A 576,716-nucleotide genomic window follows, 5' to 3' on the forward strand; every position below is an offset into this window, starting at 1 on the left:
TCTCCTTTTGCCTTTCCAATGCCTTCTTTCTCGTTCCATTAGGGGTGGGGGCTCCTCTTGGCACTGTCCTCAGTTCCCTTCTCTCAAGACACTCTCCCTGACACAGGTCTTCTCTCCCAGTCTTTAAACACCAGCTCTAGGCTGATGTGGCCCAGAGCAACATCACCAACCTCAGTCTCCCTCTAAGCCCCTGGTTTATCCAACCATCTGCCTCCTGAGAGCCCATTCTAGCACCTAAAACTCAACACAGCCCAGATTGTGGTCCTTATCTTTCCCCCAACTTCTCCTCCTGAGTTCCCCATCTCAGGAAAGGACACCACTGTCTATGCAGTGGCCAGAGTCAGAAATCTGAGACTCACCACACCTCCCACATCCTCGCCACCAACAAGGTCTGTTGAGTCTACCTCCTAAAGAGCACTAGGACTCTGCTTCTTTCCATTCTCAATGCCCTCAGGTCCCCATGTCTCCTCCTTTCTCTCCTGAAAAATTGTCAGTAGCTCCTATCTAATCATGCCACCTCCATCCTTGTTCTTCTCAAATCTATCTTTCAAAAACATCACCTGATCATCATTCTAATGCTATCATATTAGACAACATCCCCCCATCCCTCAGCTCCAATCCATTCATTGGATGCAGTTGACACTGCTTACCCTGCCATTCAAGGCCCTACATATTTACCTCTAGTCTACTGTACTGAGTGACAGTACATAAGAAATATTTCTCTTATTTCTCTTACATGTTATTTCTCTTACGTGTTATTTCTCTTACATGTTACCCCTTATGCAATTCCCATGCACCCTACAATCCAGCCACAAAGATGTACTGCTCTCTCTATGCCTTGGCTCAAACTGCTTAAAATTATTTTCCAGCTTTTTGTCTGGAAAACCCAGATGCCACCTTGTCCAGGAAGTCTTCCCAATTTACCAAGAAACATGACTGTCTTGTCTGAGTTCTCATGGCATCTTTCACTTGCCTCTAATGCAGCATTTATATTGACTTCTATTTTAACTCTTGGAATTCTCCTTTCTTGGCTAAATTGTGATCTCCTTCAGAGTAGAAATAATGTCTGAGTCATCTTCATATAACCATTCTGTTGTTGTTCAGTGGCTCAGTTGTGTCTGATTCTTTGCAACCCCATGAACTGCAACATGTCAGGCTTTCCTGTCCTTCACCATCTCCCCAAGTTCACTCAAACTCATGTCCACTGAGTCATTGATGCCATCCAACCATCTCATCCTCTGTTGTCTCCTTCTCCTCCTGCCTTCAGTCTTTCCCAGCATCAAGCTGTTTTCCAATGAGTCAGTTCTTCACATTAGGTGGACAAAGTATTGGAGCTTCAGCTTCAGCATCAGTCCTTCCAATGACTATTCAGGATTGATTTCCTTTAGGATTGACTGGTTGGATCTCCTTGCAGTCCAAGGGGCTCTCAAGAGTCTTCTCCAACACCACAGTTCAAAAGCATCAATTGTTTGGCACTCAGAAAAACCATAGCTTTGACTACATGGACCTTTGTTGGCAAAGTAATGTTCTGTCTAGGTTTGTCACAGCTTTTCTTCCAAGGAGTAAGCATCTTTTAATTTCATGGCTGCAGTCACCATCTGCAGTGATTTTGGAGCCCATGAAATAGTCTATCACTGTTTTCGTTCTGTTCAGTTCAGTTCAGTCACTCAGTTGTGTCTGACTCTTTGCAACCCCATGAATCGCAGCACGCCAGGCCTCCCTGTCCATCACCAACTCCCAGAGTTCACCCAAACTCATGTCCATCGAGTTGGTGATGCCATTCAGCCATCTCATCCTCTGTCGTCCCCTTCTCCTCCTGCTGCCAATCCCTCCCAGCATCAGAGTCTTTTCCAATGAGTCAATTCTTCACATGAGCTGTAGCCCAGGGCTTAATGGGTGATGAAAACCTTTTGATGTTTAACTAATTGATTCTATATCAAGTATCATGGCTGCCTTCCTGAAACTAAGTCAATATTAGATTTCTCTATGCTGATTGGAGGATCCTGAGTACCAGTCTAGTTGACCCCAGATAGAACATAGGCAGAGCAATTCTTTCCAAAATGGGTGTTTTTACTAGCATAAGCAATACTATGAACATCTTTGTGCATAAACCTATTTCTATATTTTAGATTCTTTCCTTGGGACAACTAAGAAAGAATAGCAACCAGACTACCTGATTTTCTCAGGGAAAGGATAAGCCCCAAGAGTGGGATAAGCCTTCTTTGCAGGTCCTCTTGGCTTCCCAAGTGGTGCAGTGGTAACGAATCCACCTGCTAATTCAGGAGATGCAAGAGAAACAGGTTTGATCACTGGCTTGAGAAGATCCCCTGGAGCAGGAAATGGCAAGCCACTCCAGTATTCTTGCCTGGAGAATTCCATGGACAGAGAAGCCTGGCAGACTATGGTCCATGGGGTCACAAAGAGCCAGACTGGACTGAACAAAGAATCACACACACTCACATGCACTTGGGAACCTACCCTGGATCATACCACCAACCAGTGATTACAGGTGTCACATCTTATTAAACAGTCACAGAATATGGTGCCAAGAAGATCTGGGGACATGATGGAATGATTCTACACCATTGTGCGTGAGAAAGCATGGCTCAGGGAAGGAGAGCAGCTCATCCAAGATTGTTCAAGAACGTGACCAACTAAGCCAAGTCTAAGGACCAGGGTTTCCCAAGTGCCACGCCTTGCTCTTGCTCCCGGCATCTCATGACTTCTTTGGAATAACAAGCAATTAACAATCCCCTGAGGGTAAGGCTCTCATGATGTACTCTGCATATAAGTTAAATAAGCAGGGTGACAATATACAGCCTTGACGGACTCCTTTTCCTATTTGGAAACAGTCTGTTGTTCCATGCCCAGTTTTAACTGTTGCTTCCTGACCTGCATACAAATTTCTCAAGAGGCAGGTCAGGTGGTCTGGTATTCCCATCTCTTTCAGAATTTTCCACAGTTTATTGTGATCCACACAGTCAAAGGCTTTGGCATAGTCATTAAAGCAGAAATAGATGTTTTTGTGGAACTCTCTTGCTTTTTCGATGATCCAGCGGATGTTGCCAATTTGATCTCTGGTTCCTCTGCCTTTTCTAAAACCAGGTTGAACATCTGGAAGTTCACGGTTCATGTGTTGCTGAAGCCTGGCTTGGAGAATTTTGAGCATTACTTTACTAGCATGTGAGATGAGTGCAATTGTGCGGTAGTTTGAGCATTCTTTGGCATTGTCTTTCTTTGGGATTGGAATGAAAACTGACCTTTTCCAGTCCTGTGGCCACTGCTGAGTTTTCCAAATTTGCTGGCATATTGAGTGCAGCACTTTCACAGCATCATCTTTCAGGATTTGAAATAGCTCAACTGGAATTCCATCACCTCCACTAGCTTTGTTCGTAGTGATGCTTTCTAAGGCCCACTTGACTTCACATTCCAGGATGTCTGGCTCTAGGTGAGTGATCACACCATCGTGATTATCTGGGTCATGAAGATCTTTTTTGTACAGTTCTTCTGTGTATTCTTGCCATCTCTTCTTAATATCTTCTGCTTCTGTTAGGTCCATACCATTTCTGTCCTTTATTGAGCCCATCTTTGCATGAAATGTTCCCTTGGTATCTCTAATTTTCTTGAAGAGATCTCTAGTCTTTCCCATTCTGTTGTTTTCCTGTATTTCTTTGCATTGATCGCTGAGGAAGGTTTTCTTTCTTTCTTTTTTTTTTTTGCTTCATATAAATTTTATTGATATTCTGATACTTAAAAAGTAATTTTAACTTTATTTTTTTTAATTTAATTTTATTTTTTAACTTTACAATATTGTATTGGTTTTGCCATATGAGGAAGGCTTTCTTATCTCTTCTTGCTATTCTTTGAAACTCTGCATTCAGATGCTTATACTTTTCCTTTTCTCCTATGCTTTTCGCTTCTCTTCTTTTCACAGCTATTTGTAAGGCCTCCTCAGACAGCCATTTGGCTTTTTTGCATTTCTTTTCCATGGGGATGGTCTTGATCCCTGTCTCCTGTACAATGTCACGAACCTTGGTCCATAGTTCATCAGGCATTCTATCTATCAGATCTAGGCCCTTAAATCTATTTCTCACTTCCACTGTATAATCATAAGGAATTTGATTTAGGTCATACCTGAATGGTCTAGTGGTTTTCCCTACTTTCTTCAGTTTAAGTCTGAATTTGGCAATAAGGAGTTCATGGTCTGAGCCACAGTCAGCTCCCGGTCTTGTTTTTGCTGATTGTATAGAGCTTCTCCATCTTTGGCTGCAAAGAATATAATCAATCTGATTTTGGTGTTTACCATCTGGTGATGTCCATGTGTAGAGTCTTCTCTTGTGTTGTTGGAAGAGGATGTTTGCTATGACCAGTGCATTTTCTTGGCAAAACTCTATTAGTCTTTGCCCTGCTTCATTCCATATTCCAAGGCCAAATTTGCCTGTTACTCCAGGTGTTTCTTGACTACCTACTTTTGCATTCCAGTCCCCTATAATGAAAAGGACATCTTTTTTGGGTGTTAGTTCTAAAAGGTCTTGTAGGTCTTCATAGAACCATTCAACTTCAGCTTCTTCAGCATTACTGGTTGGGACATAGACTTGGATAACCATGATATTGAATGGTTTGCCTTGGAAACAAACAGAGATCATTCGGTCATTTTTGAGATTGCATCCAAGTACTACATTTTGGACTCTTTTGTTGACCTGATGGCTACTCCATTTCTTCTGAGGGATTCCTGCCCACAGTAGTAGATATAATGGTCATCTGAGTTAAATTCACCCATTCCTGATTCCTAGAATGTTGATGTTCACTCTTGCCGTCTCTTATTTGACCACTTCCAATTTGCCTTGATTCATGGACCTGACATTCCAGGTTCCTATGCGACATTGCTTTTTACAGCATCGGACCCTGCTTCTATCACCAGTCACATCCACAACTGGGTATTGTTTTTGCTTTGGCTCCATCCCTTCATTCTTTCTGGAGTTATTTCTCCACTGATCTCCAGTAGCATATTGGGCACCTAGTGACCTGGGGAGTTCCTCTTTCAGTATCCTATCATTTTGCCTTTTCATACTGTTCATGGGGTTCTCAAGGCAAGAATACTGAAGTGGTTTGCCATTCCCTTCTCCAGTGGACCACATTCTCTCAGACCATGACCCGCCCGTCTTGGGTGGCCCCACGGGCATGGCTTAGTTTCATTGAGTTAGACAAGGCTGTGGTCCTATTGTGATTAGATTGACTAGTTTTCTGTGAGTATGGTTTCAGTGTGTCTGCCCTCTGATGCCCTCTTGCAACACCTACCGTCTTACTTGGGTTTCTCTTACCTTGGACGTGGGATATCAGAGTACATCATGAGAAACGCTGGGCTGGAAGAAGCACAAGCTGGAATCAAGATTGCCGGGAGAAATATCAATAACCTCAGATATGCAGATAACACCACCCTTATGGCAGAAAGTGAAGAGGAACTCAAAAGCCTCTTGATGAAAGTGAAAGTGGAGAGTGAAAAAGTTGGCTTAAAGCTCAACATTCAGAAAACGAAGATCATGGCATCTGGTCCCATCACTTCATGGGAAATAGATGGGGAAACAGTGGAAACAGTGTCAGACTTTATTTTTGGGAGCTCCAAAATCACTCCAGATGGTGACTGCAGCCATGAAATTAAAAGACGCTTACTCCTTGGAAGGAAAGTTATGACCAACCTAGATAGCATATTCAAAAGCAGAGACATTACTTTGCCAACAAAGGTCCGTCTAGTCAAGGCTATGGTTTTTCCAGTGGTCATGTATGGATGTGAGAGTTGGACTGTGAAGAAGGCTGAGCACTGAAGAATTGATGCTTTTGAACTGTGGTGTTGGAGAAGACTCTTGAGAGTCCCTTGGACTGCAAGGAGATCCAATGAGTCCCTTCTGAAGGAGATCAGCCCTGGGATTTCTTTGGAAGGAATGATGCTAAAGCTGAAATGCCAGTACTTTGGCCACCTCATGAGAAGAGTTGACTCATTGGAAAAGACTCTGATGCTGGGAGGGATTGGGGGCAGGAGGAGAAGGGGACGACAGAGGATGAGATGGCTGGATGGCATCACTGACTCGATAGACATGAGTCTGTGTGAACTCCAGGAGTTGGTGATGGACAGGGAGGCCTGGCGTGCTGCGATTCATGGGGTCGCAAACAGCTGGACACGACTGAGCGACTGAACTGAACTGAACTGAACTGAATGGTCTGTAGTGGACTCTATCTCATTGTTGTTTTAATTTGCAATTCCCTGGTGACTCAGTGGCAAAGAACCTGCCTGCCAATGCAGGAGATGTGGGTTTGATCCCAGGGTTGTGAAGATTCCCCTGGAGAAAGAAACTGCAATCTACTCCAGTATTCTTGCCTGGGAAATCACTTACCAAAGTGATTTCCAAAATGTTCCATTTTTTTTTTTTAAAGCTTTGGTGTTTGACATTTCACATTTATATTTGTAATCCAAACAGAGTTGATTTTGGGTATGGTATGCGGTGGAGGGGTTCAGCATCATGTTTTTCTCTATGGATATCCAACTGACCCAGCACTGTTTACTGAGAATATTATCACTTCCCTGTGGCACTGTGGTGGCATCTTTGTCATCAATCAGGTGTCTGTGGACATGCCTGTCTGCTCGCATGTATCTATTTTATTCTTCACCACAACGCTTTCTGAGGTGAGGGGTCTGCACTCAGGACTCCTGCCTCTCCTGCTCAGCAGATATCTGGCCTGAGACTGGCTGTAAGTTGGGAAACTTCTGTCTTTGGAGCTATTCCTGTAGGCTTTGTAATCTGGCAGATCTGCATTTCAGTCTCTGTTGTTCAGTTGCTCAGTCGTGTTCAGCTCTTTGTGACCCCATGGACTGCAGCCCACCAGGCTTCCCTATCCTTCACCATCTCCCAGAGTTTGCTCAAGCTCATGTCTATTGAGTCAGTGATGCCATCCAACCATCTCCCCATCTGTCATGCGCTTCTCTTGCTTTCTAATCTTTCCCAGCTTCAAGGTCTTTGTTGTGCGGCTTAAAACAAGTTGGTTGATTTCTTTGAATCTATTTACAAATGTGTAAAATGAAGATAAGAATAACACAATGGCTCAATATTGAGAGGCTTAGACAATTAATGTTTATTATTACTGTTGTTGTTATTACTATGTATTATCTTAAGAGTGATGAAGAGAGGACAGGGTGATTCCACTGCATCCTTTAAGTGCCTCAGTCCCACCTGCTGTTCCCTCTGCCATTCCTGTCTCCTTGGGGAAGGACCTAGTTACTGCCCTTGTGAGGACAGGGGAATGGAAGAGGTTGTGAAGGTGTGCTTCCGCGGAGGAGCCAACTGTTTCCTATCCTCAAGGGTTCTTCTTCCCCAGAGCCTTCACTCTTTCTTTCAACCATCTTTAGCCTTACCCTCAGTTCAATTCAGTTCAGTTCAGTCACTCAGTCATGTCCGACTCTTTGCGACCCCATGAATCGCAGCACGCCAGGCCTCCCTGTCCATCACCAACTCCTGGAGTTCACTCAGACTCACATCCATCGAGTCAGTGATGCCATCCAGCCTTCTCATCCTCTGCTGTCCCCTTCTCCTCCTGCCCCCAATCCCTCCCAGCATCAGTCTTTTCCAATGAGTCAACTCTTCGCATGAGATGGCCAAAGTACTGGCATTTCAGCTTTAGCATCATTCCTTCCAAAGAAATCCCAGGGCTGATCTCCTTTAGAATGGACTGTTTGGATCTCCTTGCAGTCCAAGGGACTCTCAAGAGTCTTCTCCAACACCACAGTTCAAAAGCATCAATTCTTTGGTGCTCAGCCTTTTTCACAGTCCAACTCTCACATCCATACATGACCACTGGAAAAACCATAGCCTTGACTAGACGGACCTTAGTTGGCAAAGTAATGTCTCTGCTTTTGAATAATAACTTTGGTTATTATTTGGTCATAACTTTTCTTCCAAGGAGTAAGCATCTTTTAATTTCATGGCTGCAGTCACCATCTGGAGTGATTTTGGAGCCCCCAAAAATAAAGTCTGACACTGTTTCCACTGTTTCCCCATCTATTTCCCATGAAGTGATGGGACCAGATGCCATGATCTTCGTTTTCTGAATGTTGAGCTTTAAGCCAACTTTTTCACTCTCCACTTTCACTTTCATCAAAAGCTTTTCAAAAGCATCAGAAGGCCCCATATCCTATACGGATAATACCAAATGCTGACAAGAATGTGGAGCAACAGGAACTTTCATTCATTGCTGATGGGAGTACAAAATGGTACAGACAGTTTGGAGGACAGTCTGGTAGTTTTTTATAAAACTAAATTGTATTGATAGCATATGATCTAGCAATCAATCACACTTGGTATATACCCCAAAGAGTTGAAAACTTATGTCTGCACAGAAAAACTGCACATGGATGTTTATAAGTAGCTTTATTCATTTACCAAAACTTGAATATAACCAAGATGTTCTTCAATTTATAGATAAACTGTGGGATATCCAGATAAAGGAGTATTATCCAGCACTAAAAAGCAAATGAGCTATCAAGCCATGAAAAGACATGGAGGAAACTTAATGGTATATTTGTAAGTGAGAGAAGCCAATTTCAAGGCTACATACAATACTGCATTCTAGAAAAGGCAAAACTATAGAGATAATAAAAAGCTCAGTGTTTGCAGGGATGAAGGGGAGGGAGAGATGAATAGGCAGAGCATAGTGGATTTTCAGGGCTATGAAACTCTTCTGTATAGTATGATGGCGAATACATGTCATCATACATCTGTCCACAGCCATAGAATCTGCAACACCAAAAGTGAACCCTAATGTAAACTATAGGTTTTAGATGATAATTATGTGTCAATGTAGATTTACCGATTATAACAGATGCACCACTCTGGTGCAGGGTGTTGATAGTGGAGAGGGTGCTCATGTGTAGGGGCAGAGGGTTTTAGGAACTTCCTGTACTTGCCACTCAATTTTGGTGAGAAATTACAACTGCTCTAAAAAAAAAAAAAAGCCTTAAATGTGACCCACAGACTGCAAGGGGCTATTGCAACACAAATACCCAACAAAGCACTCATATACAAACTCTTACAAATCAATGAGGGAAAAAAAGACAAAGTAATTAAAAAAAAAATTCACCAAAACTTGAGTAGATACTTCTCAAAAAAAATTATTTCCAAGTGGCCAGTAAATGTATGAAATGGTGCTCAGCTTGACTAGTTCTTAAGGAAATGCAAATTAAACCTATCACATAATATCACATGCATTCCATTACATGACTAAAAGGAAAATGACAGAAAATCCCAAGATTTGGTAAGGATGCGAAAGCCAGGACTCTGTGAACTGCTGATGGGAATGTAAATTGGTAGAATCATTTTAGAAAATTGGTTTGCAGTATGTATCAAAGATAAACATACGGACAGCCTAAGGTCCAGCAATTGCACTCTTCAGTATATGCCCAGCAGAAATGCTTATATACATTCATCCAAAGATAGACCAGAATGTTCATAACAGAACCATTCATAGCAGACAAAAATTGGAACCCACCAGAAGTGTCTACCAAGAGTACAATGGGTAAGTAAATTGTGAGACACCACAGAATACAACAATGAGAATAAACAAATTACAGCTACACACAGCAACAAGAATAAATCTCGTAAACATAATTTTCAGCGAAAGAAGCCAGAAATAAAAGTATACTGTACGGTGTCATTCATGAATTTCAAATCCAGGCAAAACCCTTTGTAGTGATGGGACATTTCTGTGTCCTGATTGTGATGGTGCTTACATGAATGTGATAAAATTTTATAGAACTATATACCAAACAAAGGTTTACATAAACCTGGTAAAAGCTGAATAGATCTGTAGCTAAGTTTCTATCATTGTATACTGATATCAGTTTCCTGGTTTTGATAATATACTGTAGTTCTGTGATATATTATTGGGGAAGCTGAGTAAAAAATATGCAGGAATTCTCTGTACTACCTTTGCAGCTTAGGAGTCTAAGATTGTTAAAAAAAAATTTTTTTTTAACAGATAAAATCAATGGTGCAAGAAGTCAGGAGAGTAATTTCCCACTGGGGAGTCAGAGTGACTGGGAGGGGTCATAGGATCTTCTGCAAACTGTAATGGTTTGTTTCTTAATATAGGGGGTAACTACATAGACATGTTCATTTTATGAAAATTCATCAATTTGTACACTTATGTGTATTTTTTCTATGTATACTTTACTTCAATAAAAAGGTTTTTAAAAATATATATTTTTAAAAAACAATGATAGGAGCTTGGCCCAGTGTCCAGCACACTGTAGGAGCCTAGGAAGAGTGCTTCTCTGTCTGTGGTTTTCTCCTGCCTAACTCTCCTGTCAGGTTCTAGCTTGTGTTGTCCCTACTGTGGTCATGCCCAGGTGAGCACAGTTCATAAAGAAGGTCCCTTAACCCACACACTCCAAGACTAGGAATTCCAGGCAGATATTAGGGAATAACAAGACCTTCTGGCAGGACAAACACTGCAGTGCAAAGCCTCAGGTGCCTCCACTCAGGACTGAGCACCATGAAGAAGACTTGTTGTAAATACTAGGCACGTAATTTTACTAATCACCAATAACTGGTTTATTGGTTAAAACAAAAATACACCTCCTGAAAAAAGAACCCTGAAAATCTAAAACAAATCTTGACAATATAATAATCAAACGATATTCTATTGCTGTGAAGAATTTTATACAAATTACAGAGGGTATACTCTGGTTTTGCAATGCCTCTGGGTGGGAGAGGGTTCAGCTATTTGAGCTTTTTTAACAAGCTGTGTTACACTCACAAATGATGCTGCTTCCCATAGTTCCTCAAAAGACTTTAATTTTCTCTAATTTGGAGAAAGAATATTCTTCCAAAGTCAAAAGGCATAAAAATTGTTCAGACTGCAGATTACATTTCAGAAAATCAGGTGCTTAGACTGTAATATTTCAGAGTAACCATCTTAGCAAATTCAGGCTTATTTTTTGTCATTTAGCATTTAATGGTTTTTCACAAAGCAGCTTTCTTAATACTTCTGAAGGATCACTTGAGAAGTCCTTTTACACTGTTAGTGTGCCTGCTACAGTGGATTTTTCACCCAGTTTTAGGGGGTTTGGAGTAACACATGCAAACAAAGCTGGACTTTGCCTCTGGAAGTATTTGGTCTCAATAGGCGGCTAGTGTATCAATTACAGGATGAAAAATGATGAACTATAATCCTTTCCTCTAAAGAATCTGCAGATCAGAGAACCATCATATGCTCTGCAGCAGATGACACAAAAATGTTTAAAGTATCCTTTCAACCAAGAGAGTTTCACTATGTGGGAAATATGATTTAAAACAGTTGAGTTTTGCATAGGCTTTAAGACAATGCCATTGGCCACTGTACACTTTAGTAATAACTGGATTACGATTTATGCATCACAGGTCAGATACGCAAGAAAATATACTTCTGTTTATTATTCTCTAAGCATTTTTTTTTCTTAATTCAAAGTTCCCTAACAAATGCAGGTAGGAGAAAAACTGTACTCCAACTCTTCTAGTTAAAAAATTCTGTGGGTAAGTTCTCTCTGTGGTAGTGACTCATCCTTCAAGGTGCTCCACACTCACTCCTCTGTCTCTGCTCCCTGAGTGCTACAGGGACCCCCGGAGGAGAGAGGTCTCTGGTCTGGCTTTTGCTGGGGAAAGGGGAGCTCAACCCACCAGGCTTCTGGACATAAATCTCATCCATTGCTGAGGTGCCTATGAATGGACATCTTGCAGTCTGTGCTCAGCACAGGCAAATAACTCAGTGATTGATTTCTGGGAGACGATTGTTTTCTCCAGCTTCAGATGCTACCTGGACCTCCAGTTTGGGGCTGCTAACTGCAGCGTCTTGTCGTGGGATCCTCATGTCTCCTCACAATGGGGGAGCCCTTGTGTCTCCACACCATGACTGCCAATCCTCAGTTCTCAGCCACCTTCTCTGTTTGCTTGAGACCTGTAGAGGCTTTGGGATCTCTTTCATAGCATGTGAAGACCACTTCAGGCTACCAGTCCAGATACAGCTTACAGTCAGATGGCGAGTGTGGGAGAAAGTGCAACAGTGGCAGGAATGCCTGCATTTCCTGATCTTGGTGGTAGATAAGTATTTCCTCTGCAGCATCTTTCATCTTCCTTCTCTGTATCCCTGGGCTAAGGCAGCACCCTGATCTTACGTTATCTTTTCCTAGCAATTGAAGGGCTCTCGGCTTCCCCCTCCAGTCTGACAGAGCTTCTCTTACATCATCCTCTCCTCCTACCCCACTCCAGCCCTCCAACCGCAAGGTTGATGGTGGGAATGCTATAGGGCACAAGCCCGAACCACTTGGTATTACTGTGTGTGTGTACACATACACATATGTATAATCCCTGACACATGATTCTGCAGATTTCCAGATACTTTCAGCTAACAAGCAACCAAGTCTCAAAGGACCAACAGATACTGACACAGTGGTCTAGCTGTATCAATGTTCATACAAGCTTCCAGATTCTTCTTGCAAAGAGCAGGCAATGACCAGTTCACATAGGACCTTCCAATATACTGACCAGGTATATGTATATTATTTTCGCACATGAAAATGATTGCATAGGATAACCTAACCCTAAGATTTTAGAGTTGGATGAGGGAATGGCAATCCACTCCAGTATTCTTGCCTGGAGAATCTCATGGACAGAGAAGCTTGGAGGGCTACAGTCCATGGGATTGCAGAGTCAGACACAACTGAGCAACTAATGCAATATAAGATTTTGGAGTAATAAATACAGGTGAAACATACTTTGACAAAGTCTAAATTCCAAAAGCTGGATTTGACCAATACAGCAATTTCCTGTACCCTTTAAAAAAAAACCCACTGGTGTTTTTATTTTTATCAGAACAATGCATTGCGCTTTCGTAGCTGCTTAACAAAGTAAGGACTAGGAGGATAGTTATTAAGTGTTATTGGACAATTGACAGAATGTTGTATTAATGGAATGGTGCAAAGATACACCTTAATACACCTTAGATCTTACTTCCTCTGTTGCTTAATTGTTGCACATCATGATACTGTAGTCAAGTGTTTGAAACCAGATTCTTCCTCCTGTATTTGAATCCTATGCAAGTATGCATAGGATTCTTCCTTTGCTAATGCTTTAACGTTCATTTTAAAACGCTTTAGAGTATTTAATAGCCACAGCCAATATTCTTGCCACTCCTGAATCACATCGTTCTCTCAGAGCACTGATCTTAATGCAGTGTCTTAATACTTCCTCCTCCCTATCTTGAGCCTCTGGTCTACACATGAAGACTCTGCCTGCCACTCACAAACAACAGGTCCAGGTAGGACCAGCCACTGAGGTTGTCCACATCCAGGAAAATAAGAACTGCATCCATGAGATCACTGACCACCATCCAGGTCTGCCCGGTGGCTGATCTTTGGACAGTATCCTTAACCACTTAGGAGTGGGTCTTTATTATTCTACAAGTTTCCTTCTCTCTAAATGCACAATATAAATAGCTAATACTTGTTAAGAATGTATTATGTGCCAAATATTTTATATTCATTATCTCCTTTAATCCTCATAACATGTAGATACTATGTACTGTGTGTGTGTTAGTCGCATACACACACACACACACACACACACACACACACATAGTCGTAGATACTATGTACTGTGTATGTGTATGTGTGTGTGTGTGTTAGTCTGACTCTTTGGGACCCCATGGACTGTAGCCCGCCAGGCTCCTCTGTCCATGAAATTCTCTAGACAAGAATACTGGAGTGGGTTACCATTCCGTTCTCCAAGTATGTATTACTATTACCCCTATCTTCTATCTATGGAAAGTGAGGCTCAAAAAACTTAAGTAACCCATCTGAAATCACACAGCCAGCAAATTATATTTGAACCCATCTAACTGTAATGCTCTCAGCTATTAAATTTAAGGCATACAAAAGGCAAATAGTTGGTTTAGCTAAAATCATAAAGCTAAAACGAGTCTAATCTGGAATTCAAATCCAGAGCTCATGTATCTCCAATCCTTACTTCCTCACTCTACAGGACGGGGAGCAGGCATTTTAAAGCAGGTTTATTAGAGTTGCATAAATGCAGAAGATCATAGCAGGAATTACGAGCCTTTAAGTAGAAATCATTTCAAAGGTGTGTGAGAGCAGGATTCTTCCCACTGACTGCACATGGTGGATTCGACCAATGAAAGCTGCATATTGTGAGGAGTGGGTGGTGGATCTGACCAATCAGTAACTTCAAAAAGGGCCCTAGTCAGTGAAACTGACAAATCGAGGAGTCACAGCTAGACCTGCACCTCTGAGCTGGGAACGTTCTCCTTGGAAAGGTAATCTGACTTCCAAAATGGCTAAAGGCCACTCTGAGCTCTGACTGGCGCCAGGGTTCCAGGAAACAGGTCGGAGGCCATTCCCGCGCCAGCAGTAACTGCCAGCGCGCCTTTGCTCATAGATTAGCCATGAGGTCAACCGTTTCAGTGACTCACCTCATGAAAATGAGACGGCAGTGTCAGGCCTTACTGTCTCTCTGTAAGCATTTAAATTGATTTTTACAGCTGGTTAAATTCTCCCCTTTGTTTTTATACAGAGGCTTAGGATGTGGCTGGATATCAGCTCCAAAGACATTACCAGGTAAAACAGTCCCCCACTTCATGCAAGATGGGAGCCTCTGGGACCAGTGAAACTGGCTCACTGAAACTGTGGCCAGGTAGTGATCTACCTGAGACAGCTCCACTGGTGAGAGCTTGGGGAGATCCACCACCAAGGACTGAGGGACCTCCCTAACTAGAGACAGAGACAGCCCCATCCTGAAACATCCTGCTCAGTGATGACTCCACCCATTGCCCCAAATTGAGATCATGTGTCTCTGCCAGGTGATGCCTCCCATTTGAACAGAAATTTCAAGAGCTCCTGGAATTTTATATATGGAGAATCTCCATGAAAGGAGATCCTCCTGTATTCAAGTTTATTTTCTGTTCAAAGTTCTTTCTTCCTTTGCCACCATATCCCCTACCCCATCCCTGCACACAAACCAATTCACACAGCCTTCCGGGCACCGCACCAGGTTAGTTTGGATCACTCTGAAAGCAGAACAAGCAAGGCAAGGATTTGATGGAAGTGGTCTACTCAGAAAGTGACCCCAGGAAGTAGTGTGGAGGAGGAAGAGCGAACCAGGGAAATAGGAAAAGCCAAGATGAGGGTGTGTTTCCTTGAGGTCTGTAGGCATAGAAGGCTCGAGTCCACTGGAACCTCTGAGAAGGTGGCAGATGCCTCACAAAAGGGTCCACCTGACGGATGATAGCTGGAGTCTCTGTCTCCCCCCTGCCCCTCACTGATTGGGAAGTTGTTCCTGGGAAGTTAACTCCCTTACGCTTCCAGGTAGCATTTGCAGGCTGTGAGCAAGTTTGTGTGGTATAGGAGATAACCCTGAATCAGAATCAGAAAGACTCTGGCTGTGCTTGAGGGAGGACATTGAGAATGAGTCTGAGCTCACATAGTTTCACATAGGTCTGTCCTCTTTGGCTGTGACTGAAATCAGAGGCAGGCCAGGCGCTGGCGGAGCAGATAACACTGGCTACACACCCTGACCGCAGCCCTCCTGAACAATGTTACAAACTCTGAGGGAAAGCAACAGGGAAATAAAGTCAAAAGGAACAAGAAATGTGAACCCAAACTGAAGTATGGAGTACTTCACACTTCTACCCAAAAGGCATTGGAGAGAAACATATGACTTTTGAACTCTAAATATTTGGGTTCAAATCTACTTAGTAAATTAGTGACATTAGGTATGCTACCTGACTGCTTTAAGCCTCAGTTTCCCCAAATATATGATAGGTATAAAAATACTTACCTTATAAAAACAGTGATGTGCAAAGCCCTTAGGACGTAGTAAACCCTTTCTCAACATATGGCAGCTCTTGCCAAACAGCCAGCATGTTTTCCACACCCTCAGCCACCTCGAAGCCCCAGATCATCTCTGAGGGAAGGAGGCTATTTCACCTTCTCTAGACAGGAGCTGCCTGACATTCTGGGGCTTTGAAGGCCGAGACCAGATAGCTCTATGGTCTCTGTTGTCCTTACCCTCAGAACCTCAACAAAACCACTTCTTGTCTTAGATATTTGGTTCAAATCATTTAGGAGGAACAAGGGAAGCAGGTGTGAGTGAGATATGTAAAATCTGGGTATTTAAAAAATGAAATTATGTGGGAAAGATCAGTCTTTAGGAAACTAGTTGTCTTTTTTCTCAACTACTAAAGAAAAAGTTCAAACTGTCCTCTATAAAATTTTCTGTTTCATGGTCTAGGTGTCCATACTTTGGGATGTAATAACCTTTGGGTGAACATGATAATCAGCAAACTCAGATTCCAGAGATGAGTGTTCCTATGTGTCAGATCCATCCATCTGTGTTCCTCAATTATGCTGAAAAGTGTTACGTCTATAAAATACATTTTTAAAACGTATTGCTCTTATTTCAATTATTTTCGTATTTTTATTCCCGCTATTCCCTAAATTTCCAAATTCCAATGACCTGAAATTGGACTTCTTTAATCTGAATTAAAAGGATCATGTGCTTTGGTTCAAAACTTCCCTCCCCTGATCTCCTCTGCCTGGTGTCTGGGGTTGGATGGGAGCACCCATATCAGACCCCATCACCCAGACAATGGTCTGCAGAAACACTGCTTCAGGAGGAGCCAGGGAAAGAGCCTGGACTGTAACCAAAGAGATCAGAGCTCTAGGTAAGCTCTTCCATGGACAGGTTGTGTGACCTTGGGCAGGTGACTCACATCTCTGGGCCCCCAGTTCCTGTTCTTTAAGGTAAGGCACTTAGACAAGAGGTTCTCTGAGAATAAGTGGATATGATCCTTGGGGGCCTAGGCAAAGGTCCCTGGATAGCTGGGATTTCCTGAGCTCCGCCATGGCGTCCCTGGTTTGGCTAGGGGCTCCCGCAGGGCAGGATCACATTGCCCCAGATTCCAGGACTGGCTGCAGCACAGACCCAGGATCGGGTGACAGATCCATCCAGCCTGGACTGGCTCAATCTCTCAGCTACAGCCGCAGCCATAGGGGCTGGAAAACCAGAGCTAATGCAAGCCAGCTGGAGGCCAGGACAAGATTGATGAAGGACAGGGAGAGGATTTGGCCAGGGGGTTGGGGGACAAGAGCATAATTAGTCCTGCCTGCTTCCCAGAGGCCCCCAAGCTGGGAAAACCTCATTAATTGGGAACCCCCAGTGGGGAATTCCTGCTCATGACCCAGGGAAGGAAGGGCTTGTTAGGAGTTAATTAGGAGTAGAAGTGCCAATCAGGGAAAGTGTTTAAACTATTAAATGACTAAGCACCTGTTTACTTACAAACAACTGATATGTCAATTATCCAACCACCAAAGAAGGCCCCCTAGATAGTGATTACCAACCTTGGGTGATCCTCAAGGTCATCTAGGAACCTTGTAAACATCCATCTCCAAAACAGTGATCCTGATTGGTCAGCCAAGGTTGAGAACCACTGCCCTAAGCTAGCCACTAGCCCGGGATCTCTTGGCCCAATTTCAGTGGCTACTTGTAAGCAAGCAATAAGTAACACCCCACAACTACTAGAGCTATTGCTCTTTCTCTAATTTAACATTTACTAGGCACCAAAAATAATGCTTTGCTTTTATTTATTTATTTATTTATTTTTAATGCTTTGCTTTTAGAATGACTTCTTTTAATCCTCATAATATCCATTTGTGGTAGGTGTTGTTATCACTTGACTACAGAAGATGAAATAATTGAATTCAAAGAGAGGGAAAATTCACTAAAAATAATGGTAAGTGGCAGAGATTGTATTTGATCCCAGATATTTTAACTCCAGAGCTCAAATCTTTACTTTTTTAATGGTCCCCAAAGCCCCTCCTGTCCTTTGGCTGAATAAGACAAATGTTTAAGATATTGTCCATTATATTGATGGGAAAACCAAGTCACCCAAAGGGGACATTAACTGATTCAAAGATTCTAGGTTTATGGCTTCCATGCCTGGGCCATTTTCCTTTAAACAAGACTATCACCTGGAATTATGGATTAGAAGGAAGAAAAGAGGCCAGTCCCCAGTGCAAAATGTCAACACATGTGCCCAGGTATTCAAAATGCAGACTGACTTAGTTAAGAGCACTGGGCTCTAATCACAGCCACACCACGGACCCCAAGTGTGACCTGGAGCAAGGCACTGAACTTCTGTGGGGTCTTGGTTTCCCCATTTGTCAAATGGGAATGCTGCTAACTGTTTGCCTTCTGCTTTGTAAGAAACAAGTGAGTGGACTGTAAGCGAGGGAAAAGAGGTTTCTCTGTAAGGAATTGTTCCAACTGATGTGGGGCATTCTCGATGTTAGGGAGCTTCTCACACAATCATGTGGCATCTTAGGGCTTGATAAGATGGCCTTTTAGACCCCAGAGCCAATCTTCCCCTCCCTGGGTTGCAGAAAGCTAAAGAAAGCACTTCTTAATTTTCTTTAGAAAACTGGCAAGATGGTTGACCAGATGGCCCCCCTTGGCCTTCCTGTGTGATACCTAGATTTGATTTACTGGTCAGGCAGACCTTCTAGCCCTACCCCTCAGGCCAATGGCAGCTTCTTCCAGAGCCAGCCTCACCTAGGGGCCCCATCCAGATGCCCGCTTAGTTCCCTTCCGGCCCTAGCGGAGGCATGAGCCTCCCCCGCCTCCTGCTCACTCCTCGCTCCTCGGCCGTCAGCCCAGCAGCTGTTGCCTCAGATCAGTGTGGACCATCTAATCCCCTCTCTAGAGCCCTGGCCCCCTCCTCAGGCAGTAAATTAAGGAGGATGTAAGAACAGAGGGCACCAGCGTCAGCAGAGCGGCATCCAAAACATCCTCCCCCACCCTGTGCCTGAGTCATAGGGCCCTGAACCGGCCCCCTCTCTGCCTGGGGTGAGGGAGGAGGTGGCAAGGAGAACCAGGCCTAAGGGAAGAGGGAATCGGGAACCCAGAGGATGGAAAGGGTGTGGGGATTATGCAGAAGAACCAGGCTGGACTCCTAGAGGTGTTCTAGCTCAACTACCTTCCCTGTCACCTGTGTGAGGCCTCAAATCCATACACCAGAGTGATAGGGCATAGAGCTTGCACGTTAGCTTCTTTGTCATGCCCTGACTGCCTAACTCCATCTCTTTCACATGCCACACCCCTAACTGTCATGTCTCCATCCCTTAAATGGACAGAGAATAGTCAACTGACAAGAATAGGGAGCACCTTACTCTAGGACCCACTCCAAATCCCTGTGTTGAGGGGCTGTGGTGGAAGGAGCTGTGCTAACCTCCTGCCCCTATGAGCATGATCTATAGGGCCGACCTTAGAAGTCTATAGTTCTCTGACTTAAAAACACCATCTAAGACTCTACCCATATGATGTATTGACGTTCACACCAAGAGCTTCCTGGTCTGACACTGATCTACCAAAAACTGAAACTGGAGGAAGAGGGAGAAAGATGGCCAGATAAAACTTGGTGTGGCACCTACTGGTCTGACCTAGAAAGAAGAGCTACCCAGCTTTTCAGAGATGCACCTTGGGAGGACGAGCTGGCAAATACTGCAGTGGCTTTCGATATAGAGATCAGAGTTGAGTGATGAACCCCATGAGCTTGAGATTTTAAGTCAGCAAAGTCAATATCATCTTTTAGACTTCATGGAGACATAGTGGGATGAGGACTCAGCCCTCAGAAACCAGATGGAAACATTTCATGTGCACAAAGAAAATGGATCTGTTCAGAGAGAAGAACAAATAATCCTGTGCGGCAAAAGCATCAGTGTTTGTACAGCCCTGCTTTAAATACCACGTATATGCTGACAGCTATCCAATTTCCATCTTCAGCTGAGATTTCTCAACTAAACTCTGAACTTATATTAGCCTGCTTGATATCATCACTTGGATATACAATAAAGCTCTCAACCTTAACTCATCCAAAACTGAACTCCTGATCTGCTCTACGAAGCTTGCTCTACATATAACCTTTTCCATCTGAGCTTGCAGCAACTCCATCCATCATGTTGCTCAGGTAAAACACTACCTTTGAATCTTCTCTGTCTCTTTTCATTTCCACATCCAATCTGTCATGAGATCCTATTGGCTCTACTTTCAAAAACTGTATCAAAAAGCTGACTACTTCTCACTCTCTCCACTGCTCCCACTCTGGACCAAGCTGTGACCATCTCTCACTGCAGAAGCCTTGTGCAAGATCTCTTGTTTCTAACCTCCCCCCCGGCCAACACCCTACCTCCCCACCCGACCTGTTCTAAGCACAACAGCTAGGGGAATCCTTTTGAAAATGCAAGTTAGTTCTTCATAATTTTTCTGCTCAAAACTCTTCAAGGCTCCACATTTCTTTCAAACTAAAATCCAAAGTCCTGGCAATGCCTGCAAAGCTCTACATAGTTTTGTTTCAGCCACACTTGGCCTTCATCTCCTGCTCCTCTTCCTCTTTCTCTGCCCCAGGTATATTGACCACCTTGTTCTTTCTCAAACTTGGTAGACATGCTTCTGCCGTAGAACCACCTTTGTAATTTTTCTCACTGCCTGGAATATTCTGCCACCAGGTATCTGCCTTCCTAACTCCTCCTTCGAAAGACTCCTTCAGGTCTTTTTCACCTTTTCAACAAGCCAAGGTCTGCCCTGATTATCCTTCAACTGCAATCAGTTTCTCTCTTCCAGCAGCCTAATCTCCCATACCACAGTCTACTTTTCTTCTTTTTTTAAATATATAACACAAATACACATAAAGTATATGATTCACTATTTACTACCTTTATGCTTGTTGCCGTCTCTCCCAGCTAAAAGGTAAGTGACACAAGACCTGTATTTTGTCCACTGTTGTATCCCGGGTACCTAGAACAAAACCTAGCCTGTTCATGAATGAATCAAGGTGGTGAAGGGCAGAAGAAAGTCGCCTAAAGCTCACCGGCTACGTTATAGAAATGGAGTTTGGCATATTGAAGCGTGTCCCAGGGCTGACCCAGAGACCTATTTAAGCAGATGAGGTCTTCATCCATCTGGATGTCCTGCTACAAGGGACTTAATGGCTAAAAGTCAAACATGTTGCAGACTCTGAGGTGCCTTCAGCACAGCTATATTTATGACTGATTCAACAGAAAAGGGCAAAAACTAGAAGCAGCTTACTCCCAATATTCCCCTGATTTATTCCATGTATGCTGCCCTGTTATAACAGGATAACTGTCCTAGTTCTTGATTTAGTCCCACCTCTTAACATTAGATGTCTGTCCTCCCACCCAGGGTGGTTCCAGACCTACCTCATGACAATGCCATTTATTGACTCCTTTGCCACTCAACTCAAATGGCTTCTTTTGTTGTCAACTTTTTCCCCATTTCCATTTTTGCCATCTGGGTTTGAGGAAGCACCTTTATTAGATTTCTATTGCTGTAGAACAAGTCACCCAAAACTTAGTGGATTTAAACCATATCTACTCAATATCAACTGTCATTAGGGAAATGCAAGCTAAAGCCAAAAAAGAAGCAATACTTCATCCCTGCTAGGATGGTTTTAATAAAAAAAAAAAGAGAGAGAGAGAGAGAAATAACAGTGGTTCATGGGGATGGAGAAATTGAAATCCTCATACACAACTGGTGGGAGTGTAAAAGTGTGCAGTTACTTTGGGAAGCAGTCTGGCAGTTCCTCAAAAAGTTAAACATAGGGTTATTATGTGACTCAGCAGCTCTGCTCCTAGGTATATGCCTAAGAGAATTGTAAATGTGAATCCACATAAAAACCTGTTCACGAATGTTCAGAGTGCTTTCTTCATAATAACCAAAAGGTAGAAACAACCCAAATATCCATCAGCTGTTGAATGGATAAATATAATGTGCTGTATCTATACAAGGGATTATTACTCATCCATAAAAAGGAGTGAAATACTGATACATACTACAATTTGGATGAATCTTGGAAATATTATGCTAAGCAAAAGGAGCCAGATGCAAAAGGCTGCATATTACATGATCCTATTTATATGAAATGTTCAGAATAGGCAAATGCATATATACAGAAAATGGATTAGTGTTTGCCAGAGGCTGGAGGAAGTGAGGATCAGGGAATGACTACTTAACAGGCTTCATTTGGCGGAGGTGAGTAAAATGTTCTGGAATTATATAGCGATGATGGTTGCACACTTTGTGAATATGCTAAAAAGCATCGAATTATAACTTTAAAATATTCATTAATTAGTTCATAGTTCTGTAGATCAGATGTCTAGAAAGGCTTGGCTGGGCTCTAATCTCAAGGGCTTACAAGTCTGAAATGAAGGTATGGAGGGTGGCATGAGGCATATTCTAAGAATCTACTTCCAAGCATACTTGCTTGTTGGCAGAGTCCAGTTCTTGTGATTATAGAGCTGAGGTCCCTGTTGCCTGCTGTCTCTCAGCACCTGAACACTACCTGCATTCCTTCTCACATGGCCCCCTCTACCCCCAAACTAACAAATCAGAGCTCTGAGTCCTTCTTATGCTTCAGATCTCTCTGACTTCCCTTTCTGCCACCAGGGTGTGAGAGTTCCTTGCTGGCAATGACTTATGTAAGTAGGTTAGGCCCCCTCAGATAATCACCGCTTTTTAAGGTCAATTGTATAACACACAGCATAATACAATCAGGGGAGTGTATTGTATCTCATCACATCCTCAGATTCTAGGGATTAAAGTGTGGCATCTTGGGAGCCATTCCTGGAAATTCTGTCACAACAGCACCTGATTAATACTTGAGGTGGACTTGCTGACAGTTTGATCTCCCAGAGGAGCAAGCATTCTTGAGCACCTGTTCCATTTTGATGCTGGGAGTTCCATGAATGACCCTCTTGTCTCCCTGGTCCCTAGCCCAGCCCCAGCACAGGATACGCACTCCATGAATACTCACCAAGTATTTGCTGAACTGTCCCTACCTTACAGTAGGTCTCTGCTCAGCTGAGAAGACAGAACCATAAACACCGAAAGCTTCAAGTGCTGATCACTGTGAGAGGAGGGTATGCGTGCTAGGGGCACACTGGAGGCCATTTCTTCGAAACTAGTCTTGACTTAGATGAAGAGAAGAGATAGGAACCCTGAAAGAAAGTAACCAAGTCACCTTAGAACTTGTGATAACCACAGAGATTATCTGCATGAGATAATGCCACGCACATGTCCAGTTTTGGAAAGGCAAATTATAGAAAGTGGGAGAGCAGACAAACTCCCAGGAGCAGATATGTTATTCAAAGGTAACATTATTTTTCAGTTTAATTTCAAATGACTCCCAAGAAGAAAATTGGGGGTGGGTCGGGGGGAAGGGTCGTATCCAAGGAGAACAGTCTAGATTATAGGGCCTCTGCCAAGTGTCTTCTGGTGACTGCACTTGTTCTTTCAACAAACATCTACTGAGAACACAGTGATGGGTGGGCTAATTCAGGGACCACCGCACTGAGAAGTGTGATAGGTGATCTCTGCCTCCTGGTTTAATGTAATCCCTCCCCTTTGAATATGAATATCAGTGGAAGTAATGGAAGTTACTTCCAAGATCAGGTTATAAAAAGATGCATCTTCTGGGAGGGGGGTGGGATTTGAGCCCGGGTGTCTTTGTCTGCCTATTTTGTCTGGGGCACCAGAATCTGCTAAGTGGTCTTCACAGCATTATCCAGTCCAGTGTTGATCCCCCGGTGGCCCCCAGGTATCCAGGTCAGGTCACGGCTGTGCTGTCCAGTGTAGTAGCCATGACCCACCTCAAGCACTTGAGCCCTGGAGTTGAGAAGCACTCTCATTAAGACCAACTGGTAGTTTGGAAGTGATTTGGCCCAGATAAGCAGAAAAAGGGAGGCAAATAATCCTTCTATACCTGTGAGTGTTTGGGAGTCTCCTGTGGAGGCGTGGGTTGACAGTGGCCTGCTGTGGGGTCAGGGGCACTGGCAGCAGCAATATCAAAAGACACATCTTTGTTTTGGGTGCATTCTCTATCTCTTTCCTCTCTCGGATCACTTGCTCTGAGAGAAGCCAGCTGCCATGTTGCAACTTGCCCCATGGAGAGTCCCTCGTGGCAAGGAACTGACATCTCCAGCCAACAGCCAGCACAGAACTGAGGCCTGCCAACAGCCACATGAGTGAGCTGGACATGGATCTGCTCCTAGTCTTGCCGCAAGATAACGTTAGCCCCAGCCAACACCTTAGTTACAGCCTGGGAGAAACCCTGAGCTAAGCTGCTGCTGGACTCCTGACCCACAGAAACAGCAGGATAATAAAAGTTTATTGTTTTTAGCTGGTAAATTTGACTGTATTTTGTTGTGCAACAGTAGATAACTAATACAGGAAGCTTTATACTAGAAGTGACAGTACTTTACAATAGTTATGATAAAGAATATAAATGAAGAATATACCCCAAATCAGAGGCAAGACACGCACCTGAGGATAAAACAAAGACAGGGCTCGAGAGGAGGGAGTCAGGAGGGGAGAGGACTCATGTGGAGTGAGAGTTGGGAAAATTCTCAAGGTGGAAAACAGGATTTCTTGAGTTTTGTTTAGAAGCAGAACAAAGAAGACTTCCTGTGGGGGCGAGAGTGGTGGAAAAATAGAACTTCCCAACTTTATCCTGCATCTGTTGCTGCCACTGGGATCATGAGCCTCATTCATTCATTGCTCAAAGGTTGCCAAGAGCAGACTTGGTTTGGTTGGAGCAGACTGAAGAAGGAGATGCTGAAGAAGATTGTTCTAGAACTCAAAACTCTGCCAAGTGCAGTCTTCTCTTTAGGGCGCCAAGAAATCCCAATCTCAGGGCCCAAGAGCATGTGAAGTGAGATTGTTGAAGTGCTACGGGTGGCCCTTAGGAAGATCTGGGGGATGGAAGGGGTCATACGGGATGGAGCAGACGTTGTCCTGATTTTCAGAAAGAAGGAGGAGGATCCATAGATGCATGGACTGGGGGTCCTGACCTGGGGAGAGGGTCTTGCCTAGATTCTGAAGAGAAGATGGTGAGCCCCAGGCCCCAGCCCAGCATCCCCTAAACAACTCAGGTCTAGACTTGTGTGGTTTCTTAGTTTTTAAACAGCAAAGCATGAGCAATCACACCTGACCAGAATCCAGGGAAGGCTGTGGAAATGGCATATCCTGATTTCATCTGCCAGTTGACATCTCCTAATGTGGAAAGTGGAATAAAAGTACTTTTAGGGAGATTTATAACCATTTAAACAGTTATGCCCAGAAATGACCAATTAAAGGAAAATTATCACTGAGAATATCCCAGAAACCTGTCAGCCCCCACTGGATAATAATATTAACAGTTAGCATGTATTGTGGATTTCTATTGTATTAATACTAGGAACCATTCTGAGTACTTTCCATGGATTGTTTCATCTGATTCTCAAAACAATCCTATAAGATGGATACTTATTATCAGTTCTATTGAACAGATGGAGAATCTGAGGTCCAGGGAAATTAAGTCACTTGACAAAGTCACGCAGTTAGGATATCACAGAGTCGGGGCTGGAAACTCAGACTGCCTGCCTTCACCTTTATCACAGGGCCCTGTGGCCACAGAGAAGGCAATGCCCATGTTGTCATACCTGGGAAGAAGCATCTTGGCTCAGCTTGCATGAGAATGAAGCAGGCTTAGACATGGGCATGCATGCCTGCAACCCCTGTATGTGTCTGTCTGTGTTGTGTGAATCTGCATAATATTAACCTGATATTTGTGTGCCTGTGTGCTCTGAACCAGCAGGTTGTTGGGAAAAATCTGAAAGGAACGGGGCAGGGCACAGCAGTCCTGATCATACAGTGCCCAGGGTGCAGCGAAGCAGCAGGAAGTTGGTCAGTGGGTCAGGCAGCCGGTCACCCGAGCAGGAGGGCGACAGGTGGGCAGGGCTGTCGGGGGTGACTGGCCGGCTCCCACCTGCCAGGGCTGTCCATCAGCACCAATGCTGACAGTGCCCGAGGCCAGGACCCCCGCCAGGCCAGTCCCAGATGTGCACCCTTCCAGGGGACATCCCAAGGCGGCAGAGATCCCCTGCCCACAGCCAGTCCCAAGCCTTGGCCAAGCCCTAAGCACCCAGATTCCACCTTGTTCTCTCTTACTCATCCGCCATGCATTCATGCATCCTCAGTCACTTAGTTGTGTCTGACTCTTTTGTGACCCCATGGACTGTAGCCCGCTAGGCTCCTCTGTCAATGGGATTTCCCAGGCAAGAATACTGGAGTGGGTTGTCATTTCCTCTTTCAGGGGATCATTCCCACCCAGGGATTGAACCCGTGACTCCTGTGTCTCCTGGCAGGCAGATTCTTTACCACTGAGCCACCTGGGAAGCCCACTCATCCCCATGCTTCTGCTGCTGCTGCTGCTAAGTCGCTTCAGTCGTGTCCGACTCTGTGCGACCTCACAGATGGCAGCCCACCAGGCTCCCCCGTCCCTGGAATTCTCCAGGCAAGAACACTGGAGTGGGTTGCCATTTCCTTCTCCAATGCATGAAAGTGAAAAGTGAAAGTGAAGTCACTCAGTCCTGTCTGACTCTTAGCGACCCCATGGACTGCAACCTACCAGGCTCTTTCATCCATGGGATTTTCCAGGCAAGAGTACTGGAGTGGGGTGCCATTGCCTTCTCCGGCTCATCCCCATACCAGAGGGTAAAAGTTGCCTTGGGCGACTCACACAGTGAAAGCTAAATAATGGGATGAGATGGGGTGGGGACACATGGCCAGTGGGTGCCCTTCCACATTCATCTGTCTTCAACATTCAGGTGACAGGAAGTACATGACCTTGCTAACGTTATGGGATTGGAAAAGACAAAAGCTTCTCAGAGGTCATCTCAATCACACTTCTGTATTTTTCAGACAAGGAAAACTGAGATTCAAAGAGGCCACAGAATACCTCTGAAGGTCCTGGGATCCATCCCAAGGTCCAGCAAGAGTCAGAAATCTAGAACTGAAGTTCAGTTTCCCTGGGGGGAGATGACTTCTGCCTGGTAACAGGATGAGCAGTTGGAGGCTGGAAATATGTGTGGTGGGGGAAGAGTGGATCCTGGAACTTCACAAATCCAAGTAGGGGAGGGGACCCCAGCTCTGGCCTGCACAAGGGGCAGGGCAGGTAAATAAGAGGGGTGAAGCGTGAGGAGGGTGGAGCCCAAGTCAAATCCGGTGGAGGAGTGGGCACGGAGCTGGCAGTGAGTGGCTCTGGGGCAGAGTAGGGCACCGCAGGTCTTGCAGTGGAGAGACTGGAATGGGGTCGGGGAGGTGCAGGGAGCTCTAACCAGCGGAGGACCCAGATGGAGGCTGTAGTGGGAGGAGCTGGGGGCGGGGCAGTGGGGCGCTAAAGGCTAGATGGGGTGGGAGCCCAAGGTCAGTGGCGGAGGAGGGAGCGCGAGGGTTGCCCGGGACTGGGGAGGTGGGAGTCGGGTGGAGGATGGGGAAGGCCCCGCGGTGGGCTGGGGCTGCGGTGATGGGCGGCGCGTGGCCGGCCGCCCCCAGCTGTGGCGTCGCTCAGGCCCGGCTTAGCGGGCCAGGGCCAGGGATTAGGGGCAGTGGCCGCACCTGGCGGGGCGGCCGCAGGGCTAATGCTGTGTGACCGCGCGGCCCCGCCCGACAACTGGCTCCCTCCCGCCGAGCAGGGCTGTGGGCTCGTTAGCCCGCGCCGGCGTGTGCGCAGGGGTGTGCGGCCGCGGGCTGCGTGCGCACGTGTGCCACCGGGGGCCCTGCGGCTGTCGCTGATGGCCGGAGGCTGCGCGGGTCTGAGAGGGTCTCGGCAGTGAGCTGCCCAGGGGCAGTGGCTTGAAGGTGTGTCGGAACTTTGAGGGGCAAGTGGAGCATTGTGACAGCTGTCACCTTGTGATGGTGTCCCTCGGGTCCGATTCCCGGGGACTCTGACTGGGTGCGTCTCTCCGACATGACAGTTTCTATTATCACCCTATGCTGACTGTGTGCCACTGTCCAGGACCTTAAGGCTACTGTGAGACCCACAGACTCTACAGGGATGTCTCTGTGTCTTTAGTGTCAGGAAGAACGTCCACCTTCCCTGGGCCGGGGTGCCCACGTACCCTGTGCAGGTGTAGCCTTTGCAGCAGTCACCTCCCTCAAGCTGTTTCCCCACAGCAGTGTCTCAGCCATGTATCTGCTGAGTGGGGCTCTCTAAATTCAGACCTGCCCCCTCAAGCCCATCTAGAACCCAGCGCCTTAGCTCAGGGCCCCCAGACTTGCTTTCACATGGCCAAAATAACCAGATCTTGGCAAAGTCAGAATTGAAAATCCTTATCTAATGTCACAGATAAGCCTCTGAGCCCTTGCACCTGCGGTTCCCTAGGCTTCCCTGGTGGCTCAGACAGTAAAGCGTCTGCCTGCAATGCAGGAGAGCCGGGTTCCATCCCTGGGTCGGGAAGATTCCCCTGGAGAAGGAAATGGCAATCCACTCCAGTATTCTTGCGTGGAGAATCCCATGGACAGAGGAGTCTGGTAGGCTACAGTCCACAGGGTTGCAGAGAGTCAGACGCAACAGAGCGACTTCACCGTCTTTCTTTTCTGCCTAGAAGAAGGCCCCTCCCTTTCCTAGAACGCAGGAGCCACCTCCACCAGGAAGCCCTTCCTGTAGCACCAGCCCAGCCCGCTCTTTTCTCTCCTTGAAGAACCTTGGATCACACCTGGCTTAAGCCACTCCAGTGTCATCTGCATCTCCTGGAGACAGTAGCTCCCTGAGAACAGAGGCAGGTCTAGACACATGATAACAGAGAATGCTCTGAGTGGAGACACTCGGCAGGCAGAGACATGGACTCTGCCCCTGTACACCAACTAGACAGAGGCTGCTGGGGACTTCATTTCTAAGAGGCAGGAGAGTCTGGCTCACTCCTCCACATACACTCATGTCCTCCGTCCTTCCAGGGAGGCTCCAAGCTGCTGGAGCAGCCCTAGGCTCCCAGAAGTGAGGAGCTGGGCTGAGCTGTCCTCACCCGCCCTCCGGCCTCACCCTGGCCCTTCCCTGGTCCTGTCTGCAGAAGCCAGGCCCCACAGCAGGTGCCTGGACAGACTTGGGGCTGGAGACCAGGGCTGGGCGCAGCGGGCCAGCCTCTAGCCAAGAACAAGACTCATAGAGAAACAAGTTCCCAAATCCTCTTCTTCCTCCTTCTCCCTGCCCCCTTCTTGCGTGCTAAGTTGCTTTAGTCGTGTCCAACTCTTGGCAACCCCATGAAGCCCGCCAGGCTCCTCTGTCCATGGGATTTTCCAGACAAGAGTACAGGAGTGGGTTGCCAGCATTGCAAGTAGTAGCCTTCAAGTTCCAGCTCTATCTTACCTGCTCTATGACCTTGGGACACTAATCCTCTGTCCCTGTTTCCTCATCTATAAAATGGAAGAGATAACCATCCACTAGTGTTAGGAGTGAAGTGAACTCAGAAGTAATTCCTGTCATACAGTAGGTAGTATATGTGTTAGATATTATTGTTGGTATTGTCTGCCACTAGCCTAGAAGTCACTTTACACTGGTAACCAACACAACATGTTAAATCTTTTCCAGATTCTTTTCTACTATGGGTTATTGCTGCTTAGTTGCTCAGTCATGTCCAACTCTCTGCAGCCACATGGACAGTAGCCCGCCAGGCTCCTCTGTCCATGGGATTCTCTAGGCAGGAATACTGTTGTGGGTTGCCATGTCCTCTTCTAGGGGATCTTCCTGACCCAGGGATCAAACCCGCATCTCTTGCGTCTCCTGCACTGGCAGATGAATTTTTTACCACTGGAGCCACCTGAGAAGCCCATAAGTTATTATATGCTATTGAATATAGTTCCCTGTGCTATACAATAGGACCTTGTTGTTTATTTTATATAAAGTAGTGTGGACACCCCATCTTTGGATCCAGGGTAGGGGCTACAACCAGCACAGTTCCCTGGCCCACATACCCTTTAGGTCCCAAGGCAGAGGGCAGACAGAGCCTCCTCCACTGTGTGGGAAACCCCCCAACACACCCTGGGACCAAGATGCCTCCTTCTCACCCTTTTCTGGGTATTCCCTGAGTAACTGGCAGCTTAGGCTTTGGGAATGGTGTCAAGTGGATCAGAAGTCACCCAGGAGATATCCCAAGCCAAACTTCTTTAGAAACAGAATCCTACCTTCAGATCCATAAAGCAGATGTGGGCGTGCCATTTTGTTGTTACAAGTTAATTTTCCCAGTTCAAATGTATAGTTCTTATTTCTTATAAGATCAGATCAGATCAGATCAGTCGCTCAGTCATGTCCGACTCTTTGTGACCCTATGAATCGCAGCACGCCAGGCCTCCCTGTCCATCACCAACTCCCGGAGTTCACTGAGAACACCGTTTTTCTCTATCAACTACAACAGAGCCTGGCACAGGCTAGGCCCTCAATAAATAATTGTTGACTGAATGGATAGTCAATTGGTGGGGGGAAAATGAGATTATTTTGATAAATATGAATATGCGAGATGGGGGAAGGGGGTCACGAAGATAATTGAAGAATCCTACTGGGCTAAAATGCTCATCCAGCCTTTGTGGTAGCCCCGAGGCACTTCTGAGTGGCCCAGGACTCCACCGAGCATAGTTTGAAAACAACTTGTCCAGCTCTCCTTTTAGTGAATGAGGACAGAGGGTCAGCAGCAAAGCTGGGCTGAACCCAGGCCTCCTGCTCCCTGTCCCAGGGCTCCCTTTCATCCTCTCAAACCCTCACCATGATGCATTCTGGAGCCATGATGCAATGTAGTCCTTCTTGTTCATTTCGCCCTGGGTGCCAGCGGCCCACCATCCTGTTCCAGACATTTCCCACCAGCCTCTGACCCAGGCCGGAGCCAGGAGGGAGCCAGGCCCTTCCCAACTGACTCCAGTCCGGGCTCTGTTCCTAATGTGTGTCATCCGGCGAAGGAAGGCTCATGGCCCAAGACCCTTCTTGGAACCCTAAGTGGCAGGCATTCCCAGTGGGTTCCAGGTTAGGGTGGGTGAGGAGTGGGGAGATGGGTACAGCCACCGAGGGCCTCAGCAAGGGGGGGATCCAGAAGCGCCCCACATCATGGGCCCCACAGCAGTTGGGGGCATTTATGGGCCTTCCTATAAACTTCTGAGAGGGTAACTTTATCCTGCTTCTTTCGGCCAAGTATTCTCCTCCAGCAGCTGGTCACAAAGCTGGTTAATCTCCCAGAGTGCTCAGCCTAAAACCCGTGACTCACAGCACAGCCAGTGTGGGGGAGGGGGCAGCCGCCGCCAAAACGTGGCGCCCAGAGTCAGCTGTTCTGGGGGCCTTCTCAAGTTTCTCCAACTCAGGTCTGATATTCGGGGCCTTGCCTCCCCTCCCAGAGTCCTGCTCCTCACTGACCCCTAGATTCGAGCCATGAGACGTTGGGGCCCTGGGAGGAGGGCCAGCTCCATGCCTTGGCTTTGGCCAAGACCTCAGGCTGTCCCCAGGAATGACCAGCAGGCAGTGGCCTTCAAGTGAAGGGTAGGGTTTCAAGTGTAACTCTGGGAGTGAGCAGAGGAAGCCCTACAGTTGGGGGACCCTTACCTGTACAGACCTGGAAAAATTCCCTTCAACTATGACCCCCTCACTTCAGAGCTGCTGTTGCTTGTCAGTGTGCGACTTGAAGCCCATGGGTAATGGCTGAAGCAGGCTTGCAAAAAGTAACACAAATGTCAAGTAGCCTGACTTGGGCAGAATAAATACAAGAGCTTTAAGGGAGAAAAGTGAAGTAGTTAACAGTATTGGCCTTGGAGTTGTAGAGTCCCAACTCTGCCACTTGTTAGCTGAATGACTTCTCTGAGCCTCAGTTTCTTCATCTGTAAAATGGGCTGAGTAATAGTACTAACTTCAGTGAGTTAATGTGAGAATCAGATAGGACTCAGTTTTGCCTACTTAGTAGGTGGGAGCTATGAATATTATTACTGATATCATCATCATCATCATTATTGCTCAGAAGGCAAAAGGCACATTTTTATTTGTCAGGGACTTGTGTCTGTGTAGTAGTAAGGAAGCTAATGGTTTGAAAGTCTTTCAGTGACTCCTCTCATTTGACAGGAATCTATGTAGACGAACAGGACACTGCAAATGATGAGTGAATGTCTGTCAACAAGTGACATTGTGCTCATCAAGGCTGAAGACCAAACTCGAGAAAGAGCCATGACAGGTACCTGAGGGAAGGGCTCTACCAAGTAAAGCATACATCTTGTGTCACCCTTTGCTGCCGTGTCTCTAGCAATTCTCAGTTCTTCTACTCTATTCCACTAGTCCTGGAAGCAGCCTAAGATTCCTGTGTGAGGAGGAACTAACCACTTTACAAGTTCCTTTCATGGGCCAGGCAGGCCTCTGTTAGATTCATATATCTGACCACATCTGATGTTCATGGGGAGGGCACGCTGTTGTCCCCACAGGTAAACTGATCACATTAGTGGACCTAGTTCCTCACGCCTAACGCTCATTGTCCCCATTGTCATGTGACTCTGCAGCTCTTCACATCAAGAGGCCTATTTCTTCATCCCTTGGTTCCAGTTCAATCAGGTAACTCCCAAGGGGCTCCCAAGGGCCTTGAGCAGAGGTTTGAAAAAATGCTGTGTGCTTTGGCTTGAACTTTTGCACCACTTCTCTCACCATGAAAACATGCCCAGCCAGCCTGCTGGATGATGAGAGACCTGCAGAGAAGAACTGAGTCACCCTAGTCAAGTCCAGCATGGACCAGCCACAACAGGTGAGTGAGCCCAGCTGAGCCCACAACAGCCCTATCCGCATAGCCCACCTGCAGATTCATAAACTAAATGCTTATTGTTTAAAGCCACTGAGTTGTGGAGTGGAACAGACATATAAGTATTATCATAGGAATAGATAATAGACACAAACCTTTTTCAAAAAATAGACTTTACTTTTTAGAGTAGTTTTCAGTTCAGTTCAGTTCAGTCGCTCAGTCATGTCCAACTCTTTGTGACCCCATGAATCGCAGCACGCCAGGCCTCCCTGTCCATCACCAACTCCCAGAGTCCACTCAAACTAATGGCCATAGAGTCGGTGATGCCATCCAGCCATCTCATCCTCTGTCATCCCCTTCTCCTTCTGCCCCCAATCCCTCCCAGCATCAGGGTCTTTTCCAATGAGTCAACTCTTCGCATGAGGTGGCCAAAGTACTGGAGTTTCAGCTTTAGCATCATTCCTTCCAAAGAACACCCGGGACTGATCTCCTTTACAATGGACTGGTTGGATCTCCTTGCAGTCCAAGGGACTCTCAAGAGTCTTCTCCAACACCACAGTTCAAAAGCATCAACTCTTCGGCGCTCAGCTTTCTTCACAGTCCAACTCTCACATCCATACATGACCACTGGAAAAACCATAGCCTTGACTAGACGGACCTTTGTTGGCAAAGTAATGTCTCTGCTTTTGAATATGCTATCTAGGTTAGTCATAACTTTCCTTCCAAGGAGTAAGCGTCTTTTAATTTCATGGCTATAATCACCATCTGCAGTGATTTTGGAGCTCCCCAAAATAAAGTCTGACACTGTTTCCACTGTTTCCCCATCTATTTCCCATAAAGTGATGGGATCAGATGCCATGATCTTTGTTTTCTGAATGTTGAGCTTTAAGCCAACTTTTTCACTCTCCTCTTTCACTTTCATCAAGACGCTTTTTAGTTCCTCTTCACTTTCTGCTCTAAGGGTTGTGTCATCTGCATATCTGAGGTTATTGATATTTCTCCCGGCAATCTTGATTCCAGCTTGTGCTTCTTCCAGCCCAGCGTTTCTCATGATGTACTCTGCATATAAGTTAAATCAGCAGGGTGACAATATACAGCCTTGACGTACTCCTTTTCCTATTTGGAACCAGTCTGTTGTCCCATGTCCAGTTCTAACTGTTGCTTCCTGACCTACATAGAGGTTTCTCAAGAGGCAGGTCAGGTGTTCTGGTATTCCCATCTCTTTCAGAATTTTTCAGTTTATTGTGATCCACACAGTCAAAGGCTTTGGCATAGTCAATAAAGCAGAAATAGATGTTTTTCTGGAACTCTTTTGCTTTTTCCATGATCCAGCAGATGTTGGCAATTTGATCTCTGGTTCCTCTGCCTTTTCTAAAACCAGCTTGAACATCTGGAAGTTCACGGTTCACGTGTTGCTGAAGCCTGGCTTGGAGAATTTTGAGCATGACTTTACTAGCGTGTGAGATGGGTGCAATTGTGCAGTAGTTTGAGCATTCTTTGGCATTGCCTTTCTTTGGGATTGGAATGAAAACTGACCTTTTCCAGATTCACAGAAGAATTGAGTGGAAAGTAGAGAGGGTTCCCGTCTATCCCCCATCCCCCTAACACACACAATTTCCCCAGCTATCAGCATCCTGATACATTTGTCACCTGGTACATTTGTCACCATCAATCAACCTTCATTGACACATCATAACCACCCAAAGGCCATAGTTTATATCAGGGTTCACTCTTGGTGTCTTACATCCCATGCTGTGCTGTGCTTGGTCTCTCAGTCGACTCTTTGCAACCCCCATGGACTGTAGCCCACCAGGCTTCTCTGTCCATGGGAATTCTCCAGGCAAGAATACTGGAGTAGGTTGCCATGCCCTTCTCCAGGAGATCTTCCCAACCCAGGGATTGAACATAGGGCTCTCGCATTTGCAGTGGATTCTTTACCATCTGAGCCATCAGGGAAGCCCCTTACACCCTGTAAGTTTAGACAAATGTATTGTGACATGTACTACCATTATAGTTTCAAAGAGAATAGTCCTACTGCCTTGAAACCCCTGTGCTCTGCCTATTCATGTATCCCTCCCGCCTGACCCTTGGCAATCATTGTTTTTTTTTACCTTTTTTAGGATATCATATAGTTGGAATCATACAGTATGTAATGTTTTATTCCACTTAACAATATGCACTTAAGTTTTCTTCATGTCTTTTCATGGCTAGATAGCTCATTCCTTTCTAGTACTGAATAATAATTCACTGTTGGATGTACCATAGTTTATTTATCCATTGGCCTGCTGAAGGACGTCTTGGTTGCTTTCTAGTTTTGATATGCCATTTTTAGGTGAGTAAACAGAAGCACAAAGTGGTTAAGTAGCACATAGCCATAAGTGGCAGGTCTGGGATTCAAGTTTAGGTTTCATTCCAGAAATCATAAACTGAGGTGGGTAGGATCTCTCTAACATTCAACAGGTGGACCCCACCACTGAGTTGTGGACAGGTGCAACCTTAAACATAGCAGTTTATTGAGTCCTTACTACGTTCCCAGCTCTGTGCTTTGGATCCACTTTTCATACCAGCTTTTATTTAATATCCACAACAGCACTTTGACAAATGTAAATTTACATCTCCACCTTTCATATGTGGAGAGTGAGGCTCAGAGAGATTAAAGAGCTTGCCAAAGTCACATAGTCAGTAGCAGAATCATCGTAGGCAGCTTGACTCCCAGAGCCCACAGTCTTAACCACACTATTGACATTACTTCCCTTCCTGTGGCTCTTATTTTTTATCTTCCTTAAAGGTTACTCCAGAATCTCTGCTTCCATCTCAGGGGCACACCATCTGTTAGCCTGGGGAACAGTCACCAACCTCTTGGCCATCTCTTCAAAATGAAGAAAACTATCCTTGCTTACCTAGCAGGAGTTTGCTGTTGCTGTTCAGTCCCTCAGTCGTGTCCAACTCTTTGCAACCCCATAGACTGCAGCACACCAGCCTTCCCTGTCCTTCACCATCTCCTGGAGCTTGCTCAAACTCGTGTCCATTGAGTCAGTGATGCCATCCAACCATCTCATCCTCTGTTGTCCCCTTCTCCTCCTGCCTTCAGTCTTTCTCAGCATCAGGGTCTTTTCTAATGAGTTGACTCTTCCCATCAGGTGGACAAAGTATTGGAGCTTCAGCTTCAGCATCAGTCCCTCCAATGAATATTCAGGATTGATTTCCTTTAGGATTGATCAGTGTCATCTCCTTGCAGTCCAAGGGACTCTCAAGAGCCTTCTTCAATACCACAGTATTTCAAAAGCATCAATTTTTCGGCACTGGGCTTTCTTTATATCCAACTCTCACATCCGTACATGACTACTAGAAAAACCATAGATTTGACTTTATGGGCCTTTGTTGGCAAAGTGATGTCTCTGCTTTTTAGTATGCTGTCTAGGTTTGTCATAGATTTCTTCCGAGGAGCAGGCATCTTTTAATTTCATGGCTGCAGTCACCATCTGCAGTGATTTTGGAGCCCCCCAAAATAAAGTCTGTCACTGTTTCCATTGTTTCCCCATCTATTTGCCATGAAGTGATGGGACCAGATGCCATGATCTTAGTTTTTTGAATGTTGAGTTTTAAGCCCACTTTTTCACTGTCCTCTTTCACCTTCATCAAGAGATTCTTTAATTCCTCTTCGCTTTCTGCCATAAGGGTGGTGTCATCTGCATATCTGAGGTTATTGATATTTCTTCTGGCAGTCCTGATTCCAGCTTGTGCTTCATCCAGCCCAGCATTTCGCATGGCATACTCTGCATATAAATTAAATAATCAGGGTGACAATATACAGCTTTGACGTACTCCTTTCCCAATTTTGAACTAGTCCATTGTTCCATGTCTGGTTCTAATTGTTGCTTCTTGACCAGCATACAGGTTTCTCGGGAGGCAGATAAAATGGTCTGGTATTCCCATCTCTTTAAGAATTTTCCATGGTTTGTTGTGATCTACACAGTCAAAGGCTTTAGCATAGTCAATGAAGCAGAAGTACATATTTTTCTGGAATTCTTTTGCTTCTATGATCCAACGGATGTTGGCAATTTGATTTCTTGTTTCTCTGCCTTTTCTCAATCCAGCTTGGACATCTGGAATTCCTCTGTTCACATGCTGTTGAAGCCTATCTTGGAGAATTTTGAGCTTTACTTTGCTAGTGTGTGAGATGAGTGCAATTGTGCAGTAGTTTGAACATTCTTTGGCATTGCCTTTCTTTGGGACTGGAATGAAAACTGACTTCTTCCAGTCCTGTGAGTTTTCCAAATTTGCTGATATATTGAGTGCAGCACTTTCACAGCATCATCTTTTAGGATTTTAAATAACTCTGCTCAGTTTTCCCAGAGAAGGCAATGGCACCCCACTCCAGTACTCTTGCTTGGAAAATCCCATGGATGGAGGAGCCTGGTGGGCTGCAGTCCATGGGGTCGCGAAGAGTCAGACATGACTGAGCGACTTCACTTTCAGTTTTCACTTTCATGCATTGGAGAAGGAAATGGCAACCCACTCCAGTGTTCTTGCCTGGAGAATCCCAGGGTCAGGGGAGCCTGATGGGCTGCCGTCTATGGGGTCACACAGAGTCGGACATGACTGAAGCGACCTAGCAGCAGCAGCAGCTGAGTTTTCCAAATTTGCTGATATATTGAGTGCAGCACTTTCACAGCATCCTCTTTTAGGAATTCAAATAACTCAGCTGGAATTCCATCACCTCCACTAGCTCTGTTCATAGTGATGCTTCCTAAGGCCCACTTGACTTCGCATTCCAAGATGTTTGGCTCTAGGTGAGTGATCACATCATTGTGGTTATCTAGGTCATTAAGATCTTTTTAAAAAGATATATAAATATAGTTCTTCTGTGTATTCTTGCCACGTCTTCTTAGTGTCTTCTGCTTCTGTTAGGTCCATACTGTTTCTGTCCTTTATCGAGCCCATCTTTTCTTGAAACATTCCCTTGGTATCTCTAATTTACTTGAAGAGATCTCCAGTCTTTCCCATTCTATTGTTTTCTTCTATTTCTTTGCATTGAACACTTAGAAAGGCTTTCTTTTCTCACCTTGCTGTTCTTTGGAACTCTGCATTCAGATGGGCATATCTTTCCTTTTCTCCTTTGCCTTTCGCTTCTCTTCTTTTCTCAGCTATTTGTAAGGCCTCCTAAGACAACTACTTTGCCTTTCTGCATTTCTTTTTCTTGGAGAAAAAGCAGCAATTTAGTCCAGCAAAGATTTCTTGTCTCCTCTGTTTATGCCTGTGTAGTTTCCTGGATATGTCTCAGCCACCACACTTACCATGTGCATTATAGATTTTATTTCGTCAGGACCCATGTCATTTCCAGACAGGTAGTAGAGATGCATATAATTAGGATATAGGTTAAGCTGCTGTAACAACAAAGACGACTAAAATACAGTTTGTTTCTTTCTTATATAAAATTCCAGGGAGGGGCCAAAGACTTGTAGGGAAGCTTAACAATACTGGGGATCCAGGTTCTTTCTATCTTGTTGCTTTGTGATCTTTAGTAATTAACTTCCATCACATGATCTAAAATGGTTATATTAGTTTCCTATCACTGCTGAAACAAAGTGCCACAAACGTAGTGGTTTAAAATAACTAGAGGGGTGGGATGGCAGAGGACGGTGGGGTGAGAAGGTGGCTCAAGAGGAAGGGGATATATGTATACTTATGGCTGATTCACTTTGTCATACAGTGAAACCAACACAACATTGTAAAGCAATTATCCTCCAATTAAAAAAAACAAAAAACAAAAACACGCACACCTAGAGCCAGACATCTTGGAGTGTGAAGTCAAGGGGGCCTTATAAAGCATTACTATGAACAAAGCTAGTAGAGGTGATAAAATTCCAGCTGAGCTATTTCAAATCCTAAAAGATGATGCTGTTAAAGTGTTGCACTCAGTACGTCAGCAAATTTGAAAAACTCAGCAGTGGCCACAGGATTGGAAAAGGTCAGTTTTCATTTCAATCCTAAAGAAGGGCAATGCCAAAGAATGCTCAAACTACCACACAGTTGTGCTCATTTCACACGCTAGCAAAGTAATGCTCAGAATTTTTCAAGCTAGGCTTCTGCAGAACATGAACTGAGAACTTCCCAGTGTACAAACTGGATTTAGAAAAGGCAGAGGAACCAGAGATCAAATTGCTAACATTCGTTGGATCATAGAATAAGCAAGAGAATTCCAGAAAGACATCTACTTCTGCTTCATTGACTATGCTAAAGCCTTTGATTGTGTAGATCACAACAAACCATGGAAAATTCTTAAAGAGATGGGAATACCAGACCACCTTACCTGTCTCCTGAGAAGCCAGTTTGCAGGTTGGAAAGTAAGTTAGAACTGGACATGGAACAATGGACTGGTTCAAAGTTAGGAAAGGAGTATGTCAAGGCTGTATAGTGTCACCCTGCTTACTTAACTTATATGCAGAGTACGCCATGCGAAATGCCGGGCTGGATGAAGCACAAGCTGGAATCAGGATTGCTGGCAGAAATATCAACAACCTCAGATATGCAGATGACACTACTCTAATGACAGAAAGTGACAAGGAACTAAAAAGGCTCTTGATGAAAGTAAAAGAGAAGAGTGAAAAAGCCGGCTTAAAACTCAACATTTCAAAAAACTAAGATCATGGCATCCAGTCCCATCACTTCATGGCAAATACATGGGAAAAAAGTGGAAACAGTGCAGATTTTATTTTCACGGGCTCCAAAATCACTGCGAATGGTGACTACAACCATGAAATTAAAAGACGCTTGCTCCTTGGAAGAAAAGTTATGACCAACCTAGACAGCATACTTTGCCAACAAAGGTCTGTCTAGTCAAAGCTATGGTTTTTCCAGTGGTCATGTATGAATGTGAGAGTTGGACCATAAAGAAGGCTGAGCACCGAAGGACTGATGCTTTTGATCTGCGATGTTGGAGAAGACTCTTGAGACTCCCTTGGGCTGCAAGGAGATCAAGCCAGTCAATCCTAAAGGAAATCAACCCTGAATATTCATTGGAGGGACTGATGCTGAAGCTGAAGCTCCAATACTTTGTCTGCCTGATGTGAAGAACTGACTCATTGGAAAAGACCCTGATGCTGGGAAAGATTGAGGGTAGGAGGAGAAGGGGGTGCAACAGAGGATGAGGTGGTTGGATAGTGTTACCAACTCAATGAACATGAGTTTACACAAACTTCGGAAGACAGTAAAGAACGAACAACACCACCATTATCTTACAAGTGGCCTTACAGAGCTAAGATTAAGGTGTTGGCAGAGCAGCATTCCTTTCCAAGGCTTTAGAGGGTAATTCTTTCCTTCCCTGTTCCAGCTTCTAGAAGCTATCTGTATTCTTTGGCTCATGGCCACATCACTCTGGTGCTTCTGTAATCAGTTTTATTCTCTGACTTTCCTGCATCTGCCTTTTCCTTTATGTACTCTTGTGATTACTTTGGGCTTACCTAGGTAATGCAGGATTATCTCCCTATCAAGATCTCTAAGTTAATCACACCTGCAAGGTCCTCTATGCCATGTAATCCACAGGTCCTGGAGATTAGAAAACGGATGTCTTTGGTGGCCTGTTAATCTAACACAGATGGCCACTCCAGCTCCTGCCATTCACCCTTACTCCAACCAATGGGAGGAGGAAAGGAGAAGTTATAGCCAAGAAATTGCTTACAGATTCCTTCCATTCATACCCTATTGGTCAGAACTTACTCACATGGCCACAGATAACTGCAAGAGAATCTGGAAAATGTAGTCTTCTGGTCATGTTTCAGTCTAAAAATTATATTAGTAAACAAAATAGCAACAAAACAAACATATGCCATAAAAGTGCAATCAGGAAACTCCAGACTCTAGGAAACTCTGCAGGAGAAACAACCCAGCATTTTTTTGTTTGGCCACGCCGCAAGGGTTGTGGGATCTTACTTCCCAATCAGGGATTGAACTGGGCCATGACAGTGAAAGTGTCCAGTCCTAACCACTGGGCAGCCAGAGAATTCCCTAAACAACCGAGTTTTTGTTTTTCAATTAATAAATTACAAAGGAAGAAAGACATTGAAGTTAGATTTACAGGGGCTTAAAAAGATGAGCCAATCACAATGTGTAAGCCCAATTTGGATCATGAGTCAAACAAACAAATGAACAAATAAAAACATATCTGAGATAATTGGAAACCTGATTATTGTTTGGATATTTGGTGGTAAAAGGAATTATTATCAATTTTTTAAGTAGCTTAATGGTATTGTGCTTATGACAATGAAAGTTCTGATCTTTTAGAAATACATAATCAAATATGCACATGTGAAATGGTATAATGTCTGAAATGTGTTTCAAGACAACAGGAGGGTTAAAAGGGGACAATGCATAAACAGGTCAGCTTTGGATATGAGCTAATGGTTGTCAGAGCTGGTAGCCAGGCTCTTTATGCTGCTATGTCTCTTTCGACCTTTGAAGTTATTCATAATTTCAAAAAAACTGTAAAAAAAAAAAAAGAAGTTTTGGTTAGGGAGGCATAAGAGGCAGAGGAGGGGCTGAATGGACAGGGAGCATATTTGATGGGTCCAGCAAGACCCCAAGCCCAGACGTCTCTTTCTATGTTCTTCCCACCTCCCTGGCCTCTGGGACAAGCCACTGGGCCCCCAAGCCCAAACAGCTAAGGAGGGACAGTGAGACTAGAGACTTCTGAGCCTGGCAGATCAGAGGTCAGATGTCAGGGCAAAGGTGGCCACCTCTTGACCACAGAGAAATCGAATCAGTGCCAGCCCCTGGTGACCTTACAATTGCCCATGCCCAGCATATGGGAGTGTCCCTGCTTAGAGGGCATGAAGTGGGGGCAAATTCATCCTTATCTATTCAGAGAATCCTGGGCATAAAGGGCCCTCAAGAAGCCATCAAATCCTTTCCCCTGTCTCCAAGATCTGGGCTTCCAAGAGCTGGCCAGATGTGTAGAGTCAAGAGACCAGGGTTCCCATCCTAGGGCCTCCATAGCTAAGCCTTCGTGAGCCCTGGACAAGTTGCCTAGAACCCTGGGCCTCAGATTTCCACACATTACAGCAGGGATGAATGTTGTTACTGGTGTTGGGGTGGGGCAGGGCCATGGCCACTGAGCTGGACACTCTGCTGGACCCCAGCCTTTTCCGGGGCTGCCTTCCACAGAGCTGCCTCCTCTGGCCTCTCCCAGCCCCTGCGCCCTGCCCTGCCCGCACCAGCCTCGCTGCATCTGTCATCAGCCTGCTCTGCTCCTCTCCCCGGGCTAGGCTTTGTTTGGGGGCGACTGGCAGGCTGCCCATGTGCACGGTGGAGGCGGCAACACCCACTGCGGCAGACAAGGCTTCACGGCTATAAGGTTCCCCACGTTTCCAGCAGCCTTGTGCCCGCCATGGCCCCTGGCTCCAAAAGATTCAGAGCCCAGAATAACCAGGCCAGGCCTCACACTGCCCCATCCTCACCCCACCCACTGCTTAGTCAGAGTTTCCATCCAAAGGGAGAGGTCGCCAGGCAAAAATAATTCCCAAGCCCCTACTGAGCACTGTGAGATGGGCCTCACTCAAGGATACCACAAGCCTTGGCATATTGATCCCTTACAATCCTGAGAGATGGGCACTGGGAGTAGTCACGTTTTACATCTAAGAAAGGTGAGACTCGGAGAAGGGAAGTGACTTCCCCCAAGGGAAGTGAGGGGCAGGGCCAGCATTTGACTCTGTCCGTTGGACCCTTAAGTCCAGTGGAGGTGCTGGGAGCACAGCCCCAGGCACCAGAGACCCAGTCTCTGTGTCAAGGAAGAGCAGCACCACATTCTCCAAGGCCACGTTCAGACAGGGCCTGAGAGAAGGTGTGCCACACCTTCGAGCAAAGCCGAGGATTGACATTCATGGCCCCCCAGTGCTCCTTGGAGTGGGGACCCTCACGTTAACTGCCTTTCCAGTCTGAGGAACAGACTTCCACAGCTATGCTGAGCATCCCCCTCACTCAGGGTTCCCTTTCACTCACTGCCGCCCCGCTGGGCCAGGGGACAGATCAAAGGACAGGCCTCTGCTCTGCGTGCCAAGAAGGGAGGCCCAATAGGGAGGCAGGGAGGCCAAGCAGGCAGGGACCCCTGGCCAGACCCCTCCCTGAATGGGAGTAGAGACAGGAGTCCAACGTCTCTCTCCTTGTCCAGAGAGTGAGCCCCAAGTAGGGGTGTGGAAGGATTCAGGGCCGGGCAACCCCAGGCACAGCAAACACTCTGGTTTGGGCTCCAGTCCAGCCGCTCTTTTCTGTACAAAGTCACTGTCCTCCTCCTGCAAGCCCTCCTTACACCACTCTCTGCCCGTGACTGAACCCATTGTCCTACCTGGGAAACTAGTGGGCTTCACCTCAGAAGGGGGCCCATTTATCCTTCTGGGAGGGTCTGAGACCACAAGTGTCAAATGACCAGAGGAACCCCAGATAGTGTCAGCCACATGGGAACATCCTCTGGCCTGGCTTGGGCTGGTCTCTAAGCCTAGAATGCCTTTCCCTTCAGTAATCCTCCTGGGCAACTCTGCTCACCCTTCAACACCTCAGGAAGAAGGAGTCCCACATATCCTCCTTGGGGCAGTCTTCACAGCTATCCACAGGAGAGTTCCTCGCCCCTTTGAGGGATGTTTTGAGGACTCATTCATGAGTCTTCCTCCTCCCACGAGATGGAACTCCCAGAGGCCCTGTCTGAATGAGCTTCAGATCTTGCTGCATCGCCCAGTTTGGAGCCTGCAACCAGAGTGGCTGCTTACGGAGGAATGGAGGGAGGGGTAGGCCGGTTGGGGCACCTGGGCCATAAATCTCTTGCCCAAACCAAAAGGAGACAGGAATCGAGGAGGCTTCACGGAGCAGGGCAGGATGTAGGGCGGAGGCAGATGACAGATATCCAGGGCAGCCTGGGTACCAGTCATGAGGCTCTCTGCTGTCTGTCTCTCTGCCAGGAAACCTCTGTCCTGGGCGCCACTGGCCAAGGGTGGGCAGGTTTGGGGGAGAGAATCAGGCCTCCCCCAGGAGCCCGACCTCCCCTCAGAGGCGTGTGGCTGGGGCAGCTGCTGGGGGCAGCAGCTGGTGTCTGTCCCCGGAGCCCAGCGGCTGTGTGTGCCTTAATCCTGGTTCCTTGGAGCCCCCAGGCTGGCAGGTGGGCTGATTAGGCAAAGAGGAGGCAACGGGAGAGGGTGGGGAGCTGAGGCCCCTCCCCAGACCCCACAGCTGCCCAGTGGATCCTGCCACGTGTGCTGGCCCTATGGCGGGGCCCCCCATCACTAGCTCTCCCTTCGGCCCTGAGCTGCTCCTCCTTCAACCCTGACATGGAGGCCTGACCTCTCAGCAGGAAGACTCAGTTTAAAAAGTTCAAAGTAGAAACTGCAAGAAAAAGATGGATGCCACCTCCAATACGCCCACTTAGTATCTTTTTTTCTGGGTGGAGCAGGGGACTTCCAGGCACATAGGTGACTGCTGCTGCTGCTGCTGCTAAGTTGCTTCAGTTGTGTCTGACTCTGTGCAACCCCAGAGACAGCAGCCCACCAGGCTCCCCAGTCCCTGGGATTCTCCAGGCAAAAACACTGGAGTGGGTTGCCATTTCCTTCTCCAAGGCATGAAAGTGAAAAGTGAAAGGGAAATTGCTCAGTCGTGTCTGACTCTTCGAGACTCCATGGACTGCAGCCTACCAGGCTCCTCCGTCTATGGGATTTTCCAGGCAAGAGTACTGGAGTGGGGTGCCATTGCCTTAGACAAAGGCAACTCTGTGACCCTGTGGACTATGGCATGCCAGGCTTCTTCGGAGTCTTCTGGAGTTTGTTCAAGTTCATGTCCATTGAGTCAGTGATGCTATGCAACCTTAAGTCTGTGATGTATCTAAGGTATAGTTGTACCTGGCCTAGAATATAAGCCTGTGGGACACAGGAGTGTTCCGTAAGGTTGCTGTGCACAGTGTGTAAGGTATACATGTTTGTGAGGTATACACATTGAATGTGATGTGTAATGAGTGTGAGATGGACATGGTGTAAGAAGTATGCACAGTGTAGACGATACGTCCTTTATATAGGATACACAGATGTATGAAGTGGGCATGGGGTGGAAGATACAGACAGAATGAGTTGTACATGCTGTGTGAGATGTGCCCAGAGTGTGCCTGAGATGTCCATGGAGTGTGAGGTATGCGCAGTGTGAAGGACGTCCTTGGTGCGTGTCCATAGACGCACGGAGGGACAGCAGTGAGGCCAACGCCCCTTCCAAGGAAACGCTCCTGGCAGCTCTGTCCTGGGCCCACACCCCGGACCATTGGCACAGCCTCCTGTGGGTTGTCATAGGCAGAGGAGACAGACAGACATCTGGGTTTTCACAGATCCTATGTGCACAGAGTGGAGGGTGACTTGGAGAGGACTCTTCCTCAACCTTCTGCAGCATCCACACCATCTTAGCTCAAGGACAATATGCATACTTTGATTATATTATTTCTTGTGCCTGACTTAAATCTGTGATGCTTTAAGTTAAACTTGCATTTTAAAACTATTTTTGAGAGTATATTCAGTGAGGATGGTGAACTCTCCTTTCATGAAGTTCTCACCCCAGGAGCCTAAAGCACTCAGGCTGGAAAGCTAATTAGCACCTTCCAGAATCCTGCCTGCATTAGCACCTCTGGTCATTAAGCTCTTGTCACCTTATTTGTGCAGTTTAGTAAACCAGAGCAAGTTTGTACTTCAGACTTCAGGAACCTGAGTCCACGAAGGCCTCTGTGCTCACCACTGTGACTGAGAAGGGCTTTAATTACATAAAGGATAAGCTTGAAGGGCAAGAGACTGTATGAGTGAGATCCTTAGGTCTTTCCAGAAGCCAAGCATCAGCAGTTCATAATCTGGGCCTCAGCTTTCCCTTCCTGGGAGGTGTACCTAGAGACTGAGATGTGCATGCAGCGAGGTGCGCTTGGCACCTGTGTGAGTTGGGGCAGGCAGGGTGAAAAGCTGTGCAGCCTGTGGGGGACATGCCCTTCCCTTCCCTCAGTGCCAAGCTCTCTCCCAAGCCTTCCACCCACTCTGTCAACATGCAACGCCTGGTAAACGTGTTTCTGTGTGAACAAAGCATCACATCCTCACCTCACCCTGTCATTATAAGTCACCCATCCAAGCCATCCCCAAGCCCCATCTCACGCCACCCTCTCACCTTAGCCTGCCTACACAGCATCAGACATCCAGGCCAAGGGCTCCTAGAGCAGTGGAAGCTACACCCATCTCTTCCCCAATGAATCATCTTCTCCTGGCGGAGGCAGTTATCCTAGAGAAGATACTCAACGGTGATCTGTTCTCCCCACCCAGAACTTTCTTCCCCAGATGGGCATGAGGCTGGCTCCCAAGCCTCTTTTACCTCTTCGCTCAAATGTCACTGTGTCAACCTGACCCCTCTGTTTAATTCTGCCCTGGCGCCCCAAGTCCACTCACCCTGCTCTGCTTTTAATATCTCTGTGCCTCCTAACCTACTCCATGATTTACTTATTAGCATGTTTATTGTTTAGTCTACCTGTTAGATTGTCAGCTCCATAAGGGCAGGGAACATTGACTGTTTTGTTCTCTGCTTATACTTCCTGGCACAGAAGGTGCTGCATAAATATTTGCTGAATGAGTGAACGAATCACAGAGCGGATGGCCGGCACTGGGCATACGCCCCCACAGTGCACACACCACTCCATGAAGCCCCGCCCTGCACACGAGGGGGTGTGGGTTACACCTATAATTTGTGGTCTCCCTGCCCCCTTCCCTGTCCAACTCCCAGTTGGACCCCTTTTCTCCAACTCCCAGTCCAACTACTAGACTCCCAAGCCCTGTTTGTATGTGGGAGGCTGGGGAGTACTGTAAAGTGGGAAATATGGCCACCTGTGGAGGATCTCTGGGCCCCTGACCCTGAATCTAGGACCACATCTATTACTGTCCTCATCAACCCAGACTGGCCTCAGTGCAGGACTAGGGGTCTCGTTGGCAGAGATAGAACAGGGTTATCGAGGTGGATCCAGGGGCAGGAAGGGGAAGCCGGGAGACAAAGAGGGGATCTGAGGCTGGCCGGCCCCCACCTGGCCCGTTCTGTGTTCACCCTCTGGCCCTGTGGCATGTCCCCTCCCCCAGCAGATACATGGCCTGTGCCAACCCCGGGGGAAGAGGCCACAGGTCCAGCCTGGGCAAGGGCAGGGTGCTTGAAGACCGGGGCAGGTGCAGGCTGGATTGGGTTTCCAGAGGCTATATATATATATATAAAGGCTGCCGGGTGCCCTGGAGCTGGCCGCTCCCTGAGGGTGCAACTCTGTGGGGCCCAGCCAGGCATGCATTCCTGCCCAGAGGCTGGCTCTCCATTTATAGTCCCAGGCAGGCAGGCCAAGGGAATTGAGGATGGAGGGCTGGAAAGAGTGGAGAGAGAAGAGAGCCCTCCCTCCCTCCCTGCTGCCAAAGGAGCCCCTCATTGTAAAGGCCAGAAGCAAACTCGGGCAGGGTGAGGTGTGCCCTTGCTCCAGATCACACAGCCCACCACCCCGCTTAGCCTTGAGATGGAAGAAGAGGTGCTGGGGGAAGCCCCCTCCATAGGTCCCCCAGTCCATTGCTGTTGGCCTCTCCCAGGAGAAGTCCTTGACTAGACTCTACAATGTAAGAGCTTGGACTCTTTCTGCTTCCAGACTTGACATCTTTTCCCCTCTCTGCCCCCAAGCCAGCACTACAACTAAAGGGTCCCAGGTCCCTGGACAGACACACTTCTCCCTGATCTTTTGGCAACAGGGATGGGATGGTGGTGTTGGCAAACCTTTGCCAAAAGATGTGGTGGCATGTCCAAGAGAGTGACTCCAGGCAGGTATGGGGGTCAGCCCTGTAAAGGTCACCAAGTTCAGTATATCCCAAGCTCTTCAAGCAGCAGAAGACTTGCTGCAAACAAAATCCCACTTGGAAGTCTAATAGAAAAATGGCATCATACCCCCAAACAGTGTATGCATTTTAAAACCATGCTTTCTAATTTCCAGAGAAGACGAAGCTACAAATCAAGTTAAAAACTGTCAATGGAGTTTAGATTTCTAAGCCAAAAGAGATAAAATATTAAATGTGTTTGGTAAGTTTGAACATACAACATTTACTTATTGTAAAGGCACCTTGATGACAGCCCTGAGGTGGTTCTTATGAATGCAAAACACAAAAAGCAAAGCTGTGATCATTTAAGTTTCAGAATCCAATATATTTCTGTGTTTTCTTTGCTTGCTTGAGAAGAATCCAGATCTGCATGAATAAACGGCTTGAAGAGCTTTACCTGGAAATTTCAGGGCACCCTTCAATTAAAGAGTTTGATTCATTTATCCAAGAAACATTTATTGAGTGCCTACTGTGTGCCTGCCTTCCCAGGTGGTGTAGTGGTAAAGAATCCGCCTGCCAACGCAGGAGACCTGGGTTCAATCCTTGGGTTGGAAAGATCCCCTGGAGGAGGCAATGGCAACCCACCCCAGTATTCTTGCCTGGAAAATTCCGTGGACAAAGGGGCCTGGTGGGCTACAGTCTATGGGGTTGCAAAGAGTCAGACACAACTGAGCACACACACATGTGTACACACACACACACACACACACAATGTGCCAGGCATTCTGTGGAGGCTTGAACCAATGGGAAGAAATATTTATTTCAAACTAAATTACTAATATAACTATTCTCATTCCTCATTATAAATGTAAGTCAAAGGAAAAGACTCAAGTTTATTATAAGCACCAAATCTTCCTATAGGATGCTATGACAATATTGCAGCAGGCCATGCATATTTGATGAACTAAAAGATCATGCTTCAGGCAGATGGACCCGAGTCTTTCCTGGGAAGAGTGACCCAGCATGAACATCTAATCATGTATGCGACTATCCTGTTCAGAAGAAATACAAGCAGCCTCATTAATGACACTTTTCAAGATGTTCAAATATATCCATAGAGAGTCAAGGCTATGAGGCCACCCATTCAGTCATTTGACATTTATCAAGTTCCTGCTATGTGACAGCCACTCTGATGGTTTCAGAGAATACCATGGTGAACAAAGCATCCTTGACTTCTTGGGGCCACATCAATCAATGAATGAACCAACTAAGAAGTTAAGAGTGGCTGTGTTAGGAAGAAAATGAGCAGGGTGATGTGACTCAGCTACCATAGAGAGGATGGTCAGAGACATCCCAAGGAGGCGAGTTTGAGCTGAGACCTGGTGTATAAAAAGCAGCCAGTCTTGGGAAGGGCTTGGCAGAGAAGCAGCAAGTATGTAGCATCAAGGTAGGACCATGCTCAGAGTGTTGGCAGACAGGAAAGAAGGCCAGGCTAGCACTGAATGATCGAAGGGGATGATGGGTCCAGGCGCAACTGCAGAGATGGGCTAAGGCCAGTTCACATGGGGCCTGATAGCCCAGGTGGGGAGATGAGAGTTTATTTAAAATGCAATGGGAAGCTTTACAGAGTTTGAAGCAGGACAGAAATATAATCCCATGTACATGTTTAAAAGATTATTCAAGCTGCTGTGTAGTGAATGGAGCCTACTGAGACAAGAGTGGAAGTGAGAGGAGGAACCAGGAGGCTATGGTGGGCATCCAGGCCAGCAGTGTGGCAGTGTAGTCCAGGATGGTTACGGTGGAGATGCAGAGACTTGAGCGATGTCTTAGAGGTAGAGTGGTCAGGCTACCCATGGGCCTAGACCTCCCCTTTGACACTCCAACCTCATAAACCCCCTCCCTACTCAACCTTTCTAGCTGGATGTTGAAAATGCATTTCAAATTTTGTGCCATCCTGGACTCTGGGTCTGCCACTCACAGTCCTGCTCTTCTCCAATTCCATTCTTCCAGGAGCCATCCAAATTTCTCTTGCCTACATCCAATTGCAAATAAATTGTGAAGATTCCATTCCAGTGATCAGCAACATGACCACCCAGATCTGAGCCACAATCACCACTCACTTGGATTTTTCAGTGGGCTCCTAGTTGGTCTCCCTGCTGTGCCTTTGCTCTCCATAGCCAGCTTGCTCCTGTTTATAAGTCAGACGGTAACATTCTTTGCTGCTCAACCTTTCCGTTGACTTTCTATCTCAGAATACAAATCCTTTGCTCCCTCTCTGACCCCATATCTTACCACTCTCACATTTGCTCATTCTGCTTCAGATACACCAGCCTCCTTCATGTACTTTAAAGCTGATAAACAGTCCTTTCCCAGGACTTTTGCACGTGCTCTTCCTTCTATCTGATTCCAGATAGCCGCTTCTGCCCTCCCTTCATTCTGGTCTCTGCTCAAATGGAATCAAGCTAGAGAGGTCTTCCCTGACCACTCCACATAATGAAATAATTTCCATCACTTTTTTCCCAGTCTTGCTTTATTTTCCTTCATAGAACTTATAACCTCCTGACATCATACATTTCCTTGCTTATTTGTTTATTATCTGCCAACCAACCCTACAGTGTGAGCACCATGAGAGCAGAGCCTTGGTTTTGTTCATTGCTGTATCCTCAACACCTAGACCAGTATTTGGTACATAGTGGACACTCCATGAGGTGTGCTGAATGAATAAATGAAGATGGTGCTATGGAGTGAGAGGAGGTGAGCACTTCCTAAAGGGGGACCTTCGGCACTACTAGAGCCAGAGGTGTAGAAGTGGCAGAGAATTAAAGAAGATAGGGCTCCAGAAGAGAAGGACTGACTTCTCAGAGCACAGAGGGCCAGGTTGGACAGCTTCCAGAAGTTAGTGGGAAAGGAACAAGGATCATTCTTGCTTATATCTTTGGGATCCAGGAGGAGAGACCCAGTAGGGGTGTCTGGTCCAAGAGATCTCTAGCCCAAAAATGCGGAGAGGAAGGTGTGGACTGAAGTTTCAGGAAGAGGCTGAGCCACCCTACAGGAGTGGAGAGCTTGTGAGAGAGCTTGTGAGAGTGCCAGAGTTCCACGAGTGGCTGCCTCCTCCTTCTATTACTAGTCTCTCCCGTGGTCCTGGCTGGGGAGAAATGCCCTGAGGCCTTCACAGGAGCCTAGCCCTAAGACTACCTTGGCCTCCGTCGGAGCTCAGTGCCCCAGCTGACAGCAGAGAAGGCTATAAGAAGCACACCTTCCAGCTGTCCAGCTGGTGTCAACGACAGAAGCAAGCCCTCTTGTTAGTATATCCTTGTACCTCGGACTGAGGGCTTCCACATCTTTGCTCTCTTTAGATTCTCACCACCACCACAATCACTCTGAGAGATCGCTATTAATGTCCTCAGATTTACAAAGTGGGGAAACTGAGGTTCAGAAGGAGATGTGACTTCCACAAAATCACACAGGGAACTGTGGAGTTCCGCTTATTGGTCTGCAAACTCCGCTCTCAAAGACTCCACCCTGAAGTCAGGTTCTCAGGTGGTCTCCGCGTTCTAAGCCTTTGCACAATGAACTTTCCCTTTTTTCCCCAGCAGAAGAGACATTGCAGCTGATACCCACACTGGACATCTCCCTGTGGAAACGCGCAGGTTGAATTGGGCAGAAGTTTGTTTCCTTCCCTCCAGACTGGGACAGGCCCTGAGTTTGGAGAGATTGGCACGAAGCTTTAGCAGCGATCATCAACTTCTGTGTAGATGCGGCTGGGTTTCCAAGCGAGCAGAGAAAATGGGCCCGCGACCCTCTGAGTGATTCCCTTGGCAGAAGCTGGCCAAGTGGCACGACCGCAACGTTCAGTCTCAGGTTCCCCCACTTGGACTGAGTCTCATCTCTCGTTGCTCATTTTCCTGCCTCTGACTCTAGCTTTCTGCTCTCTCAATGTCTCAGCCTCTTGGGTTTACCGCTCACCGTCTCACTAACTCAGCTTTGAGTGTACCTCTGCCTTATTGCCCTGTGTCTCTTTCCACATCTCTCCCTGATTCGGTAGATCTGATTTCTACCCCTATCCTGCTCCTGGGTCCCCACAAATCAGTGGACTGAGGGGACCCCAAAGTCAGCCCAAAGGTAAGCGCGCGTTGCCAGCGTTTCCCGCGGAAACACGAGGAGTCCAGTGCTGGAGAAATTTGGAGAGTGTGCCCGGGAGCCAAGTGCAGTTGCGTTGGGCTGCCAGCCTCTGCCTTCCTCCCCGCCTGGGGAGGGGCCCGAGCGCTCGCGCGCGGGTGTCAAGGGGTAGGGGGCTGGCCAGTCTCGGGCCCCTGCTGCCACCCTGGGGATCCCAAGCTCCTCCCTGCTCTGTTCCTATTGGCCTCGGGCGCCCCCGCCTCTAGCCGCTAGCTCGGGCTCGGGGGCCCTTAGGCTACTACGGGATAAATAGCCCTGGGAGCCTGGTGTGAAAGTAGGGGTGGGGAGGCCCCAGGGCGCTGCCGCGGCTCTCCTCGCCGTCCGTCCCTCAGGCGGGACAGGACCGGGGAGGGTGGGGAACAGCTGGTTATACATTCAGACCCTCAGTGCTTTGCTATCTCACTGCTGGGGCTCCAGAACAGCAGCAAGTTTCTGGCAACCCTTGCCGCTGCCGCTGAGGCTGGGCAAAGCCAGGATCGCGCCGCCCCCCGCCGGGATATGGAGCTGCTGTCGCCGCCGCTCCGCGACGTAGACTTGACGGGCCCCGACGGCTCTCTCTGCAACTTTGCAACAGCGGACGACTTCTATGATGACCCGTGTTTCGACTCCCCGGACCTGCGCTTCTTCGAGGACCTGGATCCGCGCCTCGTGCACGTGGGCGCGCTCCTGAAGCCCGAGGAACACTCGCACTTCCCTGCAGCCGCGCACCCGGCCCCGGGCGCGCGCGAGGACGAGCATGTGCGCGCGCCCAGCGGGCACCACCAGGCGGGCCGCTGTTTACTGTGGGCCTGCAAGGCGTGCAAACGCAAGACGACTAACGCCGACCGCCGCAAGGCTGCTACCATGCGCGAGCGGCGCCGCCTGAGCAAAGTCAACGAGGCCTTCGAGACGCTCAAACGCTGCACGTCTAGCAACCCAAACCAGCGGCTGCCCAAGGTGGAGATCCTGCGCAACGCCATCCGCTATATCGAAGGCCTGCAGGCGCTACTTCGCGACCAGGACGCCGCGCCTCCCGGCGCTGCCGCTGCCTTTTACGCGCCTGGCCCGTTGCCCCCCGGCCGCAGCGGCGAACACTACAGCGGCGACTCGGACGCTTCCAGTCCGCGCTCCAACTGTTCCGACGGCATGGTAAGGCCAGGACCCTGGGCTAGAGAAGTGCGGGCAGCTCTTGGTATATCAGGCATGTGTTTACGAGAGGGCAAGGAGCTGGCCCTCCGGTTGGGAGGGTTGGGCGGGGAACCTTCCAAGGAGTGGACCCCCGGTGGAGTCCACTGCCACCCCCAGGCAGCTGTCACTGGGGCGGCCTAGGGCTTTGGGGATGCACAGGAAGGATACGATCCATCCGACTGGGGGCACTGTTAGAACACTGCTGCGCCGACACGAAGATCTGCTTTTTCTCCTCTTATGCCTGTTGCAGAAATGCAGATTTGTGCTCCTGGGTGACTGTCTGCCCTCTCTTTGGCTCGGCATGCTGCAGACAGCTCCTGCCCACCCTTGCTCCCCAAACCAGACAGATCCGGGCCCGGAACTCTCGTGGCTGAGATTTGGGGAGTTGGGAAGTCGGGGAGGGGGCGGCTGCAGGGAACAGAGCTCCTGCCCTGCGCAGTTCCCAGGCCTGACTCGGTCGTCCTTTCCATTTGCAGATGGACTACAGCGGCCCCCCGAGTGGTGCCCGGCGGCGGAACTGCTACGACCGCACTTACTACAGCGAGGCGCCCAACGGTGCGTATTCGCGCCTCCTTCCCACATGCCCTTTTGAGTTTCCCTGGCTTCTCTTTATCTAGGACCTCCTTGCCCCCATCCTGGAAGATGGTACCGGGAATGAAATACTAAGCATGTAGTTCCCTCCTTTTTCATCCTGAAATTTCGTGGGATCCTCATGAATTCTGGCTGGCCCTCAGTTCCCCGTCTGCCCCAAAGCACTGAACTCGGAGGTGGGAGACTTGTGCACCCCTGCATACTAACCTACCCCTCCCCGCGCAGAACCCCGGCCCGGGAAGAGCGCTGCGGTGTCGAGCCTCGACTGCCTGTCCAGCATCGTGGAGCGCATCTCCACCGAGAGCCCCGCCGCGCCCGCGCTTCTGCTAGCCGACGCGCCGCCGGAGTCGTCTCCTGGCCCGCAGGAGGCCGCCGGGAGCGAGGTGGAGCGCGGCACCCCCGCTCCTTCCCCCGACACTGCCCCTCAGGGCCTCGCGGGCGCGAACCCCAACCCGATTTACCAGGTGCTCTGAGGGGTTGTGCGGCCTCATCGGGGGGCGCCGCTGCCCACGGGCCCGAGGGATGGCGCCCTCAGGGTCCCTCGCGCCCAAAGATTGCGCTTAAGTGCCAACCACTCTCCTCCCAACAGCGCTTTAAAAGCGACCCTCCCGAGGTAGGAGAGGCGAAGGAACTGTTGTGTTTCCGCCTCCCGCACCCCAGGGCAAGGACCTGGTCCTTTTTTTCCCGCCTACTCAGCGCTCTTCCCTGAGACCCGCTGTGGCGGCCGTTTGATGTTACTCCGTGGGCCAGAGCTGACCCTTGAGGAGCCAGGCCCTTCCTCTTCCTCGCCCCCTCCCCCATGGGGGTGTGTGACCCACGCAGGCCTAAGCCCCGCCCCCAAGACCCCCGACCGCTTAAAGGGGCGTGCCCCTCCTTTCCGGAGCCCCCTGGGGACTTCAGCTGTTTCCCGCCGCTCCCTTCCCAAGTGTAACAGGTGTAATGGTAACCACTCCCACCCCCCAACCCCCACCCCCGGTTCAGGACCACTTTTTGTAATACTTTTGTAATCTATTCCTGTAAATAAGAGTTGCTTTGCCAGAGCAGGAGCCCCTCGGGCTGTATTTATCTCTGAGGCATGGTGTGCGGTGCGACAGGGACTTTGTATGTTTATACGGCAGGCAGGCGAGCCGCGGGCGCTCGCTCAGGTGTTCGAAATAAAGACGCTAATTTATACCGCGGTGGCTCCGGCTTTCGCTAGGGTTGGGGACTGGATTTTAACAGCGAGGGAAATCCGCAAACTGGGCCAGCTGTACCGCAGCGACCCCTGTAGGCGGCAGACGGACTGCAAGGAGGAAGCCTGGGGCCTTTGGGAGGGAGGGGTGTGTACGTTTCCATTACGTGAGGAGGTTCTTCTGACCATAACAGCACGTCACAGCACACAGATCAGTAGTTTTCATGTCAGGATGGATATTAGAGCGATCTGAGTCGTTAATAAAAGGTCCATGCGATTCTGATTTAAAGTATCTGCCACCTAGATACCCACAGCCAGGTACTGGTATTTTTCAAACTACTCAGTTGATGCTGAAGTGCATACGGTTGAGAATCACGCCCCTCCAGACACAGAGTGAAGCCAGGTATGGTGTCCCGAAGGATCCGTGGAAAATTATGTCCCCCAGATGCCACTCGAAATCCTCATAGGTATCATAAGGGGCTTAGAGCATTATGAGGAAAAACTAAATGAGTGTGAAGGGTACTTCCAGGCTCTCGGTGATAGGTGTGACCGCAAAGGGCCAGCATGGACGGCCAGGCAGGCACAGACACATCTACTGTAAGTAGCCCAGCACTTAGAGCATCTTGGCACAGTCCGATCTCGTAAGAAGACACGGGTCCAGAGCCTGCAGGGAGAGGGGAGCGTGCACAGCTGCATCGTCACAGGTGGCATCAGTGCTGGTTTCAAGCTATAAACACCCTGAGAGCTGAGAAGGGGCTACTGATTTAGTCAGGGTGCTGCGGAGGGCTTCCTGGAAGAGGCGCCACTTGAACTGTGTCTTGGGAAACGAAAGAAGACAACACATGCACAATGCCACAGACCTCCCCTCACACACACATACACATGGGGGACACACACACATACTCAGGGAACACACACACAGGGGACACACATAGAGGAACCTCTGGGAGGGCACCCCGGATGGATGGCTTGGCAAAAGCCAATTCCAACCCCTAATTCACATACTCTTGTCACCAGGACCTCAATGGCTCCTATAATCCCACTCCTACAAATGTTTTTTTCCCTGAAAACCTTACAGGCCCCTTTTCAAGGGCTCTTCTCACCCAGGAGGGGCAGGTATGGAGAGTGCCTGGGGAATGCAGGCAAGACATAATGGCAGAAGGAAGAGCCAGGGTTCTGCTCTCTGCTCTAGGAGAGCCTCAGCTCTCCCCAGTGTAGGGCCCCTGGGGAGCCACCCAGGGCTCTTTGCTGCTACTAATGATTCTCCACTTTTCATCTGGCTGCCACCCCAGATGTGCCTTGGGGTTCTTTACACTCCCTTGGGATCCCTTAGGGCTCATTCATGAATTCATTCATTCAGAAGATGCCAGGTCCCAGGCTGGGTGAAGACAGAGACTTGTGGACACAGTTCTGACATTGGGATGCACCCAGACATTTTGGGAGGCTGGATCTTTTAGCAACTGGTTACATGGCAATGAATTAAGTGCTCGAATGGGGACGTACATGGAGAGGAGTGCAGTAGGAACAGAAGGTATAGACAGCAAGCAGACCCTAATAAGAATCTTAAAGGAGTTGACAAGAAAAGAGCTGCCAAAGAAGGATGCTCCAAGCTGAGGATATAGCAAAGGCCAAAGACCCAGAGGTGACAGAAAGTAAACTATGCCTTCACACAAGGGGCCAGAGGTGAGATGGGGAAAAGGCAGAGGTGAGGCCACAATGGACCTCAATTAGGCTTTATCCTGAAGGCCATAGGGAGCCATAGAGGAATCTAACCAGGGGAAGAATACAAAGAAATCTGTATTTTAGAAAGACCAGTCTGAGCTGGCAGAACGATAAGAGGGAACTAGACACGAGACTTGAGACTTGTCAGGAAGCCACCAGGGTTTCTCAGAGGAGATATGGTATGGCCTGAACTGGGGTAGTGATTGGGGATGGGAGAGAAAGAGGAATAGAGACAGTGGTGCCAGATAAAGTGTAGGGGTTGACAGGACAACGGAGAACCTTGAGGGCAGAGTTCCTACCTTCACACAGCTTAAAGAGGGAAACAGCCACTAGACAGAGACTCAAGTGATGTTAGAAATGGTGGGTAATACCACAAGGAGAAATAAAGGGAGGGTGCAGTGGGAGATGATGATGGAGTACGAAAGAGTAATCAGGCAAAGGGAGGAGGAGACAGAGCTTCTGCACTAAGGAACCAGTAGCCTAGAGGGTTATGGGCTCCTGTATATAAGAAGAAGGCTCCAGTAGCTTATAGGGTTACTATAGCCTATAGAGAGCTAGTGTGCAATTTGAAAAGGGGGTCTCTTCTTTCCTAAGGACGCTGTCCTGCACCAGGGCCCATGGCTAGGGACGAAGAGCAGGCTGGCCTTCAGCCCTCTCTCACCTCCGTGGCCAGGTCTTCACAGAGCCTTGTGTCTGGAGGCCCCAAGGAAGGCGGGAGAAGGAGGAGCCAAGGGTGACCCTGGGCTCTGGTTTGCTTCAGGGTGGAATGTGGTGCTATTATAGAGATAGAGACCTCTGGAGAAGAAGAAGCAGGGATGGGGGCAGATTTAGTCAAGGACACTTTGGTTACAAGTGACAGAAACCCAATTCAAACAAGGTTAAACCCTACAGGGAATGTGTTGGAAGGACGAAGGGCCGTTCACATAAGGGAGCAGGGCTGCAACACCACAGCACCTGTGGGCCTGAGAGCTGGGACTGGAGCCCCTCTTGCTCTTCGACACACCTCCTTCTTGCCTTCTCTCTCTCCTGGTCCATATTGGTTTTCTACAGCAACTCAGGGGTTTACCTCACCATTTAACTCCAGTCTGAAAATTCCCAGAAAAAAACTTCAACTAGATCAGCTTAAATCATGAGGCAAGATTTGAACCCAGGCAAAGAGGTTCCAGAGACTGCATGCTGAGTGGCCCAGCCCCAGAGCCTCTGCAGAGGAAGTAAGGAGAGAGGAAGAGAGCATGTCAGGATGCAGGGGAGTAGCTAGAGAGCAGCCACCAGAGTGGCTCAGATGGTAAAGAATCCACCTGCCAATGCAGAAGACCTGAGTTTGACCCCCAGACCGGGAAGATCCACTGCAGGAGCCCATGGAAATCCACTCCAGTATTCTTGCTTGGAAAATCCCATACACAGAGGAGCCTGGTAGGCTACATTTCATGGGGTTGTAAAGTCAGACACGACTGAGTGACTAACACTTTCAGCTAGAGATCAAATCACCCCGTGAATGATGGGGTTTGAGGTCCCCTCCTGACCTGTTTTTCATCTCAGTTCCCTGGGCAGGGCCAGAGGTGGGGGACATCTAGCTGAATCCCATTTGCAGTGTAGATGAAACATCCCTGTTCTTGGGGCCATTTTCACCTGGGCTGGATCTGAGGAGATACTGGGCCATGCTCTCCATAGAGACATGTGAGTATCTCTACACACGTGTGCTCACACAACAGCACACAAGAACTCAGAACATACCGTCAAAGCTGGTGTACCTGGAGGCTAAGGACGTTTAAGCTTTAGGTCCTGTCCCTGGCATGAAAAGCCCTAGAAATAGGTTCACATGGTTTAGTTTTTTCTTTTTTCTCACATATTTCAAAGTAAAATATTTTAGGAAACTGGTTATGACCATTGTTTCTATTCTGACTTCCTCCCTCATGTCAGGTGGCATCTATGGGCATGTTGAGGTCCTCTCGAGAGGTGTACATCTTATTTGGGTGTAGTGGAATATATTTTAAATAAATGAAATATAAAACAGAAGCAATAACAATGAACAATGAAATAAATTACAATGATTCTGACATTGAGAAAACAACGGTACCCCCAACATCTATTTAGATCATACCAAATGGAGCTGTTACCCTTATAAGTTCAAGGCATTTTTCTTAATTTTGAACAGGCTGCATTCTTCATATTTAAACCTTTCTTATCAAAGTCCATCTGAGAACTCTTTTAGAATGAATAAGCCCTTTTACATGCAAAAATACTGTATATTTTGTTAGTGCAATTTAATTCCTTAAAATTTGAAATATATCTATAATCTATTGAATAATGATTAAATACAAATTTTTGTTTTCAGGTTCTTTGTTAGTATGCTTAAAGGTATAATTTTATTCTATCTTCATTACAGGAATGATGATAAATTGAAATTCCATTGTTAAAAATTATTTTTAAAAAGGATGCTACTCCTGTAGCATTAAATTCCATTATCTTTATTTAGCATAAAGAGAAAATGATTATTTTCCTGTGGAGCTAGAGTGATACAGGCAGTGCTGTAAACATTATTCTCTAAAGAGTTATGTAGAGCCATGACTCGCCATATATATATATAGTTTTAAATATTTTTGATGTAGTATCCTAGGACAAATTATAAATGGAATTGTCTCTGACTAGCATTTATTTAATTTGTAATTATGTAAAATAACACCAGTATAAAAAATGTACTGGCAGGTTTCCTGGCGGCTCAGTGGTAAAGAACTCACCTGCCAATGCAGAAGATGCAGGTTCCATCTCTGAGTCAGGAGGATCCCCTGGAGAAGGAAATGGCAACCCACTCCAGTGCTCTTGCCCAGGAAATCCCAAGGACAGAGGAACCTGGCAGGTGATAGTCCACAGGGTTGCAAAAAGAGTTGAACACAACTTAGAAAATAAACAACAACAACAAAAAACAATTTATTAAAAGAGAGAACTTTTGAACAGAATTATTGATAAGTCTCTTGCATTGTTTGGTAATCTATTCAACAAAGAAGAGTGAATTACCTGAGCATATTGGAAAACGATTTAAGTTTTTGCTGGTCTAACACAAAATAGTTACATTAACAAAGATAGAATAAAATTCATAATATGCCACTATAACAAGACCTTAGCATCAACAAATTTTTAAATGAACATTACCAATTTAAAAGCATTTAAGTAATCACCACACAGGAAAACTGAAAATACCTTGAACTCCTATAGTCCACAGATGAGAGAAATTTGATGGCACTTCTGCCAAATTTGACAATTTTAAAAGTGTACATTTTAGTTACACTTTCCAATAGATGTTTCCAATAGAGTGGTAAACCTGAAAGAAACTTTCCTAAATTATCAATGATATCAAAATAAGTTTTGATCAACTGTGTTGAGGGAGAGACTGAATTAGCTCTCAATTCTCTGTATAGAAAATGATATTATAGAACCACATGAAGAGGCATTTAAAGAATATACAGCCTGATATGGGTGGAAAGGGGTGGGCAAGACTGAAAAAGGCAAAAAAAAAAAGAAAAAAGATCCAGAAGAGAAAGGCAAAGGAGATGAGAAGGAAGATAAAGACCAAAATGGTGATGGTGATAATGATGGAAAAAAATAAATTGGTTCTAACTCAAGTTTTTTCTCTCCTATAAAACACTTAAATCCTTGGCACACAGCTCACTAGTATTAAGAGGGACAGTGTGAGGCTGTGTAGGTTTTGTTTTTATAACATACAGCGTCACTTTTGTATAGTTAACTCTTTTCCCCCAGATAACATTTAACTGTGGATATTAATTCACAAAGAACTTTCCTGGTAGAAGTGAGGTGCAAGTCCCAGCTGATATCAATGGCCACATGTTTTCCAGGATGTGGGCCTGGCTGTGCCTCTGACCAGCTCTGAAACCTTGGGAATGTGGCTTCACCTTTTTGGACTTGGGCTGTCTCTCCGTGTAATGAATTAGTGAATTTAAAAGGTATGTTCCAGTTCTGAAACTAACTTAAAGCATTTTGGAGAAAGAAAAAGATAACTAAACAGGTCCTCTACAGATAAGGGAGCTGGCACCATGACAGATTCTTCTTAGCATAAGCAAATTATTTATAGCCTCCTGGTTTACTAATCCTTCTTTTACTTTTCACAATAAAAAAAAAAGGGGGGGATACAATTTACATATCACAAAATTCAAACTGGTAAAGTGCTGAATTCGATGGTTTGTACTATAGCCACAGCTTTGTGCAACCATCATCATTATCAAATTCCAAAACATTACTCCCCAAAGAAACCCATACCCCTTAGCTGTCACTGTCTCTCCTCGCCCCAGCCTGTCCCTATGAATCTGCCTATTCTGGACATTTGATGTGAATGGACCCACACACTAGGTGGCCTTTTGTGCATGGCTTCCTTCACTTAGCATGTTTTCAAGGTTCATCCATAGTGTAGCAGCTTAAAAGTACTTCATTCCTTTTTATATCTGAATAATATTCTACTGTGTGAATACACCCTATTTTGTTTATCCATTCCTCAAGTGATAGATATTTGGCTTGTCTCCATTTTTTTAGCTCTTATGAATAATGCTGTTATAAACAGTTATGTACAACTTATTGTGTAAACATATGATTTTAATTCTCTTGGGTATATACTTAAAAGTGAAATTGTTGGATATATCATAATTCTATGTTTAAGTTTTTGAGAAACTATCAAAGTCTTCCCCACATCAGCTGCACCATTTCACATTCCCATCAGCAAGGTATGAGTGTTCCAATTTCTCTGCTTCCTCAACAAGCGCTGTTATGGTCTTTTTATTCCAGTTGTCCTAGTGGGTGTGAACTGTATTTCATTGTAGTTTGATTTGCATTTCCTTAATGACTAACCATGTTAGCATTTTTTATGTTCTTCTTGGCTATTTGTATATCTTCTTTGGAGAAATGTCTATTCAAATCTTATGTCCATTTTAAAATGAGGTCATTTGTTTTTTTATTATTGAGTTATGAGGGTTTTTATATATTCTAGATACTAGACCCTTATCAGATATATAGTCTGAAAATATTTTCTCTCACTTTATGGATTGTCTTTTCACTTTGTTGATATTGTTCTCTGAAGCACTAAAGTCTTTTTGGTTTTGGAGTCCAATTTATCTATATTTTCCTTTTGCTGCTTGTATTTGAGGCATCATATCTAAGAAACCATGACCTAATCCAGGGAAGCATTTTATAGTTTTAGCTCTCACATTTTAGGTATTCGTTTAGTTTTAGTTGATTTTTCTAGATAATCTGAAGAGGGGATCCAACTTCACTCTTTTGCATGTGGGTAGCCAATTGTTCCAGTGCTTTTCATTGAAAAGACTCTTCTTTCTTCCATTGAATTGTCTTGGCACCATTGGCAAAAATTAAGTGACTATAAAATGTATGGGCTTATTTCTGGACTCTCAATTCTATTCCATTGATCTGTGTATCTACCCTTATGCCAATACCACACAGTCTGATTACTGTAGCTTCATAGTAAGTTTTGAAATGAGGAAGTGTGAATCCTCCAACTTTGTTCTTCTTCAAGATTATTTTGGCTACTCTGGGTCCCATCCATTTCATGAACGTGTCTGAATAACCCAGTCCTGGTAGTATTTTCAGTAGCCACAAACCTTGCCCAATACACTATGGGAGGCTATAAAGTGGCATGTAAATTTAAAGCAGATTCATGTTGATGCACAGAAAGAAATAGTTATAAGGGAGGATGATGATTTTTTTTTTTTCATTTTCAGCCATATTTGATGAAGCTTTAATACAACAAATGTGGTTTTGTTAACTGAACATCATTTGGTAATTGCAAAAAAAGTTGCAACTGTTTTCATTGGCATTATGAATGCTTCCAAGTAAATACAGCATATTTAAAAAGTATTATGTAGGTGTGTTAGAAAGTTAATAACAATATTAAGCAATTGTTTTTCTGGATTTTTTAAAACATTTTTAGTATTTGTTGGTTTTCTAAATTTTACATTTGGTCTTGATTTCTTCTCTAAGTCTCAATAAATATTCACTTTTGTACACAACTTTCTATTCTTTTTTTTTTTAATGTGACCCCACCCCCACTCCCCACCCTGACCTCCAACCCCCACCAAATGTCTAAACTTCAGGCCTCCCTGGTAAGTCAGCTTGTAAAGAATCCACCTGCAATGCAGGAGACCCTGGTTCAATTTCTGGGTTGGGAAGATCCGCTGGAGAAGGGGAAGGCCACCCACTCCAGTATTCTGGCCTGGAGAATTCCACTGATGGAGGAGCCTGGTGGGCTACAGTCCATGGGGTTGCAAAGAGTCGGACACAACTGAGCTACTTTCACATTCACTTTCACTTTCACGCCTCACAGCCTGCACACTGCAGGCTGACTCAGACATGAGGGCCCAGAGAACACACAAGGTTCCTATAGGGAGTCGCAGCCATGCATCTCCAGCTACTTCTGGGAGAACTCGGTGGCTGCTGACTGGTCCTGTGGGGACACTCCTGCTGTAGTGCCCGCATCTACCCATTTTTCCCACACATGTGCACACCTGACCATCCTATGCATCCTTCACCACAGCCATCATCATTTCCCACTCCTCACCTTCCTCCTACATTCAAGAACAAGAGGCCAGGTATTGAGGCCCTTCTTCCTCAAAGTCAAGCCCAGGGAGGGCTGACGCTCTGCCCCTGAGGCCATACTGCCACTGAGCGACGGGCTTGGCTGTGAATGGCAGGAGCCCAGGAGAGAGACACGGGATAAGGCTGGTCACAGAGGGTTTGGAGGAGATGGGCAATCCGAGGGAAGGGGGATGAGGGAAGGAGAGGAAGTTAATGAGAGAGGCTAGCTCACTGAATCCTCACAAAATCCTCCCTTTACACAGCTGAGGAAACAGAAGTGTGGAGAGAGAATGTGGCTGTTTTACGCAGCTAGTAAGTAGCAAAATGAGCTTTGGAACCAAATCCCTCTCCATCAGTGGTCCCTGCAACCAGAGGAAGTTTCACCCTCCTCCAAGGAATTTTGACAGTATCCACAGACCTTTCTGATTTGTTCTGAATGGGGAAGGGGTTCTACTGACATCTGGGCTTCCCTAGTGGCTTGGTGGTAAAGAATCCGCCTGCAATGCAGGAGGCCTGGGTTCAATCCCTGGGTTGGGAAGATCCCCTGGAGAAGGGAAAGGCTACCCACTCCAGTATTCTGGCCTGGAGAATTCGATGGACTGTATAGTCCATGGGGTCGCAAAGAGTAGGACACGACTGAGGGACTTTCACTTTCTACTGACATCTAGTGGGCAGAGGCCAGGAATGCTACTAAACCTCCTAGGAGAGCCCCACGACAGAGGATAATCTGGTCCAAAATGTCAATAGTGCAGAGACTGACAAGCCCTGCTCTCGCACTTCCCTGGAAGATTCTTTACCTTGGCCCTTTTAGAGACTTTCGCTGGACTAAGAGATCTGAGATCCACTCGCCCAGGGATCACAAGAAAAAAACAACTGTACACCCCACCCCATTCCCAGCTTAGGCACCAGGCTCAGTGCTCACGCTACAGATCTGACAGCTACCATCACCAGTTTCCAACTACGGCACCTCTAGTTTCACCCTCCCCTGTCCATTGGAGGGAGGAGTTCTGATCTGCAGAAGAGAGAGGCCTGTGTGGTACACTGCTTATTATCTCCCCAAAGCCTGCTCTGCGCCCTGGTTAGGTTAGTTCTCAGATTTGGCCACAAGATGGCACCCCAACCCACCAGGAATATGAAGGCTCCTGGCCTGGGAGAGAGCATATGGGATGGGCCAACCTGTATCAGGGCCTGCGAGGGGTGGACTTGGGCCAGTTCCAGAGCCTAGCAGGACCAGATCTAAGGCCTGCAAGTGCCAGGTGTGAGAACACAGGCCAAACTTGGCTTCAGGACTCTCTTCACCTCTTTCTAGCCCATATCCTACCTTAGCTCATTCTTCATCACTCCCATCAACCCCCTCCTCCAGCCTCAACAAGAGAAATGACAGAGCTGAGGTGTTAGGATATAGGGCTTATTATCATTCATCAATAAAGAAACTGACACAGAGAAGTTGAGTGATTTGCCCAAGGTCATAGCTAGTCAATGGTGGAGCTAGGATTTGAACACAAGTAATTTGGCTCCAAAGTTTATGCTCTTGACCACTGAATAACATCACCCCACTGTTAATTCACTGTACCCTGAGCCCTGCCTGTATACTCTTTAGTATCAGCCACTGATACCAAAAAGACACTCTGCATAGTACCATTGCTTTCCTCTGCAAGGAAGGGAGCAAATGTCTATGAGTAAGAGGAACAGCTCAAAAGTGGTGAGGTTCTCATCTGGGCTGAGGGTCTGTGGTTAGCCTTGTGGGTAAAAGGCTAAGGCTCTGTTCAGTGGTTCCTCCTCCCAACCCCCATTTCTCTGGGGTTATTTCCCTTCCCCATCCCACCCCCCCCCACCCCCACGCCCGCCATGATGCCCTCTTGATTTCTCTGGGCTTTATGCAAATGCCAGCCTTCTCACAGTGTGAAGAGGAAGTGAGAGAAAGAATTTTTATGTCCCTGCTTAGGATAGAGAAGGGGGGCATCCTCTGGGGCCTCAGAATGTCATCAAGGATGAAGGTGGGACAGCATGGGGCATCTCCTGGGCAGCTACCCTCTCCCACCTGGGAGGCTCCTCTCTCTGAGCCCACTCTGCTTACCTTGTATTTTAGGTGTGATGGATACACTTTCACACTCCCCCTCCTTCTAGCCCTGTCCTGCCTCTTTCTCTAGCCCTACATGGCCAGGGCTGACCAGGGCTTCTTCCAGCTTCCCTCTTCTAAGCACCCTTTGCCTCTCTCTGCCTCTCCCTCTGCTTCTTCTCACCCCCTGGGGCATGCTTCAGTTCCCCATTATGGTTCACCATGGGGTAGAAGCCTGAGTGGGGTCTGCACTGACTCCCCAAGAAAACCTGGGTGGGTTTCCCCTTGACTCAGCCCTGGTTTAGGGCTCCAGACTCCTATGGTCTCTCACATGAGGATTCTAGGATCCCAGCCCCTCTCCTGGCCTTTCTCAAATCATCCAGCCCTTAATGAGGAGCTACTGTGGCTCTGTGCAGTGTAGGGAGAAGCAAGCAAGAAGGAGCCCTGGTGGAGTTGAGAGTTCTTTTTCTGAGGAAATGAAGTAAGCTACAGTGAAGGTTAAAGAGCCATACTCTGATTCATGTGGTCCTGCAAGAGAGGGAAGTGGTGGAGCCCTGTGCCCCTCTGGTTGGCAGAATCACAAGAAGCTTCCACAGGGAGAAGAGGAACTGGATATCTGTCTGGAAGGAAGGGAAGGTTTGGAAAGGCTTCGGTCTTGTGTCTCCCCATCTTAATTTCTCCCAGCTCTGTGTGTGTGTGAGAGAGAGAGACCATCTCTCTGTGTCCATCTTTTTCTGTTCTTTCCGGGGACTCTGTTTCTACATTTTATCACCTCCTTGGATTGAGGCTGAACTTCCTGAAAGAACTATGTCCTGGGAATCTGAATTTGGGCCAACCTGGGCTACACCAGGCCAGGCCTCCCATTGGGTAGGGGGTGGGATTCACACTGACCAGGGTGAGAGGAGGACACTGAAACGCACTCTTACCTTTGTGTTACTCTGAAGGCGTCGTATTGAAGGCGAAACATCTCCCCTTTAGAAGAAGAATACAGATCAATCTCTGGAGGGAGGAAGTGCCATCCTGGCCCCGGACTCCAGCTCTCTCTGTGCCTCTGCCCATCTCTGCCCTTGTTTCTGCCATAACTCCGCCTCTCTCTGTCTCTTAGTTGTCCTTCCATGACCCTTCATCTCTTGCTCTGCCCCTTGCCCCTCTCCAAACCTCTCCACTCCTCCAGACCTTTGCCCCAGCACACACAGCTTTCACTGGCACTGGGCTGGGATTCCCCTGGCAAGTGAGGACAGAGATGCCTGCAGCACAGCTCCGTCTCCAGGCCCACAAGCAGGTCTGTGGGTCAGTGTTGAGGGACAGCTGTCTGCACAGTGAGCGGGTGCCCACAGGTAAATAAGAGCCTCGTGTCTTCTTAATTAAATCGCCCTTTGCCCAGGCAGCCTTGTGTTCAATTGGGCTGGGCTAGATCAATAAGTTTCTTTTCCCAGCACAGCCACCCCCGGAGCTGGGCCTGACCTCCCCAGCCCTGTCCTGGCCCACCTGCCCACTTCCCTGACTGCCTGGGGCCCCTACAAGGGCTTGTGCCTCTCTACCTGGGACCAAGCCTGGAACAAGTAAGGAGTGAAGGGGTGATGGCTTCATTGAGAAAACTGAGGGACTGCCAGCAAATATGGGCTGAGAAGGCTTGGGGGCCTAAACTACAGCTCCCACCCCATCATCAACGGTGAAGCCCAGAATCACCGCGGGGTTGGCGGTGGGGGGGGGGGGGTTGGCGGTGGGGGGGGGGGCTGCTCCTATATAGCCCCCAGATATCGCATCAACGGCCCCTCCAGTGTAGCTGAAACCCTAGGAGAAAGGCGGCCTGTTAATGTTCAGGACCATTAGAAGGAGTTGCTTCTTCTCACCTCTAAGGACAGAATCCTCACTAAGGATCCTGGACTAGTGTGGGAGGATCAGTGAGCTGGGATCAGTATGCACAGCATGAGGCACTCACCGGGAGACTAGGGTCAGCCTGCAGTTAAGAAGGGCCCAGGGTCAGAAAAGGGTCGAAAGGGGTTAACAGGGGTCCAGGATTATTAGGTTGTTCGTAGATGGCTTAGAGGACAACACAACCCAGTGGAGGTGTGTGTAGTGTATAGGGGAGCGCGGAGAGTGCTATTTTGGAATCTATGCAATAGGGTACCTATGAAAGCGACATGGGGACTCCAGGTTCCCTGGAAAGGTCGATATTAAAGAACTGCTTGGAGCGATCCGGATCGAGGTGCCTCTGATAGCGGTCAAGGGTGTCTCATTTCACTAGGGGATCAGACAGTCCCTAGTAGGGAAAGGTAGGGGTGGGTACCAAACCGCCTTCTCACCTCAATCTGACCCAGGGGCGCGGATCGAGACGTCTCCCAGAGCCCCCACCCACTGAGTGGCGCTCCCCAGGGCGGAGCGTTGGCGGGTTCCTCTCCCCGACCCCTCCCCGGGAGCCGCAGGATGGGTGCCGGGCTGGCGCCCCCAGCGCTGGGGTTGAAGGAGGCCGGGCTCCGCGCGGGGCTGGGAGAGGGGCGCGGAATCAGGGCTTTTTAGGACCCAGCGCGGCGCCTCCCTCCGGGGGCGAGTGCGGCTGCGCGCGCCGTGTGCCCGTGTCCGGAGAGCGGCGGGCTGGACGCGGACCGCGCGAGCCAGCAAGCGAGCCAGCTAAGCCCAGCAGCAGCCCCGGCAGCAGCAGCATCGCGGGCGGCGGCGGCGGCCGCTCCGCGCCTCGCCTCCCCGGCCTCACCAGCCTTGCCTCGCCGCGCCCAGACCCGCCACCCTCGCCTCCCCGGCCCGATCGCCGCAGCCCCCTCGCCTCGGTCGACAGCGCCAACCGCCTGTCCGAAGCAGGGCGCAGAGCGCAGGGCGCAGAGGCACCGGAGTCAGTGCCCACCGGCCCCGCAGACGGAGCCCAGTCGGGAGAACCCTAGCCCGGCCCCGCGCAGCTCCTCAACAGTCCGGGAGCTGTCCCTTCAGCACCGCCGCCGGAGCCGGAGCCCGAGTCGGAGCGCAATCCAGCGGAGAGCCCCAGATCCAGCCGGAGCGCACGGAGCGCAGCGCTCCGCGGCAGCAGCACAAAACAGCACCCCTGGTGCCCCTGCCCGGGGGCCCGCCATCTCTTCCGAGAGGCGGGGAGAAGGAGAGAGGAGGGCGGGCGAGCGGACAGGCGCGCCTGCCACCGGGGGGAGCAGGCAGCCAGGCAAGGAGAGGGAGGGGGCCGGAGTCCGCCCTGCGCCCCGAGCTGCAGCCGGGCCACGCAGGGAGGAAGGCAGCGGGCATCCATCTCCCCTGCGCCGAGAGCGCGCTGCGACGACCACCTCACAGCAGAGCGCGAGTTTCCCGGCTCCCTCTCCTCCTTTCCCCTCCCCCTTCCAGGAGCTGATCCATGTCCGGCCCTGGAAGCAGCTGACCTTCCCCCCGATAGCTTTGTGTCGATTTCTCTATCTTTCCGCTGAGATGGGGACGGGAGCCCGGCCCCCCCACCCTCTTTTTCCTCCTCCCCGGGCTCGCCGCTGAGCGCCACCTCCTCCCCCAACCCCCCGCAACCCTTTCCCTCTCTCCCTCCCTCCCTTCTTTCCTCCTCTGCCTCCTCCGCAGCCGGACTAGCTCCCTCCCACATCTGGCGCCCGGAGACCCTGGGGATCCCGCGCACACTCCCTTGAACCAGCACCCGACAGGAAGCGCCCTGAAGGGCTTGGGTTGCTCTCGGAGTAGCCGGAGCCCGGTCCTCTGTCCCCCCGACGGCTGGGGGGAGGGGGGAGGAGGCCGCGCGCCCCCCTCCCCGGCGCCAACTCCCCCTGGCGGCCGCTCCCATGGGTGTCGCTGGGCCGCGCCATGCCTAAGGAGGCGCCGCGATGGGCCAAGGGGACGAAAGCGAGCGCATCGTGATCAACGTGGGCGGCACGCGCCACCAGACGTACCGCTCGACGCTGCGCACGCTGCCCGGCACGCGGCTCGCCTGGCTGGCGGAGCCCGACGCCCACAGCCACTTCGACTATGACCCGCGCGCAGACGAGTTCTTTTTCGACCGCCACCCCGGCGTCTTCGCGCACATCCTGAACTACTACCGCACGGGCAAGCTGCACTGCCCGGCCGACGTGTGCGGGCCACTCTACGAGGAGGAGCTGGCCTTCTGGGGCATCGACGAGACCGACGTGGAGCCCTGCTGCTGGATGACTTACCGCCAGCACCGCGACGCCGAGGAGGCGCTGGACAGCTTCGGCGGCGCGCCCCTGGACAACAGCGCGGACGACGCGGACGCCGACGGCCCCGGCGACTCAGGCGACGGCGAGGACGAGTTGGAGATGACCAAGCGCCTGGCGCTCAGCGACTCCCCAGACGGACGGCCTGGCGGCTTCTGGCGCCGCTGGCAGCCGCGCATCTGGGCCCTCTTCGAGGACCCCTACTCATCCCGCTACGCGAGGGTAAGTGACAACTTAGCCATGAGAAGAGTGGGGCGGGGAAGGCAGTGTTCTCTGCCTCCCGCGGGCAGGGTTGGATCCGAGAACTGGTGCCCCGGAGTCAAAGCAGAAAGGAGGATGTTTGTGCGCGTGTGACAGAGACAGTGACTCTCCTCAAGGGTGGCTAGCTTTGTACATATGTAAAGGTCTGTGTATTTCTGAATTTCGTATGTATAAGTGAGTATGAATGGGTGTGTTTGTGTGCATGAGTTGATAGTGTGCGCATATTTATGTAAGTGTGGTGGTGTATATTTGGGTGGGTAATGTATGTGGTGAGAATGAGCAAGCATGTGTGTATGTTTGAGTGTGCAGGCGTGCCTGTGCATGCACATCACCATCTCTGCAGGTGTACAGGGTGAAGCTCTGAACTGTCCTTTAGATTTTGGTGTGGGGAGGGAAGTAGGAGTCCTTCCTCTCTCCCAGGTAAGGGGCATGTGGGACCAGCCAGGGCCCACAGAAGAGGGCTTGAGACCTGATCTGCTGTGTGAGATAGACCACCCCACCCCGCGGAGCAGCCTCAGAGCATCCCAGGGAGATGATCAAGGGGCAGTCTTTATGGCTAATTAACTGATAGATGGTGGAGCTGGGGGAGGGTGTGATCCCTCTGAGACCTGCTCCTAGAAACAGAGCCTGCCCTTCTTTCTTGTCAAAAGGAGAGATGGCTGGAGGGGTCCTCTGGGCTTCTGCCTGTGCTTCCTCTAGGACCTGTCCGGACAGGGAGGGCATCTACAGGGCTGTGAGAGGGAGGTATGTCTTCATCAACCACTCCCCTTTAGTGACAGCAGCTTGTTGCCAGGGAGAAAGGGTACCCTGCTGCCCACCCAGGCCCATCAAATGGCTCCTCCGATCAGTTCCCTCAAATGTAAAGAGAGAGAGGGGGCCTGGTGAATTCTAAGGGTCTTTGCTGCTTCACTGAGCCCAAAAGGGAGACAGGGGTAGCAGCCACCTACCCTGGAAGAAACCCCTCTTGCCTTTGCTAGGCTCTGCCCTCAGAGATCTGAACAGAGGGGAAGGGTCAGAGTTGGGAATTTAAAGCAGAGTCCCTCCCCAGTGTGTGAGCCACCCCCTAATCCCCTCCCAGGCAAGACATTACCTTCAATGCCCTATCTCCTTTACTGCTCCACACCCCTTCCCTCCTGCCCTCGAACTGGGGATGGAGGTTCTGGCAGGGGAGGGAGCAGGAGTGCCTCCCCGGCTGACTTCAGTGGGGAGAAGGGACCAGGGGGCACGGAAGCTTCCACGGCAGGAAAAGGCTGTGTTTAGGCACAGGCCTGATGGACGTGTTACTGAGATCAAACACTCAGTGTTTTAGCATCTGAGGGAGAGGGCAACAGGTCTTATATATTAAATCCTAGATCAGATATGTGTGTGTGTTTGGGGCGGGGAGGGGGTGTGTGGACGTGCAGTAATAGGGAGATAGTTAAACCCTCCGTTTTGAAAAGCCTGCCCAAGGTCACCCAGGGAGTTAGAGGCCATGGTGTCCTGGGACCCAAGTCCCCTAGGACCCCGTCCTCCACTCAGCTGGCCACCAGCTCCCTGCCATCTCCAGAGGAGACTGGGATCCTCAGAGGTCTCCCTCCTCCCCTCTCCTGACAGAGGCCACCATAGCCAGGGGATTATGTAACTGGAAGCTGTAGCTGAGCTGTGAGGAGGGGCAGGAGAAAGGGGACTGGGAGGTTGAACTGGGGCATGTGGGGGCAGGGGGCAAGGGGAGTAGAGGCCTAGGTTAGAGCAGCTGCCCATTAGCCTGCATTTGACCTTGGGAAGCATCTTGCTACCACCATCACCACCCCCTTGGCCCCAGAAGCAAAGAGTAGGCCCAACTTCCATATGGTCCTCTCCACCTCCTGGCGCTCTACCAAGAGGCTGAGTCCCCCCACCCGACTCCTGGGGTCAGCTTCAGGCTCTGACCCTAGCCCCTGAGTTTCAGGATAGGCAGGGGTCATGTGGGACATATTTAGCCCCTTGCCCTGTCCATCTCCTCCCACTGGCCATTCCCCCATGCAGATACAAGAGTTGGCTAAAGGCGGTTGGCTAAAGAATCTTACAGAAAAGTCCTGATTCTCTCCAGCGTCCACTGAAGAGCAGACTGAGGGAAAAGTTGAGCAGTGGTTGGGGGTGGGGTGGGGTGCTTAGAAGGTGCCCCCCTCAGCCTATCTGTGCGACATTCTTTCCCCAGTGGCCACATAGAGTTGTTCCAGCTCCCTCGGGTGACAGCTGAGGACACTGGGGCCTGCCCAAGGGCACACAGGAAGTGAGGGCAGAGCCTGGATTAGAACCCAGGCTTCCCGCTGCACACCCGGCCGGCCTAGCTGCATTGCGCTGCCTCTCTGCGGCTCATCTGCGCAGAGCCCAGCCGGCTGCCCGCCCGCTCTCCCTCCTCCATCTCGGCTCCTCCGCCGCCCTCACCTTTGTTTACCCCTCCCCCTCGCGGGCCCCAGGCCGCCTCAGATTGCTGTGTCGGGATTCAAATGTTTATTCAGGATTCCAGACCACAATCCTGTGTGTGACATTGTAGATGTGTGTGAAAGACAAGCTGTATGTGTGAGAATCTGTGTAAGAGAGATTCTGTGTGGATGTGAGAGGTTCTTCATGTGTGTGTGTGTGTGTATGTGTGTGTAAGGCCACATGAGAATAAAAGCATGTGTGAGTGAGACTCTGGGGGCGGGTGTGTGTGTTGAGACTGACTACGTGAGAGAGATTCTGTGTGTTTCTGTATCAGAGTAATCCCATGTGAGTGTGAAAAAGACAGATTCTGTGGGTTCTGAGAGATGGACTTTGTGTGTGAGAATGAGACTGTGTGGGAAAGAGTGCGTATATAAGAGAGAGGGGGGACTGTATATGTCCGAAAGATGCTCTGTGCATGTGTGAGAGAGAAGGATTCTTGGGGAGGGTGTGAGAGACTTGAGGTGAGTGTATTTCTGTGTGTGGTGGGTGGGACACTGGGAAGCTCTGCATGTAAGGTTGCGTGCACAAGACCATCTGTGTGAGAGGCTGTGTGGGGTGGGAACTCTATGTGTGTGACAGAGACCCTGTGTGTATGTGAGGCGCGTGTGAGGCAGGAACTGTGTGCGGGAACCTGGTGTCAGTGTGGCTGTGTGGACTTGTATGTGAGAGGGGCTTTGGGTTACCTGTGTGTGTGTGCCTTGAGGGAGGTGAAACTCAGACCCGCTTCCTGCCTGCTGCCTTCATCTCCTGGGACTTCTGGCCACCTTAGTGAGTGGTTTTGCCCCCTATTTTCCATCCTTAGTGGAAACACTGCTCTAGCCCAGGCCAGTTGGTTGTTGGTGCACAGTGAGGCCACCCCACTGCAGGCCTTAGTGGTGGCCCTGGGAGATACGGGCTAACTAGGCGGTGGGAGGTTCCATCTGAGCTCTTTGGAGGTGACAGTGCTGGCCAGAGCTGCTGGTTTGCTGGCCCCTCTCTCCTACTGGTTCCTGGGTTCCCAGGCTGAGGGAGTGAGGGGTAGGGAGGTGAGCTGGGGCAGGATGAGCCCAACTTGTCCTTTGGCACGAGGGGTCACGCCCCAGATACACACAAGCAAAAGATGACGACGACACTTTGTGGTAAGTGCCGTGAAGGGGCTTCCTGGGACTGTGAGAGTAAGAACTATCCCGGAGGAGGTAACTCAGGGACGGACTTTGAGGAGCAAGTAGGAATTACCCAGGCAGATGGCAGGGAACAGCAGTGCTAGCATGCAAAACTGTGGAGGTGTGGGAGCAGGCAGGGTCACGTGGGAGCAGCCTGGGGCAGCTCAGCCTTGAAAACTGCCCTCCTCTCTCCCCTGGGGGCCAGCACAGGTCGGAGGCTCTTGGCTTTTATCTTTGATGTTCATGTTGTCATCAGGAACATTGCTCGGTGTCAGGTCACACATCACCAGTGGTGTGCCCTGTGCTGCAGACCAGAGTGTCCTGTGCGTGTGTGTGTCTGTGTGGACATCTCTCCCCCAAAGTCACTTGACTTTGCAGTGACAAAGAAGTGCCAGTGACCCCAAGCTTGGGAAGCCCCACCCCCACCCACCCCACTGCCCAGCTCTCCTCTGATGCCAGGTCTCCATCTCTCTTTTTGTCCCCACCTGTTTGGAACCTGATGTAGTCCTCCTCTCCCCCAACTCTCTGGGACAGATCCTCACCTGGCAGCTGGGATGAATTGCCCAGCCAGAAACTTTGGCCCTCCCTTGGGTCCCAGCTGACACTGGGATCTTGGCTTGGCATGTGGAGGGACTGGGGACAGGGGTGCTAATAGGGACTTCCTGGGCAGCTCGCCCCCACTTCAGAGCACACTGCCCCAGGTCTGGGCCCCACTTTGAGTCATGGAAACACGTGAAGGAGACCCATGAGCAGGGCAGAAGGGCTTGGTGCCTTCCCCTCTGGCCACCCTAAGCACTCCTCACCATACTGTGTCCCCCATCCGGTGTTCCTCACCTTCTCACAATGCTTTGACAGGTGTCCGCGTGTCTTTGAATGGTAGACAGCCTCCCCTGCGCCAGCTCCCCAACCAGTAATGAAAGTCACCAAGAGAGTGTCTTCTGGTCAGCTTCTCAGCCTCTTCACCTCTAAAATGGGCATAATGATAGAACCTGTCCCAGAGGGTTGATGGAAAGATGAACTGAGTTATCTACATGTTGGTGGAAAGCCCCAAGTCACAGGGCCTGGCATGTAGTCAGTGCTCAATAAATGTTGGCTTCTGTTATTAAACTCCTGTTGGTTGGATTAGCATTTCACTCCATGACTTTCTCTAGACTCCACCCTTTGCCCTCTGTCCTAGGCCCACTATCCTGGTTTCCAGCCATCTTTGTGTCCCCCCGGCCCAGCTTCCTGCAGCTTCCTGACTCCTGTCCTGCCTCCAGCCCCTGGCCCTTCCATGTCACCCTCCACTTGTAAGCCACAGAGATCTCTTCAACTCACAAATCTGTCAGCTTACAGCCTTGCCTTCTTGAAACCCTTCGGTGCTTCCCCAGCCCGTTCTGTGGTCCCCTGGGCCTGGCCTGTCTCTCTAGGCTCCTCTGGCCTGGCTCTCTCCATTACATCAGATGAGCTTCAGTCATCCCGGCCGCAATTCATTTTCTTGCACGTGACAGGTCCCCCTGCCTCACGGCCTTTGCATATGCTGTTCCCTCTGGAGCACTCTTTCCTCCTGAGTTGCCCCTCTTTCTCCCTGAAACCCCTCCTCAAACCTCAGTTCCCTGGAAATGCCTTTCTGGACCCCACAGGCTGGGTCTAGGACCAGAGTCCTTCCCTTTAAAGTAGCAATCTAGTGTGTAATAAAATGCTCATTAGCAGTCTTGCTTGATTCCAATCTGTCTCCTACTCCAGAATCCAAGCTTCTTATATACTCAGTTTAATAGGAGCCATTATTGAAACAGATGAGGAAGGCAAGGCCCAGAGAGGTGTGCTTTGTCCAAGGTCCCAGTGAACAAGTTAGGGGGCTGGTTTAGGAACTCAGGTCTTCAACTCCTGGTTCCGTACCTGGGAGCCCCGTCCACCTTACAACACTTCAGTGAGTGCCGGGGTCTGGCCCTCCAGGGGCAGGAATCTGTGCTCCCTAACTCTGGGCAGTCTAGAATGTGCCAGAGCTTTAGAGGAGACTGGCCTGAACCTCCAAGAGAGAGAAGTATGTTGTTTCAGAGGCGGTGAAGGGAGCTGGTGGGGGCTCGTTCCAGGGCCCACCACCTGGACCAAGGATCTCGGGGCCTCCCAAGACAGCTGAATATAGTGCTATGACTATTCTGAGCAGTCCCATGACCAGTGTATTCACTCTGGACCGAAAGGTCAGGGCCTCAAGCTGCGGCCTCCCATGGGCCCTGGGCCAGCCTGGCCACACCATGGGTGCAGGCTCCAGGGAAAGGGGAACCTAGGAGGCTCCGGAGACGGTTAGATGCCCAACCCTAGTGCCGGAGAACAACTTGAGGGGAGGGACTGCCTTTCATATGCACAGGACTGTTGGGTGCTGCCAGGCCACCTCTAGCTACTGCCCTCATCCGGCAGAGGAAAATCAGGCTCAGAGCAGGGAAGACACTTGCCTAAGACCACACAGCCCATCAACGAGGCTCAAACTCTACCCCAAGCCTCTTGGCCTAAGGGCTGGCCATTTGTATTTATTTGCTCTCTCAGTTTTAAGAGAATATTAAATTCCACCTGGGCAGCAGTTAGGTGCCCTCCTTCCTCCCTTCCCCACTCGCCTCCCAGGGCCCAGTACAGCTGGTAGAGACCTCTCTTAGCCAGTCAACCCAGACTTGGCCCAGATCCTGTATTCATCCCCTAGGCCAAATTTTCCAGAAGCCCCTTCCTTGAGTCAACGTACTAATGGCTACTGTTTACTACCCAGGTGGTGTTAGTGGTAAAGAACTCTCCTGCCAATGCAGGAAATTTAAGAGACTCAAGTTCAATCCCTGGGTCAGGAAGATCTCCTGAAGCAGGAAAGGGCAACCCACTCCTGTATTCTTGCCTGGAGAATGCCACACACAGAGGAGCCTGGCAGGCTACAGTCCATAGCGTCACACAGAGTCAGACACAACTGAAGCGACTTAGCACACATGCACTTTATTTACTAAAGCACTTACTATGTATCAGACAGCCTTAAGGATTTGATTTACGTATTCTCATTCAATTGTCATACGAATGCCCATGGAGCTGTACCATTATTATCACACCAATGTCCCAGATGAGGCTGTTGCAGCTCAGAGAGGTTAAGTAGCCTTTCCAAGGTCATTGTAGACCCTGAGTAGTGGACCAGCATTTAGCTGTGGGACCACCTGACCCCGGAGCTCCGTCCATAACCACTATTCAGTACCGCTTCTTGTTGTTATTCCAGGGTACTGGGGGCTGTGGCTGGCCGTGGCCCGGGCTTGGGTTTCCTTCTGTTTTCCTTCCTCCTTCAGCAAACTCTCTTTCCCAGAAACCTGTTTGGGAATCCTGCTCTGCAGTTCTGGCCCCTGAACCATGGCAGGTGAAGGCCCAGCCTGGTGGGGTAAGATGATGCACTGGCAGCCCCCGGAAAGAGACTTTTCAGAAGGTGCCTCTCCTGCCCCTGCCAGCCATGCAGGCCCCGGGAAATGACTGGGGGGCTTGGGAGGATCAGAAGCTATCCTGCGAGAGATGACACCTGGTGAGCATGCTGGCTCCTCCTCAGCTCCGCATTCAAGGCCTTCTGCTCTGGAAGCCGGCCACGGGTCCTGCTGCTCCCTTCTGCCAGGCTCCTCCCTTCTGCTAGGCTCCTCCCTTTTGCCAGGCTCCTCCCTTCCGCCTGGCTCCTCCCTGACCTCATCATGTGAACCTCAGTCCAGCCTCCAGGTTTTTGCTCATCTATTCCCTCTCCCAGTAGCCTTTCTAGTTTTTGCTGAACCGAAAATCCATTCCCCCAGGTCCCTAATGCTTAGCCTGACTGCTCCTGCCCTCACTGACTCCTTTGGGAGTACAGGGTCTGGGTTGGGCAAGAAGTCACAGGCTTGCCTGATTTGAGCTGACAGTCAGTGGGTCACTCCTGGGGGCCTGGGGCTTAGCACCAGCCCAGGGACGAGGAGAGAAGAGGCCGCAGACAGGACCCCCATTGTGGGCATGAGGCAGCTACCCCAGAACAAGATCTGTAGCCAGGCCACTAAGCCAACCAGGCTCCCATAGGCAGGTCCCATTGTCCCTTCAGGCTATAGTTCCCCTTTGGAAGATAGTTCAGTCGCTCAGTCGTGTCCGACTCTTTGCGACCCCATGAATCGCAGCACACCAGGACTCCCTGTCCATCACCAACTCCCAGAGTTTACTCAAACTCATGTCCATCAAGTGGGTGATGCCATCCAGCCATCTCATCCTCTGTCGTCCCCTTCTCCTCCTGCCCCATATCCCTCCCAGCATCAGGGTCTTTTCCAGTGAGTCAACTCTTTGCATGAGGTGGCCAAAGTACTGGAGTTTCAGCTTTAGCATCAGTCCTTCCAATGAACACCCAGGACTGATCTCCTTTAGAATGGACTGGTAGAGGACCTTCTAAATCAGCAGTCCCCAACCTTTTTGACCACAGGGACCAGTTTCGTGGAAGGCAGGTTTTCCATGAACCAGGGTGGAGGATGGCTTCAGGATGATTCAAGCACAATACATTTATTATACACTTTATTTCTATTATTATTATATCAGCTCCACTTCAGGTCACAGGGCATTAGATCTCAGAGACTGTGGACCCCTGTTCTAAATGACCACCAAGTCCCTTCGCCACTCTGACACTCCAGGAGGCTAGAGTTCCAAGCTTCAGCTTCCCGGAGGCACCGTGGGAGCCAGGGTGTACGTGCATGCTGAGTTATTTCGGTTGTCTCTGACTCTTTGTGACCCTGTGGACCGTAGCTCGCCGGGCTCCTCCATCCATGGGATTCTCCAGGCATGAATCCTGGAGTGGGTTGCCATGCCCTCCTCCAGGGGATCTTCCCAACCCAGGGATTGAAACTGCATCTCTTGTGTATCTTGCACTGACAGGCAGGTTCTTTACCACTGGTGCCACCTGAGAAGCCCCGGGAGCCGGGTTAGTCCTTTCCTACTTCTCCTTCCACATTCTGTGCCCAGCTCCTCTCTAGGGCACATGTGAGCTCTCCTGGTATCAAGCGGGCAGGAGCCCAGGGGAGGGGGTCTGAGAAGCTTTCCCCTACATTCATTCAGGCTCCCGTAGTAATCCCTTCCTACCTGGCGTCGCCACAGGTGCTAGGCCCCTGGGAGTCACCGGGTGTGTAGACTCCCCCAGTCCTCTCATGGCACAAATCGGGGGGTACCACCTCTCTATGGTGTGCTTGCTCTGGCCCAGTGGGTGGCACCTCCAGCTCTCTTCTCCAGGCCCTTCTCTTAGCTGTCTGCCCTTCGCGAGTTGCAGAAAGGTGTACTGAGAGACGAGATGCTATGCCAGACTCTAGGGGCTGGAGCAGGGCAGGCTGGGGCTATCTTCGATGGTGCCGAGGCACTGCAGAGAAGGGAGGCAGTGGGCTGCTGCTGTGCTGGATGGGCCAGGGGTGTTTGCAATCATTGTAATGGGGCTAGAGGGGTGTTTCTGGGGACCCCCATCCATGGGTAACTTACAGTTTACTTAGGATCCTTCAAAAACGTCAGGCTTGAACATCCCTGGCAATCCACTGGTTACGATTCCACACTCCCAACACAGAGCACAGGTTCAGTCCTTGGTCAGGGAAGATCCCACATGCTGAGCAGCCAAAAGCAGAAGACAGGTCAAACTCCTGGGCTCTGTCCCTGGAGAACTTGACTCCTGGGTCTGGAAGGAGATGGTCAGGATGCCTATGCTCCAGAGTCTGTTCTCCGGCGATGCTGATACTCAGAGAAGGAGGATTTGCCATGGGGTCTGGGACACAGGGGTTCTTGCTCCTCAGTGTGGTCCTCTGACCAAGAGAATCAACATCACCTGGGCACTTGGCAGAAAGAAAGCATTTCAGGTCCCAGCCCTGCCCCCAGCCCTACTGATTCAGAATCTGCATTTTAACAAGATCCTCAGATGAATCATACGCACACCAGATTCTGAGAAGTGCTGAGGCAGGAAACCGTTCCCAGTGGAGGGGAAGTATCAGGACACAAAGAGGCCTGGACGGGTATGTGCTGGTTGGCAGAGCTTCGTGGGTGATTCTGATCTTTCCTTGTGCCCAAGACGCTGACATCGGGGTGGTGTGCCTGGAGGCTGAGGCCCCAGCTGGATAAATGACAGCCGCTTCCATCTAGGTGCTGAGACCAAAAACCTTGGCACCCATCCGTTATTCCTCGCTTTTTCTCACACATCAGCAAATCCTGTTGTCTCTGTACTGAAAATACAGCCAGAACCTGACCTTGTCATATTGCCTCCACTGCTACCTCCCTGGCTGAAGCCACCATCGTCTCTCCCCCGGATTCCTGTGAACTGTCCGCTTGCTTCTGCCCTTTGCAGCACCTTCTGCGCACAGCAGCCAGGGCCCTCCTGGTCAAACGCTTGCCAGGTTGAGCCACCCCTGTACTCTGCTCAGTCAGGGAGCAGCCCGGGCCCCTGCAAGGGTTATAAGGCTCCTCAGGAGCTGCCCGCACCCAGCCTCCCCCTCCGCTCTCTTTCCTCCCCGCTCATTCTGGCTCCTTGGTTTTCCACCAGCACAGCGCTTGTGCTTCTGCCTCAGGACCTGTCCTCTCGCCCTACCTTCTACCTGGAGTGCTTTCCCCTCGCTGTTTACTCCCTCATCCTCACCTCCTTTAGGCCTGTACTCAGAGGTCATCCCCTCGGGTTGCACCCTTGCGTTCCCTTCCCCCATTTTATGCTTTCCCGTTTTCTTCTTGGCATTTAACAGCATCCAACTGTATTTTATTATTGACCTTGTTTATTGTCTGCTTCCCCCACTAGAATATGTTGTTTTTCAGTTGCCCAGCCGTGTCTGACTCTTTGCAACCCCATGAATTGCAGCACACCAGGCTTCCCTGTCCTTCACTATCTCCCGGAGTTTTCTCAAATTCATGTCTATCACGTCGGTGATGCCATCCAACCATCTCATCCTCTGTCGTCCCCTTCTCCTCCTGCCTTCAATCTTTCCCAGCATCGAGGTCTTTTCCAATGAAATAGTAAAGAATGTTCTACTGGAATATAAACTCTATATTCTTATATAAAAATAAAAGCTTCACTAGAATTTAAGCTCCAGGAAGACAGGGATTTTTGTCTTTTACCCATTGTTCTGTGCTTGGTATCTGGAATAGGGCCTGGCACATAGCGGGTTCTAAATACATAGTCATTGGGAGAATAAATAAGGAGACCAGAGTTCAAGACCTAGGCCAGACATCGGCACCACGCCTCAGAGCCTATTACTGGCTGACCCCGTCTTTCTTTGCCTCACCTGGGAACACAAGCCCTCCATCCCAACTCACTGCCCACAACCAGAGCTCAGAGACTGAAAAAGTATTTTTGAAAACCAGGATGTGCAAGCTCTTGGGATGGTGACATTGTGCATTGCAAGGACTCTGAGTTCCCACGTCCACCTGGTCCCGCCGAATGCCCACATCTGACTTCCTTTGGGACTCTGTTTCTCCTAAAGACTAGCCAGGTTCTTTTTCTCCCTCTCCCTCCCCACGTCCTTCCCCGTTCACCTCCTTCCCTCGCTTTACCCCTCCCATCGTCCCCTTTCCTCTGTCAGCTGTGTTTGCGTGAAGTTCTAGGCATTAGTTACTGGCTTTCAATACAGACTCATCCCCTGGAAGTCCTCGGATGCCTTTTGTCCCAAATTCCCCTGCTTAAAGCCACAGTCCTGTGTTCAGTAGAAAGTGCATGGGCTTCGGGGCGGCCCCCACTTCCTAGTGACCGATCTTAGCGATATGCCCTGGAGCCCCGTTCTCTCCTTAAGAGTGTGGCCTCTTGAGCCAGGAGCCCTGCTTTCGAATCCCAGCCCCACTTCCTCTTTTCAGCTGTGTGACCTTGGACAAGTTCCCTAACCTGTCTGTGCCTCAAGAGAGGGTTATTAATAGCACCTGACTCATAGGGAAGTCGGGAGGATTGAATGTGTTAAGCACTTAGCCCAGAACCCGAAACATAATAAGTGCTTAATTATCGTGGGTTCCATTATTGTCTTTTTAATGGTGCTTGGCTCTAGAAGAACCAGATCCTGGCCTGTTCACTACCCGCTTCCTTTTTCAGCAACTGACCCTCCCTTCAATACCTCTCTGAGGGTCACCTCACCTACTTGGCCCCAGGGGCCCCTTCTTCCAGAATCACCTCTCTCCCAGGAACCAGATCTCAGTGGTGTCATCCATGGAGGCAGGCCTGGATTCGTCTTGGTCCTGCCGTAAACCTGCCGTGTGTCATGGGCAGGTCATAGCCCTCTTCAGAGGGCTCGGTCACCCCCTCTGTTGTCACGGGCAGCTCACCCCTGCTCTGCCTCCCTCCCCAGGTGTAGGGGGGTGAGAGAGCTGGATGATGGAACTCCCGCCCGTGGGCAGAGAGGGAGGGAGGCCACTGACATCAGGCTGTGGTCGGGAGCCAAGCCCAGGGACCTAAGATGCTGACAAGTGTGCCAGCGTGGTGGGGGTGGTGGGCCAGGGCCAGGCATCACAGCACAGGGTGTTGAGACATCTTTACAGGGGATGCACAGGCACAGAGAGCAGTGGCAGCAGGGCCCAGGCCGACCCCAGGAGCTGTTGGGGCCTCAGGGCTAAGGACTGGGGCTCCTGTTGGTGCCAGTGGGCAGTACCTGTCCTCAGGCTGGACTGCCCCACCAGGCTGAGTGGGGACAGGCTAATTTTAGCTGGAGTAGCCCCAGAAACTGAGCTCAGGGGGCCAGAGCCAGCCTTGCTGGGCCCAGGGTCTAATACTCTATCAGCCGGGCCCACGGCAGCCAGAGGAAGCTCACTCAAGCCTCAGGGCCTCAGATGCATGCCCTTTCTACCCTGGCTTAACTTGGCCCTTCCCCTGCCAGCCTGGCACCCCTAATCCTGCTTTACTTTGCCCCTGACCCTCCGCCCATGGTGCACCCCATCTCACCTTCTACCTCCCCCATCCACAGTGCAGGAAGGGACTGCTGTCCCTGTGCCCCGACTGTCCACATGAGGACAGTCTGTGTGGTTCCCCTGCCAGGGGGCTGCTCTTAGCACCTGGTCATTCATTCCACAAATATTTATTGAGCACCTACTTACTAGGCTGCAGACACCGTTCTAGAAGCTGGGAGTAGAGCAAAGAATAAAGCAGTCACAAATCCCTGCTCTCAAGAAGCTTACATTCTCGAGCAGGGAGAATAAAAAGAAAGAAATACATGTACTATTTCGTGTGTCAGATGGTAAGAAGTACTAGGGGGATATACAATGGAGGGAAGACCCGGGGAAGGCTGGAGGTGATGACTTAGCTCCTGTGGCAGGGAAGGCCTCCCTGGGCAGGTGATGTTTCAGCAAAGACTTGCAGGAGGAGAGGGAGGAAGACATGTGGCATCTGCAGAGCACAGTGAATAGGACAGGCAAAATCCCCAAGCAGCTGTGTGCCTGGGGTTCAAGGCGCAGAGAGAGACCAGGGTCCAGGGCTGAACCGGGGGACAGTGGAAGGAGAGCAGAGCTGCGCACAGCCCCCTGGGGTCCCTGACAGTGGGATCTTACCCACAGTGCATGTCCTCCCAGCACTTGGCTGTGCTCACATCTGCACTGCCATCTCCTCCCCTCGCCTGGCCAAAGGCGCTGCCCAGTCGGACCTTCAGGAAGCTGGGCCTCAGGGAAGGGCTCTTGCTTCACCATCCTGGGGGACCTCTGTCCTCTCCTCAAAGGCAGCTGCGCCCAGGAGGAGACATGGGGGCCACATGGGGCTGCCACCAGGGTAGGGGTGGAGGGTGAGCTGCTCTCTGAGGGGTTTTTGGGCTGGATGTTGGTGAGGGAGTCAGAGGTGAGGGGCCCGTTCAGGCAAAGGTCCCGTCTGCAGTTTCCTGTGGCAGAACCCTCACTCCGAGTGTGCTGAGAGAGATGGTCAGCATGGTGGTGATGGGCCAGACTGGAGCCAGGCTGCTGGGGTCCAAATGTAGCTCTGTTGGCTGTGAGCCGTATGACCTTGTCAGCCTTGGCTGCCTCAGCTGTAAAGGGTGTTCTGCAGACGCTGGCCTCACCTGCTGTGGGGGGTTCTGAGAACATGAACCTGATGTCTGTGAAGAGGGGTGCTGTAACGGGGGGCTTCAGTGGTTCCCCAGGGCCCTTCTCTGCCTGTGCAGGTGGTAGAATGGGAGAGTGGGACTCCCCTGGACCTTGTCAGCAGGACAGGACTGAACATACTTTGGAGCACAGCCTCCTGCCGGGGCCACCATCTTAGCACTTAGAGATGAATGTTTTATGCTCAACCTCAGGGGCTCTCTGAGCAGCTGGGAAGAACATGGCCACCCACTGGGTCACCTGGAGACAGCCTGAGCCCTGGGCTGAGGGCTGCCCTCTTGGAAGCCCACAGGGCTGTCATCTGCTAAGGGTCAGCCCCAGACAGCGTGCTTCTCCTCGTGGTGCCGTGGGGGCTGGTCACATGCGCCTGAGCGGCCCGCACCCTGGAACACGGCCCTTGTCCTTCTGAGCCTTAGTTGCCTCACCTATACACGATGGTGTCACCTGCTTCTCAGGGATGCCGGGAGAATCCACTCAGACCAGAGGCAGAAAAGTAGTTTCTCAGGGAGAAAATATAGTTCAGAACAGGGCTGTGGTTGGGTGTGGGGTCGGGGGGCGGCAGTGAGGGGAGACCAGATCCTAAAGGCAGAGGGAATGTGAGGAGCAGACAGAGTAGAGACGACAGGACAAGACTTGGACCTGACTGGGCCTGGCTTTTGGTGCCCCCCGCCTCAGCGTGGGCTTGGGCATGTGGCTTGAGCCCATTTCCTCCTGTGTGAGATGGGGAAGAGTCCCAGAGGGGTGGAGCCCTCGGCACGGAGCCCGGCACACAGGAGGTGCTCACCAGGGGTTGGAGCTGGCTGTCTAGGGCACATTGAACCTAGTCCTGGGTTCAGATTCCCCGGGGATGCTGGTAGAAGGAGGCCTGGCTGAGCCACAGCCAGGGAGGCAGCCGTAGAAGCCTCGTCCGGTAGCCCCATAACCTCAGGGTCATGAACCACTGTCACCAATGATATATTTAGTGATACAAAGGTCAGAAATGCCAGATGCTGGCTTCCCTTCTGGGCGTCAGGAATCATGTCTCCCGAGGCCTGGCTGTCACCAAGAAGATATTTTTTCCTTGACTGGCAGTCTGGGGATCTGAGTAAAGGCCTCAGTGTAATAAGTCACCGTGGTTTATACTGACTTGCTGAGGCTTTCCACGTCCAAGGCTCTTCCCAGACCTTGTTGTGCTACCCCAGGAAATGTCACCCATCCTGTCTTTCCAGACTGCCCACCCTCAGCCTCCTGGCACACCAACCATTCCTCCAGGATCCCCTGTTCCCCTGCCTCCTGCCTTTGCTTATTCTGTTCCCTCCACCAAGAATGGCCTTCCTTCCACCTTTGCATATCTGAGACAGATCTAGCCTTCAAAGTCAGCTTGGAGAAGGCATCCTGCCTGGAGTCTTTCCTGATCCCCCTCCTTAAGAGCCTGCTCTCCCAGGGAACTTTTCCCGCCCTCAACGCAGCTGCCCTATTGGAGTGGCAGGTCTCCCCAACTCAGCTGCAGCTTCTAGAGGACAAGGACCAGTTTAAGAAATGATAGCACCTGTTATATAATATAGAGTCAGTAAGTCTTAGCTAAAACAATGTGACTCGCAACAGCCCTATGAAGTAGAAGGTTTAGATCGTATCCCTGTTTTACTGATAAAGGAAAACATGGCCAGGTCCCCTTGGGGAAATTAAGAAGGTAAACTAGAGCAGTGGTAGTGTTCCTTCTTATACTATTACGTTTTGGTTCCATGGTCAAGAGTGAGGTAGTTGAGTGGACACATGGGTGATGGACAAATAGATGAAAGAATGGATAAAAAGATGGGTATGTGGATGGATGTGGATAAGTGGATGGGAGGAAGGGTGTACAGAGGGAGAACCAGCTGGGTGGGTAGCTTGGTGGATGGGTGAATACATGGATGGATGTGAAGGTAGATGGATAAATTTCTAGTCCCTTGACTTCAAGGCAGCAGAGGAAGTCCTATCTCTCATGAAATGAAAACATTCTAGAGGATGGGATTTGGATGCTGAGGACTTCAGGGTAGAAGGCAGGGTGGAGCCACCCAGCCCATCTGTGGGTTTGCTGATACAAGGAATGGATGGTTTGTGGAGTGAAGGAGCTGGAAGCTAGAGGCAGGGACTGGCCTGGGGAACTGGCTCAATCTCAAAGGTGAAAGGCTCCGATGGAGCAGACCCAGGACGGGCTAGAAAGAAGTTGCAGGAAGAGCCATGTGAAAGGGAGGTCCTCAGGACCTGGGGGTTTTCCAGGCTCTGTGCAGCCACTGGAGGGCAGGCCATGAGAGGAGGATTGGCCTTCAATCCCTGAGGATTGACCCCAGATTGCACTGAGCATACCTGTGGTTTCAATCTGTTCTGGGGTGGGGAGGCCACTCTTTCTCCTTAGGTCCCCAGCCTTGGCAAGCAGGCTTCCTTAATACCCCTGATGTGCTGGCTGAGGAGGTGCTCTCCTGAGACCCTGGATGAGCCTGGCTCAGGTATGCTGAGGTCCATCCACACCCAACTGCTTTTCTCCATCAATCCCCAAGCTCTAGACACAAGCTCCAAGGCTTTTAATTGCCTAGCAAGGGCCAGTCAAGGGACCATGGACATGGGGGGTCAAGAGTTGAGGGCTTGACAGCTTAGATGCAACTAGTCTGGAGCTGAGGCGCTCCCTTTGCATAAGGCATAGTGCTGAGCCTACCAGGCCCCCTCCCCAAGCCCTGCTTCAACGTTCCCCAGCACCAGGCTGCACCCGCTGCACACACATGCATACACACACACACTGGTCCCGGCGATCTCCCTGGGAAACCAGGTCCCAGTGAGAGTGCCTGGTGTGCTGCTAACTGCTTATTACAGTCACGGCTACAGCTAAGTATAGCTCTAGCACACACAAGACCAAGACAACAGGGAGAGTCTTTCCATAAAACAGCTCCACATGCAAACACATAAACATCCGCAGATGCATGCTCCCCACGCTCATGGGCTTGGACACTCATGAACCCATACTTGCCCCAATACAAAGTTTTATTCATTCACCCAGGCAGTCATTCAGTCAGTGTTTATCCAGGGGTAAGGCGTGTGGTTAAGAGCATGTGTTCTGGAGTCATGGAAAGCTGGGTTTCAAATCCTAACTCCATCACCTTCCAGGTGTCTGATCACGGGCAACTTCTTCAACCTCGCTGAGCCTCAGTTTCCTTCTTTGTGAAATTGGGATGGTAACTGCAGTGTGGACCTCTGAGATGGTGCAGGGGTCAATGAGATGGGGCAATGGGAGTGCTGGTGATGAATCCGGCTCAGGAGGTAGCACACAGCGGATGTTTTTACCCACTGTTGAATTCCTACTATTTGCCTTCCCCAGTGCCGGAAGCTTTATTTAAAGCTGGGATTTCTGGAGGTTTCTGTGCAAAGTAAAATAGGCACTCAGTGAATGTATGAAGCTTGAATGAATGACCATGTGAGTGAAAGCTGCATCCATGGCTCGCTGGATGGAAGACTCCATGCTCACTTGTCTCTCGTCCAGGCTGTGTCTCTGGCAGGACTGGGATGTTCTTACAGGTAACGTGGGGATCCTACAAAAAGAACTGGAGCGGGTCTGAGCCCCCTCTCATTTCGCAGATGGGGAAATGGCAGCACAATGGTACCAGGCAGAGGGCATCGTCCAGGCCAAACATTCGGCCCTGAGTCTAGAGCTACCGCCGTGAGCCAGCCTAGCACAGCAGCCCAGCACAACGATGGTATCTGGTTCAGCCGCAGCCTCTGAGTCTCTGAGCCTGCTCAGGCCACAGGCCCGGCCCTGGCTTGGGCAAACACAGGAGTCATACAGCCGCAGCAGAGCCTTGGCTGGGGCTGCCAGGCAGGCTGGGGCCTCTGGGCTGGCCCTAGACAGCGCTCCATCCACTGGAGCAGGGGCTGGCATTTCATCCAGCTTGGGTAGGAAACAAGATTCAGGATTTGAGAGCAGTGTCACCGTTCCCTACCTTTGAATAGGCCAGCAGCTGAACTGCCTGGCCTTTCTCCTCCCATTGCACCTCCTCAAAAAGAAAGTGACATTTCCTGGTGCTTTTTTAAGCCCAGGCTGGCTGGGCCAGGCCCGGGTGTGGGGTGGGGAGGGGGCGGGCGGCACTGGGAGTCACACAGCCCGAGTCTCTCCTCACCTTGAGTGATCTCGAGGTGCTGGGAATAGATGTGGTCTCATCTCCTCGCCGTGTGTCCCAGGTTCCAGCATCTTCACCCCAGGGCCTGCACTTGGGTTTTGAATTTCATGTTCCCATGACAGTTCTGCCCCCTAGGCAGGACTCAGGCTGTTGAATTCCATAGCAAGCGCCTTCAGCTGGCAGCCTGCTGGGAGGGGAGACTCTGTCTGGCCTCTGAAAAGGAACTTTGGTGCCCTTGTGCCCATTCTCCTCATTCATGTTCTCAGCCGGTAACGGTCTTTGTGCCCCTGGATGAGAGATGAGTGTGATTGGGCCTGCCACCTGTGTAGACAGGAGTCTGCTGTCAACGAGTATACCCATTGCCAGTGTAGACCTGGAACTGCTCTTGGTCACAGTGCCCCTTGCCAGTGTAACACACCACCTCTGTGGGAATGAAGCTGATGACAACACAGCGAAATCATTAGTGACTGCATCCAAGGCCAGGTTCGTCACGGATTCATGGAGAGAGATTATACTTTTACCAGCGTGGATATCAATCTGCTGTGAGTGTGGCCAGTGCTGGTGTAAACACAAGTTCGAAGCCAACGACTGTGCGTGTTGCAGGGTAGAGGCAGATGCTGTGTTAGTGAGTCTGTGACTGCGTGCACTCTCCGTGCAGGCAAGGGAAAGTGGGCATCAGAGGAGGCGGTCACCTCCTGAGGAGGCTAAGGGGGTTGTTGTGCCCACCATGTAGACAGATGGGTTGAGACAAGCAGATGCATAGGATGGGAAGCTGTGCTCTTGCTTAGCTGTGCCCCGGGTTCCCAAGGAAGGGGCCCCTCTTCCCCTACTAGTGTGGAGCATGTGACTTGAGTCTAACGGCAGGGCCAGTCCTGATGCTCTGATCTGGCCGCCGCATGGGCCTTACATGCTAAGGAGGAGAGAGGCAAACAATAGACATGAAAATGAGCGAGTTGGATGGTGTGAAGTGCCAGCGTTGTCCAGTTGGATGCTTAGAATGGGTGAGTGTTACTGTACATACCTCGTACCTCAGTAAAGCTGGGGGAAAGTTAGTGTTTGACAAAGGGGGACGTGCTCCATGGGGCGAGCAGAAGAAGGAGAATCAGATCTGCGCAGGGTGCTGGCTGACGTTTTAGAGTGGTCAGTGGGCTGCCTGCAATGACAGGAGAATGAGCCACAAGGACGCTGGGGAAGGGCACCTTAGGGCCCTAAGGCAGGCGTGTGTCTGGCATGTTTAAGGATTGTGTTTGAGGAGGCGGTGTGGCTGGAACAAGCCAGGGAGGACAGCGATAGGAGATGAGCTTGGAGGCAAATGGAGGACCCAATCCCGTGGGGACCTCGGGGTGTTGTGAGGCTCTTCCTCCAAGAGAAACGGGGAGCTGAAGCAGGGTTTTCAGCAGAGAAATGACACAATCAGATTTACATTTTAAAAGGATCATGTGGCTGCTGTGTTGAAAACACTCCTAGAGCTCCAGGAATATTGGAAGCCGAGGGACCAGTTAAGAGGCTCTTACTGTAAATCTACGGATGGGGTGGTAATTGTGGTGGTGGGAAGTGGTCAGATTCTGGATTTATTTAGATCTGAGCCAACAGGATTTCCTTACAATTAAATGTGAGGTGTGACAGAAAGAGAGGTGTCAAGGATGACTCCAGGGTTTTTTGGCAAGAATGTCCTGGGAGAATAGAGTTGCCATCTCTTGCAACGCAGAAGGCTGCCGGCAGTGGGGGTGGTATATAAGAGCTCATTTGACGTGCTGAGCTGCAGAGACAACTAGTAGACCTCCACCACAGAGCCGCGAGGGAGCTGGATGCTGGAGTCCTGATGCAGATAAGCGTTTGGGAGTGTGCAGTTAGTGGTATTTGAATAGGTGATGGTATTTAAGCTTTCAAACTGGATGGGTCACTAAGGGAATGAGTGTCAACGGAGAAGAGGACCAAGGACTGCACTCTGGAGCACCCCACAAGTTAGAAGCTGGGGACAAGATTGCCAAGGATGTCAAGAAGGAGCAGCCAGTGAGGTGGGAGGAAAATCAAGAGACTGTGGGGACCTGGAAAGTGTGACAGAAAAGAGAGAGTGGTGAGCTGTCTTAGAGGTTGCTGATGGTCAAGGAAGGCAAGGATGGGGAATTGTTCCTGTTCTTTCTGTTTAGAATGCTCGTCCTCACACCTTGCATTTCCCTAGTGATTTTTACCTACCTTTCCAACCCCTGTACACTTGTCACTTCCTCCTGGGGCCCCTCCAACCCCCAGGCTTGTTGTTAAAAGCCCATCGACTGCTGTGTGCGTTCCCCCAAAGTCCTCATCTCCTCATACAAATATGTATTTGCCTGCCTGGTTATTTGATAAATGTCAGTCTTCCCCAGCAAGACCTATGGCTTGTTTTTGCGCACCTTGTACCCAGTGCCTGGCACAGGCCTGGGATAAAGCTTAAATATTTTTTGGAGGAAACACAGCTGTGGTCCCACCTGGATTGTGTCCACTGCCCTCCCTGACCTGTCCCTCTTGGGGTCATCGTTTTGTGTCTCTCAACACACACACATGCACACACATGTACACACATATGCATACCTTATGGGGAGTCAGGACCCTTGACTCAGTGCAAAAACATAAGTGGGCCCTGGGGGAAAATTTCACTGTGGATTCCTAGTGGACACTTCATAGAACTTGGAGCCTCAGTTTTCTCATCTGTCAAATGGCGGCAATAAAGGCTGTCCTGCTGATGGCCCAGCTAGTGTGTGTGTGTGTGTGTGTGTGTGTGAGAGAGAGAGAGAGAGAGCGTGCACACACACACATGCACACGCATGCACGGTGTTTATATGGGATTCAAAATGTGAAGATATTGTAAACTTTAGCCAGCTGTTCCTATGACATTATAATGTGTAGACAAATGTCTTCGTCCAAGGGTTGCCTGGATGGATATGAAAGAGATGTATAAATGGAAGCCCTGGAGTATGGTGGTTTTAGCATCAGAGAGACTTGGTTTCAAATTCTGCCTATTGCTTCCCAGCTGTGTGGGGTTTTATTTATTAATTTTTTTGCACACATCTTAACCACTCTGAACCTCAATTTTCTCATCTGCTAAGTGGAGTTAATGACACCTCCCCTTGGGAGGTTTTTAAAGATAAATGAGATCATGTTTGCAAGAGTAGTCATTATTCCTTTACAGCAGAGGTCAGTGAGGCTCAACAGAGCTCAGTACTCTCACCACTGAGGTGGCTGTGAGCACTGAAAAAGCGTGCCATCCATGTGGCCACCTGCAAGCGGGTGCCTAACACAACCAGGCTCTGAAACAGGCCGAGAGCTGGCCCAAGACAGGAAGCATGGATGGAACCAGAGGAAGCCTGGCACACGGGAAGGACAGCTCAGGGTGGGCCCTGTGGCCTATCTGCAGGTGTGGGCAGGGCTGTCAGAGGGAGGAAGTGTCCTGGTGACCCCAGAGGGCAAAACTGGGATCCCTGGCAGAAAAAGGCAGGGAGGCTAGCTTAAATAAGAAATGCCTGTCTGGATAGCTGTCCAAAGACAGAATGTAGTCTCAGGAGTGCCTGTCACTGGTGGTCACCAGCAGAGACATCTGCTCTGGGTTATTGACCCAGCCCCAGAGGGAGTGCCTTCCAGCTCACTTCCTCATCTGGGAGTCTCATCAGGTGTTTCTTATTCCGGTCTGTGGCACAAGAAGGTTTGAGGCCCATGAGACACACGTACAACAGAATCCTTAGAAATAAGGAAGGAAAGAAAAGAAAATATGAGTTGTATAATGAAAACAAGAAATAGCAACTCTCCATACTTCCCTGATGGCTCAGATGGTAAAGCATCTGCCTATGATGTGGGAGACCTGGGTTCAATCCCTGGGCCAGGAAGATCTCCTAGAGAAGGAAATGGCAACCCACTCCAGTATCCTTGCCTGGAAAAATCCCATGGACAGAGGAGCCTGGTAGCCTACAGTCCATGGGGTCGCAAAGCGTCGGAAAAGACTGAGTGACTTTACTTTCATTTTAATACCCAGGTAAATGATGGGTTCAGCATTGAGCATCAAATTTAACTGAGCTCCCTGGCAGTCAGAGCAAAAGAGGAAATATGAAGGGTTCCATAAGTCATCATTTGCTAATAGGAAAGTAGACAAGCTCATCCGGAAACAGATATAGTTCTATATCCTAAACTAGAAGAGGAATTTCCTGTGTGGAAGGCTGGTATTCCTCCAGGTTTAAGATACTAATGGGAGGGCTTCCACCTTGCAGTGCAGGGGATGCAGCTTTGATCCCTGGTCCAGGAAGATCCCCACATGCCAAGGGGACTAAGCCCAAACGCCACAACTACTGAGCTCTGGAGTCCGAGAGCCGCAACTACCGAGCCTGTGTGCTGCGGCTCCTGAAGCCCACTCTGCCTAGAGCCCGTGCTCCACAGCAAGAGGGGCCACCTCAACGAGAAGCCCATGTACCGCAACTAGAGAAAGCCCACGTGCAGCAACAAAGACCCCACGCAGCCAAAAATAAAAAAACAAAAAAATTTAAAAGATGCTAATGGAAGATGTTTACTGCCCATTTTCCAGCAGGAACCCTCAGGTCACAGGAGCAGGTGGGAAGGGCACCTTCTCTGGGGCCCTGACACCTGGTATTCTTGGCCTGAGACATGGCAGGGGAGCTCTGCGACCACACAGCCCCGCTCCTCTGAGGCTCTGGGGCTTGTGGCTGACTGAGGTCGAAACCAAGCTGGAGCAGCCTCATTCATCTCATAGGGCACAGCCAGGCCAGCCTGCACTGTGGACGTTTCCCATGGCTGTCTAAGGAGCCTTTGGAGGGTCTGAAATGCAGGGCTTTGAAGCAAAACCAATCCTGCCACTGAGAACCTCTGAGATCTGGAGCAAGAGTCTTCTCTTCCCTAAACCCCAGACTCATCGTCTAAAAAGCAGTAGTAACAGCAGAACTTACCTCCCTGGGCTGGCGTGAGGTTTACATGAGACACGATGCTAGGAGAGCCCCAGGAAGCCTTCTCGACAGCAGGAAGCTCCGTCATCATTTTGTCACCCAAGTTAGGGCCGGGAAGCCCGGAGCTCACTGTGTGACCTTGGGTGTCCTTTCCCGTCAAGCCTCATTTCCTCACAGCCCTCAGGCTGGGGCTCACATGGAAGACCCCATGGAAGTAGGCCTGTTAATCACCCTCACTATGAGCAGCGTGAGCCCGCAGTGCTGGGTCTGGGACATGGCCCTATCTTGGGCTGCGACCCCTGGAAACAGGCTCTGAGGGGCCAGGCGTTGGCTCTCCACAAGACTCATTTTCTTCTGGTTTGTTGTTTGCAGGCAAGTAGTTGCAACAGGAGCAAAAAAAATTAGAGGGAAAAAACCTAAAGTTAGACACATTTCTCCCTTTAGCTGTTGCTGCTGTTCCTTGTAATCACTCCCCCACCCCCAACAATTTGGGTGGAAAAAACCCAAAATGCTGTGTTTGGATTTTTGTGGAGGGAAGCCTTGGCCCAGCTCCTGGAATACCAGTGTGCAAGGGAACTGGCAGTCTTGGGGTTTCTCCCTGCCCTGGAATTCCACCCTGGATCTGGGAAAGCCCTAGACACTCGGCCTTTCCCCCAGGTGCCTCCTTGTGCCTTGCTTCTGGGCATGTTATTGTTCTTATGATTGTCCCCATTTGAAGAAGGATGGGATTGAGCCTCTGCAAAGTGACTTGCCTGCCCTCACACAGCCAGTGGCAGAGCTGGGATTTGAACTCGGGTCTCGGAAGTCAAGCCTGGGACTCTCTCCCTTCTGCCACGCCGCCTGCTTCTCAGCCCCCAGTGTGGTCTCAGGCTGAAGAGGCCCCTTGTGCATCAGAGCTGCTGGGCACTTAGGACTCACTGGCCTCGTGGATCCCAAAAGCCAAGACGGGGCTGGCAGCATCAGAGCCACGGAGGACATAGACTAAAGATAAATGTCTGGCCCCGCCCACTGCTGTGTGTGCAGCCCAGGACTCTGCATTTGAGTCTCTGCTCAGTCCTGCTTCCCCAGCACAGCGGCCTCTACCCACCCCTGCCTCCTTTGTGCCATACCAAACGCCCCAGAGAGGGCCTTTTACTCCCTGCCTTCCCTTCCATGCTTCTGGGGGCTCTGGGTTAGCCCTCCCACCTAGTTCTCCTTGTTGCTAAATCCAGAAGCTTCTACCTGACCCTGTCCCACCGGTCTCTCAGGAAACATGGCTCCCTTGTCCTCAGGGGCCAGGGCTGGCCTCCGATGGGCAGGCTCAGGCAGAAGTGTGGACTCGGCCTCACTTGTGTCGTATGGCTGAGTGTGGTGGGCATGGGGCGACTCTCTGAAGGACCAGGGTGCTGTTTTGTGATGGCAGTGGGGGTGGGGGGTGGGTCCGCTTGAGTCTCCCAGGTGCCTCCAGCTTAGCAATTCCCTGACCATAAGATTCTCAGCTTCTACATCTGACGTGCTCTGATGCTGCAGGTGCTGTTGTGATGGGAGAGGGCCAGAGCTGGAAGAGGTCCACCTCTGGTTCATGCGGACTGAAGCAGCGCACTCAGACACCTCCTTCTTTCTTTCTGTGTGCTGTTTCATCTTAATCACAGCCACCCAGAGGCAGGGGATATTATCTACCCCTTCCCTGTCCAGGAATGAAGGCTCAGAAAGGGATGCTGTCCAAGATCACCAGCCGGGCCAGGCCCCAAACTCAGGCTGGTCTCACCTCGAGGTCCAGCCGTTTCTGCTCCAGCGGCTGCCTCCTTTGACAAAACAGATGTGTGCTGCTTTTGACCTGGGAGTTAGAAGGCAGGTGGGACCCTGAGAGCAGAGGCCTGAGAGGGGGCGTTAAATAAGCAAAGGCTCAGAGGCTGCGATGACGGAAGTCCAGAACTGACGCTTCAGGAGAACCCGGCTCCTACCCCTGCTCCACCCTGAGAGCTCCGTGACCTCGGGCAGGTCCCTTCCCTCGCACTGCCTCCATCTCCAGGTTCCTGCCGTACGAGCTGCTTTAGGGCCAAAAACCTGTGAGGGTCCCCTCTGTCTTGTTCTTCTGGTTTCTAGTGTTTTCCCAAGTCAGGGTACCATATTCAACATGCCATGAGCTAAATAACAGCATGTTGGGAAGAAATACTCTTTTAAGGGTGTCTGTATTTTGTGACATAGTTTCATTTCCAAAATGTGCATCTTGGAGTGAAAACAACACAGAACCTCTGCTGCCCCAGAAGTCACCCGCCTTGCTGTTGAGACAGCCCTTTCAGCCCTGGGCCTGGGGTCTGGAGGATGAATTCCGTGAAGTGGGTTGCTGTCCCACTGGGAAAGTCTGGGTTCCCCAAAGGCTGCACAAGACCTTTTCTGGCCTTGGTTCTCCCAGCGGCCCAGCCTGGTGCCCAAGACTGAGTGGCGCAGTGAAGGGGGCTGAGGGGATTCCCATCTGGGCACAGCCCTCCCCCGTGGTCTTCTCTGGGCTGGTGCAGTGGCCTCTGGCTACCTCCACCCTGTCTACTCGCTTTTTCTCAGTCAGAGACCGTCCCAGGGAGGAGACATCACCGCCCTTGACTAGTGTGAGGGACTGTCTCCGGCATGGACAAGGATCATGGTCTCAACTCAGAACACGTGTCCAGAGTGCCCAGCAGACCCTGATTCTCCTAGGAGATGTGCACACACATACACGCACATACACACACATACCACCCCATACATGTCCCTACACACACACACACATCACACCCATGCATGTCCTTATACACACACAAATGCTTTTCTACCACCTATATGAACCACACACAGTGACCATTTACACGAGCCTCTGACACGCGCCTAGAGTCAGGTCACATAAGCAGGTGACACACCTTTACCACGCACACACCCACTCCACATTTACACACCACCTCTCCCCCTCCCCTGCACGCCTCCCCCAGCACACAGACCTTCCACGCAGCATGTTCTCTGCACACACTTTTACACACTCCCGTCCACGCCCTCCAGGTAATACAATGGGAAGCATCTCCTGCCTGCTGCTCCCTGAACTGGGTGCCAAGAGGGCAGGATTGGTGAGAAGGACCAGGGCTGGAATGCGGATGCTGGACAGAGCACTCAGGATACAGCCAGGCCTCTGACTGGGCAGCCATAGTGGAGGCATTTATTAATGGACCAAAAAGGAGATGGACCCCAAAGAGCCTCCTGTCCCCCTCAGAGCCCTCAGTTAGGCCAGCACAGTGTGGGCATGTCCAGCCCAAGGAAGTCCAGACAAGCCTAATTCAGTTTCCAAACTCAACTCGACTGACAATTTATTTAGGCCAATTGGCCATCCCGCCTGCTCTGCATCACTGACTCCGCATGGATTAACTCAAACGCTGTACACCCCTGCTGGGCAGATTTAATTAGGCAGAAAAACTGACCTGACGCCTCTAGGGGCTTGGGGCCTGGACACCAGCCAGGGCTCCCCTGATTAGTCCCACTGGTCGCAGCCTTGCCCAGTGTCAGAATCCTCAGAAGTGACCAAGTCCAGCCCTACTGTACCAAGATGAAACTGAGGCTCAGAGAGGGGGGGTGATCTGCCACGGTCACACAGCGAGGGAATGGCCAGATCAGCATGTTGGCCCACGCACCACATCACAACCATGGCCTTGCTTCTGGAATGCCAAACTGCAAGAACACAGATTCCCCACGGTGAACCCCTGAACAGTTCTGAAAGACAAGCACAATTTTCTAAAGATGACTGTGATATAAATAATTTATAATGAAAGTCACAGCACATCTTGGTCATTTTAATAGATAGTAAATTGCCTTTCTGATTTATAGTTTTAGGGGTGGGGTTACGATAAAAATAACTTGGTGATTTATAAAACATCTTCTTAAGTCAACAGATCGTTAGTAGGTTTGTCTGACTTTACAGCCAACAGTCTCACCACCCTGGTTACCATAGCAACAGGATGCCTCTCTCTGTTGCCATGGCTACCTCTTTCTAGAACACAATTGGTGGGTCTCTCACAGTTTGTGATTCTGAAAAAAAGAAAGAAGAAAAGCCAGAACTACCAGTTTGGGTTTATGCTGCTTTATCAGGCAATATTGCCTGCACTGTCTTGAAATTTCACAGAGTGGCCTCTGAGGTGTGGCTAGACTGGGTGATGGCTGGCCCTGGGCTGCCAGACAAAGCTCCCTTTTTGGCCGCCTGTTAGACTAGAAGCTCAGGAGGATCGGCCCTCCAGCTGGTTTGGGTCCTGGGTGTGGGGGCATATAGCTACTGCTGCTGGAGTGGGCTGGGGAGAAAGGACAGGGTCTGGCAAATGGCAGGACATCAGGAACTGGTGGGTGACAGGCAGATCTAGGGATGGGAAATCCAGGAGTCTGGGCAGGGAGGCAGGCTGAGGGCATCAGAGAAGGCTGGGGAAGCTGAGGCGGGCTGGGACTGCCATCCTGTGGGAGAGTCAGACATTGAGTCAGTCACACCCAGCGGGGGTGAGGCGGGCAGAGGAGGGGCCAGCTGTGCAGCTACGCCTGGCATTCAGGGTGTTTGTAGGAGGTATGCTGTGTGGTGACCATCCGTGTGCTCTGAGTGTATACGCGCAGGGAGGGTGGGGGCTGTGTGGGTGTGTGCCTCATGGTACGGCGCCTGGGTGTTCGTGCCTGATGGGCAGTGATGTGTTCCAGTACCATCCGTCTGCCCTGTGTTTTCTGTGTGTGTGGTCAGGACCCTGGGCTGTAGTTTGTGTGGTCACTCGTCACAGGTGTGTGCTTAGGTAATGGGTCAGGTGCCTACTCTGGGCAGCAGTGTGTGTCTGGGGGTGACCGTCCTCAGGTGCCCAGCCCTTGACGGCAGCTCCTATATTCCAGCCAGCTTTGAGGCTAAAAACACAGCTCTGTGCACTAGGGAGCTGGCCTTAACTGTGTCTGGATGACTCGATCTTGGAGCTTGACACCCATAGCTTGGACTCCATGTGCCAGCCCAGGGTGCTGCGGAGACCGCTCCTAAGGCTCACTGCCTGGGCCTGCCGGGCAGAGGTTCCCTCCCTGCCAGGGGTTAGCTGATTCTGGGAACTCCCCATCCTTGGGCATCCACCCTGTCCCTCTGGCTGAGCTCCCTGAACAAGTTGTGGTCATCTCTCAGCCTGCCCTCTCTGGGTCTGCCAGGACACAGTCAGCCAGATAGAGATGCAGGCTGGGCCATCTGAGGCTGCTGTTGGCATTGATTCCCCGAGCAAGATGGGGCAGCCTCCCCCCACCAGGCACTCGCAAGTGCTGGGCACTGAGGCCCAGGACCATTTCAGGCATTCTGGGCTCCAGCCTGTGCATTCAGGTATCCTGGTTCTCTCTCTCTCACTGGGGACAGACATAACCTGACCTCAGGGAGTCCAAGCTATGGATGTCAAGCTCCAAGATTGAGCCATCCAGATACAATCAAGGCCAGCTCCCTAGAGCACAGAGCTGTGTTTTTAGCCCCCAAAGCTTTGGCATCTCTGGTGGTGGACAGAGCTTAGACAATGGAGCCAGATCAACTTGGGTCCAAGCCTCAGCTTCATCACTAGCCTTAAACCTTGGTTTAGTCCCTGAACCTGTTTCCTTTTTGGCACAATAAGGTACAACCACCTGTCTCACCAGGTCTGTGGGAAGGTTAAAGGTGCACAGCAGGCCTTTTAGCGTATTTTTTTTTTTTAATGCATGTACTGGGTCTTTGTTACTGTGCACAGGCTTTCTCTAGTTGTGGCGAGTCAGGGCTGCTCTTCATCGGGTGCTCGGGCTTCTCGTTATGGCGGCTTTTCTTGTTGCAGAGCACAGGCTGTGGGGCATGCGGGCCTCGGTAGTTGCAGCTCGTGGGCTCTAGGCCACAGGCTCAATAGCTGTGGTGAACAGTCTTAGTTGTCCACGGCATGTGGGGCCTTCCCAAACCAGGGATCAAACCCGTGTCCCTGCATCGGCAGGCAGATTCTTAATGGCTAGACCACCAGGGAGCTCTAGGCCTTTAGCTTTGGCAGCTTCTCCTCTCTCCTTTCTGGCTCAGCTTCCCTGAGGATGGGTGGGAGGGCACTAGAAACTCGCTTGACCATGGGCTCTTGCTTTGGCTTTGATGCGCTGGGGCTGACTTGCTAGTCGCTAGGCTTAGGAGATTGTGGCAGTCTGAGCAAGCTGGGGCGCTTTCCTCCACAGTGATCCAAAGGGCCCACTTGGACCCAGATGTTGCTGGGGCCCTGCCTCTGACAAGGGACTAGGTGCCTGCAGCAGAGTCTAGGAAGCCTGACTTACACCTCCCCGGCTCCTCTGGGGAAGAAGTCCTAGTATCTGACTCTAAGGCTGATCGCTGCTGCCCACCCCGGCACCCCCACTCCTTGGTCTCTGGGGCCCAAAGAGGAAAGAATCTGAAAGGGATGGCCATTGATCCCTGAGAACCCAGGATTTGTCTATCCTAATTTTAGAAGACCTTACCACTTCCTGGGCCTCAATTTTCCTGTCAGGACCTGTTGTTCAAGAAGAGCCAATGGGTGTAGAGCTCTGAGGGCCTTTGAGGGCACCTGGGAGGAAGTGAGAAGACCCCGGGGACATCAGTGCCCTCTCTGGGCTGTACCTGTGAGGCTCCCCAAGCACTAATGAGCACAAGTTGGAGACAGCCTCGCTGCCTCCCTGGGGGATATTTAGAGGCTGGTAGGGTGGGGGGGACTTCATTTGCTGCCTCCTAAGGGCCTCAGGGCCAAGAAGAAGTCTCCCTGGGAGAGGTGTCCCAGGAGAAGGGCTACTTAGTGGGGCACTGATGGGTGGATGGGTTTTTCCACATGGAGATTAGCAGGAACACCCTGGAGGAAAGGGCAGCAGGTGCAGAGACACAGAGATGGAAGGTCAGAAATGGCAGAGGGTAAGCGACTGATCTGATCTGATCTGATCTGATCTGCATGTGGCAAGAATGTTGGGTGCTTGCAGGGAGAGGTCCCTGGGAAGTCAGTGCGGTCAGGGCACAGGGAGCCTCACAGGCTAGGCTGAGAAGTCAGGGCTTTTCTCTGTGGCCAGATGGCCAAGCAGAGAGCTGGGATTCCAGTTGTTGCCCCTTCTGATAACTGGGTGGATGCTGTACTCATGGCTGAGATTGAAGCCTACAATATGCTGGCTTTTATGACAGTGACCCCATTGAGAGAGAGTCTCATGTGCATGGAGGGGACAGAGGAGGACAGCTGTGGGATGATTTAAGAAGGGGATGCCACGGCTGATGGAGCAGAGGAGAGGCAGCACCTGCTGCCTTCCACCACTGGCCGGGATCAGGAGCCCGGAGATGCAGCAGGCCCAGCCTCTCGGCATCCTTTAGATACTCACAGTGTCCATGTTCCTCTCCTCTCTCAAAAAGACCAGGGCAGGAACGTGACCTGGCCCTGGGAGTCTGGGCTGTGAATTCCAAGCTCTAAGACAGGGCCCTTCAGAGGGAATCTGAGGCCAAATACTCAGCATTTGGGGATATGTTCTTGGCTCCAAGAGCTTTGATAACTGCTAAAGGAAAAAGTGCTGGAGCTGGATGAACCTGGATTGGAGTTGGTGGCCTCTTCCAGTTGCTTCCAGTTTGCTTTCCTGGCCTGCCCCTGTGGTGTCCCAGGTCAGCACTATCTGGACCCTTAACGTGCTATTTCTGGAATCAGAAAACCTGGCTTAAGTCCCTGCACTGCCCTCATCTTGTCCAAACCCCATGTACTTCACAGGGCTGATGGGGGCTCACCTTTTCAGTCCACTGCTTTTTACTTGTCTCTGTGTGTGTCCTTTATCTTCAGCTGTGTGGGGGGCTCCCTGGGGGCAGGGCTGAGGTCTTATTGCACTCCATGCTGGGCATAGCCTGGCGCTTGGTGAGGAATGGAAGGAAAAAAGTATGGATGGGTGGATGGATGGACAGGTAGATAGATGGGTAGGTGGAAGGAAGGAAGGGAGGGAGAAAGGAAAAAGAGAGAAGGAAGAGACGAATGAATAAATGCATTTCTGATGGAAAAGAGGGAGAGAAGGGAGGAGGAACAAAGGAAGGAATAGAAGAAGGGAGAAAAGAAGGATGAATGAATATGTGGCTAAAAAGAAGGGAGAGAGGGTAGGAGGGAGGAAGGATGAGTGGGTGAAAGGGAGAAAGAAAGGAAGAAACAAAGGGAAGAAGGAAGGCTGGATGGAAGGAAGAAGGCAGAGGGGTCACACTCGATAGTAATCTAGGATCAAGTTTTTGAAAATTGCATGACTCTCTAAAGCCAGCAGGAGCCAGCATGCCATGATGAGTGGCTTGGGTAGATCATTTCCTGTTTCTTTGCCCCAGACTTCCCATTTATAGCATGCAGTGCCTTGGACCAGATAATCTCTAAAGGTTGCTCTTACTCTGATATTCTAAAATGCTGACTTTGCCCCTTTCCTTCTCCTCTCCCTTTCTCTCAACCTGGAATGTGTCTTTGCAGGTCCACACGGTTCTTCATATCTAGATCTGTGCTAGGTTGAGTGTCAGGTCTCATGGCTATGGTCAACCCAGACAGGGTCACCACCAAGTGGGGAGGTACATCAATACAAACCAAAGAAATTACTAGAAGCAGCACGGCTGCCTCTTGTGGCAGATAAAGAGTGGCACCTTGGCACTCCTTGAAGTTTTCTGTGAAGGCAGCTCTGGAGAATGAACTTGCCACCCATTCTAGTTTGTAGCCCAGAACTGCCTCCAGGGAGATGGCCTTGCACGGTTCATGGTCTGTCTTGATAGGCTGGGAGAAGGGGAGTCCAGAGGGGAGGGAAGCAGCAGGAACATGAAAGCTGGGTTCCTGGAGGAGAACCCCCTGGCCAGGGTTCCTCTACCAAGGGCAGTGTTAAAGTTCCATGATCCCAGACTGGAGGCTGTAAGAAGAGCCCTTGTCTGGAATTCAGTCTGAGTAGGAAGGTTTGAAACTCTGACAGCTGCTTGATTTTCTTTCCTAGGGTACCCGTGTTTGCTTGTGGTTAGAGAAGCCCAGTGGGTCATCAGATGGGGGTGAGGGTGACCAAATCAGACCACAAAGTCTCCTGAACCTCTCTCAGGGGGTGGGGCCAGAGCAGGCCATTCTGGACAGACTGGGTTATCCTGGCTATTTCTTTCTCACCCGGGTAGGGGATCTGAAAGGACCAGGCACCCACATATGTTTGGAAAACCCTAGTTCCCCAGCAGCTTATTCCTTCCTCCCACCCACCCCCTTCCCCTGGGGCCAGCCGGCCGGAACAGGAGCAAAGCCATCTCTATGGTTTATGGTGCGTTTGAGGACCCCTGGTCCAAGTCTCCTCCTTATGCCTGAATCTACAACCCAGTATCTCTGACAAATGACCATTTAGTCTTTATTTTCGTATCTCCAGGATGGGTGGAGATACACCCATCTGATACACCCAAGTGTATCACCCATTGGAGATACACTTCCAATACATGATGTGAGTTCCTGGGACAATAGAGAGAAGTGGGTAAAGGAGTTGTGTAAGGCCTTGGGGAAGATACGTCTTTTGCAATTCAACATAGGATAGAATATGAAGAGACTGCCTGCATGAGGTACAGAGCCCTGAAAAAGAGAGTGAACAGCCTAGCGGAGGGACGGAAGAAAGATGGGAGATGTGGCCTTTGAGGGGCCTGGCTCCACCATAGCTTCCCTATCCTCCTTTCTTTGCCAACCTCAGCCTCAGCCACCTAGGTCACTTTCATCAGTGGTGGGGTGGGGTGCTAAATGCTTTAATAAATCACATCTAGAGTGCAACATCTCAACAAAGTAGAAGTTTACTTCCCACCTGTGTATTTAGTAGGTGTCTTTCTTTCCAGGGACCCAGCTACTTTCTTATGGTGGCCCTGCTGGCTTCCTTGGGCTTCAACATTCAGAGAAAGAGAGAGGGCATGAAAGGTTGAGCAGGAAGGTTTTGTGAGCCAGGCCGGGCCTTCATGCACACCTTTTTGTGCACTGTCGGATGGCCTGAGACCAGTCATATGACCCCACCCAGCCTGGAGGGCAGGCTGGGAAATTATGGTCTAGCCACTCATCCAGGAAGAAAGGAAAGGCATTTGTGAAGACAGAGAAATCTCCGCCACAGCCTCTTAACCCTGCAGGTCTCTTACCCCCATACTCCACGCTCTGAAGAGGGAACGGTGGCCTGCCTGCCTGGCCCATGTCAGAAGGGGTGTCCTGCAGGCATCTTGCCCAGCCTGGCCCCAGACTGGACCTGGCCCAGAGGCACCCAGTCTCTCTGCTTTGGGGGAAGAACCTCCCCTCTGACACTGTGTGTTTCTCCTCCACAGTATGTGGCCTTTGCCTCCCTGTTCTTCATCCTCGTCTCCATCACTACCTTCTGCCTGGAGACCCACGAGCGCTTCAATCCCATCGTGAACAAGACGGAGATCGAGAACGTGCGCAACGGCACGCAAGTGCGCTACTACCGGGAGGCGGAGACGGAGGCCTTCCTCACCTACATCGAGGGCGTCTGCGTGGTCTGGTTCACCTTCGAGTTCCTCATGCGTGTGGTCTTCTGCCCCAACAAGGTGGAGTTCATCAAGAACTCGCTCAACATCATCGACTTTGTGGCCATCCTCCCGTTCTACCTGGAGGTGGGCCTGAGCGGCCTGTCCTCTAAGGCCGCCAAGGATGTGCTGGGCTTCCTGCGCGTCGTCCGCTTCGTGCGTATCCTGCGCATCTTCAAGCTGACCCGCCACTTCGTGGGCCTACGGGTCTTGGGCCACACTCTGCGAGCCAGCACCAATGAGTTCTTACTGCTCATCATCTTCCTGGCTCTGGGCGTCCTGATCTTCGCTACCATGATCTACTATGCCGAGAGGATAGGGGCTCAGCCCAATGACCCCAGCGCCAGTGAGCACACCCACTTTAAGAACATCCCCATCGGCTTCTGGTGGGCTGTGGTCACCATGACGACGCTGGGGTACGGAGACATGTACCCGCAGACATGGTCCGGCATGTTGGTGGGAGCGCTGTGTGCGCTGGCGGGCGTGCTGACCATCGCCATGCCCGTGCCCGTCATCGTGAACAATTTTGGGATGTATTACTCCTTAGCCATGGCTAAGCAGAAACTACCAAAGAAAAAAAAGAAGCATATTCCGCGGCCACCGCAGCTGGGATCTCCCAATTATTGTAAATCTGTCGTAAACTCTCCACATCACAGTACTCAGAGTGACACATGCCCGCTGGCCCAGGAAGAAATTTTAGAAATTAACAGAGCAGGTAGGAAACCTCTTAGAGGCATGTCGATCTGACCTTTCACCTCTGCCCCCTGTAGCGATGATTCCAGATTCAGTCAGACTGCTTCCTTAGTTCCGTGGGTGACTCTGGACCCCACGCTCAGTCTAGAGGTGTGGCGTCTGGGGGCCCAGGGAGATGCTGGGCAGCCAAATTCATGAGGCGAGAGCCTGCTAGAACCTCACTGGTGGCCCCCGGTAAGGAGGTTGACACACCGGTCTCGTGGGGTTCTGAAGAGATGCCACGGCCCATGAGGTTGCTGAGGACTCTCTTAGCAGGAGCCCAGGGGCTCCGCTGCTCAATGGGCAGGAGTTGGGCATGAGTCGCTGACTCAGGCCACTGACCCGGAGTCACGGCGGGGCGGGGTGGGTGTGATTGGGAAATGCCAGACAGCTGCCCATTTGGTCTTTACACGGCTCCCTTCGGGCAGTGCACGTGGCACGGATGGTGCCTGGGCTCTGGCAGGAGGTCCCTGCAGAGACAGCAGCAAGGATTCTCACCCCCCCAGCAGAGCCTGTCTCCATAGCTGAGTAGCATTCCTGCTCCGATGCCGGCTGCCTAGCTCCAGGCGCGTCCTCGGAGACGCCTCTTGCCCTCCGTAACAAGCTTACTCACCCCACAGCATGCGGAACCAGCTCATCTTCTACCACCACTCTAGAGTTTAGCGTTTATCTTTAGGAACCTGTTGGAGTGACTCTAGCTTTCACGTTGTCTGTTTGGGTTGATGGTCCAGTGGGAGTTTCCGGTGGCCTTCTTTCTGATGGAAGCGGCTGGTGAGCGAAGGACTAGAGGGGGCCACCACCCGGGCAGCTTAGATGAAAGCGCTTCAGACCAGCAACAACCTCCCACTGAGAGTGTTCCCTGTTTCCGGCGGTAGGGACTGCAGCAGCAATACACGACATCCCAACCAGTGTACGCCCACTTTCCCGTGAATTCAGTGGGGGTCAGGGAGGGGGGAGGGGGGCCATGAAACAATACTAGTCACCGTGGGATATATTCTCATATTCCATGGCTAGTGGTTCGTTATGGGACTATCTCAGTTTTATGAGAACCTGCACATAGCACATAAAGTTGATCATGGGGCTCTGGTCCGAAGATAAAAAGCCCATAGTCTACCTCTACCCATGGAATACCATCGACTTATTCTGTGGACACAGGGATTTGAAGGGAATGAATGACCCAGAAAAGCATGACAACACTGAACTCAGAAGAGGTGCCGGGGCGAGGGAGGCTGAGTGAGTGACAGGTAGTGTTTAGTCTGCAGAAGACACCCTGTGCCCAGGGCAGGAGGTGGGGCTGCAGGCTCCCTCAGCCCCAGAGGAGCAAGTTGTCCCCTGGTTTGAATGGCCTCCCCAGTGGCTGACTGATTCTTTCTTCCCTGATGCCCCTCTCTCTGGCCCACCACCCCATCCTACTCCGCATCCGGCTTCATCACATAGCTATACTGACCAGAGTGGTACCCTGAAAGTCCACCTCTCTGTCTGAGGTCTTTCTAGCCCCTTTACCCGGTCCCATACCCCTCCCCACTCCCTGGGATCCCTGTAGACACCTGAGAGGAGTGTGGCTAGTGTTCTGGGCTGGGCCAGGAGCAGGGCAGGGGTCTCAGAGGCTGGAATGGGAGGGCCTGGGGTGGGGCTGGACTCCTCGGCCAATGCGTGGCTTCTGCTTAGCCAGCCAGGCATGGGCCGTGGAAAGCCCCTGCCCCGCCTCTCTGCTTTGGATCATCTCGCCCTTCTGTTCGACCTCAGGAGCACCGTCACGGCGAGGAAAATTCCTGGGGCTCTGGGAAAGGGTCTGGGTGGGCCTCGCCCCTAGCTTCACGCCAGGCCTCAGCAGGAAGAGTTGAGCCTGAGTGGCATCACCATAGCACTCCTTGGCCCCCTGTCCCATCCTCCCCAGTGATTCACTCCCACCAGGCACAAATCCTTCAGTCCCAGACAATGCTAGTATTCTCCATGTGCTGAGGGCATGTGTGCATGCACACATATACACACACATGCACACACGTGTACACATGCATGCATGTGCACACACAGAGTGCAGATGTGTGTTCTGATATGTACACCAGCTAGCCCCAAGACACAGGCCCTTTTCCCGGAAAGCCTGTGCACTTCTCCTAGAGCCCCTGCACCCCACCACCACGACAGCCCTGGCCCTGGGACCCTCTTTGCCCTGGCCCCAGGTCTCAGGGATCCAGATTGTCCTGGCTTAAGCCAGATACTTAGAGCCCTTCTCTCTGGGGCCCAGCTGCCTCACTCCCTTCCGTCCCCCACACACTGCCTCCTCCCCTTTCCCAAGTTCTTATTGCTCCTAGGGGTGCTGTCTTGACATCCCAAACCTGCTCTGAGCCTGGTCCTTCACCAGAACCCTCCTCCCTCTGAAAGCTGGTGTGTGAGACCCAAATTATCACCCAAGTGATAAGCATAAGTGTGTGATCCTTAGGGGATGTCTCCCTATCTCTGCCTCCCCAAGTCTCTTCCCGTTGGCCTCCTCTTCTGCTTGCAGCTATGCTCCTTGGTGGGCATGGGGTTGGGGTGTGTGGTGAGTGAGTGTGGGGGAGGCCAGAAGCGAGGAAGGCAAATGTGATGGGAGGCTGGACCCCACAGGAACTGAGAGCTGAGATGCAGTCCCCAAGACCTTGACAACCGCCCTCCACCCCAAGGGCAGTCAGTTGGCCCAGTGAGACTCCAGTTCTACCTTTAGAACCTGGGTTGGGGCAAAGTGCAACATGCTGGGCTCTGAGGGCACCCCCTGCCCAGGGCCAGACTCCAGGACTCAGGCAAGCCGTCCCAGTCATGTCAGCAGCACCCTCCCCTCCCCTCCCCTCCCCGTCTTGGTCTCTCCTGCAGCCTCAGGTCAAGTGTCTGGTCTCCTCGGTATCACGGCTGACGTGGCTCCAGTGTCTGGGGGATTCGTCCCGGCAGGGGTTGTAGGGTCTCATGGGAGGATGCCAGGATGGCACCCCCATGGTCAGGGGCTGGGGTTGATAGTTCAGGAGAAGCTGCTTCTCTTGCAGAAAGGGGGTCCCTCCCTGACCTGCAGCCGGGGGCCCAGACCACCTGCTCTGGGCAGTTCAGAGTGCTCCCTCTGTCCTGCCATGTGCCTTCACGTGTGTCTCGTCCATCTCTGCTCCTGTGATGTGGGTTGCTCCTCTGTGGTGCTGCGTCTGGGGCTGTGGGGTCCCACCATAGGTGAGCAGGGGGCTAGTACAGGGGATGGGTGGTGGCCAGACCTCCCCCTTCCTGTCCATCAGCACCTAGGGCAGCAGTGAGGTCCTGAAAAGCACCCCCGTCTGGGTCTGCCCCGAGCTGGGACAGAGCTGCCCCTGCAGCCTCCAGGGTCTGCCCTGAGCAGCTGAGTCCAAAGCGGCCCCCGCCCCGGCCCTCCACGTCTCCCCTGCCAGCTGCAGTGGGTGCGGCAAGTGGTGTACCCCCTGGGGCAGGGGAGGTAGTGGGATTGGGACAGGGGTGACCAGGCAAGGTGTGGGCAGGGCCCCTCTGCAGGGGCTAACCAAGTTTCTGCTCAGATGCAGGGCCACGGTGGGCAGCGGGGGGCCCTGAGTGGGGTCAGCGAGGCCCCCTGGTGGCTCAGGGGGAAGGAGCGGAGAAATAAGGGGCTCTGAGGGCCAGGACTGGGTGTTCTTTTCTGTGTTGTTCACATGCTCTCTCTTTCTCTCTCTCCACTAATCATGTTTCTCTCTCTCTCTCCTCGTTCTGTTGCATGACTTGTGCCGGTTCTTGTGATTGTACTCAGCTCGTATCTCTCACAGACCGTCCCCAGTTAACCTGGGGTTTTTTCCCTGAGCCCCAGGCTGGGCAGCCGCCACCTGGGGGGCTAAACCCAAGGAAATTCCCAGCCACCCCACCTGCCCCACCCTAGCCCTGCGTGCGCCCCCGGCGCCCGCTGCTGGTGTGAACAGTAAGTACCTAGGTGGTGCCCAGAGACCAGGGCACACAAGCCAGCCTGCTGGCTCAGGGCCGGACATCGGGTTCTCCTTGCTCCAAAGTTTAAAAAAAAATGACCCTCTCGCGGACGCTCATCTCTCTCAGCCCATTTCAAAGCCTGGAAACCATCTTTGTGAGACGCTGCCCATGCTGCCATTTCATCATCGCAGGCCCTCGGGTCTAGTCGGGGCCAAGGGGCCCTGGCCAGGGAGGGCAGGGCTCCCAGCCTTCTGGGGAGCAGGTGGGAACTGAGGGACCTGGTGACCATCTCATCTAAAGGACAAGGTCGGGGTATGAGGGGGCAGTCTTGGGTGACCTGGCACCTCTGGCTTTTTTCATGAGTTCCCCAGGTTTGGTGAGCTGGCCACTTTTTGGCTAGTCTCTTTTCCAGCCCTCCTCTGGAACTGGGGAGGGACAGTATGGTTCCCAGTTTCTGAGAGCACCCCACATCACAGATAAGCCCACAGCCCAGGGAGGCTGGCTCCTTCAAAGAGCAGGACCCAAACACTCCCACCCAGGCTCGGCCTTTTCTCAGAGGACATGTTTGAGAGAAGAAGCAGGCTCTGAGAAGGGCAGGGGGTCTGGTTCACACCCACCCGGGCAGCCCACTCAGCTGCCCCCTGGCCCGACCCCTGCAGGGAAACCAGCCTCAACTTCAGGTCCTCTAAAGGCTGTGGGAGCTGGCTGCCCCAGGGGCACGGCACTGGGGGGCAGAGTCACACAGAGGGTCTCAGGCTCGGCTACCCAACCCTGGGTGAGCCCTGCAGGCTGTAGATACCTCCGCTGGCAGGCAATGGCCAGTGGAGAGATCACAAGTTCTGACTCTCCCCCCAGATGGAGATGCTGCCTGGTAGGACTCACTGTTTTCCCCTAGAAGAAAATGTGTACAGGGTACTGTGGGCTCCAACTTCCATCCCCCTATCCACTGCCTCCTCCCTTGAACTCCGTTCCCCTCTCCCAGAGACCCTTGGGAGGTCCAGCCAGACTGGGAGGAAGGGCCGGGCTGGTCTGTGTGCACACCTGTGTGCCCTCAGACACACCCCCAGTGTTAGGCAGTGCCCAGTTCCCCAGAGAGGCCCCAACCCCAGTCACGTGGTATCAGAGTTACCCTGGTAACTAACCTTTCTGGTTCAGAGTGAATTGGGGAGTGAAGCCCCTGGGATCTGTCAAGAAACACACTGTACATGAAATGCTTTGCCATCTTGTACGACAGATTTTTTTTTTAAGTTCCAAAATTATGATGGGATTTTTTTTTTTTTTTTGGATTTGCTTTACGAATAAACCTGATTGGTCCATTTCTCTTTTGACTGACTGCCTCTTTGTAGTGACATAATGTGTACACGGGTGGTGGTCCCACCCGCGGGCACGCCGAGTGTGTGCACACGGAGAAGGATCACTTCTGCGTGTAGTTACATGATGTGAACAGGGTCACGGAAGAGGGTCAAATTGGGTGGAGACTCTCTCCAGCTTTTTGCCCCTCTTTAGCCTTTCAGAGGGCCTCCCGCTGTGGTCACACCCACGTTGGGTCTGTCTTCCCTTGAGGCTCTCACCCTGGAGGAAGTCTTTGAGGAAACCTCAGGCTTCCCTCGTAACTCAGTTGGTGAAGAATCCGCCTGCAATGCAGGAGATACAGGTTTGATTCTTGGGTTGAGAAGATCCCCTGGAGAAGGAAATGGCAACCCACTCCAGTATTCTTGCCTGGAAAATCCCATGGACAGAGAAGCCTGGTGGGCTACACAGTCCATGAGGTCGCAAGAGTCGGACACGACTTAGCTACTAAACCACCACTACCACCACCAGGGCCCACCCTGGGGACTGAGTCGGTGCCACCCTAACCAGGAAGAGTCTGCTTGGAGGGCAGAAAGCAGGGGAGGGGTCCCCAAGAGTGATGGGTGGGCTCAGAGGCCAATAGAGCCCTCTCTGCCAGCTCCAGAGGCGTCCACGATGCTGCTCTTGGATTTGGGGGAGCGCCCTGCTCTGGCTAGAGCTGCGCCCTCACCAAATGTGCCCCCAAACTTCTTCCCAGGTTCCTTCTCAGGCTACCGCAGAGGCCAAGACTCGTCTTTCCCACCCGAGTCCATCAGCCGCTGTTGTCTTTACACATCCATTTGCTCTGCTTTGCGGGGGACGCTGCCGAAAGGAGACGGAGGAATGGGAGTCCCTCCCAAACCCTGGCTGCTGTCACTGCCTCATGCCTGCATTCTTGTTGCGCCTGTGCAAGCTGGCTCTGCTTGAGGCAGAGCGAGGTGGAAGACCCTGGCTTGGTCTGGGTGGTGAACGGAGTGGACTGAGTGACCAGCTTAAGTCTGTACAGAGAGGGAGCAGATTGAGTGGTCAACTGGATGGGGGACCAGGAGACTGCGTGACCAGGCCTAGTCTGTATGGGTGATGGAGCATAGAGAGTGACTGGATTAGGTCCATATGGGGGTGGGATAGAGTGATCAGATAGGGTGTGATGGGGGAACAGCATAAAGCAAATGACCAGAGAGGATCCACAGGGGGCCTGGAGTGGAGTTGACCCTTGGGGTTTGGGTGGGGCCCAGGGATGCCTGAGCAGACAGTTGGATATGGAGGGGGCAGCCGGGCTCTGGTCAGCAGCAGAGGGATCAGAAAATGCTGCCGCTCTGGACAGGAGTGTTTCTGCGTGTCTGTCTGTCTTCTCCCTGAGCTCTGTGTCTGGCCCTCTACCCATGACCGCATCCACACCATCCTGTCTCATCGGCCCCACCTTGGACGTTGGGCCCGGCCCCCCAGCACCGCGCTTGCTGGGCCCATCACCAAACTCATCTTTTTGCAAACTTTGAGCAAACCCAGGAACCCTCCTCCCCAGCACTGTGGGCAGCCCAAAGGCTGCCCGAACGAGCTGGGGACCCCCAGCCTCGTGCCTCTCCCGCTCACTTTTCTGTCCTCAGTCACGCACTACCCTTTGCTGATGTCCCACTCTGGCCTGTCCCCCCCCGCACTAAACAGTTTTCAGTGTCTCAATAGCTTCTGCTTATATGTTTGAAGATTCCAAACTGAATGGGGAGGTGGCGAAGGCCGCGCTGGCGAACGAAGACTGCCCCCACATAGACCAGGCCCTCACTCCCGATGAGGGCCTGCCTTTTACGCGCTCGGGCACCCGCGAGAGATACGGACCCTGCTTCCTCTTATCAACTGGGGAGTACGCGTGCCCACCTGGTGGAGGAGTGAGAAAGGGTATGTAGAGGAGGCCGGGGTGCTCTGCATCAGCGGGCCTGCCTCGCGCTCCTGCACAGGGGTGGGCGGGGCGGCGGGCGAGGGGTGCTGAGGGGCAGGCAGGCACAATGAGGGGGGAAAGGAGCAGGAGGAGCCCCAGGGTCGGCCCCCAGAGGTCTGAGTCCCACCCTTCCCAGTTGGGATGGTAGGCTGGCAGAGAGAACCTGAGGTCCAGGCAGCTGTGGGTTGCAATTGAGCTCAGGGGTAAGAAGAGGCTTGGGGACAGGCTGGCCGACTACATTCCCCCAAGGCAGAGGGGTACCCAGAGATGTGGGAAGATCCTCAACTTCCCCCAGGCTACTCTGGCAGATGGCAGGTCAGACCCCAAAGGCAAAGTGATCTCCCCTGTCCCTTGGCTGGGGAGAGCAACAGGGTAGGCCTGGGCTGGCCAGGACCCTGTGGGCCTAGCCACCCAAGATCCATGTTCTGGAAGAGGCATCCTTTAAAGAGAATCCATATAGACCAGTTGGGGTGGGGGGGCGGTCATGACGAGAGAGATAGCTTAAAGGCTTGGCAGTGAGGTCAGCGTCCTTGCAGAGGTAAGGTATGTGCCAGTCAGAACACTGCGAGTGGCAGATAGGAAACTAGCCAAGAGGAGGTGGTTATGTATGACTCTGTGCAGCCCCTTCCAACCCCAGCACCCAGTAGCCGCGGCCCCAGGTGTGGTCAGTGCCCCCTTGTGGTTGGTGAAGGCAGAGCCCTGTGGTGGTCAAGGTTGGATCAGACCCTTGTCTTGTAAACCGACCTCCTGGGGACAAGGCTTCCACTAGAGCTTGAGCATGGACTGGGGAGAAGTTTGGGGCGGGGGCCCAGCGCACCCTAGATCCAGGCTCCGGACACCGGGCAGGGCCTGGAAGGCGGAGGAAGCCATCCTCGGCACAGCAGGCTGGCTGGGCAGCTCATGCATGTTGGGGAGCGGCTCACAGGCTCACACAGTATGGTTGCATGCTGACTGGGGTGAGCAGGTTGGGCTAGATAGTTGGCTTTTTAGAGCAACAGTTGGTGTAGCTGGTAGCCATTCACAACTGCTCCAGTATTTGAAATGGTTCAATAATATGTGAGGAGAAAATAGAGAATTCAAAATAAAGGGCAAACCCAGAAAAGGAGAGGCAGCCCACACGGAGACGGGGGAAGTCCTTCTGGTGCTTGGCGTGCTCTCCTGATCCAGGCTGGCCTCTGCTTCCTTGCCCTGCCTGGAGGTCCCGTGGACCCCAGCGCGGCATACCACACCCCGCATGGTGCTGCATGGAAGGGGGGCTGCCGGCCTGGGGGCTGCCTGCCCCATCCTCGGCACCTTCCATGGATAGGCCTAAAGCTCCCCTTCACAACTGGCTTTCTCCCAAGTGGAGGCTCTAGAAAACCAGGATCAGGGGCAAGCCCAGGGGATGGGAGAGGAAGGCATGTAGACCTTTCCCCATGGCTGTGCTCTGCTGGTAAGGTCTTATGGGGCTGCCTGTCTCCCTCATCTTGAATGTTGGATCAATCTGTGTGGCCTGAAAGAGCAGACAGAAGAGTTTCTTGACTGGGCTTCCGGAAGCCCAGGGTGTGTGGGACAGAAGCAGCCTGTAGGGAGCAAGGAGTCCGATGGCAACCACTGTTTGCAGGTGGTACCCACTCCGCAGTTCCCCAGAGGCACTGAGGGTGGGGAGCCCCCACCCACATCCACATGGTCCTGCTCTCATGGAGTCATGACAGCCGCTGAGGACTTGCTTTTCTCAGGATAATGCCAGGCCATGAGCTGTGTGCGGGGTAGAGAAGAGTTAGGGGCTCAACCCGTTCCCCCAGGAGGGAGAGAAAGAGGCGTGCTGGGCTGGCTCACTGCATGGGAGAACCAAGCCAGCTGGAGAAGATCCTGCCTGCCTCTGCATGCGGCTGTTCGGTCTTTCCTCCTCCTTCCTTAAAAACTAAGTACCAAGCGGGATGGGAAAGCCAAGAAGAGAAGCTCAAGTGTTAATTGTATTCTTTACATACAGATCTTTGCAAAGAAAGCCCTGTCATTGCTAAGTATATGCCGACAGAGGCTGTGAGAGTGACTTGACCAGGCGACTTGGCCCAGGACACTGGTGGCTATTAAGCATCTGGGTGGACCTGCAGCCCCTCCTCGCCCTCGGACAGAGTAAATTCACGCCATGCAGGTTTGCCGGACGAGTCCGAGTGGCCCAGGCCTTGTACTAGGACGGACGTAGCTTTTCTACGGCCAAATGGTAACTGACCGTAGAGGATTTCTTTTCCTTCTTTTCCTTTTTTTTTTTTTTTTTTTTTGAGAAAAAGCTTTTAATTTATTCGGGGAGGGGGTGGGATGGAGGGGTTCCTTAGCATGACTTGCATGAAGTTCAACAGAAAACCCAGCAATCCAAACCCACGAACCCCACCTCCCCTGCAACTGTATGATTACCCTAAACCATGACAACAATGAAGAAAAACAAGCAAGAGTCCTCTATTTTCTTTCAAAGCTCTTTCCTTTTATACATGTTGTTGGAGCCAAACTGTAAAGGCGTTCAGTAGAAACCTGTACGTTTTTTTGGGGTGGGGAGGGGAATGAGCGGGTTGGGGGAAGGAGTGGGGATGAGTAATGGATTGCTTCCCTTTTGTACACGGAGATTCTAGAGTAAAGGTTCCCAAAAGGGCAGTCGGTCAGTCATTGGTCATATTGACCTCACCTTCATAGTTCATCTCTCACGTGGAAACGGAAAACTTTGCTCCAAATAGAATTGTGGAAACGCACTGCCGCCTTCTTCCCTCTGTTTGGCATGCTTGCGACCCAGCGGACGTCTCCCCAAGATCCCTGACAGCGGCTAGTCTAGGTTGATTCGATCATCTTAGCAGTGTGTAGATTCAGTGTGACCAACTTTCATAACAAATTGTTCATAGTAGATAATCAACACCGTATGGATTTTTCAAGTGTTCTTTCAGAGCACCAAAAAAGATCAGGACTGTGGGAGGGCCAGTCCTCCTCCACCTTGATCAAGGCACAACCCGGCATTGTATGCAATTTAGTACTTCAGAGTTTAACAAAAACAAAAAAAAACCTGCATGCCCAATGTTATGCAAAGCGATTCTAGCATGAAATAAATTTTGTATCATGGTTTCTGTATAGTCTAAAGCAGATTTGTTTTCCTGAAGCAATCGGAGGTTTGCAGAGACGCACTTCTGCATCTCGAATAAATATAGTATTTTCCCAACAGAAACAGAGGACAGTAGCTTGGCTTTGGTCTGATTCTAAAATTAGTGGTGGGGTGGGGGGTGGGGAAGGATGATATTTTTGAAAAACACATGCTTGAGTTGAAAAAAAAAAAATGCAACATCTCAAGCTCTCACTGCAGCTGGCAACATTCCTGGAAAGAGAGCAATGCTGCTTTAGTTCAGCACCCTCCCCTCCCTGGGCCCTGGCTCTCGATAATAAAAAGCTGACTTTGGACATAAAGCATGAATTTGGGTTTTTATTCCTCCAGCAGTGTCGCAATTTGGTTCTGGGCCCCTGGTCAGGCCTTCTGCGGCTCGGCTAGGGTGGGGTAAGCCTGAGCCCTGGCTCTTCTGGTCTCAGGGACCCATCCAAGGTGCAGGCTGTCCTATCACTGGGAGAAAGCCAGGACCGCTCTGCCCACCTCACCCTGCCCCTCCCCAGATCCTGTTGGTTGGGGGAGGGGGGAGAGCTCAGGAGGAATCAACAAAAAAGGCCTTGACCTAAGACGGGCCCATCCTCTGGGGGTTCACCAACATGGAAACGTCTCTATGGATCCTGCTGTATTCATGACCCTTGAATCTGGTTATGTGGAGGTCCTAACCCCTGCCCCCCCCACTGCCCTTCATGCAGACCGTGGTCACCTCCCTCCTAGGGCCATTCTTGAATTTGATGGAGCCAGAGGCAGGGGTCTGATGGGTCTGGGTGCTCCACCTAGCTGTACCCTTGCTGGGCACTGTCCGGCAGCCACCCCATTGCATACCCCTCACTCAGCCTGGTGGCATCTTGGAAGGGGTGCAGGCCTCTCCTAGGATCTTGATTTGCTTGAGTTGCTCACTTGGTCTTGATTTGCTTGAGTATTTCATTTGGTTTTGGTCGGGGGGTGGAGTGGGGATTGGCGTTCCAATTCTTTTCCTATCCATTAGAGAATCTCAGGTGGTAAAGTCGCTAATGGACATGGCAGGCCACCTCTGAACACTTTACAGATGAGGAACTGAGGCCCAGAGGGGAGTGCTCTGACCAGGGCCACACACAAGTGGAGGTCAGTTCCTCCCGGATTTCCATTCCCTCCATCCCTGCCAGTATGGCCAAGTCAACGATCATATGGGTGGGTAGAAGTCTGAAGGTGGGTGTCGAATTCTCACCCAACAGTTTCTCATCCCCTCTGAGCACTTACCTCAACTTCTGAGCTCCCTGTGCAGTCCAGGAACCAATGAATAGGGGGTGATGCGTGCAGCAGTGAGTCGCAAGACCTCTGCCCAGGGGTCATGCGGCCACAGAGCTGCCTGATCCACACCACCTGAGTAACGGCCATTCATAAGCATCAGGACAGAGAAGCCAAGCAGTGTCAGCGACTGCAGGGAGACCAGAGTTCCCTCGACCTGGGGTCCATCCTGGGAGAAGTGCCTCTGGTGGACTCAGGTGGGACTTGACACGAGGCCATTGGAATAGGGGTTTTCAGGGACATGGGAGCTGATGGGGAACAGGGATTAACATACACTGAGCATCTGTCATGTGCAGGACACCTGAGACAAGCTGTCTGATGATGACCCACAATAATTCAACATGCCCATTATAGAGGCAAGAGAAGAGGCACAGAGAGATAAAGTCACTGGTTCAAAGCCACACAGCTGATGAATGATGAAGCTAAGTTTTTAACCCAGGTGGTCTGACTCCAGAGCTTAGGTGAAGCCATCTCAAGTCCTCATTGAGGGCTTCCTGGGGCTGGAGGTGGAATTGATTGGAACACCGGAGTTATTGGTCCTGAATACCAGGGTCCTCAGGCCATGGGTGTGACAGAGGGGCCATTTACCTGCTGCCCTGAGCTTTCCATGCACATAAAAATATTTGACTACCTTGATTTCCTGCTTAAACACCTGTTGTCCTGAGAATGAAGCCAGAGTTCCTTAAATTGGCTGGCAAGACCCTCCGGATCTCCTCTCCCAACTCTCACCTCTCTGTGCTCTGGTTGCTGGGGAATTCGGACACTGCCCCTTAGGACCTGGAACCCCCATTCCACTTTCTGACTCACTACCCTCCAATTTCAATTTATCACTAAGTCACTTCACTCAGAAGTGGTGGATGCAAGTGGAGGGCTTTACTCTGAGCCCCTGGCCTGGGTTCACCATTCTCAAGCACAGCCTCATCAAATTTTGACCTGATAACCCACTGGGACTGAAGGTGGTGGGGTGTCAAGGGGAGCTGGAGTGCCTGCGAGGGGAGCCTGTGTGGCAGGTTAGGTTGTAAACATCCCCCGAAAACCTGGTGTGTGGCTGCCCTTCAACAGTCACTCCAGGAGCCTCAGACCTAAGACCTATGAGCACACAGGGGATCTCACTCCCCTCTCTTTCTTCCTTCCTTCATTCCCATAGGGCAGCATGGTGGGGGGAGGGGGAAGGCCAATCAGCTTAGTCTAGCAGAAAAAAAATCATTCTTAGAGATAAGTGGGCATTTTCTCAAGCTGGCTCCTATGGCTCATTAGCTAATCACCGTCAAATGATTGGCTATCCACAGCATAGTTAACAAACATTTGTTAGAGATAAAAGCAGAGGGTGGGTGGGGGTGAGGGGATCTTAGAGCTCACGCGTTCAGCCTCTCCACCCTATGGTAACCCTAAGTGTGTACCGACCAGTTCGTTCATTATTACCCATTGGGCACGTCCTCTGTCCCAGGACCTGTCCTTGGTGAAGGGTTCCGGAATCAACCAAGACCTGGTCCCTTGCTCATGAAGAGCTCGAGATCTAGTAGGAATGAAGGGCTTGGGCATCTACAAGTCTGTGAATAACCAATAGGGTTCAGAGGATGCAGAAAAAAAGTCTGGGAGACACTGCCAACAGCCCCTCACCCCACTGAAAGCCCTGGGGCTTTCCGGTGCTGCTCTGATCTGGCCAGTGAGCTGACGTGGAGAAGCCTGCCCACTGCTGTCACTAGAGGGGACTGAAGGGTCCGAGGTGTCGTCTACTGCCGAGAGCCATTCATTCCGGCGTGAGTGGATTAGCTGGGCTCCACAGGCTTCTAAGAAGAGTCTGGCTCAGGTTCTGAGGCTTAAGGCCAATCCACCACCTTACCCTGACTCAAGCTGGGAAGGAGCCCCAGGATCTTGTGCCCACAAGGAAGCCTTGGCAGGAGCATGAGGGCTCAGCAGCAGAGGCTTCGGGGGTTCAGATTTCTTCCAGCAGGTGCCAGAAGAGGTAGGGGGCTGTGCTGCAAGACAGACTGCATGTGGGCTCCTCAGGCATGGAAACCCTGTCTAGAAGGTACGGGCCTGAGGACTCACCCGTGTGGGGCTGCCCTCTGATGCAGACCATTCAGCATGTAGGATAGCAGGTGGTGGCCAGTAATGGCGGACTTGCTCCAGTTTGGGTCATCTCTGGGCCATCTGATCGCTCCATCTCAGAAGGCTTGGTCACCTTGGCAAGACCAGCTCAGAGTGTCCAGACAAGTCCTTCCTTCCACTCTGGAAGTGCTTAGAGGTTGTACTGGCCTCTACTGGTCCTGGGATGTGGGAGGACCAAAGGCTTTGCTGGCCAGTGCAGTGATGTGGACTCCACGCACTGGTGTTCAAGGTCAGCCACTGGCCATGGATGGTCTCTAGGTGCAGGCCTGAGGAGCTCAGGATGGCCCTCATCCCCACTCTCCTGAGTCGAACTCCCTGATGATCTCAGGGCCACTCCTTGTCTGTACCCCTTGTCTGGCTCAAAGTACTGGATGGGTCACCTCCCAATTAGGACCCTGGGCCAGGAGTGAGCTGTGTGACCTTAAGATGGTCCCTTCCCCTTCTTGGGCCTCTCTTTTCCCACATGAACAACAAAAATGCTGCATAAGATCAGTGGTTTTAAAACTTTCTCAAGGACGCCTTGTCAAGTAAATCTTATGGGAAGCCAGGTTAAAATGATGCTGCTGTGAATAAGGTTGGCGGGGGGCGGGGGCAGACCTCTGTGTAGTTGGCTTTCCTTTACCCACAGCCCACCCGGTGGCCACTGTCAGGAGGTTGCTCTCAGTCTCAGGAGACTGCTAGGGTCTGGAATACAAGTTTAGAGGCCACTAGGCTAGAAGGTGGTTACAGATCCTCCAGTCATGATGTTCTGGGCTTTTGTAATATTCTCAAGCCTTTGGAGCCTAGCATTCACAGATTCAAATGCTCTCCTGAGTCAGAAGGAGGCGCTGTGCAATGCGCCACAGCCCTGGCTGGCTGGGTGGTGATACTGCCCACCAGGGAAAGCCACTTTCTGAGGCCTCTGGCCAAAGGCCTGCTGGCAGTCACAGCAGAGGAAAAGGTGCCATGGCCCCCAGAGCCATAGCTGCCACCAGGGAAGCCTGAGGCCTGTGGCCTGGCCTGGTCCCTGTTTCACCTGAAGGACCCCTTCCTGCAGAAGCCAAGGGCCTGGGGGGCAGAGCTCAGGGGCTAGGGTTCTTGATGCTGCTTTCCCTTAAGTTCCCCCCCACCCCGCCTCCCACCGGGTGCTGGTCCCTCACCCAGAAATACAGCTTGGCAACTACAGTCACACAGACTGGCTGCAGAGTCCTGCCTGGTTCAGAGGAAGACTGACCTTGGGAGTTTCATTGGTTCTAAAGATTCCCTTGTCTGTCCCAGGGGTCTCTTTGGCCTGGTCTTTCCAGAAGTCTTGTCTCTTCCTCCACTTACTCATCTACACTTCCTCCACTCCCACTCTAGAGCCCTCTCCCTTGGTCCCAGTCACCAAGGGAAGAACTCCATCCTGTCCAAGTATTCAGTCACCGGATCAGAGTACATGGAACCAGGGTACCTTGAACCAGCAGACTGCATGCTCTGGATGCTGAGAATGAAACCCCAGAGCTGTACTTTCTGTCCCCACCAGTCAGGGACAGGCTGGAGACTTCCTGCTGCTTCCTATGTCCTTGGGTAAAGACTTCACATGCACTGGGTAGAAATGATGTCTGTTTCTAGAGCCCAGACACCAGGCAGGCAGCCACCCATCATTCTGGTCTTGTCGGTCCACCCACAGCGCCTCCTGAATCCCTCTCAGGATTGCTGCAACCTGACAAAGCAATTCTCCAGGGACACGTTAGGTGGGTAAGGTCACTTTATTCAAGGGTCTCTGCCACAAGCCCCCCATTTCTGAACCTGTCAGATTGGGCTTGGGGAGAAGTTTCTGCATGCCTTTCCTTCTGGTTTCTTTCTTGCTCCATAGCTTCTTGAGATCTGGCTTCCTTGGTGGCATCTGGGGAAGGACTGGTGACACTGGGGTGCTGGCCCAGGGCAGGGAGGGCTGGCAGCTGGCAAAGGGCCAGGGAGTGGCCAGCCCCGCAGCCCACATGGAGTCCCAAGAAGAAACGTAGGCCTGGCACGGGCTTCGGGGCCCAGACGTCAGCTTCGGTGCCGTCCCCGCACATGCCATGCTCGTTCCAGCCCCAGGAGTGACACACACCACCTGAGACAGGGAGAGAGAGAGAAACAGACTGTTGTAGCTGTGGTTCTGGGGAACAGGCCCAAAACATTCCCCCTGGGGGTGCGGTATCCCCGAGGACCCCACGTTACACCTGAGGAAACCAAAGCTCAGCCACACCTCAGGGCCTGCCTGCCCTCCTGGCTTCCTCCCCTGCTCCCCAAGGCTGCTTTACTTCACTCCCACCCACCCGCCACCTTCCTGTCTCAAACCTGGCTCTCCTCCGCGGCCCCTCCCTTTCCCTCCCCCTACAGGCACCTCTCTCTCTCTCTCTCTCTCTCTCTCTCACTCACACACACACACACACAAACTCCTAGACCTGCCAATTCTGCCTCTGAAAGTCTCTCCAATCCTTCCCCACCACTCCGTCTCCTGATCCCAACCCCATTTTCTCTCATCTGGGTCACACCAACAGCCAACTAACCAGGCTGCTCACCATCCACTCTGATCTTCAAGGAGCATCAGGATAATCTCTGACAACGGCAGATCTAACCAGGTCACTCCCCTGCTTCAACCCTTCACTGACTTCCCACTGCCCTTAAAGCCCTTCTGGCCAGTGAGGCAGAGTGGTCTGGCTCTGGACCAGCCTGCGGGGCTCCCCTTTCACACTCTCCCCCACCCCATTGCATGCCAGAACCCCTGCTTCCTTCAGCTTCTAAAACATGCCCTGTGGGGCTGACCTTTCTCTCCAAGTTCCGGCTTTGCTGGGCTTTACATCCCCCTCATCCTTCAGATTCTGTTTAGATCATGCTCAGAGGCCGGATTCCCCAGCACCCAGTCACCCTGGATTCCTGTCATCGCCCTTGTACTTTTCCCTGTGGGGGTGGATAGATGGTCTGGGTGCTGATGGGTTTATTCTCCACTCCTCTCAAGACTGTCTGCCCTACAGTAAGGGAGGAACATGAATGTTCTGTTCACTGCCCTATCTCAGTTGTGGCTCAACAAGGTTCACTGAATTGATCAACAATTAAAGAACTCAGACTCCTACAGCCAATCTCTGAGCCAGCATTTGAGCGCATGTCTCTCCGACAGCCCACGAGGCTCCCACCCCATCACAGCACCTCTTCCTAGGTTTTGGACCCTTTCCTGGAATCTAACTAAACTCGCTCACATTTTTCTGTGGTTGTTAAAAAAAAATTTTTTTTTTCTGGATATAAAAGTAATATATCTTTGTGGTAAAAGCGAGGGGGGTGTGTAGAGAAAAATATGGATAGGTGTAAAGAAAAGCAGACTCCTAGAATCTTGTCCACTACAATGAATATTTTAACTATTTTATTTTACTTTTTTTGGCTCTACAATACAGCATGTGGGATCTTAACTCCCCAACCAGGAATTGACCCATGCCTCCTGCATCTTAACCACTGGACCGCCAGTGAATATTCCCACTACGAATATTTTCAATCTCTCTTTCAAATCTTCAATTTGTGAAACCTGTAAATATTTGTGTACATATCATCTTGCTTTCCTGCCTTAATAACATAAACATTTCTCCATAGAATTACAGATTATTCAAAAAGTAAATTAAAAATAAATTGTTTGAAATTTTGAAAACACTCTATGCAGAAAAGTACAAATAATTTAACAGAAAGACATGTTCCCCAATCAGATTTAGAACATAAGTTAACATTTTACCATATTTGTTTCAACCTTTAAAAAAATAAATCAATTATAAAGATACCATTTAAGACCCACCTCTCATCCTTGGCCCTCCTTCCAGGAAGTAACCACTATTTGAAGTTGGTGTACATTGCCTGCATGCTTGTTTTATATTTTTCTACATATATGTGTCCTTAAATACTATGTAATATTTTTAGTTTGTTTTAAAGATTTACACAAGTAGTGTCACTCAAATATATCTTTTGTTGTAACTTGCTCTTTATACCATTGTTTTTGAAATCTATCTGAGCTGATAGTTACAGATTTAGTTCATTTATTTCAACTGTGCATAGTATTTTATTATGCATAAATCATATTTTACTCACCCATTTCCCTTCTGATGGACAGTTCTTTAATGACTGATGATTATTGCTGCTATTTTATTACACAAGATATAATTTACAACAATCCTATTACTATTGTTGCTACTATAAATAGCATTGCAGTGAACATCCTGGAACACGTGTCCTTATACAAATTGGTGTTTGTGCACACTGATCCCTAGAAGTGTGAGTGTGGTGGAATCACACGTTTGCATTTACCAGGCATGGCCAAGGGCTTCCCAGGCGGCTCAGTGGTAAAGTATCCACCTGCCAATGCAGGAGCCACTGGAGACATGGGCTTGATCCTTGGGTCGGGAAGATCCCCTGGAGGAGGAAATGGCAACCCACTTCAGTATTCTTGTCAGGATAATCCCATAGACAGAGGAGCCTGGTGGCCTACACTTCCGTGGGGGTGGCAAAGAGTCAGACACGACTGAACACACACGCAGGTACTGCCAAACCGCTCTTCACCACGGCTGCAGCCTCATCGTTTATAGTCCCATCGGCAGTGGGTATGAACTTGTTTCCTTCTATCTTTGCCGTTACATTCTTTCGATTCTTATTAAATACATGTAATTATTTTGCAATTTTGACTACTAGTGAGATGAAGCATCTCTGTATACTACCCCTAAATTGCTTCTCCTACGTATTGTGTGTTTACATTCTTTCATTCTTTGCCTGTTTTTGGTTGCTTGCCTTTTCTTTCTTCCTAATTTGTAAGTGTTCTTTGTGTATTCTTTTGTTTACATAATCCTTTGTTATAAGCATCATGTCTTCCCCCAGAAGTCTGTGGTGTCTCTTCACTTTGTTTATGGTGTCTTTTGTTATAAAGATTATTTAAAATGACTGCCTAGTTATGCCCATTATGGAGATTAAACAGTTTCCTTAACCTGCATTTTATTATGAGGTTTGTTTCTAATTTTTCATTATTTTGTATAACATTTCTATGAACATCTTTTGTACATGAATCTTTGCCTACATTTCTAATTATTTTCTCAAATTAAGATTCTTAGAATGGGAATTTCTGGTCAAATGGCGTGGACATTTTTGAGATTCCTGAGTATTGCTTTGAGTACTGCCAGAATACTTTTCACAAAGGCCACTCAAATATAACTACAGCAATCTGTGCGAATCTCTATAGCACTCCAGTATTGTCAGTGGGTATTCATTATTATAATATTTAAAAATCCTTTCTAATTTGAAGGCAAAGATTATTATTTTTTTATTTTCATTATTTTTATTGTACTTTTCTCATTCCCACTGAAACTGAAAGAGAATTCTTATTTTTCTCAGATATCTGTATTTCCTCTTTAGTGTATTGTCTGCTTTACAGGTTTTCCCTGTTTTGCACAGAAAAGTTTAAGTGTTGAGACCCAAAAGCCAGATGGCCTAGGTTCAAATCCTAACTCCTCCATGTATTACCTGTGATCCTGGGTGAGTTACTTAGCTTCTCTGAGCCTCAGTCTCCTCATCTGTTAAATGGGGATAATAATAGTATCTTTTTCATAAAGTTTATACATACTTATTCATTTACACTGTTTCCACTGTTTCCCCATCTATTTGCCATGAAGTGATGAGACCAGATGCCATGATCTTATTTTTCTGAATATTGAGCTTTAAGCCAACCTTTTTGCTCTCTTCTTTCACTTTCATCAAGAGACTTTTTAGTTCCTCTTCACTTTCTGCCAGGGCTTCCCTGGTGGCTCAGATGGTAAAGCATCTGCCTGCAATGCAGGAGACCCGGGTTCGATTCCTGGGTCAGGAAGATCCCCTAGAGAAGGAAATGGCAATCCACTCCAGCACTCTTGCCTGGAAAATCCCATGGACGAAGGAGCCTGATAGGCTACAGTCCATGGGGTCGCAAAGAGTCGGACACGACTGAGCGACTTCACTTCACTTTCTGCCATAAGGGTGGTGTCATATGCATATCTGAGGTTATTGATATTTCTCCCGGCAATCTTGATTCCAGCTTCTGCTTCTTCCAGCCCAGTGTTTCTCATGATGTACTTAAGTTAAATAAGCAGGGTGACAATATACAGCCTTGACGTACTCCTTTTCCTATTTGGAACCAGTCTGTTGTTCCATGTCCAGTTCTAACTGTTGCTTCCTGACCTGCATACAGGTTTCTCAAGAGACAGGTCAGATGGTCTGTTATTCCCATCTCTTTCAGAATTTTCCACAGTTTATAGTGATCCACATAGTCAAAGGCTTCGGCAATAGTCAATAAAGCAGAAATAGATGTTTTTCTGGAACTCTTGTCAGACTTTTTTTTGGGGGGCTCCAAAATCACTGCAACTGGTGATTGCACTCATGAAATTAAAAGACACTTACTCCTTGGAAGAAAGTTATGACCACCCTAGATAGCATATTAAAAAGCAGAGACATTACTTTGCCAACAAAGGTCCGTCTAGTCAAGGCTATGGTTTTTCCTGTGGTCATGTATGGATGTGAGAGTTGGACTGTGAAGAAAGCTGAGTGCCGAAGAATTGATGCTTCTGAACTGTGGTGTTGGAGAAGACTCTTGAGAGTCCCTTGGACTGCAAGGAGATCCAACCAGTCCATTCTGAAGGAGATCAGCCCTGGGATTTCTTTGGAAGGAATGATGCTAAAGCTGAAACTCCAGTACTTTGGCCAACTCATGCGAAGAGTTGACTCATTGGAAAAGACCCTGATGCTAGGAGGGATTGGGGGCAGGAGGAGAAGGGGACGACAGAGGATGAGATAGCTGGATGGCATCACTGACTCAATGGACGTGAGTCTGAGTGAACTCCGGGAGTTGGTGATGGACAGGGAGGCCTCGTGTGCTGTGGTTCATGGGGTTGCAAAGAGTCGGACACGACTGAGCAACTGAACTGAACTGATTCATTTACAAGCATTAAACAAATAAGTATATATATAAAATACATAGTACTGCAGTCCTAGCTTATGTGCAGGGGACACTTTTCAAGACCCTCAGTGAATGCCTGACACCGTGGATGGTACCAAATCCTGTACTGGTTCTTCCTATAATAATGGGCATGTAGCATGTACTGCATGGATGGGCTGGACAAAGGGTTGATTTACATCCTGGGCAGGATGGAGCAGGACAGAGCAAGTTTTCATTACACTACTCGGAATGGCATGCAATTCAAAACTTGTGAGTTGTTTACTGCTGGAATTTTCCATTTAATATTGACTGACCATGGTTGACAGTGGGCAACTGAAACCACAGAAAGCAAAATTGTGGCTGAGGGGGCACTACTGCACTAAATAAATGCTTGCCATTATTGTTCTCAAGAGCCTTACTAAGATTATTTTAAGAGTATTAATTCTGTGCATATGTGGCAGAAATATTTTTCCTCAGTTTTATTTAAAATTTTGCTTTGGGTGTTTTGATGTAAAACATAAATTTTGTGGTTCTACATAGTACCATTTCTTGCTCTTTTATCTAATCATTTCTCCCATTGCTGTAAGAATTGGAAGCCCATCCCCGTCCAGATGAGTAAATACTTTTGATTTTTTTTTTTCAATCATCTGAGTTTGTAATTATCTTTACATTTCACTCATTAGCCACTGAAAAATCTGTTTTGTGGACCACTCTTTCACAGAGGGAGCCTGGCTGGCCTGGGATTGCCCTTCTCCTTCCTTTTCCCTGGGAGGGAGGCAGGCATTAGCCAAAAGCTTGGGCTTGGGGAAACACAGATGTCTGCCTGTTTGGCCCGTGAGTGAGGAAATGCACACAGAGAGGATGAGCCCCAGGCCACAAGTCCTGCAGTTCAGCAGGCGCTTCAGCCAGGCCGATCTCAGGCACAAGGTGGACAGTGGGACAGGCTTGGGACCTGCGGGCTTCATTCGGCACCTGCTGCAGGCTTCATGCCCAGCCCTGGTGAGCGGCACCAGCTGACGGTCAGCAGGAATGGGGGTGGGAGGAAGGCAGCGCTGACCTAGCAGCAGGACATGGCACAATGGGCAGCTGGCAGGCCCCTCTCCTCCTGCCAAAGGAAACGCTCTGAGGAAGCCACGTGCGGGGCTGGGGTAGCCCACTGGGTTGAAAAGCCTGGCACAGGCTCAGATATAGCTTCTTCCGGCCCTCCCAAAGAGGCTGGCATGAGGGTAGGTGCTTTATATTCTTTATCTCACTTTATTCCAGCAATCCTGTAGGGCAGTCATGCTTCATAGATTATTCTCATTTTAGAGATTATGAAACTGAGGCTCTAGAACCCAGGAGGTGTGGCTCCAGAATCTATGCTAAACTCTGCACATTCTATATCAGGGCTTGCCGAATTTATTCCGTAAAGGCAGACAGGAAATATTTCAGGTTCGATGGTCTCATACGGTCTCTGTTGCATATTCTTATTCTTTATTACAAGACTTTAAAAATCATTCTTAGTTTGCGAGGCCATACAAAACAGACCATGAATTAGATCTGGCCCATGGCTTGTAACCCACCAGCCCCTGGTACATATATAACACATACTATGGATGACTGTGGACTATGCTACGCTTGCCCTGGTTCTCACATCACCACACAGCTGTGTGACAATGCCAAGTCTGTCCCCACCTCCCTCACGGGGCTCCTAGGAGGAGGCCCACATGTGCTGATATACAGTAACGCCCTGGTACCCTGCCTGACACATGGTGACAGCTCACACCCACGTGAGAAGGAGGAAAAGGCAAGGAAGGCCATGCAGGTGGGAAACCCTCCCTGCAGATGGGGAGGCTGAGGGTGGAATGACAAGTCAGGGGTTCCCCAACACTGCAAAGAAACCTCCTGTAGAAAAAGACCAGGCTGCTGAACTTGGAGAGTGAAAGATGGGCTGCCCTGTAATAGAAGGGCTCACCCAAGACATGTTTAGGTTCTGAGCTCCTCCAGCATTTTAGATGTTTCACACACACATCCGCCTCCCACCCTCACTGACGGCCACCTATTCAGGGGCACAGTGAAGACGGGAGGGCCCTCTGGACTCAGCAAGGTGCTACTGTTCTCATATAGAGGTAGGAGCCCATGACAAGTCTCCTCCTAAGCTAAATGGCATACGGGACACCCAGTTTTCAAAACAAGTGCATTCACGATGATTCCTGGAGTTACACAGGGATCTCTGCAGTGTGTCTGGCACTCGCCAAGCTCTCGAGGACACTGAGATCCCACCTGATTGATCCAGAGTTGCTCCACTAGACCTGGGACACCTGTCTGAGCCTTTGGGTATCAATCACTTCAGTCATGTCCAACTCTTTGCGACCCTATGGACCAACCATAGCCTGCCAGGCTCCTCTGTCCATGGGATTCTCCAGGCAAGAATACTGGAGTGGGTTGCCATGCCCTCCTCCTAGGGATCTTCCCAACCCAGGGATCGAACCCTGCAACTCCTGCATTCCAGGTGGATTCTTTACCACTGAGTCACCGGGGAAGCTCCGAGCCTTGGGTAGAGAGCTCATAGATACAGAAGGATTCCTCAACCTCTAGAGTTCAGTGCCCTGCCTGTGGAGCTCAGTGAAGCTGATTCAGGCTGTAACAAGTGACAAAGCTTAGGGCCCACCACACTTGCATTAGCCTAAGAGCCCTGCAGGCAACAGAATCTTGGGGTGGGACGGTCCCTGGCACAGGTTGGACACAGCACCTCAATCTGTTCAGGTCTGTGGCACCTGCCTGAGCTCCTTGGCAACCTGGGTCCTCACAGGGCCTTATGGTGCTGGGACTGCAGCCCAGCACTAGGAAGGGGGCAGCTTTTCTGTGGGAGCATACTTGCCTACAAGAGGCAAGCACCTGAGCATGTGTGGCAGAAACCCTTGGTTGTCCCTGAACCACAGAATGGAGGCTACATTTCCCAACTTCTTGTACAGTGGAGCGTGGCCAATGAGTTGTTCATTGTTCAGTTGCTAAGCCGTGTCCGACTCTTTGCGACCCCATGGCTTCCCTGTCCTTCACTGTCTCCTGGAGTTTGCTCAACTCATGTCCATTGAGTCAGTGATGCCATCCAACCATCTCACCCTCTGTTGTCCCCTTCTCCTCCTGCCCTCAATCTTTCCCAGCATCAGGGTCTCTTCTAAGGAGTCAGTTCTTCACATCAGGTGACCAAAGTATTGGAGCTCTGGCTTCAGGATCAGTATTGGAGCTTCAGCTTCCAATGAATATTCAGGGTTGATTTCCTTTAGGATTGATTGGCTTGATCTCCTTACCATCCAAGGGACTCTCAAGAGTCTTCTCCAGTGCCACAGTTCAAAAGCATCAATTTGTTGGTGCTCAGCCTTCTTGATGGTCCAACTCTCACATTCGTACATGACTACTGGAAAAACCATAGCATTGTTGATATAGACCTTTGTCGGCAAAGTGATGCCTCTGCTTTCTAAAATGCTGTCTAGGTTGGTCATAGCTTTCCTCTCAAGGAGCAAGTATTTTTTAATTTTATTTGCAGTCACTGTTTAATTCGCAGTTACTGTTCAAAGTGATTTGGGAGCCCAAGAGAATAAAATTTGCCACTGTTTCCACTTCTTCCCATCTATTTGCCATGAAGTGATAGGACTGGATGCCATGATCTTAGTTTTTTGAAGCAAGCTGAAATGTTCTGTATTAAAGAACTCTTCTTCAAAGACAGGTGGCATGTGCCCCTTGCCCCTTTCTTCTTTGTCCCTTCCTCCATCCTGTCACTGGAAATGTGGATGTGATGGCTGGAGCTCTAGCTGCCTCCTCTGACCATGAAGATGCAGGCTACAACCTAGGGATGGTGTTTCTCAGTTTCATATAAATGTTACCTTAATTCTCACAGCAACCCTCTGAAGTGTTCTTGCCTCCATTTTATAGATGAGGTAACTAAGCTCAGAGAGGTAAAAGAACTTGCCCATGGTCACGTGGCCATTCTAGCCAGGACTAGAATCCAGGACTCCTGAGTCTCAGGGTCCTTCAGTATTTCCAAAATGGTAATAAAGTCACTGAATACTTAGTGTACGCCAGGCCCATGATAACCACTTTATATGTATTAATTCACTGAATCCCCACAGCAAACCTAGCACACCTGGTGAGAAGTGGACCTAAATTCCAACCCAGCCAAAAGGACTCCAGAATCTCTTTTGTCAATATGTCATCCTCTCTAGCAAAAGCCCTGCTCCTCAGGTAATGAAGAAAGGTTCAAAGTCATGGCCCAACTGGACAGGGACAAGGTCAGTGATGGGAGGCAAGAGCTGTAGCAGGTGAGAGGAGGAGCACGCTATAGAAGAGCAGGATCCTCCCCGAGCCCTCACGAGCACTGGGGATGAGGCTGCGGCAGCTGCAGAAGACCCTGCTTCCTTCTGCCACTGCCCACCCCAGCACATCTTGGGGATGGGGAAAGAGGAGGTAGAGACGGTGCAAAAAGTCAGGCCGCCAATGGTTCACCTTGTCTGCTGCCTCTCAGAGGCCACACATGGACCTTGGGCCTCAGGCAGAGCTGCTCTTCTGCAACACCAGGCAGAGACAGAGACAGATAAAGAGAGACAGGAGGGGCGAGGTCTGAGCACCTCACGGAGAGGAAGGCTCTGGATTCAGGAAGGCGGTAGATGTCAGTGTGCATGGAGCTGGCCTCAGGGCCGGGCAAGTTTCAGAGAAATGTCTGAGTGTCCAGTCGCCCAAGTTTATAGGTATCTCACCATTTGGGCCGTAACTGGTGGTCCCTAGGTCCTGCTGTGAGCAAGGAATTCAGGCTTCCTGATGTGTTTGGGGTCTAGGTGGCAACCTCAGGACAGAAAGATGAGATTCAGGGCCAGAGTCTATCTTGCCTGGACAATTACAACAGCTGGTTTCTGGGTGGGGGAAGTTAGGCTGAAACACAGTGTGGACTAGGTCCTCTTGCGGACAATTTCCTGTCTCCCCACCATCTACAAGGGACCTCTTAACTGACTCTGACGGCAGCCTGTCCCTCCTGGCTGCATCAGCGCTCTTTCCTCTGTTCCAGCCCCACAGGCTTGCCACTGCTCCCTGAGTTCACCCAGATCTTTCACACAGTCATGATTCTGCTCAGATGAGTCCATTTATTTCATTGTGTGGACACCTGTACTGGACACAAGACCCCGAAGAGGAAAATTCAGTTTCTGCCCTGGAGCTCCCAGGCCATTAGGGTAGACAACCATGTGCGTGCGTGCTCAGCAGCTTCCGTCGCGTCTGACTCTGTGTGACTCCATGGACTATAGCCTTTGAGGCTCCCCTGTCCATGGAATTCTCCAGGCAAGAATACTGCAGAGGGTTGCCATTTCCTTCTCCAGGGAATCTTTCTGGCTCAGGGACTGAACCTGAGTCTCCTACGTCTCCTGCATTGACAGGCAGGTTCTTTACCACTAGTGTCGCCACGCTGCTGCTGCTGCTGCTGCTAAGTCACGTCAGTCGTGTCCGACTCTGTGCGACCCCATGGATAGCCTCCCAGCAGGCTCCTCTGGCCACAGGATTCTCTAGGCGAGATGCCATTTCCTTCTCTGGTGCCGCCATGGGGAAAGACAATTATGGGGACCAGTGGCATGTACAAGGGGGCTGGCACGACAGTGTCTACTGTGGTATTGTTTGTAATTGTGAAAGACTTTAAGGGAAACCCCAAAATACCCATCACAAAGGAATATGCAAAGAAACTATGATGTGACCCTACCATTTGAACCACATATGGGTCAAGTATATTGAATAATATTACGAATTATTTTAATAATTGAATAATATTATGAATAATATCAAGTAATATTGAATAATATTATGAATTATTTATAATTGAATAATATTATGAATAATATCAAGTAATATTGAATAATATTATGAATTATTTATAATTGAATAATATTATGAATAATATCAAATAATATTGAATAATATTATGAATAATATTGAATAATATTATGTCTTGAATAATACACAGCTATTTAAAATAATGAGGTAGCACTCTGTGGCCTGACATGGGACAATACCTTGGACATTTTTAAGAGAAGATAGGATACAGAACAATATAGAGGAATTATGACTTAATTTATGCAAAGCCACTATATATTTTTGTATGTATAGATTCTGAAGAATGCAGAATGAAGAATGCATCCCAAACTGAGAACACACAGTCTCTGAGGAAGAGAGGGAGACACGGGGAAGGATGACTGATATTTTCTCCTTTGTGTGTTCATATATTTTAAAAACCAATAATATAGGATGATGATAAAAAAAGCAACAGTATTTCTAAGGGACAGAAGTAGCAGAGGGGAGAATTATATGCTCTGTTGTGGACACGAGGCAGGTGTCACTGAAAGTTTCAGGAATTATTTTTGAGCTGGGTTTTGAAGGATGAATAAGAGTTCACCCATCTTAAGTAGAAGGTACTCACTAAGATTTGCCTACTTGGAGTGACCTTCACTGATTTTGCTGGCATCTTTTTGGCTGCAGGAGTACATTTTGACCCAGTGTAGGGCTGGGTCCTCCTGCGCTGTTGGAAGGCTGTTAATCTCACTTCCGCTGAGTTCTTAAGGTGCCCAGAGCTCTCTAAGCACACACACCACACTCTTTCTGGATCTAGAGGTGTTTCTATTTGTAACTGCCTCACTGATCTGTGAGCTGGGATGAGAGCCAGGCCTGGGGAGCGGGTCACACTTGTCAATCAGCCTCAGGTATGTGGTATGGGCAACTCAGGATGGAGCTACTGAGTGAAAGTGGATACATCTGGGCCGTTCCCCTGCCACAGTCTTTCTGAACCCCCTGCTCTGTCTGGAGAGCAGCAGAGCTGGAGCACACACCTAACACTGAGATCTAGTGCCATCAACACCAGTCCTGTGCCTGGATCCTTATCTTTATCTCTCTATCTGTGGCCAGAGCCACCTCCTGGCCACTGGCCTCAAGAACAGAGAGCCATGGCCACAGTGCCCAGAGAGGGGCTGCTCCTCCACCAGAACAGCCTAGAGAGTGGCTGCGAGGACAACGGTCCCACTGGGCCAGTCTGAGGGAAGAGGCACTCTCAGTGCAGGACATGTCTAATAATGAGTCCATTTGTCCCTCTCTGGGGCCACTGATGCCCTCAAGGCAGGATCTGAGGCAGCAGGAGGAAGCAAGCTCCCAAAATCAGGAGCGGGGAGGGCCTGCTGGCCCACAGTGTTACTCTGGAGATGCTTTTGTGACTGCAGCCTAATTTGCTAAGTAGAAGCTGACTGGCCTGGGGTCCTTTCCAGACAAGGATCCATGATAGCACTGAGAACGGGGTGAGAGGAAGAGGTAGGGTTTGGGACTGAAGGCGAGCAGGCCAGAGAGGAGGTTGTGGCTGTCCACCAGGTAGGAACAATGAAGGATTTAGGAAGGTAATGTTTAAAGGACATCGAGGATCTCACCAGCCAATCACTCTGTATGGGTGCTCCTGCAAGGGTCCTAACTGCTCTCTCTGCTGCCCCTATTGTATTCTCTACACAAAAACTGAGAGAGGCTGTTCAAACCTGGCAGGAAGTCAGCACGGCACTGCAGATCCTCCATTGCCTCTTCATTGACTCAGATAAATAACAGCTGGTGTCCAGCTTCTTCCTGGACCTCAGCTTCTATCAAGTTCCACCTTGCTGACATCACCACAGCTACAATGACTGACTCTCTTCCTGTTCCTCAAACAGCGCTGGCCTCTGGGCCTTTGCTGTCCTCACTGTCTGGAATGCTCTTGCCCTGATGTCCACAGGTTCACTCCCTCATGTTGTCAAGTATTTGTTCAAATGCCACCTTATCTGGGCTTCCCAGGTGGTGCTAGTGATAAAGAACCTGCCGACCAACGCAGGAGATATAAGAGATGTGGGTTTGATCCCAGGGTCGGGAAGATTCCCTGGAGTGGGGCATGGCAACTCCAGTTGCCTTCCCTGACAACTCTGTATGAAATAGCCATCTACACCCCTCCCCATCTCTTGTCTCCTCACTTGCTTTATTTTTCTTTGTATTTTTAACTTGTTATTTACAATCTCTCTCCTGACCAGAACACAAGCCCTCTGAGAGCAGGACTCTTTGTTTGCTGCTATTTCCACACCTGAAACAATACTCACAGGACACTAGCACTCATACCTGTTGTTTGAATGAATGGACACTCGAATGGATGAATGGCTGGCAAGAGCAAGGAGCTGTTGGATCTTTCCCAGAGGCTAAAAGAGCCCACAGACGTGGGGAGGAGATGCCACACGCAGGTCGATTTCCGCTTACCATCAGGAAGAACACTGTAAGGACTGCCCTGGAGAGGGGCAGGTCGCCTGTGCCAGAGGTTCTGAGCCTCCAGCTGGTGATGGCATTCCTATGGTGGGCAGAGTCTGAGATGACACAGCGCAGAAGTCCTTCTAAGTCTGGAGAACTTGCGTGGTGGTGTGGGTGGATTTGGATGTGAATGAGAGAAAGAGAGAGAGAGGAGGAAGGTGGAAGTAGAAGAGCCAAGGAGGGGGACACATGCCCTGGGCCTGAGGCTGGCTTCCTCGGACCTGACAGAGGAATGGCCTTGGTTCAGATGATAAATAAAAATGGGTTGAATGGATGGGGTTTGCCCTCAGAGGTTTCAATCTGAGGCTGCAAGGCTGGGGCTGTTCTAGCACCTCTGTTAGAATCTGATCGCTTAAAATGTTGTTCAGTTCTCCCTGTTGATCTCTCTCCCTTTACATAAGAGGAAGCAGGCCGAGAGTGGGGCAGTGTCACGCCAAAGGTCCCCACCTGCATGCCTTCTACTGCTATGTCCCCCTCTGCATCTCTGCAGGCATCACATTTGATGGTGAAAACAGCCCAGTGAGGAAGGGGTGAGAAGAGAGGGAAAGCCAAGTCTGAGAAGGTTCAGAAACAGCCAGGCTGAGAGAGACGGAGGCCAGCTGTATGAATCCTACCTCCCAACACACATCCAGGGGTAAGGAGGTGCTGCGGCTCGTGGCAGCCTGGGTCACCTGCGGAAAGAGCGTGCTGCGGCACGCTGGCCCCACTGGGTGACTATTCTTAGATCTAGGGAGCTAGGAGCGATGGATTTAGAACTTACGAGGTGGAAACGTGTTGGCCTGTTTTATAAACAACCAAACTCCTCCCCATAGACTGCCTTTCTGAATTCTGTGTTCTCCGTCAGAACTGCGAGCTTTCTGGGCTTCTTGGCTGCACTTGGAGAAGGAACAGAAAAGACAGCTCGCCTTCTCAAGGGTCTGCCAGGACCCCAAGTGCAGCCAAGGGCTGTGCGCAACCCACTCACTGAATAGAGCCGCCCTAGGAAGGAGGTATTTTGATCACACTCTATGGAAGAAGAAACAGAGGCTGGGAGAGATCCCAGATCAGCATGCCCTGGGAGGGCAAGGCTGTGAGTGAGGAGGCCCAGGGTGGAGTCTGGTGCTGCCAGCAGGGGTCTGCCCTGGAGATGGAGTGGTAAGGCCACAGCATGGTGCCTGTGGGGTTTAATCCCTTTCAGTGTTTGCATATCCTGTCCTCCAGACTTCTCCACTGCAGGTAATAGGGAAAGACTGAATGCGGGAGGAGAAGGGGACGACAGAGGATGAGATGGTTGAATGGCATCACCGACTCAATGGACATGAGTTTGAGTCAACTCTGGGAGTTGGTGATGGACAGGGAGGCCTGGTATGCTGTAGTCCATGGGGTTGCAAAGAGTCGGACACAACTGAGCAACTGAACTGAACTGAATTCAGATAACCTAGCAGCCTGTCCCACAGCCCCTCCTCTTGGTAGGTCCCAAGTTGTCATCACCCCTCCTAGAAGTTTGGTCCCCAGAGCTGGCGGAGGGCTCTATCTAGACGCACACTTGGTTCCCAGGGGCTGCCTGCATCAGTGCAGCCTGAGGCCACAATAGCTGTGTTGGAGTCCAAGTCAGCTGACTCTCCCCACAGCCCACTTCCACCCCAATACTGTTTCCGCAGAAGCTTCTATACAAACACTGGCCTCGGTGCTGGTGTTCGGACCTGACTGGGAATTTCAAGATGTCTCCATCAAAAGCACTTTCCTAAGTGAACACAGCCACTTCTGAGGGGCACCAGCAGAGGGGCACAGTGCAGCACTGAGGCCTGGAGCCTGGTCACAGCAGAGCCTCCTGACACTGTGCTCCCCACGCCTGTTTGGGAACCCCAGGGTTCAGAAGAGGAGCCAGGGCACTAGTGCATTAGCGAGGGTGGGAGGAAGAAGGTCTGTTCTTGAATCCAGCAGCAGGTCCAGAAGGAACCACACGCAGGTTCGGAGGTTCGGGCACTAGAGTCCATTGAGAAGCCACTGGATGACACAAACCTGACCAGGAGTTCTCCTTATGCTTTCCAGTCACTTCATAAATACTTACTGAGTGTCCACTCTGGGTGGGGAGCTGTGCCCGGGTCAGCCTGATCCGTTTGGTCCACAACGACCAGGCTCCCACACGGGTGGGGTGCTCCTCCCACGGTGACAGTGCCGGGAGCTGGGTGCCTTGGAGAGGGTACACCCAGAAAGGCAGCGGTCAGTTCTTCAAAGGGACCACAGTCCCTTGGGAATAGGGTTTGTCTCTTATTGATCTCTTTTTATTCCAGATGGTAAAATTTTCTTGAATTTCATGACATTAAAAAAAAATTATAGTACAATATAGGAAGCAACTAAGGGATTAATACTTTCAATTTACATTAGTACACTTTTTTCCTTTTTTAAAAAATGTTATTTAAAAAAAAAAATGTTATTTTTTAGAGCAGTTTTAGGTTTACAGAAAAACTGGAAGAAAGTATACGGTTCCCTGCCCCGACACTCACAGCCTGCCCACTGTCAACATTCCCTACTTGAGCAATACATTTGTCACAGTCAACAAACCTACACTGACGCATCATTATGACCCAAAGCCCACCGTGCACATTTAGGGGTCACTCTTGCTGCTGTACATTCTATGTGTGCTAAAGTTGCTCCAGTCATGTCCAACTCTTTGTGAGCCTATGGACTGTAGCCCACCAGGCTCTTTTATCTATGGGATTCTCCAGGCAGGGATACTGGAGTGGGTTGCCATTTATATTCTATGGATTTGAACAAATGTATAGACGGCTATCCACCATTATTATTTAATTGTCCTAAAATTCTGAGCTCCACTTATTTCCCTCTGGTTTTATCTACCAGAGATGAATGAATGAGTGAGTGGATGAAGAGTTATAGAGTGTCCATAAGGTTCAAGCTCAGTTCTAGCGGGAGGGGCATAGCAGAGAACAAGGCCCAAGGTTCCGGTACTCAAAGGGCTTACGTTCCAACAGGGGACCAACAGGCAAGCAGACAGGCAACTCTTCAGCACGTGGCAGGTGACATGAGTTATGTGGAAACCAAAATAGAGTGATAGAATTAGAAGGACAGGTTGTAAGAAGTCTTTCCAATAAGGTGGCCTCTGAGCTATGACCTGAAAGATGAGGAGCCAGCCATACAGTCACCTGGAGGAAGGGGTTTCCAGGAAAGGCCCAAAGCCAGAGGGAGTTTTGCTGGTTCCAGGAACAGGCAGGAGGCCGGTGGGGTCCGGGGAGGAGAGCCAGGGGAGAGGCAGGCCTCTGAGTGATGGGGAGGCAGGGCCATGTGGAGGCGGGGGAGAGGGCCGGAGTGTGCAGCAGGTGGGCTGAGAAGCCACTGGAGGGTTTAAGAAGGGGGTGATCAGCTCTGACTCACATCTGAAAGGGCCGCTTGGTGACGGGCAAACAAGGAGGGGGACAGGTCAGGAGGCTGCTGCAGTGCTGGGGATCAAGCTGGGCAGGACCGGGTGGTGCTCGGAGAGGGCTGGCAGCAGTGGGGACGGAGGAGCAGACGGATTCACAATCTATTTCAGAAGCAGGGTGTGTAGGACCTGCTGATGGAACTTCATAGGGAAAGAGTGAAAGAAGGGATCAAGAGGGACTTCCTGAACAACGGGCAAAGAGCGTGCTTATTAAGGTGAGGCAGCCTGCGGGGAGTGGTCAGCCTGAGGACCATGTCCGGAGTTCTGTTTTAGACATTTTAAGATAGAAGGACTTTTAAGAAATGAGTGAGTGACCTGAGTGAGAAGTGGGAAACCATGGGAATAACAAAAGGCAGGGGCTATGAGATGTGGGAATAACTAAAGTCAGGAGCTACCAGGTAAGTTTATGACGCGATGGGGCCCAGATGGTGCCTTTATCACTCTGAATTCTAGCTTTCTGAATGATGCGCACGACTGGGATGTATGCATGCTGCTGCTAAGTCACTTCAGTCGTGTCCAACTCTGTGCGACCCCATAGACGGCAGCCCACCAGGCTCCCCCATCCCTGGGATTCTCTAGGCAAGAACACTGGAATGGGTTGCCATTTCTTTCTCCAATGCATGAAAGTGAAAAGTGAAAGTGAAGTCGCTCAGTCATGCCCGACTGTTAGCGACCCAATGGACTGCAGCCCACCAGGCTCCTCCATCCATGGGATTTTCCAGGCAAGAGTACTGGAGTGGGGTGCCATTGCCTTTTCCGGTATGCATGCTACATGGGCTAATATATAGATTTTTTCCGTGGACATCCCTACTTGATAAAAAACACATTACATTGGAAACAAAACTACCACTTCGGATAATTATAACCCACCAGCCCAAGTTCTCCCACTGGTCCCATGGGAAGCGGCATTCTTCGCTCAAGTCTGTGAGCAGCCAGGCTGCTGGGCTGGGATGCACAGGCCTGGGGTTCTCCCGGGGCCAGGAGTCAGCAGAAGCAGCATTCCCAGAGGATGCAGGGCTGGCACGGGAATGCTGCAGCCCTGCTGCCAAACTCTCCTTGGGATGCCTTCTAACTCCCAGGAAGTGTGGGGCCACCCAGAAGTGAGGGCCTCGGGGCAGGCAGCTCCGTGGCCCTGAGAAGAAACAAAACTGCATCCAAGGAAGACCGGCGAGTCCGAGGCTGTGTTCACGTCCCCAGAAGGGGCTACTCAGCCTCCTGTGGTCTCAGTCCCAGATGACAGACTCCCCTCTCAGATAACAGGAGTGGAGGCTCTAAGGCTGAAGCCAGGTACAGGGTGCTAGTCCTCCTGGCTCAGAAGAAAACCAGGAGTCTGGCTCTTGGCCTCTGAGGTTGCACACCGTCTGGTCCCCAGGTCCCTCCCTCATGCCCACTGCTGCTACTCTGGTCCTCACTCACTCCTCTCCAGCCACACTGGCCTCCTTGCTATTCCTCCAACTGCACAGGCATGCTTCCTGCATTAGCGTTCACACTGGCGGTTCCTTGTGTCTGGAACATTCCTTCTTAGATATCCACAAGGTTCTTCCTCTCCCTCCTTTCACTTGGCTCTTAGTTCAAACGTCACCTTCTCGGAGGGCATTCTCTGACCACTCAACCACCCTTCCACCCCTCACAATTGCACGCACGTCGTGTGTGCGTGTGTGCTAAGTCGCTTCAGTTATGTCCAACTCTTTGCGACCCTATGGACCAACCATAGCCTGCCAGGCTCCTCTGTCCATGGGATTCTTCAGGCAAGAATACTGGAGTGAGTTGCCATTTCCTCCTCCAGGGGATCTTTCTGACCCAGGAATTGAACCCACATCTCTTACACCTTCTGCACTGGCAGGCCTACAGCATTATGAGGAGGGAAAACTAAATGAGCCCCCTAGTATGTCCCCGCCACCCCCCCACCCCCACCATATACCTGTCTTCCCACTGGAATGGACAACTTCAAGAGAGCAAAAATTTCATTTTGTTCAACTGCAGCATCCCCAGCACTTAGAACAGTGACAGGTACATAAAAGGTGCTCAGTGAACATCTAGGAATTCATTCTAGGAATGAATGGGTGTCACCTGCCCCAGGAGGAACTCATTTCCTTGAGGAGAAGCCAACTCTGAGAGCTGGGCAGGCCATCCACAGGGGCCATCAGTCCAAAGGATCTGCAGTGGGTATGTGTAGAGGGGCAGTCGGGGAAGCCCATGTCGAAGGCACCTGCAGTTTGAAGGGCACTGGGGCCCCCACTGTAGGGGCAGGGAAACACTACAGCTAAAGACTGGGCAGACTCCATCTCCAGCTCTAGGAGCACTATGGCCTGGCACAGTCCAACTCAGCTCTTTGCAGGAGCACCAGGACTCACCCAGCTGCCTGCAGGCCGACCCTCCCCTTCCTGAGACAAGGAGAGGCCAGCTGCAGAGTAAACATCCAAGTCCTCCCTCACTGACCAGAGACTCTGAAAGCAATTGTTGCTCACTGGCTATGGAGCCTGCCAGACTTGGACTTGGTCTTGCCTCTGTCACCTACTGTGTGTGTCTGAGCTTCAGTTTCTTTGTCTGTAAATAAGGACAATCATCTTTCTTTTACTTTTTTTTTTGAATGAACAGGTAACATGCCCAGCAGAGAGTCCATCACACGATATGTGCCTAGATGGCGCTCGCTCCCATCCACATGTCTCCATCCACTGATGGGACAGCCCCATGCCTCTTGCCCAGAATCCATTCCTACCCCTCCCTGGTCTGCTCTATCTTGCTGCCAGCTGTGGGTAAGCTTGGGAGAATCCCCCAGGACGGGGGCACACGACAGAAGCACGCCATCCATTCTTCCTCCTTCCTCCTTTCTGCCAGACTCCTTGCGTGGAACAAGTAGATTAGATCTCACACAAGTTCTCGCCGAGGGTTCAGATGAGTGTTTGAGGTGTCCTGACGAGCACAAACCGTGAAGCATTGCCACAGAAACCATTCTGTTACTCTCTGCTGTGTCATTTGTTTTCTGGCTGAGCTGCAGTGGTGGTGCGGGGGGAAGGGCAGCGGATGCCGCACCGGGGGTTACAGTCCCCACAGGGGCCTCTGCTCCCACAGGGCTGTACGGCCCAAGGGAACACCCCGCTTCTCCTTGGATCTGACTTTCCTCAATTCCAAGAAGCAGGCCACTGTTTCTCAAAGCATGGCCTGATGACCATCTGCACTTGTAAACAGTCAGAGTCCTGGCACCCACCTCAGACCAACTGTCAGAGTCTCCCGTGGAGGCTGTGATACACACCAGAGTTTGAGAGCCACTGGTGGAGAAGTCAGATTAGTTAAGATGTTTTCAGCCTTCCAGTGGGTAAAAGATAACACTGAAGCTACTCTGGTTGGAGCAGGGGTGAGTGGCTCAGAGCCAACACAGCCTCCCGGTACCCTCAACTGGCTCCAAGGAATCCTAGGTTTTCCCAGAGCACAGTTTGAAAATCACTGGACCAGATGATTTCCAGTGCCTTCCCTAGACGGGGAGTCAAATATTCATTTACCAATATTTATTAGATGTCTTTTGCTTTCTTTATCCCAAGTCTTAGTTTGAAGTCATAGCTCTGCTACTTACTAGATGTGTGATCTTGAGCAAATTACTTTCTCTCCCCGGGGCTCAAATTTCTCATTTGCATTGGGAAAATAATACTTGTTTTCCCTACCTCACAGGACTCTTATAATGATCAAATAATCAAATGAGAACACCTATGAAAGAGTGGTTTGTTACTTGGAAGAGACTCTATAGATGCCAACAACTAGTGTTAGTAGCCTACCTGAAATCTGCAGAACTAAATTAAGTCCTTCCAGGCCCCTATGGACTGTTACTTTCCTACTCTTTGCAGCTAAACTTGCAGAAAATGTTACAGGGTATAGGGGACTATTGATCTAAAAGCTTCCATTAAAAAAAAAAACCAGCAACAAATATGGCTCAGTTTGTTACCTTCTAAATAGAACATTTCTATATTACCCAAATTTTCTTCAATGATCATATAAACAATTTGAAAAACTAACATTGTTGAAAATATTGTCTGAAATACACAGTTCTTTCCAAAAAACTCTTTTTAAAAATCTGATTCTTTAAAATGATTTCAAATGAGGCACCTCAGAGCAAGGGCAAATGCCAGTCCGGGCAGGGCTGCAGCATGGCCCTATAGGAGGAGCACGGGGTGGCTCTGCCACCAACTCAGCTCACGATCTTGGGTGAGTCACCACCTCTCAAAGGGCCTCTGTTTCCCCACCTATTAACCGAAGGCAGCAGCTTTACGGATCTCCAAGGGCCCTGCCAGCTCTGATGGTTAGCGTTTTAGGACAATGGTGTGGAGCTTCCAGCATCCCCAGGCAGTCCTCCACAGCACGGCAGCACCTGCAGTTTTGCTGAGCTCGACATGGCTCAGGGAGACTGCCCCTGCTGAAAACAATGTCTCTCTCCCCAGTCACTAAATCGGAATCTCAGACTTTCCAAAGCACCCTCAGCCCTCCTGCAAACCCAAAGAAGGAAGATGAGGGAGTGAGCGTGTAGAGGAGAGAGGGGGCTCACCTAAGAGCTGCACCTTTGGAGGTGATGGGGTCCCAGGAAGAACTACAGACCCAGAGAGGCTTCATCTGGTGGGAAGACCACCAGAGCTGGCGTCAGAGGATAGGACTGCGCCCGTCCTCCAGCGCTCCCTGGTGTGTGCTTTGGGACCAGCCACTCCCTGCTACCAAGCTTCAGGATCTCCACCACAACCTGGGCTACTACAGAGGACAAACCCAGTGCTATGATGAGGCTCGCGTGAGAGTGAATGGAAACTTCTTGTATATTGTAAAGCTATACATTAGTTACCAGCAACACCATATATTGTGCCCAAAGATTGAGAGGGAACGACTCTACTGGTCCTTTAAGAAACCCACAGCCCTGGGGAGTATAAGTCCTGGGCCTCAGGACAGGTGGGTATGGGACCCGAATGGCAAATTATTTCACTTTGTGAGCTGAGCTACACAGGAAAGACTCTTGGCCTGGCCTGGTTCCAGTCCGATGGAGACCAGGCAGTACTGAAACTGAAAACAGTCAATAGGAGCACAGAGCCCATCAATGTGGACAGTTCTCTATTCCCAGCATTCATGTGTTCACCCAGTTAACATCCCTCTTATATCAACTTCAGAGACAGTATTACTTGGGTGCCTTGGGTGCGCAAGGAAGGAAGAGGAGGGAATGAGCAAAGATGAATAAGATAGTCCCCATTTTTAAGGAATTTCCAGTCTCTTAATTAATAACATTTCCTGAGCTCTTACTATATACCAGGAACCCCGCTGTACAACTTCCATGATCTCATTTCACACCCATAATACCCCAACAGGGTGGGAATGTTCGGGATTCCTATTTTACCTCTAAAGAAGCTGAGGCTTAGGCTCGCTGGAAAACTAAGTGATGCAGCCAGGACTCGAACCAAAGTTAGTCCATCTCCAGATCCTCAGTTCTAACCACTATGGTCCATGGCCTCTGTGTTGCTGGGGACCTTAAACAACCTACCTTCCTCTGTGGGTCTCAATTCCCTCTATGAACGTAGAGGATCAGTGATTCCAGTGGGCACACACCATACTGCAAATGACTACAAACCAGGACAGAATGCAAGATATATCCACCTGACATGAGGTGTGGAGATTAGTTCTCCAACCTCAGGAGAGGAAGGGGTACGACATAATCTGGGTGAAATGAGGCCAAAGGCTGGGCTTTTGTCAAATAGGGCTCAAACCAGCAGGTTTCAGAGAGGCACCTCCACCAACCTCAATTTTCCCATCACACTGAACTGCCTACCGCATCCCCTACTCCAGCCACCTGCCCAGGGAGGCCTCTGTCACATAGTCCCCCTACGTTCCCCTAGCTCCCCTTACTTTTCTCCTCCAGGATTTATCTTCTGATCCTGCAGCTTTCCCCAGGAGACTATAACAGACATTCAAATTCTATTGCATCAAGAAGACATCACATCAATGGAACAGCCTTTTCCTTTAAGACCCTGGTCCTCGGTGCAAGGCTCCCTGTCTTCCCAATTTGCTCGATCTCTAACGGAGAAAGAGCAGTGGCCCTTCTCCATCTGAATCGTTCACAGCAGCAGATGCCGGTAAGGTTGCCTGGAGAGTCTGGAAATGCCATGTTGCCATGGTAACAGTAGACCAAGCTTTGGGATGCTTTATCCCCAGTGAGCTGCCCTGGCAGTGCTACTCCAGGCTGCTGGTGGAATCTTCCTTGAGGGACGACAATAACAACAAAATCCCATTAATGGACCAAAAACTGCTTTGCTGGTGCCGAGTTTCAGCTCCTGCAAACACACTTGTGGGCTACTTCCCCAGTCCCTCAACTGTAAAAAGAGGCCAGGCCCTGGCTGTCTGCACTGTGGCTTGCTCAAAGGGTAATATGGTTTTCAACTGGCTCAGCCAACAAAGCAGGCCCTTCCCCATTCCAGCCTCCAAATTACCACTTCTCTTGTTTGATGCTACCAGCCAAAGTTCTGCCGGTGTGGACCCTGGCAATTAGCACAGCATCCACATTTGTTGGGGAATTAAGAGGCACTGATTAGCCTAATTCCATGCCATTTACAGGCAGCCAGTGTCAGCCTGAGATTGGCTTTTCCAAATGGCAGCCCAGAGGGAGGCATGATCATGGCTTGGGTTTGAAATGGAAGCAAGGGCCTGGTAGGCCAGTCGGTGACCCAGGAAGAAGGCAGGATTCACCTTTGAGCCCAAGAATGTATCAGCCATTGCCAACCCTAGACCTACCCACTGAAAAGGAACTGAAGCCCAGAAGCTATTTCCAAACTGAGGTCATGCCTATTTCCAAGCCAATCTTGTCTGGAAAGGGAATCCATTTCCCTTGAATAGCATCCCTGCTGACTCCTGCTGGGAACGCCCAGCCATAGGACCAGTGAGCCCTAAACTAGGGGCTCCTGGAGCTAGAGGCCTAACTCTAGCCATCTGGGCAGGACCCTGACACCCTGCCTAGACTCTCCTGCCATCCCACCGCCTGAGCCTTTTATCTGAACCTTTTATGTATCCCCAGGTTGCTCTCTGACTGGAGCCTCTTAGAATTTGAATGCCTGGTGGTGATTACCTTAAGATGCCCCTGTCGGACCCATTACACTCCTACTGGAGGACCTCTCAATGGGCCCTCCAGCATACTGACATTCCCAGGCTCACACAGGCCCCTACACCTAGACTGAGCCCGATCCCCACCTAGCAGGAGCTAACTCCACAGCTAATATGAGTCCCCTGGGTCTCTACCCTCTTCTGCCAGTTTGCTCATACACTGAATAAAGGGGTCATAACCACATGGAACTAGCTAACTGAACACACGCCCACAGACCCTGGGGAACTTCCAAAATCTTCAAGACAATATACAAGCATCAAGGCCTTGGCCACTGAACTTCCAATACAAACTCTAGCTGCTTGAAAACAGGGACTTAACCAGGTCTTTCTAGTCATTCATAAAACACTTATTAGTTTTATTTGGTAGATGCCACCAGGAATATAGAATGAACTGTTTGTGGCATCTGCCATCAAATCTAGGGGATCAGCAGAGACTTCCAAGCAGAAAAAGAACGTTAGAGGAGAGGAGAGGAAGGGCATTCCAAGGAGGAAGCACAGGGCAAACAAAGGCCCAGCTGAGAAGGCAGATGGAGCCTGTAGATCTAATGGTGGTAGTTAAGCTTGGAAGAAGTGTAAAAAGAAGTGGAAGGAAGTAAATTTGGGGTAATAGGTAGGGGGGAAATACAATCCTCAAAATGCTTGACTAAAGATATGGACCTCAGGAACTTCCCTGGTGGTCCAGTGGTTAAGACTCCCTGCTCCAAATGCAGGGGGCATGGATTCACTCCCTGGTAGGAAGATCCCACATGCTGCATAGTCAAAAGAAGAAAGAAGATGTGGACTTTATTCAGGAGCTTTCAGGCAAGAGAGTAGCAGAATCAGAACCTGCTGACTGGATGAGAAGGTAAAGACCTGGAGAGGGTTGGCCTCTACTGGCTCTGATCCCGTGTCTTCCTGGTGGAGGTCCTTCTGCCACAGTGTACATCAGACTGGGGCCCCTAGGTAGGGAGGAAACCCTGGTTTCCACCGGTCTCATTTTCTTCTCTGTCTGGTGGCTCAGATGGCAAAGAATCCACCTGCAATGCAGGAGAGACAGATTCAATTCCTGGGTCGGAAAGATCCTCTGGAGAAGGGAACAGCAACCCACTCCAGTATTTTTGCCTGGAGAATTCCATGGACAGAGGAGTCTGGCGGGCTACCATCCATGGGGTTACAAAAAGTCAGACATGACTGAGTAACTAACACTTTCCTGCAGGTACCACCAGTGCCCCAAGCTCTTGGGGACAAGTGTCCTCGGGTGGAAGGCAAGAGCCATCTCTTCAGAGACTGCTCTGGTGAGTAGGCCTCCCACCTCGCTCCACCCTCAGCCTGCGCTCTCTGGTCTCTGCCTGTGTTCCTGCACCCTCCTTCCCTCTCTCTCTCCTAGGCCAGGCCAAATGCTAGCCTAGCCTTCAAGGCTCAGCTCAAGTCTCCTTCCTCAAGAAAGTCTACAACAACCATTCCTTCACCGAGCACTTAGAATGGAAGTTTCAAAGCAGGAAGGGAATGAAGTGATCATAGGCCCAGACGTCTCAACTACACAGAAGAGGAAACCTGGGTCTGGAGAAGGGAAGAACTTGCCCAAGACAGAAGAAGAGCTATTAACAGATTCTCTGGGCAGCTTCCTGTGACCTTCACACTTCTGCTTTGTGTCTCCCATACCCGTCACAGATTGTGAGACTGTCTGTGGAGACGATGACTTCCACATCTTTGCAACCTTCTCAGTGCTGAGCACAGAGTCCTCGATTGCAGGGAGCTTGGGAAATAGAATTCTCAGTAGCTGAAGGCTCTCAAAGGCAACAGGTCTGTGGGAAAGCAAGACACGGGTGAAGAAGGAAAAAACCCTCCTTCCAGCAACTCTCCACTGCTTCTGGGATACAAGCCAAGCTCAGCCACTGGATTGGGGGAGGGAACAGAGATGATGCATTCAAGGGGACTTTTATATCCGAAAGAGATTTCTGCATCCAGTGCCAGGGTTCTAGCCCAGAGCTTCCCGGGAAAGCAGCTTCCAGAGGCTGGCAGAAGGGTTCATGCTGAGGTCAGCTTCCAGCCTGGGGCACTGGGGATGTTGGTAGCAACAGCTGAGGTAAGACTTCTCTTTTAAAGCTGAGTCTTCAGATTTTTAGAGAAAAAGAACCCTTCAAGATGACCCACTCCAATTCCTGAATTTTTAGAACAGGGTAACTGAGGTCTTGGTAAGGAAAGGGATTTGATCAGGTCATACAACTCATCAAGGGTCACAGCGAGGACACGGTCCAGGGCTCTGAAGCCCAACCCAGGGCTCTCTGCAAAGCACCTTTTTTCAGTGGGGCCCCACATGGATGTAGAAGGAGGGCACCTGATGGAATTAATGGCCACCGGTAAGTTCTACATGTTTTTTTAAATGTCAAAACTCAGTTACTGAATCACTGACAGGTGATGCGGATGTAAAGAAAAGTACTGGGTTTGACTAAGCCTCCAACTGAAGAAGCCTCCTGCTTGAGATTACAGAGCTAGGAAATGTGGAAACAAAGTCAAAGACACCCTGGTCCTGAAGTCCTTCCTTTTTCCACTGGCTCACACTGCCACAGATACTGTCTCTGTGCTCAGAAGTGAGGGAGAGAGACAGGATAGACGGACATCTGAGAGGTCCGACAAAGCGTTCCGTTAGACACACGCTTCCAGGTGAGCCCCGTGCTGGGCGCGGGGGACACAGAGAAGAAACGATACCCAGGAGTGCAGAGACTAGGAGGTGACTTCCAGGAAGATTCTAAATGAGCAGCCATCGTGATTGAAAGAGAAACAAACCCTGTCCTTTAAATTCTGAAGCAAGAATAAGGCTGACGCACAGGGATGGTGTGACGGCATGCTGGCGGGTCCTGCCTGGGGATGCATGTCCCCTGGCCACGGTCGTCACCCTCCTCGCAGAGCCCAGCACGGGGTGAGACCCGCACGGGGACACCACAGGAAGGCACGCGGGGCAGAGCTGCTGGGCTGGCGCATGGGTGAGGGAGGTTCCTCCCCGGCAGGGAGTCGAGACGCAGCTCCAGGCCTCGCAGAGGAAGGGTCTGCCCCCCCACCCCGAGGTGGGGAGTGCTCTCTCCATCTGTAGAAGGAGCAGGAGGCAGCTGGCAGGTCCAGAAATGCTGACACAGAGAGGGACAGAGCTTTCAGCCGCAACCAACTTCTCCATGGCAACGAGCTGACAGAAAACTGCATAGGAGACTGGGAAGGCCATTTTATTTTAAAATAAAGACACTCTCAGTCTAAAATCACACATGCAGAGCAATAGCTCCCGCCTCCCAGCCCCTTAGGAAGGGTGGGCATAACCCCTAGGAAAGGTAGCTCCTTCCGACCTGCCATCCCCTGCCCAGGGCCCCAGGTGTCTCTGTTCCTGCTGTGAACCTTCCCAGAGCTGTCAGGCAGAATCGCTCTCGCTCTGCAGTCCACGCTTCAGGGCACCGCACCAACTCAGACAAGCGAGGGTAGGGGGCTCTGTCAGGGTCAGGACTGGCCAGGACCTGCAGCAAGCAGGCTGTGGCAGCCGGCATCCTGGCGCACCAGGGCAGCGGTAGCTGCAGCAGGGTAGGAGGTTGTCAGGGAGGACGAGCAGGGCAGAGACCCCTCTCCTCCTCTGTCTCCCGATGGTCACATCCTGCTTCAGCCTTCGGGGCTCAGCTGTGTTTGCCTTCATCTCCCCGGGATGGCTTAATCATACAGACCTTCCACTGTAAATCCAAAGCCTTCTGTTTACATTTCAAATATAAAACTTTTCGTTATATATGTCTGCTTACAGAAGCAGACAGACAATCCGCTTTGCATTACACTTCTACTCACTTATTCTGACCCCCAGTAGAGAACCTGGTCTGTGATAAAGCCTCAATAAATGTTTTCTGAATGGAATCTACAGCATGAAAAAACATTTTCATTTGAGTTGCTAAACCGGCCCTCTGTCAGTGTAAGGGTGTTCACTCGTTTCCCTCCAAAGCCTTGGTGTTCTGGGGGCATGAAGGCAGTGTCATCCCCTCTTCTACGCTGCTGTCTTCCCTGCTGGGTCCCCCCACTAGCTTTCTGCCAACTCCAATGTGTTCCTTCCCTTATAGTTTCATAGACATCACCGTATTCAAAAGGGGACCCAAGAACGAGCTGGACTACGGATCCTGGGTTTAGTGCTAGCTGTATCACCTTCCATCTGTGTGAACGAAGGCAAGTCATTTAATCTCACTGGACCTTCTCTGCAAAATGGGAACAATTCATCTCCTTACCTATATCCTACCTACCTCCTGAGTCTGGTATAAGGATGATGAATCGTGAAGATGCTCTGGAAGCCATAAAGTGGTCTCTGGGCAAAGGTAAGGAGGAGTGTGGCTTCCAGCCTCTTTTGAGGGAGGCATCTGAGGCCTGAATTGGGCAAGTGACTTGCTCATGACCACACAAGGAGACTGTGATGGAGCAGAGTCCAGCTCTTCTAATTCTTGGTCCAGAGCTCTTTTCCAACCTCATGCTGCCTTAGAGGTTCCATACAGGCCTTCTTCAACTTTGGCAAAACCAACTCCACATTCCATTAAAACAAGAAGCATTCTAGATCACCTGGGGAGGATAAGTTTCTGACCAGGAACAGCTCGCTATACTTCCAGGCTGAATGACACTTGAAACATTGTAAGCAGGAAGTTAGCTCTTGAGCCCCCATCAAGGCTTTCCTTCCAATTTCTCAGTCCTGCTAACTTACCCATGCCAGAAAGGTCATTCTGGCAGTAACACAGTTTCGCTGCTACAGAGCACAGGTCTTCTGATTTGACCCTAGAAATGGCAACACTGCACATATCAGAGAAGCAGATCAGAACAACCTGGACCGGATATAGAGGAAACCAGATATGGCTTGGAGCATAGACTTCAATGGAAAACCACCAAGGCTACTCTAGGCTTGACTCGGGAAGTAGGGACACTGATTCCCTGGAGCGTGAGGTCAGCAGAAACAGATCTGAGGGTCATAAGAGGAACACACAGGCCCTCAATCGGACAGCTTCCAGGCCCTCATGTCAAAGATGTCACTGAATGAAGCTTCTTCAGACCTCTGTAATGATTTTGAAAAGGAGAAAGGGTGGAAGAGAGGGAAGGATATGTCCTTGTGTAGAACCCTAACCCATTCATGGTGTGATGGTTAATTTACCTTGGCTAGCCCATAGCGACCAGTTGTTTGGTTAAACCCTAGTCTAGATGTTGCAGTAAAGGTATTTTTAAAAACATTAGTTTGGCTGCACTGGGTCTCAGTTGCAGCACGTGGGATCTTCATTACATCATGTAGGATCTTTTGTTGCAGTGCACAGACTCTCTAACTGTGGTGGAGGCTCAGTAGTTGTGGCGCATGGGTTTAGTTGCTCTGTGGCATGTGGGATCTTAGTTCCCTCACCAGGGATCAAAACTGGGTTCCCTACATTGCAAGGTATCGGATTCTTAACCACTGGACCACCAGGGAACTCCTTGGTAAAGGTATTTTTTAAGATGTGATTAACATTTATGATCGATTACAGTGGGCCTTGTCCAATCAGTTGAAGGCCTTAAAAACAAAGACAGAAATTCTCTGAAGAAGAAAGAATTCTGCCCCAAGGCTGCAACATAGGAAATCCTGCCTGTGTTTCCAGCCTTTGGACTCAAGACTGAAACATCAACTCTTACCTGAATCTCCTACCTGCTGGCTTGCCCCAAGGATTTCAGACTTGCCAACCTCTACCACAATGGGAGACAATTGTTTAAAATAAACCTAGATAAATAGGTATAGTATATCTTATTGGTTCTGTTCCTTTAGAGAACCCTAACACAGGTAGGGCTGAGGGTTTTCATCTAATTTACCTTACCGAATCCTCCAAATGAACGGAGAGGTAGGTTTTGCTATTCTGATGTTTGTTCACAGATGAGGAAACCGAGCCATTTGGTAAAGAAGACTTCAGAGCCCTTACTTTATCAGTTTTACCAAAGGGCCATGAAGAAGCAGAATTTCTCTAAAGAATACCGGGACAAGAATGCCTGGCCAAATAGTGCTGCTGATTCCTCTGAGTTCTCCTTGGAGTGGGGTAGCCTTTCCCTTTTCCAGGGGATCTTCCCAACCAAGGGATTGAACCCAGGTCTCCTGCATTGCAGGCGGATTCTTTACCACTGAGCCACCAGGGAAGCCCTTCTTGGTGGAGGGGCAATTAATGCCAATAGAAATTAGGGGTATGAATAGGCCTGAGTCCTGCTCACTCAAGCAGGAAGACTTGATTTGCAGAACGCTGTCTATAGGATCTCTATCCTTTCTGGGACCTGTATCTGCACCCAAGACTTGGGTCTGTATGAACACTGTGGGGTCGCATCACTTCTCCACCTGAGCCCTCACCATTAGCATTTGAGGGAGTGGGCTGTGCTTGTCTCAGTCAGCTCCTGCCGGGAAGCAGGAAGGCCATGCTCAAGCGATGAGCCCTCACTGGGTGCTTCCTCTATCTGGGCCGCAGCCTTCCTCCACCTCTCAGCTGTCCTTTCTCCCATCCCCAGAGGTTTCTCACCACCACAGTGTCCCCTGGGGGAGCGGAAGCATTCTTCTCCTGAACAACTTTTACCGGAGGATCGAAGAGCCCTCTTGCTTCCATTCCCGTTAAAGCAGCTGAGACGGGGTGGGATTTGCAGGAGGAAGTTTATTAAATGCTAGGGGGGGGCCTGAAAAGGAAACCATTACAGCAATTCAAACACATCCATTGGCAGGCAGGGCTGCCAAGATGGGCCTCTGACTCTTTAATAGCTCTCTCCTCTCTCCAAAGGACCGGGACATACATCTGCAGCAGCCTCCGCTCAGCTTCCAGTCATTTGAACCGGCAGCAGTTTCTCTTGATTGCTATTTGGCTTACTGCCTCAAAGGCATGGCCTCCCGGGTAGAACCTCCCAACATGTTTTCAGGCCCACATCAAAAATGTTTGGGACGTCCCTGGTGGTCCAGCGGTTAAGAATCTGCGCTTCCATTGCAGGAGGCACAGCTCCATCCCTTGTCAGGGAACTAAAATCCTGCATGCCACATGGTGTGGCCAAAAAAGAAAGAAATTATACTGTTTGGGTAAATGTGGAGGTGGATGTGCAGTCCGAGGACTGGTTTCTGCTAGCCCAGGCCTGGCCACCACCCTTAAGTGCTGAGGCCATCGCTGTCTTGACACCCTGGCTGGGAAATCTGTCGTGTGGAGTCTTGTCCCACTCGGGCCCAAGTCAAGAGATCCGGAACCAACTTGGCCTCCTGCCTGGGCCAACCCCTTCATTCCTGGGACTGGTGAGAGGGTCATGCTTGCTCCACAGGTAATGGGCTGGGACGTGGTGATAGGTAAAAGACATCATCTTTCAGATGAAATCTTATCTCCCCCTCAACAGATGAGTAACCTTGCACAGTATAGACCAGAGAGTCCTCAGAGGACCAGGAAAAGCGCTACTCCCCCCAGGAAGCCTGCCTGCAGACACACTCTCTTCTGTGTCGACTGAGACACCAAGAATCCATCCTCTCCTCTGCTGCTGTGTCAACACAAACAAAGAGTTGTCTGCATGTTCACACAGCTGCTAGAGCTTGGGATCACCAACAACCAGCACTCCCATGAGACGGACACAGGAGCTAGTGATAATAACAACAATAATAACTAAAATGTACTGACAGTATACAAGGTATTGTGCTTCCCTGGTGGCTCAGACAGTAAAGGATCCAACTGCAATACAGGAGACCCAGGTTCAATCCCTGGGTTGGGAAGATCCCTTGGAGAAGAGCATGGCAACCCATTCCAGTATTCTTGCCTGGAGAATCCCATGGACAGAGGAGCCTGGCAGGCTACAGTCCATGGGGTCACAAAGAGTCAGACATGACTGAGTGACTAACACTTGAACTTTTTTGCTTTTACCTCATACAAGGTACCAAGCACTACTCTGAGCACTTCACACGCTTTAATATTTACTCATTTATCTTCATCATAACCCTTAAAGTTAGGTACCATCATCACACTCATTTTATAGTCAAGAAAACCAAGGCACAGAGAGATTAAATCATTTGCCCATATTACACATCCAATAACTGGCAGAGCGGGGATTCAAACCGAGGCATTCTAGCTCCGTATCATTTAATCCCAAACAACAACTTTGCCAAGTTGGTTTTATTAATTCTGCTTTAGAGGTTAAGGAAACTGAGGCATGAGCATTGTCAGCTAAGACCACATAGCTAAAAAGAAGCCAATCAAGTACTCAACCCAAGGGCTGCATCCTTTCTCAAGCTCTTCCTTGTAAGGATTGTGTTACAATCACTTCAGGCTAAATTCAGGGAGGCCAGCTGACCTCATCTGTCCTCTGGGATGAAAACCAGCAATGGATGCCCACCGTTCTTCCAGCAGGTCATTTTGAATGGGTCTCCACAGTACTTTTTATAGATGATTATGTACACAGCCCATTTCACCTTAGAGAAAGAGAAGACCGAGATGAGCCAGCCTCCCGGGACAGTGGGCACACTTTTCTATTACGCCGCATGGACTCTGTGTGGTTGCAGGTTTCTGCTCAGGTGCTCTTCTAGAAGTAGTCTAGTCATATATGAACATTCTTGTTCCTAGTACTGAGTGAGATACAGGAAGCAGTGTCTCCCAGCGGAAGGGCATAGGCTTAGAGAGTCTGAGAGCTACTGTTCCCTTCTGGTGGGGATTTAGGTAAGTTTCTTAATCTCTAAGAGTTCCAATTTCCTTCTCTGAAGCAAAAAAAAAGGAAACAAAATTCTTCTTTTGGGGTGGTTAAGAAAAAAAAAGTATGAAATTTTATAGCAGAGAAAGAAAACATGTTTACTAAGCACCTATAATGTGCTAGGCTCTCTGTGTATGCATCTCATTTATGTTTCATAAAAATCACACAAGAGAGATATCTCCACTTCATAGACAAAACCGGAACTCAGGGAGGTGAAGGCTGTTCAAAGCCACATCACTAGTAAGTGCCATAGCCGAGCAGTGAACCCAGATTGTCTGGAATGCACCTGGAAACTTTACCACCTCACCAAACTCCTCCTGAAAAAGGCACAATAGGCTCTCCAACTCCACTGCGGTGGGGGGCCTCAGGCGTTTGCCTGCCAACTTGGCCCTCTTCTGCAGGGCCAAAGCTGCACAAACCTCCCCAGAATTTGTTTCTGTGAGGTTTCAATAAAATACGTGAACGGGAATTTCACGCTTGGACTTAAGTGATCGAACAGAAGGTCAAAGACCCTCCTGTGTCTTCTCTCAGGTTTCCGGTGGGACTCCTCTCTAGCTCTCAGATCTCAGGGGAAGAAGGAGAGGCTGTGATGGTAAGGTCCGACAGCTTGATTCTGGGGACATGGAGGCGTTCCCTTGCAGAGCCTTGAGCCACCAGGATCTGGGATGCAGCAGGTGCTCTCATCTGCAAGATGGGTACAGAGCCTGGCCTGGGCAGCTCCAGGCCCAGTGGGTGATTCAGCACCAGCTGGCCCTGGCCCTCTGCCATGGCAGGACATCCTTCAGAAATTCATGGGTCTGAGAAGTCAAAGCTGGGTCTTCATAGTGACTCTGATGGAGGTCTGTGACAGGGGCCGGGCTCTGCGGCGTCCCAGTAAAACTGCTGTGGTTCTGCCTTGTATCCTTGGCTCACTGTCACCCAGCCCTAGGGGCTCTGCCTAAAAAGAGCCAGGTAATGCCTCATCCTCTCCGCCTTCATTCTTCCTGTCCTAGTTTAGGCCTGCATCCTCGTTTACCTGGCACAATAATATTAACTAACAATACTCCTTAATTTCTTCCTGTGTGCAGATACTCGAAATACATTTTTAAAATTCTTATTCTTTTTTAAAAACTGTCATAAAACATACATGACATGAAGTTTACTCACTTAACCATTTTTAAGTGTTCTATTCAGGGATATTAAGTATATTCACACTATTGGGTAACCATCACCACCATCCATCTTCAGAGTGCTTCCTACCTTTTCATAATGAAACCCTGTACCCATTAAACAATAACTTCCCATTCCTTTTCCTTCTAAGTCCCTGCCCACCACCATTGTGCCTTCTGTCTCCCATGAGTCTGACGACCCTCAGAACCTCATAAAGGTGGAATCGTTCAGCACTTGTCCTTCTATAGCCGGCTGCTTTCACTCAGCATAATGTTTTCAAGGTTCGCCCAGGCTGCAGTGTGTATCAGAATCCCCTTCCTTTTTTAAGGCTGAGTTAATATTCCATGAAATACATTTTCTTATTTAATCCTCCTAATAGTTCCTATGAGGTAGATACATTATTATGTCCATTTTACAGAAAAGAAACTGAAGAACAGAGAGTCTAATTAAATGGGTCATTCATCCGGTAGGAAGCAGAGCTGGGGTTTGGGCCCAGGCTGTGTCACTCCTGAAACCTTATGCTTTCCCACTCTGCTATGAGTCCCACACCTGCTCCCCCACTCACAGGACTCCCAAGTTACATCCTTCAAGCCATGATCTTTCTAAAGGTCAATTTCATACTGTCGCTCCTCTACTTCACACCTTTGCTTGCTTCCCTCTGCTTACAGTCATCTTAAACTCTGGCATGGCATTCAGGCCTGGCCCTGACCCGACTCCTATCTGCTTTTTCTGGCCTTTCCCCTCTCCTAGCACCCACTAAAACCCAAGTCTTCACCAGCTGGACTCTGTGCCTTTCACCTTACTACTCTCCATAACTGTAATGCCCACACACCAAATGAGGCGAACTCCTATTCATCTTTGAAGGCCTAGCCTGAATGTCACCTCTGCCTTCCCAGACTTCTCCAGGAAGTATGTCTAGCTTTTCCTGTCTCCTTCTCTAGAACCTGAATGTAGCTCTGTAAAACCACTGATTGCACACAATCTGATTTGTCAATTTACAAATCTGTCTCCCGCACTATACCTGTGGTTGCCAACATATTTGAGCATGAAGACTCCTTTTCAACATCAGAGAATTTCAGGGTTTTTCCATACACACCGATCAAAGCTACATTTAATGACAAAGTCACCATGAATTCAGTAAAGCTTTTAAATTAGAGTCACCACAATACCATCTATATATAGTTGGAAACAATGCTTCCTGCAGGTGTACAGAGGAATCTGGGGGCCTTGTGGTAGACTCTGGACTCTAAGGCACCAGAGCCTACAGTTTGGGAACCACTGCTCTGGCCTGGAGAGGTGGTTTTCTGATGAAAAGGAAGTAACATCCATCAACCCTATTATATTCTAAGGCTGTGACAGTTACTTTTCATCTTTATCTCCATTAAATCTCAAAAATGTCCACATTTTCCAAGTAAGAAAACAGAGCTTGGAAAGGTATAATACCTTGTGGGAGGTCATACAGCGAGAGGGGCAGAGCAGAATCTGGTTCTGGATCTTTCTCTACTCTCGTCACTCTGCCTCGGGGCAAGGACCACAGGTGTTCATCTCTGAGTGTTCTGCGCCTCACTTCTGGCTTTGCTTGGAAATGTCAGGACACAAATGACTCAAACCAACAGCCCTTCCCTACGCATTCTCAGGCCCTCCAGCTTGTAGCAGGGAGTCTTTGGTCAGAGACCACCCCCAGCTGCGGGCAAGCAGAGAAGTCCTTCTGACATCAAGGAACCAGAGAAGGCGCTGGGCAAAGCTCTAAGCACAGCATGGCTGCATCTCGTTTAGCTGCTGTTTCCCTTATTTAGTAGGTATTCCTGCCCCAACTCTGGGCTCTGAGCCCCCTCTTCACAACCAGCCCTCTGCTCCCACTCCCTTCCTTCCCACAGACTTCCTGTCTGGTTGCAGAGCAGTTGCTCTCAGCTAACAGTTCATTCAGGCTAGTTCATATTTGATCCCAATGCCTGGTAAAGTTAGGTGTGGTCTGCCTAACAGTCACTTGTGTTTGAAACCAAAGGAGAGATTTCTCAGAAATTCTGGTTGGTCAGGAGGCCAGGGGAGGACAGGAAGGGGCTTCAGTGTCAGATACCTCCAGGTGTCCATCCCAGGCTCTGCTACTTCCTTTCTGAGTGACCCTGGGTTAATCACGTAATTTCTCTGAGCCGTAGTGTCCTCCCATGGAAAATGAGAATAAAATCAACCTCCTAGGGTGAATATGCATAGGTCTTACACTCTCATGTCGCATGGTAGGATGAACAGTGGCCCTCCAAAAGACACCTCCACATCTTAACCCCCAGAACCTCTGAATGGGGCCTTATTTGGAAAAAAGAGTCTTTACAGATAAGATTTTAAGTGAAGGATTTTGCGATGAAATGATTGTTCTAAATCATGGGCGTGGATCCTAAGTGCCACCACAAGTGTCCTTGAAGAGAAAGGCAAAGGGAAGTTCGACACACAGAGAGAAGAGGAGGAGGCAAGGTGACCACGAAACAGAGACTAGAGTGAGGTCAGGGAATGCCAAGAAACACCAGAAGCTGGGGGAGCCAGGAATAGGTTCTTCCCTAGAGCCTCTGCAGATGTACCTAAATTAAGGACCCCAAAGTGAGATCATCCTGGATTATCCAAGTGGACCCTAAACCAAAGACACATATCCTTGAAGGGACAGATGAGGAGAAAGACACAGAGAGAAGGCTGTGTGGAGAAGAAGGCAGAGACTGGCGTTTGCATTCACAAGACAAGGGATGCCTAGAGCCAGCAGAAGACAGAGGAGGTAACGGAGGATTTGCTCCTAAAGTCTCCAAAAGGAGTCTGACCCTGTCAAAGCCTTGTTTTCAGACTTCTGGCCTCCAGACCTGTGGTGAATATATTTCTGCTGTTGTGAGCCACTCAGACTATGGTACTTAATTACTGCAGACCTGGGAAATGAACACACATTGCCTATCTCCCTAATACCACATACCATCCCTCATCTCCTGCATTATGTCAGAGCCATACAAGCCATGTGCACAAGAGCCATACACACCATGCAAACCACGTGCACAAGAGCCATGCAAACCATGTGCACCACAGCCATAGAAACCATACAAAACATGTGTACAAGAGCCATAGAAACCATACAAACCACGCACACAAGAAAGCATGATTCAGGGAATGAAACTTCGTTTGATTTGGTCACTGCTGTACCCCTAACGATTAGCATGGTGTTGGGTCCATGGTAGATGCCTGAGGCATTTTTTAAAATAAATGAATGAATTATAGTTCTCAGAGAGCAGGAGCTGTCTACGGTTTACTTCTATATCCCCAGCATGTCGAGGACACATGCCCCATATATGCGGAACTTCCTCGTCTCCCCTATATTCCAGCACTAAAGGGGCAACGATGAAAAAAGGGGCAAATCTTCTCGGCCTGGAGCCCAGAGATAAGCTTCCAGGCTCCAAAGAGTAGACCTGTTTCCAAACTACCTCTAAACAGAAGGCTTGGAGAGAACCCAGGACTGCAGAATCCTGGGGATGATGTTTAATTAAACCGAGACTCAAGTCACCAGCGTCTGGCCCGGGCTGGGCCTCTGGGACCTGAGCCGGCAACATTTCATCATTAGGAGGAAAGGAGATGACAAATTCTTTCCTGAAAGAACCCAGCAGGCAGTCAGAATTACTGGATGTGGTAAATAAAACCATTATTTCCAAATACATATCCTAGGCAGCACTAAATGCATTCTCCCTATCACAGGCAATACTAAATTTAGAACTGGCAGTTTGAGTCATATGCTGATTCCTGAAGAGAAAAACTAAATTCAAGGAGGGGAGAAATGAAGTGAAATATGAAAATAAAAATGCAATCTTAGTCCCTCAGAGCAACCTGTCAAGAGAAGTTCCTGCAGGGAATTCTGGCTATAAAGGAACTCCAGTGGGGTGGGGCTGGGCCCTGCTGGGTGCCACAGTGGCAATGGCCTCTGAAGAAATTTCTGGAAGGCCCTTGTGTGGAACTGCAGAGGCAGGAGGGAATGCTGCATGCAAAGCCACACTGAGGGGACACTGTCTCAAGGCTGTGTCACACCGTCTCACTGAAGCCGTTTCTCAGTCCTGCAGTGAAGTTTCTATCACCCCGTCACACAGCTGAGGTACTGAGCCTAAAGGGGCAAAGTGACTTGCCCAAGTCATTCAGTGAGTAAGCAGGAGAGCAGGGATTTATTTCAATAAACTGCTAATTTTAGAAGAGTGCTATTTTACAGAAAAGTTGAAGAGACACAGTAGTTTCCAAATACCGCTCCCCGAGTTGCCCCTACTGTTAACATCTTAGGTCACTATGGTGTATCTGTCATGCCTAAGGGACCAGCACCGGTACATTACTACCAACTAAATGCTGTACCTGGTTTAGATTTTTACTTTTTTTCTCTAATGTCCTTTTCTGCTCCAGGGTATGGATACCACATTATATTTGGTTGTCATGTTTCCTTAAGATCTTCTGGTCTGTTAGAGTGCCTCTCACTTTCTTTGTTTTTTGATGATCTTGACAGTTTCAAAAAGTACTAGTCAGCTATTTTGTAGGATGACTTCAAATAGGGTTTTTCTGATGTTTTACTCATGGTTAGACTCAGATTATGGGTTTGGGAGAGAAAGACCACAGAGAAGTACCCTTCTCATCAGGTCATATCAAAGGTTCAAAACGATTTATTATTAATGATGTTATTATAACTTCGATCACCTGGCCAAGGTAATATTTACCAGGTTTCTTCGCCGTAGAGTTGCCCTCCCTTCCACCACTCCCCCTTCCATGGTCTACTCTTCGGAAGCATATTAACAAGCAGAGCCCATACTCGAGGAATGGGAAGTTAAGTTCCAGCTCCTAAAGTAGGGAGCCTCTACATAAATTATTTGGAATTCTTCTGTGTGGGAGAGCAGGGATTTAAAGACTGGTAGTAGCTCACAGGCTCTGAGAAGTGGAACTGTTCTTGTGAGTGAGAGGCTCACTTCCAGGTTCCTCGTTTCCAAAATGCTCATGTTTCTTAGGCATAGACTACTGGTGATCTATTCAACTCTCATTCTCTCCAAATTTTATTCAGAGCAGTCAAGTGCCCAGCTAAAAGACTAATTTCCCAGCCTTCTTTATGGTTAGGTTTGGCTATGTAACTAGGTTCTGGACAAAAAGATGCAAGTGGACACGGCAGGGTACCACTTCAGGAAAAGTGTCTTTGTGCTGTGTGCTCGGTTGCTAAGTTGTGCCTGACTCTTTGCAACCCCACAGACTATAGCCCGCCAGGCTCCTCTGTCCATGGGATTTCCCAAGCAAGAATACTAGAGTAGGTTGCCATTTCCTTCTCCAGGGGATCTTCCCGACCCAGGGATCAAAGTGCATCTCCTGCACTGGCAGGTGGATTCTTTACCACTGAGCCACTGGGGAAGCCCAAAGGGTCTTTGTAGGTCCTGTTTTTTGCCTTTTTCCCTTCTGTGTGCTTCCTGCCTGAATGTGGATGTGGCAGCTAGAACTCTAGCGGCCATCTTGGGCCATGAGGAAACCATGAAAACCTTGCTAAGGATAGTAAAACCATGAAAACCTATGCTAAGGATAGTAAAATAGAAAGATGGAGATTACTGGAAACGTTTTTTGCTATCCACAGGGCTACTACACCAGCCCTGAGCTGAGTATCACTAGACCTCTCATACATGAGTGTATTAGACTCCGTGGCTGCCATACAAAATACCACAGACTGGGTGGCTTAAAGGACAGAAGATTTTCTCACAGGTGTGGAGGACAGAAGTCCAAGATCAAAAGTTCCCTGGTAGCCAAGTGGTTAGGATTCTGGGCTTTCACTCCCATGGCCCAGTTTCATTCCCTGGTCAGGGAACTGAGATCCCACAAGCTAGATGGCAGAGTCAAAAAAAAAAAAATACCAGGGTTGGTTTCTGGTGAGGCCTGTCTTCCTGGCTTGCAGATGGCCTTTCCTCTGGCTTACAAGAAGGGAGAGTGATCTCTAGTGTCTCTTCCTCTTCTATAAGGACACCAGCCCTGTCAGATTAAGACTCAAGCTTTATGATTCAATCTAGCTTTATGACTCAATCTCTGTTATCTCCTTCGAGGCCCTCACTCTAAATACAGTCAGACTGGGGGCAAGGGCTTTGACCTACAAATCTTGGGCAGACACAATTTAGCGCATAATAGTCACAAAAAACTGACTTATCCTTTTTTTAGTCATTATTATTTATGGTGTCTGTTGTGAGCATATACACACAAATCCTTAATGAAAGACCATCAAAGTCTAAGGAACGCTTTCTAAAGCTTCCAGTTTGGTAACCCTATGAGCTGAGAGTCCAAAGGAAAGTACCAAAGATGCCACCCTTCAAGTCACTTTGAACACTGGTTCATTAACATATTTGATTCATTCAACTGACAGACATGTATTCAGCACCTACCACATGCCAGATCCTGGGCTATGGACTGAGGACACTACCATAACCAAATACGGTCCTTGACTTCAACACATTTATAGTCTTTACTGATTGACTTACCTAAACTCCTCTCTTTCCAAAGGGAATTTCCATAACCCAGTGAGTAAAACAGAAATGGAGATGCAAAACCAGGAAAAGGAGGGGGATCAAACATGTTTGCCCTGGGAATTGATGTACATGCCATGTGTGACTCAAGCATTCAAGCTGGCTTTGAGCTTCCTAGGAGTCATGACAAAGTACAGAGTGATTTGGTCCTGCTTTCTGAAAGGAGAATGAATCTTGGTCACTCACGGAAACCAGGTGTAAGTGTTTTCTTTTCTGAACAAATTCCAGCCAAGTGACTTGAATGTCCTGCAAAGTACTATTTCCTGACCCAAACCCCAATGATTGCTCTAAATTCCATGAACAATGCATTAGCTCTCAGGTGCTCATAGAATAAAGCCAGAGAGCTCCATGGTTTACATGCATGGCTTCAGTTTCCTATTCTGGAGCAGGGGGCTTACTGAAGACCATGAGTGATCCCTCTCAGATGGTGCAGAGAATGGGGGCTAGTAAATTCGCAAAGCTCTGAGGCTTGGACATTAGGTGAATGATTTAAGAAGAAGAAACAGCAAAAAGACAGGGCCTCAGAAAAAGGGCAGGGTAGATGGAAAGATGTAATACTGAGAATGAAGTCAATATGATTCACTCACCCATAGAGTTCCCTTCCTGGCATATATCACATCAGGTGGCATCTTACTGAGTATGGGTTTGAAGGGCAGCTCTGTTACTCTGTTACTAGCTCTGTAATTTCAGGTGTGTTAACAGCCCAGAGCCCTGGTTTCCTCATGTTAAATGAAGCTGATATCTACCTACTGTGGGGATTAAATAACAGAACATACATAACAACTTTGTCACAGTACAATCACAGCAACAACAGTGTACATATAAAGACACTATCCATGCCAGGCACTGTATTACACAGTTAACACGAATTAGCTCATTTAATCTTCACCATGAGATACATGTTATTGAAGAATTCAAAAGCTGTTGGTTTCTCCCCAAAGCTATGCCAAGCCACATCCTTGGATATCTTTGGAAGGAATGTACCAGTCCTTGGAAGGCTCTTTGCGGATCCATTCCATGCAAAGCAGCTTTGCTTTACATCCATTTTGTAACTATTAGTAATCCCCAAAGTTTGCTGCAATTGACATAGAGCTTTAACTCTTGGGCTTGCTGGTGGGAGTTTGTAGAACACAAAGAAAACCCTAGCAGGAAGCTCTTTCCAAGCCCCATTTACGGTAGGAAGAAAGACACCGAAGAACTTGGAGTGTGCTATTCCAAGACAGTGACCAGGCTGGGAGGCTGGCGGGAATGGGGAGTTACTGTTTAATGGGTACAGAGTCTCAAAGTGGGTGGATGGAAACATTCTGGAGATGGATGTGGGTGATGGCTGCACAACAAGGTGAATCTACTTAATGCCACTGACTTGTACACATAAAATGGTGAATTGTATTATGTATACTTTACCACAATAAAAACAGTAATAGTAATAACACTACTACTAAAATAACCAGAGTGGTAAGGGGTCTAAAAAGCATATATGATGGAAAGCACGTATTCTACAGGCAAAAGTTTTTGAAAACCCCTGGTTTTCAGGATAATGATAATATTAGTCACTACTTATCAAGCACATCATATACCCAGGCACTTTATCTGTACCATCCTTTATTCTCCATTATGGCTCTACCAGGCATTTCTTGTTTAGAGGGATCAGGTGATGAGCCCAGGATCACACATTTTGTGGAAAGTGGTAATGATGAGATTTGAACTGAACCAGTTCAATACACCACATCCTCCTATACCACACTGCCTCATTCAAATATGGAATCGCTACCTGGATCTTAAAAGGCTGAGATTTCTTTTAGTCTTCAGAGTTTATTATTCTGAATTGGGGTGGGGAGGGTGGTAGGAAGGTCAGACGTCCATCTTCTTGAAGGCTCCCTGGATTGCCAGGGCATGTGGGTAAACCTGATCCTATTGACCAGTACCCTACACTCCAGGGATAACCATTCTGATGACAGGAACCTGGAAGACCTTTGAGATTAGAACTGGAGACAATATAAGTTGATGCTGCCATGGCTGCAGCAGCACCATGGATCACAGTGAGCTCCCATGGCTGGGGAGGAGGCCGTCAGCCAACAGAGAATACAAAGCAAGTTCCAAATACAGCGAGAGCTACTGAAAGCGTTACTCCCCCACAGTGTAGTCACCACAGCCCAGAAGAGAAATTTTGAAGAGTAAGAGGATGGAAGAGGGTGAAGCAGGGGAAGGATCAGAGACAGATGAGAGGGTTCTGAAGCCTCTGTTCAAATCCCAGCCTACTGTTCTGCTGGTAAAAGCAGACTTATAATCACTCTGAAGCTGGAGACAATCTCATGACTGCCTGGGGTGTCTTCCGAAGTCTCTTGGCACCCCTTCTATTTCTCAGTGACCTCCCTCCTGTCACTGAGTCATGGCTGCTATAGACAAATGGACTTAGGAAATAGTCCTCAGGTCTAAGTCAGTGCCACAAGCCCCCAGATAACAAAGGTATTACGGCAGAGTCAAGGGACGAGTGCCAGGGAAATGGGTTTTCTGTAATGCTGGCTGTTGATGTGAGAACCCTGGACACTGACTGCCTCTTCCCCACTGGGCAAAATGCAGACTTGCTAAGTCTGAGGTTCTTTCAGAAAGCAGGAGAGCCTTTTGTAGGAGACATGTTTGTAAACATTCTCCTAAAGGAAAACAGAGAAATTGTTTTAAGTTCTTCAAGAATAATGAGCCAAGCCTTGAGTAAAAAAAAAAAAAACACCTGTAACGTAGCAAGAAGTGGCTGTTACCCGGATGTGGCAGGACCTATTCTGCATGGCCAGAGTCACCAGCAGATGCATGCTTTGTTACAGAACCAGGAGCCATTATCAAAGACAAGGTCCAGAGACCCTGTATCTACTCCTGTCCTCATACCCAACACATACCTGTATCCTTGAGTCATTAAGTCAGGAACTCAAAATAATCTTACAAATGGTGTGTGCGTGCATGTGTATGTGTGTGCACATATGTGTATGCCTGTGTGTTCCCACCAATCCACAGGCTCTTGCTGCATTTCCTTCATTCTCCTTCAAGAATTACCTTCTTGCTACAGCACAGGGAACTCTGCTCAATGTTAAGTGGCAGCCTGGATGGGAGGGGAGTTTGGGGGAGAATGGGTATGTGTATATATATGGCTGAGTTCCTTTGCTGTCCACCTGAAACTATCACAACACTGTTAATTGGCTATATTCCAGTATAAAATAAAAAGTTTTCTTAAAAATGAATTACTTTGTTTCACTGATGCTATCGTGAGCACTTGTAAGCTGGGAGGCATGAGCTACACGGGCTGCCCTATACTGGCAGTGAGAGTCACCTTCTGAGAAGGACCCCTGGCATCCTGAGCAGAGCGTGGCTGACCACCCTGCCACATGGATCTAGCTGGAGCCGGCTGGGCTCCACTCCACACAGGGCTTGGCTGTCGCCTGCTCACTTTGAGTGGAGGATCCAGCACTTATTTTAGGCCCTTATAAATAATACATTCTGTCATCTTGATTCTTCAAGGCCTTCTTTTAAGCTATTTTTTCCCTCTTTGGGAAAACCACTTTTACTCTACGAGACAGTTGTTCATAAATCAAGAGGAGCTCCAAGCCGAAGATTGAATTCCTGAATTTCTGACTTTGGAGGCAGGGAGCAGCCAACAAATCTGATTAGTTGAGGAAGAAGCTGACCTCATACAGGAAGAGGATCTTACTTCAAGGATGAAGAAATGTTCACAATCTCTCTGATCCCTTGACCTCTGACCTAGGAAGTCCCAGTATCATACCTTTAAATACCATCTTCAACCCTTTCTTTCCCCAGTCCCTATGGGTCGTTTACGCTCAGTAAAAGGCTAAGGATTCTCACCATCTGTAAAAAGGAGACAAGGCTACATGCCTGGCATAAACTCAAAGCTCACTTGATGAGCTCTTTGACTCTCCTTGTCTCCTGAAGCTCTCAAGAAGACACATTTATACCTTGAAAAAACATTATTTTTCTCCCTCTTAATTTATCATGAACTACTGAAGAAGCGTTGTTAATACAGTACAAAGAAGCAAAGCTGTACAGTGGACCAAGTGTTGAACTTGGAATTCAAGTAATCAGGGCATGAATCCTGTCTCCGCTGCTTGTTACATGATTTTGAGAAAGTTCCTTAATCTGTCTGGACATGAGTGTCCTAATCAATAACTGGGGATAAATCACTAACTTTGTAGTCCTTTTCAAACTTTAATGTGCATATGAATTGCCAGGGAATTTTGTTAAAATACATATTTTGATTCAGCAGATCTCAGGTAGGGACTCAAGTTCTACATTTTATTTCTTTTTATTTTTATTGGAGTATAGTTGATTTACAATGTTATATTAGTTTCAAGTGTACAGCAAAGTGAATCAGTTAAACATATACACATATCCACTCTTTTTAGATTCTTTTCCCATATAGGCCATTTCAGAATATTGAATAGAGTTCCCTGTGCTATATAGTAGGTCCTTACTAATTATTTATTTTATATTTTATAGTAGTTTGTATATGCAAATCCCAATCTCCTAATTTATCCCTCTTCCCCTCACCCCCTAGTAACCATAAGCTAGTTTGAGATTCTGCATTTCAACTCAGAGCTAGCCAAGGTTGAGGTTGAGGACTTGGTGATCACCTTTAGAGTAGGAAGGATATACCTGGTCATGACACTTTGTGCATTCTGAAGGGCTAGTTTAATTTAGGATCTGAGTCATTATCCATTGTTTTTCTACCTTAAAACACTAAGAAAGCAATTCTACAAGTCAACTTTGACTATGTATTAACCCTTAATTCTTTACAGATAAGCAAAGTAGTAATCATTTAACTAGTAAAACAACAAGGACTGGGGAAAACCACTTGTCACCAATACTCTTCCCCCCAAGGGAAAAAAAAAAAACACTAACCAATCAGGCATAACACCTCTCCCATCAGCTGGCTGATATAAAAGGCAAACAAACACATCTCCAGTTGAGCTTAGTTTGGGGGTAACAATGTACATTGCACCCCTTCCCCCAAAAAAGCATTGTCTTAAACCCCAGTGTTTATGACTAAATCTAAAAATTGACTTAGAGTGAAAGCAGATTTTGGTGGAAGAAGGAAAAAACTCAATTCCTGAAACTGGTTTGATGGGGGAGGAAACTGATGAGAGAACTGGATGGGATGGAAGGAGGCAGCCAGTGAGTGACAAGGACTATATAAGGGGCTTTCCTTCTTGGAACAATGATACTTGTGTTCAAGATAGAGCCCTAGGGTCGTCTCCTTGGTGACACCTTTCCTGACACCTGATACCTGCTCTTGTTGCCAAAGTAGTAATACCCAGCCTCTACCCACCCTGGAGCCAGTGCTTATCACACCGTATTGAACATTCCTTTCCATATTGATCTTCAACCCCTCGAGGTCAGGGACCATGTCTTATTATCTCTATATTGTTAGCCTGGCACGGTGCCCTGACACATATTAGGCACTCAGTGAATGATGCTGACTGAATGCAGGAGGTAGAGGATATTGAAGAGAAAGCTTAACGATTTTGCTTCGGGTTTATCTTTCCTGGAGTTATTCATTCATATTGTCTCTTACTTGGTAAGCAGACATGCTCCAGATGTGAGCACTCAGATCTTTTACCAGTATCCAGTGTATCTCAGTCTGAGAAATATTTTAAACTTTCTTGATCCCAAGATTGTAAACTGAGCAATACACATAATAATTTTATATACATGTATGTGGAGAAGGCAATGGCACCCCCCTCCAGTACTCTTGCCTGGCAAATCCCATGGACGGAGGAGCCTGGTGGGCTGCAGTCCATGGGGTCCCTGGAAGTCGGACACGACTGAGGGTCTTCACTTTCACTTTTCACTTTCATGCATTGGAGAAGGAAGTGGCAACCCACTCCAGTGTTCTTGCCTGGAGAATCCCAGGGACAGGGGAGCCTGGTGGGCTGCCGTCTATGGGGTCACACAGAGTGGGACACGACTGAAGCGACTTAGCAGCAGCAGCAGCAGCATACTGTGTTGTGCTTAGTCACTCAGTCATGTCCAACTCTTTGCAACCCCATGGACTGTAGCCCACCAGGCTCTTCTGTCCATGGGAATTCTCCAGGCAACAATACTGGAGTGGGTTGCCATGCCCTCCTCCAGAGGATCCTCCCAATCCAGGGATTGAACCCAGGTCTCCCACACTGCAGATGGATTCTTTACCATCTGAGCCACCAGGAAGCCCATTAGTTCTATAAATATAAGTACTTAACTTTTAACACTTTTTTTCCAAGTGCATTTCTTTTTTCACAGTAAATTGAGTACATAGTTTCTCAATTTTCAAACAAGGAAATTGAGGCCCAGAAAAAGTATTAAGTGATCTAAGGCAGAGTCTCAAACTTCAGGTACATAAAAATCATCTGGGGGCACTTATCCAAAATACAGATTCCTGGCCCCCACTCTGCAGTTCTGATTCAGAAGGGGTAAGGGAGAACCCAGGAATATTCGTTTTCATGCTTCCAGGTTCTGAGGCAGGTGGTCTCGGCCCAGACCATCCTAGGGCCAGGAGTCAGGAGCTCGGTATTTGCTGGGGGTTGTCTCAGGGCTTTGGTTTCAAACTTAGAGTCATGTGATGGGAGGTAAGTCACACGCACAGACCTTCACAGGGTCTGGCAGGAAACCTAAAATCGGGGACACTCAGACGATGATGGTAGCTCCAGTATCCCATGTGTAAAGCCACGGAGTCAGAGTGCTGGCTGGTAAATGGAAGCATTGCTGAGGACTTACAACCTGGAAGGTCAGGCTCTGGAAAAGGATCAGGTCCTCTAGGCAAGAAGGACCAAAAAAAAAAAAAACAAACAAAAACGAAATTACAAAAAAGGGTTTAATATAGCAAACACTGAGGGTGTTTGATGCATTTATGTTCAATTTGTTTCCCATCCTGCCTCTGGGAAGGGAAAACTTGAAGGTAGTTTATGAAATTGTTACCAAAATGGAACAACTTGGTAAAGAAGAGAAGCCAGAGCAAGTACCAGTAGACTCCTCCCTTCCATCTTCCACATCCAGGCCCCGTCAGCTGGACCTCTGTGTTTCTCCCTGATCAGCTCCTTCCTTGTCAGTCCACTGTCAAGGCCCTAAAAGCCTCAGGTGTTGCCTTTCATCCAAACTTTATACAAAAGTCTCCCAAAGCTCTGCCTCTCTGACTCTCGCCTCTCCTTTCCCAATTGACCTCCACTAGAAAGACTCACGCAGAGAAGGCAATGGCACCCCACTCCAGTACTCTTGCCTGGAAAATCCCATGGATGGAGAAGCCTGGTGGGCTACAGTCCATGGGGTCGCTAAGAGTCGGACATGACTGAGCGACTTCACTTTCACTTTTCACTTTCATGCATTGGAGAAGGAAATGGCAACCCACTCCAGTGTTCTTGCCTGGAGAATCCCAGGGACGGGGAAGCCTGGTGGGCTGCCGTCTATGGGGTCGCACAGAGTCGGACATGACTGAAGCGACTTAGCAGCAGCAGCAGCAGAAAGACTCACAAATCTCTCCCTAGTGCAGATCTCATCCTGGTGGGCAAAAGACCACTCTATTTGAAGCTGGAACATCTGGATCTGGTGCTGGCCCTGGCTCCAGAACTAGTTGTCTGACTTAGGGTTAGTAACTTACCCTTTTTGGGATTCAGTCTTTATGTGTGAGATGGAGGGCTGGACTGGGTCATCTCCAAAGTCCTTTCCAACCCTTGGATTTTATGCACACTGCTGCTTAAAAACTATCAGTGACATCTTATTGCTTATAGAATTAAATATATAATTGCTTTACCCTGGAACACCTAAGGAGGCCCGCTATAGTCTGGCCCTGAGAGAGAGAGAGAGTGAAGTCGCTCAGTCGTGTCTGACTCTTTGTGACCCCATGAACTGTAGGAGCCTACTATGCTCCTCTGTCCATGGGATTTTCCAGGCAAGAGTACTGGAGTGGGTTGCCACTGCCTTCTCTAGAGGCACTGCCTTCTTCTTCCCGAGCCAGGGATTGAACCCGGGTCTCCCGCATTGTAGGCAGACACTTTACCGTCTGAGCCACCAGGGAAGCCCAGTCTGGCCCTACTAAGGACTAAATGCTTGTGTTCCTCTAAAATTCTTCATGTCAAAACTCTAATCCCTGATGTGATGGTGTTTGGAGATAGGGAGGTGATTAGATGATGAGGGTGGAGTCCTCATGATGGGATTAGTGCCCTGATAAAAAGAGAGTTTTCTCTCTTTCTCTCTACCACATAAGGACACAACAAGAAAGCCATTTGTGAATTAAAATGAGAGTTTTCACCAAGAACCCAACCATGCTGTCAGCCTGATCTTGAACTTCCACCCTCCAAAACTATGAGAAATAAATGTGTGCTGTTTAAGTCACTCAGTCTAGGGAACCCTGTTATACAGTATTCTAAACTGACTCAGATGGGCCTCAACTTTTTTTTTTCCAAAGCATTGTTCTCCTTTATGTTCCTTTTATTATATATAATCAGACTGAGGTATTCCCTGTTCCCTAAACATGCTTGGAATTTTTTTTTTTTGCTTCCTCAACGCTTTGGTCATCATTTTATCTTAGAAAACCTACTACATCTATTTCAATGTGTATGGTCCTTACATTTTTTGAGGCCCAAATCCCATGGATCTCTTTTAGGTTTCCCCCCCACCTTTTTTTTTTTTTTTCTTTTTTGCCTGATTTTTATTTATTTATTTTATTAAAATTTTATTTTTTTTTAAACTTTACAATATTGTATTAGTTTTGCCAAATATCGAAATGAATCCACCACAGGTATACCTGTGTTCGATAGCCTTAAAATAAGCTCCTTCTCCTCTGACTGCGAGCACTTCATTTGGCCCCTCTCACAGCTGGGATTACAGTCTTCCCTCGGCCTGGCTCATGCAGCCTTCTGTCAGCCCCTTGAGGGCAGGGCCTCTATGATCTGCTACCCACTTGGCACAGGGCCCTGCACAGAGAAGGGTTTGACAAGTAATTGTTGGATAAATGTCAGAAAGCATGTGCCCCCATTTTAGTTAGATCTTGAATTTCAGTGGGAGCTGAGGCAGAAAGGGTAACATGGGCAAAAGGAAAAATAGGAATTCCTATTGCAGTAAACATCTTTTTCTTTGAATTGGCCCCAAGGATAAGAGCCATGAAAGGGGCCCCTGAGCTTGGTGGTGTGGTATACCCTTTGCTCATAAAGACCAATGGCTGAATGCATGGGGTGGTTTTCCCTGCCAACCAGAGCTCAGGCCAAGGGGCTTGACTCAGTGGCTGCAGGCTAACCAGGAGCTCTGGGCAGCTCCATCCCATGAGAGTATATCCTCATGGCCACAATGGCTCAGTGAATTCTAAGCCCTACACGGTGTGTTAAGAGGCTGACTTCCTGCCTGTATGATGTACTTGAAGGGGTTTCCTCCTCCGACCTCCCCTAGTCCTGTCCCGGTTAATTCTCAGTCTACCTGGGGCCACAGTCAAGTGTATGTTTTATCTTGCTGAGTAGACTGTCAGTTTCTGCCTAGAAGGCTCTCGTACATCTTGTGTCTTGTTCATCTCCCTCTCTCCCACATGCCTAGCACAAAGCCCTTCTCATGGCAGATGTCAATAAATGTTTTCTGGATGGATGCTCAAATTTAGATCAAATTGACTCAAATCCCAATTAAAATCCCCAGTCAGGAAGACAAGATTTAATTCATTTTCCTTCCTACAAAAAAGGACAATCTTGCTGTTTAATATAACCTAATACATTTTCTTCACAACTCAGAGACAGACGCAGGTTCTGTTTTTAGAAGGCATATCTGAGATGTTGTAAAGTACTGCTTGATTTTGGTATTTTATTCTGATTAAATTTGAGGCATATCAGAAATATGAGTGATGACTTGGCTTGCTCTGAACCATTCTATTCATCATCCTAGAATCTGAGGACAGCAGAATGTCTTGAAGGGCCACGGAAACCAACCAGGTCATTGTATAACTAAGAGAAACAAAATTCAAGAGCTGGGATTAGAACCTAGGTTGGATGTTTGGTTGGCTGGTTGTTTTCTTTTCCTAGTTAATTTACTCAACAAACATCACTGAGCACCACCGTGTGCCAGGTCCCACACTGGGTGTCAGGGATATGGAACTGGCAGAGACAATCCCAGCCACCACTCAACTCTCAGATGAATGGTTACTTCCTGGTTTCTCAGCCCGGGATATTCTGCCTTCTTCAAAGGAGCTACATGCCGTTTTCAAAAGAACTTCCTGGCGAAAAAGATCAATGTCAACTGGACAAGGAAGCCTTACATATACTAAAACACTGTACTTCCCTATAGATCAAAAGCATCCATTTAGGGACTAGTGAAGCAGAATTCCTTGGAAATCTGGTACTTTCTGCCTCAGCACTGCCTCCTTGGTGCTCATACAACCATGGCCACACTCAGAAATATGTTCCTACGGGCTAGATGGTTATTTCTCCCATCAGTCCAACAGCCATTCTCCTATGAACAGCAGGGACGCTGGGTTCTCTCTGACTGTCCTTCAGGTCTTACACAATGAAGGCAATTTGTACTTGTGGCCGATGAAGTAACTGTAAAAGATAGTTTTTGGTCCTAGAACACTTCTCTCTTTAAACTCATCCACAGATTCATCTTCTTTCGAGAACGGCAAATAGGCCTTATCCCCTGCCAATTCTGGCTGACTGGAAGTGACTGCCTGGAGTGCTGTGTTAAGAACGTTTCTGAGGCTGCATCCAGACGCAGTAGGAAATGAGGATTTGATTGATTGGCAGTCTGTGGGGCAGCTATTTGCTTTGCATCCGGTTTTAAGACCTCCAATGGTTCCTGGATGCATAAAGGATTAAGTCCAATATACTCACTATGGCACACAAGGCACTTTGCAGTGCAGACAACAACCTTACCTAGCAGTCCATAAACCTCCCATACACCCTAAACCCCAGCCACACTCAGCTGTTTTCTGTTTCTTGAATGTAGCCCTCTCTTTCAGGAGTCTGGCCTTTGCACATACAGTTCCCTTTTCTGGAATGTACTCCTAGCTCCTTTTGATGCCTGATTTCTCTGTGAGGCCTTCCTTTATTTCCTCTATGAAAAGTCCTGTCCTTCATATTTCCACATCCCCTTGTTTATCCCTTTGTCATTATCCTTACCCACTGAGATTTATCTATTTACATTTCTACCTCCCCCGAGAGAAGGGAGCTGCTAAAGAGCAGAGCCTATCTCACTCACCAGGGACAGAACACCAGCCACAGATAAGGTACTTGCTATAGGACTGCTGAATGAACCAATTCTTTGAAAATCTCCCCGTGTCACTCCTCCGAGCTGTCTTTCAGAGATGCAAGGACTAGCCTCTCTCTATCTGCGGTCTCTCAGACTTGCAGAGGCACATTCTGGCAGTCAGGTCTGTAGCCCTTCCAGTCTACCCACTGCCAGGCATGTGTCATCCCCCACAACTCCCAGTTTAAAACTGAAGCTAGGTATCATCTGGATTTATACTAATGGGGTACTGAATAGATGGAGCAGAATGGATTATTTCATCTAATTCTTTTACTGAGCCCTGCTGTCCTAACCTCAACATAATCACAAATTCAGGTCATTTGTCTCCACTGTCATAACCCAGGCCAGGCCACGGTCAGCTCTACTGGGCTATTCTAATAGCAGCTATCTGGTATTGCTTCATTGTTCACGTTTTATAATCCATTCTCCATGTGGCCGCCTCAGTTTTCCTTCAGATTACATCACTCCTCTGCTGAAAAGCCCTTCGGTGGCTCCGTGCTGATCCTAGACACGCAATGTCTCCATGGCCTCTGAAACCCAATACCCTCCAGCTCCTGCTCTCTGAGCTTCAGCCTTCTCCCTCTGCTGCCCTGTGCCCCTAGTTGTCCAGATCTGCATTTCACTCCTCGAATGGCCAAGCCCCTTCCACCTCCAGGCCTTTGTTCTCGATACTCCCTCAGCCTGGGATGCTCCAGCTTTTCCTTGAAGATCACAGCTCAAAATGGCACCTTCTCAAGGAGTCCTTCCCTGACCACTCTGTCCATCCAAAATGCACAACACACCTCCCAGATACTCTCTGTCCCACAGTCCAGTTAATTTATTTCATGACACATAAAATCTAAAATTCTCTTACCAGTTGACTTTATGTTTTTTTTTCTAATTAATCCATTTATTTTAATTGGAGGCTAATTACTTTACAATATTGTAGTTGTTTTTGCCACACACTGAACATGAACCAGCCATGGGTGTACATGTGTTCCCCCATCCTGAACCCCCCTTCCCGCTCCCTCCCCATCCCATCCCTCAGGGTCATCCCAGTGCACCAGCCCTGAGCACCCTGTCTCATGCATCGAACCTGGACTTTATGTTTTTATTCTCCACCTCTCACCCTAGAACGTGAGTTCCATGAAAGCTTCTTGAAGGACAGACCTGCCTGCCTCCTTTACGGCCACACCTAGGGCTTGGCTGAGAGCAGGTGCTAAATGAATAAACATTTACTGAGAGCCCAATAAATACATTTCTCAGGATCTCCAAAGATGGGGCTCCTATATTTTCCCCATGACCTATTGTGTATGCCTCTTAAACTTTAAATAATAAGCTGTAGAACATGATGCTGGAAGTCAGGAGACCTGGTTTCAGGTCACTTCCATATGTGGGCCCTCGTGAAACACAACATAACAACATGAGGGACTCGGGCAAGATGCCAAAATAAGAAAAACAACCTCTATTTGCCTTAGAGCAAGTTGGGAAAGGGGAGAGCCCCGGCTGGAGAGGCCAGGACAGGCTTTAGCGTTCCAGAACAGAGCCGTGGAGCAAATGTCAGGGGTGTGTAGCATCATGCCAGGAGAGGATGGTGTTTCCTGAACTGGCAGAGGACTAAAGAGGCGGTACCTGCCAGAGAGCTCAGATCAGAGACTTGAAGTGGCCCTCTGAGGGGTGTGGGGATAGTGAGAAAGAAAGTTATGAAAGGGCTCCAGCATGACCTCAGCTTCCAAACGGGTTAAAGGGGATGCAACGGAAAGACTTGGATTAGGAGTCAGAGGAGGAGCTAGAGAAAGGAAGGAAGCATTAACTGAGCGCCTCAGCCATCATAGCCCTGTGCTCTGAGTCCCTGGTGGCTCAGTTGGTAAAGAATCTGCCTGCAATGCAGGAGACCTGGCTTCAATCCCTGGGTCAGGAAGATCCTCTGGAGAAGGGAATGGCAACCCACTCCAGTATTTTTGCCTGAAGAATCCCATGAACAGAGGAGCCTGGCAACTAGTGTCCATGGGGTCACAAAGAGTCGGACACGACTGAGCGACTAACACACACACATGTAGTTTATGCACATTCATTCAGTCCCTGTAATCACCCTTCCAGGGAGGTATTCATATCCTTATTTTATACAGAAACTGAGGCTCAGAAAAGATACTCTAGGTCTCTGGATTTCAGGATGCTTATCTGTAAAACAGATAGTAACAAAACCCATCTCTCATGTCTAGTGTGAGAATGCAGTGAGATATGGTTTAGAGAACCTACTACCATACCAGATGCTTTGGAAACTTTACTGTTATCACCAATATCAAGAACCATTTTTAATACTAATGACTAGTATGGATGAGGTCACACAGCTCAGGAATGTCACAGGTGAGAGGTGCAGATGCTGGACAGTGTTTTCACTCTGTCAGGCTGCCGCTTACAAGCCCATGGTTTGAAAAACAGCTCTGCCAATCATTAGTTGATTGACATCAGACAAATCAGTGCACCCTGTAAGATCTATGTTCTCTTAATCTGTATAAAGAGGCCAAGAACTCTTCCCAGGTGGCACTAGTGGTAAAGAACCCACCTGCCAACACAGGAGACATAAGAGATGGGGGTTTGATCCCTGGGTTGGGAAGATCCCCTGGAGCAGGGCATGGCAACCCACTCCAGTATTCTTGCCTGAAGAATCCCATAGACAAAGGAGCCTGGTGTGCTACAGTTCATGGGGTCACAACGAGTCAGACATGACTGAAGCGACTTAGCACACAGTCGTTAGCTGCATGCATCAGACAAATCAGTGCACCTTGTAAGATCCATGTTCTCGTAATCTGAATAAAGGAGCCAAGAACTCGACCCTACAGAGTCTGCAGGGATGCTAGGGGAGAAAATAACCAGTTAATACAAATCTGCATTGTGTGTGTGCAGATGGAAACTGTGATGATTGGGATGGGCACCCTGAACCAGGACAAGTATCTTTGGGCTGGCATGATTCACATGTGTTAGATGCTGACAGATGAAGCCAGAGTCATACAGAGGGCACCAAGGATCTTGCAGGCAGCAAATGGCCTTGAGCTGACAGTGACTGTGCTGGCTCTATCCAAAGGCTAGTCCATCTTTTGCTAATGCTCCCCTGGAAAATAAAAACAGTGTGATCCTCCTAAGACGCCATCAGAAACACACACTGGGATTTTATCCAACATGTTAGAAAATAACTCCTCATAAAAACGGCTTTAGGAGAGAGCTGGCATGAGAAGGGGACATAGCCAGAATTCTTACAGGGGTCAGATTGCAGCAACACGCCACCCTCAGAACCTGAAAGGATTTCTCTGTAATGAGGACCGAGCTTTCCGGGGAAACTTAAGCCAGGTGGGCTAACTGCTTGTTGAACCCATGTCTCCTCAGGCAGAAACAGGACAGTGTGTCCCAGCCACCGCAGGCTGCCAGTGAGCTGACACATGCCCTGCATTTGTGTTCTGGGGAGCAACGAATGTCTGTCTGAGCAGAGCGTGCAGACTCAGGCCACGCGCACACACCACAGTCGACGGCCGATGCAAAGCAGCTGAGCGGGAGCTCCTCAAAGCTTCCCCCTGTTTATATCCTGGGGTGCTGGCTGCTAGGCTTAACTCAATTGACCCTCATACACACAGAACTCTGCAAAGTATTATGGACCTGGTTTTACAGACTAGGAGGAGGTTCAGACAGTGGCTTGCCCAAGTCACACAGTTAGGAGACGTAGAGCTGGGATTGAGCTGTGGTCCTCCGGATCGGAAAAGGTCAGTTTTTATTCCAATCCCAAAGAAAGGCAATGCCAAAGAATGTTCAAACTACCCTGTAATTGCACTCATTTCACATGCTAGTAAGGTAATGCTCAAAATCCTTCAAGCTAGCCTTTAACAGTGCACTGAGAACTTCCAGATGTACAATTTGGATTTAGAAAAGGTAGAGGAACCAGAGATCAAACTGCCAACATTACTTGATTATAGAAAAAACAAGGATATTCCAAAACAACATATACTTCTGCTTCACTGACTATGCTAAAGCCTTTGTGTGGATAACAACAAACTGGAAAATTCTGAAAGAGATGGGAATACCAGACCACCTTACTTGCCTCCTGGGAAACCTGTATGCAGGTCAAGAAGCAACAGTTAGAATGGGACATGGAACAACAGACTTGTTCAAAATTGGGAAAGGAATACATCAAGGCTGTATATTGTCACTCTGCTTATTTAACATATGCAGAGTATATTGTGCGAAATGCTGGGCTGGATGAATCACAAGCTGAAATCAAGATTGCTTGGAGAAACATCTATGACCTCAGATATGCAGATGATACCATTCTAATGACAGAAAGTAAAGAAGAAGAACTACAGAGGCTTTTGATGAAGGTGAAAGAGGAGTGTGAAAAAAAAAAAAAAACCTGGCTTAAAACTCAACATTCAAAAAACAAAGATCATGGCATCCGGTCCCATCACTTTATGGCAAATAGATGGGGAAAAAGTGGAAACAGTGACAGACTTTATTTTCTTGGGCTCCCAAATCACTGCAAACAGTGACTGAAGCCATGAAATTAAAAGATGCTTGCTCCTTGAAAGGAAAGCTATGACCAATCTAGACACCATATTAAAAAGCAGAGACATCAATTTGCTGACAAAGGTCCATATAGTTACAGCTATGGTTTTTCCAGTAGTCATGTATAGATGTGAGAGTTGGACCATAAAGAAGGCTGAGCACCGAAGAATTGATGCTTTCGAATTGTTGCACTGGAGAAGACTTTTGAATGTCCCTTGGACTGCAAGGAGGTCCAACCAGTCAATCCTAAAGGAATTCAACCCTGAATATTCATTGGAAGGATTGATGCTAAAGCTGAAGCGCCAAACCTTTGGCCACCTGATGCGAAGAGCCAACTCATTGGAAAAGACTCTGATGCTGGGAGAGATTGAGGACAGGAGGAGAAGGGGGCGAGAGAGGATGAGATGGTTGGATGGCATCACCAACTCAGTGAACATGAGTTTGAGCAAACTCTGGGAGATAGTGAAGGACAGGGAAGCCTGGCGTGCTACAGTTCATGGGGTCGCAAAGAGTCAGACGTGACTTAGCAACTGAACAACTTCTGACTTCAAGGACACTTCCACTCAGCAGACTTGCCCAAGGCAGACATACTTTTAAAGATGAAGGACAAAGCCAAGACTCAGAGAATCTTAGAGATGCAATTCTCAGTCTACCATCCCAGCCTGGGAAGGAGTGGCTCAGCGCCCCCTGACACATGGTCATTCTCTGCAGCAAGATCTCCCCAAACATGGGCTCACCATCCACTCCACTTGTGTCAACTTCCCCTGAGTGCCTAAACGGCATAGTTTTTCCCTTTCCTCACTCTGAATGTGAGCTCAGTCGCATCCAACTCTCTGAGGTCCCATGGACTGTAGCCCGCCGGGCTCCTCTGTCCATGGTATTTCCCAGGCAAGAACACTGGAGTGGGTTGTCATTCCCTTCTCTAGGGGATCTTCTGGATCGAACCTGTGTTTCTGTGTCTCCTGCACTGGCAGGCGGATTCCTTACCACTAGCACTACCTGGGCTCCCTCACTGTACTGCATGTTAAATACACTAGAGGATTTCTGCAAGGACACTACGCTCCTTTTCAGGATGGTAATCACTGTCCTGAATTCACGTGGCTCGTGAGTTTAGATTTTCACAAGGCAAATGTTCTTAGAGCACATGGGTATTCACAGATCCTATCACATGGTGCCAGGGCTGGATGAGTCACTCCTCTGCTCTCCCCCCACTGCCCGCCAGCCCCACTTCCTCAGCCATTTCAGATGAGGACACAGAGCCGGTGCTGCCACTTCTCTCACCCTCACCTGGACACAAAGAGATGCTCTTGGACAACAAACCAGAACACACGGCCCAGGCTGAGGCATGGGAGGTGGAGCTCAGTCTGTCCAGCTGTGCCCCTTTTAAAGTGAAGAACTGGCATTGATGCAGATCCTGTCTAGGAAGCCTCTGCAAGAGAGGAAAGGCCCAGAGACAGACTGGGAGGGGGGTCTCAGCTGCAGATAGAGCCCCTCTGACAAACCAACTCTCTGAAGTCAAGGACGTGTCCCCTTGATAAAAGTCAGCAGGCAGCATCCTGGAGATTCAGTGTTCAGAGAAAAGACAGTATCCTGCGTGGTTTGTTTCTGATCACAAGAACAGAAATGCCAGGAAGTTTCTGGAGATGACATTTCCCAAAGAACCAGGGGTCCTTTCTGACTTGGCATCATGCCTGCCATATTAAAGATATATATTTAATAGGAAATACTTTAATTAATAAACGAATAAGGAAATAAACACATCTCAACCACAGATTTGGAGGAAAAACACCTATGATAACATGCATCAATGCCTAAATTCTTTCCCCTCGGGATGCTGACTCTCTCCCTAGATTGTTCATACCCCTCCCTTAGGCTGAATTCTCTCATGACACCCCTTTTAAGGTTATTCAATTAAGGAACCAGAACTATGAAGGGTGAGAAGCAAATTCACGAGTCCTCAGACCAACTGGACTAAACAAGCCTGGGCCCTAAAGAGGCTGGATCTCGGCCAGAGCACCCAAAGGCGTTCCAAGGTCAGCGTGTCCTACCACGGGCAGCCTAGCCCTCGGCATGGATCCTCCACACCTGGATATCTAAAAGGCATCTCAAATGTAGTGCGTTCAAAATCAGATCAAGATCTTTCTACCCAAATCTCATTTTTTTTTTTTTTCTGCCTGTTTTTGTTTGTTTGTTTCAGATTAGAATGGCAGGGCCATAATCCATTGTCTATACAGAAACCTGGGAGCTGTCCTACACACTTTCTCTTTCCTCATCGGTCCATCAGGAAGTCCTGCCAACTTTACTTCCTAAATATCTCAAAGCCCTTCTCCTCTGATGTCACCACTCAGCCCAGTCCAGCATTCTTTCTTTCTGGGACTAATGCAAAGCATCCTGGTTTCCCCACAGGCACTCTTGTAACCTGCCACCCATTCTCAAGACCACTGCCAAAATATCTCTTATAAATCCCAATTGTTCATATTGCTCCCCATGTGTGCAACACACACATACATCAGCTTCTGCTTCAAATCCTTCAATGGCCTCCAAGCTCTTAGAGAAAAAAAAAAAAAGACAGATCAGCGAGGCCCTGAGCTGTCTCTCCAGCCTCACACTCTTCCCCATTCTCTATACTCAGGGCCCACTGATTTCCTCAGTTCTCTGAAAGCACTAAGCTTCCTGTCACCTTAGGGGCCATATTGGTCCATATGCTTAGGAAGCCTTCCCTCACTTTACTCACTCCCTCACCTAATAAACAAATGATCCTTCAACTCTCAGCTCAGATGTTACTTTCCCAGTGAAACTATCCCTGATCACCTGAAGTAGGTCAGGACCCCTGTCATATGTTCTTATGGCAACCTGTCCCTTTATCTCATAGCATTTATCCTAGTTTGCAATTTTATAATTATTTTAATAACTATCCTAGTATAAGTATTTTAATAGTGTTTGATTCCCCCATGAGACTGCAAGCTCCTTGAAGGCAGAAATCATACCTGTTTTATCACCATTGTATCTCCAGGTTTTAGCACAAGGCCCGACACAGAGTAGGTAGCCGATAAAAGCACACTGAGTGAATAAAATACAGCTCTTCTCTGATTTGATTCCAACCAATCATACCAGGTTCCTTCCAACACCATTTCTGAGGTTCTCCTGAGTTTATCTTAGGAACTTCTGGGGGTTTTGCCGTCTCTCCTCATCCCTCTAGTATCTACTATGATGGCCAACCTTCTATAGATCAAGAGATCACACCACTGTCACCATCATTGTAATGGGCCATCACCATACACTGATGGGCTCCAAAATCACTGCAGATGGTGACTGCAGCCATGAAATTAAAAGACGCTTGCTCCTTGGAAGGAAAGCTATGACAAACCTAGACAGCATATTCAAAAGCAGAGATACCACTTTGCTGACAAAAGTCCACATAGTCAAAAATATGGTTTTTCCAGTAGTCATGTACAGATGTAAGAGTTAGACCATAAAGAAGGCTGAGCGCCAAAGAACTGATGCTTTCAAACTGTGGTACTAGAGAAGACTCTTGAGAGTCCCTTGGACTTCAAGGAGATCAAACCAGTCAATCCTAAAGGAATTCAACCCTGAATGTTCATTGGAAGGATTGATGCTGAAGCTGAAGCGCCAATCCTTTGGCCACCTGATGCGAAGAGACCCTTTTTCAGGGTCACTGGAAAAGACCCTGATGCTGGGAAAGACTGAGGGCAGGAGGAGAAGGGGGCGACAGAGGATGAGATTGTTGGATGGCATCACCGACTTGATGGACATGAGTTTGAGCAAGTTCCATGAGATGGTGAAGGACAGGGAAGTCTGCAGGCGTGCTACAGTCCATGGGGTTAGCAGAGTCAGACACAATTGAATGACTGAACAACGACAATGCTGCTGGAGGATTTCCTTACCATGTGTTAGGCACTATGTCAAGTATCAGGAAGGTGATATTCACACAGTCCTCATATTAATAGTATTGACACTATAAGATTCAATACTGAGTGACTGAACAACAACTATAATGTATACATTACTAACCCTATTTGCTGATGAAAAAACTGAGACTCAGAGAGGGTTGGCTAAAACATGGTGGGGCCAGAATTTGAAACTTGGTCTAACTCTGAAGTCTACACTCTTAATGACAACCTGCTCCCCTATAAAATGGAGCTAATAACACCTACTCACAGTGATGTCAGGAAGACTCAGCACAGGAGGCACTTGGTAAAGGATGGCTGTTGCTGCTATTGTGATGTTGGAAGTATTGCGGGGAGGAATAACCACTGACCATTTTTCTCAGAGAATAATCCGGCTTTCCTTCCAGGGCTGAAACAGCTAGACCTAGTTTGAAAAAGATTTTAATGGGAAGCAGCATGCTGTGACAGTTCCACACAGAGTCTGCAGAGAGGGGAGCTGATGTGCTAACAAAACCAACCCAAAGATCTTTGACCCTGGAAACTCTCCTCTCTAAATAAACTTGGGCTTCCCACTGCAAGCCCCAGACATTGGGCCTGCATGAGGGGCCCAAACCTATAACAGTTCCTTGAATTTCTTTTGCTACCTCTTTTCCTACCTCCCTGTAGCAGAGTAATAGAGAGAATACACTGCATTTGCAGTCAGGAGATTCTAAGTCTGAATACTGGTGTGCTCAGGACAGAGCAAGTAGGGGGCAACCAAGCTGCCTGGGCTTCATTCAGAGTCTCAGAGTCCTGGGAAGCAAGGGGATGACGAAGGGCCTTATTTCATCCTCAGTGGCTGGCTTGGGAATGATCCATTCTTCTGAGTCTCCTTCCCTCCTTTTCCTATCACTTACCATGTAAAGGAAGAAAGCAACTAAAGTATTTGAGTTCCTACTGAATGTCAAGCACTTTCACATGTATATTCTCATGTATTAATAGTAAGTTAATCCTTACAATGATCTGTAGCAACAGGTGCCATTATCCTTATTGTATGATCAAGGAATCTGCAGTTTAGAGAGATTAAATGACTTGGAATAAATTACTATACAGTAAGTGGTGGAACTAAGATTCACACCCATTTTTGTGAGTTTCTGAAATCTCTGTCCTTATCAAATCAGAAGATGTATAACGATTGAGTCCTATAGGAAAAATTATGGAAACTACTTGGATGTGCACAAATGGTAGCGAAGCCATGAAAACTCGTTCATTTCCTTCTTCTGCTCACTAAGCACATCCCGTGTGCCAGGAACTGTGCTGAACTCCAGGGATACAGAGGTGGGCAAGATGTGGCCCCTGCTCCTGAGAGGTTTACGATCTAGTGAGGGGAGCTCCCTAGGGGGGAAAAAAAAAAGATAGGAGAAAATCAGGAAAACTGAGCAAGAAAGAGAAAGCAGAGGATTCTAAAACAGAACCAGTGAGGTTCTTGGAAGATAACTATTTCAAACCTGGCTGCACGACCTGGCATCACCTGGAGGATTGCTAGAAGTAAAAATTTCCAAGCACTCAATTCCCAGTTCTATACATGGGCAATTGGGCCCAGTAATCGGAATATGTAACAATTATCCTAAGTGAGTCAATAGCACCAGTTCACAGGCCAGATGTGTAAAACTACACTAATCCACCCCCTTCATTCTGCAGGTTTGAGAGCTGAGGGACAGCAAGGGAAAGTGACCAGCCCAAGGACACACAAGAGTCAATGCTTCTGACTCACGTTTCCAGCTCACAGTCAGATGACTTGAAAATCATTTTTCAAAACTTCAGAATGATTTATTTTTGAGTGTGACAGATGCATTTTTTAAGTGCACATATGACATATTTTATGGACATGGAGTAAGTACTGCTTTAAGGATGATTTACGTGCCTACTGGAAAACTATATTCTACAAAAGTACAGTATGGAAAATAACAGATCAATTTAGGAGACTAAAGTTGTACAAAGATACACACAAAATGGATGTACGTTTTCATAATCAACAATATTCTCACCCTCCGACTGCCTCTGACCTACGTCTGACCTACCTCCTACCTCTGACCACCTCCATCCTAGGGGAGCATGGTAGGACAGAAAACTTTATTAATTGATCAAGTACTTCAATATACTGGTTCCCAGACTGTGAGGGAGAGAAGAGAAAAGCCACAAACAGGTACTTTAGGAGCTGCCTAAGGCACCCCACTCCAGTACACTTGCCTGGAAAATCCCGTGGATGGAGGAGCCTGGTGGGCTGCAATCCATGGGGTCGCTAAGAGTCGGACACGACTGAGCGACTTCACTTTCACTTTTCACTTTCGTGCCTTGGAGAAGGAAATGGCAACCCACTCCAGTGTTCTTGCCTGGAGAATCCCAGGGACAGGGGGAGCCTGGTGGGCTGCCGTCTATGGGGTCGCAGAGTCGGACACGACTGAAGCGACTCAGCAGCAGCAGCAAAGCCTTGTCTACTCACAGCATCTTCCTCCACCCACAGTGATGTCCCTGGTCACTGAAAAAGTGTTGAGCTTCCTGGTGCTGACCTCTCTGCACTGAACTCAATGCCCCTGCCCTACTAGATCATCAGAAAGATCTTCTCTTCGTCCCAGCTTGAGGTTCTTTCCACGGGGCTAAATGGAGGACTCAGGCAAAGGGCAGAGATACAGAGGGGCTCTGCAGCATGAGCTAAGGCTGGCCCCTCTGTGGGGCTCCAGTGAGCTGCTCACCAGCCACCTCCATCAGCTCCCCTCTCCGTTCAGGTTCACTGTCGTTTGCCTGAATCTGCCTGTTTGAGAACTCGCAGCAAACTCTACCTGCTCTTCTTCCTCTCCTTCTTGGCCATCTTCCTGCTGGTCTTGGTGAAAGGAATTCCAATCCTATTCACCTTCTAAGGCTCGCCTACCAGATTAGCCACCTCTGAGGCAAAGCTGATCTTTCCTCTTCCACTTGCAGGCTGAAGGCTCCAAGGCTGGTAAGAGAGCCCAGAAGCAGGGGTCAGAGAAGTAGGAAGGAGAGACCCAGGAGGGCTCAGCATTCAAGGAGCCCGATGTAGAAAGGGTTCTGAGGAGGGGCTCATCAGCAGTGCTGAGAGAGGAGGCGGCCTCGGAGAGGCTGGAGGTGAGGTTTGGCTTCACCTGGCACTGGCCTCCCCAGCCTGCTCTGCCACTGGGCCAAGTCCCACTCTTCTTTTTTCTCTCTCACATTTTTCTCATCTGTAAGTGAAGAAATTGAATGAGCTTGTGCCCATGGTTCTCATTTCTGATTTCTGATCCAACTTCTGATTCTGAAATTCTAGATTTTCATTTTTTTTTCCCCTTTGGCATTGGATACGAATGAGTAAGATTGACACTAGGATTCAATAATAAATGTTTATAATCCAGGATCACAGATTCTGAAATCTTAGAGCTAGAAGAGATTGAGCAATCCATTTCTCTCTTTCCTACTGACTTGATGACAAGTAAAACAAAGCCCAGAGAGGGACTGCAAGTTCGGTGAGGACAGGAACTGTCGGTCTTATTCTCTGTGACATGCCTGGCGCATTTTCAAAAATACATGTTGAATAAATGAATGAACAAATGACCCCCCCACACCCCCACTCTGAGATGATGCAGCCTGGGACAGAGGAAACATCCTCACGGCTTGCTTGGAGGGAGGGAGCAGGATAAGGTGGGAGCCTCCGACTGCTTCTGGCCCTGAAGGTACCGTGCTCTCCAGCTGGAGAGCCAGAACAGAGCCAGGAACAGATTCTCAAGGCTGGCAGTGCCAGCGGCGGCTGGCCACAAAGTGGGCTTGTGCTCGAGTCCTCCGTGCTGTGCATAATGAATCACGATGTGTCAATTACTGCATTCTGTTAACAAGCTCGAGTCTGCCTGTGCATCGCCAATGAGCACCCTGCAATTTGCCACAGATCTGCAGTTAATATGTGGCAGAGCAAGTGGGACAGAGCATTTTGAGACACCCCAGGTCCAGGGAAATCAGGTGGCTGGTTTGTTTTTGGCAGCTGCTGGCTTTGATGATTGGGCAGCAGGATGGAGAAATGCGCTTTCTCCTCTCTAGGGAAGAGGTCGGTGTACCCTTTCCTGTCCTGGAAGGAGTAGGTTGTCTGACTCAGGTAAATCCAGCTAGAGAAAGCCATCTCTGTGCTGTTTTCTCTGAAGTGCCAAATAAAATGGGGCAGAAGTAGAGTGGTAATTAAAAAACATCCCTCAACCATGGTTTGATGGACTGGTCGATTGGTCATCAGCTTTGAAGTCTGACGTGGGATTCAAAATCTGGGTCCACTACACATGAGCTCTGTGATCTTCGCTAATCCTCAATTTCTCTGTGACTCAGTTTCCACATCTGTAAAATGGGGATAATAATACCTACTTTGCAGTGGTATTTGCAAGGATTAAATGATAATACATATCAAACCCAGAACAGTAGCTGCTATGTAGTGGGAACACAGTATAAGAGCCCCGCATCATGTTCCCTGAAGGGATTCTAACCTCCTGAGGAATCCTGGGGCCAGGACCCTAGGCAAAGCCAGACAAGAACCTCTGTCTTAGATGTGTGTATGTGTTTTCCCTGGAGTGGCTCCACAGTGACGACTGCGGTCATGTGAGGATGCCGGGTCGGCCTTCCTCACCTCCACACCGGCTGTGTGAGAGAGGAACAAGCCTCCCGGTGAGAGGGGAGGCTGCTTGTTTCTCAGGCAGCACCGCTGCAGCCCCTGACCTACTTTCTTACTAAAAATAGCCCCTCTTAGGTCACTGCCACAAATTGAATTCCGCTGCTTCACTGCGCCCGATAGGCAGGTGGGTGGGTGTCAGAGCACATTTGGTGAGCAGGAGCCCCCGCTTCTGTGGCGCATGGCTGCCCAAGTCTGCTAATCCCACACGTCTGCGCAGAGGACAGGGGCTCCAGGGCCCACCACACTGCACCCGGCCTCTCCACACACAGCAGGCTACACCTGGCCCTGCCAGGACGCCTTCGGGGAGGCAGAGCAGGGGCCGGAAGGGAGGTTCTGGTTCCTGGGCTTTGATGTCTGAATGAACTGAATTCAAATAGGAGCTCCACTGCCTTCTTGTTATTTAACCTTGGGCCAGACACTGCTTCCCAGGTAGCTCAGCTGATAAAGAATCCGCCTGCAATGCAGGAGACCCCAGTTCAATTCCTGGGTCAGGAAGTTCCCCTGGAGAAGGGATGTGCTACCCACTCCCGTATTTTTGGGCTTCCCTGGGGGCTCAGAAGATAAAGAATCCATCTGCAATGCAGGAGATCTGGGTTCAATCCCTGGCTTGGGAAGATGCCCTGGAGGAGGGCATGGCAACCCACTGGGCTTCTCTGGTGGCTCAAATGGTAAAGAATCTGCCTGCAATGCAGGAGACCCAGGTTCCATCCCTGAAGAAGGGACTAGCAACCCACTCCAGTATTCTTGTCTGGAGAATGCCATAGACAGAGTGACTAACACTTTCAGACACTTAACTCCCCTTTCCCTCAGTTTCCACATCTATAAAAATGGAGATAATGAAACTGATCTTAAAGCATTGTTGTACAGATAAAAAAAAAAAAAAAAAGCAGTCATTGGCCCAGAACTGGTGCTCATAACACAGTTATCACAGTTATTCCTGTTGTCTGGCCTGCTGCTCCACAATGCCTTCATGCTGACACCACTCGTGGCAGGCGCAGCAAGGAACAGGAGGCCCTCCAAGAAGGAGGAAGAATCTAGGCTGAAAACACCTGAGAGGTACTTAGGTCAAGGGGTCCCACCCATGGCTAAGCATCACAATAACCAAGTGGCCTCTTAACAATACTGATTCCAGGCCTTTGCCCTGAAGACTGGGTTCCGAAAGCTTGTCGAGGGGTGTGGGGATTTGCATTTTAATAACTTTTCCGAATTAGGCCAGTCACCTCCTTAAAAAGAAATGGATGAATGGATTATCGGGGGTTTTTTCCCCTTCCATTATAAGCATAACGCAAGGTCATTACAAAATATGCAGAAGACATGGAAAAACAAAAAGTAAAAGTAAGAAGTTAAAAATAATCAATACCTATTGCATGTCCATTAAACGCCAGGCCCTCTTCTAAGTACAGAGGCAGTTTTGACTCTCAAGAGACGTCCAGGCTATGCGTGGAGGCAACGACGGAAACACACACAGAAGACTAACACGATAGACAGGGGTGAGAGGCCCCTTATGCAGTGTACCAGAACAGAGATGAGGGAACAATTGATTCTTCCTAGGAAGTCAGGGAAAGCTAAAGCTGGACTGGAACGAGAACAGGTGTTCATCTGCTGGACAAGGGAGGAAGGGGCATCTCAGGAGGGATGTCAGGACATGCAAACACAAAGGAGAAAGGCCTTTGTTAGGAAAACGCCCTAGGGTCACCAAAGTGAGGTCTCCCTATATGGTGAATAGTGATGGCACAGGGATGCTGGTGTGAATGCCTGGGGCCAGACCATGAGGAATCCCGGAGGACATCAAGAACGTTGCCTACGTCGGGGAGTATGATTTTCCTAGTACTTCATATATGCCTTTTGGTTTTCCTGTTTATGTGTCCAAGGTTTTATTCTTAGTAAACACAGCAAATTAGTCAAGTAGATGGGCCATAAATTTATCTAATCCCAATTGCTGGATGTTTAGGCAACTTCTAATTTTACTAGATTATGAAACACTGGGATCAACATCTTTAATCATAATGACTTTTTCCACATTTAAGATCTGTCCTTAGGAGACAGTTTCAGGACATGAATCAATGAAAGTGAACAGACATCTTCGAGGCTCTTGATAAATAGTTTCAAAGGATTTTCCAAAAGTGGCCCATTTTCTATAAATGAGGAGGTAAAGCCCAGGGAGGTTACATGTCTCTTCCAAGTCACACTGTTGAAAAGAGATGGAACCTAGAGCAATTCTGGAATCTCCTAAACCCAGGCCCAGGGTTCTTTCTTTATATACATTGTCTTCCTACAGATCAAGGAGGACAGTCAGATTTATTCAGCCAGAGTCTCTGATCACTTCCAGCTAAGGAAGTGGCTTTAGACTAGCAATGTATATAGGTAGAAGATGAGAGTAACATGTGTGTGTTTACATGTTATGCTCCCCGTATATGTATGCTCCCCATATAGTATAGTTTCTGCTCCATTCAAGTCAAGTATATCTTACACTGTCTTACCTTCTTACCTTTGACCCTACATGAAATGTGTCCTGTTCTCCTAGTCAAATTCTATGCATATTTTAAAAGACCTACATGATCCAAAAAGAATTTCCAGACTATGAGCATTTACTATCAATAACATCCATATATTCATGGAGTCGCAAAGAGTCGGACACAACTGAGCGACTGAACTGAACTGATGATACTATATTGCTTTGCAGCACCTCTTGTATTGATGGTGACCTCTGTCACGTCAGACCTCTTGTATTAAAATTATTTAAGTTTACCTATGAATAAAAATCTCAAAGGCCTCTGTTATTAGAAAGAGATAAAACAAAAAAACCCACCCTCCTAAAGCTAATGAGAATATATTTACTTCAAAAAGGCACTTTTCGAGTTTGATGGGCTCAAAGACAGGTCAGTCCGTTCCCTCTGACCTTCCACATCACACCAACGGATATCTTGGTAGAAGAGAAACAGTGCTGTGACTAGGAGACAGAATGTTTCCATGTGCTAAGGTTGGAGATGGAAATGGCAACCCACTCCAGTATTCCTGCCTGGAGAATCCCATGGGGAGAGGAGCCTGGCAGGCTATAGTTCATAGGGTTGCAAAAGAGTCGGACACGACTTAGCGACTAAACAACAGCAAAATGTGCTAAGGACCTACTCTGACCCGGCACAATACCAGCTACTTAATATGCATTATACACTTGGAATAACCTTAAAATAATTCCAGCAAGGGCACTATTATTCTCCCTGTTTTTACAGATGAGAAATGTTGGGACCAGAGAGACTGAGTAACTTGCTCAAGGTCAATACCATTAGTGAGTGTCAAAACTGAGATTTAAACCCAGGTATGTCTGACTCAAAAATCTGTTTGTTGGTTTGTTTGGTGTTTTTTTTTTTTCCTGCTTTACTGCATGGTCTTGGCAAATGTCACTTCAGTTCTAGCTCTGCTAATCTCAAGCTAGACGGTCCCTGATGAAGCCTTCCCACTGAGCCCTAGTTTGCTCACGTGTGAGATGGGGATAATTATGTCCCCATCCTACCCCTCTCTCCCACCCAACACACCCAGGGCTGCTGCCATGATTAAATAATACAATGAGTGTAGCAGACCTACACAGATGCACAGATTGCTATTAGAGTCCTGAACATCATGACTGGCCATTGTGATGATGCCTGGAGACCCTGCCAAGATTCTCTGTCATTTAAGGAGGATGTAATTACGCTCACTAGACAGCCTCTTCTATCAATAGCATCAGAAAGTGGATGGCTGCAATGCATTTCAAAATCATCTTCAACAATGACTGAAGCCAAGGGGTTAAGCTCATAGAAAATTCATTAACCAGAACACTGCACCCCAGAGCACTCTGGGGAATCGTGGTCTCCCAGGACACTTTCCTACTCTGTCCTTTTAGATGTACATATTTGTATACAAACGTGTGTGTGCACCCACACACATCTATCACCAGCGGTCCATGTCTAGGAAGAGGGATTCAGGAGAAGGAAGGTTGGGCTGGGACTCCACTACCACGGGGCCAGTTATAAATGAGTTTGGGGTATTTATTCCAGCTTTCCAGAGGCTTCTGGTAAAATATCAGGAGACCTGGTTTAAGGTTCAGACTCTGCTGCTTAGCAGTTGTATAATCTTGGGCCAGATTCTTGACCTCTCAGCCTCATTTCCTTTTACATAAAATAGGGATAATGCCTATCTTAGATAAATGAGTTAACCTCCCTGGGCTGCTGTTTCCTCTGCTATAAAACCGCTGCCACAGTCACTTCGAGTGACATGCTTACTGTGTCCCTGGCCTGTGCTGCAGCTCTGCAGGTATTCCTTCACTTGTCTTCCCAGCTCTGTGGGATGGGGACTACTATCTCCAGTTGACAGAAATCGTGACCTGCACTCAGAGGAGTTCACTAATTTGTCTTAGGTCACAGTGTTAAGCTGCAGAGCTAGGACTCAAACCCTGGTCTCTTTGATTTGAAACCCTGTGCTCTCAGCCACCAAAACATATTCCTGCCCACCAGAGAGGTGCTACAAGGAAAACGTGAAACAACATTCGCTGTTACTATTACTCTTAAGTCACGGGTGGCCCGTGGTCTGCACTCCTCTTCTATGTCACATGAGACCTAGGAGGCTCTCTAGAGCTCGGAGCTTGGAGGGGGCCCTGTGGGGCATTGTGCATTGTGAGAACAAGCCCTGCTGGAAAAACATGTACTGCTGTGCTCCCCAAATTCATGAGATCAGCCACACTGTGGACACAGGCAGGGGTGATGGATGAAATTCCTCCACAGTTTTAAGTTGAAGGCTGGTTTGGTGGTGAGAGAACCTAGAGTAAAAACTAGAAGACTGAAGACTAAAGTAAAACACTCATGTCCAAGGATCAGCACTGATTTCCTTGAAGCTGACAGTAGATTCCAGCGAGGAGAAAGATGGATTGTGAAGACAGGGGAAGCTGGGCAGCGGCCTCCTCACCCTGATCCTCCGCTGCTTACACTGAAGGAGGAAGGGACACATGAGGAAGACACATTCTCAAACCTTAGGCAGGCTGTAACTAAAAATAGAACTGTGATTCAAATGTCTAGTACTGAGTCCTCTGCCTTTGCACTCTGGAAACCAGATCGTTTCACCCCTCATCAAATCAACCTCCCCAAGGTGCTGGTTCCCACAGCTCAGAGACTCAGGGCAGGAAGAATCACTGAGAGTCTAATGACCAAGTGGTATAGTTGCAGGGCCCCTTACTTCCACGATCTCATCTGAACTGTACAACAACCCTGTGAAGCAGGTATTTTCACTCCCATTTTACAGATGAGGAAATTGAGGCCCAGCTGGGCAACAGGAGTTACTCAAGGTCACTTAGCTAGTAGGTGACAGTGCTGGCTCCAGAGCCCATGCTCTTTCAAATACCTATGCCTGGTACATTTCAAAGTAAGAAGCTGAGCTTCATTTTAGGCTTAGTGAGTGAGGAAAGCAACACTGCCATCCAACTTGCCTTAGGAAAGGACTCAGCAATGCAGCCATTTGAATGATTCACTCCTATGACTGACAAGAAGACTCCTCTTGGTTATAGCTTCAGCAACTGCTAAATCTGCTACACCTCCCTGCCCCCTCCAGCTGGCTCCGGGAGTTGAGATTATTTAAATAAGAATTTTAGTGGCCTCCTGCCTCAAGGCATGATTATCAGAGAGCTTTAAGTGATAAAACTGTCATAAATCATAATAAAGGATAAGCAGAGTCAGGATTGGGGAAGGTAACAGGCAAGAGGACCTTCTGAAAAGCAGGGCAGTAGGTACAGATGCAAAGGAATACCTGTCAGAGTTTGCAAAAACACTTCCCTAGCAAGTCCTGCATCGGACCCTCAGATGTAAGCATCTCCATTTTACAGATGATGAACCCTAATGAAAAGTTAAGGTCTAATGTTCAAAGTCAGACAGAGGGTGGGATAGCAACCTAAGTGTCCTAATCCCCACCTAGTGCTTCCTCCAACCCATCTAGCTCCTTAAAGTTGTGAAGACAGAAATCTGCAAGAACTGAAGGAGGAAGAACCCTGTAGTCTTGTCCCCCTGAATGACAGGACCAGGGAGGGGAGAGTGGCTGTGTCAGTATCGGGCAGAGGCAGCACAGAATCTGAAACTCTGGCCTTGAGAGTCAGAACTTTTTTTTCAAATCCCACCTTTGTATGAACTTGGGCAAGTCACTTCATCTCTCCTGTAAAATGTGCTTCATGATAGTACCCATCTTATATGATTGCTGTGACAATTAAATACGAGAAAATAAACCATACATGCCATCTACACCAAGGCAAATCTTGGTGTAAGCTGTCACCATTTTCACCATCATCATTCTGAAGGCGCCCGGCACACTTCATGGCACATAGGAGGTGCTTGGTGAGTGTTCATTCCTTCTTCTTTCCCTTGTTCCCATACCTCCCAGTGCACAACCCTCCATCCATTATCTGCAGACCTGTCAGAGGAGGTCTAGGGTTGGAAATTGAGAGAGCCAAGGGGGCTTGCTTCTTCCCAGGCAGCCTGCCTGGGCTAGCCTTGCTTTGGGGGGGCACTGGGCTGTCACATGGTCATTAATCATGCTTTTTCTATATGCTTTCAGGTCACACCCCAGAAATTAGTGACTCCATCCTGGATTTTCCTCAGAAGACAGCTTCCGCAGGTATGGCTCCTACTGAGGATCTAACTCTTGCAATGGCATCCAGGTAGGCCCCTGCAACAGTTGGCCAAGAAAGCAGTTTCTGCCCTGGGCTAAATCACTGCAGCAGCAGGGATAATCACAGAATGGTCACACTGATGTAACATTATCAAAGGCACCATGACAGCACACCCTATAGCCACTTAGCAGAAACATTATCCATTGTACATGAAGGAAAAACTACTTATGATAATCTGCTTCACCAAGCTCTCTTTACAGAAACTCTCTGACCTCTCTAAAGAGCTAAACGTCTTCATGCCAATCTCCTACCAGGTATGTCTATTTGGGTGTTTCACAGGCATCTCACAGTTGTGTATGATATGCGTGCACATTCAGTTGTGTCTGACTCTTTGCAACCCCATGGACTATGGCCCACCGGGCTCCTCTGTACATGGAATTATCCCAGCAAGAATACTGGAGTCAGTTGCCATTTCCTCCTTCAGGGAATCTTTCTGACCCAGGGATCAAACCTGCATCTCTGGCATTGGCAGGCAGATTCTTGATCATGAGCCACCTGAGAAGCCCATCTCACACTTGTTTATATTAAAAAAAAAATAAAGCCATCACCTTGCTTTGCTAAGTCGCTTCAGTCGTGTCCGACTCTGTGTGACCCCATAGACGGAAGCCCATCAGGCTCCCCTGCCCCTAGGATTCTCCAGGCAAGAACACTGGAGTGGGTTGCCATTTTCTTCTCCAAAGCATGAAAGTGAAAAGTGAAAAGGAAGTCGCTCAGTCGTGTCCGACTCTTAGCAACCCCATGGACTACAGCCTACCAGGCTCCTCCATCCATGGGATTTTCCAGGCAAGAGTACTAGCCTACTCTTTTCTATGTATATCCCTCACTGGTCAGTGACACACATCCACCCAGTCTAGCCAGTAGAAACCTCAGTACCATCCCTGATCCTGCCCATTCTTTTCCTTCTTTTTGTAACCCTGTTCATAACAGGTCACTTAGTCCCATCAAGCTGAGCCTGGCCTTTCAAATTGCTTCTGACTTTCTACCTCAGCTACCACTACTTAAATGCCTTCCCCTGATGTAATGGGCTAGTTTCTCTGTTCATCTGTTTCCAGGTCCTCTCACCTTCAGCTCAGCCTTCCTCCAGTGCCTAGAATGATTTTCTTAAAATACAAGTTGGACCCTGTGATGGTTGGTTCTATGTGTCAATCTGTACCCAGTTAATTAAATACTAATCTAAGTATTTGATGTGAAGGTATTTTGTAGTTGTGATTAACCTCTATAATTAGCTGATTTTATGTAACAGAGATTATTCTAGATAATCTGGGTGGGTCTGAGTCAGTCAGTTGAAAATCCTAAGAAGAACACTGGGGTTTCCCTGAGGCAGAAGTTCTGCCTGTTGCTGGAGCAACAGCTTGCCCTTCCTGAAGATTTTCCCTCTGGGTTTCAGACTTGCCTCTCCATCCTCCACCATTGTGTAAGCAGATTCTGTGCATTAAATCTCTTAACGTATGTCTCTTACTGGGTCTGTTTCTCTGGTTGATCCAGCAGAGGGTTCCTGTCTCTGAAACAAAATCCTTACTTGGATAGAACCTCCTAGACTAGTGAAAATTGCCAGCTGGATCAGTCCTGGTTTGGGCAGGATGTGGAGCTGTGGAAATCTTCACGTGCTGTTGGTGTCATGTACCAGGTCCTTTACATATATCGTCCTGTTTAATCGGCATTATAACATTTTAAGTATTCTCATTCTCTTTATCCACAAAGGAAAATGGAGGCTCAGGGAGGCTGTAATGTACTCAAAGGAACAGAGCTAGAAAACGGCAGGGCTGATCTGAAGCCTAGTCAGGTGACTTTCGTGGACTTAGTGTCCCCCCTAAGTCACATCAAATTAATTTGAGACGTATAAAACAATATTTATTCAAACTATGATATTCTATCTTGATTTTTATTCAAAATGATTACTTTTTCTTTCTAATCAGACTTATGCTTTTACAACACCAGGAAGGCTTTATGAGCAAGAAGGGGGAGCCAGATTGTTATCTTTATTTTTTTTAATATTTATTTATTATTTTAGCTGTGTTGGGTCTTAGCTGTGGCTCACACAACCTTCACTGCAGCATAAAAACACTTAGTTGTGGCTTATGGGATCTAGTTCCCCAACCAGGAATCAAACCTGTACCTCCCGTATTGGGAGCACAGAGTCTTAGCCACTGGACCACCAGGGAAGTCCCTATCTTTATTTTTATAGTTGTGCAATTATAGCTCTTGAAGGGCAAGCGAATTACTTAAAGTCACAAAGGAACAGAAGATTAATAAAAGCGTCTAAATAGCCTATAAAGGTCCAGATTAAAGAGAAATCTTCCCCAGGGGATGGGAAGTCTTAGATTTGGATGGTATTGGTTTCTGAGAACACATGGTTTGAAGCAAAGGGTTCTGGACTAAGTGGTGGAAGATCCGCTTTCTCAGTCAGCCTGGGTCTCCTCGCTGACAGCTCACAACTGGACCCTATCACTGCCCCCTCCAAGACTTGGGTATCTCATTCATAGATGAGAAGTGGGAATAAATGGCCTCTGGGGTCCTTTGGCTCCCACCCACTTTACTTCTACAGAGTGAACATTTCCAAGTGTACCTGCACTGTGGGGGCTCTCCCTGGAGTGGATCGAGGTTAACGTGCAGCGTGGGCATACAGAGGTGATGCTGCGACCTCAGACACAAAACTACACCCTTGCCCCTACCCACAGACTGGACCCCTTTCACTTTCTGTCTTCGGGATGCTCCACTGACAATGGAAAGTGTAAAGGCAGTACAACCCATGAGCTCATCCTCACCCCTCTGCCAACATTTCTGCTGCTCTGACTGTCTGCCCCCTGCTCTGTTTCACTAGTGCTGACCAGGAATCATCGAAGCAGTCAATACCCAATGTCTACCATTAGCCCTCCTCTTACATTTATGCCCAATTATGTGTTACTTTGTTGACTTCAGCTCACATATCTGCCCTTGCTAGATTCTGATCTTATCATCCTTTGTATATATAAACCCTCCCAGTTTTCTGATATAACAGAAAGTAGAGCACTCTGCTATGCTTTCAATGGGGACAGGCTGAGGCTGGAGCCTTCTGGCAGTCACAAGAGATTCCCTTTGCAGCTCTTATCAATTTATTGCTGAATAATTTGGGAGAATATCACTCACTAATTATGAATCCACCACTTTGGATACCCAGACCCTTATACTGTAGAGCACCCAGGACAATGCTCTTCTCCTTGAGTGAATGATTTAACCTCTTTATGCCTTAGTTTCTCTATCTTGAAACAGGTATAATAACAGTACCCACTTAATGGTTGATGCAAAGAATAAATTCATATTGTATCACTTCAGTTAGTTCAGCCGCTCAGTCGTGTCTGACTCTTTGCGACCCCATGAATTGCAGCACACCAGGCCTCCTTGTCCATCACCAACTCCCGGAGTTCACCCAAACCTATGTCCATCGAGTTGGTGATGCTGTATAAAACTGCATATATGAAAAAGAATATAAAAAATAATGTATGTATATGTATAACTAAATCACTCTGCTGTAAGGCAGAAACGAACATAACATTGTAAATCAACTATACTTCAATAAAGTAAAAAAAATTTTTAAAGGAAAAAAAACTGCATATGGTCCATAAATATTTGAGAGTTGATAATCTCCTGTTTTGGCTTCCTAGGCCCTTATTTCCCCTTCCCTTCCCCTTAAAAAAAAAAAAAGAAATCAAAGGAAACAGGTCCGATTTCTATTCCTGGGCTGCATTTGCTGAAAACCTGCGATGTGCTGCCGCAGAGGGTGAGGGCGGATGTGGGACCTTGGGTGTGGATGCACACAGAGACTACCCAGCAGTGAGCCGGGGCAAGGACTCCTGACGCCAGGGCTTGCCAGGTCAGCGTGACACGGGCGGGGGCCTCGGAACTCACCTCAAAAGTTGCCGATGCTCTGTCTCCAAAGACGTGGTGGTGCCATGCAGTCAGGACTTGGGGGCTGGCATCCTGGGCTCAGCGTCTGAATTACTGTGTGACTTTGGGCAAATGATTTCTTCACTTAGGCCTTCATTTCCTCTTCAGTAGGGATTTCTGAAGTCTCCTCCACCTTCAGACTGTGATTCTAGGACCCTATATCTCTTCTTACATTAGAGCAGCTAGAATTCTCCTCGCCTTACTCAGAGAAGCAGTCTCCTCCCAGAGTAGAAACCTGTAAGCCTTTTGAAAAAAAGGCTTACATTTGAAAAAATTAAATTTCAAAAAGTGTCTATCCAAGAGTCCCTATCATTTTACTTGTGGGTTTTTTTCCTTCTTGATATATAAAATGCCATTTGCCGAACACTTTTGCAAGTCAGTTCCCAACTGATGATAGTAAATTCCCTTCATATGCAGAATTTATCTAAGAGGTGCTGCCTGAATAAAGTGAGCAGACTCACAAAAACTCACAAAAGACAAAGGCCGCGAAAGAGGCTACTGGTGTAAGCATGTGTGCTGCACTAGGGCCACACTGGGCAGCTTCCTGACCAAGTCAGCCTCTTGGCGGCCACAGGAAAAGGCAGGGACTGGCCTTGGCTGGACCTGGAGTTGTGTTTAGGATGGGGCTGAGTCTGGGCCAAGGAGTCTTATGGGGACTCTGGTGCCACGATGCTGGGTGTAACAATCAGATATCCAGTGTGCTGAACCCAAAGGGCTGCAGCAACTTCCTCGCCTCAAGCTGAAAACCACAAACTTACTGAATTCATATCTTACAAAGCCACAAAATCAAACCCACTGCCATTTCTCCAAGACTCCTTTGTTGAACAGCTATTTGCTCCTGGAAACAGATCAGATCAAGTCCCAACTCTGCTTTAAGACCTTTCCTGCTCCCTGTTGCCATACAAGATGAAGTCCCAGCTCCTCAACCTTCGGACATCCCCGCAGCCTTGTCTCCCACTGCTTTGTTCCCCTCCTGATCCCTTCTTTGCCCCCAGTTTGCATGCCTTCTGCAAGCCATTGTTCAAGTTGATCCCACTCCTTGGAAAGCCTTTCTCTTCCTCCTGCTTATCCTTAAAGACCCACCTCAAACATCATGTCTTCTTAGAAGTATTCTCTAACCCCATGCTAGGGTAAAGGTGTGAATTTATGAATTTTATGAACAAGACCCAAAGTGTCAGAGGTGGAAGAGACCTTGAAGATTACCTTACGGATTTCTTTTATTTTATTCATAAAGAAAAACACACCCAGAAAAGGAAAGTACCTGCCCAAGATGAAAGCAACCAATCTTGCATTCAGGTCCCTTGGCCCAGGACTCTTTGTAGTACTTGGTGCAGCTTCTTAATGAATGACTAAATCTATGAATGAGCAAATGGGCAAACAGAATGCTGAAGAGAGCACATCAGAAGGAAGAGTCACAGCTGTTCTATATTTAAGGGCTTAGGTGCACCCAGGCAGAATGGGGAATTCCACAGAGATGAGAGGTAACAGAGACAGTGGCTGTGGGGTAGGTGCTGTTTAGGGGCCCTGGTGCATGCTGAGGCCTGTGGCTGCTAAGGGGCAGCATTGTGAGACTGGGCGTTCACAGGGAGATATCAGGGTGTCACCCAGACTCAGGAAGCTTGCTCCCATCTAAGGAAGGACTGAGCAGGCTTCTGGACCTGACTGCTTGGCCATTGTTAAAGCTGCCCCACGCTGCACATGGTCTCCTAGATGCAGTGCTCTGAGGACAGACTGGGATACAGGCTGGTCTCTGCACCTCTAGACAAGTACTATCAGTTTCTGCTGCCTTTTCCTGTCTTCAGAAGTCATGTGCATGCTATAGGCTTGGTAGATGCTGCTTGATGTGTTAACTAAGCCAAAGCCTGACCGCTGCAGGGAGCATGTGGTGAGGGGGGAACATGCAGACCTCAGAGTCAGTGGATGTCAGCCTGAATTCAGGGCTTCACCTCTTTGAGTCTCTATTTTCCCATCTGGAAAATGGGGCTAATTCTTACATGTCTTCTTTCTACCTAGCATGGTGATGGCCTAATAAAATGATGGAAGCAAAATGCTCAGAGTGGCACCTGCATATAGTAGGTACCCGTTACTGTCAGTTCTCTTTTGCTCTGTAAGAAAGCATTATTAAAAGAAAAAAAGTCTGCTGCTGCAACCATCAACTTCTGAGTGTCTTCCTAAATAATGCTTAATGGAACCACACTGTCTATATAGTAAAGTTAATGCCCCCAGAGACATGGCCTCAGCTGACCCTCTGCCGTCTTGCTGGTGGATCACTTGTCTCTCAACCATAATTCACACTTTAAAGCCTTCCTTCCCTCTGCTCATGTTGATCCCTCAGAACGCCCTTTACCCTTCCTCCACTCAGAAAGCCCCTCTGCCATGAGGATTTCCAAAATTAATCATTCCTCCCTCTTCACTCTTTCTTTTAAGTGTTATCACTCTCTGCTTTGCACTCACTCATGTGTTCATTCAGTATTTATTAAGTACATATCATGTGCCAGGTCTAACGTAGCTCCCTTTCCCATTAAATATGAGCTCCATAAGCTAAGACCATTTGCTGTATTCCACCTCAGCACCCAGAATGCTATAGGGCACATTATTAGTCACTAGCAAGCTGATGGGAAGGGATAAGGGAAATACTGTATGTAATATTCATTCAGCATTTAACAAACATACAAACATCTACTGCATGCAAAGCGAGTATAGACAGTGCAGATCTATTAAGATGTACAACACAGTTCATGCACATGAGGACAGACTTGAGCAATGAAGCAGACTTCAGAAATATTTCCCAGAGGGGATTCTAAGGTCCAGAGAGGGAGGGTGCTTGCCCAGACAGAGCTTGGTGGCAGACAGAGCTGGGACCAAAGCTCAGCCCTTCTATTGCAGAAGGCTGTCTCTATCTCATGCTAACTCTGTTGTTTTTTTTTACTTTGAATTCACCTTAGTAAGACTTACTTTTGCAAGGCCACAGGCCTCTTGAGTATTTGCAAACAACTGCAGTGGGACACAATTACAGGTTTTGCTACTGTAAGCAACTCTATAAGGATCAGAATATCAAGCCAAAACATGGTGGCCAATCTTGTGCCCAAAAAGGCTGCATAGACATCAGTCATTTAGCAATTCTGTGAGCCTCCTTGGCAGCCTGCCACCTTCACCTGTGGTCTCATGCGGGATGACTCCTGTGGAGTGACACAAACACTGCTTCTTTAGGAGTAATAGTGGGGGAAAAATAATTCCATTTTTATGGAGAGCTAAGGAGGCATTTTTTGTGATGTGAGGCTATGCGTTGAAAACAAATGACTCAACAGAAATGTGACTCAAATGATAACCAATGGTCTGCAAAAATATCTCTGATTAATTGTGAAACATTTCTCTTGAATGCAGATCTGGCCACATTCTGGTCTGGCAGTGAAGAAAATAAGGTGCCTCAAGTGGTGTGATAAAGGCAACAGCCTATCACCTCCAAGGCTAAGAAAAGGGGACCTGGGGCAGAGTACTCAGGACCTAACAAACAAAGTAGAAGAGGCTGCTCTGCCTTTAGCAGGCCCCCTCCACTTAGCAAACAGCCTGGGAGATCATGATCACTTAGAAGGTTCCTTGAGAGCCAGCCACAAGCCCTGTCTAAGCAATAGGAGCTGGACCCAAGTACTGGCCCCAACTGTGCCACTGATTAGTTGGGCAGTCTTGGGTTAAGTCACTGCTTCTCATTATGCCTGAGGGCTATACTGGTAGTGACAGGACCCAGGAAGGCAGCCAAAAAAAGTGAATTCAATAAACAGTGTTGAGACAATTGAGTAGCCATCTGGAAAAATAATGAAGTTGAATCTGCACCTGACGTATATCAGGATAAATTCCAAATAGATCAAAGATTCACATGTAGACTATAAAACCATAAAGTACCAGAATAAAATAAGAGGAAAGTCCTTTATACCCTGGGGTGGGGAGGGATTCTCAAAATCCAGAAGCCATACTCTAAAGGCATCCAGATCTCTAGGAAAAGACTGGTAAATTTCATTTACAGTGAAAGAAAAGTTGCATGATAAAAATAGGACAAAATAAAAACATCAAAAGCAAAAACAAAAGGCAAAAATCTAGGAAAATACATGAGCAATTCAAATCACAGACAAAGGCCTAATCTTCCTAATATATAAAGAGCTCCTAGAAACTGATTAGCAGAAGACCAACAACTCAATTGCTGAAAAAGACAAAGGAGAACTTCCCTGGTGCTCCAGTGGTTAAGACTCAGCACTCCCCCTGCAGGGGGCATGTGTTTCCTCCTACTGTGTGGAACATGCACCTACTGCATGCAAAGCAAGCATAGACAGTGCAGGTCTATGAAGACGTACAACACGGTTCAAGTACAACACTACTTTGCATGCAGTAGGTGTTCGATCCCTGGTCAGGGAATTAAGATCCTGCCTGTCATGCAGCATAGCCAAAAAGAAAAAAAAAAGGAGAGAACATGGAGGGATATTTTCATTCTGAGGACCTTGAAATAGGCAAAGTGTCTTAAGTAGGACCCAAATACCTCAAATTATTAAAGAAAAGACTGATTAACTAGACTTCATTAAAATTAAGAATATCCAAAGGTCCGTCTAATCAAGGCTATGGTTTTTCCTGTGGTCGTGTATGGATGTGAGAGTTGGACTGTGAAGAAAGCTGAGCACCGAAGAATTGATGCTTTTGAACTATGGTGTTGGAGAAGACTCTTGAGAATCCCTTGGACTGCAAGGAGATCCAACCAGTCCATTCTAAAGGAGATCAGTCCTGGGTGTTCTTTGGAAGGAACGATGCTAAAGCTGAAACTCCAGTACTTTGGCCACCTCATGCGAAGAGTTGACTCATTGGAAAAGACTCTGATCCTGGGAGGGATTAGGGGCAGGAGGAAAAGGGGACGACAGAGGATGAGATGGCTGGATGGCATCACCGAGTCGATGGACTCACTCCGGGAGATGGTGATGGACAGGGAGGCCTGGCGTGCTGCGATTCATGGGGTCGAAAAGAGTCAGACACAACTGAGCAACTGAACTGAACTGAACTGAACTGACTGATATTTATCAAAAGATAAATATCATCACTGTTTACACTAAAAGAACAAAAGAGAAAGTCACTGCCCAGGAGATGTTCACAATATATATATCCTACAAAGAGAAGGCAATGGCACCCCACTCCAGTACTCTTGCCTGGAAAATCCCATGGACAGAGGAGCCTGGTAGGCTGCAGTCCGTGGGGTCGCGAAGAGTCGGACACAACTGAGCGACTTGACTTTCACTTTTCACTTTCATGCATTGGAGAAGGAAATGGCAACCCACTCCAGTGGTCTTGCCTGGAGAATCCCAGGGACGGGGGAGCCTGGTTGGCTGCCGTCTATGGGGTCGCAGAGAGTCGGACATGACTGAAGCGACTTAGCAGCACAAAGAAACTGAATTCATAAGATAAAGGATCTCTACAAATTGTTAAGAAAAGCAGAGATAAAACCCACTTTAAAACAATGAGCAGAGTCTTCATGCTAGACCAAAAGAAGCTATGCACGTGGCCTATAAGCATATACAAAAGTGCTCCACATCATGGGTTACCAGAGAAATGCAAATTAAATCACAGTGAGACTCCACACTACACACCCAGCAGAATGGCCTAAATCAATAAGACTGAAAATACCTGGCAAAGATATGGCACAATTAGAACTCTCATACATTGCTGGTAGGAGTATAAATTGGTACAACTACTTTGTAAAACTGTTGAGCAGAATCTATTAATGCTATATATATGACCTGGTAACACAGAAATCCTACTCTTAGTTACATTCTCAAGAGAAATAAATGTGTATGTTCACCAAAAAGCATGTAGAAGAATGTTCATAGCGGCTTTATTCATAATTTTCAAACTGGAAACAGTTCAAATACTCTTCAGCAGTTACATGGATTAATAACTTGTAGTATTGATATTACTCATCAATAAAAAAGAACGATTGCTACACAGAGAGTGGATGGTTTTAATGGACACAGTGTGTTGAACTAAAGAAGCCACACAAGAGTTCATGCTGCATGATGCCATTTATATGAAGTTTAAGAACAGGGAAGACCTGATCTCCGGAAACAGAAGTCAGAACAGTGGTTCCCTCTGCGGGGTGGGTTACTGACAGAACAAGCAGGAGGCAGCCTTCTGGGGTGCTGGAGATGGTTTGTATCTTGTGCTGGGTGGTGGTTTCTTAAGTAGATACATATGTGAACACTCATCAATCTGAACCATTAAGATTTGTGCACTTTACTATTTACATACGGTACTTCAGTTGAAAAAGTAAGATAAGCCAAAACCACCCTGAGTAGTTTTTCACCTATTAAATTGGCAAAAATCCCAAAGTTTCCTAACACATGATTAGGGAGGCTGCAGAAGCAGGCACTCTCCTACACTGCTGTTGGGAGTGGAAAATGGTACAATTCCTATGGAAGCCAGTTTCTGCAGTATCTTGCAAAATAATAAATACTCTTTAACATAATAATTTTACTTCTAGGAATTTATCCTACTGCTATACTCACCTAAACATGAAATAACACATATATACGAGGTAATTCACTATGTCACAACTTGTAATAAGCAAAGGGCAGGAAATCACCTAAATCTCCAGCAACAGGGCACTGGTTAAATAAATCATGGTACATAGGTACATAGGTACTAAGATCATGGCATCCGATCCCATCACTTCATGGCAAATAGATGGGGAAACAGTGGAAGTCAGTGGCTGACTTTATTTTTCTGGGCTCCAAAATCACTGCAGATGGCGACTGCAGCCATGAAATTAAAAGACGTTTACTCCTTGGAAGGAAAGTTATGACCAACCTAGACAGCATATTAAAAAGCAGAGACATTATTTTGTCAACAAAGGTCCGTCCAGTCAAGGCTATGGTTTTTCCAGTTGGTTATGTATGGATGTGAGAGTTGGACTATAAATAAAGCTGAGCACCAAAGAATTGATGCTTTTGACCTGTGATGTTGGAGAAGACTCTTGAGAGTCCCTTGGACTGCAAGGAGATCCAACCAGTCCATTCTAAAGGAGATCAGTCCTGGGTGTTCATTGGAAGGACTGATGTTGAAGTTGAAACTCCAATACTTTGGCCGCCTGATGCGAAGAACTGACTCATTTGAAAAGACCCTGATGCTGGCAAAGATTGAGGGCAGGAGGAGAAGGGGACGACAGAGGATGAGATGGTTGGATGGCATCACTGACACAATGGACATGGGTTTGGGTGGACTCCAGGAGTTGGTGGTGGACAGGGAGGCCTGGTGTGCTATGGTTCATGGGGTCGCAGTCAGACATGAGTGAGTGACTGAACTGAACTGAACATAGGTATACTGGAATATTATGGAGTGGTAATAATGAACTAGAAAGGCTTTTTAAAAATTAATTTAATTTGGCTGTTTTGCATCTTCATTGTGGTGCACAAACTCTCTAGTTGTGGCACATGGGCTCAGCAGTTGTGGCACAAGGGCTTAGCTGTCCCATATCCTGTGGGATCTTAGTTCCCTGACCAGGGATTGTGCCCACATCTCCTGCATTGCAAGGCAAATTCTTAACCACTGGACCACCAGGGAAGTCCCTAGAAAGGCTTTTATACTGATATGAAAAGATCTCCCAGATAAATCACTGAAAGAAAAAAATCAGACACTAAAAAGCATGTAAAGTATACTACAGTTTATGTAAAAGAGAAGATAAAAATAAATCTTAGCATTCACTTATGTATGCAAAAAAGCAACTAGAAGGATATGAAGAAACTAATAATAGAATTAGTTGCACATGTAGTAGAAGGGTTTGGGGGCACTGGATAGATGGGAGATAAAGCAGGAGGGAAGTTTTTCATTTTAAATCTTTTTGTGCTTTTTAAGTTTTAAATAATGTACATGTATTAATTATTCACAAATTAAATAAGTAAAAGAAAATTTTAAAGAGAAGGTACACCAGAAGAAGAATCTTAAAAGGGTTGGGACTGTCAGAAGGTAAAGAGGGAAGTGTGATAACAACACAATGTCATCAATGTCACAATTTTACCTAGTTATTATGCAGAGAACTGCTTAATCTGAGCCAGACTGCTATAATCTAAATATACAGAACTTGCCAACATGAAGGGGAACCAAATATTGAAATGAAGAGATGAAATAATCTTATCTGGTGGCCTTAAAAACAGGCTAGACTGTCAGGGTCTGCAGGAAGGCAGCAGCAGGCAGGAGACCACAGACTGTGGAGTTAGAGGCCTGGGTTAAAGACTCGACACACAGATTCCTCCTGACCGGATGACCTGGCGGTGCAAACAGCTCAACCTAAGCTTCAGATTCTCTCATCTAGAAAGCAGGGTTAACAACCGTGCATCAATTGGGTATGAGGATTAATGGGACAAAATAAGTAAAGCATTTCCGCTCCGTCCATCCCATTGTGCACAGGACCATACAAGTCTGTCCTCGCCTCAAAGATCTCTACAAGGCCCTGGGGTTTGGAGGTACTGCCTCTCAGATCTACAGCCAGTGTCAAAATAAGTTAGCTCTCTCGATTCAATTCCTATGTGACCCCACTTGACGGGTCTCAGGCCACGCCGGTCAGCTGTTCTGCCACACATATTAGAAAAGCACAAAAGTTCAACAGTTAGAAAAAATCAGTGAAAGGAAAATAATAAAAAATAAAAGATCCTTGCACAGATTATAGTTCCAGTTTGGTAAAAGAGCTGCTTCTGCTTGGAGGAGGAGGCACTATACTTTGCTGCCAAATATCTAACACTTTAACAATGCCTGTCTGGCATGCGTGAGTGCTCCAGGAAAGGGCCCCCAATAAAATCCCTTCTAAGGGCCTGCATGGAGTGGGAGAGAGGAAATGCAGTCAGCTCTTTTTTCTCTGCAGGAAGGGGAGGCTGAACAACCGCACATCAGGAGAAAAGGCAAACAAATTGCCCATTCAAGCCAAAATAAGCCGCTCCCAAGGGGAAGGGAAACAGCTGGAGCCAATTCAGCCAGACACAGAGGTGAGGGCCCTGAAGACAGAGCTGGGCCTGGGACACCTGCCCCTGGCAACCAGGGATCCTCTGAGCAAGTGGCGGCCACACGCCCTCATCTCACTCCTGCTGACCTCATCTATGCCCATGAAGGGGAGCTGGCCAGCTTCGTCAGAATGTGGAGGGGAATCCTGGGTGAAAAGGAAGGAAGCAAGCAAGCAGCTGAACTCGTGAACCTGTCAAGTTCACCAGCTGAGCACCTATGCTGTGACAGGCACTGGGCAGGTGCCTGACACACCTGTGCCATTTGGAAAAATAACTTTTAGAGTTGGGGATTGTGATACTGCTTTTACAGATGAGGAATCAGGCTCAGTGGGGAACAACTGTACAAGGCACACAGCTAGAGAGGGGCCAGGCCGGCCACGGCCAGTGGCTTCTGCTTTTCCTTCCTTTCAGTGAGTTTGTCTACGCTCAGCTCCAGAGGCTCTTCCTTTGTCTAATACAGGAGCCTGCCCTGCCTCACCATCCTCTCTAGCCATGGGGGCAACCTTGTGGCAAACACAGCCCAGGTCAAGAGAAGCTTCATTGGACAACTAAGGAAAGAACCAAACTAAATTGCAAAAGGAGAAACAAAGAAACCCGGAAGCAAATGAAGTAGCAAAGTTGAATCATTGATGCTTTGACTTTATGGGCTTCCCCAGTGGCTCAGACGGTAAAGAATCTGCCTGAAATGCTGGAGACTTTGGTTTGATCCCTGGGTCAGGAAGATCCCCTGGAGAAGGGAATGGCTACCCATTCCAGTGTTCTTGACTGGAGAATTTCATGGACAGAGGAGCCTGACAGGCTACAGTTCTGTAGGGTCACAAAGAACAGAACAAGACTAAGCAACTAACACATTCACTTTAAGAAGCTAACGTGGCTGCTGTAGGGCTTCTCTAGGGCTGAACACACAGGGCCCAGTCCCTGTCTGGGACGGTGAACAGCAAAACCCTGACACGGAGCAAAGCTGGGCTGGCACTCTTTCCAGGGCTGTTGGGGTTTTGAGATCCCCAGATCAGTGTACCCAGGCTGCAGCTTACAAATCCATTCTGCCGCTCTGCCGAGATCCTTGACCCTGACACGCTAGGTGAGGGAGACACTTCTCTCTCCACTTTCTGGAATTCCTACCATGAGCTTCAGTCTTGTTAATATTACTTCCTTAAATTATATTCTCAACATATAATAAAAGCAGCACCAACACCAGCTAACATTCACTGAGCCTTTATTTTTGTCAGGCACTGTCAGCCCTTTATACAACAACACTATGAGGTCAATAATATGATCTTCCAGGTGAGGCAGTCAAGACACAGAGAGTATCCTGAGGAAACCAGAATTGAAAAAGACACACATGTACCCCAGTGTTTACTGCAGCACTGTTTACAATAGCCAGGACATGGAAGCAACCTAGATGTCTGCTGCTGCTGCTGCTAAGTCGCTTCAGTCATGTCCGACTCTGTGCGACCCCATAGACGGCAGCCCACCCGGCAGATAAATGGATAAGGAAGCTGTGGTACATATACACAATGGAATATTACTCAGCTATAAAAATGAATGCATTTGAGTCAGTTCTAAAAATGTGGGTGAACGTAGAGCCCACTATACAGAGTGAAGTAAGTCAGAAAGAAGAAGATAAATACCATATATTAACACACATATATGGGATCTAGAAAGATGGTACCAACAATCCTACGTGCAGGACAGCAAAGGAGACAAAGACATAAAGAACAGATTTTTAGACTCAGAGGGAGAAGGGGAGGGTGGGATGGTTTGAGAGAATAGCACTGAAACATACACATTATAATATGTAAAAGAGACAACCAGGATGAGTTTGACATGTGGCACAGGGCACCCAAAGTCAGTGCACTGTGACAACCTGGAGGGATGGGGCGGGGAGGGAGGTGGGAGGGGCGTCCAGGCTGGAGGGGATACACCGCACCTGTGGCCGATTCACAACGATGTATGGCAAAAACCAGCACAATATTGTGAAGTAATTATCTTTCAATTAAAATAATTTTTTTTTAAAGACACAGAGAGGCTAAGTCATTCATATACAAGGCTACACGGCTCATAAGCAGAGGAGCCAGGATTTGCATCCAGGAGATAGGACCCCAGCGTCTGTGCTCTTAGTCACTCCCCACCCTCCTTGGCCCTGAGGAGGTGAGTGAGTCAAAGAAGCATTCGTGGAAAAGTCAGGCACAGAGTGCTGTCATCTACTGCTACTTATCCCTGAGCACCTTGTTTCACCTCTGAGTCTCAGTTTTCTTCTCCATAAAGTGGGTACAACAAATAGGCTTTGTGGAGTCCTGTGCATTTTAAGACAGAGAAGGCAATGGCACCCCACTCCAGTACTCTTGCCTGGAAAATCCCATGGATGGAGAGGCGTGGTAGGCTGCAGTTCATGGGGTCGCTACAAGTTGGACATGACTGAGTGACTTCACTCTCACTTTTCATTTTGGAGAAGGAAATGGCAACCCACTCCAGTGTTCTTGCCTGGAGAATCCCAGGGACAGAGGAGCCTGGTGGGCTGCCATCTATGGGGTCGCACAGAGTCAGACAGGACTGAAGCGACGTAGAAGCAGCAGCAGCAGCAGCAGAGCCCGAGTTACATTGTTTCAATCATCTCACTTCCCCCTCCCTTCCAGTTCGATGTGTTTCTTCTCCCCTGGAGCAAAGTGTGGCTTCTCTACATTCTACTCCAGTCTATTTGGGCACTGTTTTGTGCCCATCACGTGTGTGACCCAGCACCAGGCATGGAGGGCCTGGATCTCGGGTGTGAGACTGAAGGCAGGGAAGTCCACTTGAAGGCAGCAGGGGCAGGAGGTGGAGGCGGGAGCCGGCCGTGAGAGCCAGACATCCAGCTGGTAGGAACTCTGCTCCTCCAGCTTGTCTCCCTCTTGCTGGCCTCCTGCCAGGGCTCACAGGAGGCTTCTTGTCGCTTCCTGCTGCACAGCTTGCATCCTGCCGGGCACCCACTGAGGGCACCATGCCCCCAGGGGTGCTCAGCCTCTGATCCCAGCTCACACACAGGCAGGTATACGTGTCCAGAGTCCTGGGACTGGGCCCACCTTTCCTGACTCTGGAACCATTCATTCAGCAGACTGAGCCAAGCCCCAGGCTTTGGGAACAAAATGGAAAATAAGAGGTTTGCCCTCGAGGAGTTCACCAGTATGCCATGCCCTGCTCTCCCACTGGCTCTGCTGTTTTCCTCACTTGGGTAGGAACGCTGGACACACCTTTCCAGAATGTCATCATTTCGCTCTCCCAACCAAGAATTACTTCACTAGAACAGTTACACGAACAAGTGACTTTCCCCTCTTCCTACCCTGACCAAGAGAACCGAAAAAGAAATGGAATAGTTACTTTATTTCTTACACATCTCCTATATAGTACCAGGTACTTCAGATATATTATCTTCTCTAATCCTCACAACAACAATCCTGCCAGGTGGAATTATCCCCATTACACAGATGAGGAAAAAATGGAAGCTCACACAGAGATGGAGCCAGTTTAAACCAAGGCTGTCTGCCTGCAGAGTCTGTGCTCTGTCTACAGCCCTAGGCTGCCTGTCGGCTCTGCCTGCCACCCTGCTGACTCCAGCACCCCCACCGTCAGCTGTATTTTGTTCTTTCTTGTATTTAGATTCCCTGCAATCTTATTGTTTGTGCTGGTCCCAGAAGAAGCCAACCTCTCTTCCAGTCCAGTGACAGCAGCAGTAGCAACATCCTAGGCACTGCCTCTGATTCTTTGATTAGCTTGTCTTAATTACACCCAGGCTGGAGCAATTCCAGTATAAAGTATCTGGTGTTGCAAAGCACACAGGTCTGCTGTTACATTTTCTCACTCCCTCTCTGACTCCAGCCCCTTTCCTCCCCCCACCCACTCTGCTGGCTGGCAGCCTGCCTCCTCTGCTGTCCTTGGTTCTGCCTTCTTGCACATCACATTCGGGCCTGCAAAGCAGTGCTTCAAACTGCCACCCCAGGCAGCTGAGCCAGCCAGTCTAGCTTAATCCAGAAAACAGTGCTTGAGTTTCTGCTGAGTGCCAGGCACTGCTCTGGGTGCTGCAAATAACCAGGAAACAAAAGGAAAAGCCAGGGGCCTTGACCTTCAGAAGCTGAGATTCAGAGGCTGGGAGAGGGATGTTCACAGAACAGACATCACCTACTCAAAGCAGACAGCAACGGGGTTGTAATAGAGCCCTAAGATATTGGGCTGTGATGACCTAAAAGGGTGAGATGGAGGGAGGGAGGGAGGGAGGTTCAAGAGAGAATTGATACTGCTGTATAGCAGAAACTAACAGCACTGTAAAGTAATTATACTCCAATTAAAAAATACCCTTAAAAATAAAATACTGGGGCTGGAGGGAACTTGGTTTTCTGTTTTAACTGCTCCATTTCACAGATGGGGGACCTAAAGATGGGGGCAATTATTTGATCTAATGATATTAGATAATATCAACTAACACTTCTAAAACCCCTACTAGGAGCTAAGTGCTCTTATAAGTGCTATACACATATCAACTCTTTTAACCCTCACAACAGCCCCAACAACCCCAAGATACCATTGCCCTTCTCATTTTAAAAATGAGAAAGATGAGGCATGGAGAGCTAAGTACCTTGTCTGGGGTCACACAGCGAATAAGTAGAAGCCTGCATTGAACTCAGATAGCCAGACTCTACACTGTCTCTCTTTTTTTTTTTTTTTTTAATTTTATTTTATTTTTAAACTTTACATAATTGTATTAGTTTTGCCAATATCAAAATGAATCCATCACAGGTATACATGTGTTCCCCATCCTGAACCCTCCTCCCTCCTCCCTCCCTATACCATCCCTCTGGGTCGTCCCAGTGCACTAGCCCCAAGCATCCAGTATTGTGCATTGAACCTGGACTGGCATCTCGTTTCATACATGATATTTTACATGTTTCAATGCCATTCTCCCAAATCTTCCCACCCTCTCCCTCTCCCACAGAGTCCATAAGACTGTTCCATACATCAGTGTCTCTTTTGCTGTCTCGTACACAGGGTTATTGTTATCATCTTTCTAAATTCCATATATATGCGTTAGTATACTGTACTGGTGTTTTTCCTTCTGGCTTACTTCACTCTGTATAATAGGCTCCAGTTTCATCCACCTCATTAGAACTGATTCAAATGAATTCTTTTTAATGGCTGAGTAATACTCCATTGTGTATATGTACCACAGCTTTCTTATCCATTCATCTGCTGATGGACATCTAGGTTGCTTCCATGTCCTGGCTATTATAAACCTACAGACTGAGTCTACCTGCGGAAGTATCGAGAAAGCTTTTTGAAGGAATTACTCACAGGCCTGATTATAAAAACCAGTGAACCTTGGTTATAAACAGCCAATAAGAAGAAACATCAATTAATCACAGGCTTGGGAGTTCCTGAGTGCCAAGAAACACAAGGCAGGAAAGCAGTGGGCCAAGCCATCACCCCCCAACCCCACCCCGTCTCCAAAAAAAGAGCCGAGCAAGAGGAAAGAATTTGGTGCAAAGGACTGACTCAAGAGCCAGGAGCAGCCCAATTCTCTTCCTCTCCAATGTTCAGCTCTCTGCACACGATGCCCTCAACCTATAAGATCTTTAATTCTCCCCAAAATGCCTCTTCCTGAAGCAGGGAGGCTAGCTCAGGTACCTTTTTAGATGCTCAATAATATGTAGAGAAATTTTAGAAAAAGGGCCCCTAGCAAAGCCTTGGTCAACTAAATACTTCCATTTCCCAGCATCTCCCCCAGCATACACACACACGCACGTTGGCCTTTGCTTAATCAGGAGTCCTCCAGTTCTGCCCATGAGTTTCAGAATAAACGCAGTTATCAGGACACAAATTACTTACCAATCACCGCCAGATTATGCTCTGAGCCACAGGAGATCTGTAAAAAGAAATAAAATAAGTTATATTATAGATATAAATAGAAAACTTATTTAAGCCATTATATTTTATGATCAGAGTTATTTTTAAGGATATTAACATCCAGTTTTGGAGCAATTTTAGGAAGTAGAAAGGGGCACAATGAACAAAAGACTATAATTACAATACACTCACAACTCCATAAAAAGTGAAAAAATAAAAAAATATTGAATGGAAATACACCACAATGTTAATGTATTTGCTTGTAGGCAGAGACCATAAGTGATTTTTTAAAAAATCCTTTATTCTTTATACTTTTTTTTGTATTTTTCAACTTTCTATAATGAGCATGTGTTACTGTAAAAAAAAAAAAATGAAAATATAAGGCAATATAAATGACAGTTTTGGAAAACTGAGCTGAAAAGTCCATCACTCTGGCCTGGAATGATAAAATGAGCAAAGAACTCAGTGGAAACAGACTTGCCCAAGGGAAAACGCTTGACTTCTGCCCATCTGCTCACTCTCCCTTCTACCTTCCAGCCACACAAACCACCTGCAGTTCTCTGAACACATGTCCTCTCACACCTCCGGGCCTTTACACATGCTGCTCCTCTGCTCTGCATGGCCTCCCCTGAACTGCCTACCTCCAAAAATTCTTTTCATCCTTTAAAATTTCAAAGCATCCAGACACTCCCTTGCTACTGCTTCTAGCTGACGGAAGCACTCCTTCCATTAGGCAATTTATATGCATCCCCACTGCAGCAATCATCTTGTCGTCTTTTACATTTTCCCCCATTTCCTCACTAGACTGTGTGTGTCTTGAAGACAGCGCTATGTCTCATTCCCTTCTGCACTACTACACAGATGGACTGTACAAGGTCTGGGGCTCAGAGAAAATGAATGAAAGAACAAAGTACCTAAAGAACAAACACCTAAGAGACAATCATCTGGGGTTCTGAATTCAGTGCTGTACCCAGTGAGAGCTATTTCTTGCCTCTCAGTCTCTGCATGTCCCAAATGCTACCAGAAGGAAGTGACTGGGAAAATAAGAGCGTAAATTGTCCCCCAGGTATTAATTAAAAGGAACTCTAGGTTCTGGAGAAGATCCTGTGACCTTTACTGTGATGCTTACTTTAGCTCCTGGCAAGAAAAAGGGCTTCAGGTACTTATGGAATGTCAACTGGAAGAGCCCTGGAGATCACCTAGTCTGATCTTTCACATGATGTGGAGAAAACGGGCTTAGGAAGAGGAAATATAACTTGCATCAGGTGCCAGTGGAAGTGCGTGTCTGTCTAAATTAAGACTAGAGCCTCTCTGATTCCCTCATTCTCACACTCTCCTGGTGCTGTAACTTCTTACACTTTCCCAGTGAAAAACCACTTGGCAGTGATATTCAAGGGTAACTAGCACAGGCCCCTGACAGTCAAGGTAACAGGCTCAAAAGACATTTGAGTACGGCAGGCCTGGTGGCTCAGCTGGTAAAGAATCTGCCTGCAGTGCAGGAGACCTGGGTGCGATCCCTGGGTTGGGAAGATCCCCTGAAGAAGGGAGAGGCTACTCACTCCAGTATTCTAGCCTGGAGAAGTCCATGGACCAAGACCATGGAGTCGCAAAGAGTTAGTCATAACTGAGCAACTTTCACTTCACTTCAAGTGAGAAGGGGCAGCCAGGCTTCTCAGGCTTTTTCCTTTGTAAAACTTATGGGTCCAGGATCTTAGTTTCCTCAGGGAAGAGGGCTACCCATGTTTAGGTGGATTCCCTAACACTGTCTGGCAAAGAAGTACCTGGGTATTAAATATTTCCAGGCTGACTAGTCTCTGAGCTCCTGTGAGGCAGGCTCTGTCTCTGATTTATCTGAGGCGGTCCCCCTAGGCCTCACCCAGGCCATACACACAGCACAAGTTCATCATATGCTTCCTGGTTATACTGAGGCTGGTTCCCTTGGTTTTGCCACAGGAAGCTACTTAGATGGAAGAATTAGAAACAAACTTAGGTGTCTAACAATAGGAGAATTCTATGTAAGTTACAGTAGAGCCATCTGATGACTTGGAAATTATTATGCAGCCTTGGAAAATGATGCTTACAATAAAGGAAAATACGTGTGATATCCTGTGAACTGAAAAAACTACATAAAAATTATATATGTAATATGATCTCAACTCTATAATAAAACATGAATAAAAGACTGGAAGGAGTTATTCCAAAAATTTAATAGTGATAGCCTCTGGGCTAAGGATAAGGGTAAGGATAAGGTAAGGGTAAGGATAAGAATAAGGATAAGGGGGTCATTATGAATATGAGTATCACTATGCCAAAGCCTTTGACTGTGTGGATCACAATCAACTGTGGAAAATTCTGAAAGAGATGGGAATACCAGACCATCTGACCTTCTTGAGAAATCTGTATGCAGCTCAGGAAGCAACAGTTAGAACTGGACATGGAACAACAGACTGGTTCCAAACAGGAAAAGGAGTACGTCAAGGCAGTATATTGTCATCCTGCTTATTTAACGTATATGCAGAGTACATCATGAGAAACCCTGGGCTGGATGAAGCCACAAGCTGGAATCAAGACTGCCGGGAGAAGTATCAATAACCTCAGATATGCAGATGACACCACCCTTATGACAGAAAGTGAAGAAGAACTAAAGAGCCTCTTGATGAAAGTGAAAGAGGAGAGTGAAAAAGTTGGCTTAAAGCTCAACATTCAGAAAACTAAAATCGTGGAATCCAGTCCCATCACTTCACGGGAAATAGCTGGGGAAACAGCGGAAACAGTGGCTGACTTTATTTGGCGGGGGGGCTCCAAAATCACTGCAGATGGTGACTGCAGCCATGAAATTAAAAGATGCTTGACCCTTGGAAGGAAACCTATGACCAACCTAGATAGCATATTAAAAAGCAGAGACGTTACTTTGCCAACAAAGGTCCATCTAGTCAAGGCTATGGTTTTTCCCGTGGTCATGTATGGATGTGAGAGTTGGACTATAAAGAAAGCTGAGCACTGAGGAACTGATGCTTTTGAACTGTGGTGTTGGAGAAGACTCTTGAGAGTCCCTTGGACTGCAAAGAGATCCAACCAGTCCATCCTAAAGGAGATCAGTCCTGAGTGTTCATTGGAAGGACTGATGTTGAAGCTGAAACTCCAGGACTTTGGCCACCTGATGCAAAGAGCTGACTTATTTGAAAAGACCCTGATGCTGGGAAAGATTGAAGGTGGGAGAAGGGGACGACAGAGGATGAGATGGTTGGATGGCATCACCGACTCAATGGACATGAGTTTGGGTAAACTCCAGGAGTTGGTGATGGACAGGGAGGCCTGGCCTGGCATGCTGTGGTCCATGGGGTCACAGAGAGTCGGACACAACTGAGCGGCTGAACTGAACTGAACTGATGAGTATGGTTTTCCCTTTGCCTTTTTCTATGTTCTTTAAATTTTATACACAATTTTAATAATCAGAAAAATTATCTAGTACAAATAAGGAAAATAAATATAACGCAGTTCCCACCACAGAGGAGTAAAAAAAATTTTTAAAAAGGCTCTTGGCTATAAAATAAATGTGCTATAAAATCTGACATGTTCTGAAGTAGTAGAGATAAAAAATTTGAAGGAAATAATTAAATTATAAAGGTAGTTGTATTATGGTAAGATTATAAGATTTTTTTCCTTCAAATTCTCTATTTTTCAAACATTCTTTAAATGTTCAAAATTAAAGCCACCATACACTGAGGACTCATATGTGCCAGGTATCATGCCAAGACACTTTATAAACACTATCTCACCTTACTCATAACAGTAATATTTTAGGTAGGTTTGACTTTGCTCATTTCAGAGAGAAGAGAGCTGAGGTTCATATATATTCATAACTTCCTAGTTTGCTAAGTGGCAGCCATAGAACTAAAAGCCAGGTTTGTCTATCTCCAGAGCTCATGTTCTATACGGCCAGTTTACACTACCTTTATTTTTTTTTTAATGAAGTTATTTCATTTTATAAATGCAGGCAGAAAGGGCCTGCCTCTGATTGCCAGGGCTCACCCTGGGGCTGCGGGAGCAGACCTGACCAGCCTTGAAGACTAGGGGCTTCCAGAAACAAGTCACTGACAAACGCCAGCATCAGGCAGCAGATGCTGCTGTGAATTAATGAGCGAGACAGTGATGAATGGATTTTGTCAAGGCAATGTAGTGCTTGAAGCTCAAAGTTCCCTGCTGTTTCTTGCTGTCTGTGCATTGGCACAGAGGTCAGGAGACTGAACACCACAGGCCACAAAATCCCAGTGCTACACTCCTTCAACAAGATTGTGTCAATGACCATTTGTTTCACATTGCCTCTGTCAGCATCTACCCACTGCCCAGCTTTCTAGAAGACTCTGTTAACAATGGCAGTATGCCCAGGAGAAAGAGAGTCAGGGTCAGAACCAGGTGAATGCTAAGTCCTCCGCTTTCTGGCTGTCAGACCTCCGGCAAGGTATTTAGCCCCTGGAGCCTCAGCGTTCTCAGGAGTATAAGGTAGAAAAGAGTATCCTCCCATCTGCCTGACAGAATTGCTAGAGGACAAATGACACAGTCCATCCCCCAACAGCCATGAGTCTCATCTTCCTTACATATAACCCTGCACATGTCACGCCCCTATAGAAAACCCTCCACAGGACTTCAGCACTGGAAGGGCAAAGTCTAAAGCAAGTGGTATGGCTTACAAGGTCCTCACAAGTAGGCCCCTGTTTACCTCTCTGGCCTCCCTTTTCCCCCTTGCTACTCATGAACTCTCAACCCCAAGTAACATATCCCTTTTCCCATTCACACTAGCTACATTTTCTGTAAGAATATCACATGATTTCAGACTTTAATACATGCTATTCTCCTTGACTCGACTTCCCTTTCTCCTACTCTCCATCTAGCAAAATCGTTTATGATTGCTTACATTGTGCCTGTATGCTCAGTCCTGTCCGACTCTTTGCAACCCCACGGACTGTAGTCCACCAGGCTCCTTTGTCCATGGGACTGCCCAGACAAGAATACTGGAGTGGGTTGCCATTTCCTTCTCCAGGGGATCTTCCCAATCCAGGGATTGAACCTGTGTCTCTTACGTCTTCTGCATCGGCAGGCGGGTTCCTTACCATTAGTGCCACACTACCTCCTGGTAAAGCCTTCTCTGACTTCTCAAAGTAGAGCCAGCTGCTCCACCCTGGCTACTCCCACAGCACCATGCACCATGGCCCTTACCACATGATGTTTACTTATGAACCGTTTATGTGTTAAGCACCTCTGTCTCTCACAGATCCAGCAGGGTGCCTGCCCAGTAATGCGTCTGCCATATAGCCCAAGCTAAAGGCATGAAGGGGCCCAGACAAAGATAATGGGCCCAGAGATGTGAGATGATCCCAAAACAGTGTGAGTAGTGGTGCGGAGATGCCAGTCCAAATGCAGAAAGGCACTGCGATGCAGCATGAAGGCAGGAAGGGAAAGGTATTAGTAGACAGGGAGATGGGGAGGGTGTCAAGAGCACAGAACTGTTCCAGGGTGGGTTTCAGCTTGCTGGTTGGGGCCTTCAGGATTCAGGGGGCACACCCCCCCAACAGTGAGGAGTGGGGGACAGAGGAGTTTATGGAAAGTTGTCCTGTCACTCGGTCCAAACACTAGAGGGATCTGCTCTGCTCAGGCAACTCAGCCTGAGGAGGCAGAGCTGCAGAAAACAACTTCCAAAGCCTCAACTGCCACGGGGACAAGATCTCCTAGGAGCCCTCCTGCGGAGCTGGACTCCATCAGTTCTCATGAAGGAGGCCACAACTCCCCCTGGGCGGGATCCCACTAAATACAGTTGGACAGGGATGACCTGGGGCAAGAACTGACTGGTAGTGGACATCCACTACCAGTAGCTGCTGAAACATTAATGGGTTAAGTAAAGGAATAACTAAAAGCATAAATAAAAATTAGATGACTGAAAATATTGGCCAGATGTTGAATATGAGTGCTTTAGTTTCCACCGTCACACTTGTACCATTTCTATAAACTGCTGACTGGCCCTTATTGAGTCTTAATGGCCAAGAACCTGGCTAACTGCTTTGCCTATATTATTTCATTTAAACTGAAACCAAATCTAAATTTTTTTTGTTACAACCACTTTACAAATGAGACAGTTGGGGTTCAGAGAGGTGAGGTAACTGATCAGAGTCTTACCGCTGATGGAGGTGCTGGATTCTGTGCTCGTATCTTCTTCAACCTTTCTGTCCTGTTAACTGTCCAAACCCTTCCCGGTGCCACATAGCATGTTCTCACATCTGGCAACCCTGTGTCAATTATCAAGGGATCTTATGCTGGGAGAGCCCCAGATTTACAAGGCTCAACCATCTGCCTGTGGTTACGAGTGTCTACCTCTGGTAGATCTAGATTTACCTCGATCAAGGGCTGTTCCAGGGCTTTTTCTCAGGGGACGCGGCTGTAAAATGGCAACAAAGATTTGTGGAAGCTATCACCTCGCGGGGAAGGCCACCAGGTTGACCCACTCCGCACACTTTAATCAGGGAAAAAAGAGTAGGGCGGGGTGCGACCAGGACGCAGGAAAAGAAGCACTGAGATTCCCATGAGGGAAACCAGGCCGAGGCCAGACCAACCCCGAGGCTGGTCCCCGTCACCATCCAGGGGCCATCCTCAGCGCGGGGACCTCCCAACGGAGAGGTGGCAGCTCAGGGACCACCCTGGTGCGCAGCAGCGTGACGGGCCTACTGATTGGTTCTGCCTCACGCCAATGGGCCTGGGCGCCGGCCGATGCCATGGCAACAAGGCGCACGTGTGGACGCACGTGACGGCGGGCGGGCGGGGCGTCCACTCCGTAGGGTATTCTGCGGAAGGAGAGCTTCGGCGGTACAGCCCCGGCTCCCACCCTCACCGCACGTCCTTGGCCAGCGCCGCCCGGTCCTGAGAAAGAACAGACTGGCATGCAGCTCCAGAACGGCAGCCTCGCCCCGGCTGGGATTAACGAACGGGTTAACAGGGAAGGGAATGGGCGCCTCAGCGCAGCCTTTGCTAAATTCTGCCCTAACCCAGCTGCCACCTGCATAGCACTCAAGGGAGACAAACCAGAATTTCCAGACCTGTTAGAAAAGCAGGCTGGGAGGCTGGGCATATTTTACGACAAACTGCAGTCCTGTCAGTCAAAGGCGTTTTACCAGTAGGCTCAGAAAAAGCTTCAAAGGAGGTCCTTGGTGACAGCAGAGCGGCGCGGTTGCTTGTTTCTGGAAGCACCTACTCTTAAAAAGACACCTCTGACTCCCTTTGTCGGGGCGTCAACTTTTGACTGAAGCCTAGATGTCAAAGAAGCCAAAAAAAAAATGAGACCTCTGGTCCCAGAGGTTTCAGCTTGTCGTCCACCTCAAAATCCAGGGAAGGAAGAACGCATTCACCCTGAAAAGCCTATTTTTCTTTCGTTTTTAAAATAGATTTACTATTGTTTTTCTTTTGAACTTTTTGTTTTGTATCAGGATACAGCCGACCAACAACGTTGTGATAGTTTCAGGTGAACAGCTGCGGGACTCAGCCGTACATATGTATCCATTCTCTCTCCTTTTGCACAACCTATGGAGAAGGAAATGGCAACCCGCTCCAGTGTTCTTGCCTGGAGAATCCCAGGGACGGGGGAGCCTGGTGGGCTGCCGTCTACGGGGTCGCACAGAGTCGGACATGACTGAAGCGACTTAGCAGCAGCATACCTAAGTATAGGCCACCTAATGCAAAGAACTGACTCATTGGACAAGACCCTGGTGCTGGGAAATATTGAAGGCAGGAGGAGAAGGGGACTACAAAGGATGAGATGATTAGATGGCATCACCGTCTTGATGGACATGAGTTTGAGCAAGCTCTGGGAGTTGGTGATGGACAGGGAAGCCTGGGGTGCTGCAGTCCATGGGGTCGCAAAGAGTTGGACACAACTGAACGACTGAACTGACTGATACCTAAGAAAATGAACCTTAAACTAGGTCCTACTTCATTCTCAAATGGAGAGGTTGCAGTGGGGAGGAAGAGAGCTAAAATTTGTTAAGTGCCTGGATGCCAAACGTGTGATATTATGGAATTTCACTTTACTCGCAAAGCTGCATCCTCCCAGCTACTCTTAGAAGTGGGGATCAATCTTCTAACAGGTCGGCAAACACACTCTGAAAAGTTAAATATGTCACACTGGGCTATTTACCCAGGTGAGCCTTGATCCAAAGCCCGTGAGCTTTACCCGCTACATATCCTGCCCCTCTTCTGGTACCAGACTGCCCCAGGCATTAAGGCTCAAACTCTCAAGTGACTAACAGCTCTCTGACTCCTTTATCTCTCTCCTACTCTGTCTCAAGAGCCTGTTAATTCTGCCTTCTCCATGTCTTGATTTTTTTAGCTGCTACCATCTTAGTTCAGTCCTTTCCACTCCAACTTGGAAGCTTTTGAGAGCTGCCTCTCAAGCTTTCTTCTTGCCATCCTGTCGTGATCTGGTTTAAAAAGAAATTTTTTTAAGTTGTCATGGTCTCAAAGTCTCCAACTTCCTACCACACTTTATCTCTCACTCCTTCCCTACATAAACCCACTAACCCAGCAACACAAGTCTCTTCTCTGTCCCTGGAAAATCTCTGTGTTTTCCCTCTTTTGCACCATTATTTGCACCATTCTCCCTTCTCCATACCATTCTGAACCTACCAACTTTACAAGGCCCAGTTCAAAACTCACTGCCTGGAGGAAGTCTCCCAGATCATCTCAGCCCTTAAAAGATCTGTCTTCTCTCAAATCCTACCACTTGTCTTGGCTAAAGTTGGCTTTTGTCAAACCTCCTTTCTACTGTTAATAATTTGGGTGTGGGGGTAGGGCATATCTCCCCAGGCAGTGTAGGGTAGTAGGAAGAGCTTGGAACCAGAAGATCTGGATTTTGAGTCCTTGCCCTGCCACCTCCTTGTCATAGGACCTTGGGCAAATCTCTTCACCTCTCTGGATTTCAGTTCCCTCAACTTTAGGATGGGATGGTAACAAACAAGTGAATCTCATACATCCTAAAACCCTTTCACACCCATCCCAACTTCTACAGAATAGAATTCACTTTGAGTTTGACCCTGTTCTGCAGACATCTCTCCAAAATATATAAAATATAATTTGGAGAACATGTAAAAGGAAACTATAAGTACTCGGAACTGGCATATGTTCACTATGAACAGTTCATTTCCTTTTTTCAATAATTATTTACTGCCAGATAAGGAGAGGACTTGAGAAATGTCTAGTTAATTAGAATATAATATACACAATTAAACTAGCCAGCCAGCCCCTCAGAATACTTGCTTTTTCCATAGTGCACTCAAAGAAAATTGCTTTCTCCTAAATTGCTATGTTGATACTATGTGCACTCGTGGCATAATTGGTGTGAATGGGCTATCGAGGGATACCTGCACAAAGAAGGTTAATGCATAGATTGGCCACAGTCTGTGAAGTGGCTTAATGTGAAAATCCTGCCTGAAAAATGTTGTATGGTATAAGTCATCTTGTTGGTAGCTGGCACAGTAGCTGGAAAAAATAGACACAAGAAAGGTTCATATAAAGAGGAGCTACAGTCAGAAGAGTCAGAAGCAACAGGAGCAAACTAAAGAAGAGTAGCTAAGTCACTGGAATGTGAGATTTCTAGATCCTACTGCTGACAGTGCAAGAAAGTCGAGCTTTTTCAGCTACCTTGTGTTTTAAGTGACTTTCCAGTTGTTCTTTTATAAGGCATTTGCTTCACCTGTTCCCAGTACTTATGCCCATCCTAAAGTAACCTGAGAGTATCTCTGATCCTTACAGACTAAAAGTGCCAAACTTAACAAAGCATCTGAATTTCAGTAAAGGCAACACCAGGAAGTTACTTGTGCCCATGAGAACAGGATACAGCCACGTGAGCTGAGCAGCTGACCTCAGAGACAGGTAATTAACAGATTTAGGCCAGCATGCTTCTCCAAAAAACTGAACCCTTTCCCTAATAGCCAAGACGGGCTGAAATTTATAAAGACTGCCAATACCAAATGCTGATGAGGATGTGGAACACTGGAAATCTCTTACATGACTGGCAGGAATATAAACTCAACTGCACTGAAAAATTGGCAGTATCTGCTAAAGGTAAATACACACAGACACACACACCAGGAGACTCAAGTACCCGAAATAAATGATTACTTACTTCCATCAAAAAACATGTATAAGAATGTTCACAGCTGCTTTATTCATAATAAAAACATAAAATTACCCAAATATTCATCATCAATAGAATAAATAAAGTATAGTATAATCAGAATACTTTGTAACTTTGGGGGGATAAAAACCCTACTGCTATTCAAAACATGGATAAATCTTCAAGAATAATGGTGAACAAAAGACTCCAGTCACAGAAGAGTAAATATTGTAAGACACTATCTACATGAAGCTCAAAAACAGGCAAATTTATTTCAAATAAATAATATAATTGTTCTGAAGAGGGGAAAAAGAACCAGTCCTAGTAACTTTTAAGCCCAGTACTTTGACTAAATAAATTGTGTTTAAAAACAAAAAGAACTGTTAAAAATACCCTACTCAGTGGATTGATTTTGTCCCATAGCAGTATGCATGTATTAGTTCTGAAAGTATTTTGTATATATTTTAGGACTGTGCAGATGAAATATATGAATGTTCTTGGGAGCTAGAGTGTTCACTGTAGATAAAGAAAACACAAATATGTAATGAGAGAGGGCCAAGAGGAACTCTGTGGATATAAGGTTAGAATTAGACATATCAGTATGAACTCACAGTTTTCTATATGTACACACACAGAGGTTGAGTTAAACCAATATGAAATTGTCTAGAAGCAAGGACACCCCAGCAGCAATGAGGTCACTTGATGTACCGATTTTGGTTTTTTAATACTGTTTAAGAACAATCAGAGCTCCCTGAAGGAATGGCTGATTCCAGGGTTGAGACTGGGAAAGAACAATTTGAGCCAGGAACATCTATTTGTGCCAAGAAGAAAGGAAGTGATCAAAGAATGACAGGGATATGTCAAAAGGATATAGAAGCTTGAAGGATCTCCCACTGGCTAAGTCAGGGAAAATTGGGGCATCAAAATGAGTAATGATAATATATTACAGCTCATTAAATACAAGAAAAAATCCTAAGTATATACTATACTTATGAATAATAAATAAATAAGGGAGCAAGGAAAGCTCTCCCTTATAGTAAAATGTAGAAAATTATAAATGCAAAAGTAATAATTATTTTTTTATCAAGAAAATAATTTTGCAATATAATGGTGAATTCAGGCAAGAAACATTAATAGATGTTAAAACTATTGGGCCAAGTATGAAGAGGAACAGGATATTTACATAGCCTCACTTCACAGACTCACATAGTATCTCTTCACAGATTACTTCTTAATTACAAAGAAACGAGAAATGGTAGCTTTATAGTAAAGGAGGCAGACGTCACCTCACCCAAGTGATCTAAGTTAGCATCACTGACAATGGCATAAATCAATATCAGTTGCCTCTTCCTGTGATACATTAAAGAAATATCACTTATTTAATATTCCTGCTGAAAGTGCCTAATGAAATCAAATCATGAGGAAAAATCAGATAGAACCAAATTGAGGGCCATTATACCAAACAACTGTCCTGTGCTCTTAAAAAAAAATCAATGTCATAAAAGATAAGAAAAGCTATTCCAGATTAAAGCAAGCAAAAAGACATGACAGCTAAATGCAATATACGATCCTGGATTGGATCCTACATCAAAGTGAAAAATTGTCATAAAAGATGTCATTGAGACAACTGGAGAAAGATGAAGATGCTCTGTAGATGAGACAACAGTGTTCTATCAATGTTAAATTTTTAGAAAGAGACACACACACATAAATGCACACAAATGTGGTAAAATGTTAAAACATGCTGTGTCTGGGTGAAGGATTTGGAGAGTTCTTTATTCTTGTAACTTTTCTATAAATTTGATATTATTTCAAATTAAAAAGTTAAAAATGTAAATAAGCAAAACTAATCTATAGTGGAAGTGTAGAGCAGTGGTAATCTTGGGGTAGGTGTATCTGAGAAAGGTCAAGAGGGATGCTTTGCTGAGGTGCCTAATTTGGGTGATTACATAGGTATTTACAAATGTAAAGTTTCATTGAGTTGAACATTTAAGGTCTGCATATTTTACTGTGTTTAAGTTATACTTCAATCAAAACAAACAAACAAGAAAAAGAGAAAAGGAAAGTAAAAGTAGGCTTCCCAGGTGGCTCGATGGTAATGAATCCACCTGCCAATGCAGGAGACACGGGTTCAATTCCTGGGTTGAGAAGATCCTCTGGAGTAGGAAATGGCAACTCACTCCAGTATTCTTGCCTGGGAAATCCCATGGACAGAGAAGCCTGGTTGGGCTATAGTCCATGGGGTTGCAAAGTGTCAGACATGACTGAGCAACTGAGCACACACATACCCAAAGCAAAGAAGCATAGCCTTCCTTCCTGAATCATTCAGTCCAAAAGCTGAAGGAAGGAAGGTGGCTAAGCAGGGGAGTGGATGATGGCAGCCCATGTGAGGCAAGTGGCTCAGCAGGGTTGGCAGCAGCCCGGGGAGCTCAGAGCCTGGCTCGACAGCAGTGGCCTGGTGGACCGCAGGACCCCAGGCAAGGAAGATCGCAGCAGGACTGGGGGCAGTGCACTGGTTTCGTACAGGGGAACTGATCAAAGAAGTAAAAGCAGTGAAAACAGATGAGAAAGTTGAGGCTCATGGAGATAAAGAACCTGGTCCTAAATCTGATACTTGTTAAATTACCTGACCTTGGGCCTAGGGATTTCACCTTTAATCCTTCATTTCTTCAGTGTCTATCCTAATACTTGCATCACAGGATCCATAAGATCAAGTATACCAAAGCATCCAACCCCACTCCTGATACTGGGTTGGCCAAGAAGTTTGTGCAGGTTTCCTATAAGATGTTATGGAAAAACCTGCATGAATTTTTTTTTTGCCAACTCAATACTTAGACATAGTTCAATAAATGTTAACCTCCATCTCCTGTGATATCCCAAATCTTTTTACATTATAAAGCCTTTGGAAAATATGTCTTTATATTAATTTTCATTGTTGTGATTTTAAACATTAGGCTTTTCTTCATAAAGGTTCCCCTGCAATAAGACTATTTCATATTTCAGCAGGTTCTACAGATGCTCTGTGTACGCCATTGGTGTCCACACACAGGAAGTCTCAAGTATATGCCCATCTTATACGCAATGCAGTGAGCACAGTTACATGGGCAGGGATGCATACGCGGATCAGCCTTGAGGTCAAGAGACTGAACATAATCTCAGAATATTAAAATTGATGGGCTACATGGGATAAACTGCCACTCAAACCAATGTTTCCACAACAAGAAAACCACAGGCCCCACCACACTCAGGGAGTCAGAGAAGTGGTCTTAGTTCTGGCCTTAACTCTTGCCTGGAATTCTGCAGCAGCTTCTGTAGTGTCCCTCTCCTCCTCAGCCTCTCCCTACTCTGCCAAGATGCTCTTCTGAAAGTCCACATGGATCAGCTGTCTCCGTGTCACCCAAACCCACACTCCTTGTCTGGCATTGAAAATCCTCCATGGTCTAGACCTAGAGTGGTTCTCTGGCCTCTCTTCCAGTTGAATTATCCACAAATACTTGCATGCCAGCCTCATCAGACCCCAGACACTGTATTGCCCTACTCCTCATCACACCCAGCTCATGCTGTCCCCTTGGTTCGGGGTAACCCTCACCATTCATTCCTGGGAAGGAGGGAGACAGCAGAAGAGGAGAAGGGAAAGGACTGCTAACATCTATGACTGCTAAATCCCATGTAGACATTTCATTGGAATTAACTCATTATATCTTCATTTGATACATTACCTGAGGAATGCAATGGTTAAATACCTTGACTAAAAGCACATAGCTAGTAAGTAGCCAGGCCAGTTCAGAAGTAATTACTCCCTCCTCTGGGCTCTGCTATAGAAATAGCACTCATTCCACTTATTATTAAGTGGTTCCCATGTCTCTCTTCCCAGACTTTTTAAGTTGTAACTTCTTTAAGCATAAGGGTTGTGTCTCATTAATCTATTTCCTCAGTGCCTTGCACAGTGCCCTGAACATAGTAGGTCCTAATCAGATGTTTTCCAAATTGAAGTCACTTATCTGTGTACCTCCCCCAGCTTTTGGCTCAGAATCTGATATACAGGGTAGATACTAGGAAATGCTAGATGAATGACACTGGATTTATCTGAATTTCCTCAGCTCTTACCACGGTCTCATAAATGCTTTGAACTCTGTAAGTAATAGTTGAATTCAGAGACTAGATGATCCTTCAGATGTTCAGATTTTAAGTCACTGGATAAACAGAATGGCCTCTCAGGACAATGACAGCTAGATCCCACGAGGTCTGAGGAAAAGCCCCTGGATGGGAACAATTTTAGAAAGTGAATTCCAAGTGTGTGGATGGAGACAGCACAACCCTACCCTCTCTCAGTTCTGTTCTCTGCAACAGAACAAAAACAAGCCTACAGGCTGACTCTGAGCCGTGTGTGTGCAAGACCTGAGAATCTTTTTTTGTCTTTGCTGCAACTATACAGCAGAGCTTGGCTGGGCCATTGCCAGGCATGGGGCAGGACCGCCTGAATATGGCTCTTGACCAAGAGGCCCCTCTGGTGCCCTGAGCTCCTCACACTAAGGATCAATTTGCTTTTCTGATTAGAACAAAACAAAGTCTAGAGGTTCAGATCCCAAAACTTTATTCTTTCTGGGATTACAAAGCCAAGAATGCAGATAAGATGTGACAGAGATGTCAAAACTTATCATAACAAGCGGGCGCGGTATAACACTGAATGCAGCGCCGAGAGTGACGCCGCGTCAGCAGCAGCTGACGGTGCCACATGACCCGGCCCGACATGTGTCCTTATGAGGTGGCAGCCCCACTGGTCAACAGACTAATGAGAGCTGCCATCCTGACCCCAGGGGCGGCCTTCGAGAATCCCACTGCCTTCAGGCCAGTTCCCAGCTGAGTGATCATCAGAGGTGCTCTCGATCTACTGATGTGACTCTGCAACTTTTCTGGTTCCAAAGTTGTGGACTACCAGGTATTATTCTAGGCTCCCTACCTAAAGTAATTTTAAAATAAAATTTATCAATTTTTTTCAGATTATAAAAGTAACACACAGTTATTACAAAAAAATATAGTAAGGAAAATAAAGAACACCTATAATCCCACCACTCATTATTAACACATAGCAGATTTCCTTTCAGGCTTTCTTTTCCCTAACAATATTTGTCTGTGTGTGAATAAAATAGACATAATTTCAGAAACACAGTTAGGGTCATGCTATATATTCTGTTTTATATTATGATGTTTGCAATAAACAATGTTATATTTCCCATGTTATTACTTTCATTAAAAATGTTATTTTTACAGCTTTATAGCATCAAACGAATGTATCCTAATTTCATTATTTCCCTATTCTTAGTTACCTAGATTGTTTTCAATATTTCACCATTATAAGTTGTGTTATGACAAATATTCTTGAACAAAAATCTTTGCCTAGATCTGATTATTTCCTTGGGATAAATTTTATAAAAAGAATTATTGGATAAAGAACTTAGAATGTTTTTTAAGACACTTGTGTAATACAGGCAGCATGTTTTATTAATGTCATTGCCAAAACAGATCACATCCAGAAAAAAAAAAAAAGAACAAAATGGGAAAAGAGTAACAATGCAGAAAGAATAATAGCGGCTAACATATATTAGTTATATGTAATGTGACGAGAAAGTGATTAAGAGCTTTGCATACACTAGTTCATTTAATCTCTGAATTAATCTTATAAAGTATGCATAGATAAAGAAACCAAAGTTCAGAGAAGTTAACTTGTCCAATATCTCAGTTAGTAAGTGGTATAGCTGAATTTAAATCCAATTATGTGTGATTCCTGGCTTCCCTGGTAGCTCAGCTGGTAAAGAATCTGCCTACAATGCAGGAGACCCAGGTTTGATTCCTGGGTCAGGAAGTTCCCCTGGAGGAGGGCATGGCAACCCACTCCAGTAATCTTGCCTGGAGAATCCCATGGGCAGAGGAGCCTGGCAGGCTACAGTCTATGGGGTCGCAAAGAGTCAGACACGACTGAGCGACTAAGCACAGCACAGCATGTGTGACTCTCGTGTACACTGACTGCTATGCTACATGTCCTGTGAAAAATAAAGGGAAGATTGTGAGTGTTTTCAATCTAGAGAAGAGAAAACTTGAATGGTGCAAGGGCCATGGGGCAGGGAGAAAGGGAATCAGACTGCAGAATGAGATGGCAGAATGAGAATCAATGGATAGAAATGGTTAAAATGTCAAAGTACAGCTTAATATCCAAAAGGCCGTTCTAAAAATGAAAGTCTATCAGAAATGGAAGGGCTGTCTCCAGCTGGCCTAATCGAATCACACCCTTTAGAAGCAGAGCCCGTTTTCTGTGGCTGACAACAGGAGGAGAAGTCAGAAAGACTCAAAGCACCAGAAGGACCTGCAGCACCATTGCTGGCTTTAAAGATGGAGAGACAAGGACTGGAGGGTGCCATCTGACTGCAGAGCAAGCCCAGACCAACAACCAGCAAGGAGACGGGATCTCAGCCCTGCTGCCACAGGGAACTGAAACCCGCCAACAAGCTGAATGAGCTTAGAAGCAGGCTCTTCCCTAGAGTCTCCAGATAAGAATCTGGAGACAGACTTCTCTTGTCAAGTTCCTCTTACAATATGCCCCATGTATCAAGGAGGGCTGAGTATTCACAATTTAACACTATTTTTAAACGTATTTTAAATGAGTAGCAGGCAGCAGTGGTGACTGAGGAACTCAAGACTCTGGTCCTGCCTTCAAACAAAACAGAGGTCAAATATTGTTGAATGAATTACTTGTTCTAGCAACTGTCATTTGAAGTTGTAACCATAAAATGCCCCCAACCCTGCCCCCCGCCCCCCGTCCTGCACCTCACAAGCAAGAAGGCTGCATGGCAGCGGGGAGGAGCGTGTGCTCTTCCATCACAGACCGTCAGGAAGCTACTGCAAGAGACGAAGTGAAAGAGCTCTCACTTCTGGTTCTAGCACCTGGTAGTCCTGTGAACTTGGCCAAGTTACTAAGACTTTCTAAGCCTCGATTTCCTCATCTGCATAGCTGGAATTACAGCAATAATCTCACAGGACTATCACCAGGATTGAATTCAGTTACCTGTATTTAGTACCTCAGACAAAGTAGATACTTACATTAGTTCCCTTTCCACTTTGGTCACTGGAAATCTGATGGTCCAGAGAAACAAAAGGGGAAATGGAAAGTTGTTGAAAGGTTGGGAAGTAATGTTTTTTCCCCAGACCCCTTTTATCTTTCACTAAATATTTAGAAGAGAAAAACAACTCTTCCTAGTTTTTTGAATTTGATTCTCTCCAAATACGTCAGTCATGATAATTTTATGAGCAAACCAAACATCTTTATATTCATCAATAATGACTTTAGACCTCTAAATGGCACTTTAACAACACTGTATATACACAAAAATAAATTCGAAATGTATTACAGACCTAAATGTAAGACCAGAAACTATAAAACTTTTAGAGGAAAACATAGGCAGAACACTCTCTGAAATAAATCACAAGATCCTCTATGACCCACCTCCCAGAGTAATGGAAATAAAAACAAAAATAAACAAAGGGGACCTAATTAAACTTAAAAGCTTTTGCACAATGAAGAAAGCTATAAGCAAGGTGAAAAGGCAGGCTTCAGAACGGGAGAAAATAATAGCAAACGAAACAACTGACAAAGAATTAATCTCCAAAGTATACAAGCAGCTCATGCAGCTCAATACCAGAAAAACAAACAATCCAATCAAAAAATGGGCCAAAGAACTAAACAGACATTTCTTCAAAGAAGACATACAGATGGCTAATAAACACATGAAAAGATGCTCAACATCACTCATTACTAGAGAAATGCAAATCAAAACCACAATGAGGTATCATCTCACACTGGTCAGAATGGCTGCCATCAAAAAGTTCACAAACAATAAATGCTGGAGAGGGTGTGGAGAAAAGGGAACCTCTTACACTGTTGGTGGGAATGCAAACTGGTACAGCCACTATGGAGAACAGTGCAGAGATTCCTCAAAAAAACGGAAATAAAACTGCCATATGACCCAGCAATCCCACTGCTGGGCATAAAAACCAAGGAAGCCAGAAGTGAAAGAGACACATGTACCCCAGTGTTCATCGCAGCACCATTTACAATAGCCAGGACATGGAAGCAACCTAGATGTCCATCGGCGACGATGGATAAGGAGGTTGAGGTACATATACACAATGGAGTATTACTCAGCTATAAAAAACAATGGATTTGAGTCAGTTCTAATGAGATGGATGAAACTGGAGCCTATTATACAGAGTGAAATAAATTAGAAAGAGAAACACCAGTACAGTATATTAACACATACCTATGGGGAAACAGTGGGAATAGTGTCAGACTTTATTTTGGGGGGCTCCAAAATCACTGCAGATGGTGACTACAGCCATGAAATTAAAAGACACTTACTCCTTGGAAGAAAAGTTATGACCAGCCTAGATAGCATATTGAAAAGCAGAGACATTACTTTGCCAACAAAGGTCCGTCTAGTCAAGGCTATGGTTTTTCCAGTGGTCATGTATGCTTTGGCCACCTCATGCGAACAGTTGACTCATTGGAAAAGACTCTGATGCGGGGAGGGATTGGGGGCAGGAGAAGAAGGGGACGACAGAGGATGAGACGGCTGGATGGCATCACCGACTCGATGGACATGAGTCTGAGTGAACTCCGGGAGTTGGTGATGGACAGGGAGGCCTGGCGTGCTGCGATTCATGGGGTCGCAAAGGGTCGGACACGACTGAGCGACTGAACTGAACTGAACTGATAGAATTTAGAAAGATGGTAACGACGATCCTATATGCAAGACAGCAAAAGAGACACAGATGTAAAGAACAGACTTTTGGACTCTGTGGGAGAAGGCGAGGGTGGGATGATTTGAGAGAATAGCATTGTAACATCTATATCACCATACGTAAAATAGATGACCAGTGCAAGTTCGATGCATGAAGCAGGGTACTCAAAGCTAGTGCTCTGGGACAACCCAGAGGGATAGGGTGAGGAGGAACGTGGAAGGGGAGTTCAGGTTGGGGGTATACATGTGCACCCATGGGTGATTTGTGTCAATATTATAAAGAAATTATCCTCCAATTAAGATAAATAAATTAATTTAAAAAGCATTGTATATATTTCCATATTAATCAAATGTTGATCTTATCCTTAAAAATGGCTTTTTTTCTATTTATAGTTTCAAATTTTCTATCACTAATAACACAGTCCAGCTTTATTGAGCGCTATGTGCCAAGTACAATGCTAAGAGTCTTTTTTTTTTTAATACACACAAAACATCCATCTCAGCATCGATGTCACCTGAAATATACTTTTTACTTTAACCATTCTTTCTAACAGTCTATCTACTTAAAGCAACTAAAAATCATTCCAACTCTTTCATTTGATTTTTTGGGCTCCAAAATCACTGCAGATGGCGATTGCAACCATGAAATTAAAAGATGCTTACTCCTTGGAAGGAAAGTTATGACCACCCTAGATAGCATATTCAAAAGCAAAGACATTACTTTATCAACAAAGGTCTGTCTAGTCAAGGCTATGGCTTCTCCAGTGGTCATGTATGGATGTGAGAGTTGGACTGTGAAGAAAGCTGAGTGCCGAAGAATTGATGCTTTTGAACTGTGGTGTTGGAGAAGACTCTTGAGAGTCCCTTGGACTGCAAGGAGATCCAACCAGTCCATTCTAAAGGAGATCAGTGCTGGGTGTTCATTGGAAGGACTGATGTTGAAGCTGAAACTCCAATATTTTGGCCACCTCATGCGAAGAGTTGACTCACTGGAAAAGACCCTAATGCTGGGAGGGATTGCGGGCAGGAGGAGAAGGGGATGACAGAGGATGAGATGGCTGGATGGCATCACCGACTCGACGGACATGAGTTTGAGTGAACTCCGGGAGATGGTGATGGACAAGGAGGCCTGGCGTGCTGTGATTCATGGGGTCGCAAAGAGTCAGACACGACTGAGCGACTGAACTGAACTGAATGTCCTCAACTGTGCTTATTATCAAACTAAAAGTTGCCATTTATTCCCGAATAACCTTTTCAGTGTATGGACGATCAGTGGCTCACTGATTTTACCTGGAGGGACTGGGAGAAAATGACAACACATTTCTGACCATTCTAAGTGCTTCTATAAACTTTCATACAAACATGAACTTCAGTTGTGATAATGTCAGTTATAATCACCAGACATTCATCTCACATATATCAGGTATATATTTGCGTCTGAGGGCATGTGCTGGGGAGACTGGACTCAGGTAATATCCAGTGGCATGGACAGTACATCAGAGGTTCAAAGACAAACAAAGGTCACCAGAGGGCGACGTTCAGCTGGACTGTAAAAGACAACCAAACGTTTGCTTAACAGAGGAAGGACAGAAGGAAGGGAGATAGCAGTGGTGAAGAGCACTGAACACAGGCGTGATTTAGGCTACTCAGCAGCACCTGAAATTCCACCTGCACAAACAAAACAAATCACCTACCACCAAAGGAGCCCTGCCCACCCCAAATCTGTTTCCCCTTCTGACTCTCCTCTGGCTGTTAGGCATTGCCATCATCATCTCTGCAGTCACCTTGGAATCGTCTCTGAGTTCTCCTCTCAAGCCCCAAGCCCAGCCAGTCACCAAGTTCTGTAATTCTGTCTCCCAGGCTCTGCTCTCATATTGCCCCTTTTCTCCATCCCATTGCACTGTGATATTTCAGGCCTCAGAACAGTTGCACTGGACAGTTGCAATAGCTGCTAATTATTTCCTGTTTCCTCTTCTAACTTATTGGGTGCCCAAGGTAAGCTTTCTAAATCTCAGCTCTGACTAGCAACTCACCTGCTCAAAATGTGCTAATGGCTCCCCTGCACCTAGAGACCAGGCCATAAATCTTTTTTTTTTTTTTTTGGCTGTGTAGCTTGTGGGATCTTAGTTCTCCAACCAGAGATTCAACCCTGGTCATGGCAGTGAAAGCGCCGAGTCTTAACCACTAGACCAGCGGGGAGTTCCCCAGACCGTGAATCTTTTAACCAGACACTGAAGCTGTGAATAGGCTACAGCTTATCTTTGTAGCCTCACTTCCCACTACGTGGTCCCCTATAAGAACTCTGTGTTTCAACCAAAGTGGACCATTCATTGATGATCTCTGTTGACACCACAGGCATTTCCGACTCTGGGCCTCTGTCTATGCTAGTCCCTCTTTTCTTGGCCGAGTTTCCCACATCTTTCTGTCAAATACTGCCCATCCTTCCTGCCCAGGAGAAATCTACCTCCTCCATGAAGCCTTCCCTAATCCTCCTGCTAGGAGAAATTCACCGTTCTCAGAACCTCTGCAGCACCTCTTCTGTAGTCCTTGGACAACAGAAATTTTATTCCACACCAGCCTAGAGACTTTTTAGTTCTTACCCACCTCTAGCACCCAGTCTATGGCATAGCAGAAGAGAACATGCTTTTCCCCTCATGGCCTCAGTTTCCACATCTGTAATATGAACATAATCCAACCCAACTCATGGGAATATTGAGAGAATTATATCAGGTAATACATGCAAATTCCCAGCACACAGTAGGTAAATCATCAAGTCTAAAACCCATTCCTCTCTTTCACACAGCAGGATTTGTTGAACCAATAAAACCCTACATGCTTCATAGTTTGCAAAAAGATGTTATTATATTTTTTTTCAGTGAAGGAGGGAAAGAGAGATGGAGGAAATACATGAACACAGAGTCACTAAATAGGTAGGAGATATGAGTAGCCCTGTCTGACGGGTATGAACAACCCACACTAGAGATGCAGGTTAGACTATGAAAGAGCTGGGATGCTTAACCTGATAGCTTCAGGGAGTTTTAGATTCCGAAGTGGGGCAGTGTTTAGAGTCTACCAGTCTACATGATGCGATGAAGGACAAAGGACCAGGAGATCACGAAGAGGCTGCTGTAGTGATGCAGGAAAGAAGGGCACAGATATCTGGCCATGAGGGGATTCTGGCCACGAGGGAGCAGACAGGAATGGGGGGGGGGGGAATGGCAGGATTGGTGAGTGCTGACAGATCAAGTGACTGGAGGACACCTACCAAGCCCAGTCACAGAGGGCTCCGGGCTCCAGTAATTAGGAGAAAAGAACAACCAGGGAACCGAGAGATAGCTGGGAGGTGGGACGAGCACAGGGCACATGCAGGAAGAATACAAATTTGCTCTTTTGGTTTGAGGTGCAACACAGGCGGAAGTGAGCAAGTAGTGCTTAGTGGTCCTGAGGGACTGAGAAACCACTGTAGAAACAAAACCCTCCTTTGGTGCATGAGGGCCGACACAGATTCCCTGAAGAAGAATCAGGTAGGGCAAACGGCCCCACAGGCCAACCCCCTGAGCTCTCTGGGGAACAAGGGACAGGGGATGCAGCGCATGTCTGCCTGTCCACCAGCCATCACCTGTCTGGGAGGAGGTCACGGCTAGGCTGCTTTCCTTCCTTACATTGACAAGACACAGGACTGCAAAAAGGGGCTCCCATATTGTTTCACATGCAGAGAGAAATTCAGAGATTTAATGCCTTCTCTAAATAGAGAGCTGGATTACCCAGAGAGGATAAAGTACATTTAGAGCCTAAAGTCCAGTCTGGCATTAGAGTTTAAAATTTATGAGCTGGGTGACCATGGCTTAGTCACTTAAATTCTTTGGCTCTCAGGTGTTTTATTTGTTAAAATGCAATAGCAGTATCTCATGTGCCAGAAAGGACCAGAAGATTTCAGGAGGTCTCTCAGTTCAGAGATCTATGATCCAGTACTTAATCTAAACCCTGAAGGTCAGACTCCAATCTCTCCGAACCCCTGGGCTGTGACTCACTGCAGAAGCCAAATGGTACAGAGATGCTGAGAAACCTGGCAAAAACACAGTTCAGAGTGGGGGTAGAAGTTCCAGCCGTCAGGCCCCAGTCACAAGAAGGTACAGCAAGAATATTAAAGCTGGCCCAGGGACAAAAGATAATTAATCTTCAAGGCAATAAAAATATTTAGTTCATTCATCTGAGAGAAATGACAAGAGAGAAGATAGATATTTGCTTTTCTCCCCACTCTGTTCTGACAAGGTTGCTCTGGATGGATCATAGAATGTTTAACAAACATTTAATACAAGAGCCTGAGATGCAAACAAGTAAATGATGAGGGGCCTTGGAAGCAAGCAGCGGAAGCTGACGTTGTAAAAACTGCAACCAGGGCAGAGGTTTCCAGAGAAGACGTTTGAGAAGAGAAGCTTATTTGCAATTGTTCATGTGACAAGAGCCGACTCCTTGGAAAAGACCCTGATGCTGGGAAAGATTGAGGGCAGGAGGAGAAGGGGGCGACAGAAGATGAGATGGTTGGATGGCATCACCGACTCAATGGACATGAGTTTGAGCAAGCTCCAGGAGATCGTGAAGGACAGGGAAGCCTGGCGTGCTGCAGTACATGGGGTCACAGAGTCAGACATGACTGAGCAACTGAATGACAACAACGTGTGACAAGAGAAATGAGAAGATAGGGGTAGACTTGAGGGACACTGCAGAGGTGAAATCCCAGGATTTTATAATTTTTTAAACGTCTTTATTGAATTTGCTACAATGTTGCTTCTGTTTTGGTCTTTTGGCCATGAGGTATATGGGATCTTAGCTCCTAGTCCAGGGATGGAACCCATACCTTGTGTTGAAAGTCAAAGTCTCAACCACTAGACCACCAGGAAGGTCCCAGTATTTGATCACTGAATGAATAGATATGAAAGAGAGGACGGGGCACACTGAAGCTGCCTGACCTTTCTAACTGGCCCCAGAATTAGGGAGTCACCAAAGTAGGCAAAAGGTCAGCCATGGAGAGAGAAAAAAGGGGAACCTCTATGCCCTCTACGCTGATGATCTTTAAGAAGACAACAGCCATCAGCAGTGAACAATCCCTCCTCCACCTCATCTTTACAGGCTTTGAAGGCATGAGCAGAAGGCACCAGAGCAGCCAGCCCATATCTGTTCCATGCACAGAACAGAGCAGTGGGCATCTGGGGCCGGAGGGTGGGTACATCCGGGGAAGTTTCAGAGGGAAGAGGAGAAAATATGAGAAGCCCACTGCATTAGAGGAGGGTGGGTACATCCGGGGAAGAGGAGAAAATATGAGAAGCCCACTGCATTAGACCTTATCCTGGTTGTGCGTCTCGTACCCTGTGTTCCTTAGAGAGGGCGAATGAGGGCTCCAAGAAACAGAAAAGCATCGTCAAGGCTGGAAGTGGAAGCATGGGTCACAGCCAGAACCAGTGGAGCAGAGGGGGTTCTCCAGGAGAAGAGCCTGGGTCCTCCAAGCTGCCCTTGGCAACAGCCAGCATGAACAGCTGAGAACTAAGGACCACTTTTAAGTGTCCCTGACTAATGAGGCCAAGGCCAGGGGTGGATAAGCTCAGGAAAGACTATAGAGGACCCTGGCCAAGCCACACTGAGCCTGTATGGGCATTCTACTGTGACTCCTACCTTTCACTTCCTTTATGTAACTGTGTTAAGGAAGATAAGTGGCTCTTGACAAACTTCAAATTACAATCTCTCTCCAGCTTTTCTGTCTCTTCCAACCACTTCTACGAATGTTCAGATGATGTTCACTCTAGTGACAAGTCCTAGTATGACCCTAAAATGAGAATATATGGAAATTTCTATGAATGTGTCAGCCTCTGGGTGGAAACCTGCCAAGTATCAAGAAGCATTTCTTCTTTCCTTCCCTCCCTTCCTTCTTTCCCTTTCTTTCAGCAAATACCAATTAGATGCTAGGCCTACTAATTTGCAAGTGAATATAGCCTTCTAAAGCCAGGAAAATTATTTAGAGGCATTTAAAACCACCTGCTCTGACCTAAAATAAAATAAAAGAACCTCTGATTTGAAAAGGACAGGATCTGTTCTGGCCATCCAACTACCAGGACCATCAAAGGCTGATCTTCAGAACTGGAATGTCTGATGACTATTCTAATGGGGCTTATTCTTCTGTTCATTCCACTTATCTCACGCCAGAGGCTACCTGACATGTGAGTTATCAATATCAACTGTATTCCAAAACAAGCTGGCCTTGAGGTTGGCTTTGAAAGATCCTGTGCAGATTGTTCATTTGCTCAGCAAACTTTGGTGCATCTATCCAAAATTGGTATACATTTCTGCATTTCAACTGTAACATCAATACTTGATCCAAAGACAGAACTCCTCATATTGAATTGAGACTATCCAAAAGATTCAGGGAAAAGTACTAGGGAGGTTGTTTTATTCTCACTCTCTGATTTTGCCTTAAAAGGGAAAAAGAGATGCTGTATAGAATTAAAATGGTCAGGCAAAAGTTGTATTTAAAGCAAATTTCAGTAAATTTAAGCATATTTTATTAAAAACCACTTTCAGCCAAAATGAGCCAAATTCTCTCACAGAATAACATAAAAATTCAATGACCTGGATTCCTGCCATGCTCAACTTTTCTGACTGTGAGAATTTGAGCCCTTGCTCTGAGACAAGACCCATTTCTACCAAGCATTCCTGGGGAGGCACCAGCCCTTCTGAAAAAGCAGTCCTGGCCTGATCTGGCTTGGCTTGAGGAAGGAATGGAATGTAACTAACCATCAAGGATCCAAGTGATCTAGGAGTCCAGAGCCAGCAGGACCCAGGTCTGTTCCCTAACTGGTAATTTATAAGTAGAGACCACTGAGCATCTCTGAGTTCACATGATGGGATCAAAAAACAATGATAGGAGTGAAACCCAGAAGGAGGAGCAGATGTTCTCAGGACTCTGTCAGAAATGAGGCCAAGTGCATGACTGTGCAGAGTATGGTTACAACAACACTGAGCTGCCTATCTTCCAGCCCCTTCCTCTCGTGCCTTCATTTGTCCATCTACAAAATAAGGAGGCTAGAAGAACAGATTCTTGAGGATCTGTCAGCTCCTACACACTGAGATAGATTCTAGCCCCAGAACAGTGGGGAGGTCTCCAGTCACCATAAGGCAGTCCAGAGGCAGCATTGGCAGACCACCAGCATCCTGCCCTCGGTGCCTGCCATGTTGACCCAATTCACTGCTCAAAGCCTAGCTTGAATGCCACTGCCTTCAAGAAGTTGCCCCTGAACCTTCTGGCATAATCACCCCCATCTCCTTTTAGGAGACCCTGATCTATCTTGGTGCTCAGCACTGAGACTTTCAGAGATGAATTCAATCATCTTTGGGGGGTGCAGGGTGAGAGAGGAAGGAAGGGAAATCAGGAGAAAGGCAAATGGAAATGGGACTGTTAGGGGAAGCACACTTATTGAAAACGCCCACCCTGGCCAGGCACCATAGTAACCATTTGCATGAGTTGTTTTACAACAGAAGGTCCTGGTGAGGAACAGGGAACTAATAAGCCTCCACCAACCAGAAGAGTTCGGGAAAGGTCAAAAGGAGACACCACCTGTCCGACCACCTCCCAGAATCCTTCTCTCTGGCATCCATCTTGGCTGAACAAGGCGTGCACCACAGGAAGGACTCTGAGTCAGAATGATTGGCCAAAGACAACCTGGAAACTAATCCCATCAGGATAAAACCCGAGACTGCAAGCCACGTGGCAGAGCAGTTCTCCTGGGTTCCCTTACCCTCCTGCTCTCCACCCGGGTGCCCTTTCCCAATAAAATCTCTTGCTTTGTTAGCACATGTGTCTCCTCGGACAATTCATTTCCGAGTGTTAGACAAGAGCCCCGTTTCGGGCCCTGGAAGGGGTCCCCCTTCCTGCAACAGGACCAAGCCTTTCCTCAACACTGTGCAGGACTCTCAAACCCCTTGACAAATCCAGCTCTGGAAAACCAAAAGACATGCTCCACGGTTTGGAACACCAGTGGCTAATGAAGGTTCCATGTGAACCAATCATTGGCTTTTTTTTTTTTAATTAAGAAAAAGCCATTCCTGAGCTGCCAGATATAAGAGCTTTGCAGTTGTAGAGAAACAGAAGGCAAAATGGCCACAGGAAGGATCACCTGCAAAGGAAAGTGGGTGGGGGGTGCTGCAGCGCAGAGCTTGGGGGGCGGGGTGCTCGCCGGCGCAGGCTCTGGGAGACAGTGCCATGCTGTGGCCACCTGCCGCCTGTGCGCCGCCTTCCGCAGCCGCTGCAGGTACAGGAGGCCTGTTTCCTGACCCAGTTTTCTCCCCAGTCTCTATTTAGCTGTTCGCTAGTGATGCTTCTGGCATGCCAATCAGACACTGCAGCCTTCAGGGCCGTTTGCTACAACAAATTCACGGTTCCTAGTAAATTCAGTGGAAAAGTACTGTGTCAAGCAGCCTGATTAAACTGACGTCATTTCCACCACTATACACTTTTGTCAAATAAGAAAAAAAAGAAGAAGAAGTAGAACACTCAAGGAAAAAAGAGAAAAGAAGGAAATCATGTCTTTTGGATCTTATGAAATCGACTGTGGTTGTGATGCATTTGAAGAATGAGTCTGTCCGTTGTCTTTAGAGCCAAGCTGTCCAAGTCTTGGGCCCTGGGTGAGACCTTGGGCTGTGCTGGAAAGAACACTAGAGTCCAAGTCTGGAGACCCCTCTACCCCTCGCTCACCCTGCAATCTTGGACAGGCTATTTCCAGTCCCTTTGGAAGTGGGGGGTGTGGGAAACCATCTAATAATATACACTTATTGCTAAAGCAGCCTGTAAGTCCAATTCTCCAGACTGTCAAACTGTCAAAAAAAAAAAAAAAAAAAAGTTTTTTTTATGGAAAAAAAGAATCATGTACTTTTATAGAGCAACCGAAACAAAAACTGAAGTAGAGGGCCTTGGTTCTGGTCCTAGCTTTGCTACTAGCTAATCGTGACCTTGGGCAAACCACACCATCCCCTAGAGATCTCCTGCTACTTCTTCTGCTAAGTCGCTTCAGTCGTGTCCGACTCTGTGCAACCCCATAGAGGGCAGCCCACCAGGCTCCCCCGTCCCTGGGATTCTCCAGGCAAGAACACTGGGGTGGGTTGCCATTTCCTTCTCCAGTGCATGAAAGTGAAAAGTGAAAGTGAATTCACTCAGTCGTGTCCGACTCCTAGCAACCCCATGGACTGCAGCCTACCAGGCTCCTCCGTGCATGGGATTTTCCAGGCAAGAGTACTGGAGTGGGTTGCCATTGCCTTCTCCGAGAGATCTGAGTCTTCTGCAAAACAAGGAAGATGAGCTGGATGATCTCTAAGGCCCCTTCTGGTGCTGATGCTCTATTCTATTCCGTAAAAGATCAAACCCATCAGCACAGCCATGGAGAGGACAGTTCCAAGTGTCACCAACCTGGAGCATCTCAATCTGCCCACACCACGCTTCCTCTTCTCTTGATGGGGAGTAGTTACATGCTCTTTTCTGTGTTTAAATATTTTTCTGTTCCAAAAGTGCAAAACACTCGTCCTCTCCTCCTTTAGTGGCAACTTAGCAAATAAAGTCACCTTGTATCTCCCTCCCCACCAGGTAGCCTCTTAGAAGAGGCTGGCACTATCCAGACAGAGAGGGAATGATGGCTACCAGAGGAAACCTGAGTGATACCTCTTGGTTGATCTGCAGTGTCACTGTTTCCAAGTACAAACAGAAAAAAAATGCCCTGGACACTGACCAGACAGATAATAAAGGTAGGGTTAGCCAGAAGAAGAAGGACCTTGCAGGGAGAATGGGCTAAGGGAAGACAGCCAACTGGAAAACAAACATCAGATTTCTCTTCTGACTGCAAACAGGGATCGCATAAAGGAGAAGGCAAGGTAGCACACGTAAGGGAGAGACAAAAGAGCACGTGTCCTCTCAGTCGCATGGACAGCTAACCAGTTAGTAGCTCCAGAAATTCCACCTTCCGCATATTCTGAATCCATTCACTCAGTCTGTCCGTTATTGCTGCCCTAACCTTAGTTCAAGTTCTCATCGGCTCAGGCCTCAGTTACTGCCACAGACTTCTGACTCACCTCTTCTGTCTCTCTCCGATCCATTCTTCCCCCTAAAATGCTATGCTTAACAAGTTGCTCTTCTACTTAAGATCTTTCTATGACCCTTCATCACCTTTAGAATGAAATAAAAGTCCTGTACAATCTGGTTCCAGACTACTTCTCTTGCCTAATCCTCACCATCCCTACAATCTCTACTCCAATCAGGTCAAAGTGCTTGCAATTCCCTAAACTTGATGCTCTGGGCCTTTATATAAGCAGATCTTTCTAACTGGCACTCTGCTCTCCCCACAATTCCCCCAAACCACCACCACCACCACTCTCTCTAAGCCAACTTCAACCCATCCCTTAGGACTCAGTTCAGATATCAGGCTCTCCTCCAAGAAAACTTCTCTGACCACCCCCTGCTGCTGCTGCTGCTGCTAAGTCACTTCAGTCATGTCCGACTCTGTGCAACCCACAGACGGCAGCCCATCAGGCTCCACCGTCCCTGGGATTCTTCAGGCAAGAACACTGGAATGGGTTGCCATTGCCTTCTCCAACACATGAAAGAGTGAAAGTGAAGTTGCTCAGTCATGTCCGTCTCTTAGCGACCCCATGGACTGCAGCCTACCAGGCTCCTGTGTCCATGGGATTTTCCAGGCAAGAGTACTAGAGTGGGATGCCATTGCCTTCTCCGACCACCTCCTGCCCTCTGTCAAATCTGGATCACATGTCCCTCCTCCTATGCTCCCACAAAAACATTTGTTTATGCCTTAACAATCATTAGCAAATTGAACCATAAAGGCTCCTGATTCTTTATGGTTTCCTCAACCATGTTTTAACAACTCAGAGCCCCCAGTCCTTAAACACAGTGGTTGACATCGGCATACAGGAAATGCTTGATGAGTAAGTGAATGAATGAATAAATATATGCAGGAAACGGAGCCTTCCTGATAGGAGGGGGAGCCTTAGTCTGTCACAGAGGCAAGACTGACAGGAAGAACCTTGAGAAATATTAAACAGATTAGGAGAAAAAGGACAAGGGTTTATGGTTCAGATCAAGGGTAAACTTGACCGTGGGAAAAATAAAGGCAGAGACCAGCAGGAGCTCTAGCTAAGAGAGATGAATGGGGTTCCATGGTCAGCATGGGAAGTCACAGAAAAATCTCAGGGTCTGAGAGAAACAAGCTCCTTCCTGCTGAATTCTATGGAACACTTCCAAGACTAAAAAGATAGGGAAGCTGCAGAAAAGGTAATAAATAGTTTAGCTTGGAATCACAGAAAAAGCTGGAGCTTACGCCAGAACAAGTCTAAGAGATCAAAGAGTACTGGTAGGAGAAGCCAGGAGAACAATGGAGAGAGAACAGAGTTTGGAGTGAGATGGCTCTGGGACCTTGGGCAAGCCAAGCCTTTTGTTTTTCTCTAGGGAGCTTAGATTCTTCATTGGTAAAATGGGAATATAATACCCATTTCCTAGAATTCTTTAAAGGAACATATGAGATATGTTACACTTGGTAAGTGAAAGGAACAATGTAATTGGCCATCTATTATTATGAATGTTGACCAGAGCCATGCTTCTCCTGTCCCAAGGCATCTGGTGCTTCTAAGTTGTTCCATATTCATTGTGAAGGGAAGGAACCCATTGATAAATGAACGTGCTCCGAGATATGAGGGGCCCAATATGTTATCATTTCCAGCGGGAGATGCTGCTGCAAAGAATGGTGCTAACAAGGATGAACCTGCAAGCTAGATCAGAGCCCAGCAGGCACAGAGTCATGTGTCATTTTGTGTGAGTAACTATCACAGTATGGACGTCTTATTGATGATATGACTAAGCATCATTATACTATGAGACTCATAGAGGACAAGCCAGAACTACCTCTGAAAGGAATGGAGAGACAGACGTGCAGGTCCCAAAACCTTAACTTTTCCTATTGCCGTGTGCATAAATGCCGTTAAAGCAGCCCCAACCATTGGCCTCTTGGCTCTTGCATGGAAATGCCCCAGCCTTTATGCATTGTATCTACATGACTTTAGAATAAGCTACCGAAGCCCATCCCAACCCCAGTTTTCTCATCAATAAAATGGATGAACAACTCCTGTCCTAATTAAGTCACAGGGCTGTTGTGAGATTCCAATGAGATAAAAAGGGTGTGAAAGCTCCTTGCAAGCTGTAAAGTCAGTGCCTATCTGAGGGACTGACATTCTGAAACTGACTGTGAATAAGGTCAACCCTGGCAAAACAGATCCAGGGAGGAAAAAAATAATCTGTATTAGCAACTCTGGCTTTGCCTGTCCTTTTGAGTAGCATATGACCCTGGGGATGCACCAGCTACAGGCAGCATCTGGCCAAGGGCAGGCAGTCCTCTCTGCACAAGCCTGTATCATCAAACTAGACCCAATCACGACCTCCCCCCATCAACCCTGCTTTCCTCCAGCCCCACACACATATGGTGTCCTAGCCTATGCAGATGTCCTGTGCACTCAGAAACTTCAGCTCTTTGTAGATGAACATATTCAGATAATGAGTGGCTCCTGGAAATATACCCCCTGGCCCATGGCTCCCGGCCCTTGCTCAAAGCTGTCTCTGGAGGCAGGCTGTCCTCAGTACACCCAGACAAAGCTTAAGAAATTAGCAGCTCCAGATACTGGTCATCATACCCGATGGTATCCATGGTGCTGGAATTAACCAGAGATGAAGTAAACGCACACACTGCCACATTAAAATAACAGAAACCTCTGTCTCAAAGGTTCTGAGTTTCATGTGTAAAAATTCTTCCCTAGATAAAATGGCCTATCGTTTCAGGAAGGAGGCCTTAACAGCACTATCAATTCATCAGTTACGCCTAGGACAAAACTGGCCTAGGGATGCAATGGCACTTGGCTCCCCTGGCATGATCAAAAGGTACTGACCATTGCAATGCCAGTGATTCCACCAAGATCCCTCAAAGAAGACCACAGTTGGAGGGTGGGCAGGCTTTGCAGCCTAGCTGTACCTCAACCCTTGTCTCTAATACCAGTGATGCAACCCTACGCTGAGCCCAAATTACATGGACCATGTTACTACCTCTTAACTGGCCTCCCTGTCAGCTTCCAACCCATTCATCCTCTAAGAGCAGTCAGGGAAAAGTCTGATGATATCACTTCTGTTTAAAAACCATTCATAGTTCTCTCTGACTGCAAAACTGAATGAAGTTGAAATCTCTAAGCCTAGAATTCAAAGACCTTCTCTAGCTGGCCACAGCCAACAATTATAAATGTTGCTTTAATTATTCCTTTTCATGCTCTTTAGGCTCCAGCCCCAAATGAACTCCTTCTGATACCTGAAATCAGCCTGTAATTCTTGTATTTGCACTTTGTCTATGCTGTGTACTCCATCTGGAATGCTTCCTTCTTATCCAAATCCTACCAGATTTTCAAGCCATCTCAAACCCTACCTCTTCTATGAAGCTTTCCCTGATTTTGCTAGTTTACATTATTTTAGCTACCCATTATCTTTACTTGGGAAACTCCTATAAAATACTGATGTCCAACCATCACTCAGAGACGCTGACTTCATATGCAGTGGGACCTGGCAACTGATTTTTTACGTTCACAAGGTGTTTCTAATGTGCAGGATTTAAAGATCATTGTCCTAGTTAGAAGTAACCTTTCTCTTCACTGAGCTGAAGGGAAGTTTTATATAAATAGACATAATTTCTAGCTTCTTGTGTATTTTTACTTTTAAAAGATTTTACTGAGTGTTTATTTTATCCATGCACTAACCTAGGTGCTAGAGTATAGCAGTGATCAAAACAAAACCCCTGCTCTCATGGGGCTTACATTCTGATAGACAGATACAAAACAAATAATACAAGGTCAGGTGATAAATGCTATTAAAAGTAGGGTAAGGAGACAGAGAAAAAGGAGAGGGCCTCTTTTAGAGACAGTGGTTACAGTATGTACACAACTTATCCACCCCTAAGACAGCATGTTATGTGACAATGAAACCTGTGTCTAATTTACTGTTGTATCATTCATAGCTTTTTGCATAGTGCTTGGCACATAATAGATGCTCAATAAATAAATGATTGTATATGAATGAATGAAAGAATGAATGAGTGAATGGATTTGTGTGGCTTATCTACAGCTACATCACCCATAGTATACAGGGCAGTACTTGAAATATTGGAGACTAGATGCTCAATAGATAGTGGTTGGGTGGGTGAATTTGACTGCATTTTGGGACAAGTTATTATGATGGCACATGTTCCTGGGAATAGGTCATCAAAAGAGCACAGAATATCAAGCTGATCCTGAGATCACTGAGCTCAATCTCCTCATTTTAAAGATAAAGGTGATATCCAGAGAGGTGATTATCTAACTAACCTAAGAACACAGAAGAAATCAGAGGGAGAGCTGACCTGAGTCCCTACCTCTTTTGACTCTGGGTCCAGTGCTCATTCCATCAAACTGAAATACTGCTCCTATTAGCATCAGAAAGTTACTCTGAGAGCTGTTACATCAAATGGCTCAAAAAGTAATTCAGATTAGCATCAACAGAACTAAAGAAAGTCTCAATTTTCTTTGGTTTCACAACAATCTTTCCTGATGGCTAAAACATGGTACATTTAACAGCCAACTTCATCCTTGCTACACCTCACTGCCCCATTCCACCACCCCCATCAAGACAGGCAGACAGGACCTCCTCCCTCCCCAGAGTAGGCGAGCAGTTAGTTATTTCCAACTGTAAATATAACTCGAAACATTTCCCATTTTCTATCCTTAGCCATAGTTTCAATGAAATACAGAATACACAACCCCAGGCCAAGTGCAAAATCCTATGCAAAGAAGCCAGTGGCTGGAAAACCAGAGAAGAGCTTAAGGCCCTGGCAAGGTAAGGGAGACCATCAACTGGGGCTGTTGATGAAGTGATGGGGTATGTGTGCTCCAAGCAAGAGGCTGGCTTTGTTGTGGGAAAACAAGCCCTGACCATAGAGAAGCAAGTACAACATTTTCTTTTCATCTTTCTTAAAATCTTGTAGAATCATAGGATCCATCTGGATGTGATGGAGACCAGTTTCCTAGAAAAATATTCCAAACAAAATGCTTTTCCTCAAGACAGCCAAATATTATACAGTCAGCCAGGGCTTCCTTGGCTGGCCTGGGCTTCCTTGCCTGGCCTGGATTTCCTTGGCCTTCTAATAAATAGAATGCTCCATCACCTAGTCTTTCTGCACCTTTACAGTCAAGAGATGGTCAAAATGTGGACTGCCAAGGCATCTAGGGCTCCCAAAGGGTTTTCTGAAACAGCAAAGAAAAACTGGACTTAATGTAACTTTTAATGTCAAATATACTGCGTTCTATTGCTGCGTGTGTGTGCGTGTGCTCAGTCGTGCCTGACTCTTTGTGACCCCATAGACTGTAGCCGGCCAGCCTCCTCTGTCCATGGAATTTTCCAGGAAAGAATACTAGAGTGGGTTTACCATTTCCTACTCCAGGGGCTCTTCCCAACCCAGGGATCAAACCCAAGGTCTCCTGCATCTCCTGCAGAGGCAGGCAGTTTCTTTACCACTGAGCCACCTGGGAAGTTAGGGACGCCCCTCTATTACAGTATTTCTTTGAAACTGGCAGTTTTAATATTGGACATAGATGAAAGAGAAGTAGAGAGAGGATTATCTAGAGGAGAGAGTTCCAGGTCTACCTGACTGTAAGAACCACCAGAGACACTAGGCCTCACCAAGTTAAATCACCAGGGTAGAGACCTAGAAATGTGTATTTTTAGCAACCACACCCATTGACTCTTACAAATCGGTTAACGTGGGAAACACCAAGACAGAAAAATCACAGTATCCACTTCAATAGAATTTTTATCAGAATTAAGTGGGACTATATAAAGCTTTTGGCACAGTGCCTGGCACATAATAAGTGCTCAGCAAGTGTTGCTTGCTGTCGTTATTTAATTATTAATAAGACATTCCAGAGCCTTGTCAGTCAATAACTATCATATGGACTTCTACAACTAAAAGAGCAGAGAGCACAAGTACCCTGGCATTCAAGAATTACCATTACTTCCCTCTTTTTTCTTATTAACTTCATCCCCATTACCTCACAACCACAATGGTTCTCAAAGTGTGGTCCCTGACCAGAAAGTATTGGCATCATCTTGGAGGTTATCAGAAATGAAAATTCTCAGACCCCAGCCCAGATGTACTGAATGAATACATCATTAGCAGAGGGGCCCAGAAATCCAATTTTAACAAGCTTACCAGGTGACCTGGAGGCAGGCCTTAGCTTGAGAGCCGTCACCCTAACCTCTTGCTACTCCAAATACGGTCCCGGGATCAGCGGTGTGGCATATTAGAAACAGAATCTCAGGCCCCATCCCAGACCTACAAAACCAGATTCTGCATTTTAATGAAGCTCCCAGGTGATTCGCACCCACCATAATATCTGAGCAGCACTGTCCTAGACCACAGAAACTTCCAAAATGCACAAAATAAAAGGAAAATAAATGTTCTGTTGTTTTGAATGTTGTTAAATGACATTTATAAGTGCTTATTAGGACTAACTGTCCTTTATTCAGATTACCTTGCTGATCCTCATTAAGCCTAGTGGTAGAAATTTTTATTCCTGCTTTACAGATTAGAAAATCGAGGCTCGGGTCAGTAAAGTACCTTGCTGAAAATCACACAGCTAATAAGTGGTAGAGCTGGTTATCTCTCTGTAACCTTTCTTCACCTCAGAGTGCCTTTGGATAGTGGCTGGCAGTCTGGCTAAGCAGACACTGCCTGCCTGCCAGTACAAACGGGCATCTTCACAAAAAAAAAGAAGCAGTCCCCAACTTATGAATGAACAAGCCACCAAAAGTGTGTGATTCTAAGTCAGATATTTGGAACTCCTAATGGAATTAGTCCTAACAACTATTTACATCATGACTTCTACGAGAAAATGCCTTCTGAGTTATAGCACCAGACGATAGCAGCTCCACGCAGACTCAATACACCCGGACTCCAGAAACTTGTTAGTACCGCATTCCTATCAGCATAAGGGGAAGAATTGCCAAGGCAAGTCCCTCTCCAGATGTTCTGGCTTGGGAAACATCCACTCAGTCTCTCACTCAAAGATTCACTGAGTGCCTCCTCTGGAAAAGGTGCTGTGCCACGTGCTATGGGTGGTAAAAGACGAAAATGACCCATGCCTCAATGACTTCACAGTCCTAGAAGGGAAATAAAGTACACACACCTGCATCCCAACCTAAAATCCAAGGTGGGAAGCTGTGAATGACAAGAGAAATGCTGTGGCAGTTCAGAGAAGGGGGAGATCACTTAGGATACAAGAATCAGGGGAGACTTCACAAGGACCATCTAAAGCCGAGTCCAGGAAAGCAGGCAGATCACAGATTAGGCAAAACCGGAACTTCCAGCAGGTGGAAGAGTGTGAACAAAGACACGGAGGGTGTGAGGGACTTCCCCAGCAGTCCAGTGGTCAAGGCTTCACCTTCCAATGCAGGGTGTGTGGGTTCGAGCCCTGGTTTGGAGCCTGGGTGACTGGAGAATGAAAATGCCATTGGGAAACCTGGAAATCCAATGGAAGAGCAAGGTGCCTTACAGATACCTTTTCACTGAGTCCTCATAACCCCAGGGCAATGATCGCCATGACCTCTGTCCTCAGTTTCCCTTATTCTTGCCCATGCTCACTCTGTCTGCTTGAGCCATGTTGGCTTCCTTGCTGTTTCTCGAACATGTTAAGCCCACCCCCACTTTAGGGCCTTCATATTGGGACATTCTTCACCAGATACCTGCATGGCCATCCCCTCGTGTCCGACTCTTTGTGACCCCATGGACTGTAGCTTACCAGGTTTCTCTGTCCATGGGATTCTCCAGGCAAGAATACTGGAGTGGGTTACCATTTCCTTCTCCAGGGGATCTTCCCAACCCAGGGATCAAACCCAGGTCTCCCACATTGGAGGCAGATGCTTTAACCTCTGAGCCACCAGGGAAGCCCTCACCAACCCCACATCTTTTCTTAAATGCCCCCACTTCAATGAGGCCTACTGAAGACTGCAACCCACACTTGTCCCAGCTTCCCTCTGGAATTCCCAAAATCCTTACCCCACTCTCTTTATCTTTTCTTCTTTTTCTTGTACTCATTATCTTCTAACACATGATACACTTTTCTTAATCACTATGTTTACAATTTAATGTCTGTCTCCCCTCAATAAAATGTAAATTCTACCAGGAATTTCTATTTCCCAAATGCCTTGAACAGTGGCTGGCACATAACAGACACTCAATAAATAATTTTTCAGTGAATAACCTCCTTTTATAGATGAGGAAAATGAGGCTCAGAGAGGTCACACAACTTTCCCTAAATAAAAGTGACAGCCTATATTCAAACACAAATCTAACTCCAGCTTCCACTCTGCCAGGCTGAGTCTTGCTTTAGACAACTTAGAGGGGGCAGTGGTCTACCTAGGAGGCAATAAGAAGGCAGTAAGAAATGTGAAATTAGAACCAACAGCAACCAGGCCTAAAAGACAGCAGACTCGGCCTGGCTGGGGCCTGAACTGCCTATGGCCTGAGAAACAAGCACTTTGACCAGAGAATTACCAAGAGAACCAATGGCTTCATTTTCCAAGTGCAAGTCTGAAGAATCAGGCCAAGTTCTCCAGCAAAGCAGCTCCTAATTTTCCCAGCTGTCTAACTTGTCAAATTATAAACACATCTTCAGGAGAATGTATTTAACAAAGGGACATGTTCTAGTTCCTTTTTTACCACCCATCCAGTGGATCTGCCCTTGGCTTCCTTGCCTTTCCAATCCCCCTGCATAATCCATACATCACAGGCTCAATTTACAGCACAGTACATTAAGGCACTGGAGCCGCTTAAAATAAACAGGGTTGGCAAACTGTAATTATTTCCAGCAAAAGAGTTGGTGCTGCATTTTGACAGTCATCTGATATATTATTGTACTCGATGCTAAAACTTGAAGCTGTGAAACTGCAAAATTAAAAGAAAGCATTTTTTTTTTTTAAGTTTCTAACGTACTCATTATTAAATTATAAGGCAGGTCATTTGTGGTGAGTCAGTCCCAAACCAGAAGGATCACAATGAAACACTGCAGAAAGCTTGACTTCTTTGTGTAACCTCTAGCATCCACCATCCAAGGCCATTGTGAAGATTAAATGAGATGGCAGAGCCAGCCCAGCACCCGGGCCAGAATAGGTCCTCCATAAACGTCAACTTTCCTCCTTAATTGTTATTGTGATTTTTCCAGCAGCAGAATTTACAAACTACTTCCATTTGTTCATTGGTTCATTATCCCATCATCTCCCAAGAGCTCTCAGTCCACCAGGGAAAGACAAGTAAATAGACAACTCCACACATGGGGCTGAGTGCCAGGGAAGAGGAGACACAGAGGGCCGTGACATGCAGAGAAAGACCCTTTACCACAGAGCCCCTGGGAGAGCCAACCTGACCGAGCCAGAAGGAGGAACAGAGGTCGGCAGGGGAAGGTGAGGAAGGCAGAGGGGCCTGGAGGCAAGAACAAGTACATGACTTGGGGAGACTGCAATTAGAACTGTCCTCGAATGACCAGTACAGGGTAAACAGATGGTACTTACACCTGCAGCGGCCCCTCGTTCTGTGCTGAAGTGACAAAAGGCACTGACTCCTCTGAACAGTGGGAAACGGCTGCCATAGATCACCCCTCTTAGTCCAAATTCCCAGTCAAGTGATCTCCGGCCCTAGCCAGGGAGCCTCCCAGGATTGTTCACAAAGGTGAAACAGGAGAGATGGCTCTTGAAAGGAGGACTTGAAGAAACCTCAGTGACCTGGCGGCCACAACCGAGCGTGCTGAATCAGCTGCACTTCAGGAAACACAGCGTCCTTGGGGGACGGGGCATATCACTTACACCCAGAAAACTGCTCCTGTCTGCGAAGGACAAACTGAAACGTTTAACATTGGCCTTCAATTATTAAAGGAGCCCAAATGAGCTCTGGCAGTAAGACAGATCACACATACTCATGGAGAGGGCTCCGGAAGGCCAGCCTAAATCGTCTTGAGGTTATTCATCAAGACGCCAACAGACGGGGTGAGACAGAGGGCTCCCTCAGAGATTGTGGGGTCATACCCAGAGCTTGTGGAGGACCCCAGGAAGAGACCGCCATGCCCAGGGCAGGGAAGAGAAGGTCAAAAGAACCTTCCACCACTCTTGGTAGAAAACATAGGGCTTCTTTCCTAGCCCCTGCTGACAAAGATCTTATTAACAACTTTTTGCTCCTTGGTTGGCACTTTCATAGGGGCTAGTCTGAGGCTTCCTGTGTGGTATGTTAAGCTTCCTCAATCGTCTCCTCTGCGGGTATTTTTCAGTGCCTGGGGAACAGCAGCAAGCTGAGGAAATGCTTAGGACTGACCAGGCTTCAAAGGCTACTCTCTGTTTACCAGCGACATGACTTCAGTCTCAGTTCCCCATCAATAAATAAAGATTCAGGTGGTTGCTATGAACTTAACTAACACACATATTATTACATAATAACCTGGCACAACACACACAGGAGGGGCTCCTTATATTTTGCTCCCCACTCTTTTATTCCCTTTCTTTGTGCCCCTGAAGAATTAGAATATTTTTTTCTGTAGGCACTGGATTTGCCTCTTTTGATGTTGGATCAAAACAGTTATCCTTTAGAGCCTCTGCCTGGTTTGACACTAACATCCACATGGGGGGTTACTCTAACAGGGAGAAATGTGGGTAAGATCCTGGGGCTAGCTCACATCTCTCCTTACTCTGACCTCAGACAGTCCACCGCACCTCCAACCCCAGGGGACTCATCTATGAGGTCCCCGCAGGTGCAACCTTCTCTCCTCACACCTGATTCCTGTGTTGGTTCAGTGCTGCCACAGGCCCAGGGATCACCCTCCAGACCTACGTAGGCCTCAGCCCCTCACCTGGTCTGGGCTACTGTATCCCAAGCCCCTGCAGAACAGCGGTCACATCTCAGAGCTCTCTGACCCGCAAGAATCCAGTGCGTGGCAGAGGCCTAGCCAGAGCCTGTGGGGTGAGAGAGACAGGGTGCCAGAGGGCCCAATCCTGGGACATGTTCTTAGAAGTTCTGTCCTGAGGCCAAGAAAAATTTTCCTAGGATGGAAACGCTCCAGGAAGCCGAGGCAATGACAAATGAGCTAAGCACAGGCAATCTCCAGAGACTCCTGGTACTCCAGAAACCATCCCACTCTCACCCACGCCCTCACCCACTTGGGGCGGTTGGTGTGAATGGGGCAGGACGGAGACAGCACACGTTCCAAACTTGATGGAGGAGGCGCTGCAGAAGGACTGATGAGAAACACAAAGTGGAACAAAAGAGGAGTGAGATGCGGAGTGTGGGTCACAGAGGGAAACAACACAGGGCTGGGTGCCGGGACACAGAGCAGGGTGGGTGTGCACAGCCCCACATTGCCCTCCCCACCCCCTGAGGCACCCTGCACCCCTTCAGCACTGGACTCAGCATCCTGGCCTGATACTGACTTACCTGTCTCACCAACTAGACCACAAGCTCCTTGAGGGAAAAGCTGATGACATATTGCATGTTATATCTACAGTATCTAGCATGCTTGGCATGAGCCCCGGATCTACTAATTACTAGTTCTGGGATCTTTCCAAGTCACTGAAAAACTCTAAGTCACAATTTCCTAGTCTATAGAGTGGAGAAACGGAGAAGGCAATGGCACCCAACTCCAGTACTCTTGCCTGGAAAATCCCATGGATGGAAGAGCCTGGAAGGCTGCAGTCCATGGGGTCGCTGAGGGTCGGACATGACTGAGCGACTTCACCTTCACTTTTCATTTTCATGCACTGGAGAAGGAAATGGCAACCCATTCCAGTGTTCTTGCCTGGAGAATCCCAGGGACAGTGGAGCCTGGTGGGCTTCCGTCTATGGGTTTGCACAGAGTCAGACACAACTGAAGTGACTTAGCAGCAGCAGCAGCAGAGTGGAGAAAATAATAAGCTCTATGCCCATGGAGGAGGAAATGAGTGAATGGAAAGCCCTAACTGTAGCCTAATGTCTGACTCAGAGTCAGAACTCAACAATGGCTAGATAGTAATAGCACAAAGCAGACATTTATATTCATATATTTATTTTATAAAGAGACCCAAGGATTCAACCCAATTTGGTAAAAATGCACACAGAGAGGCACATTTAGCTTTTTTTTTTTTTTTTTTTAAGTTTTGCATTTGAAAAATGCTACCTGATGGGAATTCCCTGGTAGTCCAGTGTATGACTGTACACTTCCACTGTGTGGGGCCTGGGTTTGCTCCCTGGTGGAGGAACTGACATCCTGCAAGCTGTGTGGCCAAAATAAATAAATAAATATATACATAAATATGCTCTCTGTTTAAAAAGTACCAAAAATCAAAAAGATTGATTTTTGATCAATCTTAAATACATACAAGCAATTGATTTTTTGATCAATCAATCAATACATACAAGCAAATGCTTGATGTATTTGTGGTAAGAAAGAGGGATAAACATTCAAACAAATGATTACAAAATTATACAATTAAAAAAAGAGCAAGAATACATCTGAATTACTAAAAGTAGAAAAGAGAAAGAAAACACCTAAGTTTGCCTGGGCATATACTTGAATTAGAAACTAAATAACTAAAATCTTCTCAAAGGACTGGCAGGTGCAAAGGCACAGGGGCAGGGAGAGAATTTGAGCAATCAGGAATTGCTCTAAGTCTGGCTACAAACAGGGTCTGAGCAAAGGAGCAGTGGTAATTCATGGGTTGAAGAGACCAGAAAGAGCCAGCAATTCCCCACAAGCTCTGCCAAGGAGAACAGACTGCTCCTGGGAGACCCTGAGCAAGGAAGGAAGTGCACGGGCATTTCCTGTGTGGAAGGTGAGGAAAGGGGGAAAAACTAGGGATGAACGGGGAGACCACAGGGTAGTAAGAGGGGTTGATGTGGGAAGGGAACAGAGATGGGAGTAAAGGCAGGGGAAAAGGAAGCAAGCCAGCCCAAGGAGCTGGTAGAAAGTAGTCTCAGAAAAAGCACAACTGGCCCTTGGCACTCCCCAAGGCTCCTTCACATAAAGTACAGGCCTAGGAGTTCGATCAATCTCCTTCTCTCCTCATTTGCTACCTTACGATTTGTGCAACAACAGAGAGGCATGAATTGGAGAAGGAAATGGCAATCTACTCCAGTGTTCTTGCCTGGAGAATCCCAGGGATGGGGGAACCTGGTGGGCTGCCGTCTATGAGGTCACATAGAGTTGGACATGACTGAAGCGACTTAGCAGCAACAGCAGCAGAGAGGCATGAATATGGAAAATTCCGGCTGAAGCTTTGATTCAAGTAAGCAGACCCAGAGGTCAGAGTTGCCACTGAGGACTAGACAAAACCACCTACCGCAGGCCTGGGATCAGGGCCAGGACTGTTCTACTCACATGCAAACTTGGGACCCAAGTTTCAGGGACAAAACCTTTCAGGTGTACTTTTTTTTTTTTAAGCTATTTACAGGAACCCAAGGTCCTCCAAGTACTTCAGAGAAATGGCTTGTATCTAGGTTGTTCTTAAAGAAAAAACACTAGCCTCTCTGCCCTACATGTCTGAGTGCCAATGAAAAGATACAATGAGTCACCAAGTCTCTAGGGTCCCAGAAGTCAATCTGTCACTCTGTCTGTCTCTCTCAATTTCTCTCTCTCTCTCTCTCTCTGTGATGGAAATATACTATTGTCCTGTGAAACAAGCTGCATCCTAATGGCCTTCTGGAGAAGGAAGGCCGGTTCAGGGCCATATGTGACCATTCCTGCTACAACAAAATGGTTGCTTCTGCCACTTCCTTCCTTGGTTTCAATCTAATTAGATGGAGCTAATGAGTAGGCAGCAATGGTGCTTGGTTCAGCTGTTCCAGACCCAAGTGTTCCTTCCTTATTAAAAATAAAGACACCCAAGGGCTCAATTTGGGGGAAATGCACACAGAGAGGCACATTTCCTTTGGAAAAAAAAATGTTTTGCATTAAAAAAGTGATATCTTTTTAATAACTACCTAAAATTGAATGTGCAACAGCCAGGTCCCCAGCAGTACCTGTGTGCATTTTCAAACCCGTCTTCAAAGACAGAACATTAGAAAGAGACTCAGCTGAGCTCTAGTATCAGCTTGGCCATTTACCAGCTATGTGATCTTGGGCAAAATATGTAACACCCTGAGCCTCCACTTCCTTGGTATCAAATGGGTATAATGCTCTGCCTATCTCACAGTCTGGGAGAGGAATGCCTTGGAAAGTGTTTTGCACACTATATAAAGCACTTTGTCAATACCTACTCAGTCAACACGTATTTACTATGGGCCTAGCAGGCACCAGGCATTGCTCCCCGTTTGACTGTCACGAGCACTACCAACATGCAGCCCTTCCAGCTTGGTCCCTGGATGTCAATTTCAAACACAGCCTGGCTGAGGGGTCTCAAGTCAAGTACCCATTCATCCAGTCTTCTCCCATTGAAGCATTTAGTCACTTGCCTCATCAGCAGACACCTAATGATATCTCAGCCCTTGGAGATGTTAGTATAAGTGATGACGGGAGCCTCTTGGCACCTCTGATTTCCCAAAGGGCCTGATCCTGAGAAGCTTCCTGCACCTTAATCTCTATAACCACAGAATAAGATGATTCTTACACGAAAGTAGCCAAAGGCAGGAAGGGTGAGCAGGCAAACAGAGGGTAAGCCTGCGTGATTACATTTTTCTGGTATCAGAGTGCCTGGCCCTATGTTCTCACCAAGTGACCTTCCCAGCCCAGTCCTGAGCAATTAGCCCTGTCCTCAGTTAGGAGAGGTTTCAAGTATCTGAGGTTAGCAGCTCAGAAGCAAACTCAGGGTGCTGCCATTCCTGCTTTGACCTTTTCCTTGGCTTTCCTCACTGGGCATTACTCCAGAAACCATGCCATCCTGCTCTGTGCTAGACACCCAGCAAGTATGACCCTAAGTTCTGTCCTCTATCTGAATCCCCACCTATCAAATCGTTCAACCAAGACCAGAGTCCCACTTTGATATTACTCCAAGAGATGACTGTGATGCAGAATCTAGTTGGGAGCCTCCTGCAGCCAGAGCTCTTAGGAATTCATCTTCCACATCCACAAGCGCACAGCTCAGCATCTGGTATGTTACAGGCACACAATAAATATTTACAGAATGAAAAGTGTGCCCACTTGCCTATGTGCTCAGTTGCTTAGTCGTGTCCAACTCTTTGTGACCCCATGGACTGTAGCTCAACAGGCTCCTCTGTCCATGGAATTCTCCAGGCAAGAATACTGGAGTGGGTTGCCGTTCCTTTCTCCAGGGGATCTTCTTGACCCAGGGATTGAGCCTGGGTCTCCTACATCGCAGGCAGATTCTTTACCATCTGGGCCACCAGGGAAACCCCTAACACAGAAAATGTCTCACTAAAACCTAAGAAAGAAGTAATCCAGGCGGATCTAAACTACAACATATTACATTTTGGCTCTATAAAACTTGATAATGCCAACAGGAAACCTTATTTTCATTTCCTTCATTCCTTATTTCTAGTTTTCAGATCAGCAGATGAAAAGCATATACAACATCAAGGGAAAGTGATGAACTGAGATTTAGTCCTGGTCTCTTCCATTAATTTGGTGTGTGACCTCAGGCAAGCCACTCTTCTTATCTGGGCCTCTATATCCTCTGTTGTGCAGTCAGGCTCAGATCTGGTAATCCATTTCTAAGGCCCCTTATATGCCTGACATTCAGCAATTTCCTAGCTACTCAAAAGGGGAGTTCTCAGACCCCAGCATCAGCATCACCTGGGAGCTTGTTAGAGCTGCAGAGCAGACCTACAGAATCAAATGTGCATTTTAACAAGATGCCTAAGTGATCCGCACACACACTGCAGTTTGGGAGACACTGTTCTACAGCTCTCAGAAAGACCCAGGCCGACCTAGAGCATGACATCTTCTGCAAGAAGCTGGAAGAAGAATGAGTCTGTCACAGGACTTTGCTGGATGTGATTAGAAGCAGCTGGCCAGTAGTAAGGGCTGGGGAGGGATGCTGCAAGATCCTTTTAAACTCAGCTGCGATCCATAAAATATCTCTGGAGTACTTAGCGTCTCTAAATTTGAAGCCTTTAGACAAAATGACTTAAAAATACTAATTAAGCACGGAAGTCTAACCATGAACCAAGCATTAGTGAATCCAGAGCTCCTTCTGTACTGGCAGGTGGCCAGCAAGCACCGAACAGAGCTCTAAAATCAGCAAAGAGGTCACCTCTGAAACTACAGCACTCTTCCCAGCCCCACTGTCCCCTGACTGGTCCTCACTTACTGGCAGACTTCAGTCTTTATTGGAATCTCAGGGATAAAACCATAATCAAAGGAACACTGCCTAAGCCTACTAGCAGGACAGAAGTGGGAGAGGGTCATAACCTCTGGGGTGATAGACCCATACGGAGTCAGTCCCATGCAACAGAAAAAGAAGGGGAGAAGCAGAGATTGGAAGCAGTACAGATTAAACAAACCTTGTCCTTGCTTCCAAATCCAGGAAGACCAGCTTTGAATTTGGTGATCATCCAGCTGAGAAAGTCTCATTTGGCCAATGAGGCTTTGAGACAAGCAGAGAAAAAATTCTAAGCCTTGGGTTTTGTGTGTCCCTGGGAGCGAGCCTCCCTGTCCATCCCCATCTCCTGCTCCCCATCTCTCTACTCCACATTTTAGAATTATTCATCTTTCTTTGCATGGCTACATCACTCACTTGTTGTTGTTGTTCAGTCGCTAAGTCGTGTCCGACTCTTTGCGGACTGCAATCCACCAGACTCCTCTGTTCATGGGATTTTCCAGGCAAGAATAATTGAGTGGGTTGTCATTTCCTCCTCCAGGGTATCTTCCAGAACCAGGGATTGAACCTCTGTCTCCTGCACTGCAGGTGGATTCTTTACCACTGAGCCACCAGGAAAACCAATATCAGCCACTATGCAAGGGCTGTATCTCAGCTGCCTGGTGGGGACAGGAGGAGAAAAGAGGGGAGAGGGTGCTCCGACTTGATGACTGTGCAGGTCATCAGCAAGTTAGAAATGGACTCCTTTCTTGAGGCACTCTCGGTGTCACAGTGCACATTTTTCATTCTGAATACACTATGAAAAATAATTTACAGCCCTCAGAGCCCAGCTCCAAAACCTCTCCCTGCACCTGCCAAAGGACCCTCTTCTACAAGATGGTTTTAGGATGACACAATAACTACATACATAACTGATCACCTGATGTCCCTGACTCTGATAGAAATCTCAAGTGGAAATCTGACTACAGAATTCTCCATAAGCCATTAGCTACAGCTATACTCTGCTTCCAAAAATCAACCTCCAAGAACTCCTAAAAGAGCAAGGTAACAGGACTCCTGATTACCTCTTTGGAGAATCCCAGGGACGGAGGAGCCTGGTGGGCTGCCATCTATGGGGTTGCACAGAGTCGGACACGACTGAAGCAACTCAGCAGCAGCATCCTGTTAAATACCCCTACTCTTACTGTGGTGGGGGACATGGACAAGATTACTCTGAGTACTTCTTGAATGGACTCTGGCCAGCTCCGGCCTCACTTAGGGAGGGGTGAGGGGCTTGCCTTTGTGAGTCTTCACTGAGAGCTGACCCCTGCCAGACCCCTAGGATTCACCTTCTCCTAGGATGCCCTCTCTGGCCATCAGTGTTGCATTAGATGCCACCCCAAACCACAATCCTCCAACCCCCCATCTTGTATCTGTCTTACCCAGGCACTGCAAGCTTTGCAAGGACAGGATGTAAAAGTTGTCTGCATCTGTGGTGGTCTACACATAGGAGTCATTCAACACTGCTTTATGAGTGAGTGAATGAATGGACCAAGCAAAGAAAAACAAACAAGAACCAAAGACCATTTCCTCAGTTTTGTCATTGTCTGACCTTCAAACTGATTTAGTTAGGCCTACTCCTCAGCCCAGAAGTTAGAAGAGAAAGAGAATACCCAGGAGCTTAAATTAGGAAAAAACTGGGATACAAAGTGGCTGGGAACTTTTTCTGGACCAAGGTATACTAATGATAGGCTATTCTCACCTATTTCAGGTTCTGCAATGTTGTGCTACTCCCACCAGAACTGTTTGGTTGAAAATTTCTTCTTTAGAAACAGAATATTGTTGATATTTTAGATATTAAATGCAACGTGAAAGTACCCAGCACATATTTGTTGTTTAAAGTAACATTTGTTGAACCTCCGTCTGTAGAATTCTATTTCTCTGTCATGAACTAGGATTTTGCAAATAGTCAGAGTTACAGAAGCACTCTGGGCCACCCACTTTTGTGAATATAAAAGCACTTAAGTAAGGCAAGCTGACTTTGGTGGAATAGCCTCTATTTTTCATCCACTTACATAACTCTGCATTGTCAAAGTGCACCAATAACTGGTGCTGTCATCTCTCATGCCCCCAAGAAAAACCTCCTTTGGGGCTCTTTCTACATTTATTTTCAATTGCTGGATCCCCAGAGGAAAAAATCAAATCACTGACGCTATTTCAAACTTCATGCTCAAGGCAGCCACTAAGAGGATAATGGGGCAGTTCAGCTTTTGCTCTCTTTGAGGCAGGAAGACACCCCATGGCTGTGAAAAGCAGGACCCGTGTGAGGACATTAAAAATATAGCGAGGAAACCCAAAACAACAGAAAGCTAAGAAGAGATGGAGGAAAAGGCTGTTTGAAACTATGACTCATTCCAAGGTAACTTATGTTATTACATAAGAAACAAAATGAACTTCCAGAATTGCCATTCATTTGTTGTTTCATCCATCCATTCATTCATTCAGCCAACATTCACTGGGCACCCATCATGTGCCAGGCACTGTGCTAGGAAGGCAGCAGCAGAAGGCGGATTTCTAGTAAATAGCAGGACATCAGTCCACAACTGCTAACTATGTTCCTGCCTAACTAGCTTTCCTTCCAGTCGCTATGCAAGGTCCTTCCACCCTTCAGCACAGGGCTCAATGTAAACATTTCTCCTCCAAAAGGTCTTGTTTGATTTATACCCCAACCCCATTCATTGCTAGATAAGCATCTCCTTCTAACACTCTTATCTACTCATCATTACTCTGTCTTCCCCAATAGATGGTACTAAGCTCCATGTGGGAAGGGACTGCCTCTCCAGTGGCTAGCATAGGGGCTGAAAAACAACAGAACTCAATAAATACTCACTGAACAAATAAATGGACTGGGATTTATGGGTGAACTACAGGCCCTGACAGGTACAGTATGGAAAGTATGGGATCTGGAGCTCAACAGATTCAAACTTGAACCCCAGCTCCAGCACTCATTAGCTGTGTCACCCTAAGCAAGTCCCATGATCTCTCAGCACTTCAGCTTCCTTATCTGTAAAATGAAATTAAACTTGATGAAAATGTGCATGCATGCTCAGTCACTGAGTCATGTCCAACTCTTTGTGACTCCATGGACTATGGCCTGCCTGGCTTCTCTGTCCATGGGATTTCCCAGGCAAGAATACTGGAGTGGTTGCCATTTCCTCCTCCAGGGGAGTTTCCTGATCCAGGGATTGAACCTGAGTCTCCTGCATTTCCCGCATTGGGAGGCAGATTCTTTATCACTGAGCTAACTGTGAGGCCCCTCATTAAACTGTGGCAAAGATAAAATAATATGATGTGAGTAAAGTGATTGGCACAAAATAGACATCAACAAATAACACTTCCTAACCCTCCACCCGCACCCCAACTCTTCTACAGTGAAAAACAAATTGATAACAGTAAGACAGGGCACCAACCCTCTAAGAACTTATCAACTTATCAAGACAGGAATGAGGCACAGAGTAACAAGATTGGAACTGGGCAGGTCAGGACGGGGGTAGTAACCACCCAGATGACATCTTACTGACTCCCAGGCTGTGAACTTGAGCCTCTTCAATCTACCTGATCAAGGTACAATCCTGGGCCTGGACTGAGCCTGAAGCTGGAGATCAAATAGCTGTGGCTTTGGGAGAAGGTAGCAGAAAATGGCCTTTGAGGCATTGAGAAAAAAGCACACACAACTCTCCTCCATAATCCTGCTGTCTGTAGCTAACTGAAGGGAAACCAAAGGTCTAAAACAGATTACAGTTACCTTGTAAGACTGGCAAGGAGAAAGTAGTGCAGTGCAATGGGAGGAGATCTGGGCCTAGACTCGGGGCAGGACTCAAGTCCAGACTCTGCCGCCTCTCACCTGTGCTTTCAGTTCAGTTCAGTTCAGTCGCTCAGTCGTGTCTGACTCTTTGCGATCCCACGAACTGCAGCACGCCAGGCCTCCCTGTCCATCACCAACTCCCGGAGTTCACACAAACCCATGTCCATCAAGTCGGTGATGCCATCCAGCCATCTCATCCTCTGTCATCCCTTTCTCTTCCTGCCCCCAATCTCTCCCAGCATCAGGGTCTTTTCCAATAAGTCAGCTCTTCGCATCAGGTGGCCAAAGTACTGGAGTTTCAGCTTCAACATCAGTCCTTCCAATGAACACCCAGGACTGATCTCCTTTAGGAGGGACTGGTTGGATCTTCTTGCAGTCCAAGGGACTCTCAAGAGTCTTCTTCAGCACCACAGTTCAAAAGCATCAATTTTTCAGTGCTCAGCTTTCTTTATAGTCCAACTCTCACATCCATACATTACCACTGGAAAAACCATAGCCTTGACTAGACAGACCTTTGTTGGCAAAGTAACGTCTCTGCTTTTGAATATGCTATCTAGGTTGGTCATAACTTTCCTTCCAAGGAGTAAGCGTCTTTTAATTTCATGGCAGCAATCACCATCTGCAATGATTTTGGAGCCCAGAAAAATAAAGTCAGCCACTGTTTCCCCATCTATTTCCCATGAAGTGATGGGACCCGATGCTATGATCTTAGTTTTCTGAATGTTGAGCTTTAAGTCAACTTTTTCAGTCTCCTCTTTCACTTTCATCAAGAGGTTCTTTAGTTCTTCTTCACCTGTGCTTTGGGGCAAGTCTTTTCCTTATCCTAGGCCTTATATCACCATCTGTAAATGGAATGGCCTAGACTAGGATGATGTCCCAGGGCCCTGACAGCATGGAAGAGCTGAGATTCCAGATGCATGTCTATCAGCTGTGACCAGCGGGCAGATGGAAGCTTGCCAATCATGCACATCGCTGACCTAATGTTCTCCTGCACCCTCAGTTACACAGCAGACGAAATGGTCAGAAGGAAAAGCTAACACAGTATTTCCTGAGCCTATTTTGTCTCCTGATTCAGCCTTGCACCTGTCCCTTCCAGGCTGGCAATTTACTAGACAATATCATCACAGGCACTTCCAGAACAGCTACCATTTGTCACTTGCTTGAGTATTTCAGGTCTTTTTCTTTTTTTAAGACTAGAGTATTATAAAGATTCATCAATAAAATTGCTAAATAAAGTTGGCCCAGAAAACAATCTTCTCCTTACTTTGTTTCCATCACAAAAGCAATACCTTTAATGAGTTGTTGACCCATCATTTCTACTGATGGTAGAAATCAGACTACCATCAGAAGAGACATGGGGGCAAATATTTAATGCCTACTTCCAAACAAGTGATGCTACACAGTGTAGCATCAATATATCCCATTCATAACCCAGAGCCTTTCTTTTATGGAAACAATACTATAAGTGATACTCAATATCCCAGGCCTGCTGCCTTGCAACAGTATCCACCCTCACCCCCAAACATATACCCAACTAATAGCTCTTAATGTAGCCATTCTTCTTAGGGATAGAGAAACTGTTAAAACACACATTCTGTCCTTAAAGTCGAGGCTACAGGTTAAGAGGTCTCAGCTATGGGAAAAAAAGTGGCAGACAGGAACCCAGTCCGTATGCTAGAAAATGGTCTCTGTAGGCACACAGGCCAGAGAATGGGTTGCAAAACACTGCCCAATACCCACACCAGAGAGGCCACATAACACTGGGGTAGTGGGTTTTCAAAGTGTAGTCCTAGGGCATCAGCATCAATACCACCTGGGGACTAGTTAGAAATCAAATTCTCCTGCTCCATCCCAGAACTACTCAATTAAAACTGTTGGGTTGGGTTCAGCAGTCTGTTATAACAAGTCCTCCAGAGAATGCATGCTTAAGTGTGAGAATCACTGCCTTAGAGCATCCCAAATGCTGAATATTTGCAGTAAAAAAAAAAATTAAACCTTAGAGAAAAACAAGGAAACCAGGTAAGAAATAGGTTTTTAAAATTATCTTGAGGGTTGGCATTTTTAGAAAAAGCAGGTTTATCAGAAGAGGAAGGAAGAGACAGAGACATCAGAACTGCTGGTTCTGATGCAGAAGGGAATGTCTCCACGTATTCAGGGGCCTCTGAGGTGTAAGGCCTCAGGCCTTTTCCTATGAGGTACTTCATTTCCAAATATAGGCCTTTTCTGGCCCTTAGCTGAGAACTCATCACTTTAGAGGGTGTTCCCACACATTCACTAGCAGGGCTCTCAGTAACTACAAATAAGGTCACTTTTTTTTTTTAGGACCCATAAATAGGACAATGAAAAGTAAAAAAGGAGCAATGAATATTGTGAAGTCACTAAATTGAAAAATGAAGGGAGAATTAAAAGTAAGAGGGAGAAAGAAATATGTGAGTACATATGAGAAGGAAATTAAGGTAGGATTTGATGAGCTCTGAATAACAAACTAAAGAAGAGGAGGGATAGGACCAGTCCAAGGAGAAAAGAGGTAAAAAAAAATGTTGAGATATTTCTTTTTTCTTTAATTGGAGTACAGTTGATTTACAATGTTCTGTTAGTTTCTGGTGTATAACAAAGTGATTCAATTACACAGACATATGTATTTTTTTCAGATTCTTTTCCTTTATAGCTTATTAAAAATACTGAGTAGAACGTCCTGTGCTATACACTAGGTCCATGTGGGTTACCTATTTTATATAGTAGTGTGTTATGTATTAACCCCAAACTCATAATGTATCCATTCCCCTCCCTCTCCTTTGATAACCGTAAGCTTGTTTTCTTACCTTTGTGGATCTATTTCTGTTTATATGTAAGTTCATTTGTATCTTTAAATTCCACATATAAGTAATAGCATATGATATTTGTCTTATTTCACTTAGTATAATAATCTTTAGGTTCATCCATGCTGTTCCAAATGGCATTATTTCATTCTTTTTTATGGATGAGTGATATTCCATTGTATAAGTATACCACATTCTTCATCCATTCATCTGTCAACGGCCACTTAGGTTGCTTCAGTGTCTTCACTATTGTACATAGTGAAGCCATGAACACTGGGGTGCATGTGTCTTTTCAAATTATGGCTTTCTCCAGATATATGCCCAGAAGTGAGATTGTAGGATCATATGGTAAGCCCTATTTTTAGTGTTTTTAAGGAACCTTCATAACTTCTCCTTAGTGGTTGTACCAATTTATATTCCCACCAACATTGTAGGATGGTTCCTTTTTCTCCACACTCTCTCCAGCATTTACTATTTGTAGACTTTTTGATAATGGCCATTCTGACTGGTGTAAGGTGATACCTCATTGTAGTTTTGATTTGCATTTCTCTAATACTTAGCAACGTTAAGCCTCTTTTCATGTCATGTCATCTTTTGGCCATCTATGTCTTCTTTGGAAAAATATTGTTGGTCTCTGCCACGAGGTGACAAAATAAACCCAGCACAGCTTAGTTGCTGTCCAAAGCTTTCATTGTGATTTGTCTTTTCTTGTTTTTATTGCTCTAAGGTAAGAATGGTGATGCAGAGCAACTTGCAGTGGGGTAATTGGGGGAAGGGAGAGAATTTTAAGCAATGGATGGCTGTTATGCATGTTAATTCAATCAGTGACCTTAATTAAGGAGTATCATAATATTTAAAATGTGGGAGCAACAATGTAATAAAAAGTGCCCATGATGATAAAGGCTATATACTGAGTATTATACATTAATATTTTACCACAACTAAATTTTAAGATAGTACATTTTATTTTAAAATATCTATTTTCCTGGATGAAACTCAAATATCTATTTTCCTGGATGAAACTCAATGTCAAGTTGGGTCTAATTTTATGATCCAAATGCAATTTTCCTCCAGCACACCACAAAATGTTAAATACTGAGGAAGACAATAATAATGAAAAGTCAGCTGTATTGTAACAGCAAATTTCCTGTAGAAATGGTCTGAGGTTCTACAGGTCACAAAGGAAAAGACATACATTGTTAATCATAAATCCATCTAAAGACAGTTTATTTCTAATATCTTTCATTTTAAATGGAAGCTTAAACAACTCTCTGGACTTGGAAGGTTGTAAATTTAATGATGTTGTTCCAATTCACTACTGGGTCCCATTGATTTTCTCTCATTTTAATCTATATTGATTGATTAATGTCATTTTGTGATATCCAAATGGCAGATTGAGGAAGAAAAATGATATGCATTGAGTTGGGCCCCTCTTAGAAAGAATGCTAACCTAGGACTCAAAGAGATCAGGGTTCTGGTGTTTGCATCTGGCGTTGCATCTACTGGGCTTTCACCCCAGGGAAAGTCACTTCATCTCTCTGGGCTTCAAGTTCCTTACTATATTATTACACAATAAAATAATCTTTGTAAAATATTCACCAAATTTTTGTGATGAGCAATCAAGAAAACAAAAAGTTGTTACTATGAGATAGTACCTAGATTCCACTAAATTCGAACCAAGCAAGCAAACATACCCTTGCTGAAGAATTAACTACTTTGAAAAACTTTTAAAATTAGGCAAAGACAACTATGCTGCTTTAAGGATCGCAGATATCAGGACAGTCAGGTAGGAAAACTGAAAAATAGCTTTCAGAGTTGTTAGATATCCTGATTTTGGATTGTCAAAATAACTGTCTTTGGAAAAATTGAGTTTGAATAATCTCAAACATGATGTTAGAGTTACCATAGCAACAGATAGGACCATTCAGTTGAGGTAATCCGTAAGAGGCTCTGCTTGTATTATGATGACAGCTACAAGAAAGTTTCTACTAAAGGTGATACCTCTACACTTATACATACAGTTTTAAAATGCTCACAGAATTAACAATAATGCTTTAGAATAAATTGAATAACAAAAAACACTAGGATTTTTTTTTAAATGTTGAGATACTTGAATGAAAGCTATTACCTGGGTATTTTTTATCACTGCTATTATCCAGGAAGGAATACCAACCAAATGAGTCCACAAACAATTTACTCTGAATGTTTCTTAAGCTGCCATATTAATAAAAGGTAATATAATACATGGTAAATATGTACTCAACAAAACAAAAGCTTTCAACCTTTCTTGATTATTAGTGGATACTCAAATTCAAATAAGCCAAACCATCCTTCAAACAATTCAGATCACAGTTAGACAAATATTAGCTTAGCTTGCTTCCCAGCTGGTGCCCAGACAGAGTTCAATCCAGTTACACAAGAAAAGAAACTTCCTGTGTCATTTATCTTTAATTCACTATCTTGTTGAACCCATATATCTGACAGCTTTCCTCCAGGTAAGACCCATGGCTTAGATATTAGCTCTATTATTAACAACAGTGGTCTACTTCAGTATGATGGGACTAGCGGTGGGCCATGACTCGGGGAATCTTAATGTAAAAACTTCATAAAGACCCTTACTTCTCTGGAGATTCCAAAACAAACAGAGCTCTAGGCCTCAGGCTACATGAGATTTGTAGCCATGGAAGAAGAAGGAACTAGAGACCAAGCTGTATTAAGCAACCTCAATCAAATAAGTTTCTAATAAGATCACAGAACCAAAAATAATTTATCCTAATTTTATTTTTGTATAACAATAGATAAAATTATTTGCAGAAAGAAAACTCAATCTACAATTCCATCATCTAAACCACATCTTTCTTTCATTATTCAACATCTCCATCAAATCCATATCTACACACGAACAGAATTTTATGCAGATACATGGCCACTTCCCATTTCTGACTTAATCTAGAGAAAGAATTTTCAAACTGTGTCTGAGAGAGACCTTGTGTTTCTTAGACAAACCCGTGGAGCTCACAGGAAGAACCAGCCTGCCAGCAGGCAGCCAAGTTGAAAGGCCTCATTCTCCTGTTCCTATCCCTAAGCCCAATTCATTCAGAGCAGCTCCATTCTTATCTGTCTTAGATATTAAGATTCTGTATAAAATTTTATTTGAAAATAAAACAAAATATTGTTCTATATCTACTAAGCATTTAAAAACTAAGGCTGCACAGTCATGAAATGTTAGAGCTAGAAAGAATGCTAACTTAGGTTAGAGATCCAGTGCTTTTATTTTACAGGTGCTAAAAGGAGACCTCAAAAAAATAAAGACTTGCCTAAGCTTATACAGGTGATTCAGAACTAGAATTAGATCCCAGGTCTCCATCCCCAACTAATTTGGGAACTATTCATTCGCTCCTACAATAAATAGTTAACAAATGCTACTGTGTACACTGATTTAAACATTGAGAAGTTAAAAGAGACCCCCCCCCCCTCAAAAAAAAACACCAATCCTAACCTCATGGCACTTAGAATTTAGTAGAGGAACACAGATGATAAAAACAACAGATGAATACAGTATACAGTATATTAGAATAAAGTAAGGAAGGGGGATAGAGGCACCAGGATGGGAGATTAGAGGTTGCAACTAATGAATTTCCTCAAAGACTACTGTCATTAGGTCTTTATGGCCCTTATCATACAGTAAGAATATGTATGTATGTGCTGTAATTCTCTCTAATTCAGACTCACTAACTCAGAAAAAGAAATAATCTAATGGTGAGTCTGTCTGAAATTTCCCAGGACTCTAATCTATTGGAAATAAAAACCCAACACTTCTTTTAATGGCATACAAATATATTATATTAAACAATATACTTATTATACAATAAGTACAATAAGCAGAGTGTTAAAAACTCTGGTAAAAATGTTAGACAGGAAGATGGCGACGTAGGACAATCCCAAACTCAACTCCCTTCACTGATACACTGAATCCACAGCTATCATGGAATGATTTTCTCTGAAGAAAACCTAAATACTGGCAGAACAACCCCTTCACCTTGAGCAAATGAGAGGGAAGACACATCATAGCAGGTAGGAAAGGCTGAGACACAATCTTGCTGTGATACCCATGCCCAGCACAGCAACCCATAATTGGCGGATGGTGGGGAGTAAAAACCCAGAGCTTCTTCCAGAGGAGCAAAGAGTTTGTACCCCACATCAAGCATCCCAGATTTTAAGACCAGCACCTGAGAGAGAAGTCCCCAGAACATGGAGCTTTGAAGTCTAACCCACTTGCATGGGGCTGTGGTAAACTGAAGAAGGTCTTTTAAAGGGCCTTGAACTCACCTGTGCCAGAGTCCCATACAGAAGCAGTGATCTGAAAAATGCCCACTTTATATGAATGAGACTTATTCCCTAACTTTAAATGTTAGTCTGAGGGACAGGGGCCTGCTGGGACACTCCAAGGATCTTCTATGCTCTCCTGGTGGTCGTTTAGGTGCTAAGTCGTGTCCGATTCTTGTGACCCCACGGACTGTAGCCTACCAGGCTCCTCTGTCCATGGGATTCTCCAGGCAGGAACACTGGAGTAGGTTGCCATTTCCTTCTCCAGGGGATCTTCCTGAACTAGGAATCGAACCTGGGTCTCCTGCATTGCAGGCAGATTCTTTACTGACTGAGCTACCAGGGAAGCCCTAAAAGGTATACCGGGAGAAAAGTCCAAATCAGCCTCGCTAAAGCCAGTAGGCATCATCTTTTCTTTTTTTCTTTGTATTGGGTTGGCCAAAAATTTCTTTCCAGTTTCTGTAGGATGTTACAGAAAAACCCAAATGAATTTTTTGGTCTTTTGGTCAATCCAATACTTCCTTTCTTTTTTTTTTTTTTTTCTTACTTTTCTTTTCGTTTTTCTCTTTTCCTTTCCTTTTCTGTTTTTTTTTTTTTTTTTTTCTTTTTGCAGTGAGAGTTACTTTCCCTCTGCCTTATTCTAGAGTGCCCGTATCTCAGAGAGGGGAGTCCCCACACACCCTCTAGTGGTCCGGTTTCTGTGTCTGGGGACCTGGTTTTTGTGGCTGCCACCCAGGGGAAGCCCCTTGATCACTTGGCTCTGGAGGCTGGGGGTCTTGAGTTTCTGGGTGCCATGGGCCTAACAATCAAAGAGACAGTTCTTGGCAGACTGCTACTCCTAGGGCACTGTGCAGACCGCAGACTGAAACACACCCCCTGCCTTTCTGAGAAAGAGGCCTTCATGCTTGTCCAGGAACTGTGGTCTGAGGGGCAAGTATCTGGTTTGGCACACTTAGAGGAACTAACAGAGGGGCTCTCTGGGAATGAAGGCTGAAGAATGCATTTTTTTTTTTTCTTTTTATCTTTTTTAACTGAAGTATAGTTGCTGTACAATAGTATATAAGCTACAGGTGGACAATAAAATGATTCACAATTTTTAAAGGTCACACTCCATTTATAGTTACTATAGAATATTGGCTATATTCCCTGTGTTGTACAATATATCCTTGCAGCTTATCTTATACCTAACAGCTTGTACCCCTTAATCCACTGCTCTATATTCCCCTCCCCACCTTCCTTCTCCCCACTGGTAACCACTAGTTTGTTGGAGAATGCAATTTTTACCCTCTCTCTCTCTGCCTTATCCCAGCTCATCTTACAGAAAGGAGCTTACATCCTTCTCTGGTGCCCCAGTTTTTGCAGCTGCTTCCAGGGGACCCCTCTCCCTCACCTAGCTCTGATGACCAGTGGAACTTATGCTCATGGGTCTCACAAAACTATAAACAAGGGAGAAAGGGTTCTGAAACAGCTACCACCCTCAGGGCACTGAAAGAGGCAATAGACCCAGGAGCTCAATCCTTCTAGAAAGAGGCCTATTAGCTGCAGCCTGAGGGGCAGGCTTCTAAGTAAACACACGTCCAAGGTTGACTGCAAACCTTTCCTGAGAGCTCAGAGGATGGGCACTATCTTTGTGCTCCCCCTCCGCCGTACTCCAGAGTGTCAGTGTCTCTCAGAGGGGAGCTCTTAAACTATCTGCCACACCAGTTTTTACATCTGGTGCCCTGGGTTTTGCAGCTGGCACCCAAAGGATACCCTTTAATCACCTGCCTCTGAAGACCAGGTAAGCGTGTGTTCCTGGATCCCATAGGACTGTAACAGTCAGAGAGGCAGTTCTAGGCAGGCCACCACAGCCAGGGCATGCACTGGCAGCAGACTGAAACACACTCCCAACATTTCTGCTTGCTGGTCCCGGAGCGTCAGCCTCAGCAAACATCCGGAGCCTACAGAGGTGCTCCCGGGCAATGCAGGCCACAGGATGCCATCTTTGCACTCTTCTCCTGCCTCACTAAAGCTCACTGGTCATCTCCCAGAAAGGAGTTTGTGCACACATCTGGAGCCCCAGTTTTTGCAATTGCTTCCTAGGAGACACCTCCAAATTAACTGGCTCTAGAGGCCAGTGGGGCTTATGCTTGTGGTCCCACAAAACTGTGTATATTTATATCCTTTAAAAGCTGTTGCCTGAGGGTCTAGCTTTCAATCAGCCTAAATCTAGCTGCTGACCGAGAGCCTCCTGTCTGGGACACAGGCTGGTCCTGGCACATCCTCAACTACTGGCAACTGTTAAAAATAAAATAGGCTGCTTGGAAAAAAATCACAAAGGTTGGATAGGCAACCAAGAATTAGGGTAGACCTGAATGCTAAGGTTCATGTCCTACAGAAGGTAATCCTTCAAGACTGGGAGAAGTAGCTTGTTTCATACAATGCATAAAAAACAAAGTCAAGCAAAATGCAGAAATAGAGGAGTATGTTTCAAGCACATTGTATCTTCACTTCTCTTTTCCTTCTGGGACTCCTATAATGTGAATATTAGTCTGCTTGATGTTGTCCTATAAATCCCTTGAACTATCTTCCTTTTTTCCTTCTTTCTTACTTTCTTCTTTTTTTTTTTTTTTTGCTGCTTTTATTGGGTGAGTTCCTTCGTCCCATCTCTGAGCTCACTGAATCTTTCTTCTGCTTTATCTAGTTTGCTGCTGAACTACTCAAGTGTATTTTTTCATTTCACTTATTGTATTTTTCAGTTCCATAATTTCTGCTTGAGATTTTCTCATATTTTCCGTCTCTTTGTTGAAGTTTTCATTTTGTTCATCATTCTTATCTGAAGTCCAGTGAGCATGTTTATGACCACTACTTTGAACTCTTTATCAGGTAAGTTACTTATTTCAATTTTATTGAGCTTTCTTCCCCCCTGAGGTTTTACCTTGTTCTTTTGTTTGAAACATATTCCTTTGTACAGACTTAACATGAAGGGACAGAAAAAGATATTCCATGTAAATGGAAACCAAAAGAAAGCTGGGGTAGCTATACTTATATCAGACAAAATAGGCTTTAAAACAAAGACTGTAATAAAAGTCAAGGACATTACACATTGATAAAGAGGTCAATTGAACAAGATGATATAACTTGTAAATATTTATGCATCCAACAAAAGAACACCTAAATATATAAAGTAAATATTAACAGAACTAAAGGAAGAAATACATAGCAACACAATAATCATAGGAGACTTTAATATCTCATTTACAATTAAGAGGTAGATCATCCATAAAAAAAACCAATAAGCTTTAAATGACATGATAGACCAGATGAACTAAACAGATACATACAGAATAGTTCATCCAAAACCAAAAGAATATACATTCTTCTCAAGTGTATGTGGAACATTTTTCAAGACAGATTAAATGATAGGCCACAAAATAGGCCTTAACAAATTTAAGAAAACTGAAATCATATCAAATATCTTTTTGGATCACAATGATGTGATACTAGAAATCAAAAACAAGAAGAAAACTGGAAAAGTCATAAATATGTGGAGCCTAAGCAAGATGCTACTGAACGACCAAAGAGTCAATGAAGAAATCAAATGCGAAATAAAAATCTACCTTGAAACAAACAAAATGAAAATATAACACACGAACATTTGTGGAATGCAGCAAAAGGAGATCTAAGAGAAAAGCTCATAGAAACTAATGCCTATCTCATGAAAGAAGAAATATCTAAAATAAACAACCTAACCTTACACCTCAAGAAACTAGAAAAAGAAGAACAAACAAAGCCCAAAGTTAGCAGAAGGAAGGGAATAACAAAGATCAGAGCAGAAATGAATGAAATAGAGACTAAAACGACAAAACAAAAAATGAATGAAACCAAGAACTGGTTCTTTGAAAAGATAAACAAAATTGACAAACCTGTAGCTAAGCTCACCAAGAAAAAGAGAGGGCTCAAATAAATAAGTCAGAAATGAAAGAGGAGACATTACAACTGATATCAACTGATATCACAAAAATACGAAGGATCATAAGAGACTATCACAAATAATTATATATACCAACAGATTAGACAGCCTAGAAAAAATGGATAAATTCCTACATATAACCTTCAAGGACTGAATCATGAAGAAATAGAAAATCTGAGCAGACTAACTGCTAGTAGGGAGATTGAATCAGTAATTAAAAACCCTCTACAAACAAAAGTGCAGGACCAGACACCTTTCCTAGTGAATTCAACCAAATATTCAAAGAAGAATTACTCCCAGTCCTTCTCAAAGTCTTCCAAAAACAGAAGAAGAGGGGACACTTTCCAAACTCATTTTATAAGGTCAGCATTACCCTAACATCAAAATCATACAAGGACACTATAAGAAGAGGAAATTACAGGCCAATATCCTTGATGAACATAGATGCAAAAATATACAACAAAATATTAGCAAACTGGATTCAATAATACATTAAAAGGATCATACACCATGATCAATGGGATTTATTCCAGGGATGCAAGAATCAACACTATAATATACTATGCTAACAAAATAAAGAATAAAAAATAAATGATCATCTCAATAAATACAAAAAAGCATTTGACAAAATTTAACATCCATTTGTGATATTAAAAAACAGAGACATTACTTTGCCAACAAAGGTCCGTCTAGTCAAGGCTATGGTTTTTCCAGTGGTCATGTATGGATGTGAGAGTTGGACTGTGAAGAAAGCTGAGTGCTGAAGAATTGATGCTTTTGAACTGTGGTGTTGGAGAAGACTCTTGAGAGTCCCTTGGACTGCAAGGAGATCCAACCAGTCCATTCTAAAGGAGATCAGTCCTGAGTGTTCAATGGAAGGACTGACGCTAAAGCTGAAACTCCAATACTTTGGCCACCTCATGTGAAGAGTGGACTCATTGGAAAAGACTCTGATGCTGGGAGGGATTAGGGGCAGGAGGAGAAGGGGACGACAGAGGATGAGATGGCTGGATGGCATCACCGACTCAATAGACATGAGTTTGAGTGAACTCCGGGAGTTGGTGATAGACGGGGAGGCCTGGTGTGCTGCAATTCATGGGGTCGCACAGAGTCAGACACGACTGAGCGACTGAACTGAACTGAACTGTGATAAAAACAAAGTGGGTAAAGAGTGGTCATACCTCAACATAATAAAGGCTGTATATGACAAGCCCACAGGTAAATGATACTCAACCTTCCTTTAATGTCAGGAACAAAACAGGTCTACTTTCACTTTATTCAATATACTACTGGAAGCCCTAGCCAGAGCAATAGGCAAAGCAAAGAAATAAAAGGAATCCAAATTAGAAAGGAAGAAGCAAAACTCACTATTTGTTGATGACTTGATATAAGAAAACCCTAAAAAATTCATTAAAAAAAAAACCCTGTTAGAATAAATGAATTCAGTAAAGTTGCAGGATATAAAATCAATAGACAAAAATTCACTGCATTTATGAATGTATCAAAAGAATAAAATATCTAGGAATAATATTAAACAAGGAGGTGAAAGGCATACACTGCAAACTGTAAGACATTGACCAAAGAAAACACAAATAAATGGAAAGATATTCCCTGCTCATGAATTGGAAGAATAAATATTCTTAAAATGTCTATATTACCCAAAGCAATCTGCAGAATCAATACAATCCCTATGAAAATTCCAAAGGCATTTTCACATAAATAGAATAAACAATTCTAAAATTTTTTTGGAACCACAAAAGACCCCAAATAGCCAAAGCAATCTTGAGAAAGAAGAACGAAGCTGGAGGCATATTACAAAACTATCGTAATTAAAAGAACATAGTACTGGCATAAAGACCTAAATCAATGGAACAGAATAGAGAACCCAGAAATAAACCCAAACATAAATGTCAATTAATTTATGACCAAGGAGCCAAGAATACACAACGGGAAAGAACAATCTCTTCAATAAATAGTGTTGTGAAAACCAGACAGTTATATGAAAAAGAATGACACTGAACCACTATCTTATACCATACACAAAAATGACATCAAATAGATTAAAGACTTGAATGTAAGACCTGAAAATCACATAACTCCTAGAGGAAAAAATAGGCAGTAAGCTCCTATATTGATCTTGGTGATGACTTTTTGGATGTGACCGCAAAAGCAAAGGCAACAAAAGCAGAAGTAAACCACTGGGACTATGTCAAACTAAAAAGCTCCGCACAGCAAAGGAAACCATCAACAAAATGAAGAGGTAACCTATCAAATGGGAAAAATATTTATAAATTATATATCTTATAAGAAGTTAATATCCAGGGGATTAGGGGCACGAACTCTCTGTACAGTCAAAAATCTACATGTAACTTGTAGTTGGCCCTCTATATATGTGGTTCCTCCTCATCTGTGGTTCTGCATCCATAGATTCAACCAACTGTGAGTACTGTAGTATTAACTATTGAAAAAATCCATATATAAGTTATTTAAGGGTCAGCTGTATAAAGAACTTACATAATATTAAAAATTCAATTAGGGGGGAACTGGAGAAGAGACTCCATCTGATGGTGACTTCTTCACTTCTCTGCTTACTGATGATAAGAGAATAGAAAGTGTATTTTGGGGATAAATGAGTGAGATAATAAAGTTCAAACAGGAGAGAGTGGAAAGTTGGACTAGCGTGGTCGTGATGGAGATGCAAAGAAATAGAGAACCTTTAAAGATGGAGAAGTCTTGAGGCTACCATAAGAATAAGACTGAAAACCACAGGCAGGAAGCTTAAGTCCAAATCCTGAGAACACCAGAGAACTCCTGACTCCAGGGAACATTAATTAATAGGAGCTCATCAAATGCCTCCATACCTACACTGAAACCAAGCACCACCCAAGGGCCAACAAGTTCCAGAGTAAGACATACCATGAAAATTCTCCAGCAACACAGGAACATAGCCCTGAGCTTCAATATACAGGCTGCCCAAAGTCACTCCAAACCCACTGACATCTCATAACTCATTACTGGACACTTCATTGCACTCCAGAGAGAAGAAATCCAGCCCCACCCACCAGAACACCAACACAAGCTTCCCTAACCAGGAAACCTTGACAAGCCACCTGTACAACCCCACCCACAGTGAGGAAACTCCACAATAAAGAGAACTCCACAAACTGCCAGAATATGGAAAGGCCACCCCAAACACAGCAATATAAACAAGATTAAGAGGCAGAGAAGTACCCAGCAGGTAAAGGAACAGGATAAATGCCCACCAAACCAAACCAAAGAGGAAGAGATGGGGAATTTACCTGATAAAGAATTTCAAATAATGATAGTGAAAATGATCCAAAATCTTGAAAACAAAATGGAGTTACAGATAAATAGCCTGGAGACAAGGATTGAGAAGATGCAAGAAAGGTTTAATAAGGACCTAGAAGAAATAAAAAAAGAATCAATATATAATGAATAATGCAATAAATGAGATCAAAAACACTCTGAAGGGAACCAACAGTAGAATAACGGAGGCAGAAGAAAGGATAAGTGAGGTAGAAGATAGAATGGTAGAAATAAATGAAACAGAGAGGAAAAAAGAAAAACGAATTAAAAGAAATGAGGACAATCTCAGAGACCTCTGGGACAATGTTAAACGCCCCAGCATTCAAATCATAGGAGTCCCAGAAGAAGACAACAAAAAGAAAGACCATGAGAAAATACTTGAGGAGATAACAGTTGAAAACTTCCCTAAAATGGGGAAGGAAATAGCCACCCAAGTCCAAGAAACCCAGAGAGTCCCAAACAGGATAAACCCAAGGCAAAACACCCCAAGACACATATTAATCAAATTAATAAAGATCAAACACAAAGAACAAATATTAAAAGCAGCAAGGGAAAAACAACAAATAACACACAAGGGGATTCCCATCAGGATAACAGCTGATCTTTCCATAGAAACTCTTCAGGCCAGGAGGAATGGCAAGGACATACTTAAAGTGATGAAAGAAAATAACATACAGCCCAGATTATGGTACCCAGCAAGGATCTCATTCAAATATGAAGGAGAAATCAAAAGCTTTACAGACAAGCAAAAGCTGAGAGAATTCAGCACCACCAAACCAGCTCTCCAACAAATGCTAAAGAATCTTCTCTAGACAGGAAACACAGAAAGGATATATAAACTCGAACCCAAAACAATAAAGTAAATGGCAATGAAATCAGACTTATCAATAGTTACCTTAAACATAAATGGGTTGAATGCCCCAACCAAAAGACAAAGACTGGCTGAATAAATATAAAAACAAGACCCCTATATATGTTGTCTACAAGAGACCCAACTTGAAACAAGGAACACATACAGACTTAAAGTGAAGGGGTGGAAAAAGTTATTCCACGCAAATAGAGACCAAAAGAAAGCAGGAGTAGCAATACTCATATCAGATAAAATAGACTTTAAAACAAAGGCTGTGAAAAGAGACAAAGAAGGACACTACATAATGATCAAAGGATCAATCCAAGAAGAAGATATAACAAGTATAAATATATATGCACCCAACATAGGAGCACCACAGTATGTAAGACAAATGCTAACAAGTATGAAAGGGTAAATTAACAATAACACAATAATAGTGGGAGACTTTAATACCCCACTCATATCTATGGATAGATCAACTGAACAGAAAATTAACAAGGAAACACAAACTTTAAACGACACAATAGACCAGTTAGACCTAATTGATATCTATAGGACATTTCACCCCAAAACAATGAATTTCACCTTTTTCTCAAGTGCACATGAAACCTTCTCCAGGATAGATCACAACCTCGGCCATAAATCTAGCCTTGGTAAATTCAAAAAAATTGAAATCATTCCAAGCATCTTTTCTGGCCACAGCACAGTAAGATTAGATCTCAATTACAGGAGAAAAACTATTAAAAATTCCAACATATGGAGGATGAACAACACTCTGTTGAATAACCAACAAATCACAGAAGAAATCAAAAAAGAAATTAAAATATGCATAGAAACAAATGAAAATGAAAACACAACAACCCAAAACCTGTGGGATACTGTAAAAGCAGTGCTAAGGGGAAAGTTCATAGCAATACAGGCACACCTCAAGAAACAAGAAAAAAGTCAAATAAATAACCTAACCCTACACCTAAAGCAACTAGAAAAGGAAGAAATGAAGAACCCCAGGGTTAGTAGAAGGAAAGAAATCGTAAAAATTAGGGCAGAAATAAATGCAAAAGAAACAAAAGAGACAATAGCAAAAATCAACAAAGCCAAAAGTTGGTTCTTTGAAAAGATAAATAAAATTGACAAACCATTAGCCAGACTCATCAAGAAACAAAGGGAAAAAAATCAAATCAATAAAATTAGAAATGAAAATGGAGAGATCACAACAGACAACACAGAAATACAAAGGATCATAAGAGACTACTATCAGCAATTATATGCCAGTAAAATGGACAACGTGGAAGAAATGGACAAATTCTTAGAAAAGTACAATTTTCCGAAACTGAACCAGGAAGAAATAGAAAATCTTAACAGACCCATCACAAGCATGGAAATTGAAACTGTAATCAGAAATCTTCCAGCAAACAAAAGCCCAGGTCCAGACAGCTTCACAGCTGAATTCTACCAAAAATTTAGAGAAGAGCTAACACCTATCCTACTCAAACTCTTCCAGAAAAGTGCAGAGGAAGGTAAACTTCCAAACTCATTCTATGAGGCCACCATCACCCTAATACCAAAACCTGACAAAGATGCCACCAAAAAAGAAAACTACAGGCCAATATCACTGATGAACATAGATGCAAAAATCCTTAACAAAATTCTAGCAATCAGAATCCAACAACACATTAAAAAGATCATACACCATGACCAAGTGGGCTTTATCCCAGGGATGCAAGGATTCTTCAATATGCACAAATCAATCAATGTAATACACCACATTAACAAATTGAAAAATAAAAACCATATGATTATCTCAATAGATGCAGAGAAAGCCTTTGACAAAATTCAACACCCATTTATGATAAAAACTCTCCAGAAAGCAGGAATAGAAGGAACATACCTCAACATAATATAAGCTATATATGACAAACCCACAGCAAACATTATCCTCAATGGTGAAAAATTGAAAGCATTTCCTCTAAAGTCAGGAACAAGACAAGGGTGCCCACTTTCACCATTACTATTCAACATAGTTTCAGAAGTTTTGGCCACAGCAATCAGAGCAGAAAAAGAAATAAAAGGAGTCCAAATTGGAAAAGAAGAAGTAAAACTCTCCCTGTTTGCAGATGACATGATCCTATACATAGAAAACCCTAAAAACTCCACCAGAAAATTACTAGAGCTAATCAATGAATATAGTAAAGTTGCAGGATATAAAATCAACACATAGAAATCCCTTGCATTCCTATACACTAATAATGAGAAAACAGAAAGAGAAATTAAGGAAACAATTCCATTCACCATTGCAATGAAAAGAATAAAATACTTAGGAATATATCTACCTAAAGAAACTAAAGACCTATATATAGAAAACTATAAAACACTGGTGAAAGAAATCAAAGAGGACACTAATAAATGGAGAAATATACCATGCTCATGGATTGGAAGAATCAATATAGTGAAAATGAGTATACTACCCAAAGCAATTTATAGATTCAATGCAATCCCTATCAAGCTACCAATGGTATTCTTCACAGAGCTAGAACAAATAATTTCAAAATTTGTATGGAAATACAAAAAACCCTCAAATAGCCAAAGCGATCTTGAGAAAGAAGAATGGAACTGGAGGAATCAACCTGCCTGACTTCAGGCTCTACTACAAAGCCACAGTCATCAAGACAGTATGGTACTGGCACAAAGACAGAAATATAGATCAATGGAACAAAATAGAAAGCCCAGAGATAAATCCACACACATATGGACACCTTATCTTTGACAAAGGAGGCAAGAATATACAATGGATTAAAGACAATCTCTTTAACAAGTGGTGCTGAGAAAACTGGTCAACCACTTGTAAAAGAACAAAACTAGAACACTTTCTAACACCATACACAAAAATAAACTCAAAATGGATTAAAGATCTAAACATAAGACCAGAAACTATAAAACTGCTAGAGGAGAATATAGGCAAAACACTCTCCGACATAAATCACAGCAGGATCCTCTATGACCCACCTCCCAGAATATTAGAAATAAAAGCAAAAATAAACAAATGGGACCTAGTTAAAATTAAAAGCTTCTGCACAACAAAGGAAACTATAAGCAAGGTGAAAAGACAGGCTTCAGAATGGGAGAAAATAATAGCAAATGAAGCAACTGACAAACAACTATTCTGAAAAATATACAAGTAACTCCTGCAGCTCAATTCCAGAAAAATAAACGACCCAATCAAAAAATGAGCCAAAGAACTAAATAGACATTTCTCCAAAGAAGACATACAGATGGCTAACAAACACATGAAAAGATGCTCAACATCACTCTTCATCAGAGAAATGCAAATCAAAACCACAATGAGGTACCATTTCACACCAGTCAGAATGGCTGCGATCCAAAAGTCTACAAGGAATAAATGCTGGAGAGGGTGTGGAGAAAAGGGAACCCTCTTACATTGTTGGTGGGAATGCAAACTAGTACAGCCACTATGGAGAACAGTGTGGAGATTCCTTAAAAAATGGAAATAGAACTGCCTTATGACCCAGCAATCCCAGTGCTGGGCATACACACCGAGGAAACCAGAACTGAAAGAGACACGTGTACCCCAGTGTTCATCGCAGCACTGTTTATAATAGCCAGGACATGGAAGCAACCTAGATGTCCATCAGCAGATGAATGGATAAGAAAGCTGTGGTATATATACACAATTATTACTCAGCCATTAAAAAGAATACATTTTAATCAGTTCTAATGAGGTGGATGAAACTGGAGCCTATTATACAGAGTAAGTAAGCCAGAAAGAAAAACACCAATACAGTATACTAACACATATATATGGAATTTAGAAAGATGGTAATGATAACCCTGTATGCAAGATAGCAAAAGAGACACAGATGTATAGAACAGTCTTTTGGACTCTGTGGGAGAGGGCAAGGGTGGGATGATATGGGAGAATGGCATTGAAACATGTATATTATCATATGTGAAATGAATCGCCAGTCCAGGTTCGAGGCATGATACAAGATGCTCGGGGCTAGTGCACTGGGATGACTCAGAGGGATGGTATGGGTAGGGAGGTGGGAGGGGGTTCAGAATGGGGAACACGTGTACACCTGTGGTAGAGTCATGTCAATGTATGGCAAAACCAATACAATATTGTAAAGTAATTAGTCTCCAATTAAAATAAATAAATTTATATTAAAACTTTTTAAAAATCAATTAAAAAATGGTCAGAAGATCTGAATAGAATTCTTTCTAAAGAAGACAAATGGCTAATAGGTATATAAAAAGATGTTTAACATCACTAATCATAAGGGAAATGCAAGGAGCAGGAAATGACAACCCACTCCAGTATTTGTGCCTAGGAAATCCCATGGACAGGGGAGCCTGGTAGGCTATGGTCCATGGGGTCACAAAAGAGTCAGACACAACTTAGAGACTAAACAAAAACCACAGTTAATATTAGATATACTATTAGATATGATATTCCTAAAGTTTATTGATATAATATGTAACTATTTCTATTAATACTAAGGTGTCAATTTAAAAATTACAATCAAGTATTTAAACTTCACTGTCTACAAATTATCAAAAGGAAAAAAGGGCTATATAATCCTAAGAATTCATATTAATAATACCCTAAATCTGTCTCGTTCTCCATATTAGCATCTAGTTCTCTCTCTTTTTTCAATTGAAGCACATTTTATTTACAATGTGTGTTAGTTTCAGGTGTACAGCACAGTGATTTCATTTTATATGTATTCCCTGATAGTTCAGTTGGTAAAGAATCCGCCTGCAATGCAGAGGACCCCAGTTGGATTCCTGGGTCAGGAAGATCCACCGGAGAAGGGATAGGCTACCCACTCCAGTATTCTTGGGCTTCCTTTGTGGCTCAGCTGGTAAAGAATCCGTCTGCAATGTGGAAGACCTGGGTTCAATCCCTGGGTTAGGAAGATCCCCTGGAGAAGGAAAAAGCTACCCACTCCAGAATTTTGGCTGGAGAATTCCATGGACTGTATAGTCTCCATGGGGTCACAGAGAGTCAGACACGACTGAGCAACTTTCACTTTCATTTCATATATGTATATATTCTTTTTTCTGATTCTTTTTCATTATAGTTTATTACAAGATATTAAATATAGTTCCCTGTGCTATATAGTAAATCCCTGTTGTTCATCTTATTTAAAAAAAAATAAGGGAAATGCAAATCAGAGCTACAATGAAAACCATGCCTGTTAGAACAACTATTATAAAAAGAAATAACAAGGGTTGACAAGGATGCACAGAAAAGGGAACCTTTGTGCATTGTTGGTGGGGATGCAATTTGGTGCAGCCACTATGGAAAACAGTATGGAGGTGGTTCCTTGAAAAATTAAAAATAGAACTACCATATGATCCAGCTTACCATATGATCCAGCAATTCCATTTCTGGGTATCTACCTGAAGAAAAAGAGAACACTAACTCAAAAAGGTATATGCATTCCTATGCTTACTGCAGCATTATTCATAATCGCCAAAGTGTGGAAACATACTACGTATCCTATGTCAACAGATAAAGAAGATGGGTATATACAAGACAGATAAAGAACAGATGCATAAAGAAGATGTGATATACACACACACACTAGAATATTATTCAGTCCTATAAAATAAAGAAATTTTGCCATTTGTGACAACACGGATACATGGATAAACCTTGAGGGCATTAGGCTAAGTGAAATAAGCCAGATAGAGAAAGACAAATACCACATGATCTCATTTATATGTGGAATCTTAAAATTTTAAAAGTTTTAAATAATAAAAAAATAACAAGCTTATATATACAGAGAACAAATTGATGGTTGCCAGAGAATGGGGGTAAGGGCTTCCCAGGTGGCTCAGAGGTAAAGAATCTGTCTGCCAATGAAGGAAATGCAAGAGACACAAGTTTGATCCCTGGATTGGGAAGATACCCTGGAGAAGGAAATGGCAACCCACTCCAATATTCTTGCCTGAGAAATCCCATGAACTGAAGAGCCTGGCGGACTATAGTCCATAGGGTTGCAAAGGGTCAGACACGACTGAGCAACTGAGCACATACTCACAGAGGAGGTGGGAAGAGGGATGAGCAGAATGGGTGAAGGTATACAAACTTCCACTTATAAAATAAGCAAGTCATGGGGATGTAGTGTCTAACATGGCAAGTACAGTTAATAACACTGCATTGCATATTTGAAAGCAGCTGAGAGAGTATACATTAAAAGTTTTAATCACAAGAAAAAATATTCTGTAAACGTATGGTGACAGATGTTAACTAGACTAATTATAGTGATCACTTTGCAATATATACAAATACCAAACCATTACACTGTAACACCTGAAACTAATATAATGTATGTCAATTATACCTCAATTAAAAGTAATACAATTAAAATGTAAAATGGTACTTTAGAAGCACACATGAGCAAGACTGCACTTGGCTTGCACTTGGTTGCACTTGGCTGCATTTGGCTCTAAAAGTCAAGAATATGACCCCCCCCCCAAAAAAAGAGAGAGAGAGAGAGAGAAAGAAGGAGACCTGGCTGCCAGCTTATTCTGCTATGTGACTTTGGATGGCTAAGTTCTCTGAGACTCAGTTGCCTTATCTGCGTTCCCTTATGAGGAGGTCAGAGTAAATATTCTCTCTGAAGTTCCATGCTATCATTCAAAGCTCAACATCCTTTATTCTGCCAAAAGCATTACATAATATCTCAGTAATCATATCAGCATTATTATCTGAATCCAAAATAACGCTAATAATAACACATTACATTTATAGAGTTCTTCACAGGTTTCAATGTGTTTTCACATGCATTATTCTCATCTGACAAATAACAGAACAGCATTTTTTTTTCATGTTCTAATAGGGAAGGCTGGTCCTCCATCAATCCAAGATAAAATGAGGTTTCCTGCTCTCCAGGGCCTATTCTCTTTTCTGCATGTGGCTCTGACCAAGAAAATAAACAAACCCCTCACACAGAAACTAACAGTGAGGGGTGCCATTCAACAGAGTTGAAGATGGCAAGAGCATTTTAAAGTCCCTTTAAAATCCCTTCCTCATTTGAGGGGAACAGGAAACTTTCCAATGAGATGCTTCAGCTACTCTGGCATCTTTTCTAGTGAGAAGTAATCAGCACAGGGATCAAGGAATGAAATTCTTGATAGCAGTACGGCAGTAATTCTTGCCATACTAAATATGTGTCAAGATTGTTGGTGGGAATGTAAATTGGTGCAGCCACTATGGAGAACAGTTAAAAAAACTAAAAATAGAGCTACCATATGATCCACCAATCCTACTCCTGGGTATATTGTATACCCAGAAAAGATGAAAACTCTAATTCAAAAAGATACATGCACCCCAATGTTAATAACAGCATTGTTTACAGTAACCAAGACATGGAAGCAACCTAAATGTCCATCAACAGATGAATGAATAAAGCAGACTTTGTATATACACAATGGAATATTACTTGGCCATAAAAAGAATGAAATAATGCCATTTGCAACAATATAAATTGATCTAGAGATTATACGAAGTGAAGTAAGTCAGACAAAGACAAATATCATATGATATCACTTATGTGTGGAATCAACAAAAATGATACAAATGAACTTACTTACAAAACAGAAACAGACTCACAGACATAGAAAACAAATTTATGATTACCACAGAAGGGATAAATTAGGAGTCTGGGATTAACAGATACACACTACTATATATAAAATAAATAGCAATTTCCTATTTACAGCACTATATTCAATACCTTGTAATAACCTATAATAGAAATGAACCTGAAAAAGAATATATATTTATATATAACTGAATTCATTCTGCTGTACACCAGAAATGAATAAAACATTGTAAATCTGCTATACGTCAATAAAAAATTAAGTTTTTAAAAATAAAATGTCCTTAAAATATCTGTCAAAGCAAACACTCAACGGTTCCTTTTGTGTCTGTTTTGTATTTTTCAAAAATAACAGTTTTATTGGCAATAAATTTGAGAAATGCAAAATGTGTGTATGTATGTATATCAAGATCCTTAAAAATTCTATATCCTTTCATCCAAGAATCCTATTTCTAGAAATCCTTCTTGAGAAAACAATCAGAGATTTGACCAAATTTTTAAGTACAAAGATGTTGATCACAGCCTAAGTTTTAGTAGCAAAAAATTTGGAAACAACCTACACTTCCATAAATAACCACATAAATTGTGGCATATCCAAATAATAGAATGCTATTTTTAATGTTAAATAATTTTTTTTTAAATATTTAGCAATATAGGGGAAATGTTCCCAATATAGTTGTAGGTGGAAAATCTGGCTGCAAAGCAAACACACAATATGCACATCTTGTGGTGCTTTTTTTTTTTTTTAATACATGTAGGAAAAACTGGAAAAATGCATTAGAATGTTACAAGTTGTCTTCACTAAATAGTGAAATTATAAATGATCTTGGTGTTCTATAATTCTGCAAAGAGCATGCACTATTTTTACAACCAGAAATTAAAAATTATTTTAAAAAAAAATCATTGTCCTACCTACCTCCCAAAGTAGTGATGAAAGCAAATATGAAGGCTGAGCTTTCTAACAGTAAGAATTATCCTAAAATGGAATCCCCAGGGAAAGGGTACAAGCATTGCTATGTGACCACACAGCCCTTGATTAGATCAAACATTTGGAACTTGGAATTCTAGAGCCTTCTGTGAAATCCCTCCACCCTCAGCATGTGTCTTGCATTATTGGCAGGGCAGACTGAGTTGGGTTGGTCCTATCCTTCCTGCTGCTTAGCAGTATGTGCTGTGAGGAGTAAAGCAAGCAGTCAGTGGCCAAGAAAGAGAAACCCTCTAGGGAACCAATCCTAGCAGACAATAGCCACTGTGCCCTTATAGCCCCAAGTGGTAAAGGTCCTTCTGCCCAGCACACTTGTTGCTGGGACCCCTGCTACTGGCCCTCGGATAACAGTCCTCATGATAACCTTCCTGAGGACCTAAACTGGTCCTAAAGGCTTTGTTTTGCAGCTGTGATCCACTCATGGCATGGAGGAAAGGACAAGTGAGAGTGTCAAATATAACCCTGAGATGTTTTTCCTTTGTCCCACTATTTGTTTGAGCCAACAAGTTTCAAAAACCAATATACTTCAATAGTTGAATAGCTTGGTCGACAATATAGAATAAGCAGCTTAACTTAAACTGATGCCCCGGCAGGTACTGAAGCTTGTAATAAATGAAAAAAACTAAGAGAAGGAAGGGGATCTGTCCATGCAGCAAGTTATTAGTTAGAATACCAGGTTATAGGGTCTAAACCTGGTTTGATGTGTGACATTACAGAAACCCTGACTCAACAGGGACTCTAGAACCCCTGATATCAGGAGGTGCCCCCAGACTCTCCAACCTTCTATGGGTCTCTTCGCTCAGTATCACAGGAGACTTCAGTCATTATTTCAAGTTGTCAGTGGCCACAGGACTGGAAAAAGTCTTCATTCCAATCCCAAAGAAAGGCAATGCCAAAGAATGCTCAAACTACCACACAATTGCACTCATCTCACGCGCTAGTAAAGTAATGCTCAAAATTCTCCAAGCCAGGCTTCAGTAATATGTGAACCGTGAACTTCCAGATGTTCAAGCTGGTTTTAGAAAAGGCAGAGGAACCAGAGATCAAATTGCTAATATCTGCTGGATCATGGAAAAAGCAAGAGAGTTCCAGAAAAACATCTACTTCTGCTTTATTGACTATGCCAAAGCCTTTGACTCTGTGGATCACAATCAACTGTGGAAAATTCTGAAGAGATGGGAATACCAGACCATCTGACCTGGCTCTTGAGAAACCTATATGCAGGTCAGGAAGCAACAGTTAGAACTGGACATGGAACAACAGACTGGTTCCAAATAGGAAAAGGAGTACGTCAAGGCTGTATATTGTCACCCTGCTGATTTAACTTATATGCAGAGTACATAATGAGAAACGCTGGGCTGGAAGAAGCACAAGCTGGAATCAAGATTGCCGGGAGAAATCTCAATAACCTCAGATATGCAGATGATACCACCCTTATGGCAGAAAGTGAAGAGGAACTAAAGAGCCTCTTGATGAAAGTGAAAGAGGAGAGTGAAAAAGCTGGCTTAAAGCTCAACATTCAGAAAACGAAGATCATGGCATCTGTTCCCATCACTTTATGGGAAATAGATGGGGAAACAGTGGAAAAAGTGTCAGACTTTATTTTTTGGGCTCCAAAATCACTGCAGATGGTGACTGCAGCCATGAAATTAAAAGACGCTTACTCCTTGGAAGAAAAGTTATGACCAACCTAGATAGCATATTCAAAAGCAGAGACATTACTTTGCCAACAAAGGTCCATCTAGTCAAGGCTATGGTTTTTCCAGTGGTCATGTATGGATGTGAGAGTTGGACTGTGAAGAAAGCTGAGCGCTGAAGAATTGATGCTTTTGAACTGTGGTGTTGGAGAAGACTCTTGAGAGTCCCTTGGACTGCAAGGAGATCCAACCAGTCCATCCTAAAGGAGATCAGCCCTGGGTGTTCTTTGGAAGGACTGATGCTAAAGCTGAAACTCCAGTACTTTGGCCACCTCCTGCGAAGAGCTGACTTATTGGAAAAGACCCTGATGCTGGGAGGGATTGGGGGCAGGAGGAGAAGGGGATGACAGAGGATGAGATGGCTGGATGGCATCACTGACTCGATGGACGTGAGTTTGAGTGAACTCCGGGAGTTGGTGATGGACAGGGAGGCCTGGCGTGCTGTGATTCATGGGGTCGCAAAGAGTCAGACACGACTGAGAGACTGAACTGACTGACTGACTGACAATATGGGGAAATATGAAGTTCATACTTGGGACTCACGAGTAACTGACTGTAAGCAAACAGGAAATGACAGCACATGCTAGGAAGGACGGCATGAGGAAATGAGAGAAGCCCTGCTTCCCCAGGATGGATGATACAGAACCAAATTAAAGCAAGTGAACAAACAGTGTCTTAATGCTAAAGAGATGCATAAACAAAGCTACATATTCATACAGCTCCCAAGAGCAGACAGGCAGGAATACTTGTGGCTCTCAGAGAAGGCTGAGTTGATGGAACAGATGATGGTGAGGGAAAGATGATCCATTTTCACCTTGGTTTCTTGTTCCTCCTTAGCTTGGCTGCCGCCTCGCCCTCATCAGACAGTTCCCTGTGTGGGACAGAGTATAGCAAACGTAATAAACCTCGAATGCGGGAAAGTCACATTCCTGACTCCCTCTTTAAATGATGACTCTAATACCTGGGGAAGGGGTAGGGCTTTGGCGATGGTATTTCCCCTACCATTCCATATTTTCATATTCTCAGAAGAACAAATGATACAGGAGTAGAAGGTGGGGCAGGGCTGGGAGGAAAAGAGGGGCAGGACAAGGAGAAAGAGAAAGGAGGATTAGGGTAGAGGAAAGAAGTGAGAGCAGAAAAGCATATTCATAGTAAACAAGTTGGATGGCAACACAGGAAACAAAGAGTTTTTTCTTTCTAACATGAAAAAAGGACGGTGGACTTCATTACTCTGAATTTTATCCACCCACACACCTGTCTCTGCCTCCCTCCCCTAGCCTGTCAGCTTCCAGGATAATGAAGTATCAGGGTAAATCAGGCAAGAGCATTTTGAGTGTGGACAGAAAAATCCACCTCAACCCCACCTCTTGCACCAGAACACTCTGAACTGCCATGAGTCTTCTCGGCTGGGAGGACTGCTAACAACGGTGAATTAATTTGGGCGTTTCACTGCAGAGGAGCAGAGGTGCCACCTCGCTGCATGAATGCAGTGTGCTGCTGGCTTCCGCTGGATCATCTGGGTATGTCCAGACATTACAGGCAGCAGGATCCTGGGGGCCAGAGCAGCCTGGGTGAGGGAGGGGGAATCCACGAGCCAGCAGGGAACAAAGACACAGGGGGTATCCCCAAAGAGCACACACACAGTAAAGGCCAGCTCCTGGGTCAGATTCATAGCTCAGGGGCACCCTGTCCATCTGGCAGCAGATGGCTGTTCTATTCTAGACTTGGCCATTCCCCTTGAGAAAACCTCTTCCGTAATGGTGTTCTCAGTCCCTTTCTCAATTTGCTCTTAGTGCTCAGACATCATCAGAACACACAACCAAGAGCAACGACGCAAAGATTCTCAGCAATATTTTGAAAGGAGAAGGAACACAGTTACTTGTTTATTTTATTTTTAATTAAAGGTGCTAACTGCAGAGGAAAGAGACCCGGAAAAACCTTTCTAATAACACAGACAGTACACCCTCCAGCGGGCTGCTCCTTCCCTCTTCCAGCCTAGCAAAGAAAAGGAAAGCTGAACAGGGTCTAGTGAATCAACTGAATTCACTCTCACAGGCATCACAGAGAAGCTGGAAAACCACTTTTCAGACCAAAAAGAGGTGTCAGAGGAAACCTGAGCCACCCTGAAACCTCAGTACTCTTCTCAGGGTACTAGTGTCTGAGAATGCTGACAAGATCACCCGGGAGAGCGGAAAAGACAGTGCTCTGGGAGGCTGGGCAGCAGGCCCAGCACTGTCCCTGGCCTGCTGTGCAGCCCTGGGCCAGGCGCTTGTCTTCTCTGAGTTCGAGTGTGCGTGCATGTGTGCTCAGTCATGTCCAGCTCTCTGCAACCCCATGGACTCCTCACCAGACTCCTCTGTCCATGGAATTTTCCAGGCAAGAATACTGGAGAGGGTTGCCATTTCCTAACCCAGGGGATCTTCCTGACCCAGGGATCAAGTCTGTGCCTCTTGCATCTCCTGAATTGGCAGGCAGATTCTTTTTTTTTAATGAATTAATTTTTTAATTTAAATTTATTTTTAATTGGAGGATAATTGCTTTACAATATTGTGCCGGTTTCTGCCATACATCAACATGAATCAGCCGTATGTATATACGTCCCCTCCCTCTTGGGCCTCCCTCCCACCTCTCACCTCATCCCACCCCTCTAGGTTGTCACAGAGCCCCAGGTGGAGCTCCCTGTGTTGCACAGCAACTTCCCACTAGCTGTCTGTTTTAGACATGGTAGTGTACATGTTTCAGTGCAACTCTCTCAGCTCGTCCCATTCTTCATCCCCCACTATGTCCGCAAGTCCACTCTCTCTGTCTGTGTCTCTATTCCTGCCCTGCAAATAGTTTATCAGTACCATTTTCCTAGATTCCATATATATGATAATATACAATAATCGTTTTTCCCTTTCTGATTTACTTCACTCTGTATAACAGGCTCTAGGTTCATCAACCTCATTAGAACTGACTTGCATTCATTCCTTTTTATGCCTGAGTAATATTCCATTGTATATCTGTAAATCAAATTATTTTCATTTTTATTGTTAACATACTGTACCTTTATAGCAAACCTTCAAGTTAGGTAATGTGAATCCTTTAACTTTTCTTGTTTTTCAAGATTGCTTTGGATAATCAAGGTTCTTTATGTTTCCATATAAATGTTGGAATCGGTTTGTCAATTTCTACCCCAAGAAAAGCCTGTTTGACTGGGGCTGCTTTAAATCTATATATCAACTTGGGGAGGACTGACAATACTGATTCTTTCAATCCATAAATGTTATTTATCTTTCCATTTATTTAGGTCTTTAACTTCTCACAGCATTGTTTCACAGTTCTTATGTACAGGTCTTTCAGATTTTTTTGTTGTTGTTAAGTTTATACCTGAATATTTTATTATGCTTTGCAATATAATCATAAAAGAATATTTTTAAGATCTTTCAATTTTTTGTTGCTGCTGTATAAAAAAATCAATTTCTGAATGTTGAGCCTTTAGTCTGTTAAATTCACTTCTTTCTTCTAAAGTCATCTTCTAGATTCCTTAACACTTTCTGTGTCAACAATCATGTCATCTGCAAATAAAAACAGATTTATTCCTTTCTCATTTTTAAGCCTACTTCTGCTTTTTCTTACTTATGGAACTCACTAGAATCTCCTTCCAGCATGAGGTTTAATAAAAATGCTGAGAGAGGGCACACTTGCCTTAGTTTAATCTTAAAAGGAACACTTCCAAATTTTTACCATTAATTATGAAATTTGCTTTTTATAAATGCCCTTTATTAGACTGTAGAAGTTCCCTTCTACTTCTAATTTGCCAAAATTAGAGTTATTATCACAAATGGATGTTAAAATTTTTTCCAACTTTATTGAGGTATAATTGACAAATAAAAATTGAATGTATCTAAGTGCAATGGAATCTGATATACATATACACTGTAAAATGATTACTACAATCAAGCTAATTAGCACACCTATCACTTCACATAGTTACTATGTGTGTGCTAAGAACACTTAAGATCTACAACTCACTTAGCAAATCCTAAGTATATAATACAGTATTATTATCTATGGCTACCACTCTACACAGGCTTCCCATGTGGTGCTGTTGGCAAGAACCCACCTGCCAATGCAGGAGACATAAGAGACACGGGTTCAACCCCTGGGTTGGGAAGATCCTCTGGAGGAGGTTGTGGCAACCCACTCCACTATTCTTGCCTGGAGAATCCCACGGACAGAGGAGGCTGGCAGGCTACAATTCACAGGGTCACAAAGAGTTGGACATGACTGAAAGTGACTTAGCACACACACACACCACACTACACATTAATCTCTAGAATTTATTCATCCCACATAACTGAATCCTTTGACCAACATCCCCCCATTTTCTCCACCTGGCAACTACCATTCTACTCTCCTTCTATGAGTTTGATTGTTTTTGAAACATATATTTCTCTTTTTTCTTGATCAGTCCAGCTAGATATTTGTTGATATTTTCAAAGAATTATTTTGGCTTTGTTATTTTTCTCTATCTTTGTCAGTTTCCTATTTCATTCATTCCTACTCTTATCTTTATTGTTTCCTTCTTTCTACTTACTTTGGGCTTACTTTTCTTTTTTCAGCTTCTAAAGGCGAAACCTTTAGTCACTGAATTAAACACTTTCTAATATGTGCACTTAAAGATATCAATTTCCCCAAAAGCATTGCTTTGGCTGCATCCCACAAATTTTCATTATTATTTGGCCAATAAAATGGACAGTCTAGAAGAAATGGACAAATTCTTAGAAATATACAATTCTCCCAAGACTGAATCAGGAAGGAATAGAAAATATGAGCAGGGCAATTACCAGTATAAAATCAAATTAGAAAAATAAATAAATAACTTACCAACAACACAAAGTCCAGGACCAGACAGCTTCACAGGTGAATTTAAACATTACCAAACACTTAAAGAAGAGTCAAATTATAACCCTATTCCCCAAAACCACAGAAGGAACATTTCTAGACTCATTCTATAAGGCCAGCACCACCCTAATTCCAAAGTCAGACAAAGATACCACACACATACACAAAAATTTACAGGCCAGGTCTTCCCTGGTGGCTCAGACGGTAAACAATCTGTCTGTAATGCAGGAGACCAGTGTTTGATCCCTGGGTTGGGAAGACCCGCTGGAAAAGGGAATGGCAACCCACTCCAGTATTCTTGCCTGGAGAATTCCACGGAGAGAGGAGACCTGGCAGGCTACAGTCCATGGGGCTGCAAAGAGTCAGACACGACTAAACAACTAACACACATACATCACTGATGAACATAGATGCCAAGTCCTCAACAAAAATATTAACAACCTAAATTCAACAAGACATTAAAAGAATCACACACCATGATCAAATGGGGTTTATCCCAGAGTCGCAAGTACGGTTCAATATCGGCATATCAATGTGATAGATCGTATTAACAAGTTGAAGAATAACAATCATATGCTCATCTCTCAATAGATGCAGAAAAAAACTTTTAAGGAACTTCAGCATGAAGTTTTTAAATCTTATTTTGATTTAAATAATCAAAATATTTTGATGTATTATCTAGCAAAGTTGCAATACTATATATTTTGAAATAAATTCTAGCAAAGTTGCAATACTATATAAAGAACACTCTTATACTCCAAATATTAACATTTTACCATCTTTGCTCCCTTTCCTCTCTTTCTCCATTTTTTTTTCCTGAACTATCTCTGAGCCAGTTACCAAACTGATGCCCTATCAATCCAAAACATGTGAGTGTATTTGTCACCAAAACCATCAATACTCTCTGCATAACAACAATTCAACTATCAAAACTAAAAAATTAACACTGATATGTGAGTACCCACACAACTTCGGACTCCATTTAGATTTCTCCCATCATTCCACTGAAGTCCTGTACAACAAAGGCTGCAGTTCACAATGGTACATTTCATGTAGAAGCCATGCCCCTTTCAATTCAGTTCAGTCGCTCAGTCGTGTCCGACTCTTTGCGACCCCATGAATCGCAGCACGCCGGGCCTCCCTGTCTATCACCAACTGCCGGAGTTCACTCAGACTCACGCCCATCGAGTCAGTGATGCCATCCAGCCATCTCATCCTCTGTCGTCCCCTTCTCCTCCTGCCCCCAATCCCGCCCAGCATCAGAGTCTTTTCCAATGAGTCAACTCTTCACATGAGGCCAAAGTACTGGAGTTTCAGCTTTAGCATCAGTCCTTCCAAAGAACACCCAGGACTGATCTCCTTTAGGATGGACTGGTTGGATCTCCTGGCAGTCCATGGGACTCTCAAGAATCTTCTCCAACACCACAGTTCAAAAGCATCAATTCTTCAGCACTCAGCTTTCTTTATAGTCCAACTCTCACATCCATACATGACCACTGGAAAAACTATAGCCTTGACTAGATGGACCTTTGTTGGCAAAGTAATGTCTCTGCTTTTTAATATGCTATCTAGGTTGGTCATGGAGAAGGCAATGGCACCCCACTCCAGTACTCTTGCCTGGAAAATCCTATGGATGGAGAAGCCTGGTAGGCTGCAGTCCACGGGGTCACTAAGAGTCTGACATGACTGAGTGACTTCACTTTCACTTTTCACTTTCATGCATTGGAGAAGGAAATGGCAACCCACTCCAGTATTCTTGCCTGGAGAATCCCAGGGACGGGGGAGCCTGGTGGGCTGCCTTCTATGGGGTCACACAGAGTCGGACACGACTGAAGCGACTTAGCAGCAGCAGCAGCAGCAGCTAGGTTGATCATAACTTTTCTTCCAAGGAGTAAGCGTCTTTTAATTTCATGGCTGCAATCACCTTAGAATCCTTCAATTTGGAACAGTTCCTCAGTCTGTCCTCGACTTTCAGGACCTTGTGAAAAATAGGCCTGTTTTTGGTCACTCTCCACTTCCTTCATGGAGTTATATTTTTACATTTTATCTGAGTTTACAGTTGCTTTCTGTGGGGCCTGATCCGAAAGAACTACTTCACCATTACCAGAAATGGAACCAAGATGGGGGTTCAAACCTCTTCTCACCACAGATAACACATAGAAAACCTGCCTATCTGACTAGCACGAGCATTCTCACCTCTACAAAATAGGAATAGCTCTGATAAGCAGCCTCGGGCTTCCCTGATAGCTCAGTTGGTAAAGAACCTGCCTGCGATGCAGGAGACCTGGGTTTGATCCCTGGGTTGGGAAGACGCCCTAAAGAAGGGAAAGGCTACCCACTCCAGTATTCTGGCCTAGAGAATTCCATGGACTGTATAGTCCATGGGGTCACAGAGTCAGACATGAGTTAGTGACTTTCACTTTCACTTTTTCTTTCACAGCATTTCATATAATTTTTCCAAATATCTATTTTATTATTATAATTAAGATAACACCTATATGGAGTTAAAGATCATATAATACATAAAAATATAAAGTAAAAAGAAAACCTCCCATATCTAACATTAAAAGAATTCTCCCTCATGAGCAGAGTCTCTCTATGCTTGACACACCAGTGATAAAGAAACTCTGGCTGAGAATCAGAAGATCTGAGTTTCCAATCCTGGTGCTACTGCTCCAAAAATGGCTTTAGGTAAGTCACTTATTCATGCAAAAAGTATTTACTTTGCTCTTGGTAGCATATATAACTCTCTGCATCTCAGTTTCCTTATTGTGAAATGCACATAACACTATCCATCTTTTCCATATGCCTCACAGGCAGGAAAATAATGATGTAATATTGTACGTTTGGGTGTGCTGAAAGTTAAAAGCATAATACAAATGTAATAATATATCAAGTATTAGACCTCTGGAAAAATCAACATGGAAATCAGAAGACTTAGTTGGAACACAGGAGACAAAGATAGATGTCGGAAGAATAACGGAAGAATCCATATTCTGCTTGGTTTTATATTATTATACTATCAACTACTGCATTGAACCAATGCAAACCATTTCCATTACCATATAAAGTTCTAAAGGAGAGTACTGATCCATATTATTTTACATAATATATATTCTTAACTGCCTCATATTAATGTTGTTAATTATTGATATTAATGTTGTTTCTATGGAATTAATACATAGCAACTAGCCTATGAAACAACAACAACAAAAAAAGTTTTAAAGCTAAAAAGAAATCCAGATAGGGAAGAGTTCTAACCAAACCAGAATGGTAGTGGCCTTGTGTGTGTGTTAGGCACTCAGTCGTGTCCAACTCTGCGACCCCATAGACTGTAGCTTGCCAGGCTCCTGTCCATGGAGTTCTCCAGGCAAGAATATTGGAGTGGGTTGCCATTTCCTTCTCTGGTAGTGGCCTTAGAGCTTGGGAAAAAACCCTGGAATTGCTTGTCATTACACAGATCTAAAAGCTGAAACCCAGGAAGCAGATTCTCTGACTCCAGGCCCCACAGAAAATTAAAATTCAAGCTTGAAATGCAATCCTGGTTATTTCACAGCCTAGGCTTTGCAGTAGGATATGGATTTTAATCACAACTGTCACTTACTAACCAGTGGCCTTGGACAAGTGACCACTCCCAAGCCTCACTCTCCTTATCTAAAAACTGAGGAATAATAACCCCAGCGATTCTGGGTTGTCATGAGGATTAAAGGGCTTAGCAAAGAACCTGGCACCTCACTGAGACTTAGAGGATGCTACCTGCTGGCATTATAGCTAAGACACTGCTCTTTTCACTACACTGCAAACTCTGATGGGGAAGGTTTCGGCCACCAGATGCATCATCACCACAGAGCTGGTGAGTGTCAGAAAGAATGGGGAAATTAATGCAGCTTGGCAAAATGTGCCCAGGGAGCAGAATGATAAATGCCTGAATAGTAGTAACTACGGAACTGCTCCCACAAGTCGCCATGCAGTAGCGGAATTTTCACCTTGAGGGCTGCAAAGGGAAATGCACCGTTTTCTCGCCTCTGTGATCTTGCCTTTACATCAGCATCTGAGGAATGGAACACTGCAGACCAGGAAAGATCTTTCTCTTTCAATGACCCTCAAGCTGAGACAACCAGAGGAGTCAGTGTTCTGTTTCCATCCCTCTTCCTCTAGAATGAATATATCACAACTCTGTTAGCAATCAGCAACTACCCACCTGCAGACCTGTCCAAGCCTGCTTCTAAGTAGGTGGAGCTCAGACCCCTAAGGATTCTCCAAGCACCTGCTGTGTGACCTAGCCTCTTGCCCCCTGCCCATCAGGGTATGAGATTGCCCCCAAATCCTAAAATACAGTGTCTACTCTGCAGCACCATATGCTTTCCTCTGGAAGACCACCACACATGAGGTGATTAGATGCTAGAGTAAAACCAAATAGTAACAGGTGACTCAGACTTCTGAGGAGAGGTTTCCACTCAATTCCATAACTGGAATTGAAGCAACCACTGCTTTCGAGGCACTGTGTCATGCACGAAAGATACAGCCACAACCAAGACATGGTATTTGTCCTCAGGTAGCTTACATTTGAAACGGTAACTGGAGTTGTCTAAGGTAATCAACTGGGTAAGCTCTAATCTGAATCTTGTAAAGTCATACAACTTGGATTTGGAGGTAAGGGGGCTGGGGTTGAAATACTCCAAAACTCATCCATGTGATATCTTTTTGCCTTTTCATACTGTTGATGGGGTTCTCAAGGCAAGAATACTGAAGTGGTTTGCCATTCCCTTCTCCAGTGGACCACATTTTGTCAGACCTCTCCACCACGACCCATCTGTCTTAGATGGCCCTACACAGCATGGCTCATTGCCACTATGAATGGAAATGGAAGCTCAAGAAAGGACGCTGAGCAATTAAAATAACTCCTCCCAACTCTTCAAAGGTACATTTCACTGTCCCAGCTTTAAAGTGGCAGTTTTGGGGGAAGAACGGGCACTAGTCTGTGCCCAGACACCAAAGAGGGGAGAATGAACTTCACAGGTTCTATCTCCTCTGGCATAATCTGGCCGCTTAGGAGGTGGTGGTGGTGAGCACAATTCTCAGTCACCTCTTTGCCCTGTAGCCTGAACAACCACTATCCAGTCACCTGGATGTCCATTCTTCCATGATACTGCCACAGAGCCACTGTGTAGCTCTGCCGCTTCCCAGCTGTGTCCTCAGATAAGTTACTTCCCCAAGCTTTGATTTCCCCATCTACGAATGGGAATAACATAGTATACGCTTCGTGGGAATACGGTAAGAATTGAAAGGGTTGTTTATACAGTGTATGATGGAAGGCACATAGTCAATGTTCAACAAATAGAAGCCATTATTATTTCTTAAAAATCCTAAAAAAAAAAAAAATCCTAATGTTCCCCATCATATCTTTCTTAATTGCCAATCTCTGCTCAAACCCAAGCCTGCCAACACCATCCCCAGGTTTATCATCTCAGAAGCAACCAGCCACTTCCCATAGATCTTTCAGGAGCCTAAAAGGCTTGATCTTCTCACCTACCAAACTCAGTCTCCCCCAGACTGCAAATTGCATCTCCTATGAGAAGCTCTCCCAAAGACTCAAGATGCCTGGCCAACAGCTCTTCTGTGACACTGCCCCTAGATCTTTCTGCTCTCAGGGTCTCAGCTCTCACCTGTAGGAGATTCAGGCCATCAGTCACATCCCATTTTGAAAGCTGTAGAACTCTGTGTCCTCCCTGTTGTCACATTCTAAGTCCACAGCTCAAATGCACTGACAGGTAATAATGGATAAAGAGGAACCCAAGAATCATGGAAACGATTCATATCAAACTCAAGCTCTATGATAACTGACAACAATTTCCAAAGAGATGTAAGAAATGGAAGTTGCCTGAAAACCCACAGAAGACTGGATATGACAATGAAATCAACCAGCTTAACTAACATTTGTTTGTTGCTTCATGGTTATAAAATACTTTCACATTCATAACATCATTTTGACAACCACTCGAAGAAGCAGGCCTAATAAGCAGTATTATATCTGACAGATGCAAAATCAGAGACTCAGAGCAGTTTGCCCAAAAATCAAATGACAATGTAAAGTCACTTGATTCTCCCAATTCCTTCTCCTACTGGTTGCTCCTTCACACAGACTCTTATCCTCAAATGATGTGCATGCTCTAGGTTAGTAATGAAATAAAAAAAAAAAAGCAAAAAACCTTACCCAAAAGGGCTCCCATGGACATAAAACCAGAGAAGACACTCAACAATGACTAAATTATCTTTCTAGAGTGAGGAACTTTCCTCAAGCAATCCCAGCAGTGCTGGCTACAGCGACACATATATTTTGATCAGCAGCCATGAACAACTGTCCCCAGCCAGCTGGATCTCCTGAAGTGGCACCTGGAAGGTCCTAATGGCAGTGACAAGCAGCCCCCAGCACCTCCGAGTGGCTTCGACTCTGCCTCCTGCTCTCCTTTCTCCTTGCACTTTTGGCCCCTCTGAAGAGCCAGAAGATTCACGGCTGATTGTCACAGCAGCTGCTCTTTTCACAGAGACATCTCTGACTCCTTCCATTTCTGCTACCACAGTCAGTCTCCCCATCTTGGATGACACCAGGCATCCAGTAAAAAAAAGCTCCCATACAAATAGCAAGCTGCAGATGCAGGAGGTGGCGGCCACCACCTGCAGAACTCCCACAGACAGAACCACTGCATCACAGAAGGGAATTACAGAATCACACAAAGACTAACTTCTTCCTTCTAGTCATAATTGGGTGGTCCCACTACCAAATGACCTGGCGTCTTGGGGTTCTTAAGGCTACATGCCAAAAGAAAGGCCTGGTTTTGCTTCCTTGGAAGTGATGAGAATGTTTTCTGTTTACCTACCTCATGGGGATCCTACCAGCCAAGGCTGCAGCAGCTCAGGACACTGGAGGCAAAGAAGAGTCTGGAACTGGATGGGATTAACCTTGGGGAAGAGGGGTAACTACAGGGTTGGTTCCTAAGGCAACCATTCAGTATAACATATCCAAAGGAACTGGCAGAGAGAGGCTTGATTCAGGCCATTGCCAATACCAAAGAAGGCCTCCAGCAGGAAGCTCAAAGCAGTGATAACCCTTGGAATTAAACACTTGACACTCTACTGGGGAACCAGCCATTCCAAACAAGGTCCCAAACAATGACCAGGGGTCCAGGACACAGAATCTATTCCCTGGGGAATGAGACTGGCAAAATCCAGGTGCTGCTCTGGGTAAGCTTCCTGTCCCAGTTCTCTGCTAGAACTGGCAGAGAGATGCAGCTGTCTGGACTGGATCAGTGTGGGAGGGAGAAGGCATTTACAAAAGGCAAAAGGAAGGCCAGAGTTCATCACAGCCAAGAAGCCAGGCCTCCAGCAGCCTACCAAATTTCAGAGCTGGAATCTCAAGAAGTCTCAGGGACAAGGGAGGTGGAGAGAAAGGGGAAAGCAGCTCAACAGAGTCAAGGCAGGTGGGTAATGACACCAGATGAAGAAAAACTTTGAAAGAAAAGACAAGTCTGTCAAGCTGGATGGCAGGAAAACTGAGATGAATACAAGACATCACCCTTGTTACTCACTGGGGGTGGGGGGAGCGGGCAGTAGTTGTCCAAGCAGCCAAGGGCAAAGGAAGGCAGAAGAACCAATCCATGCAAAGACCCAGAAGAATCAAACCACATGATAATTTCTCTGGTTTGGCCACGATGAGTTGCAAAGTGTGAGGGAGAGAGCGATAGAAGGTGAAGTTGGATATTGACAGGGGCGGGATCAATCTCTTAGGACAAGTCAGAGATTCTGGACTTCATCCTGTATGGGAAGCCATTAAAAAGTACATTCATCCCCATGACAATTATTTGCTGATGACCTACTAGGTGTGCTAGGCACCAGTTAAGGTGATGGAGACACAGTGGTGAACAAGGCCAACAACAATTCTGAAACTCACGCTCTAATAACCGCATTCTTGGCACACTGGCTGTGGGGATTAGAGACTCTGTTTCTTGTACCTCTTGAGGGCAGAGGTTGGGTTTCATTCTCCACTATATCCTGAAGGCTCAGCTAAGTTTCTGCCATATAAAGTTTTCCAATTGGGTTTCCAATAAGTGTTTATTGTGGTAATGGATGCTTTCTGTATTTTTTTAAAATGTTTTTAAAAAATAAGATCCTAACATGGTCAGATTTATATTTTAGTTCATTATTTTGGCAGCTGGGTCCAGGCAGCCAGAATAAGCCCAGCTAGAAACAAGGGGTTCTCAACTAAGGGGTGGTCATTGTCATCAACAGATAGCAGGGGTCCAAGCTACAGGAACAGTGGTGGAGATGGAGGTAGTTTTAGTCCCCTGGATGACTGATTCACTTACAGCTCACTCAGCCTTCACAGACTGTATAGTCTCTCATCAAACCACTGCAGCCTTCTTTGAACCCTCATTGGCTCCTGTTTTCACTCTAAACCTCAGCATGATTTACTTTTACCCTGGGACAGCCCAGTTTTCAAGGTCAAAGGCAACAGTAGAGAGCTTGGTCAGCTCCAGGGTGACCCTGGGCACAGCCTGGGGCAGTCGTAATGCTGCAGAGTGTGGTGGTGACACATGAGGTCACTGGGACTTTAAATCAGCCCTGATGAATTTCCTCTGCTGCTGAGAGGAAGCACTGGAAACATCCTTGCTGCAGATGCTGATGGCTACTTCAAAAGACAGGAATTCACACTCCCAGGAACTGCATGGAGATTGGCCATAGATTCCCAAGTACCTGGCCTCCAGTATTTCTACTGGTTATGATTCTAAGGGCTTCCTTCATAGCTCAGTTGGTAAAGAATCCGCCTGCAATGCAGGTGACCCCGGTTTGTTTCTGGGTTGGGAAGATCCGCTGGAGAAGGGATAGGCTACCCACTCCAATATTCTTGGGCTTCTCTTGTAGCTCAGCTGGTAAAGAATCTGCCTGCAATGTGGGAGACCTGGGTTCAATCCCTGGGTTGGGAAGATCACCTGGAGAAGGGAAAGGCTACCCACTCCAGAATTCTGGCCTGGAGAACTCCATGGACTGTATAGTCTCCCTGGGGTCGCAAAGACTTGGACAGGACTGAGCAACTTTCACTTTCACGATTCTAAGAAGTTTTGCCACAAGATCTAGGATGGTTCTTTGTAGCTCCTAAGATCTCAAGTGATTAAGACAGAAGAGCAGCTCTGATTCAAACTTATAATAAAACATGTGTCTGAAGTACAGAGTAGCTCGCATGTTATGAACCCAATAGTAACTCTTTTGTACAGCACTTTACAGTTCATAAGAGCCCTTATACAGTTTATTTGCATCTTTCAATAATCCTGTGGGCAAGGTAAACTAGATATTATTACTCCCATTTTGTAGATGAGAAAACTAACACTTGGAGAGATTTTGACTGGCCCAAAGTCATATGGACTCTAGGTGACAGAGCAGAAATTCCAAACCAGGTCTCACTCCATATTCAAGCCTCTGTCCACCAGAGATCCAACTCCAGAAAGCAGTAGGGTTGACCGTGGTCATGAGTTAACATCTCTGTGCCAGTCCTCACTGAGGCCGGTCCTCTCTTTGCTGCTTTTCCTCATAAGACAAGGACCCAGTCTGGAGTCTGCAGAGTGCTACCAGGATGCACCCACTGCAGAGTAAAGCAAACTATCCCTCCCTGGAAGCCTCCTCACACTAACCTCATCACAGCAGCAGACAATTTGTCTTTTGATCTAAGCAAGAAGATTTACGCCCCCCAACAGGAGTTCTTGCACTGTGTCAGTGCACTTCTCCTGATGATTTACTTTGTACCAAGCCTGGCCCTAATTATATAAAAATAAATAAGACACTGTAGGCCCTCAAAGAGCTCCAGGTTGATTTAGAGATAGACAGATTAGTAAAGACTGTATTACTAATAAATATGGTTATTACAGCATCGGGTTAGCAACTTTGCCTTTTCTTTGTGAAAACTTGGCTCACAGCGCTGTGCCTGGCCCTCAGCAGGATGCAGTAAACACTGACTGGATAAATAAATGAAACTAAGATAAAACATGACAACAAATGGTGCACACACTTCAGTGAAAGCATTGCTCTTCTCCACCTTGAAACTTCCATCTTCCCGCAGCCCCTCTTCTCTTTATTCCTGTGCTGAAAGAAAAAGCATCCTTCTTTCCTGTTGGAACTAAGCCCTTCACAGCGATGTCCCTCTTCACCGTCATTGCATTGGCAGCCCTGTTCCAGCCACATCCCCCACCCGCCGCCCTTGCCTCTGTCCTCACAAGATTTCTCTCTTCCCTGCTCTCTGATCCTTGCGTTCAGGTTTCTGTCCCACCCCAGGTTCCCCGAGCTTATAAAACTAACTCCAACCAAGCTCTCCTTTCAAGTGTCTACGCTTGTCCTCAACCTCTTTTGACCACCGAATCTCCTGATTCTGTTGTTCACGCCTGCAGCCTGGGTTTCTCCTCAGCCTTCCATTTGTACCAAGTCCTTGCATTAGCTTCCACCTAAGCTTGTCTCTGATGTGTCATCCCCACTCCCCATCTCCAAATCCAGTGGTCTCGTCTCCGGTTCCCAGTTCCCTGACCTCCTGCTGAAATCCCCCGGGCTTCTGCGACGCTGCAGTCCCTGGCTCGCTTTCTCCCTGGCTCGCTTTCTCCCTCTCCTGTCAATAATCATCTCTATCTGGCTGCTCTTCCTCTGCTTTCCTCTTAATGCAAGTTCTTGCCAAGACTCCCCTGTTACTTCACATTAACTCCCTTGAGAACTAATTTAATGTCAAAGCTTCCAATTCAGGAAGCCTTTCCAGTCACCACCTCCCACCCCCACCACCCCACTCCACCCCACCCCAACCCTGTAGAACCCAAAAGAACCACAGGGACTGAAAATGCAAGAAAGCAAAAGGTCCCCGAGGGCAGGGGAAGGGATGGGATCAACAGAGTTTCAATGTCAGACTCTCTCACCGCCTCTGACACATTCTGCTTGTCCTGCAATGAACTTTTTACCTAGCCCTGCCACCAGCTCACAAGCTCCTAAGAGAGGACCTGTCTGTCCCACTCTGCTCTGCTGCCCCCATTCGGCTCATGGAGTGCTCAGACAGACAGACAGACATAAGCATCTGCTGGATAAAAGAAGAAAAACGAAAGATGAACACGCGTGAAGGCATAAACTGGTCAACTGTGAAACACTAAAAGACACTAAGGCTCGCCATCAACAGACTTCATAGGAAACTTCTCAGGCTGCTCGGGTGTTTTACAGATCTGCACATTTTCTGGCTTTGTTGGACATTTGATGCCCAAATGCCTGAGAACATGGAAGTGCTTACTCCAGAACTGGCCTGGGATTGAGAAGCACAGACTGTAGTGACAGAAAGGGAGAAGCTGAAGAGGAGCTGAGAGGGCCGCAGCCTCGGAAACCATCTCTTTCTCGATGTGTTCAATCACTAAATGTCCACTAAGCACCTCGGAGGTGCCGGGATCTGTGTCAGACACTGGGAACACGGCTTTGAACGAGATGATAAGGTCCTTGTCCTCCTGGATCTTATATAGTTCAGTGAGAAGAGGTGAATAAATACAAATAAATAAGAAAACAGCAGGCAGTAAATAAGCGCTTCTGCATCAGATCCTTGACCATAATTTCAAACAAGACAGCCCTGACTGGTGCCTCCTTCTCTCTCCTGAGTGTTCACACAAACAAATCCAGTTCCCTGCTTTGAGGTTTGTTTTGTGTTCTTCTCCCCCAGTTAGGTCAGCAGCTACAGCATAGATGTGCTAGCTTTTCTAATCTCCAATGAAACCCTGTTTGGATGAACACTGCCCCCTGCTTCTGGGGAGGCCTCTGAAACCACTCCCCCCAGACAGCTTGGGCAGCCAGACGCCGTGGTCTCAGAGACCTCCCGCCCCTTGAGAAGAGCCGTGATGCTGCGGATTACTTCCCGGACAGCTACTTGGGGATGCTTTTTCAGGTTGTGTTCCATTCTGTCAGAGCCCTCCGGACTCAGCTGATTGCTGGTGGTAGATTTCTGTGTTATTTAGGGCACCAAAGTCCCACAGTCTTGACACAAACTTAAAATTAGAAATGTATTAAATATAGGAAAGGAGGAAGGTCATTCAGGAAAGGCAGCCTTCTGAGGGAGATGCAGGACAAAGATGCCCTGGAAACTTCCAGGTTCATTAATGGGTTTTACACAGCATTCAAGTGGTATTTCTCCTTCAGAAATAACACTGTGGAAAGCGTAGGGGACTGGCTCAAACCTCAGCTAACACAGCTGAGTGAGTGACTCTGCAAACTAAAAATAGCTTCTTTCCCACTCATTCTGACAGATTTCACTTAGACCCTGTGCACAGGTTGATTCTCCAACAAACAGTTTCAGTCCTGTAGCAAAATGAGGGTTGGTGGCATTTGGGCTTGACAATTACCCAATCCCTGCTTCAACTTTTGTTTATTTCCGTGTTTCTTGCTCCAGTGGCTGCATATGTGCACACGTGCACATGTGCACTGAGCTCCCTGGCTGGGATCTGGTGCTCTTCAACCAGACGTGGGCAGAATTTAAACCAGGAACATGACTCAGGACCATGGCTGCAGACTGAGCCCAGAGTAAGGCTCTCAGAAACAGTGGGAAGCAGGCTCTTTGTCTCAGGTCTTCTCCTAATTCCCAGCAAGCCTCTCCAGGTCTCAGTTTCCTTACTTATAAAACAAGGATAAACATTCCTATTCTGGCCTACTTCACAGCATCACACTGGGATCAAGAGAGATAACGCACATGAGAGTTACTTTCTTTTAGACAGGACTCCTACCAGAAGGATGGATGGCAGTGATGGAACAAGTGAAACAGGCAGCCAGACTATAAAATTCAGCTGGACCACTGGACGGGGCAGCCATCCCACCTGTACCAGGAGCTAAAAGCAGATCCAGATTCAAGGCTTTAGTTCATGTTGTCCCCTCTGCCCGGAACATCCTTCTCCCTTTGCTAAACTCCTACCCATCTTTAAGAACCCAGCCCAAACACTTTTCTTGGTTAGTGACTTCAGAGTAAATCATTCCATCTTCACTGCTCCCTTGGCCTTTGGTACATACCTCCCACAGCACTTTTCACTCCACATGGTAAGGAATTTATTTACACGCTTGGAAATTCTTTGATGGCAAAGACTATTTTTTATCTTTGTGCCCACCTCCCCAGCCACCACCACTGTATGATCCAAAGCAAGCATATGGTAGGTGCCAACCAATGTTCCCCAGGTTGCCTACAGAATGGGCAAGAGCCCAAGAAGGGGATAAACCCAAGAGACATGCACAAAGGTGGGACAGCACACACAGATCCAGTGGAGGGTGTGACAGGAGGGGGATGGAGGAAGGTGGAGGCACCAAGGTCTGCTGTTACCAGCAATAAGGTCACAGCCACAGGGACAGGGGTCAGAGCCGAACTGCAAGTCCTGGGAGGGCCAGGTGGGAGCATTCAAGTCCCAGTGACCTAAACTGGAACAGGAGGCCCTGGGGATGAGGAACAAGGGCAGAGAACAGAGCCAACATTTCCAGATCTGCCAAAGTTGGGCCAGCAGCTCGGGCTTGAGTGACCTTGGCTATGACACCTAGGGACTCTGGAGGCACGGATCATTACAAATTTAAGTAATGATCATCTCCTTAAAATAAGAATCAGAGATGGAAGAGACTGTAAGAGGTATAAGAAACTTTAGGAATCACCTGGTCTAACAACCCTAACCTATATATTGGAGAACTAAGGGTACACGAGGAATGGGGTTTGTCCAAGTTCAACCAGTCAGGGCAGAATCGTGGGGCTTCCCTGGTAGCTCAGCTGGTAAAGAATCCACCTGCAATGCAGGAGACCCTGGTTCAATTCCTGGATGAGAAAGATCCTCTGGAGAAGGGATAGCCCAGTATATTGGGCTTCCCTGGTAGCTCAGACGGTAAAGAATTCACCTGCAATGTCGGAGACCTGGGTTCAATCCGTGGGTTAGAAAGATCACCTGGAGAAGGGATCAGCTACTCACTACAGTATCCTGGCCTAGAGAATTCCATGGACAGAAGAGCCTGGCAGACAACAGTCCATGGGGTCACAAACAGTTGGACACGACTGAACGACTCTCCAAAAAAGGCGGGAGGTGGGTACAGGAGGAAACGGGTTTTCCCAAGTTTACCCAGTCAGGGAAGAATCATGGCTAGACCCAGGTCTTCTGAACCCCAAGCTGGACCTTGTCCCCCCAGAGGCTGTTGACCTTCAGTCAAGAAAGTCTCCTGATGGTTCTACTAACATAACAGGTACCCTACTCTAGCTGCTTCAGAATCTTGGGGGAGCCCCACTGAACCCACTAAGTGAGTGCAGATACTTCTGCCCTACTGGGAAGTGTGGGTTTCTACCTTTGGGTGGAGTTTGGAACCAGTGTTCCACAGGAAATGAACAGAGAGTAGCCCCACCAGGAACTTAGAAAGCAAGAGGCTGCTGGCAGGGAGCAGATAAACCAGTTCACACACACCCTACCCTGACATGTGCATGGGAGTGATCCCAACCATTGTGCTCACCCTGGAATTTTCCAAGAGTGGTTAGAGAGGGCCAGTACCTAAGGCAAAGCTGAAAGTGCACGAAACACAGTCTTCAGTATGTAAGAACACTGAGCCACGGCCTGTCTGGTCTGAAATCTCAGTCTTTCTCAGGCTAAAGATAAGACAGGGCTCAGAAGAAAAGAACCGGGACTCTCAAAGAATCAGAGATCCTGATTCCCAGAACTTCCCTGCAGGTGAGCATACACAGGCAACGTTGTTTCATGTCTACAGAAAGTATGAGAACTTCAAGTCCAAGTCCCAGCCCCACAGTTTACCTACTGTGTGATCCAAGGCCAGTGACTAACCCATCAGTCTCCTTATTTTTACCACAGTGATTATAACATCTGTGCCCAAGTTTATTGTAAAAATGAAAGAATAAATGTAAAGCATTTAGCACGCTTTCTGGGCCGTGATAACCACCAAGTTACACAGGATTTATTTGCCTTCCTTTGTTCATGGGAGGGGTCAGTCAGACCGGAGTCCAGCTGTGTCTACCTGTGCTTTCCTCTCCCACTTGGTTGTCTCTCTGGATCCTCCTGGGCAGACATCCTACCTGAGGCCTCAGCCCAGATAGCTCCCTCCTCCCTCTGTTCATCCCTGGACGTAGCAGAAGGTAACAGGTCAGCTACGGGCCACTCCAGTCCTTGAAGGTCAGGAATCATCAGCTTAGTCCAAGGCTGTTCCTGTCTCCCCAGGTATCTGTGCACCTCCCTGGCCAAGCCTCTACCAGGGTATCCCCCAGTTTATTACAGCTCTGGTCTTCCCTAAGGTGAACCCACTCCTAGCAGCTTACAGCTCTGGGCCTCCGGCAATTAGCTGCCTGAGCAGCCAGACCTGGACATCAACAGCAGAGAGAATTCCCAGACCCAATTTACCAACAGGAAATGACCTGGGGTCTGCGCCTGCAGTGAGACCAGTGAGTACACACACCAGTACCAGTTTCCCAGAGTCTGGAGAGGAAATGGAGGGGAGCACAGAAATGAAGCTGCTACAGGGCTCAGAGCTCAAGCTGACTCTTCACACCGCCCTGCCAAGAAGCTCAGTCAAAAATCACATCAAGGTGAGGCTCTCCAGCTATCTGCTTGCACTGCTACAGGGTTGCATAGCATGACCACGGCAGGGCATTCCAAGGCTCCAAAGGGGAAGAAGAGAAAGGACCCACAGGTACTGCATGCTGGGCAGATGCCAAAAACTTTGTGGTGATCTTCATTGATGACCTTCTGGGGTAGGTATTCTTGTCCTCGTCTTGCCAATAAAACTAGAGACTCAGAAAAATCCATGAAGCTGGTGTACCTCTGCTATGCTACCTGACCACTACATCTTAAGCATTCTGAGAAAGAAAAGGAAAGCAAAAGAGTCTGAAGCAACAGGTAACAAGCTCTCAGCACCTCCCTTGTTCAACAGACAGCACTAGCTCAAGCACTGCATTCCCTCCCTCACTGAAGTCAACGTCTCTCAAACACAATCTACAGAAATACAGCAAAAGCCATGAAGATGCCCATGGCCTTTGCCCCTGCAATGTCATCCCCAAGATTTTCCCTTCAAGAAACAATTCAACAGGCTATTTGCTGCAGAATTCACTATAGTGACCAAAAAAAAAAAAAAAAAAGAAATGACCTCAATGTCCAATATTCACAGAATGGTTTGGAAAACCCCAGAACCTTCAAACCATATAATATTAGACAGTCATTTTGAGTAATCTTCAAAGACCAAGAAGAAACAAAGCAAGGCATTTGTGATAAAATAAATGAAGTCTGAGTATAAAACATCATAAATGCCATCACTACAACTTTGTAAAGTGTCTACATGTGTATATACAAAAAAGGAATGTAGTTGTGTTAGGGTGGCAAGACAACAGGTGGTTTTATTACTAGCGTTATCGTATCTAAATTGGTATTGTTCAGTTCCTTTACAATGAAAGAAAAAGACAGACAGACAGACTCAACCCAGCACCAAGGAAAGACCCAGGAGGACCAGGGCTGGGATGTGAGGCAGAAATTGAGAACCGTCCTACATACCCAGAAGGAGGAGGCCAGGCAGGCCCCGGGGGAGGGGAAGCCCTCTAGGTATGGAGAGGGTTGTAATTAGTCTGATGCTAATTACAGAAGTCTCACTAGCTTATTAATTTTTTTGACAGACTCAATGAAGACTGAACTCCTACATGAAGCCAACTTGGGTTCAGAGGCACGTTTCCTGAGTGGCCATCCTCCTTCTTCTCAAAAACCTAGCCTTTTCTTTTTTTTTTTTTTTAAGGACAGCAGTAAAATAAAGTTTAGTAAGAGAAACACATACCCTGGAGAAATTAAGACTCCTGCCTTAAATGGAGGAATTCAAGACATTTCAGGGAACTAAAGGGGCTTGAATAAGCAACTGAACTACTGTGCTTTCTACACTGGGAAATATAAACAGAAGAGCAAACTACTCAGCTTAGTAGTAGAGGCCCCTCTGATAAAGTTCCAACTCATCCTTCTGATATTACCTCATATTCCCCACCACAGACACCCCAGGCTCCAGCCAAACAGAACCACCAATGCTCCGCAAACAGCTTCCTCACTTCCCCACCCCGACCCTGCTCCAGCTGCAGTGCCCACCAGAAAGTCCTCCTTTCTCTCTCATTCCTGCTCAAGTCTCACCCATCCTCCAAGACACAGCTCAAGCCAGGCCCTCCACAAAGCCCAACCCAGCCCTGTACCCTGAATGCATCTCTCACCCTCCAAAGCAGACCCGGAGCCCCTGGAATCTCTAAAGGAGGCACAGACAGTCTGCCCTACAGTACAGGTATCTGGGTAACTGCCTTTTCTATCATATTCAACGTGAACAACTCAAAGTGAAGACCCCTTTAGGCTCCTATGTGGAACTCACTGTATGGCCTGGACTATAAGCACACAGTAGGTCTTCAGTGATCACTCCCCCAAATGACAAGGAAGAGAGACACATCACCTCTGAGGAAAGAGGTCACTTCCTACCTCGGTCGCTCCCGTTAAGCAAGGCAGACACGAAGGTGTGCCCTTCTGTGGCCTGGAGCCAGGGAGGGATGGATCCTGCTTCTCTGACTCCCAGCCTTCACGAGTCTCCACTGTCCTCCCCAGCTGCCCGTAGTCCGCTCGGCCCCAGGTAAACACCTTGCCAGTTACTAAAACAAAAACAAAACTTGAATTAAGGCTATATTCCACAGCTGTGCTCCCACGGGTAACCAAAGAACTACAAGGGAATGTGTGATCACTCATTTCAGTACCAGCTACCACGCAGCAGGGACCTTCCTATCTTCCTGTAAAGAAAGCGCACGCATGAGCATGTTTACAGATGAGGGAAGTGAGGCTCAGAGAGGTGAGATGTCTGACTTGACCAAGATCCAACAAGGGGTGAGTGCCAAAGCTGGGTTCCAAAGAGGCTGCTTCTACAGCCTGGGCTCCTGCCTTTGAGATGCAGACATGGCCACCGAGGATACTCTGACCGCTCTGTATGTAACACTTCTAACCCCCCTCCCCTTCCCCACACTCGCCTTGCACTTTGCAGGGGCATATGATATCTGTTCTTGGGCTCCCCTCCCTCTCATCCCATCCAGAGCCCCCCATCAGCCACTCTGCGGTTCCCCAGGCTCCTGATCTGCCCCAGGCCACAACCTCTCAGTGGCCCCTGGCACGCGTTTTCCCCTCCATGTAACACAGAGGACCTGCCCGAGTCTGTGCTCTTACCCACAGGAGCGATGCTAACAGCTCCAAGGTGAGTGCCTATGTGTGCTAGAGGGAAGGGAGTGAGAGGGAAAAAAAAAAAAAGACAAAATCATTTGGAGCCAGAAAAGCAGTCAGTCCCCCAGATGCACCACCTGGGGGCTGGCCAGTGCTAGAGACGACTGAAGAAAATGAAGTTTGGGAAAAAGGAACTGGCCTTTCTTCTCCCAGATAAGAGAGAATTCACCGAACTTACTCAGTTGTACCAAGTGCCACATTTGTTATTTCAACAGAAATGCAAAATCTGATGAGGCATAGATTATTAACAGATTCTCTGCAATAAATATGCATAACCATGTGCGCTGTATAAATTCTTTATACATGTTTGTTTTAACAAAGAAAAACTTTGCTTAAGAGACAAAACACCAAGTAATGCATATTAAATTCTAGACAAATCTACTACATACTCTGTGTTTTAGTCTCAGAGCTTCATCTGGCCCCGCATTCAACATATGGTTTATGGTGTCAGTGAAAAAACAACCAGAGAACTCACAGGGGAAATGTCAGAGTTGTGAAGGGGTACAGGGCTCTGCAGGAATACAGTTCTCAGGACCAGTCTGCTCACAGACACCAGCGTCGATACCGAGAAGTTCTTCCTGGCTTCCTCAAAGAGGGACCCAAGTCTGTGCAACACATGGGGTAGCAGATACATTACAAGAACAGGGAGCGGGTCCATTCAGATGTGCTGTTGCCACGGATGCCCTCTCCTTACATCATTCACCTGACAAACGGTGACTCAACCTTCCGAGTCCAGCTCATGGGTCCCAGTTCTGCAAAACTTTTCCTGACTTTTAAGCTCTCCTCAGAATGGAAGAAACCTCCTTCCTGCGAGCACCTTTATTACTGTACTCATCAACCACTATGATCCCATGAAACAGGTGAGAAAATTAAGGTTCAGAGAAGTGACCAGCCCTTGGTCACACAGTTAAGCCACATCTCCTTCTACTAGTCCATGACACCACTCTGCATTGATTATTCACACTGGCCCATATTGTCTCTTAACTCTTCCTTAACTTCTGCAGGATTAGCGGTGGGGGGTGGGGGGGGGAGGGGGAAGCTCAAGGGCCCAGGACCCACAAGGCATTCCCACCTGGCAAACTGTCCCTCTGCTTGAGCTGGCTGGGATTTACCACCAGGCTGCCTTAGCAAGAAGAGCCCCAAAAAGCCAGAGGATGAGACTGCTATTTCTTAAAGGACACTTGCATTCCTCTGCTGAGAAGAACTGGCAAGTTGCTAACTGCAAGACTACAGAAAGAACTGTGTTATCACAAACCCCACAGTGAATCCTTTCCTATCAAGTAAGACATCTTAGAACCTTCTCTGCTATTGATTACTGATGTCCAAGACAGGCAAGACTGCCAGAATATGGCGCTACCATGATTACATTTCCAATAGCAATTCAACCATTCCACTTATACAGCACTTTTCACCTTCAAAGCACTTTACAAAGATGAACTAATTAATCTCCATGCTCCCTGGGGATGCCACAGACATTTTATTAGAGACAGTCAGGCTGCCTGGATGGCCAGCCTTCGAGCACCAACCTAAGATTGCTCAGTCAGGTAAGTCCACTCCCTGAAGCTGTCTGTTTCTCCCCAAAATACATTTTGCATCGGAAGGCTCACAGGGGACAGAGGGAGGGATCCCTTTTTTCTTTTCCTTTAAGCTGACCACCTCTCAGGGGTCTAGCATATTCACAGATCATATCTCAATCAATCCTCATAAGAATTCTGGGAATTACAGATTATTAGGCTTATTTTACAGATAAGATTAGATGACTTGAGAGGTTAGATGACTTGATCAAGTCCATGAAACCAGCAGGTGATAAAAAGCAAAATTTAAACCTCTGTCTTCTGATTCTAAGACCAATGGCAGATTCAATGATTGCACAGCTGCTGTCACAAACTGATGAAACCTGGCTGATGAAACAGCCGTTCTCACAATGTTTGAAGAGGGGGAAAACTCAGATTAAATGGATATGTTCTGTGTACCATCCAGCTTTCTTCACTAGAATGGCCTCCTTCCCAGGAGACCATTCAGAACTTGGAACTACAAGCACTGAAATAAAGGCATTAAACAAAAGGATTACGATTTTTAGGTCACCTGAAGTAAAAGAAAACAATGAATCCACATACAAAAGACGTTCATTAATGCACGGTAGATAAATGTCTGCCTGCCTCGAGCTGAAGCACACTGGCAAATCCAAGGACATTCGGATCCCAAATGTATAACAAATGAATCTTTACATTATAGTAAATAATTGTACAGGGCTTCCCCAGTGGCTCAAGCAGTTAAGAATCTACCTGCAATGCAGGAGACGCAAGAGACGCAGGTTCGATCCCTGAGTTGGGGAGATCCTCTGGAGGAGGAAATGACAACCCACTCCAGTATTCTTGCCTGGAAAATCCCACGGACAGGGGTGTCTTGCAGGCTACAGTCCATGGGGTTGCAATGAGTCATACATAACTGAGCACACAGCACATCAGCATAAATAATTATATATTACTTATATAAAATAGATACATTAATATCATCCAACAAGTATAGGTGTGTGTCTCCAGATAAATGGGAGAAACTATATACACCTCAAAATAAAGTCAGCAAGTAAATTATAATTTAAAGGCACATCCACGTGAGATAACATAGGATGACCAAGAAACATACATGGCCAAGGGTCCCAGCACAGTGGAGAAAGCAACAGGACCAGATGAGCGGTATTGACAAGGAAGGTCTAGGGAACTTAGAGGGAGCGTTCCAAGTTGGAATTGTCCCAGCAGGCTTGATGGAACAGGTGGCATTAAGGTGAACTTTGGATAGGAAAAGAAAATGAGAACATTCTAGGAGCAGGGAGAGGGGAGAAGCAATGACAGAAATCCAAAAGCATAAGGTGGGCAGGTGGAGAGTGTGAGGGTCACGAGGCTGGGGGGTGGAGGCAAGTCAGGGTTGCCAGGCTGGGGCCACCACAGGGCAACACCAGGCTCAGGGTCTGGACCTGACATTCAAGACTTGCTTGCTTGCACTTCTATCAGCAAAATACTTTCAACATACCACTGATTATATATCCATATATATATATATATATATATATATATATATACATATATATATTTCTCTTGAGAAATTTGTATGCAGGTCAGGAAGCAACAGTTAGAACTGGACACGGAACAACAGACTGGTTCCAAATAGGAAAAGGAGTACGTCAAGGCTGTATATTGTCACCCTGCTGATTTAACTTATATGCAGAGTACATCATGAGAAACACTGGGCTGGAAGAAGCACAAGCTGGAATCAAGATTGCCAGGAAAAATATCAATAACGTCAGATATACAGATGATACCACCCTTATGGCAGAAAGTGAAGAGGAACTAAAGAGCTTCTTGATGAAAGTGAAGGAGAGAGTGAAAAAGTTGGCTTAAAACTCAACATTCAGAAAACGAAGATCATGGCATCTGGTCCCATCACTTCATGGGAAATAGATGAAGAAACAGTGGAAACAGTGTCAGACTTTATTTTTTGGGCTCCAAAATCACTGCAGATGGTGACTGCAGCCATGAAATGGAAAGATGCTTACTCCTTGGAAGCAAAGTTATGACCAACCTAGATAGCATATTGGAAAGCAGAGACATTACTTTGCCAACAAAGGTCTGTCTAGTCAAGGCTATGGTTTTTCCAGTGGTCATGTATGGATGTGAGAGTTGGACTGTGAAGAAAGCTGAGCACCAAAGAATTGATGCTTTTGAACTGTGGTGTTGAGAAGACTCTTGAGAGTCCCTTGGACCGCAAGGAGATCCAACCAATCCATTCTGAAGGAGATCAGCCCTAGGATTTCTTTGGAAGGAATGATGCTAAAGCTGAAACTCCAGTACTTTGGCCACCTCATGCGAAGAGTTGACTCATTGGAAAAGACTCTGATGCTGGGAGGGATTGGGGGCAGGAGGAGAAGGGGACAACAGAGGATGAGATGGCTGGATGGCATCACTGACTCGATGGACGTGAGTCTGAGTGAACTCCGGGAGTTGGTGATGGACAGGGAGGCATGGTGTGCTGTGATTCATGGGGTCACAAAGAGTCAGACACAACTGAGCGACTGAACTGAACTGACTGATATACATATATATTCATTTATTTATTAAAGTATGCACTTGCATTATACATATTTATAATTAGATACTTTTAAGCAAAGATAAAGATAAAAGTAAAGGTGGCAATGCCAAAGAATGCTCAAACTACCGCACAATTGCACTCATCTCACATGCTAGTAAAGTAACGCTCAAAATTCTCCAAGCCAGGCTTCAGCAATACATGAACCGTGAACTTCCAGATGTTCAAGCTGGTTTTAGAAAAGGCAGAAGAACCAGAGATCAAATTGCCAACATCTGCTGGATCATGGAAAAAGCAAGAGAGTTCCAGAAAAACATCTATTTCTGCTTTATTGACTATGCCAAAGCTTTTGACTGTGTGGATCACAATAAACTGTGGAAAATTCTGAAAGAGATGGGAATATCAGACCACCTGACCTGCCTCCTGAGAAATCTGTATGCAGGTCAGGAAGCAACAGTTAGAACTGAACATGGAACAACAGACTGGTTCCAAATAGGAAAAGGAGTATGTCAAGGCTGTATATTGTCACCCTGCTTATTTAACTTATATGCAGAGTACATCATGAGAAACACTGGGCTGGATGAAGCACAAGCTGGAATCAAGATTGCCGGGAGAAATATCAATAACCTCAGATATGCAGATGACACCAGCCTTAAGGCAGAAAGTGAAGAACTAAAGAGCCTCTTGATGAAAGTGAAAGAGTGAAAAAGCTGGCTTAAAGCTCAACATTCAGAAAACTAAGATCATGGCATCTGGTCCCATCACTTCATGGCAAATAGATGGGGAAACAGTGGAAACAGTGGCTGACTTTATTTTTCTGGGCTCCAAAATCACTGCAGGTGGTGATTGCAGCCATGAAATTAAAAGACATTTACTCCTTGGAAGGAAAGTTATGACCAACTTAGACAGCATATTAAAAAGCAGAGACATTACTTTGTCAACAAAGGTCCATCTAGTCAAGGCTATGGTTTTTCCAGCAGTCATGTATGGACATGAGAGACTATAAAGAAAACTGAGCGCAGAAGAACTGATTCTTTTGAACTGTGGTGTTGGAGAAGACTCTTGAGAGTCCCTTGGACTGCAAGGAGATCCAACCAGTCCATTCTAAAGGAGATCAGTCCTGGGATTTCTTTGGAAGGACTGATGTTGAAGCTGAAACTCCAATACTTTGGCCACCTGATGCGAAGAGCTGACTCATTGGAAAAGACCCTAATGCTTCGAAAAATTGAGGGCAGGAGGAGAAGGGGACAACAGAGGATGAGATGGTTGAATGACATCACTGACTCAATGGACACGGGTTTGGGTGGACTCCGGGCGTTAGTGATGGACAGGGAGGCCTGGCGTGTTGCGGTTCATGGAGTCGCAAAGAGTCAGACACAACTGAGTGACTGAACTGAACTGAACTGAAAGGTGGAGAAGACTCTTGAGAGTCCCTTGGACAGCACAGAGATCAAACCAATCAATCCTTAAGGAAATCATCCCTGAATATTCATTGGAAGGACTGATGCTGAAGCTCAAGTTCCAATACTTTGGCCACCTGATGCCAAGAACCAACTCATTGGAAAAGACCCTGATGCTGAGAAAGGTTGAGGACAGGAGGAGAAGGGAGCAACAGAAGATGAGATGGTTGGATGGCACCATCAACTTAATGGACATGAGTTTGAGCAAACTCTGGGAGATAGTGAAGGACAGGGAAGCCTGGTGGGCTGCAGTCCATGGGGTTGCAAAGAGTCAGACATGACTTAGTGACTGAACAATAAGAAAAACACCTTTATTCAAATCTATCCAGTATAAAAGACTGATGCTGGGAAAGATTCAAGGCAGGAGGAGAAGGGGACAACAGAGGATGAGATGCTTGGATGGCATTACCAACTCGATGCACATGAGTTTGAGCAAGCTCCAGGAGTTGGTGAAAGATAGGGAAGCCTGGTGTGCTACAGTCCAAGGGGTCACAGAGAGTCAGACACGACTGAGCAACTGAACTGAACTGGGTATAAAACACACTCCAAAAGTGTAAAATTAAAAGAATGAAATAAAAACACAAAAGACATCATAATTTCCTGTTCCCACGCCCTGGCAATTCATCTGGCATGCTCACTTTAGGGATGACTGCTACCCGGACTCTCAGTCTCAGACTGCAGACTTTGGGACAGAGGTAGGGTCTGATGAAACGAGTGTTTTGGGGGTGCTACATCTGCAAAGAATTAGGGGGGCAGTAATAATACTCAGCTAACATTTCCTTCCACAGCACCCACTGTGTGCCTAGGATTCTGTTCTAGGAATTCTCTATATACTGTTCTAAACCATCTCTATGCAGTATCCTAACAACACCATGAGACAGGTACACTTACCATCCCCTTCTTACTGACAGGGAGAAGGTTCTACGGGTGAGGAGAGGGGATAAGCAAAGTCACAGTAGGAGTAAGTTAAAAGGAAAGGAAGGAAGGAAAAGAAGCCACTATAGTGACGCAAGCCAGAGATGTATCAGCCACAGCCAAGGCTGAAGTCACGAGGGGCTGGGTAGGTAAGAATTTGCAAGGCTTGACACCCATCTGATGTGAGAGAAAGGGGATGGGAGGAGATAAACAGCACTCTGATTTCAGGACTTCAGGGTTAGTAGGAAGGAAGGTGGTGGTGCCATGAAAAGGAACAAAGAGGCAGAGACGCTAGACTGGGGGTTCCACTGTTGGGACTCAGGCAATGTTACTTCATTACTAAGTGATTTAAATCCTCTGGGGCCTTTTATAAGCCCCTTTTGATAAGCATCTTAACAAACAGTCAAATACAAATAAAGGGGGAGTGAATGAGGAGAAAGAAGACGAGGTGCCAAGCCCTGGATGCTGTGGGGTCACAGCAGACTCAGGAAGGGGGGTGGATGGGAAATGGCCACAGAGCCAGCTTCCTTTACCATTCAGGGGGCTGCCCGAGATGTTGGTAAAGGCAGGGGCTGCAGCCACAGCAACAGGCACAGCGAGAAACAGCTCCAAGAGTATCATCAGTCCTCGGGGGAAGGGGAATCTTCACCCTGTTCAGGAAAAGGGGTCCTGAAGGCGACAAGATAGATTACACTGTAATATAAGGAATATCCACATTTATTTAACAGAATCTGTCCCAGGAGGAAACAATGCCACTGAAGATATCAAAATGGAGTTACAGCAAATAGAGATGGATGTTACAAAAAGAATCCCACAGGGCAGGCAGAGGAAAGTCCACACAACCTCTTCAGTCCCTCCCACCTGGAATATTCCAGGATGCTATGACACCTTCTGGGGTACACACACACACACACACACACACACACACACACACACGAGGAGGAAACCTCTGTGCACTTAGGAGTTATATTTATAATTCACCTGTTTACAAACACCTATTACTCTCAGGGTTATTAATTCTAAGTCCTTAGAGTATAAGCACCTCATTTCTGTAACCCATCCTCCATTCTGCCATGTGGACAGAGACTTTATAAAAAGGCACTTGGTGATAAAAACCAAGAAGTTTTCAACACAGAACTAACTGCCCGAGAGGCACCGAGCAGGAGAGAGGAGAACAGAGAGGGGAGCTCAGAGCACAGGGGCTGGACGCCAGCACACCAGGCTACTGCCCTTGGGTAGACGTGTCATCCTGCTGTTTCTCAAGGCCACTACACTGCTTCCCTCCATCCTCACTGTCTCCTCTACCCCCCACCTCATTCACCTAGTCAACTCCTACTCACTCTGCAGCTCTGCTCAGTCCTCAACCCAGATCAGACTCTTCTGTGCAATGATCTCAGAGCAGCACTTTCCTCATCTGGGGAGCACTTGTCTTGGTTTATAAATGTACACTCATTAGAAGGACTGTTGATTAAAGTCTGTCTCCCCTCCAGAGAGTTGGCTCATGATAGCAGGCGCTGTGTCTGCCCATTCCTGTATCTTAGAAAAATGCCCAGCACAGAGTAGATGCTCAATAAAACATTTGTTGCCTGAATGAACAAATGAACAATCTAACCATCTCCACTCACCTACTTCTTGCTCCCCACTACTAACCTTTTTCACTTGCTGGCTCTATAATCTTGAACAAATGACTCAACATAGGAAAAATGGGAATAAGAACACCTTTTTTGTAGGGCTGTTGCAAGGATACTTTTTCATAAAGTGCATGACACATAACAGCAAATGTTAGCCCTATTACTATTGTCCTCCTCAACTCAACACCACAGCCTTACCCAGGATTCCCATCGCTCCACTCCCAGTTTCTACCGATTTGCCAAATCTTCTCTGCCAGCCGCCAACTACCAATATCTTAGGGCCATTACCTCTACTGACAATAAGAGAAGAGTACTGAAGTTTCACCATTGGATTTTGGGATATTTATTAGATGCAAGCATAGTATCTGGCACATCGCCTCACATAGCACAAATAAATTTAAACTCAAGGGTGAAAAGGAAGAGGGTGGAAGAGAGCAATGGAAAAGAGATGAAGCAAGTGAGCTGGAGAAGATAAGACGCTTTAACCAGAGACTCGGAGACCTGATCCTAAACCAGGCTTCTCTCCAAGACTACATTACCTTGAACATGTCCCTTCCTTTTGGGACCTACTTTCCCATCCATACATTGGAGAAGGCAATGGCAACCCACTCCAGTACTCTTGCCTGAAGAATCCCATGGACGCAAGAGCCTGGTAGGCTGCAGTCCGTGGGGTCGCTAAGAGTCAGACACGACTGAGAGACTTCACTTTCACTTTTCCCATCCATACAGTAAGAGGACTGGGATAGATGACCTCTGAGACATTCTCCTGGTCTAAACTTTAATAATTATGTCTAAAAATTTTCAGGGTCAAAATGAGTGGTGTACAAGGAAACCAGAATTGAGAGACACGTGTACCCCAACATTCATTTCAGCACTGTTTACAATAGCTAGGACATGGAAGCAGCCTAGATGTCCATCAGCAGACAAATGAATAAGGAAGTTGTGGTACATATACACAACGGAATGTTACTCAGCTATAAAAAAGAACACATTTGAGTCAGTTCTAATGAGGTGGATGAAACTGGAGCCCATTATACAGAGTGAAGTCAGAAAGAGAAACACTAATGCAGTATATTAATGCATACATATGGAATTTAGAAAGATGGTAATGAAGACCCTATATGCAAGACAGCAAAAGAGACACAGATGTAAAGAACAGACTTTTGGACTATATGGGAGAAGGCAACAGTGGGATGACTTGAGAGAACAGTATTTAAACATCTATATTACCATACGTAAAATAGATGATCAGTGCAAGTTTGATGCATGAAGCAGGGCACTCAAAGCCGGCGCTCTGGGACAACCCAGAGGGATACAGTGGGGAGGGAGGTGGGAGGGGGGTTCAGGATGGGGGGACACACGTGCACTCATGGGTGATTCATGTCAAAGTATGGCAAAAACCACCACAATACTGTAAAGCAATTAGCCTCCACTAAAATAATTAAATTAATGTAAAAAATGAATGGTGTACAATCTAATTTTATTGGCACCTTTTGAATATCTAGTCTGACCAGTGTCCTCAACTAAAACATCCACTTTAATATCAAAGACCACTAATGTAGTTAACAATCTTTTTTTACTTCAGTACAGTTGATTTATAATGCTGCGCCAATCTCTGCTATATAGCAAGGTGACTCAGTTGTACACATACATACATTCTTTTTTTTTCTGAAGTACAGTTGATTTACAATGTTGTGGTAACCAGTTTTAAAAATCGAAAACCTGGCTGTATATCTTATTTTTTCTTTTTCTTGTAAAATTCCCCAAGTCTCCAAAGTTGTACCATGAAGAATATCACATAACAAAGGTTTGGAATTTTTTTTTAATTCATATAGAAATAAAAATTCCAAACATGAGCTGTCCAGCTAAAAAGAAGAGAAGTAATCTACAAAGAGATTGAATAAAAACATAAGGGCCTGGGGAGAATTATTTATTGGGAGCTGACTCTGTGCAAAACTCTATTTTAGGCATTGCCATGAAGTGATATAGTTTGATCAACACTAAACAATGGGTGTGAACCCCATTTTACAGAAAAAGAAACAGGTCACAGAGGTTAAATGACTTGCTCAGGATCACACGGCTTGTGAGTGACAAGCCTGCAGGAATGATGATAATGACAGTAACCTGTGTCCTAAGTGGTTTCGGTCATGTCCGACTCTCTGCGACCCCATGAACTGTAAGCCTGCCAGGCAAGAGTACTGGAGTGGGTTACCATGCCCTCCTCCAAGGGATCTTCCCAACCCAGGGATCAAACCCACATCTATGTCTCCTGCATGGCAGGTGGATTCTTTACCATTGAGCCACCTGGGAAGCCCCAACGATAATAACTAATATTTGAGAGCACTAACTTCATGCCAAATTCTTGACATGGATTATCCCGTTTGGTCCACAAAACCCCTCTGTGAGAAGGCAGTATTACAATCCTCAAGTTACAGGTAAGTTAAAGCATAGGGAGGGGTGAAGTCTCGGTTCAGAGCTTAGAGCTGCCCCTAGTCAGTGCCCCTGGTCACTGCCCTGCAGGGGACCCACCAGTCCGTGTCTGGCTCACACTGCCTCTCCAAAAGTGAACAGTGCGTGGACTTCCAGAGGTTGCTCAGAGTCACAGGGACACCTGTGTGGGCTAGAGGAACAAAGCTGGCCTGGTCAGTTTACTAAGGGAGCATCATCCTTGGCCCATACAGCAAAGACATGCCAGACACTCCACACAGCTGCTCCATTTTCACCACTGACTTTATTAGCTGTTCAACTGGGGGCACTGGTGAGAGAAGACCAGACAGACTGTACCTGAGGAGCCCCAGACCAGCCGCAGGACTGTCTATACCATGCAGGATGGGGGCTTCCCAGACAAACGCAGGGAGGGCTGATTTCTTCTCCAGTCCTGGTGAGGGCCTCTAGGAAGCCCTGGTCCTAGACTGTGTAATATGTTTAGCTCTCTAGCCCTACAAGCACCTCTGTTCTCTCAGCACCAATGACAGCCCCTCTGTCAAGGGCACATTCCACCTCCTCGCTCCCAGGCCTCAGGGCTGTGCTGTGCCCCAGCCTGTATTGCCGATCAGCCTACTTGTTCCACCCACAAGATCCCTTCCCACCCTTCAGGGCCTGGATCCAATGCCACTGCCTCCCTAAAACATTCCATTATCCCCTAAGTCAAAACAGGCCATCCCTTTCTTAGGAGCCACTGGCATGGTGCTTGTACCCTGTTCCAACTACTATCCTATGCTGCCAAATAGGAGACCATTTGATGACATGTCTTACATCGCCCACTGTCTCGGTCAAGGTTCTCCAGTGAAAAAGAACCAGGAGGTCCTACAGAGCAAGATGAAGTAGAAGGAACTGGCTCACACAGTTATGGAGGCTGGCAACTCCAAAATCTGCAGAGCCAGAGTCCAAGTTCAGAGGCTGTTGGTTGGTGTCAGGCAGGAGAGTTTTACTCAGAGAAGGGTCAGCCTTTTGTTCTATTCAGGTCTTCAACTGATTGGATGAGGCCCACCCACTTTAGGGAGGGCAGTCTGCTTTACTCAGTCTACTTCTATGAATGTTAATCTCCAAAAACACTCTTATAGAAACACCCGGAATAACAGTCACGCAAATACCTGGGCACCTGTGGCCCAGTTAAGGTGACACATAAAAAACGAACAATCACATAAACCAAAGGGTGCAAACAGGACCCTTCCTGGGCTCGCTGTGTTCCTCACAGCACCTGGCACAGGGCCTGCCCAGAGCGGGTGCTCGGTGTTTGCTGAAAGGAAGAAGCGTTGCGGGCACTGCTTGCCACAGGCTTTTGCTTGCCACAAGGATGCCACAAACCATCCCATCCAACTCCCTGCAAGAGAAAACAAAACTGAGGAAAATAAATAACTCTTCCAAGTCACATAGACTACTTGGAAGCAGAGCCAAGCACTCTCAATATTCAACAAATAGTTCCTGAGCACTTTCTACACACCAGGGGCTTCCCAGTGCTAGGGGCCACAGCTGGGAAGGAAATAGACAAAACTCCCTTCCTTGATGAGGTTTACATTCTAGCATTTGGGGTGGGAGGGGGGGAGACAGAACAACGGACAAAAATCACATGAAACATATCCCCTGGCAAAGGATTTTAAGTGCTATAGAGAAATACAAAGTAGGGAAAGGAGACAGGCAAAGCTGGCGTGGGAGGGGGAGCCTAGGACAGGTGCCCAGCTCCACACTCCGTGTGTGGGGCTTTTCCTCTGTAGCACATCCCTTTCTTAAAGGAAGAATCTTGCATTGAAGAGACCTCACCCAGCTCCTGAAGGGGCAGTGAGACCAGCTCTAACTACCTCTCAGGTCTATGATGAAAAAGGAGACAATAAATATGAAAGCACTTTATAAACTAAATAGGGGAACTGGCAATATGACTATAACTCTTTCTCTAAAGCCAGTTTGCAAGAACCATCCTGAGAGGGTGGACCGCGATCCCCAGCCCTGAGGACGCTTCTCTGGACGAGTGCTAGGGCTTCCTGCTCCTCCAGGGGCCCAGTGGCACACCGGACCACCAGTCACACCTAGCAGTCACTTGGCACCCAGAGGAAAAAAAAAAGTCCCAATAGAGGCCGCTGGCTCTGCAGATGTTTTCCATCTTATTCCACATTCCAACTCCAAAGCTTCTCTGCACACTTTCAGAGTCTTATTAATAACATTTTAAAATGTAGATTGCTGCCTAATCTTAGCTGTGTAATTAAAAAAATAATCTTGCTTCTCTCCCTCCCGGCAAGAAAGGGAACTATACCCCAGGGCTTCTGCAGCTAAGAATCACACCCTGCAGAAAAGCTAGCAGGAGCCTGGCTGGGGGTGGGGGGTGGCAGGTGGGAGTTGAGGGGAGTTGAAGCCAAGAAGGGAATCTAATCCTTGATTTTCAAGAAAATGGAAAACGGGACTGAAGGAGGTGAGGGATTTGCCCGAGGACATACAATGTATTTTGGCGGAGCCAGGACCAGAATCCCAGCTTCCTGCTTTCCAAGAGCCTCTGCCCACTGCCTCGTGGGGAGAGAGAGGAAGCAGGCCACCGGGACATTCCTGAACCTAGACAGTGCATTAAAAAGCAAAGACCTCACTTTGTCAACAAAGGTCTGTACAGTGAAAGTTATGGTTTTTCCAATAGTCATGTATGGATGTGAGAGCTGGACCATAAAGAAGACTGAGCACTGAAGAACTAATGCTTTCGAATTGTGGTGCTGGAGAAGACTCTTGAGAGTCCCTTGGACAGCAAGGAGATCAAACCAGTCAATCCTAAAGGAAATCAACCCTGAATATTCATTGGAAGGACTGGTGCTGAAGCTGAAGCTGCAATACTTTGGCCACCTGATGCAAAGAGCTGACTTTGGCCACCTGATGCAAAGAGCTGACTCACTGGAATAGACTCTGATGCTGGGAAAGACTGAGGGTGGGAGGAGAAGGGAACGACAGAGGATGAGATGGCTGGATGGCATCACGGCCTTGATGGACATGAGTTTGAGCAGGCTCTGGGAGTTGGTGATGGACAGGGAAGGCTGGTGTGCTGCAGTCCATGCGGTCACAAAGAGCTGGACACAACTTAGCAACTGAACACTAACAAGGAACCTGTACCTGTGTGATTGTCCATGAGCGGCGCTCACTGCGTCAGGACAGCTACAGGCTTCAACTATTGAAGGTGACTGTGGGCTCAAAATCCTTACATTCAGTTCAGACTCACAGAGCACCAGAGCAGCAAGGGTCCTCAAGGGACTCCAACCCCACCCCCACCATGTGCTTCAGCCGGAGAAGTGCAGTCCAGTGAGCAAAGTGACTGACTGACCCAAGGTCACATAGTGGCTTAGAAGCAAAACAGGACTAGAACTCAGGTCATTCTGACTTCTAGCACATTCTCCTCACAGATTCTTAGAAAAACCTCAGTCAACCTATCAAAGCTTTCATTGTCGCCTGCATCAGTTAACTACCCAAGGCCTCCTGGGCTCCTTGGCAGAAAAGAACAGAGACCAGTGAGGCCCACACAGCCCCTCACTGCCTGCCTCCCTAGCATGGCTTCTTGGAAGGCCCAAGGGCAAGGTAATGGAAAGACACACATCCCCACCCTTATCTCAGAGTTCTCCTCTCCCCACCTAGAACTGCCGTCCTGGCCCTGAACTTCGCCTTCAATTGCTGTCTCTTGCAAATGATCATCAGCAGTTTCCATCTCTGTGAAGTTACAAAAAAAGAAGAAGAAAAAAGGCCAAGCACTGCGCCCAGCTGTTGGTGAGGCCGAGTTTTCCACTGATGACGATGACTCACGGTGCCCAAGCTGGAGGCTGAGCTGGGAATGAGACTTGGGAGATCCGGCAGGGCCAAGGAAAAGCCGCAGTTCTCCAGCATGCCTGGGCCTGCAGAGAGGCGCTGCCTGGGTCCCTTGGGTGAATTCCCGGCGCTCGGCTGTGTGAACACAGCGCCCCCTGCAGGCCAACCTGAGGCCAACGGGACCAGGAGCAGGAACAAACCATTACCTGGGGCCAGGGCATCCTGCAGAACTCACCGTGGCGTCGAAACCAGGATTCCACCTCCGAAACCCCAAGAGATCCCACAATACTATTTGCATCCTTGGTTTTCAAAGAGAAACTGAACTGTTAGTTAATAGGAGGCCCAGATTAAGATCTTCAAGCAGAGAGGCAGATGTTGCCCCTGAACTTTGGGAGGGCAAAAAATTCACCCAGGGGTAGGAGCACGGAGGGAAAGCATCCTGTCCTGGGATGCCAGCCTGTGATCAACCGGTGAGAACACCTTGGGACCTGACTCTGGATGGTGCCTTGAATTTCTTCTAAACCCGGGGACTATCCCAGGTTCTTCAGCGGCATGTGTGTGTGCCCAGTTGCTCAGTTGCATCTGACTCTTTGCAACCCCATGGATTGCAGCCCACCAGGTTTATCCATCCATGGGATTCTCCAGGGTAGAACACTGGGGAGGTGAGTGTAAAAGACCTACTGGGGAGACTTCCCTGGCAGTCCAGTGGTTAAGACTCCACACTTCCAATGCAGGGGACAGGGGTTCAGTCCCTGGTGGGGAAACTAAGATCCCACATGCCACATGGCATTAAAAAATTTTTTTTGTTAAAGACCTATTGGAGCCCTAAAAGAGCTGCACTCACAGATTGGTGGGGGGGGGGGGCCATTCTCCCACCCCCACCTTGGAGGACCCTGCAAGAGGGAGACCTGAGAAGCAGGACAAGGTCAGGAAGAGTCTGTAGAAGTGACACCCACTCACTGTTGGTGCCCGAGAATGTCCCACTTGCCTCAAGCAATGGCAGTAAGGAGCACCACCAGAAGAGGCCATAAGGAGGACCATCATGATCAAGCACTCATCAGGAAAGGGAAAATAATCAGACATGGAGTCCCAGTAATTTCAACAAAAGGGGCTGCAAGTTACACTCCAACTGCTCACCTGGGCGTCCAAGGCCTCATGGTGTGAAGGGCCACCAGGCCAGATCCACAGAGGGACAGCCTGTCTTCCCCGTCCACATCTGATCTCTCCCACTCTGCTCCCTGAGCCCATCTGTCCCTCAGGCCCCAGAAGAAACATCCTTTTTACCAGTACCCCACCCACCAACAAACTGCACCAATGTGACCCTTCTGTAAAAACCCAAGCTGGTTTAAGATGACCTCCGGGGACTGCCACTAGGTCCCATGAGAGATGGTGAAGCTACAGTGCCTTCCCCAAGCGGCTGGCTTTTCCCAGGCCAGGGACTGGGAAAGGCATCTGCTGCACGGGGTTTTTCATTGCAGAGGATCAGCTCCAAGCAAATCAGCAAAGCACTGTTACTATGGACCATCTGCCAGGACCCGGAAACAGCCCTGTTACATAAAGGGGCTGGTGTAATGAAATTTATTAAACTGGATTCTTCCTTCCTCCACAAAGGAGATGAAGCAATTAAAGTCTCTCTCATGAGAGGTGCTGCAGGGCAGTGAAAGGGCCGTGGGCTCAAGACCCCTGGGTTCTAATCCTGGCCCTGTGTCCATGAGCTGTGGGACCATCTCCCCAGGCTTCTGTTTCCTCATATTTCAAGTAAGGATGAGAATGTCTCTTCCAGCATTAAAATTCCATGACTTCTTACTGTTTTCACCAAAATGGCCAAAAAGTAAGCATACATTGATATGAATTTTGCACTGTAGAGTTTTCTGAAGAAGAGCGATGCCTTCATATTTGCAGACTAAATGAGAACAGTGCTGAGCGGAGCCCCTGGCCCAGGGGCTGGCTAGGGGAAGGTGCGCAGAAGAGAGACCAGAGCTTGGAACCTTCTATCACCAGGCAGGAAAGGCCCACGGGAGTCACACGCAGTTCTCTGGGAAGCAGTCCTGTCACGCAGCATCTGCGTGTATTGTACAGAATGCCTTCACATCCAGGATCTTACCTGATCCTCCTCGTAAGGCCCTCCAGTTGACAGGGTGACACTGCCGACCCCATTTCACACTGAGCAAAGTAAGGCCAAGTAACTAGGTGGGGTGAGGCCACGTCTCTTAACCTCTCTTCCTCACACATAATGGAGAGGGAGCCTTGCTCGGCAAACTTTGTGTAAGGATTAAATAGACGATTTTGCAAAGCCCTGGCAAAACGCCTGGCACACAGTGCATCCTTGGTAAACACGAATAACCATACCCTACACCCTTCATCTCCTCAGGGAGGTGTGGGAGAAACCCCAAAGCTGCTCATCCGATGATTCAAGATGGAAGGAAATGTGACACGGTCCCCAGGGCCTGAGACAGCTCCCCAGAGGGCGAGCCAGCAAGCCAGGTGACTCCAGCGCCCGCCTGCTTTGCACTTTCTATTAGTCAGATCACAGGGGAGAGGACCCCCTGAGAATCCGGAGTACCTCAAAATCAGCCACAGAGAAGAGGCCGGAGCAGAAAGCTGCCTGTAAGAGCCACTCCAAGGCAGGGCCTCCCTCCCTTGCTCACGTCTCTCACCCCCTCCCCGAAACCTTCAGCCACTCCTCCCACTGCTCACAGCAAAGCCAGAATAAAGCCACACCTATGTTCTCGAGGGATTCCAGTCCCTGCTGACCCCGTCTGGCCCCATGGTAAGCAAACTGCACCAGCGAGCACTTCCTGCTGCCATGCCTTTGTTTCCAGGATTCCTCCTGCCTGGAACGCCCTCCTCTCCCCTCAGCCTGTTCAACAAGTGTTTGTTGAATGGTAGAGTGAGGATGTGAAGGAAGGAGTGTGCAAATGAATGAATGACATGATATTTCCCCCTCGAGGCAGCCAAATTAGGGATCATGCTTCTCATTTAACAGATGAGGAAATTCAGGCCCAGAGAGGCTAAACGACTAGCCCAAGATCACCCGGCCAATGAGCAGCCAAATTAGGACTTGAACCTGGCTCTTCCGGGCTCTTTTGGCTGCATCAGGCTTCCTCCTGAAGTAGAAAGTCACTCTTAGATTAGGAAAAAGCTGATCCAAGATTCCTCAAAGTGGGCCAATTCCATCCTGGCCCACATCCGAGAGCACTTTAAGGCACTGGCTGTCACTATGATTATTGAGCATTCCCGTGAGACAGGCAAGGTCCCCAGAGGAAGGGCAAGCACAGTGCCATCTGTCAAGAACCTAAAAATGATGGTGCAATTACAGCCCGGTCACTTAATGCTCACTTTTAGAGAGCTCCTGGAACAGATCAATCCCCACCAGGAAAGAGGAGGAGGGTTCTCTGAATGGAAACTCAGCCCTCTTGCCAGGGGCCAAGGAGCCCTTCCCAGAAGCATCCTGTGAGCTCGCGGCAGGGTGGGCCCCCACCCCTGCCTCCCCTGGACAGACTGGGCAGCCACGGGCCCAAGGCAGGGTCTGGCAGACGTGCAGTGGCAGAGCTGGCCCCACAAGCCTGGGGCACTAGGCCTCACCGTCAGCCTCAAGGAGCTGAAGCTCTCTGGCCCTGGGCCTCTCCAAGAAGGTGGGAAGAGGGCAGGGCCTCGGGCCAAGTCATCCAGTTCTGGGTGCAAGCCTCCAAAAACAGCATCTCTCCCACATCCAAAGCTCCAGGCGCCCATGCAGCTAACTCTCACGGAGCCCTTTTCTATGCCAGGGGAGAGCTGAGGAGAATAAACCAGACAGGTTTTTTTCACCTAACCTGCTCAGACCTGGTGAGGGGAGAGTGAGGACAAATGAGTAAACAAACCATACTGTGGTTTCAGGCATTGAAAACTGCTTGGGTGGAAGATAAAGGCAGGCAGAGAGTAGACTGCGTCTGAGACAGGCGAGGGGGCCACCTGCGGCGTGGTGGGCAGGGAAGGCCCCTGTGAGAGGTGACAGTGGCAGAGGGCGACGGGCGTGTGGCAGCTGCTACACAGGCAGGGCTCAGGGAGACGAGCACGCCCGGCAGAGGGAACTGCTGGAGTCCTGCCCTGGACACGAAAGGCACTTGGGCTCTTCTCAGATGGCCTTCCACAGCCAGGTGCCACCCCCGAACCTGCTCCACAAACACCTGCCCTTCACTGCTTCTCAGGCCCCCTCTCCCCAGCAGCCCACCACCAGCTTTCTCTACAGAAGAGAAAAACCTATTTGTTCCTCTCTGCCCTCCAGCCTGGGGAGTCACTTGGTACTTTTCAAGGGCAGTCACTTTGAAGGGAGGCGGCAAAGGCAAAAGAAATGAGTCTGACCTTTGATATCAAACAGAGCACACTTCCAGTGTCTGCTTGGTGAATTAGCTGTGTTACTTTAGACAAGTCACTCAGCCTTTCTGAGCCTCAAGTTCCTCACCTGGACTGCAGAGGAAATGAACCCCACCTCAGAGGGTTCTGGAAAGTATGGATATGTATCCAGCAGAGCATGGGTACTTAGCATGTACCCAGAACATGATACATGCTTGGCAAGATTGGTTCCCTGCCCTACTCTGGCCCCCTGAGAAATTCTTTTAAGAGAATTTTTTTTGTTCAACCAATTGTGCTAACTTACTGCAATGTGCAAGGCCCTGGGACTGCAGATCTGTTGGGTGTGAGGACTCTGAGATGACCCTTGACAAAGATTCCTGGTACAACCTGATAGGAGAACTGTGAACCAGAGGACAACTGTGCAGGCAGGAGGGGAGCAGAAAGACAATGGACGCCGTCCTTACTGAGGGTGGCAGGGTAGAGACCGTAAAGACCAGACGCTCGAAGAGATCAAGACCAAGGCGGACAGTTAACTCCTGCCCCTTCCCTTCCCACCTCCGGGTCCCTGGTCCAGGGCCTAGGTCTTTGTCCCCTGGTTCTTCCTGTGCGGCGGCCAGCTAGAAAACAAACCAATCTCAGTTCTAACAAGTGAGAAGATATCACGTGTTAACGCACAGTGAGACCTTAGGCATTGTTGCTGTTGTTTAGTCGCTAAGTCATGTCTGACTCTTTTGTGAATCCATGGACTATAGCCCACCAGGCTCCTCTGTGCATGAGATTCCCAGGCAAGAATACTGGAGTGGGTTGCCATTTCCTTCTCCAGGGGATCTTCCCAACCCAGGGATCAAACCCAAGTCTCCTGTATTGCCAGTGGATTCTTTACCAATGAGCCACCAGGGAAGCCAGAGATCTTACGTACCCTACTTCTTTCTCTGGGCCTGGGAGTGACCTCTGGGGTGCTTTCAGCTCTGACCTTGCTAATTCTAACTCTGGATGCTAGCTTTATCAGCTCACCCGACGGCTATCTGCCTGCCCACTGCTGCCATCTGGTGGCCTCGTGGGACCAGCTGAACTTGGCTTTGGCCAGGCCCTCTGCAAGGCCCTTATAGAAAGGCACATACTTCAAAGGGTAAATTTTGCTTCTGCTGCAGCTGGACAGACACTGCACTCCTCTAGACCACGGATCAATGGGTATTCACTGCCAAACACAAAAGCCAAAAATAATGCCAAAACTTCAGCTCTCTAGCAGAGATGACACAGCTGCAGCTGAGAGCTTGACTTCCTTGCCCAAAGAAAGGAAGTAACCTGCCCAAGGTCACACAGCTGCCGGCTCCCAGACCCATGCCCATTTCTGCACTGGTATTTTGTTCTATTTCTTTTTTTATGTGGGGGGTGGGGTGTTCTTTTTCGTTTGGGTGGTTTTTTTTTTTTTTTTTGGCCATGCTGCTTAGCATGTGGGATCTTAGTTTCCAAGCCAGGGATCGAGCTCAAGCCCCCCAATCGGAAGCATGGAGTTTTAATCACTGGACCACCAGGGGAGTCCTACCAGAGCACAATTCTACTTTACCACAATGCTTAGGGCTAGTGGGCACCCTGGAAACCAAAAGTAAAGTCAACCAGGGTCAAGGAAATAAAACCTTTGGAAGGTGGCAAATAAAGTGTCAGGATTCCTTGCAAACCTCAAGAAATGGCAAGAGAGGACATGTGAACATGTGAGTACTGCTTGCAGAAGTCCACTGGGAATAACAAACTGGACACGGTCAGGTGCCTCCTGCCCTTGGAGGACATCATTCACAAGGATGTCTGCAGGTCTTCAGGAAACCAGCCCCTGAGCACTACCACAGCCCGGATCCTAGGCTAGGCAGACCACAGGAGGGTGACAGAGACCGAGGAAGACACATGGGTAGCATCATGTGTTTGCATGGGTTTCCCCCACCAGATGCTGCCCCTTGGGGTCTTGTTCTATCTTTTCTTCTGTACCTCCAGGCCTCTTGGCACCTGGCCAGAAGAGCTGGGTGAATGTGTACACAAGCAGATCCCTCGGATTCCTGCACAATTAGAAGAAACGGTCCACCTTCTGCACGTGCAACTGATCACATTCTTAGCTCTGTCTATAGCCTTCTTCTAAACTCTATAATAAAGACCCAGAAAAAAAAAAAAAAAAACCTATCTGAATTAAAGTAGGTCCCTTGCCTTTTCTGGCCTCTATTATCTCACATATGCATAACTGAGTTCTGCTGGATGGTCTTCAAAGTCCTCTTCAATCTAAAATTCTAGAATCTGAAATCAAATTGAGGCAAATCAAGGCCACTCTTCACCTGCAGAGCAGATAGGGCAAGTAGTCAAACAATGCTTCCCTCTATTGGTGTAACACTGTCACTACACCCTCTGGTCTCGGCCCTATTGCTCAACCCGATTCAGTCTCATCCCCAAGTCTGAATGGGAGAGATCTTACAGCTAGCCAGCTAAATCCAGGTACAGAGGAATGAAAGAGAAAGAAAGGACCCAGGCTCAAGGAATCAGCTGGTTAAGCTCTCAGCTGAATCAGCTCTCAGCTGGTTCCATGACAGTGAAGAAATTCTCCACTTTTAGGAATGAGTGTATCTGGAGCTCAAAGGACTGTTTGTGACCTCCAATTCCCTTCTTCAGATGAGGAAACCAAGGCTCAGGGATGTGCAGAAAGGTCACAAAGTTTCCTCAGGCCACAAAGCTGACTCATGACTGAGCCAAAAATAGACCTGTGCTTTCCTGCCTCCTTCTACAGTCTCCTGCCTCTTTTCCATGCGACCTCCCAAACGAGGCCCATGGAAGTGATGTCAAGGGCATATACACACAAGAATACACCAGCAAAGGGGCCAGTTCCCTGCACTGAGGGACAAGAAAGTTTATTCACTGACATTTATGGGGGATATAATCAGGCTGAAAATTACATATTCAGCATAGAAAATACAAAAGAAAATTCACCCATACAAACATTCTTTTTGAAAAAAAAAAAAAAAATAGAAGTTGTAGTACAGTAACCTTGCAATCTACCCTTTTTACTTACCATATCATGAGCATATTCTTCTGTTATTAAATATCCTTCTGCTGCTACTGCTGCTAAGTCGCTTCAGTCGTGTCTGACTCTGTGCGACCCCATAGACGGCAGACCACCAGGCTCCCCCGTCCCTGGGATTCTCCAGGCAAGAATACTGGAGTGGGTTGCCATTTCCTTCTCCAATGCATGAAAGTGAAAAGTGAAAGTGAAGTTGCTCAGTCGTGTCCGACTCTTAGCGACCCCATGGACTGCAGCCTCCCAGGCTCCTCTGTCCATGGGATTTTCCAGGCAAGAATACTGGAGTGGGGTGCCATTGCCTTCTCCAAATATCCTTCTAAAACATTCTATATAGTGGGTATATATTCCAACATATGTTTGTACCATAATTTATTTAACCAAACCCCCTACAATTTCATTTGTTTCCAGGCATTTGTTTTTGTCATTATAAATCAGGCTGCAATGAATGGCATTACACTTAATCTTCCAATGTATCCATGATAATTTCCTTAGGTCAGTTTTATTTTTTTTAATATTATGGAATTTCAGAGCTGGGATGGCCTTTGGATATCCTGTCCATAACTTGCTATTGCTCAGATGGGAAGAAGGGGACCAGATAGTTCTGTGTCTTACCAGAGGACAAAGAGAAAGCAACAGAACCAAGTCCCAAACCCTCTACACATTAAAATGAGACCTTCCCAAAGGATTTCACACCCTTCTGTGACCACACTGACCTCCCTTTCCCCTGAAACCCTAGAACCTTCAGTATCTGGGCCACTCCTCTGGCTCTTTGCCATATTTTATAATTTTTCTACTAAATATTTCAACTATAAAATTCCTGAAGGTAGTTCCAAATTTTATGTTTCCTTGTAGTCTATAGCATAGTCTAATTTCATCTAGGTAAGCATTCCATTTGGAGAGGGGAATGGCAACCCACTCCAATGTTCTTGCCTGGAGAATTCAATGGACAGAGGAGCCTGGTGGGCTACAGTTCATGAGGTTGCAAAGGGTCGGACACGACTGAGTGACTAACATACAAGCATTCCACTAACACCTGCTGAAGGATTAAGGATAACTAGGAATTTTCTTCCTTGCTGCTTGCCAGAGTCATGGGCAAACATTGGGAAAAGATGCTTCTTTGAAGAGTAAAAGAAATTTGGTTCATGGGTTAGAGCATTCTGAGATATGTGCTTCCTGGAGTCAGAGTAGCAGGTTTGGGGACAAAAGACCAGGTTCAAGTTTTAACTATGTCCAACTACATGACCAGGGCAGTACAGTTAACTGAGTAGGGACCTGTCTGGAAAGCACAGATAATAACACCCATCTTCACACCTTCCTATGAGAAAATGGAGGTGAAAGCATTTGACAGTGATAAAAGTGGTTGGCGAGAGCTAGGACCACCGTTATCTTATTATAAGGTAATAATATGCTATAGGAGTTATGGGAAAGGAGTTGCTTCTCTGAGTCCTGGGATGGCCTCCAGACCTGTGCTCCTGGAGCACCAGTTCCCAGTTTCTACTCCACGTGCAAATCCATTAAAGGAACCTCTGGCTACACATTTCAGGTAAGAACTGGTGTTTTCTTGAGGCTGAACTTCATGTACAGAAGGAACTATTATTCCTGGTTTAGGTCGCTGGGTGTGTGTAGTTAAATCACGCACATTTCCTCCTCATCTCTGCAGAGAAAGTGACAAGGTGTAAAGAGCACTAGACCCAGGCCATGAGGCCCCAGTTCCGCTTTCCCTCCTACCCTCACTCCCTGTGCTTCCAACTCTTCAGGCTTCAGTTTTGCCATCTAGAGTCTGGAGAAGGAAATGGCAACCCACTCCAGCGTTCTTGCCTGGAGAATCCCATGGACGGAGAAGCCTGGTAGGCTGCAGTCCATGGGGTCGCAGAGTCCGACACGACTGAAGCGACTTGGCAGCAGGCAAGCTGAGAGAGTCAGAGCAGATGAGAGCTAAGTTCTCATCCATTCCTGACATGCTAAGGATTCTAGGATAAAAAATTGTGGTTTAAACAAGAAGCAAAAACTATCCACTTCAAAGAGTCCTTTGTCAGTTTGACTTTCAACGTTTGGGTTTTCAAAGTTCTAAAGCACAAACATCAAGAATTCCAACACCCCTGCTTTATACAGAGCCCATAAGGTCAGAACCTCCTGAGCTCGGTTGGGGTTTCATGATATCAGGTCCCAAAGAAGACAGAGTAATATACACTATTACCCTATTCTGGAGGGATCCTGGCCCCCAAACAGAAAAATCAGCTTTAAGTATACTTATAAACTCAGTTTAGTGTGAATCAATGACTGCGCTTGGATTTCACTAATGCTTAGACATCAAATGCAATAAAACATTTCTCTATCTGTGACTCTTGAAGAAAGGAGAATGGCTAAGATCTGGTCCCTTCCACACGTGCCATGCAGTTCCCCACTTTGAAGAAATGAAAGAATAAAAAATATCTCAACTAAAAGGATATAACCAAGAACCAGGAAGATAATGAAGGGAGGAGGGGAAAAAATTACTGAAAAGTAGAATTGAATTTCCAGCCTCGATGCTGCCATAAATGCACTTTCTTGCCTCTCTGTTTCAGTTTTCTCATTTCCCAAGTGAGGAAGTTTCTCTTTCCATTTCTGATTCTTGAAAAGATAAGACTTCAGGACCTTTTAAGGTGACATTGAAGAGAGTGAAGAATGTCAAGAACTCTGTGTTGGGGCTCACTTTTTCAGTCCATAGCCTGCGTGAGACCACAAGGCTGTTTTGGGATACTGCATGGCCCAGGGAACACTTCCAGCATCCCCAAGGCAACTGGGCTCTAAACATTCTGACCAACCCTATATTAAGGTTTGGATCTCATGTAAATCATTCTCCATGAAATTCTAATAAATCACCAGCAACCAGCACTTAGCATCTTTAAGCACTGATCTTTCTGCACTCACCAGGAGAGTCCTGAGTCAACCTGTTACCGATCCAGAGACATTCAGATCCAGCCCCACAGAGACCTCTGCCGGAAAGAGAAGATACGGGGCATTTGACCTCCTGATTGCTCCAGTTTCAAAGGACAGAGGAAGCTAAGGTATACTGAACCGACATAAGCCCAGTCCTTTGCTGGATGCTGGAAGCTTTGATACACCATCTTATTTAATCCTCATCCAAGGTCAGCAAAATTTCCCTGCCTTCCTAATGAGGAAATAAGCTCAGAGAAATTAGGCTTATTCATTTGTCCAGCATGGACTGAGTACCTACCCCAGATGTGCCAAGTACTTTGCTAAGCACAGCGGACACAATGCTGAGCAAAACAAATGTGGCTCCTGTCCAGATGGAGTTTAAAATCTAGTGGGATGGAAATGAGTTAAAGAATCCTATAGAAAATAGCACAAAAGAGAGGTTGTAGTGCTTGAGAAGAGATAAAAGGGAAAAGTGATGAGTCAGGGATGTCAAGGCAAGGCCTCCCTGAGGACGTGATGATTAATTTGACATCCAGGGGGTGGGGGAAATGGATGTAACTAAGTCAAAATGAAGAAGGAGAGCAGGGATAAGTGTGACAAATAGAAGGAACATCAGTAGCAAAAGCACTATGATGGGAAATACAGGATGCATTCCAGGTACCCAGGCCAGAGGAGAGGTCAGCTAGAGATCAAGGGTTTGCATGGTCAGAAACAGGGCTGGAAAGGCAGGCAGAGCGCAGACTGTGCAGGGCTTGGTAGCCACTAAGGACTTGTCTTTATCCTAAGAGCAATGGGAAGACACTGGAACTTGACACATGGGCTTGAAAAGATCTTCCAACTGAGAGATGGGGAACAGAGTGGGTGAGAGGGACTGCATGAATGTGGGAAGATGAGGTCACCAGCAGGGGCCGCTGTGGGACCCCACAAGAGGTGACAAGGCCTGAACTATGGGGGTGGGGGGTTGGTGATGGGGAGAGGTGGAGCTGCCACCACACAGTCAGAAGCTGGCAGAGCTGAGAGTCACAGCTCGGCCTGTCTGACTCCAAAGCCAGGCTTCTCTCTACCTCACCATTTGTTCATTCATTCAGCAGTTAGTTACTTTTCCTTTCCCATGTGCCCAGGCCTGCGCCAGGTGCTAGGGATGCAGCTGTGAACAAACACCGCTCTCATGGAATTTACAGCCTAGATGTTAAACAAGTAAGAATGCGAATGAGACTCCCCTGCTGGTCCAATGGTTAAGAATCTGCCTGCCAATGCAGGGGACACGGGTTCAATCCTTGGTCCAGGGAGATCCCATATGCCACAGGGCAACTAAGCCCATGCGCCATGACTACTGAGCCTGCGCTCTAGAGCCTGGGAGCCACAAGAGAAGCTACTACAACGAGACTCCACGCACCGAAACTAGAGAGTAGCCCCCGCTCACCACAACTAGAGAAAACCCACACACAGCAGTGAAGACCCAGCACAGCCAAATGATAATACTTTTTTTAAAAAGAATGCAAATGGAAGTATACAGTTACAAATTGGGGTGAAGGAAGAAGAGTGTGACCAGAGATTTTTAACAGGGAAACCTACCTGTAAGGCCATGACAATCCTATATTGATTATATCAGAGAGCTACATGCCTGCTGCATGTAAGTGAAAACCCTCAGAAAACTGCCTGTCAGAGCTGGAGCTCAAGCAAGGCATCCCTAGCCAGTTCATGAGCCCTGTCTCCAGCGCTGCACAGACTCTGCTGAAATAGAAGCCTTTCTAAAAGCACCTGCTAATTCCTTAATATTATACTCACACACCCTAACCACAGCCACCCCCACTTAGGTATATGCAGCATTTTACAATTAGTTAGGATCATTCATGGGCTGCTCTGGTAGCTCAGCTGGTAAAGAATCCACCTGCAATGCAGGAGACCCTGCTTTGATTCCTGGGTCGGGAAGATCCCCTGAAGAAGGATTAGGCTACCCACTCCAGCATTCTTGGGCTTCCCTGGTGACTCAGACTAAAGAATCTGCCTGCAACGTGGGAGACCTGGGTTCGATCCCTGGTTTGTAAAGATCCCCTGGAGGACAGCATGGCAACCTACTCTAGTATTCTTGCCTGGAGAATTACTTGGACAGAGGAGCCTGGCAGGCTACTGCCCATGGGGTTGCAAAGAGTTGGACACAACTGAGCCGCTAAGCACAGCACACAGAGCAGTACCATTCAACAGATTCACCCATTTGAACCCTACACAGCTGCTTACAGAAGGGAGGTAGGTTTTAACATCCTGACTTGAGAAATGAGGAAACTGAGCCTAGACAGGTGAAGTGACTTCATTAAGGTCACCAACTAAGAAGGCACCCAGAGCTGCCATCCAGTCCTCACAGGAAGCACTTCAGGCCAGGAAATCATGAATCTCAGAGGAGACAGCTGCAGGTCACCGAGCCCGGATAAAGTCACCCAGGAGTCCCATGAAGTTCCCGAGAACAATGATCAGGGACATTAAGCAGCTTGGGAAAGGTTTCTAGAATGCAGCTCCACCAGCCTGAGACACAGGTACCTTGCCAACTTTCCCAGATTAGAACAGGTTCTCCTGGACTCTTTCCAAGTGCTTCTGACTAACGGAGAAAAGTATTTTTCCATCGCAAGCACTGCAGGCAGGCACCAGACTCCTGATGGGGGAGGGCAGAGACTGCATCCCAGAGTCCCATATGCATGAACTAAAAGTTGTCCTGGTACCGTGTGACCTGCCCTCGCTCAGCACCTTCCACTGGGGGTGGCTGTCTTGGGCAGCGTTCCTTGACGGTGGCACCACCAACACCTGGGGCTGGGTGTCTGTGTTGTGGGGCTGCCTCTGCATTGTAGGACATTTAGCAGCATCCCTGGCCTGTACCAAGTAGAGGCCAGTAGCACCCCAATCCCAGACGTGATAACCAGACACATTCTGAAACCTTGCAAACATCCCCCAAAGTACAAAGTGGCCTGTGGCTGGGAGTCACTGGTGTAGGGACTATCACACCAGTAAGTACTCACACCAGTAAGGAGAGAGCACTGTCTACTTCCCCGCTCTCATCCTAACCCAATCCAGCCCACCTTACTGGGCAGATCCATGGTCATAAGCTGTTTTTAATCAATATCACACCCTAATGCCTCACAGAATGAGACAGGAGGCAGCTTTCTGTGCTGCTGTGGCTGCAGGTAGGTCCCAGGAACCATTCTCCTCTGGAGCTTGTGAAAACAACTCAAATCAAATAACTCCTTGTTCCAATAATGAGTTGCTTCTGATCCTGTAAGCAAATCTTGTTCCCGTTAACATGAGCAGCTGGGTCTGATTAAACTGGAGACCCTGGCTGTTTCTTTTCAATGACACTGTGCCAGGGCAAAGGGGTCCACGGCTGCTGGGGAGGAGGATAAAACTGGTGAATCAAACAGCAGGGGACTCTCATCCACCCAAAACTCAGTGCGGCAACCAGGCCACTCCAACAGCCCAGCTTCCAACCACTCTGCACTCGGGAGAAAGGGGAAAGGGACAAAGCGCACAAACAAGAGATCCGAATCAACAAGTTAATTAAACAGCTGAAACTTTACCCAAAGACCATGCTTTCAAGGGGAGGTAGAAACCTGAAGCTGAGCCCCACAGAGAAGCTGGGATGACTCAGGCAGTGTCAGGGACATGGGTTCCAACCTCCCACCCCGAGGGCCGTGCTGTTGGCCCAGACGTGGAGATCAGAGTGAGTTCCAACGGTGCAAAGCCAGAATCAAAGCAGCAACATCTCTATGCCTTTCTTTAGTCAGCTGCCTAACCAGCTAACAGGCTTACTGACAGACTCAACTAAACCCACTACCGCTTGGTAGTAAGTGTATCCTGCTGCACTGCAATCCTTTGGAGACTGACTAAGCATGAAACGCCTACCTGTTAACACCCAGTGACTCACACGACTGCTAGTGTCTGTGCCCCTCTGCACGGTGACTTGGCTCCACTGATGCACTGAAATCGGACGCCAGCCTGTCTCCCCCACTGACAGTGGGCCCCTTGAGGGCAGGACTAGGACCAAGCACAAGGAATGGTACATAATCGGATCCTCACCATCTGTATGGTGGGCGGATGGGTAAAACCTTCTGTCTCTGTACTCTTAAGCCTGTCCACACATGGCAGGGACAGGGCATACATGCGTGCCAAGTGACCAGTCATGAACAACTCTTTTTCAACCCCATAAACTATAGCCCACTGGGCTCCTTTGTCCATGGGGTTCTCCAGGCAAGAATACTGGAGTGAGTAGCCATTGCCTTCTCCAAGGGATCTCCCGACCCAGGGATTGAACTTGTGTGTCTTATGTCTCCTGCATTGGCAGGCGGGTTCTTTACCGCTAGCGCCACCTGGGAAGCCCCGACAGGGCATGGCCCGTCTCCTCCGTTTCTTCAAGCTTAGCCCACTGCTCAAAAGGTTCCCAATAAACAATAACCAAATTCAAAGAGACAAACTGAAGCCTTCTGATCATGGACCTCTTAAGAGGTCAGAAATCCTCGCAGTCTACCCTGCCTCATTTGAGTATGTTTAGTCTCTTTTAACTAGCAGGTTTAATGCAGCCAATGAATACTTTCTTTGGGAGGTGGTGGAGATACAGATGTGAGCAAGACTAATATGGGGCTTCCTCTCACAGAACTCACTATCAGGAGGAGAAGAGAAACAGTTAACAATTATATAAATAAGTAGCTACTATGCTCAGAGAGTCTCTTTAAGATAAATTTCTGTAGATGGTCCCAATCTTTAAGCAGTCTGAACTACTGTGAGGAAAGTCATGATTTGCCTCCAAATGAATGACACCATTAGAGCACCCTCTGAAAAAGTAAATGCAGAAAGTTTAAATACACCTTGGTTATACAGGCCTCTGTTTCAAAGCAATCTTTAAAAAAAATTTAAGAACCAATTAAAAGCATCATGGATGTAAATACTCCTAAGCCTATGTTTGTGTGTTCAAACATGTAGTGTGTGTTAACCAAGGATAACTGAAGCAGACTTGAAAACCTACAGAAGTCAGAAGTCATTGGAATAAGTCATGAGGTATTTGGGGGTCTACAGATCGGCGTGTTGCTAACAAGCAGGCCAAGAGCAGGCAAGGGGACTCCTGAGAACCCCTGAAGTTCAGAAGGCCTTGACACGATAATGGATCTTAAGAATCACAACCTGCCGGCCTGGGAAACTCTGTGTCAGTCAGCAAGAGCTGTAGGAAGGTTGGGAAGAAGGACAGCCATGAAAAAACAAACCCTGAGAACACTGTCAGGAATATGAAGACTAGGAAAGAAGAAATGCCCTAAGAGAGAGATGAGAAACAATTAAGATGAATCAAGAAAAGATAAAGATGCCAAAAGCTGGATGGCCTGGCCTGGTAAAGTGAGGTCTGAGGGAACACGTGAGATATTCGAATCAATGTACACAGTTTGTTAGGGTTAATAAAAATTCAAACCAAAATACCATGCCAGCTATGACTCAAAATAATGCTCTGCCTCAATCTTGAACATTTAACTTAAGTTTCTGATGCCTTGAATTTAGACTCAGGTGGAAATGCAAATAGAGTCACTCCTTTAGCTATGACAAGGCAAAGACCCTCCCAACAACCTGGACAAATTTCTGGGTGGTGCCTGTTGCCTCTCGAAACCTCATGGACCCTTAGAACCACAAGGAGTTAACCTAAACCAGCCTCACATTTTTGGGTACAAATCTATGATCCAGAGAAGTAAAGCCACACATCTGACTGACTGCAGAACTATTAATAGATCTCAGGTCCTCCCCTTCCCAGTCCTTCAAGCTTTTCATCAGTGAAAACCAACCTACCTAATCCCAAGCATTCATAGCTATTTAGACAGCTGTCCCCCAGCTGCTCTTTCCAACCACAAATTCCCTGCCACTCTCTCACCTGTCTGAGCAACCAGGTGTGTCCACCCACTCCAGACAGCAGCGATCTTTTCATTCTGGAAACAACGTGCTTCTATTCTCTGGGGCAGAAGGAGGAAAGCAGCCTGGGAAGCCAGTTGCCCGTGTTTGTTGCTTCCCCAAACATACAGCTCTCCTGCATCTTTAAACAAACAGAAGGGAAACAAAAGAGGTGAAGAAACATTAGCCCAAAATGATGGAAAATAACCCGAATCTGGGGGAAAAAAGTGGTTCAAAGAAGTTGTATTATTCTTACCCTACAATATTGAATAGAGCAAAGCAAGATACCAAATTCAGGTATAGCATAATACATAAGTTTTTTTTTAATTCTATAAATAGGAAAAAAGGCCAAATGTTTTTAACAGTTTGTCAAGAACAGGAAAAGTGCGTTTATTTTTTCATTAATTCATTCAACAAATATTTATTCAACATCCACCTTGTGCAAGACATATGGTTCTCCGTTTTCTACATTTTTTAAATAAATGCTTACCTTTTGTTAGAAAAAATATATATTAGCTTTTCAAAATAACAGATTAAAAGGCAAATTATTTAAAGTTTAAACTTTATAAATATCTGATGATTTCACCACATGCCCTGTTCAGCGGAAAATATAAAGTTATCGTATCACATTCACATAGCACTTAAGCTCATTTGAACCTCACAATAATCCTGAGATATAAGCAGGAATGAGACTGACTGACATTGCGATTTAACAGAAAGAGAGCAAATTCAGAGTCAAGTGACTCTGGCTTCTATTCTTGGATCTGCTAACTAGTTATTGACCTTGGACAAACCACTTCCTCTCCAAACCTTAGTTTCACCAGCTGAAGACTGGAGGGGAAAGCTGATGGTGGAGAAGGACACTGTAACTGATGTAAGGAGAGACTGGCGGGCGACTGTGGCAAACCAGAGGGCACATGGCTGTCGAGAAGGCATTCAAGTTCAACAAATCTTTAACTGGAAGTCAAACAAAAGAGGGCATGGGCTACAGTCTGGCTTATGAATCTACCGTCTGTGACTCCTTGGATGATCTCTCAGTGCTTCCCCAACCCTCACATGTAACACAGCACAGGACAGCACACGGTGCCCACAGGCGGCTAAGGCACCAGTCACTTGACTCTGAAATTGCTCTTTCTATTAAATCACAATGTCAGTCAGTCTTATTCCTGCTTATATCACAGGATTATTGTGAGGTTCAAATGAGACGTTTTGAAGATAAAAAAAAAAAAAGCACAATGTATTGTGAAAACTTAGTGCAAAAACAAAGAGTATGGCTCCTTAAGAATTTTCATATTGATTACATGTTGCAATAATATTTTGGATATACTGGGTAAAGCAAAATAAATTATTAAAATTAATTCGCCTGTTTCTTTTTACTTTTTGCAATGCAGCTCACATTATATTTCTCCTAGACAGCACTCTTCTGGAAGATAAATTAACCAAGGCTCGGAGACATTAAGTGACTTTCAAGATTGCAAGGCTTATTAGGGATCAAGCAGGACCAGAAGCCGGATTTTCCACTTCCACTGCATCCTGTGACCTCCCAATAAAGGTTTATAGCATCGCTTGCCCTGGAGCAGCTTGGTCTATTCTCAAAAACCAATCAGAAGCCAAACAGTATCATTAAAGGATATGAGGCCAAGACTTGGGGTTTAAGTCCCAGATCTGCTACTGGATGACTCTTTGACACTGGGCACATCACGTCACATTCTGGGTCTCTGTTTCATGGTCTAAAATGTGTGCTCAGTCCCTCAGTCGTGTCTGACTCTTTGCAACCCCATGGAGGGTAGCCCACCAGGCTCCTCTGCCTACAGAATTTTCCAGGCAAGAACACTGGGGTGGGTTGCCATTTCCTTCTCCAGGGCATTTTCCCAACCCAGGGATTGAACCTGTGTCTCTTACATCTCCTGCACTGGCAGGGGGGTTCTTTACCACTGGGGCCCCCGGGGAAGCCCAAGTCTAAAATGAGGGACCATAAATCAGTGGAGTCTTTGTGTCACCCAGGTGACCTTGCAGCACTGACATACCGCAGTTCTATACAGCAAATTTGGTTTATTTCATGCCTAGAGAGAAGGCAACCTCCCTGGACCTCACCAGGGTGTGTTAAGTATGAGGATTCCTTACAAGAGGGAAGTGGAGCCCCTCGGCAAAGTCTCCACCCATGAAAGGGACTGCTGAGCTACCAAGGTGCCACTGACAATGAGCCTGTGTCTGTTATAAGCCTTCATTTATCTTAGTAAGTCTAAACCATCTTTTGCAAAGACAAACTGTCTTCCACATGCAGATCATTACGCTGTGCATCAGCAGGCAAAATTAAATTCTGCTGCAATGCCAAACAGTTACATAAGCTACAACTCCAGAGCGGTCTAGAGAGCACCGAACAAAACGCGGTGTGTCACAGCTTGAACTGGACTGGGAAAGAGGGATATTAATCTTGACCCTTTTAAGTCACTTTCAAAATATCCAGAACCAATTTACCTTGTGCATATACTCTAAAAATCACTAAATTGCACACTTTAAAGGAGTGAATTTCATATATGAAGCACATCTCAATAAAAAATTCAACATCTGTGTTTTTAAAACACCATAACAAAAGTACCCGCATATGAAATAATAGTTTTAGTAATATAAAATTTTTGAAGAAATTGATATTAATGAGCAATTAGAAGAACCTCTAGGTTTACATAATACTAGCCATCTCAAGTTAGACTAAAAGTTGAAACCTATTACTCTATTCTTATTCTTGGAAAAGAATGCCTTCTCTCAGAGCTAGTGAGGACTACAAGGGATGAACTAGTCACTTCTCGTCCCCTCTATAAAAGGGGAGGTGAGGGACCACATGCCCAGGAGAGTCCTTAGAGCTGGCATTCATTTCAGCTCACCCTTTTTAGCATATGTACAAATCTGCCTAATATGAACCAGAGGCTAAAAGCAGGTATTTCCTTCATTAGTTGGTTGCTTTTAAATCATTAAATATCAAATTATCTATAATTCAGAATTTATAAAGTGTTTAAACTCTCACATTACAGCTCTTGTGTTCTCCTCAAATCTGATGTTGAAGAATGCAAGCCCCCATTAATTTACAGATACAGTGTATACATCTTTAATTTCCACATAAAACATTGAAAATACAGTGTATGAAAGTCATTTCCCTTTGCTTAAAAAATGAAATGCATTCAACTCTGGGCAAGAGAGCTTACCAACATAAATTTCTCATAGCTATAGTCTCCAGTCTACCTGCAGGAGTCAGGGCAATCTAGGCTTTGAAAAAGATAAACTTTGAGAGAGAGAACTTTCACTTTCAAGAAAATGCTGGGGCTTCCCTGGTGGCTCAGTGGTAAAGAATCCACCTGCCAATCCAGGAGACATGGGTTCAATCCCTGATCTGGGAAGATCCACGTCACAGAGCAACTAAGCCCACAACTACTGAGCCTGTGCTCTAGAGCCTGGGAGTCGCAACTACTGAGCTCACGTGCCACCACTACCAGGGGTGGTAAACGACTAGGGTGAAGCCCACACACCCTGGAGCGTGTGCTCTGCAACAAGAGAAGCCATCACAGTGAGAAGCCCCCAGACCACAACTAGAGAGGCGCTCCCACTTGCTGCCACTAGAGAAAAGCCTGTGCAGCTACAAAGAGCCAACGCAACCCCAAAAAATGCTGCACTGTCAGCAGTTAATACTGTATTGACTGAGTGTGTCAAATAGATGGATGGATGGATACATAGCCAAGGCAGAGAGGTATACATAGTGTGTGAGAGAAAAAAGACTAGATAGAGAGTGAAAGTGAAAGTCACTCAGTCGTGTCCAACTCTTTGCAACTATACAGTCCATGGAATTCTCCAGGCCAGAATACTGGAGTGAGGGCAGATTAAAGAGATGGAATAGAGAGATCAACTAGAGAAATATATAAAAACATAAAATAAATTAGAAAAATATACACACAACTAGATTTAGCAGTATATGGAGACCTTGGTTATATATAAAGATGGAAGATAAAAATAGAAACATGTAGTTAAATAAAATAGAGAAGATAAACAGAGAGAACAGACAGGGCAACAGATAAAAGGAGTAGAAAGATACAGGGCTTCCCTGGTGACTCAGCTGGTAAAGAACCTGCCTGTAATGCAGGAGACCTGGGTTCAATCCCTGGGTGGGGAAGACGCCCTACAAAAGGGAACAGCTATCCATTCCAGTATTCTGGCCTGGAGAATTCCATGGACTAAACAAGATTGCAAAGAGTCTGACACGATTGAGTGACAAAGCAAAGCAAAAATATGCTAGTTTGAGATTAAACAGCTAGAGAAGAGAAAGCTAGAGAACCTAGAAAGCTTTGATAGTTATATGTGTATATGTGTTTAGTCGCTCAGTCATGTCTGACTCTTTGCAACCCCATGGACTGTAGCCCGCCAGGCTTCTCTGTCCATGAGATTCTCCGGCAAAAATACTGGCGTGGGCAGCCATTCCCTTCTCCAGGGGATCTTCCTGACCCAGGGACCAAACTTAGGCCTCCTGCATTGACTATTCACTGACTGAGCCACCAGGGAAGTTTAAAACAGTTACATTAGACATCAAAACAGATTAGATGAATAAGAATATGTTATACATAAATTTACTGTTGGTTATATGATTTGACAATCACAACTACTCCAAAAGATATTTTTATCCCTGTTGTACAGCTGAGAAAACAAACTCAGAGGAAGGGAAGTGAGCCTCTATTTCACATGAGTGTTTTAATGTGTATTATCATATGAAATTCTGAAAACTACCCCCAAAATATTTTATAGACAAGTCAATGGTCTCAGGAAGGTAGAGTGACTTGCTAAGATCACATCAGCAGTGGCATCATTATCCCAACTCCATCGTCTATGCTCTTCCATCTGTATCCCAACAGCAACACTTGAGGCAGAAACGCCCAGCATTCTGAACGGCATGTTACCTACCTGTCAGTGACGCTGAGTGATCAGAGCCAGCAAGAACACATACTGCTTGAGAATTCTCTAGGCCTACCAAAAAAAAAAAAAAATTCTTTTGAAATCACATTTATAACAGAACAAATTGGGTAGAGAAGGGCCACAAGTAGTGACCCACCAGCACCTGGGGAGAAACTCAGCCAAAGCATGAAGGTCTGAGTCAGCAGCACTGGCCAAGAAGATGAGCAGTGTGGTAGACAGACTGGTGATATCCAGGAGGCTGAACAAATAAGTAAATATTTTGAGGATAAAGGAGTCAGATTTCCCACTATTAGAAAAGAGAAGGAAGGAACAGATATGAAAAGGTGGAAGGCTAGAATCGACCATTTGACACTGGATTGTAACTGAATTCAGTGTAAACTCATGGTTTCTACAAAAGATAAACAAACGTAGGTATACGTAGGTATAAACACAAGTGTGTGTCCCTGTATATTTCCTTGCTCTGTCCACGGAGTGGGCCCAGAAGCAGTGACATCTCTTATATTCAGCTGCTATCAAGTGCAGACACTGAGACACAAGTCCAGGCCTTCTAACAAGACACAGACAGAACTAGAATTTGAACTTGCCTCCCATCTCAAATCCAGGCTCTTCCTCCCTAAATACACTGCTTTCAGTGATGAGGTATAATCCCAATCAACTCTGCTCAAAGCTGTGATCACCTGGTCTGGCATGCAGATATACAGTCTTATTCTGTAACTTTCTTCTGACATTTCTGTTTAATTTACTCAGTTCAGTTCAGTCACTCAGTCATGTCCAACTATTTGTGACCCCATGGACTGCAGGCTTCCCTGTCCATCACTAATTCCTGGAGTTTGCTCAAACTCATGTCCGTCACATCAGTGATGCTATCCAACCATCTCATCCTCTGTCATCCCCTTCTCCTCCTGCCTTCAGTCTTTCCCAGCATCAGGGTCTTTTCAAATGAGTCAGTTCTTCACATCAGGTGGCCAAAGTATTAGAGTTTCAGCTATAGCATCAGTCCTTCCAATGAATATTCAGGACTGTTTACCTTTAGGATTGACTGGTTGGATCTTCCTGCAGTCCAAGGGACTCTCAAGAGTCTTCTCCAACACCACAGTTCAAAAGCATCAATTCTTCGGCACTCAACTTTCTTCCTAGTCCAACTCTCACATCCATACGTGACTACTGGAAAAATTGTAGCTTGACTAGATGGACCTTTGTTGACAAAGTAATGTCTCTGCTTTTTAATATGCTATCTAGGTTGGTCACAGCTTTTCTTCCATGGAGCAAGCGCCTTTTAATTTTATGGCTGCAGTCACCATCTGCAGTGATTTTGGAGCCCAACTGTTTCCACTGTTTCCCCATCTATTTGCCATGAAGTGATGGGACCAGATGCCATGATCTTAGTTTTCTGAATGTTGAGTTTTAAGCCCACTTTTTCACTCTCCTCTTTCACTTTCACTGAGAGTCTCTCTAGTTCCTCTTTGCTTTCTGCCATAAGAGTGGTGTCATATGCATATCTGAGGTTATTGATATTTCTTCCAGCAATCTTGATTCCAGCTTGTACTTCATCCAGTCTGGCATTTGACATGATGTACTCTGCATATAAGTTAAATAAGCAGGGTGACAATATACAGCCTGTACGTACCCCTTTCCCAAATTGGAACCAGTCTGTTGTTCCATGTCTGGTTCTAACTGTTGCTTCTTGACCTGCATACAGATTTCTCAGAAGGCAGGTAAGGTGGTCTGGTATTCCCATCTCTTGAATTTTCCACAGTTCATTGTGATCCCCACAGTCAAAGGTTTTGGAGTAGTCAATAAAGCAGAAGTAGATGTTTTTCTGGAACTCTCTTACTTTTTCTATGATCCAATGGATATTGGCAATTTGATCCCTGGTTCCTCTACCTTTTCTAAATCCAGCTTGAACATCTGGAAGTTCATGGTTCATGTACTGTTGAAGCCTGGCTTGGAGAATTTTGAGCATTACTTTGCTAGCGTGTAAGATGAGTGCAATTGTGAAGTAGTTTGAACATTCTTTGGCATTGCCTTTCTTAGGGATTGAAATGAAACTGACCATTTTCAGTCCTATGGCTACTGCTGAGTTTCCTAGATTTGCTGGCATATTGAGTGCAGCACTTTCATAGCATCACCTTTTAGGATTTGAAAGAGCTCAACTGGAATTCCATCACCTCCACTAGCTTTGTTTGTAGTGATGCTTCTTAAGGCCCACTTGACTTCACATTCCAGGATGTCTGGCTCTAGGTGAGTGATCACACCATCATGGTTATCTGGGTCATGAAGATCTTTTTTATATATTTCTTCTGTGTATTCTTGCCACCTCTTCTTAATATCTTCTGCTTCTGTTAGGTCCATACCATTTCTGTCCTTGATTGTACCCATCTTTGTATGACATGTTCCCTTGGTATCTCTAATTTTCCTGAAGAGATCACTAGTCTTTCCCATTCTATTGCTTTCCTCTATTTCTTTGCATTGATCGCTGAGGAAGGCTTTCTTATTGCTCCTTGCTATTCTTTGGAACTCTGCATTCAGATGGGTATAGCTTTCCTTTTCTCCTTTGCCTTTAGCTTCTCTTCTTTTCTCAGATATTTGTAAGGCCTCCTCTGACAACCATTTTGTCTTTTTACATTTCTTTTTCTTGGGAGTGGTCTTGATCACTGCCTCCTATACAATGTCACGAACCTCTGTCCATGGTTCTTCAGGCACTCTTATCAGATCTAATCCCTTGAATCTATTTGTCACTTCCACTATATAACTGTAAGGGATTTGATTTAGGTTATACTTGAATGGTCTAGTGGTTTTCCCTACTTTCTTCAATTTAAGTCTGAATTTTGCAGTAAGGAGTTCATGATCTGAGCCACAGTCAGCTCCGGCTCTTGTTTTTGTGGACTGTATAGAGCTTCTCCAGTGTCTTAAAATACCCCTCATGCCGTCAAGTATCCTATAGAATGAGAAAGGGACAAACAGATGTTCTTGCCACTTTCATCAGAGAGGACGCACTGGTCCCCTAGTGGCCAGGTTGGGAGAGGACGCCCAGGGTCCCAGCTCCAGAACTGATGGAGATGATGTAAAGATGGGGGGAAGGTAAAGTGAAAGACTTTGAGGGCAGGAAGCTGAGATCTCTGCTACTGTCTCATCAGAAAACTCCCCCAAACCACCTCTGAATCTAAGCTGTGCCCTGAGAAGATTCCCAACCAGGTTAAGTCAAATCAAATAAAAACATTACTGATTCCTTTTAGATACAAAATCTGTACAAAAACAGAAAGTAGACACAGTCCCTAGCCTTAAAATGCTCATCATCTTTGGCATTTGGGAAAACATGTAAACAGCTCATAACAATACAACACACTGTGCTGTCCCTGCAGAGAAAGAAAATGCAAACGGAGGCGAGAAGAGGGCAGAGTCTTTCAGTTGCAGCTGAGCTAGGACCTGAAAAATTATCAGGATTTTTCCACGGAGAACAGAAAGGAAAAGGCATTCTGCACAGAGGTAATAGTCTGCCCACAAGCACAGAGGGATGAGAACACAGTGCATGCCCAGGGAGCAGCGAATACCCTGGTGAGGCAGGAAAAATGTTTGGCAAGTATGAGCTTATATTACAAATGCTTTCAATGTGAAGCAGACTGTCTGGCCTGTGTCCAATGGTCCCTTCTCCTTCTCTGAGAGAACTCTCCCCAGCTCAACCCCTGGGCTTCAGGGGGCTAACTTTACGCCCGCAGCAGGGGGAAGCCTTGAGGACTAAATCAGATCCGGGACTTCCCTGGTGGTCCAGTGCCTAAGACTCCACACCCCAATGCAGGGGGCCTGGGTTCAATCCCTGGTCAGGGAACTAGATCCCACGTGCTGCAACTAAAGATTCCACATGCTATAACTAAGACCAGGTACAGCCAAATAAACAAATGAATATTTTTTTAAAAAGAGAGAGAGAAAGTGGCAATCAGAGCATCCCAACAACTTGTAGCACACGCCCACTGTGGCTCACTCCTCAGTCTTCTTTCCCTGCTTCCTACCACCCTCAAAAATCCCTCCTTTGTTCTGAGCTAGAGGAGAGTAGAGGTTTCCTAACAGCTTTCTCCTAGAGCCAACCCTCAGTTAACTGGATCACAAAGTCAGATAGCCAGAGAGGAAGAGAAGGAGGAGGTGGAGACGTGGTACTACATATGGAGAGAGAAAGGCCCACAAAGAGTGTAGAGGGAGAGAGACAGGAGGTCCTAGAGGCTAACTTCCCAACAAAAGGCTGACCAGCAGACCAGTAGGCAGCATCCTTCCTATCTACTCTTCATGTGCTCATGGAGAGACTTCCCTAAGGGAACACTTCCGGCCCCTCTCTCTACGTCCTCAGCCGCTCCTGCTTTCCTTTGGGGAGTGGCTGGGCAGGCAGGCATGGTCTTCATGGCTTCTCTCTCTGGGCTGTGCCTGCCTGCAGAGGGCCCCTCCTCCAGGTGCTCAGTGGCACCAGGAATTTAGCAGGACTGCCTGCAGCTGCGCCTGTGCCTGGTGGGTAAATCCAAGCTGGTATTCAGAACTTGGAGGCTCACTACTGCTACCCATTATTTCCAAACACCTAACTCATGTTTTTCAATCTAACCATTTTGATTTCTACCTACCTGACTTGCATCTGTCTTTCAATGGGTTCTGAACTCTGGCACCAAAGAGGGGTACTTTTACTGGGCCTACAAAAATCCCAAAAAATTAAGAGACCTACCAACAGAGAGTTAAGACAGAGAGACCAAGAAACAGCAAAAAGAAAAATGCCATTTACCCATTTTGTGCATGCCTGTATCTCCGTTTCCAGACAAAGAATGAATACAGGACTCAGAAGAAATAAGGGCCTTACCTGTCACTGTGCTGGGTTCCTTTGCTGTCAGAAACAGTGGGAGAGTCTGCCCAGGACACAGTCGCCGTCCAGATGATGCCAAACCAGTTCCCCACTGGAACACAGTGCCGCTAGCTTCCCAGCGGCGTAGGAGAGAAAAAGAGAAAACATTTACCTGGATGAAGACTAGATGGCGCTTTCAACCTCATGCCATAAGAGATTCCCCATTCATGCTTAGTTAGCATACGTATTATGAAAAAGCTTACTGCCTCAAGCAATTCTATGGCTGGTCCTAGGGACTACCACCAAGCCAATCACAAATCCAATCTTCAGGGCAATCTAAGACCATCAGTGGAAATCCCAACATAGTAAAACTCCTTCCAGAAAGTTCTCCTTTGACTCCCCTGGAGTCAAATTTGACTCCTCCAGAATCAAATTACTGGAATGATATCTTTTTGATGATTAACCCGAAAAGACAACCCAGACTCCAGACCAAGCAGGAAACAACCTTGAACCCTACCACGTCCATGCCTCACATTCACTGGATGAGAAACTGAAGCCTGAAGAGGGCATGTGATTTGTCCAAGGTCATACAGGGAGCAGGGAGCAGAGAAAACACCAGGACTCAACTCTCTCCTGCACCTAACATAGCGCCTTTTCTACTACACCAAGATGAATTCTGAGATTCCTAATTGTCAAATAAATACATATTTATGACTGCAAGATAGCTTCTTAACAGCCACCATTTCCACACGTGGAATGGTCTTTTGTTTCCATATTCACTGGATCTAATTCATATACCAATGTTCTGAAACTCATACCAATGTGTAGATGAAATATCATATATTTGGCCTACAGTCAGATGTGTGTAACTAGGCTCCATCACCCAACAGCAACATTAAGATACTGCTCCTCCAGAAGTCTTATACCCAGTGGTCCTCTAGGCTGAAAACAGACAAGCTTGCTGTGTGAAATGTAACTGGTGATGACTGAGCACAAAGTGAACAAAACACAGTGTTGAAATAAAATGAAACTTACCAACTCTTCAACAAATTGTGAGAGAAAAAACAGAAAGGAAAAGGTACATAAAGAAGCTGGAGATGTCCAATAAAGGACTAATACTTAAAATATGCAGTGAACTCCTAAAACTCAACAACAACAAAAATAAAACCTGATTCAAAAATGAGTAAAGGACTTGAATAGACTTTTCTCCAAAGAAAATACACAAATGGCCATAAGCACATGAAAAGATGATCAACATTACTAACCATTAGCAAAAGGAAATCAAAACTACTCTGAAATTGTCACTTTACACTCATTGGGATGGCATTGGGATTGCTACTACAAAAAGGGTTGGCAAGGATGTGAAGAAATTTGGAAACCTTCTGCACTACTGGTGGTCACGTAAATTGGTACAGCCACTGTGGAAAACAGTATGGCAATTCCCCCCAAAACTAAAAATAGAATTCCTGTATGATCCAGCAATAATACTTCTGGGTAAATATCCAAAAGAATTGAAAGCAAGATCTCAAAGTGATATCTGTACAACCCACGTTCATGGCTGTATTATTCACAATAGCTAAAGTACGGACACAACCCAAGAGTCCATCAATAGATGAGTGGACAAGCAGAATGTGGTATATACATATAGGAGAATACCATTAGGTCTTAAAACAAAAGGAAATCCTGACATTTGCTATAACATGGACAGACTCTGAGGATATTATATTGAGTGAAATAAGCCACAAAAAGACAGAGACTCTATGATTCCACTTACATGAGGTACCTGAATGAGTGGTCAAAATCACGGAGACAGAAAGAATGGTGGGTGCCAGGGACTGGGAGAAGGGGAAATGAGGATCTACTGTTTAATGGATATAGGGTTTCAGTTTTGCAAGATGAAAAAAAGTTCCACAATGGACTGCGGTAATAGTTGCACAATAATGTGAATGTACTTAATCCCACTCAATTGTACACTTAAAAATGATTATGATGATAAAACTATGTTATGTGTATTTTATCACAATAAAAAACTAAAAGGAATAGGGACTTCCCTGGTAGTTCAATGGCTAAGACACCATGCTCCCAATGCAGGGGGCCCGGGTTTGATCCCCGGTCAGGGAACTAGATCCCACATGCTACAACTAAAGATCCTCATTGAAGATCCTGCATGCCACAGCTGAGGCCTGGCACAACCAAAATAAATAAACAAAGATTTTCAAAAAGGAATAAATAAATTTTAAAAGAGAAAGAGAGAGACATGAAATACATATTAACTAAGTGCAATGATAGATCTAATTTGGATCCTGATTCAAACAAAACCATAAAAAGCATTTTTGAAACAATCAGGGAAATTTAAATACTGATTGGATGCTTAATGAAATTACAGAATTACTGATAATTTTTTGCAGATACGATGGTGGTATTTTTTTGGGGGGGGTGGTAATGTTTTCAGAAAAAGTCCTTATTTTTTGAGATGCAGGTAGAAATATTTACTGAAAAAAGTGGGGGAAGAAGAGGACTTAAAATTAAACACGTAACTGTGTTTCTATGTAACTTGACAAAAATGTACTCATGAGACTAGCGGTCACAGAATCTTGGTAGGCAAGGGGCAAGGAAACCGATGACAGGCAATTCTCTGGCTGGCCCTGCTAATTTCTAAGGGAATCGGCTTATAAAAGTATAATCACTACCATACAACTCAGTCATCACACTCCTGGGCATTTATCCCAGAGAAATGAAAATTTATGCTCACATAAAGACTTGTCCACAAATGTTTATAGCTTTATTCTTAATAGCTAAAAACCGGAAATAGCCAAATGTGCTTCAATGGGTGACTGGTTAAACAAACTGTGGTTGTTATAGACTGAATTGTATCCCCCGTAAATTCATATATTGAAGTTCTAAACTCCGGAGAAGGCAATGGCACCCCACTCCAGTACTCTTGCCTGGAAAATCCCATGGACAGAGGGGCCTGGTAGGCTGCAGTCCATGGGGTCGCTAGAGTCGGACACGACTGAGCAACTTCACTTTCACTTTTCACTTTCATGCATTGGAGAAGGAAATGGCAACCCACTCCAGTGTTCTTGCCTGGAGAATCCCAGGGACGGGGGAGCCTGGTGGGCTGCCATCTATGGGGTCGCACAGAGTCGGACACAACTGAAGCGACTTAGCAGCAGCAGCAGCGGCAGTCCTAAACCCCAACGTTACTGTATTTGGAGATAGGGCCTATAGGACGTGATGAAAGTTAAATGGGCCGTAAGAGTGAGGCTTCTGAAAGAAACGGTGTCCTTTTAAAAAGAGAAAGATTCACCAGAGGTCTCTGTGTCTCTCCACACGCGTGTACAGAGGAAAAACCACGTGAGGAGAGAACAAGGAGGTAGCGTCCGCAAGCCAGGGACAGAAATGTCGCTAGAGACCAAGCCTCGTCTTCATCTTGGACTTCAGCCTCCTTAACTGTGAGAAAACAGTAATAAACTCCTGTTGTTTAAGCCACCCACTCTGTGATATTTTGTTATGGCCACCCTAGCAAGCTAATAGAGTTTAACTTCCACAGTATAACTAATACAGCTATACAATGGAATACTGAAGCCCCCCTGTGGCTCAGACAGTAGAGTCTGCCTGCAATGCAGGAGACCCGGGTTCGATCCATGGATTGGGAAGATCCCCTGGAGAAGGAAATGGCAAACCACTCTAGTAATCTTGCCTGGAAAATCCCATGGATGGAGGAGCCTGGCAGGTACAGTATAGTCCATGGGGTCACAAAGAGTCGGACACGACTGAGCAACTTCACTTTCACTTTTTCATGGAATACTACTTAGCAATAACAAGGAACAAATTATTGATACTCCCAGCTTGGATGAATCTCCACGGAATCATAAGCTGAGCAAAAATGCCAACCCCAAATGGCTGTATACTATATGATACCATTTTATAACATTCTTACAATGACATTATTATGGGGGAACAGAAGAGCTAAGAAGGGGGTGAGGGTAGGTAGAAAGTGGGTAAAGCTATAAAAGAGCAATAAGGGGGATCCTTGAGAAGGTACTGTTCTGTATCTTGACTGTGTCAAGACACCCCAGTTGAGCTATTACACTATAGTTTCACAAGATGTTATCACTGGGAGAAACTGGCAAACAGTGCATGTGATCTATCTCACTTCTTACAACTGCATGTGAATCAGTATGCCTATCAAAATAAAAACCTTAATTTTTCAAAAAACTATAATCGACCCTAAGCCCCAGGTGACCACCATGTAGCACCAGACTCTTAATCACCTCTACTCCTCTCCGGGTTCCAAGACTGGACTCACCAGTGCTTGGGCCTCGGCTGCCAGAGCCCGTTCAGGCTGTCCTGCAGCCCAGAGGAGTGGAGCAGAAAGCAGAAAAATGAGCAAGAGAGAGAAAAAAGGGTCATGCCTCCTCCACTTTCCACCTCTGACCTCACACACTCTGTCAGCCCTACACCCATCACCCTCTTACAGCACAGGAGGCAAGCTCACTTGAAGCTTTTAAATTAATCAACATTAAAATCCACTAGAAAAGCAATGCAGCTCATGACAAAGAATATGGGTCTTGGAATCCAGCCTAGACTCTGATCCCAGCTCACCTTTTATTCCTCAACTCCCTGTGTCACAGCTCTCTGGACCTCAGTTTCTTCATATGTAAGACAAACACACAATTATGTATAAAATAAAATAAGCAATAAGGATATATTGTACAAGGAACATGGTCAATATTTTCTAACGACCATAAATGGAATGTAATCTTTAAAAACTGTGAATCACTATGTTGCATACCTAACACTTATATAATATTATAAATCAACTATACCTCAATTTTAAAAACACTTAACTCACATTACTGCATGGCCATGAAGATTAATGAGCTACTAATTAAACCAAGGGAGCTTCCCTGGTGGCTTAGCAGTAAAGAATCCACCTGCCAATGCAGGAGACGCAAGAGATATAGGTTCCATCCCGAGGTCGGGAAGATCCCCTGGAGAAGGAAATGGCTCCGGAAATGGCTCCCACTCCAGAATTCTTGCCTGGGTAAACCCATGGACAGAGGAGCCTGGCAGGGCTTCGGTCCATGGGGTCTCAAAAAAGTCGGATACAACTTAGCGACTGAACACCACCAAACAATTAAACCAAGAGAACCTAGCACCAAGCCTAGAACACAGTGAAAACCTGGACAACCTCATTTCCTTCCTCCCTACCTGCTGAAGGCTTTCCCACATGACTTCTGCTTACATCCCCTCCTTTTAATCAGACTGGAGCACAACAGACACTCTGAATTACTCCTTAAAGTTTATTTCTTCCAAAGCTCCATGTCTCCTTATTACATGCCCATTAAGAAAATAATAGCAAAATGATCACCTGTTGCAGCTAAAGCATGCCTCAGTCCAGCAGCAATACTAACAACCTTCTCTCTCAGGAGCTGTCAAAACAAAGAAAAGGATGGTGATCTCAGAACTATCCATCTACAAAGTGTTATGTAATTTATGCCCAAATACAACGCAGCATGGTCCTCATTATGTGTCTCAATAGTGCGGCACTCCCAATTCCCAACACTTCCATTCACAAATGCCTCTATATGTATCCCTAAAAGGCAAAATATTTTTCAAATACCATATCACAATGCCACTCAGGGCTAGGAGGCATCTGCAAGGTCATCCAGTCTGGGGTTGGCAAAAGTTTTCCATAAAGGGCTAGATAGTGAAAATTTTAGACTCTGTCACATCACTATACTCTGCCATTGTAACATAAAAACATCCATAAATATATGAATAGGTGTGTTTATGTTCCAATAAATCTTTATTTACCAAGGGCTCTAGTTTGCTGATCTCTGATCTAGTCCAATCCGCACTCAATGCTTGAAACCCTTTGACAACACCCCACCAAGGGTCATCTAACCCCTGCCCAAATACCTTCTTCCAGTAACATGGGCTCACCAGGTGCCTGCCCACGTTTGCACGGTTCCATCTGTCTCCCTAGGTGGAACCAAAGCTAACTGGCTATTGCTTCTGACAAGGCTTTCCAAACATTTGAAGTCAGTTGTCACGTCCTCTCTAAGACATCTTGCAGTGGCTTTAAAAATAGGTCCTCCGGGGGTGGGTGTGGGAGGCTCAAGACGGAGGGGATATATGTATACATAGAGCTGATTCATTTTGTTGTACAAAGGAAAACTAACACAACATTGCAAAGCCATTATACTTCAAAAAATAAAATTTAAAAACAGGTCCTCAAATTTTAGACTCCTCCCTTCAAGATAGGCTGCTTAATTTCCCTCACTTTCACTGTAGGCTGGTCTTAGTGACTTGCTTCTAGTGAATGGGATAAGGAAGTGTTGAGTGACTCAGAGACTAGACAATAAAAGGCATTGAAGCCTCTTGCTTGACCAAAGGTGGTGAAGTTTTCTTTCTCTCTCATCACTTTTCAGTTCAGTTCAGTCGCTCAGTCGTGTCCAACTCTTTGCAACCCCATGAACCGCAGCACACCAGGCCTCCCTGTCCATCATCAACATCTGGAGTCCACCCAAACCCATGTCCATTGAGTCGGTGATACCATCCAACCATCTCATCCTCTGTCATCCCCTTCTCCTCCTGCTCTCAGTCTTTCCCAGCATCAGGGTCTTTTCAAATGAGTCAGCTCTTCACATCAGGTGGCCAAAGTATTAGAGTTTCAGCTTCAACATCAGTCCTTCCAATGAATACCCAGGACTGATCTTTAGGATGGACTGGCTGGATCTCCTTGTAGTCCAAGGGACTCTCAAGAGTCTTCTCCAACACCACAGTTCAAAAGCATCAATTCTTCAGCGCTCGGCTTTCTTCACAGTCCAACTCTCACATCCATACATGACCACTGGAAAAACCATAGCCTTGACTAGACGGACCTTTGTTGGCAAAGTAATGTCTCTGCTTTTGAATATGCTATCTAGGTTGGTCATAACTTTCCTTGCAAGGAGTAAGCGTCTTTTAATTTCATGGCTGCAACCACCATCTGCAGTGATTTTGGAGCCCAGAAAAATAAAGTCAGCCACTGTTTCATCACTTTTGGGGGAAGCCATATCACATCTGAACAGTCCTACAAAAAGGGCCATATGGCAAGGAACTAGTCTCCTGCCCATGAGAAAGTGGAAGGAGGAACCACCAGCCCAGTCAAGCCTCTAGCAGACCTCCAGCATGCCTGACATCTTGACTGCAGCCTCATGAGACCAGCTAAGCTGTTCCTAGATTCCTCACCCTCCAAACTGAGAGACAATAAATGCTTGCTGTTGTAAGCTAATAAAATTTCAGGCAATGTTTATTACACAGCTATACATAACAGATACATATCTTTTCTTTAGGCCAAACATCCCCAATTCCATCAGCTATCATCGAGTTTCAAATTCCCTCCCTCTCTTGTTTTCTCTCCTCTACGCTCTGGTTACTCAGTCTCTCTCTTTTAAGGGACTGTATATGCACAATCACAGCCCCTGTGGGGCTTTACCATATTTGCATATTGAGGTCCACAGTGTCTTTCTAAAGGAGGCCTGGCATGCCACGGTCCATGGAATCACAAAGAGTCAGACACGACTTGGTGACTGAACAACAACAGTGTCTTTCTAAACTTTAGAGTCCTCAGAGGCAGGGTCTGAGTCTTATTCACCTCAGTGCCCAGAGCTGAAGAAACAAACCCACACCACGACACAACATCGCTGACGTAGTGTGACCAGCACAAAGGACAGAGCTCTGGCCTCCCTTCTTCTGTAGACTATACTTCTATTAATTCAGCCCACAATCACATTAGCTTCAGGGAAGATCCAATCTTACTGTTCACACAATTTGAAAACACTACCTTTAAATTTTTTTATTTTACTTTTTTTTCTTTTCAAAGGTAAATAAAGGGCTTTACTTATGGATTCAATCTCTTCAAAACAACTTATCTCCAATCCTTCCTCTCCACCTCACTGCTGCTGCTTTAGCTTGGGGCAGGATCATCTCTCATGTGGGTTATTAGCAAGAGCTTTCTTGCTGAGGAATCTTCCTTCACTCCATGCCCCCACACTTCCCTATGTGGCCCCTCTCTAACTCACTGTTCTTACCATTTGTCAGATACTACCGGCCCGCTCCCCACTGTCACTTCTACCACTTTCTTATATTACAATCATACTAAGTTGCTTGCAGCATCTCTAAAACTCCTGTTTTAAGCCTGTTTTATCCTTCTGTTTTGGAGAAGGCGATGGCACCCCACTCCAGTACTCTTGCCTGGAAAATCCCATGGAAGGAGGAGCCTGGTAGGCTGCAGTCCATGGGGTCAAGAAGAGTCGGACACGACTGAGCAACTTCACTTTCACTTTTCACTTTCATGCATTGGAGAAGGCAATGGCAAGCCACTCCAGTGTTATTGCCTGGATAACTCCAGCGACGGGGGAGCCTGGTGGGCTGCTGTCTATGGGGTTGCGCAGAGTTGGACATGACTGAAGCAACTTAGCAGCAGCAGCATCCTTCTGTTTGCAATTGCTTCTTTTGTACCTACTCTGCACATCCTCCTATCCCAAGCCAGGTCAACTTATACTCAACTTTCAAGATTCAGCATAGGTCTGTTCTCACCCTACCTTCCCCTAGAAAGAGTTCAACCCTCCCTTTTAGGGGCTCCACAAGCATCTATCATAGTTCTAACATGGTAATTCATCTAGGTGTTTCTATATCAACATGTACTACTAAACTACAAGGTCCTCAAATGTTAGGATTTGGTCTTACTCACCTTTGTCTCTCCTGCCTAAATACAGCACCTTCACACAATCAGATCAGATCAGTCACTCAGTCGTGTCCAACTCTTTGCGACCCCATGAATCACAGCACGCCAGGCCTCCCTGTCCATCACCAACTCCCAGAGTTCACTCAGACTCACATCCATCGAGTCAGTGATGCCATCCAGCCATCTCATCCTCTGTCGTCCCCTTCTCCTCCTGCCCCCAATCCCTCCCAGCATCAGGGTCTTTTCCAATGAGTCAACTCTTCGCATGAGGTGGCCAAAGTACTGGACTTTCAGCTTTAGCATCATTCCTTCCAAAGAAATCCCAGGGCTGATCTCCTTCAGAATGGACTGGTTGGGTCTCCTTGCAGTCCAAGGGACTCGCAAGAGTCTTCTCCAACACCACACTTCAAAAGCATCAATTCTTCGGCGCTCAGCCTTCTTCACGGTCCAACTCTCACATCCATACATGACCACAGGAAAAACCATAGCCTTGACTAGACGAACCTTTGTTGGCAAAGTAATGTCTCTACTTTTGAATATGCCATCTAGGTTGGTCATAACTTTCCTTCCAAGGAGTAAGCGTCTTTTAATTTCATGGCTGCAGTCACCATCTGCAGTGATTTTGGAGCCCAGAAAAATAAAGTCTGACACTGTTTCCACTGTTTCCCCATCTATTTCCCAGGAAGTGATGGGACCAGATGCCATGATCTTCGTTTTCTGAATGTTGAGCTTTAAGCCCACTTTTTCACTCTCCACTTTCACTTTCATCAAGAGGGTTTTTAGTTCCTCTTCACTTTCTGCCATAAGGGTGGTGTCATCTGTATATCTAAGGTTATTGATATTTCTCCCAGCAATCTTGATTCCAGCTTGTGTTTCTTCCAGTCCAGCATTTCTCATGATGTACTCTGCATATAAGTTAAATAAACAGGGTGACAATATACAGCCTTGACGTACTCCTTTTCCTATTTGGAACCAGTCTGTTGTTCCATGTCCAGTTCTAACTGTTGCTTCCTGACCTGCATACAGATTTCTCAAGAGGCAGATCAGGTGGTCTGGTATTCCCATCTCTTTCAGAATTTTCCACAGTTTACTGTGATCCACACAGTCAAAGGCTTTGGCATAGTCAATAAGCAGAAGTAGATGTTTTTCTGGAACTCTCTTGCTTTTTCCATGATCCAGCGATATTGCTATTAAATAAATGAATGAATTTCTCTTCCACTTCACTTTAGCACATTTCTCCCATTGTTCTATAAGATACACATGTCAAAATGTTTTTACCTTCTTATTTTATCATCCAACATATTTTAACCTTTGTTCCTCTGTCTTCTTTCATCATGTGACTCAAGCTAAATTAATTACAACTTTTACATAGGTTCTTAAAAACTCATCTATTTGCAACTATTACTCGAAGCTGTAACACTCCTTACAACAGGGACTACACGGTCTAGAATTCCATGTATACCATATGCTATACAGACTGAGTGTCTGTGTTCGTTGAAAAGTCATATGTTGAGACCTAATCCCCAACATGATAGTACTGGGAGGTACTTTGGAAGGCCTTTGGAAGGTGATTAGGTCATGAGAGCAGAGCCCTTATGGATGAAAGTAATGCCCTTATAAAAGACAGTGCTTTTCCCCTTCTCACATTTAAGGACACAGCAAAAACACAGCTGTCTATGGACCAGAAAGTGAGCCCTCACCAAATACCAAATCTGCTGGCGCCTTGATTTTGGACTTCTCAGCCTCCAGAGCTGTGAAAAATAAATGTTTGCTGTTTAAGCCACCCACTGTATGATATTTTTGTTAGAATAGCCCAAAGGGATTAAAACACCATGGAAACCATGACCCCAAATAATATTCCCCCAATACCAGCCAATTAGAATTCATGTGATAGGCGCAGACCCAAGCTCTCCATCCAATGAAAACAGATCCCATTCTTAGTCACAGTTTAAGAAAATTAGGCATGAATGGGGCAGCTTAGGTGAAACTCATTTTAGATTCCAATATAATTTCTCTAAAAATTTGCTTCCATATCTTCAGAAAAATGTGTACATTTTAAGTACAATGCAGTGACAAGAGCTCTGAACTAAAACCAGGAGTCCTAATACCTGTGCCATCCAATACGGTAGCCTCCAACTACATGTGGCTGTTGAACACTTAAAAGGTGACTATACTGAACCGAGATATACTCTAAAGAAAATCTACACCACAAAAAAAGTCTTCATATAAGTTAAAGAATATAAAATGTCCATTAATAAAGTTTTACATTGATGATACATAAAATGAAATAATCATAGTTTGGATACATGAGACTAGTTTAAAAGTTATTAAAATTAATTTTGCCATGTCATACCATGACATGGATGAAACTTAAAAAAATCATATGCAATGAAAGAAACCACACACAAAAGGCTACATATTATATGATTCCATTTATATGAATTGCCCATAAGAATTGGTGCTTTCAAACTGTGCTGGCGAAGACTCCTGAGAGTCCCTTGGGCAGCAAGGAGATCAAACCAGTCAATCCTAAAGGAAATCAACCCTGAATATTTGCTGGAAGGACTGAGGCTGAAGCTCCAAGACTTTGGCCACCTGATCTGAAGAGCCAACTCATTGGAAAAGATTTTGATGCTGGAAAACATTGAGGGCAAGAGGAAAAGGGGGGCGACAGAGGATAAGATGGTTGGATGGCATCACTGTCTCAATGGACATGAGTTTGAGCAAACTCAGGGAGATAGTGAAAGAGGGAGAGAAGCCTGGCATGCTGCAGTTCATGGGGTCGCAAAGAGTCAGACGCGACTGAGCGACTGAACAAGAGCGACAACAAGGGCCTGTTAAGAGGTGAAAATGGGAGTTGGCGGCTATTGGGCGTGCAGTTTCTTTTGTGATAATAAAAATGGTCTAAAAGTAGATGACGGTGATGGCTGCACATCTCTGTGAATATACTAAAAACCACTGAAACATACATTATTTATTTATATTTTTATTTTTACTTTTTGGCCACACCACACAGCATGTGAGAGCTTAATTCCTCAACCAGGGATCGAACCTGCCCCCTCCTCCACCCCTCTGCATTGGAAGCATGGAGTATTAACCGCTGGACCACACCAGTGGTATTAACCACTGGACTGGGAAGTCCTGAAACACATTTTTTAAATGGTGCTACTAGAAAATTTTAAGCTACATATGTGGCTCACATTACATTTCCACTGGGCAGAACTGACCTATGCCATCTGCCTCATATAGTGTCCTTAAGGAAGTCACTTCCAATCAGACCTGTTTCTAACACAGTTTCCACTATTATAACTTTTAGAATTTTAAGATGTCATTGATGTCATTATGGGATATATCAGTTTCATTCTTTTACTTCACAAAAAATTATAACATGTATGAGAGCTAGCAGAGGCTCTTCACTCACAGCATCCATCCCTCCAACCTAATTTTCCCAGGAGAACCTAAGTTTTTCAATATACATTCTAACTACCCCCATGAGTTTTCAGGGACGCAGCCAGCCTTTCAGTCTGGTGAGGGGGATAAATGTGATACCTGGAGACCCTTTAACAGGACACAGGCAAGCTCAGTATCAAGTGCCATCCTTACCTCGATGGCCTGGGGGATCACACATCTTCGAGGCCCATGAGGAACTCCCAGCTGGCCAAAGGAGTTGGATCCACATGACAGAACTTGACCATTTTCTGCAAAATACAAATACTTGAATTGCAGATCTAAGAAGTAAGATATCTAAGTCTAATGGGTAAATTCTGCAGGATGATAACAGCAAAAGGAATGAGAGGCACCCGTGCTTCAGCCCATTCAATCCATAGTTCCTGCTCTGTTTCCCTAGGAATAAAAAGACTGGGCACTGGGCTGAGCATTTCACACAGACTGCCCACTCCACACCTGATTAATGACAGATTAACCATGAAGAACGCTTAGCCGTGTGCCTCGTGTTGAGATGCAGGATGCTTATCTCCCACTTTTCACATTTCCGTGGAACAGAATTTCCATTATTTTAATATGTGCTATGCTTAGTCGCTCAGTTGTGTCCAACTCTTTGCAACCCCATGGACTATAGCCCACCAGGCTCCTCTGTCTGTGAGGATTCTCCAGGCTAGAATACTGGAGTGGGTTGCCATGCCCTCCTCCAGAGGATCTTCCCAACCCAGGGATCGAACCCAAGTCTCCCGCATTGCAGGTGGATTCTTTACTACCTGAGCCACCAGAGAAACCCAAGAATACTGGAGTGGATTGCCTATCGCTTCTCCAGGATCTTCCCGACCCAGGAATCGAACCGGGGTCTCCTGCATTGCAGGCGGATTCTTTACCAGCTGAGCTACCAGGGAAGCCCCTACTTTAATACACTTCAAGTCTTTTCCCTGCCCTTCTCCATTTGCACTGCTTTCTGAAGAAGGAGGGATAACCTAGCCACTTGGTGAATCTGAGAGAAGAAACAGGACATGTATGGCTTAGCACCTTCCTCTCAGCACCCTGGGCTGACACACAGTAGGGTCTCCCCTGTTAAAGTTTAGGGGGCAGGCTTGGATTAGAGGAGTGTCAGCAGAACCTCTTGGTGTGACAGTCAGCCCCATCCTCCAACTTAGCTTGTATCAGTAAAAAGCTAATCGTTTGCTCTCCACCTGCCTGAATGTTCTGAGTCTGTCTCACAAGTGGTCCCGAATAGCAAGAAACAGTGGTATCTACTGACTCCCTACAGCTCTGACCCAGGCCCACACTCTAAGTACTTCATAAACGATAGCTATCGTTTGTGTGTGCTCAGTCGCTCAGTCGTGTCTGACTCTTTGTGGCCCCATGGACTGCAGCATGCCAGGCTCCTCTGCCCATGTAATTCTCCAGGCAAGAATACTGGAGTAGGTTGCCATTTCCTCCTCCAGGGGATCTTCCCAACCCAGGGATCGAACTCAGCTCTCTTGCAACTCTGCACTGGCAGGCAGGTTCTTTACCACTAGCAACTGTTTAGATTCTAATAATTACCCTACAGATTTTCCAGCCCAACCTCCTTTACTGTTAAAATTCTCCTTGCAAAATGCACCCCACAACTTGCCTTGACAACTAGAAAGAATATTTGTGTGTGTGTGTGTGTGTGTGTTAATATTTACTTGGCTGTACCGGATCTTAGCTGTGGCACGTGGGATCTTTAGCTGTGTCATGTGAACTCTTACTTGCAACACATGGGATCTAGTTCCCTGACCAGGGATTAAACCCAGACGCCCTGCATTGGGAGCATGGAGTCTTGGCTACTGCACTACTAGGGAAGTCCCTTGTGTGTATTTTTAAATACAAAGTGCGTTTCATTGAATCAGGGCCCTCAGCATCATGCTCTTCTCCCCAAAAGCCTTGGCAGTTACACAGATTTACCTAGAAGTGCACTCACCTGTGACTTAGCAGCAGCAGCACTCACCTGTAAGTATAATAGTAAAGTCCCAGCCACAGGCTACCTGCTGGATGGCACAGCCAAGGAGCGATTTGCAGGGGGTAAAATACAGGACCTCCTCTGTGTGACCCAGCCCCAGCTGCCCATCTTTGTTCAGGCCACACACAAAAAGGCTTCCTTCATCTGCAAAATACAAAGGTTTTGGTGGTAGTATGTGCAGGGGAAATTACAACCGCCAAAGTGAGCAAAAGGATTTCATAAATTATCTGGAGTCATGGACCCACTAACTTTTTTCCCACCCAAGTTAATAAGCCATGCATGTTAAGATGCTCTGGACCTAATGGCACAGGGCCAAGGGGTTACAACCTAATATCTAAATGGAAACTCCAAGTTCCACAGCAGTGGCCAATCAATCACCAAATTGAGCATCTACTGTAACAATAAAAGCCAGTATCTATTTGGAATATAAAATGTGCCAAGTACTCTTCTAAGGGCCTCGTGTGTGAAGCCAACTTATCTTTTATGCATAGTGCCAGGGTGCACAATACTCGTAGAGGCCCACAAAAATGTTTTAATTAAAATTTTTTAAATAAAAAATATATGTAATAAAAATATATAATACTAAATCTAGCCTGGATTATATTAATCTTTATATCTGTGCCACTGTAAGTATAATTTTAAATATTTCTTTATAGAGGGAGGCCAAAGTTTCAAGTACCCATGAAAGTCATAATGCAGTCCTGTTAACTTACGGATTCTCCTTATCCACCACCATTATGCTCATGTAACAGAGAAGCAACTGTGGCACAGAGAAATTAAGTAATTTGCCCAAGGCCACACAGCCAGTAATTAAAAGAACCGGGATTTAAACCCAGGAGGTTTGATTCCAGAGCTCAAGTTCTTAGTCAGGATGGAACATGCCCTCTTTGGCAATATTATAGCACTTGTAATCCTTACTAAGTACTACTCCAGCTACTGTGAGGGAAGATTAAGGAAAATACAAAGTTCTTGCTCTCAGGGAATATTCAACTTAACTGCAAGGACTTCTAATTCATAGGTGAAAGTTAAATATCAATATACAGCATAAAGTATAATATACATTGCAACTTGGCCACTATTTGTCTTGTAACTTGAAGCAGTTTTCCTCTCTGAGCCTCATGTGGGGAGGGGAGAGAGGGGAAGAAAGGGGTCTTGATCTCTGAAATCCTTTTGGCTCTGACAACCTAGGATTCTCTGATTGTAGCCTGATTTCATCACAAAAATGCTGTCCTCTGCAAAATACAAAAGGCTGAAAGACGGTAACATAACACCCTAGGGGGAAATGTCCAAATAAGAAAGTGAGAGGCTGTTCTGGAAGGAAGTTACCTGTGACAACAGCAGAGTGGCCCCCTCCTCCTGTGATCCTCTTGATACAACCAGATTTACAGAAGTCACTCAGTTGCTGGGCAGAAAGCACATCTTCCTTGTGGCCAAGGCCAAGTTGCCCATAGCTATTTGCACCCTAGGGATAAAACAAGCCAATCACGAAAAAGTATGGGAACTTCCATAACCTCAGCTGGTCGATGTGAATCTACCAGTCCCCACCTTTCTCACCCTGACACTCCTCTCTGAGCCTAGGACAGATAAGACGCCATAGGCTCCTTCTTACGAAGATGTTATACAACACCTACACTTGGACAGAGGCCCCAGAACACCTCAGTTTCTATGTGGGAGGAGCCATCAGCATCCACAGCTCATCCTGGGATACTCCTCAGCTTCCCCTTCCAACATCCCAGCCAATATGTGTTGCTTCGGGCAGACAGCGTAGGAGTTCCTTCTGATAAAAATCTAGGATAGCTAAAGTAAGATATAATCAGGAAAAATAGGAACAAAGTGGGTGGGGAAGAATGTAGTAGTACTAGTTCTTAACCCTTCTCCCCACAGCCTCACTGGGGAAACTAGCAATGAGCTTCTGGAATCAAAGTCAGCTGCGGATTTTGTGCCCGCAAGCAGAGCGCATCACTGTTATTTCATACGCACAGTGAAAGAGGCTGGCAACGATCTCTAAGGACCTTTCCAAGTACACTGTTTTGGGACTGTAAGACTCACGCCATGAGATTCCTCTAAGGAAACATATTTCCCCTTGGTGGGCAATATGTGTGTCATCATTATTATATGATAAAGGTCCAGAATCCCTAACCTGAAACCTTTGCAGCCAGATGTATTTCAGTTTTGGAAGTTTACAGACTTCAGAAAAGCAATGTGGTATATAAATCATACACGCGGCTGCAAGGACCGGGAGCAGCACTCCATAAGTAAAACAGTATTATTTCTGCGGTGAATGGTACGAATACTCACAGTGGTCAAAGACTGTAAACAGCCTCATGTCAAGTCAGTATTGGCTTTTCAGAGTTTCCTGTATTCAAAATTGAAGATAAGGGATAATGGGTGGGCCTGCAGGGAAAATCTTATTAAGATTTTGAGAATCCTTATAATTTCTCCAACTACCTACTGCTGGTTGGTTCTTAAGTAGTAAAACTTTTAAAACGTGTTCATTTTGTAAGACACCTGAATGAAAAAAAGTGATTTAAACTCAAAAATGCATGCATGCATACAAACTCCTGTCCCGTGTGCTCTATTCCACAGTCATCCTGGGCTGCAAGGACTCCCTGCTGGACGAGCAAGCCATGCAGGGACACAGGTCCCAGAAGTCCCAGAATTCCCTAGGGCAATATTAGCTACCAACTACTGAGTGCTTGCTTCTCTGTATGTTGGGCATTAATTCTCACAACAGAGGAGAGGGCATTATCGTTCTCAGTTCACAGATGAAGAAACTAAGGCTCAGAGAGGTTAAATAACTTTCCATGGTCACACAGCTGAGTAGACAAGTCAAATGCCCCGCTCCTTTCATTATAGCCTATTTTGCCTCTAAGAATAAAGAAAAAAGGCATATATGGTGAACCAGCCCAGAGCTTACCTAGCAGGAAGCTAACTGTATGACCCTTTCTAAAACAGCACCCCAATCCCTTTACGTCCTTTTTCTGCTTTATTTTTCTTCATGGCGCTCCCTGGCATTACACTGTATGTTTACTTGTTTACTGCCTACCTCTCCCACTAAAAAGTAAACTCCATGAGGGCAGGAACCTTGTTCTTTTCACTGCTGTTTCCCTTGCATCTGAAATGGTGCTGGTCCAAAGAAGGTGGGCACGTATTTTACAGGGAATGAACGTAAGACCCTATGAGTCTCTACCTAGGAAAGACTTGCACAATGTGAGGTGGAGAACAAGTGTACAGGATTTCTCTGTTAGCTGTAAGAGCTCCAAGGCCCCACGACCAGGGCTACAGGTTGCTGAACAGAAAGTAATACACCAACATTATGGGATTCAAATTTGGCACCAAATTTTTGTGATGCAGCAAGAGGCCCTACACCCATGATAGAGCAAAACAAAGGGAAATTTTAATACAACCTATTACAGCTGTATTTGCCTCCCATCCTTATAAACAGTCCATACATCTCACACACACACACACACACACACACACACACATCTCTATAAAGGTAAATTCCCTTGTTATGAACTGATCTGTGTTCACTGAAAGTCATCTGTTGAAACCCTAATCTCAGTGCCTCAGAATGTGATTTGTATTTGGATTCAGGGCCTTTTAAAAGGCAACTAAGGTTCCATGAGATCATAAGGATGTGTCCCAAATCCAGTATGACCGGTATCCTTATAAGAGGAAACACGTGAACACTCCCCACCCACAGAAAAAGCCGCATGAGGACACAGCAAACAGGAGGCCATCTCTAAGCCAAAGAGACAGGACCCAGACGAAACTAAACGTGCTGATATCTTGATCTTGGATTTCTACCCTCCAGACTGTGAGAAAATAAATTTCCATTGTTTAAGCCTCCCCATCTGTGTTATTTTGTTATGGCAGCCTTAGCAAACTAATACATCCCTCCACACAGCTAATGCAGCAGGAAGAATACACCATCAAGACTCCAAGCACAGCAAGGAGGTTAGGTTCAACAGTATTTTTGCTTCAGTACTGACAAGGCCATATGTGAAAGGCCTTGTCAGTACTGTCTACACAGACCCCAGTCCCTGGCCTCGGACAAACAGCCATCCCAGGCACACAGCCAATCCCTAATTCCACACCCAGCTCAAGGGCCATCTCAAAGGCACCTAGAGATTCAGACTACCTCAAGCCACGCCAGGCTCTCCATTCTGCCCATCAGAATGCAATCCCGCATTCAATAAATACTACCCAGTGCTGATAATTAGCTTTAAAAAAAAATTAGTCAATACATACTGGTTTTAACAGCAATAAAGGTCTTATCCTCTCCCACCTCCTTCTCCACCATCCCCAATGCAAGAGCTGCAAGTCTTTAATTCCTGTGCTTTTCCCAAAAGACCTGCACATAGTTCTGCACACAACAGGTACTCATTCATCCATTAGTCAACAAATGTGTACTGAGCACCTTACAATGTGCCAGGCATGAGCCCCGCACAGTACCCACCCTCCTGATGCCTACATTCTAGCGAAGGAGACTGATATTATTAACAACTCATACATTTCAATACAATTATGCCCTGTGAAGAACTACAAGACACTGTGTCTGCTTGTTCCCATGCATCTGGCCGGATGCCTGCCACGCTCTCCTGTGCACAGGCTCTCCTCTTGCCCAACCACGATACATAAAGATGACCCCGTCTCTCACTGCTCTGGTCAAACCAACACCAGCGCAGTCTCCCACACTCCCAGTGCAGGCAGGTTCAATCACAGCCGAATATCTGCAACTATGCAGGGTCTCGCCGCGTGCACGGTTCAACACGGCAGGCCTCACACCAAAAGGATGCTCCAACCAGGCGGGGGTGGAGCTGGGGAAAGGCCTCCATCCTCCTGGCAACGGGAGGGTGAGAAGCACAGGTGGCCCCACAGGGCGGTAGTCTCTGCACAGAGCCCGCCGCGCGGTCTTTCCCAGCGCTATCGAGGCCTGAAGTCTGTCGCGGACTCACACACTGTGTCCGGGTAGCAGGTTCTTCCCTCTGCGCCGCAGCTCCTCCGATCCGAAGCCCCTAAGTCACCCACGAAGACCCTTCCCTCCCGATCCTCTTCTACCCAGACCCCAAACCAGGATCCTCCAACCCGGAGCGCCTCTCGGACCTCGACCACTGGGCCCCAGGGCCGCCCACGCCCAGGCCGGGGGCTTCCCAGGGTCTGTGCGACCCTCAGTTCCAGCTGCCTCGGCCCGGGGGCGGAGTCACGTACCCAAGCGAAGAGCGCGGCAGCTGTAGGGACGGCCTCCGAGGAGTGCGGTTCTGGCTCCATGCGGGCACTCTCAGCCCGCGCTTCCGGGGGGGCCGGCGCGGGGACAGGCCCTCCCGGAGAGAGGGCGGGGCGGGGGCGGGGCCGTCTCGGGCAGGGGGCGGGGCGGGGCGGGGGCGGAGCCCTCCTGGGCACTGGGGTGGGACCCGCCAGGGAGGGAGCGGGGCGGGACCGGCCGGGCAGGGGGTGGGGCGGGGCCCGCCGGGGGAGAGGCTTGCCGAAGCGGGGCAGGCCTGGGAAGGGATTGGTGAAGGGTGTGCGGCGCCCACGCCGGGGAAGGGTCTGCGGCTGGCTGTGGGCCGCCCCCTCTTGCAGCTGCTAACCTGGCGCCGGCGGGAGCGGGTTTGCAGTTCCCCCATCACCCCGCCCCGGCGCGCTACGAGCGTCTCCGCCCCCTGTCTCTGGTCTCGCCCGGCAGCTTGGCGTCTCCTTCCCTCCCCTCGCTCTCTATTTTTAGTAATAATTCTGTAAGCTTGCGCTACGCTAAACCGTTCAGAAAGCTCGCTCAGGTTAGAGCCCCATGACGGCCCGGAGTGGCTGACAGAACGGGGATTGCATCACCATTTTGATGGGGAAGAAATTGAGCCTGGGAAGGGAGGTGGAAAGGGTCCCGTCTTAGGCCAAACTGGCTTCGGGCCTGCTTTGGTGTGCAGTTTGCAAGATCGAAGGGTGCTTCCTAGTGGGCGAACGTAGTGTCTTACAGCGTTGCTCAACGCCCTCAGCTCCTGGCACGGAGCGGGAACTCACCCCCGGATACTGAACTAAGGAGGCTGGTTTTCAACTGATTCCTGCCTGCCAGAGCGGCCTTCTAACCCTCAGCGCTTCCAGCAGCAGAATCCAGCTGCCCGGATTCTGATCATCAGGTAATAACTTGGATAATAACTGAATGATTTTCATCCAGCAAAAATTTTCATATAAAACAGCTTTTATCAGACACACCTTCATACACTATCAGACAATTTTTCTGAAGGAAAATGTAGCAAAGAATACTACGAATATGAAGATAGCAATTCCACTTCTGTTCATTTATCACAAGAAAAAAAATTGGAACTATGCACAAACCCTTGTACTCCAAGTTATTCATTATGGGGTTACATATAATAGTAAAGAACTTAGAATCTAAAGTCCTTAAAGTTCAAAAACAAATTGATTAAATTGTATAGCCATGCACTTGAATACTAGGCTGCCATTAAAAAAAAAAACGTTTTGTAAAATAGTAACAGAAATATTCATGATGTATAATTAAAGCAAATATTATATCAATTTCATGCACACACACGCTGGGTGTTGGATTACAGGTGATTTTTATTTTCTTTTTTGTACTTTTTGTACACAACCCAGACTCCAAGCCACAACTTATCTTGCGGGTACAAATGGGGTCACATTAAAAAGATAGTCCGTATTCAGTGGTTCTTGACCCCTCTGCTGACACAAGCCTCCAGTACTCATCACCCTTTATACCTGAGAGGCCCTTGCTAGCGTCTCCCTGAGCTCTTATAGTATTTCCCATTCTTTCACTCCACCCACTCCTTGGTGTTTCTGCCTAAAGACCACTTAAGGGCAGCACCTCACATTTACCTGTCCAGTCTGTGGCATCTTGAAAACATGGAGGACCATGCTAATAAAAATGAAAACCTTAGAGGCAAAGCAGCTCTTTGTTCTCAAGAGAACTTGATGTGCAAAAACTATACTGTTTGCTGATTGTTTTTAAGTTAAATGATTTAGTGAAAGTCACTCAGTCGTGTCCCGTTCTTTGTGACCACATACAGCCCATGGAATTCTCCAGGCCAGAATACTGGAGTGGATAGCTGTTCCCTTCTCCAGGGGATCTTCCCAACCCAGGGATCGAACCCAGGTCTCCAGCATTGCAGGCAGACTCTCTACCAGCTGAGCCACCAGGGAAGCCTGTTTTATAAGAGTGGCCTTTTATATGATCAGACTATCGTTCCTTTTTTTAAAATTAATTAATTGATTGATATTTTTGGCTGTGGTGGATCTTCATTGCTGCACACAGGCTTCTCTAGTTGTGGTGAGCAAGGGCTACTCTTAATTGCAGTGTGCAAGCTTCTCATCGCAGTGGCTTTTCTTATTGTAGAGTATGGGCTCTAGGCATAGGACTTCAGTAGTTGCAGCACACGGGGCTCAGCTGCCCTGCTGCAGGTGGTATCTTCCCCAACCAAGGATCAAACCCTTGTCTCCTGCATTGGCAGGTAGACTCTTAACCACTGGACCACTAGGGAAGTCCCTGACCATTCCTTTTAAGCATATGTAATAGTATAAAATGAGACCCTCCTCATCTCCATTTGGCTAGGACTCTTGGGCTTCCCTGGTGGCTCAGAGGTTAAAGCATCTGCCTCCAGTGCGGGAGACCTGGGTTCGATCCCTGGGTCGGGAAGATCCCCTGGAGAAGGAAATGGTAACCCACTCCAGTATTCTTGCCTGGAGAATCCCATGGACAGAGGAACCTGGTAGGCTACAGTCCATGGGGTAGCAAAGAGTTGGACACGACTGAGCAACTTCACTTTCACTTTCACTAAAGTAGTAAGTGCCAATTACTCCCACATTATAAAATGAGGTACAAAACCACCAAAGCAGAATTTGTGAAGGTGTCTAGAAACCTTCACATACCCTGGAAGTCTATGAAAGAGGTTGAAGAGGTTGAAAGAGAAGTCTGAGAGGATACGTGCAATATTGTCAGTGTACTATGAATCCTGCCCATTTTGTGTCTAAGGAAAGGCAGGTGTCAGCAGGGCCACTGAGAGCTTGGCATGTATCCCTCCATGTTGGGACCAGGCAGGTTGCTATCTGGGCTTCCCTGGTGGCTCAGCTGGTAAAGAATCCCCCTGCAATGCGGGAGACCTGGGTTCGATCCCTGGGTTGGGAAGATCCCCTGGAGAAGGGAAAGGCTACCCACTCCAGTATTTTGGCCTGGAGAATTCCATGGACTGTACAGTCCATATGGTTGCAAAGAGTCAGACACAACTAAGCGATTTTCACTTCAGGTTGCTGTCCAGTTCATGCTGAGAAATATCCAATGGCTTCTGGCCAGATAACTGCTCTGATAGTGAGCAGAGATATTGTTACTTTGGAGGGGTCTTTCATGTCCAGAGATTTTAAGACAAAGAATGTCTGAATATCTCCTATGTGAGTGTTTCCCATGCGTGAGCAAATTGCCCAGGGTATAGTGTTAGACTCAGCCCATGGGAATTTCTGGAGGGCTGAAGGGACCCCCACAGGAGAGTTGACTACTAGATCCATAAAGGCTGAGCGAGATGAATTCAGCATCCCATTCAGAGACATTAATATACCCGAATTAAGAGATTCCAAGAAATAAGAAGTAGGAAGCTCTTTCAAAACACCCACAGACAATGAGTCAACACTAAATACTTACCAAGTACAGAAAGCATATATACCAAGTCAATAGTATCAAACCAAAAAGAACTTCTTACTCCTTACCTCTCCTCCTCATCACCATCCCCAAACCCTGGTGGAGCCAGAGGCATTCTTGTGAGTAGAGAATGAGCCACAAGAAAATAAAAACACAAAGCACATCTCTTCCTTTCTCAGTTCTAGAGGAGAAGAAAAACTTTAATCTTAAAATTTATAACACTGGAATTTTTAAATACTGAAATGAGAGAAACAGCTTAGAAGCTAAGGACTTAAAGTGAGCAGAAAATTCAATACAGGAACCTGAGATTTCATCCAAAGGGGCATATGAAGGAACAACCTAGAGTCAGTTTTCATAGTGAGAGGATCTGGAAGAATACAGTTGTTACTCAGTTTCATCCCTTGAATATACACGCATCAGTACTTTAACTAACTTATATTATCAAGTTATATCCCTTAATACAATTTCTTGAAAGTGTTGCAGTGAAGCTACTATCAATATTTGAACTATGTACATACCACTGACTAGCTCTTCCCATTAGCAGCTTGGTTGAGTTTCAGTTCTTGAATGAAGCTCAGTTCAGTTCAGTCACTCAGTCATGTCCAACTCTTTGCAACCCCATTGACTGCAGCACGCCAGGCTTCCCTGTCTGTCACCAACTCCCCAAGCTTGCTCAAACTCACGTCCATCGAGTCAGACATGAGTTTGAGCAATGAAGCTAGATACAAATTATTTGATGAATTATTGAATGAAGCTAGATTTGAATTATTTGATGGTAACACTGTCAGGTGCCTTGTCTCCCCATAAGAGGAAAATATGAAGTTTTTTGAGTATACGGAATATATCTGTATACTATACAGGTTAGGAAGTTTTTTCTTTTAGATTATCTTATTTGATCCTGTCAATATTACTGGTATAATAAGTATTGTTGGGATCATTATTTTATAGATGAGAAAGCTGAGGCTCAAAGAAATTAAATGATTTACTCCAGGGTCAGATTTCCACAGAATATATGCAGAAATAGCTAATATATGCAGAATTTAGAATATATGTAGAATATATGCAGATTAGCTAGCTACAGACCAGTTCTCTCACCAAAAACAATTAGGAAAGATGGGAAAATATTTTTAAAATTTGTTTTAAGTCATTGGAGAGCTATGAAAGCAGCCAGAACTTGGAGGGCCAGGATCTAAAAGCTGAGAGATTTCATTTGGCACTACTTTTCTACTTGAAGCATTTGTTAATTAGCAAGCAGTGACTTGGAGGCTAAGAAGCTGGGCTCAAAGAAAAAAAGGAGCTGGGCTGAAAGCAGCAGCTGAGAAGCTGAGAAACTGAACAGTACTTTTAGCAATTTTATGCGATCAGGAGGAGTAAGAGTAAAGGAAAGGAGAGCAGAAGTCCAGGATCCCCAAGGAAAAGCCCTGGTACATACTCAAAGCTCTCCTCTGAGATTCCCAAAGAGCTGCACCCTAAGAGTAGAGGTGACCTGGAAATAGACCAGCCCTCAAAGACTGAAATGTATCATCAAGTTGACTTAGCTCCTACTTGGACTAAGCACTGCCTGCTCAAGCAAAAGTTAATTTCTTCTGGAGGAAGATAAAATCATCCAGAAGCTATGAAGGATTTCTGATAAGGAGGTTAATGATTCTTTGCTGTTGTTCAGTGGCTAAGTCAGGTCTGACTCTTTTGTGACCCCGAGGAGTACAGCATGCCAGGCTCCTCTGTCCATGGGGTTCTCACTGGAGTGAGTTGCCATTTCCTTCTTCGGGGATCTTCCTGGACCAGGGATCAAACCCATGTCCCCTGCATTGGTAGGCTGATTCTTTACCACCGAGCCACCTGGGAAGCCCCAATGATTCTTTACATATGGCTAATAAGTTTATTTTTACAGAGTCCTCTCACAATGTAATTCTCACAATAACCCAGGAAAGTACATCTAGCCCACTTAACAGATGAGAAACACAAGACTGAAACTTTATCAAGAATTCCAAAAACTGGTTACTAGGTTTTCCAGGTGTATTTGATTTCACTTATATCACATATTCATAGGCTTTTTAAAAGGAATAAGGATGTTACAGATTTTTGAAACTAATAAAATTCTAATATACATTTAAATCCATTTTCAACATACATTTGACAAAAAATATGTGCTTATTGAAAACATAAATTTTGTGTCCTTTTATTATCCAAATGACTAACAAACTTTCAAATCATAAATGTGTATCACATTGTAAAATAAAGACAAGACTGAAATAAGACAACAGTGTCTTTATACATTTCCTAGAGAGTAATATACAAACTCTATTATGTGTTGCTCTAGTAATTCCAGGATTTTTTCTTTCAGTTTGGACACACTTTGGTGTGTCATTACCACTGTATAACTCCAAATGACAAAATAGGCAGATTAAGAAATGTAGGCATTCTGACAACCAGATTTTGAAGCGTTCGTTCTTCAAAAAGTCAGGAAAATACCATCTGTGTCTCTGAGTAATAACTCACTGATTAACCATTATGAACCGCACTTTTGGTTCAAGTCTGTTCTGATATTTGAGTAAGTATTAACATATTCCTTGAGGCTTTGAAGAAATATATTTAAAATGCATGAAAACTCTAAGACTCTCAAGATTCCTCATTTACCAAACATCACAAATTCAGAGTTGCAAAAATCTGACATCAATCATAAAATGTTTCCATTATTCTGAAGATGTGAATTATAATTGTTGTGTCTTTAACATTTACTTTAGTGTGCTTTAATCATAGTGATTTGAAATACCATCATTTAAAAATTCAATAACTATGATTCTTTACCATAATCAAGGTTATATGAAAATAACCAGACACAGTATGCATAATTTTTTATTTGCTATCTATCATGGTTTGCTTCATAGATTTCCTTGCAACCAAATACTATAAACTACTTAACCAGTATTTCAAATGGTTTCAGATTAACTGACTTAGATCTAGTACTATCAAAGGTATATTTAACAGTTGATCAGCTATTAAAATTTACAAGTAATGTAAAAATCTGAAGTACTATAAATTAGTCTTCCTAATTCTATTTCCTTGTCTAACATAAAATGAAATAAATTTTAAGAGTTTTTAAATTTTCCTTTGAGGCCTAAAAAGGATTAAAATATCTAGGGATCTGTTGGAAAAAAATGTTAAATGATATACAATTTGACTATTAATGTGAAAAAAATTAAGGACACAGTTTTTAAAGTAGCTGATTATGAACAGAAAATTGGCTGAAAATATGACCCTGGCTTCCCTGGTGGCTCAGACAGTAAAGAATCTTCCTGCAATGCAGGAGATTCAGGTTCCATCCTGGGGTCGGGAAGATCCCCTGGAGAAGGGAATGGCTACCCACTCCAGTATTTTTGCCTGGAGAATCCCATGGACAGAGAAGTCTGGTGGTCTGCAGTCCATGGTATCACAAAGAATCAAACACGACTGAGTGACTAACAGTTTCAGTTTCATTCACCATTAATAGAAATGAGATCACTGGGAGAGGAAACTGATGGAGCACAATATTCAGGTGATTCTGAGTTCCTTTTTGGACCTATAGAGTTTAAAATTCTTGGCAGGGCTGCCATTATGCACAACCCCATTTCATTCTATGTAAATAGTGTGACAAGAAGTTACACAACATTGGCCTAATTTATGGGGCATTAGATGGAAATATCTATTAGGCAGTTGGATTTAAAAGGCAAAAACTCAAGACAGGTGTTAAGAGTTAGAATTGCAAATATGGGACACATACGGAATAAGAATTGAAGTTATGGACACGGATGACATCTCCATGAACAGAAAGCAGAGAGAAAAGAGGGCCAAAAGCAGAAACTTGAGGAAAGTCTTCTTTTCGTGGGTGGGGGGAGAATAGGAGCAAACTGAAAAAATAAAGCCTGTCCTGTGGCCTCCAGAGTTACCCGTTAATACCAGACCTGCTCCTTGTACTACACCGCTGACACCACATAAAAGCCAGTGCTAGCTACCTTCACTGTTTCAGTGTCAGTCTGAAAATGCTCTTCCTGACATTTCTTACACCATTTTCTTCCCCATTTCCGCACCCTATACCCTCACGCCTGGCCTTCCTATTTATGGTCTCTGCTTATACCTTGGAAATAAAGTGCTTGGCACTGCTTTCCAACTTTAACTTGGTACGTCTCTCCTCTGTCTCAGTTTGAACTCTCCCTCTTAACAACACTGTCTCCTGCTAACCTGAGGACATTCTCTGGGGCTGCATGTCTGAGTTCAGGGCCTTGCAAGTGGCACACCCACCAAGTTCCCTTTGGCCTCCTGAGCAAGGCAGATCGTGTAAAACATACAGAGTGCCATAGAAAGAAAAGACCATCCCCAAGGAGGATGGTCACTCGGCAGGGGCTCCCTAGTGCCTACAAAATAAAGTCACAAATTCTTAACGATTATGTCCCAATCAGCCTTTCTAGATTTAGATACTCCTATTTCCCTATAAGACATTACACTTAAAATTAGACTATCTGCTCTTTACTAGGCATGTTTCATATGCAAAGCTCTCTCTGCTTTTGCTCAGGCTAGCAGTGGAGAGAGTTGGTTTCCTATTAAATTGAGGCATGTGAATGTGACCAAGCTTGGCCCAAATTTGATGATAAGTAAGATACTGTAGAAATAAGAGGATCTTAGATAACAATATGGATTAGCTCCATAATAACCATCAAGGTATTTTAAGTGATCATCATTTTACTCAAGAAGAACTGGGGAAAATAAAATCAGGCTAAGAATAGATTTATCCATTGGGTCAAGCAAATTCTCTATAAAAATTGGGATGGTAAGTGAATTGTATCGTATGTGAATTATACTTCACAAAAGCTGTTACCAAAAGAAAAAAATAAGTAGTGGCTAAAATATCTAGATGTGTGCTCGGGGTATCTGGGTACTCATTTTCAAAGAGTAATGGTCCCTTAAAGAATGTGAGTAGAGAATATTGTTTGGCTGCTGTCCCTCCACAATCAGCTCTTTAAGCAAAGCCACAGTTGGCCCACAGGCATCTGAATTGGTGCTCAGATGCTTTGAGGATGAGGACTGGTAACTGTCAGATGCTCAGCTGCCTGCTGACCTTAGCAAGGGCATCACTGACAACATCCAGCTCATGCTGAAGCTCGTTCATGGCGCTGGTTATACTCCTGGTATCTTTCAAGATCTGAATACTCCGTGTATACGGATTATACTTCACTCCAAATGGACGCTTGATTGTCTTGGTAAATTCTCTATATAAGAAAACAAATAAGAGGCAATCAGTTTCTAGGGGGAAAATGATGAAAACAGAATACTGTCCATTAGTCTAACATTGAACATATCTAAACATTCAGAAAACGAAGATCATGGCATCTGGCCCCATCACTTAATGGGAAATAGATGGGGAAACAGTGGAAAAAGTGTCAGACTTTATTTTTTTGGGCTCCAAAATCACTGCAGATGGTGATTGCAGCCATGAAATTAAAAGACACTTACTCCTTGGAAGGAAAGTTATGACCAACCTAGATAGCATGTTCAAAAGCAGAGACATTACTTTGCCAACAAAGGTCCATCTAGTAAAGGCTATGGCTTTTCCAGTGGTCATGTATGGATGTGAAAGTTGGACTGTGAAGAAAGCTGAGCGCTGAAGAATTGATGCTTTTGAAGTGTGGTGTTGGAGAAGACTCTTGAGAGTCCCTTGGACTGCAAGGAGATCCAGCCAGTCCATCCTAAAGGAGATCAGTCCTGGGTGTTCATTGGAAGGACTGATGCTGAAGCTGAAACTCTAATACTTTGGCCACCTCATGAGAAGAGTTGACTCATTGGAAAAGACCCTGATGCTGGGAGGGATTGGGGGCTGGAGGAGAAGGGGATGATAGAGGATGAGATGGCTGGATGGCATCACCGACTCTATGGACATGAATCTGAGTGAACTCCGGGAGTTGGTGATAGACAGGGAGGCCTGGTGTGCTGCAAATCATAGGGTCGCAAAGAGTCGGACCCGACTGAGCGACTGAACTAAACTGAACTGAAACACTTTGTATACTTCATGTCCTTTTTGAAATGCCATTAAACTTTCCCTCTCCCCTAGCTGGAATGAATTGCTCCTGGATAAAATGCAAAATGATGTTTCATCTGTATCTCTTTAAGGCTTCCAATTTGGTATATAGTAATTTGCATACATTTTGTTTTCCCTATTAGATTCTAAACTCTCTGATAGGAAGGAATGGGAAGTAACCAGTTTCTCAGTGTATATGATTCATATTTGCAACCCTGAACATAACTGTAAACAACACATCCTAAATATTTACTGTGGAAGGGAGATATGTTCCAGGCAGAAGGTGCCTCAGCTCAGTTCAGTTCAGTTCAGTTGCTCAGTTGTGTCCGACTCTTTGGGACCCCATGAATCGCAGCACGCCAGGCCTCCCTGTCCATCACCAACTCCTGGAGTTCACCCAGACTCACGTCTATCGAGTCGGTGATGCCATCCAGTCATCTCATCCTCTGTCGTCCCCCCCTCCTCCTGCCCCCAATCCCTCCCAGCATCAGAGTCTTTTCCAATGAGTCAACTCTTCGCATGAGGTGGCCAAAGTACTGGAGTTTCAGCTTTAGCATCATTCCTTCCAAAGAAATCCCAGGGCTGATCTCCTTCAGAATGGACTGGTTGGATCTCCTTGCAGTCCAAGGGACTCTCAAGAGTCTTCTCCAACACCACCGTTCAAAAGCATCAATTCTTCAGTGTTTAGCTTTCTTCACCGTCCAACTCTCACATCCATACATGACCACTGGATAAACCATAGCCTTTACTAGATGGACCTTTGTTGGCAAAGTAATGTCTCTGCTTTTCAATATGCTATCTAGGTTGGTCATAACTTTCCTTCCAAGGAGTAAGCGTAGAGGGCTTCTAATTATTAGCTGTTTACTTCTGTGACTTGTTACATTACTGGACCTACATAAGGCAGAGGAAAATTAAGGTATGAGGAAGATATACTTTACCTCATCTTCTCCTTTGCATCTTCAAAGCTTTCAGATACAAAGTAGACATCCTGAAAAGTTGTGATGAGACACTCCTGTTTGCATGTAATCTTGGGGTCAAAGGGCTTTACTTTGGCATGTCCAGAAAGAGCATGCTAGAGGACAAAGAGTCCATGAATCAAAAAATACTATCCATTTTCATAGATCACCTTCTTCACACAACTGCCAGAATCAGCACACCTCTGAATGTATTACAGAGTGGTCCCAATCTACAATTCCAAACTTATTTCCTACATCTCTATTTAATCCACAATATACTAAAGTAAAACAAATGAATTGCTATTTCCTATAAAATGCCCCACTCTTTATAACACTCTTCTCCATGTAGGATATACCCAAGGATCTTTATTTATTTACTGTTAATATGGCATCTGCTTTCTACCCAACAGTAGTTATTCCTATACATGACTTGTACCCTCCAGCAGGTGGTGGGCTCTTTGAGAGCAGGACTGTACCTTCCATTCACCACCTAACAAACAGAGGTTCATTCCTTTATTGGATACATAATAAATCTCATTGAAGAATTCCCTAGAAAGTACTGAAGTTATTGTTAGCACACCAAAAACAGTGAGGAAACAGCAAGACTTTGTTAAGCCAAAGCTTTAAAATACTTATTTATTTAGAAGATATATCTATATTCTGAATAGGCATCTATATTCAGAAAACTTAGGAAAGAGAGAAAAATACCTCTTAGGTAATGCTTACTGCCACCCCAAGTATTTTCCACAGTAAGCTCTTGTTCAAATCCAGAAACTATTTCAGGTCGCATCAATTACATTAAGTGAATATGGTTACATGCAAATATTTACAACTCTTACTTTGAGTTCACTGATGGAAGAAAGTAAGCCGGCACCAAAGACTCTTAGCTGCCCCTCTTGTTTGCACAGACCAAACTCCACAGTGAAGAAGTAGCACTGCAAAAGGACATCAGCATTACCTTCACATCGTGGATGGCTCAGTTTAAAACAAATTACGACGTTTAGGCACTGACCCAATTTACCCTGGAATAAAATCCAAGACCCCAGATTGGCTCACAAGTATTTCTACAGTCTGGCCTTGACCAAGTCAGACTTCCCAAACTTTTGTTCCTGGAACTCTTACATACTTTCAAGTATAACTAAGGACCCTAAGGACCTTCCGTGTATGTGGGATATAGCTAACTATATTTACCATATTCAAATGTAAACTGAGACAAAATTTAAATATTGACATTAATTTTAAAATATAATAAACCATTTTATGGGCTTCCCAGGTGGCTCTGTGGTAAGGAATCTGCCAGCAATGCAGGAGACCCAGGTTCAATCCCTGGGTCAGGAAGATCCCCTGGAGAAGGGAATGGCTACCCACTCCAGTATTCTTGCCTGGAGAATTTCATGGACAGAGGAGCCTAACCGGCTACAATTCATAAGGTGACAAAGAGTAGGACATGAGTGAGTGACTAACACATTAAGTTCCTTGAAGGTGGGAATTAAACTTTACTCATATTTGTATTTCCAGCATGATGTCTTATAAAATGCTAAAAAATATTTTTAGCATCATTTTTAGAGAACCTATCATTTTTTACTGAAAAAAAGGGTATATAAACTATTAACATTGTTGTATTCTAGTGTTCTTTATTTCTCTGCCTTTTTTTTTAAGCTCATGTCTTCTTTAAGTGAAGTGAAGTGAAGTCTCTCAGTCTTGCCTGCCTCTTTGCAACCCCGTGGACTGTAGCCTACCACGTCTTCTTTGGATAAACCTTAAATGTCTTCCTTTAGTGTTATTTAAACTATTTAAATTAAATTAAATATGAGCAGAGACAAATTTTCTAATGCTCATCTGGAATATGTACTTTTAAACTACACAAAAACCCACATCCCACCCCAGTTAAGAATTAATGATCTGTATAGCGATTTCCAGATTTATACCGTTGCCAGTTTTTGAACAGCCTCTTCTGAAGCTCCAAGAGAAGCCAGGCCAATTTCTTGGGAGAACTGAGCAAAACTAGGTTCAGCCAAAAGAGGAACATGACCTAAGAGTTCATGGCAGGTATCTCTGAAAAAGAGGTACAAGTTGTCACACTATGACGTTTAACATAAATGCATGATCAACCATTCAATCAAATAAAAACCTGATCTTACTTTTATTCAAACTGATCAGGTGGTATTACTTTGGAAATGGACCACAAAGGACATTATTATAGTAAAGAAATTATTTTGGTTCAAAACCTTGAGCATTCACAAACACATATACATAAATTCACGCACATACCCACAGACATCCACATGTCGCCCCACCTCCACCCCCAAATCAGGTCTCTGTTCAAATGTCACCTTTTCAGAGAGTCCTTCTCTGATCACCCTTTTCAAAATAGAAACACACACATGCACACACACACACACACACCTCTGTCCCCTTTCCCTGCTTTATTTTTCTCCATGGAACTTATAACCACCTGATATTCTATTTTATTCATATTTACTTGTTTGTTTATTTTCTGTATCTCCCATTGGAATATAAGCCCTAGGAGGGCAGGAAACTTTGAATTTTTTTCAGTCTTACATCCCCTACGCTTAGAACAGTACTTCGTACCTAACAGGTTGTCAGTTACTACTGGTAATAGTAATGGCTAGCGTGTATAGCGCAGAGAACATGTATTACAGGCCAAGCACCATTCAAAATGCTTTACATGTGCTAATTCACTTGATCTTCATGAAAACAAAACTCGTGAGGTAAGTACCATACTGATGGATGGAGCTGCGATAGAGGTACTTACGGTTCTGGAGTGTAGAGAGGATCTGAACTGTGTCTCACATACTGTGTGCAGTGGAAAACTCGAAAGGCTAAGCCTGATAAGAAATCCCTTGGTGATAAGTAACCAGCCACAGGACGGATGGAAAAACCTGTGCGTTCTGCAAAGCAAAGGAGAAAAATGTTCCCCAGAATAGACTAGTTGCTGCAACATTTTAATTCTGCCAGTGGGACCAAGTTACCACTTGGAGGGAGAACGTGAAGCTAAAACGTGTCACACAAGTCATAATTACAATGGCCAGACGATGAGTTAAGAACTTTTACACATGACATCTCCTTTCATGTTTATGATTGTGCCAACCATAAAACTATGGCTCAAAGACTCAATAATGTGCCCAAGGCCACACAGCAGATGATAAATGTAGGATGAACCCAGGCCCTACACTGCACCTTGCTGTCTCCACGAAGAGGTTAAACTGTTCCTTAGACAATCTTTCTTTAAAAAAAAAAAAAAACAAACTTTAAAAATCTGTTAATTTACACCAGAACCATTTTTTGAAACTATGATATTCTTAGCCAGTACTCCCTCTTGTAGTTTCTTTATTATCTGAACTGACTGGTGCTCTTTCATTCCCCAACAGTTGAGACTGCGTGCCCACTGTGAAAGTTACTTGCTGCAGTGGCTCTGGGGACCTCCATAAGCTCTAATACTGTCCTTCATTTCAAACTCTCAGTTCAGTTCAGTCGCTCAGTCATGTCTGATTATTTGCGACCCTATGGACTGCAGCACACCAGGCTTCCCTCTCCATCACCAACTCCAGGAGTTTGCTCAAACTCATGCTCATCGAATCAGTGATACCATCCAACCATCTCATCCTCTGTCGTCCCCTTCTCTTCCTGCCTTCAATCTTTCCCAGCATCAGGGTCTTTTCCAGTGAGTCAATTCTTCGCATCAGGTGGCCAGAGTATTGGAGTTTCAGCTACAGCATCAGTCCTTCCAATGAATATTCAGGACCAATTTCCTTTAGGATGAACCGGTTGGATCTCCTTGCAGTCCAAGGGACTCTCAAGACTCTTCTCCAACACTGCCATTCAAAAGCATCAATTCTTCAGTGTTCAGCTTTCTTTATGATCCAACTCTCACATCTATACATGACTACTGGAAAAACCATAGCTTTGACTAGATGGACCTTTTTGTCGGCAAAGTAATGTATCTGCTTTTTAATATGCTGTCTAGGTTGGTCATAGCTTTTCTTCCAAGGAGCAAGCATCTTTTAATTTCATGGCTGCAACCACCATCTGCAGTGATTTTGGAACCCAAGAAAATAAAGTCTCTCATTGTTTCCATTGTTTCCCCATCTATTTGCCATGAAGTGATGGGACCGGATGCTATGATCTTAGTTTTTTGAATGTTGTATTTTAAGCCAGCTTTTTCGCTCTCCTCTTTTACTTTTACCAAGAGTCTCCTCAGTTCCTCTTTGCTTTCTGCCATAAGGGTGGTGTCATCTGCGTATCTGAGGTTATTGATATTTCTTCCGGCAATCTTGATTCCACCTTGTGCTTCATCCAGCCTGGCATTTCGCATGATGTACTCTGCATGTAAGTTAAGTAAGCAGGGTGACAATATACAGCCTTGACAATATGCTCCTTTCCCAATTTGGAACCAGTCTATTGTTCCATGTTCAGTTATAACTGTTGCTTCTTGACCTGCATACAGATTTCTCAGAAGGTAGGTCAGGTGGTCTGGTATTCCTATTTCTTGAAGAATTTTCCACAGTTTGTTGGCATCCACACAGTCAAAGGTTTTGGCATAGTCAATAAAGCAGAAGTAGATCTTTTTCTGGAACTCTCTTGCTTTTTCTGATCCAACAGATGTTGGCAATTTGATCTCAGGTTCCTCTACTTTTTCTGAATCCAGTTTGAACATCTGGAAGTTCTCAGTTCACGTACTGTTGAAGCCTTGCTTGGAGAATTTTGAGCATTACTTTGCTAGCATGTGAGATGAGTGCAATTGTGCAGTAGTTTGAACATTTTTTGGCATTGTCTTTCTTTGGGATTGGAATGAAAACTGACCTTTTCCAGTCCTATGACCACTGTTGAGTTTTCCAAATTTGCTGTCATATTGAGTGCAGCACTTTAACAGCATCATTTTTAGGATTTGAAACAGTTCAGCTGGTATTCCATCACCTCCACTAGCTTTGTTCGTAGTGATGCTTCCTAACACCCATTTGACTTCAAATTCCAGGATGTCTGGCTCTAGGTGAGTGATCACACCATCATGGTTATCTGGTTCCTGAAGATCTTTTTTGCATAGTTCTGTGCATTCTTGCCACCTCTTCTTAATGTCTTCTGCTTCTATTAGGTCCATACCATATCTGTCCTTTATTGTGCCCATCTTTGCATGAAATGTTTGCTTGGTATCTCTAATTTTCCTGAAGAGATCTCTAGTCTTTCCCATTCTATTGTTTTCCTCTATTTCTTTGCATTGATCACTGAGCAAGGCTTTCTTATCTCTCTTTGCTATTCTTTGGAACTCTGCATTCAGATGGGTATAGCTTTCCTTTTCTCCTTTGCCTTTAGCTTCTCTTCTTTTCTCAGGTATTTCTAAGACAACCTCAGACAACCATTTTGCCTTTTTGCATTTCTTTTTCTTGGAGATAGTCTTGATCACTGCCTCCTGTACAATGTCACAAACCTCTGTCCGTAGTTCTTCAGGCATTCTGTCTATCAGATCTATTCCCTTGAATCTATTTGTCACTTCCACTGTATAATTGTAAGGGATTCGATTTAGGTTATACTTGAATTGTCTAGTGGTTTTCCCTACTTTCTTCAATTTAAGTCTGAATTTTGCAATGAGTTCATGATCTGAGCCACAGTCAGCTCCCGGTCTTGTTTTTGCTAACTGTATAAAGCTTCTCCATCTTCAGCTGCGAAGAATATAATCAATCTGATTTCAGTATTGACCATCTGGTGATGTCCATGTGTAGAGTTGTCTCTTGTGTTGTCAAAGAGGGTATTTGCTACAACCAGTGCATTCTCTTGGCAAAACTCTGTTAGCCTTTGCCCTACTTCATTTTGTTCTTCAAGGCCAAACTTGCCTATTACTCCAGGTATCTCTTGACTTCCTACTTTTGCATTCCAGTCCCCTATGATGAAAAGGACATCTTGTTTTGATGTTAGTTCTAGCAGCCCTAATGGGTCATCCTAGAACCTTTCAACTTCAGTTCACACATTCTGGTAATTCTAGTTCCACCCCATTCCTTTGTACTTGGATTCTCCCACTCTGATGGGCAAAAGAATTTTCCACAAAGATGGAGATGTTCATTATGTGGACTACCCAGTAGGGTATCCACTAGCCATGTGTGGCTACTGAGCACTGAAATGTGGCTAATGTGGTTGGGGAACTAACATCTTGATTTACATTTATTTTAATTATTTAAACAACCACAGTTGTCTAGTGGCCACCATATTTGCCAGGGTAGGTAGCCCTTTCCAACTCACATTTTGTTGGAGCTGACTCTTAATTTTGGTTTCTGTCTTTGACACTTTCCCTTGAAACATCTTTAGCTATAAGTTCTGCAGCCTGCTCAAGCTCCAGACCCCAAGTGATCAGCTTTCAGTTTCATATCCATAACAAAATATTTCCTCTAAATCTCATGCAAATGTGATTTGATAATAACTTCTGTAGCATATGCTAGTCTATCTTTGTTAAGCCCCACAAGTTCATGTGCTTTGGTTCTCTGCCATTCTTAATCACTACTATTTTTAAATCTAGTTTTCATAGGAACTACTACCATGGGTTCTTCCCTTGAAAAAACTATATTGCCATCTTCTGTTTAGTTCTTAGTTTTGTATACAGTGGTTGAGGAATGAGAATTATGGAGTTGAAAAAATATGTAGATGTTTATAACAGTCTATGTAATAAATTCTATTGTGATTGGAAAATACTGTTTTTGAATTTATTACATAGACTGTTATAAATATCTACATATCTACTCAACTCAGTAAGATAAACTCGCTTTCAGGCTTTCCTGATAGTTCAGTTGGTAAAGAATCCTCCTGCAATGCAGGAGACCCTGGTTCGATTCCTGGGTCAGGAAGATCTGCTGGAGAAGGGATAAACTACTCACTCCAGTATTCTTGGGCTTCCCTTGTGGCTCAGCTGGTAAAGAATCCGTCTGCAGTGCAGGAGATCTGGTTTCAATCCCTGGACTGGGAAGATCCCCTGGAGAAAGGAAAGGCTACCCACTCCAGTATTCTGGCCTGGAAAATTCCATGGACTGTATAGTCCATGGGGTTGCAAAGAGTCGGACACGACTGAGCAACTTTCACTTTCACTAAACTCCCTTTCAGTCAAAAACATAACTTCTATTTTTTCCCCTAAAGTTCTAATCTGCTGAGATCAAAGGGGATGTTTATTTCTCTTACATATTGTAGACTCTGGAGATCATTGGTCATTTTATTTCTTATTTTAGCTAGGAAAAAATAAGGAAACCTGGCCCAAGTAAGCATGATGGACTAAAAGGAGGAAAGTTGTCCTTACTCTTCATTTATGCTTCCCCTAAAACATCTTCTTTGGGAAAACAGTAGGATCTTAGTGTAGAAAGGGGCTTCAGAGATCATTTACTCCAATCTTTCCAAAGGTGCCTGAATCTTCTCTATCACAGATGGGTATGGAACTTTTGCATGAACATTTCCATGGATGTAGAACTGATCATCTCATTAGCCTGCTGCATTTCAAATGGCTATTTTAGCAAGATCTTCTCCATTTCGAACTAAAAGTTTGCTCTTTCTATCCAACTGTCCTTTACTTTAGAGCTGTAGAATAATCCCTCTAATATATAAGATGACCTTCAAATATTTAAATAAAGTTATAAACTCCCCTAAATTCCCAGGTTCCCTAAGGATCCTTCAGATTTTATTTATCTGATATATTTTCCTATCCCCTTACAATTCTGCTCACTTTCCTCCACATTTGCTCCAGGTTATGAATGTTCCTCTTCAAATGTGGTGCCCAATTCTCCAGGACAGAATACAGAAAAATTCTGACTTCCCATATAACCAGATGTTAGTCCTCTATTAAAAATTCTGTTGTGGTTGAAAAAGAGTTCAATACTCCTTTTATAAAAATTATACAGAGTGAAGTAAGCCAGAAAGAAAACACCAGTACAGTATACTAACGCATATATATGGAATTTAGAAAGATGCTAACAATAACCCTGTATACGAGACAGCAAAAGAGACACTGATGTATAGAACAGTCTTATGGACTCTGTTGCAGAGGGAGAGGGTGGGAAGATTTGGGAGAATGGCATTGAAACATGTATAATATCATGTATGAAATGAGTTGCCAGTCCAGGTTCAATGCACGATACTGGATGCTTGGGGCTAGTGCACTGGAATGACCCAGAGGGATGGTATGGGGAGGGAGGAGGGAGGAGGGTTCAGGATGGGGAACACATGTATACCTGTGGTGGATTCATTTTGATATTTGGCAAAACTAATACAATTTGTAAAGTTTAAAAATAAAATAAAATTTAAAAAAAGAAAAACATACTCAACAAAAAAAATAAATAAATAAATAAAAGCTAAAATAGGAAGGAGACCCGTAACAGAGGCGATATATGGATATGGTACAGCTGATTCACTTTTCTGTACAGCAGAAACTAGTAACATCATAAAGCAACTATACTACAATAAAAATTAATTTTAAAAAAGTAAATAAAATAAATAAAAGCTAAAAAAAATTAATTAGCTCATCACCTTTTAAAAAGTTTGAGACATCTTCCAATTGTGGAATATTATCTTCCCGGTATCCACAGTATTTAGAAAGCAAAGGTAAGTTTTTGAGATACTCTCTGCAGGCATGGGTTGGGTAAAGTTTGTTGAGCTCTCGGAACACAGTTCCCCAGGTCCTAATCTCTTCTTCAGTGAATTCAACCCTAGGAATGGGGTCTCCACTAATGAGATAAAGAGAAGAAGTCATTTTGAATTAGCATCCAATAAACAGCATATATTTTATTTTCTATTTACTATATGAGCATAATTTATGCCATTTATTTCATTATTTCAAAGTTTTAAGTTATTTTTATAGTACACTTACTGTTTATAGTTCATAGCCAAATCTGCAAAATACTTTCGTCTTTTACGGTAGACGTTGTCTTTGAAGCCCTAATAATTAAAGAAAAGGTTTTAAATATCCATTCTAAAATATACTTGACAAATAATTTAGAAAACATTTCATTATTATGCGAGTGACTATAAAGAAGGGCTGTATAACTTATTTTCAGCAAGCACTGTTTAGAAGTTTATGATCATTTTAAAGTCAATGTTATATGACAGCTTTATATGATAGTGACTACAAAGATAAAAGATACTATGGATATAAAAATACTACAGTTGCTACAAAAATAAAATAGTTTGAGGAAAAAGAAAAGTATCACCCTAGTTAAAGTACATTGTTTTCCAAGGGCGAGATTTTTTTCTTAATTGTCTGACTACATCTTCAATTATATTTTCCTATACAGTAATTAATAACAAAGTAGTAATTACTAATACTTGATATTATGGCAGCTGAATCTAGCCTCAGAGTTTATTGCAAAATGCTGACATATTAATCATTTGCAGAAGCAAATAATGATAATAAAAACAGACAAAATAGTAACATTAGAATTTATACCTATAAAAGATATTTAATAAAAACAATAGGCAAAATAAGGCATCAAACAGCAAGTCTCAGGAGGAAATAATCAACAATACAAAATAGGAAAGAAGGGGAGGACACTTGAAAGGAAAGAATGAGACTTGTATGTTTAACATAGATTTACAAGTCCCTACTATGCCCCTGGCCTTGTGCTAAGATTCAGAAAAACACAGCACAATCCAGGTCTTCAAGGAGTTTATGTTAACCAATGATTTTGAAGCATATGATAAATGGCTTGTTAGAGACAGGCACAAATACCACTCGAACTCACAAGAGAAACTCGAATCCAAAGTATGTGAAGATGACAGTGTGGGTAAGGAAAGGGTCCCCGGCGCTGACTCCTAAGCTAAGTCTCAAAAGAGGAGCTGAGAGAGCTAGGTGTAGGACAGGAAGCACAGCACCAAGGGCAACGCAGAAATAATAGCATGTTGTGCCTGGGAAACATACACAATCCAACACTGCTGAAGTCTGGAGAGCGTGGAGCGCGGTGAAGACTAGTTACAGGCCTGCTAACAAAGGTCTGTTTGACCGCCTGGATTTTAGTCTTGGGGTAATTGGAAGCCATTGGGTTTTTTTTTTTTTTTAATAACAACTTTATCAAGATGTAAAATCACATACTTTAAAATTGACATTTTAAAGTGTATAATTTAGTGGGTTTTAGGATATTGTGCAACCACCTCCACCATGATTCCAGAACACTTTATCACCCCAAAAAGAAACACCCTACTCATTTGCAGACTATTCTCATTTTCCCTCATCCCCAGCCCTGAAAGTCACTAATCTACTTCCTATTGCTAGGAATGTGCCTGTTCTGGACATTGTATATAAAAGAAACCACACAATATATGGCCTTTTGTGAATGGCTTTTCTTTCACTATGACAGAGATTTCAAAGTTCTTCACCCATGCTGTAGCATGTTGAGTGTTTCACGCTTTTTTATGGCCATTAAAAGGAAAGTGAAGTCGCTCAGTTGTATCCCACTGTTTGCAACCCTGTGGACTGTAGCATACCAGGCTCCTCTGTCCATGGGATTTTTCAGGCAAGGGTACTGGAGTGGGTTGCCATTTCCTTCTCCAGAAGATCTTCCCAACCCAGGGATCAAACCTGGGTCACCCACATTGCAGGCTTTACCATCTGAGCCACCAGGGAAGCCTCATGGCCATTATTATTTCATTTTGGGGACATACCATGCTTAAGTTATCCATTCATCATGATGGATATTTGGGTTGTTTCTACCTTTTTGCTACTATGAATAATGCTTTCATGAATATCCATTTACAAGTTTTCGCATGGACTTATGTTTTCAATTCTCTTAGATCTGTATTTACGCACAAGGTGGGTAATTGTGACACTCAGGCTTTAGATCATTCTTGTGACTATAAGGAGGACAGGATGGAGGTGGCAAGGATGAAGACAGGGAAACCAGTTAAGGGATCAGTTAAGGGATACGGTGAGAATAAACAAGGAACAAATTTAAGAAGTATTTAGGAGGTGAAAGTCAGCAGGCCTTGGTAGTAGGTCAGTAAAACTGATTTACACCCTTTTCCCCTTTCTGTAAACATGCCCCAGATTTTCTTACCTTTGAATCTTCGCTCATTTTGCAATGAATTTTCCTTTCTCTCCATCTCTTTCCTGCCCAAATTCTCTAAGGCAAAGTTAACAGGTTGCCTTTCTCTGATCTCTTCAGCTAGAAGTGTTCCCTCCCTTGTGTACATATCAAAACAGCCTTTGCATGCCACTTAGCACACTTTTCATATTTAAATCTTATATGTGTGTTTATATATACATGATTTACTTTTGCAGCTAGACTGTAGCTCCCCAAGGGCAGTTACAGGAATTTATTAATTCCAATACTTGATAAGATATTATTATAAATTCACTGATCAGCTGGGGGCTGTCTAAAGCAGTACACGGTCACATTTACACAGCTAATGAGTGATAGAAGCTAGATTAAATCCCTGGCCTGTACAACTCTAGTGCAGACTTGCTCTTCTCCTCCCCTCCTAGGATCCTAGATGTCCATAAGAAGTCCTACTGCTCCAGACTTAGTAATGCTCCAACTCACGCCTGTACTGTATCACATTTTAATAGAAACTGCAGACACAGTCTTAACTGTAGCGTAATTCTTGGAAGAGCTCTGAATTTTAAGAATTCCAGACATGGGACAGATATTTTGGAGCCAATGAAATTGGACGCTCTTCAGTCACTTGGTATCAAGTCCACCAACATGAAGGTCTAATAACACTTCCTGAAACTCAGATTAATCGAGATCCTTATTTAGTCTAGAATAAGCACTTTCTCTAAAAAAGAAAAATAATATCCTTAACTTTTTAGTTTGTTTTAAATTATTTTCATGAAAATATTATATTTTTATATTTTATATTTAAAAAACTTACAGGATGGTCAGCATCCAGTTCAGATCCATACATCAGAACTCTGTTGGCACAATGGTCCAGGTCAGAAATCTTCTTTGGAAACCAAGGAACAGTTTCCATACCTGCAAAATACAAAAACCACTAACAGTTGAAGAAGAAGAAAGGCAATAAGAAAGAAGAAATTAAGGAAGTCACAAATGCATTTGGATTAGGCAATAAGAAAGAAGAAATTAAGGAAGTCACAAATGCATTTGGATGAGACTTTTTATTTTAGCTTGTACTTTGAGGCAAAATGTAAACAAGTAAGTTGTTCTAGTTCTAATAAATACATCTTATTCAAAATTTTTGAATTTAAAAATGTTTTGAGCCTTAACTTCCTAAGTCTTGGAGAAATTATGTATTTTAGTCACAGACCAAAAGTTCAAAACAGTTTAAGCTACAACTTTAGCTATCCTTAAAAAGTAGATAAGGATGAATTTTACAGATCAAGGTGCAAATTTATTAAAAACTCGTTTTTAAATTTAAATGTTTAAAACTCTGAATGTCTTTAAATGTAAATGCTTTTAAATTATTAAAAACTCTGAATGTGTGGCTCAGCTGGTAAAGAATCTGCCTCCAATGCGGGAGACCTGGGTTTGATACTTGGGTTGGGAAGATCCCCTGGAGAAGGAAAAGTCTGTCCACTCCAGTATTCTGACCTGGAGAATTCCATGGACTGTATAGTCCATGGGGTTGCAAAGAGTCTGACAGGACTAAGCAACTTTCACTTTCACTGAATGTTTATTTTTGTTGATTGAAAGTATCCTAGAGATAATATGGCACCCCACTCCAGTACTCTTGCCTGGAAAATCCCATGGGCAGAGGAGCCTGGTAGGCTGCAGTCCATGGGGTCGCTAAGGGTCGGACATGACTGAGTGACTTCACTTTCATTTTTCACTTTCATGCATTGGAGAAGGAAATGGCAACCCACTCCAGTGTTCTTGACTGGAGAATCCCAGGGTCGGGGGAGCCTGGTGGGCTGCCGTCTATGGGGTCGCACAGAGTTGGACACGACTGAAGCGACTTAGCAGCAGCAGCAGCAGCAGAGATCATATATGTCTTTGCCACTTTGATCTTCTTGCCATCCCTCATATATGTAAGTCTTCCTAAAGCTCTTCTCCCTGGAATACCTATTCCACTCCCAGTCCTGCTCCACCTCATTTTCAATTTTCCTGAGAATATCCTTCTCCTTCAAGACCCAAATCAAATAAGCCTTCCCTGACCCTGTGCTGCTCCTGCTGCTGCTAAGTTGCTTCAGTCGTGTCCGACTCCGTGCGACCCCATGACGGCAGCCCACCCGGCTCCTCCACCCATGGGATTTTCCAGGTAAGAGTACTGGAGTGGGTTGCCATTGCCTTCTCCTCCCTGACCCTGTAGGTGGCGCTAATTCTCTATCTTCTGGGTTCTCGGGACTATGATTCTAATTCTCCAAAAGCTTTTACCATGTTTTACTGTAATGAAACCGTATATGGCTGTCTTACAGAAAAGAATTGGAATGACTCTAGGGTAAGATTATTTTTTTATATCCCCATTTCTTAGTAGAAATATCTGACACAAGCTACTGTTCCCTAAATATCAACTGAACAATTTAGCCTCTATAAAACTTATCATTTTATAGATGAGGTAACCAAAGTCCAGGGCTTCCCAAGTAAAGAATCTGCCTGCCAATACAGGGGACACAGGTTCGATCCCTGGGTCAGGAAGATCCCCTGGAGAAGAGAATGGCAACCCGCTCCAGTGTTCTTGCCTGGAGAACTCCATGAACAGAGGAGCCTGTCGGGCTATAGTCCGTGGGGTCACAAATAGTTGGACACGACTGAAGCGACTTAGCACACATAGCCATACAAATACATAACAGATGAATATCAGCGTTTATTACACCCCCAATCTTGTGACATAATCTGAAGGGATTATTTAAAATTGAGTACCATATACAAAATGTGACTGGTTTATTTGCTTGTGTTTTGCCCTAAGTAAACTACAAGGATTTTTTCACAATAGAGATTTTAGACTTTATCCTTGCTACTGAGCATCTGAAAACATACAGGGCTTTACTGCTTTTCCATTTGGTTTTGGTGGAAGTGAGAGCAAGGAAGAATGTTGTATTTCACATATAAAATATTTCATATCATAGTCATCAGTAATTGTCAACAGTTTCAGCAAATTTAAATATCCATTTAATATCTGCTAAGAATCTGCCCTGTAAGAGTTATTAAGTGCTCAGAGATTGTGAATTTGAGACTTGTAAAACCAAGAAATGCCTGACAATTTAAAAATTGAGATAACTAAATGGATTTCTAACTATTCTGAATTCTTTACCATACTCAAGGTTTCCTTTTCACTTCTCTCACCTTTGATAAAATGTTGCTTTATAATTTTTCTTTAGCACCTTGAGCAGTTACATTTTGTATCTTCTTTATTATCAGATTGTAAGCAATTTGAAGAGACAGTGTTTGATTTTTACTTTCATGCCTTTAAGATAAACATAAGATCAGACACATATATGATGCACTTAATCATCTGAGTAGCATTTTCACCTTTCAACTTACCGACTTCCTTCACAGTAAAATTATCTGGTAGATTCACAGAGAGTATATTAGAATGAGACTTCAACAGATGAAAAATATCATTCAGTTGTTCTCTACTGATATCACAGTCAACAAAAATCTCAAATTCTGAGCTTCTTCTCTTTGATTTTCGGGACTCAATGTGTAACAGGTTCACATGCTTCTCCTGTGGAAAGAAGAAGATGAAGAGCATCCATGACTGCCTCAAATGGTTATAGTCTCTGAGTGAATTACTTTCATTACCGCTAAAAATCAATCTCATCATTTGTCATAGTAGCCAACGGGCGGAAAGTCCATTTTTAGTGCTGCCAACAGTAAAAAAATTCCTCCTAAATTTTAGGTACTTTTTTTCAGTTTGAAAAATTCATCTCACCCTCCAGAAACTAATAAATGAAATGAACACCCACCAGGGAGTCCCCCAGATTTCCACAACTGATTAGCATTCAAATCAAAAGACCTAGTCTTCTAGATGAAAAGAACTCTTTGAAAATTCTCACAAATAAAGGCTAGCTTTTTTAAAAAGTTATCTTGGTGTCTAGTCCTTCAGAAAGAAAAGTTTCCTTTGAAAAAATCCATTTACTAAAACTAGATGAACAGTTTGAACACAAAATGTTTAATACCTCCAGTCTCCTAGACTACAAACTCAAGTAACCAGCTGAATCAGATTGCTTCTTCTGATGTCTTCCCATGCCATCCTGAGCTGTGGGTGCCATATGTGTAAACCTGCTAGGGGAGGGTATCTTCTGTTACCAATTTGGGTGCTGAGGGAAAACCCTGGTGACATAACCATGAAACATAAGAACCAATCGCCCAACATCTAAAAAATGAGAAAGAATAGATGCCTTCCAATACTAACATGTCGAATCTAAATTAACTGCACGAACACCTGTGTAGCCAGGTAAGGGCAGTGAAGTATATGAAGAAAGACAAGACATACAAGAAGTTGACAATCTAGTTGGCTAACACATGAAAGACTAAGTGTGTGTGTGTGTGTGTGTGTGTGTGTGTGTGTGCACGCATGCACGCGCTCAGTCATGTCCAACTTTTTGTGGCTCCGTGGACTGTAGCCCGCCAGGATCCTCCTCTGTCCATGGAATTTTCCAGGCAAGAATACTGGAGCAGGTTGCCATTTCCTACTCCAGAGGATCTTCCCGACCCAGGGATCAAACCTTCATTTCTTATGTCTCCTGCATTGGCAGGTGGATTCTTTACCACTAGCGCCACCTATGGAGCCTGAAAGACTATGAAAATACAAATAGTTTGGCTTCAGGTGCAGAAGATGTTCAACAAAGGGAAAAAGCATCATGAGCTAGACAAAGTAGAAGCTTCTATGAAGTAGATAGGAACTGAGGCGAGTCTTAATAAACAGAAGCGGAGAAGTGGGATTCCAAACAAGAGGGACTTGTATGAGTAAAAGTAGGGATGAGATAATTATCAGGGAACATGAACTTGATAAATAACAATAGAGGGTGAGTGTCAGGGATGTTGGGAACTGGAATAGGCAGGGTTCATCCTGCAATGTACAATCTATCATGGAACCAATAGAAGACAGTGAGCTACAAATACTGGAGCTGATCAGGAGCAAAGAAGAGTTTCACTGAATCTATTTCTTACAAATTTTATAATAAGAATGCATTCATAAATTTTTTTGAATGATTACTTGAACAAATGTAAAGCTATACATTATGTTTTTGGAGAAAAAGACACAAAATTTCAATACTTCCTAAATCAATCTAAAATTGAATGCTATTAAAATCAAAACATTGATGGAATATGGCAAGGAAATATAATCAAACAATTTAAAAGTCCATCCAGGAGAAAAATTTAGTCAAGAAGATCCAAGAAAATTCCAGTAAAGTTAAAGCAATAAATGAGACATTCCCTATCAGATATTTCAATTACAGAAACAGAGGCACAGAGAGGTTAAGCAGTTTACCCAAAGGTACACAGTTAGTAAGTGTTCAAGCTGGAATTCAAAGTCAGGCTGTCCAAATCCACAGTCTATGCCCTTAAACACTATGTTGTAATATTGAACCAGGTACATAAAGAAATAAAAAGTCAGAATAATGGATAATATGGCTTTTCTCTGAGCAAGATTTACATAATCTTAATAATGAAAACACTAAAGACTGATATAGCCAAAAATTGGGGCATAACTACACTGGGAAGGTGCGGGAAAGGGAAGTCGAGGAGGCCTCTGCAAAAGGGAGTTGTGCCAAGGAAGCTAAATGTTTACTTCCACTGGAGGAAACCAATAGGTAATATCTACAAAGGGAAAAATCAAGAAATAGCAGCCGAATACACATATTGTTTGTAAATATGGAAGTTAATACTATACAATATAGTTAAAAGAGTTGAAAATGGTTGCCCCCTATAGGTTGAAAAAGTGAAAAAAGTGAAAGTCAAACCTGGGTCTCCTGCCCTGCAGACAGATTCTTTACCATCTGAGCCACCAGCGAAGCTCAGTGGATAGGAATCTGCCGGCTAATGCAGAGATCGCGAGTTCAATCCCTGGGTCAGTAAGATCCCCTGGAGAAGGGAAAGGCAACCCACGCCAGTATTCTTGCCTGAGAGAGGAGCCTGGCAGGCTACATGGACTCATGGGGTCACAGAAGAGTCAAACACAACTTAGTGACTAGACAACAACGACAATCGTTTCTCTAACATAACTGTCCAGTGTTTGTGTTCTGCACTGGCTTGTGTGCACTGTGAGGACGGGCACTGGGTCTGCTCGGCTCCAGTCCACATCTCTGTGAGACGGACACTGGGTCTGCTCGGCTCCAGCCCACATCTCTGTATCCAGCAGGGCACTGTGCACTTAGCACTCAGTAAATATTCATGTCCCAACTGGTTGACCCAATTTCCTTAAGACAGATTTATGAAAGTAAAACTACTGGGCCAAAATGTGTGAACACTTTAAGACTCACAATACTTATTGCCAGATTGTTTCCCTACACATCACATCAATTTTCCTTCACACCAAAGGTGTAGTTAAGTGCCAAATGCACTGAAGCTCTGACAGTAGGGAGTAGTATAATTGTAGAATCCTTGCTATTTTGCTGTATAAAAATATAATTTAACATATTAATGTCAAGGATATCATTAAAATCTGAATATTCATTTAGCTAAAATTAAAATTTGCTTCTTCAGAATCTATGAAGTAAATCTTTCTTTCCCCACTTCTTTATTACTTAAATAACAAATTGTTTCTATAAATTGTTTGTATCCATTTACTTTGCCAACAAAGGTCCATCTAGTCAAGGCTATGGTTTTTCCTGTGGTCATGTATGGATGTGAGAGTTTGACGGTGAAGAAGGCTGAGCGCCAAAGAATTGATGCTTTTGAACTGTGGAGTTGGAGAAGACTCTTGAGAGTCCCTTGGACTGCAAGGAGATCCAACCAGTCCATTCTGAAGGAGATCAGCCCTGGGATTTCTTTGGAAGGAATGATGCTGAAGCTGAAACTCCAGTACTTTGGCCACCTCATGTGAAGAGTTGACTCATTGGAAAAGACCCTGATGCTGGGAGGGATTGGGGGCAGGAGGAGAAGGGGACAACAGAGGATGAGATGGCTGGATGGCATCACTGACTCGATGGACGTGAGTCTGAGTGAACTCCAGGAGTTGGTGATGGACAGGGAGGCCTGGCGTGCTGCGATTCATGGGGTCGCAAAGAGTCGGACACGACTGAGCAACTGATCTGATCTGATCTGATCTGATTGCCCACTTAATAGAACTGAGCAATATTTTAGAAATTTAAATACTTAAAACATTTCTGTAGTCCACCAATGATGAATTTACAAATAATCTTATAGACCCATTTCATAAAAGTTTTATGCAAAAATATGGAGAGTATTTACCTGGAAGATTTTCAGTGCTTTTATAAGTCCTCCTACTTCATTTTTTAAGGAAAAAATAAGAGTTGCTCTTCCCCTTTCGAAGGAATGGTCTTTGTTTTCCTTATTGTCTTCAATCATGATCAGTTTGGTGTACTTCTCTAAAAACAAAGTATGAAAATAGAAAGACCTAAAAAAGAAAGTTGTGTGATGTAGGCAATGTTTGATAACACAGATATTTGAAACTCAGACAATATTTGATAATAATAACCAAGTTTTGTTTTCCTCATCTGTAAAACATGAATGTACAGATACACTTTGCAAGGCCATAATGAGACCAAAATAAGCTAAAAGATAGCCTAGCATAGTACTCAGAATATAATAGGCATACAATACATGTTGGCAGTTTCCTTCTCTTTTTTTCTCCTAATCCAGTGCTTTCGGGGTGTGACTCAAGCCCGTGGGCTTCTTGCAGTCATCCTGACTATTGTGGTCTGAACTGAGCACTCTTCCTCCATGAGAGCCTACCTCCTCCCCCCCTACAATTTTAGCACTTTATTATACTGGATCCTTCTTGTTTTTTTAGTTTCAGATGTACAACTTACGTGATTCAATGTTTTCATAGATTATATTCCATCTAAAGTTATCAAAAAATACTGACTATATTTTCTGTGCTGTATAATATATATATCCTTATAGCCTATTTATTTTATAGATAGTAATTTTTACTGTTAATCTCCTATGCTATTTTGCCCCTTCCTCCCCTCCTCTCCCACTGGTAACCGCCAGTTGTTCTCTATATCTGTAAGCCTGTTTCTGTTATTTTCATTAACTTGTTTCATATTTTAGATTCCACATGTAAATGATAATATACAGGACTTGTCTTTCTCTGACTTATTTCAGTAAGCATCATACCCTCAGGGTCCATCCATATTGCTGCAAATGGCAGAATTTCATTCTTTGTATGGCTAATATTCCATTGCGTGTGTATATATATTTATATATTGTTGTTCAGCTGCTAAATCATGTCCAACTCTCACAAGGCTCCTCTGTCCTTCACTATCTCCCAGAGTTTACTCAAATTCATGTCCATTGAATGCATGATGCCATCCAACCATCTCGTCCTCTGCTGCCCCCTTCTTTTGCATTCAATCATATATATATGCCTCTGTATCTTGGCTATTATAAATAGTGCTACTGTGAATATTGGGGTGTGTGTATCTTTTCAAAGTAGTGTTCTCATTTCCTTTGAGTGTAAGCCCAGGAGGGATTTCTGGATCACACAGTAGTTCTGTTTTTAGTTTTTTGCGGCACTTCCATACTGTTTTCCATAGTGGCTGCACCAATTTACATTCCCAGCAACAGTGCAGAAGGGTTACCTTTTCTCCACATCTCACCATTTGTTAACTGTAGTCACACTGGGTCTTGAATGGCTTTCCTCAAAAGTGTCACTCATACATGGCTTCTAAAAAGACAGTAAACTCCTTCAGAACAGGGATAGGGCCTTTTATTTCTTTTGTAAATTCAAGAGCCTGGACAGCTCTGGACACAGGTGGACTAGATGGATAACTGCTAGCCCAGAGAATTTTGGTTCCAGGTAAGTATCTGCTTTCTCTCTGACTGTGGAATCCCCTAGGCCATGAGCCCTGAAGCCATTTTAGTATTGGCCTACAAGTGCCATATGATTATACAAACACATATATATTTGTGTATGTGTGTATGTGTGTGTATGTGTGTTGGGGAAGGTGAGAATAGTGTAGTAGATAGATGTAGGGTACAGTAACTTTGTACTGGTGACTCTCAATTGAGAAATACACAATTGAGAAATAAGATTTAGATTAGTAAATGAAAAGAGCATATTGAAGATTTATGGTTATTGGTTTTCTTTGGGTTATTAATTCTTCCTAATTGCCCAGTTTCACATCATTATTCTAGTGGAACTGGCATTTAACATTGACATAACCAATCTCACTGCCTTTTGCCACTTTGCATGCATTGTTCCAAGCCTGTGGAGCAGGTATCACAGGATAGCATGGGCTTAAAGCCAGAGAGACTATGTTCCAGTCCCCCGCAGTTCAAACTTCACGAACTCGTGGAAGCCTTCCCTGACCTCCGCAAGTCAACCCCTAGTGTTGATTCTCATTGCACCAGACACTTCCTATTCATAACAACAGTCACATGCGCAGCTGTAGCTCACCTGTATATATGGTTGTTCTGTATTTACAACTAGCCTATGAGTTCCGTGGGGGGCAGGGATCATATATGCTTTTATTCACCATTGTTAGTACCTAGCACAGTCTCACGGAGAAGGCAATGGCACTCCACTCCAGTACTCTTGCCTGGAAAATCCCATGGACAAAGGAGCCTGGTGGGCTGCAGTCCATGGGGTCGCTAAGAGTCGAACACGACTGAGCGACTTCACTTTCACTTTTCACTTTCATGCATTGGAGAAGGAAATGGCAACCCACTCCAGTGTTCTTGCCTGGAGAATCCCAGGGATGGGGGAGCCTGATGGGCTGCCGTCTATGGGGTCACACAGAGTCGGACACGACTGAAGCGACTTAGCAGTAGCAGTAGCAGCACAGTCTCTGCACATAACAGGGACCGAATAGATGTCACAGAATGAATAAACAAATGAAAGACTGGTGACAGACATGATCCCCACCCTCAGGAAACTATGAGTCTTAAATAGAAGAACAATGTGAAGGATAAGCACTGTAGCAGAGAACACAGATGGTAGTGATGGCAGTGGCTAGATTAATTTTTCCGCTATGTATTTAGAGGTGCTTCACTGAAGATGTGTTTGAATTCCTCTCCTAAAGAAAAAGAGAGGAAAGAGCCCATGAGGAGGTGAAAGATGACAGGTGACAGGTGAAAGACAACAGGAAGTGACCCAGTATTTCAGAGCACTGAGGGATCATGCAGGCACGGTAAGCGGGTCAGATCCTTCAAAAGGCTCTGTGCAGTTAATGCAGAAGAGTTTGGACTTGATCTTCTATGCCCATCCAGATACCCATCTCAGGTACCCATACAATGACCAGCCTGATGAAAGGCTAAATGAGAAAAGTTAGGACAAGGTAATTTTCCATTAAGCTAAATTCTTGGCTTTGAAATGCTTTCTATAGGCTGATGCAAAATGAGGGGTTTCATGAATTTCTGTCCTTCTGACCAGAGAACTTTGTAAGTTTTCTCTTTTGGCCATAATGCCCTTTTCAAAACCCATACTGTGTAACATTTGGGGGCACCTTATAAGAAGTAACCCTAAGAGCCCTATCTGGCTTGATAGAGGTTATAAAGTACCAAATAAAGCTCAGGAATTTCCAACTGTATGGTCATAAACAATAGTCTGATACTAAATTTGCCAATGGAGTACACTTTTCTGTTTCAGAATCCAGTCTTTGATACCTTTGAAATTTAGTTTTAAAAAATATTTATCAGGCAGATACTAAGTTGAAGGACTTCACATATAAGTTCAGCGAGTATGAAGATAAAGAATTTCCCATGCCATGATGACAAGATTCCATACATTTTTAACAACCCAAGAGATGGGTAAGGAAACTGATACTTGTCAAATGCCTATATATATCATGCACTAATATTGTCCCATATAATTCTCATAAAAATCTTGGTGGAGAGACATAGGAATTATATTCATTTTATAAATGAGAAAACTGAAGCTTAGAGAAACTAACCTGTCCATGGTAACACAGCTAGAAATGTAAGAACACATATTGAAAACTGCCTATGAAAATGTGAATGCTAACGTATGTATCTGCTTTCACAAGAATTACCCTAAAAGTGTGCAGAAACACAAAAAGTAGAGCAAAATTCCTAGGATCTAGTTGAAAGTTGATGTCTCAGATGAACTAGATATCTACCTTGGCATCTTCTCAACTATTTACACTGCAAAACAGTGAAGGAAATATCTAATCACTGGCCTAACATTTGTCAGTGTATGACCTTGGGCACACTACATAACTTTTCTAATACAGCAAAGTAACCAAACAGTTAATCAGAACTCACAGCATTCAAAACTCGCTTACACATTTTAAACACATAATGTGACTTGGTATTCTGGTGTTTTCCCCAGAGAAGAAACTAAGCTACTTCAGTTACCCAAAAATATAAAATTCAAAATTTAACAAATACTTATCAAATCATTGAGATTAAAATCAAAACTGCTTAGATATTTCTAATTGTGTCAATTTATTCTCTGCAACTAAGACAATCTCTGTGTCAAATGCTTTAAAACCAAATGGCCAGTTAAACTTAATGATAATGTGGATTTTTTCTATGATTCAAATGATTATTAGTGGTAAAACAAATAAAATTTCAACCCAAGCACATTTACATGAATGAATTACTATAGTCAGTGTTAGGGCAGTAAAGATGAAAAAGACAAAGAAGACTATTTGCCTCAAAGGAATTCACAGATTTATTATGAGGGGGAGGAGGAGAGACAGACTTTCCAGCAAGGACAAATAGGCAGAAGAGAACAGTATACTGAGATCCGAGCTATGATATCTGAGAAGCACACCAAACCTCACCTACTTACCAACCCTGTGACCAATATCCCATGAGATTCTGAAGGTGTTGGAGATGGTTTGTGGCCCATCCCTAAGTCTCTGAGCAGAAAAGATTTATGGATGGGAAGCAAGACATCCAAAAAGGGATTTTCAGCTTCAAAGGAACTGACCATTTCTTAAGGTAAGCTTAATTATACACAGGAAATTCTGAATTGGTGGCTCTAGAGCTAAAAATTCAGGGATGGTCTCAGATTTGCATTCTTAGAGATGTGAAAACCTTTGGAAACAGTTCTTACGTGTCTAACCATCACTCAAAGACCATGCACTTTTTTTTTTTTTCTCACAGAGTATTGGTGACTTTGTCCTATAGTATACAACTGCCAACAATAAGAGAGATATAAAATGATAAAGCAGATTTCTGTAATAAATCCAACTACAAATCCATGTAGACAAGTTATAATTTCTATGTGCATTAATTTCCTTATATGCAAAATTGGATGGAGGCTAATTAGCCCCAAGTTTGTGGCTATAAGAAGAAGCAGTATAATACATGAAACTCTTAGAACAGATGCTGACCTAAACTAGTTCAGTTCAGTGCAATCGCTCAGTCGTGTCCGACTCTTTGCAACCCCATGAATCGCAGCACGCCAGGCCTCCCTGTCCATCACCAACTCCCGGAGTTCACTCAGACTCACGTCCATTGAGTCAGTGATGCCATCCAGCCATCTCATCCTCTGTCGTCCCCTTCTCCTCCTGCCCCCAATCCCTCCCAGCATCAGGGTCTTTTCCAATGAGTCAACTCTTCGCATGAGGTGGCCAAAGTACTGGAGTTTCAGCCTCAGCATCATTCCTTCCAAAGAAATCCCAGGGCTGATCTCCTTCAGAATGGACTGGTTGGATCTCCTTGCAGTCCAAGGGACTCTCAAGAGTCTTCTCCAACACCACAGTTCAAAAGCATTAATTCTTTGGTGCTCAGCCTTCTTCACAGTCCAACTCTCACATCCATACATGACCACAGGAAAAACCATAGCCTTGACTAGACGGACCTTTGTTGGCAAAGTAATGTCTCTGCTTTTGAATATGCTGTCTAGGTTGGTCATAACTTTCCTTCCAAGGAGTAAGCGTCTTTTAATTTCATGGCTGCAGTCACCATCTGCAGTTGATTTTGGAGCCCAAAATAATAAAGTCTGACACTGTTTCCACTGTTTCCCCATCTATTTCCCAGGAAGTGATGGGACCAGATGCCATGATCTTCGTTTTCTGAATGTTGAACTTTAAGCCAAATTTTTCACTCTCCACTTTCACTTTCATCAAGAGGCTTTTTAGTTCCTCTTCACTTTCTGCCATAAAGGTGGTGTCATCTGCATATCTGAGGTTACTGACGTTTCTCCCGGCAATCTTGATTCCAGCTTGTGCTTCTTCCAGTCCAGCGTTTCTCATGATGTACTCTGCATATAAGTTAAATAAGCATGGTGACAATATACAGCCTTAACGAACTCCTTTTCCTATTTGGAACCAGTCTGTTGTTCCATGTCCAGTTCTAACTGTTGCTTCCTGACCTGCATACAAATTTCTCAGGAGGCAGATCAGGTGGTCTGGTATTCCCATCTCTTTCAGAATTTTCCACAGTTGATTGTGATCCACACAGTCAAAGGCTTTGGCATAGTCAATAAAGCAGAAATAGATGTTTTTCTGGAACTCTCTTGCTTTTTCCATGATCCAGCGGATGTTGGCAATGTGATCTCTGTACTTAGTAAATATTAGCTCTAACAATGGGAAGTGCATCCCACATTTTCCAGTCTTTCAAAAAAAATGTTAAACATAACAAAATTGATATTCTAAACTTCCCTGGCTATAAACTTTTCTTTCCCTGGGAATTAAGCATTTCACAAGATAGTTATAAAGCTACTTCTTATCATAGAAAGCACATGGAAAAATTGGCATAAAATTTAAGTATTCTTTTGTCTTAAGGTGTTTTTCGGTTTTATTTGTTTATTTGCTATGAAACCCCTAAGTGTATTAAGTTCCAAATCTCAAGTGAATAATTTAGCAATTCTTTTGCAAACAAACAGATGAAGACTCCAAAGTACAATTTACTGGGTAAGTCTATATTTACTGAGTCCCCATTTTCCCTCATATTATCACCGTAACATGCTGAAGTAACAGCATTCTGAAAATATAAGTTATTTCCTGGTCTACCATTGTTTTTATAATATAAGCAAACTTTAACAACAAGCAAGGAACAGAAAACAGGAAAGAAAAACGATGTTTTTGCCAGTCAGTGGTAACACCAACAGAATTTCAGATCTCCTGATAGTTCATCCTTCAACAATCCCTCAGAGCTTAGAATGCAACTCTTCATATCAAACTGTATCAAGATTTTCTTTCACATTTCAAAACTGACCCTTAACCTCCTGTGGCAGGAGCCACTGTAAGAAGGTACTAATGGTCATAGCTAATCCATCATTTTGGGCTTCATAATTCTTTCTTTTCTCCCTGGTTCTGAAATGGACCTAGTGTTGCCTAATGCGTGGGGATAGAGGAAGGTGAAGGCTACATTAATTGAATATTTATGACAGGTAAGGCATTTTGTATACTGAGATTTGGAAATATTCCTATCCCTCTTGTTAAGTCAATATAAGAATGAAGTTTCTCAAAAGGGACTTCTGCTAAGAAACTAGAAGAAAAGAGTTCTCCCCACTCCCCAGCTCCCACCCCAAAATCAACTTCAAAGCATAGGGCTCTGACCTTTACTAAAATTCGGCCACATCTGGGCCTGATAGAACTTATGAAGCATTTTTATTGTCTTTATTGTTACTCCCAAACCCCTTTCAGAACCTCAACATTTTCCCCTTGTCACTTTTTTTCTTTCCCCCTTCAGGCTGCCTACCCCCTCTTACTCCTTCAGGGGCAAAGCCCACCATATTAGCCTAGTAAGATAAAAGCTTATGAGGTGTCCAATGAGTCACACTTGTTTGGACATGTGTCTCATGAAGAAGTGTATATTTTACTTTGAAAGCAACACTCTAATAAGCCAGTGCCAACTGGTACTTTCCGCTTTTCTGTGAGAGGCAGTGAGCCATTCTCCTATCACCTTTCCTGACCGGACTAAAGATACACTGGCATATAGGAACCTGCCATGTGAAATAATGGACACATACCAAGAAGGTGGTCTGAAGTCCAACATGCCCTTGGTATAGAAGAGGTCAGGGTGTTTACACTGACTGTTTTCTCCATTTAGTTTAACCAGTCGGAGAAGGCAATGGCACCCCACTCCAGTACTCCTGCCTGGAAAATCCCATGGATGGAGGAGCCTGGTAGGCTGCAGTCCATGGGGTCGCTAAGAGTCGGACACGACTGAGTGACTTCACTTTCACTTTTCACTTTCATGCACTGGAGAAGGAAATGGCAGCCCACTCCAGTGTTCTTGCCTTGAGAATCCCAGGGACGGGGGAGCCTGGTGGGCTGCCGTCTATGGGGTCACACAGAGTTGGACAGGACTGAAGCTACTTAACAGCAGCAGCAGCAGCAGTTTAATCAGTAACAGTGTAACTTAAATTTCTATGATCTAGGAAGCACAGAGCACTATTAAATAAGTATTTTGAAAGCATGGATGCTATTTGAAGACAGAATTAAAAGCTTCTGGAAAGACTGGTGTGAAAGAAGAGAACCCTCCAGAGAACCTTGATGTTCTTTTATGAATGGAGGAAGGGGATGAGGATAAAAGTAAAGATGAAATAAAAAATAAAATATGAAAATGTGAAAAACATTATTTCAGGAAATAAAGGTACCAGCAAACAAAATGGTAATAGAAGATACATCCCTGCCTGAAGATAATCTGACAATAATACATCTATAAATGAACTCCAGTGAACTTCATAGGTCACAGATTATAGCTTTACAGAACCATGTATAGTTACTTTAAGCTGTGCTCACTTCTACTTTTAAACCAAATAAGTGAATTCCATCCTTCTTTGAGAATTAATTGACAGGTGTAAACTTTCACTGGGTTCGAAAGTTCAACTCTAGTCTTTTTGCCCTAAGTCAATTAGAGTAGAGCATCAGTGGGGAGTTAATTTTAAACCTCTGTAAACCAAATGGCCAGAGGCAAGATTACTCTTACCTCGACTATTAACAGGATCTGAACTACTAGGTCCAATGCCTCTTTGTTAGCTGCAACCTCCTACTGGAGCTCTTAGTCCCGTGTTGGGGTGGAGGTGATAAGATGTGATGCTGAGAGGCTTTGCATCAGAGACTCCCTTTTCTTTGGGAGTGTCTAAGGGAAGGTTCCCTTTGTAGGAGTAGAAGGAAAAAAAGAGATGTTGCCGTTTGACATGGAAGAGAAAGAAGAGCGCGTGTTTCTGCTAGCATAGAGGAATCATGAACGCTTGGGTTCAACTCAACCTCAGTTTCCTCATCTGTAAAATTCAAGACATGTCTGCTTCACAGGGTTTGATGGGGAGGTGAAATCAGATGACATGTAAAAAGCCTGTTTCTGGCACTCAGAAGGTCCTCAAAAATAGTATCTTTTCGCCCCAAAGAGAGTAGGTGGAAGGGAGAAGAATCAGTGACCACAGGAGCACAACTTCGACTTCCCAGACCCAGCTCTCCACGAGCATTTACCTCCCGGAGGATGATCCTGCCTCTCCCCGAGCCAGCCCAAAGCCCCCAGATCCTCGACGGTGGTCCCTTATCCCGACGGGAAGGCACCAACCCACTCACCTCGAGGGCAGCTTAGCTGTGAGCTGGGTCCGCGCGCAGCCTCGCGCTGCCCGCCTCTTATAGAGGCGGGCGTCAGAGCCGGCCAATGGGCGCCCGAGACGACCGTGCAGTGGCCAATGAGGAAAGGGTTCGCCTGCCGGGCGGGGGTTGGCGGGGCACCCAAGGAGCTGACCTCCTCTGGGTGCTGACGGTCCCTGCCAGCCTGCGCGGAGACTCGCACGCCTTAGCCTTTTAATTAAACTAATGTGAGGCCATCCTTAACTACAGAAGTCCGACCAATATTAAGCAATCGAGCTGGAAATTCCCTCCAAATCAAGATAACATCCGTTATTGACACATCGTAGGTTTGCACTGCTTTTCCTGATTGGCAACTGAAGCAGGAATCCGCCGCCCCACCCCCACCCCACCTCCCAGAATATGTGCTCTTAGGTTAATAGTCCAGCCCAGCCTTATCGTTTTGGTGACTTCCCTTGTTCCTTAAAACAAGGCAATTGACCTTTTAAGAAGTGCTCAGTACCTTTCCAATTTAAAAAACTTCAAAGCTGCAAACAGGTGAGCACGCTGTATTAGCAGAAAATCGTACGTTAACAACATGGCACTAAGGTCAAATTTTTGGACTAAAGTACTTGTTGATTGAGCACTCAGTCCATAACATCCTGTCCCAAAAGGCTATATATGTGCTTCATTTTTTTTTTAACTCAAGTTTGTTGTATCTTTTACTCACAGTAAAATTCACCCTTTTGAGATGTACATTTCTGAGTTCTGACAGATATAGTTGTGTAACCACCAAAGGAAAAGAATACAGAACATTTTTCTCACCTCAAAAAAGCTCCCGTTTCACTTCTCCCCCCTTACATCCAACCCCTGACAACCACTGATGTAATTTATGTCAGTCTAGTTTTTTCTGGAATGTCATATAAATGGAATTATACTGGCATGTGTTTTTTGGCTCCTGGCACTTAACATGGTGTTTTTGAATATCATCCATTTTGTTGCCTATCAGTAATTTGTTCCTTTTCATTGCTGAATATGGATATATTTTTAAAATGCAGGACATCTACTGCTTTCAAGTGCACTCTTCCTTTTATCTGCCTAATAATTCTATGAGATAAATATTATCCTCATTTTACAGATAAGGAAACTCAGGCTCAGAGAGGTTCTGTGACCCTTTTCTGGCACAGGCTGGTAAATAGAATCACAAATTAAACAAAAGTATTCTGACTTTAAATCTGGTGTTTTTACTACAATTTCATGAAAAACACTAGCCAGGTACAGACGTTTCAGAATCAAGCTGTGGTCAAAGACAGCTTTCCTAAAGTTGGGTCTATGGGAGCGCTTGAAACACCTCTGTTAAAAAAGAGGGATGGGGCCAAGTCATTCAAAGAACTCAGGAGAACAATTTGGGCACTAGCTCTATGTGAAAAATTTTGAGTAATTGATATAAATCTATTTAAGGTCACTTTGAAGGTCTGCAAGAAGCAGGGATAGTCTCTGGACCTCACTGAACGTACTCAGCTCCTACAATCCTGGGAGCTTGCATGCATTTGGGCTTTCCCACTTCTCTGACAGAATTCTAAGGGGATGCTGACTCTCCCCAAAACATCTCAAACATTGTGCTTGGAATTCCACCAAAGAAGAATTTTCACCGGAGCTAATGATACAATTTAAATTAAATTCATACACTCTGACAAGGCACAGAGAAAGAACTATCAGTTGGAGAAAAATTATATATATATATATATATTTGCCTAATTAGAAAAGCTTATAATTAATATGAAACTGATATCATAGAATGAGAAAATTACATTTCCATGGAAGTTATGGAAGAGGTAAATTAATCAAGACTTGAAGAAAAGAAGCTGTCTCAGTAAATGTATTCATTTTCCATGGTTGCTGGAACAATTTGCAACAAACTTAGTGGTTTAAAACAACACACATTTATTATCTTATAGTTCTGAAGGTCAGAAATCCAAAATGGGTTTCACTGATCTAAAATCAAGATGTCAACTGGCTTATGTTCCTTTTGGAGGCTCCAGAAGAAAATCTGTTCTCTTGCCTTTCCTGGCTTCTAGAGGTCCCCTGTGTTCCTCGGCAGTAATAAACCATAGTGGAAAGGAATATGAAAAAGAATATAACCGAATCACTTTACTATACACCAGAAAAAGACACATTGTAAATCAACTCTACTTCAATCAAAATAAATTAAGAAAAAAATTTTAAGAGACTTTCAATTGCCTTTAATGCTACTCTCCAAGTTGAGGACAGAAGTGTCACCCCTGGATTCAGCAACAGGGAAGTCACTGGGATCCTCAACAAAAGCAACATCAGTGATGTATGGCACAGGGAATCCACTTTCTATGTGAAGAGGTAAGATTAGGCTTCAGAAATAATGTCAGCTCCTTCAGGAGGTTTCTTGTAGAGAGGAGCATAAAAAATGTGGTAGAAACTGGAGGAGAATATGAGGTGAAGGAAAGGATTTTTTTTTTTAAGTAGGAGATGATAGAGAAAGAATGATCCAGTAGGGCAGAAGAAATGGATGACTTAAGGAAGTGAGAAGATAACTGTAGGAGCTGAAGTCCACCCCACTGATCTTATTAGTTCTAATAGGTCAGTCAGGTGAGCCTCCTTATTTCCTAGGTATATAATCATATCCACTGAAAAGGCATCTGCAAAACATCTTAGTACTTTTCAAATAAGTGAAAAAAGATCATCCTAAGTGAGTAGAATGGTTTGGAGGCCATATAGAGCTAGGATATCTGGTTCGCTGACAAAGTTGTTTCTTGAATTGGGCGATGGAAACAGGAGTATTTGCCTTTTAATAATCAATGAAATTCAGTTTTCTGCCTTTATGTTTTGACAAGAAAAAGACTGATGAAAAACAAAAGTTATGAAAAATAACAATTTGACCCTTTCTAATATTTAAATCTTATACTTATTTGTTTTTCATCCTATTCTATTAGTCGGGCTGTCAGAGTAATTTTCAATAATAACATCCTGTTTTGTTCCAGACTTTAATGCAAATGTTTCTGTTTCAATAAAGAATCCTATCTGCTACAGGTATTATGTTAATGAAATTTTCTTTTATTTCAGATTATAAAGGAATTTTTCTTAGAAACAGATGTTACAAATTTTATCAAATTGTTGGCATTTACTGATTTGAGTTCTTTTTTTAGTCCATTAATGCAGTGAATTCACCCCACTCCAGTATTCTTGCCTGGAAAATCCCATGGACGGAGGAGCGTGGTAAGCTGCAGTCCATGGGGTCGTCAAGAGTCAGACACAACTGAACGACTTCACTTTCACTTTTCACTTTCATGCATTGGAGAAGGAAATGGCAACCCACTCCAGTGTTCTTGCCTGGAGAATCCCAGGGATGGGGGAGCCTGGTGGGCTGCCGTCTGTGGGATCGCACAGAGTCGGACACGACTGAAGCGACTTAGCAGCAGCAATGCAGTGAATCACATGAGATTTCCTAATGTTAACTTATCCTTGCATTCATAGGATAAACTCACCTTGATCATGATGGTTTTATGTTTTTTTTAATATATATTTTGTGTGTTTGCTCAGTCATGTTCAACTCTCTGTAGCTCCATGGACTGTAGTCTTCTGGGCTCCTCTGTCCATGGAATTTTCCAGGCAAGAATGCTAGAGTGGGTTGCCATTTCCTACTCCAGATCTTCCTGACCCAGGGATCAAACCTGTCTCTTGCATCTCCTACATTGGCATGCCGATTCTTTACCACTAGTGCCACCTGGGAAGCTCAAATGATATATGATTCATATATCTTTTAATACGGTGTTAAATTGTGTTTGTTGGTATTTTGTTTAGAATTTTTGCATCCATATGAATAAATAAGACTGGTCTATAGTTTCTGGCTCAGTCAGTAAAGAATCTGCCTGCAATGCAGGAGACCCGGGTTTGATTCCCGGGTCAGGAAGATCCCCTGGAGAAGAAAATGGCAACCCACTCCAGTTGCCTGGGAAATCCCATGGACAGAAGAGCCTGGCAGGCAGTCAATGGGGTCACAAGAGTCAGACATGACTGAAGCGACTAAACGGTCACCACATAGTTCCTTTGTGTATGACTTTCTTATCCAGTTGTTGTCTCTGTAGAAATAATTCAGAAATTTTCCACCATTTTCTGTTGCCTTGAAGTAGAGATGGGGTAGTTCTTTTATTACCTTTTCAACGTCAATATTAGTCTTTTACAGTTTTCTGCCTCTTCCTGGGTTTAGTACTGAATCTTTTCCCCCCAATTTTTTTTTAATTTCCTTGTGGTTATGTTCTGCTTTTCCTTCTAAATTTTTTTTTCTTTATTGCACCTGAGTCAGAGAATGTATCTGTATGATTTCTACTTAGAAAAATTTATTAGGATGTCTTTTGTGGCTCATCACATTATCTCTTATGGATGTTATATTAAATTTGAAAAGAATGTGAATTTTTCATTTGGGGGTATGTAATAATCAAGGCAGAGGAAGCAATCCTATAGTAATGAATTATCCTTTTATTATCATAACATAGTAAAGGTTTATTTCTCTCTCGCTCTAAGTCCACCACGTATTGGGTGACTCTCTGGGGAAGCTCCCCTCCATGTGGTTCTGTGTGGTTACTCAGGGATTCAAACAACTTCATCCTGTTGCTCTGCCATCTCAAGCCATGGCTGTCACCCAAAGGGAGAGTTTCCCAGTAGTATGCCAGCTTTTAAATGCTTTAAATGGCTGGATAGATCAAATTTTCTTTGGTCTCTTTCTTTTTTAAGTAGTGGTTCCACATTTTTTTCTTATTTCAGTAGTAATTATCTTTGAATGCTTAACATACTTAAATGCTAATGTTCATACATTAACACTTAACAATTGTAACAAACACCCTATCAACTTTTACCAGTGATTATTTGATATTAATTAACAAACTTCCTGATTTATTGGTTCATTGCTTGTAGAGGATACTACTGTTTTTACGCTTTGCATCTATTTTCTCTTCTTCCATTAGCAGAACCCCAGTTTTCCTCTGGAGATCCATACCTCTCCTAGTCTCAGTCCATTTGCTTTGGGTAGATTTTATTCTACCTACCTTCCAACCAGTTCTAGGGTAGTCACATGACTCTAAACTGCTGATCAGAGAATTGTAAGCCTTTAGCCAGATTAATCAGTTCAGCGATGGTAACGTGATCTGATATGGGCCCATGCAAATCAGGCCTATGACTTATTTATAATTCAGAAAAAGATCCTCTTTCTTATCTTTTTAACCTTGGAGGATAAAAGCCTGGAGTTAATGAAAGTTAGCCAGTGGAGAAGGACACCAACATGAAGAAGAGACAACTGAAAGATGAAGAGAAATTAGGACTAATGACTTTGTTTGAATGTCTGGAACCAACCATACCCGAAGCTTGCCTCCCATTTTTTATTAAACCAAGGACTAAATTTACCATAAATTCATATTTTATTTTCTTGAAGTAAATCCTTGACTTTTTTTTTTTCTAGAAAGACCTCAGTTCAGTTCAGTTCAGTTCAGTCCCTCAGTCGTGTCCAACTCTTTGCAACCCCATGAATCACAGCACACCAGGCCTCCCTGTCCATCACCAACTCCCAGAGTTCACTCAAACTCATGTCCATCGAGTCGGTGATGCCATCCAGCCATCTCATCCTCTGTCGTCCCCTTCTCCTCCTGCCCCCAATCCTTCCCAGCATCAGAGTCTTTTTCTTCACATGAGGTGGCCAAAGTACTGGAGTTTCAGCTTTAGCATCATTCCTTCCAAAGAACACCCAGGGCTGATCTCCTTCAGAATGGACTGGTTGGATCTCCCTGCAGTCTGGTATTAATTATATTTCCAGAATACTCACACAAGGAAAAGTGTTCCAATTCTGGAGACTTACTTACTGTCTTTGTCATTTCATGTGTCTCTTCGGGAAAAGAATAAGTAAAGCTCACAGAGCATTTCATACTATGGCAGTCCCATGTTTAGTATGATAGATATAGGAAAAGGAGAATTTTTAGGTAAAGAAATAGGCTGTATAGTCAGACAAATTTTGATTCAAATTCCAACTTACTATCTCTGTGATCATCAAAAATTTTCTTAACCTCTCTGAACTTTTATTCATCCAGAAAACAAAGATGATATAATCTCCCTTGTGAAACTATTGTATTAATAAGACTATGTATATAAATTCCCCAGTTCAGGGATCAGGTCCCAGCATACACTAAGCACTCAATAACTGCAAGTTTCCTTCTTTCTCCCTTTCTTTAAATCTCTTCAATATAAAGTAGAATATCACCAGAGACAGGAACATTTAAATACATGTCTTAATACAAATACTTTATTGAGTTGAAAAATAGCATTCACAATCTGCACAATTATTTTTTAAAAGTTGCAGTCCCAAGATAACATACTTCTAAGATAGCCAAAGTCATGCTGAATTTTCAGTTTTGAGTTTTGATATATTAAATAATATATCACATCTGAGTGTATATTGTATGGAATGTATGGAGGGCTTTCTCTTTTTTTGTGTAGTAAGACCTCAGATGTTAGAAGCCATATGGGGTTCTATCCATTTTCAAATGGAATTCATTTGATGATGCCAAGGGATGAGAGAGATCAGGCCACACATAATCTTTTGAGTCCTCAAGATCTAAATCTACTAAATCTCCCTCCAAAAACAGTAATCTTCACACCATGGTGTCTTCAGGGATCACACATCTCTGGTAACACTCACATGGCTTTATGGGGCAGAGTTGTGTACTAGTCTGTTGAGACACAGCTTTAACGCAAGTTTTATTCCAGATCTGTTTCAATTCTCAATTCCACTTATAAAAATTACAACTGGAAACCCTGGTTATCATTTGAACATTCTTGCTTCAACACGTTACTCCAAGAGATGCTGGCTTGGGGTCATTTCTAACACAGTGAACAAAGCAGTCCAAACAGTATTGGTCATGACAAAACCGTTTACTTGTTGTGCATTACAGCTTGCCTGAAGTCACACAGGGAACGACAGAGGAGGGCCAGAATCCAAGACCTCACTTAACCCAGAGAATTTCTCACCTCGATGTACCACCAAATTAAAAAAAAAAAAAAAAAATTGACTAAGGAATCCAAAGGACTTCTTTTTTTAGTTTCTTCAGATTTCTACACTTCTTTGGCTTTGGGCTCTGAGTCATATGGAAACCTCCTAGTCCATTGCTGAGAGGTAATTACAAATACCATCTGAAAGACCCAAGACAGTCCAAATCCAGGAAGCAAGATTTGCATAAAAGGCAATGCAAATGGTGCTCCCTTAAGTTGTGCAAAGCAGCATGCCTGCTCAAGTTAATAAATCAAAGTGTGAAAAAATGCCACTAACTACAAGGTCGTGCTGGTTATTCAGACTTATAGGACGAAAGAGACTATCTTACAGCTTGAGAAACAACTGGAGACACGGGCCCCCCTGCCTGGGCATACTCGGTTCCCCCCACCCCCGCTGCTGTCCTAACATTTGCTTTGTACTGTTTAAAGAGGCATCATCGCTCCTCTCATTCAACACAACTAGTCATTCCTCCTACAAGTCAAACAGCATTAGCTGGGGCTGCAGAAAGAAAAGCCAGTACCATTTTTCTAATTAATGATCTCTGAAGCTTCTATGAAAGGGTATCACTGAGCCTACATCAGGAAAAACCGAGCAAACTTGATGATTAACGTCCCTTCTCCTTTGCTCCAACTGAGCTCAAGATAGTGTGACCCAGCTTTCCCATTATCAGGAAGATTCTGAAAGACTCTAAAAGTGACCACTTGGAAGAGTCAAGAGAGGAAGGTATACCATTCGAACAGACAAGGAATGCCCCCTTGGAGTTCCACAGGATCAGAAAGGAGACATGGGAAAATCTACCTAGCTGGCAATTATACCCTGGATCTCACCCCAGAAGAGGTTAGTTGGGGGCACATTTTCTTAAGTGCCAGATATTAGAAGACTATAGATGCTATTACAGCAGAATTTAATCCAAAAAGCCCCAGTCTTTCCCTACAGAGACAGAAGCAGCCATGCCCTTAATCTGCCTTTAGTCATCACTGGGGGCTCTGGCTTATGTGTTACATAATATTTTCCTCAGAGTGCAACAAAGACACTGATAATCAGATGCATCAATAACTTGAATGTGACCTGCTAAGTAGGTGTTTAATAACAGAAGGGGCCAAGAGGACTCACACCAAAGCATGACCAGGAAAAGGAAGCCTCAGAGAACCCCGAGCAGCCTGTGCACCCTGTGGATGATATGGGTAAATACAGATCACACAGCCACGTGGCAAGTTCAGAGCCACTTCAAAACACCACTGAGAGCCTCTCATCAGCGGCTGCACAGCGAAGTGCTCTACTGCTTTCTCTATAGGCTGTGGTCGTGCTCACCCTACTGAGGTCATGGAGGTGGCCTCCCAGGTGGGTACCTGGCCAAAGGCAAGGAAGAGGAAGTGCGGCACACAGCCCTGCTCTCTGCCAACTGGTCCCCATGTGCAGCAGACATGGTTATTGTTTGTCTCTGTAATGAAGTCATTGAGTGAATTCTGTAGAGCTTTAAATCAGCTTCATAAGCATCACCAGGCAACTCCTCCAGGAAAAGGAGCCGGGGATGGTGAGGTACAGACCTCCAGGCACACAGTAAAAAGACAAGTGTGTCTCTTGAAAAGGCCCTTGCACTGGAAATGCTATGACGTCATAAACTTTGTGCTGGTCGTGAAATCCAATCAATACAATGGTCCTGGAAGAGGCCCAAGCAAGTGAAGGGTCCTTAAACCAGTGGTCCCCAAACTTCACTGTATGTGAGAACCACTTGGGGGGCTTTAAAAATCCTGATGCCCAGTTTGTACCCCATACAAATCAGAATGTCTAGAGGTGAGAGTTGGGCATCAGTAATCTTTTTTTAAAGATTTAAAGATTCCCCTAGGTCATTTCTAGGTGCATCAGTTTGGGAACCACTGATTTAAGTTCATTAGGAAAAGACAATGGCACCCCACTCCAGTACTCTTGCCTGGAAAATCCCATGGACGGAGGAGCCTGATGGGCTGCAGTCCATGGAGTCGCAAAGAATCGGACACAACTGAGCAACTTCACTTTCACTTTTCACTTTCATGCATTGGAGAAGGAAATGGCAACCCACTCCAGTGTTCTTGCCTGGAGAGTCCTAGGGACAGGGGAGCCTGGTGGGCTGCCGTCTATGGGGTCGCACAGAGTCGGACACGACTGAAGCAACTTAGCAGCAACAGCAGCAGCAGCTTCAGGTAAGCCTCCCTCTGGAAATGGAGCATAGTTTTTATTCACTTATTTAACATTTGTGGAGCAAATGTCACATCCCAAGCACTGTATCCCCAGCACTTAGCATTGTGACTTCATGTAGCTGGCAACTGCTAAATGCTTGTTGAATGAATAAATGAACTCTACTTAAGCAGTCTCTCTTGTTTCACATAGGAGACTGGTTGTGTATTAGATCTGGAATTCTCCAGTTTCTCTTTTCCTTTAGATAGGCCAGCTTTTAAAGGAACACAGGGTTTCACCCCATGATAAAGATCCTTCATGGCTCCGCCATACATATTAGGTGGTCCCTACAGATTCTAGATACAAAAGATGTCAGTCAGCAAGCCTCCTGAAATGTAATGAAATATCTTTTTCATCTATTGTCTTCCTCTGTTTTCTTGGAAATGAATCTACGCAGAGAAACACTGAGTATATCTGACTGCAGAAATTCCAAAAGGAATCTGTAAGGATTCTCACTTATCTGCTAAAACTTTGGCAACTCCTTCTCCTCTCTTTCTTCATGTTGCTGCTAAGTCGCTTCAGTCGTGTCTGACTCTGTGCAACCCCATAGACGGCAGCCCACCAGGCTCCCCGGTCCCTGGGATTCTCCAGGCAAGAACACTGGAGTAGGTTGCCATTTCCTTTGCATGAAAGGGAAAAGTGAAAGTGAAGCTGCTCAGTCCCGACCAACTCCTAGCGACCCCATGGACCGCAGCCTACCAGGCTCCTCCGTCCATGGGATTTTCCAGGCAAGAGTACTGGAGTGGGTTGCCATTGCCTTCTCCGTTACAGGGTCTCAAAATTCAATTCACACTGGTACTCTGATAGGGAAAGAAAAAGTAACAGCTTCATTTTGTTACCATAATAAAGCTGATATTTCTCTGAATCTCTATCTGTTAGTAGCAGGAAAATTTAAAAACCAAAGATCCAATTCCAATGAAATTCACTCTGGTCCAATAATTTAAAGAGGTCCTTTAAGACTGCAATCTTTAATTAGAAAGAAATAAAAAAGGCTGGCGTCACACAGCTGCCTCCTAAGATGCTGTCCAGGCACATAGAGGAGGGGTGTAGCCAAGATGTCACGGTAGATGTGAAGATCGTCCTTTTCTACTTGGACCTCTTGGCTTCCAGGGTGCTTGTTGCTTCACCCTCACTTGAGGTAGTGTCCTAGTTTCTGTAAATTCAGCATTTTATCTTGTTGGGTTTGCGTCAGGCTCCACAGTGCTCCCCGAGTGACTAGCCTCATCTCAGCTCCCACTGGCAACAAACCCGTGAGTCTCCTACATACACATCATTGCTTCAACCTCCTGGATCAAGGCCTCGTCCTCTCCAGCCTCTGCTGTGGCATCACCATGTCCTGCTACAGCAGGGCTGCTGGCATATTCGCAAGCTCTCAGAGCCTCCCTCTGCAGGAGGGATGGAGTCAAGCCCCGGGCTGGAGATGCTTTCCTTATGTGGTCCCATGAGAACGGGGGCAAGTATGTATCTGATGTCCTTAACTGTGATGGCGGATGGGCAACAGTGGAAGGGAGCTTGCTATTAGGCCTGCATTTAACTGCAGGGAACTCTCTACCCATAAAGAGACCTATATATCTCTTAGAGTTATGTAAGCCTCAAGAGAGCCCCAATCTCTGACTAGCATGTAACTTTGAGAAGTAAAAGTAAGTCGTTTCAGAAGAGACATGGACTCTGATTTTTGGAGACAGAATAAACGCCTGTTAACTTTGTTTTCTTCCTGTACTGAATGGTCAACTTCTTAACCCCACTGAGCATTGTGCTAAACACATGGCAAGTTCAACACATGACAACTTTCATAAAATGGCATTCACCAATGAGAAGTGTTTATTCACAACTCAGTTTCTCTCTTCCTGGTTCAGTGAACTGCAACAAAGCACTTACTGATCATATATTGGAAGTTTATCCCTGGCTTGAGTGACAAAGAGACCTGTGTTCTATGAACATCCATGTTCTCCCACAGAAGACTAAATCCTCTGCTACTGAAACACTTCAAGGCTCAACAGCAACGTTAACAGAAATCAATACTAGCATATAGGGTGAGAGAACTGGTCCAAAGTGATGAAAGTAAAAGTGTGAGTCACTCAGTCGTATCCAGTTCTTTGAGACTCCATGGATTGTAGCCCGCCAGGCTCCTCTGTCCATGGATTTCCCAGGTAAGAATACTGGAGTGGGTTACCATTTTCTTCTCCAGGAGATCGTCCCAACCCAGGGACTGAACCCAGGTCTCCTTCATTGCAGGCGGATTCTTTGCCATCTGAGCTACCAGGGACAAAGCAATGGTACAGCCTAAAAGAACTGAGCTCAAATTTCAGAGCAGAAAAGGAGAGATTTTAACCAAAGTATTTCCCAAACTCAGGATGTGGCAAATAAATTCATGGAAGCACCTCTGTGGTAGAAGTAGACACAGATAAAAATCACTAGGCCAACCCAATTCATTTGATGACAATCACATAAGCTACAAAACCTGCTTTCTGCTCCCTTTGCATTTATTTCCAGGAGCAGATGCATATGGCTTCACAGATAACCTTCCATGTGTATCTTGGGTCCAATGCCCAGTGATTCTCTTCTGTTTGGAATTATTTAGGCCTTTGGGCATTAGACTCTCTTCCTGTACCTACCTCTTCCTCACTGTCCAATTGCTTTTTTCTGGTTCTCTATATCCAGAATTGCAAAAAAATAAATACCAGCTCCAGCTGACAACAAACCCTTGAATCTGTCTCATCACTTTTCCAGGTTTCGAGGAGAGGCAAGAGAGGAAGAATTTTTTTTTTTCCTTTTCAATTAATTTCCATTTCTTTCAAGTCTGAGTAAACTCTGAGCACAGAGCAACCAGGATGATATGATTATAGAAACTATTAATCTCTCCATCAAAGGAGAGCCAAGTCATGGTTACGGAGCAGCTGGCACGTTCCTCCAAAGGGCTTCTGCAGCATGATCCTCCTGGTTTCCTTTGGGCTGTAAGTGCTGTGGCGACTTCCTAAAAGATAAAATAATCTTTGAGTTGCCTTGTGAGCTGTTCTGGAAAAATGTGAGTTGTTCTGAAAAACTGTGTGTCTTTTCAGCAACAGTCCTAAATAGCCAACCCACATTAAAACATGTTCAAATAGAAAGATAAAAATCTACTAAGATTTCACATTACTCAAGACTGATCTGAAAATGTGAAATTTGATCTTTAAAGATCATTTGGGTATCACTTTATGGGGCAACAAGCAAAGGGGTACATTTGGAGCAAGAAATCTCCAAAGTGCTTTAAATATTGAATACTACAATCACAAAAATTAAAGTAACTTTTAGTCAGGACACAAAAGACAGTTACCTGGTCTGTCCAAACATTAAAAAAAAAAAAATTAAAGAATTCAATTTGAGGACTTTGTTCCAGGGTCCACAATGTTGACAGATTTTTTTTTTCCTACCACTGGTGACAGAATCAAGACTTCTCTGTGGTTAAAGCGAAGTTAAAGGACTTAAGTTTGTCCAGGTGAATGCTAGCTGACTGACCACGATATTTGTTCCTGGTTAACACCAGCTGCATTTTGAAGAAAGCACACTTATAGGTTTACAAATGCCACCAGCCTTCCCAGACACAGGTCCTAGGAGAGTTAACTTCCAAAGATGCCAATGTCTTCAAGTGGTATAGGGTCAGAAAGAGCCATTCAAAACAAAATTACATGATCCTACATTGACTGAGTGACTTATAATAAAGCCATATGTCTCTCTATATATATTCTTGATCTGTGGACTATGATAAATATACATTCCCCACTAACCCACACACCTTGCTTTTAAAACACACACTCCTTTGTGGAAGCAAGCCCAAACTTCACGAAGTCAAGCTCCTCCAGAATACAGAAAGCCTCCTTGTCCTTTCTTCCACTATCTCGTTGGAGTCTGCATGCACAACGGGCCTGACCAAGCAGGAAATTGTCAGTTCTGTGAAGGGACTGTTCCCCAAAACGTTTCAATTTCTCATGTAATCATATAAACCCTGAATGGTAAGCGGGAAAACCCATAAAATTATAAACAGATCCCATGATGTCAAAGGAAAAGAAAGAGTTTAATAAGCAGGCTTCTTTTATTACAATAGACTTGACGTCATTATTTATTATTTCCAATACTAAAACACAAAGACACTTGCCACATTATGGACCAGGATGAAAAGGACATGTGGACTTTCCTGAGTATTTTAATATCCTCTTATTGACAATAGATAGAAGAACTGAACAAGGACTGGAAACAGGAAATGATTTTAGTGATTTCATTACAGTAATAGAGAAAAGCATTTCCAATGGCAGAGATTGGCAGATGGTCTCCTAAGCCTCCCACTTCTAAACAGCCTGCAGGTCACCAAGCCCAATATTGATACAAGCTCAGTATGTAATTAACTAGGTGTCCTAGTGAGCAGAAATGTTTTTATAAATACATGCTGTAGCCTTAGCAGTGGAACACGGAACCTGGTGTTTAAAAGTTAATTTAAAATCATTTCACAAGGAAACCTATTTAGAGGCAGCAAGAGGCACATAGTTAAGACTGCCGCTAAAGAGCTCTTGATGTTCTAGTACAAATCATATTTGCAGTGAAGTTTCAAATATGGTATATTTCACTTAATATAGTCCTAGTGAAAAATAAATGTGGTTGCAGAAGTATCAGATATTTAAGACTTTTCAAATCTCATTCAAGAAAACCTAAAGGGCTTTGCAATATATTTTGAAATCATGAAGCATGACATCTCTAGCTTTGGGTTTGTTTTTTTGGCTCAAAACTGCTTTGGCTATTAGGTGTCTTTTATGCTTCCACACAAACTTTAGGGTTTTTTTTTCTATTTCTGTAAAAAAATTAGGATTTTGATAGGTGCTACAATGAGCCTGAAGATTATGTTGGATAGTATGGCCAATTTAACAATATTAATTCTTACAATTCATGATCACGGATATCTTTTCATTTGTGTCTGCCTTAATTTCTTCTGTCTGTGTTTTATAATTTTTTAGTGTGTAAGTCTTTCACCACCTTTTTGATGCTACCATAAGTGGGACTGTTTTAAGAACAGACATATAGACCAAAGAAATAGAACAGAGCCCAGAAAGAAACCCATACACACACAACCAATCTTTGACAAAGGCAGCAAGAATATACCATGGGGGAAGGACAGTCTCTTCAATAAGTAATGCTGGGGAAAACTGGATGTTCATGCGTGTAAGAATGAATATGTACCTCTCTCTTACATCATACATAAAAATTAACTCAAAATGGATAAAAACATAAATGTAAAACTTAGACTGTAAAAACTCTTGAGAAGAAAACACGGAGAGAAGTTTCTTGATAATAGTCTTTGCAATCATTTCTTGGATATGATACCAAGAGCACAGCCAAAAACAGCCAAGTGGGCCTACCTCAAACTATTCTGCATAGCAAAGGAAACTATTCTGCATAGCAAAGGAAGCAATCAACAAAATGAAAAGGCAGCCTATGGAATGGGAAAAAATATTTCCAAGCCATATATCTGATAGAGTTAATATTCAAATATAATGGAAAATCTGCAACTCACTAACAAAAAAGCTTCACAAACAAGCTGATTAAAAATTTGGCCAAGGAACTGAAGAGACATGTCACCAATGAAGATGTGAATGGCTGACACATATATGAAAAAGTGCTCAACACCACTGATCACCAGGGAAACACAAATCAAAACCAAAATGAGATGATCACTTCACACCAGTTAGGGGGCTACTATCTACATACACAAGTGTTGGTAACTAAAGAGAAGTGTTACTGAGCATGTGGAGAAAAAGGAACGCTTGTACACTGTTGGTAGCAATGTAAACTGAGAGTGACATCTCAATAATATCGCAGCAAGGTGATCAGGGTTAGTATGCTCCAGATCAGCCTTATCCCGACAAAGATGGAAAAAAATCATTATTTTAGGAAAAAAGAGTTGGGGGAGGGGATGACTTAACCGTTCTCTTAGCTAAGTTACTTACACTTCCGCAATCTCACTTCTGGGTATCTAACCAAAGGAACTGAAAGCAGGGTCTCGAAGAGAGAGCTTCACTCTCGTGTTCACTGCAGCACTCTTCACAAAGCCAAGACCCAGAAGCGACCTAAATGCCCACTGACGGGGGAAGAGAACATGGCATATACACACAGTGGAATACTATTCAGCCTTTAAAAAGACTAGTGTATTTAGACTGCTTATATTAACTTAACTAATGTTCAATTGGCTGAAGCAAAATGACTTGGCCAAGCTCAAAATCAAAGGGCAGGGAAATACACTCCAGTCACCAAGAAGCCATGGCAAGAGAGGTGAAGAACTGAGAACAATGATCTGTTCTCCTCCAGGCTGAGTGACCTCTTCTGTTCTTCTGTGCAGGCCAAGTTCTTCCCGTTACTCTACAGAAGACTCTAGAATGTGAGCTCCACTTGGCCAGATTCATGTCTCTTTGTCCACTACAAAATTTCCAGTATGCATATCCTGTCTGTTTAGTTGGCTGCTGTCTTCCTAATACTTAGAACAACACCTGATACATAGTAGACAATAAATATGACTGGCTGCCCCAAATAGGGTCTTCAGCCTTGCAAGTTACATGATTTTCAGAGTCCAGCACTCCTGAACCTGCTTCTGCAGAAAGCACCATTTTAAAATATCACTGTAATTGATACAAGCATTAATTTTTAGTAAATTCTTCAAACTGTGTACCATTAAAAAAAAAAGAAGTTTTAACATTGCTCACTTAAAAAAAAACTATTTGTTATAATTTACAGATTTAGGAAGTTTTCAAACATATCGAAGTACTATGAAAATATGCACCACTTCATAATGTTACAATAGCAAGAAGCATCAATAAGGCAGGTTCAAGGCAGAAATGGAAGTAGAAAATAACCTGGACATCCCAAGCCTCCCCCTGATGTATCCTTTTTCTCCCTCTGTAACCTGGCCACTCTGAATGGCACTCTTTTGTTCAGACACCCAAGGTTCCTGTGCTCCCCCTTTTAAAATGTGCCCTCAGGAAAAGAGAATGTGAATTTACACACTGACGTGAAACATGACAGTAACTTGGAGTATTACTCTAATAGGCTTATTTGCATCTTTAACCTTAAACTTTAAGAGATAACAGAAGTAGAATTTTTAGCACTGGCTAGCAGGTAGGAGTGATTACATAGGTGCCTTTGAAATCTCACGTTAAAGTCATATTCCACTTGGCGGACAGGTCACCACCAAAGACATACAAATATACATAAAGCAAACCTACCAACTAGAGTTTAATCGATAAGATTTTAATTTCATAGTTCAATTCTTTTTGGCAGGGTACTTTCAACACTAAAATTACCCCCAAACTGGAAATTATATATCTCTTACAAACAGCACAGGAAAACCCTGTGTTTTATCAGCAAAAATTATTCAAGGAAAGAATACAAAAGGCAAGACTAATGCTTTAAAGATTAAAAATTTTAAAGATTCTACAATAGACTGAGAAGAAGGTATACCAGAAGAGAGGCTTAAACAGCTGGCTTTTTCATTCATAACTGCTATTTTCTGAAAATCTACTAAAAGTCCACTTTCAGTAACTGAAACAATACAAACTGGGTACTTCCTATAAGTGTACCTGGTTGATTCCCAGAATACGTCTCATTAGGAAGCACTATACTGAATGATACAGTCTGAGAGGAAAATCACGTACAACAGTCTGTAAACAACCAGAAGTTATGAAACTTCCTCAGTCTTAACTTTAAAAATCTGAGGTCACTCAAGAAAATCATTTTCTGAAATTAAACCAGAGAATTCTGCTAATGTGCTTTCATCAGAATGTTAGCATTTTCATCTTCATACGTAAAACACTGGAAAAAAACTGAACTGTAACAAAGCTAAACTAGTAGTTGCTTTTGATTGTTACTAACAACCTAGCATGGAATCAATACAATTAAAATGGACAGAAAGGTTTGCATATTGTGGCAAACACCATGAACTGGGTATACTCAAAAGCCATTCCTATCTCCCTTCTCTCTTGCCTTTCTCTCCTGGAGAGGCCAGGAAGAAAAAAAGTACTTGATTTCAAATACCTGCAATTAGGGACAGACATAAGACATGGTTCTGGCCAGGGAGGGCTATCTTTTCCAAATAAAAAGTAAAGTTTTGTTAAGAGAAAGCCCCTTGGCCTCTTTCTCTTTTTTCTTCCATGAATGTGGAAGAAAGGACCAGAGATATTATAGTCCCTTTAACCAAAAGACAACAATAATGAACACAAAGGTCTACCCGGCAGATCACGTAGAGATAAAGGGAGTCAGGGTCCCTGAGCCACCTTATCAGGGCTGGACTGCACACCTCTGGACTTCTTATTGCATAAAATACATACAAGTTAACAGATTAAGCTACTGTAGTAGGGTTTTCTACTAGTGCAGCTGAATGCACTTGCAGTAGATATGAATACAAAATTCTGAGTAAAAATCAAATTGAGTTATGAAGAAAATCCTCAGTGACCCCTCAAATATTCTAAAAAGGACCTCTATGATAATTTTGTTTTCTTTACCTGAAGACAAATACTATACAACCAACACACACACACCAAAAAAAAAGGAGGGGAGGGAGATGATGTTTGATGGTAGTGAAAATATTTCAGTGCCAAACAAAAATGAGATAAGGCTGGAGGAGAAGGGCATGAGTATGATACCAAACAATTATGGTGTAATATTTCCTATTTGTCAATTTCAACAGTCAGCGAGTCCATTTCTTGGGCAGAGGATTCTAATAGTTTTTAAGTCTGAATCTTCAAACTTGGGAAGCCTTCCTCCAGGTTACCAGCAAGAGTCTTATCAACTTCACGGAGGATTTTGAGAAAGTCTTCCACCTGTGAGTTAAACAAAAGAAATCAAATAAAAATAAGTACAGGAAAAGATACCTTAAAAACATACTGACTATTGTCTATAAAAACGCTCTACCTATGTTTTCTAAACAGTCCAGTGGAAAAGAAATGTTAACAGATCAGATGACAAGAACAGTACTTCCTGGATAGTCCTCTGAAACACCAAGGCAATGCCTAGCCCTTATCATTTTGTTTCCTTTTACTCATCTTTGGTTGTGCTGGGACTTCGTTGCTGTGTGGGGCTTTCTCCAGCTGCAGCGAGCAGGGGTCTCTCACTGCAGTGGCTTCTCTTGTTGTGGAGCATGTTGGCTCTTTGCGCGCAGGCTCGGCAGCTGCGGCATGTGGCTCTAGGGCGTTCAGGCTCAGCAGTTATGGCTCACGGGCTCTAGAGGACAGGCTCCGTAGCTGCAGCACATGGCTCAGTTGCTCTGAGGCATGTGGAATCTTCCCAGACTAGGGTTCGAACCCATGTCCCCTGCATTGTCAGGTGGATTCTTATCCAACTGGTCCACAAGGGAAGTCCCCTCGTTTATTTTTAAACTAATATTTCTCCTCCTACTGATTGCCCTTGAGGGTCCATTACCAGAGTTATATTATCATCCTCCTTTCTGACCCACTCACTCACTCCCACATTCCACATTCCATTTTTCTAAAAAAAAATTATTTTGAAATTGCCTCTAATGGTAGCAAATCCAATGTAATTTGAATATGCAGATGACACCACCCTTATGGCAGAAAGTGAAGAGGAACTAAAAAGCCTCTTGATGAAAGTCAAAGTGGAGAGTGAAAAACTTGGCTTAAAGTTCAACATTCAGAAAACGAAGATCATGGCATCCGGTCCCATCACTTCATGGGAAATAGATGGGGAAACAGTGGAAACAGTGTCAGACTTTATTTTTCTGGGCTCCAAAATCACTGCAGATGGTGAATGCAGCCATGAAATTAGAAGACGCTTACTCCTTGGAAGGAAAGTTATGACCAACCTAGATAGCATACTGAAAAGCAGAGACATTACTTTGCCAACAAAGGTCCGTCTAGTCAAGGCTATGGTTTTTCCTGTGGTCATGTATGGATGTGAGAGTTGGACTGTGAAGAAGGCTGAGGGCCGAAGAATTGATGCTTTTGAACTGTGGTGTTGGAGAAGACTCTTGAGAGTCCCTTGGACTGCAAGGAGATCCAACCAGTCCATTCTGAAGGAGATCAGCCCTGGGATTTCTTTGGAAGGAATGATGCTGAAGCTGAAACTCCAGTACTTTGGCCACCTCATGTGAAGGGTTGACTCATTGGAAAAGACTCTGATGCTGGGAGGGATTGGGGGCAAGAGGAGAAGGGGACGACAGAGGATAAGATGGCTGGATGGCATCACCAACTCGATGGACGTGAGTCTGAGTGAACTCTGGGAGTTGGTGATGGACAGGGAGGCCTGGCATGCTGTGATTCATGGGGTCGCAAAGAGTCAGACACGACTGAGCGACTGATCTGATCTGATAAAAACCTATTGACTATACCTAAGAATCTTATTTTTAATTAGTATATATGCTACAACAGAAAAGGATACTATAAATTCAGTGTTGATTCCTTTGTTACTCAGGCTAGTGCCATGAATTATCCAGCAGTCATCTATCTGACAAAGGCACTGAGTCATGTGTAGTATATGCACTACCTTTTTTCACAAAGGCCTCAGAGATCAAGTGCTTATTACTTAAAACATTTTACAGAGTAATCCCCTGAAACTCGGCCACCTATACATTTACTTATACTCACCACAGGGCTATAGAAAGGAAGAAGATTTTCAAATGCACAGGAACACTTCTGTTTGCTTAACTGGCCCTCCTTTAGTCCCTGAGTTATAGTCTCCTAAAACAAATAAACAAAAAGATCTGTTATCAAAAAACCGAAAATTTCTAAAGCCACATCTGGCAAATAAACACAAGTCAGTTTATCCAGTTCCCCACTGATCCTATAGGCATTTCAAATGTTCCAAACTGAACCCGCCATCATCCCTCCTGGTCTAACCCAAACATGTGCTCCACTGAAGGCACCACCACCCACCAGGCCTGCTGCACAAACCAAAAATGTAGGGGAGCGCCAAGACGTCCTCCTCTGCGGCCAGTCCCTCCAGCTAAGGGTTTAGTTCTACTCTACTAAATCTCTCCCATCTCACCCCTGCTCTCCATCCACTCTTCCACTGTCTAAGCTCTCACTCTTTCTCCTTGAAGATTACCAGCCACAAGAGCCTGTTGGTTGGTCTCCTGTCTTGCAGCTTCAACTCATTCTAATCCTCTACTACTTCTGGAGTAACCTTTCTAAACAGGTCATATCACTTGATGCTTAAAAAAAAAAACTCTAGTAGTTCCCCAGTTTCCTCAAGATTAAGTCCAAATTCCATTAAGTATGGCATATCAGAATTTTCAAGACATATCCCTGGTTTATTCTCAGCCCACTTTCTTCCTATATTCTTATCACATAAAAATTAAGTAACACCTACATCCCTCCCTCCAAAAAAACAAAAACAACAACAAACAATGGGAAAAATACTTGTAACAAATATGCAAAAGATATAGAATTACCCAAGGAGTTCATACAAAAATCAAGATGGATAAGTTTATAAAGCAGGAAACACAAATAATATACAAATATATGGAAAGATATTCAATCTCACTAATAATAAAAAATTATTAAGGCTATGGTTTTTCCAGTGGTCATGTATGGATGTGAGATTTGGACTGTGAAGAAAGCTGAGCGCCGAAGAATTGATGCTTTTGAACTGTGGTGTTGGAGAAGACTCTTGAGAGTCCCTTGGACTGCAAGGAGATCCAACCAGTCCATTCTGAAGGAGATCAGCCCTGGGATTTCTTTGGAAGGAATGATGCTGAAGCTGAAACTCCAGTACTTTGGCCACCTCATGCGAAGGGTTGACTCATTGGAAAAGACTCTGATGCTGGGAGGGATTGGGGCCAGGAGGAAGAGGGGATGACAGAGGATGAGATGGCTGGATGACATTACTGACTCGACGGACGTGAGTTTGAGTGAACTCCGGGAGATGGTGATGGACAGGGAGGCCTGGCGTGCTGCTATTCACGGGGTGGCAAAAGAGTCAGACACGACTGAGCGACTGAACTGAACTGAGAAAGAATATGCTCAAAGAAAGAATATGCTAACAATCCTGCACATATTCAGGAAGAATACTTCTTAAGACAAGTTCACAGTAAATTTTGAAAACCGATTTTTTGGCAAATTGAGTATTAAACAAACTGGTTCTCAGTGAAAAGTTTTTCAGTGTATTGATGTGGAGTCAGGAAAAGTGCTTATAATGTTAAGTGAAAAGAACGGCCTCCAAAAATTGTATAACTGGTGAGAAGTATATGAAAAGCACATAAATAAATATACCAATTTACATCAGCTGTTAGTTTGAGTATAAACTTAAAAGTTTTTTCTTTCTCTATTTCCCCAAATTAATGTAAAATTAAAAAATAAAAACACTAACAATAAAATTTGAGAGCAGAAAGCAATCCATACTTTCTTTTCCTGAAGAAAGCATTTTATACTTTTCTCCTACCTTTGTTAACACTTGGAAAATATTAGAAAGAAATTCACATGAAATATCCTTCAAGATTTTCAAGTGGAAATCCTCTTGGGTTAAATCAGACTTTTTAGTTTCTCCTGTGTTAGACTCCACTGAGTTCTCTGGTTTCTTCTGACAATGTTCCATATTTTGTAAGACACGAATCAGGCTGTCTATTAGAGGAAGATCCACTGTACAAACAAATCAAGGGGCAAGGAATCAGCCAGTTAAATTTGGTTACCATTCATTCATTCCTGCACACGTACTGAACACCTACGAATACCAGACACCACGGTATTTTAGGTACTGTAGATATGGCGGGAAACAAGATTGTCAAGGCCTCAGACACCAAGAGGTTTACGTTTTTATACTCTCAAATAAGCAAATGAATAAAACAGAATGAAAAAGAAACCCAAAATGATGAAAAAGAACAGATATCAAAAAATATAATTCAGGAACTGCCTCCCCCCCACATTTAAGTTTGTAGTTTGAAAATACCAGGGAAATGGATAAAAAATAGTCAACATGGAGATACATGCTTTAAGTTATTAGACTTTTAAGGATTTTTTTAAAAATGGGGGGCATTATAATTGTATTTTGAGACAGTTATAAAGGAAATGGATAAAAAATAGTCAACGTGGAGATATGTGCTTTAAGTTATTAGATTTTAAGGATTTTTTTTGTAATGAGGGGCATTATAACTGTATTTTGAGAGTTATAAAGTTATTAACCTTACTAAATCTCAGATATACTCACAAAACAAAGTTAATAAATCATATACTGAAGTATTTCAATATAAATGTACATAATGAAAAATGACAATATGCAGATCAAACATAACTATCAACACATTTAAATGGTTTAACTCATTTACTGAGAAGAAATCAACACATCTAAAGCAAAGTATTCAGAAAGGTTGAAAAAAATAATATAGACAAAGGTATTAGAGGCAAATGCAAACAAACAAAAGGAAAACAGGGGATATGAACTTTATATCTGATTTAAAAGGATCTAAGCAAAAAAAATAAGTATTATGGGAAACAAAGATGGGCAATTTATAATGAATGTCTATATACTGAACAATATGCCATCAACATTCATTAAACTACAAATGATGAAAAGAAAAGGACAAACATATTGGCAGTAAAAGATATTAATTTTCCCTCTTTTCATAGCAAATCAAGTGAAAAGAAGTAACTAAGGTTTATGGAAGACCTAATAAGCATAACAGCTGACAACTCCAACATTTACAGTCCAGCTCAGGCCTTTCTTCTCCACTCCAGACTCAAGACTGTCAGCTCAACTGCTCCAGCTGGACATGGAGTCGACATCTCAACCTTACCAGGTTTAAAAACCAGTCTTTTCTACCTTGCTGCTGCTGCTAAGTCAGTCACTTCAGTGGTGCCTGACGCTGTGAGACCCCATAGACGGCAGCCCACCAGGCTCCCCCGACCCTGGGATTCTCCAGGCAAGAACACTGGAGTGGGCTGCCATTTCCTTCTCCAATGCATGAAAGTGAAAAGTGAAAGTGAAGTCGCTCAGTCGTGTCCGACCCTCAGCGACCCTATGGACTGCAGCCTTCCAGGCTCCTCCGTCCATGGGATTTTCCAGGCAAGAGTACTGGAGTGGGGTGCCATGTCTACCTTAGTAAATGGCAATTTTTTTACACAAAAATGCCAGACAGAGCTTGACTTTTCTCACGCTTCTCATTCTACGAGTTGGCAAATCTTGTTGGCACTATTTAAAAATGATCAGAATCTGACTATTTTTCCCCACCACCTCCCCATTACCACCTCAATCAAGTTATACCATCTCTTGCCTCAAGTTCACAGCAGCCTCCTAACTAGTCTCCCTTTTGCCCCCACAGAAAGCCTGTTAAAGTCTGCTCACGTCTGTCCATTCTCTGCTTAAAACTCCCACAGTTCCCTAACTCATTCAGAGCAAAAGGCAAAATCAGGCCCTCCCCACCCAACCCCCATTATCTCTCTGGCCCCAGGTGCTATTTCTCTTTCTCACGTGGTCATCACCCCAAGCATATACAGCTTCACTGCTCTTCTTCAAATATACCAGGCATACTTCTAATTTGGGGCTTTTACACTTGCTGTTGTCTGGAATGCTTTCTGCCCAAGTATTCACATGACTCACTTCATTACCTCTCTCACATTTGTACTTAATGTCATCTCCTCAGTCACATAACTTATCCATAAATGCAAAAAAGACACTTGAAAAAGAACAAAGCTACTGGAGGTGATGGAATTCCAGTTGAGCTCTTTCAAATCCTGAAAGATGATGCTGTCAAAGTGCTGCACTCAATATGCCAGCAAATCTGGAAAACTCACCAGTGGCCACAGGACTGGAAACGGTCAGTTTTCATTCCAATCCCAAAGAAAGGCAATGCCAAAGAATGCTCGAACTACCACACAATTGCACTCATCTCACACACTAATAAAGTAATGCTCAAAATTCTCCAAGCTAGGCTTCAGCAACATGTGAACCATGAACTTCCAGATGTTCAAGCTGGTTTTAGAAAAGGCAGAGGAACCAGAAATCAAATTGCCAACATCCGCTGGATCATGGAAAAAGGAAGAGAGTTCCACAAAAACATCTATTTCTGCTTTATTGACTATGCCAAAGCCTTTGACTGTGTGGATCACAATCAACTGTGGAAAATTCTGAAAGAGATGGGAATATCAGACCGCCTGACCTGCCTCTTGAGAAATCTGTATGCAGGTCAGGAAGCAACAGTTAGAACTGGACATGGAACAATAGACTGGTTCCAAATAGGAAAAGGAGTATGTCAAGGCTGTATATTGTCACCCTGCTTATTGAACTTATATGCAGAGTACATCATGAGAAACGCTGGACTGGAAGAAGCACAAGCTGGAATCAAGATTGCCGGGAGAAATATCAATAACCTCAAATATGCAGATGACACCACCCTTATGGCAGAAAGTGAAGAGGAACTAAAAAGCCTCTTGATGAAAGTCAAAGTGGAGAGTGAAAAAGTTGGCTTAAAGCTCAACATTCAGAAAACGAAGATCATGGCATCTGGTCCCATCACTTCATGGGAAATAGATGGGGAAACAGTGTCAGACTTTATTTTTCTGGGCTCCAAAATCACTGCAGATGGTGAATGCAGCCATGAAATTAAAAGACGCTTACTCCTTGGAAGGAAGGTTATGACCAACCTAGATAGCATATTCAAAAGCAGAGACATTACTTTGGCAACAAAGGTCCGTCTAGTTAAGGCTATGGTTTTTCCTGTGGTCATGTATGGATGTGAGAGATGGACAGTGAAGAAAGCTGAGCGCCAAAGAATTGATGCTTTTGAACTGTGGTGTTGGAGAAGACTCTTGAGAGTCCCTTGGACTGCAAGGAGATCCAACCAGTCCATCCTAAAGGAGATCAGTCCTGGGTGTTCATTGGAAGGACTGATGTTGAAGCTGAAACTCCAATACTTTGGCAACCTCATGTGAAGAGTTGACTCATTGGAAAAGACCCTAATGATGGGAAGGATTGGGGGCAGGAGGAGAAGGGGACGACAGAGGATGAGATGGCTGGATGGCATCACCGACTCGATGGACATGGGTTTGGGTAGACTCTGGGAGTTGGTGATGGACAGGGAGGGCTGGTGGCTGCAATTCATGGGGTCACAAAGAGTCGGACACAACTGAGTGACTGAACTGAACTGAACCGAACTGAATAAAATAGAAATGGATTAGTATCTCCTCAAATGGTACAACATAAATAGCTTAAGCCTAAAACAGCATCATGATTAATGAAGCTCTAGAATCATGGCGGATTAAAGTGAGGAAAAAGGTAAAGATCACCATTATTACATAACCCCAGAGGTACAAGGCAATCCATTAAATAATAAAGAGGCAGAAAAGTGAAAAAACATATCTAGGTTAAACTAAAAGGAGTGTCAGATAAAGTCCAAAATTACCACTGGAACAACCACTGAAAACAGTAAGAGAATTCAGCAAGAGAAGGAAATGGCAACGCACTCCAGTATTCTTGCCTGAGAAATCCCAAGAACAGAGAAGCCTGGCGGGCTACAGTCCATGAGTTCGAAAACAGCTGACATGACTTAGTGACTAAGCAACAGACGCAAAATTAATACACAGAAACCCAACACACACATACACACAGAAGTCACTCAGTCGTGTCCGACTCTTTGCGACCCCATGGATTGTAGCCCACCAGGCTCCTCGGTCCGTGGGATTTTCCAGGCATGAATACTGGAGTGGGTTGCTGTTTCCTTCTCCAAGAAACCCAGCAGTCCTCATATTTTCCAACAGTAATCAGTGGAAGATACCACAGACAATAGCAACACACAAAATATTCACGAATAAACCTAATAAGAAATATGAAGATCTGTATGAAAAAAATCATAAAACATTACTGAGAGACATAAGACTTAAACAAATGGAAAAGCACATGTTCTCAGATAGTCTATAAATTTAACATCTCAATCAAAAAAGTCAAGAAGACGTTTGGTTTTGTTTTGTTTGGAACTTGTCAATCTAATGCAGTGTTTAAAAAAAAGAATAATAGTCAAAACCATACTGAAATATTAGAATGAAGGAGGACTAGCCCTACTAGGTATCAAAACATAAAGTCTTAATAATTAAAACAGTATTGCTATGGATACATGAATAGAGCAACAGAAATGAGTCAAGGACATATGGCAATATAAAACGCAGGAACAGTGAACTTTCAAATCCGTGTGGGTGAACTGGTCTATTCACTCAGCAATGCTGAGGCAGCTGGGCAGCCATCTGGAAAAAACGTGAAACCACATCTCACATGTAACAGCAGAATAATTCTAGATGGGTCATGGATTTAATTGTATTAGTCATAAAAAATTATTCTGTGAAAGACCATGTGTTTGCAGAGGAAAATATTCATTTTTACTTCTCAATGAAAAAAGCTGCCTAAAAAACAAGAAAAAAAAAGTATGGATGTGAGTGTATAGTAGTTATCTCTGAATGGTCAGATTACAAGCACTAGATTTCCTTTTATAAATTTAAATTTTTTTTGTACTGAGCATGTGGTATTTTTTTATTCAAGGGAATAAAAGCACCAAAAAAATGGAAGAAAGGAATAAAAGGAACAACAAACACATCTGATGAACCAGAATTTAACTTAGTGAGCTAAAATTATACTTGCCTTTTCCTATCTTTAGGTACTCTTGTTCAGTCTGTGAAGCATAGATGGCAGACAACACTGAGAAAACAGAGGCCAGCACTGTTTTCTGTTCCTGCAGTATTATGGGCGGATCATCAGACTGGCAGAATTCGTGGCACACCAGGTCAAAAAGTAAATTCCAAGTGTCTTTCCCAGTATCTGGACACTGTACTTGATAAAGATGATGAAGAAAGTAACAATTAAAAAACAGAAAACAATTAAACGAATACCTATTGTGCTCCCCCATTCAACATCTTACCAATTGCTTGAATTCCATCGTCTACTGTGGTGAGCAGCTGTAAGATATGCATGTAAACATCAAGCCCTTCTGGATTTTCAGAGCTAAGTACAAAAAGCAAAAGCATTAAATCAACTCTCAGTCTGTGGAATTGTGACCACTCATTTATTCAGTAAATATTTATCATGGTACTAGGCACTGCCCTACATGCTAAGGATAAAGAAGGGAACAGGACAAAGTCCTTACATTCTAATGGAGGAAACAGTCAAAAAACAAATATTATGTACTACAATCAACACACACTGGGCAAGAAGTAAAAATTCGATTTGACCTTGGCCCATGAAAGTAACAATGCAGAAACCTACCAGGTGACAGATACTTCACCATGCTGGTTTACTTGAATCATCAGACAAAAAGTGACTGAGACTTCTACAGAATGAACTGTAAGGCCCACTGCACCCAGCACTGACAATAATGATGTTCTTAAAACTTCATAGGATCATCTTACCAGCCGAGCTGAGAACACTAAAACCTGGTAAGTATAATTTTTGTGATAGACAGTCTGGATTCCTAAACTCACAGGCTTAGTTCTTCAACCACACAATTAAGTGAAAAGATAGTGACAACTAAAAGATGGTTCATAAGTACCTACAGCTTGCAGGCACTATGTTAGAGGCTGGGAAAACAGATACATACACGACACCCTTACCTTCATGAAATTTACTGTCTAAAAGCAAAGACGATAATTACAGGGATAATAAATAACAGTAAAGTGATATGAATGTAACACTAGAAGATATCCAAGTAGCAGACTTAATTTAGTTTGGAGAGTCAGGGAATGTATCCTAAGAGAAACAGTTTGCCCTGAAAGGGGCAAAGAAATGTTGGAGGCAGAGACAACATGGTGTGCAATGGCTTGGAGTCACAATGGCTTGGTTCAGTTGAAGGAAATTTCCTATAGCTGAAACAGAGGACAGGAATAAGGATGGAGAAGCACTGTATAGGGCCTTTTAAGCCAGAAAAATCTGGACCTCATTCAAAGGAAGGCAACTGAAGAGTCTGAAGCATCAAAGTGAGATGATTAGTGTATGTTCTAAAAAGACAGCTCTATAGTCTCGGCCTGGAAAAGCGAGCCTTGAGGCTGGGAACTCAGGTTAAGAGAATGGTGCAGCTGTCCAGCTGTGCAACTGTCCATTGTAGCCTGGCAGGGGCACAAAGTTCCAGAAAAGTCAGGCAAAGACACTTCCCTGGTGGTCCAGTAGTTAAGAATTTGCCTTGCAATGTGGAAGATGCAGGTTCAATCCCCAGGCGGTTCAATGCCCACATGCCAAGGGGCAACTAAGCCTGGTGCACCGCAACGAGTGAGTCTGTGTGGCGCAAACAAAGATCCTGCATGCCACAACTAAGGCCTGCTGAAGCCAAATAAATAAGTGTTTTTAAAAAGTTAGGAACAAGGCTTGGAGGTTGACTGGCCATGGGAAAGGGGTGGGAGAGGGAAGTGTCAGTAATGGCTTCCACATTTCTCCCACATTATCCAAATGGAATAATGATTACCTCATTTATTGAGATTGAGAATACTGAAGAAGCAGGTCTGGGGGGAAATGATGAGTTTTATGCTCACCTGGATAAAGGACATAAAATTTAAAGGTTTTATTGTCGATTATTTGGAATTCCCTGGCAGTCCAGTTGTTAAAACTCTGCACTGTCACTGCTGAAGGCCCAGGTTCAATTCCTGGTCAGGGAACTAAGATCCTACAAGCCACAGGGAGTAGCCAAAAAAAAAGTAGGGCATAAAGCATTAACAGTGAGTTGACCAGCAGGCAGATCAATTTATAAATTAATTTTCTAATGACTAGCAAAAAACAGTTTCAGTGATCTACAAGATCTAGTAATCACTCTTAGGAAGATACCAGAGCCCAAAAGGCAGTCACTTATCCGAGACTGGCACATATATGGAAGGAGCAAGAAAACAAATGATACCTGACACTAAATGAAGAAGGTGTCACATGGCCAGTAAAAAATAAAGCACAAAGAAAATCTTTTCCATTTGATATAAAATTATACAAAACTGCAGAAGATTTTACCCTACTTCTAAGTAATATTATGGAGAAGGCAATGGCAACCCACTCCAGTACTCTTGCCTGGAAAATCCCATGGACAGAGGAGCCTGGAAGGCTGCAGTCCATGGGGTCGCTAAGAGTCAGACAGGACTGAGTGACTTCACTTTCACTTTTCACTTTCATGCATTGGAGAAGGAAATGGCAACCCACTCCAGTGTTCTTGCCTGGAAAATCCCATGGACAGAGGAGCCTGGAAGGCTGCAGTCCATGGGGTCGCTAAGAGTCAGACAGGACTGAGTGACTTCACTTTCACTTTTCACTTTCATGCATTGGAGAAGGAAATGGCAACCCACTCCAGTGTTCTTGCCTGGAGAATCCCAGGGACAGGGGAGCCTGGTGGGCTGCTGTCTATGGGGTCGCACAGAGTCGGACACGACTGAAGCGACTTAGCAGCAAGTAATATTAGTATCAGAACAGGTATTTTGCAACCATTATGATTCTTGCAAAGAGCAAATACACTGTCACCAATATTAGTAGTGAATCAAACCTGTCAAAGATCAGCTATGTGCTACTCATCCCGCCGAAAGGAAACTAAGAAGACATATGTAAGGATGCTTCTAGCAACGGGGTTTTCCCAGAACATTTTGCACAGAAGAGCTCACCTACCGCACTTGTTTGGCAGCTTCAAGAACACACGGCACAATTCGAAACACTGGCTGTTGTTCAGAATCTTCCTGGGGTTGGTCCAGAGCCTGAACAGCCCCACTTTTAATCCATTCCAACATTAGCTTCTCATCCAAATCAAACAGCTTGTCCACAACCTCCCCAACCTTTACCAGCAAGTCAACTGCAGAGAATAAAAGCAACATTGAAATAAGAAACAAAATTTTTAAACCAGTAAGTCTAATCAAAATTCCTAAAACTATGTCAAGAAAGCTAAATCCTATCAAAGCATTACTTATTCCAAGCGCAATCTGTTTACTACCTTCGTTTAAATTTGCTTGTGTTCCTTCATTTTCAAGTGGGAGATTTATCAGTATCTTGAGAGCTTAAGAAGAAAGTTTATATCTTGAACTGAAATAGTTTCTCACCTAACACTTAGTTTTTAAGTGACCTCTAGAAATAGTTATGTGGTTTCCTAAAAATTAAATATAATTTTAAAGATTTTTTTTCTAGATTACATGGTGACTTACCATTTGTTGAACTTGACATGATAAAGCAAATACTATCATAAATAGCTGGATTTTCTCGAATTCTTTCAACCCAGACACTGGCCACTTCTGTCTGGGAAAGGCAAGTAAGCAACAACCTACGTGAAAAATGTAAGCTTAATAGCTATCTTTCAAAACAGTAAAGAAAATTCAAGAGGGAAAGGGCAACTCTATTCTCCTGGGTCCCCTTATGGGTAAGTATAGAGAATCTATAAAAACAAGAAAGCATACCTGCTTGTTTCCAGCAGAGTAGGAGGGTCTGAATCATACAAACAGTGCAGCAATACCTGGCTACAAAAACAAAAAATGGTAACCCAAAATGCCTCACTTCTCTCATTTCAAATATCACAACAGAATGTTTAACTTTTTAAACGTTTTAAATGTGAAAATATGGCTTACAAACATAAAAACCAGGAAGACACAAATCTACACTTGGGCAACAATTATAAAGCAAGACATAGAACAGAGCTGCATCTCTGTAGCCACTCTGTGTCTCTTACGAATCACAGTTCTCCTTCCCACCTAGAAATGACTACTATCCTGACTTTTCCAGCAATCATTTTCCTGGTTTACCCTATAGTTCATTTATATATTTTGGTTTTGAACTTTATATGAAAGAAATGATATTGTATGTACTCTTTTGCATCTGAGCTCTTCTGCCCAACACCATCTCTTTACAATCTACCCATCTTGTTCCTGTAGCTGCAGATTCACTGCTGTGGAGCATTTCATTGAATGAATATAAAACAATTTGTTTTTCCAGCCTACTACTGATGAACATTTGGGTTGATTCCAATTTGGGGCTATTTCAAGCAATAGTCATAATACTTCTTGTATGAGTATCCTGATTTGTGTGTGCAATTTCTCTTACCATATACCTATAAGCGGCATCACTGGGTCACAGTGCATCTTCTAATTTGACTAAGTAATGCCCAAGTGTCCCAAAGTGGCTGAGGAAATGTACATCTCATCAGCAATGTACACTGTTCCATATTAAGATAAATATTTAATAAATTTATAAAACTTGTCAATATTACTTATTCAGATTTTTACTAGGTATCAGTTCAGTTCAGTTCAGTCGGTCAGTCATGTCCGACTCTTTGTGACCCCATGAATCACAGCACACCAGGCCTCCCTGTCCATCACCAACTCCTGGAGTTCACCCAAACTCATGTCCATCGAGTCGGTGCTGCCATCCAGCCATCTCATCCTCTGTCATCCCCTTCTCCTTCTGCCCCCAATCCCTCCCAGCATCAGAGTCTTTTCCAATGAGTCAACCCTTCACATGAGGTGGCCAAAGTATTAGGAGTTTCAGCCTCAGCATCATTCCTTCCAAAGAACACCCAGGGCTGATCTCCTTCAGAATGGACTGGTTGGATCTCCTTGCAGTCCAAGGGACTCGCAAGAGTCTTCTCCAACACCACAGTTCAAAAGCATCAATTCTTCGGCGCTCAGCTTTCTTCACAGTCCAACTCTCACATCCATACATGACCACTGGAAAAACCATAGCCTTGACTAGACGGACCTTTGTTGGCAAAGTAATGTCTCTGCTTTTCAGTATGCTATCTAGGTTGGTCATAACTTTCCTTCCAAGGAGTAAGTGTCTTTTAATTTCATGGCTGCAGTCACCTTAGAATCCTTCAATTTGGAATAATTCCTCAGTCTGTCCTTGACTTTCAGGACCTTGTAGTTCAAAAGCATCAATTCTTCAGCGCTCAGCTTTCTTCACAGTTCAACTCTCACATCCATACATGACCACTGGAAAAACCATAGCCTTGACTAGACGGACCTTTGTTGGCAAAATAATAGGTATCACTAGACACCAAACATAATCCTGAATCGTTTATTCCATGAATGATTACAAGTTATGGAAGAATAAATACCTTAAACTAGGATCTTAAAGTCCTTCCACACCTAGAAGAGGTAATAACCTCTATTTTGGAGGCCCCAGGTACTTGAATCCTGTGATAAGCCCTACAGCTCTTCCTGAAAATAACCTAGAACAGTTTTCTTAACCTACTGTAGGCACATATTTCTTTAAGATTCTGATTAACAGAATTAGAAGAGACCTATCCTCTAAGCAGAAGTATGAGAGCCTTTGAATCACAGGGGCAACCCTGTATCCTCTAGTCTGTTGGCAAGCCATTTCACCCACCATCTAAGTCAAAATTCTCGGGGTGACTATGGTCAACAAGTCTTGTTGTTTTAGACTCCAGCTCTGCACCTCTGGATTCCCTGAGCCTGAACTGTTTTGGACTCTGGTCAGGTGCTCCATCGCCAAGCTCTGCCCCACTGGTTCTTATCCCATGTGGGTGACTATTCGGGCCGCTTTGCAACCAATGCTGAAAACAGACTTAAATTCTGAATCGTGTCCACAAGTAGTATGGAAGCCCTCAGATACCATCATCAACACAGAGTGCAGTCCTGGAGCATGCTCACCAGGACAAAGGAAGTACTACATTCCACGTTTCCCTCTCTCTTATGTATAAGGATTTCCTTAGGGATATGAAATATGAATCTATCTTTTAAAAACATACTTATTATGTAGTAAAACTTACCCAAGATTTTTATCACTGCTGATGGACACACATATCTCCTGGAAACAGGCCATATTACCTAATATTCCCACACAGATTTCCTGCCAAATCAAATTTCACATGTCACAATGGCTCTAAGGTGAAAGACATATATACAAAAATAACAACTTGAAAAAAAAAAAACTTTCACTGAGCCAAGTTTGGGGAGAGAAAAAGGGAAGCAGCACAGGGGAGCATACTGCCTGTACCTAATTTGACAACTGTCCAGTAGTATTTGAGAGAAGATGAAAAACACATGAAAAAGAAAGATCAAAGGCAGGCAGGAGTTCATGGAAGAAGAAATCTTACGGATGAACTGAGTCATAATTGATTGATAGGATTTGAATGTACAAACAAGACAGACATTCAAATGAGAGGGAAAGCATCAGCCAAGGCAGGAAGGAACAATGCAAGAGAGTGAACAAAGGCTAACAGAAAGCTGCCTGTATTAGCACACAGCTACTGGGTCAGACAAAAAGTCCGTTCAGGTTTTTCCACGACATCGTACACAAACAAACTTTTTGGCCAACCCAGTATTAGTAGCACATGGTGGGAGGAGAGTGTGAGATAAATCCAGCAGATAGAAAGGATCAGGATTAAGGGCCCTAAATGTCATGTTGAAGAGTTTAGACTTAATCTGAGTTATCTGAAGTCATGAAGGTCCTCAAGAAAGTGGTCAACATACTGTAATATTTTAGGAAAATTATTTTGGCAGCAAAATGTGTAACACATGATAGTGAAAAATTTTTTAAAGAAGCTAACTTGACTAGTAACAGCTAATACTTATTTAGCACTTACTATTCCCAGGCACTACCCTAAGCACTTTCCATGTACCATTTCATATAATAATTTATGAGGTATGTACCATCATTATCCCCATTTTTCAGATGAGGAAATCAAAACACAGAGAAGTTAAACAACTTGCCCAAGATCTCCTACTAGAAAACAACAAAATTCCGGAGGCTAAGCATTTAACCACTATCTCACACTGCATCTCTGAAATCAAGGTGAAGGAAGATGAGGGTGGCAATGGCAGGTATAGAAATGGATCAAGTGGAGAAATACTCAAGTGAAACCAGAATAATATGATGGGAGGAAAGAGAAGCAACTGAACATAACTCGTAGGTTTCAAGTAGTTTTATTTCTCTAGTAGGACAGATTGGTTCCATTGACAAAAACAATTAGAAAAGAAAGCACAGGAAAGAACACAATGAATTCAGTTAGGATAGTGCTTCCAAACTTGCTAGAAAATAAAAATCACTCAGGGAATGTACTGAAAATACCAATTTCCATGTCCCATCTCAGATCTATTGAATCAGAATCCCCAGAGTAGGGTGTGGGAAGTTGTTTATCAAGTACATCATGTGATTTTGAAAACTGGATAAGTGCAACAAGCACTGAGTTTGAACATACACAATTCTGGACTGGAAAATGCAGCATGCAAGCAGACAGTGCTTGATAAAAGGTCAGAGACAGAACACCAGAAATCAGAAGGGAGGCATCCCACAAACACAGATTTGCCACTTAAAGAAAGGTGTCGAGTAGATGAACTCACCAAGTAAGTGAATAAAAAGAGGACAAAGGATCTGATGTACACCTTAAAAGAAGCATGTAGGAAGAAATTAAAAAGGCAAAACAAGTAACAGAGAAGTGACTGGAGAGGTCAGAGACCAGGAGAGTGGGGTGGCACCAAAGTTAAATGAGTAAAGAGCTTCAATAAAATGTGGGTGGTCAAATGTAGGGAAAGCGGTAAACAAAACGGGGTCAGAAGAGCAGCACACACCTTGCCCTTAAAAACCAGAGGGAATAACTGAACTTCCAACCAAACACCCAGTTTTCCAGCCTCAGCTACTCACTGGAATAACCAGGGGGGACTTTAAAAGCTGTCTGGAGCCTCACATTTGGTGAGACTGTTTGATCTGGGAATGGCCTGACCTGCAATTTGTAAGAAGCTTCCTAGGACAAAGCTTCTCAAAATTTGGGCCCTCGTCCTGGTCACAACCTGCCTAACATTACTTGGAAACTTGTCAGAACTCTTTAATCCTACCCAAAACTACTGGATCAGACCCCGGGGGTGGACCCAATAATCACTGATTCTGGGACACGCTGCAGTTGGGAAGCAAACATTTTAGGTGATTCTAACATGTGTCAAAGGCTGAGAATCACTGCCATGAACATGCTATGGTTCAGAGACATATATAATTAATAACAGGACTAACTCCTAAAAGAAGCAATTCTTATTTTCTTAAAATAAAATAAGCTTATTTTCTTTAAGTACTAAGTACCTAAATTTGAAAAAGCTAGGAGAAAGTTATGCAACTGTCAAATCTTTATATTAATATAACAACCTAAGGAAAAAGTGGTTCATTGCTTCAAGAGGTCCTAACTCAGGTGGTGCATTATATGAAATAAAATTTTAAGCCAACATTCAATTTGTAAAAATATACTATAGAATTCTCCACTTCCTTCATAATTTCAAAGAAAGAGAGACGATACAGTACAGCAGTTACTTGGAAGTCAGGCAGGTTAGGCTCAAATCCCAGCTCCATTCTTTCTTAGTTGTATAACCCCAGACCAACTTCTTAACCTGCGACTTGGTTCTTTTATTTACAAAGAAGAGATAAATGCTTACCTCACAGATAGTAAAATGAAAATACTCAGTAAATAGCAGTCATTCATAATTATAATTACTTAATATTTACGAATCAGCCACAACATACACAGCACAGGGCAACCTAAATGGCACTAAAGCACAGAAGACAGTGAGAAGTACAGAACTGTTTTGGTGCGTTTACTATCATCACTGGTCACTGAGAGATTACTTATTGGGGAAGTCTTGGAAGAAAAGTACCACCTTGGAAAACAGATGTGAATATTGAGAGGAGATGGAAGGCACACAGAGTGAGGCCCGGAGAAGGTGATGATCACAGTAAGCTCCTGAGGTGAGGAGCAGACAGGCCATGCTAAATCAGAAGATGACCTGGAGGGCAGATTTTATGCAAGAAATAAAATCAGATTCAAATTATGGAAAGTACTGAGCTATGGCTGTGTTTAGAATTAAGGTTTTTTTAAGCAACGGAGGATTTTATGACTTAAAAAAAAAGGCAATAAACTGAGAAGCGGGTAGTCCAGGCATTGGTCCCTGTTCTGCCACATATAAGCAGCATAATGATAGCTATGACTATCTATAGTGTCTACAGCTGTTAAATCTATGTATTGATCTCCCTGGTCCAGCCCAAATCTAAAATTCTATGACTGTAATAATTGTAAATAGCACATTACTTGGTACCTGATAATGTTCAACATATGCAGAGTGATAAACATCTGCAGACTGATCTGTAGCCACTTCAGAACAGTAAAGTGAGAAAAATGAAAGACTAGCCAGCACTCTTAGGCCACTGCTCCAAAGAGGCAGCTTTAGAAAGGTACATACTTACTCTTAATCGAGGACATTTGGATTTGGCCAGTACTCCCATAAATATGTCAGGAGCATTAAATTCTTGGAGAAACAAAGCCACATCCTGAAAATAAAAGTGATTATTAACTTGGATGCTGAATATTCCTCCTTAAATCCAATAGCTTAGGCAACCTTTAAAAAAGTGAATTTCATATGCACTTCTTTTCAGGCACAAGGTAAAAAATGCATAAGGCTAGGAATTGTGTCCACAGACAAAAGTAACATTAGAGCACTGTGGTATACGGTCTCAAGGCAATGGAACAATTCCACAGGCAAATCTGAAGTGACTGTGATATTCCAGAGGACCGTCCTCCTTTCTCTGCCTTGGATGCAGTTATCTTAGTGATCTTTCTACCCACCAGGAATTCTCATTAATTCATTCAAACACATTGCTGATTCCAGGTATCATGCTAGAACATGGGAGAAGGGGGAAAAAAGTAAGTCATGATTTTTTTCTTCTAAGAGCTTAACAGCTAACAGAGAAAAGAGATAAAAGCTCCTATTGGGTCATGCCCAAAATGAGAACTTTTGTTTTCAAAATCCTCAACAGAAAAAATTCTGATCACAGCGTAATTGCAACAGCTTCACATGTTCAGCCGAGTCTCCCAGGGCCTAAAGGGACACATCACACAGGTGAATGAACTGGGGGTGGATATGTGGCCCAACCTCACTAGAAATGTGAACCCCAAAACTAAATCAATTAGCTGTGGAGATTTTCATTGTAAAATACTGAAATAAAATTAAGCTTCTGGCTGCCTATTGCCTTGGATATTCACCAAACCTATGGCGTGTATTCGCAATAGTTTAACTTAGAACACATGCTAAGTGGCTCAAATGAAAAATGCCCTTCAAAGCACCCTCAAAGAGAAAGGCAGTAATCCTTCAAAGCAGCTGAAACTGTGGTAACCTGCATGACTGCTGGTTAGGAGAGAAATACTATACTTATTCAGAGATCATGGTCAGACAGAACAATATTTTCAAGGATATACTACAAGCTGAAAGTCATAGCACCAGATGCTCTCCACCCTAAGTGATCAAGCTGTCTGTCAAGTGGGCATCTCTCTGCAGCATGCAGGGATTTACTTATTTAATGACAGTTAATGACTCCTAGAATAGCACAAGGTAGCCCAATATCAATGCCAATAATAGTAATAGCAATGAACATTTATTGAACAAGCAGTAAATCCCACTGAAGTGGTTTGCACACTATCTCATGTAATTCTGAAAACAATCTTAAGAAGTAGTTACAATCATTACACTAATAAGCAAACTCAGGTTTTAAAAGGTTAAGTAACCTGCCCAAGGTTATACAAAAAGTAGGAGAAGAGAGTCAGAATTTGAAATCTGATCAAGCCCATGCTCTTAGCCAGCATGCCATCCTAACTCTAACTCTTAGGTATTCATCCACTCATTCGGTCCTCATAAAATATTTACTGAAAAACTCAAGTAATAGGCACTGTTTTGAACTCTGGAGACATACTAGGGATAAGGTCTCAGTCCCATCTAGTTTTCCTTCTAGAGGGATAAACAAATAATAAACATACAAACAACTAACCTATTAATACATAAATTCTAAGTATTATAAAGAAGATAACAAGATGGTATGTGCTAGAAACCAAGGTAAGGGGGCCTACTCTAGATATATCAGAGACAGTATCTCTGAAGAAGTGATGTTAAGCTTTTAAGATAAGGAACTTAAATCCATCAGAAGAAACAGGCTCAAAACAATCACTGAATAATAAGAATGAACAGGTTCCACGAGAGCAGAGGAGAGGAATCCTGCCTGGAGTGTCTGGGGAGACATCATAGGAGAGGTGACATCTGAGCTGGGCCATGAAAGATGGGGAAGATTTTGTGGGGTGGAGGACATTCCGTGCCGGGAGCTGCATGAGCAGAGCATGAGCGCATGAGAATGCAGGAAGCGCCTGGAAGCCTCTGGCCCTGCTCAAACACCGAGTCGCAGGGGATAAGGCTGGGATGAGCTTTACTGGAAGGACTCTATGCCAGAGAATCAGTAAGCAGCTCTGTTCTCCAGAGGCGCTTCAAGAACCACCACAAGAGGACAAAGGGAAGACCAAGAGCATGACCCTCCCTCCACCCATGATCTCAAACAGTAGCTCTATTTCACCTTTTTATATCTGAGGTTTTCACACTAATATTTCACTTGAAAATGAGTTTTATTTCTTTAAAAAAATGTTTTCAAACCAAAGCTTCTTAACAATTGGAGGACAAACAGAGAAGACCTGAACAATACTCTCAACCAACCTGATCAAACTGACATTTACAGGACACTCCACCCAGCAACAGGAGTATACACATTCTTTTTAAGAGAACATGGAACATTTACCAAGACAGATCAAATACTGGGCCATAAAATGAGTCTCAATACATTTAACAGAAGTCAGAGTGTTCACTAACCACAGTAATAGAAAGATATCTGAAAAATCCCCAAATATTTGAAACCTAAACAATGTACTGCTAACTCATTAACCAAAAAAAATTAAGGAAAATTAGAAAGTATTAATTGAACTAAATGCAGTGAAACACAACATATCAGAAGCTGTCCAACAGTTCTGAAGCAATATTTAGAGGAATAGTTATAGTGTTAAATGCCTATATTAAAAAAGAATGATCTCAAATCAACAACCTCAGCTTCGTCCTTAAGAAATTATACAAAGAACAGCATATTAAACCAGAGTAAGCAGAAGAAAGGAAATAATAAAAGATCAAAGTGGAAATCAATGAAGCAGAAAATAGTAAAGCAACAAAGAAAAATCTGTGAGGATTAAGGAACCATCACCACAGATACTAAAAGAATAACAACATACAACTACACCAATAAATTCAATAACTTGGATGAAGTGGATTAACTTCCTGAAGAACACAAACTACCAAAGCAACCAGAACAGCCCTGTATCTATGAAAGAAACTGAATTTTCAGTCTTCCCACAACATACTAACAACCACTAAATGGTGAGTTTTATGGTAATGATTTGTATCTCAATAAAACTCATTTTTTTAAAAAAAAGTAACATATATATATACCAAACAAAAAACAAAATTTTCCCACAAAGAAAACTCCAATATCAGATGGCTTCACTGGTGAATTTCACCAAATATTTAAGGAAGCATCAACAGTAATTGTACACAAACTCTTCCTGAAATGCGAAGAGGAAAAACTTCCCATCTCATTCTGTGAGGACAGCATTACCTTGGTACCAAATCAGACAATGAAAAGAAACGAATCTCTCTCATAAATATACATGAAATTTCTAAACTACATTTTAGTAACTTGAAAATCAATCAATGTAGTTCATATTCACAAACCAAAAATAAAAACCACATGACCAACTCAACAGATTTAGTGAAAGCATGACAAAATCCAGAGACTTAAGGACTGAACCATTCACCATCTCCTTACTCAACAGTCTTTTCAGTTTCATTTCCAATCCCATACCTCATCCATGGACATATCCCATACTCTGCAAATTTCATTCTCCATTTCTTCATCAAGCTCCATCTGCTGCTCCTCGTCATCCGAGCTGGATTTGGCATTTTCAGGGCTAACCATCTTCAGAAACACAAAGGAAGGAGATGAATAAAGGCTGTCCATAGCACTCCTCCAGTAATATTATCCCATAATCGTTTAGAAGTCACAAAGATTAGTATCCTCAAAGTATCTTCTTCTGCAAGAAGCTTATTTAAAAAAATTAGTACCTGGAGCACCTTGGGGAAATACTGCTGCTAGGCACTGGGGTAGAAATATAAAGGTAAGTAAGACTTAACCACTTACTTCCAAGTAGTTTAGGATCCAGTGGGGAAAAGACATAAACTGATAATCACAACAGAAAAGGTAAGTGATTCAACTGAATTGTGGACAGAGTCATGAAAACAAAACGATGGATCAGTGACCTATGTCTGGAAGAAGTTTTCCTAAACTTCTCTTAGGAGGGGATACTGAAGCTAAATCTGAGGGGAAATCGGAGTTTGTCATCCTGAAGAAGAGCAGACAGAGAAAAGTACAAGAGTTCAGAGTTAAGAAAAGGCCTAGCATGTGTGGGGAATGATAAGCAGTTTAGCGTGCCATGGGCAGATAAATCTGGAAAAGCTGCAAAGAGCCCTGGCTTTCAGTCTAAGAAATACGAGTTTTCCACTGTAGGCAACGCTAACTATGAGGAACTCCCATGGACTTTTTTTTTTTTTTAGATTATTAGGGCAGCTGTGCAGAAGATGGACTAGGGAGGACAGTGATTGAAAGTAGAGGGAAAAGTTAGGGAAACATGAGAAGAACGTTCTCATTTATTGAGGTTCCTATAAGGCAAACTACGGTAAGCATTCTCTGGCTATCATAATCTTATTCAATCTACACAATAACTCTATAAACAATAATACAAATACTACCCCACTTTATAGAAACTAGGAAAGAAGTCGGTTACGTGACTTGCCCAAAGTCACGGAGGGCAAACCGCGCTTTTGACATCAGAGCTGCACGAAGCCCAAATAACCATTTATTCTACTACAGCTTAAGTTCTCGAAACATAAATTACGACCTGGGCTTCAGAAACGACAGCGGCAATGGGAGCAAAAACCCACTGCATCACATGCATTGCATATAAGCAATGCATTTTCATGGTCACATATATTTGGAAATTTTGTAAAAATAAAACATTCTAACCAAAAGCATTCCAGCATCCCTGCCGTTACACTTTCCCTTTGTATTGAGGGGCACAAAGAGTGGCGCCCGGCAGTTTTGGGGTCCGCGGGTAGACAGCCTGGAGGCCAGGGGTGAGGCCGGAGGGGTCGTCGAAGGGACGGCGGCTCCCGGGGCAGGAGGGGGCTGCCCGAGGCGGGGCGGCCACCTGGGGAGAGTAGGGGGAGCCCACGCGAGGCGCGCGTTTCCGCACCTGGATGAGCCCGCTGAGGACGCCGAAGAGCCAGTGCTTGCTGTAGACCGTGCTACCTATGCAGTCCCCCCCGGCCGCGGCCTCCTCGTCCTCGTCCCGACTCGGCGGCGGTGGCGACGGGTTGCGGTCCATGATTCGGCCGCCTCTGGCGCGCGGGAGCTCCTCCGGAAGCCGCGGGAGGAGGCGAGAGACTACCAGGCGCCAGAAGGCCCAGCGCAGCTCCCGCCACAGCGCCCCCTGCTGCCCGGAGCCCTGCCGGCCTGACTACCCGCCCAATGCATATGCCCACTGGGATGGGGAGCCCAAATGTCTTGGTCTTACCCCAGCGCTCTACCCAGGACCCCAGCGCTGTTATATTCATAATTGTTATTTGTCACCCTCCCTGGACCACATATTCCATCTCTCCAGGAGCTCTTAGCCTGATTGGAATGGCCAGGGTGTGGGGGCAGGGAACAGGACGATGTATCCGCTACAGACGTGAAACTATCGGACCTCTGACCCTTGGGCATAGTTGCCATTCTTAAAAACATCGCTATTCTCCCAGGTGTGTTCGGAATCCTGGGAAAGACGAAAGTCACCAGTAAGAATGTCAGTATTACAACTCAGTTCAGTTCAGTCGGTCAGTCGTGTCCGACCGTTTGCGACCCCATGGACAGCAGCACACCAGGCTTCCTTGTCCATCACCAACTCCCGGAGTTTACCCAAAGTCATGTCCATTGAATCGGTGATGCCATTGAGTCGGTGATGTATTTTCAGCTCCTGCTGCTATTTAGTCTGTTGGTACTAAACCTCAGACCCCATGCTCCCCCACACCCCACAGCAAATATTTTAGAACACCCCTTTAAGGAAATTAAATTTACAGATGATATAACCTACCTCAACATGTAATTTCAATAATACCAATATGATTCCCTGGAGAAGGAAATGGCAACCCACTCCAGTATTCTTGCCTGGAGAGTCCCATAGACAGAGGAACCTGGCAGTCTGTGGGGTCACAAGAGTGGACACAACTTAGCGACTGAACTACTACTACTAAAATTCGCATTGGAGAAGGAAATGGCAACCCACTCCAGTATTCTCGCCTGGAGAATTCCATGGACGGAGAAGCCTGGCGGGCTGCAGTCCATAGGGTCACAGAGAGTCAGACACGGCTAAGTGACTAACACACACACACAATATGATTCCCTTACAGAAAGGAAAAATAAAATTAATTTAAAATAAAATAATATGTATTTTAATGTTTTAACTGCTCAGGCACAACAGTCCTAGAAGATATCAATATACTAAAGATCTCCAATTTTGGCACATACATATCAGATTACTGTGAGCCTCATATTTACAAATGGAGAATGACATAGGTGTGGTTCCTGAGGGACCCTGCTTCTCAAAATCATGAACAGATAATGGTAAAATTTCTAATAAAATAAAGTTCCAATTTACATAGCAATTGCATTTATGGAATATTTTAAAGTATATTAAATGTGAGCAAAAAATACTCTGCATTAATATATAAAATACAAGTGGGTCTTAGGCTCAAATAATTATACACATTTTTTTCACCTTTTGTTCAGGGGAAGACTTAGTGGTATTTGAATTATTCAGTTTTGGAAGCCCATTTTAGGGAAAACACTGCTGCTGCTGCTGCTGCAGCTGTTAAGTCACTTCAGTCGTGTCTGACTCTGTGCAACCCCAGAGACGACAGTCCACCAGGCTCCCCCGTCCCTGGGATTCTCCAGGCAAGAACACTGGAGTGGGTTGCCATTTCCTTCTCCAATGCATGAAAGTGAAAAGTGAAAGTGAAGTCACTCAGTCATGTCCGACTCCTAGCGACCCCATGGACTGCAGCCTACCAGGCTCCTCCATCCATGGGATTTGCCAGGCAAGAGTACTGGAGTGGGTTGCCGTTGCCTTCTCCGAGGGCAAACACTACAAAATTATGAACATTAAATTAGTTACAATATGAAATATTTATTTAGAATGGGAAAAAAGAAATCACAGCAAATCACCAATTTAAAGTAGCCAACGAATATCTACCTTAAAGTGAAATCCAGAAAAATACCTGTTTTTATTAACAAGCAGCCTGACACACTTCTACAATCCTTTTTTCTTGTTTTAATAGACTTTATTTTTCAAGCAGTTTTAGGTTCACAGCAGTATTAAGCAGAAGGTACAGAGATTTCCCATAGAATCCTTACCCCAACTCATAGATACCCTCCACCATTATCAACATTCTCCACCAAAAACAATAAACATTTGATACAACAATTGTTGAACCTACACTGGGGTATCATTATCACCCAGAATTGATGGTTTACATTAGGGCTTACTCTTGGTGTTGTACATCCTATGAATCCGGCAAATTTGGTGGTACTGGTGGTAAAGAATCCACCCGCCAATGCAGGAGATGGTAAGAGACAGGAGTTCGATCCCTGGATTGAAAAGATCCCCTGGAGGAGGGCATGGTAACCCACTCCAGGATTCTTGCCTGGAGAATCCCATGGGCAGAGGAGCCTGGGGGGCTGCAGTCCATAGGGTTGCAAAGAGTTGGACATGACTGAAGCGACTTAGCATGCATGCAAGCCCACTGGGGCATCTTTATCATCCAGAATCCATAGTTTACATTAGGGCTCACTCTTGGGGTTGTACATTCTATGCCTCTGGCAAATTTATAATGGCAAGTATTTACCATTATAGTATTATAAAGAGTAGTTAGTTTCACTGTGCTAAAAATCCTCTGTGCTCTGAATATTTGCAATCCTTTTTCAATATAGTTTTTGCTATGGTTTCTTTGATCACCTTTTGTATGACAATGGCCTTGTAACGTCATTTTCTATGACAAAAAATTGGTAATTTTGTCTTTAGCATAGTTGTTTAAATATTTAAAAATTATTATTGGTAGTTTAGGAAATTATTATTGGTAGTTGAAAGTTCCTTTCAGCTTCACAGCTTGTTATTGATAATCTGTAAAGTTCTGACCACTTGTACTTTTCTTTCATTTTCAAGGTGTCAAACTTCCCTATGCCGGGGGAGTATTTTCTACTCAGCAGAATCGTTTGTACAAAAAAATAATTATTCACTTTTTTGAAGGGTTAGATTTGTCTATAGAACCCTTTGGGACTATTGTATTCTTTGGAGGAAGATTTGATCTTTTACAATAATTGTAGAATAATCAAAGTTTTCATTTCTTCCTGAGTCAGTTTTTGTAAATTGTGTTTTTCTAAGAATTTGATGATTTTTATCAAGTTTTAAGCTTTACTGCCAAAGTTTTTCATGGTGTTCCTAATATCCTTTCCACAATTTGGAGCACAGAGTTGTGGACAGATAGTTGTTGCATATAATGGTCCAAATATGGCTTATATAGCACGGTCCATGTTCTGGACATAAAGCTGGCATGCTCTCCATGTGGAGGGCTGACTATACGGTGCCATTTTATATGAAGCACTTAGTATTTGCGGATTTTGGTTTCTGCAGGGGTCCTGAAACCCATCCCCAGCAGTTATCAATGGATAACTGTAGTTTTACTCTGAATTATTACTGTTGTTTATTAGTACATTATCTCCTTTTTAAAAACAATGATGTTTATTGATCATCCCCATAGTATTAAATTATGTCCAACCCTTCTGCGACTCCATGGACTGTAGCCCATCAGGCTCTGTCCATGGGATTTCCCAGGCAAGAATACTGGGGTCGGGTGCCATTTCCTTCTCCAGGGCATCGAACCTGAGTCTCCTGCAGTGGCAGGCAGACTCTTTACCACTGAGCCACCTGGGAAACCCTAGAGTATTAAATACCAAAGACAAATTGACTTTACAAGCATTTATTAATTATTTTTATGTGCCCCTTATACACTATCAAGTACTGCAGATACAGAATGCAGTAACTTAGCTCTGCATCATCCCTGCTCCCTTGGGGCTCACAGCCCTGCCCTGCACAGAGTGAGAGGAAGCTCAGTACAGCTTAGTACTGGCCAGAGGCTGGCCAGCAGGTCTGCAGTGATTGGGGTCTTCGCCACTCCGGTCCCATTCATTGGCAAACTGGTCGGCCCTCGAGTCCTCCCACCCGTAGCCACTGTCTCCATTCTTAGACAAGTCTGTGACAATCTGAGTATTCCCTCTGGCATCGCTGGAATGAAGAAGCGTGGGGAGGAGATTAATCCAGGGCTGATGAGACACAGCTGCACCCTCCCCATCTCTCCTCTTTCCAAGGAATCAATGACTCTGAGAGGAGCCAAGGAAAGAGGGGCTAAAACTCTGAGACAACACACCTCAGCCCAGCTTAGCCCGTGCTGGGTGAATAGCTCTCATAGGGAGAGGGTTGAGAATCGCTGGTTCCACCAGCCTCATTCTGCTCTTCAGCCACTCAGACCTCACACTGGACACAGAGCAGGAGGGTGGGTAAGAGGAAGAGGGCCCACAGCCCTAAGGGAAGTTCTCCAGGGCCTGGCCCCTTCATATTCTCCAAGGCAGCCGAGCTATGCTCACCCATCCCTGCATTACCAGCGTCCCTGGTACCTGGTCACTTTAGCAGCCCAGGTGCTCCCTGGTCCCCTTTGGGTAGCATCATAGTTCCCTGGGAGTGGAAGTACTTGTCTGAATCTTTGAGGTTGGCTTCTCTCATGTCAGTAAGAAATGGCAACCCACTCCAGTATTCTTGCCTGGAGAATTCCATGGACAGGGAAGCCTGGCAGGCTAGAGTCCATGGGGCCACAAAGAGTCAGACACGACTGAGCGACTAACACTGCTACTCCTCTCTCACGTCAGAGTAGGCCCTCCATACGTCTTTAGCCCCTGCAAAGGAAAAGAAAAGGATGAGATGAACGTGATCATATCTTGGCAAAATAGAGAAATGATACATTTTCTTCCCACTGCTTCCAAATTTCAGCCTTTGAGTAAGCCCTCGGAGATTATTATATTGGTTTGAAATAAATATTCCTTTACTTTTCACTTCCCTGATTTAAACTTGTGAGAATCACACTTGGTGCAAGTTTTATTCTGTTTGATTCCATTCTAAGCCTGTTGGTACTTTGTTTCTGGTGGGGTGTGATATGTGCAAGAAGAGGTCAGATGCTCTTTACATTTGCTTGTATAATGAACCTCTACCTGAAAAAGTGCAGGAAAGGCTCTGACCAGAACTTGAGACCAAAGGCAACACTGAGGGAAGCTTGCAGATACAGGATAGTCCCAACAGAATAAAGGGGGAAAATATTCATCCCTGTACTCTCAGTGAGGACAACTTGGTTCTGCATACATCTGAGTACAGTTCAGTCACTCAATTGTGTCCGACTCTTTGCGACCCCATGGAGTGAAGCATACCAGGCCTCCCTGTCCATCACCAACTCTCGGAGTTCACTCAAACTCATGTCCATAGAGTCAGTGATGCCATCCAACCATCTCATCCTCTGTCATCCCCTTCTCCTCCTGTCTTCAATCTTTCCCAGCATTGGGGTCTTTTCCAGTGAGTCAGTTCTTCACATCAGGTGGCCAAAGTACTGGAGTTTCAGCTTCAGCATCAGTCCTTCCAATGAATATTCAGGACTGATTTCCTTTAGGATGGACTGGTTGGATCTCCTTGCAGTCCAAGGGACTCTCAAGAGTCTTCTCCAACACCACAGTTCAAAAGCATCAATTCTTTGGTGCTCAGCTTTCTTTATAGTCCAACTCTCACATCCATACATGACTATTGGAAAAACCATAGCTTTGATTAGACAGACCTTTGTTGGTAAAGTAATGTCTCTGCTTTTGAATATGCTATCTAGGTTGGTCATAGCTTTTCTTCCAAGGAGCAAGCATCTTTTAATTTTATGGCTGCAGTCACCATCTGCAGTTATTTTGGAGCCCCCCAAAATAAAGTCTCTCACTCTTTCCATTGTTTCCCCATCTATTTGCCATGAAGTGATGGGACCATGATCTTAGTTTCCTGAATATTGAGTTTTAAGCCAACTTTTTCATTCCCCTCTTTCACTTTCATCAAGAGGCTCTTTAGTTCTTTTTCGATTTCTGCCATAAGGGTGGTATCGCTGCATTTCTGAGGTTATTGATATTTCTACCAGCAATCTTGATTCCAGCTTTTGCTTCATTCAGCCCAGCATTTCACATGATATACTCTGCATATAAGTTAAATTACCAGGGTGACAATATACAGCCTTAATGTACTCCTTTCCCGATTTGGAACCAGTCTGTTGTTCCCTGTCCAGTTCTAACTGTGGCTTCTTGACTTACATACAGATTTCTCAAGAGGCAGGTCAGGTGGTCTGGTATTCCCATCTCTTGAAGAATTTTCCAGTTTGTTGTGAGCCACACAGTCAAAGGCTTTGGCATAGTCAATAAAGCAGAAGTAGATGTTTGTCTGGAACTCTCTTGCTTTTTCGATGATCCAACAGATGTTGGCAATTTGATCTCTGGTTCCTCTACTTTTTCTAAAACCAGCTTGAACATCTGGAAGTTCATGGTTCATGTACTGTTGAAGCCTGGCTTGGAGAATTTTGAGCATTACTTTGCTAGTGTGTGAGATGAGTGCAATTGTGCAGTAGTTTGAACATTCTTTGGCATTGCCTTTCTTTCGGATTAAAGTGAAAACTGATCTTTTCCAGTCCTGTGGCCACTGCTGAGTTTTCCAGATTTGCTGGCATATTGAGTGCAGCACTTTGACAGACTCATCTTTTAGGATCTGAAAGAGCTCAACTGGAATTCCATCACCTCCACTAGCTTTGTTCATAGTGATGCTTCCTAACAGCCACTTGACTTTGCATTCCAGGATGTCTGGCTCTAGGTGAGTGATCACACCATCATGGCTATCTGGGTCATGAAGATCTTTTTTGTATAGTTCTTCTGTGTATCCTTGCCATCTTTTCTTAGTATCCTGTGCTTCTGTTAGGTCCATACCCTTTCTGTCCTTTATTGTGCCCATCTTTGCATGAAATGTGCCCTTGGTACCTAATTTTCTTGAAGAGATCCCTAGTCTTTCCCATTCTATTGTTTTCCTCTATTTCTTTGCATTGATCGCTGAGGAAGGCTTTCTTATCTCTCCTTGCTTTTCTTTGGAACTCTGCATTCAAATGGGTATATCTTTCCTTTCCTCCTTTGCCTTTTGCTTCTCTTCTTTTCACAGTTATTTGTAACCCCTCCTGAGACAATTATTTTGCCTTTTTGCATTTCTTTTTCTTGGGGATGATCTTGATCACCACCTCCTGTACAGTGAAATGAACCTCTACCCACAGTTCTTCAGGCACTCTGTCTATCAGATCTAATCCCTTGAATCTATTTGTCACTTCCACTGTATAATCGTAAGGGTTTTGATTTAGGTCATACCTGAATGGTCTAGTGGTTTTCCCTACTTTCTTCAATTTAAGTCTGAGTGGTCTGGGCATATTTGGCACCTGGGAAAATTCAATTAGCAGGTGATAAAGGTGAGTTCCCTAAGAGGTTTGAAGAAACAGGGTGATCAGATGCAGTAAAAGGGCAACTGGTCCACCAGTTCTACAGTTCTGTGTCCTCGCCAGTGAAATGGAGGAGTGCTGCCTCCCTGGGGAGGTTTATGCAGAAGAACTGAGGGAAATACAGGTTCAGTTTATAGAACGTTGTAGGTGCTCAGTACACTATCACTCTCTGGTCCTTAGGAAGAGTTTGATAAAAAAAGAAAAAGGATGAACTAAGATGAGGAGCAGAGAATTACGGACAGAAGGGATCTGGTCAACTAAAATTAAATGGCAACATCTTTTTTCTAAAACAAGAAAAAACTGCTTATCAGGAAAATAAGAAAAATCTAATATAGGATTATAATCATGGTTTATATAGTGACTCTATGAGATAACTTATCTCCTTTTTATATATTATGTTTGACATTTGGAAAGACAGTACTGTTGAGAGTTATGACATCTCTATTATTCACACTGATTTAAATAGCTCCTTAGAATCCAGAATTCTCATAAAAATATTTCCAAAATGCTTGACGTATGTATCTTGTCACCTAAGAACAGTAAAACCAGAGGTAACTGTGCACGCTTCGGTGTGTATAAAAATTAACTGGGGTGCTTAATAAAGGCCAAATCTCCAGTCTCAGCCCCAGGGGTTGTGTTCAGGGGAGGAGTTGTGTGTGGACCCAGGCATTTCCACAAAGCACTGCAGACCACAGGTGATTCTCATGCAAGTGATCCTAGAACAACCCTTGGAAGAACATCGACCTCAGAGATGAAAAGAAATTTTTAGCTGGGTCTGTGAGAATTTCGATAAAGTTAACAGCAAACTTTTAAAACAGTTAAGTCAAAAACTATCACAGAAGAAAAACACAAAAAATAATTTTGTGAAATAAACAAATTTTGGCCACTTCACTCTGGCTAGTGAGGTCTACATCTCTTGCTATAGGATTCTCGCCAGGTCTCAGCCTCAGTAGAACCATTGTCAAGGTAATTCATGGTGCCATTTTTTGTGGGGAGGAGAACTGTATAGAGTTTCCTTCCAAAGGCACCACATCCCCACCACCTGTCACCTGCTCAGATAAAGAGCAGGACGTGTGTTCACAAACCCCTCACTCTCCCACATGAACTTTTGTCTAGGAGGCAGTGGAAGTGCCGGCATTAATAGCAAGGTCTGGGAGCTCACCATTCAGGGTTAAATCTGCTCTTTTGAAGGACTTTGTTACCTGTCTTAATCTCTTGTTGCCTCAGGTTCTCTGTTAAGGGATAATGGTACCTACATTTCAGGGCTAAAGGATTAAAAACCTGAGGATGAAAACGAGTTCATTTATACATACAAAGCTTTTAGAACAGTGCCAAGAGGAGGCTCAGTTATTTTAGTTACAATATTAAGTGGGTGGAGAGTGTGAACACTCCCCAACCACTGGATGCGTGTACCTCATGGCTACCAGACTTGGAAATGAGCTCTCCCCTGGTTGCCCACGAGGGGGCAGCAGAACCATACTTGTATTTAAGGAACACCTGATGGGGCTTCCCTGATAGCCTAGTTGGTAAAGAACCCGCCTGCAATGCAGGAGACCCCGGTTATATTCCTGGGTTGGGAAGATATCCTGGAGAAGGGATAGGATACCCACTCCAGGTATTCTTGTGCTTCCCTCGTGGCTCAGCTGGTTAAGAATCCGCCTGCAATGTGGGAGACCTGGTTTGATCCCTGGGTTGGGAAGATCCCTTGGAGAAGGGAAAGTCTACCCACTCCAGTATTCTGGCCTAGAGAATTCCATGGACTGTATAGTCCATGGGGTCCTAAAGAGTCAGACACAACTGAGTGACTTCAAAAGGCTTCCCTGATAGCTCAGTTGGTAAAGAATCCTCCTGCAATGCAGGAGACCCTGGTTTGATTCCTGGGTAGAAATATCCGCTGGAGAAGGGATATAAGAGTCGGACACAACTGAGTGACTTTCACTTTCATTTTCACCCCTGAACCCAGATCTCTTCCTCACCCCTGTTGAAAGTTGGGGCCCAAATTTCATGTGACTTAGGTTTGGGAATCCCCAAAGAAAAGTGCAAAGCTGGTCAGAAAAGCCTGACAAAGTGCTACCACAAAGAGCAAGCTCCTTTTCTGCCTGTTTGTGGTCTTTACCCTGTGGGGATGTGGCCTCTGCTCAGGTAAATCCTGGGGGAAGCAGACACAGCCTCCCCTGGCCCATCCTTTGGTCCTCACTTTGACCAGCTTCCTTGAGGAATGTTCCCCATCTCTGACTGCTGATGCCCAGGATCAGGAAGCAGAAAATAATGCCCGTGGAGAGCTTCATCCTGCTGCAGAGAGATAAGCGGACTCAACCAAGGATGAGAGATATTGGGGAGGGAGTTGTAATGTTGATACATCCTTACATTCCAAAAATAAATGCCACTGAATTTTATCTCAATAGATAGATAGATGATAAATTGTATTACAGAGGATCCCAGTTCTCATTTTCATGTGAATCCTTGGAATCCCAATGATTTCCTGTATGAAGGATTGCAATGGGCTTTTAGCATAAACCACTTTCCAGTCCAGTCATCCTCTGTCAGCCCTGAAACCCAACTACCCTGCAAGTTACCGAAAGGCATGAGGAGTCTGGGCACCACGCCTCTGCGGTGGTGAGACAAGGTGAACAACACTCTGGTGTTTGTGGACCACCTGCTCACCCCATCACTGCCCTCACATAGGAGAAGCATATGAGGGAAGCCCTACCCCCTCCTGAAATACTCACACCTGGTGAATTCTAACTGTCAGAATAGTAGATTCAGGAAGGCAGCAGAGAGCTGGGGCTGCAGCACAAGAATGCTGGTGAAGAGAGAGAGTCTTCAAGGAGGAAAAGTGTTGGAAAGTTCTAGCACCTCGCCTTTGGTGTGTCTTCCTGCTGAGGTTCCTGGTGAAGCTGAGCTGCCTGTGTGGCTGTCTGGGAGACGACACTGGTGCTTTATATACTCCAACTTAGCTAGAGGAACAAATCAGAAGATGGGTTTGAAGCAAAAAAGAAAAAAGAAGAGAAATTTTGGGAAATCCCTCTTGTCCAGAACACAGCATTCAAAACAGCAGTATTATTCTTCACTCACGTCTAATTTCCCTAAATTGTGCAATCCTGCAGCTTTCAAGAGAGTAGAAACTTAGGCTTTTTCTGTCTGTTTCCAGTCTCACTCCTGGTGGGGACAAGGTGTTTTTCCCCTACACAATAATGTATTAACATTTTCTGTGAAAGGGTAATCAATATTAGAAAAAGAGAGTTGATTGCCTAAAGAATGTGAGGATACAGGGTGAATGGAACAGCAGAATAGGTCCATTGCAAAGGACAGCTCAGGATGAATCTGGGACCCCAGGGTACAGCAGTAGGAAAGAAGGAAATAGAAACCCTTCCAACACCCACATAGGGTGGACTTAGCCTGGGAAAGGGAATTCTCCACTCCAGTGTATCTATGAACAGATACTGTTGAAGATCATGATGACAGGCTATGTGGAGAGACCACTGTAACCCCAGGAATGTTGAACTATAGTGTAGAAATTTGCCATAATGTTGTGTAGCAATGACACATCATAAAAATGATCAGAAATGGACCCACTGGCTGTTAAATGGCCAGAATAGAAGATTTGAGAAGGATGCAAAGAAAGCTGGAACTTAGTACAAGAATGCTGGGAGGGTATGATATCAGAGAACAGTTGTTTCAATCAGAAAACAGGACTGGGCTTTATTCTGTGAGTTTAGTGAGACAATCCTGAGAGGAAACTTCATGCAGGTGCTATCACAAGGATGGAGTCTCTGATGAACTCCTTGCCCCGTCTCTACCTCTTCATCCAAAAGGGAAATTTCAAAGGTCACTGGATTTCCCTAGAGGAGAAGGGATGGTGCATGTGTAATATGTCAGAGATGGTCGGTGATTCGGAGGACTTCAGAACTGCTCTTCCTGATAGTGGGCCCATGAGTTGGAAGCCTCAGGAGGGCAAGTAAGGCCCAGCACAGGGAGCACCACCTCAGGATTCTTGTCTGGAGTGTTTATAGGAGAGAAGGAATGTGAGCCATGCATTGGAGACAAAGAAAAGCGATTTCCAAGACAGATACAAGCAAATCACAGAGACTTGGGAACTGAGACGCTAGGAGATGGTAAATAAGAGTCTAAGAAGGACATGGGACTTGTGCTCAAGTGGTAACCCTCAGAAAGGGAAGAAGGGTGAAGAACTTGCAATCTGTTATTAATAGCAGACTCGGGGAAATAGGAGGAGGACATTAGACAGAAGAACACTGGCCCCAGAGGAAGCAAGCCAAGTGAGGGTGACTCTGGTGTCTGGGAATCATTGTCTTAGAATAGAGCCTCTCAAAATAAGGATGATGCCTCCTCCTGGGTCTGGATCATATTTTATTTCTTGTAGGTGTAATGAGATGAACAAGTAAGGCAGATATCTGTCTAAAGGATTTCTCTGTCCCTCTGGTTCTTATCCAGGGAAAAACTAACATTCAAATATTCCCAACAGAACTTATACTCCTTGGGAAAGATGGGGTTCCCTGTGATCCAGGTATTCCAGGTCCCTGGGCTGGCTCAGCTGAATATGAGTATGCATGGAGGGGATAAGGGACGCTGTCAGTTATCCACAGTCATTGGCACTGGGCATGCACTGGGGGCTACTCCATAGAGGGGGCTGTGATGTCCACCCCACTTCTGCTGTCCTCCTACTTTCCTCAGGGCAGAAATCATGAGCCAGTGATCACATTCTGTTGCAACTCTTTCACTTAGTTTGGAGCCATTCATTACTGGAAATCCACTCCCCACTTCCTCACGTCACTCCAATCATTTCCTCTTTGATAGAATCATTAGAGAGAAAGCAAGTACAACCTCTAGAAACCAAGTCAAGCATTGCAAGTTCTTTACCTTGTTTCTTCATGCCCTCTGTCTTCCTGGCAGGGACATGCTTAGAATAATAGACAACAGTGGTGGTCAGTTCTTTTCATTTGTTTTTCCTGCAAAAGAAAGTCACCCTGTCTCGGCCATATCAGAATCTTCAGGCTTTAGAGGGATCTCCCAAGAGTCTCCCATGAGTCGCTGTGTCCTGGTTTGCATAGATGGTCTCTGTTAGCGCCTATGGTCCCAGGGTGTTAATAGTGACAGTTAGTAAACAGTTCTACTTTTGACCTGGGTTACATAAGAAATTAGATGGTACCCCCTACTCTAAAAGCCGTGTGTGACAAGAGACACCTAAGGGATCTCCATTTTTCTCTCACAGTTAATATAAGTTGTAGAGAATACCAATGGCACCCACTCCAGTACTCTCGCCTGGAAAATCCCATGGACGGAGGAGCCTGGTAGGCGGCAGTCCATGGGGTCACTAAGAGTTGGACATGACTGAGCGACTTCACTTTGACATGCATTGGAGAAAGAAATGGCAACCCACTCCAGTATTCTTGCCTAGAGAATCCCAGGGATGGGGGAGCCTGGTAGGCTGCCGTCTATGGGGTCGCACAGAGTCAGACACAACTGAAGCGACTTAGCAGCAGCAGCAGAGAATACCAAGGCTATGAAGAATCAGAAAACAGAATAACAAACAAAAAAAGCCCCACAGAATAGCATCTGAGGTCTAAGTACCAGACTCAGAGGGACAAAAGGAAAGACTCATGAGCAGTTCCATCAATGTAAAGTGAAGAAAATAATAATATCTACCTTATAGAATTATTTTCAGGATTAAATGTTTAATGTTCTAGGGGCTTGGATCAGTTCTGGGCACATGTAAAATATTTAATACATTTTAACTCTTCTAGATTAACCAATAAAATTCATAATAATTTATATTTTGCAGAAGACAGAAAGATAAACTAATATATTATTGTGAAAGCCATGCAGTATTAATATATTAACAAGTAAGACTATCAAACAGAATAAAAGTTTTAAAGATCAAGGTTTAATTTTACAGGGTATAGCAACATTTTTTGAAGCCTGGGTGTCTTTCAAGTTTCCTTTGTTAGAAATAACTGTTGTAAGGATAGTTTTTGGTGTAGAAAACCATCTGTACTTCTTGAAGTTGCTAGAGAAGAGGAGATAGTCTCCCTTATGCTGGCATGACTTCTTTCACCAGCAGTTGGGTGGACATATAGTTTTTCTAAGATTAAACCCTGGAATTCCACTACATAGCACTGAAAGAAAAAGAGATTGGCTTGAGAAATTCAGAATTTACCGAAAGGATAAAAGGCCAAAGTAGGATAGTGAGCATGGAATGCTGAGCATGTAATCATTTGTGTCTAAAGTCACCCATTTTGTTATGTGTGTGTCTGTGCTCAGTTACTCAGTCATGTCCGACTCTGCAACATCAGGGACTGTAGCCCACCAGATTACTCTATCCATGGAATGTTCCAGGCAAGAATACCAGAAGGGGTTGCCATTCCTCTCCCCAGGGGGTCTTCCCAACCCAGGGATCAAACCTGTGTCTCTTTCGTCTCTTGCGTTGGCAGGCAGATTCTTTACCACTGCACCACCCGGGAAGCCCCATTTTGTCATAGTTAATATTTTATCTGAATTTCTGTTTACATGGGTTCCTTTTTCTCTTACTTTTCAGGTTTGTCTGTCTAATATAAAATGCCTGTTTAGTATCCAGATGAGAACATTTGTGAGCATCCTTTAAGGGTTAAAACTCATGTAGTATTTAAAATATTACTGGTTTGAAAAATAAGTATTATATTCAGCACCATTAAAATACCTTTTCTAAAACATTTAAGTCTTCATGGACTGGAAGAATTAGTAGTGTTAAAATATCCATACTACCCGAAGTTATCTACTGAATCAATGCAATCTCTATTAAAATTCCCATGCCATTTTTCACAAAAATAGAACAATCCTAAAATTCACATGAAACCACAAAAGACCCCAAATAGCCAAAGTAATTTTAAGAATAAAGAACAAAGTTGAAGGCATCATAATTCCTCATTTCAAAATGAGCTATAGTAGTCAAAACAGTATAATGTTTACATTAAAAACCGGAACATAGATCAATGGACCAGAATGGACAGCCTTATGCATGTATGGTTAATTAATTTATGACAAAGGAGCCAAGAATATACAATGGGCAAAGGACAGCTGGTGTTTGAAAACTGGGCAGACAGTCTTCTAAGAGAATGAAACTGAAACACTATCTCATACCATTAACTTAACTTGACTCAAATAGATTAAAGACATGGTTGTAAGACCTGAAGCCATTAAAATCCTAGAAGAAACATAGGTAGTAAGCTCCTTGGGGCTTCCCAGGCAGCTCAGCTGTGAAAGAAGTGCAATGCAGAAGAAGGAGGAGATACGGGTTCGAGCCTTGGGTCAGGAAGATCCCCTGGAAAAGAGCATGGCAAACCACTCTAGTATTCTTGCCTGGAGATTCCCATGGACAGAGGAGCCTGCTGGCTACAGTCCAGAGGGTCACAAAGAGTTGGACATGACTAAAATGACTGAGCACACACGCATAGCACAGTGAGCTCCTTGACATCAGTCTTGTAAAGATTTTTTGGGGGTTTAACACCAATGGTAGAGGCAACAAAAGCAAAAATAAACAAGTAGGACCATCTTAAACTAAAAAGCTTCTGCACGGCAAAGGAAACCATCAACAGAATGAAAAAGTAACTACCAAATGAGAGGAAATATTTGCAAATCATATATCTGGTAATGGGTTAATTTCCAAAATGTATAAAGAACTCATTCAATTCAGTGGCAAAATAAAACAATCTGATTAAAAATGGGCAGAGGATCTCACTAGACATTTTTTCCAAAGAAGACCTGTGTCAACAGACACATGTGAAGGTGCTCCACATCACTAATCATTAGAGAACTACAAGTAAAAACCACAATGAGATATCATCTCACACCCATTCGAATGGCTCTTATAAAAAAGAAACAGCAAGTGTTGGCAAAGATGTGGGGGGAAAGGAATAATTGAGCACTGTCAGTGGGAATGTAAATTGCGGCAGCCACTAAGGAAAACAGTAGGCAGGATCCTTTAAAAATTAAAAATAGAACTACCTAAAATATTAGTTCTAAAAGTATAACTAAATGATCTAACAATTCCACTTCTGACTATTTATCTGAAGGAAAGGAAAGCATTAACTGGAAAAGATATATACAGCTCCATGTTCGTTGCAGTATTATTTACACTAGTCAAGACATGGAATCAACCTAAGAGCCTGTTGACGAATGAATGCATAAAGAAAAGGTTATTTATATATGAATAGAACATACATATATATGTGCGTGTGTATATGTACACACATACATATATTCATACATAGGGACATTATTATCCCTGACAGCCATGAAAAAGGAGGAAAGCTTGCCATTTACTACGACATGGATGGACCTTAAGGGCATTCTAAAGCATTTAAATAAGTCAGACAGAAAAAGGCAAATACCGCATGACCTCACTCATATGCTGAATCTAAAATAAAAGTCAAAAGCTGAATTCATAAGTACAGAGAACAGATTAATCGTTGCTAGAGGCAGGGAGTGGGAAATGAGTGAGTGGAATGAAGGGGATCAAAAGGTACAAACTTCCAGTTATAAAATAATCAAACCCTGGGGATATAATATGCAGCATGGTGACCATAGTTAATAATATTATATATTTGAAAGTTGCTAAGAGAATAAATCTTAAAATTCTTATCACAAGAAAAAAGAATTGTAGCTATGTGCGTTGGTGGTAGATGCTACCTATACTTCTTGTGGTAGTCATTTCACAATCCAGTCATCCTGTAATATCTGTGGAGGATTGGTGCCAGGACTCCTGTGGATACCAGAATCCTCAGATGCTCATGTCCCTTATAGAAAATAGTGTAGTAGTTGCATATAACCTCAGACCTTCCTCCCATATGCTTTAAATTATCTCTATTTTGCTTATAATACCTAATACATTATAAAGTAAAAGTGAAGTCGCTCAGTCATGTCCGACTCTTTGCGACCCCATAGACTGTAGCCTATCAAGCTCCTCTGTCCATGGGATTTTCCAGACAATAGTACTGGAGTGGATTGCCATTTCCCTCTCCAAGGGATCTTCGCGACCGAGGGATCAAAGCCGGGTCTCCCGCATTGTAGACAGATGCCTTACCGTCTGAGCCACCAGGGAAGTCCAATACATTATAAATGTTATGTAAATAGTTGCCAAAGCAAAGCAAATTCAAGTTTTGCTTTCTGGAAATTTTGTTTTTCAAATATTTTAGGTCCAAGTTGAGTTGAGTCCTCAGACATGGAACTTGTGGATGGGAAGTGCATTGTGTTGCACACATGAAACTACTGTAATTTTCTACATCAATTATATCCCAGCATTAATTAATTGAATACGTTACCTTACAGAAAGAATTCAGCACCATGGACCCTTTCTTTCTCCAGCTATTGATACTGAAAGGCTGTTGCTGAACCATGAAAAGACACCGGGATTCTTGGCCTCCGAAGGAGAAGAATTCAATCCGGGGCCAGAGACAAGGCTTGATCACTCAGAGCTTTTGTGCAATAGAGTTTTATTAAAGTATAAAATGGATGGAGAAAGCTTCTGACATAGACATCAGAAGCGGGTAGAAAGAGTACCCCCTTGCTGCTGCTGCTGCTGCTGCTGCTACTGCCAATGCAGGAGACTCGGGTTTGATCCCTGCGTTGGAAAGATATTCTGCTGCTGCTGCTGCTAAGTCGCTTCAGTCATGTCCGACTCTGTGTGACCTCGTAGACGGCAGCCCACCAGGCTCCCCCGTCCCTGGGATTCTCCAGGCAAGGACACTGGAGTGGGTTGCCATTTCCTTCCCCAATGCATGAAAGTGAAAAGTGAAAGTGAAGTCACTCAGTCGTGCCCAACTCTTAGCGACCCCATGGACTGTAGCCTACCAGGCTCCTCCATCCATGGGATTTTCCAGGCAAGAGTAGTGGAGTGGGGTGACAGGGCCTTCTCCGAGAACCCCCTTGTGCTAGTGTTAGCAATGGAGTTATATACTCTCCAATTACGATGGAGAGTTATTACGATGAATCAAAAGAATGTCTGCAGATTGTAAAGACCTCACTAGACCTACTCCCATAATTTACATTTTAAGATAACAGGCTTAACCAGAAGGTTTTTTCCAGAGACTGTCCTCAAGCAGGATACATTATTGTTATATAATCCTAAGGAATGTAGAGGGGGAAAAAAGTTTGTCCTTTCTTTCTCCTTGAGAATTCCAGACCCCTCTCTCCTTAGGGACCCCTGGACTTATCAACCTGCCTAGGAAATGATTCTCTCAATACTACATATCATCCAACAACTATTAACATCAATTTGATGGGTAAGTATTGATGAGCACACTGATCCTCCATGTCAAATCACAGCAAGAAGGCCACCACTTGATTAGTCTCAGCGGTATCAGATAACACACACACCAACCAAAAAATCAACAAATTATTTGGAAATTACTAGACTGATGAAGAGGAACTCAAAAGCCTCTTGATGAAAGTGAAAGAGGAGAGTGGAAAAGCTGGTTTAAAGCTCAACATTCAGAAAACTAAGACCATGGCATCTGGTCCCATCACTTCCTGGGAAATAGATGGGGAAACAGTGGAAACAGTATCAGACTTTATTATTTTGGGCTCCAAAATCAACTGCAGATGGCGACTGCAGCCATGAAATTAAAAGACACTCCTTGGAAGGAAAGTTATGACCAACCTAGATAGCATATTGAAAAGCAGAGACATTACTTTGCCAACAAAGGTCCATCTTAGTCAAGGCTGTGTTTTTTCCAGTGGTCATGTATGGATGTGAGAGTTGGACTGTGAAGAAGGCTGAGTGCCGAAGAATTGATGCTTTTGAACTGTGGTGTTTGAAAAGACTCTTGAGAATCCCTTGGACTGCAAAGAGATCCAACCAGTCCATTCTAAAGGAGATCAGTCCTGGGTGTTCATTGGAAGGACTGATGCTAAAGCTGAAACTCCAATACTTTGGCCACCTCATGTGAAGAGTTGACTCATTGGAAAAGACTCTGATGCTGGGAGGGATTGGGGGCAGGAGGAGAAGGGGATGACAGAGGATGAGATGGCTGGATGGCATCACCGACTCGATGGACCTGAGTTTGAGTGAACTCCAGGAGTTGGTGATGGACAGGGAGCCCTGGCATGCTGTGATTCATGGGGTCACAAAGAGCTGGACATGACTGAACAACTGAACGGAACTGAACTGAACTGAGAGTGATTCAAAGACTTCCCTGGTGGCTCAGGCGGTGCAGAATCCGCCTGCAATGCAGCAGACCTGGGTTTGATTCATGGGTGGAGAAGATCCCATGGAGGAGGTCATGGCAACCCACTTCAGTATTCTTGTCTGGAAAATCCCATGGACAGAGGAGCCTGGGGGGCTACAGTCCATGGGGTCACAAAAGAATCAGACACACAAAGGACTGATTTAAGAAACAATGTATGTGTAACGGAATCACTTTGTTGCACACCTGCAACTAACACAATATTATAAATCTACTATAATCCTATAAAAATTTTTAAAAAGCAACAATGTGTGCTATACCCAAAACCTTTTTTTAAAAAAACCTTTTCATTTTGTGCTGGGGTATAACTGATGAACACTGTTGTGACAGTTTCAAGTGGACAGAGAAGGGGCTCAGCCACAGACATGCATGTATCCATTCCCCCTCAAACCCCCGCCCCCGGCCATCCAGCCTGCCACACAAAACTGTGCGGTGTTCCCCGTGCTATGCAGTAGCCTCTTGTTCAATACCCATATCTTTTGCTGAGCAGTTTTAGAATTTACGTAATTTTGTTCTTATGAAGGTCCATGGCAGGATAATTAAAATTAATATATTCATTTATATTACTTTACCAGCTAAAGCTTTTAAAGTATTCCTCTCCAAGAAGCCCCCAATCCAGAAAACAGCATATTACAAACATCGCAGAAGCCTGTCATGTCCCTCTCTCTTCCACACATTTCTCTCCAAGGGTAATTTCCATCCTAAACTTAGGGTTATCATTCCCTTGCTGTTTTAAAATTATTTTTTTATCACATATGTGTATCCATAAACAATATATTTTTAAAGATTTTTGCCAGTTTTTGAACTTCTATAACTAGATTTATATTGTATAGTTCACTGGTCATTTACTTATTTTGGTCAACAATATGTTCTTTAAATAGAGGCATGTTGATGAAATACAGTAGTTCTTTCATTTTCAGCACTAAGTTCAGTTCAGTTCAGTTCAGTTCAGTTGCTCAGTCATGTCCGACTCTTTGCGACCCCATGAATTGAAGCACGCCAGGCCTCCCTGTCCATCACCAACTCCCGGAGGTCACTCAGACTCACGTCCATCAAGTCAGTGATGCCATCCAGCCATCTCATCCTCTGTCGTCCCCTTCTCCTCCTGCCCCAACCCCTCCCAGCATCGGAGTCTTTTCCAATGAGTCAACTCTTCGCATGAGGTGGCCAAAGTACTGGAGTTTCAGCTTTAGCATCATTCCTTCCAAAGAACACCCAGAGCTGATCTCCTTCAGAATGGACTGGTTGGATCTCCTTGCAGTCCAAGGGACTCTCAAGAGTCTTCTCCAACACCACAGTTCAAAACGTCAATTCTTCGGTGCTCAGCTTTTTTCACAGTCCAACTCTCACATCCATACATGACCACTGGAAAAACCATAGCCTTGACTAGATGGACTTTAGTGGGCAAAGTAATGTCTCTGCTTTTGAATATGCTGTCTAGGTTTGTCATAACTTTCCTTCCAAGGAGTAAGCGTCTTTTAATTTCATGGCTGCAATCACCATCTGCAGTGATTTTGGAGCCCAAAAAAATAAAGTCTGACGCTGTTTCCACTATTTCCCCATCTATTTCCCATGAAGTGATAAAGATTATTGCAAAACATGAATTTATCACAGTTTATTTTGACATTTGTGTGTTTTTTTTTTTCCTGTCTTGGTATTACAATGTTGCTTCTGGCAATCTTGTGCACATATCCTGGTAAGAGAGTTCAAACGGTACAGACCTCGAAGTGAAACAAAATATGATTATGTTGAAGTTTAGTTGATAATACCAAATTGTCTTTCCAAAATGGTTATATATACACTTACATATTTATATCCCCACAAGCAGTGGATCCATGGCCCTTTTGCTCCACATTCTAGGCCATGTTTGTTTTTTATGTCAAGTTGGTGGATAAATAGTATCACATTGTAGTTTAAATTTGTGTTTTTCTGATTGTCAATGGGATTCGTTATTTTTATACATTGATGAGCCATTTGTGCTTCCTTTCCTGTGAAGTTTATATTCATTTCTTTTTCCTTTTTTATTGATGAGTAAGAGGCATCACCGACTCAATGGACATGAGTTTGAGTTAACTCTGGGAGTTGGTGATGGACAGGGAGGCCTGACGTGCTGCAGCCCATGGGGTCCCAGAGTCAGACACAACTGAGCGACTGAACTGAACTGAAGAGTTCCTTATATACTTCATACTTTTGATTATGTATGTTGCAAGTATCTTCCCCCAGTTTGTGGCCTTTATTTTGATCTGTTTTCAATCATTTTTATGGAGTAATGTATTTGGTTTTATATTTAACAAACATGATTCAACAAAATGATCATGTACAGCCATCCACTAATTCTTTTAAAATACTTTTTATTTCTCTTTATGTATCAATTTTTAGAGTAATAAATTTTAATCCTAGGAACTGCAAAGTTGTCTAATGAATTTTGCTTTTTAAAAAATTTCCTTCTGGTATCTTTTGATGAATACTGATGCTTACCCTTGTTGTAGCATTTTTTCAATTAGGAAAGTGAAAAATTATCTTATTCATTCCTCTGACAACCAACTGTTATAAGTTATTAATGTATTTGCTCAAGGTACAGAATATATATAACCTACGACATAGCTATCTTTGCAAGCACCTTTAGAGGTAAACTTTCATTTTTCTCTCAAGTTACAGTGCATGTTCAGTCGCTCAGTCATGTCCAACTCTTTGGGACACTATGTAGCCCACCAAGCTCCTCGGGTTCATGAGATTTTCCAGACAAGAATGCTGGAGTGGGTTGCCTTTTCCTTCTCCAGGGGATCTCCCTGACCCAGGGATTGAACCCACATTCAGATCAAGTTACAGAGTTTTCTTTAAAAGCCACTGCCTTTTAAAAGAGTTTGTTTTGCTTGCTATTTTCTCCTGGGAAATCTTTGAAACTTTCAACTTAGATTCAAAGGTTTAGCTGGTAGTCTCTACCCTTTAGAAGTGGATTACCCTGTGGTGTGCTAGAATTAGCTCATATTAGCTCAGGAGAGCTGACTATTAAATTTTCGGGGATGAGCCAACTGTTAAGTCTTGGTCATTTGAAATTAACGACGGTAGAAGTATTTGTGCATGCGTGCATGCTCAGTCACTCAGTCCTGTCTGACTCTTTGCAACCCCAAGGACTGTAGCTTGCCAGGCTTCTCTGTCCATGGGATTTTCCCAGGCAAGAATACTGGAGTGGGTTGCCATTTCCTCCTCCAGGGGATCTTCCCCACCCAGGGATCAAACCCATGTCTCCTGCATCTCCTGCATTGCAGGTGGATTCTTTTACTGCTGAACCACCAGGGAATGGAAATTGACACACTTAAGTCGGGTTTGTTTTTGTTTTTTTTTCTTCCAGAGAGCCACCTCTTAATCCCAACCACATGCATGGGACTGCTACTGATTCCAGGTTCCACAAATCCTTTTCTTTGTCCTACTAGAAACTGATAAACCAATCCCTAAGACAAGGTGCTAGCTTCTGCAGGTGCTAAAGCTAGTACCAGAAAGGCTGGATTCCCCATTCCTTGTACTTCAGTTCACTCAGGGAGATTAAAAGAGAATATTCCATTCAAACAATTTAAGAAATATTAAATTCTGTGTACAATCTTGATTATGTGGCTGCGTTTCTCTCCAAGGAAACAAACTTGGTGTGGGGCGGGGAGCGAGGGGCGGGGAGACTGTGGTGGGGCGCGGCGGGTCGTGGGTGGGGGGAGGGCAATGGATACGTCAAAAAAGAAAACATTTTACACAGCTGCTCTATCTTCCTGAAACCAGAACCTGCACCTATAGGTTTATCCGGTAGAGGGCAGCAGCTCCCTGATACTGAGGTGAGGCAGCCCCTTGAGGTGGGTAGTTTCGCTGAGGGTCAGACACGACTGAGCGACTTCACTTTCACTTTTCACTTTCATGTATTGGAGAAGGAAATGGCAACCCACTCCAGTGTTCTTGCCTGGAGAATCCCAGGGACGGGGAAGCCTGGTGGGCTGCCGTCTATGGGGTCGCACAGAGTCGGACACGACTGAAGTGACTTAGCAGCGGCAGCAGTTTCTGCTCTGGAGGGCTCCTCACTGTGCCCACACTCCAGGAGCCTGAGAAAACATCGTCCACTGGACTGCAAGTGTCAGAAAGAATGACCAACTTCCCAGAATCACAAAGTCTGACTCCAGTCACTCACAAACCTGGAAACAACCAGTTAAGAAACCAGATCTACCGCGTTTCTCCTCTCAGCCAGCTGCTGGTGGTGCATAGGTAAGACAACACTGCATTCTTCTGGCAGAATCCACAATCAACAACAACAACTACAACACAACACAACCAAACCCAATAACTATCCTACCATTCAATGACTATAGCGTTTCTCAGCAAAATGTGTCTTCAGCAACATTATTTTGAGCTGGTTAGAACCAGTCCACAGAGACAGAGTTTCCCTGTTGTTTAGTTGCTCAGGTGTATCTGATACTAGTGGACAGTTGTTTGCAGAAGTTTATAAAAATACTGATAAATAGGAATGAATGAACCCAGAAGTGGAACCAAGGTGAAAATTGGACAAGGTGAAAATTGTCACAATGCCTTTTGACGGATGGCCCAAAGTGAACTTTAAGAAGAGATACATGTCATCAGGATGGACTTCCCCTGGTGGCCCAGTGGCTGAGACGCTGCCCTTATAGTCCAGGGGCCTCAGGTTCAATGCCTGGTGAGGGAACTAGATCTCACATGCTGCAGCTAAGAGATCGCATGCCGCAACTGGAAAAAAAAAAAAAAGATACTGCATACTGCAACAAAGATTGAACATCTCATGTGCCCCAACTAAGACCAGCACGGCCAGATAAATAAATATTTTCCTTAAATATATATCACCAGGAAACTTGCCTTACAATGTAGTTGCTATCTGATTTTTTTAATTATATAACAGTATTATTAATATGATTACCATTATAATGATGAACATTATTCTTATCATAGGTGCTCAACTAGACCTATTAACATATGGGTATTAAATGATTAAATTAGTTACAAAAACTGAGTTTAATTGTGTCTATGGAGAAGTACTCTGCTGCAGTTCTAGATAGCTACTTAACTGCTCTGCTTTGTATGAGCCATGGGCCCCTGGTAATGAAACAAGGAAGACACAAGACAAAGAGCTCCCAGCGATTGCATCAAAAACCAGATTTGTTGCTCCCTTTCTCAGTCACCTAAATCACTTATGATCTAAATCTTCTCTCTGGCTTTTTCTGGCTCTGGGAGTGGGACAAAAAGCTTTAGTTTATGAGCTTTAATTACCATTGTGTACATGAAGATCATTTTTCCTCATAACTCATATTCAGTCAGGTATTTATTCATAAAAGATTTATTCATAAAAACATGAAGATCATTTTTCCTCATAACTCAGATTCAGTCAGGTATTTATTCTTATTAAATTGGTATAGCACAGTCTCTGAATTTATTCATTCTGACATCTACTGCCAGTATGATCATGGGAAAGTTATTTAATCTCTTCATACCTCAGTCTCCTTATTAATAAAATGAATTTTCATAGCCGTTTCTATGATGTAGGGTTATTGTATGATAACTTAAAAGCACTTATATCAGTGCATCACTGAGTAAATATTAGCTGCCCTTTTAAGGACCCTGTGTAAAACTCTATGGGGGATACTGAAGATATAAACAAAACATGAATTCAACCCCTAAGTAATTCATATTTTATTTTTTTAAATGATACATAAGAAAATATTGTGAATGATACATTCTAAAACTAATGGAATTAATACTTTTGATTTTGACCATAATGGAGATTTTATTTAACCTGTTGATTTAAGCAACTAAATAATGTCAAAAGTACATACAGTAAGTTTTCAGCCATCAAACAACAAGCAGTGCAGAATTGTAATCAGTGAGAGAAGGGAAACAAAGTGAGCCCTACAATTGCCCCAACTTGCAGGCTGAATGCTGGTTGCAAGCTGCAGCACAGAGATGGGGCCGGGGACCAGCAGTGTCTCTGAAGTGAGCAGAGATCAGAGTTCAGGGAGGCCAGATGACTTGACTGACATTTCCAGGGAAGAGGACCAGAAATGGGAGAGTTGCATAGAAAGAGAACTCTGCAAACAGGCAAAGGGAGCCCCTTGGGATTTGGGCTGAATTATAGATCTTGGACTGCAAGGAGATCTAACCAGTCCATTCTAAAGGAGATCAGCCCTGGGTGTTCTTTGGAAGGACTGATGCTAAAGCTGAAACTCCAGTACTTTGGCCACCTCATGCGAAGAGTTGACTCATTGGAAAAGACTCTGATGCTGGGAGGGATTGGGGGCAGGAGGAGAAGGGGACGACAGAGGATGAGGTGGCTGGATGGCGTCACTGACTCGATGGATGTGAGTCTGAGTAAACTCCGGGAGTTTGTGATGGACAGGGAGGCCTGGCGTGCTGCGATTCATGGGGTCACAAAGAGTTGGACACGACTAAGTGACTGAACTTAACTGAACTGATAGATCTCAGCACACAAGAAAAATTTTTTACCTGAAAGTGTGAACAAATACACAAGAAATCAGTAAGCAAATAATTCCCAGTGCTCTCATAGGGATGGAAACAGTTTTTGTTCCCACCAGCCAGACAGGAAAGACCTTTTAATAAACGGGGTATTATTAAGAGTAAGGGGGATAAATGATCCCTATTGCAAAAACAAACCAAGCTTTTTCTTAAGACAATTTTTAAAACAATACCCAAAAGGATCAACCCAGTCCACAAGTAACATAAGTGCCTGGGAGAACAAAGTCTAACCCAGCCTAAAAGACTACAAACCTAATCCATGACAATTTAAGGCAACACTCAGCTTCCAAACAAAATTGTCAAGGCATTCAAAGAAGGGGGATATTGTTATATATAACAATGTAACAATGTATATTGTTATACATAATAATTATATAACAATGTATATTGTTATACATAATCCCAGGGAAATTCAGGAAAGGAAACATTCAGGGCAGTGTGAGCATGCTTGTCCTACCAGATATGGGTGAGAGAAAGAGGAGTCAGAAAGATTACAATTTTTGGAAATGGGATCTCAAGAATGCCTTCAGAGTTTGAGAGTAGTTAACATATATTAGAAATATTTTCTGGCTTTGTTTGTTTGTTTTTTGTTGGAACATACTGCACAGTTTGTGGGATCTTAGTTCTCTTACCAGAGATCAAACCCAGGCCTCTGGCAGCGGAAGTGTGGAGTCCTAACCACTGGACCTCTAGGAAATTCCCTAGAAATATTTCCTGGATACTGTTATCTTTATCAATGTAACCCCTAATATTTCAATATAGTCAATTGTCAGGGAGGAAGAGATTTTCTCCTGCCTTTCTAGGTTCTTCCGGTTGGTCTAAGAAGCAAATTGACATGAGACAGATCAAGGGTATAAAATCAAACAAAAGTTTAATAACATATATTTGGGAGGGGTTTCCCAGGTGGCACAAGTCATAAAGAACCCACCTACCAATGCAGAGACGCAAGAGACTTAGGTTCTATCCCTGGGTTGGGAAGATCCCCTGGAGGAGGGCATGGCAACTCTTGGCTTGGAGAATTCTTGCCTGGAGAATCCCATGGACAGAGGAGCCTGGTAGGCTATAGTCTATAGGGTCACAAAGAGTGGAACACAACTGAAGTGACTTAGTACACATGCACGCGTACTTGGGAGAGACCCAGGAAAACTGAGTAACTTAGCAAAAAGACCAAAGCCCTCGTTTTAAATACCATCTTCAGCTAAAGACAAAAGAGGATGCTGAGGGTAGTGGTTTGGGACTTCAAAGGAGAGAAGGTAATTCACAAAGACATGGAAAAACAAATGTTTGCTGAGCCAGGCAGAGATAATGGGACCCAGAGTGGACTTTGGTCTCCAGATCCTGCCTGGTTCCCCCACCACACCTGGTCCACGTTCTTTACAGACGTCTCTGGGGATAGCTCTATTCTGGGAACAAGCCCTTTGTCTAAACTCTTTGGGCAGCTAAGGGGGAGGTAAAAAGAAAGACTCCTTGAGTCTTCAGTTTTTTAAAAATCATCATCAGCCTAAAATAATCCTCATGCCAAACAGACACATTTTGAGGTGGCAAATTTTGTTCCCCTACATAATCAAATATATGAAAGTCAAAAGGATTCTGTTATAAATTCACCTTAGTGGCAAACTGAAAACCATTCTCTCAATCTAGTAATTGTCCAGGCTGAGCATTACTGCTAGAAATTTTTGCTCCGCCTTTAAAATACCTAATCACTTTTTTTTGTGTGTGGGTGCTTGTTTTTCTCATAGTTAAATACTATAAAGGAGTCCCTGATCCTCTTGGGGTTAAATTTGAAAACTAGGTTTTGTTAGTCATACATTCCAACCACAAGAGCGAGTGCAAGACACACACATGCCGCCCTCCCTTCCACTTCTACCTAACCTCCATACCGGAGAAGGCAATGGCACCCCACTCCAGTACTCTTGCCTTGAAAATCCCATGGATGGAGGAGCCTGGTAGGCTGCAGTCCAGGGGGTCGCACAGAGTCGGACACGACTGAAGTGACTTAGCAGCAGCAGCAGCAGCAACCTCCATACCAGACCACCTTACCTGTCTCCTGAGAAACGTGTATGCAGGTCAAGAAGCAAGTTAGAACCAGACATGGAAAAACGGACTGGTTCAAAATTGGGAAAGGAGTATGTTAAGGCTGTATATTGTCACCCTGTTTATTTAACTTCTATGCAGAGTACATCATGAGAAACACTGGGCTGGATGAAGCACAAGCTGGAATCAAGATTGCCAGGAGAAGTATCAATAACCTCAGATATGCAGAAATACCACTCTAGTGGCAGAAAGTGAAGAGGAACTAAAGAATCTCTTGATGAAGGTGAAAGAGGAGAATGAAAAAGCTGGCTTAAAATTTGATATTCAAAAAAACGAAGATCGTGGCATCTGGTCCCATCACTTCATGGCAAATAGAAGGGGGAAAAATGGAAACAGTGACAGATCTTTTCTTGGCCTCCAGGATCTGCAGATGGTGACTGCAGCCACGAAATGAAAAGATGCTTGCTCCTTGGAAGAAAATCTATGACAAACCCAAAGAGCATGTTAAGAGCAGAGACATCATTTGCCAACAAAGGTCCATTTAAGTCAAAGCTATGGTTTTTCCAATAGTCATGTACGGATGTAAGAGTTGGACCATAAAGAAGGCTGAGCACCAAACAACTGATGCTTTCTAATTGTGGTGCTGAAGGAGACTCTTGAGAGTCTCTTGGACAGCAAGGAGAGCAAACCAGTCAATCCTAAAGGAAATCAACCCTGAATATTCATTGGAAGGATTGATGATGAAGCTGAAGCTCCAATACTTTGGCCACCTAATGCAAAGAGCTGATTTATCAGATAAGACCCTGTCATTGGGAAAGATTGAGGGTAGGAGCAGAAGAGGGTGACAGATGATGAGATGGTTGGATAACATCACCGGCTCAATGGACAGGAGTTTGAGCAAACTCTGGGAGATAGTGAAGGACAGGGAACCCAGGTGTGCTGCAGGGCATAAGGTCAAAAAGAGTCAGACACAACTGAGTGACTGAACAACAACAAACAGCTGCAATCAGACACAGGAGTAATTAACAAGTTTACTGTATTGCACAATATAGGGGTCACTGCTCACATTGTTGGAGAAGGCAATGGCAACCCACTCCAGTACTCTTGCCTGGCAAATCCCGTGGACGGAGGAGCCTGGTGGGCTGCAGTCCATGGGGTTGCTAAGAGTCTGACATGACTGCGTGACTTCACTTTCACTTTTCACTTTCATGCATTGGAGAAGGAAATGGCAACCCATGCTAGTGTTCCTGCCTGGAGAATCCCAGGGACGGGGGAGCCTGGTGAGCTGCCGTCTGTGGGGTCGCACAGAGTCAGACACGACTGAAGCGACTTAGCAGCAGCAGCAGCTCACATTGTAGTCTGTGACATATTTCAAATTCAAGACCTATTAGGGCCTAGGTGTTTTGGTGCTTTGGATGACATAAGTGAACCAGTTAAAATTTACACACACACACACACACACACACACTGTGTGTGGTTGGTGCAATAAGAAAAGCCTGGGGTCTCCTACCACTAAAGGCATCGCCCTTCCTCTACTATAATTCCCACATAAGATATTGCTGGTATAGGGAACTCCCTGGTGGCCGAGTGATTGGAACTTCGCCTCATCCTCTATCGTCCCCTTCTCCTCTTGCCTCAATCTTTCCCAGCATCAGGGTCTTTTCCAGTGAGTCAATTCTTCGCATCAGGTAGTGAAAATATTGGAGCTTTAGCTTCAGCATCAGTCCTCGCAATGAATATTCAGGGTTGATTTCCTTTAGGACTGACTGGTTTGATCTCCTTGCTGTCCAAGGGACTCTCAAGAGTCTTCTCCAATAGCACAGTTAGAAAGGATCAATTCCTTGGTGCTCAGCTTTCTTTATGGTCCATCTCTCACACCTATACATGACTACTGGAAAAATCATAACTTTGACTATATAGATCTTTGTCGGCAAAGTGATGTCTCTGCTTTTTAATATGATGTCTAGGTTTGTCATAGTATTTCTTCCAAGGAGCAAGCATCTTTTAACTTCTTAGCTGCAGTCACCATCCACAGTGATTTTGGAGCCCAAGAAAATAAAAATTTAAAACAACTATCTTTTTGGATAGTTCATTGTTAATGAATAGATATGCAACTGATTTTTGTTTGTTGATTCCCTTCTATGCTTCTTTAGGCCATCCAAGTGGTAAGATATAAGGATCAACATTAGAGTGTGAACTTAAGGTGTGAACTGAGGCTACTTTTAGTCATGAATGTCCCTCCTCTAATGGATGAGAGAAGCCTTGGCATACCTCACATCATCCAACTCAGCCCATCAAAGAAATACGTTGAGATTGGGCTCCAAGGCCAGTAACAGAGAGCATTCCTTCTCTTGCCCATATCCTCTAGGGACTCATGGGAGGGACTGCAGCTGCTGAAGACAGCTGGTCACAAAATTGAGAATTTGGAATCATGGGTCCCAGCCATGTCCCTTTCTATTGATTTCGAACTTAGACACAAATATTAAAATGTTGGCAGAAGTGTATTGCGCAAATGTGAATAATGAACGTTTTATTGTTTACAGATTGTGTCCTGGATAAAAGGAATTTAGTGATAAAGACTTTAAAACAGTTGGCATTTGAAAAGCTTAATAATTCACATAGCAATATATTTCCAACTTCCAACCTAGAAGCATTCGGTTTTGGAACAGAATCAGATTCACAGAATGGAAGACTGGAATTCCGTTTAACAAGGAATGATGTTTAAGACATTGAAAAATAGAAGTCTTCTATATCAGATGTGACAAGGAAATCATGAGTGAGCCAGTTCTATAAAAGTATTCTCATTTCCTTGAAGATCATTAAGGCGTAGGTGATATAAACCTGTACTTTGAACATGGCTCACAAGGCATGTTTGATAGAAAGTCTGTCTGTGCTCTCTGCTCTTCATGCACGAGAACGGCAACCAAACAATGCCAAAAAGGCACTGGCAGGAGGAGCACACAGCTGTCTCCTCCATGTGAACCCAAACCGGGATTGACAGAAAGAAGAGCAGCTGACAGGAACAGCTGAGGCTGATGACAAACTGATGCAGAAATGAAAACCCGGTCAGACGTTCACTCCGGGAAGCCTGAAAATGACAAACTATGTTGTGGTTTAGAAATAACCCTTGAATAACCATCAGTTACCCTGGGTTCCAGTCATGGTCCAGCCATAAGCTAGATCAGTAGCTTCATGCAAGTCACTACATTCCTATTTTTTTCAGTTTCTTCAATTCTAAATTAAGGCGGTTGTGTTTTCTATACCATGAGTCTTGGTCCAGATGTATAAAAGTGCTTCTCAATGTCAGGGAAGGGGAAGTTTCCCCCTCCACCCCTGTTAGTTCTTATGGCTGCACTGATAATAAAATTGGCACAAAACAAGAGAAAGAGAAACAAATTTAATCCACGCACACAGAGGTCTCATAAACATAGGATCTAAGAAGTGGCCAAAGGAGGCAGCGTTTACACTTTTTTAGACAAAGAGAAATAAATTTGAAAGAAATTTCCAGGACAAAGATACTTAGGTTTGGGTGCTTACTTAGTAAGAAATGTAAGCTAAATTTGGGCTTGGATAATAAATTAATAGAAAAGTAACAAGATTTACTTATACAGGCTTCATGGCCTTGTATTTTCTATTTCTGGTGATAAAAATCTTTATTACCTCCCAGTGCAGGGAGGGTACCATTCTATGGGACATTTATTTCCTGATTCTGCTGCTGCTGCTAAGTCGCTTCAGTTGTGTCCGACTCTGTGCGATCCCATAGACGGCAGCCCACCAGGCTCCCCCATCCCTGGGATTCTCCAGGCAAGAACACTGGAGTGGGTTGCCATTTCCTTCTCCAATGCATGAAAGTGAAAAGTGAAAGTGAAGTCGCTCAGTCGTGTCCGACTCTTAGCGACCCCACGGACTGCAACCTACCAGGCTCCTCCATCCATGGGGTTTTCCAGGCAAGAGTACTGGAGTGGGGTGCCATTGCCTTCTCCAGAGAGAGAGTCAAATTGTTCCTCTTGTATGGGCCACTTCTTAAGCAACTTAATTTCAAAAAAATGAGTATGCCATTGAGTCATATTTTAGGATGACCTGCCCTAGGCCCTGATGTCAAAATAAAACATGCATACAAATTGTCTAAAGAACCCATTTAAAATGCAGGTTCTAATTCACTGGTTTTGAATGGGGTCCAGTGTTTTGTATTTCCAGTAAGTTTCCATCACATCTGACGTTATTCACGTATCACACTTTAGCTACTAAGGCACTAGAATTTGTTGGTTCAGTTTTCCTGGTGGAATCAACCAAAAAGGAGACAGTGAGTTAGTTATCTGATTGGCCCTTTTAAAGCGTAGGATGAAGAGGGATGCAGACACAAAACAGACTTGTGGACACAGTGAGAGTAGGAGAGGGTGGGATGAATTAAGAGAGTAGCACTGAAATATATACATTATTGTAGGTAAAATAGACAACCAGTGGTGATTTGCTGTATGATGCAGGGTGCTCAACCCCAGTGCTCACTAATCTAGCCTCATGAAGCCTCCTCTTCCTGCCTGGAAACTTAAGTTGCAACTATTCGACTCTTACAAGAAAAAAAAGACAACCTTTCGTCTCCCTGGAGTTTTTGGTACATGAAGTTTGTTGTCCCCTGGTAATTGTTAGATTCTGGAAACCATGCTTCCCTCTGGCTTCCTGGTTCCTCCCAGATTGTTGTTCCTTGAGGAAGCCAGCAACACATGTTGCTTCACCCTCTTAACAGAAACCAGAAGTCTCCAAAGTTTACACAGAATAAGCCAATCTCTATGGCAACATCTTTTCTAAATTCTTCTCCACTTATTCCTAGTCCCTCCCACCATTTAAAAACCACCAATCTAGGAAAAGAAGGGGAGGAATTCCCTGGTGGGGCTAGCGGTTAGGATCCGCATTCTCACTGCTGAGGCTGGGGTTCCATCCCTGATTGGGGAACTAAGATCCTGCAGGCTGTACAGCACAGCCGATAAAAAAGAAAAAAGAGTGGAGCCAAGAGATAAGGAAAACTAAAACTTTCACTGATTTCCTTTAAGAGTTTTATCTGGTGCTCCTTCCTTCTCGTGGGCCCCAGACAGCTTGTGAAACATGTCACCTGCTTTTATGGACTGACTTGTGTCCCCCCCAAAAAATTTATAAGATGAGGTCCTCAATGTGACTATTTGAAGATAAAGCCTTAAAGGAAGTAATTAAGGTTAAATGAGGTCATCAGGAAGAGATCAAATCCAATATGACCATGTCGGCAGAAAAGGAAGACACTCCCAAAGCATGAACAGAGAGGAAAGGTCTTATAAGAATGGCCAAGAGAGCCTTTCCTGGTGGTCCAGTGGTTAAGACTCTACACTCCCAGTGCAGGAGTGCTTGGTTTCGATCCCTGGTCAGGGAACTAAGATCCCACACACCGTGCAGCATGGCCAAAAGAAAAAAAAAGAGTGGGGGATCGGGAAAAAGTGGCCATCTACAAGCCAGAAAAGAAGGCATCACCAGAGACCAACTCTGCCAGCACTTTGACCTTTGACTTCAAGCCTCCAGAACTATGAGAAAATAAACTTCTGTTATTTAAGCCACCTATTTTGTGGTCTTCTGTTATGGCAGCCTGAGAAGACTAATATACCTGCCAATAAGAATTAAAAAGTGCCCAGAAGAGTCTGGGAGCTTATAATATCCTGATGGCAAGGCTGCTTCTTTTAAAACATGTCTTTGAAATATCTAGCATACACCTATCATACCAAATTTCATACAGCCTACATCACAAATGAAGAGAAGAAAAGAATTTCCTGGCAGTCTAGTGGTTAGGACTTAGCACTTTCACTGCCAAGGCCCAAGTTCAGTTCCTGGTTGGGAAAATAAGATTCTGCAAGCTGCACCATGAAGCCAAAAAAAAAAAAAAAATGCAGAGAAGGAAAAGAACTCCTACTGTAATTGTAACTATCTAACCATGATCCCAAATGGACACCATAGAAATATTCTCTGCAGCTACTGCTAAGTCACTTCAGTCGTGTCCGACTCTGTGCGACCCTATGGACCGAAGCCCACCAGGCTCCCCCTTCCCTGGGATTCTCCAGGCAAGAACACTGGAATGGGTTGCCATTTCCTTCTCCAATGCATGAAAGTGAAAAGTGAAAAGTGAAAGTGAAGTTGCTCAGTCGTGTCCGACTTAGCCACCCCATGGACTGCAGCCTACCAGGCTCCTCCGTCCATGGGGTTTTCCAGGCAAGAGTACTGGAGTGGGGTGCCATTGCCTTCTCCAGAAATATTCTCTAGGCAAAACAAATAAAACTTCTCCGGTAAAAAAATGGATGTTAAATGCTTACCCCCATATATAGCATGACCTCACCTTGCCAGATAAGGAATGTCTTAAATAGAGATAAAGAAGACAAGTTAATGGAAAAAGAATTATTCACCATTAAAGCACAATCTGGGAGTACCTTAAGAACTTCTGAGACATTTGAGGGATCTGTTATGTGCTACTCACAAATAAAGAAAGACAAAACATTAAAAAACTTGGAAAGAAGAAAAAGATATAGAATACAGTGAAGAGAGAGGCTTACATAACCATTTACATGTGGGTATCTTCTGTCCAGCCCCCTCAACATTTTGCATTAAAAGGATAATGAGTCCATTATCCTTTGGATCTTTATTAAAAGAATCCATGAGTCATCTTGAATCTTCTCAGGTCCTTCAAATGAAGAGAATATTAATTAATATAAGGACCCTAAATATATGAGGCTTCCCAGGTGTTGCTAGTGGTAAAGAGTTCACCTGCCGATGCAAGAGAAGCAAGAGACAAGGGTTCGATCCCCGGGGCAGGAAGATTCCCTGGAGAAGAAAATGTCAACCCACACCAGTATTCTTGCCTGGGAAATCCCATGAACAGAGGAGCCTGGCAGGCTACATACAGTCCATGGGGTCACAAAGAATCAGACATGACTGACTGAGCACACACACATACCCTAGATATATGACTTGATTGCAACATGAGAGAAAAAGCTAGAAATCAAGCCAGGTGAAATTTCATTACCTGAAAAATAAAAGTCAGCATACAAATTGCCTATATCACACCATCCTACACCCATTTTCCTTAGAGATTGCAGTTTACATGACTATTGAACTCAGAAATTCTCCTCTGATAGGGAAAGTGGGCTGCTGAATGGCTACCTCCACCTGCAGAGCAAAGCAAATGCCAAGGAAAGGTGTGTCCCTTGCCTAAATATATCCCCCCCCAAAAAAATAAATAAAAAATTCCCTGCCCATAATTCTGGATCACAGTCAAACTGGAGGGAAGAGGGTAGGACACACCCTTTGAAAGAATAGCATGGCCCGAGGACACAGCCTAAACTGACTAGAACCAAACAGATCCAAGATGGTGGGCCAGTTGACTTCCACTAGACCTTGAGCCTCAGGATATGTTCATCAGCACATTAAATGACTCACCTACAGGTGCCATGACAGTTCCAAGGGCAACCACAAAGGTCAAAAAGTGGGCCCAATTCCTAGAAATCTCCACCCCTTCCCCCAAATACCTGGAATACTCCTCCCACCCATTAGCCTATGAAATTACCCACCCCGATAAAAACTGACAACCCCATACCCTGGGGCCGCTCTCACCTTCTGAGACGGCTCACACTCTGTCTGTGGAGTGTGTTCTCTCTAAATAAATCTACTTCTTACCTACCACTTTGTCACTCACTGAATTCTTCCTGCTATTAGATATCAGGAACCTGAGCTTCATCAAGTCCTGAGACTAAGTGTGATCTCAGTTAAAAGACTGTGGTTCAAGTCCCAGTCTGGATTATACAGTTTCAGCAGTACTTGTCAAATGAAGAAATAAATTAAACTAACTATGGCATAAGAAACAAGAGACAGATGAAAATGGAGCTGTCTCCTTTACTGCTGATAGAGTCAATAAGAGAACATGGCTTTGACTTTCCTATATATGTCATCCAGGAATTAGAGGTCACACACTCTGGTTATGAGCAGTTCTGCCAACGAGATGAACACCTCATCAGACGTAGAACTTGCTCAACTAAGCTTACGCATGGTGATAACTTAGCCTGAGATCCTATGCACCCTCTCAGGAGGCAGCAGATTCTGAAAAAGAAAACTCCAGAAAGGCTGGTCAAACATGTTCAGTCTTTTCTCCCCAAAGTGCCAATCAGATAAGTCAGTCCTACTGCTTCTGCTGAAGTTGGGTGATAGTCTCTTTACAAGATAACATGCCTCCAGGAATTCTTTGTTTTTTTTCCCCCCCATAACTTATTAAACTGGATGCTTGCCACATCGGTTTTCAGTATGCTTTTCTAAGAAGCAATTCTAAACATTTAAAGCTTAAAAAAAAAAATCCTTTAATTCTACTTCTTTAGCTATGTTGCATATATTTTCATATGTATGGGGAACAAAATTTGCTACCCCAAAATGTGACTCTTTGGCATGAAGATTAATTTAGGCCTATTGTTTTTAAGAAATAGAAGATTCAGAAAGTCCTCCATGTTACCTCCCCCTAAACTACCTAAAAGACTTTAGATAAAGGGCCTGTTCTCGGACAGAGTGATCACCAAAGATACTTGCATATATGGACTCAGTGTGGTGGGGAAACCTGGCGGGACCTAGAAATCAGAGTTTGCTCTGGGTCCCATCGTCACTTCATGGTCCAGCACACTTATTTACCAAACTTTTTATTTATTTTTTTAAATTTTTTGGCTGCATTGTGTCTTCATTCCTGGGTTCAGGCTTTCTCTAGTTGGGGCGACCCAGAGCTATCTCTAATTGTGGCACATGGGCTTCTCACTGCAGTGGCTTCTCTTGTTGCGAATACAGGCTCTGGGTTTCCAGGTGGCTCAATGGTAAAGAATCCACCTGCAATGCAGGAGACTCAGGAGATGCAGGTTCAGTCCCTGGGCTGGGAAGATCCCCTGGAAAAGGAAATGGCACACTCCAGTATTCTTGCCTGGGAAATCCCATGGACAGAGGAGCCTGGCAGGCTACAGTCCATGGCGTCACAAAAATGTTGGACACAGCTGACCTCAAAAGTGACTAAAGCAGGCAATTTTATAATTATTAGACAAAAATAAATTTGAGAGAAATTGACAGGACAAAGAAACTTACGTCTAAGACCAGGTAGTAAATTAGTAAAGAAATTACAAGGTTTGTTTATATAAGCTTCTCAACCCTGAATTGCCTGTCTCTGGTGATAAGGATGTCTCTACCTCTGTGCTCAAGGAGGGTACCTTTCACACGGGAGACTTATTTCCTGCTTTCAGGAAGACAGAGAGGAGGATAAAAGGGCCCCCCTTGCACTAGCCATTTCTTAAGTAACTTTAATTAAAAGTTTGTGGTGTCCTATCCCAGGCTCCAACCTTTGTTTTTCTCCTATTAATCTGTTTCATGTCAAATTTAATTCTTAGATCAGCCAGAAGTAACTAGAAGAGTAGAGGAGATGTTTTTTTTTTCTCCTCTTCCAGAGATACATAATATTTTCATTATCATTCAGTTCCAAGCATTTTCTTCTCTTTCGCTCTCTCTCTTTTTTTCGTTTGCCACCCTGCACACACAGCTTGCGGGATCTTGGTTTCCCAGCCAGGGACTGAACTCTAGCCCTGACAGTGAAAGTGCCAAGTCCTAACCACCAGACCCCACCAGGGAATTCCCTAAGCATTTTCTAATGGTATACTTTATGAATTCTTTTTTCACTCAGATTTTATTAAAAGTGTGATTTTAAAATTTCCAAAATCGGCGGACATTTACAGTTATCTGTTTTTTATTATCTAGTATTTCCTTCTAATTTTACTTCATTGCAGTATGAGAACTTGTGTTCAGGTATGATCCTGATTTGTAAGATATTGTTTACGACTATCTTCTGTGTAAATATACTATGATTGCTTGAAAAGATATATAGTCATATATTATGATCACCATAATAAGTCTAGTCACCATCTGTCACCATACAAAGATATTAAATATTATTGACTATACTCTCCATACTATATATTTTACCTCCGTGCACGCTATGCATGCTAAGTCACTTCAGTTGTGTCTGACTCTTTGTGATCCAATGGGCTGTAGCCTCCCAGGCTCTTCTGTCCATGGAATTCTCAAGGCAAGAATACTGGAGTGGGTTGCCATGCTCTCCTCCAGGGGATCTTCCCAACCCAGGGATCGAACCCGTGTCTCTCATATCTCCTGCACCAGCAGATGGGTTCTTATCACTAGTGCCAAATAAGAAGCCCATTTTATCTCCATGACTCATTTATTTTGTAACTGGGAACTTGTGTCTCTTTTCTTTTTAATTTTTATTTTATTTTTAAACTTTACAATATTGTATTAGTTTTGCCAAATATCGAAATGAATCTGCCACAGGTATACCCGCGTTCCCCATCCTGAACCCTCCTCCCTCCTCCCTCCCCTACCCTCCCTCTGGGTCGTCCCAGTGCACCAGCCCCAAGCATCCAGTACCGTGCATCGAACCTGGACTGGCGACTCGTTTCATACATGATATTATACATGTTTCAATGCTCTTCTCCCAAATCTCCCCACCCTCTACCTCTCCCACAGAGTCCATAAGACTGATCTATACATCAGTGTCTCTTTTGCTGTCTCGTACACAGGGTTATTGTTACCATCTTTCTAAATTCCATATATATGCGTTAGTATACTGTATTGGTGTTTTTCTTTCTGGCTTACTTCACTCTGTATAATAGGTTCCAGTTTCATCCATCTCATTAGAACTGATTCAAATGTATTCTTTTTAATGGCTGAGTAATACTCCATTGTGTATATGTACCACAGCTTTCTTATCCATTCATCTGCTGATGGGCATCTAGGTTGCTTCCATGTCCTGGCTATTATAAACAGTGCTGCGATGAACATTGGGGTACACGTGTCTCTTTCCCTTCTGGTTTCCTCAGTGTGTATGCCCAGCAGTGGGATTGCTGGATCATAAGGCAGTTCTATTTCCAGTTTTTTAAGGAATCTCCACACTGTTCTCCATAGTGGCTGTACTAGTTTGCATTCCCACCAACAGTGTAAAAGAGTTTCCTTTTCTCCACACCCTGTCCAGCATTTATTGCTTGTAGACATTTGGATCGCAGCCATTCTGACTGGCGTGAAATGGTACCTCATAGTGGTTTTGATTTGCATTTCTCTGATAATGAGTGATGTTGAGCATCTTTTCATGTGTTTGTTAGCCATCTGTATGTCTTCTTTGGAGAAATGTCTATTTAGTTCTTTGGCCCATTTTTTGATTGGGTCACTTATTTTTCTGGAGTTGAGCTGTAGGAGTTGCTTGTATATTTTTGAGATTAGTTGTTTGTCTGTTGCTTCATTTGCTATTATTTTCTCCCATTCTGAAGGCTGCTTTTTCACCTTGCTAATAGTTTCCTTTGTTGTGCAGAAGCTTTTAAGTTTAATTAAGTCCCATTTGTTTATTTTTGCTTTTATTTCCAATATTCTGGGAGGTGGGTCATAGAGGATCCTGCTGTGATGTATGTCAGAGAGTGTTTTGCCTATGTTCTCCTCTAGGAGTTTTATAGTTTCTGGTCTTACGTTGAGATCTTTAATCCATTTTGAGTTTATTTTTGTGTATGGTGTTAGAAAGTGTTCTAGTTTCATTCTTTTACAAGTGGTTGACCAGCTTTCCCAGCACCACTTGTTAAAGAGATTGTCTTTAATCCATTGTATATTCTTGCCTCCTTTGTCAAAGATAAGGTGTCCATATGTGCGTGGATTTATCTCTGGGCTTTCTATTTTGTTCCATTGATCTATATTTCTGTCTTTGTGCCAGTACCATACTGTCTTGATAACTGTGGCTTTGTAATAGAGCCTGAAGTCAGGTAGGTTGATTCCTCCAGTTCCATTCTTCTTTCTCAAGATAGCTTTGGGTATTCGAGGTTTTTTGTATTTCCATACAAATTGTGAAATTATTTGTTCTAGCTCTGTGAAGAATACTGTTGGTAGCTTGATAGGGATTGCATTGAATCTATAAATTGCTTTGGGTAGTATACTCATTTTCACTATATTGATTCTTCCAATCCATGAACATGGTATATTTCTCCACCTATTAGTGTCCTCTTTGATTTCTTTCACCAGTGTTTTATAGTTTTCTATATATAGGTCTTTAGTTTCTTTAGGTAGATATATTCCTAAGTATTTTATTCTGTCTGTTGCAATGGTGAATGGAATTGTTTCCTTAATTTCTCTTTCAGTTTTCTCATTATTAGTGTATAGGAATGCAAGGGATTTCTGTGTGTTGATTTTATATCCTGCAACTCTACTATAATCATTGATTAGTTCTAGTAATTTTCTGGTGGAGTCTTTAGGGTTTTCTATGTAAAGGATCATGTCATCTGCCAACAGTGAGAGTTTAACTTCTTCTTTTCCAATTTGGATTCCTTTTATTTCTTTTTCTGCTCTGATTGCTGTGGCCAAAACTTCCAAAACTATGTTGAATAGTAATGGTGAAAGTGGGCACCCTTGTCTTGTTCCTGACTTTAGAGGAAATGCTTTCAATTTTTCACCATTGAGGATAATGTTTGCTGTGGGTTTGTCATATATAGCTTTTATTATGTTGAGGTATGTTCCTTCTATTCCTGCTTTCTGGAGAGTTCTTATCATAAATGGATGTTGAATTTTGTCAAAGGCTTTCTCTGCATCTATTGAGATAATCATATGGTTTTTGTTTTTCAATTTGTTAATTTGGTGTATAACATTGATTGATTTGCAGATATTGAAGAATCCTTGCATCCCTGGGATAAAGCCCACTTGATCATGGTGTATGATCTTTTTAATGTGTTGTTGGATTCTGATTGCTAGAATTTTGTTAAGGATTTTTGCATCTATGTTCATCAGTGATATTGGCCTGTAGTTTTCTTTTTTTGTGGCATCTTTGTCAGGTTTTGGTTTAGGGTGATGGTGGCCTCATAGAATGAGTTTGGAAGTTTACCTTCCTCTGCAATTTTCTGGAAGAGTTTTAGGAGGATAGGTGTTAGCTCTTCTCTAAATTTTTGGTAGAATTCAGCTGTGAAGCCGTCTGGACCTGGGCTTTTGTTTGCTGGAAGATTTTTGATTACAGTTTCAATTTCCGTGCTTGTGATGGGTCTGTTAAGATTTTCTGTTTCTTCCTGGTCCAGTTTTGGAAAGTTGTAGTTTTCTAAGAATTTGTCCATTTCTTCCACGTTGTCCATTTTATTGGCATATAATTGTTGATAGTAGTCTCTTATGATCCTTTGTATTTCTGTGTTGTCTGTTGTGATCTCTCCATTTTCATTTCTAATTTTATTGATTTGATTTTTCTCCCTTTGTTTCTTGATGAGTCTGGCTAATGGTTTGTCAATTTTATTTATCCTTTCAAAGAACCAGCTTTTGGCTTTGTTGATTTTTGCTATGGTGTCTTTTGTTTCTTTTGCATTTATTTCTGCTCTAATTTTTAAGATTTCTTTCCTTCTACTAACCCTGGGGTTCTTCATTTCTTCCTTTTCTAGTTGCTTTAGGTGTAGGGTTAGGTTATTTATTTCACTTTTTTCTTGTTTCTTTAGGTATGCCTGTATTGCTATGAACTTTCCCCTTAGGACTGCTTTTAAAGTGTCCCACAGGTTTTGAGTTGTTGTGTTTTCATTTTCATTAGTTTCTATGCAAATTTTGATTTCTTTTTTGATTTCTTCTGTGATTTGTTGGTTATTCAGCAGGGTGTTGTTCATCCTCCATATGTTGGAATTTTTAATAGTTTTTCTCCTGTAATTGAGATCTAATCTTACTGCATTGTGGTCAGAAAAGATGCTTGGAATGATTTCTATTTTTTTGAATTTACCAAGGCTAGATTTATGGCCCAGGATGTGATCTATCCTGGAGAAGGTTCCATGTGCGCTTGAGAAAAAGGTGAAATTCATTGTTTTGGGATGAAATGTCCTATAGATATCAATTAGGTCTAACTGGTCTATTGTATCATTTAACGTTTGTGTTTCCTTGTTAATTTTCTGTTTAGTTGATCTATCCATAGGTGTGAGTGGGGTATTAAACTCTCCCACTATTATTGTGTTATTGTTAATTTCTCCTTTCATACTTGTTAGCATTTGTCTTACATATTGCGGCACTCCCATGTTGGGTGCATATATATTTATAATTGTTATATCTTCTTCTTGGATTGATCCTTTGATCATCAGGTAGTGACCATTTTTGTCTCTTTTCATAGCCTTTGTTTTAAAGTCTATTTTATCTGATATAAGTATTGCTACTCCTGCTTTCTTTTGGTCCCTATTTGCATGGAAAATCTTTTTCCAGCCCTTTACTTTCAGTCTGTATGTGTCCCCTGTTTTGAGGTGGGTCTCTTGTAGACAACATATGTAGGGGTCTTGTTTTTGTATCCATTCAGCCAGTCTTTGTCTTTTGGTTGGGGCATTCAACCCATTTACATTTAAGGTAATTACTGATAAGTATGATCCCGTTGCCATTTACTTTATTGTTTTGGGTTCGAGTTTATACACTGTTTTTGTGTTTCCTGTCTAGAGAATATCCTTTAGTATTTGTTGGAGAGCTGGTTTGGTGGTGCAGAATTCTCTCAGCTTTTGCTTGTCTGAGAAGCTTTTGATTTCTCCTTCATACTTGAATGAGATCCTTGCTGGGTACAATAATCTGGGCTGTAGGTTATTTTCTTTCATCATTTTAAGTATGTCTTGCCATTCCCTCCTGGCTTGAAGAGTTTCTATTGAAAGATCAGCTGTTATCCTAATGGGAATTCCCTTGTGTGTTATTTGTTGTCTTTCCCTTGCTGCTTTTAATATTTGTTCTTTGTGTTTGATCTTTGTTAATTTGATTAATATGTGTCTTGGGGTGTTTTGCCTTGGGTTTATCCTGTTTGGGACTCTCTGGGTTTCTTGGACTTGGGTGATTATTTCCTTCCCCATTTTAGGGAAGTTTTCAACTATTATCTCCTCAAGTATTTTCTCATGGTCTTTCTTTTTGTCTTCTTCTTCTGGGACCCCTATGATTCGAATGTTGTAGCGTTTAATATTGTCCTGGAGGTCTCTGAGATTGTCCTCATTTCTTTTAATTCGTTTTTCTTTTATCCTCTCTGATTCATTTATTTCTACCATTCTATCTTCTAATTCACTAATCCTATCTTCTGCCTCTGTTATTCTACTATTTGTTGCCTCCAGAGTGTTTTTAATTTCATTTATTGCATTATTCATTTTATATTGACTCTCTTTTATTTCTTCTAGGTCCTTGTTAAACCTTTCTTGCATCTTCTCAATCTTTGTCTCCAAGCTATTTATCTGTGATTCCATTTTGATTTCAAGATTTTGGATCAATTTCACTATCATTAATCGGAATTCTTTATCAGGTAGATTCCCTATCTCTTCCTCTTTTGTTTGGTTTGGTGGGCTTTTATCCTGTTCCTTTACCTGCTGGGTATTCCTCTGTCTCTTCATCTTGTTTAAATTGCTGAGTTTGGGGTGTCCTTTCTGTATTCTGGCAGTTTGTGGAGTTCTCTTTATTGTGGCATTTCCTTGCTGTGTGTAGGTTTGTACAGGTGGCTTGTCAAGGTTTCTTGGTTAGGGAAGCTTGTGTCAGTGTTCTGGTGAGTGGAGCTGTATTTCTTCTCTCTCCTTTCGAAGACTTGGGTTGCTTTTCTGGGTGCCTGATGTCCTCTGCCAGCTTTCAGAAGTTGTTTTGTGGAATTTACTCGGCGTTTAAATTTCTTTTGATGAATTTGTGGGGGAGAAAGTGTTCTCCACATCCTATTCCTCCGCCATCTTAGCTCCTCCCTCGAACTTGTGTCTCTTAATCTCTCTCACCTATTTCACTCTTCCTCCACAACCTTCTTTCTCTGACAACCATACCTCTATCCATGAGTCTTTTTCTGTTTTGCTGTGTTTGCTAATTTGTATTCTTTTGAGGTTCCACCTGTAACTGAAATCGTATGCTAGCTGTCTTACTATGTTTGACGTTTCACTTAGCATAAAACCCTCTAGGATCATCCATATGTCACAGATGGCAAGGTTTTATCATTTTTATGACTGAGTAATATTATGTATATATATAAATATATGCATGTGTGTGTGTGTGTGTGTGTGCTCAGTCATGTCCAACTCTTTGTGACCCCATGGTCTGCAGCCCTCCAGGTTCCTCTGTCCATGGGATTTTCCAAGCTAGAATACTGGAGTGGGTTGCCATTTCCTACTCCATATTGTACATATATATACCACATCTTTTTTATCCATTCATCTGTTCATGGGCACCTAAGTTACTTCTATATCTTGGCTATTGTAAATAAGCTGCAATGACCATAGGAGTGCATGCTGCTGCTAAGTTGCTTCAGTTGTATCTGTCTCTTTGCAACCCTATGGATGGTAGCCCACCAGGCTCCTCTGTCTATGGGATTTTCCCGGCAAGAATACTGGAGTGGGTTGCCATGCCCTCCTCCTGGGAATCTTCCCAAGCCAGGGATCAAAGCCACATTTCTTACATCTCCTGCATTGGCCGGTAGGTTCTTCAACACTAGCACCACCTGGGAAGCTCTATAGGAGTGCATGTATTGTTTCAAATTAATGTTTTTGCTTCCTTTGAAAAAACACCCGTAAGTAGAATTGCTGGTTCTGTTTTTTGCTGGTTCATATAGTGGTTCTAGTTTTAATTTTTTGAGGAACATCCCTACTGTTTTGTATAGCAGCTGTAGCAATTTACATTCTCACTAACAATGCATGAGGGTTCTCTTTCCTCCACACCCTCACCAACACTTGATATTTGTTGTTTTTGATATAGTCACTCTGACAGAAGTTAAGTGATATCTCATCATGGTTTTTATTTACATTAAGGATTAGGGATGTTGTTCACTTTTTCACATGTCTGTTGGCCATCGATATGTCTTTTTTGAAAAATGTCAGCTCAGGTACTCTGCCCATTTTTTAATCAGATTATTTTTTTCTATTAAGTTGTAGGAGTTCTTTGTGTATTTTAGATATTAACCCTTGTATTGGCTATATTGTTTGCAAACATCCTCTCCCATTCAGTAAGCAGACATTTCATTTTTGTTAATAGTTCCCTTCGCAGTATAAAGATTTTTAGTTTGATGCAGTATCATTTGTTTATTTTTGCTTTTGTTTCCCTTGCCTAAGAAGATAGATCTGAACAATATTAATATGAAAAATGTCAAAGAGTGTATTGCCTATGTTTTCTTCTAGGAGTTTTATGGGTTCCGGTCTTACATTTATCTCTTTAATCCATTGAGTTTTTTTGTTTGTTTGTTTAGGGTATGAAAAAGTAATCTAGTTCAATTCCTTCCGGAAGGGTTGCTTCAAATAAAACTGTGCCAGTTTTTCAGCCTTTGGTCTCTTCCTTTGGAAGGGCTGTCCTCTAGTGACTAGCTTTAAAAAGACTTTACCCTGGCTCCTCTAGAACCAAGCTGTCTTCTTTGAACTGGCTGGGATTGGCTTGTAAGCTCTTTAAATTGAGCCACTGCATATATAAACTGCTTATGTCATTTGAAAATCATTCTCTAGAGGAAAAACCTCTAGGAAATGGGATCCCAGTTATCTAAGTATGTTGAAGGTATCTTGCTTACAGGGGCTGCACCTGATTTTAAGTTTAAAACCATGGTCTTTGACTACTTGATGCAAAGAGCTGACTCATTGGAAAACACTCTGATGCCAGGAAAGATTGAGGACAGAAGGAGAAGAGGGCTACAAAGGATGAGATGGTTGGACTGCATCACTGACTCAATGAACATGAGTTTGAGCAAACTCTGGGAGATGGTGAAGGACAGGGAAGCCTGGAAAGCTGTAGACCATGGGGTCACATAGAGTTGGACATGACTGAACGACTGAACAACTATGACTGTGTAGCCATTAAAATGTTTTTTTTCTGCCTGCAGTCTCACATTTTACCTTCCATAATCTTCTTGATTCCATCACCTTCTTCATAACAGCCCTAGTACTCTCTTCTTCTCTCCTACTAATTGCCTGCTGCTGCTAAGTCACTTCAGTCATGTCTGACAGGTAGCCCACCAGGCTCCCCCATCCCTGGGATTCTCCAGGCAAGAACACAGGAGTGGGTTGTCATTTCCTTCTCCAATGCATGAAAGTGAAAAGTGAAAATGAAGTCGCTCAGTCGTGTCCAACTCTTCACAACCCCATGGACTGCAGCCTACCAGGCTCCTCATCCATGAGATTTTCCAGACAAGAGTACTGGAGTGGGGTGCCATTGCCTTCTCCACTAATTGCCTACCATGTATTTTAGGAGAAATGTTTATGTCATAAGTTTTAAAATGCTCTTCTAAAGCTATTTGCCTGTTCAACTTTATTTCCTAGGAAATCCAACCCAATCACATCTTGTATGATCTCTTAAAGCAAGACCTGAAGATGAAGATTTAAAAAAAAAAAATGAGTTTCAAGAACTGTAAATGTCTATAGCTGCAGGATAAGTTAGGACAAGCTTGGTTAAGGCAGGCCTGTCTGCAGCTGCTGGGGAGCTATTCCCAGCAGTTTCTAGAGTTGAAAATTCTTCTTGCCAAGTTCTCACTTTGTGATTCCTCTCCTGCCAGAACAAAAATCCACTCAAAACATCTCCTCTCCCCAGTTTTCATTCCTCTCCAGTTTCCCCAAATCAGCCACTCTTTCCTTCCCTGAAATTTCATGATTCATTTCTATTAATGCTTTGCCAATTTTCATAGTAAGACTTACTGTTTTTTTCCTTTTAACAACTTTTTGCTAAGTATAAATTAATGCATGTATGTGTGTTAGCCACTCAGTCATGTCCAACTCTTTGTGAACCCATGGACTGTAGCCCAACAGGCTTCTCTGTCCATGGAATTCTCCAGGCAAGAATACTGGGTTGTCATGCCCTTCTCCAGGGGATCTCCCCTACCCAGGAATCAAACCCGGGTCTTCTGCATTGCAGGCAGCTTCCTTACTATCTGAGACACCAGGGAACCCTAAATTAATGCATGGTCATCATAAAAATTAGTTGAAGACATATAAAAAAGTTAACATAAAAAACCTGACACATAAAAAAGAAGACATAAAAAAAAGTTGAAGACATATAAGAGCACTTAACTTCTATAATCCCAATAAGTATCTTAGTGAATTAGACAGCCAACAATGACTTTGTGTCTTGCATGTAGAGCCCTGTAGGGATGTGCTATAAATAAAGGTATGAGGGACATATTTTAGAGAGAGTTCTGAAAAGCCTCAAGAAACCATGTTCCTATCCAGGTTCATCCACTATAGCACTTACAACATTGACTGAACTTGCTTTATCTCACTGCAGTCAGTTTCCTTATATGTATAATTAAAGAGGCTAGACTTGCAAAATTTCAGGTTTATTTCCAACTAGCATTCTTACTTACTGTCTTTTTGTCCCATGCCAAATTGTATTTGACTTTCTTGTATGTTTGTGCTTTGTGATTTTTTTTTTCAGTCTTCTTATATTTTGTGTCTGTTCAAATGCTCAAGTGTCTAGCATCTAATAGGTTCTCAATATAGAAAGGAAGGATGGAAAAAAGAAGACGCTTAGGAATATGAAAACAGTTTTTCCTCTGTCAAAGAAATACTCAAACAAGAGTTTTTGGAAAAGAAAAATGGATTTTCTTGCAAAGTACACAAGAATCTACACCTTTGAAGAATTGGCTCACCAAATAAGAAATAAAGCAGGAAAAAATTTACCAGAATTACCAAGTGTTGGGGAGGGTAAATATTTCCTCTTCCCTTTTAGATTCTTCAACTGGCCTAATAATTAAATTGACATAAGACAGATTAATAGGAAAAAAGAATTTAATTACTTATGTAAAGGACCTCACAAGGACAATGAGACCCAACGACGAGTTGAGCAATTGAGTCTTATAACCTATCCTGGGCTAAGGACTAGGATAGGGACCTGGGACTCCAAAGAGGAAGAGAGTAATTCATAGGATGATAAGAGCAGTTGCTTATAATTAGATGTTTTTCTGACATACAGATAGGTCATTCAGAGAAAAAAAATTACTTCTTTCTGGGCCAGGCCCCTATCTCAATTAATTTAGGTAATTAAGGGAAGGGGGAATACCAAACCACCTGACCTGCCTCTTGAGAAATCTGTATGCAGGTCAGGAAGCAACAGTTAGAACTGGACATGGAACAACAGACTGGTTCCCAACAGGAAAAGGAGTACGTCAAGGCTGTATATTGTCACCCTGCTTATTGAACTTATATGCAGAGTACATCATGAGAAATGCTGGACTGGAAGAAGCACAAGCTGGAATCAAGATTGCCGGGAGAAATATCAATAACCTCAGATATGCAGATGACACCACCCTTATGGCAGAAAGTGAAGAGGAACTAAAAAGCCTCTTGATGAAAGTGAAAGAGGAGAGTGAAAAATTTGGCTTAAAGCTCAACATTCAGAAAATGAAGATCATGGCATCTGGTTCCATCACTTCATGGGAAATAGATGGGGAAACAGTGGAAACAGTGTCAGACTTTATTTTTCTGGGCTCCAAAATCACTGCAGATGGTGACTGCAGCCGTGAAATTAAAAGACGCTTACTCCTTGGAAGGAAAGTTATGACCAACCTAGATAGCATATTCAAAAGCAGAGACATTACTTTGGCAACAAAGGTCCGTCTAGTTAAGGCTATGGTTTTTCCTGTGGTCATGTATGGATGTGAGAGTTGGACTGTGAAGAAGGCTGAGCGCCGAAGAATTGATGCTTTTGAACTGTGGTGTTGGAGAAGACTCTTGAGAGTCCCTTGGACTGCAAGGAGATCCAACCAGTCCATTCTGAAGGAGATCAGCCCTGGGTGTTCTTTGGAAGGACTGATGCTAAAGCTGAAACTCCAGTACTTTGGCCACCTCATGCAAAGAGTTGACTCATTGGAAAAGACTCTGATGCTGGGAGGGATTGGGGGCAGGAGGAGAAGGGGACGACAGAGGATGAGATGGCTGGATGGCATCACTGACTCGATGGACATGAGTCTGAGTGAACTCCGGGAGTCTGAGTGAACAGGGAGGCCTGGCATGCTGCGATTCATGGGGTCACAAAGAGTCGGACACAACTGAGCAACTGAAATGAACTGAACTGAACTGAAACATTTTTTTTTCGTCTGCTGGCTCTGGATTGCCTTAAACTTAGAATAACCTGTTTGCCACAGTGGCACATTAGTGAGAAGCTCATCTGAATAAGCTATCTGGGGCCAACATCCTGTGCTTTCTCATCCCGAGTCTCCTCAGGGTGCACAGTCACTGCGGAGGGTGGGGATGTGGCTGCAGGATTTGACTGCTAGGTGGCAGAATCCTTTTTCTATCCTGAGTTCCCTCAGGGCTCACCATCTGGAGCAGCCATAATATGATGGCAGCAACATCCTTTGTTTACTGGTATGGCAGGCAATAATTCAGTTCACGGTATTACAATGATTAAACATTGCCTCCGAGGTGAATAAAAGGAAAGAAATTTACCTACTTGGACTTTGGTTTTCTGGGAAATTAGGACTGTCTGTGACCGTGATGTGTTCAGTCGTGTCTGACTCTTTGCTACCCCATGGACTGTAGCCCACCACACTCCTCTGTCCATGGGATTTCCCAGGCAGGAATACTGCAAAAGGTTGCCATTTCCTTCTCCAGGGTATCTTCCTGACCCAGGGATCAAACCTATGTCCCCTGAGTTTCCTGAATTGGCAGGTGGATTCTTTACCACTGAGCCACAGGACTGAAGCCCAATTTACTTATTTATCTAATAGCAATATAGCATCAAAAGTATGTAGCCAAGAAGCGTTCTTCAAAAATGTCTTCATTTACAAATGCAATAATAATAGTAACATTAACTCATGGGGTTGTTGTAAAGATTACAAAGACTTAATGATTGTAAAGAGCACTTAGAATAGTACCTGGAATGCAGTAAGCACTGTGCAAATGTGCTTTGATTATCACTTTTTAAATTTTTATTGAAATATAGTTGACTTGTAATGTTGTGTTGTGTTAGTTTCAGGCACACATCAAAGTGATTCAACTATACACACTCATATATATCTATTCTTTTTCAGATTTTTTTCAATTACAGACCATTACAAGATACTGAGTATAGTTCCTTGTGCTATAGGTCTTTGTTGATTATCTATTTTATACATAGTAGTGTGTATATTTTAATCCCAAACTCCTAATTTATTCCTACCTCCAATTCTATTGCAAACCATAAATTTGTTTATTATATCTGTGAGTCTGCTTCTGCTTTTATAAATAAGTTCATTTGTATCATTTTTTTAGATTCTACATATAAATAGTATCACAGGATATTTGTCTTTCTTTTTCTGGCTTACTTTGCTCAGTCCTATAATCTCTAGGTCCGTCCATGTTGCTGCCAATGGTATACTTTCATTCTTTTCTATGGCTGAGTATTATTCCATTGTTTATATGTAGCACTTCTTTACCGCTTTATCTGTCAATGGACATTTAGACTGCTTGACTTTGATTATCATTACTTCTTATTTTATTTTAACCAATGTTTATAATGAAAAAATTTCCTTATCTTTATTTTCTTTTTTTTTTTTTTTCTTTATTTTCTTACTTTGAGAAATGTATACCATCAGAGTTGGGTCATCTACAAATTTTGTACTAGAATTTTTAATCTCACTGAAATCATTGCAGAGCAAAAAATGACATATCAGAATAACACTCTGAATCTGTAAATGTAGTGAAGGCTTAGTCTGACTTTTAAAAGGACACTGAGAACATTTTGAACTCCTTTCTGATTTTATACACTGCTTCTCATTTTTGTATTTAGTAGTTATTTTCAAAACCCAGAAATTTAACAGCAGTTCTGAAGCACCTGAGTTCTGAAACAAAAGATGGCATTTCATATTTTGAGAGCTAGGAAAAACCAAGCTTTTTTTTTAATGATGGTTGCCCATTCAGAGGAAATTCTAACATGAGTCATCTTCCTGGAAGACAATGGTTTAATCTTTTAACCATTGGACTAAACTTGTGGTAGCTAATGCACATAGAGGGAGTCTATCTTTAAGAAAAAGAATACTACCTTACAAATACAGACTAGGTAGAAAAATTAATACATATTTTATTTTATTTTGGCCCTGCCAGGCTGCTTGCGAGATCTTAGTTCCCAAACCAGGGATCGAACCCTTGCCCCCTGCAGTGAAAGCACGGAGTCCTAACTACTGGACCACCAGGGAATTCCCAATATGCGTTTTAAATGAGGGGGTAAAACTCACAACCAGTTACTATTTTAAAAACCAAAAATACTATAAATATCACATAATTCAGAAAAATACAATATTTTATGAGCTGATGCTTCTCTCTTTAGCTGATGTTGCTGTATTTTTAGCTGCATACTCTTTAATCATTCAATGATTTTGCAATATCATTTTCTATAAAGAAAATGGAAAATTTTGGTGACTTCTCTGGTGGCTCAGATGGTAAAGCGCCTGCCTACAGTGCAGGAGACCCAGGTTCGATTCCTGGGTCAGGAAGATTCTCCTGGAGAAGAAAATAGCAACCCACTCCAGTACTCTTGCCTGGAAAATCACATGGACGGAGGAGCCTAGTAGGCTACCGTCCACCGGGTCGCAAAGAGTCGGACATGACTGAGCGACTTCACTTCTTCACTCTTTAATCATTCAATGATTTTGCAATATCATTTTCTATAAAGAAAATGGAAAACTAATTTAGATTTTCTCTAATATGGTTAACTGAAATGTGTTTTAATTTATTTATGTTTTAGAGAAGTCACTTTTAGCTTCACAACATATTTGTAATGGATAAATGTATATGATTCTGTCAAACTTAAGATAAACTTCTACAGTGCCTTTGTAATAGTATATGCTGCATTGTGGAGAATACATGTGACAGAGGAGAATTTCTGCCTTGAATGGGCATCAGTGTTAACTATCTGCTTGCATTTTCACATGACCAATGACAGGAAGAAGTTTTTTGACAGACTCAATCTTGCTCTTACTTCTGGCCTGAACATTTTAAATCTTACTTCTCCTTCATTATCCACTGTTGGGGAAGTACAATTAAAAACAAAATCTCTCACAAAGGCAACAGAGAAAGAAAATACTTTTAGTATTAAATAAGCATTAAAGGGGGTGGTAGGGAGGTTCTTGCCTGGAAAATCCCAGGGACAGAAGAGCCTGGTAGGAGGCCATCTATGGGGTCACACAGAATCGGACACGAAGTGATTGAAGTGACTTAGCAGTAGCAGGGAGGTTCGGGAGGGAGGGGATATATTTATACATATAGCTGATTCATATTGTCATACAGCAGAAACTAACACAACATTGTATTAAAGCAAGTATACTCCAATTAAAGAAAATAAGCATTAAACCAGAATGTGATGCATATCACAGGCAACCCGCTAAGAATTTGCAAAGACAGAAAGAAACCTCAACCTTTCATATAACTAGGCAAACACTATCCATTACATATATATTTTCAAGATAAACAGTAACTAGTCTCAAAGTAGGAGGATTTGCCAGCACCCTTTGTAAGACACAGTTCTTCCTAGATTCATCCAGTAACTGGAGTGACCATCTGTGTTTGCTACTTGGCTTTATCCAGAGGAAAAACAAACATCTTATATCTCTATGACAGGAGAGAGTTTTGCAACTTGAGCTAAGCACCCAAGTAAGCTAGGCTTCTACCCTCCCACAGGAACTGTGAGATAGATAGAGCCCTATATTGCTTGCTGTTTACATTTCAAAAAGGTGGCTGGCACATCCTTGAGAAAGACAGTTCTGGGTCCAAAAGCTGGCAGGAAGGCTTACATTTGTGCACGCTCACTCACTGAGTCTTTTCGGACTGAGTACAGTCTTTTCTGACTCTGTACAACCCCATGGACTGTAGCCATCCAGGCTCCTTTGTCCTTGGGATTTCCCAGGGAAGAATACTGTAGTGGGCTGCCATTTCATTCTCCAGGGGATCTTCCTTACCCAGGGATCGAACCCGAGTCTCCTGCATTGCAAGCAGTCTCTTGATCTGCTGGCAGATTCTTTACCACTGAGCCACTGGTAACCTCCCTTAACTGGTTCCCCTCAACATCTTTTGTGTTTAGCTGAAGAGGGTGTTTATGGTGGTAGCTCTGGCCATTTTGGTGAATTAACAGGCTTCCCTAGTAGCTTAGCTGGTAAAGAATCCACCTGCAATGCAGGAGACCCCAGTTCTATTCCTGGGTCAGGAAGATCCGCTGGAGAAGGGATAGGCTACCCACTCCAGAATTCTTGGGCTTCCCTGGTGGCTCAGCTGGTCAAGAGTCCGCCTGCAATGTGGGAGACCTGGGTTTGATCCCTGGGTTGGGAAGATCCCCTGGAGAAGGGAACAACTACCCACTCCAGTATTTTAGCCTGGAGAATTCCATGGACTGTATAGTCCATGGGGTCGTAAAGAGTTGGACAAGACTGAGCGACTTTCACTACTCAGTGTCCTGGATCTCTCCCATATATACAGAAGGTATACATGTTATTAAACTTCTGGTTGTTTTTCTCTCTTCTATCAATTTGACTACTAGACCATTCAAAGAACCTAGAAAGCTATGGTTTTTCCAGTAGTCATGTATGGATGTGCGAGTTGGACAATAAAGAAAGCTGAGTGCCGAAGAATTGATGCTTTTGAACTGTGGTGTTGGAGAAGACTCTTGAGAGTCCCTTGGACTGCAAGGAGATCCAACCAGTCCATTCTGAAGGAGATCAGTGCTGAGTGTTCATTAGAAGGACTGATGTTGAAGCTGAAAGTCCAATACTTTGGCACCTGATGAAAAGAGCTGACTCATTTGAAAAGACCTTGATGCTGGGAAAGATGGAAGGCAGGAGGAAAAGGCGATGACAGAGGATGAGATGGTTGGATGGCATCACCGACTCAATGGACATGAGTTTGAGTAAACTCCGGGAGTTGGTGATGGACAGGGAGGCTTAGCGTGCTGCAGTCCATGGGGTCGCAAAGAGTCGGACACGACTGAGCAACTGAACTGGACTGAACTGAACTGAAAGAACATAGAACCCTAACAATTCTGAGAAACAACTCCTAGGGCTATTTGGTTCTCTCATAACAAAGTTTTCCATTTAACCCTGGTCCTCTATTTCCCCAGCACACAAGCACTCAAGGAGAGAACATGATGGGGGCAAAGGAAGAATGACTGGGTGGGGACAGGGGACAAGCATCATTCCATCCTGTACCTGGAACCTCACTGTATCCTCTCAAACTTTCCCACTGATAAAGTACTCCTACCTTACCAGATTTCTTATACATGGTAAGTTCTCTCTGAGAATTTACAGACTGCTTTTCTATAATTCATTGAAGGACCACCTTAGCTCCCAGATATATTTATAAATATTCAATTGTGAATGGACTTTAAGTTGCTTCCCACTGCAGCTCACAGACCTAAATTACATCAAGATATATGATCTAGAAATCTAATTTAAATGTCCAAAATTTGAAAGATAGATGAGAAGTTTGCTGAATACTACAAACCAAAAGGATGGCCTAATCAAAACATGTATATGAGATCAATAGGGTGTCATTACTTTATTCCACACAAGGATCAAAAGAATTCTCACTTAAGTTATCTAACTGAATATGTTTTGGTCATTATGGGGACTTACTGCTCGAAAGAAAGAATAGGTTAAGAAAAACTGAGGTTCTCCCCTTAAGAAGATAAGGTGAAGGAGGAAGAAAGAAACCAAGAAAATGAGAATGTGTACAGGAGGGAAGAGCTCCAAAAAGGAAGTAGTCAGTGGTATTGATTAATACAGATTGATTTTTTTTTAATGAGCACGAAGAAAATCCTTTTGGGTTTGAAAGGTAATAAGAAAATTTAAGAATGCCTTAAGGGGGTTTCGCTGGTGGCTCAGTGGTGAAGAATTCACCCGCCAGTGCGGGAGACGTGGGTTCAAGCCCTCATGTGGGAAGATCCAACGTGCTGTAGAGCAGCTAAGCCCATGTGCTGCAACTACTGGGCCTGATCTCTAGAGCCGGGAGCCACAACTACTGAAGCCCTCGTGCTCCAGAGCCCATGCTCTGCAACAAGAGAAGCAACTGCAATGAGAAGCCCACACACCACAATGAAGAGTGGCGCCCTCTCGCCACAAATAGAGAAAAGCCTGCACAGCAATGAAGATTCAGCACAGCCAAAAATAAATCAAATAAAAATTATTAAAAAGAACAGTCTTAGGTATAATATATAAATTCACTAAAATTATGAAGTGGAAACCAAATCTCAGGAAACTAAAATACATATTATTTAAGAAAGTGTACAATAAAATAAATCCAAGATAGCCAAGAGATCAATGTTTTATTAAGGTAGAGAATTGTGCTTTCTTAAAGAAGAGGAAAAGGAGTTAATTAGGCAGAGGGAAGTGAAGTGCAGTTGCCAAAGAAAGCTAAGTTGGATATGACTGAGGCAATCAAGCACACATCCACATAAATAAATGGAAAGATATTCTGTGTTCATAGATTGGAAGACAATATTGTCATGATTGAAATATTCCCCAAATTGATCCAGACATTCAGTGTAATCCCTATTAATATTCTAACTGTATACTTTTTAGACATTGAGAGGCTGATCAGTGACAGAGACTACCTTAACTTCACAAAAGAAAACCAAACTTGGAGGACTCACGTATTCCAATTTCAAACGTTATAACAAAGTTGTAATGACCAAGATGGCATGGAACTGGCCTAAGCATAAATACATAGATCAATGGTATAGAATCAAGAGTCTAGAAGCAAATCCCCCTATTTGTACTACATTAATTTTTGACAAAAGTGCCAAGACAACTGAAGGGAAAGAACGTTGTTTTAGCAAATGGTGCTAGGAAAACAAGAAATCCACGTGCAAAATAATGAATTTGAATTCCAGCCTTATACCACAGAGAAAATTAAGTCCAAATGGATGGATATCCAAATGTAAGTGATATTATAATAAAACTCCCATAAGAGAGAGAAAAAAAAAAAAAGAAAGCAGAATATTTGATCAAGGATACTCTGAGAAATGACAAGTAAAGAATATCAATAATAACAGCAATAAAGTAACTGCACACATAAATAGGTTATGTGATTCTTTTTTTAACTCCTGCTACATAACATCCTTCTCTAAAGTCACAATCTTCTCCCCTCCTAGTGCTGTCTTACTTGCTTTTGAACTCTCTCAAATCTCTCCAATTCTGAATAAATTATCTCTTGGAGATCACTGCACTTTCCAGTTTCCATTCAATAAATTTTGGAAGAATTCAGGATTTCCCTGGTGGTCCAGTGGCTAAGATTCTGTATTCCCAAAGTAGGGGGCCTGGGTTCCATCCCTGGTCAGGGAACTAGATCCCACATGCCATGCCACAACTAAGACCCAGTGTAGCCAAATAAAAAAAATTTTTTTTTAATTTTTGGAAGAATTCAATAAATAACCATACAAAGTAACTCTACTAATGATCCCATCAAAAACACTTAAGGAAAGTTAGATAAAATATATGAAACAACAATTTTCAGACACTGGACAATAAGAAATCAAGGATATTTGATCTATAAGACAAGGGAAATTGATTAGTGGAGCCATAAGAAAGCCAGGGTTCTCCACCTGGAGGTGTTTATTAGCAACCAGTGTACAGAGGGCAAACCCAGGCAGGATATAGCAGTATCACTGAAGTAAAGAGACAAAGTTCAGGGTTGAAGGAGGCTGAAGCAGCTAAGGAAGAGAGTACAAAAAAGGAAGTATCTATGTAAAGAAAAATCTTCAGAAATCTGCAAAGGAGTGTTTTGTAGTTTATAGCTGAAAATAATAAGCTGTATGTGTGTGCCTAGGCTGAAGCTCCACAAGCCCAGGCAAAGAAAAACTATAAGAGAAATACTCAAGGCTGTATACTCTCACCTTGTTTATTTAACTTACATGCAAAGTACACCATGTGAAAAGCCAGGCTGGATGACTCACAAGCTGGAATCAAGATTGTCAGGAGAAATACCAACAGTCTCAGATACACAGATGATACCAGTCTAATGGCAGAAAGTGAAGAGGAACTAAAGAACCTCTTGATGAGGGTGAAAGAGGAGAATGAAAAAGCTGGCTTAAAACTCAACATTCAAAAATCTAAGATGATGGCATTCAATCCCATCACTTTATGGCAAATAGATGGGGAAAATGTGGAAACAGCGACAGATTTTCTTTCTTGGTCTCCAGAATCACTGCAGACAGTGACTGCAGCCACAAAATGAAAGACGCTTGCTCCTTGGAAGAAAACTTACAACAAACCTACTGAAAGTTGCTCAGTCATGTCCGACTCTTTGTGACCCCATGAACTATACAGTCCATCGAATTCTCTAGGCCAGAATACTGGAGTGGGTAGCCGATCCCTTCTCCAGCAGATCTTCCCAACCAAGGAATCAAACCAGGGTCTCCTGCATTGCAGGCGGATTCTTTACCAACCAAGCTATCAGGGAAGCCCCCCATGGCAAACCTAGACAGCATATTAAAAAGCAGAGACATCACTTTGCTAACAAAGGTCCATAAAGTCAAAGCTATGTTTTTTTCAGTAGTCACGTATAGATGTGAGAGTTGGACCATAAAGAAGGCTGAGCACCAAACAACTGATGCTTTTGAATTGTGGTGCTGAGGAAGACTCTTGAGGGTCCCTTGGACAGAAAAGAGATCAAACCAGTCAATCCTAAAGAAAATCAACCCTGAATATTCATTGAAAGAACTGATGCTAAAGCTGAAGCTCTAACAGTTTGACCACCTGATGCAAAGACTGACTCATTGGAAAAGACGTTGATGCTGGGAAAGATTGAGAGCAGGAAGAGAAGGGGGCAACAGAGGATGAGATGGTTGGATGCCATCACCGGCTCAAAGGACAGGAGTTTGAGCAAACTCCAAGAGAGAGCGAAGTACCGGGAAGCCTGGGGTGCTGCAGCCCATGGGGTCGCAAAGAGTTGGACACGACTTAGCAACTGAGCAACAACAACAATATGTTCTAAGATTTTTTTAAACGTGAACATAATGAAGAAGGAAATGAAAAATACAAAAAAAGAGGTAAATGTAACTGAAGAGCACAGAGAGCTGGAGCAAAATTTTACTGGATTGGTATAATTGCTAATACAATGCTTTAGAATAAAAATAAAATTTGAAGATTAAGTGTAGAAACTATCCAAGCTATATGTCAGAGGACAGATAAAAGTCATTGATAGAAACAAAGTGAATAGACCCTCAGTGGCCTTTGGGACAATATCCAACAATCTAATGTACATGTAATTGGAGGACAAAAAAAAAAAAGACAGTGACAAGAAAATTTCAAAATTGAATGAAAAATATAAATTCACTGGTTCACAAAGCTCAGCAAATACCAAGCAAAACAAACAAAAGAAAATTCACCTATATATATCATAATTATATTGCCAAAAGTCAATAATAAAAATATTTAAAGCAAACAGATTAAATTATACATATGCATAATATTGCTGATATCTCACTATAACCATGCAAATAAAAAGACAGTCAACTCTCTTGAATGGCGAGTAGCTCTTTCCTGCCTGCTTCTCAGCCCATTTGATAAAAATACTGCTCAAAAGACGTTCAGCCCAAGTGATGTGGATAATATTTTCAGGTTAATTCTTTTGGATGTGCAAAGGCTCGATACCGCATAATTCTTTCTTTCCTTTTTTTAAACCTTTTAAATTGTATCTTATATTTAATTGGAGGATAATTACAGTATTGTGAATGGTTTCTGCCATATATAGACAACTTTCCTTTTATATTAAAAAAGCATTTTTAATTATGGTACTCTTTTTCTATTAAATCATATATCCAATGTCTAAGATACTGTGCTGGAAAAACTCACATCTCACAATACATTTGGACTCGATTATTATTTCTTCTCTGTCTACCTTGTAACCAAATGCAATCTGTGTGCCTTGGATTATTTAGCTTATTAATGAATTAAGTTAACATTCTAGCTGCAAAATGATTAAGGCCAAGTAAAGCACAGCATTATGGTTTAATATGCTTTTATTGGACTAAGCTTTTGCGCCCATGATTTTTACCTGTGCAAAATGATATGAAGCACAGAAATCCTTTTGGGGACATTTGTAAATCTTTGTTCAGGGCCACTGCCTTTTTTATGTGCCAAGATAATTGTGTTTTATGAGAGTAATTTACAAATAACAGTATTTAAATATTATTTTCATGCTTTTTTCTGGATTTATGTTTATTATTCATGTAACTTAAATCAGTCAGGCTCTGTTATTTTCTGTGTCATTCACACTGTAATTCTCTTCTCACAAATAAAAATGAATTCTTCAGGTTAAATAAAAAAAATATCTTTAAATGACTTGGGAGGCATAATGAACTATTTAATTCTTTACACAGCAAAAATATTTTTCAAAATGAAGGACATGTAATAGATTTCAAACAAACCAAAGCTCGAGAAAAAATTTGCCATTAGACCTTCAGCACAAGTAATGTTTAAAATTAGCTCAAAATAGACCACAGACTTCAACATCTAAATGAAAACATAGAAGAAAATCTTTGCAATCTTGGGGTAGGCAAAGTTGTTTTTGAAAAATCCAAAGAAAAATAATATGAGCCATAATAAGAAAAAAATGATAAATTAGATCTCAAAAATTAAAAACTTCTGTATATCAAAATATAAAGAAAATCAACAGTGGACTTCTCTGGTGGTCCAGTGGTTAAGACTCTGCACTTCATCTGCAGAGGCCAAAGGTTGAATTCCTGTAGTTGGATTGAACTAAGGTAACTAAGATCCCATATGCCTCACAGCACATGAAAAAAAAAGAAAGAAAATCAACAGTAAGCTAGAGACTGGAAAAAATAGTCTCAATTTTTCATCTGACAATGGACTTGTATCTAGAATTTAAGGCTCATATGAGAACAATAAGAGGAAAATCCATCTAATTTTTAAATAGGAAAAAGATTTAAACTAATTCTCCATAAGAAATTGTATATGAACAGTCAATAAGCATATGAAAATGTGTTCAACATCACTAGTCATCACAGAAATGCAAATTAAATTAATAAAAAGAAAAACCATACTCCAATATGTCTTTAAAAAAACAATAATAAATATTAGTGAAATATGGAGCCACTGGGACTCTCAAATGTTTGTTGATGGAACTGTAAAATGGTGTAACCTCATTGCAGAACAGTAGGCTTTTTCTTTAAAAATTAAACATATACTTACCTCATAATTTGAAATTCTGTCTTAATCATTAACCTCAAGTAAATAAAAACATATACTCACCAAAACATTCCTGCATGTGTGTTCAGTTCTGTTCAATCATTCAGACCTGTAGGACTCTTTATGACCCCATGGACTGCAGCAGGCCAGGCTTCCCTGTCTATCACCAACTCCAGGAGCTTGCTCAAATTCATGTCCATCGAGTCAATGATGCCATCCAACCATCCCATCCTCTGTCGTCCCCTTCTCCTCCTGCCTTCAATCTTTCCCAGCATCAGGGTCTTTTCCAATGAGTCAGTTATTTGTATCAGGTGGCCAAAGTATTGGAGCTTCAGCTTCAGCATCAGTCCTGCCAATGAATATTCAGGACTGATTTTCTTTAGGATTGAGTGGTTTGATCTCCCTGCAGTCCAAGAGACTCTCAAGAATCTTCTCCAACAACACAGTTCAAAAGCATCAATTTTTCGGTGCTCAGCTTTCTTTATGGTTCAAGTCTCACTGGAAATACATACATGACTACTAGAAAAACCATAGCTTTGACTAGATGGACCTTTGTTGGCAAAGTAATGTCTCTGCTTTTTAATACGCTATCTAAGTTGATTATAACTTTTCTTCCAAGGAGCAAGTGTCTTTTAATTTCATGGCTGCAGTCACCATCTGTAGTGATTTTGGGGCCCAAGAAAATAAAGTCTGTCATTGTTTCCCCATCTACTTGCCATGAAATGATGGGACCGGATGCTATGATCTTCATTTTTTGAATGTTAAGTTTTAACCCAACTTTTTCACTCTCCTCTATCACTTTCATCAAGAGGCTCTTTAGCTCCTCTTTGCTTTCTTCCATAAGGGTAGTGTCATTTCCATATCTGAGATTATTGATATTTCTCTTGGCAATCTTGATTCCAGCTTGTGCTTCATCCAGTCCAGCATTTCACATGATGTACTCTGCATATTAGATTAAATAAACATGACTGTTCACCACAACTTTATTTATAATAATCAAAACTGAAACAACTCAAAAGTTCATCAACTAGTAAGTGAATTTAAAGGTGTGATATATGAAATTCCCTGGTGGTCCAGTGGTTAGGATTTTGCACTTTCATAACTGAGGGCCCAGGTTCAACCCCTGGTCAAACAACTAAAATCCATACCCCACCTCCTCACCATACACGCACACACACACACACATACACACAAACACACACACAAAAGGTGAGATATAGTCATGCAGTGGAATACTATTCAGCAATTAGAAGGAATGAACTTTTTATATTCAAAAATATAGACGAATCTCAAAGGTAGTTTGCTAAGTGAAAGCATCCAAACACCAAAGAGTATATATACTACATGATTTCATTAATATAAAACCATACAACAGTCAAGAAATCTATAGATATAGAAATCAGGTAAGTGATTGTGGTATGACAGAGTGTTGAATTAGACCAACCACAAATGGGCACAGTGATACTTTTGGGAGTGCTTTGAAGTTTCTAAAACTTAATAGAAGCGGTAGTTAAATAGGCACATGCTAGTGTTAATCACTCAGTCGTGTCCCACTCTTTGTGACCCCAAGAACTGCAGCCCGACAGTTTCCTCTGTCCATGGGATTTCCCAGGCAAGACTACTGGAGTGAGTTGCCTTTCCCTTCTCCAGGGGATCTTCCCGACCCAGGGATTGAACCTGGGTCTCCTGAATTGCAGACAGATTCTTTACTATCTGAGCCATCAGAGAAACCAAAATTGTGACCCCATGGACTGCAGCCCACCTGGCTCCTCTGTCCACGGGGTTGTCCAGGAAAGAATACTGGAGTGGGTTGCCATTTCCTCCTCCAAGGGATCTTCCTGACCCAGGGATTGAACCCGCCTCTCCTGCATCACAGAGGATTATTTACCACTGAGCCACCTGGAAACCCAAATAGGCATCTACATCTGCCAAAATTCGTTAAATGGCATATTTAAAATGACTGCACTCTATTCTATGTAAATTATACCTCGCTAAAGTTTTTTTTTTTTTAGGTTATAATTCCAACCCTATTTTCCTCTTTTTACAGTCTCCCCCAACAATCAGCAATATACATGCTATTTCCATCAACTCTCCATATGACCCTCAACAATTTAAGGTCTTGTCTTTTCACTTATCCCCATAAGATGGTTCATAAGAAAATCAAATATAGTTCTCTTACTCTTGCATTTCTTAATACCTGGCCATTTTTTCATATTATTAATCATATACCCTTGATTAGTTCAGTTCATCAGAGGATCTCATTTAGTTGCTAAGAGACCATTGATCTCTCTTCTTGGAGAAATAGAGAAATTCAAGATCTAAAACACATAACATCATTGCTTCCTAGACTTTGATTAATTACTTCAGGAGTATAAGGATGACTGGTACCAGTTAGGATTTAGAAAACTGCAAATTCCTCAGCTTGACTTACAAATAAACTTTTAGTGAGCCCTGGTGGCTCAGAGGTTAAAGCGTCTGCCTGCAATGAGGGAGACCTGGGTTCAATCCCTGGGTCAGGAAGATCCCCTGGAGAAGGAAATGGCAGCCCACTCTAGTACTCTTGCCTGGAGAATCCCATGGAAAGAGGAGCCTAATGGGCTACAGTCTATGGGGTCGCAAAGAGTTGGACACGACTGAGTGACTTCACTTTCCTTTTTCTCCTGGGAGTCTGTGAAGCACATCCATGGAGACTGATGTCCCAGAGGAATCAATAAAAATGCCACAGTAACAAATCATTATTTTCAGCAGGAACTCTTGATCTAGATCAGTGTGAACTGATCTACTACTAATCATTTTCAATACAATTCCCTAAATGCTACAGAAGTCTCGCCATTTCTTAAAAGCTTTATGAATAGAATTCAGTGATGCATAACAGCACTTGCCTTAAATCCCAGAATGATTCATTTTCCTTGTGCAGAAGAAGAAGGAAACTTTTCTGTTCCAGTTAGACTGCCTTTAAAGCAGTCTCTCCTTTTCGTTCAGTCTACTTGTGGACAAGGACACATCTCAGGACCAAAGTGTTTCCCTGGGAATCCTTAGTGCTGTGAGTATTGTATTGCTAAAGAGAGGAAAAGAGTACTCTTTGGAAGTAAAAGTCTGCTCTTCTCTAGAATGAATGCATACAGTAGCCTTGATGCCTTGAAGCCTTGCTATAAATTCCAATAACTGAATTTCAGTCTCATGCAGAAAATCAGAATGAAGAGTTAGACTTGGACCTTCCTAAGTAAAATGAAGGTCTAAATTCACTACATCTTACCCAAAATCATCAATTCCTAGGATGAATTTCAAACTAGTTTCTGTTCTCATCTCAGCTTAGGAGAATTCCCCAAATAGTGATTTGTTGATGCACTTCCCCTTGTGCAGTTTATAGTCTATATCCTGAGTGCCCCTGCTTTAAGATTGTAAACAACTGAACATCCTCAGCTTGATAGTATGATCGAAGTCTTTAAAAAAATTGAAGTTGGTCTTTATCAACAATTAAAAAACAAAATGAATAAACAAACAAGGATCTCTTGTACAGCACAAGGAACTCTGCTCAAGGTTATGTGGCAGCCTGGGTGCGACGGGGATTTGGGGAAGAATGGATACACATATATATATGGCTGAGTCCCTTTGCTATTCACCTTAAACTATCACAACATTGTGAATCAGTTATACAAGATAAAAAGTTCAAAAAAATGAATAAGCAAACAAAACAAACAACAAAAACCCCCCAAAGCTTGGGACATATTGCCCTTAGCTCAAATCCAGAAAAGAAATATATTAATACTTTTCTACTTTTAGTCTTCTTTTGAGACTATGAAAAGATTAAGAAATTTGAAAGATGCTTGATTACAATAACATAGCTTGGGAGAAAAATGACTCAATTCCATCTCAAGCCATTGAGCATTAAATGGGTTAAGAAAAATATTTGTACTCTGGGAAGTCTGGAGAGCTAGGATAATATCCAAAACATACTAGGAAATCCATAGCCTTGATCAGGAAAGATGGAGCAGAAAGCTTTACATGCAGAAAAACTTACAAAAGAAAAGTTAGAAGCAGCAGCAGACTTGACAAATTATTCAGCAAACGGTCCCTGTTAAAACACATCTCCAGCATTTGAAATATAGAGATGGTAGCATTTGGAAACATATGCAAATATCAGTTTGTTGATACCAGGGGACACGGTATCAACAAACTTTCCACTTAAATAAGCATTAAGAAAACATCTTTTGAGGGCTTATTTCATCCCAAGTTCTATGCTTAGGTCCTACAGATACTATATTGCTGCCCTCAAGGGCCTTAGAGTTTACAGAGGAAGCAAAGGAAGCAGTTAATACAATTTTCTAAGTGTTCAGATATAGATAAGCCCCAGGGTGTTATGCAAGCACAAGAAGATTAGAATAACATCTTTACTAGACCAGAGATGGAAAGTCAGAGAAGTTTTCCCAGAAGGTGATTCCTCAGCTGAGATCCTAAATCAGACAGGATTTAGTCAAATAACGAAGAGATTGGGGAAGGGCATTCTAAGCAAAAGAATGGCATGAACAGTGATTTGGAGACAAGAGAGAAGCTGGGCCTTCCCTGGTGGTCCAGTGGCTAAGACTCCGCACTCCTAATGCAGAGAACCCGGGTTCCATCCTTGGTCAGGGAACTCAATCCCACATGCCGCAACTGAGAGTTTGCATCCTGCAACTGAAGATCCTGAATGCTGCAACTAAGACCCAGTGCAGCCAAATAAATATTTTTAAAAGATAGAGAGGCTGGCACATTCAGGGAATTAGAGCAAGGGTTAACAAACTGTTTCTGTAAAGAGCCTGACAGTGAATATTCTAGGCTTGGGGGCCATCTGTTCTCAGTTGTGATTACTCAGCTCTGCCACTGGAGCACAGAAGCAGCCAAAGGCAATATGAAAAAGAATGAGTATGGCCCTATAAAATTTTATTTACAAAAACAGGGCCAGGGTTTGCCAAACTCTGAACCTGGATAATTCAATAAGCATAGAGCAAAAGAAAAAAAAAAAAAAAAAAAGGCAGAAGTTCAGGCTGGAAGATGAGGTTAGTAAGACAAGATCATCAGTGGCCTTGAACGGCATACTAAGGAATTTGGATGCTACCCTCAAGGTCCTGACCTTGTCACTGGAGCATCTTGAAAGAGCTCATTCACCACTGGCAGCCCCTTTCTCTATAAAGTGTAAATGTGCATGTGTGCTGGAGAGGAAGGCTGATATCATGTTTTACACACACACACATTTGTCCCGTGTTAGCAAACTCCCTGATTCAAGGTCCTCCCTGCAAAAACCTTCATGAATCCATCTTTTAAATGGACTTACAGGAGGCTTGTCCCACCTGTGTTAGCTTATCAGAAGTGCCTGGACAAGCCTGACTCCAGCTTCAATTCAGTCTGGATTCTCTGCTCCAGCTCTGTTTTGCAAGCATTGATTGAGTTCTTGTCTGGAATGCATTTCCCCTCCACACCCAACTCTCTTCCTATTGCACTCCTCTAGGACTCGGCTTAGGCACCTTCCTTTCTGGAAAAACTTCGTTAATCCCTACCCAGGCTGGGCAAATCTTCTCTTCTGATTGTTCCCAAAACAATCTGTGCACAACTCTACATTTTCACTCACTCACTGGGTTATGTTGTAATTGAATGTGGGCTCTCTCCCTATCGAAATGATAAGCTCCCTGGGGACTTCCCCGGTGATCCAGTGATTAAGACTCGGTGCTTCCAATGCAGAGGGCATGGGTTCTACCCTTGGTTAGGGAAATAAGACCCCACATGCCTCTCAGTGTGGCCAAAAAATTTTAAAAAGAATTTTTTTTTTAAATAAGAGGTTCCCTAATCCCCTAGCAGGACTTGGAACATAGTAAGCTCTCAATAAGTGCCTGTGAAATAAATAGGTCTAATTCCTTAAATTCTGAAATGTTTAGCCCTTAGAAATTTTGTTTTGGCCAGGAGAGAATGCCACCGTTTTCTGTATGGGGAATGACAATAAACCTCTAGCTACTCTGTGTAGAGGGACTAGGCTCATGGCCAGCTATACTAGCCATTAATAGAAATTCAAATACATCTCTGACTCTCATAGTTTCATGGAAGAGAACTGGCATTTGTGACATTACAGACAAAAAATAACTCTTTAGAAAAGAGATGGGAGTGAAGGAAGTATTTTTCTACCCTGAACCCTCAGAGAATTCATGCTTTCTCATATAGAGATAGAATTAAGCAAACTATCAATCAGCTGTGACCTACCTCTTTATGTTAAATTTCCTGCATACTTTGGAAATTGGCTGATTCATTTCAGAGCAGTTTATCTTACCCATTTTAAAGAAGAACCATATGAAAGAATAGCATGAATAAGATAAGAAATAATTTTACTATTTTCTGTTGAATTTTAGTGGAACAGAAGGAAAGTGCTCAGTCTATGAAATTTTGCATATACAAACAGGAATGTTTTCCGTGGCATAGAAAGATTGTTGTGTTGTGTTGGTCACTCAGTCATGTCTGACTCTTTGTGACCCCATGGACTGTAGCCCACCAGGCTCCTCTGTCCATGGGGTTCTCCAGGCAAGAATACTGGAGTGGGTAACCATTCCCTTCTCCAGGGGATCTTCCCAACCCAAGGGTTGAACCCAGGTCTCCTGCATTTCAGGCAGATTCTTTACCATCTGAGCCCCTAGGGAAGCCCTGGTATAGAAAGATACTTAGCTACAACAGACAATTTTGATAGGAATGTATTCCAAGGGTTTCCAGTTTGTTATCCCTAGCATTTGCTAGCCTTTTCACTGTGATAAGTTTGTGTCTACAAATCTTTATCCAAAATACATTTATTATATTTTTCTATGTATTAGGCCCTGATTCAGTTGGTCTTGGAACTTTGAATTAAAGTTTAGTACATTTCCCCACTTGCTAAGCAATTTTATTCATTTAATTTTGAATATTTTTTAGTTTACTTAAATGAATCTGAATTAGATTGGAACAAGGTTCTTTAGAAAAACATCTGCTCTGTTATTTAAGTTGTATCTCATTGCTAATATACAACAGCAATGATTTTTACATATAAAAATACATACACGTGTATATAAAATCAGTTTTTTTAAACATATTTATAAGTTAAGAATTTTCTTTCAGAATATGAGAGTGTGATTTACTTCTTACGAGCCTACAGCTGGGTGTTTGTAGATAAGTGTGCTCCATGGTTTCAGACTCTGCAACCCCATGGACTGCAGCCCACCAGGCTCCCCTATCTATGGGATATTCTAGGCAAGAATACTGGAGTAGGTTACCATTTCCTCCTCCAGGGGATCTTTCTAGCTGAGGGATGGAACCCACATTTACTGCATTGGCCAATAGCACTCTGCCACCTGGGAAGCCCCATACCACTCTGTATAGTGTTCATTAAAAAAAACTGTGTGGATGATGGACAGATAATTATAATGGTGACTGCAGCCATGAAATTAAAAGACGCTTACTCCTTGGAGGGAAAGTTATGACCAACCTAGATAGCATATTGAAAAGCAGAGACATTACTTGGCCAACAAAGGTTTGTCTAGTCAAGGCTATGGTTTTTCCTGTGGTCATGTATGGATGTGAGAGTTGGACTGTGAAGAAGGCTGAGTGCCAAAGAATTGATGCTTTTGAAGTGTGGTGTTGGAGAAGACTCTTGAGAGTCCCTTGGACTGCAAGGAGATCCAACCAGTCCATTCTGAAGGAGATCAGCCCTGGGATTTCTTTGGAAGGAATGATGCTAAAGCTGAAACTCCAGTACTTTGGCCACCTCATGCAAAGAGTTGACTCATTGGGAAAGACTCTGATGCTGGGAGGGATTGGGGGCAGGAGGAGAAGGGGACGACAGAGGATGAGATGGCTGGATGGCATCACTGACTCGATGGACATGAGTCTGGGTGAACTCTGGGAGTTGGTGATGGACAGGGAGGCCTGGTGTGCTGCAATTCATGGGGTTGCAAAGAGTTGGACACGACTGAGCGACTGATCTGATCTGATCTGATAAAGGTGAAAAAGTACTTTTCCACTACTCAAAAGTGCTTTTCTAAGTCCATTAAAATTTGGTTTATCTGGCAAAGGAACAAGCCAAATTATGAGTAAGGAAGGAGTGCTTGGTGTGTATGTACATGTAAAGGAAGGGTATGTCATGAAGGACCTTAAATAGAATCAGAATTATCTGTTTTCTTTTACCTTTTTATTTTATGTGGGACTCTAGCTCATTAAGGCTTCCCTGGTGGTTCAAACAGTAAAGAATCTGCTGGCAATGCCAGAGACCCAGATTTGGTCTCTGGGTTGGGAAGATCCCCTGGAGAAGGGAACAGTTTCTGCTCCAGTATTCTTGCCTGGAGAATCCCATGGACAGGAGTCTTGAGGGCTATAGTCCATGGGGTTGCAAAGAGTTGGACACAACTTGTCAGCAAGCATTTAACAGGAGGCTTCCTGTGTGCTGTTTTGGATCTGTCAGGAATTCTCTGCTCCTTTTTAATTCCTGAATATTCAGGAATTAAGAGGAGAGGCAAGCCTCTCCGGGGACTGAGGAATCCAGGCATTTCCTTCATTAGTGTTTCTATATGGTGATAAGTACCCTCTTCCTTCTTGTGAACCATACGGTAAAAGTGATTGTTTACAAATCTCTCTCTTTAATATGGATTGCCTATGTTTTGTAAGTCTGGAATTTTAATCTTTATCTTTGCTGAGAATAACTACTTTGTAAGACAGTATATATACCCACACCATGTTGATTATAACACCTTTGCTCCATCAGAGCTCTGATCCCCGTGTCTTTCTTTCTTTCTCTCTCTCTCTTTTTCAGGCTGATCCCCTGGAGTGCAGAGGCTCTCTGAGTTCACTTTCCTGCCCGGGCTTCTAAGACCCTCTAGAGAAGGCGCTCTGTGCCTTCACCCCATCGAGAGGGCGCCTGAGGCCTCCGTGAACAGAGCAAGCCCCGTGCAGGGGCTTTATTGGCTTTCTGCGTAAACCAAGGAATATCAGCCTCTTTCTCTCCTTTACTTTCTTATCGACGACTGCGGACCACCAGGTTCCGGTCCATTAAAGGACCTCAACAACAACTGAGTGACTGACACTTTCACATAGCTCACTAACTGTTGTGATAGCTTCAGGTGGACAGAAGGGGACTTGGCCATACATATACCTGTATCCACTGTCCCTCCAATTTTTAAAAATATTTATTTATTTATTCAGCTGTGCCAGGCCTTAATTGCGGCACAAAGGATCTTTAGTTGTGGCATGTGAACTCTTAGTTATGGCACGTGGGATCTCAGTTCCCTGACCAGGAATTGAACCCAGGACCCCTGCATCAGGAGTGTAGAATCTTAACCAGTGGACCACCAGGAAAGTCTCCCCACCTAAAGTCTCTTGATCAATTTAGGGGTCTTTCAAAACTGTTTGAAATGAACCAGGTTTTTGCTTGATAATGCCTCAGTATGGCAACTTCTATCTTGATATAATACAAATTTTTAGATAAACCTAAAGGTGTTTATTCCCACGTAGTACCAAATCCTGAGGGCATCAAGGTGAAAATTTCCAGTTGAAGTATGCTCGTTTCTATGCTTCAATCCAGGTAAGCCATGTGTTTAGGAGATGAGTAGAAGTCTCAGAGCCAATGTAACTGCTGAGTCTTTCTTGCTGCAAAGCTCAGCCTCCCGGTTACATTAAGATCTTACGTTAGAGTTAGCCTGTAAGATCCTCTAAGGCAAGTGACAAACATTGGTTTAACCCTGTTCTGAGGCAAGACATCTGGCAGAAAAAGTTTTCTAGAGAATGATGACACAGATGAGTCACAGTTTGTAATATTAAGTACAGTAAGTCCCCTATATACAAACAAGTTCTGTTTCAAGAATGCATTTGTAAGTAAGCCCAGTTTGCTCGTGAAGTCCAACAAAGTTACCCAACTAACACAATCGGCTTTACAGTACTGTACAGTAATAGGTATATAAAACTTTTCACACAAGTAACACATAAAAAACAAACATGGAAAAAATAAACATTTTTAATCTTATAGTATATAGTACCTTGAAAAGTACAGTAGCACTATTTACACCACCGCTGCTTTTACACTTGCTTCCAGATATCCTAGGCTTGAAATAAAGATACTGCACTATTGTCCTCTATGCAGTGTGTCTGCGTGTGTGTGTGTCTTAATCGCTCAGTCATGTCTGACTCTTTGCGATCCCACGGACTGTCACCAGCCAGGCTCCTCTGTCCATGGACTTCTCCAGGCAAGAATACTGGAGTGGCTTACCATTTCCTTCTCCAGGACTCTATACAGTACTTTACAGTAAAGCATAACCACATGTAAAGAGATGCATACACTTGACAATGTACTCCAGACATATGGACGAACTTACATGATTAGACACGCGAACACAGTCACATCTTTGAAAGTTCACAACTTGAAGGTTCATATGTAGGGAACTTACTGCATTATATATGTCCCTTTTGCAATAGCAAAAAAGACTGTCATTTAAAGTTCATTAAAATTGTGATTTTTGGAAAAGGATTATTGCATATTTCTTTTAGTATTGAACTGAAAATTGCAAATGCAAAACAAAGTGTATTGAGATAAAGATGTTATTACCTGCTTTTCTTAGAGAGGATCTGTCTTGGGGCTGGGCAGAGGAAATGAGTCATTTGAAGGCAAAGAGAAAAAAAACCAAAGGGCATGAATATTATCAGGAGCCCTATCACCAATAAATGGTTTAAATTGCCCTGAATGAGAAAATAAGCATAGTATGTAGTGCTTCTCTAGAGAGGAAAACAGTAAAGAAGGAAAAGAGATGCGGAAGGGCTTCCCCGGTCGTCTAGCAGTTAAGGATCCACCTTTTGATGCAGAGGACACAAGTTTGATCCCTGGTTGGAGAAATAAGATCCCATAGGCTACAGGGCAATGAAGCCAGCATGCCACAGCTATTGAACCCCCATGAGCCACAACGAAGAGCCCGCACGTCACAAGGAAAACTCGGCACAGTCAAAATAAAAATTAATTAATTAATTAGATGGAAAGGAAGAAAAAGGAAAGAAGGGGGAAAGAGCCAAAAAGATGGAATACAGCAGGAAATTCTGTGGGAAGAAACCAGTGAAAATTCTCCTAAGTTGGGGTGCCTCCAGCATATTTTAAGAAGGGAGATGGCTTGGGACTTTCCTGCCAATGACTGAGTCCAGTCATTGAGACTCCAAACTTCCACTGCAGCGGGCATGGAGGTTCAATGCCTGGTCAGGGTACTAGGATCCTGCATGCCCCTTGACGAGGTGAAAAAAAAAAAAATGGAGATGGTAACATTCAGCTTGAGGTCACATTTCCAAAATGTTCATCTGTCTTCTTCTCAAGCCTTCAGTAAAGTCTCCTACATTACCAAACGCACATATGAACAAGATGTCTATATTTGTTGTTGCTGTTGATTCACCAAGTCATGTCGAACTCTTCTGTGATCCCATGGACTGTAACCCATCAGGCTTCTCTGTCCATGGGATTTTCCAGACAAGAATGCAGGAGTGAGTTGCCTTTTCCTCCACCAGGGGATCTTTCTGACCCAGGGATCTAACCTGTGTCTCCTGCATTGGCAGGAAGATTCTTTACCACTGAGCCACCAGGGAAGCCCAGACAAGAGGGTAAGGTAATGTAAAACACCTCGTGTGTTAGTCACTCAGTTGTGTCCGACTCTTTGAGACCCAGTTGACTGTAGCCCACCAGGCTCCTCAGTGAGGAATGAGAAAATAATGAATGAGATTTGCATGGAAAATACTGGAGTGAATTGCCATTTCCTTCTCCAGGGGATCTTCCCAACCCAGGGATTGAACCCCAGTCTCCTGGATTGCAGACAGACTCTTTACCTTCTGAGCCACCAGGGAAGCTACCTTGACAGATCCTATAAAGGAAAGAAAAACAAATGTGAGAGTACATTCAGGCTTCAATTCACGAAACTCAAAATAAACACCAATGTGATTCTTGCATTTTCCATGCTTTATTGATGTATTTGTATTGTGTACCAAACTGTGCTGGTACTGCTTCTGCTGAAAAAAAAATTTTTTTTGTATTCTGCCAGAGAATCAATTCTAGGAGTTGGAAATGTCAGTTGGAAAAGCCTTTCCAATGGTGACACTTCAACATCTGAGCATCAAGAATGAAATGAGGGACTTTCCTGGTGGTCCAGGGGTTAAGACTCTGAACTTCCACTGCAGGAAGTGTAGGTTCAATCCTTGGTGGGGGAACTAAAATCCTGCATGCTACAGGGAGCAGACAAAAGAAAAAACTAAAGAAATGAACTGCAAGAAGACTAAGCGGCCCTGCCTTAGACTTGAGATTCTTTCACCAATATGGCAGCCCCCACAACCACCAAGGAGAGTGCTTTCTACCTGCAAGTACCTGCAGGAGCTGGAGCACTGTCTTGAGGAAAAGGAGCCCTGGCCACAGACTCAACATGCCAGAGCCTGAGGCTTCACATTCACCCTACTGTGTCTTGGGGCTCAAGAACTAAATGTCATCCCCAAATGTACATATCCCTGCTTTCTCCAAGAGAGAAAGAAATTACTCAAGGACCCACCCAAACAATATCATAAACAACCTCCTACTCAGATCCCTGAATATTAATTATTTTTCTACTGTCTGTAACTCTAATGACGAGGTTGAACTCCTTGGATCTATCCGAGCCAAATCCTTGTCAATGAGCTCTTGAGTTAATTTGTTCCTGAAAATGTACATGGGCTTCCCAGGTGGTGCTAGCAGTAAAGAACCCGTCTGCCGATGCAGGAGACATAAGAGACGTGGGTTCGATCCCTGAGTCGGGAAGATCCCCTGGAGAAGGGCATGGCAACCCATTCCAGTATTCTTGCCTATAGATTCCCATGGACAGAGAAGCCTGGCAGGTTATAGTTTATGGGGTTGCAAAGAGTCAAACACAACTGAAGCGTCTGAGCACTATTGAAAGTGTACACACTTAAGTATGAACAAGTGTTTCCATGATGTGTTCCACAGTATATTAGTTATTCAAAGCAGGGCTCAGTATTCAAATTGGGGGAGATGCAGAGCTAGAGGTTGAGCAGGATCCTTCACTATTCAACATCTCACAATCTTTAATACGATGTTGAAAAAAAATATTTTCCAACGCCCAGATTTATGCATATGAAAGTGCTTGCTATATCATCTTGGGTTTTTTAAAGAACTGGATCCATAATTATGATGTAAATCACAGCAATGACCATTCCCAAAGAAGACTTTGCAATCCTCCCTTTAACCAATTAGATGATAGCTTTCATGTTGTTGTTGTTATTCGTTCAGTGGTGTCTGACTCTTTGCGATCCCGTTGACTGTTGACTGTAGCTCATCAGGCTCCTCTTTCCATGGGATTTCCCAGGCAAGAATACTGGAGTGGGCAGCCATTACTTTCTCCAGGGTTTTTTCCCAATTCAGGGATTGAAACTACATCTCCTGCATTGCAGGCAGATTCTTCCCTGAGCCACCAGGGAAGCCTGATGGCTTCATGATCCTACATTCAGTTCAGTTCAGTTCAGTCACTCAGTTGTGTCCAACTCTTTGTGACCCCACAGACTGCAGCAATCCAGGCTTCCCTGTACATCACCAACTCCCGGAGCTTACTCAAACTCATGTCCATTGAGTCGGTGATGCCATTCAACCATCTCATCCTCTGTCATCCTCTTCTCCTCCTGCCCTCAATCTTTCCCAGCATCAGGGTCTTTTCCAATGAGTCAGTTCTTTGCATCAGGTAGCCAAAGTATTGGAGTTTCAGCTTCAGTATCAGTTCTTTCAATGAATATTCAGGACTGATTTCCTTTAGGATGGACTGGTTGGATCTCCTTGCAGTCCAAGGGACTCTCAAGAGTCTTCTCCAACGCTACAGTTCAAAAGCATCAATTCTTTGGCGCTCAGCTCTCTTTATAGTCCAATTTTCACATTCATACTTGACCACTGGAAAAACTATAGCTTTGACTAGATAGACCTCATAGGCAAAGCAATGTTTCTGCATTTTAATATGTTGTCTAGGTTGGTCATAGTTTTTCTTTCAAAGAGCAAGCATCTTTTAATTTCATGGCTGCAGTCACCATCTGCAGTGATTTTGGAGCCCCCCAAAATAAACTCTGTCACCATTTCCATTGTTTCCCCATCTATTTGCCATGAAGTGATGGGACCACATGCCATAATGTTAGTTTTTTGAATGTTGAGTTTTAAGCCAGCTTTTTCACTCTCCTGTTTCATCAAGAGGCTCTTTAGTTCATCTTCACTTTCTGCCATAAGGGTGGTGTCATCTGTGTATCTGAAGTTATTGATATTTCTCCTGGCAATCTTGATTCCAGCTTTTTCTTCATCCAGCCCAGCATTTCACATGATATACTCTGTATATAAGTTAAATAAGCAGGGTGACAATATACAGCCTTGATGTACTATTTTCCCAATTTGGAACCAGTTGGTTGTTCCATGTCCAGTTCTAACTGTTGCTTCTTGAGACAGAAGACAGGTAAAGTGGTCTGATATTTCCATTTCTTCAAGAATTTTCCACAGTTTGTTGTGATCCACACAGTCAAAGGCTTTGGCAGAGTCAATAAAGCAGAAGTAGATATTTTTCTGGAACTCTCTTGCTTTTTTGATGATCCAACGGATGTTGGCAATTTGATCTCTGGTTCCTCTGCCTTTTCTAAATCCAGCTTGAATATCTGGAAATTCATGGTTCATGTACTGTTGAAGACTGGCTTGGAGAATTTTGAGCATTACTTTACTAGCGTGTGAGATAAGTACAATTGTGTGGTAGTTAGAACATTCTTTGGCATTGCCTTTCTTTGGGATTGGAATGAAAACTGACGTTTTCCAGTCCTGTAGCCACTGCTGAGTTTTCCAAATTTGCTGGCATATTGAGTGCAACACTTTCACAGCATCACCTTTTAGTATTTAAAAGAGCTCACTGGAATTCCATCACCTCCACTAGCTTTGTTGGTAGTGATGCTTCCTAAGGCCCACTTGCCATCTCGTTCCAGGATGTCTGGTTCTAGGTGAGTGATCACACCGTCGTGGTTATCTGGGTCATTAAGATCTTTTTTGTATAGTTCTTCTGTGTATTCTTGCCACCTTTTCTTAATATCTTCTGCTTCTGTTAGGTCCATATCATTTCTATCCTTTATTGTGTCAATCTTTGTATGAAATGTTCCCTTGGTATCTCGAATTTTCTTGAAGTGATCTCTAGTCTTTCCCATTCTATTGTTTTCCTCTATTTCTTTGCATTGATCACTGAGGAATGTTTTATCTTTCCTTGCTATTCTTTGGAACTCTGCATTCAAATGGGTATATCTTTCCTTTTCTCCTTTGCCTTTAGCTACATTATTTGTGCAAAACTTCTCCTTATCCTAGATCTAACTCAGTGTTGGGCTGCACCCCACAGGTCTATAAGGCCTGCACTTGCCCAGCTTTAAGAACAAAGAAAGAGCCTGGAGTCAACAACAGAGACATTAACAGTTTAATGGATGGGGGATCTTACACATCTGAAGCCAGTTGCTGGAGCAACACCCCCACCAAGTATAGGCCCAGTGAGCAGGACCTGGTGGCAGTCTTCATTCCCAAGGCAGGGAGGGGGTTGGGGGGAAATGACATCAAGTGGATTCATTAGTTACCAGGTAAACCAGCAGAGGAACAAGCCCCTCACTGCCCCTTTGAACCTTTGAAAAAAAGCAATCACTAACTGGGGCCTGGGGCAAGTACTGGGTTGGCCCAAAGTTTCCTTTGTTGTTTTTTTAATAGACAGAGGAGCATGCAGTTGGCCCTCTATATCTGTGTTTTTTGTATCTAAGAATTTAACCAACAGAGATTAAAAATATTCAGAAAAAAATTCCAGATGGGACTTCCCTGGTGGTCCAGTGTCCAAGACGCCGTGCTTCCAAAGCAGGGGGTGTGGTTTCAAGCCCTGGTCAAGAAACTAAGATCCCACATGCTACATGGCCAAAAAAAAAAAAAAAAATCCAGAAACTTCCAAAAAGCAAAACTTGAATTTGCTGCACCCAAGTATCTATTTTCATAGCGTTTACATTGTACATACAGCTATTTCCCAAGTACTTACATCCGATTACATGTTATAGGTAACCCAGAGATGATTTTAAGTATATAGGAAGATATATATAGATTGTTTGAGCTGTATGAGCAAACAAAAGAAAAAGGGTTCTTTCGGACCAGGGTGCCTTCTTTGAAGGGAAGGTACTGCAGGATCTTTATCATGCAGATGACCTCACTAGTGTTGATGAAGTAATTTCAGATTGACTGTTTTAAAGGTCACATTTTTGGGAACGGTTGAAACTTTGATTAAGTCTTGGTTTGCTATCCTGGGGTGCAAATGACCCTATTTGGGGCTTCTTGCTTTTTAACAATATTAATTACAGAAAAGTAAAACAAGGAGATGTCACTTTTATCCAACAGATGGATCAAAATATACAAATTTGGCAACATAAAGTAATCACATGGATATGGAAGGAAAGATTCTCATACACAGCTAATAAGCGTATACATTTCTCAGCATTTGTGAGAATGCTAGTGACATTGTTGCATAAATGCATGTAGAGTAGGTTTATTCCAGTATTGTCTGGGAGTCCCAGACTGAGGCCACAGATGGAGGGCCCAGCACCAAGGTTATCTTTGGAATTGAATGAGCCCCATAGCGACCGTTGCCGAAAGACCCCTGATCCCTACCAGGCAGCTTCCTGGCCCCTGGTATTTTATATTAGGCAAAAATACCCACCCTAACCAATCACCTAATGCCACCTTCCCAGCAGGATTTTCTTCGTGTTGAAACTATAAATATTGGCTACTAACCCACGAAAAGCATTGGCTCTCTCTGGTCAGTCACGAGGTCCGCCCACTGCATATGTTGGGACCTCATTATCTTTGCTCCCTGCTCTTAATAAACTTACCCCCTTTCTGAAATACTCTGTGTCCGGAAATTCTTTTCCAACTCATGCTCAGACTGACACAACACTGTCCATGATAACAATTATAAAGAACATATATTATCACTAGGCGAATGGCTATTCAGACTGTGGAATGTCATGCAGAAAGATAGAAGGAATAAGGGTGAAATGTATGTACAATAAACAGATGTCCAAGACCCCTTGCTAATGTTGTAGAATCTGGAGTCACAAAACACACCTCAGAGGACACTCAAGACAGTGGAATACAGTTTATTACTCCAGCAGGTCCAATGGGAATCAGTTCCCAACAAGGACCCTGATGTTTCTGAGAGGCCCAGTTTTATACCACACCCCCCAGCCCCCACATGACTGGTTACATGTTAGCAACCTCTTTGTTGTATATGACTGAGTTTTACAGTAGGTGCTAGGAGAACAAAAAATTAAGGTTAAACTGTGGGGGGGGGGGGGCAGGGAGGGAAACAATGATTTTGCATCAAGGGGGCATGTCTTCATGGTTAATCTAAAATGGGCAGCCTGGCCTCAACTATAATATGCCTTTGCCATCTGTAGGAAGGTAAGTCTCCAGGAGATATGATTTTCATTGGCAACGGTTTCCTCACTCTTGGGCAGGGTTCGGGCCCAGTTTACATGTTGCTTTAAGATGGATGACAGGCTTCAAGATGGGAGTCTCTCCTGCTTTCCTCACACTGGCCCCACCACTAGGAGAAAATGGCAAACTGATGACTCCAACACGAACACACACATACATGTGCTGCTGCTGCTGCTGCTGCTAAGTCTCTTCAGTCGTGTCCGACTCTGTGCGACCCCATAGATGGCCTCCTACCAGGCTCCTCTGTCCCTGGGATTCTCCAGGCAAGAACACTGGAGTGGGTTGCCATTTCCTTCTCCAATGCATGAAAGTGAAAAGTGAAAAGTGAAAGTGAAGTCGCTCAGTGGTGTCTGACTCTTAGCGACCCCATGGACTGCAGCCCACCAGGCTCCTCCGTCCATGGGATTTTCCAGGCAAGAGTACTGGAGTGGGGTGCCACTGCCTTCTCCGACACATACATGTGCGTACACACAAAAGGAGTAGGAAACTGAAACCCACTCCAGTATTCTTGCCTGGAAAATTCCACTGACAGAGGAGACTTGAGGGCTACAGTTCACGGGGATAGTAAAGAGCTGGACACGACTGAAGCCACCAAGCAGCAGACCAGCAAGCTTCTACTAAGCTCCAATCAGTTCACATACAAGATACCATTTAGCCCTTACAGTAACAGTATTATCTGGCCCATTAAAGAAGATGGACACTGAGGTTCAGAGGTGGATTTGTCCGAATCCCTACAACTGATGGCAGCTACAAGAGGCAGTATTCAACCCCCAAACTGCTCTTTTCTACCATGCTTCCCTGATAATGCAAAGAAAGGGGGGGGCGGGGGGAAACAAGAAAAACAGGTAAAGATACAGGTATCAGAATTAAAACGAACACAACAGCCGAAACATAAAAAAGAAAAGAGGCCCCTACTGCAAGGGCACGAGTGTAAATGCACTCCCCTACAACCCCATAGCCCGTCCCCCTGCAGAGCGGGGCAGGAGAGCTGGGCAGACGCCCTTGAATCGGGTTCGCGTCCGGGTGAACAAGAGGCCTCCTAGAACGAGGGGGCACAGAGAAACAAGCAATCCTCCCAGCGCCTAGAAAGGCCCCTGGGCGGCAAGGAGGCGGGGCGAAGGGCAGTTTCCGGTTCCGGGCGCAAAGGCCCCACGTGTTCCGACCCGCCGGGCCCCGCGCGGCTCGGATCCGGCGGCACTGCCTCTGCCGGGAGTGGGTGGGGGAGAAGCCGGGGCAGGGGAGGAGCCGCCCGAGCTGTTGGAGCCGTGAGTGCTGGGGGCTGGGCCGGGCCGGGCCGGGCCGGAGCGGGCTGAGCGGGGCTAAGCGGCGAGGAGAGGGAGGGGTCGGAGACCCCGCCCCCCTGGAACCCCGGGGGAATCGTACTGTCCTGGGGAAGGGGTGGCGGCAGTGCGTGGAGGGGGCCGAGGCGTGGTGGTCCCGGTGTGTCTTGGCGGCTGAAGCAAGAACCTCCAGGGATGTGGATGGCGATCCATGCTTCTTTCTTTGCAGCCACCGCCCTCCGCCCCCTCCTGAGGCCTGCAGAAACGCAGTTAGTTCGTACCTCCCGTTGCTTCCGCGCCAACGGCCCCCTTACCCCTGAAACCGAGGGAGGAGTGGTCGAGGCCCCTTCAGTTCCGGCGGCTTTTTCTCACCCCGCCTCTCACCTGGTTAGAGCAATCCTCCCGAAGGCTCCCTGTCCTGGCGAGCCCCATCACTTTGCCAACCGCTAACTCCGCTGCAACACACGCAGATACACTCACCCGTGATTTTATTACCCGTGATCATCGGAGGCTTTGGAGACCATCTGGTCTGTGCCTTTTCGGCTCACTGTGACCGACCCGAACCTCCTCTCAAGCCAGTGACTGCTGTCTTCATTTGCAACTTCCCTCCTCCAACCCCTAGCAGCCAGTTTTGGCACTTCTCGACACCACCTAGCGCTACCCTCAGTGGGAGTATCCGGGCCCGGCTTTTTGTCTGGTTTCACTAAAAGTTTGTTAGTTTGTCTGCCATGGATTTGCTTCGTTTTCTCGGAAAGTTAGCCAGGTTTTAATTTTTCTGGACACGGATGTTCTTTTCTCCTGGTCACTTTGATAACCCTGTCTGCCTTGGTCCTGGGGTGCTCCCACATCTTAGCACATCCAGGGTCTACTTAGAGGCTAGACTTACTACTGTTGCTTTCTCTCTGGCCACATTCTGCTGGTGACACCCAGGGCAGCCTCACTCAGAAGCCACAAGGAAAGCTAGTGGAGTCGCTCATCCCTCCAACTTCTCTTCCAATCTGCTCTATGGGCCTTGAGCCAGAAAGCCACTTAGAAAGTGTGGGGCAGCCATGGGAGGCTTGTTAGTGGGAGATATATGACAGGGGAGCTGTTAGGGTTTGCAGGCGTTTGTCTTGGGTAACTTTCTGCTTTTACTGTCCCGTTTAAGAAGGTTGGCAGGGGTGGAGGGAGGACGGGAACTTTTCTTCCTAGGACCAAACACCTGGGATTCCTGGTCTTTCCCCCTTTCTTCTCCTGCTGTACCACTTTTGCACTCTATATATACTATTTCAGTAGACAGTCATTTCAAGGGTATATCAAGGTTTTCTACTAAATGAGGGACTCTTGAGCATTATAAACTATACAGATGAGGTAAGTTACAGGTTTACAACATTATTTTTCCAATTATTTGGCAGAAGCGTAAAACATATAATGGTCCTAGACACTTTTCTGCCTTTACATTTGGGCAGCACTGCAAAAGTTGGACGCCTTCTGCTCGTATCCTAGATTTCCTTCCTTTGCTTTTGGTACTGGTCCTCGGACTTAGCAAGCATCGTCATCCCCTGGAAGCCCCACAGGTTCCTGGAGCCACCCCCAGAGTTACTGTAAGTCAGAGCTGGGGCTTGATCATTTGCATTTCTAACAAGTCCTCTGGTGCTGGTGCTGCTGACCTGGCTTTCTCAGAATGAGAACCACTGCCTTTGGCCAAACTTCTTCACACGTCCCAGTGGTTTGAGCATCAAAATAGCTGTGTGTGAGCACCTCTGTGCTTGAAACTAGTAACACGATCTTGTGTGGGTAATATAACCACTTAGGTCTGAGTTCTTTCATTTGTAAAATTAAGAAAATGTCCTTTGTAGCCAAGTGCAACATTATCTTAAGCTGAATTGATGGTGAAATATTGAGTTTTCCCCTTGATTTTCTAAATTCTCTTAATAGGAGCTTTAATTTTGATCACATAGCTTATACCCATATTCTCAAGTTTTGCTGTGAGTTACTAGTATACTGAAGTCCCTGCTGTTTTTTAACTACATTAAATTCTTTCGGATCAGGGCCTGTGCTTTTTTTCCTCTTTCTTTGCCCAGCATCTTGAATTGTGTGGGAAACACAATTGATGTTCAGTAGATATTTCTGGGCTGAATGAACTTCATCCCCTGCTTTTCTCCTCTCTTGAAGAAGCGTCTCTCCACTAATTCTTTGTAACAAACTAGTATATGACTATGCCACCTGATTCTCCGCAGGGGATTGAAATAAATGCTGATGTCAAATTCCTGTAACTGTCCCCAGAAGCCCTGGTACCCACTGATTCTGAACTACAACTGAATATTCAAGTTGGAGGAAGAGAAGTGAGCCACTTAATTAAATTCATCACAGTTTTTATTGAGCATCTTTTTTAATCAAGTTTGCCAAAACGTTAAGAACTGGAAATATCAAAACATATAAGGAGGCCCTTGCCTTCAGGGATGGGGCTCACAGTGGGAGACAGACACTAAACAGCACAAGAATGGCATCCTGTGATTACTTCTACTTTAGGGCCGTGATATAGCCTGAGTGGAAACCTGGTACTACTCCGATGCTTCTGGTCCAGCAGGCGTGGGTCCCATCCTTCATCATCTCATCATATGGAGGGGAGCCTTGAGCAAAGCCAGGAGGAAGTCACCTAGATACAGAGCAGGGAGTATCTTGACAGAATATTAATTAAAAACTAAAAACATAGTGAATGACTTCTGAATTAACTATTCTGAATTATCCATATTTACACCTCAGGTCAGACTACGTTTACAAAATATATTATCCTTTTTTTTTCTCATTAAATAATGGTTCCTCTATGTGATGGACATTGACCATATTCATTGTAGTGAATTAAATGCATTTGGCTAGTTTAACTCTTGGCCGGATAATAGCTGCTGCCCTCATCAGGGTGGGTGTCAGGTTGGGTGGTCACCTTTTTCCTACTTCAGATTAGTTTTTGATGTTCAGTTTTAAACTGAGGCATATAGATTGGCCTGCTTTATTTAGGCTTTTAACCACCTCTGAGTAAAAACCTGCAAGATTAAAAAGCCCAGCTTCATGTTGGAGGTTAACCACTAGGCTTATGGTGGCAGGATGTTTAATTGTGGACTCACGACCTGTATTTGGTCTCTGGCCCTTCTCAACTCTTGAGTAAATTCCTCTCACTATCTTCAAGCTAAGCTAATAAATTATGGCTCAAGTACTGAGGCCACATATCCTTGTACCCTTCAAAGCTCCTCCTCTGTTACCATCAAAAAGTTGGATAGCTTTCTCTAAATGATCCAGCTCTTCTACCTTTAGGTAGAAAATCATCCCCATTTTCAGGATGAGTCGATGTGACTTGTCCCAGATGATATATCTCCAGGAGGAAGAACACAGGTTGTCTGCCTCTGAAGGCAGAACTGTCAGCAGTGGGACAGGAGTGCCTCCTAGGCCTGTGGACATACCTATCATTTCAGTTCAGTTGCTCAGTTGTGTCTGTCTCTTTGCGACCCCATGGACTGCAGCACCCCAGGCTTCCCTGTCCATCATCAACTCCAGAGCTTGCTTAAACTCATGTCCATCGAGTCGGTGATGCCATCCAACCGTCTCATCCTCTGTCATCCCCTCTCCTCCCGCCTTCAATCTTTACCAGCATCAGGGTCTTTTCCAGTGAGTCAGTTCTTTGCATCAGGTGGCCAAAGTATTGGAGTTTCAGCTTCAGCATCAGTCCTTTCAATGAATATTCAGGACTGATTTCCTTTAGGATGGACTGGTTGGATCTCCTTGCAGTCCAAGGGACTCTCAAAGAGTCTTCAACACCAGAGTTCAAAAGCATCAGTTCTTTGGCACTCAGCTTTCTTTATAGTCCAACTCTCACATCCATACATGACCACTGGAAAAACCATAGCTTTGACTACCTAAAGGAAACACTTTGTTGCTGTTGCTAAGTCACTGCAGTCGTGTCCGACTCTGTGCGACCCCATAGACGGCAGCCCACCAGGCTCCCCCATCCCTGGGATTCTCCAGGCAAGAACACTGGCTGCTAAGTCACTTCAGTCGTGTCCGACTCTGTGCGACCCCATAGACGGCAGCCCACCAGGCTCCCCCATCCCTGGGATTCTCCAGGCAAGAACACTGGCTGCTAAGTCACTGCAGTCGTGTCCGACTCTGTGCGACCCCATAGACGGCAGCCAACCAGGCTCCCCTGTCCCCGGGATTCTCCAGGCAAGAACACTGGAGTGGGTTGCTATTTCCTTCTGCAATGCATGAAAGTGAAAAGTGAAAGTGAAGTCACTCAGTTGTGTCTGACTCTGCAACCCCATGGACTGCAGCCTACCAGGCTCCTCCGCCCATGGGATTTTCCAGGCAAGAGTACTGGAGTGGGGTGCCATTGCCTTCTCCGAGGAAACACTTTAATTAAAACTAAAGTGAATTATTGCAATTATTATAGCTTTATTTACAGTTATCATGTTTATATTTACTCTCAATTACATTTTTAGACCTTGATCCTAACCACAAAAGGCTACAAAATTTGGGGGCAGGAGATATTTATGTCTTTATATGTTGAGTCTAATGAAGGAAGAAAAAATTAAATGGCAAGACTGTCTTAAATAGTTTTTAAACATGGTTTGAAGCACACTGATCATGATGTGTTAGAAGGCAAGAAGTCTGAAGTTTTTCCCTTTCATTTCTTTTGCCTTCTGGGTTAGGTTTGCAGATGGGTATACAGGTTCAGCTTGGGTATACAGGTTCAGCTCCAGATGGCTGCAATAAAGGAGATCCCACAGTAAAAATACATGAATTTTTTTGGTTTCCCAAGAAATTCTGTTTCCACTGTATTGTAATCAATTGTATGCAGTAGTATTATGTCTAAAAAAATGTATATACCTTAATTTTAAAAGGCTTTATTGCTTAAAAAAAAAAAAAGATGCTAACCATCACCTGACTCTTCAGCAAATGATAATCTTTTAGCTGATGGAGGGTCTTGCCTTGATATGATGGCTGGTGACTGATCGGGCTGCTGTTGGCTGAAGGTTGAGGTGTCTGTGGCAGTTTCTTAAAATAAGACAACAGCAAAGTTTACTGCTTCAGTTGACTTCCTTTCATAAACAGTTTCTCTGTGGCAGGCAGTGCTGTTTGATAGCATTTTACCCACAGTAGAACTTCTTTCAAAATTGAAGTCATTTCTCTCAAACCCTGCTGATTCTAAATCCTTAGTTGTCATTGCAACAGTTTTCACAGCACCTTCCCAGGAGTGGGTTCCATCCCAGGAAAACACTTGCTTCCATAAGAAGAGGTTTCTTATTCATGAAGGTTTTATCATGAGATTATAGCATTCAGTCACATCTTCAGGCTCCATTTCTGATTCTAGTTCTCTTGCTATTAAATAATAAGACTTGAAGGTCAAAATTAGTCTTTCATCCATGGGCTATGGGATGGTTGTTGTGTGAGCAGGCATGAAAACAACATTAATCTTGTACATCATCAAAGCTCTTGGGTGACCCAGTGCATTTTCAATGAGAAGTAATATTTTGAAAGAAGGCTTTTTTCCCTTAGAAATAGGTTTCATCAGTGAGTTTAAGATATTCAACAAACCATGTTGTGACAGATGTGGTGTCACCCAGGCCTTGTTGTTCCATTTATAGGGCGCAGGCAGAGTTGATTTAACATAACTCTTAAGGGCCCTAGGATTTTCAGAATAGCAAATGAGCAGTGGCTTAAACTGAAAGTCACCAGCTGTATTAACCCTTAACAAGAGAGTCAGCCTGCCCTTTGAAGCTAATTATTGACTTATCTTTAGCTATGAGGGCTTCCCAGTGGTGCAGTGGTAGAGAATCTGCCTGCCAGTGCAGGAAACGGAAGAGATGTGGGTTCAATCCCTGAGTTGGAAAGATCCCCTAAAGTAGGAAACTGCAGCCCACTCCGGTATTCTTGCCTGGACAATCCCATGGACGGGGGAGCCTCATGAGCTACAATCCATGGGGTTGCAAAGAGTCAGACATGACTGAATATACACGCTGTAGCTATGAAAGTCCCAGATGGCAACTTCTTCTAGTAAAAGGCTGTTTTGTTTACATTGAAAATACGCTGTTTAGTGCAGCCACCTTCATGAATTTTCTTAGCTACAGCTGGATAACTTGTTGCAGCTTCTTCATCAGTACTTGCAGCTTCTCCTTCCACTTTATGTTCATGGAGATGGCTTCTTTCCTTAAACCTCATGAACTAATCTCTCCTAGCTTCAGACTTCTCTTTTGCAGCTGCTTTACCTCTCTTGGCCTTCACAGAATTGAAGAGGACTAGGGCCATACTCTGGATGAAGCTTTGGCTGGAAGGATTCAACGATCCTTTGAATGATGGGCTGGTTTGATAGTCTATCTAAACCACTAAAACTTTCACCACTTTCTTATATTTATGAATTCCCTGGAGTAACACTTTTAATTTTGTTTAAGAAGTTTATCTTTGCTTTCCAGTTTGGCTAACTGGTGCAGGAGGCATAGTTTTTGTCCTGTCTTATCTTTGAATGTGCCCTCCTCATCAAGTTTAATCATTTCTCATTTTTTATTTAAAGCAAGAGACATGTGACTCTTCCTGTCACTTGAACACTTAGGGCCCACTGTAGGGTTATTAATTTTGTTAATTTCAGTATTATTGTGTCTAAGGGAGTAGGACAAGAGAGATGGGGGAACAGCTGGTCAGTGGAGCAGTCAGAAAGTACACATTTATTGATTGTTTGCTATCTTATATGAGTGCAGTTTGTGGCACTCCAAAACAATTGCAGTAGTAACATCAAGGATCACTAATCACAGATCACCATAACAAATATAAAAATAATTAAGTTTGAAATATTACAAGGATTATCAAAATGTAATTACATCAAGTGAGCTAATGCTGGTGGAAAAATGGCTTGCTCCATGCAGGGTTGCCACAAACCTGTAATTTGTAAACTGAAACAAACAAAAAAGCAGATCATCTCTGAAGCATAATAAAGATGAAATGCAGTAAAATGGGGTATGCCTGTACGGCTGGATTTGCCTCAGGTTGCCTCTTCCTGTTCAAGGGAGGGGACAGAACTGTGATTTAAGTAGAAGCGTTGCTAACGTGGTCTTAGGCAGGAGAACCTGTCTTTAAGTTTGCATCCTGTGTCCCAAGGACCTTGTTTAATCTTCGCTTGTAAGTGCTTTCAAAACAAGGACTCTCGTCTTGGTTTAACACTTTATTTTTTCTTTTTCTGGCTGCACTGAGTGGCTTGCAGGATCTTGGTCCCCTGACCAGGGATTGAACCTGCGCCATGGCAGTGAGAGCACCAAATGGACTAACCACTGGACTGCCAGGGACCTCCCTTGTATTAGTTACTCAGTCATGTCCAACTCTGCAACCTCAGGGACTGTAGCCCACCAGGCTCCTCTGTCCATAGAATTCTCTAGGTAAGAATACTGGAGTGGGTATTTTCCACTGGAGAGCCATTTTCCTTCTCCAGGGATCTTCCAGAGCCAGGATTCAAACCTGGGTCTCCTGCATCACAGGCAGATTCTTTACTGTCTGAGACACCACGGAAGCCCAGAAAACTCCCTAGACACTGTGCTTTAGATGTAATAGTAAACATACCAAGATTTTAAATCTGTGCATTTACATTTTTTTCTTGGACTTATGATGAAATAAAGGACTTTTGCTTATCATTTAAATCTTGCTTTCTTCCCAAAAGGATTTAAAGTAATTTGAAGGAAAGAGAACAGAATATATGGAGCATCTGCCATATACCAAGTTCTGTGCTGAGCAACTCAGTGTGTGACTTGATTTATCCTTCCAACAACCATGTGAGGTGCAAAGTGTTAGCCAACATTCTGAAATTTGGACTGAGGTTTAAGGAGTATCCCCTGGCTAATAAATGAGGAGAGGGGTCCAGACTAAGGCTCTGGAGCCCCTAACCATTATATGTAGACTGTGGTTGGGCATTAGCATAAGAATAACTAACAGTAAAGTGGAAGAATCTTTCCAGGAGGAGGATCTTAGTGGGTAATCTTTAGTTTTAAAGAACAGTGCAGGAGTAGTAAAGGGCAGTGAACAATCTTCATTGGCTGATTTCTAGAACAACAGGAGGAGCAGTGGCAAGGTCTGGTTAGCCCCAGTGAGCAGACATTCACATCTCCAGGCTCTGGACCTGTGTCATACAGAGAAGGCAGACTGGGAGGGATTTAAGTATCAGCTGAATGTCATCATTTGAACCTCTGATCACTGTTTTCTTCTGAAGATTATTTGCCAGTAAATAGATCTAGTAGATCCTATCATTCTTTAGATTAGATGCTGTAGGACTACAGACCACCCACATGGTAGTAACATTTTAAGCTAGAGACCCAGGTATCTTTTCACCGCCTGTAGTGTTCTGTTCTTGTCAGTAGGATTGAGTTAGGGCGTGTGTGTGTGTGTGTGTGTGTGTGTGTGTGCATGCATGTGTGCTCAGTCGTGTCTGACTCTTTGCCACCCCATGGACTGTAGCCTGGCTCCTCTGTCTATGGGATTCTCCAGGCAAGAATACTAGAGTTGCCATTTCCTCCTCCAGGGGATCTTCCTGACTCAGGGATTGAACCCGTGTCTCTTGAGTCTCCTGCATTAGCAGGTGGATTCTATCCCAGCTGAGCCACCTGGGAAGCTCACTAGCATGGAACTCACTCAGGGACAGAGACAGCTGGGCCAAAGATGGAAGAAAGGTCTTGCCTCTCCACCTCTCCTCCCCAGTCTTGCCCCAGACATCTTAGAAACACTGAAGAGACTAGGTCATGCGGCCTGCCCAGGCAAAGGCGCATGAAGCGTCTCTGCAGACATCATGTTCAAGCCTTCTGAAACAAGGTCTTCCACTTTTTTTGGCCTGGCCTCAAGGTCTCTCTGTAGCATCCTGGTTTGGGGTTTTTAGCTATCACTGTAGAGCCATTCCAAGGACAGACACTGAGGGGAGGCATTAGAATAGCAAAGGCAACGAATTCCTAGGCAGACTCACAGGGTAGCCCATCCCATAAAGGGCAGAATAAAATACAATGTCCATTTTCTGTCTCTAGTACTGACATGTAACATTTGCACAGCACACTAGTTTGTAAGCTCTCACAGACCTCAGTGAATCCTGTGTATTAGGGGCGTGGTTGTCTGCAGAGAGTTTCATCCTTTACAAGCACTCGTGTCCATTGTCTCAGGAAACCCCAGGTTCGTAGGGATGTGGGCCCAGACATACATCTCTGGATACTGAATCTGGTACTCTTCCCACAGCACTGCCCACCTCCTCCCTTCCCATCTCCTGCCCCAACAAGGACAGCTCTGCTTCCCTTATTCTGCTGTTGGCTGATTTTTAAAAAATATTTATTCACTTATTTGGCTGTGTCAGGTCTTAGTTGTGACACGCAGTATCTTTAGCTGCTGCATGTGGGACCTAGTTCCCCCACCAGGGATCGAACCCAGGCCCTCTGCATTGGGAGAGCAGACTCTTAGCTGCTGGACCACCAGGGAAGTCCCTGCTGTTGCTGACCTTTTGCCTCCATCTCATCTTAGCTTGCCAAAATAAATACAAAACAAGCAAATAAATCAGATTTTATGTGGTGCTACTATGTTCTCTTTTTGGGGAAAGCAAAGCCCTGTAAGAGCATCACCCTCTGTTGTAACACATAGACTCTGTAATAGGGAATCTTGTGGACTGTGCTACATGAAAACATGAGAGTTCCTGGCCGGCTTTGCTGGGGAAGTTCTTGGACTTTTAAGATATTAATAATAGAAATCCCTTCATTAATCTGGAGACCCTGTGTATCAATACCATCTTCTTCCCCTGCCTTGCAGATGTGGGGGGGCATTGTCCTGATAAATCATCATTGTTCAGTTGGTGAGTCATGTCCAACTCTGTGACCCTGTGGACTGCAGCATGCCAGGCTTCCCTGTCCTTCACTGTCTCCCGGAGTTTGCTCAAACTCATGTCCATTGAGTTGGTGATTCTATCTAACCATCTCATCCTCTGCCATTCTCTTCTCCTTTTACCTTCATTCTTTCCCAGCATCAGGGTCTTTTCCAGTGAGTTGGCTCTTCGCATCAGGTGACCAAAGGATTGAAGCAACAACATCAGCCCTTCCAATGAATATTCGAGTTGATTTCCTTAAGGATTGACGAGTTTGATCTCTTTGCTATCCAAGGGATCCTCACCACAGTTTGAAAGCATCAGTCATTGTTGTAGTTGCATTAAATTACTTTATGTCTGGTTTTGTGATTATTAAAATTGATTCAAATCTTCAGAGGAAAATAACTTTGTTTTTCTTTTCCAAACACACAGTTCTTATGACTTATATGTGGATTCTCCCAGGGCAACCTGAAGATTCCTTGTGATGAGTTGTGGTTTCCTCACTTCAGGAACCACTGACAATATTCTGTTTTATTCACAATCCAAATAACAAGTGTTTTTTTCCTTATTTATCCATCTGTCTAGCACATAGTTTGCTGAACAAATGAATGAATAAAAATTGATAAGACACTGGATCTGTCCTTCTGGAGAAAGACTTACCATGGTGTCTGCCTGGGAACCTGTTGACAGCCTTGAGCTGGGTGCTGTCCAGCCCTGTCCTCAGAGCTTCGTGGTCTGGTGAATTAAACAGGAGTGTGAGCGATTCTTACTACGCATAAAGTAGATATATGTGTGTGCTGTGATACAGGGTCTAGGTTCCTGTGCAAACAGTCTGGGAGAACCAGGGAAGGTGTCCAGGAAAAGCAGGTCTGAAGGATGAGTAGAATTGACCAAGTAAAGGGGGTAGAAAGGGTATTTCAAGGAGTGTCAACAGCATCAGGAACAAAAACCCAGTGAGAGCACAGAAAAGGGAGAGAGCTGTACATGCAGGCAGCAACGTACAATGGAGTAGCAGTCATGCCCCGTGAGGGGCAAGGGCCAGGTCTTGCAGGGCCTCGAGAGTCAAATTACAAGGAGTTCAGATTTTTTCCTGTGGACAGTGTGGAGCTGTTGGCTGATTTTATATGTTAGGAAGTTTAGTCAGGGACTTCCCTGGTGGTCCAGTGGTTAAGACTTCACCTTCCAGTGCAGGGAGTGCAGGTTCAAACCATGGTCGGGTAGCTAAGATCCCACAAAACATAAAACAGAAGTAACAGTCCACATCAAAAAAAAAGACAGACCTTACTGAAGTATTGCAGGTGGAGCTGACGTGGACATGGCTCCTGTCCATCTGGGGATGCTGGCACTCATCCACCTCCCTTCCCCAAAGCTAAAGGTAAATGTGTAGGTTCCAGAAATAAAAGCTGGAGGAGGGAGTCACTCTTGACTCCACCACAGCCCAAGGAAATTTCACACCAAAATAAAGGCTTCTAGTATTTGGGGTTCTAATACCTGTACTCCCAACAATGTGATATGAGAGTGGGGGACTGGTAGGGACAGGGGAGGAATATGGAGTTGAACCATCTGCCAGCCTGGAGCCTGGAAAAGCTACTGTGAAAGTGTGTCTACTGATCACACGGAAGGGCGAGGGAAGTGTAGACCTTTATAGCCTTGGGTCAGAGGCTTAGGCCTAAATAACACACTGTCAGCATGATTCAGGAAATACTCTGAGAAATTAAGATCATTGAAACCACTAGTACTTGGGTAGAAGCAAATGAAATTTCATTCAAAGGGCTCACTTTTATAACCTAGGGCTCTCAGGTCTCCCAAAGGAAATGGGCAAAAGCATTAAAAAAATTACAAACTGCTCATGAAGAAAAACCACCATGAGGTAGAGCAGATTTAATATGTAGGAAAATTAGCCCAGGGAGATCTGTTAATTATGGAACTTTCTAGAACAGACCATGAAATTACATAGTACATGTTTTCAGGTAATGGAAAAATGAAGTGAGCCTGAATGAAAACTGCTTTGAGATACAGATTTTAAGAATGAATAATTTGGTCATTAATGGACAGCATTGGACATTAGACAGCATGTTATAGCTGTTAAGAATGAACTGCTAGGACTTCCCTGGTGGTCCAGTGGTTAGGACTCTACCCTTCCAATGCAAGGGATATGGGTTCAATCCCTGATCATGGAACTAAGACTTCACATGCCATGTGGTGTGGTCAAAAAGTTTAAAAAGAGTGGATTACTGACATTGAGGTGAACCTGGGGCAGTTGTGCATGTATGCTTAGTCGCTCAGTCGTGTCTGACTCTGCGACCCCATGGACTGTATCCCACCAGGCTCCCTCTGTCCATGGGATCCTCCAGGCAAGAACACTGGAGTGGGTTGCCATTTCCTTCTCCAGGGGCAGTTGTAGTGAAGCAGAAAAAGATGGGGACATGAAGAACCCCTCAGGTTGCACATGGAGAGTGGTGGTGGGGGCAGCCACCAGGAGGACACTGGTGAGATTTGAACCTGGTACTTCATCCCACACACATGCCTCTGTGGTTATAGGGATTACTGGGTCATCAAGCTTTGACTAAGGGAATGGCAAAGGAGATGAGATGGATGAATTTGATTTAGAACATAGATTTAACGAGATTTGGTGAATAAAAGAGAATAGAAACTTACAGTGGGAAAGACTTTAATCCTGTTAATGTAGGAAGGAAACTTCAAAGTGGAGACTTACTCATCTAGATGTATTTATTGTGCCATTTCTTATGGGTATTGGAGATTGACTACAGCATAGCTCCCTACTTCAAGAAGTTTCACAGGAAAGATACACGATGGCTGGGTGATATGGCAGATTTGAGATACAGATGTGCTCAGATAGCTAGGGAAGCAGTGATTCCTAACCATGCTTAAGGGCCAGGGAATGGGTTCAAAGAAAGCATCTCAGAAAACATGAAGCCTTATCTATGTCTTGAAAGACAAGTTTAACCTAATGAAGGGCCAAGATTCTGAAGGAACTGCATGTGGAAAGGACAAAGAGCATAGAGCTTTTGTGTGCTTCACATGCACTCTGTGTGTGTGTGTGTGTTTGAAAGGAGAGGAAGGCAAAGGAGTAACAAGATGAAGGTCAACCTAATACATAATCCTTAGAAGTTCGTATTTCAGTTACAAGACAAGAGAGGAGTGATTGAGTATCTTAAATAAGGAAGGGACAGGACCAGATTTGTGAAGAGCACTCACTCTGGTGATAACGATGAATGGTAACTTAAAGGTAATGAACCTGGAGACAGGTAGCTCATGTGTAGAGGCAGCTGCAGTAATCCAGAAAACTGATTAAGACCTGAACTGTAAATCCCGGAAATGAAGAAGAAATAAGAGAACACGTGCAGCATCAGGGGTGGGAGTTTTCCATACATAAGGAACAGACTCTTAGGGACTTGGAGGTCTGTAAAGACAGCCTACTGTAGGGAGGTGATCAATGCATTCATTATAGCAGGTGCCACAGAGAAAAGGGGAGGATACGAGCCCTGAACCATAAACAGAGGCTGGTTGTGAAGGGCTTCATGTGCCATGCTAAGGATTTTGGAACTGATCTTACTTACAAAGTTACTATTTTAAAATGTTGGGTGATGCCGTTGTAACTATAATTCAGAAAGATAATAGTTAACATTGGGGCACCATCGCTCTTCTAAGCACTTCACAGATACTCCTCATAGTAACCCTGTTAGATGGATTCCATCCTTACCTCCATTCTGGAAATGGGAAAACAGGCAGAAGGAGGATAAAAGTTGACCATGGGCCCCACACCTCATAAACAGTAGAGTGAGGATTCAAACCCTGACAGTCTAGCTGTCTGACTCCAGGACTCTTAATCTTAATCATAGATGCCTTAGGTGTTTCTCAACTAGGGTGCACATCAGAACCATATGTAGCATTTCTTAGAGATACAGTTGTCTTGACTGACTTGAATCAGAGTGTCCAGAAGAATGATGTGTGATTCTGTGTTCTGCAAAAGCTCAACTGGTGAATGTGTTGCACTCTGCTCATAGCTGAGAGCTACAGAACTCCCAATAAGGAAGTCGTGGCAATAGTCCAGGCAAGAGGTGAGGGCCTAAGCAGGAGGAAACAGACTTAGAGGCTTAAGAGGCAGAACTGGTTTAATGAGCTATAAGCAACAGGGAAGAATCAACATTGAATCCAAAGATTATAAAGTTGAGTGTTTACTTAACAAAGTGATGATCTCAACCAACAGAGGATACCAGGAAGAGGGGTGGATTTGGGAGTTAGAATCATGAATTTAGTTTTCAGCATTCAGGTTTGAGGGTCTGTAGTTCTCCCAGTTAAAGACATCTTAAGAGGAAGGTTGCTTCAGGGGGTGCCTGTGTGCCAGCCACTGTTTCTGTGGCTTTCCTCACTGTTCCCTCATACAGTCCTCCCCTCAAATCTCTGAGAGTCCCCACTTTACAGAAGAAATTGCCAACAGAGTGTGATTCAGTTCACTGAACCTCCATTAAGTCTTCTCTACTTCAGGCCTATTGATGTGTCGCTTCTTGGAACATATATCCCCATGTATATGTCAGCATGTGTGTGTGTTTGTAAAACAGGTGGTAATCAATACCACATTTTTAGCAGGCAGTTTTAAGTGTCCTTTCTCCTACCGTTTTCCTTTAAGGTTAACAGATTTTATGAAATAGAAATGCAGTATTTTTTCTGTTTTTGTATGAGGTGTGATCCTTGCCTAGGAAAAGGAATGGGAGAACATACCTTCAGGCATGGATTACCCTATTCCAACTAGGTCTAGGTACAGAGGATGTTACAGAGATTAGGGGAAAGGGAACTTGAGTTCGGGACTGTTATGTGTACAGGATTAAGACTGAGCTCAGAACTGTGACTCCTGTGCTTACCTTCATGCTTAGCCTGTTGTCTGTCTTCACTTCTCTACCCCAGGTTCCTTGGGAGGAAACTCCTGGAGGCGCCTAGGCTGATAGAGGGGGAACGTTGTGAGCTCTCGATGGTTTGAGGCCACCTCAGAGCCAGACAATGGCTACTGCCTTGGAGCCGGAGGACCAGGATCTTTGGGAAGAAGAGGGAATTCTCATGGTGAAACTGGAAGATGACTTCCCCTGTCGGCCGGAGTCTGTCTCACAGAGGGATGACCCTGTGCTTGAGACGTCACACCAGAACTTCCGGCGCTTCCGCTACCAGGAAGCAGCCAGCCCGCGGGAAGCCCTCATCCGACTCCGAGAACTGTGTCGTCAGTGGCTGAGGCCAGAGCGCAGGACGAAGGAGCAGATCCTGGAGCTGCTGGTGCTCGAGCAGTTCCTCACTGTCCTGCCCGGAGAGCTGCAGAGCTGGGTGCGGGGCCAGCGGCCCGAGAGCGGCGAGGAGGCCGTGACCCTGGTGGAGGGTTTGCAGAAACAGCCCAGGAGACCAAGGCGGTGGGTGAGGAGGGGGAGTCCTGATCTGTGTGATGCGGAGGGGGTCTACCGGCTGGAAGGATGGCTAGGGCTCACAGAAATCACCTCGTAAACTTAACTGACTCTGCCCTTGGGTTGCACCTAGATCCATATGCCCCATGGGACAGTGGAGTGTGTGTTTGTGTGTGTGTGTGTGTGACTTCCTGGTTCTTGAAACACCTGCCTGGGGAGGCCATCTTTGCGGCTTCATCACCAAGGGTGATACCGCTTTCCTTTTCCCTTTCGGTATTGAACCTCATTTTCCTGGTGGGGGTGGGGGTGGGGGTAGAGAATTCTTTGACTTCCTCAGAGGTTCTCAGCCCCTCAGTCAGAGAAGCCCCTCCTAAGACAGCAGAGGGTGATGGGAAGGATGGCACCTCAGAGCCCCAGTGATGGGCAGGGTTGAGGGAAAAAAGAAAACAGGGCTGTATCTGAATGTCCCGCGCCCCCCTCCCCGCCCCCGCCCGTTGTTCTGGCGACAGTAACCTGAGCTTCCCCTCGCACACACCAGGGGGACTGGACTTCCCCCCTTTACCTGGGCCCCCCTGGGAGTTTTCTGATGGCAGCTTCTTCTGATGTGAGCTCTGTGACACCCAGGACTTTATCCTGACTCAGCGGTGACTGGAAGTTGGAATTGTTCCCAGGTGACTGTCCATGTTCACGGCCAGGAAGTCCTGTCCGAGGAGACAGTGCCTCCAGGAGCAGAGCCCGGGTCACCTAGTGAGCTGCAGGACCCTGCACAGACCTTGACCCCCGAGGAGCTCCGTGAGGAGACCACACAGAGCCCAGATCTGGGGGCGTCAGAAGAGCAGACCCTGTGCCAGGAGTCGGAGCTCCAGCCCCTGCAGGAGAGCGGTGGGAAGCCCACAGGAAGCGGGGGTCATGGCTGAGTGAGGGGTGGGGGTGTTGCTCTCAGATGGGGAGGCTGGTAGAGCATGAGTGGAGGAAGCCACAGGATGCAGGGTGTTGAAAGGAGGCAGTACTAGCCATAGTCTTGCGAGAGCAGGGCCACTGTGGCCAGCAGAACTCTTGGTTATTCCCCTGGCATTCCCATAACGTTATAGGTAGCAGCTTTGGGGTGACTCAGACTGCCCTTAGGCCAGTGTCTCGACCCCACCCTTCCCACCAGAGACCATGGGGAATGCTCAGCTCTTTGCTGGTTATAGGGCTGCCTTGCACGTGACTGATCTCCCCTTCCTGTCTTCTTAGAGGTTCCAGTGCTCCAGAACCCAGCCCTTCCTGAAGAGAGGAACTCTGGAAACTCCGAGATGGTCGCCCTTCTCACTGCTCTATCACAGGTGTGCCCTCATTTCCGTCTGCATCGCAGGGAACTCGAGGAACCATTGAGCATTAACTGTACGCTGAACAGATCAGACAGGACACAGGCTTCCACTGTCCATTGCCAGGTTAAGCTCTGAGTTCCGCGCATGTCTGGAAGGGGAGGAGCTGCATCTCACGGAGAACATCTCAGTTGGATCTGCAGGCTCCAGAGCTTCTTGATTTGCCACTGACCTGAGGGACTAACAAAATGGGGTTGTTTTGGGAAAACTCTGGTACAACTTTGAAGTTGTCAAAGGAGGATTTGTTTTTGATTTTAAGAAATAAACTTGATAGTCATTTGTAAGGGTGACTGGCCTGCAAAATCAGTTTCTGATTTTGGTTGCTGTTCTCTTCTCTTTCAGTCAGGCCATGGCATTCAAGAAGAGCTCACCAGGTCAGGAGCCCTGAAACTAAGCTGAGTGGCTGGAGAATAAAGGAATAGAGCTCATCCTTGTTTTTAGATTGTAGAGCTGAAGAGGGAAGTCCTGTTGATGCTAGGTAGACTGTATAAGTGGTTCATGATTGGGTAAGGGCAGTTAGGAAGAACTTCCTAGAAAAGATGAATTTTTGCAGAGATACAGATTCCATTAGAATGATGACTTCCAAGACCTTTCTCATATTGTAAATAATATCCTTGGGAAGAACAGTGTAGTCTGGTGCTGAGGGAAAGTGATTGGATTGGAGGGAACAGGAAGAGGGTCAGTTGCAAGAGCAGAAACTTGGGAAGCAGCAACAGAAAATGAAACACAGGTGTCCTGAAAGGAACCAGGTGTCCCATCTGAGTTTCTCTGTCTCTTGGATGGACTGTGCCTGTATCAAAGACCTTCCTTCCAGGAATTAGATATGAGGCTCCATGAAGCATCACATTGTAATGGAATCCTTGTGTTGTTTCAGGGCTTGGTCGCTTTCAAGGATGTGGCCGTATGCTTCTCCCAGGACCAGTGGAGCGATCTGGATCCAACCCAGAAAGAGTTCTATGGGGAATACGTCTTGGAAGACGACTGTGGAATCGTGGTCTCCCTGTGTAAGGAATTTCAAGTGTTTCTAGAGTGTCCTGAGCACAAAGATCTTCCTCTTGTTGGAAACTGAGGGTGTCTTAGACTTTCGTTGCACATACTACACTTCTCTTACACTGACCCTACCGGTGACATGAAAGGACAGCTGAAGAAGATGATAGCTTTCAAAATTAAAGGGAAGAGAAAATGCCTAGAAAGTAGTTGGAAACTCGAACAAGAAAATAGAGCTATAATATTATAGTTTTAATGTGAGTTTTAGTTTAGTGCACATAGGTAAGCATATCAGTTTTGAAGCAAGCAATAAAAGTTTGGAGTATTCTACTTACTTGAATATAGGAAAAGAGGGTAACACTGCCAGTTTTGTGATTACTGAGTTACCGGTGAAAGGCAAGAGATACAGTTCCCATCGGGCTCAAGCCAAAGAGACGGAAGGTTTGAATGGCCTGCCTATGGGATTTTTCTTCAGTCTACCGAACAGAAAAGATCTGCTCTTGACACAGGGGACTGTTGAGCCAATCGTGATGTCCTGTTTCCCTCTCTTGAGCAGCCTTTCCAATCCCCAGACTGGACGAGATCTCCCATGTCAGAGAAGAAGAGCCTCTGGTCCCAGACGTCCCAGAGCCTCAGGAGCCTGAAGAGCCAGAAATTCTGAGTTTTACCTATACAGGTGAGGAGTGATAGGGGATCTGCCCCACCCTCACCCCCTGGCTGGCAGTTCCTCTGGTCAGTGTTTCCCTCGCCCTCTGGAGAGCCCCTCTCTGGTTTTTGTAACGGCTCAGCCAACACCACTGTCTCCCTCTGAAGCCAAACATTCTCTCTTTTCTCCCCTCTTCACACCTGTCATTGGTTTCAGGGCTCTGTAATACAAAATGGTGACAGGAAAAAAAGGAAACTTTTGGAATTGCAGCTATACCATTTTTTAAGCCTTTACACAAACTCTTGATCCCTAGTCTCCACATTCGTTCTGCACACAGACTTCTCTAGTTGTGATGCACAGGTTTAGTCGCCTCACTTCATGTGGGATCTTAGTTTCCTAACCAAGGACTGAACCCACATCCCCTGCATTTAAAGGTGGGTTCTTAACCACTAGACCACCAGGGAAGTCCCTCCACATTTGTGAAAGGAGGATGATAATGTTTGTCCACATGAAGGCTGTTGCCAGCATGAGATAACATGTAAGAAAGTTCTCAGCATACAACAGGCACTCAGTTGACCAGTTACTTCTTTTTTTCCAGCCTCTGCAGTTGAGAAACATGATATTCTCTCTATACGGTCTTGCCCTCTCAGAACAATGTAAAACTCTCTCCACTGTGCAGAAGGCACACCTTCTACATCTGTAATCGCCTCCTTTCTCCTCTCTGTTTCTACAGGAGACGGGAGTGACGACGAAGAAGAGTGTCCTGGGCAAGAAGATCTGAGTTTGGAGGATCCACACAGGTCTGTGTCAGGAGATACAGAAATTCACCAAACTCCAGACTGGGAAATAGTCTTTGAGGATGATCCCGGTAGACTTAATGAAAGAAGATTAGGCACAAAGATGTCTCAAGTCAGTAGTTCAATGAACCTTCAGGAAACCATGCCCGTCCACCTGCTGTTAGGGAGACATCATAACTGTCCTGTGTGTGGAAAGAGTTTCACTTGTAACTCCCACCTCATTCGACACCTGAGAACTCACACGGGAGAGAAGCCCTATAAATGCATGGAGTGTGGGAAGAGCTACACACGGAGCTCCCATCTCGCCAGGCACCAAAAGGTACACAGGACCAACGCTCCTCACAAATACCCGCTAAACCGGAGGAGTCTGGGTGAGGCCGCCCCTCTGGTCCAGGCGGAGAGAACCCCACCCGTGGAGAAGCCCTATAGGTGTGAGGACTGCGGGAAGCACTTCCGCTGGACTTCCGACCTCGTCAGGCACCAGAGGACGCACACGGGCGAGAAGCCCTTCTTCTGTACCATCTGTGGCAAAAGCTTCAGCCAGAAATCCGTGCTCACCACCCACCAAAGAATCCACCTCGGAGGCAAGCCCTACCTGTGCGGGGAATGTGGCGAGGACTTCAGCGACCACAGGAGGTACCTGGCCCACCGGAAGACACACGCGGCCGAGGAGCTGTACCTGTGCAGCGAGTGCGGGCGCTGCTTCAGCCACAGCGCCGCCTTCGCCAAGCACCTGCGGGGACACGCCTCGGTGAGGCCCTGCCGCTGCAGCGAGTGTGGGAAGAGCTTCAGCCGGAGGGACCACCTCATCAGGCACCAGCGGACACACACAGGCGAAAAGCCGTTCACGTGCCCCACATGCGGAAAGAGCTTCAGCAGAGGCTACCACTTAATCAGGCACCAGAGGACCCATTCACAAAAGGCCTCCTAGCCAGGGCCGCACGCAGGGACACCTGCCTTCAGCCCTCTCCTGGGGACAGACTGGGAGAGGCCCTCTTGTCGGCTAGAGGCGACCTCGTCTAGGGCATCTGCCTGACCTGCCCAAGTCTGATGACACCTTCCCGCAGCTAAATTAGCTCCTGGCAGGACCTCTCAGCCTTCCTCCACACCGTGAGGAGATGTTCTTCCCAAAGTTTGCCTGAAATGAGGCCTCTCCTTGGCTAAAATGCTCCCGCCTCCACCGGGCAGGTGTGAAGCAGGGGGAGTGAAGACACAAGAGGTTGGGCTTATTATACTTGCCCCCATCCTGAAGACAACAGTCTCAGCTTTGAAGTGGCCCAGGACCAATCCTCAGGGTTGGTGAGGGACCAGCCTTTACGATGCCGTCCTCCCTGGGCTCTAACATTAAAGCACACAGCCCTGAAGTCAGGGCAGGAGAACCGCGCCTGACCCCATAGATTACCTGTAAAAACCTCTCACTGGTTCACTTCCTCACCATGCACTTTCCTTTGACTCTGGGGAGAGGTGTGAGTAGCATTTGATGGGCAGAAACATGAAGGTGGCTTCATGTAGACCTCGTCAGGCTGCTCTCCTCTCCAAGGTTAAAATGACACCAGGTGCTAGACACTGCCTGAAAGGGGGGCCCAGGCAGCAGCCTCTTTCCTCGTGGGTTTCTCCTGTGAGAAGGCTTGTGCCTGGGCCTCCCAGTTTCCTGGTTTTGTCCCTGGCACTTATTCTGCCACAAGTGGGATGTAGCATTTGGGTGCTGAGGGATTCAGTAAAGCCTGATTAAAATCATGGTGAAATCATTTACATTTCCACGTATATACAAGCCCACCCACCCTATCCTCATCACATGGGTTTGTGAGGGGATTTTTGAAATGGTATCAGCTGACAGAGGCACTCTTAACGATTGTAGAATCATGGTGGACGGGCTCACTTTATTTACATGAAGGAAACTGGAGAAGATCTAAGCTCAAATTACGGGAAAATTAAGAAAGAGCTGTTGCTGCTGACCAAGGCCATCCAGACTATTCTGACTCCCCACCCTCATCCTCCCTCCCTCACCCTCTGACATTAGGGAGACCTGGGACCCTGAAGAATTTACCAGGAGTAAATGGCTTTCATGTCTGCATTGTTGGCTTTTTCTTACATGATTTCATTTTCATGTAAGAACTAAAGCGTAGGATCTCATGGCCCAGGGGTCTCTGTTGTCTGGTAGAGGTTCTGTGGAGCTGAGGCTGAATAGTTATGAACCTCATCTGCTCTGACTGAGCATGGCCAGGACTGGGGAGACCATTCCCTCCGTCCATGGAGCACAGGGTATGGGATTAAAGCATGAAAAGGGAGACTGTCTTCTGTGCCTGGTTTCTTCTGCTCTGTTTATTGAGCTCTTGTGTGCCAGTGTTCACCCAGAGAGCATGGGTAGTGAGATGACAGAGCCTCAAGCTCAAGAGCTCAGCAAAGGGGATTCTCGTTCTGGTCAGTGATGGTGTTCCAGCTGACTGGCTTTAACTCCGGTTGACCGTTGTCCTCCTAGAAGCATGCACATATGAAATTTCTAAAAAGGAGCACTGACAGCCAAGATCCCTGGTTTCTAGGGCTTTCCACCCATACCAGTCTTCAGGACTTCATGTTCCCAAGACTTCTGAAGATCATTCACACAGAGAGATCTGGGAGGACAGGATAGTTATCTATGAGGATAGAGAAGCCTTGGCATGGTTAGCACAGCTATAGATGGAATCGTGGTAAGATCTGAGTCTGGACTTTGCAAAGGAGACTGTCCTGCTATGCAGGCTTTTCTGAGCCATTGATCTAACATCTACCTGCACTTTGTCTGGATGAATTGCCATAACACCAAAAAAGTGATGTCTCCTAGATTATATAACATTTATGGAAGTTGATAAAATTCTGGAGGTAAAAGCAAGTTGATTTTTAATTTGCTGACTTGTCTGCATTACTGCAGTAGGTGAAAATCTTGTCTAGAGAATTACACATAAAGGAAAGATTGAGATATGTTCCAGGGTATTGGAAAATCAAAGAGCGTTTTTATCACTGATCCCACTGCAAAGTTTCATACGCTGACACTACATCTCTGGTCACCTTAAATGACTATTTTCTGAGGGTTCCTAGAAGGACACACTGTCTCCTAAATCTGAACATGAGCTGAACCATGGTCCACAGTTGATAGCAGCAGGGCCAGTACCAGAGCCTGGAAGGAGCAGCAGGCAGTACAGCTGAAAATGGGATGCTGGAGGCCAGGGCACCCTGCCATTCCTGAGGGGTCCTTCAAGATTCTGGAAACAGTTGAATCCTGGCATTCTCGAACACCTTACTAAATAAAAGTTTGTGAGGAAGAAGAGGCAAGATTTTGAAGATTATTTGAAGGAAAATATAAAGTAGCCTTATGTAGCCTTATTTATTTATTTATGGCTATGCCATGGGACATGCAGGATCTTAGGTCCCTGACCAGGGATCAAACCCATGTCCCTTGCAGCAGAAGCACAGAGTCCTAACCACTGGACTGCCAAGGAAGTCCCTTGTGCTCTGGCTTAGTTGCTCAGCTGTGTCTGACTCTTTGCGACCCCATGAACTGTAGCCCGCCAGGCTCCTCTATCCGTGGGATTCTCCAGGCAAGAATGCTGGAATGGGTTGCCATTCCTTTCTCCAGGAGATCTTCCCAACCCAGGGATCAAACCTGGTTCTCCTGCATTGCAGGCAGATTCTTTACCATCTCAGCTACCTAGTCTAAATTAATTGACAACTTAGAAAATTACTAGATTGTTGGAAATGATTTGCTAACAAAGTTAAGAAATTAAAATGATAATAGCATTTGGCCATTAATTTAGGAATAACCGAGGAATATTCAGCCTCTTCGCCACTGCATGGAAAAAGAAAAATTTGCTAACGACAGAAATCTGGGCTTTTCAACATTTAAGGAAGAATTGGAGGCAGATTATCCAACAAAGAAAAGTGAAGAAGAAGAGTTAAAGAGTGGGCTCAGGAAAAAAAAAAAAAACACCCCAAAGAGGAGAAAATGTTAGAAAGTGCTCAGTGTTGACAAATGCCATCAAGAAGTCAAGTTGATGAAGACTAAATGCATTTGATTGATTATGAAATGTGTGGTGAAAATTGGATAAGCAGGTAGGAGTGAAGAAAGGAAATACAGGATGCTATAAGAAGCTTGAAAAGGAAAGAAAAAGAGTGTGGCAGTTTGGGGACATTGAGTGTCAAGAAAGGATGTCAGCATTTCTCAGGATAAGGGAGACTTGAAGCATTAGAGAAGTTAAAGTAACATTTATTAACCACCTGCTAATTTCTAGACTCCGTGTTTGAAGGTGTATTTATACATATTATCAAGTTGTAGACACTGAGGAGAAGGAGCAAAGGGAGACTGAGACATTAAAATGACAAAAAGAGGGATAAGGACCTCTCTGGTGGTCCAGTGGCTAAGACTGCTCCCAAAGCAGGGGGCCTGGCTTCACACATGTTGAACTAGATCCCACATGTTGCAACTAAGACTCACACAGCCAAATAGATAAATATTAAAATACCACAAACTGAGTGGTTTAAACAAATTTTTTTTTAAAAAAAAGAAGGATAGTTGGAGAAGCAAATCTTTAAGAGCATGGGATCGAAAGGACAGTGGATGGGAAAAGTATTCTGTGACAAAGAGTAAAACATGTTCAGGTGAGTACAAAATCTGATCAGCTTATAGACATGGGAAAGTAAAGTGAAGGGAATCCATTGCCAAATGGTTTCCATCTTCTCCTGTGGCAAGTTCTGCTATAAACTGGCAGGACGGATGGGAAGGCAGAGAAATAGGCCCAGAAAGGGCAGGAAAGTTTGAGTTTGGGAACTGAGAGAGTGAGTTGGTTAACAACAGCTAGAAGAACTTCTGAGATTTGAAGATCTATCAGTATATTATCAGAGTGAGTTGAATGACAGTGTAGCTCAGATTGTTGAGCTTACATGAGCTGCAAGCTTTAAGATGATTGGACAGAGCTTGATAGTTTTTCTTAAACCTTCTCCAATCATTTGAGGCCCCTATAGCTTCAAACCTAAACTCAACTCATTTTGTCAGAATGGATTGCATTAAACTGATGCAACCCTCACTTTCCCTTAGATATCTATTAATTTTTTATTTCAATATCCTGAAAGTCTTTTTTTTTTTGGCTGCACCTGGTCTTAATGGCAGTATGTGGGATCTTCAATTTTCATTGTGGCATGCAGAATCTAGTTCCCTGACCAGGGATTGAACCTGCATTAGGAGAGTGTAATCTTAGCCACTGGACCACCAGGGAAGTCCCTCTATTGATTGATTGATTTTAAGAATGGACTGAGGGTTTAGACTTTTCAACCAGGCTTTGATCTTCTGAGGACATAGTGGAAGAGTAGCCATTGCCTGGGGTCAGGAAAAAACTATTGAAAAGAACAGCTATCTGCAGTCTTCTTCCATTCTATCTAAATTTAACAAAAACAAAACAAAAACCAGCTCACTCAGTTATTCTCATGATGGAGAAGACTATTACATGAACAGGGAAGTAATTGTACATAATTGCTACTTGTAGAAAGTTCTGTAACTAAACTGACCAACAAAATTCTTGTGATGAATATTCTCAATGAAAAGCTGCCTAGAGTTTACCAGGGGGGCCCACTCATTAGAAGGCCACACAGTCAGTGAACCATAAACTGTTGAAGCTGGACATGTTTAGAGAAAATATAATCTAAACGTTCAGAACATGTAGTTCTGAGCTTCATGATGAGTTTCCTTACCCTTTCTTTCATACAAAGTTTTATTTATTTATTTTTTAATTTTGTCCATGTTATGTAGCTCTCAGGATCTTAGTTCCCCAACCAGAGATCGAAACTGCGCACCCTGTAGTGGCATCGCGGTTTCTTAACCACTGGACTGCCAGGGGAGTCCCCAGAAAGTATTTTAAAAGTACATATTTATCATGTAGCAGATGCCATTCTAGATTAGGGAATGGCAGTTAAAGAAAAAGCCAAACATCCCTACCTTCATGGAATTTATGTTATGGTGAAGAAAGACTAATAGTAAACAAAATAAAGTACTAATTTATGGAGCGTACTAACAGATGACAAATGCCAAGAAGAAACATTAATCAGGGAAGGTAGAGGGAGAGTTCCAGGGATAGGGGAGAAAGCCATGGAGGAAGGATCCACAGAGAAGGTAACACTTGAAGAAAGACTTAATAAAAGATCCCGTGGACCAAGTCACACAAATATACAGGGAGAGTCTAAAAGACTGTCTAAACAGAAGAAGGAACCTGAGGGTAGTGAGTGCTATGTGTGACACCGTCAGTTTGGACCAAAGTCCAAACTCTGAGCTGCCCAGGGCCTTGCAAATCAATCTAAATCTCCGAGAGCAAGTTACTCTGCAGTTTAAGGAATTACCACTAGAGGCCGACTCTTCCTTCTGGAGGTTCGTTCCCTTCACAGGGACTCCAGATGTGCAAAGCTAGAGGTTAGGTGGAAAGAAATAGGGAAATGTCTGGGATCCCAGACTTTTTAAATCTCCCCACTGCCTTCAAAATTTCAATTCTGCCCCCCGCAAATTTCAAGAGGTGGATGTGCAAAATCTGGGCTGCTTTTGAGCCACTACTTCTTTGTACCTGGAACCCTCATAAGAAGTCAGGCTGGGAGGCAGTCTCTTCTCCTCTGGCACTCTGGCCTGAGCACTGTCACAGTGACTGTGATCGTGGTGCCTACCATGATCCACTCAACGTGATGCCATGGGCCTTTTTTCTTATTACACCAGAAACCCATGAGCTCTCAGAAATGATAAGCTAATGTAGGGCATTGTGTCCTCACTAAAGCCAGCATCCCCAAATCTGCGGCGAGCGGAGGCTACTTTTCATTGCTGTGCATGGGCTTCTCATTGCAGCAGATTGTCTTGTTGCAGAACACAGGCTCTAGGGTGCTGCGGGCTTCAACAGGCTTAGTGGTGCTGCAGCAGTGGGATCTTCCTGGACCAGGAATTGAACCAGTGTCCTCTGCATTGCAAGGCAGATTCTTAACCACTAGACCACCAGGGAAGCCCTCCAAATCTATCCTTCTGCCTGAACTTGACCAGCCACCAGCCACCTAAATCAGAAACCTGTGATTCGTCTCAGGTTCTTTCATCTTGCCTCCTCTCTGTGTCCCATCAGTAATGCTGATCCTCAGTTATCCTTAGTGACCCACATCTGTGCCTTCCTCTCCTGTCCTCTTGCCCCCATCCCCACTGCGGTGGTGCAGGCAGGCCTCATCATGTGCATTACTATGGCATTCTAACAGACTTAATTGCTTCCACTGTTTCCCCTCCATAACTCGTCTTCTACATGATTGCTGGAAAACATTCAAAATATTAAATCAGCATAAAATTTGCTCAGCAGCTCCCCAGCATGTTCAGGGTGGAATACGAATGCCCTAGGATGCAAGCCCTACTCTCATTCAGCTCCTCTGTCCATTCCCAATTCTGTCCATGGCCCACTCACCTGCTGGTTCCTTTCTATTTTGAAAACTCGTGGTTCACACCCTCCCAGAAGTTTGCACTTCTATTCCCTTCATAAACTTCTTACACGGCTCTTTCATCATTGAACTGTGTATCATCATCTGCTAAGTAACTTTTCTCTTGGTTTCATTTGCTCAACAGCATAATTCCTGATACATAGTAGGAAGTCAATAAGTGGTTACTGACTAGTAATGTCGTATCTGAAAAAGTGTAGGAGAATGTGTGAAAGCTGACTGATTTAGTCATACCCGCTATATGGGAGGGCTTCCCTGGTGGCTCAGAGGTAAAGAACCTGCCTGCTAATGCAGGAGACCTGAGTTCTATCCCTGGCTCAGTAAGATCCCTCTGAGAAGGAAATGGCAACCCACTCCAGTATTCTTGCCTGGGAAATCCCATGGATAGAGGAGCCTGGTCGGCTACAGCCCATGGGGTCCCAAAGAGTCAGACATGACTTAGAAACTAAACAACAACTATACAGGAACTAGTATAATCGAGGATAAAAAGATGGAAACATAGTCTCGGACACACCAGTTTCATGAAGATCTTATTTGGGGAAGAGGACCAAGAATATTTCCTTTGACCAGTTACTGCATACCGCAAGTTCCTGAAGAGAGACAGAAGCAGAGAAGAAAGTAAGACAGTTAATTGAGGACTTGGCTCCAAACACCATCATAAAACTCAAGTTAATGTGGTTGAACCTCATGTTGTACATTCATCCCAAAGCCCACATCTGAATCTCACCTCTAGACAGTCCAAAGTGAAGAAATCATGGAAAGTATCTGCTCTCAAGAAGTACCAGAAGAGTGCTTCCCTGGTGGCTCAGTGGTAAAGAATTCACCTGCCAATGCAACAGACATGGGTTCAGTCCCTTTTGGGAGGATCCCATGTGCCACGGAGCAACTGAGTCCAGCGCCACAACTACTGAATCTGTGCTCTAGAGCCCAGAAGCCACAACTGCTAAAGCCGGTGCACCCTAGAGCCCATGCTCCACAGCAAGAGAAAGTACTGCATCGAGAAGCCCGCACACCACAGGTAGCCCACTCTTGCTGCAACTAGAGAAAAGCCAAGCAGCAATGAAGACCCAGCACAGCCAAAAATAAATAAGAAAATTATTTTTAAAAAAGAAGTACTATAAGAAAGGTATGAGAGAATATGCATCCCATGTGCTTAGAATGGAGCTAGTCTAAGACACCCCCACTGGCCTTTCTCAGAAGGAGGTCACCCCCAGGCCTAAGCTGTCCAACAGTGTGGCTGTGTCTGAGGGCCCAGGGACACCACCACGTTTATAAGCCTGACAGTTCATTGCAACCACTCTTCTTGGCAGTGGGTGATTGAGGAGTACCAGAATTGAGAACACCTGCCCTCCACCTCAGTAGGCTTTTTGGAAAAGTGTTTTTTTTTCTTTTTCTTTTTTTAATTATTATTATTTTTTTTTATTTCTCATGTGTTCCCCATCCTGAACCCTCCTCCCTCCTCCCTCCCCATACCATCCCTCTGGGTCGTCCCAGCGCGCCAGCCCCAAGCATCCAGCATCGTGCATTGAACCTGGACTGGCATCTCGTTTCATACATGACATTTCACATGTTTCAATGCCATTCTCCCAAATCTTCCCACCCTCTCCCTCTCCCACAGAGTCCATAAGCCTGTTCTATACATCAGTGTCTCTTTTGCTGTCTCGTATACAGGGTTATCGTTACCATCTTTCTAAATTCCATATATATGCGTTAGTATACTGTATTGGTGTTTTTCCTTCTGGCTTACTTCACTCTGTATAATAGGCTCCAGTTTCATCCACCTCATTAGAACTGATTCAAATGTATTCTTTTTAATGGCTGAGTAATACTCCATTGTGTATATGTACCACAGCTTTCTTATCCATTCATCTGCTGATGGACATCTAGGTTGCTTCCATGTCCTGGCTATTATAAACAGTGCTGCGATGAACATTGGGGTACACGTGTCTCTTTCCCTTCTGGTTTCCTCAGTGTGTATGCCCAGCAGTGGGATTGCTGGATCATAAGGCAGTCCTATTTCCAGTTTTTTAAGGAATCTCCACACTGTTCTCCATAGTGGCTGTACTAGTTTGCATTCCCACCAACAGTGTAAGAGGGTTCCCTTTTCTCCACACCCTCTCCAGCATTTATTATTTGTAGACTTTTGGATCGCAGCCATTCTGACTGGTGTGAAATGGTATCTCATAGTGGTTTTGATTTGCATTTCTCTGATAATGAGTGATGTTGAGCATCTTTTCATGTGTTTGTTAGCCATCTGTATGTCTTCTTTGGAGAAATGTCTATTTAGATCTTTGGCCCATTTTTTGATTGGGTCATTTATTTTTCTAGAGTTGAGCTGTAGGAGTTGCTTGTATATTTTTGAGATTAGTTGTTTGTCGGGTTGCTTCATTTGCTATTATTTTCTCCCATTCTGAAGGCTGCCTTTTCACCTTGCTAATAGTTTCCTTTGATGTGCAGAAGCTTTTAAGTTTAATTAGGTCCCATTTGTTTATTTTTGCTTTTATTTCCAATATTCTGGGAGGTGGGTCATAGAGGATCCTGCTGTGATGTATGTCAGAGAGTGTTTTGCCTATGTTCTCCTCTAGGAGTTTTATAGTTTCTGGTCTTACGTTGAGATCTTTAATCCATTTTGAGTTTATTTTTGTATATGGTGTTAGAAAGTGTTCTAGTTTCATTCTTTTACAAGTGGTTGACCAGATTTCCCAGCACCACTTGTTAAAGAGATTGTCTTTAATCCATTGTATATTCTTGCCTCCTTTGTCAAAGATAAGGTGTCCATATGTGCGTGGATTTATCTCTGGGCTTTCTATTTTCTTCCATTGATCTATATTTCTGTCTTTGTGCCAGTACCATACTGTCTTGATAACTGTGGCTTTGTAGTAGAGCCTGAAGTCAGGTAGGTTGATTCCTCCAGTTCCATTTTTCTTTCTCAAGATCGCTTTGGCTATTCGAGGTTTTTTGTATTTCCATACAAATTGTGAAATTATTTGTTCTAGCTCTGTGAAGAATACTGTTGGTAGCTTGATAGGGATTGCATTGAATCTATAAATTGCTTTGGGTAGTATACTCATTTTCACTATATTGATTCTTCCAATCCATGAACATGGTATATTTCATGCCCTCCACCTCAGTAGGCTTTTTGGAAAAGTGTTTTTATCTAGGACCATTTTAGGTTAAAAGATGTTCTATGTGGAACCCTAATAAAGGCTGGAGGCCTCACGTGGCCCACTCTCTGCAGGCATTTACATTCAAGGGAAAACATATCTAAACCCAAATCCTTGAAAAATATATTTTCACTATAGGTTTTCTTAGAGCAGTCAGGTTTTGGAGCGCACACCTTGAGTTCTCAGTACTCATAACAGTGCTGAGCACATAGTAAGTGCTCAGTAAATATCTGTTAATAATGAATGAATACCTGTTTTTTAAACATTTATTAACAATACTTCACTCTGATTTTTAATATCTCCATTTTATGCCTATGAACTCCTCGTCTCTTGAATATACTTTAGGTATATGCTAGCACCTGTCACAGGGCTAGAATATGGTAAGAACTGATTGACTTGTTTGCTGCTGCTAAGTCACTTCAGTCACGTCCGACTCTGTGCGACCCCATAGACGGCAGCCTACCAGGCTCCCCGTCCCTGGGATTCTCCAGGCAAGAACACTGGAGTGGGTTGCCATTTCCTTCTCCAATGCATGAAAGTGAAAAGTGAAAGGGAAGTCGCTCAGTCATGTCTGACTCTTAGCGACCCCATGGACTTTGGCCTACCAGGCTCCTCTGCCCATGGGATTTTCCAGGCAAGAGTACTGGAGTGGGGTGCCATTGCCTTCTCCGATTGACTTGTTTATGGATATGCAACTCAGCTTTTAAAAATGTAATCACTGAAAAAGTGAAAAAGGCCTTCAAGATCTAAATAGCCTTGAAGAAATTAAACGCAGAAAAAATTAATTAATTATTTTATTATATTATTTTTTTATTTATTCATTGGCTGAGCCACATGGCATGTGGAATCTTAGTTCCCTGACCAAGGATCAAACCCATACCCCTTGCAGTGGGAGAGTGGAGTATACACCACTGGACTGCCAGGGAAGTTCCAGAAAAAAAATTTTAAATCAAATATGCAGAGGCAATGTAAAAGGTCATCCAAAAAAATTCTATGTAAGAGAAAGCTCCAGGTGGTGCAGTGGTAAAGAATCCACCTGCCAATACAGGAGATGTAAGAGACTCGGGTTCAATCCCTAGGTGGGGAAGATTCCCTGGAGTAGGAAACAGCAACCCACTCCAGTGTTCTTGCCTGGAAAATTCTATAGACAGAAGAGTCTGGCGTGATATATAGTCCAGGAGGTCACAAAGAGTCGGACATGACTGACCAAACACACACAAGGGAAAGCTCAAATGTTAATGTTAAGTCACTTCAGTCGTGTCCGACTCTGTGTGACCCCATAGACGGCAGGCCACCAGGCTCTGCGGTCCCTGGGATTCTCCAGGCAAGAATACTGGATCGGGTTGCCATTTCCTTCTCCAACGCATGAAAGAGAAAAGTGAAAGTGAAGTCGTTCAGCCGTGTCCGACTCTTAGCGACCCCATGGACTGCAGCCTACCAGGCTCCTCTGTCCATGGATTTTCCAGGCAAGAGTACTGGAGTGGGGTGCCATTGCCTTCTCCGGAAAGCTCAAATAGGAAGCCTAATGAATCCATCTAGCCCACAGACTTTGCATCCTCAACTTGTAATTAACTCTAGTGACACCAGATGGCGATATTTTATCATGATAGATTGAAAGTGAAAGTGAAAAGTGTCTGACTCTTTGCGACTCCATGGACTATACAGTCCATGGAATTCTACCGGCCAGAATACTGGAGTGGGTAGCCGTTCCCTTCTCCACGGGATCTTTCCAACCCAGGGATCGAACCCAGGTCTCTGGCATTGCAGGTGGATTCTTTAACAGCTGAGCTGCAAGGGAAGCCCATGGTAGATTGAGTCATGGCCATTTATTAATTTAATCAGCAAATGTCCAGTGGGAGGACTTTGCTAGGCACAAAGAATTCATAGTGAATAACACATAGACCTTGATATCAAAAAGTTTATAATATATTGGGAGAGTAGTTAGATATGCAGATAATGAAAAAGCACAATAATGATGATAAAAAATAATAGCTAACATTTTGAGGGATATAAGACCTGAACAAGGATGAACAAGGATGCAAATACAAAAAGTATGAAAAAGTACTTACTAGTCATCACAAAAGTGCGCTTTAAAAGGTCAATGAGGACTTCCCTGGTGGTCCAGTGGTTAAGAATCTGCCTGCCAGTGCAGGAGACATGAGTTTGATCCCTGGTCTGGGAAGATCCCACATACCGCAGGGCAACTAAGCCACATGCCCCAACCATTGAAGCCCACACTCGCTAGAGCCCACGCTTCAGACAGGAGAAGCCCGAGAACCACAACTAGAGAGGAGCTCGCACTCACCACAGCTAGACAAAAGCCTGCTTGCAGCAACAAAGACCAGAGCAGTCAAAAATAAATAACTTTTAAAAGGTCGGTGAGATACTATTATATCCCAGTAAGAATGACCAAAATGAAAAGGACTTAGAAAACCAAGATGAAGAGTCTGTGGAGCATCCGGAAACCTTACACACTGCTGTGGGGAATGTGAACTCAACAACCACTTAGAGAACTGCTTGGTCCATCCACTAAAGCTAAACTGACAAACATCCCGTGACCTAGCACTTCCACCTCTGGGTATAAACCAACAGAAGTGAGTGCTTACATGCACCAAAGAGTTGCACAGACATATTCATAGCAGGTTATTTATGTAGCAAAAAACAGAACTCAATATCCATTAATGCATAGTGCTAAGTTGAGTCAGTCATGTACGACTCTTTGCGACCCTATGGACTGTAGCCCACCAGCCTCCTCTGTCCATGAGATTCTAAGGCAAGAATACTGGAGTGGGTTGCCACGCCCTCCTCCAGAGGATCTTCCCAATGCAGGGATCGAACTTGCATCTCTTATGTTTCTGTATTGGCAGGCAACTTTTTTTTTTTTTTTACCACTAGTGCCACCTGGGAAGCCCCATCCAGCAAGAGTACAAAATATAAATATAGCATAATATGTGTACAACATATGCAATAATTGGAATATTACACAGCAAAGAAGAATAAAATAACTGCTACCTATAGCAACAAGGATGAATCTCACTAAATATAATGTTGACTGAAAGAAGCTAAACCTCAAAGAGCATATACTATGTGATTACATTTATGTGATGTTCAAGAACAGGAAAACTAATCCATTAGGGTGAAAGTCAGAATATTGGTTATTTGGGGGAGCAGAGTAATATTGAGAGGAAGGGGATGAAAATGAGCCATCTGTTGTACTAGAAATATTCTGCATCTTGATCAAGGCTGTATACTCAGGTATATATAGATGTAAAATTTTACTAAGCTATAAAAGATTTGTGTACTTCATCAAATATAAGTTATTCATCAATAAACAAAAAGAAATCAATAATTAACATCACTGAATGTTTATTAGATGCAAGGCATTTTGTCAATATGTGTATTATCTCAGTCATCACAGTAATTCTTTTCCCCAGTCCTATTGAGATATAACTGACATATAACATTGCATAAATTTAAGGTATACAAGGTAAAGATTCAATATATGTATATATTACCAAAGGATTACCACAATAAATTAGTTAGCACACCCATCATCTAACAGAGTTATCTAGTGTGTGTGTGTGTTGAGAACTTTTAGGATCTATTCTGTTAGCAACTTTCAAGTATACAATACAGTCTTATTAACTACAGTCACCATGCTGTGTATTAGACCCCCCAGAACTTAGTCCTCTTGTAATTGGAAGTTTTTTTCTCTTTGACCATAGGCTTCCCAGGTGGCTCAGTGGTAAAGGATCTGCCTGAGAATGCAGAAGATGCAAGAGACTCATGTTTGATCCCTGGGTCAAGAAGATTCCCTGTAGGAGGAAATGACAACCTGCTCCAGTATTCTTGCCTGAAGAATTCCATGGGCCGAGGAACCTGGCAGGCTATAGTCCATGGGATTGCAAAGAGCTGGACATGACTGAGCACGCATGCCACATCCACGCCATAACTGGTATCACGTGGCATGTGTCTTTGTTGGACTTATTTCACTTAGCGTAATGTCCTCAAGTTTCATCCATGTTGTTGCAAATGGTAGGTTTTTTTATGGTTAAATAATGTTGTATTATGTTCCCTTTTCTCCACATCCTTGCCAGCACTTGTTATTTCTTGTCTTTTTAATAATATACATTCTGATAGGTATGAGGTGATCTCATTGTGGTTTTGATGATGATTAAAGTCATCACAATATGAGCATGCTAAGTCACTTCAGTCATGTCTTGACTCTCCACAACCCTATGGACTGTAGTCCGTCAGGCTTCTTTGTCCATGGGATTCTCCAGGCAAGAATGCTGGAGTAGGTTGCCATGCTCTCCTCCAGAGGATCTTCCTGACCCAGATGTAGAACCCAGGTCTCTTATGTTTCCTGCATTGGCAGGTGGGTTCTTTACCACTAGCGCCACCTGGGAAGAGGGTTGTGCAATTACTAATCCCAGTTTACAGATCAAGAAGCTGAGACTTAGAGAACTCAGTAACTTGTCCAAGTGTGTGTAATAAGCATGTGGCAGAGAAAGAACCTGGATAGATCTGGTTATATAGTCCAAGGTCTAGTCCATTACTTAATGGGTTCACCACTGTACAAGGCCCAGGAGGAGGGATGAAGTCTGTCTTTGGGGATGTAGATTAGCAAAAGCTTCAGGGAAAAGGAGGAAACAGTTTGAACCAAACAAGTGAAGCAAAATTTCCTTGCTTCCTACTGGAACTATGGAATCCTGGGTTTGAAAGGCGTAGCAATCATCTCACGTCATCTGCTTAGTCGCTCAGTTGTTCTGACTCTTTGAGGCCCCATGGACTGGAGCCCGCTGGGATCCACTATCTGGACGTTTCCAGGCAAGAATACTGGAGTGGGTTACTATTACCTACTCCAGGGGATCTTCCTGACCCAGGGATGGAACCCGAGTCTCTTATATCTCCTGCATTGGCAAGCAAGTTCTTTACCACTAGCGCCACCTAGGCATTCATCTGCTGCTGCTGCTGCTGCTAAGTCGCTTCAGTCGTGCCAGACTCTGTGAGACCCCATAGACGGCAGCCCACCAGGCTCCTCCGTCCCTGGGATTCTCCAGGCAAGAACACTGGAGTGGGTTGCCATTTCCTTCTCCAGTGCATAAAAGTGAAAAGCGAAAGTGAAGTCGCTCAGTCGTGTCTGACTCTTAGCAACCCCATGGACTGCAGCCTACCGGCTCCTCCATCCGTGGGATTTTCCAGGCAAGAGTACTGGAGTAGGTTGCCATTGCCTTCTCCAAGGCATTCATCTAGTCTAGTCCAATTCTTTATTTTTTTTCTGAAGGAAATAAAGCTGAGTGACAGTGAACATTCATTTAATGCTAGCAAAGAATAGAGTTAAGGCAAATTGGTAAATAGCTGACCTTAACCAGAGAGATTAAATAACTGTCCACAGACCCCCAGAAGTGAGTGGTGGAACCAGTATCTGAATCCTGACAGGGTGACCGCAGAACCTGTTCTCTTAACCGCTGTGCTATATGGGGTTCTGACTCCTAGCCCTGTTCTCCACCTACTGCCTCAGCTGCCTCCCCACAATACACTGAAAAGTCAGCACATTCAGAGAGATTAGAGTGGTCACTGTCAGCTGGAGGTGGGGAGGTAGAGAGGGAGACTGGCGTGCTTGCCATTTCCAGTCGGGCCAGATCCACATGCAGACAAATCGGGCAGATGACTGAGAATCGCTGATCAAAGTCGACTTTGAGCAGAAAGCAAGCAGCACTGGGAAACCACCTTACGTAAACTGACAAATGGGACTTATCACAAACATGATGGCTTAAAACAACAGAAATCCATCACCTCTTAGTTATGGAGACCATAATTCCACACTGTAAGTTTAAAACTTCCATCTTACAAAGACCCACTCGGATCGTCCTGATAATCTCCTTATTATGAGCTACTTAATTTAGTCACATGTGTTTAGTCGTGTCTGACCCTGCGACTCCATGGACTGTCGCCCACCAAGCTCCTCTCCCATGGAATTTCCCAGGCAAGAATACTAGAGCGGGTTGTCATTCCTTCTCCAGGGGATCTTCCTGACCCAGAGATCAAACCTCCATCTCCTGTGTCTCCTGAATCGCAGGCAGAGTCTTAACCCGCTGAGCTACTGGAGAAGCCCAATTTAGTCACGTTACCATATAAAATAGTATTCACTCTTTTTCCAAATAAAGTAACACAAGTTTCAGAGCTTCAGGTTTGATCTCCTTGGGTGGGCATTACTCAGCCTACTACTTTTCAAGCCCTAGAACTAGAGAAAGATAGATTTAAAAATAAAAAACCCTCTCTAACAACTCACTAAAAATATCACCACCATCAAGAAGAATTCCTCTCTTAAACTCTGTTCAATCTGGCTTTTTCCCTCACCATCCTCTGAAAATACCCTTAGGTAGGCTGCCAGATCCAGCAATGATGTCTCAGTTCTTTATGCTATTGCAGTAGCACTTGACACAGCGGAGCCCTTCCTCCTGGAAACGATACTCCTTCATCTCCTCCTGCTCTACTGGCTACTTCTTTTCAGTCTTCTCTCCCATATAGTCAGCTTCATACACCTCCTGAGCATCAGAGTGCCTGAGGCTCAGTCCTTGGACCTCTCTCTGTCTGTATCTATTCTTGTATCTATCTATATCCTGAATGATATAATCCAGCCCTCCAGCTTTAAAACCTCTGATGCACTGATAATTCCCAAGCTTAAATCTCCATCGTAGTCTCCCCTCTAAACGGCCAACGTTAGAATAGAATAGCTAGTTGAATATCTAACAGGGATCTCAGTCCTAACACACCCCAACCTGACCTCTATTCTGCTCCCCTCCCCAAACCAGCTGTTCCCCCAAATGTTCCCAATCCTAGTAGAATATACTACCCATTCACTCAGTCTAAGAAACTCAGGTCATCCTTGACCTCTCTTTTCTCATATCCTGCAGCCAATCTACCAGCAAATGTTACAGTTTCTATCGTTTTTTAAAATTCTGACTCCTGTGACTTCTGTCCACCTTGACCACCATCATCTCATCCAAGCCTCCGTTAGTTCTTGCCTGGACTGTTACAATCAGTCTCCCAGCTTTTCCCCAGACCTCTTGCAACCTAAATAACCACAGAGACTATTTTCAACACAAACCTTATCACGTATTTCCTTTCTCTTCTCCACATGTTCCAGTAGTCTCCCATCATATTTAAAATAAAATCCCAAATCCTTCCCATAGTCCATAATGTGTCTCCAACTTCATTCCTTGATTGTTCCGAGCTTGGCTTCCTGTTGTTCTTCGAACTTGCTGTTCCCATCCCCACCTGCAGGCCGTGTTCTTCCTGTTCCTCTCCTGGACCACTCTTCCCGGCATGGGGGAGAGTTTCCTCAGCCGTTCCTCGACTACATCCAAGTCTGTCCAGTTGTCATTTCCTCAGGGAGACCTCTCCTGACACCCTACTTAATCGCATTTCTGTCACCTCTTGCCTCATCTTATAATTTATTTTCTCTAACAAATTACATGCATAATATTAATATGTATTTCTTTGTTATAATATGTACTATAATTACAAGACATATATGTCCTTATGTATTAATTGTTACATGTATTTATTTGTCTACTTGACTTCTTTCTATCTCCCCGCTATAATATTGGTTTTCTGAAAGCACGGACTGTGCCTCTCTTTGTACATCACCAGCTTTTCTAGTGCCTAGTACAGACCCTGAGAGAATAGGAGCAAGGAGCCATTTTTAAATGAATGAATGAATGAGTGAATGATTTCAAGATTTCAGAGGGTACCAGCTTGAACTCTCCCACCCCCTTGGCTGAATGTCAGCTCTGCCCAATGGGACAAGTGCCTCCACCCCCTAACTGAGCTTTCCAGCCAGCCTCCCGGGGAAGTGGGCAGGGGGCCTCCAAGTAGAAAAAGCTACTGGAAGAGCAGAGCTAATAATGGATTGTTCTTCTGTTACAGCAACTGCTGTGACATGCAAATGCTATGTTGTTTAAAAAAAAAAAAGTAACCTGTTGTGATTCTTTGTAACTTCTTTGCATACAAAGCTTTATTTAATGCCCACTCAAGGCAGCTGTTGAGAAAGAGCTCAGCCTCAGGGTCAGTGCTGTCTGAGTCGCTTCCAGGGGTCTCTGTGGTTTACAGGGCCAAACCTATGCCTTCCTTCCACTTCAGACACTGCTTTGCCATCACCACCATTCCCAAAGAAAATCGGTGCTGGCCTGGGGGCCAGGAGAAACCCACAGAAAACACAGAAGCTGTTAATAAACAACTGAGCTCCCCCAGGCTGGTGAGGGGTAGCCAAAGCCCCTCTCCCTGAGGGGTGGGTGGAGGCCCTAAGCTCTGAGCTGGGAAAGAAGAAATCTCCCACCTTGAGCTGCAGTGCCCCAGTTGTGCTCGCATGACAACCCTGGTGGGGCCTCACAGAAATAAAGATCACTGGATTTCAGGGAAAAAAAAAAACACCAAAATTTTCAAGGCAAGCCTCAATTTGAATTCCCAAAAGTACATGGTTGTTATTGTTCAGTCACTCAGTTATGTCCGACTCTCTGAGACCCCATGGACTGCAGCACACCAGGCTTCCCTGTCCATCACCAACTCCGGGAGCTTGCTCAAACTCATGTCCATCGAGTTGATGATGCCATCCAACCCTCTCGTCCTCTGTCATCCCCTTCTCCTCCTGCCTTCAATCTTTCCCAGCATTAGAGTCTTTTCTAATCATTCGGCTCTTCGCATCAGGTGGCCAAAGTATTGGAGCTTCAGCTTCAGCATCAGTCCTTCTAATAAGTATTCAGGATTGATTTCCAAAGTACATTGCTAGCTATGTAGTCTTGGCAGAGTCACTTACTGAGCCTCAGAATTCCCTGTCCGTAAAGTCAAGGTAACATCTGTCTCTCAGGGCTGTTTTAAGGCTGGAATTCCGGGGTCTGGAAGATCCCCTGGAGAAGGAAATGGCAACCCACTCCAGTATTCTTACCTGAAGAATTCCATGGACAGAGGAGCCTGGTGGGTCACAAAAGAGTCGGACACAACTGACATGACTTAGTGAGCCCATGCTCTAACCCAGCATAGGATCGCAGTGACTAGTACTCAGCATGATTAACCTTAGGCAGCCTTTATGAAGGCATGGGGAGTAAAGAGGACCACAGTCATGGCTGGGACACAGGACAGCCCATGATATGATTGGCACCGGAGTGTAACCAGCCCGCTCTATCACAGCTACGGAATCACAGGATGATAGGGTCACAAAAGGCTTCGGAGACGCTAAACAAACAAACAAAAAGCCTTACATTTCACAAAAGAAGAAATGGGCCCAGAAAGAGAAAATGATGTGGGAACTTCCCTGGAGGTCCAGCAGTTACGCCTTCACATTTCAATGCAGGGAGTGTAGGTTCCATCCCTGGTGGAGGAGCTGGGATTCCACATGCTTTGCAGCCAAAAACCAAAACAGAAAACAAGCAATATTGTGACAAATTCAATAAAGACTTTAAAAAGGGTCCTGTTCCCCACCTCAGTCACGTCCCTCATCCCTGTTCTCTAATTTTCCTTCCTGTATCCATTACGCTTGGGACCGGGAAGCGCCCAGCTCTCCACCCTCTCCCCAAAGAACAGCTCAGCCCAGTGGCCCGTGGACCTGTCGCAGCAAAGCATGCTTCCTGGAGGTGACTGCAAAGTGGGTCTGAGGAGCCCTGTGCTTGGGTTTCCAGTTGAGACCTTTGCAGGGCTTCTGACTCCTTTCCTGTCCTCTGGAGTCCTTATTTAGGCTCGTTAGTGATGCCATATAAAGTATCCATAAATTGAAAACTAGCGTACCACAAGAGATCTCTTAGGTCAAAGGCCACATGCCTGGAATTGCCTGTATATCCCTTTCATCTCTCTGCTCCTTCTTCAAATGTGTTTGTGTGTGTGTGTGTTTAAAATCATCTCTTCTGCTGAGCACTTCAAATGAAGGAATCATTCTGAAGTGGGACTCAAATCCTCGGTTGCCCCTCATTGGCAGTGTGACCCCTCTGTGCCTCAGTTTTCTCATCTGTAAAATGGGAGCCATCATATTCTCTTTCTCAGTTATTGTATGAGATTGTGAATTGATAAATGCAAAGTACTTATACACACATCTGGAAAAAATAAACCCTCAGTAAATATTGTCTATCGTTATGATGATGAAGATGATGATGAAGATGGACCTCTTCCATTTTTAACAGGAATCTACCATGGTACTCCAACTGTCCCACAAGATGTATTTCTCCTTCTTTCTGTCCATAACTAAGTATGCTTTAATGCATTATCTAATATAATCTTCATCACTATTAGTTCTCTTGACTAGGGATCAATGTCTGATTTAGACAGCAGATCCCAGCTGGGCAGGAACCAGACCAGGTTAACTCTCTGAGCCTTTCTCCTCTCCTCTGTCTAATGGATCTAATCCATGTGACTTGCTTAAAGTATCAAACTAGCATCATAGAATAAATGACAAATAATACTGTCACTCTTATTCCTGGTTATCTGTCTGTGTAAACTGACTAGTATGAGGTTTATTATGAGAAATTGTCCTTGCACTTCCCTCGTAGTTCAGGAGTTAGGACTCCATGCCCTCACTGCTGAGGACCTGGAATGAAGATTGCACAAGCCAAGTGGTATGGCAGAAAGAAAAAGAAATTGTCCTTTTATAGATAAAAACATTCAAATATCAGCAATTTTATGTGACTCAATCTTATAATAGTAACATTGATTGTAATGAAACCAACACTAGCGGCCAACATTTATTTAATGCTTCTATATGCCAGGTACTGTCCTTATATGGCACGTTTATGTGGATTATATCATTTAATGTCTATGACTCAGTGAGGTATACACCCTGCTGTCATTCCCATACATCAAATGAGAAAGCATCTAGAATTTTAGTAAATGTTCCAAGGTAACACAGCTTGTAATGGGGCACAAGCCTAGGGTGTTAAATTCTGAGTTCACACACCCATAAATACCCTATACTGGTAGCTTGCATCCAAGACTTTACCTTGTTCTTTTCTCTTTTGGCTGAAGTATAGTTGATTTACAATGTTTCAGTGTATAATAAAGTGATTTAGTTACATTTATATATACATATATATTATTTTTCAGATGTTTTCCATTGTAAGTTATTACAAGTTACTAAGTAAGTATCTTGTTGTTTGTCTATTTAATATATAGTAGCATGGATCTGTTAATCCCAAACTCCTAATTTATCCCTCTCGCTGACTTTTCTCCTTCCTTTGGTTACCATAAATTTATTTTCTATGTTTGTGAGTCTGTTCCTGTTTTATAGATAAGTTCATTTGTATCCTTACTTTAGATTCCACATATAAGTGGTACCATGTGATATTTATCTGCTTACTGCACTTAGTATGGTCATCTCTGGGTCCATCCATGCTGCCCCATTATTTCATTCTTTTTTTATGATTGAGTAAAATTCCACTGTAGGTATATACCATGTCTTCTTTATTCATTCATCCATCAGTGGGCATGCAGGTGGCTTCCATGTCTTGACTATTGTAAATAGTGCTGCTGTGAACATTGAGGTACATGTATCTTTTTGAATTACAGTTTTCTCTGAGTATATGCCTAAGAGTGGGATTACGGGGTCATATGATCACTCTACTTTTAGTCTTTTAAGAAACTTCCATAACTACCCTCCATTGTGGCTGCATCAATTTCCATTCCTGCCAACAGTGTTGGAGGGTTCCCTTTTCTCCACACCCTCTCCTTGTTCCTTTAGATCCATCCTTTGATCCTCAATGATTGAGACCCTGTCCTTGACGCCCAGGTGGTGGCTAGGCTTCTGCCATCTGATGAGAAAATGCCCTGCTTCTGCCTTCTGTCTGCTGAGACCCTGAGTGTGTCTCACTCCCAGATTCTCTACCACTGTGTTCTGTCTGTCCAAGGAGCACTCCCCCATTGCTCCTGTTGAGTCTTCCTGATGGAAACTGCTGTACAGAATTGCTCCCCATCATATATGCCGTCCTGTTAATTCTATACCATGATCTGCTTACCAGACAGTACCTGCTCCTTCAGCTTCAGCTAAGTCTCCCCCATCCTAGGAAGGGCTAGTGTCAGATCCATGCCCATCCCCTCTGTCCTTTCCTGCTGTTTTAAACAGATCACGCCTAGCCCTGCTCATGCATGTGATGCTATGGGGAGAATCCTAGAGATGGCAAGAGTTTGAGACCTGGTCTCTGCATGCAAAGGGCTTGCAATCTCATTGGCAGACAGAATACAGAAAAAACAATGCAAGCTAGTGCATACTATGCATACTATGCAATGATTGAGTGGCACGGACATTCATTACGCAGTAAATACTTAGCATTAGGAAGACAGTGAAGAATCGTGGTCAGAATACAGTCCAAACAGTTTCTGTTGGCCCTCTGCACCAAGCCCAGCATCCTAGTATTAAGGGGAGCCCCATGGGGTATAGGGGGAGCTCATCTAAGAGAGCCAGGTGGCAAAGCAGCTCTATGGCATGTCCCCTTACCTCCAGCTCCATGTCACTGCAGAAGCTGAATCCCACTTCTGTGCCTCACCATACAGGATCCTGAACCTCTCATTTCTGATGTGGAGTCCAGCACCATGATTTAAATTCCTTCCAGGACCTAGTCTGACTGGGTCACGTAAATTGCGGCCTAAAAAGCCACATTTACTTTTGTTTGTGCTCATGCGTGCTTAGTCGCTCAGTCGTGTCTGACTCTTTGAGACTTTATGGACTGTAGCCCACCAGGCTCCTCTGTCCATGAGATTTTCCAGGCAAGAACACTGGAGTGGGTTGCCATTTCCTCCTCAAAGGGATCTTCCCCATCCAGGGACTGAACCTGTGTCTCCTGTGTTGCCGGCAGATTCTTTACCACTGCGCCACCTGGGAAGCCATTACTTTTGTTTGCTGCTGCTAAGTCAATTCGAGCCACACAAACCAAGCATTTGCTGGCATTTTTTTTTTTTTTTTTCCATTCTCCCTTCTGCTAGCTGAACGAGCTTCATTTATCTGCAGCCATTAAGTCTGTCCACAGGCAGATATCAGGCATGACCAGGAAATCAATACAAGCCAGAGAAACAAGATATTTCCTTCCTCTTTCACGAATCTTAATGGGGAAAGCTTCCAAGGATGCTCCGAGAACAGCTAGCTGCCCATCACCCTTTTTTCTCTGCCTGCATGGCAAATACAGGAATTATTTTCTGCCAAGGATATGGGCCAAGGCTAAATTCAAAGACTTTATTCTTATGATGAAGCCAGTCTAAAATCTCCTTCACGTCTTGGAAGCTGTTATAGAATCTATTCTGGGAAAGAATGGAGAGGAGAGATCAGAGATTCACTGGGTGGAGATGCATGAAATGTTCAAGCCCTCTATTTCCAAGCAGAACGACATGGGAGCCATCCACGTTTACCTCTCAAATTCTCAGGAAACTTTACTTCCAAGCCCTGTTCTAAAGACTCATATCAGGTCTTCCCTGGTGTCCAGTGGTTAAGACATTGGCCTTCCAATGCAGGGGGTGAGGGTTCAACCCCTGGTCAGGAAGCTAAGATACCACATGCCTCACAGCTAAAAAGCCAAAATATAAAACAGAAACACTGTCATAACAATTCAATAATGACAAAAAAATTAAAAAGAAATTGTGTACCTCGGGACGTCCCCCCCACCCAACATCCGGCTTTTATCCATCTAAGATAATTTATCACTGATGATAGCATTTTTCCGGAACCTCTGTTGTTCAATAAAGTTTTGGAACCTGGCAGCTTTGTGACTACAGAGCAGGCTGAATTCACCATCACTGGCAGAAGTGGACACTGGGTAAAGCTGAGGAGGAAAGCAATGGGCAAGACTTAGTCGGCTTGGGCTACCAGAAAATACCATAGGCTGAGCAGCTTAAACAAGACATTTATATTCTCACAGTTCTAGAGCCTAGAAGTCCAAGATGAAAATTCCAGCATTGTTGATTTCTGGTGAGAGCTTTCTGCCTGGGTTGGTGATGGTCACCTCCTCACTGTGAAGGCACAATGACCTCTTATCTGTGTGAGAAGAGTTCTGGGGTCTCTTCTTTTAAAAATATTTATTTTTGGCTGCATGGGGTCTTAGTTTGTGGCATGCAGGTTTAGTTGGCCTGGGTCATGTAGGAACTTAGTTCCCCGACCAGGGATCAAACACTCATCCCTTGCATTAGAAGGCAGATTCTTAACCTCTGGACCACAAGGGAAGTCTGTGGGGTCTTTTCTTATAAGGACCTTAATCTCATCCTGAGGGCCCCAACCTCATTACCTCATCTAAACCTATTACCTCCCACTGACCTCACCTCTAAAACCATCATGTGGGGGATTAGGGCTTTAAGATGGGAATTGTGAGCAGAGGGGGAGTTACAGTACAGTTCTGTACTATAAAATTCAGTACAAAGCAGAGTTGTACTCTAGATACTGTCTGTTACTGTATGAACCATCCTCACCAGGGACAGAAGGGCCATGAGGTGCAGGGCCACATATTTCTGTGATGGCTTCGCCTCTGTTTTCCTAGGCAGTTGTGGTTGGTGTGATGTGGTATAGTTGCTTTGTTGTGGTGTCACCACACTGAATTTGCAGTTGCAAGAAAAGACTTCAATCACCTCACGCCTATTAGGATGGCTACTATCAAAAACAGAGAAAATAGTGTTGGCAAGGGTGTGTGACAATTGACACACTCATGCAGAGTTGGTGGAATTATTCAATGGTGCAACCACTATAGAAAGCAGTGTGGTGGCTCCTCAAAAAATTACATGATTCAGAAATTCCACTTCTGGGTATATACCCAGAAGAACTGGAAGCAGGGTATTGGAGAGATATTTCTATACACTCATGTTCATCGCAGTATTATTCATCATAGCCAAGAAGTAGAAGCAACGCAAGTGCTCATTAATGGATGAAGAGATAAACAAACTGTTTATTTATATACATAAAATGGAAAATCATTATGCCTTAAAAGGGAAGAAAGTCTTTAACACATGCTATCACATGGAAATAGTGACCCACTTCAGTATTCTTGCCTGGAAAATCCCATGGACAGAAGAGCCTGGCAAGCTATATAGTCAATGGAGTTGCAAGAGTTGATCACAACTTAGTGACTGAAAAAAAAACAACACAACATGGATGAACCTTGAAAACATCATGTTCAGGGAAATGAGCCAGTCACAGAAATCAGATACTGTATGATTCCACTTACACGAGCAATCTAAAGGAGTAAAATCCATAGAAAAGGAAAGTCGAATATTGGGTTACCATGGGCTGGGGAAGGAGCAACAGGGATATTCTTGTTTAATGGGTAAAGAATTTCAGTTTTGCAAGATGAAAATATTCTGGAGATGTGCTGCATAGCAGTGTGAATACACTTAACACTTACTGAACTGTGCTCTTAGAAATGGTTAAGATGGTAAATTTATGTTTTGTGGGGTTTTCCAAACCACATACACACAAAAAACTTTTAAGTCCAAACTCAAGCAGATGCTAGCAATGAAAGAGTCACTTAAACTAAGTTTCAATTCCTTTATCTGTAAAAAGGGGATAATAATATCTATCTCTCAGAGTTACAGTACAACCTGCATAAGATACAATGTGTACTTGATTGTCAACAAGTACAAGACTAGTTCACTAGTATTGCTGCTAGAAATCGCTCTGCCATGGTTCCAATTCCAAATGCATTAGTTACTGGCAAGTATTTTAATTCTGGCCTCTATAAGGAACCTTATGCAATGTAGCAAAGGAATGGCCTGCCAATTCAATTCCCAGTTTGGGAGGTTGGTAGAAGTTTTAACTGAAGTTTTGAGACTGACAATACAGTGCCTTGGCAGAAGAAAACAGAACAGGTGACCTGGATCTAAAAGCATTGAGCTAGGAGTTTTCAGTAGCAATATGGACTCATTAATGATTTCTGTTTTTAAGAGAACAGTCACAAAGACTGGTTCTGTCTGATTCACTCTCCAGCTGCTATTCAGCAAAAGCAAGCCAGTAAAATCCATTTGTGGGCTGTGAAATACTTAATGCTCATTTGCACTGATATTTTCTCATGAGAAGAATTCATTTATAAAAAGAATACTAGGCATCAGGAAGGAGCACATATTCACACTAGCCTGCCCGTCTGTCTTCAGGAAGCTTGGCTGCCAGGTCCCTGGGTTCTGAGTAAGACGGAGACAGAACATACACTTCCTGCTACCCACTCAGACTGGAAAGTCAAGGTTTTTCTTTTGTTTAAAAAAAAAAACCAAAAACTGTTGCATTATATTAAAATTTTTTTTGGCTATGCTGAGTGTCATGCAGGATCTTAGTTCCCCAACCAGGGATTGAACCCTTGACAACTGCAGTGTAAGGGCAAAGTCCTAACCACTGGATTATCAGGGAATTCAAAAAAGGTCCTTTTTTTAAATTGATTTTCCTATTAAAGAACAGCCCAACTGGAACCCACTTCCCCTTTGGACATCTTCAAAAGAGGCTAGAAAAGTATTTCAAGAGACAATCTGTGTTCCTTCATTCATAGCCTGTTCCCAGAAGGGAATGGTCATCAAACCACAGAGGACCTGGTCAGCCCAGACTGCTGTCCACTGTAGGTCTGTAAAAAGGGACAGGATCAGAATTGGGGTGGGGTCCTAGATGTTAGGGACAAGGGGACAGCACATCTACAATGTATTTAACTCTCACTGATCTTGACCTCGTAAGGGAGCAGCAAGAAGTGATAGGCTAAGCCCTACCAGTAGGTAATAGTCTTCAAAATTCGGGTTTGATTTTTGAATGTTGTTATTTCTTTCTTCCTTTCTTTTTTTCCCCCAAGATCTTAGTTCCCTGATCAGGGGTCAATTCTGGTGCAGTGGAAGTACACAGTTTTAACCACTGGACTACCAGGGAAGTCCCTGATTGTTATTTCTTTTAGAAAGTTGACATCATGGATGAAACTTAAGGGAACATTTCTCTTTAAGACCATATGTCTGGGTGTCTGACAAGCCAAATCAAAAGTATTTTTGCTGTTTCTCTAAGAAAGTCTTCAGTTTTCATTCCAGTTCATACCCTAGTAGTCTGCTTGTTATGTCAAGAATCCCAAAGTAGACAGGCAAAGGGCTATCCTGCCAACATATCGTTACAAACACACACCAACCCCAAGACCTCATTAGAATATAAGCTCAGTGATGAAAGGAAATTTTACTATTTTTTTCACTGCTTTATTCCCATCACTTGGAGGCATTGGGAGCACAGAGTGGGTGTTGAATCACTATTTTCCAGATGAGCAAATGCATACTTGCTGAACATGCACTCACACACACACTTACACAACTCAGAACAACACAACCAGTTTTTCACGCAGGGAAAGCACATGCATCACACAGGACCGAATGTACAATGCGGAAGGAACCTGATGTCTCAGTAGGAGGATGGTGTCTAACACGTGTGCAGGTGGAGAGAAGACATTCATGCCCTCTATCCAAACACCACCTCACAGCACAGTGTGTGTGCTTAGTCACTCGGCCGTGTTTGACTCTTTGCGATCCCATGGACTGAAGTCCTCCAGGCTCCTCTCTCCATGGGATGTTTCAGGCAAGAATACTGGAGTGGGTTGCCATTTCCTCCTCCAGGGGATCTTCCCGACCCAGGAATCAAACTGCCATCTCCTGTGTCTCCTGCATTGCAGGTGGATTTTTTACCAACTGAGCCATTGGGGAAGAGCTGTCCAACACTAAGACTATATTTGGTTCAGGGAATCTTAAAATTTGAGAAAACCAGCATGTAAGTAATGAGAACTATAGGGGACTTTCCTGGTGGTCCAGTGGTTAAGACGCGGGGCTTCCATTGGCAGGGAAAGGGTTCAGTCTCTGGTTGAGAAATTAGGACCCTGCATGTTATACTATGAGGCCAAAAAAAAAAAAAGGGAACTGTAAAAACAGCTGATGTGATCTTTAGACTGAGCAAAGAATGCTAAAATCTTAAAAATTAATCATATTAAATCAGAATAAATATTATAATTAAAAGATAAACTATTAATTAAGTAATTAAGGCAATGAAATTTAATCATATGACTGTGGACATCCCATCATCTGGTCTCTGTGTCTAGTTAAATGATTGTTTTATCAAATTTTCTTTCTTAGACTTAATTACAAAGATTTTACCAGACTCGTTGACTCGATTCTTAATTTGTGACCTTGTTGTGAGTCCTTGCAAAATTACACACTATAGATTTTTAAAAAACAGTTCCAGGCACATTACACTTTCCAAAGGATCTTAAATGCATTATCAAATTAAAAACATCTTTGCAAAGACTGGGGAAGATCAAATTTCTAAAGTCCAGAAACTGGGAGCAATATCTAGTTTAAATTTTTTCTTTCCCTCCACAGCCTGCTTGTTTAGCTACTAATTGCAACATTCTGAGGCTTCCTTTAGCACAGAGTGAAGTAAATAGAGGAGGACAGGTGGAACTGAGACTTCTTATCCTATAGGTAACTGAAATCAGGGTTCTGGATGCATGTTTGCATAAATACCCTCGTGTTTGTGAGGTCAGTAATGGTTGGAATAGAACAAAAAAGTGAAAGTCAGGGCAGGTTCCAGCATTCCCAAAGGCTTCACTCCCAAAGCTAAGCATGGACCACCATGCATAAGAAGCCGATGAGAAAGTGTGTGTGCGCGTGAGAGAGAAAGGGGTTGGGGGATGTATTTTGTGCCATCAGACTTTGGAATCAACACTGTTGCCCCAGCACCACCGCATCCCCAGCTGCCACATTACTGATTCTCAGCCCTGGCTCCACATTGGAAAAATCTATTATTTACTGTTTGTGCCCATTTCAGAGATTCTGAATATTCTGATCTAGGGTAGGGTCTAGGAAGGGCTTCCCTGGTTGCTTAGTGGTAAAGATTCCACCTGCCAATACATGAGACCTGGGTTCAATCTCCGGGTCGGGAAGACCCCCTGGAGGAAGAAATGGCAACCCACTCTAGTATTCTTGCCTGGGAAATACCAAGGACAGAGGAGCCTGGCGGGTTACATACGGTCCACCGGGGCAAAGAGTCAGACATGACTGAGTGACTAACACACGCACACACACACAAAGATGATTCTTATATACAACCAGGTTGAGAACCACTGGGTCTTGCATTCCATCAGCTTAGATGTCAGAATTTATCATTGATGAGGTTATTTGATCTTGCTTAGGAAATTTACAAGTATCATCTTCTGAGCTTTAGAAAAGAAAAAAGTCTTTGAGTAATGTATAGTGGATTAAACATGAGTTCATCTACACTGTCTCCTGGGTTCCCGTAAAATAAAAATAAATGTTTGAAACCTGTAAGGACACAGAGAGGAGAAACCAACAGATAAGCGGTACCAGCCAAGTTTTGGAAAACAGAATGCAAACAGAGGAATGGAAGCTGAGTTCATCGAGCTAGAAAAGCCAAAACCTAAGTGTTTGCACAGGGTAGAGTGGATGAGAGTCAAGCTGATTTGTGCTGAAGAATACTTGAAAAGGCTCAGAAATTGCTGGCACTAGATATTAAGATAGGAAGAGGGGTGGGAGTACAAATTAGAGGATTCGGCTGAAGGTCTGTATAATAGGCAGTTAGTCCCTTGGGTCCCCTCCGCCTGTGTGAGAAGTCAGGTGACTCCCTCCCTCGATCGTAGAAGGTCTAGGATGTGCTCACTCGCTCAGTCCTGTGACCCCATGGACTGTAGCCCGCCAGGGTCATCTGTTCATGGGATTTTCCAGAGAAGAATACTGGGGCTGGTTGCCATTTCCTACTTCAATGGGTGTTCCCCACCTGGGGATTGAACCCATGTCTCTTGCGTCTCCTGCATTGGCAGGCAAATTCTCTACCACTAGCACCACCTGGGAAGCTCAAATGTATTTTCCTGACCAAGAATCGAACCTTGGCCTCAGTGGTGAGAGCACTGAATCCTAACCAGTAAGTTAGCCTCCAAAGACAGACCCCAGGGAACCATGCTTCTTGGTATTCATGCCCTTTCCCACATGGAGGTCTGCTGTGTCCCTGTGACTCACTCTGACCGATAGGGTGGATCAGACATGATGCTGGGCCAGCTTTTGGCCTAAGCCTACAGCATACCTGCCAGCTTCTGCTTTTGGAAGACCAGAGCTGCCACATAAAAATTCTCAGTACTCCTCTGGGGAAACCATGTGGATAGGTCATTGGCAGAGAGGAAGGTCCTGAGACTACATGGAGAACAAGAGCTCAGCCCCGCTCCCCGCCATGTCCTAGCTGAGTCGTCTTCCTGCCATCTGGCCAAGGCAGATGTATGGATGAAACCAGACTGGCTATTCCAACCCAATCTGCCCTCTGACTGAGAGGGAGACCACATGTGAGGCCCCAAGTGAAACAGATGAGCCCCAGTCAATCCATGCAATTGTGAAAAGTAATAAAATATTTGCTGCTTTAAATCATTAAGTTACAGATGCTGTGTTATGCAGCAAATATAAAATAATTGCCAAAATTTCAAAATGATTCTGAATAGCATCACACTTAACAACAACCCTGAAAGCTAAAAAATAGTCGAGTGATAGCTTGAAAAGCCAAGGAGGAGGACGTGGGTGCGTGATTTCAACCTACACTTTTACACTTAGTAAAATTAGCAATCAAGCATAAGGTTGGGTTGAAGAGGATTTCATGCAAGGCCTCAAAAATTTATATCCTATGCAACCCTTCTCAGAAAGTTATTATCAGATGTGAGTCAGTTGCATGAAGTTCTTAACCGGAGACAATTTTTGCCCTCCAGGGACACTGAGTGATATCTGGAGACAATCTGGGTTGTTGCAAGTGGAAGGGGACACAGCTACACCCATCTTGTGGGTAGAGGCCATGGATGTTGCTGCTGCTGCTGCTGCTGCTAAGTCGCTTCAGTCATGTCCGACTCTGTGCGACCCCATAGATGGCAGCCCACTAGGGTTACCCCCGTCCCTGGGATTCTCCAGGCAAGAATGCTGGAGTGGGTTGCCATTTCCTTCTCCAATGCATGAAAGTGAAAAGTGAAAGTTGCTAGATATCTTATAATGGCAAGATAGTCGTCTACAATAAAGATTATCTGGCCCCATGTGTCAATAGTGCAGAGGCTGAGAAATCCTGGATTAAACCAAGAAAGAAGATATTTTATTAGGGGTTAAGATATACAACATGGTAGATTTGCAAAGGGAAGTTCTAGGCCTGCAGTTGTACTGCAAGCTTAGAGGACTGCTAGCCCAAATTGAAAAGGGGCCCAGTTAGGATTAAACCAGGATAGAAAGGATTCCAGTAGGAATCCACCAGGAGGAGAAAAAAAGAAAGATGGAACTGGAATAATACTTGATTATTTGACTATATAGAAACAGTGTATATGTGTGTGCTCAGTCACGTCTAACTCTTTTGTGACCCTATAGACTGTGGCCCACCAGGCTCCTCTGTCCTTGGGAGTTGTCCAGGCAAGAATACAAGTGGGTTGCCATTTCCTCCTCCAGGGGATCTTCCTCAAACCTGAGTCCTCTGCATCAGCAGATGGATTCTTTACTGCTGAATCACCTGGAAAGCCATATAGAAACAGTATTTGAGGGGAATAGATGGTTTTTTTTTTTTTTTGCTGCACTGTGAGGCATGCAGAATTTCCCTGACCAAGGATAGAACCCATGTCCCCTACAGTGGAAGCACAGAGTCTTAACCAATGAATCACCAGGGAAGTCCAATAGTTCTTTTGAAGAATGGAAAGATTCAGTGTAGGGTCATAAAAAAGTAAACAAATTCATCACATTCTCTTGACTCAGCATGAGGGTCAATATATTAGTGACAATATAATCATAAAATAATGCTAATAGCAAACAGGTATATGGCTTAGTAGAGCTTTGATCTAAGTGCTTTATCTGCATTTACTCATTTAACCTCCACAAAAATTTTACAAAGTAGTCACTATTATGATCCCTAATAAAGGCGCAGAGTAGTGAATCAATTTACCTGAGGCTGCACAGCGACCAATAGCAGAAGTAGACTTTGAACCCAGGCAGTCTGCGTCCAGAATTTGAGCATTCTTCTACTGTCTTAGGCTGCTTCCTAATTTCAACAAACAAACAACATGATATATACCTGATATGCACTGGTATGGCCAGGCAATCAATGATTGTTCTGCATGTTCTCCAGCAATTACTACACGTCTGGAATATTATTCCTGGAACCAGAGAAAGAGGACAGAGAAGGGGAAATCTCAGGGCAACCACTCAAATCTTCTTTAGTGGAATGTGTTGAACCCTCGTTGACTGTAATAGGAAATTTATATATGTATACGTGTGTGTGTGTTTATATGTGTGTTATTGTAATCAGTAGTGTTTGATTCTTTGCACTCATGGACTGTTGCCCACCAGGTTCCTCTGTCCATGGGATTTCCTAGGAAAGAATACTGGAGCGCGTTGCCATTTCCTTCTCCAGGGGATCTTCCTGACCCAGGGATGGAACCCATGTCTCTTGCATCTCTTGCATTGACAGGCAGATTGTTTACCTCTGCGCCACCTGGGAAGCCGCATATGTTTAAATATATGTATGTCAACAATTCAGACCTAAAGTTATAGCAGCACAGCCGTATTGTTTTGTTATATAGAGGAGAACTTCAGAAGAAACTGCTAAAGGAGATTTGAGTGGTTGCCCTGAGAGACTGGAACTTAAGAATGGAGAGGGGGGGAAAGCAGGGAAGACTCTTATTATTATAAGCCTTGTGGTACTATTTGGCTTTAAAATTATGTATATTTATTACTTTGGTAAAAGAATACAATTTAATTAAAAATTTAATAAACTTTTTGGTTTAGGATTGTAGAGATTTGTCCTGCCTGAAAACAGAGGCATAATCCATTGACTCTTAAGATATTTAGAGGTGAGAAAATCTTTCTCTTGTTTCTGAGAATTCCCTGGCAGTCCAGTGGTTGGGACTCTGCACTTTCGCTGCTGGCAGCATCAGTCCAATCCCTGGTTGG

The 576,716-nt window shown here is 44.9% G+C and overlaps 6 protein-coding genes and 1 pseudogene across 12 annotated transcripts; 3 read left to right on the top strand and 4 right to left on the bottom strand.

Moving 5' to 3' along the window:
- The first annotated feature begins 51,916 nt into the window (after positions 1 to 51,916).
- Positions 51,917 to 62,352, top strand: MYOD1 (myogenic differentiation 1). Its single transcript, XM_027563415.1, has 3 exons — positions 51,917 to 52,803; positions 53,319 to 53,397; positions 53,659 to 62,352. The coding sequence occupies exons 1-3, from the start codon at positions 52,174 to 52,176 to the stop codon at positions 53,904 to 53,906; spliced, it is 957 nt and encodes a 318-aa protein (XP_027419216.1). The 5' UTR covers positions 51,917 to 52,173; the 3' UTR covers positions 53,907 to 62,352.
- Positions 62,353 to 67,600: 5,248 nt separating this feature from the next.
- Positions 67,601 to 113,859, top strand: KCNC1 (potassium voltage-gated channel subfamily C member 1). Its single transcript, XM_027563416.1, has 4 exons — positions 67,601 to 69,367; positions 102,306 to 103,239; positions 110,208 to 110,396; positions 112,409 to 113,859. The coding sequence occupies exons 1-4, from the start codon at positions 68,798 to 68,800 to the stop codon at positions 112,471 to 112,473; spliced, it is 1,758 nt and encodes a 585-aa protein (XP_027419217.1). The 5' UTR covers positions 67,601 to 68,797; the 3' UTR covers positions 112,474 to 113,859.
- A 4,802-nt stretch (positions 113,860 to 118,661) lies between these two features.
- On the bottom strand, positions 118,662 to 366,768 carry SERGEF (secretion regulating guanine nucleotide exchange factor). Of its 2 annotated transcripts, none has more exons than XM_027563417.1 (11): positions 366,639 to 366,768; positions 362,751 to 362,886; positions 361,413 to 361,568; positions 359,594 to 359,688; positions 352,628 to 352,688; positions 347,269 to 347,382; positions 342,423 to 342,485; positions 337,465 to 337,623; positions 306,130 to 306,296; positions 208,953 to 208,989; positions 118,662 to 119,027 (listed from the first exon to the last, which is right to left on the bottom strand). In XM_027563417.1, the coding sequence occupies exons 1-11, from the start codon at positions 366,696 to 366,698 to the stop codon at positions 118,681 to 118,683; spliced, it is 1,395 nt and encodes a 464-aa protein (XP_027419218.1). In that variant the 5' UTR covers positions 366,699 to 366,768; the 3' UTR covers positions 118,662 to 118,680. The 2 variants fall into 2 exon arrangements, with proteins under 2 accessions (XP_027419218.1, XP_027419219.1); XM_027563418.1 differs by lacking the exon at positions 118,662 to 119,027 and adding an exon at positions 203,708 to 203,826 and having other exon boundaries at positions 366,639 to 366,767.
- A 5,180-nt stretch (positions 366,769 to 371,948) lies between these two features.
- TPH1 (tryptophan hydroxylase 1) lies at positions 371,949 to 404,656 on the bottom strand. Of its 3 annotated transcripts, none has more exons than XM_027563421.1 (11): positions 404,606 to 404,656; positions 395,382 to 395,547; positions 391,506 to 391,689; positions 388,939 to 389,039; positions 385,943 to 386,010; positions 385,603 to 385,799; positions 379,865 to 380,000; positions 379,017 to 379,143; positions 377,928 to 378,023; positions 377,071 to 377,204; positions 371,949 to 375,326 (listed from the first exon to the last, which is right to left on the bottom strand). In XM_027563421.1, the coding sequence occupies exons 2-11, from the start codon at positions 395,496 to 395,498 to the stop codon at positions 375,152 to 375,154; spliced, it is 1,335 nt and encodes a 444-aa protein (XP_027419222.1). In that variant the 5' UTR covers positions 395,499 to 395,547; positions 404,606 to 404,656; the 3' UTR covers positions 371,949 to 375,151. The 3 variants fall into 3 exon arrangements, with proteins under 3 accessions (XP_027419222.1, XP_027419223.1, XP_027419220.1); XM_027563422.1 differs by having other exon boundaries at positions 373,478 to 375,326; positions 395,382 to 395,518; positions 404,606 to 404,649; XM_027563419.1 differs by lacking the exon at positions 404,606 to 404,656 and adding an exon at positions 396,755 to 396,843 and having other exon boundaries at positions 373,478 to 375,326.
- A 13,255-nt stretch (positions 404,657 to 417,911) lies between these two features.
- SAAL1 (serum amyloid A like 1) lies at positions 417,912 to 446,096 on the bottom strand. The gene is made up of 12 exons (XM_027563423.1): positions 445,930 to 446,096; positions 444,483 to 444,596; positions 441,006 to 441,089; positions 437,551 to 437,630; positions 435,224 to 435,283; positions 434,975 to 435,090; positions 434,448 to 434,628; positions 431,743 to 431,825; positions 431,466 to 431,654; positions 426,288 to 426,484; positions 424,493 to 424,585; positions 417,912 to 422,713 (listed from the first exon to the last, which is right to left on the bottom strand). The coding sequence occupies exons 1-12, from the start codon at positions 446,059 to 446,061 to the stop codon at positions 422,621 to 422,623; spliced, it is 1,422 nt and encodes a 473-aa protein (XP_027419224.1). The 5' UTR covers positions 446,062 to 446,096; the 3' UTR covers positions 417,912 to 422,620.
- A 3,661-nt stretch (positions 446,097 to 449,757) lies between these two features.
- Positions 449,758 to 455,652, bottom strand: LOC113905109 (annotated as a pseudogene).
- Positions 455,653 to 523,980: 68,328 nt separating this feature from the next.
- ZNF202 (zinc finger protein 202) lies at positions 523,981 to 544,904 on the top strand. 4 transcript variants are annotated; one of them, XM_027563425.1, is made up of 8 exons: positions 523,981 to 524,095; positions 534,537 to 534,706; positions 538,878 to 539,372; positions 540,031 to 540,241; positions 540,596 to 540,684; positions 541,601 to 541,730; positions 542,270 to 542,389; positions 543,093 to 544,904. In XM_027563425.1, the coding sequence occupies exons 3-8, from the start codon at positions 538,971 to 538,973 to the stop codon at positions 544,085 to 544,087; spliced, it is 1,947 nt and encodes a 648-aa protein (XP_027419226.1). In that variant the 5' UTR covers positions 523,981 to 524,095; positions 534,537 to 534,706; positions 538,878 to 538,970; the 3' UTR covers positions 544,088 to 544,904. The 4 variants fall into 4 exon arrangements, with proteins under 4 accessions (XP_027419226.1, XP_027419225.1, XP_027419227.1 ...); XM_027563424.1 differs by lacking the exon at positions 534,537 to 534,706; XM_027563426.1 differs by lacking the exons at positions 523,981 to 524,095; positions 534,537 to 534,706; positions 540,031 to 540,241 and having other exon boundaries at positions 539,294 to 539,372.
- Positions 544,905 to 576,716: the final 31,812 nt, after the last annotated feature.

This window comes from Bos indicus x Bos taurus, chromosome 15 (genome assembly GCF_003369695.1).
Source record: "Bos indicus x Bos taurus breed Angus x Brahman F1 hybrid chromosome 15, Bos_hybrid_MaternalHap_v2.0, whole genome shotgun sequence".
Classification (NCBI taxonomy): Eukaryota; Metazoa; Chordata; class Mammalia; order Artiodactyla; family Bovidae; genus Bos; species Bos indicus x Bos taurus.

Excerpts from the sequence above, each read along its gene's own strand:
- TPH1 (XM_027563419.1), bottom strand. The coding sequence starts at position 396,813 with ATGAGTGACACTTTTGAGGAAAGCCATTCAAGACCCAGTGTGACTACA. Across the intron at positions 391,690-395,381 it reads AAGCACTGAAAATCTTCCAG|GAGAAGCATGTGAACCTGTT; the intron begins GTAAATACTCTC and ends TTCTTTCCACAG. Across the intron at positions 378,024-379,016 it reads CTGTTCAAAAACTGGCAACG|TGCTACTTCTTCACTGTGGA; the intron begins GTATAAATCTGG and ends GTCCTTTTGCAG.
- SERGEF (XM_027563417.1), bottom strand. The coding sequence starts at position 366,698 with ATGGAGCCAGAACCGCACTCCTCGGAGGCCGTCCCTACAGCTGCCGCG. Across the intron at positions 359,689-361,412 it reads CTTTACTATTATACTTACAG|AAAATGGTCAAGTTCTGTCA; the intron begins GTGAGTGCTGCT and ends TGTATTTTGCAG. Across the intron at positions 342,486-347,268 it reads GGAACCCAGCACAGTGACAG|GCCTAGAGAATTCTCAAGCA; the intron begins GTAAGGCCCTTA and ends TTTTTTTGGTAG.
- KCNC1 (XM_027563416.1), top strand. The coding sequence starts at position 68,798 with ATGGGCCAAGGGGACGAAAGCGAGCGCATCGTGATCAACGTGGGCGGC. Across the intron at positions 103,240-110,207 it reads TTTAGAAATTAACAGAGCAG|ATTCCAAACTGAATGGGGAG; the intron begins GTAGGAAACCTC and ends ATATGTTTGAAG. Across the intron at positions 110,397-112,408 it reads TGGTGGAGGAGTGAGAAAGG|ATCTTTGCAAAGAAAGCCCT; the intron begins GTATGTAGAGGA and ends CTTTACATACAG.
- ZNF202 (XM_027563425.1), top strand. The coding sequence starts at position 538,971 with ATGGCTACTGCCTTGGAGCCGGAGGACCAGGATCTTTGGGAAGAAGAG. Across the intron at positions 539,373-540,030 it reads CCAGGAGACCAAGGCGGTGG|GTGACTGTCCATGTTCACGG; the intron begins GTGAGGAGGGGG and ends AATTGTTCCCAG. Across the intron at positions 540,685-541,600 it reads TTCTCACTGCTCTATCACAG|GGCTTGGTCGCTTTCAAGGA; the intron begins GTGTGCCCTCAT and ends GTGTTGTTTCAG.
- MYOD1 (XM_027563415.1), top strand. The coding sequence starts at position 52,174 with ATGGAGCTGCTGTCGCCGCCGCTCCGCGACGTAGACTTGACGGGCCCC. Across the intron at positions 52,804-53,318 it reads CCAACTGTTCCGACGGCATG|ATGGACTACAGCGGCCCCCC; the intron begins GTAAGGCCAGGA and ends TTCCATTTGCAG. Across the intron at positions 53,398-53,658 it reads CTACAGCGAGGCGCCCAACG|AACCCCGGCCCGGGAAGAGC; the intron begins GTGCGTATTCGC and ends CTCCCCGCGCAG.
- SAAL1 (XM_027563423.1), bottom strand. The coding sequence starts at position 446,061 with ATGGACCGCAACCCGTCGCCACCGCCGCCGAGTCGGGACGAGGACGAG. Across the intron at positions 435,284-437,550 it reads AGCAGTGATAAAAATCTTGG|CCAGGTATTGCTGCACTGTT; the intron begins GTAAGTTTTACT and ends TTGTTTTTGTAG. Across the intron at positions 426,485-431,465 it reads GTACCTAAAGATAGGAAAAG|TGGATCTTCCTCTAATAGAC; the intron begins GCAAGTATAATT and ends TTGTTTGTACAG.